General features: G+C 34.7%; 2 protein-coding genes, 2 long non-coding RNA genes and 1 other non-coding gene across 19 annotated transcripts; 3 read left to right on the top strand and 2 right to left on the bottom strand.

The window, feature by feature from the left end:
* Positions 1-30737: 30737 nt before the first annotated feature.
* Znhit6 (zinc finger HIT-type containing 6) lies at positions 30738-80411 on the bottom strand. Its single transcript, XM_063257343.1, has 10 exons — positions 79590-80411; positions 78456-78521; positions 78263-78369; positions 78092-78177; positions 72058-72161; positions 52018-52086; positions 50673-50753; positions 49353-49430; positions 35131-35255; positions 30738-31647 (listed from the first exon to the last, which is right to left on the bottom strand). The coding sequence occupies exons 1-10, from the start codon at positions 80255-80257 to the stop codon at positions 31607-31609; spliced, it is 1425 nt and encodes a 474-aa protein (XP_063113413.1). The 5' UTR covers positions 80258-80411; the 3' UTR covers positions 30738-31606.
* A 70-nt stretch (positions 80412-80481) lies between these two features.
* Positions 80482-147709, top strand: LOC134477881 (uncharacterized). 11 transcript variants are annotated; one of them, XR_010050144.1, is made up of 9 exons: positions 80482-80859; positions 81046-81176; positions 115123-115202; positions 115700-115807; positions 116784-116843; positions 118197-118261; positions 118724-118845; positions 145751-145898; positions 147085-147709. It is a non-coding gene; the product is annotated as an uncharacterized LOC134477881 (long non-coding RNA). The 11 variants fall into 11 exon arrangements; XR_010050141.1 differs by having other exon boundaries at positions 145751-147709; XR_010050151.1 differs by lacking the exons at positions 145751-145898; positions 147085-147709 and adding an exon at positions 131995-133802.
* Positions 101752-451542, bottom strand: Col24a1 (collagen type XXIV alpha 1 chain). 5 transcript variants are annotated; one of them, XM_063257323.1, is made up of 61 exons: positions 451404-451542; positions 450863-450993; positions 444646-444710; positions 429991-431360; positions 416055-416108; positions 413396-413449; positions 402266-402319; positions 398925-398978; positions 392119-392163; positions 387845-387898; positions 386656-386700; positions 382218-382271; positions 379326-379370; positions 358310-358363; positions 357166-357210; positions 353403-353456; positions 353265-353309; positions 352967-353020; positions 352434-352487; positions 347762-347815; positions 326017-326070; positions 314056-314109; positions 312840-312884; positions 310845-310898; positions 307965-308009; positions 268885-268938; positions 267354-267407; positions 266197-266250; positions 264757-264810; positions 247111-247164; positions 246766-246810; positions 246598-246642; positions 226652-226705; positions 218566-218619; positions 213980-214033; positions 213749-213802; positions 212627-212680; positions 212359-212466; positions 202952-203005; positions 201166-201273; positions 196202-196255; positions 195506-195559; positions 194661-194717; positions 192558-192611; positions 189892-189945; positions 189731-189784; positions 183087-183140; positions 181900-182007; positions 163986-164093; positions 151777-151884; positions 151635-151688; positions 151224-151286; positions 147825-147878; positions 143402-143437; positions 130591-130626; positions 130467-130493; positions 116098-116163; positions 115100-115268; positions 108454-108563; positions 105495-105710; positions 101752-103188 (listed from the first exon to the last, which is right to left on the bottom strand). In XM_063257323.1, exons 2-61 carry the CDS (start codon positions 450916-450918, stop codon positions 103042-103044), a joined length of 5145 nt encoding a protein of 1714 aa, XP_063113393.1. In that variant the 5' UTR covers positions 450919-450993; positions 451404-451542; the 3' UTR covers positions 101752-103041. The 5 variants fall into 5 exon arrangements, 4 of the variants coding, with proteins under 4 accessions (XP_063113393.1, XP_063113388.1, XP_063113405.1 ...); XM_063257318.1 differs by lacking the exon at positions 451404-451542 and having other exon boundaries at positions 450863-451290; XR_010050132.1 differs by lacking the exons at positions 101752-103188; positions 451404-451542 and adding an exon at positions 106498-106734 and having other exon boundaries at positions 105535-105710; positions 450863-451292.
* LOC111754344 (small nucleolar RNA SNORA2/SNORA34 family) lies at positions 148606-148743 on the top strand. Its single transcript, XR_002789047.1, has one exon. It is a non-coding gene; the product is annotated as a small nucleolar RNA SNORA2/SNORA34 family (small nucleolar RNA).
* LOC134477888 (uncharacterized) lies at positions 182001-186890 on the top strand. Its single transcript, XR_010050157.1, has 2 exons — positions 182001-183193; positions 185399-186890. It is a non-coding gene; the product is annotated as an uncharacterized LOC134477888 (long non-coding RNA).
* Positions 451543-499623: the final 48081 nt, after the last annotated feature.

The following is a 499623-nucleotide window of genomic DNA, read 5'->3' as shown; positions in this document are numbered from 1 at the left end:
TGTAGCCAAAATCCACCCACTGATGAAACCAGGAGTTCCACAGTGAGAAATGTGTGGAAGGTTATGTCAGACTGAGGAAGAGGAAAGGAGTAGAAGCCTTTCTTTCTAATCAGCATCTTTGCAGCCAAAGCAATAAGGTATGCAGCTAAGACCTCACCCACTCAGTCAAGAAGTCAAATCTCTAATTCCCCCAACATGAGGAATCCTGATACAGCACTGCCTTGCAAATGCTACTTTTTTTTTTTTTTCAAATGATACTTCTAAAGTGGAGTCAAGGCAACGTCCAAGTAAAAAGTAAAGCGGCTTTCACTAATACCAGCAAAAGGCCCTACAGCAGGGATGTGGCTAATGTATGCCATCTGTGTGCTTTCAGGAGCCCGAAGACTCAGGGCAAAACAGCATTTTAGGAAGAGTTGAAACACACAGGGCAGGAACACGGTACCAATCAGGCAGCATGGGACACACTGTCCACCTGGGTTTCCACTTATAAACTAAACTCGCATGTTAGTCCCCAGCCTCCCTCGCATGTCTAGTGCAGCAAAGATAGGAGCATCCACTTCCAGACATGAGCTGCTTTGTCTGACATTCATGTGGGCTGATCATCATTGATGTTCTGATGGGTGCAACAGGCAGCATGCAGGGTTCATTTTTATAGCCCGTCCTTTCTAAAAGGCCTTTCCTAAGTACTTCATGATGTGCCCTAGCTCTCGCTACAGATGGTTTTACCTTAATAACATCATTCACCTTCCTTTGGCCCATTGCCTTCCTATTCCCCATATGGGTCTTCTCCTGGAAGGAATTCTCAAACATTTCCTTCTTCATTTACTTGCTAACCTATACTCAAAAATTGTAGAGGCTGGTGGATATTCCTCAAACTAGTGTTGACTCCTATCAGTTCTCTTAGCTCTAAAAGTTACAGAAAACCCGAGTTAAAAAAAAAATCAGCCCAAAATAGTAGTCCTTGCTTGTAATCCTAGCACTTAGAATGCTAGGATTTTGAGGCCAGCCTTGCTATCTAGGGAGTTTGAGGCCAACCTGGGGTACACAGTGAGACCCTGTCTCAAAAAGTAACAAAATTTTAGAAAATCATTTCCTGGTTTTCATTTAGGCTGTGGAAGGAGGGAAAAGGAAGAAAGCATGAGCATAGGAAATAAAAAGTAAGGAGCTGTGGAGCAAGATGAAAATATTTTTCATCCAAGTCCAGAAAGAATTTTCCATGTAGGTGTTTTATAAGTGATTTTTTTCTGAGTAGCAGGCATGTATAGTGTGTATTACCTATTAGTAACCAGCATATGTCAAAAATGTTTTATACCCACTGCAGTCAAGCAGAAAGGGAGCAGAGGGAGACCACATACTTCAGAGGGAGGGGAAGGGGAAGGGGGAGGAGGAGGGAGAGAGGCAGGGGCAGATCAGTCCATGTGACCAAGGCTGCTGTTTTTCTGGACCAGGAACCCATGAACGTTACTCCTGGTTATCTTCCATCTCTTCTCAGCTGTACTGCACACGACTGCATCACATTTCTTCTTGAAAACGTCTCCAAAAAGAGAACAGGGATGAGAAATGCCCATGGAGATGAGAAATGCTCTTTTACAGAGATGCACAAATCCAGCTGGAATCTGAAGAGATTAAAAAATGAAACGTTAACCCCAAATGACTGAATAAAAGATAAACAAATATCAGGTGACAGAACAAACACACAGGAAACATGACCTATCTACCCTGGGAAGGGGTAGAGCTTGTGAATTAGTCTTAAATGGGAGGAGGTTCTTTCTGACTCTGGGGTTTGAACACAAGTCTGAGTCACAGCTTCCAGTCTGGACTCCTGGGAGAGCAGTCTAGACAAGAGTGTAAGTACTGAGGATTTTAAGAGCCAGTGGAGCCTGAAAACCAGCTTCTCGTGCAGAGAAGTTCCAAGAGTCAACAGTAGCTGGCAGCAGATAACCTCTCCAGGCTGGAGCCCTGACAGCGAGCACAGAAGGCGTTTTAGAGATGACCCAAGACTAAGACCTTTGCCTTCAGATGAGGAAACCTGGTCCTCCAAGGGAAACAGCCTGTCTTAAGTCAGCTGGTTAATAGCACAGTTGGGAACTGAGCCACAGTAAGCTGATTCCATTGTTCCCACTTCTCCGCCCAGAGTAACCTAAGAACAAAACTGTTAGGGCAGAAAGAAGAGGAAGAATTATGCACTTTAAAAGTCATTAGTGATCCTATAATTACATAGATTTTACTATTATTTGCTAGCAAAACATGCTAAGGTCCTAAAATCCAGAGACAATATCCATTGCACTAATGAAGTGATGTTATCATTAACCTTTATGGCAGATAATTTTAAGTTTAGGATTTTAGTAATGATATAAATATATATTTATATATAAGAATTTCTTATATATTTAAATATTATTTATATATACATATTATAAATATACAAATAATATATATAAATTTTCCTTCTTACAGATTTACAGAGTACATTTCCCATCTAACAGTTCTACTATTGTGCCAACAGGGAAAAAGAGTTTGATGACACATACACTTGGCTTGCAGTTTAAAAAACAAAATTGCTTAGGTTCCCTGCCCTACTTTTTTAGTTTATTAGTTTTTTTTGTAGTTCTGGATATTTTACGACGTCTGCTCTGCTTTTTGTTTGTTTATTTTTGTTTTTGTTTTATTTGTTATTTTGAGACAGTGTCTCACTAAGTTTCCCAGGCTAAACTCAAATCTGTGATCCTCCTACCTCTGCTGCCCAGAGTGCTGGGGTTACAGGCCTGTGCCCCCATGCCTGGGCTGTTTCTTAGTTCTTAAAGGGGACCTTGAGTCACAGTAAAGGACACAAAAAAGCAGAGAAGAGAAATCCACTTGATCAGCTTACACACACCATCACAAGGTGAGGTACGGTTTGCCCAGCTGTGGCAAAGTTGCTCCAGGCTGATATAGAAAGGGCTGACCCAGAAAAAGAAGGTGAGTAGATATGTTTCAGAAGTTCCCCAGCCCCAGTACTGGGAATGAATTTAGGGGCATTTTGGCTACCATTGTGCACTGAGCTACATCCTTAGCCTTTTTATTTTTTATTTTGAGACAATACTGTATATAGAATCTTGTTAAATTGGACCAGGCTATACTTGAACTTGTAATCCTCCTACTTCAGCCTTCCACTATGCCCAGCTTCCAATGCTTATTTCTGAGACCCCTTCACTAGAATGTTAGGGTGAGGGAGGATACAGGCTTTTTTACTCATTGTTTTCTGATGTAGGATAGAACCTCAACAGTGCAGGATACAGAAAGAGGCCTCTTGTCTTCTATTCAAGATAGATGAATGACAGAGAGTCATAGCAAGTTAAGTCTAGGAGTTCAGAAATCACCTAGTGCAGCGTCTTTTATTTGCTGGATGAGAAAACAGAGGCCCAGATTGATCTAATAACTTGATTAAGGTTAACACAAGTCCTCAAATTGTGTTTTGCCAACCTCTAGTGTATGTACAATGGGGTAGGCAGAATTTCAGTTAATCAGGGAATTGTTCAAAATGTGACTTACATAAAGGTATATGTGGAGTACTTCCCTGCCAGATTTCAATTGATATGAATAAACTTGAAAGTAAAGGTTTTAAAATATTTCAGTGACGGTCATCTAGTCCTCCATAAGGGTTCATTCAGAGCGGGTAACAGCTGAGAGTGCTTTGGAGATGGTTTTCCCCTCAAAGGTGCTGGAGTCCAGGAAGCTTAGACCACTGCTGGCAACTCAGGGAGTGAGAGTCTCACAGAGTTGGACACTGAAAAGTCACTGTGCTACACTTGGCATATGTCACCAACTTGCCATGCACCTTGGTTTGAGGAGTTGGCACCTGCTTGGTTTAGAGTGGACAACTTTTCTGTTCTCCTGGTGGTTGAGAATCTGTACTTCTCTGTGATCATCCAGGCTGATGACCGTCATCCACAAAACCAAGTCTAGCCAGCACTATAGACGCCTGGTGTCTTCAAACTGCTTCAAGTTTCAAAGCCCAAAGTATAGCATGATTTCCACAAAGCTTTCCCCATCGGGTCAGGCCAGAAACACACGTCTGAGAATTCTTAGATCACTTGATGAATGTGCCCAAGTCACTGGAGCATAATCAGGACAACAGCTACCAGACCAAAACTATGGCCATCACTTGAGTACTTACTGATAGAATTTTCGGTGCGGCTAAAAAGATAAGAAATATGAAATAGAAGCGGCCTTTATTTTAAGAATGCAGAGAGAGACTCCATGACCTCCAGGGTCTGGCATTCTCTCTGCCCGACACGTGGTGTGGGGGCATACATATAGCTTAGGTTTGGGGTGGTGCCTAAGGTAGCCCATTGGAATTCATTTTGCACCACAAGTAAATTGCCTAGGGGCGGGAAAGGTTACCTCAAGATAGAGCCCCTTGGTTCCGCCTCCAAGCCTCCTGCCGCTGCAGCTTCCCATCCAGGGCAAAATCCTTTCACTTACTGTTAATCATGTTCAACTCCTGTCATTTAGTTTCCATTTCAACAGCTGAAGCAGTCATTATCTACATTTTAACACCTGAAGCTGTCATTATCTACATCAGAGATGAGAAAAGCAAAAGTTATCCACCACCAACAACTTGCCCAAGGTCACACAGCTAGTGAGTGACACAAATGGATCATCCTGTCCATTCTTCACCTCCAACAACCCTATCTCCTTGGTTAGGGCCCAGGCAGCAACGTTGAGCTGCATCCACGCACCCATGCTCCAGATTTTGTTACCATTAAGTCCTCTTAATTGTTTTTTTAGAGGCTTGGATTCTCTATGTGTATTTGTCATGCATATATGTGACTTCTTTTGATTTCTTTGCAAATTCCCATCAAATCAAACCATATGCACTGCCATAGCAACACTGCAACACAAACATGGTGCAATCTTTGTACACTGCAGACTGAAAGGTTTTTTTTTGTAGGGGGTGGGATCATTGTTGTTGTTGTTGTTGTTTGTTTGCTGTAAATAAAAAGACCTTGCATCTGTATACATTTGAATAGAATCCCATGGCAACAAATACAAACACAAACAAGGGCTCCTTTCTCTTCCGTAAGTCTTTTTTTATTTCTTTGCAGGACAGTACTTTCAGGTCATCCGAAACTGGGTTGCAACCCTTGTGATTAAGCAGGGGACCCAATTCAAGATCAGGAGCCGCTGTCCCAACGCCGGCCCGGTGAGACAATGACCATTGCCTGATGTGCGAGCGCCAGCTTCAGCCTGGAAGCTCCAGCCTCTGGGCTTGACGCACGCGGACACCCAGGGGCCCTGCCCCTGACCTTGTGGAACCTGAGCAGCAGCTGGAGACTCAGCCGGGTCAGGTCCCAGCGGGGCACCCGGCGACCTGTCAGGTAGGACTGCGAACGGCTGGGGGCGGGGACATGGGGATGCCTCATCCCTGCCCTCGCCAGGCCCTCTTACAACCCCCCTCCACCACAGCGACCCTCCCAGGAGGGCACTATTGCTAGCTACCTCATTTGACAAATGACAATCTTCAGCGTCTTGACTCCAGCCGAGCGGAAACTTTTGAATCCAGGACTTTGCTTCCTTGGTCAGGCCAGCGGTTCCAGGGTGTCGCTCTAGGGAGATGGGCTGGGGTAGGGGGCGTCCGTGGCCTTGACTAGGGCAGCAGCGAAGGAGGGTTGGTTTGCAGTCCTTGATTTTCCTTTCTGATTCTCCCTCCTCCTTTGTGTCCCAGTTTGGGCACTGAAATGAAGGAATTCTCAGCTGCTGAGGATCCAGCACTTAGGAGCTGAAGGAAAGGAGGAATTTGACAAGGAAGTGGCATTCCCCTTTTCAGCCATGAACCTACTGACATTTGCTATCACCAGAAACGGTCCTCAGTTGCTTGTGCTGAAATGTCCGGTGGCCTTTGAGGTGAGGTGAATCGGTGCTGAAGGACAGCCCAGAGGCGATAAGAAGTAAACCTATCGTTTCTGAAATCGTCATTACGCACTAGCTAAGAAGCTTTGTAACACAGCCTCCTCACAAAGCTGGGAGGCAGATAGCATTGTTCTCATTTAACACACCAGAGATTCAAAGCTTCAAGAGGTCACTATCCTGTCCAAGATTCTGTAGCGCTAGAGCTGTGCCTCTGACCCGGGAGCTTGTCCAGGAATGATTCTCCCATAGAAAGGGGTGACTAATGGGTAAACACATTAAGATTCTGCCAAGAGAGATCCACTTATTCCTCAGACCCTCAAATAGATTTGAACCAGCTTTAGGTTATGGGGTGGGGAAGAAATGGAAACACCCCTTCTTCCTTCTTGTCCAAACCCAAAGGAGAGATCCCAGGTTTACTAAGGAAGGTTCTTTGTTTAATCAATTGTTTTTTGTTTTCAGAACACAAGTGGAAATGACCTAGTGGGGAAGGAACATGAGCACAGCCTGCCCTGGTCACACAATTAAAATATATAAGCTGGCCAAAGGTACATCACTGCTCCACCCATCCCTTCAGAGAGAAGGGCCCTTTTTTTGACTTGGAAGCCTAGTAAAGCATTCCACTGGGGAAGTCCTTGTCCCTTCTGAAGGGACATTGAGCAACCTTGTTCCTTAGTCTGCAGCTACACAAAGGGTTTTGTGAAAATACCAAGCCATTCTAGAAATGTAAAGAAGCATCAGGGATGGTATGTGAACAAAAGCTGGACACCCAGATGCTGTCTTGGCTGGGTTGCAATTCGAATGATCTAATGTTTTCTGGCTCCTTCTTGCTTTGCTCTTCCAATTTGGTTTGAGTATTTGCATTACTGTATTATTTTCCTTGTACAATTGCTGTTGTCTATACACAATTAGGTCATCTTCATAGTTGTGTGAGGAGACACTTCAGAAGTGAGATGAGCCACAGCTGGTAGCTGGCTCACTTCTGGGATGTGCGTTCAGTTTCCCTTCCTGTCGGTCTCAAAGATGATACCTGTATGCAGATTCTGTAAATTTTAAGATCTACAACAGCTCTTTGTCATGGTGGGTAAGTACATCTTGTTTCTGTCAGTTTTTGGTTGATTTGCTGGTCTAGTCATATTTCTCCTTGGGCCAGATCAAATCATACATCATTATGCTCCAGACAAAAGAGGAGACTATTTTCTGGTGGCCTGTGGCTTCTTGGTCTATGGAAGTTCAGATGAAACAGATCTGAGGAAAGGGAGAAGGAAAAGAAAAGTATGAAAAAAACAAAAGGCAAGTTTCCTTCAAGGGGTCAGAAATGAGCGTAGCTGTTCATGATTATATTCACAAATCACCCTACAACCCTTCAGTACCGCACACGTCACTGATCTGGCTCATTCAACTATCTGGAATTTGCGGCCTTTTGGATAAAGTCAAGGTTAAAGTTTATTTTTGTTCTATCTCTGAACATAAAGTTGGGCTAAACAAATGAGAATGACAAGCTGCAACTAGAGTCACTGGGGGAAGCCTGCTGACTTCTAAAATGCTTCATAATCACACATGACCATATCCAGCTTATTGAATGTCCCATTATGGGCAGAATCATCTCTCTGTCTTGGTCTTCTCATTGCTTTCTGCTGGCTTTCTCTGCTGATACCTTAGATCTGAATCTATGTTTTTAAATTTAATTTAATTTAATTTTAGAGAAGGGTCTCACTATGTAGTTCAGACTGGTCCTGAACTTACTTTATAGCCCAGGCTGGCCTTGAACTCACAGCAATCCTCCTGACCCCACCTTCAGAGTCCTGGGATTACAGGTATGTGCCACCATGCCCACTCAGGTCTGAATCTATGGCATTGTTTCTTTTGTCTCTTTCTTCTTATCCAAATCACCCATTCACTCATTATGTGTTGAACAGATACTGTGCACTTTCCACATGTCAAGAGTATCTAGATGTGAGAGCTATAACAATTGAAAAAAGAATACCTGGTCTCAGGGAACTCACAGTACAATAGGGAACATTGAGGGCAGAATGTGGTGAGCATAATATGAGGGGAAATCCATGTCCAAGCCCTGAGTGATAGCTGAATGATGAGATGACCAACACTCAGAGCAATGATTATCCAAGTTCTCTCAGATGGCTGATGATGGGTTGGAACCAGAGATCAGTTAAGAACAAAAGCCTAGCCTTCTGCCACTACTTCTTTCCAAGGCTTTCCAAAGCCCTGTAGTTGCAGTTTTCTCTGCCTCCTCCTCATCCAGTTGTATATAGTTCATGTTCACTCCTTTCTTGCACCGATTTATTTCTACCTCAGGATTTGCATTTATCACTTAAGCCAGACATCTGGCTGATTAATGGCTAAATTTTAACTAGGTAGAAGGGAATGTGCTCTCAAAGTTGGATAGCAATACAAAACTCAATACCAAAGCCATTATCAAAACAACAAAATAATTCAATAAATGGATCAGTCAAGCTGTCAATCACTAATCATTACTGGATTGTATGGGCTGAGGCATATCTTCATGTATAGCATAGTGGCACCCATGGTGAATGTATGGACAATGTCAAAAAAGGAAAGAAAGGCATTAACTGAGTGCCTATTATGTAATATACTTTGATATGAGCTTCCCTTCACAGTATCACAATAAAAATCTTTAAAAATATTTTAGTATTTTTACAGTACTTATTAAACATATTCATCATGGAAAATGGCTAAATATACCTATCACATCTTGATATTTTTTATTTCTTCTTTTTCTATCCTCTGTTCTATCTTTAAGCATCCCCAAGTTCTTTCCCCCCTTTCTACAGCACAATAATAATCTTTATAATAACCTAGGAGATGGTCATTATTTGCTTCAGTGTGGATGGGAGGGGGCCCCTCCCCTTCCCCAAACCCTGCCTGTTCAACATAATTGAATAACTGTTCAATATAATTGATTAACTATAATGTCTTGGATGAGGGCTCAAACTGAATTTGTATTCGGGCACTGCCAATTACTTTCTATATGACCTTAGAGATATTACTCAAATTTTCATTCCTTAGTTGTCAAGTTAAGATGATAAAAATACCAGTTTTATGCTTGGTTGTAATGATAAAGTGCTCAGACATGAGAGGTACTTGGCATAGTCACTGGTCCACGGTAAGCACTTGATAAAATAATAGGTGTTGTTATTGTTCAGCTCCAACCCAATTTTATTTGCAAAGCCTTTCTAGATCTCCCACCAGAATTAAACTCTTACCACTGACTCTGGGCGTGCCTCTTATCACATTAAGGGATCATGAAGAAAAATAGGCCTCAAGGAAGATAGAATTTGTAAAAAATGGCTAAACTATTTTTAAAATTAAGGACAAGAAATAGGCCTTGTTTAGTCTTTGACTCAGGTGCTCTAGCATTTGCTTATCCTTTATTTAATACATTATTTATTATAAAAATATTCACAGAGATCCAGTGACAAAATAAGACAAAAATCCTTGTCTTCATCAAACTTTTGGACTGAATGAGGATGACAAAGAGTAAACAAGTGAAAGCATTCCCAAGCATCCCCTTGGTGTTTTTGAGGAATTAAAAAAAGACCATAGGTCAGGAGCTTCCTCAGTGAGTGATGTGCAAGTGATCTGAGATGAGGTCTGAGAGCCAATCAAAGTAATGGATTTTTGTTTTTCTTAGAGCAGTAGCAAGTCACCAGAGGGTTTAAGGCACAGGACTGATGTGTGCCGTCTCCTTGGTACTCTGCAGTAATGGATTGTAGTGGGGTCAGGAATGAAAGTAGAGAATCTACCTGGTGATTTTGGTTTTCAGACAAGAGATAACAGCATTCTGGACTAGCTTGATAACCAGGAGTATGGAGATATATAGTAGGTGGCCTTTGATACACAGTGTTTTTGAAGTAGAAACAGGCTACTGGAAGTAGCTGTGAAAGGTGAAGGAAAAGAAAGGAAGGATCAAGAATAATTCCTTTTGTTTTGGATTGACAACTGAATGAAGAGTGATGCTCTTTCTTCTAAGATGCAGAAGAGTCAGAAGAGTCACTTGGGTGAGAGTGGTATGGGAACATGAACCAGCCATTCTAGTTTAGCCATGTTAACCTTGAGATGTCTTTTAGATGTCCAAGTAGATAGCAGTATATAAGAATTTGGAGGACTTCGGGAAATAAGCCCCAAGTGACGGACTGTTCATATTTTTGAAACATGTGTTTCCTTCAAGACCTGTCTATAGTATAGGGTTGGACATGTGTACAGACACAGGGGACAGACTGTGGGACAGTCTAGCCAGTCTGTGGGAAAAGGACAGGAACAGTTTCTGAGTTCAGAAGCCTGCTTAGTACCTTGTCCAACTCAGAAAGGGAGCCAGGGTTCTTCTGGGACTATCTAACCCTGATGCTTTTGATAGCTGCTGTAGTTTTAAGCTAATGTGCTCCTGAGGGATGCCAAAAGACTGAAGATAGAAAGTGACTTGGTGACAAAACCAGGAGGCTTTTGTGTGGGGAAGGGTGGGGAAGTCATCATGTAATCTGGCTCCCACCCACTCCCGCCCACCAGCTGAGAGCATTGTATCCAAGCTATCCAAGAGAGTAATGTCAAGAATATGATGCATCAAGAGGTACAAACAAAAGGAAATCCCAGCATGAGGTAATGACCAAAAAATGCCATAGTCCATTACATAAGCGAAAGTGAAACCTGAAGAATAAATAAACAAAGGGTATCAAATTGATATGAAAATACAAGAAACTCATTCTGTGGTTGCTGAAATACATCACTGTGGAAACAAAATCATGTCCAAAATGAGGTTGGAACCACATGAGGGAAGCTTTAGGAAGTTCCAAAGGAATCAAGGATAATTTAAACAATGTAGCAATCTTCTCCAGGTTAATGTGTTTGAGAGAAGCATAAGCATCTCCCAGAAGAAAAGAAACAATTCACAGGAGACCAAGAGATCCAAGGCATTATATGAAAGAGGGAAACTTTAAAAAACACTGGTAAGACATCTAATATATAACATTAGCCAAGATTCAGTTCTTAAGCTCACTACACTGTAACAAGACAGTTTTCTGCTCAGTTATCTGTCTGTCTGTCTGTCTATCTATCTATTCATCATCTATCTATCTCATTGATGGAGAGTTTGCTTAGCACGGGCTCTGGGTTTGATCCCAACAACGAAAAAACCCAAAATTATTGGGTCAAAAGGGTATGCATATGTTGAATACATGCACACATATGTGTATATGTATTCATTTCCACTGAGAAATTTCCAAAATATCATTTTAATCCTACATCTGATCATGTCCACTTTACACTGGCCAATAGGAAACTCAGAACCAAATTGTGGTCTACGCTTTTAAATAAGTACATAAAACTTTAGGTAGCCTGTTGTAGCTTGTGTTGGCTTAATTTTGCTTCTAGATCATATTTTTCTTTTATCCCCATTTTTTCATTTTACATACTAGGTGTTTTGAAGCACAAATATAAATAATCAAACAAGCAAACACACTTTCTGCCCAAACAAGGCAGCATGAAAGGCAGGCATGCAGTGGGTGTTATGGCATTTCAATGAAATAAAGAGTTTCTAGTTACTGTCTGTAGACACCCACGTCAGAATCATTAAGTTCATTAAACAGTGTGGAATCTTGCTTTAGCCAAAACAAGATGGCAAATTAAATGTTCATGGATGAAGAGAGAAGGTATTCATAATGGGTGGGACCAATAAAAACAATCAAATATGGGATTGCATCTGCCTTAGGGGTTGATTTCCACACGGGCCATGGAAAGCCTGCCTGGGTGGTTACTGATTGCAGAAACTCATCCAGGTCCTGGGCCCAGCTGGTCCCTTCAAATCTCTGCCCACGGAGAGTGGCCAGTTCTCGTCTAGACAAAGAGGTCAAAACCAACGTCTGTTCTCTGAGGAGATCAGTGGTTTTTAATACTTTTTTTCTTTCCTTTTAAATTTATAATTTAAAAATTCCAAACTACAAAGATAATACAAGTTTAAAAGGTACTGAAATATATAAAACATAAAATCAAACTTCCCTTTCTTTTCCCCTCTTCTCCATTCTATTGTTCTTCCCCATTCCCCAAGCGTAACCCCTAGTAATTGCAGCATGATTCCTTTTGGATCTTTTCTATGCAATTCAGATATATATATATATATTTACAAAGATATAATACCACATAGAGTCTGCTATGGCTTTTTTTTTAAAGATAATGTTTTTTTTTTTTTTTTTTTGTCTTTTTCCTTTTTATAAGTACCAGGGATCAAACTCACGACTGCCTGCTTGCAAGGCCGGCGCTTATGCTGCTGAGCTAAATCCCCAGCTCCCAAAAGATAATGTTTTCTTTTACATTTTGTAACTTGTTTTTAGCATCAAATGCAAGTATCTTACAGATTTTGCTTCTACTACATACATACCAACTACATTCTTTTTTAATGGCTACAATGAATCATGAAATTATGATAAAACACCTTAATGTATTTGGCCTATTAAGGAATATTTACATTGCTTTTAATATTTTGATACTAATATTTTGATATGTTTTTGTGCTGCATTGTATATTCTTACACCTGTGTACCCGTGTCCTTTTTCTTAGACCAGCCAGGCTAAGCTTGTGGTATAGCTCATTGGTAAGAGAGCTTTCCTAGCACTGGCTCTAGGTTTGATGCCCAACACTGAAAAAAGAAAACAGAAAAATCTCAAAACTATTGGGTCAAAGGGTATGTACATGCTGAATTTTGACAGGCACTCCCACGTTGAACATTCACTCTTCTACTATGAAAGACTGTCTATTGTTCACACTCTCAGCAACGACAATAGATATAGTAAACTTTGTTTTTTTTTTTTTTTTTTTTGTCTTTTTCCTTTTTATCGGTACCAGGGATCGAACTCACGACTGCCTGCTTGCAAGGCAGGCGCTTATGCCGCTGAGCTAAATCTCCAGCCCCCCTTTTTTTTTTTTTTTTTTTTTTTTTGTTGATATAGTAAACTTTGACAGATCTAGTTGGCTAAGGCGTGGTACCCATTTTAATTTATATTTAACCTGTTCTAGAGTAAGACTGAGGCTCATTTTCACAATCAGAGTTTTGGTGAAGACAGCTAAAAATGTGATTCTCGTTTATTTATTTATTCAGTTTGAGATAACCAATTCAAATAGTGACATTTTCAGCTATAGATCCCTAAGAAGACGTATATTTGAATGTTATAAAGTTTCATGTTAGGAGAACCAGTCATAATTGAACTTCTAAGGCCAAATTGTACTAGTATTTATTCTGGGCTTCAGATAATTTTGGCTCAAAGCATTGAAAAATATCAGAACCATATTCCAATAATGTTCTTTGTACCAAATTTATCACACTAAACATTACAAGTAACAGAAACAACCCTGACCCGATTACAGTAAAAAAACATTTATAGGTCATGATACCTGGGAGGTCACCTCTATGTAGCAAGTTTTAAGTTTCTTAGGTCTTGTGTTAAAGAGTCTAATTTTAATAGAGAACATCTCAGTGGTCTAATGTGGTCCTCGAGGTAAGTCACGTTCTTAATTAGGACCCAAAAGATGATTCAGTAGGAAGGAGAGCCTCGTTTAAAAGGAAACTGAGACACCGTTAGGAAGTAAACTGGATGCTGGTCAACCAAGATCAAAACAAAACAAACAAAATTATCTGTCACTTACCAGTATCCGTCACTTCTCTTCACTGTCTAGACCAGCCAGTTCCTGCAGTCACCTCAGACAATCTGACGGGCAGCATGCTGCTCACACTGTGAGGCAGAATCATAGAGAGTCTTATTTCCTACGCTTGTGCAATGCTTGCTCAATTATGGTCCACTATGCCAGCTCTAAGATCAAAATATTTGCCGTAAGGACTACCCTAAGAAGTTTTCACTGAGACTTTCACTCATTTCTCATTTTCCTGTTATCTTGAAATGCCTAGAAGTCCTGTACAGTCACTCATTCTGTTTGTTTGTTCATCCACCCATGCAACTATAAACCTCAATCACGAAAGATATTGTTCTAGGTGCTGAGGGAGCAAACAGTGAAGTGGAAAGACAAGCCCTCTGCTCTGCTGACAGGTTAGGGTGGCAGAACTGAGTGGGGTTGTAGTTTGGATTCTAGAGCCTATCTGAAAGGTGATAGAAAGCTAAAGGCGTGGCTGGGGATTTAGCTCAGTGGCATAAGCGCCTGCCTTGCAAGCAGGCAGTCGTGAGTTCGATCCCTGGTACTGATAAAAACGAAAAAGACCAAAAAAAAAAAAAAAAAAAAAAAAAAAAGAAAGCTAAAGGCTTTGGGCAGACAGAAAATATGACCAGATAGTACTTTATGTACATTATTCACACTAACATGTACAGAATGGACTTTAAGTATTAAGAAATGGGTCAAGAGTCAAGTCAGAGAACCAGTGTAGTATCTAGGGAGTGTAAAATTCTCCATCTTTTAAAGAGTCACTGGAATAAGTTGACAATAAATATGGTAAATAGAAGAAAAGCTGTATTAATTGGTTAATGTGAAAAAGAAAAAAATTTGACATGGAAAAAGTCATGTAAGTGTGATTACTCACTAGCCCAACTTTATTCAGAAACTTACATATCTCTTACTATAGGGAAAGAAGGGAAAAATAGGAAATATTGACAAGTTTTAGGGGACTAGTAAATGAATTTTAGGGGAATACCTTTGAGAAACATAAGATGATCTGGGACAAAGTCTGTTTGGATCACAGAATGGACAGTGGTTTGCAAATGGTTGTTTGATATACCGAATGGGACCAAAATAGAAAACAGTACGTATGACAAGTCTGTCCAGGTGTGTTGACAGACTTTAGTCTTTCTTCCCTGATATGAAGTCAGTCTTCTCTGGCTAATGAAATTTCAGTAAAAAAGACTGAACGTAAGTAATTGTGCTTCTTTTGGCAAATGTGAACAAGTGGATGAGAAGAGCAACAGAAAGCCTCTCCTCATGCTGGGAGGGGAAGAAATGAAAGAAGATCAGAGGGGCCTGGATTCTGAGGTAGTCCTGGGGCCTCTCAGCATGTCAAGCACCAGTCATGTTTTATTAGCCCCAACGCTAGATGATTAAGGACAGTAGCCTGGACTATTCTAGTGGCTAAAAGATGAAGAGATGTGTATAGGATAGAGATATGTGCATAGATGTTTCACTGATAGAAGGAACAAAGGGCGGTACATGGTGTGTAGAACTGGATGGGTGGTAACTACAATGGACAACCAGAAATGACTTGGCTAGAGAGCACATGAAGAAAAAGATAACTCATTTTTGGTTACACTGAGCACATGTGTAATTCTCACATTAAGGAGAGTGTCTGAATCTGGAGTTGAGGAAGGAGATCCAGAATGTGGAGTCACCAGTTGTCATAAAAGCAAGGAATTAGAAGACATTGCTCAAAGAGAGAGTATAGATTTAACAGAACGGCACCATCATTGAATTCACATATTTTAAATGAAAGAACTCAGGAATATTTTACCTCCAAAACTTGAAATTTTGGGTTTAGGGTATAGCTTACATACTTAGCATGCACTTAGCATGCATGAGGTTGTGGGTTTGATCCTTAGCACCATCAAAAACCAAACCAAAAAAAAATTTTTAACTCCTATATTCTGTGGAAAGATACATAAGTCTTTTTCTCCTCAGTATTTTCTATGGTCTTCAACAACAAGTCTATTCATTAAAGGTTAATAACCAAGGTAACAATCCGGGGGGGTTCCCATCATTTGACCTAGCTCATGATCTGATTTAGCTCTGTTTCATTTGGAGGGAGAGAGGGTCTGCAACATGCCCACATTCTCAAACAAATCATCCAGGTCAGTGCCCCACCTTTGCTTTAAGGCTTACAGGTTTTTAGTCATCTGCTCTATGGTAGGATGGTGGGATAGAAGGATCCGTCTTTAGGGAGTTTTTTTGTTTTTTTTTTTAACCAACATCTTACTTTGTTGTCCCGACTAGCATCAAACTCATGATGACCTTCCTGCCTCAGCCTCCTGAGTGCTGGGATTACAGGTGTGTGCCCTCACAGGATCCATCTTTAAAGATGGCTCAGCCCTGACTGAGTTCTTTTTACTCTGTCTCTGGATCCTCAAGACACATCTTTGAATCCCATTCCCATTACACAGTTCTCTATTTCCACTTGCCCCTCTTCTGCCTCCCTTTCTTACCCCAGGAGAAGGTTATCCAGTCATTGGATACAGAAAGGCTGCACTTAATGGAATCTTTGAATTTTTCTGTTTCCATCTTAAGTGCCCTTGGATATCAGTGAGAGAGAATTGGGAAAGAGAATACACCAGAAACACAAGAGGCTGACCTAGAACTCTGCCATTTTCAGATGACAGCTCACCTACAGATAAATGATTCAGGAATCAACCAACTTTTAGAGTATTTAATACTTTTAGAAGTGCTTTGGAAGGCTGGGAATGTGAGGAAAAGATCATACATCCAATCTACTAAAACTATACATAGTGTTAGTAAGTATATACACAATTTAAAAAGTGTATTTGCTAAAATCTAGGTGCCTTCCTATTACTCAAAAGAATTGCTAAGCTTCACAGTCCAGTCTGTGATCTTAGCTCTGACTGCTGCTGCCTGTGAAGGCCTCAATGAATTCCTCTCTGAGTCTCCAGACTTCCTTGGCTGGCGACTTGTTCCTCTTGGAACAGCTTTTGCCTGAGCTGAGCGACCTGGCCCCCAGCTGTGCTGGGCCCTCTCTCCGGTAAGAGGAAACGCTTTCAGCTTAGTCCATTAACACAAACATTCAAAAGCAAACATTCAAAAGCCACAGATCGTGTTCGCATAAATAAAATAGGATTGAGAAAAGCTTCACCCCAAGAAACCAAAGGGGAGTTTTAAAAACTACACTTGCCTTCCAAGTAGGCAGGCAGCAAAGCCACAGCAATTCCAAAGGTTTGTGTGTTTAGTAGGAGCTGGGTGGCTGTGGCCACAGGCCTTTGAAGAGGAAATGCCATCCCTGGTACAGGCAGGCGGCCAGTCCCTGAGTCCTGAAAGTACCAGAGACAAGCAAAGAAGGGTAAGGGGGAGCACAGTGAGGGAATGAAAAGGGGAGGAAGGGGCTGGGCAGATAAATGAGGAGTTTCTCCTGATTTGGGGTCTCTGCCCTCAGACCAAAGAATCGCTGGATGGAGCCATTCACTGTGCCCCTGAGACAGACGATCAGGGATCAGTGGCCTGGTGAGTCCTAGGTGGTGGGCACAGCCCAGAGTGACTAAGGCTGAACGAGGGGTGTGTGTCATTGCCCAGGGGTGGAGAGGGGCGGTGGTGTCTGGACTGAGCGATGCCATTGCTTTGAAATCTTCAGAGGAAATTAACTTTACAAGGTGCCTCCCTGTCTCCCAGAGTTATTAAAAGAAAGGAGGGAGCAAAGAAGAAATGGAAAAACGGTAATACCTCAGGAAGGGCTGTGTGATCCCAAATGAAGGAAATGGGAGGCAGATTAAGTGATGAATGTGCAGCCTCTCCTGAGGGAGGAAAAGCTCTGCATGTGACCTTGTGCAAATGGAAAAAAACAAACTCAACCACCACCACCAATGTGGTTAAGGAGAAAACACACATATACAAACACACAGAGCCCTTTGAGTATCTGGAGATGAATGGCTAATTAAACAGTCTAAAACCTCCAAGTAAATAAAACATCTGTTAGTATTCCTGTCTCAAAGAGGTGACACTGAATGCTAAAAGAATGGCAGCATGTGACAGGGTTGGGGTAAATCACAGCGTCACCAGGAGGCATAAATCTGGGGGTTTTTAGGAGTCATTGCAGTTTGGGTTATAGATAAATATCTAGATATTGATTGCTGTTTTGTTGATGCAGGCGGGGAAAGACACATGATCTACAAAATTCTGGAAAACAAAGAGCAAGAAGGGGGAAGAAGCTAACTGAAACGACCTATTTCATGAGGTAGGAAGTCAGATGTTTTCCCATTTTTAAAAATGGGATTTAATTTTTAAAAATCCTCCTGCCTAACCATAATTCTCAGATCAGGTGAAAGTATCCTGGCCCAACTCTGGGAAGCCCAGTCAGTGTTTGAAAGCACAACCCTTGGCAACTTATGTCTGCCCAAACATGCACCCAGCAACTTCATCACATTCAAAAAATGTGTTCCATTGGGATGGCAAATCAGTGGTTGGAAAAAAGAAATACATTGAGACGCAAATAACTCATCTATTGCTTCATTTCTAAGCAGTCTCTTCTCTCCTCAGTCCTTTAGTCTCTTAAAATTTCTTTAGATGGCAAGTGATGAATTTGATCCCCCTAGAGGTTAATGGTTAGTAGTCCCCTAACGGAGGCATTCCTCTGTGTCTTCCCGACAGCTCTGTTTAGCCTACTGGTGAAAGAAGAATCTGTATTTGATTTCTGCCTGTTCCATCAAAGCTGGTCTCTGACTGTCTCATGGCCCTGTTCATTCCCATATGGGAAGACATAAGTTAGTAGGGGCTTTGTTCATCAGATTTACGGAGTATCCTCATTGAAGTACTGTACTTTAGGACAGAAATTGCCTAAGCAAAATATTCAAAGTCATCATGGACAGCTCTAGTATTTGAGGCTAATTTTACTGCCAAATTTTGGATTTTGAGTATTAGTAGGTTTAGGGACAATTATATCCATAGTATATTGGTCATTTATGTGCTACATGTTTTATATACATTATCTTATATAAGTCTTTCAATAAAGCCATTGAAATAGTACCATATTGTTTTCTTGGTTAACTGAGCCGTGATAGCTTTTAACAGGATATACAACTAATAGAGTTGAGATTTGAATGTGATTTTATTTAACTCTTAAGCATGTTTTTTTAACCAGGACATTGATTACTTACCAGAGCCAAAGACAAGCATACCTCTGCAGGGAGCTAAGGCAGGTAAGTAAGGAAAGAAGTCCATGTTGTTAGTTCTTTGACTAGTATAATTAAATATTCAGTCTTTGATATTGACCAGCTAGGGTACTAGGTTAGACAAGCAGAGTAACCTCCTGAATATTTCTTAATTCCTCATTGATCTATGTTAAATTCATTAATAGTTTCAGTCTGCATTAATCTCTTGGGTACATGTAGGTTCCAGTTTTGCTTATTCATTATATTTTTATGTATCCATAAATATTCTATCATTCTTAGATTTAACAGATTGGTTGACAGAATAACAACTTTAAAAATTCTAAAAGACTAGAATGATGGAATGAAAAGGAATAAGAATAAATTAGGCATCATGCACTGAAGCTCCATTAATGAGCTGACTATGGAAGGATAGTTTTTAAAAAGAGAGCTGACCACTCAATGGCCAATCACAGGATGTGGTAACTTCAGGTTGTGTTAGTGAAAAATAAAGGGCATCATAAAGGGTGACTTGCTTGAGTTTAGTCTACAAGTATGTTAAGTATAGCTCTGGACACAAGGCTTTAATATGTACAAAGACATTTGAATATTAAATAAAAATATAAGAAAATAGTGATTAAAAACCATCATTTATAAGAGACTTGGGGTATATGTGGAGGAGAGGAGCAGAGTAACTGTCTAAAATATTTGAAGGCGGGGTATGGCTTCATTAGAAAAACTAGGGCCAAATGAAAACAAATTTCAAGGGGCTGACTTTGGCTCAGTAAGGGAGATTTTTCTGATTATTAGAGTTGCCAAAATGGAATGCATGTCTCAAGTGGTGATAAACTTCCCATGCTTGAAGTATAAACACAAGCCAGATGCCCACTTATGAGAGAGGCATTGGAGAAAATCCTGACATTGAAAATGGATGCGGGTAGGCAGTGACTGAATGATCTCTAGGGTCCCTTCCAGTTCTAAGAATTCATATTTAATATTTTTTGTCCTTCATTTACCAACTGGCCAGTCTCTTTAAACACCATTTATTTCTCTACGTTTCAATTTCCCCTTCCATAAAACCCGTGAAATCACACGTTTGATGTTAAAATTCTAGTTATATTTTCTCAGACATAGGATAATCATATTTTATTAAAATATGCTCATGAAGTAGCTAAAAACCACTTTGCTTACTAACCTGGAGGCTCACTGAAAGGCAGCGGACGAGCTGAGATCTATTAATTCCTTGGGCCCTCAGGTTCTATAGTTCTTAAACTTTCAGTCACATTTTGGAGGGTAAAACTAGAAATAATAACAAGACATCTAAGAGTGGGTGCTCATTTGAGCTACTACACATATTTCAGATCACTCAGGAAACTCTGGTTGTTGTAAATGAGGGAAAAGCATATAGATGATAACAAAAATGAAAGCCAAATGCTGTTTCTAGGATTCACCTCTCAGCTTTATTTAGGCTAGCCCTCCTTATCTCACTACAAATGCTAATAATGGTTCTAAAACTTATATTCCTACATAAGTAAGCCCAACAAGGATGAGAAGTTTGAGTTCTAGCATTCTTAGTGAAAATCTAGAAACTATAGTATGGATTCCCATTCCCATTCCTCAACCAACTAGAGCTAAGATGTTAGAATGAATGGGGGAGATGTTAATCTTAGCAGTTGAGAATGAGGGAAATCAATCCTCAAAGGAAATTTAGATCATCAGATAGAAGGAATAAGCAACATTGTACAGTATTGTTTTGGCCAACATTAATCTACAGTGCCCATGAAAACAACAGTCATATTCTCTGTCCAAAGAGAGATCATATTAAATGTCATCCAGTTACTGAAGCTAGATCCAAGTCCAATATTTCATGTCAATACATAAAGCATATCAAGTGACTCTAAATGGCCCAGTGATCCATGTGTAATTTTAACCACACATTATATTCAATCAAAAAACAGAGTTCTAATTATAAACAAGAGAATGTGAAACATCCAGTGGCTATCATATATATTACAATATTTTTCTAACTTAAATGGTAAAGACTTGCTAATTCTCAGTAAAGATTTGGAGCTGTCTTGAGTTTGTTTTTTGAAAGGATTGCACTTGGCTGTTATTTCTGGTCTCTTCAGAGGACCATATAGTTTTAGCAGCCTGCTGCTTGTTGGTATCAATGGGGGTGACTTACTGTGAGGGATTTGACTTAGACACTCACAGAGAGTTGTAGTCAGTGGTTGCAAGGAGAATTACATACCAGACACAGAATTTATAGTATTTATAATGGTTACCCAGCATTAAAGAATATGCAGGAAATCTGTCCATAAATCCAACGCCCTAGAAAATCCAGCTGAGGGCCTGGATCCCACCACAGTGTCCTTCTTGAGTCCAGCTGAAGACCTACAGTCCATGACAATGCCTCCCATGAGTCCAATTGGAGACCTAGAGCTCATGACAGTGACTCACGCTAGTCTGTTTTATGGCTTTGCACTGGGAAGGCCTGAAGGTCAGCGGTGGAAGTTAGAAAGTCTATGCCAGAAGGGTGAAGGAGGTGTGCTGGTAGGTTGAGGGTTCTGTACTGAAGCCAAGAAGTGGTGCTCAAAATAAGGACTGGGACTCCATGGAAAAGTACCTCAGTCATCCTCAGTGACAATGAGATCCTGAGCTCTTCCCATGATGAGAACAGTTGGGAATATATCAGGAAGCCAGCAAGACAAGCTTCTCCTGGAGATTAAACAGCACACATCTTCCCCTCTGGAGTCAGGAAGCAGTGCTCAATGTAAGGACCAAAGGTCCCTCAAAATGCACTGCAGCCAATCTCAGTGACCAGGTCCCAAGCTTCTCCAATGATAACAGCCAAGTTCATATCAGGGGAGGCAGCACAACAAGCTCCCCCAAAACCAATGGCTCCAAACAACAACACTTAGGAAAACCCACAATGGTATGCTACGTTCTGCTGTATATGTCTCTTTTTGTGCTGGTAACAGTCCTCAGGTGGGCCATCTACACTCAGCTCCATGCTGATTTAATTCAGCTGGTGTTAAAGTGAACACCAGTTTGTAATCTACTACACAGAGTATTGCAGTTGGGGGTTTGGTTGTGGTAGAAATCCCTTTTGACTTCAGTTGGTTCCTATTTATGTGTTTCTGATTGGATGGTTAATTTTATGTGCCAACCTGTGCTCAAATATTTGGTCAATCATTATTTGGGATATTAAAATTTAAATGAGAAGATTAAGTAAAACATATTGTCCTCTCCAATATGGGTGTGCCTTATCCAATCAGCTGAAGCTTGCAAAGAACAAAAGGATTGAATATGCCTCAGAGAAGATTCTTCCTTCCTAGTACCCTTAAAACCAGGACATCCCTTTGGGCTCAAACTTTGGACAATGGCTCTCATAGATCTCCAACTTTATGCAAAACTACAAATCTTGAGATTTTCCATACTCCATAACCATGTGATCCAATTCATATAAGTTTCTTTCTTTCCATCCAAATGTGCATTCCCTGTGTTCTGTTTTTATTTTTCTTTTTTGGTATTCAGAACTGAACTCAGAACCTCATGCTTCTCAGGCAGGTGCTTATGCCACTGAACTATATCCCCAGCCCTGCTTTACTTTTGAACTCAATAAACACACTGTGAGTTTCATGAGTTAATCAAAGTTGGAGATCTAGATGATTTATAGTTTTTAAATTAAAATATAGTTTTTGATGACTAATTCAATAACTTCTGCTTCCACATTGGCCCATTTGGGAACAAACCAAAGTGATGACCAGGATAGGGTGGAACAGTTGTTCTTCCTTTATTGGATAGCACAATAGATGCAATTTTCCAGGAGGAATGGATGACCTTTTTGATGGGCATGGAGACTATAACAAGAGGATTATAGAAGCAGTCTAGGAAAATCACTGCTTATTACAGGACTCCACTTACCATATGTACTTCTTTTTTTTTATTCTTGCTAATTTAATTTTAGGATGGAATTTGACTTTTCAAAAATCTAGATCTCTGCATGCAGTCAACTTGGATAACAGAATACAAGCAGAAAGTTTCTTGTAGCAGAACTGCACTTTATTTGTTCTTGGCCTTTTAAAGGCATTATTTTCAAAGTAAAACAGTCTCATGAGATTTACAAGGCTTCAACCTGTAACCAATACATTCCTACAACTTGCACTTTTTCCCCAAGTATTTTAATGCTGCACCCCATGAGGCATATAGTTTGAAGTTCCCAGTACATTTTAGACTATAGAATAACCAGCTGCTATATTACTGCAAAGTAAGAATGCCATTGACCAACTGTGATGAACAGTGTTACTTGTCCTACAGTACCATTTAACTCTCCTCCTTAGTTAGGCAATGCAGAATAAAGACTTCCATTCCATTCCCACCTGGCAAATGGGATATAAACAAAAGTGCTGTGCAAACTTCCAAAAATGTGTCTCACTATTTCAATTCAGTTAACACTATAACCCACTACTTGTTCTACATTTCATTTCTTGTTTATCAAATTCTGCTGGAATTGGCAGGTGGGATGGGGACCCAAACAACTTCATCATCAGGGCTAGCTGTCCTAATAGCAGCAAAGTGGGCAAACTCAGTTTTAGCCTTTCACATTTTTTATAGTTCTCTCAGACTATAATGGCTTAGGTCACTTGCATAATTTTGAACCAAACATGTGATCACAGAATTAGAAGACACTCATCATTTAGCTTAATTAAATCTATCAAGCAGTTAAGGTATTTCAAGCCCATTTCAAACTACCTAGAACAGGAGGAAACTGGTGGCTTCCCAAAGATACTCAGAGTATTGATACCAGAAAAAAAAGAGGGACCCATGTTGGGTAGCAAACAATAGATTTTTACCATGTTGTTATGGTTTAGATCTAAAATGGTCCCCAAATCTTGTTTGTTTGGAAAGTGAATGGATCATGGAGTCCCTATACTCATCAGTGGGGTTCATCTACTAATGAACTCAATCACTGAATGTGCTATTGCTAGGAGGGGGGGCCTGCTGGGTGATAGGCTGCTAGGAGTATGACTTAGAAGGCTGTAGTCTTGTCACCAGCTTTTCTTTTCGTTTCCTGGCTACCAGAGGTTTTCCTTCACTCTGTGCCTCTGCCATCCTTTCCTCCTGCTTTGGAACCAGCTGACCATGAACTAAAACCATGAGCCAAAATAAACCTCTTTCCTTGAAGTTGTTAGTGTTGGGTATTTTGTCTTAGTGACTGGAAAGTGACTAAGACACATGTCCTTCAGTATAATTTAGGCTTTGTATGAGCACTCGACCTAAACTTTACATTTGTTACTCCTCTTTGGAGAAGTACTAAATAGCACCACAGGAGGTTATAAAACACTGAAGTACTTTTGGGTGGGCTAAGCTACAGGAGTTCAAATAAAGTATTTTTTGCCGGGTTAAATAATTAATTTGTTTTCCCTTTTTCTTAAGGAATATGCAAGTTGGTCAGGGGAAAAAGAGAACTGCTTAAAAAAAAATACCAAATCAAACGTCACCACTGCCACCTAAGAAAGCAAGAAAAGAACATCTGGATTATTCTCCCTCTTCAACTGTCTACACAGGTCAGCTACAAACAGTAGCTTCCTTCTTACAGAGTCCATTACCTGGAAGACTGGATACCCACACTTTCTTGGCTTCCTTGACCACCTCAAATTTTCCATTTCCAGTGCTTAGAAGTTTTGTTTGTGAGGGTCCAAATGTGGCAGAAACTATTACAGGCTTTTAAGCTGCAATAGGTACAGAGGCCAAGGATGTTGGCTGAACAACTGACCAACCTTTCCAGGCAGAGATCTGAAGCAGAGAATTTGAAAAAACACTGTCCAGTTTGTCAGGAACATGGAAAAAGTTGCTGTCTTTTAGCACAGTATCACGGTGTCTCGTTAACTAGACTCTGATATTTCAAAACACAGAGATTGAACTCTTGTGTTTTCCTTAAGGATCAGAGAGCAGAACACTCGAAGCAGGACTACAGGGCTCTGGGAAAAATAAGAAGTTATTGGGCTTTAGGGACTGTCTTTGCACCACAGATTTATACCATATGGACTTAAACTAGAATCAAATGTTCAAGGAGCAAAAAAGAAATCACAATACCAAGAGGTGATGTGTGACAATTTCTTCTAACAGTAAAAATAACCTAGAGTGTTTAGCAGAAACCTGGGAGAAATGAAGTTTTCAGAACTAATAAGAGAAACCACCATTTAGTATTCTCTACCTCCTATCTAGATAGGAAACTTCCCTTTAAAAAAAAAATCACATGGTGCCACAATGAACTTTGCCATTCTGTATTATTAAAGTGAACTTAAAAAAAAAATCATATGGCTCAATTTTCTTCTTCTTGGTTGTATAATTCAAAGCATGAGTACTTGCCTCTGTCCCATGAAATTAAGATTCACGTTTTTGAAGGCCTCTCCTCTGTCTGCTTATGTGTTTTAATGGATTTCCTCCAACTATCCCATTTCCACTTCTGAAGTTCTTCCCAAAGTTTCCAACAGGTTACAAAATTACGCTTCTCTTCATGCTGTTGTACTAGTTCCCCTCCAAGTCTGTCTTGTCTAGAGGCAAGGTTGGAGTCACCAGCATGCTGGGCACATGTTCCTTCTACAGTTCAATATAATGTCAATGTGACAGCTGCCAACAGTTATTTTTGCATTCTTACTTCCTTTATATATGGGCTCCTTAACCAAGCAGTCCTGGATAGTTACCCTGTCTTAGGTCTGTCCCAACAGCTTTGAGAAGTGTTGAGGTCAGTAGTATATAATTCTCAGTGGACAAAGAAAAAGACTTGATGGCTAACATCATGGAATCCACTGAAAGAAACAGGAGTTAGAAACAGTTTCAAACTAAGTGAAGTCAGTTTTTACACTCAAACTAGTAAAATCTGTGAGTAATATGGATAAGATTTAGGAAAATATGGCAGGAAAGACTGATTGATTTCTATCACTGAAGAGAAAAGCCTCGAAGAAAAACTATCAAAGTAATGTATTAGATAAATGATTAAAATTATTTTCATTTAAGTAGCATCAAATGATGGTAGTCACTTCACTTTATCATAAATATTGCATCAATTCAGGACAGCATATAGTGAGTAGAACAGAGCCCACATAGTTAAGGACATGACCTGTGAGGCTCAACTTGCCTTGCATTGACTCCTAGATTACTTATTCTCCATGTGACCTTGAGCACATTCCTTAGTGTGGCTGGACCTGCTTGCTTGCAGATATATAACAGAATGATGGTACCTTACTGACACTAGAGCTCACAATTTAACATCTCTGAAGCCTTTTCAGTCTTAAACTTCTCTTACGGAAACGAACAAAAAACCTACCTGCTGTTGGCCAGCCCCAGTCATGACGGAAAAAATGTGTTTAAATTTTTTAAAAAGTGCATAACGAAAGACAGTTACCATCAGTCCCCTCAAAATATTCTGCTCACTTCAAATGGACGTCATTGTTGGCACATTTCACATTAGTTTGGAAAATCCTGTTTTTGGTAACAAAAGCTGTAGTCTTACAAGAAATGGTACACAGAAATTTTCAAGCTGAGATAAAAGGATACCAATTAACAACATAAAAACATATGAATGCATAAAAGTCACTGACAAGGATTAATAGTCAAATTCAGAACCTTAAGGGTCCACACTCTCAGTACTTCCATTTAACACAGTATTAGAAGTCCTAGCCAGAGCAATTAGACAAGAAAAAGAAATGAAATAAAACACACCAAATCAAAAAAGTGATGTAATATTCTGCTTGCAGATGACATGATTTAATATATTGAAAACCTAGATTCCATCCAAGAGTGTTGGAATGAATTTTTTAAACTTACAACATTCAGTTGCATTTCTGTGCACAAGCAATGAACGAACTGAAAAAAAAATCACCACTAACATAAAAACCAAAATACTTAATAAATTTTAACTATGGAGGTGAAAAGAGCTACATACTGAAATGCATGTACTGAAATTGAAGCACAAATAAAAGGAAAGATATAATGTGTTACGGATGGGGAGAATTAATTTTGTCAAACTGTCCATCTTACCCAAAACAATCTATAGATCAAGTGCAATTCCTATTTGGATTCCAGACATTTTCCATAGAAATAGGAAAAAAAAAAATCCTAAAACTTGTATAGAACCACCAAAGACCCTAAATGATCAAAGAAATTCCGAGAAAGAACAATGAAGCTGGATAAAACATGCTTGATTTCAATTAATATCAGAAAATTACAAAATGATAGTAACCAAAAAAACCCATTGTATTCTTATAAAAAGAGACACATAAACTAATGAAAGAACTCAGATGTAAGCTTATGGATACATGTCAATTATCTCTGATAAAGCTACCAAAAAGCATAATAAAGGAGAGTTTCTTCAATAAATGGCGTGTACCAATTATGCACTGCAAATGTGTACTAATAAAATTCTTAAAGTTTTTGGACAAAAATGGTGTTGGGAAACTGGACACCTATATATAAAAGAATGAATATGACTTCAATGATGCTTTTTTTGTGACTGAAAGGTGAAAATAAATAAACTGAAAATGTAAAATTAAAGACCACATCATGGAGGGTATCAAAGGTCAGGCTAAGTAGTTTTGGTACTTTACTCAGAAAGAATATGAAATTGAAAATAATGAGTGATTCAATTGCTTGTCAATGGCTAAGTGATAATTTGTTTCTACCACACCTCACTACGAAAAATGCTCATATTATACTTCATTTTAAAGCATGTGTGCGTGTGTGTGTGCACGCACAGACACACATACACACACACACACACACAATTTTGGAGCTAGGGATCGAACTCATGACCTCATGCCTGCCAGGCAGGCACTTACGCCACTTAGGCTAAATCCCCAGCCCCAATTTCCAAGGACCAAAGTTGATAGAAAATATTTTGCAGTGAAGATCCTTGAAAGTCTATTTAAGCTCAATTTTTATGAGTACTCTTCATTTTCAAAGTTCTTCTAGTGTAGCTAATTTTGAAAATCTCTATTTTTTCAAACACTGACAAACTGGAAAAAAAATTTCCAAATTGATGAACCAAATGGAGTGGCAGTATGTGCATCTAGCCAAATCAGTAACGTACCATGCACACAGAAATGAATGAGAGAATGGTAAAGCATAGCAGCAACATATTCAAGCAGAAATGTTGTTAATTTTGAACTTTATTTTTTCAGCTGGTTCAAATCAAGTCTCTTCCTCCTTGTGACACTAATGCATTATGTCAACTTGAGTAAGAAGCATACAACTAAATTGGCGCAGTACAGTTCTGGGTGTACAGGACCCTCTCTAGGGAGGATTGTCACCAGAACGGTACAAAAAGGAAATGCAGAAGCAAAGATTGCTTGTTTCCTCAGACAGCTCATCTTTTTTTTTTTTTTTTTAAATTTTTTTTTTTTGTCTTTTTCATTTTTATTGGTACCGGGGATCGAACTCACGACCGCCTGCTTGCAAGGCAGGTGCTTATGCCGCTGAGCTAAACCCCCAGCCCTAGACAGCTCATCTTTACTTTGCTTTCACCTTGGACATTGTCTTCTGGCTTATCGTGCACTCTTCAGTGTCCAGTACTGATCCTTCAGCTTTCCATCAGCTTCCTAATAATGGACTCATGGGGGACACCAGTGACCTCCAGGCCTTTGATTGGGTTCTTGAGATCCCCAGTACACAGATCTTCACACTCTTCCACATCTGACTCTGTGGGCGGCCTTTGTAAGCCTCTCTAGAAAGCACTGACTTACTATCCGAATTCAAACAGGGTATAGTGGACACTCAGTCTTGCTTCACCTGCTCTCTATACTCTTCCTTTAATAATTCCTCCTTCTTTGGGGAAAATGCCTTTGCCAGTCAGTCATGAATGTGATTCAGTATAGGCCAAATCAAAGAACAAAATTTTCTAGTTTCCTTTGACTGGGTATAATGAGGTAAGTTGAAATTGTCAGTAGCTACTATCTACCATTCTCATCTCATAGACCGTCACCCCAAAGAGGAAATCTTCCTGGGTAAGAAAATTAATGGGGGGAGGGGAGTTAGAGCTGAGTGTGGGGGATGGCAAGACTTTCTGGTACTTGATACAGTCATGCCCATATTTCCCTGAAGATGAACCAATAAACTGTCCCTCATGCTGACACTAGTTTATATTTCTATCACTTGGAACTGGAAGGACGATTGGTTAATACTTAAAGGTGCATTAACAGGTGGTGGCTGTGTAGTTCAGTGCTGGGGCTAGGCAAGTGCGGGGGGGGGGCACGAACAACTGGGGGGCAGGGGGGGCACGAACAACTTACCTGAAAATAGACTACACATTTTAGTGCAATAATGTACAATTAGACAAAAAAATGGACCAACATCTTTGTATAAGATTTAGTAGTATTAAATCTGGTGAAATACATAATATAAATTGAGTAACATTAAATCAGGTACAATATACAGTATATGCCAACTTAAAATATATAAAGGAAATGACTGACATTGTAGTTATGTGTGTAACACGTTTTGACACTCTGAAATCTGAGTCCCATTATCTGCTAGAGGGCAACAAATTGGTCAAACTGGCTCATCCATGCTTTAGAATATCAAATTTCTAACACAGTAAGACTGAATTCTTGTAATAGGAACAAGGTACAAGTTTTGTTTACTACACTAATACTAATACTTTACTAGTACTGTTGTCTATTAACCTCACAGATACTAATTAACAATGATAAAAAGTCTAGATTCTTTTTGAAATCAGTTTATAAATGAAGCCAGGCGGAACTTTTCTTGAAGTGTGATTCATGAACAAAATGCAGGATGTTGAACTTAACATGGGTCAAGGAGTTTGTTTACAAATCAGAATTTGTCATAAATCCAAAACGAAGAGGGCCTCTCTAAAAAGAAATTGGGGCTCAGTACTACAAACTTCTAGGCCTCCCAGTGAATTATTCTAACTTCACTCTCTCCACATCTTTGATATGCTTATTTATTAAAATGCACATTATAAATCCTACGAGAATGACTATTAATCAAATGAGCTGATATATTTATGTGAACTCTGCTAAATTCTTTCCTAAGAAATTACATGTAACTGAAAAGTCTATTAGAATTCTAGGAAATAGAGATGGCAAAGATGCATTAGATTATGAGCCCTCCTGCCCCCATTTCATTTTCTTGGGCAGAGGAAAGTACAGAATTCTTTTGGGTTTTGTCTAGTTTTCAATTTAAATTCCAGAAGGGATGGAACTCAACATTCTTCTTGGAAATGGGACTACATCATAATTACTATCCATCTTAATATTCAGGCCATATGTTCTTTTTGTGTACTTTATCTCACTTTTCCTAACAATGGTATGACATATTTGATTCAGTTCATCCTTTCTTGTCTGTTTTAAGAAAACTTTTCACTTTCGGATGAAATCCAAATCCCATGAAACTCAAATTTAGTTGTCTATCTAGACATCTTATAAACCAAATAATTCTACATAAATTCCTTCCTATATTAAATTCCTGAAATTGCTTCATGATATAAATATACTTCCTAGATTGAAGGACCCTCTAACTTCCTATAAGCCAATTTCCACTGTTTTTTCCTGAGTACTGGAGAATGAACCCAGGGCCTTCACACTAAGCTGCATTCCCTAGCTTTTTAAAAAAAAAGTTTATTCTGAGCAGAATCTTGCTAAATTGTCCTGCCGAGGCTTGAACCTACAAACCTCTCCTGTCTCAATCTCTCAGACAGCTTTAGGGTTACAGGTGCTGCTACCATGCAGCTCCACTGGTACTTCATGAAATGGTCTTTTAACACTGTTGTCTTTGGGATTTCTTCTCCAGTTTCCATCTCAAGTTACTTATGCATTTGTGTTGTACAAACTTCTTCTGAGTGCATTTTGTACCTGTTCATATTTCTAATCTTTCTAAATCCTTTTAATGTCACTTTGGTTTTCTTAGGGGGTCTAGAATTTGTTCCAATTGTAAACTAAAAATGAATTTCATTAATGTCCAATTTTATCAGTATTTTAACCATTAAGTACACAGATGCAGTACAGATGTAAAATCTTTTAATCTTTTATAGTTATATCACTGTTTCATAACTGTATAAATTCCAGTAAAATTAGCAAATCATGAGCTGCCATAAGGTATAAATTAAGCCTTGTATATACACAAAGATACACATATACATTTCAACAACACATGGATATATTTCAAATAGTTTTTGTTTTGCTTTTTAATTATTGCTGGATATATAAAGTACTATATACCAAAATGGTCATCACAATACCTCTGCTTGTGAGACAATGAGAGTGGACTGGGAATGAGAAAGGCACACAATTCATAAAGACACATTTCACTGTGTGAACAAGAAGTATGAAACTTGTTAACCATGATTGTTCAAACAATGTAGAGCTGCTGGTTTTCTGATCTCAATATAAGAAACAGTAGTTAAGTATTGATTTAGCTTTTCCAGAAGACAATGTGTTGAGAGTTTCCCAAGTACAAAGACTGCCTTAAGAGGGAGGGATAAGTCACAAATAAATCCCTAAAACAGGAACATGCAACTAGATGGTTCATGACATGACAGTTCTTTTCAGTGAAGTTCCGTTAGAGAAGGCTCTCTTCAGGTTGGTGCAGTTTTATCCAAACTAACAAAACATTTTCAGCCTACAGAATTAACCATATGAAGGACTGTATTGAGGTGTGTAAAAAGTGCTTCACACTACAAAAGAAGGGACCTCTAAAGTCTACTAACTCAGGAGTCTAGAAAATGTTTTTGTAAAATAAAAACAAAGTTTAGGTTATTTAATTACTCTAAAGACAAAAAATTCCCATTGTTCACCGATAATAATCTAATCATCCAATAGTCCATCAATGCATAATCCTCTGCAAATCTCTGGGAATTCCAGAAGAAGTGTTCAATTTTCACTGCTAAGGTTCTTGGTAGATTCACTTTTCACTAGAAAAAAAAATAAGTAAACACACAGTCAAATGTTTATACTGTTTCTATTTATCCTGTTCTGTTTTTCCTCCATCTCTTCTCCCTTTGGATGCATAGCAACAGCACTGCTCACAGGGAAAGAACAACCAGGCAGCTGGGATATATGATTCTGGCCATAATAAATAGAGAAATAATGTCTGAAAGTGGCAATTATATTTGTGAGTTAACATCCTTCCTGACTCTGTGGAAGACTTGGGAATGAACACTCACAGTGTGGTTATGATCCCATACTCATACAACTGAATAGACCACTATTATCACATAGGCTGGCCATATATGGTTGCAATCAATTTTTTCATGATTTTTTCTAAACTTGAGGGTCAGTATACATTGAATGAATGTGAGCTGACACAGAAGACTAACCAGCTAATGGGCATCTCTTTTCTTTTAATAGAAAAAAGACTCAGGGCAGAAATGGAGTTTCTTTGAAGCTTCTGTTATGCTTATGATAAACAAGATGAAGTTTAATTTACTCACTGAAGTAATTTCCTTGAGGATATAAAGTGGACCTTTCCCCTCTATAACTACCTCCATAGTACTCTGTGTTTGCAGAATCAGTATAACCAGTCACTCTTTAAATGATTTTTTTTTTTAATTTGCAATGGGAGCCAGAGTAAATGTTCTATTCATTTCATTGCATCATGAAGCTGAAAGCACATAACACATTAAAATGCTTTAAAAATTGTTAAACTATGCATTATTGTGTTTGAAGCTTATAGCTGTTTATCATCACTATGTAGATAAGAAAAATAAAGCTCAGAGAGGAAGAGTATATGCTCAAAAACCAGATTACAAAGCTGATGGCAGAAACATGCAGACTTTGCCTTTGAGTCCTTTCTATAAGAAAGGCACTAAAATAAGTTCCAGAGATATAGTATCCCTTTTTGTGGAATTATATACACCCTAGCAGAATTTTTCAAGTGCTGCTGTGATACTATGTTAGTTGTTTTCTCCTCTAGCTCCTTCTGTGCTCTATCCAAACTCTTTTCCAGCAACTAGTGTACTATAAAATCAGGAGCCTGATCCCTCCTTTCCTTATCCCATACACTGAAAGGGGAAGGATGAAGAGCTAAGGAGGAATGAGGACAGAAGAGGGAAGGAGCGTAAATGACAGGGTTTACAGGCTCAATGAGAGACTGATGTGTAGCTGCTAAGCTGGGCATTTCAGTTAACTCAAAGTAATCAATTTAGGGTTGGTTTTCTTCTCTAAAGGCAGAGACATTTTCTAAACTGAGTTATATTAAAACATCAGGTGATATTCTTTAAATTAATAGGGCTTTACAGCATATAGGGAATATTTTTTTCTCTTATTAAAGCTGCTCGTTTTCTTCTAATAGTGTTCTGGACTGAAACTTAGCATACTTTTTCATGTTGGTTAGGTCTGCTAGTCTAACTCTGGCAAACAAGAGCTTGTGAAGCAAGCTGTAGCATCCTAAGTGCCTTTCCACTGGGTTTATACCAGGTAGCATTAAAAGCACACTTCATCTCCAATCTAGTGGGCTACCGTAACTGCTTATTTTTTTATAGTTAGCCTTTTCTATTCCTCAGAAAGAAAGAAAAGAAAAGGAAATAAAAGGAAAAAAGAAAGGAAGAAAGCAAAAGATTTTGTCTAATGCCAAGTAATACAGGCAGACTTGAAAAAATAGATTATGGCAATCTTAATCACAACAAACATTATGACAACCATAAAGTGCGGAAACTACTGAATTCCAGTCCAGAAACATATTTTTTTCCCCAAACTAGAAAAGAGACACCTTGTACTACGAACTTGGGATCAAAATTCAACTTTTTTGCCTCTAGAATGGGAAAAAATTTCAAGGCTTTCCAAAGGAAATGCTTTGTTTTTTTACAGTCTCATTTTGATTAACAGACCACCTATGAGATTGTACAATGACACAGGCACCTTGAAGTGCTTACAGAAAGAAATGCATGTACAGGAAGGCCTGGCATTATTGTTAAGGTGTACGTACTTATGATGGAACAACTCCAGTATGATCCTGGAATTCTGTCAGATCCTCCTAAATTCTTCACTACAGCAGTTCTAAATAACCCTTTGTGTACAGAAAGAACAAGTCACCTGTGTTCCTGTAAATAGCTAACCATCATAAACTCAGCAGAAAATTTTTTTTTTTTACTTAAGACTTTAAGAACACTATCATAGTAGACTTACAGCTTCATAAGTCTTGTTTGAATGTGTATTTTTAAAAAGGTGAAAGAGGAGCTGTGTATGCTATGTTTATTTACACAGACGATGTTTGCTCTGGCTAGCAACTCACATTACTAAACAACTTTCCCTGAAATCAACATCTAGAAAGTGTTATGTGAGTTATAGTAAAAGAAAAGTAAAGTTTTAAAGTTTAAAATTGTAAAGCCAATCATTTAAAACTAAAATTTCTAATTTCTTTTAGTTAAAAATAAAACTGGGTATTCTCAAAATCAAGAATAATCATTAGATTTAGAGATTCATATTTTATTATTTAAAACTTTATATTTGCTAATTATAATCCAGTTGCAAGTCATAGCACAAACAAAAATTTTAGCATTTTTCTAACAAATTTCTTGTCCTAACTTTGTCAAGGGGGGAAAAAAGCTCAACTGTATAGAAAACATCTTACAACATAGGTTACTGTCTATATGAGCTTTAAAGATGTAACCAAGTATGTTAACATTATTTTAAAAAGAGATCAATCCAAGAATTCAAATTCCTATCATGTTTGTTACATTGAAACTTGGTCTGTACCTATATTTCTTAGCAGAAAATGGTGTGGTTTTAAGTAATCTCTCATTTTTAAAAAGTAATTACTGAATTTTTTCATCTTCTAGAACCTTGTTTTCTAAAATGTAATTCACTTACTTTAATCAGTAGTTGTAAACATGGGTAAGTCATTTGATATACTATATACATTTTCTAGTTTTTTTATATACTTTTTTTATACACATTTTCTAGTTCACTGCTTCTCTATAAGGCTAAGAAAACAAAATCAAGGAAATAAAACGAATGATTTAAACAAAAGAAGACAAAGGGTCAAGCCAATGGGCTAGCTCAGTCTAAATGCAGTCGAAATTTTATGTATGTTCCTTTCAACATTATTGTTTAAAAACATTTTGTTTTTAAAGCGTTTTAACTACAGAGTAATTTATTTCACTATGAATAACTCGACTAATGCAAAAAGTGTTCTTTCATATTCAGACATTCAAATCTCATTCCTTTAAGCTTGGTGTAATAAATTTACATGTTCTCAAGGAGTAGCAGCAGCTCATTCATTTCATTCTTTATCCTCTTAACAGAAGTAACAAGTTAAATTCCCTTAAGTTTGGTAAGTATACTGGGAAAATACAGATCTAAAGAAAGAAAAGAAAATAGAGAAAAAGAAAAGGAAAGTAATTCCTTCAGTTTTTCTACTTATTCTAAGCACTGCAGAAACACATGTATACTTGTACCTTGGTGAAGAATTATCATGTCACTACTGGATTCTTTCAACACCACATGTAATGTTGGGTATTCAATGATCACTTTGTTCCTCAAATTATCGAGAAGACTTTTATGAGGATCCAATTCATAATACCTTATTAATAAAAAAGAAAAAATTATCCTTAGTATCCCAATTTACTTATAAATAAACCAAATATGTTTATCAGTCTCTTACATTAAAACTTATTTTTATGATGACATTAATTCAGTAGTTGCTTCCTTATATTCACTTAATACTAAGAAAACCAGGTGAAATAACTATTACATGGACTGTAAAGTTAAATAAAGAGTATAGTAAGTATTGTGACATTAGGAAAGCTCTATAACAAGTCACCAATCTCCATATTAAGGAATGAAGATTTTTATATAATATCCAGGTTTAATATGTCAAGAAATTTTCTTACATAAAAGAATGACTAAAAATTCAAATTTCTCAACTATATTTAACTTTAAACCTTAAGAAGAAAAACAGCCCATGTCTTACAATAAGTAATTTCTAGTAATGTATGGCAGTAAAATTTGTACCTGGCTCAAAAATACTTTTGTAAAAAGTCAGTTCTAATTATAACTGGTTTCAAGAAATTTATATTGCCATGACTTAAAATTTTGTCTTTCCTTTATTTTGAAACTTAAAACAACACAGGTTTTGGTTTCTGAATGAGGCAAAAGCACTCAATTTAAGAAATACAGAGTTTATCAGTCATATTCTTATGATACATCTGTTAAACATGTCAAAAGTCATTAGGTACAAATATTTATTAAGGCATAAAATGTTCAGGTTCTTTTGCTTGCTTTTTGGAGGTAGAAGGAAAGAAAGGGCTGGAATTTCAGCTAGTTGACTAACAATGGCATAAGAAAATATGTTGGCATGTGAGTATTATTTGATGGCAAAGAAAAAAAAGATGAGAATATGTTTGCCAGCATAGTGCAGTTTTCCATGTCTACTGACAATATTCATATGTAAATCATTATACTGACAGTTGTAACTCCATCCTTTTTATTCCAGCCCAGGAAAATACACTGCAATGCACAGCCTACTTTTGAATCTGCTATAAGAGTAAACCATTCACAAACTTGTATTTCTTAATAACTATTTGCACCTTAACTAGACAGATGACCAAGACACACATGCAGTTACATATTAAGAACTATGGTGTTGATTTATCTGTGTTCTCAGTTTATCTTGCACAATAGTTGTCAAAAGGGAAAGAGAAATGCTCATCAAAATGCAAAGCCAAGTCTACTATAAAAACTGACTTGTTTTTAAAAAGTGGATGAATATGTGTACCCATGTTTATAGCAGCACAATTTCTAATAGTCAGTTGGAAACAAATGTCCATCAACTGAGGAATGGATGAAATATGTTACATACGCTTCTCAGATCACTCACCTTACCTATGGAACTTTAACATTAGAATTGCAGAATATTATGCTGAAAAAATTACTCAGTTTCCCAAACAGCCATCCCACTGCCCATACACCATCTATGCATTCTAATGCACACACTGTTCTCTTCTCTGTGTAATATAATACAGATGTGCTTAAAATACTTTAAAAGTGGTCTCAGCATTCCAGGATTAAAAGTTTCACATCTTTTAAACAGTGCTTCCCTTTGAAGTAAGCAGTATTTAAAAAAACAGTAATTACAAATACAAAAATAAGATTATATTAAATCCTCAAGTATTAACTTATAAATATACAAAATGGGTGTCAATAATTTCTCTTAGGAGAAAACAAAACTTGAATTCTCAAATGGGAACTTGTCAAGTAGGATCCTGCAAATACTTGCAATAACTTATCTTCTAATTAACTGAATCATAAGGCTGCTATTAGGAAACATTTTTCAAATAAGGGAGTATTTTCTACTTATTTTAGTTTTTGATAATTTTTAGTGTATATTAATATTTAGGTATTTCGTGTCTTGTTTTAGTATTAAATCTACATTGGGTTTCCCTAGATTATTAAAACAGAAGCATTGAGAAACAACAAGAGTTCTTAAAAGCTGCACGGAATCAGAATTTTTATTGTTGATACAGCTTAAAATGTTCCCAGCAAAGGAATGTTCAAAGATACATAAAAATTACAAGCATGTAACAAGTTACACATGCTTTGAATCCTAAAACTAATGACTACATTCTTTTACTTAAAAAATTTTGATACCTAATTTATGTACCAAGCAGGCACTATGCCAGACACTTAGGATGTAAAGATTTTTAAGAGACTTGTCAGCTGAAGAATTGGCTTAAAAATATTTTATTCAAGTGTAAGGAAAATCTAGTATGTTGAGTGGTTTAGTTTAGAATCACTGGATTGGATTTAGTGTTTATCCTAAAATATTGCACTTACAGTCACAGCAGTACCACCATTGAGTGCCATTAAGCTCCTGTGCAATGCCTTTTAGCCTGTTAACTGAAGAGGTCAGAGTTCAATAAAGACTCTCATAGCTGAAACTATCAATTTCTTGTATTTTTCTATTACTAATGGTCACTCTTAACCTACCATTAATATTTACCCGCAACTTAAAAGTACAATGTGGAAATTGTTAATAGAAAAAAGCTGTTAAGGGCTGGAAATAACATAGGTTAGGCCTTCAGTTTGATCTCAGGCACCACAAAAAATAGAAAAGCTATCAAACAAGTAGGTAGCTGATATTTAAGAGCTTTGATTTTAGTTAAATAAAGCAGTTACTTTTAGTGGTTGCAATGGTTTGGCGTTTAACAGAGCTAAAAAAAAGTCCTGACCATGTCATTCATTGGTCTGTGATTCTGGACAAGTTGCATAACTTCTTTAATCCTTACTTTCCATGGTTGAAAATGATACCACCAACTTAGAAACTTATGGTGAAGTCTAAGTAATACAACACAGAAACTATTAGGTCACTTATTTTAGCCACGAAACATCAATTTTTCTTACGTTTTTGCCTAACATGACCAGAAAACTTTTCCTGCCCTGGGGATTGAACCTAGGAGTGCTCTACCACTGATCTATATACCGGGCCCTTTTTATTTTGAAAAGGGCTAAATTGACCAGACTGGTCTCCAATTTGTGATCTTGCCGTAGTTTCCTGAATAGCTGGGATTACAGGCTTGTGCCATCCTGCCTGCTGTAACAATACATTCTTATTAACTTTAGTGCAGGACAAAGTCACTGGGTTTCTTTAGTAACAATGAATGGCATTTACTCTGTGAGCACTGAAGCACACATTTACCTTATATGCATTTTAAGTATGGCCTTACAACTTGTACTATACCTTCAAACCATTCTTATTATCACAATTACTTTCAAAAGTCGACAAGTACTTTGAATGTTGCTGCTCCATTATCTTGAAGAAAGTTTTAAGAGTTGAGCTTTACACTGACAAACATTTAGTTTTTCTGTTTTTTTTTTTTTTTTTTTTTCTTTTGCAAAATTAAGTCACTTTGCCTTAAGGGATAGCTTATCTTTTTGAAATTTTTACCAACTCTGGTGTTTCCATTACTAGCACAACACTGCTACCATAAGGCAAACTACTTAGGCTTGGAAAAATTAAGATATCAACATTTGTCTTCTCTCTTATCCTCAGGGACCCCTCAGACACCTCCTCTTGTTACTTCACTTGCTCTTGTTCACAGGCCTCAATAGCGGACCCTGCTCCAGGCAGCCTCGCAGGAGCATTATGAGGGCAGTATGGCTTAGTAGGCTAAACAGGTGAGACAGTGACTTTTTTTATATAAATAAAAGTTGGCCCGATGGTCAAGGGTGTGCTTAATCTTGGCTCTGTTATGAACTTTCAAAGAAACTGGCCAAGTTTTTGAAACTTGTTTTTCTGTACTTTATTTGCAAAATAGGCAATTTTTTTTAACTCTTCACACTTGCAATAGCTCAAAAAGAGACAGATTAAAAAGAGGTAAAATGTGACAAACTACTTTATTTCCTATCTGATCACTGACACTCCTTGAATCATCACTCTTTTTTACTCCCCATGCCATATTAAGACTGTTTGAATTTTTCCAAATTTGACAATCTCATAGCAGTCCCAGGACCACAGTGTTATTTCACTACAAAATAAGGTCACTGGATGAGGTTATTAAAAAGATCCTTCAGCTCTAAAATCCTGTAATTTTTGGTAGTTATGTGTGAGGATTTAACCTCTATACCAGCACTATTATATTTATTTTTCAATCTAGGTTTCTGTATTAGAAGTGCAGCTAACTGATCCACAAAACACAAAGCTAAATTTTGGCTCAAACAAAACAAAAACAAAACAGTAAGGGATAAATCAAGTATACTATTACATGATAGTCACATGCTTTTAAATTATGGTTCATTTTTGCATAACAGAAATCAGCAAAGTTCCTGAATCAGTTTTATAAGCTAGTAAGTAAGTTTAGATTCATACTTATCAGATTCCTTTGACAAAATTAAAAGATTCTGCATTTAAACAACAGAAGAGAATGTGAATAATCTCACTTTCAAAATTTAAATGAAAAAACTAGATTGGCAGTGAAGACTCAGAATAAGAGAAAAACTCAAATTAAAATACAAAATTAAAACTGAGTTCATCAGTTTTAACTGTTTTACTTTTAAAAGACACTATTTATAATGTCCTTAAATAGTACCCCTGTGTGGCAATCTTTGTAACTCACAGTGTCTAAGATGCATTAGGAACAAATCTTACCAAAGCCAGTTTTTTCTTATTCAATCTTAGTTTTCACATAAAAAAACTGAACTAATTGAATAGCTGTATGTTTTTATGTATCCATGTGAATGACGATTATAGGTACTAAATATGAAATATACATTGTAAGTTCCCCAGTACAAACCTATATCTTAATTTACAAAGCTCAGTAGCTCAGAAATGCACTGGCATAGTATCCTAGCCTACCAGAAATACTTTAACAAGGGGTTGTAAAGTTCTGATTTGTTTCAGAAGTTAGTGCTGTTCAGTCTTTTCTGATCCTTACTGATAAGTTCAGTTACTTTTGAATCCAGAAGATTGGGGTTCTAGTTTCTTCAACAGTTCTTATGAAATATGACTTCTCAAGTTGACTTGGTTTTCCTCATCAGTATAGTAGTAGGAAATGTATTCACAGTTGCAAAGATCAAATAGGTAAAAATGTTACTAAAGTATAACTTGCTAACCTAGTATCAGGAATTTTACTCTTCAAAAGTAATTTAGCATTCCTACTATGGAAATAACATAGTTACCAGGAATTAGGCTTATGATCTATGAAAGGCCAGTTCAAAGAAAAACCATTAACTTTGTTGACAAACAGACCTAAATTCAAATCACGTTCTGTAAATGCACCTTAGTTTCTTTATGTACGTAATTAAGATTTCTAACTCATAGAGGTATATTATATACTTTATTAGAATTATTGCATATATAAACATTGTTAATAAGGTGCCTGGCATTTAGCCTTTGTTTGATTCCTTAAATATCTGTTAATGCCTACCATTGATAGGGGGCCTGCTAGTTAACAACAGTTCACAGACATGAATTCCAGTGTGGTGGGGATACCCAGAAACATCTACTGCACTTTATTAGTTATTGTCAGGATAGAATCCTACAGTTAAGTAGGTATTCAGTAAACATACTCTCTTATTCTAACCCAACTCTAAACGTTCTTTCAGGTTGCAGAGTTTTGTGTATGCAGATACTTGATGTGTTATCTTGGCTTCCCCCTCTTTATAACTGCCCCTCCCCCACTCTACTAAGAATCATACAGGCTTAACACACATACTTTGATATAATGGTGTGAACTGACATCACAATTAAAGTAACCTATGTAGCACCTCTAATAGTTAGCATTTTTCCCCTCGTGGTGAGAACACCTACATACACAATACAGTATTGTTAATTGTTTAATTGATTTTTCAAATCTCTTCTTCACATATTTTCTCCTTATTAATGTATAGAAATTTAATTAGTTTTACTCTTGTTAACAAAACATACATTTCCCTCCAACTAAACTGAATACAAGTGTCTAATAAGTACGAATTAGTGATAGGATATATGTCACTTTGCAAAATATGACTGGGTTCCTCAGAGAAACTTTTGCTTAAGGGTTAAATAGTTTGTGAATTAACTATATCCCAGAATGATGCTATTTCAGAGCAGGCAGGAACTTTTGTCTGGGCTTTATCTTCTTGAGGATACTGAGGTCTGATAATTTAATTTAAATATCTTACTAACAGGAACTCAAGGAAATGCAGGGTCGGGACTCCAAGACAGACCTGAGTGCCCACAATGGACTGCTTGTTAATTCTCACTTAACACATATTTACTGACAGTTTTTCCTGTTTCAGACACTGTATTCAGCTTTGAGAATGCCATGGCAAAGTGTACGTATTCAACAGAGGTGAAAGGACAAGGCCTTTCTAAGAATAAAGTACATGCTAGGTCTCTTGTTTGAGCAGAGAATGGGTATGCCATTATATATGAATTCAAACAGTTCTAATCCTTATAACAAATTATAGCAAGAATCTCATTAGAGGGAATACTGAAACTATGTGGTTATGACAAAATATCTGAATCCCCCATAAGAATCAACTATTCATAACATCATACCCTCCAAGAGAATAATATAAAGTTGGTCAAAAAATATTCTGGCTAAATCTATTAGGTTAATACCCATTTGACAGTTAAAAGTATTTGCTAGGTTTGTAGAGAAAACTTTCATTTGCAATTTCACACAGTTCCGTTAAGCAATGATCAAAATAGTATATACTTAAAATGCAATCACTGATATGGAAACTACATATATATATAGGCTTGTAATCTGCTAAGGACTTGACTATATACCACTTTGGATCTAGTCTTTGGTATAGCCTTTTGAACTAAAGTGTCACAAGTTCAAAGTCACCAGAATTTCACAGGTGTGTTATTTCTGTCCTGTAATTACTCATGCATCTGTGGAAACTAGCTGAGCTTCATTTTCCTTCAAGCTAAGTTTACAATTCTTATCACAAAACCACTTTAAGAAGAATGTCACATTTTGGAAGCCCATTTTATTCCTGGAAGAGTATCATCTTTGAGATAATAAAAATGTTTAGTATCCCATTGTACACATTTTCGAATCCCTAAATAATACCTTGGTCCTTTGTTCTAAAATCTGTATCCAAAGTGTCATCAAAAGTTAATGTTCTGAACACATACTCATCATGACGATGATTATTTTGAAAAGTAAACAACAATCTCAAAAGGGTACAAGGGGACTTTGGTTCACAAACTGAATTCTTTGCATAATTCTGGTTGTAGAATTTGTTCCATGATTCAATGCTTACAATTTGGTTGCAACCAGAATTGTGGAGTGAATTCTGTGGCCAGAACCCTGGAAAGAATTAAGTTCATGAACCAAGGTACCCCTGCATGACAAAGAACTGTAGTTTAGTTTTACGTAATCTAATAGTATGCTTCAGTGTCATTTCTACGGAGAGGCACCTGCTATATTGCAAAGAACATACTAAGGCTTTGGAGATAGGCAAGTCTAGGCTTCTAGCTCTAGGTAGGGTCTCTCCACACAATTAAAATAAATGCATAGTGACCGTATAACACAATTAAAATGTGTAGAAAGTACTTAACAGAGTATCTCAACAATAGCAATTGAGTATTCATTACTTAATAATGAGTAACAATTGAGTATTCACTAATTCACTAACAGTAAGGAAAGGTTATCATTAGTACTCATTATAGTCCATGAAGATATAAGCTTATAGATTTAACCATTTTATTTAGGTCACTCTTAAAGCAAACACTTCCTTGGGTTTGAGAAATGTATTCAGTCTTCTCTCTCTCTCTCTACTAAAATAGAATCTAAAATAATTCTGGAAAACAGTATTTTTTTGCAGTTTTAAAAAGACATGTAAAATTTCATTTAAACTTACCACTTGGAGGCTTAAATAGATGTAAAGAACATAAATGTTCTGTACTTTAACAGAATTGTTTTTGTTTCCTTTTCCCCTTGAACTTTGTCTTTCCATTCCAAGTCTCTCACGGAATTTTATTCTAATATGTTTATGTTTGAAAATTTTTTACTAATTACACAATTGTATTTCTCTGGAAAAAAAAATGTATCTTTGACATTTTTTAATGCTTTTAATGTTCAAATTTCTTCTAGTCTGAATAATTTTAGCTATTATCAGTATAAAATTATTCAAAATAATACACAAATACATTACAAGCATTTAAAGTAAAATTTTATTGGATATTTATTTCTGTGTAAAGAAGGGCACAGATGATGGCTTCTACTAGGAACAAATTTGTATATTATTGATTCTTAGATTAAGTATTGCTTCTCATTTATGAAACACATACGCATTAGCAAGATCAACTTGCAAAAGAAAAACAAGAATAAGTTTAACCCCTTCAACAGAGCAAACTCTGCTTTTCACTAACTGTGCCTTCAGTTATTTTCAAGGGGTCTACTAAAAGGCTGAAAGGATCTCAGGCTATTTACATAAGAAAAGGCATCTGAAAGTAATTAAAACTGTCTTTAGAACTCCTGGATACTTTAGTTTTTTCTAACATACATTTGACTGGGCACTTGTACTATCAAAATAATCCAAACCTTAAATTGGTATTTTTTAAAAAAAATTCTGACTTCTATAAAATATATTATAAATTTTCCACTTAGAATTATCTTTAAAGTCCATTTTTCAATTGTTTCCTGGAAGCCTGAAGTAAGATAATCTAATTTTAATTTTCTAGTTCAATTAGGCAAAAGGTACAGCCTAGTATCTTTAAGGACATAAAAAAAAAACATTTAAAAAATCCATTTTAGTTTTGACATATTTCTTTATACAACTTCAACAACTCAACTGAATAAACATCTACCAAATACTTCTTACATAGAAAACAAGTTAGGCACTGTATGCGATCCAAACTGTCCTCAAGGAGTATATCACCAGGTCAGCGTTTTTCTAAGTGTAGCCTCAAGAGTAACTCACCAGTATCTCCATAGATTACAAAAAAATGTATGCTTCTGGGTTCTATGTAAGATTTACTAAGCCAGAGCTTCTGTGGTAGACTAGAAACCTACATCTTCAGTAAGTATCCTAGATGATTATAGACTCTGAAATCTGACAAGCCCTGTTCTAAGAAGAGACTATATGCTCAGCTGGAGACGTAATTATGGGAAAGGAGAAAAACTGGCCAGTGGGGACATGGAATAGGCAAAAAGCAAGGTGGGATCTAGTAGGACTATGTAGTGAGGCAAACAGGTGACCTGGTGCTAACAATCAACTAAGGCCGAAGGCAGACCTTTTGGCAGGCAGAGTTGAGCTGAGTTAGACTCTGAGCAAGTAACATGAGTTAGAAAGTTCGCTGTGCTCTGAGAGCCTGCTTGCTATGAGTAGATATTAATGAAAGACAGACAGACAGACAGACAGACACACACACACACACACACACACACACACACACACACATACACACACACCCAAATGGGTCTCATCCCAAGTTTTATACAGCTAAAATTAATTTCTCTAAAAGGGCATAGGTATTTTATCTCTTGACAGAAAATGATTTAAAAATATTTCACATTAAATATCCATAAAAATCCAAAGTAACTTTAGTTTTATTTAAACTTAAAAAATATCCTCTCAGCATGGAAATAAAATTCTCTAAAAAAGACCAGCTCATACTTTTTCTGGTTGCTTTTCAAACAACAAAAAAAAATCATTCCAAAATTATTAACTGAAAGTAGCATAGCAGGAACAGAATTGGTACAAGTGCAACAGAGCAGTACTCTATAGAAGAACAATGATATTCATGAAATCAAGCCTGATGCTTTAACTAGCTTGGGTTTAAAAATCTATATTGCTGGCTTTATACAGCAATTTTTGGAAGCAGAGTGAAGTGCAACTTTTCACTTCCATCAAAAAGGAAGTATGAGGTGCTTACGCAGTAGCACTTAAGATCTTCATTGGGCCCCATTTATGCCTTTCATATGTTATGTGGTACTTACCATGTATACTGCAGTAGGTACCACGTATCCACCCACACCTCATTGTGAACTCTTGGGCTAATGTATTAGACATCTATGTGACCTTGGACCTGCTGGTACATGGAAGGGGGCTGATGAGTATTAACTGAATAAATAACAAATGTGGACTTGATCAGTCTTAACCCATGTATACTTTAGATCAAGTTCATGTATCAAAAAGTTTGGCCTCACATTTTCTGAAGTAACTTTTAAATTATACGGGGGCCTTGTTAAAATCTCATTTTGCATATTGCGAATTCAAGTTCCGATCTGGTTAAATAAAAATCACAAATCACCACTTAAAACAGTTTAGGGCAACAGGCTACAAACTATAGCCAACAGGACAAACACTGACCACTGTCTATTTTGTCTGTATTAAGTTTTATAGGAATATAATCATGTCTGCTCATTTACATAGACTGTGACTGGTTACAAGGGTATTACAAGGGTAAAGTTGGCTAATTGTAACTGTATGACTTAGGCAAAAATATTCACTACCTGGCCACTTACAGAAAAAGTTGTCTAAGCCATGGTCTGGAGTATTAAAGTGATATCAAAGTCTAGCTTATAACTGGCACACATGTATTTAAGTGAATTAGTAGACTGCTTATTAAAAATTAAGATTTAAATGGGAAAATCAACAGCTTAGGAAATAGATGAAGGTGTCTGAGACAGTTACTTTCCTCAAAGTTCATCATAATATGAGATAAGCTTTAATATACAACAGGATTATTGAAGCTATGAGAAATATGCAATACATCCTAAGGCTCAGAGGATAAGGAAATTGCATCCAATTTGGGGCAAAAGAAGGGGCTCCACATACAGTGGCAAATAAGAGTCTAGCTATGTGAATGAAGAAAAAGCTAGGTGGGGTAGCGCATGCCTGTGATCTCAGCACTGTGGAAGCAGGACAATTGCCATGAGTTTGAGGCTCACTTGGGCTATACACTGAGTTCTAGGCTATCCTGGGCTACAAAGGGAGTTTAAGGCTGGTCTGGACTGTTTAGCAAAACCTTATCTCAAAAACCAAAAAAAGAATGGACAAAAACGTGTGCTTGGAGTTGTTTCTGCAGTTTCTGTTCCATTCATTTTAGAGGATTTTTTTGTTTTTGTTTTTGCCAGTACTGTGCTGTTTTTACCACTTTAGCTTTGCAGTACATAACTTCCAATCAGGGATTGTGATGCCCTCTGATTTGCCTTTGTTGCCCACAGTTGTTTTTGCTATTCTAGGTCTCTTCTGGTTCCATATGAATTTTAGAATTATTTTTCCTTGAGGAATGCTATTGGTATTTCGATAGGGATTGTATTACATCTGATAATCTTTGAAGTACACCATTTATACTATTGGTTCAGCCTATCTAAGAACAGGAGATGCTTTTCATCTTCTGATATTCTCTTTGATCTCCTTTTTCAGGGTACTTCAGTTTTCAATGCAGAGGTCTTTTAGATGGATTCCTAAGTATTTCATTTTTTTGATGCTACTGTGAAAGGTATTGTTTGCCTCATTTCTCTCAGTGTCTTTGTTATTTGTTATAGGACTGATTTTTGTGTAAGTTTGTGTCCTGCTTATGCTGCCAAATTTTTTATTAATTCTAGGAGTCTTTTGTTGGGGTTTTTTGGGGTCTTCCTATTTCACCCAACTATTGCCCTTCTAGGTATCTTTCCAAAAAAGTTATAGACATCATACCACAGTGATGTATAAATTCATGTCTGTAGCAGCACAACCCATAATAGCTAACTCTTGGAAATAGTCCATATGCCCATCAACAGATGATATAGATAAAGAAAACGTGAAACTTATATACAATGGAGTAATACTGTGCCTTAAACAGGGACTAACTTGAAAGACATTTTTAGGTAAATGGATGCATCTTGAGATTGTAACTTTTAATGAAATAAATCAGACAAACAAGTTCAAACATCACATTGTTTCTCTTGTATATGAAATCTAACTGGCACACAAAGAGCAAAATGAAGGACAGATATTGGAAAGAAAGAATAACTTGTTTAAATGGGAAGGGGGAAGAGGGAAGGGACAAGGAGAAGAGAAAGAAGGGAAAGGGACTTAAAAAACAAGACTGGAAAGAAAAAAATGGAAACTTAGTTTTGCAAATAGGCGAAACAAGATTGAAGGGAGAGGAGGGGGATAGGAAAAACAAAATGTATGTCACGTAGAAGTACAAGTTTCCCGTGATGAATGTGATCATTGTGTGTGGCAATGAGTACTAACAAAAACAAAAAAGAATGCAGAAGATTCTCATTCTGGAGGGCCGATATATAAGGAATGGTAGGTGCAAGGGAGAAGTGAAGAAGTGAAAGACAGCTGGTTCCGAGGTCTTAGGCCAGTGTGCTAGAAGGGTGACAGCCCAGTTACAGGGAACGAGAACTATCTTTTGTTGGCTGTGCACTAGATGGCAAGAACATGCTCAATCCACTTAATATAAAACATACTCAGACATACACGTGTGGAATAAATATATGTGGCAGAGGAGCTCTAGATATTTTCACCTCAAGATTTAATGAAATGTGTAAATGAGACAGCTAGAAACAAGGGTTTGGTACCTGGGAGAAAGGCTGAAAATCTGTATCGAGACTGGGAATCATTTATACAGAAATAATATTTGATGACATCTTAAGCTCCTGAAACTTCATTTTCTTCCAATATTTAATTTATGTCAAATGAAATATACCAACGTGATTGTATATCTGCTCCCTCATACTGAGTGATGAGTGGCCCGTTTTGAGTACAAGCTAGCAATGAACTTAGGAGTACTTTTCAGAAATATAAGAAATTATTTGGCTGAAAGAAGCTATTCTTTTTAAAAGAAGTGATGTGTAAACCACTCAAATGTCAGCCATGTGGAACTTTTTATTTTAAGCAGATCTCCATTTACTAAGGAAGTAAACTCTAGGTTTTAAAAAACAAAACAAAATCTCTTATACTCATTAAGTCATCTCAGTAAAATGTTAGTAAATGTTTTTCTAATTATAGCTCAAAAAAACTTGAATACAAATTTATCGAGAGTGATCAGCTATATGCCACGTGCTATATAAGTAGCTGATGCGTACTAACAGGATTTACAACAGATTTCTAATTTAAAAATAAATGCTATCTGTACCCAAGAAGTCTGTCCTATACTACAAACTCAGTAGCCTATATTTACTTTTAACCACATTTTTATCTCCTTGAGTTTTGCAAGATGAGGACATTTTGCTAAAAAGTCAAATGTGACTGGCATAAAGAGCTGCACATTTCTTTACAAAACACAATCCATTTGCCTTGACTTAAGGGGTAATAATAGCATATTTTTTATTTCAGTTAAGAAAGGAAATAAAGTGGAAACAAGAAACAAATCAAAATAAAGAACTAATCAACCAAGAAAAACCAACTAACCAAACAACAAAGCCAACATGCAAAATTTTTGTTCTGAGGATTATACCACAAGGATATAAATTATTTCTCAGTTCTGGTAAATAAGTTTAATTATTCTGGCTAACAGTACAGATACATATAGTGAACCTAACATTAAAGTGGACCAAAATAGATACCAGATTTTTAATTCTAAAAAAAAAGCAATCAAATATGTACCTATTAATTTAAAAAAAACCCATTCATGTAGTAATTAAAATAGTACCCATGACTACTATTTTCAATTAAGAACAGATAAATATACATAAAGGAAGCAATGAAGGCTGGAGTGGGGAGTAGTGGAAAATGGATGACAGCACATCCACAAAACAGTAACAAAAATGGTCAGTTTTCATATTTCCAAAGGTCTGACTTTGAACACTGGAATTCAGTCACACAGAGTATTTTTTTAAATAAGTAACATGGCAATCAGAATTAATGTAATATTTTAATAACTGTTATAAGAAATATGTAATATTTTAAAATATTCTAACTAGGCTAATTTTTCAACCAAATTTATAAGTGTGATTATTTTATTTTATTTTTAAAAATTTTTTTTTTTTTTGTCTTTTTCCTTTTTATCGGTACCGGGGATCAAACTCACGACTGCCTGCTTGCAAGGCAGGTGCTTATGCTGCTGAGCTAAACCTCCAGCCCCTAGTGTGATTATTTTAAAATTTTCATTTGAGGGTTTTTTTTGGTAGGTCTAGGTTTTGTAGGCAGCTAGACAATAGACTAACTATAAATTAAGCAAGCAACTCAATTATATTATAAAATTAGAAAATATTTAAAGAAATGACGAAGGAACCAATTTTACCTTACTAAATTTTGCTGCATATTTTCAACCTTCATTAAAATCTGGATGCTGGTCTGAGAACGAATGTAGGTTTTCAACCTGAAATAAAAGCATTATACTGAAATAAGCAAAATTGATTTTAGTACATTTGAAGATAGTCTTATAAAAAGACATTTATAAACAACCAATAAAACTTAAATGTATGTACACAAGCATTGAAAAAAGGTAAAGATATTTTCTAATCAAGGATCTGAAAAAGAATTACCTTTCTTTTCTCTGTTCTTCTTAAGAAAAAAACTACTTCAGCTAATTAATCAGCTATTTTATATATTTATTTTAAAAAAATACATCCAAATCAGTGACTGGGATTTTTATCTTACTGCCAAGTGTATAACTAATAATAACACCAAGATTATCAGCTGGAAGGAAAGAAATTCAATTATTATAGCTGTCTCAAAGGTACAATTTGATTTCTGACAAGGGGTTGGACCAGTCTAGGCAATACGACTTATAGAATGTTGAAAAATGAGATTTAACTAGAACTGGATAGGATTTAGAATCCACAGAGTTTAAATTTTAAATACCAGATTACTCTGAAACCAAAACAAGCATTCATAGATAGCTCTAATAAGTACCATTTGGTGAAAATACAGTAGAGTCAACTGGGTTTCTGTCCAGAAACCCTAATAACTCATACTTCAATAACACTTCTTTTTATCTGCTGCTTTGGACTAGGAACTTTTAATGTGCTATTTCTGTTAAATTTCAAAAAACAACTCTATCTAGTAGGTACTATCATTCTCATTTCACTGATGGAACTATGAAAGGCCAAGAAGTTAAGTAATTTACTCTTGATCAAATAGTTAATAAGGGACAGAGCTAGCTATTTTAATTCATATACCCATGACTGAAATTTTCCACTATGCTATGTTAACCACTTTTGTCCATGCTGTATTTCTGGACAGGAGGTAGAATGTACTTTACTTAGTTCTATGAAGACTTGGCTGAAAGAGGATTTCCTGTCTTTAACAGCTACTTGGAAAGTCTTACTTTCCAGTTTTTATTTCAACTTGAAAGGCAGTTTAGTTTAAGGGTTAAGAGGGCAGACTTTGACTCTGGACTGCTTGGGTTTGAATTCCAGCTCTCCTTTTTATAAGTTATATAAGGTTATTTAACCACTATAAAGGTCAGTTTCCACATCTGTAACATGGGCATAATAATAAGTCTACCATACTGTGATGATTAAATGAATTAGCACTGCTTTCCATAATAAATATGTAGCTAAAAATATTTAACATTTTAATTGGATCTTCAGACAGTTACAAGATTTTTGAGACATACCTTTGACGAATTACAGGATCAGACTTTTCCGGATCAATGTAAGGTTTTAGAATTTCATTAATAGTTTTATCATCTGGTACTCTTTCCAACAGAGAAAAAAGATTATTATTTATACTATGCTACTAAAGGTATTAACTTAGAATTATTAAATGTGGCTTTTTTGATTTAAATAACTGAACAAACATCTCTTACTCTTGGCAAACTGTAACATCCTTTCAAGCTCAAAAAGACTTCTTAGGTACACTTAAGATTTTAAAAAAATTTTGAAAAGTTCTGAATATATCAACTATAAAAAATATGAAGCCTCTTTTAACACACACCTGTGCTGAAGAGGACATGATGAAATATATTTGAAATTTATAAAAATAAAAACAAAACAAGACAAATCTGAAGAAAGGTCTCAGATTTTATTGTGTTCAAGTTTATTCATTCTAAATCATAATATCAGGTTAAAGAGTTAATATTAATTTCCCTGTAAATGAAGTATTTAAGATTTTTCATTTCTGCTATTATATAAACTATATAAATAAAGAGAATTTAAAAATAACTTTCCTTATTTATACATAGTAGTTTATACTATTGGCAACATAGTCCTGTCTGGAAACTAATTCTTTTGTTTCTAGTCTGGTATCAACTTCAGTAAATCAAGTTCTTCACTAAAATTCATGAGGCAATTACTAAAAGAGGCTGGTATCTATAATGCGAATGTATTTTATGCTAAATGTATTAAATAGCAACTTTAATTCTCCCCAACTCAAGGACTTGAATAGCACAGTTGTTAAACTTTTAAAGTGACTCTTGACAATGTTCCTACTATGAAAAAGACAACAAACTTTATGCAAATTAATTCCAATGATGAGTATATATATACAATCATGTATTTTCCAAGGAATACATTACAATGTTAACAGTAGTAACTTCTGAATAGACTTTGAGATATTTTTGTTTTTCTACACACTATTTGTCTTGCATCCCTCTCCTTAATATGTGTTCCCCCTGCTCAATTAGTCATGATTTTTCTGTTAATCATTTCTTAAAAGTTCTCCCTCTTTGTAGATCTAAAAAGTAACTGTTTAGGTTTGGGAGGTTTATTTTTCTTTCTTTCTTTTCATGTTTAAAAAGTCATATTGTACGCTTTCATTTTTAATTTCTTTTGTCATTATTTCTGTGAGTCACTGATAAGCATAGCTGTAGTTCACTTATTTTCAGCTCAGTTTAGTTTTCCTAGTGTGACTGTAACTGCAACTTATTCATTCTACCACTGACATACACTTAGTTAAGGTTATTTTAACACAGCCTTAAAATAAAAATCATCAGTTCTAAATAGACAGTGGTGATACTATACCTCTTTTCTATGTACTCAGCTTGACTTTGAGGAAACCGCAGCTTCACATGCCAACAAAACTGTTGTTTTCTAAAAGTGAAAATAACTATGTGAAAATCAAGGTAGATGACAAAAACCTGAATACAAATTACACTTTCTAAATTTTCATTGAGATAATTCTTAAGTTAGATTTCCACATTTTTTTTTCTATTAAGAGCTAATTACTTTTTTTAGGATTTTAGAAGCTATGTTTTTGAAACAATATAGTATTTGCAAGCATTAAGAGAAAAAAAAAATTAAGTGTTTTTGAACTGCAAGGACTTCACATTCCTGAGTTAGAAGAGAATTTCTCATCATTCAGGGGCTTTTGAAATCAATGTGCTACTACTTGAAATTTACAAATAAATTTCCTCAGGACTAAATACAATGAGTTGATGTGTTTGCTTGACTAGTCTGGAAATTAGGTGAATGAAGTATTGTCCAGTTGAGTCCAGCTGGCTGCAGATATACTTCTGAGGCATGAGTACGTGCATTCAGTAGCAAAACAGTAGACAACAAGCTGGTTGCTAAGCAAAATGCACTCTGAGCTAAGTTCCTTTGCTTTCAGGTCTAAAGTTTGGTTTGATATAGAATCAACAGTAACAATTCATTAAATGCTTGATTTTTAGAAAAGTGACCATGTTCTATTTAACATTTAAATTTAGTCACATTAGACAGTATTGCCTTAAAAAAGTCTAACTACCGAAATACTGAACCATTACAGACACTGAAATGTTGTCACTACATGATGATTTTAAAGAATGTTTTCCCGTCTTAGAAGAAGACATTTTTAACAACTTGTTATGGCTGGCAGCAACTCCTCCAAGCAATGATCAGTATCTTCTGGGGACCTATCCTTTAGTGGTATGTCCCCTAAATCTAAAATAATGTTCTTATAACACAAACCTGGTAGTGTTATCTTCCAACATTTATATAATTTAGTCAATGTTTTTATTAGAAGATAATGACCAAAAACACAAGTAAAATTTCTTTTATTAGGTTATCACATATAAGAAAAACAGTTTTCTTCAATAATGAGATAGTTCTTGACAAGTGCTAGAGAAAGGGCTGGGCATGATGATGCATTCTGTAATCCCAGCACTTGGGAGGCTGAGGCAGTAGGATCATTGCAAGATTGAGAACAGCCTGGGCTACAAAGTGAGTGCAAGCCCAGCCTGAATCGCTGAGACACTGTTTCAAAAAGACAAAGACAAAGACAAAGACAAAGATAAAAAAAACAAAGAGCTAAAGAAAAATATGATTAATTATTCTTATGCTGACAGTTCTCACAGAAGAGTGTTTTTAAAAATAAAAGTCGAAAAGCACATTTTACTAATGATCAGATGTCTAAAGTCTCAAAGGAAAAGAACTTAAAAAAATTTGATTGCAAAGCAATTAGTAATTTTCAGTAAACAGTTCTTCTAAGACAAAATTTGCAGTATCATTTGCCTATGAAACAGGCATATAGCATAATCTTACTATAAAAAGTCAAGAGATGCTATATTTCTTTATTTTTAAAGAAAAGAGACTTTATCTTAAAGCAAAAATTACTTTTTAAAAATGTATTTATCTTCCCATGTTAGCTTACAGAGGGGAAAAAGGAGCCCAGTGTGTTCACCTTGCAGAACTGTAAATCATGATTATCTCTAGTCACTGCTCAAGTGATCTCAAGAAGCATTCACCATTCTTAACATTTAGTAGACCCTGAATACCTTCGGAAGGCACTTAACATTCCGAACACAAAATGAGAAAAGGTCCTTGGAAATAATTTTTTGCTGTGCTTAACTAATTGTGATTATAATGAAGTCACTCATTATTTTATTATAAATTATGACTATTAATAAAAATCCTAAATTTAGCATTAGTTCAAACAAGAATACATTTGAAAAGTATATTTACTTTTAAAATGTCATTTTGTAGTATATCAAGAAAAAAAGATAAAGAATATTCACCATTCTTTTGAGATTTAATCTATTTCCATATTATCATGTTTTTGAGACACATTTTTGTTAGAAAACAAAAAACTATTTTTTTTTTTTTGGTATTGGAGATTGGACTTATGACCTTGTGCTTGCCAGGCAGGTGCTTGTGCTGCTGAGCTAAATCCCCGGGCCCAGAATCAAAAATTTGTTCACATAGTTGATGAACTTTTATACTGTACCTTCAACCAAAGTAGGGAATAGGAAGTGAACAAGTATTTATGGAGACCTGCTAAAATGAGTAAGTTAGTTTTCCGTATAGTTTCCAATTCTTTAATGTTTCTCAGATTCGAAGTTCTGGGATGGGCAATCAAATCTCTTTGTGACACTTAAAGAATTAAATTTCCCATTTTCCAAAATTACAAATCATAACCTATGTCCTAGTTAAAAAAAAAAAAAAATCACACACACAACCAAATCCCAGACACATTACTTGGCTTATTTTTTAAAGATAGATTCCGAGGAGTACAATTACTACCTCAGCAGCACAGACAGCTTAGGCAGGGTAACTGTTATTAGAGGCAGGGAGCTGCCCTACGTACTGCAGGATATTTAGCAGTATCCTAAGCATCCACCTACTGGATTCCTCAAACAACCGTCTCCCAGTTCTGACAACTAAAATTGCTCCCAGATACTGCAAATGTCCCCTGGAAGGCAAAAATCATTGTTTAAAAACCACTAGGATAGAGGTCTGAACATGTAATATAACCTCTAATGCTACTGTTTCTTAAATTCAACAAATGCTGTCAATTAATGTCATCATGCCTTTGGCACAGCAACTTTCTAAAGAATTAAAATACCATCCCTAGAACATTCTAAGTAACTGGGTATTCCAAGGTATATGTTTAGTTTGAAAACAGACTGATTAAACAATGGTAGCAATTATTAAACCTAATTTTCTCTTCTGGACAACTGATAAAATAACAGAAGCAATGATTCCCTTGAGTTCCATGAAACCTATTCACTTTTTTAAAAAGCTTTTCCTGCATTACCCCCACATATCAATACAAAGATGCTCGCACATGCACACACAAAGAACGTACTCTTAATGGGGCGAGGGAGGGCAGTGTTACCTCCACAGGAGCAAAACCTGGTTCTCGGAAGGGCCAACAGTATTTTAGACATTATGGTATTAAAATACTACAGGGGAGACAATTAGGAAAATGACTCAAAAGGCACTGGGGATGTGATAATGAAAGAAAAAAGAGAAAAGGGATGGTACATATAATAAATGAAGGAAAAAATACTATTTTACACCTAATTTTAAGTGAGTTACACAGGATACTTGTTTACCAATTCTTGTTTACTAGAAACTGTTAAGTATAATTCACATGGTTTAAAAACAGTGTACGGAGATGAAGGCATATTTGGGAAGAGGGGTCTTATGCACACATGCTCAATTACTCTTCTGACTTCATGACTTAATATTGTCATTTTTAATATCTGAAACACTACTAGAATCCCACAAAACATGTAAATCAAGTCATCAGCTGCTTGTAAATGGTACTGCTGTCACATTACAACACGATGTTCAAATTCATTAAAAAAAATGAAATAGTTTTATCTATCATAAGATTTAGAGATGTTTAAAAAACAGAAATAAAACTAAGGTGGTGTGGCAAAAAGGACATTCCACCTAATAAAGTGGTATAAGCATCTAGCAGTTGAATTTCATAAAAGGCATACATAAAAATTCATAATTAAAAGAATACATATTTTTACCTCAATAATTTTATTTCCAACAATTTATTCCAAAGAAACAACTGAGCAAGAAAAAACTAGAAACCACCTAAATGTATGTGATCGGAAAATTAATGAAATGGATTGACTACTCAGATATATACAATGTATGTCAAACAGCTATACTAAAAGGCAGAACCATAATAATGTCACTGTGCCCCAGGTATCTCTTTCTCAAGAACGGAAATACTTCCAACTAATTAAAAATGTTCCTGGATAATGCAAATTTCCCTGAGAGGAAAAAAATATCATTTGCAAAACATTGGGATAGAAATTTAAATATTCATTATTACTATTTTGAATCCTTTGCTATTATTGGTAAAGCTACTATGCATTAATGCTGTATGTTCTAATGTAGCAAAATGTGCATGTTGAATTACAGTAGCTATATTTAAAATATAGTTACTATGAAAGTATATCTCAAACTTTTAATTATGGTTATTTCTTGACACAGTAAAAAAAAATTTCTTACTCAAGAATATGTCTATGTTAAATGACTTGCGTATAGTGACTTGTTATTTTTTATAATCTGCAAAGTTTTTTCATGATGAGAGACATGATAGGAGTAATTCTAACATTTTTTCTAAACTTAGAAATACTTCCTTACAAGAATTATTAAGATGTTCCCTTTGTACTCTAGAAACTATTACCCAGTGAGAACTGGAGTTACATATTGTTATCTTGACAGCTTCAAAATTACCTTTCTAAGAAACAGGTTACAATTTACGAGTTACATAATTCTCAGAACTAAAATTTCTAAAAAGGTTGAAAGGAGCTCAAACATTCTTGTTTCTTAAAAGAAAAAAAAAAAAATCACCAATTCTCATTCCACTCCAACAGTGATTAACCAACATTTACGCAAAGAATATTACTGAGGCCTCACTAGGCCCTGAGGACAGAGACTGACAGGGCACTAAACCAATGCCAATTTCTTTGTAGGGCCATGAATAAACACCAATCTAGGTACTGGGCATTCTTCCTTCCACTTTATAATTTTCATATGAAAGCATCCTATTCTCTTGATATTCTACACAATAAGAATATTTAATATACCACAGTGCTCAGAAGTAGAATGGGAGAAAAGTTATGGGGACCTGTATTTGAATCTTAGTTTAACAATTTATCACTTACTGTGATTCTAAGCAAGGGACAATCTCTTTGTTCCTCAGTCTCCTCAGCAAAATTGGTAAAACCAGACTACATCATAGGATTAAATGAGTAAATATATTCAGAGTTTAGAGTATAGTACTCAAACTGTTACTGTTATCAACAATGTTATGATTTTACATTCTATTCAATGTCCTGAATTAGGAAGTTTAATGCCTTTAACTGAGAATACTTTGTTGTGAGTTTATAAGCAAACTCTCGTTACACTGAAACTAGTGGTTAGTGACTACACATAAAAGTAGATACGTATATCTGTATGTTATAAAGGCTTTGAATGAACTGTAAGTAGTATAGAATCTATGGTATAGTTAATGTACAACAATTTTTTTTCCCTTGGTACCAGGGATTGAACTCATGACCTTGCACTTGGCCAGGCAGGCACTTGTGCCACTGAGCTAAATCCCCAGTCCCACAACAAAAATTTTAAAAAGTGGAATGAAGTGTTTCTAGGGAAATCCATCATTCTGTTACTTAACTCTTATAGTGTCTGCCATGTTACATTTGGAACATTAATCTTTCGGCTTTTGTTGATACTTACTAAGAAAAAGTTTCCAACTACTTTTGAGAATCACACTGACATACCATGTCAACTCAGATATGCCAGACATGAACCTGTCCTCCAAAAGTTCATTTGTTGGAAACTTGGTCCTTAAGGTAGTGTTGAGAGATGGGGCCTTTGGGTGTTGACTGGACATTGAAGGCTCTGATCTCACAGATTATTTCATGAACAGACTTTTATGGCTTGTTACAAAGGGGAGCTTTCTCTAGCTACGTTGCTCTCTGCTCCCTCCTACCATGTAATGCCCTCTACTGTGTCAGGTTTTTTTGGTAGTACTGGGTAACAAACTCTAGGCCTTAGGTATGCTAGACAACTCCATGTTATGATACAGCAAGAATCCCTCACCAGATGCCAGCACCATGCTCTTAAGACTTTCTAGTCCCATAGCCATAAATAAGCTTTTCTTTATAAATCACCTGATCTCAGGTGTTTTGTTCTAGCAACAGGAAACAGATCAGATACTCCCTGAGGCTAAGCTAATGCTAGTCTTTCCACATGTCTGATTTTCAGAATATTATATAATTAAATTAGTAACTACAAATAGGTTAAGAATATAAAAACTACCAATAGGTCCTTTAATCAGGGAATAGCTACTAGCAAGTAGCAATAGTAATAAAGACAACTTATTAAAGTGCCTTTTATGTCAGGCTTGTTTCTAAATAGCCCTATATTAACTGATTTAATACTTGTAACACTATTAAGTAAAGTATTTCATTTTACAGATAAGATTACTAAATTAGGACGAAGAAACTGACTTCTCTAGGGTCACTATTCAGCTGTGAAGTGACAAAGTTGGTACAGTATTTGAATCCAAAGAATATTATAATTCTAGAATCTATAATTTATTAAAATTCAATAGTAAACCATGTATTTTTTTATACCACTGATTCAAATTTATCAGTTATTCCTTTTAAACAATTTTTAAAAACAGAGCAGATATTTTGATCGCAATAATAATCCCTACCTCTTAGCACCATTCCTCTTAATCCATAGCCCTATTTCAATGAATAGATCCATCCTTACTCTCCAGAAGTAGGTGCCTTTGGCTTAACAAGATTAATATATAGTTTAGAAATGGCTGAGTTTGTGATCTGTTCATTATTGCCAGGAGATAAGCATTTCTTTTTGGTATTTGCTGTAACTGAAAATGCTGCCATCAGTATCCTGGTAACAATGAGAAGATTCAATGAAAAATTGGAGATAAAGTGAGCCCCTGATAAATCAAGCTGTTCCAATACTGAAGTGCATCCTGTGTCTTTTGGACATTCAGTAATGACAGTCAAAATGCCCTTCTGACAATATCTCAAGCCAGTATGAACTGGGAATCCTGTTTCATGCAACCTAAAGCATTCTAACTGACTACAGGGATTAACAGTTTCTTTTTGCTAGGTTTTATCTTTCATTTACAAGCAACAGAATTTGAAAGCAGCACATAATAACTGGTGAAATTTCATGAAAAAAGCATCTCCACTGTCAGCTATACAATCTTATTTTAATTTAAAGCTGAAAGAAAACCTAGCATAATTTGAAACTGTTCAAGAAAAAACACATGTAGGAAATATCTACATAATCCTTCACCTAGGGGATCTCTTAAAATGTATTTCAAGATGAAAATGTAAAGTCTCTCAAAAATAAAAGCAACTTATTTTATGAGGATTAGTATCATGATAGTGTTTCTGGAAGCATGAACATAAAGGATCTGTTTTGTTACTTAGTATGGATTTAAATAACTAGAATTTGGGAGAACGAAAACCACAATTTTAAGTCTCACGTCATTATAAAAATACTTTGAAAAGTTCCAGTTATATATTTTGCCCTCTTAAAAATTAGTACACGATAATAGGAAACAGGTTAACTACGTGGTATTGGCTTCAGTTGAGAGTATATTAAGAAAATGGATTTAGCAGGTGAACACTGAGATGAAAAAGTACATTTTGTTTTAAATAACTGATAAATACTTGGGTACTTAAAACAGTTCTCAAACTGAGGTAGAGAGAGTAGAGAGGCATTTGGAAATGGCCTGGTAGTTTTCAGTGTTCTAAGACCAGGGAACATAGAGATGTTACTGAGTAGGGGCTAGGAATGCTAGTCCTGTAATTCACAGAAAAGTTCTACGTAACAAAAAATTGTCAATTTCAAAGTGCTAATGAAAGTTAGTTAAAAAAAAAAATACTAGAATAGAAAGAACAGCAGATAAATGCATACAAAAATGAATACCAGTATTAAATATCAGCATCTGCTTCATATTAACTGTGCAGAAAATATGCACTATAGGAACTCAGTCAAAGGAGACAGATGGGCAAAGATGAGCTATCATGTGTACTTTCACAGATGGCTAGGAAATAGAGAAGACATTCCCGGATTTTAAAGAACAGCGTGGGTCCATTTTGTTGAATACATTAGGAAATCAAAGAAAATAGATTATAAAGACTCACATTTGGATGTGGATCACTTGTAGGAACACAAGGATTTTCTGATCATAGTACAACTCTACCTAAAACTCCTGGCATGGCACAGCAGGCCTCTGTCCATTTTCATTCCCATCACTCACCAACACCATTCTAGATTCTAGAAATGCAAATCTCCTTAGGCTGTCCTGAATTGCTACTCTATGCTTCTACATCGGACAGTTTCACCTCCAGACCAGATGGAAATTTATGACATAAAAACCATTCCTGGTCTTTCCAAAACACGTTCAAACCTTATTCTTTCCTGGGAAGTTTTTCCTGTCTCCTGCTCCCCTCATTATAAGAGCAGCAAGCCCACCACTGTACCTGCTGATCCTTCCTCAGATCATTACATACATCCTGCTCTATGAGTTTGCCAACTTGTCTTCCCACTGACTGAACTGAGATTACAATCAGTGTCTTATCATCACGTAAGTCACTGGTTTCCAGTTAGAAATATGCATAAAATCACCTGGTGGGTGCTTTTATGAAATAAAGATGCCCTAAAGTCAATGAAACAGAAATCCTGTTGGTCAGTCCCAGGTATCTGCATTGGAAACAGCCTCACAGTTAATGCTACATGGATTCTAAATTAAAAACCAATATACACAAAACTGTCACTATTACTGTCTTTCTCTATTATGGATAGGCACAGAGAGAAAGTAACTTGTCCAGAAATCTACTTTCAGTAAGATTAAATTTTATTATGTTTAATATTCAAAAATATTACCTGTAATTCCTTTAACAATATATAAGAAGACTCACATTATCTTGCTTAATTAGAAACACTTAAAATAGATATTTTTAATTGCCTGAAAGGTAGTAATTTTGTAATAGGCAAGGATAAGAAGAGGGTGCTAATTTCAGCCCATGGAAGTGGCACACATTTGAGAACTTTACATAGTACAAAGACACAAGATGACAAATTCCATCAACTGGCAACTCTGCTTATGACTAATGAGTATCTATAAGCAAATGACTACTGTGGCATAGAAGCATTTACATTTTGAGTGGGTGACTGTTACGTGAAAATCATGTTTTAAAAAAATATACCTAGGAGCAAAGTCTATGAGTGACTGAAGTGAGGAAATACCAAAGGCACACAGCATGTAGGTTTCCCTCAATAGTCTAGAGTAAGACAAGAAAGGCCTGCATAGATAAATACAGCTGAAAAATGCTGTAGCCAAAGAAATGAAGCAGAGGGCCACATTCAAGAGGCATATTATCATGAAGGGTTAGACTCAGTGACTAGGAAAAGGAATTCTCTTAAGATGACCCAGTGTTTGGTTTTCTACTTTCATAGTGCTGCCATTGAAAGAACACCCATTGTGATGCTTTGTGGTTGGAACTTTCTACCATCATCTGAGTGACTGCAGTAAATAAAAGGCTCAACAAGGGAATCATTAGGCTTCTATTCTTTCACACAATTTTCCTAAGTCCTTGCTGTTGTTCTAAAATCCTTCCATCAAACTATATCAAAGCTGTAATAGCAAAAAACCCACAGAACTATAAACATTTCAATTAGTCAACAAGTTTGTACTGAGTACCTATTATGTAATCTCCCAAACCTCACTGTAAATCCCTTTGTCTCTTTATGAACCCAACTGCTAAACCCATCATTTTTTCCCTTTGCTCTTCTCTAAAGTCCATTTGCAGAAAAGCACAAATTTGTACCACTTATAGAGATACCATGTTTATAAAAATTCTTTACTTTACAAAGTGGATTATTATATTAACTAAGGAAAAAAGTGCTACTAACATTAATAAAGGGATTGATGGATATTTCATTGCAATATAATTAGAATGCTTTAATTATATAAAGAATAAAATAAGTTTTTTCAATTTGTAAAAGGTTTGTTATTTCTTTACAAGAGGGACATCTAGTGGCTAGCTTCTAAAACAGGACTAGAGCTCTTAATTCATACTGTTTAGTAATAAACATACATAGTTCTTAACTTTGTAAGCACAAAAGAGATGCATACAGAGTTGGAGAACCCAGGAAAAAGGGTGGATTGAGAAGTTAAAAGGTCAGCAGTTCTAACCTGACAGTGGAAGAACAGAGAGCAGAAGAACTGGACACTGAGTTTGTTTGGAGACAAACTGGGGAAAAAAGGAAGGCAAAACAAAAAGATATGGGATGAGTGTTCCTAATAGAAAAATTTTAAATGTTCTAACATTTAAACCTTTTTGCTAGGCGTGGTGGTGCAAGCCTATAATCCCAGCACTTGGGTGGCTGAGGCAGGAGGATGATTCCAAATTCGAGATCAGCCTGGGTTACAAAGTAAGCCCAAGGCCAGCCTGCACTGCATAGTGAGATCCTATCTCAAAAAGACCAAATAAATAAAATAAAGTAAAACCTTTTGAATGTCATTTTGGTCCATTTCAGATTTTGGATATTTAGATTAGGGATGCTCTATAGATAAAATCTATGCAACTATCCCAAAATTCAAAAAATTCAAACTAATTCAGTTAAGAAATATTCAACTAGGATTACTGGGAGGGATCCCTTGCCCAATTCATTCTTCTAATTGACAAGTTGAAATACATTCCCTCTGTACTTGACCTCTGACCAAAATAGGCAGAAAAATGAAATGAGACACTACTTATGTAACCACATGAGACATATTATCTAAGAACAACTAATGCAGTCGCCAGGTTTGATACCCACGGTTTCTAGCAGCAAAAGGCTAAACACAAGTGAGTGTAAGATATGGATTTAAAAACTCATGACATTTAAAATTCATGTGTTTATGTGGTATAAAACAGCACAAAACTCCAACCCTGTCTCCTTTCACTGCTTGCCTTGTCTATTTCTTATATTTCCAGCTCCCAGAACCATTAGCCGAAATAAACTTCTCTTTTAAAAATTACCCAGTTTGTGGCACTTTGTTACAGCAATTTAAAAACACCTCCTCTAAAGGCAAGGACTCTTACCACTTTATAGTACTGGAGTGCTCCCAATCAACGGTTTTACTTGCTGTGGTTTGTTACCTATTGTAAACTGTGCTCTGACAATGCTACATGGAAACCACACAAGTAAACAACTTAAAAAGTTTTATGCTGCTCACTCGTCTGAGTAATGTGATGAAATCTTGTGCCCTTCTGCAAAAATCATCCCCCTGTCCAGTGTATTCATCCTGTATGTTACCTATTCATAAAACAGGGAGCAGCTATTACAGTAGCTACTGGGACCAATTATCATGGTATTGCAGTCCTTGCCTTCAATAAGTGGACCTTGTTTTACTTAACAATGGCCCCCAAAGTGCAAGAGTAACAATGCTAGCAATTTGGATATGCCAATGAGAAGCTGCAAAGCACTTCCTTTAAGTAAAAAGGAAAAAAAAAAATCACTTACGAAAGAAAAAACCATATGCTATGGTTGCTAGAATCCAGAAGAACAAATCTATCCATAAAACTGTGAGAAAGGAAATCTGTGGATATTTAGCTGTTAAACTAAAAGTAATGGCTACAGTATGTACATGCCTATTTAAGATGGAAAAAGTACTACATTTGTGAATAGAAGGTATGATAAAAATATGTTCTGACAGCAATGTGTTGCACCAGAAATCATTACAACTCATTTCTACACATCATGTAGGTATTTTATCATCTCACATCATCATAAGAATGAGTATAGTATATAGATGTGTTTAGACCATATTCTCCTAACTTTCACTATAGCATATTGCTATATTCCATTTCATCACTAGTTGTTATTACTAACTTCTCACTATACCTGATAATCAATTAAAGTTTACATACATACATACATATATACATATATATATATATAAACAGTATATATAATCTAGTACTATTTACTAGTTTCAGGAATTCCTTGGAGGGTTTGAAATGTGTCCCTGTGGACTACAGAAACTACTGTATAAGCATATTTGTATGTATCTTATTTTTCACACAATGATAATATGTAATGAACATGTTTGATATCTACCCTTATTCACTTAATATTTCGGTTAATCATTTCATTTCATAATCATTTCATACAGATACATTTAAATTAGGAAGGCACAATAATATGTACAGTTTTTCTTATCAGATAATCCCTAGTAGGACTGTTAGGTAAAAAAGTATGCTTTCCTGATCTGCCTGTTTCCTACAATGGACCTAAATCTTTGCAATATGGTTAAGTAGAAATGTTTATTGAAATATGGTAGAAAACATAATCTGAGAACTCTCCCAATTACACATGTTAACAAATCCTAGAGAAATATAACAAACATAATGAACCTGTCAGGAAGCAAGAGAACTCTCCAGGGGCCAGAGAAAACAAGAACTGAAAACCACCTTGGAAAAATAAAGCTACACTTTCCATAGAGAGCTTTGACAATCTTGATAACCAAGAGACTTTTCTTTCAAAAGCCAGGGGGTGACCTGAAACAAGGTCTTAGGCTCATATAAACTGGACACCTAAAACTAAAATCAATGTATAAAACTAGTGAAACCAGAAAAATTCTACCCACTAGCATAGGCAGATGACAAGAAAAACTGGTGGCACTGGGTTCACATTTTAGAGAAAGGCAAGATAGAGTTATGAGCAAAGACACAGGAAATTTTAATTGAGAATGTGTAACTGCAGCTTTCTCAAATGGATTTGGGCTTCAAACAATTACTATTCATATAGTTTGAGACCCATCATATAGAGATAGTAAAGGTGGTCCCAATGCCGGGTGTGGTGGCACACACCAATAATCCCAGCACTTGAGAGACTGAGACAGGAGGATTGCCTTGAGTTTAAGGCCAGCCCATCCTAGACTGCACAGGCAGAACTTGTTTCAAAAAAACCAAACCAAACCAATAAAGAATCCAAACAATAACAACAAAACCAAAACCAAAACCAAAACCAAAACCAAAACCAAAACCAAAACCAAAACCAAACAGTGTTCTCAACAGTGGAAGAAGAAATGAGAAAACAAAAGAATAAACTGGTACTAAAATGAGCATCAACTTAAGATATTTTATATGCTACTAAACTGTAGAGAAGCCACACTGACTCCATTTTGTCTGGGATACATCTGGTTTTATAAGAAAAAGCACAGGCCTTGAAACATTGTCCCCAACCCAAGGTAAAAACATGAGGTCTTGTAAGGGAAAGAAGCAAACAAGTTATATAATCTGGGCAGGTGCAATTTGAGTTTCTTGATTATTTATCTCAATAAAAGCTACTTGCTTAGGCTGGCCAGGCAGCAGCCATCTTGCTGACCCTTAGTGTATGCGACCCTTTATTTTCCCTTTGCTTGCGGAACCCCAACATCCGGCACCTGAACAGAGGACACCACAACGGAGACATCTGCTGTAGAGGGTGACTTGCCTTCGCTGTGTTCCTGGGGTGAGACACAGCCCCCAACTTGTTGACTTCATTTTCTTTTTTTGGGGGGGTCTTTTTCCTTTTTATCGGTACCGGGGATCGAACTCACGACTGCCTGCTTGCAATGCAGGCACTTATGCCGCTGAAATAAATGCCCAGCCCCGACTTCATTTTCTTCGGAAAATCCCCGGGTAAGTCCTGGGAAATTCCTTGTCCAAAGTACAGCAGACACATAAGGCAGAACTGCCTTTTCTCCTTAAGGTGAGCCATGGGCTCCCTGAGTGTAATTTAGTACTTTTGTGAAAAACTCATGATTATTGTCCATGGTGTCCTGAGGGAGGAACACTCATTCTGGAGGATTGGGAAAAGATAGGCCAACTGCAGCATGTGGAGCCTCGAGCCCTTATCTCTGTCCTGCACACCTGGCATTTCTGCCAGGACACTGCAACCTTTGGCCAGCGAACAGACAGAACACCGCATGGCTGACTTCCAGGTCCTCCCGGCTGTGCCGCTTCTGCTGTCTCTACCTTTTCGAGCCCTTCAGAGCATTGCTCACACACTCACAATAGTTATGGTGGATTGAGTCCCGAAGGGCTGCCCTCTCTCCTTACTCATTTTTCATTCAGCTCCTTTGCCCACTGGGGCTCTTATTGCCATCCAGAGCAGCAAGGTATTTATTGTTGGATGGTTACATTTATCCCACTCACCTGGTAGTCCTTTATTTCCTGTTATCAATGCTATTTCTTCTCTGATCTCTTGAGGACGTACTTATGCACTTGCACTCCTTGGAACTGATCTCACTGATACTGTTTTACCACTTACCAAGGCGGACCTCTCCTAGCTGCTCTCTACTGTTTCTCTTCAAGTTGCTCTGGCTGACTATGTTAGTTCCATTTCTGTCAAAATGCCCCCAGACCCCCCCTGGTGGGGGCCCCTGTTGACCTGGGAAGGAGGGGATGCTTCTGTGTTATCCCCAACAGGCCCTGAGTCGATTCCTGCTCATTGCATTTGTCCTGCACGGAATGAGTTGGCACCACAGGCTGCACAACCCAATTGCACAGTTTCACCTCTCCCTGAATCAAGCCCAGCCATCTCGGAAGTGACCCAGGACAACAACTGCTCAGCCAGTGACTTGGGGTGATATAAAGTCACTGATCCAGTCTGCACAAGACTTGCTCCGAGCATTGGAAGAGGAACCCCTGCTGAAAAACTTCTTGTGGCGGTATTTACCAAATTGACAATGAACTCTTTAATGCTTATTTGTATTCTGTTGCTATGTATTTTGTAACCCACCATGGGGACTTTAGAGTTTCACAACCTCCAAGAAAGATTGGAATACAATATTTGGGTTTAATTGGCAAAAATAGCTAATGGCTCTCATTTCTGTCTTGCTCAAAAGACAGAAATAAAATACATTTTCGGGTCCTGTCTGATTCTGGCATGCAAGGACCCTGCCTCTCTAAGTAATTACACCATTTTCTCCACTATTCCAAATAAAATTGCAACATATGCTGATCATCCAAATTGGGGATATTCCCACCATTAAAACACCTGATAAGGAAAACATTCAATCCATGTATAGCAACTTCAAATGCCTCATGTGCTTGTATAGAAAATTGTACTACTAAATGTCTTTGCCTTCCTAACAGTACTTGGAATTGTTCTACTTATGAGCTAATATTGTATGGACATGGACATGTTCCTCTCCCTGCTGGCTGGTTTTTCTCATGTGAAGAGTAACCTTCAATTATATCCCTGCAAACTTATTTCATAACAAAAAATGTTGTCTTAATTGCCTTACTATATTGTTGCCTTCTCCTGAATTTACACTGTCTTGCACCAAATGGTCTACAACTGGTTTCACTGACTTATGTGGGAGCTTTCCTTTTTTTTTTTTTTTTTTTTTTGTCTTTTTCCTTTTTATCGGTACCAGGGATCGAACTCACAACCGCACACTTGCAAGGCAGGCGCTTATGCTGCTGAGCTAAACTCCCAGCCCTGGGAACTTTTCTATTAGCCTGTTAACTAAAACAGAAATTTATGCTTTAGGTATTTCTTTGGTTGGTGTGCCTGCCCTAACAGCCAGGGCCACTCACAATGTTAATACACTAGCTTGTCTCATGGCAAAACAAATTAATTATACTTCTATAGCTTTGGCATTATTAAACAAAGTGAACACTGATAAGTGATTTTAGCTAATCATGCTACAATTGATTATTTACTTCTATTGCATCATCATGGATGCAATGAAATTGCTCAAATGTGCTATTTTAATTTGTCTGATGAAAGTAAATTCATCAATGGGAAACTTCATGATTTACAAGAACTTACCAAACAGATACATGTGTCCCAAGGGCTCAATACTGGATTATGGAATTTCCTTACAGGATGGTTACCAGATATCAATTGGCTAAAACAAATGTTTCTTTATGGTGTTACTGTCCTTATTTGCTTAACTGGTATGGGATGCCTTAGGGTTAGCATCTCATCCCCGTGCAAAACATTCATACCTAAAATGCCGGCTTCTAACATGGTAAGAAAGCCTACACTACAACAAGAAGGGGGAGATGTAGAGAGGCCACACCAACACATTTGGTGACAATGTTGTGGGAAAAGTGCAGGCCTTGAAACATCACCCCCACTCCAAGGTAAAAAACATGAGGTCCTGTAAGGTCAAAAAGCAAACAAGTTATATAATCTGAGCATGCGCAATTTGAGTTTCTTGGTTCTTTATCTCAATAAAAGCTACTTGCTTAGGCTGGCCAGGTGGCAGCTATTTTGCTGACCCTTAATGAGTGCGACCCTTGATTTTCCCTTTGCTTGCAGAACCCCAACACTAAACTATCATTCAAAAGTAAGCATGAGATATAGGACTCCAAATACATAAAAATTTAAAACAAGCAAAATGAATCTTGGGAGGGAGTTGGTTAGAAGAGGTTATCTCTAAAGTGGAGAGCTGGCCAGGAAAAATCAAGGGTGGTGATAATGTAATGTTTTATTACATAGAGACTGAGTTATATACAGGTATGTATTTGTTAAAATTCAATAAATGTACACTTGATGCAGAAATATTCAGGAGTCATTTCAGTGATGTCTGCATTTACTTCAGAACGCACCAAAATGATTGGTTAACTAAAAGATAAATATGGAATAAAGCACTGCAGTACAATTTTAATGACAGAATCCAGTGGCAAGCATATGGATATTAACTACAAAATTCTATTTTATGCTTGAAAAAAATTCATAAAATATTAGAAAAAAATTAATGAACAAAACTCATCTGTGAAGTCTGAAGTTAGTGAGATAAGTAACTATACAGGGAAGAGAAGACAGATTCTGGGGTACTACTATAAAATATTGTACTTTTAAGAATAGTATACTAATGATGTACGTGGATTTTTTTTTCTGTATTCCCATTAAAAATAAAAAAATGAAATAAAGATATTTTCAGACCAAAACTTCCTTTAATTATACTCTGGGTTGTTTAAATTTAAGAGAAAATAGGTGATCTTTAAGCTTCTGTGTTTGACTTATTTCATGTTCTTGTTACAAGGTATACCCATTTTCCTACAAATGACTCAAACTTGTACTTCTTTATGACAAAATGATGCTCCATATTTTCTTTATCCTTTCACCCATTGAACCACAGTTGGCCACTTTCAAGATTTAGCTATTGTGAGCCACGCTGCTATAAACATGGGCATGCAAGAATAAGCTTACATTTCCAGCAACAATGTTCCCTTTCCCCATTTCTTAATAGTATTTGTTACTATGGCATCTGATTTCTTGATAATGATTCTTTTTATCTTCATAAAAATTGAAAAATATATTCTTTGTCTGAGTTCACTAAAGGAAAGCTAAAAGAAAGGAAGAAAATAACCCTAAAAGGAAGATCTGAAATTAAAAAAAAAAAAAAAAAAAAAAGAACAAACAAACCATTTGGACATTCTTCAATTTTGTTCTCTGCTTGGAAGACTTCCTTAATGTTTTTGGACTCCTCTGCCCAGAAAAGGGCCATAATACCATAGTTAAGAAGAAAGGAACAGAGCTTCAGTAATCAAAAAAATGTGCCCTCTTGCCATAGACATAGTAGTATACTTAGAAGAGCTACAAAATGCTAAATAAGCATCTTATAGTAGAGGGTATTAAAGACATGTTCAATGATAGAGTAAATAATGTTAGAGCATGCAGAAGATGTCTGAGAGTTCAGAGAGAGAATGAAAATGTGTAGGCTGGATTAGCCACAAAATCAAATTATTAAAGTACAGGCAAATGAGAAACTTTCATAGAATCCAGAGAAAAAGGTAAAAAAAGTCAAGATGAGAAACTGAAGAAACAGAAAGACTTAAGAGGCTGGTCCAGGAGGTGCAAATCTGTGTAAGAGGAATATCTGACATTAAAATCAGTGCAAATAAAACTGAAACTATAAGCAAAGTAACTGAAGAAAATATTTGAGTTGAAGAACAAAGTATGCCCACAATTTGAAAAGGCTCACAGGGCACCTTTAAACTTAAACAAAAAGAAACACTTAGAAATATACATATTTTTTGGTACTGGGAATCAAACTCACGACCTTGCAATTGCTAGACAAGCACTGTGCTGTTGAGTTATATTTCCAGCGATTGTGGTGACTTTTTAAAAAAAATTCAAGAAAAATTTTTATAAGCATCCAGATAGACAGAAGGCTAGCTATAAAACGGCAAAAGTCAGACTGTCAGATTTTTCTCTTGCAATTCAAATATGCCAAAAGACAATATAACAATATTTTATCATCAGAGTTTTAAGGAAAAATAGTCTTAAACCAAGAATTATATATCCTGCCAAGTTGTCATTATTGTACAGAAGCAACTAAAAGATATACTCAGATACCAAGGGATTAAGAAAGAGCAACAACCCAGAACCTTCTGAACTGAAAAATTTGCTCAATGACTTACAGTAGCCAACACAGAACATGCATTAGAAATAACTAACGACCTGTGTGTTGATGCATGCTTGCAATATCAGCAGTAGGAGGTTGAGACAGGAGGATCATCATGAGTTCAAGGCCAGCCTGGCTACATAGTGAATTCAGGATCAGCCTGAATTACATAATGAAATCCTGCCTCAAAAAATCAAAAAGAAAAGAAAAAGACCAGGGAGGTAATAGTATGAAAGACTTGAGGGTAAGCATTAAAAGTAATTAAGAAGCTTGAAGTCTAATTGTTACATTTGAAGTAAATACATTAAGGTAAATACAACAATAGATTTGTAGGCTACATCTAAATTTTTCAGTTTATGTAGTTTTAAACAAAGAACATACCAAATATTCAGTGTATTGAACAAATAAATTCTGTCTTATTTTGCCAAGCAATATTACACAGAAACATACATATTTTTAAGCCAAATGTATGTAAAATAAGTACTTCTGCCAGTGGATGGACATTTCAATGTTAATCTGACAAAACTGAGAAATGGTAGTTTTATTTCCCGTATGTTTAATTTCAGAAGAAAAAGGTAGCAAGTCTGTCCATAATGTTAATATTAATAATTTCAGAAGAAAATTTCCAAGTCACTGATTGGAGAATGTGCCAACTGAGAAAAATGGTAGTTGCTATGTCATGTAGTAGTTCATATAAATCAGTATGTCATTGAGTTGTCATAGACAAAAATAGAATATATACATTCTGAGTTTTTAGAATTGAAAAGAAGTGAAAAACCAAGAAAAAGTACCAAAAGAAAAACAGCAAGAAGACATTAAAGTTAGCACGAGAGACTAACAGAGGTAGAGGTGAGTTATACTGGAAAATTAATTCAAAATTGATTCAAAATTAATCTCTGACCCAAGATACTTGCAATTGTATAAAACAAAAGATAAAGGGATTTCAAGGCAACAAACTCTTCAGGTCAAAGAAATAACAAATTTTTAATAGGCAGAAATAAGGATATTATGATATCAGTGTTTTTCCTATGGATCATCCATATTTTTTTCTAAATTTTTGGCTACTTTGGAATCCTATTCCTTTCTTTACTTCTGTGGTTTTTTAATTTTTTTGGTCTTGTTAAGACAGGGTCTCACTATGTAGTTCAGGCTGATCTCAAACCTGCAATGATCCTCCTGTCTCAGTCTCCCAAGTGCTAGGATTTGTGCAGGAGTACACCACCATGCCTATCTTCTCCTCTGCTTTTTCAGCCAATACTTTGAAAGAGTAGCAAACCAATCTTTGTAATACTATCTGTATTCAAGGTTCCCTTTAATGCTTTAAAAGATTTCCTCCTCCAGGGCCAGCTTTTAAATGAAATACTGCTCAGAATTCAAATGTAGAAAGGATACGAAAAGCTAGATTGCTTTTAATTTTAATAGTACAGGGTTTCTGCTATGACTCACTACTTTGTCCTAAACCTTCTGAAATAGTTCGACAGTATCTTGGGTCTCCTAGGAACTTTTTTTATTTCTACTGTTGAGAGTATTCTAGAACACTGTTCTCAAAGTATGGTTTCAAACGACTAACATTACTAGAGGGCTCATTAGAAATAGACAACTCTGAGCCAGACTTACTGAAATTAAGTCATATTATGAAACCTAGATGATTTATTATATGCACTAATATTTGAGAAATTCAAAGAGTATCAAGACAATACATGTATTTCATATCCCAATTTTATTACTCATATGGCTTGCAACTACCAAAGTTATCTTGTCATTCTGCCACAGTTTAGAATTCATACTTTGTGTAGCAATCCTATCCAACAAACCAAACTTTAAGGAATGTTCTTAATTAAAACAGAAACAAAAACAAAACCTGGTATACTAATTTAGAAACATACCTCTTATCAAAAAATGTTGAATTCTCTTTCCTCTTAGTGAATCCATTGGGTAGAAGTTTTAAGTTAATACCTTGCCTTCGGGCACGATTTTTCATAAAATACATCTAATAAAATAAGAGATAAATTAATCTTAAATGCCTTACAATTCAGAAATAAGTAAAATCATATTCAATAATAGTTAAGATTTACTGAGTACTTATGTTTCACAAATGACTCAAAGCACAATTTCATTCAATATTTACAAAAATACTATGAGACAAGTATACTTGGTCATACCCATTTTAGCAATAAAAATCAGTGAAATTCCAAAATCATACAGCCAGAAAGACAGAACCTGTATTAAAAAGCAGGCCCATCAATTGCACAACCTGTGCTTTTAACCATTTAATTTATAAATCAAGGTAGAATATCACAGATATTTCTCTTTTTTTGGGAATGAGAGATTAAATTCAAAGCTTCACATACGCTAATTAAATATTTGACAAACGGGCTACTATACATTCCTAGGTTCAGAAATTTTTCCTCTTACTTTTGTGGTTTTATACCAGTTAGGAAAAACCCCCTGATTTTATTACTAGACAAACAGCTTACTCAAGAAAGGAACCACTGCATGGCCTGGTATAAGACCTAATTAAAGGAGCCAATGTTGTGGGCATTACAAAATGGGACATGAAAACATCTGGCTCTACCATGTGTTACTCCACTGACCATCAGGGCTAGTTAAACTGAACTAAGTAAGTCTTAAGTTGTAAAGGAGTAAACTTGTGAAATATGTAAGAGGGAAATTTATATTCTGTGTGTAAATATTAAACAAGAACTATATATTAAGATTAAAGAAATATATATGAAAAAAATATATGAAGATTCAATAATAAACCAATCATGTATCTTAAGAATTTTTCTGATTTTTAGAAAAGGAATATAAAGATAAACTAGAAGAAAACAAAGATATAACAAAAGTGAAAAAGACATGTTATTAAAATTGAAAAGAAACATATTTAATTGACCTAGAAAAAACAAAAGACACAACCAGTATCATACATTAAATGACTGTGACTCCCACAGACATGTAAATTAAAATGTTATGAAGAACTTTCAACAAAACAAAATTTCAATCAAATGTGCAAATTTTTATAAAAATTAAATCAGTGACTCAAGAGACACAGAGAGACTCCTGAAAACATTATCTCAGTGGCCCAATTCTACGCTCATACTGGTGATGAATTTTTATAAACTTCCAAAGAAAAATAATTTCAATATTAATCAATCTATTTTAAAAAACCTAGAAACCATCCTAACTTTATGAAACTAAAAACTATATTAATATAGAAACCTAAAGATATCAAAAGGGAAAAATCAGAGGTCAATTTCATTCATGAACAGAAATTTAAAAAATGAATGGATAGATAATATATACACACTAACTTCTGTAAAGTATAAACATAATAGGTTGTAATAGTATACCATGCAAAATTAGCATGCAAAAATTACAAGATGAATTAAGATTAGAAGGGGCTGGAGATTTAGCTCAGCAGCATAAGCGCCTGCCTTGTAAGCATACAGTTGTGAGTTTGATCTCTGGTACCAAAAAAAAAAAAAAAAAAAAAAAAAAATTAGAGTATGACAGTTTAGAAGGACAAAAGTGAAATAATAAACTACTGAAAAAAGTAGGTGACAAAATATAGCCACTGAAATTATAAAATTTATTAGCAAACCAGGATTAGAATTTCCTTAATCTAATAAGCTAGAACTAGAAAAAAATCATGAAAGTTTGCCCAAGATCAAGGAAAAGATGAAAATGTACAGAAGAGTTAACATAACAATCCTGAAACTAAAAACTAAACATTTTCATACAATGACATAAAATATTCCCTAAAATGACTGTGGGTCATCACTATGTGTAATTTTTTTATCATTATGGATTTTATTAAACATGGTTTTTATTCTGGGACTCTGAAATTTTGCTATGTGGTAGGTAGAAGATGCTCTGTGACTAGTCCTTAATTAATGTCTTGGGCATTGAATTTCCAGTGAGCCTTTCTGGTAGAAAATATCTCAGCAGTGCTATTGCAACTTATTAACAAAAGAATTAACTACATATGTATGACTCCAATGGAAGAGATGTATCAGAAACTTGTGACCTGTTTCCTGCAGACTTTGTCTCATACTTTTTCTCTTTCCTAATTTTGTTTCACATCCTTTCATGATAAAGTTTTAGCTGTGAGTACAACTGTATGCTGAGTCCTATGAATCTTTCTAGAGAATCTTCAAATCAAAGGTGGTATTGGAACTTTTCAATGTAGAAACGGTGGTCTTAGTTACTTCAATGAGGCAAGAAGAGAAAATTTTAGATTAGGAAGAAACAAACTGGAAATCATGTGACTCTATAGGTAAAGTACTGGTATAGATTTTAATATGGTTGCCCACTGCAAAAACCTCATTCTTAATGTGCAAATAAGAGGAAGAATTAAAAATCAAATGTCATTTAAGATAGTGTCCAAAGGGCTGAACATGCAGCTCAAGATCCTGAATTTGATCCTCAGAACCATTAAAAAAAAAAAAAAAAAAAAAGCCTGGAATGCCCCTAAGAAAAAGATGTGTAAGGTCTCTGAGAAAATACCTAGAGAAGAATACTAAAGGAGACTCAGGTAAACTCAGAATTCAGATACAACACTTAAGGTTAAAGATTCATGTTGTAAAGAAAAATCTCCTAAACCGATCAAAATAAATATAACCCAATCAAAATTCCCAAGAGGGTAAAGGGGACTATGGAACTGGACTGATTCTTAATATCTGTACAGAACCAATGAATAGCCACACTCTGAGAACAAAGTGGAAGGACTCACTATCAGATTATGAGTTTAGTAAAAAACTATGGGGTTAGGGAGAGGTCGGTGATTAGAAAACCTTATGTGGGGAAAAAAAATTCTACTCCTCTATAGCAGGGTAGAGTGAATAATGTTAATAATTTACTGGAGAATAAAAGATTCTGAATGGTCCCAACATGAAGAAATAATAAATATTTTAAGTTATGATTGTCATGATAGTTTTGATTTCTAATTTTCTGTATAAAATAGGTAACTGTTAACATTCTATAGATTCAAATGTCAAAACATCCATGATTAGTAGAAAACAATTTCATTTTAAGTCTAAGGTGCTTAATATTTAGATAAGACAGTAATATTAAGCTTACTGCCTCAATTACAATGTAATGTCATTAATCTCTTCTGGATGTAATTAACAAGATAGATGGGATAACAGGATAGCCAATATATTGGCCCTCATGCTCCAAGGTGAGTGAAGACCCAGGACCTGAGAGCACCTCTACTGCGACATCCTATACTTGGTGAATTTTTGGTGGGACCACCGAGGAAAGTGATCATCAGTGTGTAGTGTGCCTAAGAGTCACCAGAAGAAGAAAAAATCTCCCAAGCTTTCACAAAAAAGGAATTTGGTGAAGCAATGGCCATGACTCATCCAGAAGGCTGGCACTGACAGAAATATTAAGAGGTGCTATGCAGGGTTCCAAGGTAATTCCTGAGGAGGCTTAACTGACCTTGATAAATAACAAGATTGATTGTAATTAATACAGGTCTCATCTTAATTTGGTCTTGAACGTCCTGCTTTACAACTACAAGAGGTATAAAACAATGCCGCAGTAAATGTTAGCTATAAAAGAAACTCAAATCACTAGCATGATAGGTGTTGGTTACCCTGGCAACTGACTCCTGTGATGGATTAAGACTGTACAGGGTTTTAATTGCCAAATGCAAGGACTTAAAATCCTTGGACTGAAAATCTCTAGTCCAAATCAGTAAATTCACTCAAAATAAAAGGGGTTGAAGAGAGGCTGGGGATTTAGCTCAGCGGCGTAAGTACCTGCCTTGCAAGCAGGCAGTTGTGAGTTCGATCCCTGGTACCGATAAAAATGAAAAAGACAAAAAAAAAGGGGGTTGAAGAATAAAAAGAACTACAAAGTTTTCCAGACACAGCTCTTACAACTTCAACTGTCCACTTACTGCTTACAACTACAAAACAGAAAAAAGGGAGATACAGGAAGCTGCTGAACTGGAGATTGGTCACACCTATGGGGGCCAGTTGGAGAACAGAGCTCCTGGAGCAAACCACATGAACAAGCTGCTCCAGGCCAGAAAACACCAAGCTCTGAGACAATCCAAACAATAGGTTGCTAGGCAAGGGGGTGACATGTGATTTTATCTTGCTAAATGTAAAGGTAATGTAAATGTAAATGCTAAACGCTCCTACAGTGGTTAAATAATTCCTTTCATCCCATCAGGAGAGACGGCTCCACCTGATCTTCTCCCCCGCAAAAAGGAATAAAGAAATAGTAAATGTTTATGGATATCCAATCACCCTGAGTTGATCATTATACAATATATAAATGTATTGAAATGACATTCTACAGGCCATAAATATGTACAGTTACATGTACTTAAACTTTTTCAATTGCCTGAAAAAAAAATTACAATAACTGAGAGCATGTAGTATTGCAGCAGGATAGACAAGTTGACTAACATAATGAATATGCAGTCAAAAAGTGACCAAAACATACATGGATGATTGATAAATGGGCCAAGGTGCTTCTGTAGAGTAGTAGTGAAAGGATAAACTTTATAGTATGCAGTGCTAGGAAAAGTGGATTTTTCATAAGTTAAATGGCACTTCTACCAAAAACCAATTTTAGTTTAAGACAAAAAAGACAATACTATAAAGCAATGGTAGCAAAACTACAGCAGGTGAGCCACAATGAGTTGCTTGTATGCTTGAGAACTCTAAAAGACTCACCATCAGTGCTATAAAGCTTTCAAAAAATACTATGAAAAGTATTACCATTAATTTCAAAGTAGGAAAGAATTTCTATAAAAAACATAAAGATAATGAAAGGAAGTCCATGATAATTTTGACTGTATTAAAATTAGGGACATTTGTTCACTAAAAGAGCCCATCAAATGAAAAGAGAATTGTAAAATAAATGATAATTATAACAATGAACTATTGACTAATATCTAAGAAATACAAGAAAACAAAAGCTGATAAAAACAAAAGATGCGAAAAAAGGCATAAGTTTCTGTAACTTCAATACTAAGTAATCTCTAAAAAATGAACACCAATCTGTGATGTGAGTTAATCAAAATACTAAAAAATTTCTAAAATATCAGTTGTGAAATATGTCAAATATTCAATCATAAGTTTGAAAAGTGCTTAAGCAATGAAAAAGGGATGCAAGAGTTTGAAAATGTGTGCCTGAACAGCAAATCTTGTTAGCTCTTCTTTCAGAACTGTAATCTAATCACTCCCCAATTAATTCTAGCAGCATGACGCAAGCCATCACCATCTCTCACATGGTGACACTATAAGACCTTATAACTATTTGTTTCTAATCTTCCTTTCTTAATTCCTGAAGTCCACACAGCAGAAGAGTGGTCTTTCAAAAAGCAGAAATGCTCAAAATTCTCCCACGATTTCTACATTCACTTAGAATATACAGAGAAACCTCACTAGTTACTCTAACCTCATGTGTAACATTCTCCACAGTCAATTTGCTTTAGTCACTGTGCTTCTCTTAATTCTTCAGACATATCAACTTTGTTCCTAACTCTGGTTTATACTTTTACTTTTGTCTCTCCATGGAATAGTCTTCCTCCAAATGTTTGCTTGTTAAGTTTTTTTTTCCTGTTGTTCATATGGTTACTTAAATAACATTTCTCTGAGGAGCTTCTCCTAACCACTGTATTGAAAACAAACCTCTGGCAACATTTCCACAGGAAACCCATTTTCATTCTTCTAATCCCATGAACCTTCTTCATTTTCTATATGCACTTAATTCTATTTAAAATTATACTTCTTCCTGTATACAGCTTTCTCCCATTTATCTCTTATCTCTCCCACCCATGATTGTATTTAGAAGGGCCTCTGACCACTGTTAAGTTGCAAAACCAAAACAAAACAAAACGAAAAACAAACAAACAAACAAAAAAGAAATGACCTAATTGGGAGAAATTACAATACTTACATGTTTATTGCTTATTGGCTTTTTCAAAAGAGCATCTCTAGAAATATGGTCAGCTGTTCTTGCCACATCTTCCAAAAATCGATAATCTAAAATTTTCAAAATAAAAAAATAAACAAGTGATATATATCAGTTGCTGGGAAGCATTAATCTGCTGAGCATTAAATGGCTTACCGCTTAGGAGATTCATTTCTGTGAACTGTTGTAGTGAAACATAAGCAGTTTTATCTCGAACTCCATTACACGTCAGTTCTGCTTTGTGTTTCTTCACACAAGGCAAGCTGAAGAAACAAAGAAGAGAATTTTTTTTATTTTGAAGCAAAAAGCATACAGATATAGGTAGCAAGGTAGAAAGTCGCATGAATACCTGCAAGAATATCGCATACAACGTGGACATCTGTACTTTGCTTCTTCTGTACCACAAGTTTCACACCTACAAAAACCCACACACAACATTAAATTATCAAGTATTAATGCTATTTATCTATCTACAAACTCAGAATGCTGATTCAATTTGTTGTCATAATTTAGACATGTGCTCATAGTGATTAAACTATTTGCAAGCAACTTTGATAAAATACTTGACAACTGTCACTGTTGAAAATTCTCTATGAAACTATCTCCAAATTACATCTACATTTACAATACTGTTAGTGATATGTGATTCAAGAAAAGAAAATTATGATTTTCTAAAAAATCACCTCACTTTTGATTATCTGCTGATAGCTTATATGTTTTGACAATCTGGTCGCTCTGAAGTGATATGTAACCAGAACTTTGTTCCTAAGTATGTTTTGATATTTAAAAGCATATATAGCAGAAAAAGAAGACACTGTAAGACCCACACAAATTTAAACAGTAGCATTCATGTCTTTTTTCCTCAACTCCACACCAACCTAGAATGGGCATCAAATTAATTTACAAATGCTATTACCCATCATCTGCCTGCTCTCTATGACCACGGGGTAGTGACAATCTTTTACAGCTACTTCTATTTGGTTCACTGTGTTCTAGACAGTTATATTCCTAACAGTCTCACCACAATTTCATTTCCTATGTTATCACAAGCATAATTACACACTAAGGAAATTAAAACATGCAGCTCACTAAATTTAAGCTAATTTTTGCCTATATTTTTAGCTTAATCAACTTTGTCATTGTTAGATGTCCTGAACTGTATAATCTTTTAAATCAATATTGAATGGAAAGTTTATTAAATTAGCCAGGTTTGGTTGCAAAAGGTCTTGTGATTCCCAGAATGCTTACTTCATAAGTTGACCATTACCCACTGACGATTCACGGAATTTCATTGAGTTTGCTAAACAACATTTCCCTTCACCTTTCTCTGCACAATCCCACTCGGACTCCAGGGACCCAACCTTGTAGGGCTATTTTTCACTACTCCGCTTTCTGCTATTAGTGTAGTTCCCAATCACCAACCCCTCGCTCCCCCAAAGACTCCACAGCTTTACTCCCCCAGTTGAATTTCTCCCAGCCCTACCTTGACATGGCCAGTTTTCGTTTGCAGCCCACTGGGGGATTTATTTGAGGCTCTTCTTTCACCTTTGTATCTTCTATTACTTCTTTCTTCAGGAAATGTTCCTCTTCTTTTACATGCACTCCATCCATCATGTCCTCCTGTTTTATATTCTGATCAATAAACATCTCCTGCTTTATCTCCAAGTTACCTTCCTCTTCCTTCACTTCTGGCCAATCCATTACCTCTTCCTTCACCTTCACTTTCTCTTCCTTCACGTCTGGTTCATCGACCTTTTCTTCTTTCACTACAAAACTATTATCCATTTCCTGCTTCACCTCCAATATGCCTGCTTTCTCATCTTTCACCTCAGACCCATCCCCTACCTCCTGCTTCACCCACTGTGCATCCGACATGCCTCCTTCTACATCCGACCAATCCATAATTTCTTGTTTCACAAGTGATAAATCCACTCGCATCTCTCCTGCCCTCTGCTCGCTTCCTTCCTCTGCATCTTCTGTCTTCTTCACTCCTGTTCGTGCATTTCCCTCCTCTCCTCCACCAGGCTCCTCCATCGCTGCTGAATCCCACACCTCCACCTCCCTACCAGCCTCAGGACCTAGCCGCGCCCCTTCAGGTACCCTCTGGAGACCTCCTCCAGAGCCCTCTTCATTTTCAGCAGCCAATGGCATCAGCTCACGATCCTTGGATTACGCAGCCACTCCGTCCTGCTAAGTGGCTGCACTACAGCAACAGGCAGGATCACCAGACGGAAGACAGCGGTACACGTGTGGACCGGAGCCGCAAGCGCAGAACAACCAAGCAAGAGCACTCGAACTGTCGTAAAGCACCATCCCGCAGCACGGCACTTCACGACGTATCGAGCTCTTTCCGGCTGAGCGGCGTTCCCGCCCCATCCTCTGAGAGAAACTCATGAGGCCACACCCACTGTGGCTCCTGCTTCCCGCCTCCAGGTTGGGATTTCCTTACCCCGCCCCGGGCGGCTTCTGGCCAACGAATGTGAGACAGTAGAGCGAGGAGACCTAAACTCTTAAACCTTGTCATCGGAAGACCCACCTAGTTTGTATTAACGGATTAAGTCTAGTCCTGTTTGAAAATTATGGACGTTCTGTCTTTCCAAACTTAAGTTTCTTCACCTATGAGCCAGGATGGGTGGTGTCACAATTCCTAGGTGGCACTGAAAGATTGCATGAACTCACGTGGCCAGCTGTGAGTCCCACAAACTCAGTACTGTACCCGCGGATATCGTTACTGGGATCCCAGCAGGTTGCAGGTATGCGCTCTTCTTCCTCAATCCCGTTATCAATAACCGTTTATAGCGCCCAATTTTCAATTCCTTAGCATTCTTAACATGATTTCCCCCCATGTTATACACAACGAAAAGGTTCATCATAGGGAGTCTGTACCTCTACGTGATACATCTTGTTCGGCTAATGACGTGTAATATCTGTCTTATCAGGTTTTTTGGTTTTTGAAGCGGGGTCTCAGCCTGGGGTTCAGGCTGGGCCTGAACTCCCTATGCAGCCCAGGCTGGCCTTAACTCTAGGCGGTCCTCCTGCCTCAGCCTCCGGAGTGCTGCTGGGATGACAGGTATGTGCCACCGTGCCCGGCTCTAAAGGATTCTTTACTGGTTTTTTTGTATGTTTGTTTTGTTTTGTGAGATGGGACTGGCTCTTGTGGCTTTAAACTTGCAAATATCTTTGAATTTGTAGTGGTCCTCAGGCCTCCACCTCCCAAGTTCTGGGTTTATTGGCCTGCACCACCATGTATTCTTTTTAAAAATTTTTATTTAGAGAAAAAGCAAAACAGAAAAAGAGGTAGAAATATTACAGAATTTTGAAAGAAAGAACACTAACAAATCACTAGTTGATAAATTACATATTGTCATCTTAGAAATAGTTGTTTAAGTTACAAAATCAAAGCATAAAAAGCAATCAAACGATGACAGTACAAACCATTCTGTTCGACAAACCAACAAAAACTTAGTATGGTTATCTGTCTTACACACTTAAACATACATACAGTTATATCCTTTAGAGCACGTCCCTTCCCTTTCATTATTACAATATCTATTATACATTTTGGATCTTCTTATTCCTTAGTTTTTATTATTTTTTACACTAGAGGGACAATGTGATATTTACAAGTATGAGTCTGATTTATTTCACTTATGAGGATAGTCTCAAGTTGTCAACATTTACCTATTAAAGCCTCAAGATTGTCCCCACCATATGTTCTTAAATATATATTCTTGTTTTTAAAGACTGGAACATAAATTGAATGACCAGGAATAGATTTAAATGTATTCCCACACACTGAAGAAGGAAACAAAATGAAAGAAAATAACCCTACCAAAAACTACATCTGTTTCAAGGCCTTTTAAAAAGTTTTATCACATTCTGGGCATTAGACATATTCATCTAATTTTCAGAAATTGAAATATCTATTTTTCTCACTGAGTAAGGAAACTAAGTGTATTTTTAGCCATAGGCTGCTTTATGCAACCCCCTCAGACCTTATTAGTTTGTAGGGCACTGAATCATTGGTCAGGGAATAGAAATTTGGAGTGGATGAGTAGAATGAGGAAGGGAAGTTGGTGTCTTTTGTTTGTTGAAGTGCTGGATATAAAATTTGAGGCCTCATACCTGCTGTGCTAAGTATGCAGCTCTACCAACGAGCTAGCCTGGAGGTAATCCCCAGCCTGGAGGTAATTTTGAAACCTTGTTGGAGTACTACTATTGGAGTAGCACTGGAAGGAACATGAAAGTAAGTTTTGGGTGAGTTAAGTAGAAGTCTTCCTATGGATGTGAGGAGGAAGCTCCCACAGGAATTATATGGACAGTTAGTCTCAGAACTTGAAGTAACCTGACCTTTAGGCTACATTACATTTTTATAGTAGAAAAAGAGACTAAATGACAGAAAGAATCTGTAGTATAGTACTATATGTATTAATAGTTATATATCTTTTTAAATTAATAGTTACTATTGTTTAATTAATGGTTAATATCTTTATTGATAAATAATAGTCTTATACGACTGTGTCATACTTTTTCATTTATGTGCTATTTTTCAAAATTGTGTTTTAAAGAGAAAGCAAACAATAAAATAGAAGAAAGCCAATCAAAATAAAACAATGTAAGTGCTACAGAACTTCAGAAGATAATAGGAAATCAAGAATGCCAACCATACTATATCTTGTTATCTTTAAAATAATTACACATACCATCATCCATAATAAAATCAAACAAACCAGAATAAAACCAAACCAAGCAATGAAAACGATATAGGACTTCAAAATATGTACTGTTTAGATTCATGAGTATCTGGATGGCTTCTAGTTTGGGCTGTTATAAAAATACTGTTTCTACATTTACATACAAGGTTGTGTTAACATTTTTTCCACTTACGAAATACCTAGGAGTGGAATTTCTGGGCCATAAGATAGTATATGTTTAATTTTTAAGAAATAGCTACATTATATTCCACAGTAGTGATATTTTACATTTGTACTTGCTAAGAGATTCCAATTGCTCCACATCTAGTCAACACTTAGTATTGTCATTTTTTTTTTATTATAGGTGTTTAGTGGTTAGCCCTAAATTGTGAATAAATTTGCCTTTTTTAATTATATAGCTGGGGCTGGCCTCAAACTTTCCATCTTCCTGCCTCAATCTCCAGAGAGCTGATACCACCATGCCCAGCAATATTTGTTGTTTTAGGCTACTAAGAGTATGGGTGTTTTCCGCACAGTAATAGATGATTAATGCCAAATTGTTGCATAATTTACAAATTATTTTCTTCCAGTCTGTGGCTTGTTTTTTATATTCTTAGTTGTGTTGTTTGAAGAGCAGAAGTTTTATATTTCAGTCAAATCCAATGTACTAGTCTGATTAATGAATTGCACTTCTTGTGTTACAGTAATCAAATTTTGCCTAACATAAGGTTCCAAAAATATTTTCCTATGCAGTATCTCCTAGAAGTTATAGTTGTGGGGGTTTTGTTTTGTTTTTGTTTTGAGTTCTTTTTTAAATTGGGGGTTGAATCTAGGACAACGCTGTATAGTGGATTATGTCCCCAGTCCTTTTGAGATAGTCTTCTATGTTGCCTGGGCTAATCGCAAACTGGTGATCCTCCTGCCTCTGGGCTCCTGAGTATCCGGAATTATAAACATGTCAGTACGAAAACATTTACTGGTTTACCTTCTTTGCTATTGCTCACCTCTGACTCTGTATTATCTCTGAAGTCAAAATTAAGCTCAGCCCTTTTAAAATTCTCTGTTGAAGACTTTTCTCCCAGCCAATCTTTTTGCTGGATCATAAAACCCACTTTGTGGCAAAATATGTCATCTCCCTAAGCCAAACTGTTAAGACAATCTCTGAATATAATGACATTAACCCCAAGCTGAGTTCCTTGTTTTCATGGTTACCTTCTAAATTTAACCGAGTGAACTGGGTTCATTGCAAAGTGTTTCCACAAAACAAAAGGCCTCTTCAGTCTTCCCAGTCTGGATCTCATCAAGCCCTCCTAATTTAATTTATGGCTGTCAAACTTTAGGGCTTCTCCCTGTGGACACATGCATCTAGACTCAAACCTACTCACACTCTCCCATTCAGTCTACTAAAACAGTTTTCTTCTGAGCCTGTTATAGATCAGGCCATCCACTCTATAAAAAGCTCTAGCACTCTAAATATGGTGTCCGTTCTCAACTGTCCTGTGTGTCTTATGATGTGAACTTCAATAAAATTACTTATACACTTTCTCTACTCTTGATAAATCTTTTTACCATCCTAGTCACAAGCAATAAAATGCAGCAGTATATAGATGAATTTGAGAATTAGTGTCTTATCAGTATTATGTTGTATAATCAAGAAAAATGAGATGTCACCCACTTATTTAGATTACCTTTAATTTTAGTTAACATTGTTTTGAGTGTACAAGTTTTTTATATATTTTGCTAAATTTATTCTTAATGTTTATTCTTTTTGATGTGACTTTAAAATAAATTTAACTTCACTTTGGAAATTTCTTTGCTAGAATATAGAAAAAAGACTGATTTTTATATGTATCCTATTTACTAATTTATTTTATAATATCTATGTAACTAGATTTAATTAATTTAGAAGCTTTGTATTTATCAGAAATATTTATTTGTTCAGTCTCTGACCTATAATGTTCAATTTAATATATTTATTTATTTATTTATTTATTTTTTCTTTTGGTGCTGAGGATTGAACTCATGATTTCCACCTTGTCAGCCAGGTGCTTATACCACTGAGCCAAATCCCTAGCCCTTATTTTTTTCATTTTACTGTGTTGCTAAAATGAAATGTTACAAATTTAGTAAAATCATACATCTAATTTTTTCCATTTTATTTTATTTATTTTTTCCATTTTATTTCAAGAATAAAGAAGAAGAAAAACAAACTACAAAACATAGGTCTAGTTTTGAATTTTGATTTTTGCTAGTGCTATGTGGTATAATACCTTCTGGTCATTCTGGGCAGTGGCAGCAAACTGTAGTTCCCACACAGCCTTGAAATCACTAAGGCAAACACATGATACTCATTGCTAAATTAGGATATTTTGTAGGTTAGGTGTATTAAATATATTTTTGAACTCAAGATTTTAGTACTGAGCTTTATGCCCAGCCCTTAAAAAATTTTTTTTTTTTTTTTTTAAGACAAGGTCTCAATGCAGGCTGGGTGTGAGCTAATGATTCTCCTTCTTTCAGAGTGCTGAGATTACAGGTATCCTCTACCATGTGATGGAGACCACTACAAAGCAACTCTGAGCAGTTTAAAATTGACCAGTTGGCCATATATATATATATATATATATACTTGTGGGTCTTCCCAAGGCCTAGACTCGCTGTTTGGAGATGGGCATTGGACTCATAGTAAGTGAAACTCTTATGGGTCACACTGGTCCTGGTTGAGGTCTGTAGTGGCCTGTGATGCCATAACACATTAAAGAACAGGATAAGATCATCACTGAGGACACCTGACTCCCACTCCAATGAACTAAATAAAAACTGTAGCTGCAGACATTTTACTCCAGTAGTGAAAGTCAACCTGGAGATTTTCTCACAAGCTACTTCTCCTAAATTCACATAACATAGTTCACCTAAATTAACATAGTCTGGTGTTTCTTGGAGAAGACCTTGAACCACTCCCAAGATCCTGCTCAGTTTCCCATGTTTTCTACCCTAGTCCCTTCCCTTGTTTGAAACCAAATAAATATAGGCCACCTAGAGAAGTTTATTGTTTAAGCCCCCAGAGAATCTCAAATTCTGCTAGAGGGTTTGATCCTCCTGGAGCCCTAAAATCGTATGCCTTGTCTCTTTTATTTAAGCCTTTGCCATCCACTCATTTGGGAGGTTGCAGACCTGAGCATGTAATAACTGATGCCTGAATGGGGACCAGAAATCCTTGGACTGGAAATTTTAGCTAAGTCAGTAGAAAGTGTGGGAGACAGAGAAGAGTTTCATAGGAAGGAAAGTTCACTGGGGACACCTGGAGAAGAGAGGAAAGAGAATCGTTCTGAGTGAGTCTTCCAGCTGTGAATAAGCCGTTTTATGCAGGAATAAAATGGGCCAGAAATTTTCACCTGAAGAGCAAAGATACATTCAGCTTCTCAAACACTCAGGGGCTCCTGTGCCAACAAAAGACCTAACAAGAATGTTACAAGCAGTAACCAAATATAATCCATAGTTTCCTCAGACAGGTACTGTATATATTGATAATTGGAAAAGAGTTGGAAAAAGTCTTAAAAGGGCACATGGTAGAGAAAAAGTCATTTCCCCTGAGATGTTCTCAACTTGGAATCTGGTTCATTCAGTTCTGAGTCTGTTACAGAGCTTGCACTCAACAGTGTCTGATTCAGGCACCAAGGAAATGAAACAGCTCTCAGCTTAGGTATCTCCTGCCAAAGCAGAGTCCTTAAAAGGACCACCTCAACAAGACCTGGAGTCTTTAAAAAGAACATCCCATTTGGCTCTATCTAGAAACCTATGGTTTTAAGGGGAGAGGTGGCTTCAAAAGGGAACATCATGGCACCCCTGCTTGCTTCCCACTTGGAGCTCAGTGGAATACTAATAATGAGTTGTCTGTTCATATGCCGTTTGAATTACAACTGCTAAAAAATCTTAGTGTGGTTAACAATGGAGTTCAAAGCCTGTTTACCATGGACTCTTACAAAATGTTTTGGATATATATACCATTTGACACCATATGATATCAAGCATTTAGCACAAATGTGCCTGATCCTGCTGAATTCCTTCATTTGATGTAAAACTAAAAATCCTTGTTTCAGAGCAGGCTCATATAAACGGGATGGATCCTGACTTGTGTCCAGAAATAAATGAGGCACTGCTTTCTGGGATGGGACAATATGCACCTCTTGGGGGAACAGATCTAATGTCCTGATGAACTATATCTACAATTGGCAGATTTATTAAAAAGGACATGGTCAACTATTCCAGAGGATGGAGTTCCCATGTGGTCCTTTTTACACTTTCATCAAGGACTTAAGGAGCCCTTTAATAAATCTGTGGCTAAATATAAGAAGCTGTTCACACACAGGTTCCAAACACACAACCTGTGGATATTTAAATCATACAGTTGGCATATGCAAATGCCAATCTAGACTGCAAAAAAGCTTTAAATTCTGTAAAATCAACTCATGAATTAACAACATAGATTGAATTTGTCAGGATATTGGAACTGAATCATTTAAACAACTATTACGGCTTGGATTATGGCTGGTTTTTCAAATGCAAAAAAAGGTAATGTAAAATGCTTTAAATGAGACATATAAAAATGAGACATATTAGAAAAAAATTGCAGCATTCTTGGATCTAATAGGACAGATATCACAGATGCAGTAGGTCAAGGGAATAGTGTTTCTGGCATGGGGGACTCAGGTCCCATGCCTGGACCCTGTCTTAGATATCACAAAGAGAGGCATTGAGCTATTTGTCATTCTGAATGCCATAAAGGCAGTACATGAGATGATGGCCCTTCCTCAGGCCAAACAATAGAGGAAATACAACTGGTGAGTGAAAATGTCAGTCAGCTTTACCCAGTACAAACCAGCCAACAGATTTGACAAGAACCTCAAAAGTAGCTTTGCAGAGAGACATTAATTCCCTCACCAGGGGAACAATACAGAGTGCAGGATTAGAACTTTCTGTAGCTTGCAGAGTTGCTCTTATCAGAAGTGACAAATTTATCCTAGTTCCCACAAGAATTTGAGGTCCCCTACCTGAAGGGACAGTTTATCTTATATTGGGAAAGGCTGATCTAAATTTAAAAGGAATAGCTAGTGTGATTGGTGGTGATTGTTGAGATGTGATACACATATTTGCATGTGCTGTGAATCTCTGGATTTTTGAACAGGGAGAATATGTGGTGTAGTTGATTTTGTTACCTATAGATAATCCTTCTTTAGTAAACCTAGACAGTTCATGAGGGAGCAAGACTTTCAGAGCAAGACTACAAAAAGAGAAATTTATTTTACACAGGACATGACTAAAAACTGGCTTATGTGTTTTGTAAAGATTAATGTAAAATGCTTTGAAGGTCTAACAGACACTGGAGTAGACATGTTGATACTTGGATTAGAAGAGTGGCTGACATGTGACCAACACAGAGACCTCTACCTCCTTAATAGAGCCTCCATCTTCTTAATAGGACTGGAGTCCCCTCAGCCTTTACTACAGAGTGACTCACTCTTGCCTTATGAGGGACCTGAATAACAAAAGCATTTCTTTTTACCTTATGTGGTACCTATTCTGGTCAATTTGTGGGGAAGAGATTTATTACAAAAGTGGAAATTAATGTTGATTAGCAATTCTGATTTCAAAATTAAACAAGTTCCAATTCTGAACTTAAACTGATAGATTCAAATAGTAGAGTTAGAAAAATGATGACTAAAATGGGATATCAAGAAGATAAAGGGTTGGGAAAAAACTTACAGGGAACCAAAGAGCCTGCAAGGACTACACCTAAAAACAACAGGCATGGTATTGGATAACAGCAAAATTTTTGACAAGGGCCATTCATACTTCTCCCCGCCAAACAGCTCTGCTTTCACAATGGAAAATGGAGGACCCTGTTTGGGTAGATCAGTGGCCACTTAACAAGGAAAAGCTAACCTAATTACACAAATTAGTTGAGCAACAATTCCAGCTAGTACATTTAGAAAACTCAGCCCTTGGAATACTCCTGTCTTTGTTATTCCAAAAAAATCATGCAAATGGGAGTTGTTACAAGACTTAATTGTAAATGCTTGTTTACTTCCTATGGAACTAGGACAACCAGGACAGTTTATAGAAATTGGCCTCTCATTGTAATTGACTTAAGACTACTTTTTAACATTATTCTTTTTCCCACAGATAGGCCATGTTTTGCCTAATTTAAACTTTAAAGAACCAGTAAAGTTAATAACATGGGAGCAAGGTTATACTTGTGTCTTAACAGTGATGGATGCATGAAGGGGCTGCTGTCCAGAAATGTATGACCTTGGTAAGGAGACATGACAGATGCTAGAAATAGTGCTACATGATCATGATGGCTCCATGATCTGGGCCTTCCAGTGGATGAGCCTGTCTCTTAAGGCCATGCTCAGGGACCTGCTAGTCAACCAGGAAACCCACTTCCAGGTCCCCCAAGAGAAGAGAGGATGAGCGATCCAGTGGAATGATATCCAAGCAACAGTTTGTGAGACTAGAGATGCAGTTATCAGAAGGGGAATTCCACCAACCCCTGAGAATCTTTTGATTGCCTTAATCGTCCTGCTGGCAGAATCCATATACATAACACCTGCTTACAGAGTAGAATATTGAATTTATCCCCTAATCCATCATTACTTACTCCCATTACTTGTGCAGATTCTCCACCTGAGATTTATCATGAATCAGACACGACCGGCCCTAAATTAGATGTCATTCTGGGCTCAGTCATCCCTATTTATGTGGCAGACAAAGCAATTATTAGTTTTACTTCAATTTGACTTTCCACCATTATGTGTTGAAGATGTTTAAGTTCAATCAGAATACTGCGTTGCTCATCCACAAAGTTGGGTGGGACACATTTTTTAGCAACTGATTATTATCACCCTGGGGTCTCCACCACTCCTAGGAAGTGTGACAGATTTATGGAAGCCAAGGATACCTATTTGCTGTGTAATTAGTTTTTTAAAAATACATGAAGATGCTGTTTGGTTTAGGCTGTTTATCGGGCCAATGCAGGACTTAAAGGAAAAAATAGGACAATATGAGTTTATTGATTGGAGCCCATGGTAAGAAATCATTAGCAGGGTAAAAAGCACAGACCCATGGAAGATCCTAAATTAGACATATTCAGATAATCTTACTAAACAGTCTTTACCTGTACAACTTGTAAATTGAACTGGCTTGCCGTTCAGTGTCCCTGTGCCATGCCCAATCTATGATGGACAAGTAGAAACAGTACAACAGTCTTTTTGGAAATTGGCACTACTTTTAATAAAATGAAGTATATGCCCAGAAGTGGAACAGCTGAGTCAAATGGGACTTCCAATCCCAGCTTTTTAAGGAACCTCCCAACTGATTTTCACAGTGATTGCAGCAGTCTACACTTTCACCAACAGTGTAGAAAAGTTCCTTTATCTTTACAGCCTCTCTGGCATTTGTTACTGGTGGTTTTCTTGATACTGGCCATTCTTTCTGGAGTGATAAGGAATCTCAGTGTGCTTTTAATTTGCATTTCTCTAATGACCAATGATGCTGAATATTTTTTCATGTATTTATTTGCCATTTGTATTTTTTCAGCTGAGAAGTATTAATCTCAGATGCTCATTTTTGGATTGGGTGTTTGAATTTCGGGGGTCTGATTTTTAAAAATTCTTTATATGTTCTAGATAGGAGTCCTTTGTCAGATGGACAGTTGATTAAGGTATTTTCCCAATTTGTGGATTTTTTTTTTCATTCTGTTGGATATTTCCTTTGACATGCAAAAACTTTTTAATAAGATGAAATCCAGTTATTGATTCTGGGAAGTATTTTCTGTGCATTTTTTGTTCATGAATTCTTTGCCTACCTCTGTGTCTTCAAGATTTTTACCTACTTCATCTTCCAGAAGATTTAATGAGTCTAGTTTTAGTTTTTGGCATATGGAAAGCCAGTTTTTCCAGCCGCATTTATTAAAGAAGTTACCTTTCTTCCAGTGAACATGTTTGGTCTCTTTGTCAAAGATAAGGTGGCTGAGTGTGTTTGTAGTTGTGGTTGTATCTTCTAATCTGTTGCATTGATCTTCAGGTCTGTTTTTATTCCAGTACCATGCTGATTTTATAACAGTAGCTTTGTAGTATAACTTCAAGTCAGAGATTGTGATACCTTTTTCCCCACCTTTGTTGCCCAGAATTGCCTTTGCTTTTCTAGGTCTCTTCTCGTTTCTGATGAATTTTAGAAATGATTTCTCTAGATCTGTGAGGTATGCTAATAGTATTTTGATTAGAATTGTATTAAATTTGTATAACAATTTTGGGAGAATAGCCATTTTCACAATGTTTGTTCTTCCTATCCATGAACAAGGAATGTCACTCCATTTTCTGAGATCTACAATTGCTTTTTTCAGAGTATTGTAATTTTCACTGAGTAGACCTTTTACTTCCTTGGTTAGATTGATTCCTGAGTATTTCATTTTTTTTGGATGCTATTGTGAAGGGTGTGGCTTCTCTCATTTTTCTCTCAGTGAGTTTGTTGTTTGTGTGCAACAACAATTTCTGATTTTTGAGTGTTGACTTTGTATCCAGCTACAATATTGAATTTGATTATCATACTTAGAAGTTTTTCAATGGAGTTTTGGGGTCTTCTATGTAGAGTATCATGTCATCTGCAAATAATGATAATTTAATTTCTTTTCCTATCCTTCTTCCTTTTATTTCTCTCTCTTGTCTAATTGCTCTACCTAATATTTCCAGCACTATATTGATTTTTTTTTTTGGTCTTTTTTGGGATGGGGTCTCGCTATGCAGTTCAGGCTGGCCTTGAGCTCACTTTGTAGTACAGGCTGGTCCTGAACTTGGAATGATCCTCCCACCTCAACCTCTCAAGTGCTGGGATTACAGGCGTGAGCCACCACACCTGGCTTCCAGCACTATATTGAATAAGGGTGGTGACAAGGGACATTCTTGTCTAGTTCCTGATATTAGAGTAAAAATTTCAGTTTTTGACAATTTAATATGATGCTGGCTGTTGGTTTGTCATAGATGGCCCTTACAAGATTGAGGTAAAGACCATCTATTCTGATTTTCTGTAGGTTTTTTTTATCATGAATGAGTGTTGGACCTTATGAAAAGCTTTTTCTGCATCTATTGAAATGATCATATGATTCTTATCTTTGGCTGTATTGATATGATGTATTATGCTTATGGATTTGCATATGTTGCACCATCCCTACATTCCTGGGTTGAATCCCACTTGGTAATGGTGTATAATCTTCTTGATCATTTACTGCATTCTGTTTGCCAGTACTTCATTGAGAATTTTTGCATCTATGTTCAATAAGTAGATTGGCCTATAGTTCTCTTTTTTGGTTATGTCTTTCTCTGGTTTGGATATTAGGGTAATATTTGCCTCCAGGAATGAATTAGGAAGAATTGCTTCCTTTTCAATTTTTTTCATATTATATTTTTATATTCCCTTCTTTTGGCTTTGGGCTTGACGTGCTCTTCTTTTTCTAGATGTTTGAGGTGTAACATCATGTTGTTTATTTGTGTTTGTTCTGTTTCTCTGATGTGAGAATTCACCACAATAAATTTTCCTCGGAGGACTGCTTTCACTGCATCCCAAAGGTTCCAGTAAGTTGTATTTGTATTTTCATTTGCTTGTACATACTGTTTAATTTCTTCTTTAATTTCCTCTGTGACCCATTGATTTTTCAGGAGTATATTATTTAATTTCCATGTGTTTATGGAATTTTTGCAGTTTCTTCTGTCATTAATTTCCAGTTTCATGGCACTATGATCAGTGAATATGCATGGGATAACTTCAATTCTTTTGCATTTACTGAAGCATGTTCTGTGGGCTACTATATGGTCTGTTTTAGAGACTGTCCCATGTGCTGCTGAGAAGAATTATTTTCTGATGTTGGATGGGACACTATACACGACTACTAAGTCTGTTTGTTTACAAGTTTGATTTAGTTCTGTTATTTCACAAGTTTGATTTAGTTCTGTTATTTCTTTGCTGATATTCTGTCTAGTTGATCTATATCTTTGTGTGAATAGGGTGTTAAGGTCTCCAGTTTTAACTGTGTTATAGCTTATTTGATTTTTCATTTCTCTTAATATTTGTTTTACATAGCGGGGTGCTCCCATATTTGGTGCATATATATTTAGGATTGTTATCTCTTCTTTTTGAAGTTTCCCCCTAACTTGTAGCCTTCTCTATCTCTTCTACTCATTCTTGGTTTGAAGTTCATATTGTCTGCAAACAGAATAGCAACCCGTGATTTTTTGGGGGGTTCCTGTTGCATGCAGTATTGTTCTCCATCCTTTGACTTTCAGTGTATGAATTTCCTTTGGGTTAGATGATTTCTTGTATACAGCATATGGTTGGATGTTATTTCTTGATTAATTCTGCTAATCTATTTCTTTTAATTGATGAATTGAAGCCATGTACATTAATGATTATAATTGATATATATTGGTTCATTTTGGTACCTTTCTGCTGTTGGTTCTTCACCTTTCCTCTCTGTTTGTTTGTCTTGCTTAGTGGTTTTTTTTATGTTGGTGTTCTTGAAGTCATGGTTATTTTTTTGTCTCTTTAGAGTATCTTTCATTATTCTTTGTAGGGTTGGTTCGGTAGTCACGAAGTTCTTCAGCAGTTCTTTGTTGTGGAAATATCTTATTTCTCCATCAATTTTGAAGGACAGTTTTGCAGGGTACATTAATCAGGGCTGGAAGTCATTTTCTTTAGGATTTAAAATATTTCATTCCATGCCCTTCTTGACTTCATTGTTTGTGTTGGGAAGTCTGCTGTGATTCTGATGGGCTTTCCCTTGTAGGTAATCTGTCCCTTTTCTCTAATAGCTTTTAATATTCTGTTCTTACGTTGAATTTCTGGGATGTTGATTTTTATGTCTGGGTGTAGATTTATTTTGGTTAGGGCTAATAGAGTTCTACATGCTTCACCTATCTGTATGTCAGTTTCCTTTTCCATGTTTGGGAAATTTTCAGCTATTACTTCTGTAAATAGTCTTCTGATAGCATTTGTGTTATCTTTTTCATTTATATATCAATCTTATTGTTTTTCTTTGTATCATCTTGCAACTGTTCGACTGTTATTTCTTGATTCATTATTTTAAAAAGATCTTTCCTTTCTTGTTCACTAGGTGCAGTCTTGTCTTAGAAGTCTAAAAGTCTATCTTCACATTCATTCAGGTGGTTTTGTCAGCTTTTGATGAAATTTTTGATTTCCTGGATATCTTCTTGAATCTGTTTCATGCATTCTGTTGTTTTGTTATATTGTTCATTCAAGGTTTCCATCTTGCAGTGCTCCTCAGTTTTTTAAAAATATGTCTTCTTTAGCTGTGCTCAGCATTTCTTTTATTACACTTATCATTTTTGGGGAGAGATTATTTCTGGTCTGAGTTTCTTTATAGCTTTATGGAGTTGTTTCTTTACTTCAGTTGCTGTCATTCCAGAAGTTTCAGGTGTATGGCTTATACTTTCTTCTGTGTCCAAGTATTCTAGGCTTGTTTTGGATGGGCTGGAGGTTTGAGATTGCATTTGCTCTTGTGTCATTTTCCTGTTCTGTTGGGGAAGCTAAGTGTGAGGTCTCATTGCTTCCTGGGTTGAGCATGTATGTCCATACTGCAGGGAGTTTCTCCAGTTGAGTGGGGGTCTTTAGACAGGCCTCATTAGGTCCCTAGTGGCACTCAAAGGCTCCTCAAATTGGGGCAGTATAGTACGAGTACCTTCAACATACTCCACATGGCACTTCAAAGCACCCTGGCTGCTTGAGGTTGCTGGGCAGGACTCTGCCAGATTCTGAGTAATGTACCAAGGCTGAACAGCTAGGTGGAGTATGCTGCACAGGCCTTCAGCTAATAGCATACAATGCAGCAAAGGTCCTCGCCCGTTTGGGGGTGCTGGACAGGGCCTTATACTGGGTTCCGAGTGAGGTGCCAAGCTTGCATGGCTAAGTGGAGTTTGCTGTCTAGGACTTCGGTTCATGCCAATCAGTGCAGGTGGTTCCTCTGCCTCTTGGGCAGGGTCCAGCCAGGATCTGAGTGACCTACTGCAGGCTCTGGCTATTTGGGGGTACTGGCAGGGCCCTACCAGGTTCTGAATGAGGTGCCAAGCTTGCACTGCTAGGTGGAGTTTGCTGTGCAGTTCTATTCTTAAAATTAGAAAATTTGAAATTATATATGTACCTCCAATATTTTAGCTGAAATTTGTTTTTGAGACTCAAGTTTCAATTTAATGGGGTTAACATAAAGTGAATACTCAAGATTAGGTAAATATATTAGTTAATCAAGTCAATAAATATTTCTCTTTTCAATGTATTGGTGTGTACATCTTTAAAGATCAAAATGTGACAATATCAGTAATCTCATTCAAAACCTTCAATGGTTAATTTTTGTTTTTTGGGTAAAGAACTAAGCCCTTACTGCAGCTGTGCTAAGATCAGTCATTACCTTGGCTTCTGTCGTCTCTTAGGTTTATCTCTGCTTACTCATCCTTCACAGATAAGTCGAACACTACTGCTGTAGGGAAGCATTTCTTGACCACCTCTCCCCTGCTCCCAGCCTAGGTCAGCCTGTGTGTGTGTGTGTGTGTGTGTGTGTGTGTGTGTGTGTGTGTGTTCAGAGCACTTATGACAGTTACATATCATTAAGATTATCATTTGATTAGCATCCGTTTTTCTCCCAGACTGTAAGCACAGGGACTACTATTTTGTCCAACTTGAATTGCCAATTCAGAGCATAGTGTTTAGTATATGAGAGACAATAAATAAGAAGATATGAAGGACTTGAGCATTTATACATTATGCATTGTGCTTTTCTGTATTATTATAAACATAAAAATCTGTAGTTTGCCTTCACAGATGGCACAGTTATGTGAGGAGATAAAAGTATGTAAACAGCAAAAACCCTGAAGCAAGTGTTAGAGTACAGAATGTGACCTAACATGAAAATAGTGTGCATTCCTTTGTGGGACAGTTAGAGATGGTTTCTTAAGGGACTAACTTGAAGAATTAAAAGGTGTTAGCTGTAGAATAAGGCAAGACAACCTTCTACAAAGAGAAATAAGAAAATGTTCAAGTAGCTGGGCATGTTGGCACACTCAGGAGGGGAGACAGGAGGATTGCTTAGAGTTCAAGGCCAACCTGGGCTATAAAATGAGTAGTTTAAGGCCAGCCTGAACTTCAGAGGAAGATACTGTCTAAAAAATGTTTAAGTAATAGCTGATAGTACTTGAAAATATTCTGGTATACCTGGAAATGTATTAACTCAGATGAGAAATAAAGGGGATAAAATTGGCAGGTATTAAAAGGATATGTCACCAAGGCTTTGCAGGCCTTACAGAGTTGAATTTCTCCATATGATGGATGCTAAAGAGCCAACCTCATACTACAAAGAATAAAGAGCTTAATTCTACAGTTGAGTTACAGAAGTGGACGGAGAAGAAACTCCAGATTGGTTTTTGGTATGATTATTCTTAAGCAGAGGATCTTGGCTTATGCTGTGATTTGGATTCATCTGTTATTGCCTCAGAAGTAACTGTTCCAAAGGATTGACTAGATCTATTACTGGCAAAGCATTATTTGGACCAAAGAGTTACATCATGATTTAGAAGGTTGAATTACAAATAATGAGCCTTTAAAAAGATCTGAAAATTGAGATCATTACTATTGTAGAACTCTAGGACTTGATACACAATACATAGTATTTGCTGCCTAGAAATACGTGAAATAGAGTTCTAGACACACTTTGGAAATTTTTTTCCGAAAACATGTAAAACTATTATTATTATTATTATTATTTAAAACTGGAACCTAAAAGCAGGAAGTTTTGCCAGCCAGCATAATACTTGTCTGTAAAGGCAAAGTAAAGAAATTCTAACATTTTAATTTCTTGCTTCTAACTATTAAGCCAAAAATTTGCTAGTGTCTACTAATTGTTTTGTACAGTTTTTTCTTTTATTGTAGGAAAGATTGAAAGAAAAATACATTGTGTTTTTATGTGCTATATTGAATTATATAGGGAATAATTAAAAATTAAACTGTAAATTTGTTTTATATGGTGTGTTGATACTTGTATCAATAGTTAAATGGTTTGAGTTCTTTTGATGAAGAATGTCTTTTTCATGAAACTGAATTTCCAGTGTTTGCTTCAAGAAGTGAGTTTTCTTGCATTTGAACTATAAATTTTGCCTGATGTAGATAATAAATAAAATTATTTTTTAACATGCGGTTACTTATTTTTTGAATTTGTATGTAGTCCTGAAATCTCACTGCTAGTTTCAGCCAAAGTGATAGGTCAGATTTCCCATCAGTTGTTCTCCTCTATAAAGGAGCCATTTTTCTAACTTTGCTTAGAACCATACAAGAACTCTGAATCCAAAATACATGGATTGCATAATTGTGTACACAGGCTGATTTGAAAACGACTTCATCATATCTATCAGCCAGTTATTATATAGGTCATGAACAAAAAGTTACACTGGGGTACAACATTTTACATTGCAGACTTAGTTTACACTTCCTTTTGAAACTATAAAACTGCTAGCCTTGTATGGAAGAGCCAAATTTGTATATTTTGGTTAGAAAATGAGGTCTGCCAAAGCACTTGCTGCCAAACACCATGTTTTTTGTTTTTTTCTTCTTTACTGAAGTTGAACCTAGGGATTGCTGAGCTAAAGCTGCAGGCCTTTTTTAATTTTTAATTTTGAGACAATGTAGGTTGCCCAGGATTATGGCATATATCTAGATGTCCCCCCCCCCCCAAAGTTTCATCTGCTTTTGGGAGGTCCCTGAATCATGGGTATGCAGTACTGGATTATGGGTATGTGATACTGCATTAGTTCACTGATTGGTTTTATCATAGCTCTGGGTATGGATAGTGGGTAGCAACCAATCAATGGGATTATAGCCTGAATAGAATAAAAAGGAAAAAGAAGATTGCTGCTTGCTACTTTTCTTCCTGTCCTGGCGTGGACTGTTTCTCTTGTGGCATGTTCTTGTACCCTGCCACCCTGCTTTGGAGCCAGCTAACTATGGACTGAAACTTTCTATAAACTGTGAACTAAAATAAACCGTTCCTCATTTAACTTGTGGGCTTTGTCCCAACAGTGAGAAAGTAAGACTTGAGGCAGGCCTCAAATTTTCAGTCCTCTTGTTTCACTATCTAAGTGGAATAATAAAAAATACAACCTTATGTTGCCTACAAGAGACGCAGCTAATAGCGGGATCCAGTACGCTACCCCGTGGAAAGAGTCCAGGTGACTGGCTCCTCCCTGTTAAATAGGGAGAATCTGGCAATGGGGCAAAGGCCAACTACACAGTAGGTCCCTGACTAGGTGCACATGATGGCCAGGTGGGACTAGCAGGGTGGGAAAGTCCGAAGCAACATTAACAATAAGAGCCAACGAGTTTAAAGGCAAGTTACTGAAACAGCATGGTGTGTAGGCACAAAGACACACTGAATAGAAGCCTCTCCCCGCCCTACTGTTAAAAAAAATATTTTTCTTTTTTTCTTATCCTTTTTTTCCTTTTTTCTTTTTGTTTTTTAAATGGTTGGGAAGAACTCCAGCCACAGAAAACTACTCCCATCCCCCAAACCCAGTGTCCACGTTACTTCATTCTTTCTTTTCTGCCCTCTTCTCTAGTTTCCCAAAGCTTGCCTGTGATCATCTTTTGTCCTTCAGCCTTTCTTCCACTTCCTTTTCAGTTATCTTTATTTTACCCACTCTCTCTCTTAAATGTCTCCACCACAGGGTAAAACCACTCTACCAAAGGGAAACAGTTGGTATACAAGCTCCAAATTTATGACAGGTTCTGTTAAATAATTATAGATTTTGTTCCTATGGTCTAAGGTACAAAACCTCAGTTTGTCAGTTTCTAAATTGTGCTTGATGCTGTTGTTACTGCTAATTATACTACTTTAGCTAGTATATGTCATGTCATATCTGTTATAATCAGTTGTTCTCACTTCAGTGACAATTCTGGGAAGTTCTGGAGTAATAATCTTAGCACAGCCCAACACCAAAGGACTGGGGACTGAGCCAAACAAGTACCAATGTCTCATTCTTAATTGGGAAGGTAGGACCTTGTAACAGACACAAACCAAGAACCTTCTACACACAAAAGACTTCTCTGAAGAACAGACTTTTCCTAGAGAGTCCATGATAACTACCTACTACAAGAAACATAACTAAATAAAAAAGGATGTAGAAGGTTATTTTTTTTTAAAAGGACAAAGATATACCACATAAACAGTAACCAAAAGAAAGCTGCTGTAATTGTACTAATTATAATCAAAATAGATATTTAAGGCAAGTGACCTTACGAGAGTTAAAAAAGATATTTCATAATTACAAAGAAATTGATTAAACAGGATAGTTTTAAGATTTGGACTATCTTGTTATAGTCATTGTATATCTTTTCCTGTTCAGTAATGCCACATTTGTATTTTGAAAATAATCCTGGTAGTATTATTTATACCATTGTAATGCTAATAGTCATGGATTATTCCTTCCTGTGTTTCACTTACGTTTCTGAATTAGTTGAATTCAACTACTTGCATTTATAATGAATAAAAGAAGGAAACAAAAGGAGAAACAAGTAAGTTTTAACACACTTGTCTCATGTAATATGACAAGGAGATTTTAAATAAAGCCTCCTCAATATAAATAAGTACCAGAGAATTGGTGGCTTATGCAGTGAGTGGGAGGCTTGAGACTGAATCAAGTTTTCTGGCTCTAAATCCTGTATTCCTTTTGGTATGACTTCACACTGCAGTAAAGATTTGTGATATTTACCTTAAAAGCAAAAGTGTAATTTAAAAATAGAGGGAAAATCAAAGCACATTTGTTAATTCTAAATAGACAGAGCTGTACTTCATTTTTGTGAATTATTTATACTTAACATATATATTATATAAAAATCTGAATTTACAAAACATTATGGAGCTAACATGGCTTTAACCAGATGAATAGCTTTATTGAGGGGTTTGGCACAACTTCCTTTGGTGATAACTATCATGGAGTGTTTAAACCTTTAATGATGATTATGAAGGCAATAGTAGCACCCAATGTATACAGCATGGCTACTTTGTGTCAGGCATTGTTCTAAGCATGATCTCATGTTAATTTGTTGAATCCACTGAGCCTCCAAATGAGATAAATACTTTTATTATCTCCAGTTAACAGCAAAAAAACCTGAGACACCAAACATATAATGCATCCCAAATCATATCATTAATCCTCCAAGCACTCTAAACCATTGTACTATTCTGCCTCTATTTAAGTTGATTTGTCTTAAATTTAATATTTCAGGAACATACTTAAAGCATAAAGCCAGGTATTTGTATTCTATGTACATTTCTTAAATTATATTTAGAAAAATCTGCAGGGTATGATGGTGCATGCCTATATTTTCAGTGGTCTAGAGGTTGAGACAGGAGGATCACAGGTTTGAGGACAGCTTGGGCTCTCTTGTTTCTCAATGTTTGAGAGCATTTTGGTACATGCCTTGACCTAGCACTATGGGAAGCCAAGGCAGGTAGATTCCAAATTTGAGTCCAGCCAGAGCAACTTAGACACTGTCTCAAAAAATAAAAAATAAAAAAGGGCTAGGGATGTAGCATGGTACAAAGGCCCTGGGTTAAATCCCAAGTACTATCAAAAAAAAAGAAAGGAATTAAAAAATAGAATTCTGCCTCCAGTTCTTCCTTCGTCTCCCTCCCAGAGGTATGAAGTGATGTTGAACATTCCAGCCCCAGTGACTTGGTATTTCCTGTGACCAGCTCTGTCTTGAGGTTACTTAAGGGGCCTACCCTGTAAATACACCTGTGACTGAAGGGAATAACTGTAAGTAAGAAAATATAATCAAGAAATTCCAAGGATTTTAGGTTCTTTGTGCCACAACTGGGGATAAAGATCAAGTATAGTTCTGTGTTCTACCACAAAAATCATACTTCATTATGGTTAAGACTTGAATTTCCCTAAGAACTAGTGATTTTTTTTATTTTGGAGAATCAAACCCAGAGACTTGCAAATGCTAGGCAAGTGGTCTGCCACTAAGCCATATCCCTAGCCTCCCACTGAGTATCTTTTCATCCATTGGCCATCTATATATTTTCACTGAAGAAAAGTGTGCTCAAATCATTTTCCCATTTTTTGAAGAGTTGCTTTTTATCTTGTCTTAGTAGGCAACTTCTCCTTTCCTTCCCTCCCTCCTTCCCTTTCTCCCTATCTCCCCTCTGCCTTTTTTTTACTGACTTCCTCCTTCCCTCCCTGATTTCCTCTGTCTGTATTGGGATTGAACCCAGGGTCTTGCACACAAGTTACAGTGTCAGCCATTTTTCATTTTTTATTTTTTGAGACGGTGCCTTACTAAGTTTCCTAGACTGGTCTTGAACTTGTGATCCTCCTGTGGGCCTCAGCATCTGCAGTAGCTGGGATTACTGGTGTAAGCCATTGCATCTGGCTTCCTTTCATCTGTGTTTATCTTTATCCATGTTGGAAACTGCTTTGATTATAGTAGCTTCATAAAAAGTTTCGGAATCATAAATGTGATGTTCAGCTTTTCTTACTTGTTAAGAATTTTATAGTTTTATTTCTTACATCTAGATCTTTGATGACATTTTGAGTTAGTTTTTATATATGATGTTGTTAGTCCAACTTCATTCTTTTCAATGTAAATACCCAGTTCCCCCAGCACCTTTGTTGAAAACACAGTCCTTCTGGTGAATGGTGTTACTATCTTTGTTGAAAATCATGTGACCATATATGTGAGGGTTTTTCTCTGCCATGGCTCCAATGATAAAAACTGGTCCTATATTTTTGTAGGTATATAACAGACATTTTAAAATAATGTAAATATACATAGTACATACAGTTATGCTACAGGGTCTAGCATTTATCTAATAATATAACAAGAAAACAACACCAAAAATGACTGAAAGCACATATTTATTATGGATATGTAAGTGTGGTTTTCTGTAGTTAAAGATTTTTATAATTGATGAGCAAGCTTTTCTATATAGCAAGAAGTGTAATATTTTTATTTTAATACTGAACTAATATTTTCCTGCCAACAAGGGAAGACTGAACTAGGCAGATCTATTTGAGTGGTAATAGACTTTTTCCTGGATGTTGCTTTAAAATTTGATAAATTCTTTTAAATTTTAACAATAAATTTAAGAACAGTGAAACAAAATCATTGAGTACTACAAACCTGTAATTTCTACAAAGCAGAAATATAAAGTTTTATAATTTAAAACAGCAGCATTTTCAGAGATTTGCTGAATTAAAACTTTACAAAATATATATACATAAAGTATCATCTCAGATGATCATGGATTTTTAAAACGGTATCACAACCCCCAATCTCTAACCCAAACCTACTACTGGATGTAGCTGGCCTAAAATATTTTTACAACAATTTAAAAATAACACACACAAAAAAGAAACCTCTCAATTCTCTTGTGTACAAGCACAGCTTACAATGTACTGGCTTTGACTTTTATGTATAAAGAGAATTTTAAAATAAATCAAGGACTTCATATAAATAATTGTTTTACTTGTTATTATATGACCAAAACAAAATAAGTACTAACAATCAAAACATATCTTGATGTAACCTGTACATACACTCTGAATGACAAAGATGAAAAAAGAAATAAAATAGTCTACAAAAGCCACAAGCACCATATTTTAGAAAGAGCACCGAGCAACACAAAAAGGCAACATGTAAGAGGTAGTGTAACACCGGCTAAGATGTATATGTCCACTGGGGACTTGAATACAGCTTAGTGTTTGGGAAAATAAGACGTATTAGACTGTGCTTGCAACTTTTAGACAGAAACATTGCACATGTGGAAGCATTAGCCAGTATTGCTCCTCAGTGCTCTGCATCTCCAGCTGTCTAATGAGTACATTGTTCTGAATCAAAAAATACAGGATACCCTGAAGAATTCCATGTTTATAAAATTTTAGTTCCAGGAATTCTCTAACAAAGCTCAGCTCAATAAACTTTTTAAAAGAATAAAATACTTTATCAATGAGAGTTCTTTAAAAATGCCTTTTCTCCTTCTTAGGAGGAAGTCTTTTCTTCCTGAGATTCTTTAAGATTTAGCCTATGTCTTCATTCCAAAATTTCAAAATGATGGTATTTTTCTCTATACGTTTCCCCTCCTGCAACAATTATGACCCATAGCATGAAATTTCAACCAATCCAAAGACTTTAGAGAAAGCACACAGAACTGCTTTCAATGTAATACTTTCGTTCAGTTTTGAGATGAGGAAGTTTTCGTACTTCGATCACTGGGAGTTGATTAGGGTCAAGGGTGTGAAAAAGGAATTTTGCCTTATGCCAGCTGCCATCCTGAATCTGTAAAATAAGAACGAAATGCTTACGTACTTAACTGTTTTCATTAGCAGTGATTCTAAGTAGACAGTGCCTTTCATAGAAAATGTATGTTTAAGGATTAGTGATAATGAATATAAAATATTTAGAATGAATGGTAATAATTATTATTAATAATTGGAAATATAGGCTTATTTCATTTTTTATAAAGGAAGTGGCTCTGATTTTTTACAACCAGATGCTCACGCCAGGCTTTTGCTTCTGTTATCAGCTGCCTATAAATCTAGTTGAAGACAGCAGAAACATAAACAACCTTAATACAAGGTCATATAAGGTAAGTGCAATATAAATAACGTATTCAGTGAGTGCTGAATTCCTTGTTTCTGACTAGAGTTGTCAATACATTCATCATGACAACTTAGATTTAGTAGGTCTTCAAATACGCTTAAAGTTTTTACTTGAGTTGTTACTTGACTTTTTACTTACTTGTAGAGAAGGGCAGACTCCTGCCCAAAAAACAAAACCAAAAAACAGATAGGAAAAGTACATGGTGATGTGAAAATCAGCCTAACCTGAGGGTTAAAGACACAGACTTTGACCTGGAGAAATTTTTTTTTTTTTTTGTCTTTTTCCTTTTTATTGGTACCAGGGATCGAACTCACGACTGCATGCTTGCAAGGCAGGCGCTTATGCCACTGAGCTAAATCCCCAGCCCCGACCTGAAGAAATTTTAATAGAAATCCAGATCCTGCCGTTTCCCTCACAAATCAAATGGAAATAATAAAAACTGATCTCATACAGTTGAAGATTAAGTGAGATCAAAAAGAGTGCTTAGCAGAAAAGGCTTGGCTTTGGAGTGGTACAACACCTGAGACCGTTTTCTTGCCCTTCCATTAGTGAGGTATATGACATCGAGCAAGTTACCTATTTTAGGTTTCTGATTTTTATCTATAAAATAGGACTAATAGTTTACTTATTTATTTATTTCTTTTCTTTTCTTTTTTTTTTTTTTTTTTTAACTTTTTATCGGTACCAGGGATCGAACTCACGACCGCCTGCTTGCAAGGCAGGTGCTTATGACACTGAGCTAAATCCCCAGCCCCAATAGTTTATTTATTATGCTATTATGATGAAATAACAATGTAAACAATCAACAAATAGTAATAGGAGTTGTTGCAATTACTATTATATCCACTGGATAAGTTTGACCATAGATTAGACTGTCAGTAAAAACCCAATCTGGAAAAGCAAATTGGGGTTTGGTTGTCAGAAATGCTGAATAGAGCTGATAAATTTGGATTATGTCTCAGAGGTATTAGTGAGTCACTGAAATTTCTGGAAAAGATTGTAAATATTACCTGAATTTGTTGGTGGTATTGATTTCTTCAAATACAGAAAGTAGGAGCTATATACTTTTGACTGTTTATGATTTTTCAAATACTCAAGCACTATTTCTCTGGGAATGAAATGTAATGAAAAGCAGAATCTTCTGGAAATGTTAAGAGATGTTAAATAAATCACGGGCTTTGTAGGACAGTAAGTTCTATTTGTAAAGCAGACTTTATTCTCTCTAGTGAGAGTTAGCAAATTCTTTTCTAAAGGGTCAGATATATAACATTTTATGTTTAGTGAGTTACACAGTCTCTGTCATGTGTTCTCAACTGTGCCATTTTGGTGTACTATTAGCCACAGATCTTTGAGTAGGTGTGGTTGTATTCCAATAAAAATTTATTCATGAAAATTGGTGGCATACCAGATTTAGTCTATTGACTGTAACTTGCTAACACTTACTCTATAAAACAATGTTTTAAAGTAATAGGTTTTTCCAGGTATTATTTAATTTTAATAGTAAAAGTGAACTATAATTCAAATGCTGAATAGTAGGGCCACCTACAATTATATCTATATTTAATGGTATAAGGACTGGCAAAATGAAAAAATATTTCTATAACTTATACTTCATATGATAATTAAATATAAAATCACAGTGTGAAAACATATGAAAGGAATCTATTTATCTATATGCTCTACCTAGTCTAGAAAGACTTACATCCTATAAATCTATTCATCCAGATATATTTATTTCCTATGGGGAAAACTTACATATTAGTACTTATTTTACATATAAAAATCCACAAGTAATCAGGTTGTATAACAAAAGCTAACATGCTATAAACAAATGACTGAGTCTAAAAGCTATATGGAAATAAGTGAGATACATTACCATTTATTGTCCTTCTGCATCTGAAGATTGTGATTAAACTCTAATTTGATAGTTTCATTGATTTTAAGATGTCATACTGAGCAATCAAAAAGTGTCATTTTCTTACCTTGCAATCATCTGAAAGCACTTCAGGTTCAAGTAGAGTGTTTTCTTCAAAAATCTGACCATTCCATCCCTTGAAAGCAACAGGCAATCCTGCACCACTTGTCTGTGCACTTGTCCACCTTATGGAGTTTAGACAGTGAATGGTGATGATGTGGATAGCTTCTGAACTCAGTAAATGAAGGAAGTTCATCTGGACTTTCCCAATTCCAAACTCCAACTAATGTCATAGAAACAATATGTAAGTTATAAAATGTGGCAATTTCTTTTTGGTCTTTTTATCGGTACCGGGGGTCAAACTCACAACTGCCTGCTTGCAGGCAGGTGCTTATGCCGCTGAGCTAAATCCCCAGACCCTGAAATGTGGCAATTAACTGCTGGTTTGGGGAAACTTAAGGAAAGTCCTTGAAATGAAGTCCAAGAGTGCTACTTTTCTTAGAATTTAAATGTTGGTCATTGATATGCTGGTTAAGTGTTTAGAAAAATCTCTGATTTATAGTACTGTCTAATTTCCATGGTAGAAGCACTCCCCACATGTCTGATTTAGACTCCCCATGTTGAGGTCACTGAACTTGGAATGTGAAGAGGTATGCATTAACAATAGGATCTTTTAAACCTACAGGAACTGGCTTCAGCATACCATTAGTCTACTATATAGTGAAATAAAGAAGATCATTTTTTAAATGTTATAGCCTAAAATGCAGCAATAATTTGTTTTAAGGTTGGTGCTTTAATAATATTTTACCATAAAACTCTGAAATTTTGTTTGTACCTTTTGAGATTTTTGGTGGGAGTTTCCAAAGACAAGTTATATATTATAATAACTTAAGTAATTTAAACCATGAAAGGCTTTATGGTCAAAGATAAAATCTTATTCTTTGTGTTGACGGACCCTAAAAAAGTTCTAGTCATATAATAAATCATCAATACATGTTTATTGAATGAATGAATTAATAAATAAGTTTTTTTGTATGTGTTAAAAATCAAACTCAGGACCATGCACTTACCAAGCAGGCACTGTACCATTGAGCCATATTCCAGGCCACAAAGTATTCATGAATTAATGAACAGCAGAGGAGAAAATTAGAGTTAAGGGATCTGACTGCATATTTTCCAGAATCAGATAGTAAAGATTTTTGTAGTTCTAGACATTATTATTATCATTGTTTTAGTATTACTTAAGCAAGGATATGATCACATTGTAAGTGAACAGAACTAGATTCTATGCAGGAATTTGTATTAATCTCCAAGCATAAAATTAGAAAAGTGTCAGTGATCAGGCAGTAGAAAAAGGAAAAAGAAAGCACAACAAAAATAGCAAATCATAGCAAAAGAGAGGAAAAGTCAAAGAAGGGCATAAGAATCCAAACATGAAAGGATAACCAGGAAGGTCATTATATTTAATAAAGCTAAATTCCTTCATTTTAACAGATCAGAAACATGTAAAATATTTAGCCTTCTGAGCCTTAGTTTCATTGTTGGTAAAGTAGAGTCTAACACCAACCTGATAGGGTTGTTATGAAGGTTGGAAGTGACAAATGTGATTTATCTAGCTTGTGCCTGTACAGAGTGGGTCCTCTAGTTTCACTCTCTAGGTAGCACTAGAATACAGGTACCTGATTTCTAGTCTTCCCAAGGTTGAGTTTATGGATAGGACAAATGGGAGAACTAATGCAAGTCACAGAAAGGATTGGCATGTAGCAGCTAACTGTTCCTATGTCCTTTTCACAACACTGTCCTCCTTCTCAAACCCTTTGTATAATAAGCCAATGTATGTATGTATGAAATGAAATGTATGTATGAAAGCCCTGGGCCAACTTCTGGGTGAGTGGGATGATGATGTGGATATTTTGGATGTGGGACTGTCATGCTGCTTTTTGTTAAAGGTCCATGGTTTCCTTAGGAATGGAAGAATCCTTCTGTCTGTTTCAGGGTAGTAATGAATAGAAGAATCCTTCTGTCTGTTTTAGGGTAGTAATGGTAAATGGCTATGGAGACAAAAGAGTGAAGCACCTGGTAATAAAGGAGAGGGTAATTCCACATTAAGCAGCTGGAGACTATCTTTTAGCTGCTGCCTCTTTATGGTGGACAAAATGCACAATAGGCACAAGTATCAATTCTTTGCTAGTGAGGAAAACATTTTTGGTAATATGCCAAGCTGGTTTAAGCATAAAAAGAAAGAAATTGTAGTTTTGCTTTCAGCATGTGTTGGAAGTAGAAGTAGGGTGTAGGCTTTATAAATTCTTTCTTGTTTGTTTGTTTTTGTTTTTTTGTCTTTTTCTTTTTTTTAATCTTTTTCTTTTGTATAAATTCTTGTTATATTACCCGGTATTAAATTAAACTAACGTTTATTCTAAATAGTTGAATTATACGGCTATCTTTGAAATTTTAAATAGTAATCACTGCATGTTTAAGGGAGATTATGATGTGCCCAATCACCAAAAATAGAAAGCTTTTGTGGCAAGTTTTTAGTGATGACGATGTAGTTTTCAGCAAAACCTTAGGTGACTGATTATTGATTATCAACATTGCAGTTGCTTAGGGATTTTTCTAATATATGTGCATGTATAAAAATAATATACATTGTATAAATTTTTAAGGAATTTTAAAAATGTGATCATTATAATAAGTCTAGCTGGAGACTCAGAGATGGAGGGAGGGGGAAGCAATAATGGGAAGGAGATGAAAATAAAAGAATTAAGACGTGTTATGTACATTTACTAACTTCCTATGACAAATATAATCATTATGTACTGCAAACATGTACAATACAATTAAGAAAAAAATCCACAATGAACACATCAATATTTATTGTGATTTTTTAAAAATAAAAAATTATTCCTCAGCATGAAGGACCTGTTTTGTTCTTAAAGTTTATAACTAAAATGATAGAAATTTTAAAGTAATTATTTATAGATATCATATAACATACTATGACATATTTTCTAAGATTTATTCTATACCTTTGTCACAGAAATAGGAGATAAACATGTTTGGCCACCAGCACTAAAATTGCAGAAAACTTCAATGGCATCTGATGGGCATCCAAGATTAGGATCAATCCAGTATTTTCCTATTAATTTATAGTAAAAAACAAAGTTACTTAGATGTCATGCTAAACTATGATATGTGTCATGATACATATTTTATTTATTATCATAGTCTCTGTTAAAAATACTTCAAAGATTATAAGCACATTTACATTTAGTGAAAGCTGTAAGCATTCTGTAAAATGGATATAGTTTAAGGTAGTTCATAATTTTAATTAAGATGATAGAATGATTGAATTTACTGCTTCATACTATAGATAAGAACACAACTAAAAGTATTATAAAGTTAAATAATTAATAAACATGTTGAAATTAATGAGGTATATAAAGTTAATTTGTATATATTTCTGTTTTACATTGCCAGAAGTATAACATAAATATTTTCTTTATAGTAGAAATAACCTCAAGCCAGGCATGGTGGTGTGTACTTATAATCTCAGAAATTTAGGAGACTGAGGACAGTAGAATTGCCGTGAGTTCAAGGCCAGTTTGGGTTATATATATGTGAGACACTATCTCAAAACAAAATAAAATAAAACAACCCCCAAAACCAAACAAACAAAAACTCCAACAACTTCACTTTCTCTAAGGAAAAATATATCTCTATAGGCAATACTGATAAGAACTGTTTCTGCTTTTAGAGAGAGAAACATAAAAGAAAATGATCATCATTTTTGTGCTTTTTACTTAAGATTCGTGAGAAAAGCTGAAGTCTATAGTTATTGTAAGCCTGTCATTTTTGCCTCCATTGAGTGCCCAAGAGAATAAAATGGAGCCTAAAGCCAAGCTACAGAAAATACTTATACTGAAAAGCATTACAGTAGCACCTTAATTACAGAGTGACAGATACAGAATACTGAAATAGTATCCTATTCTAAACACAAAGAATAGGAATGTTTGGGTGACATAGCTTTGCTTTCTTGTGTTAAAAAGGGACGGCATCTACATTGCAACTTCTATATTTGTATCTTTCCTTTGAATAAAGCAAATTCAAGGAAAGTCAAAAGTTTAAAGCAAGGTGTATTTATACTAGGACTGTACAATACTGTGGATACTGGCACATGTACATCTTTTTTATTGTAACAATGAAATGCATAAATTGAAAACTTTAAGTGCTCTGGCTTAATATATATATATATATATATATATATATATGATACATTTATTCTTTCAGATTAAAAAGTATGAAATTTATGATATCCCTCTTCTAATTATAGAGTGTTAGATAACATATTACCATGAAAAATATTTCTAATAAATAGAATTTTCCTCCATCCCACCCAAAAGGGAAGATAATAAGCTTCCAATAGGTAGACCTCCTTCTCTACTTCTTCTTTACACCATAATAAAGATTTCCCTAGTTCATCCTGGGCTCCTCTGAAATCTAAAAACCTACGTGAGTATTCTATTAGTCATTTAATCACACAAAATACATACTTGCTAAATTGATAGCTCAAAGGTTATAGAATTTCCCCTATTCCAGTGGTTTTCAAATTTTAATGTGTGTCAAACTATTTGTCAAATCACATAGGTGGGCCCCAATTCTAAAGTGGCTGATTCATTAAGTCTGAGGTGGGGCTAGAAAATCTGCATCTGGAACAAAATCTAATTCTAGTTTAGAGGACACCATCTGGGGAACTGATACTGATACTGATACATGGAAGGAAGAGGTGGAGGACATCAATTCTTCTTAGTTCCTTTTCATCAGAATGTTTAACATTTTAAGATTTATAGATTCTGGATTTTTAGAATCTGATGCAGTCTTCCAATATTATCTAAGGAAGTAAACACATACTATCATTCTTTCTTTCTTCCCAGAACTATTTTCCTCCTACTATGTGAACTAGTACATTATTCTTTTTAAATGAAAGGTTTTCCATGAAGCAAACTCTCATATGGGGTAGAACATTTTGAATTCAGGCAATATGTTACACAATGGTTAATTGCTACAAGCTTCCCAATTTCTTTCAAGGAATGCAGAGCTATAGATAAAGGCCGATATTGCAATATATTTTTGAGTGCCTAAATGTTCTAACTCAAAACTAGCTCTCCTCTGAGAATACTGCTTCCTTTGCAGCCTTTGAACTTCTGCCATGATTTCTACAGCATCGTTCATAGAGGTGGGAAAAGTCTTTCTTGTTCCCTCCAGACTAGGCTCCTCATTATCTCCCTAAAAACATTCTGTGTTGAAATTGCTGTCATGTGGTATCACCAATTACGTGTTCCTAGTACAACTAAGTATTTTTCTTTGAAGATTTCAGCTTCTAGTTTGTTATCACCTTCGGAAAATCTATTTATGACCCACTTCTTGGTAATGTTAAATACACATAAATGCTTTTCTACCAATGATTTTCTACTTTACCCTGTCTCCAAATCTTACTTTAATTATTAACTTCCAAAGCCATATATGAGCCTCTGTTATTACCTATAACAGTATTTCCCTCAGAATTTTACCTTTCTTCTTCTTCAAACTCTATTTTCTGACTTGATCCACATGATATCTATTATGTATTGATATTATCACTTTTTAATGTTGTTTCTGATCACGTATTCACTTCTTACTTACCTCAAAACGAATAGTTCTTATAATTGTTTCTTAGAAGCACCTTTAACATCTTGCTCTACTTGACTTCACTGTTCTTGTGTTATGAGGACTAACCCAATATAAATTCAGTTTTTTGGCAAATTTGTGAAAAATACAACTGTGCTGACTGGACTCACCTCAAGTTCAGTTGTGTCTCAAGGACACATTTGACAATATTATGCCTTTCTAGTTCATTCCTTATCTTTCTTTTTTTTGTAACTTTAGTCTTTAGTCTTGCTAAATTTAAATTTTTATTCTAAATTGATGACCATACAATTTCATTGAAGTAACTGAAGCATTCTGAACAAAGATGATATAATAAAGCTCCCACTATCACATCTACTCATTTATCTGTAGTTGTATGCCTATGTCCTAAGAGAAGAAGTAGGATATAGGTATACAAGTACAGATACGTGAGTAGAGGTGACACTGGGAATTTATTCATGATAAATGGATAAATTGTGTTCTTATATAAAGTTTATAATGTATATTTACCTTCATCTTTAAATTCTACCTCATATTTATTCATATTCTCCCCACCACCACCCTGTAGTAAAGATCAGGAATCAAATTCAGGGCTTTGAGCATTCTAGGGAAGCAGTCTACCTCTGTGCTATATCTCAAGCCCTTGCTTACTTGTGTACTAGATATTGAACTCAGGGCCTTCACTCAGTAAATCTCCAGCCCCCTCGCCCCCCCATCTTTTTTTTGAATTTTAGAAATTTTTGAGCTAGAGTCTTACTAAACTGCTGAACTGGTTAGGCTGGGAACCTCTTACCCTACCTTCCAAGAATGTCTGTTTATTTTTAATTTTGAGGCAAGGTCTTGCTAAATTGCCTAGACTGGCTTAAACTTTTGATCATCCTGCTTCAGCCTCAGAAGCAGCTGGGATTACAGATGCACTCTACCATGTATGGCTCCTACCCTCTTTTGCCTCTGTTTTTGTTATTTGCTGTTTTTCCAGCTAAGCATTCATGATGTTTTGTTAACTTGTGTGACTGATTATCAAAGACTGTGTGTTGAACATTGTATATTTGAAATTATTCATGGAAGTAATTAGAGCCCTAGAATAATGTTCTTTGTTATGGAAGGTCTTTGTTTCAGCCAGATATGTGGGAATACCTGTAGTTTGGAATCATTTTAACCCAAGTTCAAAGATTAAGATTTTCTGAGCATTCAAATGATGTAAAGTGAGGCCACCATCTGTATATATGTTTGTTTTTTTCTAGTTTACCCCTCGCGTGTATCCTTTTGAAAACCTAACTTCTTGAGTCAGGTGAGCCACAGATTCTAGATTTTGACCCTTAGCCATATGAAGATGCTAAAAGGGTTACTCAGATTTACAACATACCAGGGCAAAAGTAGCTTCAAGTACGTGGTTCATGTCTCTGATGTCTTCAAAATCTTGCCTTGAGAGTTCCTTTCCACTTTGCTAGCTATTTTATGCTTTGAAATTTAAAAAATTACTTTGAATTACTTGTTTCATTACTGGGAATAGAAAGTCTTTAGCTCCATTATTTTTGCTTATCAGATTTGATGAGGTTTTAATAGTTACCAAACACTGTTAATGAATGTTGTTGATGAGGTCTGCATTGTTAAGTCCAATATCCTTTCTTAATTTTTCACTTCACTTGACATTAATTCAGTTACTCTCTGCATTCTGCAAACATTTGTTTTGATTTCCAGGATACCACATTTATCTAGTTTTCCTTCTATCTTATTGATACTGCCTTAGTTTACTTTGGTAGTTATCTCCCTGATCTCTAAACATTGGAGAACCCTAGTGCAGTTTTTAGACTTCCTTTTATTTGTTACCTACTGTGTAGGTAATCTTAAACAAGTATAGGTTTTAGATTCCATTTATATGTAAATGACTTCATAATTTTTACCTCTAGCCAGAACCTATCTTGACATCTTACTAGAATAGCCTGACAATCTTACTTGAACCAACAAATACTTCAAGCTAAATATATCCTAAACCGAGCTCCTCATCTTTTATCTAAATTACCTTCTCTAAAAGTCTTCTCCATCTCTATTACACAACTCTGTCTGCCAATAATACAAAATCTTAACAGTCATTTCTTACTATTCTACTCCTCTCATAACCAACATCTAATCGATCAGTGAAATGTGCTGGGTGTACCTTAAAGTATATACAAAATTCTGAAAATTTCTTATTATTTTCCCTGTTACATGTCTCCTGGATTATTTTAGTAACCTTTTCAGTGCTTTCCCTACTTCTACACTTGCCCTTATTATATTTGTAACATATCAACCAAAATAATATTTTAAACACATAATTCAAATTATGTTATTCCTTTACTCAAAAATTTCCAATGCTTTTTCAAGAGAGTACACTTAGAAGGTCCTACATGATCTGGTTTCTTGATCTTTGATTTAATTTTCTACACTGTCCCAATAGATACTCTCTTCTAGTCACATTGATCTTCCTGCTAATGCCAGAACATTGTAATTAACTGCATTCCCAGGCTCAGAGACTTGTCTTTTGTTCTTTCTGCCTAGAAATCTCTTTCCCTAGATTTCCTGTGGTTGGTTCCTTTGCCTCCTTCTAATAGCACCCAAGTGATGACTTTTTTAGAGGTGCTTTTTCTGATCATTCTCTTTAAAGTCACATCATCCACTCCATTTTCTATCATATTTTCCTTCCCCACTGTTTGATTTTTCTCTCTAGCACTTAACCATTTCTATTAGTGAAACATTTGAAGGCATTAAGACCTTTGTGATACTCCATAATCCATATCACTTAGCTATTTATCCTGTAAGAAAGGAACTTTCATATTGAATTTATATGCATTTCAGTATTCCTTTGAATTCTATAGAATTTCACTTTATGTCTTCAAATATAAGAAAGAATTAAGTTTAGAAATGTTATAGACAGCTATAGTTATAATTTTAGTTTTTATATTAATCTAGGGTATATCTATGGAAGTTAAGTATCTTGATAATATAAATAAATGAATATTGTAGTACATTTAAAAAGGAGAAATAGACTTTTTTGGGCAAGATTGTACAACTGTATTGTAATACATATATATGTGTGGGTACAAAATTAAAATAAAGACTACTATTCACCTTATAGAATGACATCGCATAGTTTTTTTTTTTTTCAAATCAGTATATGATCAATGTGTTGGGAACAGAGTTTGTATCAAAAATGATATATTTGTTATACTGACCACAGACAACATAGAAATTAAGATAATATGATATGGTGTAGCAGATAGTTTCCTCTATTCAAATGATAATTGCTTCTCTTGCTTAAAAGCCTTCCTTGATTATTTTACCCTAAATTCATTTTTGCTCCTCTGATGAATGCATTTCAGGTATCTGCAAAGGATATAGCTTTTTAGGAATAACAAAATCCTCTATCTTCATGGTCACTGACTCAACAATGAAGAATTTACATTCTTTGTGTAAAAATCATACTGTTAAGAAGTGTGATGGAAGGAATTCTATGAGTTCCTTCTTAGTTTTGTTAACTTTGATGGCCCTAAATTACTTTTTTTTTTTGGTCTTTTGAGACAGTCATGCTATGCAGTTCAGGTCAGCCTTGAGCTCATTTTGTAGCCCAGGTTGGTTTCAAATTTGCAAGAAACCTTCTGCTTTAGCCTCCCAAGTTCTAGGATTACAGGCATGTACCACCATGCCCAGTTCTAAATTACTAATTCTGTGGAGAGCTGTTGTCTAAAGGCTCAAAAGTCAGGTTTGCCCATATTAGTTTTAATATGAATGTGCTGTGTTCCAAATATAAACTTTAAGCAAATGAGATAGGTAGGGAGATAATATCAGAAGTATGTCTTCCTCTCAGAGTATTTTGTTTTTAATGATTTGTTTCTGCCAGTGTTATGGTCACAAAAATGACCAAGACTTGGAATAAATGCATTGCAAATCTCAGATGCAGTGAAATGTTAAAATGAAGGTAGACATCAGCGTTTTTGAAAAACAAGAACTTACCATCTGATACCTTGTGTTCACAGTTGAGCAAATCTTTGCAGATTCGTGCTGGATTATCTCGTGTACCAAGAGGATTTCTGATGCTGTGCAGTAAGTTGCTAAGGTAGTTTAGAGTTTTGAATATCTCTGCACTGTGGTCAGTTAAAGTCACTTCAGTATTCTGGTATCTCTGCCAAGTCATCATAAGAATCAAATAAGCAAAAAACAAAAACAAAAATAAAAACAAAAAGAAAAAAAAATAAGAATCAAATAAGCAGTAAAATCCTAATGACAATCATGGATCAGGACAGAAGGAAAAAGTGTTCTTAATTGTGTATAGTGAGTTGGGAGAAGAATATAAAGAATAAATTATATTTAAGCATAGGCATATGTATATACTTTATTAATTTGATCTTCAGTAAGAGATTAAATTCATACTGGAAAGTTTAGTTTTCAAGCAGATGGAAGACTTAAAAAAACTACTATGCTTGCTGTTTAATGCTTTTTAAATTATACATGTAATAGAGTTTAAATAAGATAAATTAATAGTGATGATAGAGCTCACCTAAAGAACAATATTCTTTTTTGTTTGTTTTGTCATTTTTTTTCTTTTTGAGACAGGGTTTCACTATGCAATTGAGGTTGGTCTTGAGCTCACTTTGTATATCAAGCTGGTCTTGAACTTGCAACGATCCTCCTGCCTCAGCCTCTCAAGTGCTAGGATTACAGGTATGTACCATTATGCCTGGCAATATTCTTTTTTTTTTAAAGATTACTTTTAATTATTTTCTTCAGTGGTACCAATTTCTTACAAATAAATCTTTTTACAGTGGTAGTTTTGTTTTAAACATTTTCCTTATGAAATACCCTATGTATATTTCTTCTTGAAAATGGCTTCATATTTTCAATCTGTTTTAAATACAATCTTTGAGAGAGTGCCATATTTTGGCCTTTGAAAATTCTTCAGTTTAATTTGTGTTATATTGAGATTGCCAATATAAATAAAGCCAATATGTTACCTCCATCTGTAGGGCAGTGTTCGATTCAATCAAGGCTTGAATAGCAGCATTGATATCCATTTGTTTCTGTGTAAAACAAAACCATTTGAGATCAGCAATAAGATCAACACTGTGTGTTCTAAAGAAAAGATTGTAAATTCTGAAAGCACTGCTGTTAAAGTACACTAGACTTGTCTAAAAGATGTCTGTAATTCTGAAGGTTAGACAAATCTTGCAAATATTGTGTGGTTATCTGAAAGGAACATATGCTGCCTACATCCAGATCTCAAAAAGTCTCCTAATTAAAATAGGATCAATGTCTAGCACCCTTACATGAAAAACTATTTTTGCCTGTTGCACAAAAGCGTATATACACCATTCCACAATATGGAAGAAGAATGAAATATGATCCTCTCACTTAATAAATTGTAAAGTGAAGAATAAATAACTGTAGTAATTTTTAACAGTTACATTCTTGGAATGAAAATAGAATAAAATACTACTGTCCTGAGGTAGTTACCACATTAGTTTAATCTGATACTTCTGCGGTCTTAAAAACAACTTTTGAAGTTGGAAAATGTACCATTAGTCCCAAAAGAAATAATACAGCATGAATCCAATCTTCCTGCATTTAATAAAAGATATTTTTAGAGAAAAACTCAGTATAACCATTAGTAAAAGTCTTTTTGTAATTTTTTTTGAATCAGCTTGGAAAGTAAGAAGCATGAGTTGGGAGAAGGTTCTGGGAAATGAAGAGATAGTTCTGTGTAAGTGAACCAAGCAATTTAATTTCTTTCAGAATGATTGTACTGTTAAGATATCTTTTTATTTGGAGATCCACACAGTAGAAACTGTTTTCAGCAGATCTCTCATAACTCATAGTTGGTAGTCTAAAAAACTATTTAAAATGATAGGACAATCAATAAAATGTACTGTCTCTTACCTCAACATGTGTTTTTCATATTGGAAAAAATCAACTCATTCTGAAAACAGTCACTTTCATTACATAAAAACTGCCAAATACTGTAATATATATTGAGGATAAAATGTCCTTGTGAAACTTAAGTTTAGAGAGGAGACAAGCATTAATCAAGTAACCCTCAAAATACATTGTGATATGTACTGTGAAAGAAAAATGTGTGTACCTATGAGAGAAATTAGGGAGTTTATCAAATCTGGAGGATGTAAGATATTACAGGGAATAAATCAAGGAAGGCTTTCCTCAGATAGTAACAGTTAAGGTAAAACCTGAAGCATAAGTAAGAATTGTTAGGGGAAAATGGTAACAGCGCTTTTTAGGCAGAAGTAACAACCATGTACAAAGGCCACAAGACATGAATTATTCAAGGAGCAGAAAGGGTTAACCTAAAATGTTCTCTGAAAATTAAACAATTCTCATCAACCTTCTTTTGGAAATGGGAAAATTTTGGATAGGGGCCACACAAAAATATTGGCACTAAACATGGAAAACTGAGGGGAGTGCTAAACAACAGTCACTTTTATATTTCCACTCAGTCTCTTGTTGGTGATTAAGAACATTAATTACAACATCTGGCCTAGTGGTTCTCAAATTCTTCTGAATCAGAATGTTTTGTACTTTTTTATATAACACCTTAAAGAACTTTGCTTTGTGAGTTATAATTATGCTATTTATAACAGCAGAAGTATAAATGTAAAATTTAAAACTATGTGTGAATTACTGAAAGTAACAATTAGCTCATTATATATTAATATAAATAAAACAGTTTATGAAAAATAACTATTTTTCAAAAAATAGTAAGAAGGGTGATTTTATACTTTTATATATCTATTAAATGTCCTGATTTGATAATTAAATTCTCACATTTACTTCCTTACAAAAGCAAATGTTACTTTATTTTACTTTATGATATGTTACTTTATTTTTCTGCAGTGCTGGGATTAAGCCCAAGACCTTTTACATGCTGGTCAAGTGCTCAGATACATTATTTTAACTGGAATATAAGAAGAAAGTCTTGCTTCCTAGTGATAAGCAGTTAAAAAAGAGGCGCATTTTAGCAGCCTTTTCAGATAATAGGTATCCTTTGATAACTGTACCAAAATCTGAGTAATGGAAAGTGTTTTCTTTTCCTTTTGCTAAGGGTTGAACCCATGGTGTTGTGGATGCTAAGCAGGCATTCTGCTGCTGAGATATAACCAACAAGAGGTAATTTCTTACACAAAGAGCATGGCACTGGATTCTACAAACACATCTATTAGTTTTCTACTATAAAGTTTTACATAGGTGTAATAGTAGCATCTCAGCACCTTTGCCTGAGGGATACAGGAAGCAATACTGGTGTTTACCCACTTTGTACAATAAAAGGCAAGATGAGTATATGTGCAAATATGTCAAACTAGAGTTTTCACTGACATACTGCTCTCACAAACAGGTTTGGCATATGTTTACCTGAGCATCACAGAAGGTGTAATATACCCACACGACTCTAGGATTGGTTTTAAAAAAAGTTTCCTTTTAAATTTTTCTGGTAGAAGTAGCCTAATTCAGTACAATGGCACATGAAAAACCAGATTTGCAAGTTTTGAATGTCAAAAGTGAATCATCAGATTACTCATGCATGGATGATGAAGATAACTCATTATGGTAAAATATGTGTTTTCATAACAGAAGAATGATGTGGGTGGATGATGATGATTATGATGATGACAATGATGACTTTGACATTGACCATATGAGACAAAGTTCCTGTAACAGTGAAATGGAGCAAGAATTGACTGATACAGACACAGGTAATGCAGATCTTCTTGATTCAGATGACAAAGAAAACAGCAGTGTGAGTATATATCTGACCATAGAAATATTACACAACCAAATGGAATGTTATAATTCAGAAAATATAGTGAGGGTCTGGGCGGGAGTGAAACATACTGGACAAAATGCCAGTACTGCCATTCAGTGTTGGAAATTGTAATAAATGACATCATGCTACAAGATGCTGTGAAATACAGAAAGACTGAAATATAAGTAAAACATTCTGTATGTACTAGTGGCTGTATTCAAAGTTGTATTATGACACCTCACTAGATGAATTGAATCATTCATATGTCTGCTATACTTAACAGCGATTTCTCATGGTAATTGCAGGAGTGTAAAATACTTATGGAAACGTGATGGGTCAAAATATGTGATGAAAATTTATGCTCTTGTAGATGTGCAAACTTATTGTGCTTTCCATTTAGAAATACATCCTGAAACTCAACTATCAGGTCCTTATTTGTGTAATAAATCAAATGATGTGAACAGACTTATTGCTGCCATCTTACAAATTAATCAGAACAATTGATTTAATAGTTGCCAATTGGTCTTACATTTGTTCAATTTATGGTTGACCAGCACAGGAACTGTATACAGGAACAAAGCAAAAATGCCAAATGGAATGTTGCAATTGTAAAACAGAGAATTGTATTTTCTGATCTTTGGATTTCAGAAAGATTTACATTGGTTTCATATATGGCAAAGTAAAACAAACTGGTACTGCTGATGTCAACATTACACCATGAAAAAAATAGTGATAGGAAACCCTTGACAAAACAGAAGCCTGAGACAGAAATTTTCTAAAGCAAAACTAAAGGTTGAGTAGATATTATTGATGAGTTATGCAGCAAGTATAATATCACTCAAACCCAAATTTTTGACCAATGTTTGTGCTTTACTCAGTCCTAAACATGTGTAGCATAAATAGTTTACTAGTTTACAAAGAAAATAACAAGTACAAAATGCCATGAGGTAATTTTCTTAAGACAATTGGGACTGGAACTCATAAGAGATCATTTATAACAAAGGAAAAAAATGTTTCTTCCCAGGGAACTGTGTAAAAAAAATTGTGGACCACACTGGTGGCTGACAGGAAAAAAGACAGGGCAGCATCCCCAAAACCTACTATGACAACAGGAAAATCAAAAAATGTCAACTGTGTCCTATGTAGAAAGGACAGGAAAGTAAAACATATTTGGCATCAGGGTAAATGATATTTGTGCATGGAACATGGAATTTTCATAGGTGAAGACTGCATTAGTATGATATTTAAAGCAAAGATTATATCTTTTCTTTTTTTCAAAGATTATTTCTCTGTATGTTTATATTGTAGTTCAAATAAAACATTGCTCATATCATCTTTTACGTTTTGTAAGAAAGTACACAGTTGATATGAAAATGTTGATGTTTTTTCCAGATGTACAGTATATATTAAGAATTTAATACTTTATTTATTTTATTGACATTTCATGTTCCTGTTAACTACACATTGCCTGATATAGGAATGACCGCTTTATAAAACAGCAAGACTAGTGAGATGTCAAGTATATCCTCCAAAAAGGCCAAGGAAAGCAAAAGACATGTGCTGTCAGTGTAAGTGATATGTGTGACTGGCACATGCTGCTATCGTGTGAATATGTCTTAGGTGCAATAATTGAAGTAAACATTATTTTTCTTGGTAAGGCACTATTGGAATTTTCATTGTAGTTCATATAGGCATTTACTTCTGGTATTCTTTTTTAGACTTTGTATACCAAAACTCAGTTGATGTTCAAATTTTGATGCTTTTTTTATAAACCTCAATAAATATTAATAATGCAATACCTTATTTTTGTGATTTTTTTCTGTTAAGCTCTTACTGTTTAACATAATAAAATTTAGAGTAACAAGAAATCAATTTGCCCTTCTTGTGTGCCAGCTCAAGTTATGTGGGGCCCAGGAGGAGAAACAAGCCAGTTTACCCTTCTTGTGAGTCAATGGAAGCCATGTTGGGCCTAGGAGGAGTAACAAGAAGTTAATTTGCCCTTCCTGTGAATCAGTACAAGCTATGTGGAGGCCAGGAGGAGAACAAGTCAATTCACCTTTCCTGTGAGCTGACACAAGTCATGTGGGGCTCAGAAGAGAAATAAGCCAATTCACTGTTTATGTGAGTTGGTGGAATCTATGCTGGGCTTTGGAGGAGTAACAAGAAGTCAGTTTGCCCTTCCTGTGGGCTGGCACAAGCCATAGGGAGCCCAGGAGGAGAAAAAAACCAATTCACCCTTCCTGTGAGTCAGCAGAAGCCATGCTGGGCCTACGAACAGTAACAAGAAGCCTATTTGCCCTTGCTGTGAGCCAGCACAGGCCATATAAGGCCCAAGAGGAGAAAAAAGTCAATACACACCCATTCTATGAGTTGGCATAAGCCATGCTGACCCTGAGAGGAGTAACAAGAAGCCAATTTGCCCTTCCTGTGAGCTAACCAGCAAACAGGCTGGGAGACAAGAATAGCTGAGCACACCTTGCCCTACAGCCCTGTAAGCTGACTTGGAAGACTGGCTGAGTTGATAGCAACTGAGGCACAAAAACAACTTAATGCTTTCATTGTGTGATTGACTTTGCAGGCCTCAGGCCAGTAGTCTGAGCATCTGTTAAGAAGATAACAATATGCAATATAGCAAATAAGGGAGATTTCCTTTTGTCTTGATTTTGAAATTCATATTATTCTCACTGGTTTCTTTCTATTTTATTGTTTTGTTTTATTCAATGTTCTGTTTTGATTGTTTTAATTCTGTTTTGTTTGATTTTGTTATGTCTGATAGTGTGGGCAATAATTTTGAAGATAACAAGAGGCATTATAGTAGCCATTGTTGATTTCCTGTTGTCCTATTTTGAAGTCATATCACTTTCACTGTTTTGTTTTGATTTCCTTTATTGGTTTATTTTATTTGATTTTATTCTCTTTAAAGTAAAATAAATAATATAATATAATCAATTTAATAATTTATCAATAGAAATATTTCAAAGAATAAACATGAGTTTGACACATCCAGGTTATGGCTTTTATGAGAAAAGATGTGTTATGCCCTTAAAGGATAATTGTTGAATAAAAATTGGAACTATATCAGTGAATTTTATGTATACATTTATATTAAAATCTTGATCTACTTTAAGCTTAGATAACATCTTTTACCTATGCATATATTGGTTCAGGAAATTATGTGATCTTCTGAACTCTGATATATTTCATTATTTAAAATAAAAATTACATTTGTTAATATCACTGCCAATCTCACAAAAGACTAGGACACTTTGCAACTCATTATCAGATATATTTTCCTCAATTCTTATTTTTGCTTGAAAATTTGAAATTTATCACTTGTATCAAATTCTGTTTGTTGTTTTTCTTGACATGACAGACTCTTTGTGAGATTCCAGGTTCTATTTCTTTCTTTCTCTCTCTCTATTTTTTGGCTTTTTGCTTCAGGCTGGCTTTGAGTTCCCTATATAGTCCAGACTGACCTTGAATTCATGGGGGATCTTCCTGCCTCAGCTTCCTGAGTCCTAGGACTAAAGGTCTATGCCTGGCTGCTCTATTTATTTTCGATAATGGAAACAATGCAACAAAGCATCAATTTGCTGATTTTGAAATGTAATACAAACTAACATAAAGCTGTGCTCAATAAATTTTTTTAAAAACTACATTACTAATACACAGAAAGATAGTTCTTGAGAGTTTGGCTATACTTAAAATAAAATTGAGTGTTGGGCAAAGAAATTCATACCAGAGACTTGGCTGAGAAGGGGCCCAGGAAAACAATAGCTAGAGAGAAGTTTCCACAAATACTAAGTTAGCAAAATAAATATAGGATTTCCAAAGCACTAGAAATCTAGAGCCCACTGGAGGATTTTTTGGTACAGTCCATATTTAAGGCCTTGTAATTACAAATTTCCATATTTTTAGATTCTTAGTTTTGAGTTTACTGTAATCTAGACAAATCTCTGGCATAGGGTAGCATGTTCTTTATTCATACTGTGTGAAAAGACCTGTGCCTCCTGATTTTCTTCCTTTGCTGTCACTAAGCTCCTGTCATTAATACAGCAGGCTTCCATTCCTGCAAAGGATTACTGCCTAGTAGATCAAATTCTCTGGTTTGGATTTTTCTTTCATGAACACTCTGATACTTTCCAGGGATCACTCTAAATATATCAAGATTTTTTTTATTTTATCTTCCTTTACAATTCTGCTTGGCTACAAATCTGAGACTCACCGAATGCTAGCAGCATTGGTCAGAAGGTGTCAGTTTCAATGTAACAGCTTTCTAAAGTTCTGTGATCATAACTGTTCATCTGTCATGACTTTTTTCTCATTATCTTGCCAATTATTTCTTTCAGAATTCAATCTTCCTGTCTACATGGTGAGCATCATTTTTTTTTTTTTTGATTAATGCATCTCTGGTAGCTTCATCATCTTTTTGCAAATCTGAGCCATCTTGTTGGGACTAAATGGAGTATCTATCCACTCTCCGACCAAACTCTAAAACAGAGGAAGTAGCCTCCCAACTCATCATGATTTTTTAAAAGAAGGCCTATATAACTGTTGATAGAGCCAAGTTAAACTTTTCTATTAAGTACTGGATAGTCTTTATGGTAGCACCCATCTCTGGTGAAGAAAGATTTTCTTCCTTTTCCTCATCAGACTGTGTTCTGAGTCTTCTTCTGATGTGGTAAGATCATCATCATGCAGAATTATGTATAGCTCAAAATCATCTCTCATTCACAACTTTCTCCAAGTCGTGGGTGGTTTCTACAATTATTATTTTGATCATCTCTTCATTTCCCTGATCTCATCGTTCACATATTCTTCAGGCATATCTAGAGTTTTTTTATTGTATGGTTTTTTTTTTTTTTTGGAAAGATATTTCCACCTACTTTATTGTTCAGGTAACTTGCATGTTTATTTTATTTTATTTTATCTTATTTTTGAGATGGGTCTTTTCATGAAGTTCAGGGTGGCCTGAGCTCACTTTGTAGCCCAGCCTGGCCTCAAACTTGCAAGATTCTTCCTGCTTCAGGCTTCCAAGTGCTGGAATTATGCCCAGCTACTTGTATGTTTTTAAAAATTGGTATTGTATCTGGGTGTCAAGGCACATGCCTGAAATCTCAGCACTTGGGAGGCAGAGGCAGAAGGATTGCCATGAGTTTGAGGGCATCCTGGGCTACACTGGGAGTTTAACATCAGCCTAAACTGTACAGCAAAACTGTGTCTCAAAAATATCAAAACAAACAAACAAGATCCAGAAAAGTCTACAAGACGGACAAGCAATTGAGAGAGTGAGGTTGAAAAGAAAGTGATACAATTATATCCTGATGTCAACAAGGTGGGGCAGCTGAGTGATGCTATCTGGTGCCAAACAAACTTGAGACCAAGCAGAAAGTATTAGCCCTGCCTCCTGACATGACAGACTTCTATCTTTCATTTTCAGGAAAATATTTGCCAAATACTCATATCTTCCATGATAAAAGTGATTGTTTGATAAAAGGTTTGCAACTCAAACAATTGCACAATAATTTTATATGAGACAGATTTAGGAACAATTGGTATACATGGTAAAGTAATGACCTCCTAGAATTCTCTATTCTATAAAAGCAATGAGAAAATTGGCAAAAATTATCATTAATTTTTTCATAATTACAGACATTATCAAAATACAGAAATCTGGGGAGGTTTCATTAAAGAAAAAGTTGAATCTGTAAGAGCAGTACGTTTGTAGAATATTAATTTGTTCTATTCTGTCTTCCCCAGCTCCCATTGCCAGTCTTTCCAGTTTTTAGTAGCCTTAAAAACTGTTACATAAATATTCATTAGGGGTCAGTGTTTTAGAGTAGCCTCCTGTACTGGAATCTAGAAGACCAGAATAAACCAGAATAGGGTATGTGCTGTGTGCCATGTATAATCAAGCTGAACTTTGAAATGAACCAATTTTTGCAAAATAATTGGTTTCAGTCTATGTGAGTCCATGTACTAAGGAAGTTCTCTTTGTATTAACCCTACAGGAAAAGTAACTTTAAAATGGCCAGTCCATTACTTATAGTTACTGGTTTCTTTTTCTCTTTATGCCTATAACGCAACCTCTTTTACTCAGTTTCACTCTATTTTACCGAAGGAAAAGTTATCCAGTTCTCGAATTGCATATAGGAATTAATTAGTCTGAAATCACAGTGAAAACCTGGTAAAACAATTGGAAGAGTTGCTTAAGCTTCATTTCCAGGACATTATCATTATTGACCTTTCTCAAGTCTCCATGGAAGACACTAATTGTATGACTGTCTTTATTTTACTTGCCTCAGAGGTCATCCAGTGCAAAACATATTTTTCCCCTAGGATCTTTTTCAAAGACATTTCGAGGGAACTGCCTAACTTAAAGGCTATCTGAATCAGTAAAAAGCGGTATAAATAATAGGTTAGAATAAATAATAGGTTAACAAAAAAAAAAAAAAAAAAAAGACAAGCTGGGCAATGAGATGGTTAAAGAGGCTTTGAAAAGCCTTTGTATATCCCATGGAACCTAAAAATTCATGTGTGGATGCATATGGCTGTGAGGATGCTTAAGAAACCCGAGAAGGTTGTAAACAATCTCTGATAGGCTTTGTGACATGATGAAGTGAAGGTTAAGCACAGTTGTCAACTGGTTGAGCACTGTAGTAGTGTTCTATCTGCACATAGATCTCCTTGGGGAAAGCTGGTAGACTTTTACTGGTTTTGGATTTTAAGCAAATCTATTATGATTTCTCTATAGGAATTCAACTGACCACTAAGCTACCTAACAGACTTCAGTGCTCACAGAGGTCAAAAATATAAATTTGTATAACTGATAAAAATCACTAAATAAATATTGATAGAAACAGTAAAAACAAATTCAGATTGAGGATAAGAATCCAGTTGCTACCGATGTCACATTGTATTTTTAAAATTTTCCAATTTTCATCAAAAATGTAGTTGTTGCTCTGTATCTGTGAATTTTGTATCTACGAATTCATTTAACTTTCGATTGAAAATATTTGAAAAAAATGGTGCTCTAATGAATAAGCTAGCCACACACCTTTTTCTTGTCATTCCATAACTAATGCAGTATAATATATTTACATAGAGAGATCATTGTATTGTATAATGTAAGTAATCTAGAGAATGTATTTGGGAAAATGTGTTTATATGCAAATACTATATTGTTTTATATAAAGGACGAGCACTCATGGTTTTTTTGGTGTTATGGGGGCTGTGGAACCAATCTGCTGTGGATGTCAAGGGATATTAGAATTATAAATGCAAAGAAACATGAAAAGGTAGCCTGAATATGTGGGAAAATGTAGTCAATAGAAAACTGTCTCTGGGGACACTCAGGTGAACTGAACAAAGTTTTTTTTTTTTTTTTTTTTTTTGGTACTGGGGATCAAACTCATGACCTTGTACTTACCAGGCAGGCGCTTATACCACTGGGCTAAATCCCCAGTCCCTGAACAAAGATTTTAAGTTAGCTATTTTATATATGTTCAAAGAGTTAAAGAAAACAATTCCTACAAAACTAAAGAAAAGTTTGAGAAATATGTTTCACCAAACAGAAAATGCCAATATATAGACAAAAATTACAGAAAACTAAATAAAAATTTTGGAGTTGGAAAGCATAGTAACAGAAATAACAGTTTTACTAGACAGGTTAACAAAATTAAATAAGCAAAAGAAAGAGTCAGTAAATTTGATGATAGGTTTATTGAGATTATGTAGTTTGAGAATAAAGGAAAAAGAATAAGAATAAAGAAAAGAATGAAGAATAAGAAAAAATGGATAGAAACTCAGAGACCCATAGGTTACTGTCAAACATATTCATAGTAGGAGTCTGCAAAGGGAAAGAGAAAAAAAGAATCATAAAATATTTGATGAAATAATGGCTGAAAACCTTTGATGAGAAATATTGATTTATACATTGAAGAACTCCCTAGACATATGTCTAGAATTTCCCTAGACATATGAGGTGAGATTCAGATGTATTGCTTGTGTTTAAATTTTAAAAATTTATTACCGTAAAGCACACATTACCATTGACCTCCCTGTCCCCTGGTTAACCTTGTTGCTTTGAACACACTTATCTAATTGTTCTTGCCTCTTTCTGAAGCAATTCTGGAAGTCCTCATTTGTATTTTGAGTTGTGCCTTTGTAGCTGCCTTGGTGTTCTGAATCAGTTCAAAACATTTAGCTTTCATGGTCATATTGACTTTATGGAAGATCTAGAAATGGAATAGTGTCAGATCTGGTGAATAAAGTGGATGAGGAGATACCATAGGATTTTCATTTGGTGGAAACTGTTGTAGCAGAAGTAATGTGTGACACAATATATTGTCATAATGGAGAATGAAACCCTCTGCCCATTTCTTTTTTTTTTTTTTTTTTTTTTTTTTTTTTTTGGTACTGGGCATTGAACTCATGATCTTATGCTTGCCAGGCAGGTGCTTATGCCTCTAGGCTACACCACTAAGCTAAACTGCTGGCCCCCTTTACCCATTTCTATGCATATCATTTACTAAATGTTATAGTAAGTTCTTATAATATTCAGAATTCATCATAGTATTCTTAAATCATCACTCCGATGTTAAATGTTTTTCCTCACATGATGAGAAGTAGGTGATTTCCATTGAGAAACTGAACCTTGGTCTGAGATCATAACCACAGACCCAAATTTCATCTTCTGTGATGACATTTCTCAAATGACATTTCTCAAATTTCTAGAATCTGAAGTGGTACAATTTTGCAACTCCAATGAAATTAACAAAATTTCATGTTAATTCATTGTTGTGGTTGTCGGGAACACTGTCATATACACCTTCTCTCAGGTTCAAGATTAGCAAAAGTAGACTTAAAATGAATCAAAGACCTAAATGTAAGCACTAAAACTACAAAGCTCTTAGAACAAAACAGGAGAAACTTTGACATTGAATCCAATGGCAATGATTTCTTGAAATGATATAAAAAGCACAGTGAGCAGAGGAAAAAAATAGATAAATTTGACTACTCAAAATATTAAAAAAAAAAGAAAACCCTGTGCATCAAAGGACACTGTCAAGGAAAATGCAAAGCTAACCCAATAAATGGGAGAGAGTATTTGCAAATCGTATGTCTTATAAAGAATCAGTGTTTAGAACCTACAAAAAGCTCATATAACTTAACAGTAAAAATAAAGCAACCCATCTAAAAAAAAAGGGGGAAAAAAGGGGGTGTGTTGGGGATTGTAGCTCAGTGGTAGAACACTTGCGTAGCATGAGTGCGGCCCTGAGTTTTATCCCCAGCACCACAAAAAACAAAACAAACAGCAACAACAGAAGGGGATAGGACATGAATAGACATTCTCAAAGGAAGATACACAAGTGGCTGGTGAACACATGAAAATATGTTCAACATCATAAATTGTTAGGAAAAGCAAATCGAGACCACAAGGAGATACTATTGTATAACCACTGGAATGGCTGATGTAACAATACAAAACAAAACAAAACAAAACACCAGAAAATAACTAGTGTTGGTGAGGATGAGGAAAAATTAGAACACATGTGCATTACTGGTGGGAATGAGAAGTTTAATAAGGTATAGTGGAAAACAATATGGAAGTTTTAAAAAATCTTACTTTGTTTTTGATAGTGCTAGGAATTGAACCCAGGGCCTTGCACATGCTAAGGAGGTGCTCCATCACTGAGCTATACCTCTAGTCCCTAAAATGTTAAATATAGAATTAATGTAATTTCACTCCAAGTCTATACTCAGATGAGCTGAAAACTTAAAAGGTGGAAGCAAACATATATGTGCATCTGGATAAACAAATGGGTTGTATATTTTCAATTGGCTATTAGCTAAAGAAATTTTAATATGTGCATAGACATAGATAAATGTTGACATGCTAAGTGATCTGAATTAATGAAAAAAGGGCAAATATTGTATGACTTAATGTATGTAAGGTACCTAGAGTTATCAAATTCACACAGAAAAAGTGAATGCTGCTTGTTGGGGCTGGGGAATAGAAATAATTTGAAGTTATTGGTTAAAGGGTAGAGTTCCAGTTTTGGAAGAGGAAAAAAGTTCTAGGAATGGATCATGGTGATGATCATATGACAGTGTGAATATACTTGAAGCCACTGAACTGAACTTACAGACGGTTAAAAAGATAAATTTTGTGTTATGGTTATTTTGTAACAATTAAAAATAACATGTAAACATGCTCATTATCCTTTATGCCCAATAATCTTACTTCTAGGAATTGATATTACAGATATTTTACATATGTAAAATGCTATATGTGTATATAAGTGATATGTATATTCTTTGCACACATCAAGTGACATATTCTTTATACTTAAAAAGCTTAAATATAATTGAAACATTTGTCAGTAGAGATAAAGAGATCAAAGAATATTCTTAAATGAAATGACCATGTTTAGTGTGGGGCAGTAAAAAATGTAATGACTATTAGATTGGTATTGTGGGGTCAGGTACTTTAATTCATCTAAACTATCTACAATTTTAAGCACTATTAGTGCAAATGACAACTCAATGAAAAGTATTTTTTTTGAACAGGCATTATAAAGAAAAGAGAATTTCATGATATTAGGTCATTCATGAATTTTCTGGCATATAATAATTATACATTTTCAAAGTTATTATTTTTTTCCCATGGGTATCCTGTGGGGAGTGCTGGCTCAGACAGACAGTATGATGAACATTTGTCTGGGAAGCTATTCAATGACATCTAAGTCATTGAACCCACATCTGAGTATAGAACTCTCATTAGGTGGAGTGAAGGGATCTACAAAAATAACTTCCTCTATGTATTCTAAAGAGTAAATTGTTTCCTTTTTTTTGAGGCAGGGTCTCACTATGTAGTTCGGGTTGGCTTCAAACTCATAGCAATCCTTCTGCCTCAGTCTCCCAAGTGCTAGGATCACAGGCCTGCACACCATGCTCAGCTTCAATTAGTTATTTTTAAAGTGGAAAACGTACAACAAAGAATAAATAAATAAATAAATAAATAAATAAAGGTTATTCTAATGAATGTGCTACTTTATAGTCTGAAATAATAAAAATAATTAGAAGGATTCACTATACTTAGGAGGATTTAATCTTCACAATCCAGAAGTGTTGCCTGAAAGAAAAGTGTCTCAAGTATTGGGGGTCTAGTAGTTAGGTAACAACCAGATTCATGAGAATTTTGAGGATTTTTATAGTTACCAGGAACTGAGAAGGAGTGATGTAAATCCTAGAAGTGGATAATTTTGGCTAGCAAAGAATAAGGAGAACTAGGACTCAGAGAATGAAATGAAGACGCATTTGTTGAGCACCTATTATGTGTCATACACTCTACTGAATGCATAACTTTTTATTTGACACTCAAAACCAACCAGAAAACAGGAGACCCAATTTCTACTTTATAGATAAGAAGTGTGAGGCTTGAATTTCAAGTTAGCATAGTTGATACAGCTCTGTAACAGTTTAGCAAAAAGAACAGAGGCACACAAGAAAGATAGGTTTAACAGGGAGCTAACATGATACTGAGATAAAATGAATCAAATAACTTACTTTTGGACCTGGTGCTCCAGGTGGTCCCTGTAACATAACAAATTAAAAATTATTTAGTAGACATCCCAAGCTAGTCTAGTATATATTCATCAATAATAAACATATATAAATGTAAATTACTCACTGGAGGCCCTGGTTGACCTCTTGGTCCTTGGGGACCCTAGGAAAATGAAGACAAAGTACAGTGTATATATGTATGGATGCATACATGTATATATAATAAACAAAATCCACTGATTTTGACTTGGTATAAGCAAGAAAGCTAAAATTAAAATCCTCTAATAGCCATTTTATATGAGGCAAGTCAGAGGATTAAAATTGCTTTGGTATTTCAAAGCTCTTGCATTTAACTATCATCCCTATTCATGAATGAACTGTATCTAGATTCCTGTTTTACTGATATTACTAGAAACTGAATTCACTCATTTCAATAAACTATTTTAAATGTAAGACAAAAATGTTAATACTTTATAAGTACAATTCCCTGTTATTTCTACCATCACTCAACAATTAATCATAAAGGAGAAACTTTAGGGTTCTTAAACATCTCCTTTTTCTTCATATAGTATAAATTAGGCACCAATTAGGCTAGTCTCCAATATATTGGTGTTGGGACTGGGAGTGGGTGGGTGTTATTTAGTTCCTCAGAGTGGAGCCTTTGCGAAATTAGAGCCCTATAAAAAGAGACACCAAACAGGTGATCTGTCACTCCTTTGATAAGGACAGAACAGAAAGATGTTTTTCATAAACTTAAAAGAAATTGCTCAGCAGATACAGAATTAACAGACCTTTCTTCGACTGAACTTCTAAAGCTGTGGAAAATAAATGTTTGCTATTTAAGCTAACTAGTCCATGGTAATTATGTATAAAGCCTAAAATGACTAAAGATATAATGTTTTGCCAGTATCTCCATTTGATTTCCAGACTTTGTCTTCACTCTGTTAACTATATTCTATCAATAAAATGTAAATATAAAAATGGCATTATTTAGTTAAGTCAGGGGATCTTTACTGTTTAGAGAATTAAGTATAAACTTAATAGTTCAGATACCTACCATTTACTGAGATCTTACTATATAGCAAGTTGTGTGCTGTATTTCCATTTTACACATCAACAGAAAATGGAATGATTTGGTAGCCATCAAAAATTCAAGTCAACTAAATATACAAGTGCACCACTATCTCTTCAAGGTCAAGTTTTTATTTCCATTTATTTCCTCGACATATACAAAATATCTATAGCCGATTACTTGTAGATCTCTAAATCTCCCTAGTTCTTTCATACGTGGATTCTCTTATATGTGCTATTTCCTTAGTTAGGAATGTTTTTCATTATCTTCTACTCTTTGTTGAAGACCTATTTCTATTCCATTACTACTTAGAATTCTATGATCACCTAGCCTACCTCCCATGCTACCTCCTCTTTATTCACTTTGTATTGCAGTCCATAAAACATACATCCTAGAAACTCTCTAAGGATTTTAAAAAATGCTTTTAATTTTTATTTTTCCAAGTACATTTTATTTCAGGGAGAAGAAAAAGGAGAAAGGAAGGAGAAGCAGGAGGAAGGGGGAGAAGAAGGAGGAAGAAGACGAGGAGGAGGAGGAGGGGAAGGAGGAGAAGAAGAAGAGGAAGAAGGAAGGAAGGAAGAAAAGAAAGAAAAAACACTAAAACAAAATATCTAAACATGTTAATCAAGGTGCAACACTAGTACATACATTGCACATTGTCATCCCAAATCATTCGCCCAGAGCACATTTGCATTCATTTGTAAGGATCTTAAAGTGTCTTAAAGGGTTCTACATTCATCAGTGACTTAATCTGATTGATAAGATCATACTTTAGTGGCATTATTGTGAAGTGATGGAACTTAGCTGAAGGAAATCAGTCATAGGGGTATGACCTGAGGACTATATCTGGCTTTGGCCCCTTCCTCTCTGGCTGTCTCACACTTTCTGCTTCCTGGCTACTATAAAGTGAGCAGCCATGCTCCACAGGCCTTTTTACCATAGTACTCTGCTTTACTGCAGTCCAGAAACAATAGAACCAAGTAACCATGGACTGAAATATCTCAAACTGTGAGCCAAAACATACATTTCTTCCTGTAAATTGATTTTATCAAGTATTTTCACAGTGATAAAAACCTTAACACATTTATCATTTGACTTAAAAATGCTGATGAATACGTATTCTTGAACCTTAGTATGTTAGTCTTTTCCTTTATGTAAATCCTATATGTCATTTCCTATATGTAAATTCAATCTTGACTTAGGTTTGTGATGTTCTGACTGATTCAGTTTGAGAGCTGGGGGCTGGGGATTTAGCTCAGCGGCATAAGCACCTGCCTTGCAAGCAGGCGGTCGTGGGAAATGAAAGAGCAAAAAAAAAAAAAAAAAAAAAAAAAAAAAAATGCCACTTACAGAGAGCTTCCCCTTTTCTTATTTATAAATGTAAAAGCTTCCACATAATAGCATGCCTAGTCTCAATCTACCAGACTGCCACTAGTGACTCTCCCTTTTCCCCTACTTCTGACAATCGAAAATAGCGATAGTCATTGTCAAAAGTTTCTTTTGGATAGAAAATGAAAAAGCTTTTGTTGGAAACCATTGAGAGGACTAAACTGAAAGTTTAGTCATACTAAATAAAATTTATTAGATAATAAAGTCATTAGAGTGAAACAGTTACAAGGTATAGGATGTGATGCAAGCCAGAATCTGTTCTTCAAGCTGGCATGTGGGTAGCTGGGCTACTCATGATATAGCATTCTTATTTGTCTCATTCATAATCTTTAATTTTTTGAGATAGCTACAAGTTACAGAAAAGCACAATTGTACAAGTACTAGGAGACCTGGGGTCTAGTCTTATCTTTGTAATTAATTTTCTGTATGACCTTGAGTGAATTGCTTCATATGTGGATAATCTCCACATTTGTAAAGATAATCGTCAAAGTTATTTTGTTTGTTTTCTGAGATAGGTTCTTGTTATGTCATTCAGACTGTCCCTGAACTCACTATACAGTCTAGACTGGCCTCAATCCTCTTGCCTTAGCCTCCTGAATTCTAGGGTTATAGGTGTGTGCCACTATGTCTGGCTTCCAAAGTTCATTTTAGGATTGTAAGTTTAAGCCTCCTATCAGTTTTAATCCCCATGCTTTCTTATCTGGAGAAAAGACGTATACACATGCAAGTGGTTAGAAATTTTAAGTGGTGGGAAGTTTATATAGGTGTAAGGGAATGTATACTTGAAGCAAAAGAACTTGAAAATTTTTCATTTAAATGAATTATACCATCTGTGAAATTTAAAAATAAATATACACATATATGGTTTTAATTTCAAATTTGTTGATACTTAAGATATTTTCTTATACCTTAATATTTCATATAACACTGAAACCATCCTTTTACTTTCAAATTGGAGGCAAAGGGACCTCGTGGTGTAACAGCAACACATCTGACTCCAAATTGGAGGCAAATAAGAGAACTTTGGTACATTCTATTTATTCAGTAAATACTTTTTGTGTGCTCATGGGCCAAACTCTGGGAACTAGGTGCTATAAAAGATATTTCATGCCTTAATGCAACTCACTGAATATAAGGGAACTGAATGTCTTTTCTAAGACTTTTCTTTTTTTTTTTTATTTAAGAGGAAAAAGAGAAAAACACAAAACAAACCAAAGCGGCGTAAGGGTACACGCAATACAGAACTACAAAACAAAACAAAACAAAACAAAACAAAACAAAACAAAACAAAACAAAAAAACATAACAGTAAGAAATTACCTGCTAGTAGATTACACACTATCTTCTTGAAAATAGTTCCTCAAATCACAGTATCAAAGAACACAAGGTGGACATTCAAACAGGGAGACTGCAAACAGCTGTGTTCAATGTTCCAAAAACATTGATAAAATCAGCTATTTAACACCCCCAAACACACTTGCTGTTATATCCGTTAGAGCTCTTTTTCTTTTTTTTTTTCCCTCTCTTTTTTACAACAAAATTTACACATCTTGGATTTTATTACTCCTTAGTGCTTATTACTTTCTTTGGGGGGGGGGAGAATACAGTCAAATATGGCAAAACAAAGCTGTCAGTCAATACCAAGGATAGACATAGCACATGGTGTAGAACAGAGTACAAGTTTATCAACAATGGTTATCAACGTTGTCCCTTGTTTCCTTAAAAAGAATTGTCTATCTTATTAGATATTATAAAGTTGGACAAAACAGTAGAGAACAAGACCAATAAAACTTAGGCATTGTAAACATTACAGGACTTCCAAAGAAGACAATAGTCAAACCAGAATGGGTATCTTAGTGAATCTTACTGTCTTCAAAGTAGTTGCCTATGTCTTCAAACTTGATACTATCATATAGAATGGAACAGAGTCTAATCAGTCAAAACAAGATCGTGGGAGTACTACAGGACTTCAAAACAAGTTAATAGGAAATCGAAAAGAGTTACTATTTATATATCCTAATTTTTTTGAATTTTTTCTTTAATTAAGACAAACATAAGAAATGACTAAATAATTTTTTTTGAAACAATAAGGGGGAGATTGAGATAAAACAGGACATAACAATATAACAATAGAGGTCACAGCATGACTGTTTCAACAACCTAGTACTTCACCACCTTATAACCTGACTTAATAGTAGTTACCATAGTGTCTTTTTCCTTGAAATATTTGGATAAAACTTCATATACTCTAGCTTCAAATATTTTCATATCAAGAAGCCCAGAATAAAGCCTTTCTAATTAATGAGTGAAAACTTTATAAGGCTTCAAGGCCACCTAATGGGGAATCATGATTACCACATATTTTTATATATTTGAATCATTATTTACATTAGGGAAACTATTCGGTATTCACACACGCGAGATTGATTTATTTCACTAATGAGTATGGTCTCAAGCTGCGCCCATTTATTGATAAATATCTCAATGTGATCCTTCTTTATAGCTGAATAATACTCCATTGTATAGAAATACCACAACTTTTTTATCCATTCCTCAGTTGATGGGCACTTGGGTTGTTTCCAAGATCTGGCGATTACAAATTGTGCTGCTATAAACATAGGTGCACAAATATCACTGTGGTATGATGCTTTCAGTTCTTCTGGGAATATGCCTAGAAGTGGAATAGCTGGAATAAATGGGATTTCCAGTCCCAACTTTTTGAGAAATCTCCAGACAGATCTCCACAAAGGCTGTACCAGTCTACACTCCCACCAGCAGTGCAGGAGAGTTCCTTTTTCCCCACAGCCTCTCCAGCATTTGTTGTCGGTTTTCTTGATCCTGGCCATTCTTTCAGGAGTGAGATGGTATCTCAGTGTGGTTTTAATTTGCCTTCTCTAATGACCAATGATGATGAGCATTTTTTCATGTATTTATTTGCCATTTGCATTTCTTCATCTGAGAATTGCATATTCATCTCAGATGCCCATTTTTGGATTGGATCTTTGAATTTCGGAGGTCTGAGTTTCTTTAATTCTTTATATGTTTTAGACAAGAGGCCCTTGTCTGAGAGAGAGTTCACTAAAATCTTTTCCCAGTTTGTGGGTTTTCTTTTCACTATGCTGGAGATTTCTTTTGACATGCAGAAACTTTTTAATAAGAAGTGGTCCCAGTTATTGATTCTGGGAAGTATTTCCCGTGCGGTTTGAGTCCTTTTTTTTTTTTTTTTTTTTTTTTGAGTCCTTTTTTTTTTTTTTTCATGAATTCTTTACCTACTCCTATGTCTCCAAGGTTTCTACCTATTTTGTCTTCCAATAGATTTAGTGTTTCTGTTTTAATATTCAGATCTTTGACCCATTTAGATTTTAATTTAGTACATGGTGATAGACATGGGTCTAGCTTTAGTTTTCGGCAAATGGAGAGCCAGTTTTTCCAGCACCATTTATTAAAGAGACTGTCGTTCTTCCAGTGAACCTGCTTGGCTCCTTTATCAAAAATAAGGTGGTTGAGTGTGTTCGTAGTTGTGGTTGTATCTTCTAATCTATTCCACTGATCTTTAGCTCTGTTTTGATTCCAATACCATGTTGATTTTACTACTGTTGCTTTGTAGTATAACTTCAAGTCAGGGATTGTGATGCCTCCTGCTTTGTCTTTGCTGCTTAGAATTGCCTTTGCAATTCTAGGTCTCTTCTGGTTCCAGATGAAATTTAGGAGTGATTTCTCTAGATCTATAAGGTATGTTGATGGTATTTCTATTGGGATTGCATTGAATCTGTATAACAGTTTTGGGAGAATGGCCATTTTCACAATGTTTGTTCTTCCTATCCATGAGCAAGGGATATCTTTCCATTTTCTGAGATCATCTTCAATTTCCTTTTTCAGTGTATTATAATTTTCACTGTATAAGTCTTTCACTTCTTTCGTAAGAGTAATTCCTAAATATTTCATTTTTTTGCTTGCTAATGTGAATAGTCCAGTTTCTCTTATTTCCCTCTCTGTAATTTTGTTGTTCGTGTATAGGAATGCTATTGATTTCTGAGTATTGATTTTGTATCCAGCCACATTACTGAATTTATTTATTGTATCTAAGAGTATTTCAATGGAGTTTAGGGGGTCTTCTAGGTAGAGTATCATGTCATCTGCAAACAATGATAATTTAACTTCTTCTTTTCCTATCTTTACCCCTTTTATTTCTCTTTCTTGCCTAATTGCTCTGGCTAGTACTTCCAGTACTATATTAAATAGGAGTGGTGATAAAGGACATCCTTGTCTTGTACCCGATTTTAAAGTAAAGGCTTTCAATTTTTGGCCATTTAGTATAATGCTGGCTGTTGGTTTGTCATAAATGGCCTTTATTATATTGAGGTAAAGACCATTTATTCCAATTTTCTGTAAAGTTCTTATCATGAATAAGTGTTCGACCTTATCGAAGGCTTTTTCTGCATCTATAGAGATGATCATGTGATTCTTATTTTTGGCTTTATTGATATGGTGGATTACATTTATTGATTTGCGTATGTTGAACCATCCTTGCATTCCTGGGATGAATCCCACTTGGTCATGGTGTATAATCTTCTTGATGATTTGCTGGATCCTATTTGCCAATTTTTTATTGAGGATTTTTGCATCTGTGTTCATTAGGGAGATTGGTCTATAGTTCTCTTTTACAGTTGGGTCTTTCTCAGGTTTTGGTACTAGAGTAATATTTGCTTCCAGGAATGACTTAGGAAGGATTGCTTCCCTTTCAATTTCATTGAATAGTTTGAGGAGTGTCGGCATTAGGTCTTCTTTATATTTCTTGTAGAATTCTGCAGTGAATCCATCTGGGCCTGGGCTCTTCTTGGTGGGCAAGGACCCAATTACATTCTCAATTTCATTAGCAGAGATTGGGTTATTCAACAGTTTTATATCCTCTTGATCTAGCTTTGGTACTTCATATGCTTCTAAGAATCTGTCTATTTCTTCTGTGTTATCAAACTTTTGAGAGTAGAGGTTTTCGAAATAGGTGTTGATGATCCTCTGTATTTCTATTGGGTCTGTAGTGATTTCTCCTTTTTCATTTCTTATTGCATGAATTTGAGCTTTTTCTTTCCTTTTTTTAATAAGGTTGGCTAGGGGCTTATCGATTTTATTTATTCTTTCAAAGAACCAACTCTTTGATTCATTGATTCTTTGGATTGTTTTCTTAGTCTCTATTGCATTGATTTCTGCTCTGATTTTTATAATTTCCTCTCTTCTTTTGGCTTTGGGCTTGACTTGCTCTTCTTTTTCTAGCTGTTTGAGGTGTAGCATCAAGTTATTTATTTGTATTCGTTCTGTTTTCCTGATGTGGGAACTCTGCAATAAATTTTCCTCTCAGAACGGCTTTCATTGCATCCCACAGATTCCGGTAAGTTGTATCTGCATTTTCATTTTCTTTTAGGTATTGTTTAATTTCTTCTTTAATTTCTTCTGTGACCCACTGATTACTCAAGAGTGTGTTATTTAGTTTCCATGTGTTTGTGGAATTTTTGCAGTATCCTTTGTCATTAATTTCTAATTTCAGAGCGCTATGATCCAATAATATGCAAGGGATGATTTCAACTCTTTTGCATTTGCTTAAATATGTTCTGTGAGCTAATATATGGTCTATTTTAGAAAATGATCCATGTACTGCTGAGAAGAATGTGTATTCTGATGTTGTTGAGTGGAACATTCTGTATATGTCTATCAAACCCATTTGTTCACAGGTGTGATTCAGTTCTGTTATTTCTTTGCTCATTTTCTGTCTGGTTGATCTGTCCCTTGGTGTCAGTGGTGTATTAAGGTCTCCTGTTACAATTGTGTTACTGATAATTTGAGTTTTCATTTCTGTTAATAATTGTTTTATATAACTGGGTGCTCTGGAGTTTGGTGTGTATATATTTAAGATAGTTATCTCTTCCTCTTGGAGTTTTCCCCTTACGAGTATGTAGTGACCTTCTTTGTCCTTTATGGTCATTGTTGGTTTAAAGTTCACGTTGTCTGCAAACAGAATGGCTACTCCTGCCTTTTTTTGGATTCCTGCTGCATGAAGAATTGTTTTCCATCCTTTGACTTTCAGTCTGTGAGTATCTTTCTGGGTTAGATGGGTTTCCTGTAAACAGCATATGGTTGGATTTTGTTTCTTGATCCATTCTGCTAGTCTGTTTCTTTTGATTGGTGCATTGAGACCATTTACATTAATGGTTATTACTGTTAAATGCTGGTTAATTGTAGGAATGTTATCTCTCTGCTGCTGCATCTTTATCTTTCTGTTCTGTTTAATTATTTGCTTTGCTTAGTGCTTTTTTCCTTTGTGTATCTAAACTGTCTTTCAATATTTTTTGCAGGGTTGGTTTGGTGTTCATGAAGTTCTTCAGCTGTTCTTTGTCATGGAAGTATCGTATTGCACCATCTATTTTGAATGATAGTTTTTCAGGATATATCAGTCTTGGTTGGAAATCATTTTGCTTTAGGATCTGGAATACTTCACTCCATGCTCTTCTTGACTTTATCGTTTGTGCTGAGAAGTCTGCTGTGATTCTGATAGGTTTTCCTTTATAAGTGATTTGTCTTTTCTCTCTGACAGCTTTTAATAATCTATTCTTGTGTTGGATTTCTGGGATGGTGATTATTATATGTCTGGGTGTAGTTTTATTTTGGTTATGACTGTTTGGAGTTCTATATGCTTCACTGATCCTGATGTCAGTTTCTGATCTCATGCTTGGGAAATTTTCAGCTATTACTTCTCTAAATATCCTCCTGACATCCTTCATGTTGTCTCCCTCTCTTTCATTAATCCCTATCATTCTTATGTTATTCTTCTTTGCATCGTCTTGCAGTTGTTGAATTGTTGTTTCCTGGTTCCTTGTTATTTTCAAAAGATCTTTCCTTTCCTGTTCACTAGCTGCAATCCTGTCTTCAAGGTCTGAAATTCTATCTTCACTTTCATTAAGGCGGTTTTTACAACTTTCAGTGGAGTTTTTTATTTCCTGTATATCTCTGTGCATCTGCATTATGTATTCTGTTTGTTTCTTATATTGCTCGTCTAGGGATTCTATCTTTTTGTTTAGTTCCTCCAATTTTTTATCTGTGTTTTCTTTAGATATATTTAGAATCTCTTTCATTTCTTTTATCATTTCTTCTTTTATCTGGGAGATTATTTCGAGTTTGAATTTCTTTAAAGCTTCCTGGAGTTGCTTGTCAATTTCAGTGGCTATTGTGTCCGATATATGAGGTGGATGGGATATATTTTCTTCTATATACATCGCTCCTAGGGTTTCTTGAGATGGGCTGGAGGTTTGAGGTTGTAATTTGGTCTTTCGTTTTGTCATTTTCCTATATTTCTGTGTTTCAAGTGTTATTTGAAAGCTTCCTCAGGATCTGTTGAAAATCCCCTTCTATGTTTGGAGCTACTGAGACTCTGGCGCTGCGCTACCCCAAGCCATTAGGCCTACAGAACCAGTGGCCCTCCTCTGTCTGCTCAGAACTCCGCAGTTCCAGACAAGCTGGGCCTCAGGGACACTGTGCGCCCACCTGCCCCTTGGAAGCTCCACAGTTCTTCAATCGCAGGCGGGTTAGGGTACTCACCACAGGCCGCAGTGCTTCAGGAACCTGTGGACCCTCCCTGGTTGCAGAGATATCCACAGTCCTACAGACACATGGAGAGGCCGATGCAGGCACCCCAGATCTGCCCAGCTCCTCCTCTGCAGACCAATGGCCAGGCGCGGCAGCTAAACAGGCTGGGCTAGGCTGGTAGTGTGGGCCAGCCCACCTATGGGGAGCTCAGCAGGTCTCCAAATGAAGCCGGGAATGGGGAGGCTGATGTGGAAGCCTCAAACCCACCTGTCTCCTTCACTGCACCTGGAAGCCTGAGGGAACTCCAGCAGTCTGGGCGCAGATATCCAGAGTCCTCCAGACATGCAGAGAGGCCAGTGAGGGCACCCCAGATCTGCCCAGCTCCTCCTCTGCAGACCAATGGCCAGGCGCGGCAGCTAAACAGGCTGGGCTAGGCTGGTAGTGTGGGCCAGCCCACCTATGGGGAGCTCAGCAGGTCTCCAACTGAAGCCGGGAATGGGGAGGCTGATGTGGAAGCCTCAAACCCACCTCTCTCCTTCACTGCACCTGGAAGCCTGAGGGAACTCCAGCAGTCTGGGCGCAGATATCCAGAGTCCTCCAGACACGCAGAGAGGCCAGTGAGGGCACCCCAGATCTGCCCAGCTCCTCTCTGCAGACCAATGGCCAGGCGCGGCAGCTAAACAGGCTGGGCTAGGCTGGTAGTGTGGGCCAGCCCACCTATGGGGAGCTCAGCAGGTCTCCAAATGAAGCCGGGAATGGGGAGGCTGATGTGGAAGCCTCAAACCCACCTCTCTCCTTCACTGCACCTGGAAGCCTCAAGACTTTTCAAATATTTGAAGGCAACAGTCATGTCTCAAACCTCAAACCTTCCCTAATTCAGTTACCCTAATTTGGTTATGTATTTATGAAATATATTTTGAACGCCAAGTGTAAGACAGGTGGGCACAACATTTAAACAAACATTCGCAACAGATAAAATGTCTGTGTCAGGGAGCCTACATTCATTCTACTTAGTGGAATCATAGTAAAAATACATATTTAATATGCCAGATATAAAGAAGATATAGGTTAAGGAAAGATAAGGTGTCTCAGAAGGATGGGATATTGATATTACATATAGGTTAATCAGAAAAAGCCTTTTTAAATGAAAAGATGTTTAAGGTATCAGGCATTATGCTAGGTGTTAGGTACTAACAATTATGACCAGTGATGGGAGCAGAGTGTGTCCAAGATATCAGCAAGTCCACCCTGAGCAAATGATCTTTTCATATTTAAAACTTCAAGAGCAGAACTAAGAGAAGATGGAAGACATTATAGAAATAGGTGCAAAAGTGAGGAGTGAGGGGAGAACAGAAAGTACGAGGACTATGATGTACTTAGGCTACAGAGTCTAGCAGAAGCTGATTCTAAAATATCGCAGATATTTCAACTGGTCTCTCTCTTGCTTTATTCTGGAGGTCATATTTCTATTAGTACAACAGAACACTGTAGTCTTAATCCATTGAGTTTGTAATTCATCAGAGCCACTCAGCTTTTCTTTTTCCTCATGAAATACTTATGGGACATTGCTATAGATAGTTGAAATATCCTAATCCCAATAGAAATTTGTGTTCTAGCCACATTACTTGGAGAGGTAAAGTCCAGGAGGCATGCAGAGGCAGAAAGGTGTGGGAAGCCAGCTAGTTTCACATCTCTTTACTTTTTTTTCTCATTTCCATCCCTCTTGAAGGATACAGCTTCACTATGTGTGTGTATTCTTGCTTCTTGTTCTGTGAAGTCTACTGAGAGACAGTGATGGCCACATTTCCACAACTTTAACACATTTGTTGTACTGTCCTTTTAGAATTCTTAGGCTATCTAAATTCACATACAGTGGTACTTCAGTTCATGAACTTGATTCTTTCCATGATTCTAGTCACAAACAGAGTTGGATGTTAAGTGAACTGAAGTATAATACCACTGTATTTCCCCTTTTCAGCTCTTTAATATACCCATAACTTTCATATTCTAAGTCCAAGCATACTCTGTCATGAGAAGGAAAAATCAGCCATCACTATGTGAACTCATTATCTTTTAGTTAAGACTTTACTGCTATCATTAATTTTATTCTTATAGAGCTTGTATACTTTCAATCTTCTGTTCACTTCCTCCTGCCTCCTGCTTATGTCTGCTGCTTCAGTAAGTTCAGCAGGAATCCTGTGCTGTGTAAAATATTAGCTACTCTTATCACACAAACCACCAAAAAGGGTAATTATGTGAGATGATGGATATGTTAGCGTTTTCCACCGTAGTAACATTTTTATTGTATGCATCCCATACATCATGTTATATACCATAATCCAAACAGTACAATTTGTGTTAAAAAGTCTGCTCGGTTGAGTCTCTGCTGGGGAAGTGGAAATGTCCTCCTTTAACTTGGAAGAATTGACATTCTAAGAATATGTGAAATAGTGTCCGTAAAAGCCATTTAGGTCTTAAAAATACCATTGGCTCCACCTCCTGGTATTATTTCTAATTGGCTGAAATACACAGCTAATGATTTGCTTCTGACCTAGTCAGTTCTGACTGGATAGTGGATGTATACTTAAAGCCACTTTGCAGTGCTCTTCTTCTGTTACTAGCGAAGACATCCATCTCCTCTCCTGATGCCTTACAGGGCAAATACCATTTTCACACAGTGATCCAGGAAGAATAGCTGGCAGGTTCTTTAATGTTTTTAATGATTTATCAGATTTCACTGGAATATACCACATAGGTTAATTCTTCTTGAAAAGTATAATTTTATTTTTATATTGCAAGCAGCAAGGACATAATGATGAACAATTATAACAAGATCCTTGATTTCCCCTAGTTTATAGCCTAGTGACAAGGTATATTATAGTCACAAAAGTAGTTATACTTACAGTTTCTCCTCTAAAGCCTTTTTCACCTCTCAGGCCCTGCAAGGGAGAAAAACAATGTTGGGTCAGTATAATCAATAATTATAAATTGAATGTAGTTGAGGTTGTACATAAAAAAAAAATGACACTTTGGAGTTTTATTTTTCTCTGTAGTAAAAAATTTGTTAATTTAATATGCATTTCAATTTTGTTTCCCTGAGTTCGCAAAAACAAACAAAAATAACCTATTGGTTCATGATGCTTCTGATTTACTATCTCCAAATCCATTTTAAAGTGAGGTGAGGACTACAAACTATTCCTTCATTTAAGTCAGAACAGCTGATCTGACAATCACATAAAAAAATTAGAAAGGAAATTCTAAATTAAGGTTAAATTTTACTGTTTGTTTCCTTCAACCTTTGAAAATCCTTTTTCTAAGCTAGTTCCTCCTTTTCTTTCATCTTCTCTGTTTATTCTCCTTTCTGAGCTGCAACAGGCACATTTTGAATTGTATGTTTTCACTCAGTTCAAAGTATTTTCTAACTTCCCTTGGGACTTCTTTGATCCTGGGATTATTTAGAAATGTGTGATTTAATTTTAAAGGTATTTGAAGATTTTCTTTTTATCTGTTTTTGATTTTTAGTTTAATTCTATTTTGGCCAGTGATTATACCTTGTGTGACTTCAGTTCTTGTAAGTTTAGTAAATTTGGTTTACAATCTAAAATATCATCTGTTTTGGTGACTGTTCTACATGTACTTTGAAAAGAGTATGTAGTCTGCTCTTCTTGCATTGTAACTGTTATTAATATTTTCACCTAAATTCTTGTGGATATTACATATTTTTTGATAAAATGATACTATTTATATTTTTTCCCAAATCCATTTTATTCAAGGATGAAGAGAAAGAAAAAAAAGAACAAAAAAACCCAATAATAATACTGATGGTTTATAATAATGATGGTTTCCATGTCAATCCACATTCCATAATATAATTTTAATACTAAAATTTACTAAACTATAATTATTTGTATTTAATTTCCATTTCTGAAATTAAAAAATTTAAACTATCAATAGCACTGTGATATAAATATTCTTATACTCTGTAATTTCTTGTTACAAATTGTTCTAATTGTTTACTATTGTACACTTGAAAAATATGGGAGTGTATGTTTCTTCTGATGCCATTTTCTTTGTTTGCAAGTTAAAATATTCTTATTTATTTGCCATTTATAATAATCCTTTTGTTTCCTGTCTTGTCCTGTCAACCCTGTATCAACTATCAAGACTGACTGTTAAGATAGCTTTACAGCATTTCCCCCATCCTTCTCTACTCCATAACTAGTGTTAACAATCTAGGACATAAATTTTCGTGCTTTTTTCCTAATCAAATATTGACAAGTGTATTTACATATTTATCGTGGGTACTGGTCATATTTTATGTTAGGATTATGTTATATAATGATCCTACTTGGAATGCATCATGAAATAACTGATATTCGGCCAAGCAAAATACACCCAATTCCTTTTAATAACTGCATAATATTTTATGAAGTGATTTATAATTATTTGTGCATTTATTTGCAGGTAAATATTCAGATGATTTCAACAATACCATATTGTGAAAAAAATCTTTGTCAAATTCTTTTAGTGTTTTGGGTACTTTTTACCTTTGGGGCAAATTTCTCAGACAGAATTGCTTGGTTAAAGTACATAATATATATACTTGAATAAATATCTTTTTATGTAGGCAATAATTCACATTTTTACCAGGGAAGTTAGGTGCAGTTTGCTTTACATAGATATAATTACTTTAATTTGCATTTGTTTGGCTTAAAATTAGGTATGTATGTTACAAAATAATAGTTGGCTTTTTGAGTTTATACTTCTATTTTTTCTTTTTCATACCAGATCCTTGTATATTAAATAATATACACATGCTTTGCAAATATTTTCAATTCTGTATTAATTTTTGGATGTTATTTAGGAATATCATTCCATACAAAATTTAAAACTTTTTTATTTTAAAGAGAATAAAACCAAACAAAATAGAATAGAGCCAATCAAAACAAAACAGTGAACATGATACAGGACTTTGAAACAAGATAACAGGAAATCAATAATGGCTACCCTAGTGAAAATTTAAAGATTATAATGTTTATTTACAGTGATCAGTTTTCTTATATATGTCTTCTGAATTCTTAAGCTATACTTTAATTTTCTATTTTTTTTAAGATTATTATTTCAGTTTTTTATATTAAAGTGTTAAAAAGTTAATCCAGAGTTTAAAAGTATTGATGAAACCAGGTTCTAATTTCTTATAGCAGTAATGGTACTCAAAATGATTCTGTGTCCCTTTCCTATCACTGATGCAGGACTGGCCACGTGGTTGAATGCTCCTCAGATGCTAGGAATATGCAACATCTGGATGTGATTCTCAAGAAGTTGTATTCTCTCATGTTGACAAGCCTACTGCATGCATGCATGCCACAGCTGGCTGTTTACCATTGAAAGCTCTAAAAGGTTTGCCATCACTATTATAAGTCCATTTGCTTAAAATGAAGCTAGAATTCAGGATAGAGTAGAAATATGGAAATAATCTGGTACTGGACAACATAATGGTGTCACTAAATTAACCAAATTTGAAGCTTTTACTATCTACAATGGGACATAATTTTCCTTATGTTAAAGCTCATTTGAGGTTTCTTGTTACTTGCAGTCAAAATAATCCTGACTTACCATTTTCATTATAATTATAGATCTATTTCTAAGCTCTAGTTTATTAAACTGATCATTTTTTTACTATTACATAATTTTATATATGTGTAACTTCATTTACAATGACTTTGTAGTTTTACTGTTTTCTTATTTGGAAAACCAAAATCTTCAGCTCAACTACTGTTTTTTTCCATGATGTTTTTGCCATTCTCAAATGCTTATTTTTTCATAATGAACTTTTCATCTTAGAATGGAAAAAATGGAGTATGAAAAAATTTGATATGCATACTGAACATTATAAGGCCCTTTAACAACCAACTATAGACAAAACACTGAGATATTTTAATCGAGACATTTCCTTATCACATTTTCCTTGAACAATTAATATTTCATATTTTGACAGAAGAGAACAATCATTCCATAATCAGAAAAAATTGCTGAAGAAACACTCACTGAAATGTAAGAACTGTCCTACTTACAATATTATATAGTTCTGAGTATCAACAGTTGGAAGTCTAGAGAATGCTGAGTTTCACATTTTCTTCATTTAACTAAAAACCTAGTAATGCTGGTGGTGAATTCATTATCAAAGATAATAGTTAAACTTAATTTTTTTTTTGTCTTTTTCTTTTTTATGGGTACCAGGGATTGAACTCACGACCACACACTTGCAAGGGAGGCACTTATGCCTCTGAGCTAAATCCCAGCCCCTAAACTTAATTCTTGAAGCATTCCATTGTAATTTTTTTTTTTTATCTCTGTGGGTCTATAGCACTTGATTCAAAATATGAATTCTCTGAAGGGAATTAATTTTCCCTTTCCAAGTCTCAATTTCTCATATTGTAGTGGTTTTTTTTTTCATGTTTACACTATTATCAGAATTACAAAAACTTTCCCATGACCACCTTCCCAGTAATTGTCTTGTTTATTTTACATCATAGGCAAATATCATAAGTTAACTGGAAATATGTTGCCTCAATTTTGTCTCTAGAAGTAGCGTGAATGGGTGGAAAGAGTGCTTGTCTAAGAAACATCAGCTGTGGAATTCACTATTTCTATCACTTTGGATGACTAGGTAAATCTCTATAAATCTCATTTGCTTCTTCATCTATTAAATGGAAATACTATTTATTCCAGAAGTTTGCTGTAAGAATATGAGAGCTGGGGGAAGAGAAACAAAATAAAACTAAACTCATGGGAATAAAAAAAGTATCTGAGAAAAAGTTATTAAAAGTTTTCATCCATTTCTTTCTTCACTATAATCTATACTCCATCTTGTATTACAACTTAGTCCCTTAAAGATCACCACTGACCATTCTTGAAATTTAATCTATATAACCTTGGACTTATCTTGGTTTTTATTTTATCCTGATCAATGATTACTTCTCCCTTGCATTGGATAGTTTCAAATACTCAAATCTTGGTGGTCTGTCCTTCTTTTGTCATCTATATTCTTTCCTTTTGAAAAATGATCCAAGTTTATTGCTTTGGTGATCATGCCTTTGCTTATGATATTACCTTCTCCACCTCACTTCTGTTTTCTCAGCTCCCTCATTCTCATACCTTTATTACATGTATAAACCTTAAATTCTCAAAATGACCTTCAAGAAGAAAAATATCTATTTACTTTTGCCCTTTTTTATCAAGATGATTCTTGGAGGATTATTCTATAAATAGGAATAAGAGAAAAGCATAAAAGAGAAAAAAAGATCCATATTTTGACAGACTTACAGTTCTACCCATTGGGCCTATTATACCTTCTCTGCCAAGAGGGCCAGTGTTTCCCTGTTGGGGTTAAAGAAAGATAAGCCAGGCTTATTCTGAGAATAATCCAGAAAATCTCTAGAGAATTTTCTTGCAATGTTAAAACCACATCCAAATAATTACAGTTTTATATAAAGCATTAATATAAAGCATTTCTTAAAGCATTAGTATAAACCAGTTATCTTGATTCACATTGTATGATACAACTGTGCATATTATTGTAGATTTCTTTCAAGGCATCTATATCTATATATAAATGTATAATTGTTATATATACAATACTTTATATATTTGTAAAATTTCTAATGAATATAATTCAGAGTTACAGTATTTATGTGGTGATAAATTCAATGAATCATTGTGCTATTACATAACAAAGGAAACATTTTCTCTAAAATATTAGAATGATGAATAAATTTTTGAAAAAATTTCTGTACAGAAGGTATAGGAATAGATTACTGGAAATATAATGTAGTGTGGTTCATCTACTGATAGCTTTAATACTAAATCGGTCTAGACTGACAAATTACTTGATAGTGTAAATCTAAAGGAATAAATTTTAAACACAAAAATCAACTCTAAGTGATAATTCATACATATGATATTTGAATTTGAAAGATCCCTCAGTCAAGAAAGTTGTTTTCTTGACCTAATCAAATGTTGCTTTTGACATCACTAAAAAAAAAAAATCAAGAGAGCTTTAATCTAATAAAGTAAATTGATGTAACTCTCTAAAATAATGTTTATCCTGGCCCTGAATCAAGACCGGCAGCTTCCTGATGCTGTTGGTTTCAAACAGGAGCCTAAAGAGATGTATTTCTACGGTCTGTTGGCCATTTCAGAACTTGGGTAGTGAAATGGTCAATTCATTTTTCTAGAAACAGCTTGAAGCACCCCCCCCACCCACCGTGAGTGGCTGTGAGTGTGGCAGAGTGTGGTGGCCCAGGACGGGAGCCATGGGTGTTTACTGAGGTCCCGCGCCATGCTGGGACCTTGAGCATCGGGAAACCAAGCAACCCCCTAGTGAGCAGCTGTGCGTGTGGCAGGATCTGATGGCCCATAATGGGAGCCACTGGCATTTACTGGGGACCTGTGCCATGCTGGGACCTGGAGCCAGGAAACCAAGACCCCCCCCCCCCCCCCCCGCACACACACACCTATTTTGTCTTGTTGAACTTCAATATACATAAAAGTATGGACAGCTATTTTGAAGAGAACAAAAGACTCCATGACAGCCATTATTGACTTCTCTATTGTCTGGTTCTGAAGACCTAAAACACCCTCCTCATTCTGTTTGGATCAGTTTTATACTGTGCTGTTTTGTATGAATTCTCTGTATGCAAAGACATGGACAACTATTTGGAAGAAAACATGAGACAATATGAGAGAGAGTGAAGATCTCAAATCATCTGGTTTTGAAATTTGTATCTCTTACATTGCTTTCTTATGTCCTATTTTGTTCTGTTTTGTTGTGTTTAATTTTACCCCCTTTAAAATAAAAATTAAAAAAATAAAATAATGATTTATGAGCCAGGGATATAGCTCAGAAGCACAGTGTCTGACTTGCAAGTGTGAGGTTCTGAGTTCAGTTCCCAGTACTAAAAACAATAATGATTTATTAAAAGAATAGAGACGAATACCTGGCTTCTAGAAAAAAGTAGATCAAAAGAGTAAACAACTATCTAAATTTATCTAACTGCATTCAAAAGATGTGGTGCTATGAATTTAATTGTGGATACCAGCTAACTACATCTTTGAAATGGCAGAGAATTCAGATTTTTCAGTTCAATTAATTTTATTTAAATAAGTATTTATTGACTTGGGGATAGGTATCAGGCAATGGCTCAGTTAGTATTCATTCTGTATACCAATTATGTAATTAGAAAGCAACCCTATAATATAATTTAATCAATCAGATATGGATTCAAATTCTGATTCCTCTAATTTACTAGTGGTGAACAAATTATCTTTCAGAGACTTTGTTTCTACACCTGCAAATGGGAATGTTAGTATCTTTCATAGTATTTTTATGAGTATTCAATGAAATAAGGAACACAAAGTGTGGTTTACTAAATACTAACATACCAAGACCTTTTACTTGTCTCCTCTAGTGACTTAATAACCAAATATCTGTGTTTGTAATTTAGTAGTTGTGAGCTAGTTATCCAAACTTTACTATTAATAAGATGATAATTTCTAGGTCTTCAAAGCAATATATACTCAGATTGTGGTCCACAGAGAATCAGCACTTCATGAGACCTTGATTAGCACAGATGGTAGACAAACAGACACTTTAACAAGATCAAGAAAACATGGAGTTAATTGAAAACCTAAACTAGAATGAATGGAGCAAATTAGTGGAGGAATTTAATATAAATAAGAATATAGAGCAATATTTATTGTAGATTGGCCTATTTTAATATAAACTACCTGCAAATAATCAAGAATTGGACTGTCTGTAAAAGCACCTGGTTTCCTTGGTTCCTCAGAGCTTGTGAAAATAATAAATTTATACCTCAAGCAATGAAAAGAGGGGTCTTTAAACAACAAGACTGTTCTCTGTATTATTGAAAAGAACTTATTGTAAAAGGTAGGGAAAGAGAATAAAATTTTAAAAATATAACTGTAATATTCTGTGCAAGACAATGGTATTCAGCTATAAAGCTCTCTATGACTACTTTCTCCTGGAGCGAAACGACATCGTCTGCTTTCTGTTCTCTCTAGACTCACCTTGGTAGCTGTTAGCCATAGAAATACTACTACCACAGCCAAATCATTTTTTTAGAATCTTTTTTTTTTAAATTTCAGTTTTATAGATCATCATCAATTAGGAGACTGTGATTAAAACTAAAACTAAACCAAACCAAATCAAACCAGTAACTATTGGTGGCTTATGTATATTCCTACAGTTTGCAAATATAAGCACTAACTTCCTGAGTTCTTTAGACCCCGATTTTTGAAACTCCTTAAACAACTCTCATCACTCTCTTGGGATAACTGCCACTGAACTGGGAAAACACAGCTATCAGGAAATATTTTTCAAATTGTGATCATAGGCGAGCTTCCTCATGGGAGTGATCTCTAGTTATGTTAATGCTCATAAAATGAAATGGATGTATGTTTTCACTCCTCATGTAAGTCAATAGATTGTCCAGTCTTCACAGTAATACTATTTTTTTTTAAAAAGTAAGGACTGGAAATTACAGGTGGTCAATGGCCCATTTTCCTCAAGCAAAGGTTAAACTGCTCTTATGAGTTTCAATTTCAAAATTGTTATTAATTCTGAGTATACTAATTTTAGAGTTTGTAAGTACTACAATAAGCAAAAAAGCACAATTTCTGGATAGACAGAATGACTTTACTTACTCTCTGCCCAATAGGACCTTTAGGACCTATTATTCCAACAAAGCCAGCATCCCCCTCAGGACCCTAGGCATAAAGTAAGAAACAGAAAATCAAAAGTCAAAACAAAATAATCTCATACCAGTCTATCAAAACTATTCAGTCTTCTGATCCCCAAGTCAAGACCCCTCTGAAGACAGTTCAGTCTTCAAAACTATTCTAATAGAAACAAAGAAAAGCACACAATAAAATTGCTAGAAAAATGTATAACTACATGTGTTTTAAAATCAAGGTTTTCAAAAATCAAATATATGACTTTGTACCAACTGACTTTTATAGACAGAAAATAAAGATTCAAATCAGAGACTACATATTAGTATTTTAACATCTTTTTCCCCCCAAATAATTACATAGCAAAAAAATATATAAACTTACTTTGGGGCCTGGAAATCCTTGGAAACCTGTCAAACCTTGATCACCATGTTCTCCCTGAAATGTAAATAAACAGGAGGATTATTCCTGTGCCCTGGTGGCCTGTTCTATAAAGAGCTTGGTGAATTTCTGAGTTGGAACATACAGGCTGCCCTTTCAGGCCAGGCTCTCCATGTGGTCCTTGATCACCTTGTGCTCCTTGGGGACCTCTTTTACCTTGAATTCCGGGTTGACCAGGTAGTCCGTGCTCACCCTGTGAACACAGGAAAAAGATGATTTTGGTCTCAGAACTTATAAACATTTTAAATTTTTTTACAAGTATGTTTTACAATACATAGTAATTACATTTACCTTGGAGGTATGAGATATGTATCTTAATCATTTTTACTCCTCCTCCCTTCTCCTGATCTTACCTCTCCTTACTTCCCCAGATCCCCTTTCCTGCTCCACAGTGTCCACCTCCTTATTTCTTAAGTATAGTCTTTAGTTTGCTTTTAAAATTATTTATGAGTTTCTCAGAAAAACTGTACAATACTTAACCTTTTTGTGACTGAATTATTTCATTTAGTGTTACAATCTTGAGATCTGCCCATTGTTTTACAAATGACTCGAATTTATTCTTTTCTTTTTTCTGGTATTGGGAATCAAACTCATGACCTCACACTTGCCAGGTAGGCGCTGTGCCACTGAGCTATATTCCCAGCAAATTTATCCTTCTCAATGGTTGAGTAGTACCTCAATGTGTATTTATATCATAGTTTCTTTACACATTCATTCATTGAGGGGTATACAGTCTGCTATTTAGTTATTGTGAGTTGTGCTGCTAGAAACATGGATATACTTGTATAGCAGCAGTATTTGACTATTTCAGAAAAAAACCCAGGAGAGGCAGAGTTGAGTTTGACAGAATTTGTTTTTTAGTTTTTTGAGAAATCTGCATACTAATTTCAAAAGTGGTTACACTAGTTTACATTCCCACCAAAAATATAAGGAGTTTCTTTTTCTCCATAACTTCATCAGCATTTGTTATTTTCTGAGTCCTCGATAATGGTTATTTTCACTGGAGTAAAGTGGAATTTTAGTGTTGTTTTGATTTGCCAAATATGCTGAATATTTTTCATGTATTTATTGAACATTTGTATTCTTCTATGATGTGTCTATTCATTTCAGTTGTCTACTTTTTGATTGGGTCTTTTATTTTAGATGGTCTAATATTTTTGAATTCTTTATATATTCTAGATGTTAATCCTCTGAGGTTAAGCCAGTAAAATTTTTTTCTCATTCTGTAGGTTATCTCTTTATCTTGTTATTGGTTTCTTTTGCTGTACAGAAGCTTTTTAATTCATGTATCTCTTTGTTTATTTTCAGTATTATTTCTTGTGCAATTGGGGTTCTATTCAAGAGGTCTTTTTCCTAAGCTTGTGTCTTCAAAGATGTTATTATTTTTTCCCCTCCTCTGGGAAATTCCATATTTCTGCTTTTATATGTAGATTTCTGATCTGTTTTGATTTGATTAGTGGGTGACTAACATTAATCAAAGTTTGTTCTTTGTCATGGGTTGTTTCTTTTTCTTTTTCTTTTTCTTTCTTTTTTTTTTTTTTTTTTGGTATCGGGGATCAAACTCATGACCTTGTACTTGCCAGGCAGGTGCTTATGACATTGAGCTAAATCCCCAGCCTTCCATATGTACGGCTAGTTTTCCCACTACCGTTTGTTAAAGGAGCTATCTTTTCTTCAGTGTATGCTATTGGCCTCTTGTCAAAAATCACATGGCCGAAGTTGTGTGGAGTTATTTCTGCATCCTTTATTCCACTGATCAATATGTTTTTGTGTGAGTACCACGTTGTTCTTACTACTGTGGTTTTATAATGTAATTTGAAACCTCAGATTGTAATATCTTCTATCTTGCTCTTAGTGCTCAGAATTGCTTTGGCTATTTTGGGTCTTTTCCGGTCCCATAAATATTTCAGAATTATTTTATCTAGTTCTGTGAAAAAGCTGATGGTATTTTGATAGTGATTCCATCAAACCTGTGTATCATTTTTGATAATGTAGCCACTTTGACAGTTTTAGTGCTGCCTATCCAAGAACAGGGGATGTTTTTCCATTTTCTAATGTCCTCTTCAATTATTTTTTCAGAAAATATGATTTTCATAATTGAGGCCTTTCGCTTCTTCAGTTAGTTTAATTCCTGGGAATTTAATTTTTTAAAGTGATTATAAACAGGATTGTTTTCTTGCTTTCTTTCTTAGTAAGTTTGCTCTTATTGTATAGGGATGATACTGACTTTGTGCTTGTTTTGTATGTTACCGTTTTGCTGAACTCATTTATTAATTCTAAGAGTCTTCTGGTGGTTATGTTTGGAAATTCTATGGGAAGGATCATGCTATCTGCAAATAAAGATATTTTGATGTCTTTCATATTTGAATCTCTTTTATTCCTTTCTCTTTTCTCTCAGAGCTTTTCTAATAGCTCTGGCTAAAGTTTTAAATTCTGTATTGTACAGGAGTAGTGTGAATTGTCATCTTTGTCTTGTTCCTGGTTTTAGTATAAATGGTTTAAGCTTTCCCCCATTTAGTATAATGTTGGCAATGGGTTTATTATAAATGGTTTTTATTATTTTAAGGTAAGGTCCTTCTGTACAAGTTTTTACAAGTTTTTTTTTTTTAAATCATGAAATGATTATTGGATTTTAACAAAGATTTTTTATGCATTTACTGAAATGATCATGTAATTTTAATCCTTACTTCTATTTATGTCATGTATTATATTTACAAAGTTATGCATGTTGAACTATCCCTGCAACCCTGGAATAAAACCAACTTGGTTATGATGTTTCATGAGTTTCTAATTTTTAATTTTTCAGTTTATTAATATATAAGAAAGGCACTCATGGTATAGGAATTATTTCATATATATACAGATATATATTTCATCTTGATTTTTTTACTTCCCTTTTCCCTCTTTTCCCTTCAGTCTCCCCACCACCAAATCCCTTTCACATCATTTCAAAGAATCAACTCTTTTTTTCTTCATTGACCTCTTTTTTTTTTGTCTTTTTCCTTTTTTACTGGTACCAGGGATTGAACTCACGACTGCCTGCTTGCAACGCAGGCACTTATGCCACTGAGCTAAATCCCCAGCTCCCCTCTTTTACTTTTTTGGTCTCAATTTCATCAGTTTCTGCCCTGAGCTTTATAATTTGTTTCCTGTATTAGTTTCACATTTGGATTGTTCTTGTCTTTCTAGGATCTTGAGGTACATTATCAAGTTACTTATTTTAGATCACTCTGTTCTTTTTATGCTTGCATTTACAGCTGTAAGTTTCCTACTCAGAACAGTTTTCATTGTGTTCCACTGTCATTTGATAATAGGAACATTTTCATTTCTTTCCTAATTTTTCTGTGACCTTCTGGTTACTCAATAATATAATTTTTAACTTCCAAGTATTTCTGTGGCTTCTATTGCTGTTTATTACTAACTTCATTCTGCTGGAAGTATGTAGGAAATTATTTCAATTTTTTGCATTTATCTAAACATACCTCACGGCCTAAGAGATTTGTTAGGGGAAAGTTTTGTGTGCTGTTGAGAAAAATGTATTTTGTTGTTGAATGAAACATTCTGTAGATGACTGTTAAGTTCATTTGTTAAATGATGTGGTGTAACTGATTTTTTAAAAAAATCTAGTTGACCTGTCTAATTGTGAGGTGAGGTAATAAAGTCCTCACTGTAATTATACTGGTGCCCATCTGTCCTTTGAATTCCAGTAGTTCCTCTTTTATGAGTTTGTGTGCATTGACATTTGGTGCATAGGTATTTAGAATTTTTTTTTAATTTTAAAAACAAAAAAGGATAACAATGATACAGAATTTGAAAAAAATAGGAAATTAACAATAGTTAATTAATAGTTAATATATTGTATAATGTTATTTTAAAAGTAGCTGTTTAGATTCTACATACTTGTTAGGAGAAAAATTCAAGAGGAAGACATAACAATCATAAATACATAGGTTCCAAATTTGGGAGCACCCAACTGCATAAGACAAATACTAGTAGATATGAATAATCAAATATGTAATAACAAATTGTAAAGGGGGACCTTAATATCCCATTGTCACAAAGAGATATACAAAAGTCAGCAAAGAAATAACAACTGAATTAAACCTGTGAATAAAGGTATTAGAATTTTTATCACTTTTTGTTGAATCATTTCCTTTACTAGTAACTACTGGCCATCTTTGTTTCTTCTGGTAAATTTCGGCTTGATATCTGCTGTGTCTGAAAATTAGTTACTTTTGGTTATTATTGGGCTTTGGCCGATGGAGTATCATTTTCTATTCTTTTGCTTTCAGTCTATGTTCTTCCTTTTGGAAGTAAAGTGGTCCCTGTAAGCAATATATGGTTACATTAAAAAAAAGTCTAATCTGCCAGAATATGTATTTTGATTGGGAAGTGGAAAGTGCTGACATTGGAAGTTACTGTCATAAAGCATATATTGAAATCTATGATTTTATTTTTTTTTCAGTGCTGTTTCCTTTTGTTTACCCTCTCAGTTAAATGTATACTTTCCCTTGGGCTTTCCTCTCTTGAGGATTCCTTTAAGTCTTTTCTGCAGTGTTTATATAATGGTCATGTATTTCTATAGGAGTCTTTGTTGTAGAAGCCTACTTCTCTATCAGTTTTGAAGGCTAATTCCTCAAGATATAAAATATGGGTTGACAGCTGTTTTCTTTTCAGGACTGGAAAACTTCCCTCTGAGCTCTCCTGCCTTTTAATATTTGTGCTGAAAAACCCACAATTACTTTGATGGGATTACTTTTATAGGTTATTTTCTGTTTTTTTTCTAACAGCTTTTAATATGCCCTCCTTTTTCTCAGTTTCTGGAATTTTAATTAAGGTGTGTTGTGGAGGTATCTACTGGATTTGGCTATTTGGAGTTGTATATGTATCTTGTACTTGTTGTATTATGTTCTCAGATTTGGAAATTTTTCTGTTACGATTTCAGTGAATAAAGTTTTTATAGCTTATTGGTTTTGTTTAAATTTATCCTTTACTCTTGTAATTCTGAGGGTTTGTTTTCTTTTTTCTCTTTTCAGTCATCTAACAACTTGGCATTCAGCCTGCATAGTGTCTTGTCATTTTAGGGGTTTTATTAAAGCTTTTATCTACTACATCCACCTTGTCTTCTAATTCAAACACTATTCTCATGCTGGTCAACTCTACTACCATGAATTTTTCATTGAATTGAATTTTTGTTGATTGAATTTTTCATAACATATATACTGGCTTGGTTTCTTTCCTCCTATAATTTCTAATTCTTTTCTGAAGTTGCCATTTGTGTTTTGTATTGTTTTGCTTAACTCAATTAGTTTATTTCTTTCTTCCTTAAGCCCACCAAACATTTGAATGATAGAATCCTTTATCTCTTTTAAGCAAGTCCTCATTGAGCTTGATAAACATCTCATGCATTTGCTTATATGTTTCTTTCTTTATCTCTTTAAAAATTTGAACATTATTATTATTATTGTTGTTGTTATTTGATACCGGGGATCAAACTCATAACTTCATGCTTTCCAGGCAGGTGCTTACACTGCTGAAGTAAATCACCAGCCCTATTTTTAGTTCTTTGCCTACATCTTCTACTTCTGAATCTGTAAGATCAGCTTTTGAAGAGGTAAGAGTTTTGGTGTACATCCTGTTGCCTTCTTTTCTCGTGTTTCTTTTATTTTTGTGCTTTGGGTTGAAGAGCAGGTAGGTTAGAGAAATTCTGTCACTATTTTAGAGATTTCTTAATTGTCATTATGTGGTGATCTTGGTTTGGTTATGTTTTGGTGTTTATATCTCTCCTAAACCTATTCAGGGTAATAGAGGTCTTTTTTTTAGTGTTCAACCTTCTTTTGAGGGCTTGATCCCCAGCATCACTCACAGAGAGAAAATGAACCATGGTAATGTTGATGACAAAAAGACAGAACAGATACTGGCACACAATAGACTAGTGAAAAGCAACAACTATGCCACTAATTAACAATGGAAATCAGCAATATTAGTAGAAATAATAAATTTACCAGTTATTGATATACTGTAACACCCAATAATAGGTATAACTATATCATTTTTAGCAATAAAAAAGAGATTTGCAATAATAGTTTACATCAAAATACAAATCAACAGAGTAAATATCTATTAAAAGTTACAACTATACTATCATTTACAATAGAAAAGAATTCAGTAATCATAGCATAGAGTCAGCTAAATAGCTAAAAATAAATCTTAATAATAGTAATAATGGAGGAGGGGAAAATGAAAGAAATAAAATTTGAAAAGCAAAGAAAATGAAGCTGCAAAGAAAGAGAAAAATGAGATTAAAATCTGAATAAAAACTAAAGGAAAGCTAACAGAACTGGGTAAAGACAACAAGAAAAGGAAACACAAGAAAAAGAAAAAAATAAGAAAAAAAGAGCAAAGTATAAAAATAATCAAAAACAAGAAGACACCACTCCCTTAAAATAAAAAGAGAAATGAATAAAAAATTTTCTCGATATATTTTTGTAACTGGTTTCTTTCCAGGACCTATGTGACTGGAACCCATGAGATATGGGTCGTGGGTTGTGAGCTACAATTATGGCCGACTGTGTTTTCATGCCCACTTTTTTGCTATGTGAATTCTAAGTTCTGTCCTCTCTTTCCTAACTGGATGTGGTCAGTCAATGGTGTGATTTCTGCTTGAGGACTGTATACATTTCAGTGGCTGTTAGTGTCTGTATCCTTTTGTGTATCTGAAGTCATTTCTTTCTCTGACTAGCTTTATGGCCTGTGAGGTGTCCCCCTTGCTTCTGTCTATTCATTGCAAGATGTGATGAGTGTCTAAGCTGAGGCATATATAACTGACCACACGGGCAGATGAAAAGCAAAGAGACCACTGAACTTGGTACTGAAAGTAGGCAATGAGGCAGCCAACCAGTCTGCTGGATTAAATGTAGGCTCTTTAAGACTCAGTCTCCTAAGAAAACCACATGACTGGCCTGGCCTTTCACCACTGAAGGTGGGACTACTGTGTCTTTCACAACCTGAACATGCCAATGCTTAAATTTCTCTGGAAATCTGTAACTAGTTCACCTCTTAATGTTTGTCATTTATGACTGTAACTGTGTAACTGTGTACTGTGACCCCAGAAACCCTAAAGTATAGCTGTTCTGTGGCTTCTGATTCCAAGTAGCTTCTAAAACAACAAACTCCTTTCCCATAATGACTTCTGGTTGTATCACTCCCAAGTATGACAGATGAGGAAACTGGTCTTTAGTTTTCTTTTTTTTTTTAAGTCCTTGTCTGGCTTTGGTACCAGGAAAATGCTAGCTTCAAGGAAAGATTCGGAAGTATTTATCTTTTGATTTCATGGAAGAGTTTGAGTAGTATTGTCACTAATTCTTCCCTGAAGTTGTGGTAAGATTTAATAATGAATCCATTGGTTAGTGGGCTTTTCTTAGTTGGTAGGTTTTTTTTTTTTTAACTGCTTATGAGTCATTCCCTGTTATCAGACTGTTCAGGATTTTATATCTTCTCGGATCAATTTTGGTAACTCAAAGGTGCCTAGAAATCTAACCATTTCTTCTACAATCTCCAATTTTTTGGAGCACAGGTTTTCAAAATACTTATAATTCTCTGCATTTCAGCAGTAAACACTGCGATTTTATATTTTTCATTTCTAATTGAATTCATATGGGTCTTCTTTGGATAAGTTTGGCTAAATGTTTTGTCTATTTTGCTTATCATTTCCAAGAACTAACCATTTGATTCATTGATTCTTTGTAGTGATTTTTGGTGGGTATTTTGTTTCAATTTCATTATTTTCTGTTCCTATCTTTATAATTTCCTTTCTTGTACTTGTTGTGGATTTGGATTATTCTTATTTCTCTAGGACTTTTTTTTTTAAAAGAAAGAATCTCAATAAAAACAATGGTACAAAATTTCAAAATAAGATTGTAGGAGAGTAATATTGGTTAGTACATTGTGTATTGTTATTTTCAAAATAGTTGCTCCTGTTACAAGCTACAGGCATGAGAATTGATCAAACAATACAGGCACACACTTTTCTTTTCAACGAACAAATATCAATGGGTAGTATAATTATCTTAACTGTGTATATATTATATATATATATATATATGCACAAATATATATTTCTTTATTTTTGCTTTTCCGTTATCATTTCCCACACCCCAGTTTCTCTTTCCTTTTGAACAGCTTCCTTCTACTTCACAATATCTAATGTACATTCTGGATCCTATTTATTTTTCAGCTTCTTACACTAGGTAGCCAATAGGATATTTATACATGTGAGTCTGATTTATTTTACTTACTAATATGGTCTCAAGTTGCATCTATTTCCCTATAAATGTCTGAAGTTTGTCCTTCTTTATAGTTGAGTAGTGCTGCATTCTATAAAAACATCTTTTTTATCCATTCCTCATCTAATGGGCATTTGGGTTGTTTCTAAGATATTGCTATTACAAATTGAGCTACTATGAACATGGGTGCATATATATCTGTGGTACGATGTTTTTAATTTTTCTGGGGAAATACCCACAAGTGGAATTTCTGGGTTGAACGGGACCTCTAATCCTAGTTTTTTGAGGAACCTCCACACTGATTTCCATAGTGGTTGCAGCAGTCTACATTTCCACCAACAGTGGAGAAGGGTTCCTTTTTCCCCACAACTCCTCTAATATTTATTTTTGGTTGATTTCTTGGTGATAGCCATCCTTATTGGAGTGAGCAGGAATCTCAGTATTGTTTTAATTTGTCTCTCAGATGACCAATGATGTTGAACGGTTTTTCATATATTTATTTTCCATTCATTTTTTTCATCTGAAAAGTGTATATTGATCTCAGTTCCCATGTTTGGACTGGGTCTTTGAATTTGAGAGGGTTCTAATCTTTTTCAGCTCTTTATATATTCTAGACAGAAGTCCTTTGTCTAAGGATCAATTGCATAAAATTTTTTCCACTCTGAGTTATCTTTTCACTCTGTTGGTGATTTCTTTTAATGTGCAGAAGTTTTTTTTTTTTAATAAAATGAGATACCAGTTGTTGATTGTTTGAAGTATTTCTCATGCTATTTGGGTTTTGTTCATGAAGTCTCTGCTTACACCTATGTCTTCAAAATTTTTACCTACTTTCTCTTCCAGTAGATTTAATGTTTCCATTTTAATATTTAGATCCATTTTAACTTTAGTTTTGTGCATGGTAATAGATATAGGTCTAATTTTAGTCTTTGGCTTGTAGAAAGCCAGTTTTTCCAGGACCATTTATTAAAGAGATTATCTTTCTTCCAGTGAACATGCTTAGTCCCTTTGTCAAAGAGACGGTGGCTGAGTGTCTTTGCAGTTGTGCCTGCATCTTCTAGTCTATTTTATTGATCCTAAGGTCTGTTTTTTTTTTTTTCCAGGACCATGCTGATTTTATCACAGTAGCTTTGTAGTATAATTTCAAGTATGGGATTGTGGTGTCTCCTGCCTTGCCTTTGTTGCCTAGGACTGCCTTTGCTATTCTAGGTCTCTTCTGTTTTCAAATGAAGTTTAGGAATATTTTCTCTAGATGTGTGAGATATACTAATTGTATATTGATTGGACTGCGTTAAATATATATATAACAATTTTGAGAGTATGGCCATTTTCACAATGTTGGTTCTTTCTTTCTAACAATAAGAGATATCTTTCCATTTTCTAATATCTTCTTCAATCTCCTTTTTCTAGAGTACTATAGTTTCCAATATAGAGATCTTTTACATCTTTTCTTAGATTGGTTCCTAAGCATTTCATTTTTTTGAATATTATAAAAGGTGTTATTTCCATAATTTTTCTCCCAGCGAGTTTGTTTTTGAGTACAGGAACGCTGTTGATTTTTGAGTGTTGATTTTGTGTTCAGCTCTGATACTGAACTTGCATATTAGCTCTAGTAGACTTTTGATAGAATTTTTGGGGTTGTCTATGAACACTATCATGTCATCTGCAAATCATGATAATTTGACTTTTTGCTTTCCTGTCCTTGCTCCTTTTATTTCTCTCTTTTCTCTAATTACTCTGGCTAATGTTTCCAGAACTATATTGAATAGGAACGGTGATAGTGGATATTCTTGTCTTGTTTCTGATTTTAAATGATAGTTTCAGTCTTTATTCATTTAGTATGTTGGCTGTTGATTTGTCATAGATAGCTTTTATCAGATTGAAGTAAAGACCTCCTATTCCAATTTTCTGTAGGATTTTTTGTCATGAATGGCTGTTAGATTTTTATCAAGCTTTTTCTGCACCTATTGAGATGATCATATGATTTTTTTTCCTTTGGCTTTGTTGATGTGGTACATTCTGTTTATTGATTTGCATATGTTGAACCAATTCTGCATTCCTGGGATGAATTCCACTTGGTCATGATGTATAATTTTCTCAGTGCTTTTGCTGCATTCTGAAGCAATTTTTTTTTGTATTTTGTATTTTTTACTGGTACCAGGGATCAAACTCATGACCACAGGCTTGCAAGGCAGGTGCTTATGCCACTGAGCTAAATCCCCAACCCCTTTTGCTGCATTCTGTTTGCTAGTACTTTTTGAGAATTTTTAAACCTATGATCACTGTGGAGATTGACCTGTTGTTTTTTGGTTGGGTCTTTCTCTGGTTTTGGCATCAGGGTATTACCAAAATGATTTAGGTACTCGACAGTGAATTAGGGAGCACTGCTTCCATTTCAATTTCATTAAAGAGTTTGAGGAGTTTTGATGGTAAATCTCTAAATTTCTTGTAGAATTCTGCTGTGAATTCATCAGGGCCTGGGCTTTTCTCCACTCATAAGTTTTTAATTACATTTTCAATTTCAGTAACTGAGTTATTAAAATTTTTTATATCTTCTTGATTGAGTTTTGGTAAGTCATATGTTTGAGGAATCTATCTATTTCTTCTGTGTTTTCCAGTCTATATGAATAAAGATTTTCAGCATAGTTATCCATGATCTGAATTTCCATAGGAACTGAGGTAATTTCATCCTTTTCATTCTCTTTTTTTTTTTTTTTTTTTTTTTTTTTTTTTTGGTCTTTTTCCTTTTTATCGGTACCAGGGATCGAACTCACGACTGCCTGCTTCCAAGACAGGCGCTTATGCCGCTGAGCTAAATCCCCAGCCCCATCCTTTTCATTCTTAATTGCATGAATGAGTTTTTTTCATTCCTTTTCTTCACAATATTGGCTAGGGATTTATCAATTTTATGTATTATTAGCTCTTTGATTCATTAATTCTTTGTACATTGTTTTCTTAGTCTCGATTGCATTAATTTGTCCTCTGATTTTTATAATTTCCTCCCTTCCATAAGCTTTGGCCTTGACTTGGTCTTTTTTTTTCTAGACTCTTAAGGTACAATATTAGGTTGTTTATTTGTGTTCATTCATTTTCGTGATATGAGAATTCACTGCTGTATATTTCCCTCTTAACACTGCTTTCTTTGCAGGTTTAGGTATGTTGTATCTGCATTTTGATTTAATTGTAGATATTGTTTAATTTCTTCTTTAACTTCATCTGTGACCCATTGGTTGGTAAAAGGCTAAACTTCTAAATAGAAAGCAACTGAGTCATTATTTTCAGTTTACATGTATGGGCTAGAAATTTAAAAACTTTTTACAAGTAGAGTAATGAAAATCAAGTTAAGAGGTAATAAGGTAAGGTACCAATGTCTTAATCCTAGGTATTTAAGAAATAGCTTTAGACACTAATTTCTGCATCCTGTATTTTTAAGAGAAGTTTTGTATGATGCAAAACTTAATTATTATCACTTTGACTGTGAGAAGCAATCTATACTACTGTAAGAGTTATTAATTGGTTGGTTAGGTTCAGATCTAGATGGACAGAAAGTATAGTAAATGCAATTTTTATCTGATGGCAGAGGAGGAAGAGTAGCCCAGATTTATCAAAGACGGGTAGTATGTGAGTGTGTGTGTGTGTGTGTGTGTGTGTGTGTGTGTGTGTGTGTTTGTATGTGTGGTGCACATATATGCTCATTTGTGATGCAAGAAATTAATAGGGCCTTGTGCATGGTAGGCAAATGCTCTGTTACTGTTCTGCTTTCCCACCGAAGCATTTTTGAAAGCATAGTTATGTCTCAGTTAATGAGTTATGGGTTATCCCAAATTACATGCACTATCACTATCACAGGAAATGGATATATACAGGTCACACACTTATCTTTTTCCCTAATGTGTTTTTGGCATTAGTGAAATTTTATTAAAAGCTATTAATCTTAAAATCCTGTTATCTAGTCAGTGATCAGTAAGGATGTACAATATTGCTCAACCGCCAGAAGGAAACATTAAAGTACCTTAGGGCCTAGAGCTCCAGGGCTTCCTGGAAGGCCTGATGAACCTTTTGATCCTCGAGGACCTGGTGATCCAGCCAGTCCTGTTTTTCCTGGACTGCCTCTGATGCCCTAAATAATACAGATAAGAAATAAAAGCTGGGAGATTTCTAGAACATTAATCTAAAGGCTCTACAAATGTAGGAAATGTTTTCTGAAAGACTGCTACTGACATACTGTCCAGGAGTTTCCCAAATGAGTAAAACCAAAAATGTTTTGCGAACACCCATCACTCTCTTGAGATCTGTAATTACAATTAATATAATGATCTTGGGTTTTAAAAATGATAACACTGAGGCAGTACAAAGTCTGACAGTACCTTCTAAGTTATATGGTCTATGTACAAATTCGATTTTGCTTTATTCTAACTTTTTCAGTATACTTTGGTATATTCGAAAAACTCTGGAAACTGAGTAATATCTCTGTATAAAGGATATTTTGTTCCACAACCACACATGATTCTATAAGATTTACTAAAAATAGTTTGAGAATAAAGTTAAGCAAGCAGATAGTATATCCTTAAAACCAAATCCTAAACCACGGTTGGTAAACTATTGTTTCTAGAGCAAATCCATTCATCTATCTGTTTTTGTATAGCTCATGACCCTTATATAATAACCTTTTCAACCTTTCTAAATGAGAAAAATCAAAAGAACAATACTTAAAGAAATGTGAAAAATATACAAAATTAAAATTTCAGCAAACAGAAACAAAGTTTTATTGAAATGGCCACTATCATTTATGTATTTACTGTCTTTGGTTGATTTCCACTATAATAACAGGGCTGAACAGTTACAGCAGAGAGTTTATGTGGCACCGCCATTTCTTTGCACTGCTGTTTGGTACATAAGAAATTGTAGTAAGTTATAACTTGATATTGTTTCTAGTGGAAAAATACTGTTTTCTGTGACCTTTTGTTTTGTTATGAGTACAAACATATTAAGTCAAAGAAAAAGGAAAATGGACTTTGTTATTTTTAAGGAATGATGAAATGTGGATCACATTATCAAATGACAAAGCCTTGTGTTTACTATGTAGTGATACTGCAGCTGTTTTTAAAATACACTTAGAGTATTGTTAAACCAAGCACCCAACAGAGTATTCCCACTTGACATAATGTGACAGCCAGAAAAGTTCAAAAACTTACAATGTAATATCTTATGACAGCAGAATTCCTTCACAATAATTGAAATGAGGCTTCAGTGAAAGTAAATTTCTGCTTTTACCCTGAAAGTCTCACGTTTATGGAAACTTAATTAAAACACATAGGAAATAAACTTGTTTAATATTGGTAAGACTTTTGCTAAGAATAACTGCTTGAAATGTTGAAGACACTGGCGCAGCAAGAATAGTCAATTAAAAACCAAGACCAATGATTTGAGTGACTTTCTTTGATTCTAGATCAGGCACTAGAAGACAGTCTAATTCTCAGTTGTTCATTAAAAGAGTCAAAGCAGAGTTTGAAGTGATGGAAGAATTAACCTGTCGGGTAACTAGAAATGAGAATATTTTCAGTTAAGAAAAGACTAAATTAGTTCAACCTGAAGTGGAATTTGCTAAGAGGCAATAAAATTGATAGCCTTGGATTAGAAAAAGAGTCATTCTACTTGTGAATAGGCAAGCTGTTTAAAGCTGTGACTATTCAGGTACTCTGAGGAAAACCCTGGAATTTAGCACATGTTACCACGCCTGGGTGTTAACAGTGAATTCCATGAACTTTTACAGATTTAAATTCATTAGTTGTGTGAAATGCTTGTTAGAAATAGAAGCAGAATAGTCAGAATTGTCCTGTTACACACCTGTTTGATGGTTTAGCAGGGTTAAAGTTTTTTTGAGATTTTTTTTTTTGGAATGAGAGAAACTGTTCTCAATGCAAGTGAATAATGAATGGCTTTGAAAGTTAGGTTTTGGTTTAGCTTATATAATGATTATTAATAAATTATATCCAAAATTCCAAAACAGAACAGTGTTTATATGTGAAATATATACTGTGGTAAAGTCATTTTTTAACAACAAATCACAAGTAATGTAAAGCAGTAACTTACTGTACTGTCAAAAATTAATATAAGTGAAATTTTTATTCCTACACAGATTTACAATGGATAGATTTTTCTGGCTTCAGTTTTACAAGCGTATTTTAATCAGAGATGTAAGAAATTTCTGTATTTCAAAATCCATTTGACTTTTAATTTTGGGAATATCTACCAAATTTTCAACTGGCAATGATTGACAGTGTAACAACATGTTAAGACACAAATATCAAGGGAAGAGTCTAATATAATTTTGTAAATTCCTTCTAAACAATGAATATACTCAAAATCACATGCTCATGAAAATGTAGTATGTGGCAGTGCCTATCTGTGTGAAAAGAATTTTCAAAGGTGAAGTATGTAAAATACTCAAATCAAATAACAAATCAGCATTAACAGATGCACAGAAAACTTTTGATAATAGGGTATTATAATAAGTTAAATATTATCTCCTGTAAAAATTTCCACTTTTCTTATTAGCAGTCATTACAAAAGTTGGCTTTTCTTACATTTTTTAAGTTTATAAATAAAGTTTTTGTGAAAATTTTTCTCTCGTATTATGTACCATTTGCTAACTGATTGACCACTGAAACTTTCTTTCTTGTGTTAGTTCCTTAGTAATATCTTTGATCTTGTTTCTTGCCCTTAAAAACCTAAAATACTTACATATGTACAAAAGAATTTGCTGACCTCTCTAATAGGAGATGATTGCTACTTTCTAAGCTGATACCTAGAATACAGAATTAGGTTATGTAATAGTTCTCATGCACTCAGACAAAGATTTATTGATTGTGACATATTCTAAAGATGATACCATAGGAAGTCCTCTGATAAACACAAATATAAATATGGCTCTTGTTTTAAGAAACCAAAAAGTGATATAGATGGAATATAATATTGAATATAAATAATTATAATGAAGACAAAAATGTAAAAAAACATTGCCAGATAAGAAGGAAAATATAAAATATTTGAGAGGTTCTGAGGAATAGAAATTGCCACCACTGGTAATTAGAAAAGGAACTAATAAGATGGTAGCCATAAAACTTATTTAAATTTATGAATGTGGTAGGAGGAAAGGCTTAGGTCAAGATAGACTAGAATCATTCCTGTGGAAGGTCTAGTTTGAGAGAATGGTATTTGAAAAATAAAGTCAGTATCAAATGGTAAAAGTGGTTTTCTCCAGATAATTGTATCACCACATATCTCACATTTTATTACTATTTTGCTTATGGTAAAAATTCAGTTTATTTAAAATATTACCTTTTTACATTAAATTTTTCTTCATGATCATAAAACTCACTAAAGTAATGAATAAACAGGTATTTTATATCCATTGGTTGGCACGTTAGGTTCTTACAGGGATGTATGTATGGGATATAGGTTTATATTACTTAGCTTGATTTTTAAGATGTTTTTATCCCAATCTATATCAATCATTTTTATGTCTCACCATTTCTTATTCAATATTGTAACTGAATCATTATAAAGATACAGTTTGTACAGAGGGGAGAAAAGGGGAAGAAGGAGGGGGTTCTGAGAAGGAGGGATAAAGGAAAGAGGAGGATCTAAAAGAGAAGGCAGAGGAGAAGGAGGAGGAGGGGAATGGAGGAGGGGGAGGGGTGAGGGGAGGGGGAGGGAGAGGGGGACCTCTGGGATAAATTATCTGGTAATGAACCTTCCATATGAGCCATGAGAACTCAACGGTCATGTGATACTGCCATTTTTAGAACTCATTAATACAAATGAAATAAAATCCTTCTATAGTCGTTTGAGACTTTAGGATACAAACTTTCAATAAAGGTAGAATAATATTGGTGTTACACCAGTGGCCAGGTCTCTAGAGAGAATATGACTTTACTTAAATTCATATTTTAAAAACAAAATTCTGATGCATAGAACCTCCCTAATTAAAAAATTTAGGGGCTGGAGATTTAGCTCAGCGGCATAAGCGCCTGCCTTGCAAGCAGGCAGTGGTGAGTTCAATCCCTAGTACCGATAAAAAGGAAAAAGACAAAAAAAAAAAAAAAAAAAAAAAGAAAAAAATTAAAAAGCCGAACTATTTAAAGAAACCAATGACTTACAAAAAAAAAAAAAAAAAAAAAAAAGCAGATTTTTAGAAAGATTAAATGTAAAAGATGAAGAAAGGGCATGCAAGAAACAAATAGACCTGAAAATTACTCTATAGTTAACTCTATAGTTAAACTGGTGAAAATTAAATTACAGAGGTAGACCAGAATACGAATTAAAGAAAAAAAGTGTGGAGGTTTCTTGGTGGTGTTTTTATCTTTAGATGTATTATAAATGTAGTCAGTATCATGGGGAGTTGCATTATATGAATAATGTACCCTTATTCTAGATGATTTTAAAATACCTCACATTAGCTATAATTCTAGGTGATTTTTAAGAACATATTTACCAAGAGAAAAAATTATCTTCTGAGTTAGACTCAGACAATGGACATTCAAACATACTGAACATTCAACAGATATTTTCAGATGATAATAATAGGGAGTAAATAGGCCTGACTAGAAACCCTACTTAGGGTTAACTAGAAACTTCATTTATTTGCAGGGCTATCAAACATTCAATCCAGCCCAGTGAATATTTTCCAAATCATTTATTATTCATATTGGTTTTTTAGAAAGAATTTTAAGGATAGTGGCAGAATGTTCTGTACAAAGTTCCAAATAATGTTTCAGACAAGTAAATAACAAATATTTTTTATTATGAATACACAGATGGACAATTAATTTTGTTTTCAAATGGAACAGATGCTAATCCCTAGGCATTCTTTCCAATGTCTTTTAAATGATTTGTCTAAATGTATTCAGCAAAGGGAAAGTCATTCTGGGAAAATTTTAAAAGTAAATAAAATCATAGTGGTTATAAATTTTGGTCAGAGATGCTATAATCAATTAACAGTTTACCTGAGTCTTAAAAATTAATATAATGACAAGAGTAAAAGTACATGACGTGTCATGGCCAGAGAGTTCCATTATTCTCAGGCAGAATCCAGTCCCCTTAAAGAAATCAAGTCTGAGCTTTGCAACAAAATGTGGTCAGTTCTGGTAACACTGAAAGTGATGGCTGCCCAAGCCTGAGACTAAGGAAACAAATACTGTACTTGATGTTAGGGCAATAAAAAGATCGACCACTCCAAGTTACTTTTTATCCAGTTATATTGATTTATTTCACCTGATGACAGGATAAAAGACGGCATTGCTTTTCACTTTGACTTCCCCCTTGGGTACTGAAAGATATGTGAAGGAAAATCGGACCACCTGTACATATGTAGAAGAAAGACACAGAGAGAGAGATGTTGAAATGATAATACCTGGTGTGTATGTAAGTGAAAGATAGCAAAAAGAATGTTATTCTATGAGTCTCCCTGACCTTGGGTTTAGCTGTCTTATTCTCATAAGGATTGAAACACATATATTGAGAAATAATAAATACATAAAATTTATTAAATCTGGGCAATGATAAAAATCTATAGATAGGATAGGATTAGCTAAAGAATACTACCTGTAAAATTATGTTGAGTGGAATCACACATATTTATAATGTCAATTTCATTGATTTTTCAACAGTAGAATGCTATTTAAAAAATGACTGTCCTACAAAGGAATTTTTTTTTCTTAAAGTACTACCTTCATTTTTTGGGAAAACATTTGTTTTCCCTATGTTGTACACATAACATTATGGTCATATAGATATTAACTATGTGAGAAGATGATAACATTAATTAACATGTAAAATTAATTTACATGCTATAGTATAAATAATAAGTATGCTATACTACAGTTTCTTTTTTTTAGTATTAGGCTGCATAAATACTGTATTTTTTTTCTGAAGCCAAAAAGCCTATAAATTATAGAAGTAATTTTGCTTCCTTTACTCTAGCAACTAAAAACACTTTTGTTCAAGAAGAAATTTCTTATTTTATTTAGTTTACTAAATATATCCTTCCTAGGAAAGAATTGGCTGCTTAAAAATATGTGGGATAGTAATTATTAGGTGATTATATGCAAGGCTAACATATATAAATAATGTATCATTCATAATATTTTCCTACAGAGCCAGTCATAAGTAAGCTAGCCAACTGCTAGAAGTAAGATTTATGAATGAGCTTTATGCTGAAGTTAAGAAGTAATTTTAGTTTTGAATCTCTAAAATATGAATGCTTAGGAAATTGAGAGCAGGATTGAAGCAAATCTTGAGGTGGTGAAAATAGGTCTGTTTGACTTATGTCCATTCCTAATAGTAAACAAAGCTAACCTTTTGTTCAGATGTAATGAATATAGGCATTCTGATACTTTTAACTCACAGGAACTATATCGTTCCACTAGAACAACTAATGATTTATCATCCCTGAAAATTATGCAGGGCAAATGTCATTAGAATTTTGGACAGAATAAGGGTACTTTGTGAAATTTCCTTTATTCAGAGCTCAATGCACAATCACAAGATTACTAGAAGAGGATTTTTTAACTGTAGTTTGGTTCTTAGACATTATAGGTTCATATCCCTATGAAGAAAAAATGTGCATCTTTTTACATGAAAATAACTAAGACTATACTGACACTACTGTATTATTCAGTCTACCATTAATCCAGTGAACATGTCAGTTCTTCCTAACTGTTAGAATTTTCATTTTGGTTCTTTTCACACAGAAAGTTCTCCTAGATACCTTAATCCATTTGATCTTCAGTCCTCAGCTTAAGTGAGGCCTTCTAGTCTACTCCATATGTAACCTCACTTTCCCATTATATCTGGTAACTCTGTTTCTTTCATAACACTTCACACCCTTTTAGAGTTATATACTTATTTATTGCCCATTATTAATTATTAGATTGATCCATATTAAATTATAAGTTTTAAAGGCCAAATGCCAACAAATTTTTGCTGTTCCACATATGTTCTATTCCATGAAAACAATTTTTTGCCTATATGGTTCATTATTATACTTTCTGGGGGCACTAAAACAAATATTTGTTTACTGAACTAATTATTGTAAGGCTAACCATTTACATTTATTATCGTAGAAAGATAATACTAAATAAGTAGATGCAATGCATTAAATGTTTTGTACATAATATTTCATTTGATTCTTATAAAAATAATCACATTATTGCACTCAATAGAAGATGTCTAAAATAATGCTTAGTAGATGTTAAAACATTTAAAAAATAGATGATGTTAAATAGTATACTTAAATTATAAATCAGATCTCCAAGGTTGAGTTTGATTTAGACTAGTTGATGTTTATATTTCTTGGATAAAAAGAACAATTGTAAAAGAAAGTCCAGGAATGATGGAATGTGGGTGTCTTAATCATTTTCTAAGCAGTGGGACACAATACTCAACATGCACAACTTATTTTGGCTCACGGTTTTCATCCATGGTCAGTCAACTCCAGAGAAGACTGGCAGAGGGGCATAATGAAGGAAAATTGCTTAGTAGTCAGGAAGCAAAGAGAAATGAGAAGAGTCAGGGAGGGAGATGTATCCTTTCAGATAATGCTCACCTTGACCTGCCTCTTCTGACCAACCCCTTCTACTAACAGCAAGTCAACTATAGTGAATTCTCTTCTGAAAGTCCTGAATAAGAAGAGTGCATGAGCCTTTGAGGGAGCATTCAAAATTCAAAACATAACACTGTGACTCTGGCCTCCAAAAGATTCATGTGTATCTCTTATGCAAAATGCATAAAATGCATTAAGCCTGTTTCTAGAGAGTCCTCAAAGTTTAAACAGTTTCAGCATTGCTGAAAGGTCCAAGTAAAGACTCCTCTGAGACTCCAGGCAAACTCTTAGCTCTGAAACTCGATAAATTGAAAAGAAAGTTAAACACTTTCATTGTACAATGGAACTGGGCAAACATTCTCCTTCCAAAAGAGAACAGGGGGATAGAAACCAATGGGATCAAAGCAAGATTGAAAGCCAGCAGGGTAAACATTAAATCCCATAACTTCGTATCCAACACATAGGGCAAAGATGTGAGCTCCAAAGAACTTACCTGGCCCACTCCTACAATATTGCCAGGTGCAGTTCTCATGGCTTCTCTCTTGCAGTAGCAAACTGCCAGGAGCTTTACTCAGATGTTAAATGCCCAGGCTCCTCCAAATTCCTGGGGAATTTACTGCATTTTTAGTTTCACTCTCACAGCTTCACATACTGCACTCTCAGCAGTGGCCTCCCAGGCCTCCTTTTGAAATCTAGATGGAGACCTCTCTGATCTCACAACCCTGCCATTCTTCCTGTCAATCCAGGACCATGTGAGTGATGCCAGGGTCTGAGGCTAGCTCCAGCAATAGTTACTCCCCACCCTCAGATCATGGCTATAGAAACCTCTGAGTGTATGAATAGCAGATCACTGTAAAGAATCAGAGAATTCATTCCTTAGATGAGTGTTCTTGAGCAGGGTGACCAGTAGCTCTTTTCTCAAAGCAAATTCTCACTTATGGACCATCAGACTTGTGAAGGGTGAAGGGTGAAAGCATCCTGGGAATCAGCAAGATTTTTTAAATACAAAGTGATTGGCTTCTTTTTGACACTAATCTTTTCAGCAACCAAACTGGCTGGGATCAAAATTTTAGAAGGCATAATTTTATAGGCCTCCTGTATTATAAGAGCTTCCTTCCTTCCTTTTCTTGGCCACCAGCAAAAATTTTGAAATTATCCAGCTCTACTGTTTTGGTCCTCTTTTCCTAGTAGATATAGCTAACAGCTGCTGGTTATCACCTATTACAGAGTTTCAACATTGGGCTTCTTTGAAATTCCCTCTGACAGATTAATTAATCTGTTTCCCTTAATCTCTATCTTCTGAAACGTCTCAAGACATGAGAAAAATGAAGAGAAATTCTCTGCCACAGCACAATACATATGGTCTTTGATTCAAACACCTTTTGAGTCCTTGTTTCAAACTGAAATTCATCTTTACCATTTGTATTTTAATCATCATTCTGCTCTTCTGAGCTATGACTAGAATCTTCCACAATGCTAAGCTTACAATATTTTAGGGATTCTCTTGTCAACATCTCCAAATCTTTTCAACCTCCTCCTGCAAACCAAAGGCTTCAAAGGTTTCTCAGCCATGTGGTCAGTAAGTCACAGCAATGACTCCACCTCTCTGTTACTAAAACTTGTCTTAGTTACTTGCTTATTGCTGAGACACAATACTGACACCCATAACTTATTTTGGCTTTTGACTAAGTTCATGGTTGGCTGGTTCCATGGCAGAATAGCATGACAGAGAGGCACAGCAGAGTGAATCTGCTCACATCATGCCTGTCAGGAAGTGGAGAGAAATGTGATGAGCCAAGAAAGGAGATACACTCTTCAAGATTGTGGCTCCAGTGACCTTCCTCTCCCAACAAGTCCCACCTCCTAACAGCAAGTCATTATACCTCCCCAAAGCTTCACCTATGAAAAAATGAGGCATCTGGAGTATGTTTTTTATCTAACAATAACACTCTCAGAAAAGGTAGATATGAAGACAAATAATTAGCATCTATATTATCACTGCTTTGATGGAGAAAGTAACTTGAGTACATAGAAGTTCAGAGCAGATACACTTAACTCTGATCCAGAACTCATGAAGAAGGTCTAGCCTTCATTAAATATTTTTATCCTAAAGACAGAGGGAAGGATGGGTGGAAGAGCAGAGGGAATAAGTAACATGCACAAAGATAATAAACTGAAAATACACAGTATTTGGAAGTAATGTCTAAGTAATGAAGCATATTTAATATACCATACTGATTATAAATAGGGCTCTGAAACTAGATTGCCTGAGTTTGAACACTAGTTCCATCATGTGTTGTCTGTATGATCTTGGGTAAATTACTCAGTTTTGCTGAGTCTCAGCTTCCTTTTCTATGAACTAAAGATAATTTTATCTACTTCGTAGAGGTTTTGTGAGGGTTAAAAAAATACTCTTCACCTGAAATAGTGCTCGATACTTGTGGAAGTAGGTATTTAATAACTTAGTTGTTATTATGACTTAAATGCATAGCACTCATGAAGAGCAAGGTTACACATGAGTCTAAAAATATGGATTGTAAAGCAACACAAAGAATATTGACTTTATCTGATAGGGACACTATTGAAGATTGAACTAGAAAATTATATCCTTTCACCAATATTTCATTTTGTTGATAATAAGCAACAAAATAGACTGGATTTCATCTGCTCTGGAAGAGGTCCTACTGAGCAGAAAATGGACCAAGGAGAAAGAGGGGGTAAAGTGGTAATGAGAATGAGCCATAATTTGAAATCAATGTCTTAGGAATGAAGAGTTGACAGGGTTTTTTAAATAAAGGTTTGGTCAATGCAGGTATATTTGTCCAAAATACTGTGAAGAAAGAAACATATCTTTTTTTGAAACAGAAGTTTTCTGAGTGTAACTAGCTCTCAGATTAGAGAACACAGAGCCCAGGCAGGTGCCAGGCCTGCTAGTTTTCCCAGTAGAGGCTTCCATGGTGGCCTCACTGTTCCATGCTTGGCTTCAAGTGGGCTGATGAAGTATGTTTTTACTCCTTATGCAGTACTGGGAACTATCTAGAAATGGGAAACTCAAGATTTTCACTATTCCTTTAAGATGAGAATCTCTCATTAGAAGATGTTTAGGCCTGTATTCACCTAACAAACTGCAAAGTCCATACTAAAAGACCTTGATTTACTCTAAATCAAGTTGTTAGTTTTGTTTCATTTCTTCCTTTATAATAACCAGTTTTAGCAATAAACATAGACTAGTAAGTCTTAGTTTTGGTGACAAATGGATTTATGATTTTTACAAGGAAAAGTTGTTTTCCTTCTCTCTAAATGATTGAGGTATTATGTTTGTACAGAAGTCGAACTCAATGAAAACAGTATGGTAGACTCATTTACTACAGATGTGCTAAGTTGACTGGCCTCAGAACACTCATTTGTACAGAAGGACATTCACAAAAGCAATTTGAGCCTCCCCAATACTGTTCATCAGTTAGAGTCACATGACCTTGAAAAAACATTTGTAACAGCAGAGTGAATATGCCAGGAATTCTTTAATTCCTTGGCCACATTTTTAAAAAAGGAAAAAAAAAAACATTGTTTAGGAAAGTCAGGCAGTTGCATAATGCTACAAATCCCAGAATAAATATTTTTCTCAGTGGATAAATCCAACAGTCTTTAAAGGTAAGCCAAGAAACACCATGATGCCATTTAAAAAAGACCAATAGAAAGATATTGTTATGCTTTGTTTAAAATATTCTAGAAAACTTGCTAGTATTTAGAGACAACATTATATTAAGTATTTTTTCTGGTAGCATAGTAGGTTTAAGAAATCATTGTGTTAGAAATTACCACCCCTAAATATGAGTTAGCCAAACAGCATTTCCTTGGAAAAATTCTTTGCAAAGCATTATAATTCTAAGTTCATAACAAATATTCTACAAAGAGCAGAGGCATTTATAGAAAATATTTCCATATTTATAAATACCAGTAGCTTATAAAAACTTTGAGGTTACAAATGGGATTCCTCAAGGGAATGTTAGGTTTTTTATGGCTACAAAACACTTCAACATGATGACATCCTACTGTACTAACTATGCGCATAAAATTTTTTAATTTACTTTGTGAAAATGTTAAAAAGTAGTGGACCTTGACTTTGATCTGACAGCTAATTGCTTACTAGTAACAAAACCAGGTGCTGTTCAACTATGGGATGTTATTCTGGATTTTCTACCTAGCTAATTGTATTATACAAAAATAGAGAATTTTATGTCATCCAAGATAATTTGAATGTATTTTACTTCATTTTATTACTTTAGCAGATGCCTTCTTAAGTTGTCTTGACTCTTCAGTATCATGTTAAATGTGTCTTACAAGTTTGAAGCATGATAAAGATATCTGTACACGCATATGACTTCAGAAGATCTGTTCTACAAATACATTGATATACTTTTTGAGGAAGCACTCAGTAGAAACAAATGCAGGACATTCTATCTAGCCATAAAGCAGGGTAAACTTGAGTAATTTGTAAATAAATAGATGCCTCAAATACCTTGAGATCATGGTATTAAGTGAATTTGCTCAAAAACACCCGCAAACTTAAATATTGCATTGGTTTCTCTTATATGAAAAACTCAGTGTCTATAAAGTATGAAATAAACAACAGATACTAGGAAATAAAGGTATTGTAGTCCAGCATGGGCAATGTATCTAAAAGTGTACCTTGATCTAGTACAATTGTCTTTACATGTTTCATATGTTCTTTGGCCTATTAATCTGGTTTTGAGACTATATATGAGACAATTAACTTTATAAGGTCTTATAAATAAATGAATATAATGCTGGAAAAATAAAAAGGAGGTAGAGAGAGGGGGGGAAAAGAAGAAAATTGAAATGTGTTATGCACATGTACCAGTTATCTACGATGAATATAATCTTATATACCACAAAAATGTACTAATAAAAGTTTTTAAAAGGGCAATCGAACACTACTTTAAATTATTACTCTAAAAAATAGTAGATATAGAAAGAATAAAAATAAGAAGTAAATGTATAAAAATTAGCAGCAAAAATTAGAAACAAATATGAAATATGATGGAGAAGAGAGGTTTATTAAAAGACGTGTGGGGTATTGAGGGTACACACCAGTACTTCTTTTATTATACAGAAGGTATAACAAAAATGTGATATGTTACATTGTTTTAACATTACAGTGATATGTTAAAACAAAAGTTGTAAATAAGTATACAATTGATTAGGTTTGATGCAACTACTACAGGAACAACCAAAAATAGGTAACTTTGAAATTATCAGAAGAAAAGTGAATCATCTGATGGAAATTGGAAGGAGGGAAGAAAATAAACCAAACAACAGCAATAACAATTATGCAAACACCAAGCCCGAAAAAGATAGTGCGGGACAAGGGAAATATATAAATAACATGGGAAATATATTAATGGAGAAATTTGAGACGCATTCTCCCTGGAATATGGGAGCAGAAGATTTCCTTTAATTGTTAAGATTTTTTTAAACATAGTATTGAAAGTCTCTTACAATTTATATGGAAAAAATATTAATGTAAGGAAAAGATAAATCTTTCGCATTTGAAGATGATATTGTCCATCTAAAACCCAACAGAATCACAACAGCAAATTAGTAGAATACCTAAAGTATAACACATGTTTACATAAAAATAATTAACTAGAAAGTAGAACAAAAATAAGACTATAGGGTTTTATTGAGGTTTAATAGTACACAATGAAAAGAGCAAAGAATATAGAATTAGATTGTTTTTGTAGCTATCTGATTGGAAATTCATCTTTCAGTGTCTGTTTCCTTATCTATAGAATGAGAATCATAACTGTAAATAGCTCATAAAGTTCTAAAAATTAAATGGATTAATAGATTAGAATACATGCAATAGACTCTTGACATACCAAGCATTTTAGTGTGAATTATTTTATTACTATCATGAAGAAATTTAATCATAGGACCATAGAAGGTGACAAGAATAAATAGTACATATTTATTATTAGTCCATGTTTGCAATTCATGCAGTTTATAGTCATATTGGGGAGCAGCTACATGTACCTATTAAAGGTTGTTTTGTTTCTTACATCTCTTTCCCCTTCTTTCTCCCTTCCTGCTCCTCCTTGGGTTTTCTACAAATGTCTCAAATGTGTTATTATTTATATCTGAGTAGCATTCCATTATATAGAAATACCACATTTTCTTTATCTAATTATCTGTTGATTGGTACACAGGTGGCTTTCAATGAGCCAATTTATTCCATACTTGTTTGTTCCTACAATCATTTACTATGTAACCTGTTGTTTTATAATTGTACTAACATATATGCAATATAAATTTTACCATGTTAGCCATGTTTAAGTGCATAGTTCAGTGGTGTAGTTTACATTAATCGTTGTTCAGTTCAGAGGCATTGTTAGCACACATCATTTTCTTTTTTTTCTTACACTTTTTTTCTTTTTTCTTTTTATTGGTACCAGGGATCGAACTCACGACTGCCTGCTTGCAAGGCAGGCGCTTATGCCGCTGAGCTAAACCCCCAGCCCCTAGCACACATCATTTTCCATCTCCAGAACTGTTATCTTTCCAAACTGAAACTCTGTGCCTATTAATTAATAACTCTTCTTTCCTTTTCTGAAAACCTATTACTTTACTCTCGTCTCTATAGTAGTGAACTTGCACTAGTTTCCTCATGCAAGTGGCATCATATAATATTTGGCCTTTGTGTCTGGCTGATTTCACTTAGCATAATGTCTTTAATGTTTATCTATTTTGTAGCATGTGTAAAAACTGTCAGTCTGAATAATATTCTATTGTATGTTTATACCTCTCTTTATTCATTCAATCGATGGTGGACATTTGGATAGGTTTCCATCTTTTGCCCATTATGAATAATGCTTTTATGAATGTTGTCATAAACCTATCTTTATAATTGATGTGAATTTACTTCAACATAGTAATTTTTCTATGGTGCTAAGGATTGAACTGAAGGCCTTGTAGTAGCTCTACAACTAAGCTGCAACCCCATTCCCATAGTAAACTTTGTACTGTCTATGTTCATCCTACATCATCATGTGTATCACATGATGTATCACCTTAAACATATTCAGTGGAATATATTTAAATATATCTTTAGGATCTTGATTTAAGTTTTTAGATATATAACCAAAAGTGAAAATTCTGGATCATGTGATAATTTTATTTTAATTTTAAAAAGAAACCGAACTTGTTTTCATAGCAGTATATCTCCAATAGCAGTGCACTAGGTTTCTAATTTCTCCTCATCCTTGCTCACACTTGTGATTTGCTGGTTTGTTTTTGATAATCTTCTCAACATCCTAAAATGTGTGAATTGCTGTATTACTGTAGTTCTGATTTTTATTTTTCTAGATGCACAGTAGTGATACTGTACATCTTTCCATGGGATTATTTGGTCCTTTGGAGAAAAGTCTATTCAAGTCTTTTCTGTGATACTAGTTTTGAGGAGGTACTGAAACAAGAAAAGTCTCTGCAACAGATTCAGGTGCTGTATGAACCACACTGACCTTATGAATGAGCCTGTCTGATAATATAAGAAGGTTATGATATTGGAGATGCTGTCTGATGCTCTGGCAATTCCCTAAAAGAAAATCACAGCTTACAGCCATAAAATTTTGGAGATGGGGTATGCCCTGTCAGTCAAATGCAATTTTCCAGTTGGAAAACAACTCTAGAATTGCTAGTTAAAACTGAATGAATGATCCTTGGACATGAAATGACTTTGTGCTCTGAGCTGCTTATGAACTTGGTGATATCTAACCCACTGAATCATAAAACTGGATGCATCCCAGCATGCTACTCTTAAATAAACGTGGTACATAATGAGACTGGGCTATAGCAGGTCCAGAAAGCACAAACAAAATATGTTAAGGAGACAATTCTGATTTCCACGATACTTGCTTCTGTTTTCACATTGCTCCTGGACAATTCCCTTTACCGGTTAATGAAGGAGGAAAACCACAGACCTGACTTATGAATGAATTTGCAATGATTGTCAATATTAGAAGTAGAGAGCTGCTGACTTAGAGCCTACAAGTCACTAGGAAAGGGAACTCTTTCCAATGGATAGAACTTGGGGTAAAACACATAGTCGAAAGGGGAGATGACTCGAGATATGAATCTACACTGACTGAAAAGGCAGTGGTGAAAGGTCAGCAGCTAGTCAAGGAATGATGAAAGACTAATGACAGAAGGTCTGCAGAAGATGAATTTAGAGGAACTTTTCAACATAGAATCAATATAAAGATAACTCCATTCATGTAAACACTTAAGAGCATATTTTATAGAGGAGGCTCTTAATACACAGTTAATAAGATAGCCCATTTAGTAGATGTCAGTCAACATTTTCCATATTAGTCATTGTTGTTGTTCAGTGTACCCACAGACAGGAAACCATTTGGACTTTTTCTCACTATGGTTCATTTGGCTACACCCTGCTGACTGTCCATCTGCCAAACGCAGAGGAAATTAGTGAGCTCCCAACATGGCAATGCTCCTGGTTGGGAATAGCTGGAGTATCTGCAATTATCCTCATAGAAATAACCCATATTTTCCATAGGGATTTAATATTTCTTTTCAAAGTTCTTCTGGTGGTTAATGGCTCAGAGAGTATATGAAGAATTATTTATCAGAAGAGAAAGAATTACTGTAATTATATAGCATGAACATGGCCAGAAAAATAGTTGTCACAATAAACCATTAAATAACTTGGTTTGAAAAATAAAATTCCTATAATGAATGTGAGAAAATATGAAAATTCTGATTAAATACATTGTAGGTACTTATTTTTATTATCCATTTATAGAAGAACTATTTGAAATTTAGCCAGAAACAAATTATTCTCATTACTATTAATTGAACAATTAATACATATTTAAAAATTCAAAAATCTATATGCTATTATTAGTATTTATAATTCACTTTTTAATTTTGTAGACTATATCATCTCCTAACTAAACTTGTGCATAGTTGAAAGAAACATGATAGATTTTCAAATGTGGTTTTCCTTATTTGAACTTTCAAAATCTTTTTCAAAGAAACAGGAGAAGATTTACTCTAACAGTTCCAAGTAAAACCCAATCCACAAATACATGGATGCCAGACCAATGATTTTTATTGTTGTATTTTTTTAAAAAAATACTTCACAGTCTCATTTCAAGTCTATCATAAGGTATCCTGGAGAGAGCCATGAAAATGAAGACTTGGATCATAAGTTTCCTTTAAAACTCACACTTCAAATGAAAGTCCTCTTCAGCCAGACAGATATCAGTGGCAGAAGTTTATAAAGTAGATATTTTAATTAAAAACTTTAGCGTAATTATCTTTTATCTGGGCATCAACCTGATGCTTTGATGCTTTAATGTACTTATTTCAAAAAGAATAGAAATCATGTTAAAATATCATAAAAATATTCATAGAAACATTCATTCCTCTTCAAAGATCTGACTAGATCTTTATGTGTGAAATTGCTAAGTTATTTAGGTCATAATCTTATAGCTTTGTATTTGTTGTTTTTAAACAGATGAAATAATCCATCATAGTAATTTGGATTTGAGTTTAGGCACACAACCATGCTAAATTGAAATAAACAACTAGAATTGATTTATTATTTAAGAAAAGAAAAATATATCAATAGATAATCACATTCATATAATAGAAATATGAAAGGGTAAATTTTACTGAGTTTTTAAAAGTACATATTTAATTTTGGATAACAAAAATATCTGCATTAGGTTGCTGTTAGAGAAGAAAGATAACTATATGAAAATTAAAAATTCAAATTTCTGATCACATAAAGAAAATAAATTTGTATAAAACAGAGTATATTATTGTACCAATCCTAGATGAAAACACAGAAAAACATTCACAAGGTTCTTATAAATACTGGAGCTATAAAAGTAAAGGAAAAATGAATTTTGGCAGAACCTTTCTGGAGTTATTGCCAAGACCTAAATATTCCAAAGGTGACTAAAGACATTTGATGAACTCAAGAGTATAGTCAGGTTATACAGCCCCTAAAATTTAATTTCTTTTCAGTTCTCTCAAAAAACTTTTATATGCTATAAACTATTAATACTATGAAGTATTAGATTTAAAATTTCCAAGAGAATATGCCCCATTGATATCCCTGGAAACCTTAATATAATTCTAAAATAACTATAAAAGAAAAGATTGGCCTAATCTGGCCCAATGCTAACCTAGGAAAGAGAGCCAAAATATCTATAATCTAGCAAGGAGACACTGATGTGTAAGAAATAAAGAACAAGGAGATATTTACACTACTCACAGGAAATCCCTGTTTTCCCGGTAGCCCAGCGTTTCCAGGATTTCCTGAAATGCCATCAGCTCCATGATATCCTTGTTTGCCTTTTGGCCCAGGAAGGCCTGGAAGTCCCTTGATAATTGAAAATTACTTGTGTTATAATAGATGCTGAACAGATGTTTAAGTGAGAAATAGCTTTATATTTATTGAAAGAAAGGTAAGTTTACATTTCTGGTCAAATTTTTTTTCCATTTTTTACATTCCTTAATAATTTGTTTTTGGATGCAACAGAGATAGCCTTAAAAAGTTCTCTTAATAATGGCCAAGATAATCAGCAATCTACTGTGACTGAACTTTTGAGTAACAACTTGATCCTTAGTATAATTCTATGGTATTTCTCATCTTGCCAGTCATCAGAGAGAGATCAGCTGTATGCACTTGTCAGTTTAGGATGCTTTCATCTGCAGATGACAATCATTTACCATCCACAAAATTTTGTATTGAATTATTTGCCCAAGAAACAAATCATGGCTCTCTTTTATTGCCCTTTGAAACAGATAATCACGTGACTGAAGAAAGTTTTGAATATTTTATTTTTTGCTTTTGGAGAGCTGGGTTCTATTTGTAGGGATCTTTAATCTGAATGTGCTCACAGTTTATCTCTATTTGCCCTAGTTCTTTTTTAAACCACCAAAGGTTAATGAAATACATGAATGCTTTGCTAGAGGAGGAAACTGAGGCTAAGGTAAAGATAAACTTTGTTTTGTGATAAGACTTTCTAAAAAACAAATGTTCAAAGACTTTCTATCCTATTTGCTAGGAGGAGAAGCTTAGTCCTCCAATTAAAATCCAGCTCATGTTTTTAAATCATGCCTGAAGATCTTTGACCTTTGTTACAATTCATTTATTATGATTTCAAATTCCCTATTTTCCAGTGGTTCACCATGAGAGAAGAGCATGTCCACAGAGAGGGCTCCATAACAGAGGAAAATACCATCTTAGGTGCAGGGACTTGTATTTAAACCACAAGTTTCATTTTGACTTAGTGATCATATTTTGTTCTCACTGTGTTCCAGCATGGGTTTAAATTTTTTTCCCCCAAGACATTCTGATTTATCCAACATGACATAATTGGATCTAAACTTTTCTGCTTGCTGAAGTTGTCAATTCTATTTAGAAAAACAGAAAGATGAAAGAGACTTTTTACTTACAGGAATGCCAGGTTTCCCAGAAAGACCAGGAGCTCCTTTTTTCCCCTTAGGGCCCTGAAAATGGGAAGCACACGTGTCATTTGACAGTCACAGAACAGAATGCTACAGTAAGTACTCTCACTAACTAGTTCTGTATCACTGAGATTGTCATTTCACTTTCTGAGGGAGTCATACTGCTTTCACCTGAAAGTAGGAGATTTTGATCAGATCTCTTAGGAACTTTCTTCCAGTTCCAAATTCTATGATTTACAACCTTAAATCATACTTATAAAAGAGAACTACTTATTTAATGAATGTGACCAGTTATTGGGCAGAGCCTTTTTCAGTTAAATTTTTAAAAAAAGGATCTTAACTTATTATTTTAAAATAACATTTTTGTTACATTTTAGATATTCATAATGATCAGATTCATCTTAGGGAATTTGCATCCATACATAATATATCATGATTCTTCTTTTCCCCCCAATCCTCTCACCTCCCTTCAACTTCTCTTCCTCTCTTTATTTACAAGGCTTTGTTTCCAATTTTATCCTTGTATTCTTTTTTTTCTTCCTTTGTTTCCCCCTTGTTTCCTTTTCCACTTGAACATTTTATTCTTATTCCCAATATTTATCATATATTTTTGTCCTTTATTTACCCTTTTAGTTTCTCACACCAGAGAAACAACATAAGATTTAAACGTGTCTGATTTATTTCACTTAAGAGCATGATATTAAGATGCATCAATTTTACCTAGAACTGTCTCAAGTTTATCCTTGTTTATGGCAGAGAAGTGCTCCATTGCATAAAAAAGCCCCACATCTTTTTTTATCCATTTAACTGTTAAAGGGCATTTGGGCTGCTTCCACATTTAAAACTATGCTGCTATAAACATAAACATGCATATATCGTTCTACTATTAAGGTTTTAATTATTTTAGGATGACACCAAGAAGAATAGCTGGATCCAATGGAATCTCTAATTTTAGTTTTTTGAGGAATTTCCACACTGATTTCCACAGTGGTTTCACCAGTCTGAAGTCCCACCAACAGCAAAGAAGCATTTCTTTTTTTCTCACAGCAATGCCAGTGTTTGTTATTAGTTAATTTCTTTACAATAATCACTCCTTCTGGAGTAACAGCCACTTTGTTTCCTTTTGAAAGTAACTATTTGAAAGGATATTTATAGAATATAATATATTCTGGTTTGTGTTAAGAATCTGAAGGCAAAGTTCTTGCTTACAAGGCTCATATATAAGGTAATGGGCATGAACTGAGGACCTAAAATGTGCTTTTCTGGAAGCCCAAAAAGCATAATTGCAAATCTAGGAAGAGATATTTATTTCTGAAGGAACTGTTTGTTTTTCCATGTGTGTGATGTTTTAAGTCATAATTGATTTAGCAGCAACTGGTCTGCCACGATAGTTAGGAACTTTTCCCTTACAAATCATGCCATTGTTCTGATGATATCCTAAAGTTATTTTTAAGAAGAAAAATAAGAAGAGTGACCTGGTACACAAATAAAAAAAGATAGCATCATTATTGGACACATTTCTCAGAAATCATCAAAACTACTTATAAACATGATAATTCTACCTGCAGTATCATAAATTAAGGACAAACTGTGTCCAAAACTTAACAAGATTCAAAGAAAAGAAAAATTTTAGATGTTATGAATTTAAGCTTTTTAGAAAATATAGTATATGCAATCACAGGAAAAAAGAACATGTTCCTCAAAAGATACAAATTCAACTTTTTTAAAGAGTTTGATGATAGGGAGATATATGGTCAAGTACTCTACTCAAACATTGAAAATTATTTGCTTTAAATTTTTCTTCTAAGTCACTAATGCAAAATCTATCTAATGCTAAGGGTATCATGATGAGATAGTCAGTGGCCTTGGTTTAGTTGAGGTGTACATGAAACATATGATACTTGTAGCAAATAAAGACTAAATATTGAAAAATGTTCTGAATTCAGTCATCTTGGATAATACTAATGGTGATAAATCCTCAAATATGTTAACCAGGATGTCCACAGTATTTCCTCTTTATGCAAACAGATATATCTGTCCTAGACTCTTGATTTTCAAAACAGAATTTTCCTTGGCTCATGAATTTCAAACTGGTCCAATGAAACTCATAGTGGGATTAATAATTTGAGAAAAATATATCTTCAGCTTCAAAATCCTCTTAAAATATAAAAAAATTGACTCAAATATCTATTTTTCTGCATAAGTTAAAACAATGTTATAAGGGAAGAAAGTCATAGAATAAGTGCCATAAGAATAGACTCAGAATTATGATAATGTAATAAGAGTTTTTTTCTCTGTAGGAGGATATAAAATTATTCAAGTAGAGGGAAGAGAAGAAGAGAAACAGAAGAGAAGAAAGACTATTAGACACTGGAAGGACCAGAGAAGAGTCCTTTGCTCTATATCTTTCCCTCAAATCAGAGGATGAATACAAATAATAATACTATCATATTAAGTATGGAGATGTAGGCACAAGAAAATGCTTAGAGACTATTGTCTGCATTGAGAAGTCTACATAAAGTACCCTGAGTGCCAGCAATTTCTTTTTTTTTTTAATTTTATTTAAGGAGAAAAAAGAAAAAAACAGAAAAAAGGTACAAGTTATACAGAATTTCAGAAAAAAATAAGCAGTAGGAAATCACTAGTTAATTATATATTGTCATCTTAGAAATAGTTGTTTAAGTTACAAAATTAAAGCATATAGAGGGGACTTTCAAACAGTGAGACTGCAAACAGTTTTGTTCAATGATCCAACAAAACTCAGTAATATGGTTATCTATCTCATACACTTAAATATATATGCAATTATATCTTTTAGAGAACTTTCTTTTCCTTTCTTTTGTACAATGACAATTACACATTTTGGGTTTTATTACTCCCACAGTTATTACTTTTTTTTTTTTTTTGAAGAAAGTGAAACCAAATGTGACATACCAGGACAGAGTCAGTCAAATCAAAAGGATGGACATAATACATAATGTAAAAACAAAATACAAGGTGATTAACAATTACCATAATGCCTCTTGTTATCTTAAAAAGAATTGCCTATATCATCAGTTATAATAAAATTGAACAAAATAGTAAAGAGTAAGACCAATACAACCAAAACATTGGAGACATTAGAGGACTTCAAAAGAAGATAATAGTCAACCAGAATGGGCATCACAAGGAGTGCCAGCAATTTCTGCATGATATGTTTAGAGAGTGGAATGTCTCTCTGAATTCCCCAAGCACCCAACATAATATGAGGAGTAACAAAATGTTATCTCCATGTTGCTAAGTATAGAAGAATACAGCCCTGAGAGTCCTATATGAGGTGGCCTTGCTCTAAACTGAGATGAGAAAAGAGCTGTGCATTACAAGCATGGATCAAAGAATGTCTGCCCAGGTCAAGACAGATGCCAACATAATGGGGTGATGGTTATCAGGCCCCAAAGAAATGACGTATATTTCAATGGATGTTAATGTGAATGGATGGTGACGGAAGACTAAAGTCATCTCTCATTCCTCATCACCACTACTGCAACCATGAATGTTACTACAAATTTGTGAAAAAAGTAAATGGGGGGAAATTCTCAATCAAATGAAGAATATTTGCGTAGATGGAGATAAAGGCTGTCAACTGATTAGATTTTCACCTATTTGGTTTCTATCACCAGGTAAGATGTATAGTCAGGAAAGATGTAAAATCTCATACAGAATATAAAGCTATGTGTTTAGTATATGTAACACATGACTCTTATGCCAAATATTGAAATGACAAAATAAAAAAGATTCATGTATTACAGCAAATCAATTAAAGTTTGGGGTGGTCCTTATGTTTAGGGTTATTTCAAAAGAGTTAAATATTGTGGACTGAAATTTTCATCTATGGACCCATCTCCCATTTTTCTGAAAATGAGAATGTTATATAGAGTTGGATGAGTCATTAGGAAGCGACTCAGAATACCATTAAAGGAAAATTATGAATATGAGAAAGGTATAGTTTAGTAATGTGAGTAGGGCAGTTACTGAACACTAGTATTGTTTAACTAATATCAAGATTAAGATTTCTGATGTTCTTGGATGTTTAATTCAGAAAAGACTTCCTTACAATTATTGTCTCCATAACTATGAGAAAAGAAGACAGCTAGAAAAATCAGCCTTTCAATGGAAAGAATTACCTATCTGTCTGTCTACCTGTCTGTATGTCTACCCGTCTGTCTCTGTCTCTTGTCTCTCTGTCACTGTCTCTATGTTGCTGTGTCTATCTCACTAAAGTGTAGATCATTGTTACTGTTATGCACTAAATATCTACATGCTCCCACACGTTGAAATCTTAACCTTAAAACTACTGTCTAATAGTATTAAGAGGTTAGGCTTTAGGAAGTGAGATATTTAGAGTGGAGATCTCAGGAATATTGATGAATGTTATAAAGACTTCTAAAAACTCTAGCTATCTTTGTAAAACGTGAGGCACAATAAAAAGCTGACAGTGTGCATCAGGGAATAAGTCTCTTACCAGAAACTCACCATGCTGGAACTGTGATCTTGGCTTTCAGATTTCTGAACTATGTGAATATATTTCTGTTGCTTGTAAGCTACTTCATCTATAGTACTTTATTACAGCACTCTGAACTACAACAGTGCCTTTCAAATATTTATATATTTTATAAATCAAGAAGTGTTAATTATTTGATAGTTTTATAACTAAACTAAGATGTAACCACCAATAAACATTAATTTACAGAGGTGGTCTTTCAGTAGGAAATTACAGATTGGGCCAAAGGTAAAGAAAATGCCATATAAGGTGTTAATAGATGATTAATTGAGTTGGTACCTACACAGAAAAAAAAAGTCATTCTTCAACCAATCTTCCAAATTCAAATATAAAAAAGGTAGAAGTATTCTATGCTACTTTTAATCTTACATTATTTTATTTAAACATAAGTACCTCATAAATCAATGAACAGACTTTCTGTTCTCGTAATAGAAAAGGCAAATGAATTTTATATGTAGTCTTTAGACAGCATGTAAAATTGTGCTTTCTTTTTGCCTCACTAACATTGAAAAATTCATAGAGTGGCCCATTTGAAATAAAATCCATTTTAAAAAGCTCTATTCATCAAGACTGTATTGGTTGATAGACATAGAGAAGGTAATCAAATATCTTTCAAAAATGTGCATGTTAGTCCAAACCTTTATTTTTGTTTGTTGTTTTCAACTATTCGCTCAAATGAAGCTCAAGGATAGTTATTCCAGTACTTCGCTAGTTCTAACTTACTCTGAGTGAGCGACTTTAAAAAGTGAACAGATTTAGTGAAGCATACAAGATTTATTTTCCATATTTCTCTTTCCTTTTTTTTTTAACCAAGAAACTGCAATTCCCAGAAATCTGGAATTTTGTTGTTGTGGGAAGATAAGGTTTTGGCTTGAGTCTTAGTCTTTGGAAGCCATTTTAAGACAGGTTGCTTACATTTGCATTATGGAAGTCTTTAAAAATGTAGTGGTTATTACTTGCTGTCACTGTTTCTTTATAGCTGCCCACAGTCATATGCCCACTGAATACATTAGTAGGCTAGGTAAAAGTAATTATATTTTACTTAATTTTAAAGTAGTAGCTTCTGTATACTAATGGGAATCAGGAAACAAAGTTTCTAATACTGGTTCTTTTGGTAATTAGTTCTATGTCTTTAGATAGTTCATAATTTCTCTGGGATTTTCTTCTTCTGAAAAATTAGAAGGTTTTCCAGATGACTTTAAGGGGACATTTCATAATCCAAAGAATAAATTTAAAACTTTTCAAAAACAAGTTGACAGTAATTGGACAGAACCCATCTGGCCACTCTAGGTGTCTTTAATGAATAATACATAGTCAATGGTTATTCTTGTAGCAGTTCTATTTTAAACTCTCAGAGGCATTTTAATGTGTCCATGGGCTGTATACCAGCACTGATCACCCTGAACATGTAATCAGGTTCCTCATCCTCTACCACTCTCTAGGTCAGTGATGGCAAACCTTTTAGAGCTTTCAATGTTACAAATAGCTGGCACATGTGCTGTAGGTTCACCATTACTGTCCTAGTGCTGTCTGATCACCCTGAACTATTTTCAGCAAGAATCCTATTAAGTCAGTTTAGCCAGAATCTCTTTTACCCTTGAGTTTCTCCTTAGTAATTTTCCATTCATGAAAACTCACTCTGTTCCTTGGTTATAACTTTCTACTTGTATGTAGATGCTATATTCAGAGTTCAGCTCATTGTCTCTCCCCTACTGCAAAATCCCATTGCACCTTCTGTGATAGTTCTCAATAAAGCCTTCATTAGCATGCTTTAATATGTATTAATTAATATTTTTTCTTTAGTACGTTCTACTACAACAAGATAGTTTTTACTTGTAGTTTTTACTCTACAGTGCTGGTGTTTCTGTTTGAAACCAAAAGAAGAGACTACTAATTTGGAAAGTTAGGCAATTTTCACAAAGTTAGAGAAGTCTGCTGATAAAATAATATTTAGACAACAGTCAAAATATATGAGTCAATTAGAAACCTACAGTGATCCTATTCCAGAGGGATGAATGATTATTTAAATTGTAATAAAGTGACTGTCCTGTGCTTCTGTTTTCTTAATCCAACTTAAATAATTTTAACTTACTTGAGATCCTTGCTCTCCTTTTAGTCCTTGTTCACCTTGGTCACCTGGTTCTCCCTTTAATAGGAGTCAAAACAAAAGCACACGTAAAACAGATAAAATAAATCATATTAATATTAACATTTATAAATATTAAGATGAGAGATAATGCTTTCAAAACATACTGGAGGTCCTTGCTGTCCAGTAGCACCTTTTAATCCTGGAATGCCCACATGACCCTAGGAATAAAAAAAATTACAATAAATAGAGACATGTAATTTAGAGAATACTATACTATGACTTAAATTGGTAACAGAGTGTGGAAAACTCATTTAAACATTATAGAGATTATGATTTTTCTCAGAAATGAGACATCCATTAGATATTACGATGACTGCAAACTATTATAATGAACAAGTATCCAATTTTATTTTTATTTCTTATGACAATCAATATAGTTGGCTGAATGGTAGCCTCCTAAGAATGTCTGTGTATTTATTCTCAGAACCTGTGAATGTGACTTTATTTGGAAAAAGAATCTTTGTAGATATTATTCAACTAAGGATCTCAAGATACGATTGTCCTGGATTATCCATGTGAGCCCTAAATCAACTAACAAGTTTCATTAATGAGACTTTTTAACAAGAGAGGGCTAGGTAAAGTTACAGGGAAAGACTGCAGGGACAGAACCACAGGAATGCTGGCAGTCATCAGAAGCTAAAAGAGGCAAGGAAGGATCCTTCCTCATCCCACTAAAGGGAGAGTGGCCCTACCCACATTTTGGGTTCCAATTCCTGGTGTTTAGAAGGGAGAGAAAAAAATTTTGTTGCCTTAAGCCCTCCATTTTATGGTAATTTGTTATAACAATATCAGGAAAGTGATATGGTCATTTCTAAATATCCTTGGGGGACTGGTTCCAGGACCCAAAATTTAAGAATGCTGGAGAGCCTTATGTAAAATATAGTATTTTACATATAACCTATGCAATTCTCTAAATGACTTTAAATCATCTGTAGGTTATTCGTAATTTGCATATAATGTACAAATAATTGCTATACTGTATTATTTAGGGATTAACAACAAGGAAAAAAGTTTGTACATGTTCAGTACAGGTGTAATTCTTTTAAGACTTTGATCTGTGGTTGGTTGAAACTGAAAGAAAAAGACCAAAGGAACGAAGACTGTTTGAACAAGTTTCTTTTTTCCAATCTATTCCCCCTATAGAAGTGTGCTTTGGTCTCTATTTAAGATTGAAAGCAGTAACTGAATGCAGTTTCATGAAATATAAAATGATTCTGACATTCAGCAATCTGTCATCTCTCTAGTTTTCTAACAAGGAATGCTAAGCTATCCCATTTCCATTTTCAAGTATGTAAATAGAAACTAGCAATAATCTAGAGGCATGTCAGGTGAAATTTACAGTGAAGAATTCCACATGAAATCTCTTATTTCCTCTCCTACTGTCCTCTTTACCAAGACTCCTTTCTTCCTACTTTCTATATATTATAGAAAGAATGCCATAGAATTGACAGCAGAACTATCTGTTTCGGAGCTAGAAGAAGGAATTGGCTGTGTAGTTCAATAGTCTTTTACAGAAAAAATCAATGGAAGACTTTCCCTTTGCATCTATGGGGCAATTATTTATGGTTTCAAGTTTCAACTTCCTGATAAAGCAAATGAATCCTGTTTAAAGAAATAAACAGTATTAATAGATAAAAACTAGTTTTGGAAGTCTTTGATATACCACATGGCACACTAAACAGAAAACTATCACTACAAAGGACTCTGCTGTGTTTAAATAGCAAAACAGAACAGTCAGCAAAGATCCAGCATAGGAAAATCAAGATGGGGTATGGTTCAAGTAAATTCAACTCCTTGTGGGTCATTTATCAAACAAGTTTCTGGAAAGAAGTAGCTGGAAAAAAGCTTGAGTTATAAAGTACAGGAAGAGTGAGCAAATGAGCTAACTATGAAATTCAGAATTATCTGTGGCCAGTTATGGCTTTGCCACCAGCCTTGTACGAAGAAGTGCAGATGACTTTTCAGAATGGTGGTAGAATAATCAATACCTCGGTTGGTTTTGTGAAGTCTTAGCCCAACTCATGGTAGACAAACTAGTTTATAGAAATTTCACTATAAGTACTTAAATTTATTCCAACAAAAGTTGGCAATGATCATTCTTCTATAGTGTTTAAAATTAAATGTGTTATAGTAAATGTTATTATGAAATCATTTAAAAGAGGTTATGAGAAATGGTGGATTTTGACTGATGATACTGATGGTAGATTAAGTTGGTTGTTCAAAGGAAACTTGGAGAGGATTTTATAAGGGAAGTGGTGATAAATTCAGTCTTGAATGATGAACGCTCCAGTCAGTAAAGCAAGAATATTCTGGCAAAGAGACACCATGGAGAAGAAATAAATTTCATGTGACAGAACAGGTTAAGTGGAGAACAGATTTGAGAGCATTATGACTGAGGACAGAGAGTCTAGGGAGAAGAAAGGCTGGAGAAATTATCAGTTTAATAATGACAGTTATGTATCTATCAGTTTGTCCACTCAGGCAGGCTAGTCTAAATCTGCCTTTCAGAAATGATCACAGGAAACTTTACCCTAAGAAAAGGATGTCTTGGATCAACTATTCTATCAATTAATTTTATTAAAAGCCTGCTATATATACTTGATATTACTTATTTTTAATGCTTCTAGGAACAGAAAAAAAGAACTAGTCTGCTTCTAGTATCAGAACATTATTACTATTTATCTCAATGATGCGTAGTTTCATTTGAAACTGAGAACCACAGAGAACCCTACTCAAATTTGGAAGCAAGCTGTTAATGATAAAAAATTACCTTGTATCCCTCTACCCCAGGTTCTCCTCTTTCTCCTGGTTCCCCTATTGGACCCTAGAGAAAGCACACACAAAAACAAATGAGTTTCATTGCTGTGATTATGAATATAAATGATATAATTAGTATGGTTTATTATTTTCCAACAATAAAATCTAATACATAATAATTCATTTAATTCCACTAAATAATTCTGAATATTGAATTCCCATGACACAAAGAACATTAAATTATACTAAACACTGAACTACATAAGAAGAAACTCATAATGATTCTGTAGAAAAAATTTTAAAAACGATGTCTATAGAAAAATACGAATTTTGAATGAATAGTATAGAGTATGGTATAAATATTGACAAAATAACATAGCTTTATTTAATGTTAAAATGAGTGTAAAAGATTTAAGCAGGGTCATTCATCCATTTATTAATTTCATTAATCATATAAAATTATATTTAATACATTTTTACAGAAATATTTAAATTCTACTTTACCTTCATAAAAATTCTATTGTTATTCATTAATCTTAATGAATTCATTAATCTTTAATTCTTAAGACATCAATGAATTTAACAAAAATTGCACCATGAACTTTAAACTTTAAGGCCAAAACTAACCTAGTAGACTCACTCTTTTTTTAAACATTTCTGAGTTACAGTCTTTAATACAATAAATTATTCAAATTATCTATCTAAAATGCACAAAAAACATTAAATATTAGAATCTATTATCTGAAGAGAAACAATTTAAAGATGTTGGCAAAATCATAGAATGTATTATAAAGTATTAATTAATGAATTTTAACTTATTCTTATAAAGATAAAATTATAGAAATAATGTAATCTCTGGCTTTAAGATATTTTTGGTTTGAGTTTCATGCTGATCTCACATCAACTGGAAAAAACCACCATAACTATTAAGTTATAACAGATATCTATTATGCTTTAGCTGATAATCTTTAATCCTGGAATACTTAAACCTAGAAAAACATAAGTATAATTTGTTTATTACCATTTACCAATTTTTTCAAATAACTTTAAAATTTTTGTATTATTTTCATATATTTCCCTCTCTTAATGGTTTTAGACAGACTAAAATATAGTTGATAAGAAACATACATAATTTTTTGTGGTTTTTTTGAGACAGGGTCTCGCTTTGCAGTTTGGGCTTGCCTTGAGCTCACTTTGTAGCCTAGGCTGGTCTCAAACTCACAATGATCCTCTAGCCTCACCCTCCCAAATACTGGGATTACAGGCATGAGCCATCATGCCTGGCTTAATTTTATACATAAAATATGTATACATACATAATTTTATAAAATTTTCCTCTATGCAAGGTGATTTGATTTAATCAGAAAAATTCCTGTTCTTAAAATAAAGTATAACTTCCTATAATCTCCAAAGAGCCAGATCAAAATATCAGGACTGACTATGTATTCTTCTGTTATGTTTTAGGATTATTTTTATGCTAAATGATGCTATGTGAAAAATGGAAAAATATAACTAGTTATATATATTTATGTAGATCATTCATTTTTATATTACCCATTTAATTTATGTCTTTAAGACACACTTTTAGTCAAACATGAATTTGGAGATATTCAGATAATTAAAGCTACAATAATAATTGTCCAAAACTGTGGTTACAGTGTTAAAATGCTTTATTAGAACACTATATCCATGATCTTTAAAGGTTACTGATTATTATAACTGATTTTAAGAGTTTTGAAATCACTGGGCAACTGTGAGTAAACAATGAACAGTGGATTAGATTTTCAATACTTTAGAAATTAATCTTAAAGAAATATTTGACTTTAAAAAGTTAAAAGAATATAATTTTTAGGCAATCTCTTTAAAAACTTGTATGTTTAATGCTGATAGTTAAATTTTGGAAGTTACTATCTTATACTCATGTATTAGGCTAAGCATGATGACCTGCATTTTTCACATAGAGAACTTTCACATCATTGCATTTTATGATGGCAAATACTGCTCTACTGTCAAACCATGCTATAAAATTAATGAATTAAAATGCTTTGAAAAGATAAAAATGGCATTATGACTATTTCATATTGATGTGTCAAAATAATTTTAGAAAAAAACCTACTGGATCACCTCGGGGCCCTGGTGGTCCTAGGGCTGTGCTGTCTTCTCCTGGGTAGCCCTAAAATGAGAATAGTGATTTACTAATGAACCCAAAATTAATAAAATAACCTGTAAAAATACTCAGCCTATTAGCTAATGTTTTAGGAAATACACAATTTGGCTTTATCTCTTGAAGTAGCAAAATTTTACTTAGAAAGATAAAAAAAAGTGAAATTTTATAATGGTAATAAATTGTACAGGTATATGGTTCTTCTTGGAAATGTCAATCTGTTTTAATTACATAAAAGCTATATTAAAGATTTTCTGAATGTGTCAGTTTCAATGATACCATAAATTAAAAGTACTACTGTAGCTATTCTTAGCACGTTTTAACATAAATTTTAATCATGAAATCTATTGTTACACAGTCTCTTTCAAGAACGTTTACAATCTACAATTACTTTCAATTACTTTTTTTTTTTTTTTTTTGTCTTTTTCATTTTTATCGGTACCGGGGATCGAACTCATGACCACCTGCTTGCACGGCAGGTGCTTATGCCACTGAGCTAAATCCCCAGCCCCCTTTAATTACTTTTACAAATTAAAAAATCTACAATTACTTTCAATTTCTTTTACAGATTAAAAAAATATTACACATACATTGTTTTACCTCAGTATTGGAAAAACCAACAGAAGATATTTTAATAATTTAAATTTTAGCTCTTCGGTATTTGTGTTCTTCTAGAATTTGCAAAATTTCCAATTTAAAAAGTGGTATATTTATCCCTTGAAGATATTTCCATGCATTCTTTCAGTAAAGTCATAAAATTCAATGCCTAAATTTAAACCTAAAATGTCAGTGCATACCTTTTCTCCTTTAGGTCCTGGCAACCCTGAGAGTCCTTGTTGACCCTGATGGCCCTATAAAATACAAACAAGTAGAGAGTCTCTAATTTCACTGATACACGTTTCCCGTAACACATCCAGCCTATAGTTTTACATATTTTGCTATTCTGAAGGACAAAGAGAATTCACTCCATAGTGGGGTAAAAATTACAGAGACTTATAAAAATACAGTGAATATTTCAATTTTTAAAAATTTATTAAAGACACATTGTCATTAATTTTCTTCAAAATCATATTCTTGGCTTCAAACACATTTATCCTATCAGTCTTGTGACTTTCTATAGTAGTTCTGAATGTTCTCTTTTATGGTTTTAGTTGCACTGTCATGATTGTTTTGATGTCCTGAATCAATCCAAGATGTTTTCCTCTCTTGGTCAGTTTGACTTTAAGGAATAGTCGAAAGTGACACAGTGCCAAATCTGGTGAAGAAAGTGGGTGAGGACACCCTGCAATGTTTCCACAGACCTGCCTTTCTGTTAGAGCACTCAGCAGCAACAGTCACTGTATTTTTTATCATACTTCATAAAGATGCTCATAAAATTTTATCAGGAAGATTTAATCTCAGGTTTCACAGTTGGAATATTATCTTTAATACAGATGTTTCATGTGTGTATATACATGTGTAAATATAAATATTTAAAAATTAGAAATGTTTACCGTATATCCTGGAATTCCTTGCTCTCCATCAGGCCCCATTAATCCTAAAGGACCCTAAAAAAATAAATTAAATGTTAATGAGAAAGAAAACAGGAGATTGTTTACATTATTAAATATATATCTGTTTTTAAATTTTCACCTTTAAGGATTCATGATTTAAAATTTTGCCTAGTTTGAAATGGGAAAATAAAAAAATAATATCCCAACTTTGTCTTTATTTTCTTCTGAACCACAGAAGTTCCACATAAAAGTCTATGGTTTACTTCTAGTATAAACACTCTTAATTATATTAAAAGAAGTATTTTCAGTTGTCAGAATACTACTGGTTGCTAGAAAATTCTTGAAAATCTAGTTCTTTCATAGCTTATGGTAGATATATGTCACTAAGTATTAAAAAGTGAAGTCTGAGAGGTTTTGATATTATCACGATGGAATCTAGGAGAATTACATACCCATTGAGGATTCCAGATGCTATGATTAATATGGTTTTAATTCAGGGCAAAGTTGTTAAAACAGAAATATTAAAACTTTGTGTGTGATGATCACCCTATAATTTCTCATTATCAATATAATAAAGGTATGGGAAACACATAAATTAAAATTATTCAGGAAATCTCCCTAAACTATGCAAAAGATGAAGTAAGTTAAAATGAGCAAAAATAATGATTGTAAAACTTCTACGTTTTTGTATTACTGTTTTAAAATGTTCCACATCAACTGTTCTGTTTCAAACAAGCAGGATATAGGAAATGAAGGCACAGAATATATTTGTGACTTGCATAATATCACAGTAGTTAGGTACCAGAACCAAGTCTCTGGATCCTGCATGTGTATTTTTTATTTGATAATACCACTAGAGTCTCAGTTCTGTAAGAGATACAGCAATTATTGATCATTAATTAGTAAATTTAAAGTAATCATCTGCTTTAAGGCTTCAAACTGAAAAAAGAACTTCATAACAGTAATTTTTAAAAAATTAACAAGAATTCAGCAATTACTGAGAGTATTACATGCTCAATTCAGTCAATTCACACTACTAATTGGAAGTATCATAAGAAATTTCTGAAGTGCTCTAAGAAGCTTGTGTATATTGGATCAAGATGGCTGAATGATACATTTTTATTTCAATTATCCTTTCGAGAGAAGCTATTTTTTTTTATTTGTAATCACAACATTGGAGAACAAGTAAACATCAGTGGACCAAAATTTTGTTGTTGAAGACAGGAAATGACTGAAAATAGGGAAAGAAAAATGTTACATATGTGCAAAAGTAAATCACATGGATCACAGTTTCTGAATATAATGCAATACAAATAGAAATGAGCTATAAATGCTAAAAATATTCAAGTATAGAAAGAAACCTTTAAAATACAGAAAAAACCTTTAAAATAATCAGAAAATAAAATGTGGAGATTCAACTGGTTTTAAAGTGGTAGTAGTGAGAACACTACCAAAAATATGAGTTATGACCAAAGTGGCATTTAGTTGAGGCAGCTTACTATATACTTATTAAATAAATTAACAAAATAAAAAATTATCTAAATATTTAATTCAAGAAGATATGAAAAAGAATCATAAGCCCAAAAAAAAGAGAATGAAAATAATATTAAAGCACAAATCAATAAAAAAAGCCAGAAAAAAGCATCAACTCTAAAATGTTGTTTTTAAGTATAAAAAAAATAATAAATACAAGTTTTATCTATTAAATATGAAAATCTACATAAAATAATTATTTTTTAGAAAAATATTTCAAAACTTTATTCAAGAAAAAATTGAAAAACCTAATAATAAAAAGAAGTTAAAGACCTAATAATAATAAAACAACATTAAACTCAGATTGTTTTAAAGGAAAATCTTATCAAAATTGTTTTTTAATTTTAATTTTTGTAATTCTGGGATCAAATTCAGGGCATTGTACCTGCTAGGCAAATACCTTATTACTGAGCTAGCGGGTCAATCCTCAGAACTTTTGAGTAACAGAAAATAGCTATGTTCTAAACTTAGAGAACAGAGAAAAATATGGAAGTTTATCCATTTATTTTGTAAGACTTGTTCAGCTCTTATATCCAAACTCAACAAAGAATACTATAGACTATGCTTTAAAAAAATACCAAAAAAATCTATGGGTTTATTTTACTTACAAGTAGAGCTATAAAATTCCCAAAACTAAATGTAATAAGATAAAAATTCTTACATAAAATATTAGGAAATCAAATAAAACAATAACAAAAATAATGCAAATATACCTAAGTAAGATTTGTCCTAGAAACTTGAGATTGATTTAACTTGTGAAAATCCATTAATGAATTTCCTTATATGAACAAAGGCATTATATAAACAAATGTAACAGCATTTAATAAAATTCAACATCTCCTTTTAATACAAACTTTCATTTAAGACTGGAAATAAATTTCTTTAAAGAAATAAAGAGTATATTTGAAAAGAGAATTGCAAACAATACAGGTCAATAAGTATTTTCTCTAAAATCAAGCACCAGCTAAAGTTTCCATTATCATGACTTCTACTCACATAATCTAGAGGTTCTAATCACTATAATAAACCAGGAAAATAAACAGAGGAAGTGACTAAAGAAAGCATAAGCATCACCATTAATTACAGGGGACATAAGATTAGAATACGAAAACAATAGATTCCCCATGCAATACCAGTAAAAAGATGTAATGGAAAAAGAGTTTTATTAACAATGAGAATAAAATTCATTTGTAAAACTAAGAGTAAACTTAATTTGAAAGTATAAAACAGAGGAAAAGAAATAAAATTTCTTGGAAGATACAAAATATTAGAAGCTATAAGTAAATGGAAAGACACATGATGTTTCTCTGGAAAGATTCAGTACTAGAAGGGGCTGGGGATTTAGCTCAGTGGCTTAAGTGCCTGCCTTGCAAGTGTGAGGTCATGAGTTCGATCCCCAGCACCAAAAAAAAAAAAAAAAAAAAAAAAAAAGAAAAAAAAAAAAAGATTCAGTACTAGAGAAAACTGATGAGCTGATTGTAAACCTCTCACAAGAGAAGAAATGATAGTAAGAGCTAAGCTTTCCTGAAAAATGAATTATGGAATATTTACTCTAACAGATCGCAAAACATACTGTAACTATATAACAAACATAGAGTGGTACAGGTCAAGTGTGATATTCCAGGCCTGTTATCCCAGTTACTCAGGAGGTCTTGAAGCAGAAAGATCTCGGGCTCAAGTCTAGCTTGGGAAACTTACCAGGAGTTTGTCTTGAAGTAAGAAAAACAAACAAACACAAAAACAAACCAAAAAACCAAAAAGGAGGAAAGTTCAGTGGTAGAGTTTGTCTATATGTGCAAGGTTCTCGGTTCAATTCCCAGAAATGCAAAACAAAACAAAACGAAACACCAGAAAAACAACACAATACAAATACTGCCTGCCCCCCTCCAAAACCAGAAGAAAGGGTGGTATGGATCAAGACTAGAAGATTAATAAACAAACTCCACAAGGCCTAAAGAGTTAAAATAAAACTGTAAGGGTACTAGAATTAGAATATAGAGGATTTTTTTATATACTTTAGGTAGGGAAGGCATTTATAATGAAGAAATAGAGCAGAAACTGTAAAGGAAAAGATAGCAAGTTTAACTGTATAAAAATTGAAATGTTCTATACAGAAAATTATAAACAAAACAAAAAGATAACAGAAAGGAAACATTGATAATATATTTTTCAACATATTTAAAAAACTATATTTAAGATATATAAAGAGTGGTTGCAAATTAATAAGGAAAAAAACCTAATCAAAAACATAAAGCATAAATAAATAGGCAACTCCTACAGAAAAAACCAAACTACAGATTATTTAACTGTAAATAGGGGAATGTAAATAGAAAAATTAGATATACCTTTTCATCAGATCAGCAAACACCAAATGTATTAGTATAAAATGTGGATGGCAGGAACATAAATTTGGTGAACCCACTTGGAAGCAATTCGGGAACAGGTGTCAAAATTGAAAAAGTATATAATTTTATAGCAAAAAATTCATAGTTGACTACTTTGAAATCAATATTCTTTAAATATACTGCTTTTTATGTTTACTAACATTAATCATCTTATGTAATATTTTTGAACATGTAGGCCAAAGACAGATAAATATTAGTAAGTGAAATAAAAGGAAGTAAGGAAGGCTAAAGTACTAAAAGGTCAGTAAGCAATGGAATGTGTAAAATGAGCCTCAGGCAAATCTTACTCAGACAAAAAAATGTATTATGCAATGGTCTCTCAAAGGTCTTGGTAAAAAGTCTCACATTGTGACATTTAAATGGAGGTGAGAAAACATATCTGCATTTTGTAATGATGTTTATGAAACAGTCGGAGGACTAAATTGGACAACCTTTTAAATATTTTACATCTTTTTCATGCCGTCACTTTCTGGACAGGTCCAAATGTAACAGCAATACAATTTTGCTATTGCAGATATATCGTATTACACTTGTTTCCAATATCATGCAAAGTTCATGCAAGAAATTATACAATGTTATAACAGTGATTAGAAAAAGAATCTCCAGATAAAGCATAGGGAATCCAAGCATAGACAGAAAGTTCCTTTCACGTAAACCTAATTTTCAAATCAATTTGTCAACCATAGCAACGTATTTTAGAAGATATGAAATCCTGATTTTAAGTGCAAGGCATATAAACTTTCCTACTTAGGTTAGGAATTACAATCTGATTTTTTAAAATCTCATTTCATATTTTATTTCCATTTTCAGTGTTTTTCCCCTTTCCTTTTTTCACATCCAGAAACCACTAAGCCATTTAAATACTGTGGAATGCTTACAATTCTTCACATCCCATGCAGATAGATTATTTTCAATGGAACTATTGCCTTCTCTGTAAAGTTAATCAAGGGATGAAGCTTTAAGGTCATGGATATATTTCCTTTCTAACCACCATGGCTCAATTCTAGAAACAAATCAAATACTGACCACAGCACCTCTAGTGCCTCTGGCACCCTTAGGACCGCTTTCCCCAATTTGTCCAGGAGCACCTCTGCTTCCAGTTTCTCCTGCGGGTCCTGTTTGCCCTTTATCACCCTGCAGATGACATAAAGTATGAGAGAAAGGTAAGAAAAACAAGTTTATACTTAGTGAATTACTTCAAAGGATACTCAGTAAGCAGATCTGTAAACAGCAACTTTGCATTAACATTGTTCTAAACTACTAATAACAATAGCAATGTGATCATCACACGAAGTGTTTGAATAATAAAAGTCATTTTGGAAAAAGAAGACTAAAGAGAATTTTGACCAAGCAAGCAGGTGATCATACTAGGGCTCATGCTGAATTCCAAAACACCAACTTTTTGCTCATTTGTCATGACTACTTGCATAAATTGTTAACATGAGAAGTATGCTTCCAAAGAGAATTTCAGTGTTACAAGTTGCAAAGAAAAAAAAAAGTATTCTGTATAGTTCTGTATATTTAAGATCATTCTCATAAGTTTAGAGTATGTCTTCAAAAACCATATCATTTTAATATCATTTTACGTTCTTCTGAAAACTGGTTACCTTCTATTTCTCATTACAATGATTGACCCTGATGTAACACCAACACACAGTTACTTTTATATAACGTTTTCTTAAAGTAAAAAACAACTTGTTCTATTATTGACACTCAAGAAGACGCAAAAGCAAAGCTAAACTGACCATAGTTGGGACATTTTTGTTATTCTTAGAGGTGTACATGCTTTATTTTACTTTTTGAGTATTGCAGGCTGTTGAAAAGCTTATGCTTATGCTTAGGGCTTAAACTTCATTATACTATGGGTTTTCTGTTTTGTATAGATAATGTATGTATGTATGTATGTATGCATGTGTATTTATGCAGGGCTAAGGACTGAATCCAGGGCCTTGCACATTCTATGCTCTATTACAAAGCTGTACTCCTAGCTCTAACAGTAATTGTAGACATATTACTATGTGTGATAAAAATATTTGGATTATTTTAATGGGCATGAATAGCAACAAAGTTGCTTTATTCATTTCTTTTTTATTTTATTGTTTCTCTATTATGTAAATGTTATGAGAATATGAAGTATAACTACTGAAATATAAGAACTGGAATTTGGGAACTAGAATACTGTCTAGTTTGGGAAGTAGAATACTGATTAGAATTATAAGTATATATTATGAACAGTTACAGTGCAGTGTGGAAACTGTTCCTATGCTTCACTAATATTTGAACAAATTATTGTTTCCATGGAAGGATGAAGTTTTCATTATAATGTAATAGAATTTTACCAGTATATTGTTTTTAGTAAAATATGAAGTAAACAAATGATAAAAAAAATCTGGATTTGTGATTCTTATTACATAAAAAACATGAAATTAGTGATTTTTTTCAACTCAAAAAACACACTAATAATAAATCCAGGAACACTTATAGTCATTTCCCTTAAATACTTTAAGAACTTATCAAGTAGTATAAGTGCAACAGTATTTTCATTTTATCTTTTTTCTTATCCATCATTTACTAAAAGGCTTTTTGACAAAACAGTTATAAAGAAAAAACAAAACATTTCCACAAACAACAAACTGGAAAATTGGCCTTTTATGTAATCAAGGTGATACTTACTCCTGACTTGAACTAAATATTAATTTATGCAAATGTATTTTAAAGTTAAATTTTGAATTTTTATTGCTTATACCTAAACACAACAGCTTCTTATGGAGCTCTGGACATTCAAGAAGAAATAAAATTAGCATAAAATCACCTTCTTTCCTGGACGACCTCTTTGTCCTGGAATCCCCACAATTCCTTCTGGCCCCTGAATATTTAATATAAAAAAGAGAAATAAATAGTGAAAGAGGAATGAGATGCTCAAATATTTATATTAGATATTCGTTTAACTGACCATTAAATAAAATGAGAGTTAGTTTTCAACAACATTATGTTTGTGTACTTATTTAAAAAGAGGCCATCATAATTTAGAAGCATAACTGTTTCAGTTATAAGGGTGACCCACAGAAATTTAGCAAAATAGGAAAAATTAAGTTATTTTTCAGGAAGAAAATTACTTAATTTTAGAATCCAAATTTAATTAATGGGAATGTAATTAAAGTAAACAAATACATCCTCAACACCTTAATGAGCTATTTTGAGCTCAATATCTTGGTCAAAGAATAGGATTGGGGCTGGGGATTTAGCTCAGTGGCATAAACGCCTGCCTTGCAAGCATGCAGTCATGAGTTCAATCCTGGTACCAATAAAAAGGAGAAAAGACCAAAATTATATATATAATATGTGGTCAAAGAAGATCTCAAAATATCATTGAAGTAGAGAGAAGTAGGGAAATATTCTTTGACCTGTGGGGAAAAAAGGAGAGAAGAAAGTACAGAGAGAAAAAAGGAAGTAGTCATATTAAACTTTTAAAAATAATATTTTCGTTTCAATTGATGTTTTCTTTAGCCAAAAGTAGCTTAAAAGTTTTCAACATACACTATTTTTAGTACAGTGGAATGCCATATAAATTTTCAAATCAACAAAATTCAAGCTTTTAAGTGTGATATGATCCATAGTAAGCCAGGTTACAAGTTATAAAATGACTAATAATTAATCACAACATTCCTTTTATTAGTTGGAAATGAAGATGAAAATTGCAAATTTGTGTTCCCAAAGCTTTGTGAAATACAATGAAGTTTGACAAACTGCAAAAATCTTGTAGACAAGAAATAAATTGTGGTTTACCACTGTGCTATGTAGGCTTTTAAGAAATATTTGTTGAATGAATAAACAGATACCTAAGAAGGTGACTCATGCCCTATGCACCACAGCAAATGGTCTTCTGGCCTCAGAAAGTCACTGAATATAGAGGCCAAAGCAATCATGCTCTGTTGCTATAATTATAACTACATTCACAGACAGAAACGATAGTTGCACTTTTCTAGGAGTTCTTTGTAGCTAACAAGGCCTTTGAAAAAAAGGCTGGTTAACTGTCACGGAGGATAAGCGTGTGCACTTTCAAAAGCCAGACTGCTCCAGCAGCTTTATATTCTGCTTCTGGTACCTAATAACCTTATGTACAGCCTTGAGAAATTACCTAACTTCTAGAGGCCTGGGTGACTAAGTAAAAAGGGGCATAATTAAACTGTTTTGAAGGGTTACCAACTTTAAATGAGATAATGCATGTAAAGCTTAGAAAGCACTAGTCTTACAATAAGAAGCTCAATAACTGTGAGTCTTCACTAACTTCTGCCTTTTAAAGTGTATTACACAACATTTAAATATTAAAGACATTAACAGATAAAATAAAACCCAGGTTACTCACCATCCACTTGAAGAAACAGGATGATCTCTCTCTCTCTTTCTCTCTCTCTCTCTCTCTCTCTCTACGTGTGTGTGTATATAGACATATAAAATTGAAGTACCATATACAATATACCTCCAAACATGGTTCTCTCTCTACTCAGGTGTAGTCATTACCCCGAATGTATTTATTATTCCATGCATTTCTTTGTACTTTTATTTCACTTACAAGTATCCCCTGGTAGTATATATATTTTTTTAAAGCTTTAAGTAAGCAGTACTGTACTTTATGTGTTATAAATTTTTTTCTGGAACCAGAAATTTAATTTTGACTTTGTGCTTCCAGGCAGGCGCCTACACCACTGAACTATATCCCTGGTCCTCTTCTAAAACTTATTACAAAGCATTTTGTTTATAATTGTTCAGCGTGTCTCACTTTTTTCTACTGTTACAGAATTCTGTTATCAAACCACAGCTTAAGCATTTTCCCAATGATTAAATCTTTGGTATTTTTCCTCCTGTCACAATGCTGCAAAAATGGATGCTACATCTCTTACTCATGTCAGTATAATATATAATACCCTGGAGTTGAGTTGCTGGATTGTAGATTTATGCATATCCTCAAGTATAGCAGTTACTGCTAAATTGTTTTCCAAAGTGGTTTTTCCAATGTGTATCCCCACACTAGTGTTTATGAATTGCATTTACTCTATATCTTCTGTAATGTTTAATACTATCAGGCTTAAAATTTATTCACCTTTTGAGGGCAGCATGAAATGTTATTTGTGATTTTTAACTGGAGCTACTTGTTATTAAGGAGAAATGAGTATCTTGTCATAAAGTTATTAGATATCTACATGTGAATTTCTGGAATCTATTGTCAGTCCTTTATTCTACTGGACTGTTTCTTTTTTCATTAATGTATTACAGTTTTGAAACATGTGAATGCTGTTTATTCTATATATTACAAATCTCCTAGGCTGTATCTTGTTTTGTCACTTTGTATATTATCACAAGTTTATAGATTTAATGTGGTCAAAATTTTTAACATTTTCTTGCTTCTACTAGTATTTTGATTGAGATCCCTACTGCTTTCCCTTCTCCCATGAGATCACAGGATATTCTCCTAAAGTTCAAGTATTTTAATGTTTTGATGCATGAATCAATTAGGGGAAAACTGATAATTTCATAATATTATGACTTCCTATCCATGAATAAAATATCCATTTATTCAGCTTTTTGATAAACTATTACAGTGTTTTTCAAATTGCATTTTTTTCTACAAATTTTTAATAGATTTTTTGAGTAGATATAGTTAGGCACTCAATTTTGTTGCTAGTAGTATAGAAATTTCTACTCAAAAATAGCTTTTATTTCTTGATAAAGAAGAATAGAATCCATTTTGTCTATTAACTATATTTTGCTGAAGTCTCTCATGATTCTTATAATTTATAGATTGTTTCTTTTCTTTCAGTATACTAACTGGGACTTTGAGTTGCTATAGTTTTAAATATTTTTTTACTAGATAATTTCTAATAACATTCAAAGAGGCTTAAATTATAGTGGTAATCTTAGTTTTTTTCTTTTAAGTTTCACCATTAAGTATGATAGTTTCATGTGTGAAAAATAAATTTTACTAAATGTTTTTGTTTCATCTATTGGGATGATAATATTTTCTTTGCTTAATATATAAAGTATATGACTTATTTAAAATGTTGAACGTTTGTTGTAATACTGGGATAAGATGGCCATTCATACCACCCTGAATTATATCAGTCCTCCAGATCTGTGGCAAATTCAAATATAAATTTATCAGGTGACACATGGTGATACTACCTGCCAACAAACAATTCGGTGCAGGGAGCAGTGTGTATGTGTAAATGTTTAAATACTAATATTTTCTGAGTTTTCAGTGCATCATCACAATGACAGTGCTGCTGCTGCTGCTGCTGCTGAAACACATTAATTAGTCTCATAAATGTGTGCGATTGCGGCATTTGTTACTAATCCATAAATGACTGCACATTCGTGTCCATTTTTCAAATCTTCATTTTTGCCTCACTTTTAAGTTAGTAACCTTGCCTCACAGTTCTCTAACATACTGTAGCAAGTAGGTTAGGAGTAGGAAATTCTTCCTATGCCTAATCTATTAACTTTCTGGTTACAAAGCCACATATTCTCTCTCCAGCCCCTTAGAAAAAAAGGGTCATTCTCATGCTGAGGCCAGCTCCTCAGTTGTGCTCTGAAGTACATTCTGGCTTTCTTATCCAAAGCCCTCCTTTTTGAAAGCACCTCTTCTCTTACTTGTGCTAGTAATGTTTCTCTTTACTGGATGATTCATAGAAGTATTTAAATAGGCTTGCAACTACTCCTTACCAAAAAATTCCTTGATCTCACGAATCTCCATCTTTCCCTTCCTTTTCATGTATTGATTTCTCCCATATACTTTTCTTTCTCTTTCTTAAAAAAATTCTCGTGTATACTTTTCTCGACCAAGTTTCTATTTCTCCTTCATAGCAAACTGTTTTGAAAAACTTGTTCATGTACATTGTTAATATTTCCTTAATTCTCCTTCTCTGTTCATTTGGGTGTTTGTTCTTATCATATTTCAGAAATCAACTTTATAGCCAGATCCAATGGCAACTTAATTACCTCATTCTATTTTTTTTTACTTATTATTTTTTGTGATGCTGAGGATTGAACCCAGAGCCTTATGTATGCAAGGCAAGAGCTCTATCACTGAGCCACATCCCTAGCCTAGCTCATTCTATTTGAAACATTTTATTCTACTCATTCTAAGATAATTAAGCCTCTGTGTTCATGGCCACATGACTTCCTGGCTTTCCACATACAATATCTTACATAAAGGCTTCTCTTCTTTGTAATACTGAAGAGTCTTCTTTCTTTCATACTTTTAGGTAATCTTATCCTGTCTATATGGCTTTTTATTTTTATTTTTATTTTTTTGTTTGTTTTGTTTTTGGAGCTGGGGATCGAACTCACAACCTAGCGCTTGCCAAGCAGGCACTTACACTGCTGAGCTAAACCTCCAGCCCCTGTATGGATTTTTATACTGTAACAATTCCTAAGTTATTAATATGTACTTTACACTAATGAACTTCTGATTATGATACTTGATGATAACTCTTCAAGTCTTTTGAATTTTCTTCTCTCACCCCTAAACCACATCTCCCCATCTTTCCCATAAGCATTGCAATGGGAAATGTTTTTGATATTATTAAAGTACTTTTTTCTTTGCCTTTTTGAATACTAATACTTTCCTTTTTTTTTTAAGCCAAGAAAGTTCATATACCTGATGGCTGAATGTCTTAAGAGAAGATTTTTCTACTTTCCATCGTTTAACATTTCACAAATGGAGCATGGAACACCCAATAAACAAGGGTGTCTTGTACTACAGAGAAGGTACACTTTCTATCACTGCAAGGCTCTTATTAAATAGTAGATAAATGAAAATATGATCTTAGGGGAAGTAAAGAGAAGCCTAAACATTGCACTAAGGCATGCCCCTAACTTTTCAAAAATCTACTTATTTACTCATTTATTTAGAAACAAGTGGTGCTTATCACATGCTTTTCTAATCCAAATTTATTTTGTTCTTTTCCTATAAGTTAATTTATCCCTCAATAATCAATATTTCTAGGTAGTATTAAATAAGGTTAAGACATTATAGAATGATTTCCATAAGAAATTAATTATGTTCTTCCTGAAATCTTTTCAGTGGGTTAAATAAAACACAAACCTTAACATATGTTAAATAAAACATATTTAAGATACGTTAAATAAAACACAAACTTTGTACCCTGGCTTATAAAGTACTTCATGTCTGCTTTCTATTTCTTCAGGCTCATCTTGAACAAGTTTTCAGTATTCACTATGCAACAACTGTAATAGCTTCCTTTTCATTTTCTACAAATTCAGCACTTGGCTTGTTCTAACTGCTAGCTACGTCTTGGTGCTTGCTGTTACATCTAGTTTAAAGGACTCTCCTACTGTTCACTGCATGATGAATTCCTCAAGTTTTGAGTTACTAATCCCTCACTGCTTTAGCATAAATAAATTCTCTACCCTTAAAAATCTGACTTTCCTACCCTTAATCTGTTATTTTTATAGTACTTTTTATTTACTTATCTTTTAATTTCATTTTAGCCAACCCATTTATTTACATCCTTCATTATTACCATGTATGGTGATCTTTCTATTGTTAGGCTTCTTTACTAGATGATAAAGTCTAAGATCAAAGACCTTGTTTTCTACTGTGTGCCTGTGCTTAGCAAATTGCTTGCCTCACAGAAAATAAAACTCCAACATCTTTTTGAATTAATGAATGGACAAATACATTTTATAGAACTACAATCTATAGGGTTGAATAAAAATTTAGAAATATAACCTAATGTAAAATCACAGAACTCTTTCTTCCAAAGAAAACTCATATATTGAATAGAATTAAAATGCTTTTTTCTGATTGAATTAGGAATAGGAGGACCAGAGCCATACTAATTCAATGGCCCTCTTGACACATCCAGCTTGGGAGCGTCCGTATAACTCTAACTCCTTTATTATATGTAATAGGAACTGACATACCAAAGAAAGACTTTCCCAACAATGTACAGCTCTTTAGAAGGAGATCAGAAGTTTCAACAATGTTTCTTTATAACAAACAGTTCAGAACAAATAAATCTAATACCAGGATGGTAGAAACCACTCAGACGATCCAGATTAGATAATCCTTTATTCCTGAATGCCTCCAACCTCCAATTCCTAACTATTGTTTTTTAGTTTCTGAGGGAACTATTTCAGAAATAAGTGCCATGTATATTTTACATTTTTTAACTACTGTTATTCTTCTCATCATTATGACTTCATTTTTAAGATCTTAGTAAAAAAAGTTTCTCAGAGAAGTCTACTTTATTTCTTTTTCCCTTAAGATTTTCACCAGTGCTTAACATCATACCACCTTAAGCAGGCCAGGAAAACTACATCTCAAAAAATCCTATCAAATTTTTTCCTAAAATAATGAAACAAGATAATTTCATTGGAATATATTCTACTTTGGAGTTCACAGCTCTCCACATGTTTAGATAATGGACACCATAGAGGCCGAAGTTTTAGCAACGATGACAGACCTTAAGTCAGGCAGATGTTTCTTGTCAGAGGCTTCCTCATATTTTTATAAACATTGTGCACTTAGGCAGCTGAATGTTTTATAACAGAATTCAAACATAAAATATTAAATGTTTTCTTTAAAGAACTTTAGAGTAGCTTAGATTTGGACTTTGTTAACTGATGCTTTCCCTCTCTTACTTTTCAATCCAGATCTCATTTTCAATTGTCTAGGAAATAAGGAAAGTTTCTTCTCTGGGAAAAGAGTGAAATTTTTTTCTCTCTCAATCTCCTTCTTATTTATTTTGTAAGAATCTGAAGTAGCATCTTTGTGACATTGCCTAGGGAAGAATTTTAAAAGTACAAAATAAATCCAGCATCAGGCCGTCTGATTAGGCAATAGTTCTTTGGATCATGAAATACTTTTGAAAAAAATATGCCACAATGTTTTTATTGAGTTTATAAACTGAAAGGCATTTAAAATTCCAAGGAGAACAACAAAAAGAATAAAAAAGAAACACACATGTGTTGTTACTAAAAAAAGGCACTAAAGATGTGTACGAGGCAGGATTGTTCCTGGGAAAAATTATGAAGCAGATGAAATCTCTATTTATCATTTTTCCATGCCTTGTTTTGAGCCCCTTTTCACTTCTGCTCTCCCCATCACAGCTGCCAAGCTTCATCATCCCTTTCTGCAAGTCTCAGCTTTGTTATGGCTGTTAGGTTTTCTTTATTCTATGTTTCTCCTTCCCATATTCTATGAATCTCCTTCCCTAGATTCTGCTAGGGAATTAAGTTAGTTGGTCTTAAAAAATCCAAGATAACATATGAATAATTGTTTTGGCTTTTTAAGGACCAAAACAAAATTTTGACAAGAATTATCAGGAAGATAATCACAACTTCTTAACATTTGCTGTTTTGCTGACAGCCAAGACCTGATACTAAAGGAAAAGAAATTCTTTAAAAATGGTGACAAGTATCAAAGACTCTAGAAAGGAGAAATATAAGAGTAAAACTGCTTACTTAGGTGAGGCTCAAAGATGCAAAAATTAAATGAGTTAGTGCTACTCTACTGTCTTCCAAGTTATGAGGTTAGCTTTCTCTGATTCTATGTTTTTCAATTACAGAATGGGGAAATAACACATGTTATTAGGAGGATTGTATGATACCATATGAGTGAGTATAACTGAATCAGAGAGGTTTAAGATGGTTTTGAGGAACATTCCTTGAAGCTTTCTATGTGTTGTGGCAGAAAAGTCACTATAACCAAAGGGCAGGACAGAAGATAAATAGACATATTACCATTATGGTAAAACTAAAGGGAAAAACAACTCAATTGGCCAACTCCCAAAAATAGGAGCTGCATCTAGTTTATCCTCATGCTTCAAATGTCACTTTGAAATATGCTGGTACAATTATTATTTGGGGAAGGTTGTGTTATAACATTATTTTATTGCTACTAACAAATTACTTTCATGGTAAGTGTGAATGATAAGATCGCTAGTTTGTGCTTCATGTATGCTACAGTTTTGCTTCATGTACACTACTGTTTGTGCTTTGTGCTACTTTCAGATAGTTTTTACCTTAGCACTGAAAACCTAACTAAATAGACTGAGAAATGGGCTACATTGAAAAACCATTGATCACGTGGAGGTTAGGAGTCAGAGAAAGTACAGGAACAATACATGAAGAGTGCCACCTCTGTAAATCACTACTTTGCTTCCCTGCCTACTTGCATCATCAGTTCACTCATAATTAATTAGTTCCTCAGTATTTACAGTGACGTACAGAAGCACGGGGAAGAAGCGAAGACAGTGCACCTGGTGTGAAGAGCTGTGCTCTCTGGGGAGACATACCTACATGCTAAAAAGCTAACTCTGAATCCGTTAAAGGCTGAAGAAAATTGCCAGAGTGCAGAAGAAACAGAAATTATTTTGTAATAGGGTCGTAAGAGATGACTTCAAAGGGATGATTATACCTTCAAAGACAAGGAAACTTGGAAAAATAGAGGTTGAATAATCCAGGGATAGGCAGAGTTTGAAAGTAAGAGAAAACAGGGGAGAGTCTCCAGCTTGAAGAGTTGAAGGGGGCACAGCTCTGATGAAGAATATCAGATTGGTGCCATGTCTCAAGGGTCAGATGTCCCTAAACACTGAAGACAAGAAAGAGGAAATAGTAAAGTAAAATCATAAAATGGCCAGAGGGCTGTGCAAGGAAAAATGTAAACAATGCATGTGTTAAGCAACACAGAAGCTGTGTGCACCATTTATTCAGATCTTCCATTTGCCCCAAGGTGACAGAATTTGTCCACTTTGACATTTAGGATTAAAGTCTTTGCTAGAAAACAAAGACTTTAAAGTAAGGATCAGATTATATTATGCTTGCAAAAAATTTTATCCTGAAGCTAGGATATTACTCTACAGTAATAATGTCAGTTCTATGAAGATCCAAAATATTTAATCAGAGTATAAAACAACACAAACCATTCATTTATAATTGTTTAATGACAGAAATTCCATGGCTTATGGAAAAGTATCTTTCTTCTTTGCATCTTAGAATGATAATTACTCCTTGTTCTGTAAAGCCATAATTCAACACCTCTAATTACCCATTGGATGCACAATGGGTCAAAGTGCATGTGTGTGTGTGTGTGTGTGTGTGTGTGTGTGTGTGTGTCTGAATGTGTCTCTGTGTGTCTGCACTTTTAGGCTCTATGTCCACTGAGAATTTCAAAATGAATCCAACAGTACTCACTGGAAGGCCCATTTGGCCTGGCCTACCCAAGGGCCCTATAGTTCCTGGCAAGCCCATCTCTCCTTTTTCTCCATCTTCTCCAGGAAGTCCTCTTTCTCCTAGGGTTCCCTGGAACCAAATGAAAAACAAAAAATTAAAAAGGAATGCTATCACCCAATTCTGCCATACAATAAGCAGGTTTTTGTTTGGTACCCAAAATGATTATTTGTCGTATTTTAAAGATTGTGTGAGACATCTATTTTATATAAAACGTTACAAAATGATTTACCTTTAGTCCATCTTTTCCTTGGACACCTTCTTCTCCAGGAGCTCCTGGTTCACCCTATTTTGTAGCAGAAACAAAGAGTTAAGCTTACTTTTTTGTTTATGTCATTTATCTTGTTTTTTATCCTTCGAATGTATAGAGGGTAGCAAGTGTGTATTCATTTATTTCTAATTCTACTTTGTTTCTAAGAAAGTCTGAGTTAATTTGCTTTGAATCACTCTTTACAGCATTGTAAATTCAAACATGTGATAGTTTCAGAATATTAATAAGTTTTATATAAATAAAAAATACATATATTCATTTGGAGATGTTTCTGAGTTCAAGAAATGTAAACACTGAATCTCACATAAAATATAGTATCTTGCTATAATGAATTTAAAATAAGTTAATATACCTTGATTCAGTTATGATCATTCTACCACATTAAAGTTTATATATTTTCTCCTTTACAAAAAAAGCAAAGATTTAGGTCACAGTCCTTCAAGAAGCTACCTTCTAGATATGGAGCTACAAAATATAGAATCACATTTTATGAATCTGTTAAAGTTTCACTGGTTCCCTTGATACCTAAATTATTTTAAAGTAACTTAATCAGTACTTAGTAATAGTTGTTGCATTGCCCCCATCTCTGACGCTTCCATTACCCTTACTTCTAACTCATCCACTCCCCAAAACAGGGAAAATAAAAAGAAATGAACCAGATGCAAAAATATGTCTCCCTTGTTTGCCTTTTAGTGAACGAATGCCTCTTAAATGTCTTAAACACTGCTATTTTTGGAAAAAAATGCTTGCTGTAATAGCCCAACAGGAAGTAGTTTGTAGTAGCATTACTTATCAAAGCTACCAAATTCAAATCCCAGTAACTCCACATTATTGGCAAGAGTTTTTCAGAATGCCTCAAATTTTTAGAAAAAGATGTACTGGGTTAGAATTCTAAGTGCTACTAAATGAGAATGCAAGCAGGGTTTAGTGTGCAGTTTTTGAAATCAGGAAAAAAAAAAGACACATTTTCTCTAGTGGATCAGAAAGGCTTATGCCACTTCTTGGATATGTTTAGGCGAGTAACTTTTGAGTCCCTGAAATGGTTAAGTAAATGCATTAAAAGGGTTTCTGCTAGGTACTTACTCGTAACCCTGGTTCCCCAGCTCCTCCAGCACTGCCCACAGTTCCAGCATCTCCCTGAAGAATCAATGGAGAAGAATAAAGTCTTTTTTACTAAAATGGAATGTCTAATTATGAGGGATACATTATAAGGAGTAAAGATGCCAAAAAAAATGGTAAGTTTTAACTGTTGGCCTTCACCTACTTTCATGGGGCAGTTTAGAGACCTTCTTTATTACTTTAAAGAAAAGTTACCTTAGCACCTGGTTCACCTTGAGGACCAGCATCTCCCTCAATGCCCGGAAGTCCCTAAAAGAGAATGACTTGATCCATTAAAAAGGCAGTAAGACAACCTCATAAGATGTCTGTACTTTTTAGCTCAAGAATAAGATATGTGTGTCCCAGATGATATTCTTTTCTGCCCTCTTAAAAACTTCATGGGAAAAGACTAGCTACTTTCTAGAATCCTTTAACAGTTCAAGAGCTAAAACAGCTTCATCTGAAATTGGGATTCTGAAAATCAGTTTCTTCCAATCTTCCTCTTAATGAAGGCATATAAAACAGTGTCCTTTTTACTTCTTCAAATTTTCTATCCTCAGATACAAAGGTATTTCCTCAATTTTGTTCTTCCCATCTGTTTTTTTTTTCTTTTGTGCTCTCTGTAACCTACTCCCTTCAGAAAAATCCATTTTTCTATGTTTGTTTATGAACATACACACACACACACACACAGACACACACACACACACACACACACACACAAGCTTTGCTGGGAAACTTTTTGTTATTTTTATTTTTAAACATAAAACTTTTTTCAACCACTGCTTATCTCCAGGCCTGAGCTGCCCACAATTACTGGCATAACTTTTTGTTTTGTTTTGTTTTTCTTCTTCTTTTCTCTCTCTTTTCTTTCTCTTTCTTTTCCTTCCTTTCTTTCTTTCTGCTTTCTTTCTTTCTTTCTTTCTTTCTTTCTTTCTTTCTTTCTTTCTTTCTTTCTCTTTCTTTCTTTTTTTCAGACAGGGTTTCACTGTGTAACCTAGACTGGCCTTGAGCTTGCTCATGTAGCCCAGGTTAGCCTCAAACTCACGGCAATCCTCCTGCCTCAGCATCCTGAGTGCTGGGGTTACACGCATGTGCCACCATGCCCAACTCTGGTGTACTGTTTTTATCTCCCAGAGGAATTTATCTTCTTCTTCAGCATGGCCATTCCTTCCCAATCTTTCCTTTAGTTACAGTCTCCATCTCTTTCATTCTCTTCCTCTCACCTGTCTCTTTTCTCTCGTTCTCTCTTCTCCTCTTTTCTGTTTACTTTTTATCTTTCAGAGATTTCCTAGTTTTTCTGACCCAGGATGACATTCTTCTTTAAAACTATTAGAAATTAAAGTATCTTTTCTATCATTTCATAAGTGTTTTAAATAGAAGTTGAGCTTTTCATTTTGATTCAGTGTTTGCAATCCACTTTCCCTTTTTAAAAATTAAAAGCTACACATGTACAGTAGGATGTACACATGTCAGAGGAAATTACTTTTAAAAATAATTTTTGCTTTTAGTTTTCCAAGTTGTGAGTTCTGTAACTTGATATTATTAGCCACCTTGTTAAAAGTTTAATCACCTTATTCTAACTTCCTTTTATCATTTCCTTAATTTTAAAATGGTTGTTATTTGAATTCTTCTGTTACCTTTGTAATTTTCTTTTAACATTATTGAAAGCTGTAGAGGGTAGTACTTAAGAGAGAACCCTGCAGAAAGACTGCATTGGTTTCTACTCTGCCTCAGAAAATATAGCACTTGATTAGAACTCTCTCTGGAGAGAGAGTTTTTGCATTTCATACCAAAATTGCTTTTAATCTCATGGACCTCTCCAGTCCCTATTTCTTCCCTAGCCCTCTTGATCCATTGCATTCTTTTCTTAGAATAAATCAAAAGGTTTTCTTCTGACCAATTCTGGGTCAGCACTCAGTACCTTTGCAATTTCTATTCTCAGTTGAATATTGATGGAAAAATGTATGCTCTGTACAAAGTGATATTATTACAGGTTGAGAAGCATAGGGGCTAAAAGTATGAGTTCTGGAGGCATACTGCCTAAGTTTAAATCTAAGATCTATATTATTACTAGCTATTTTCTTGAGTAAATTACTTAACCATCTTTTTTTTTTTTTTTTTATTGGTACCAGGGATCGAACTCACAACTGCCTGCTTGCAAGGCAGGTGCTTATGTCGCTGAGCTAAATCCCCAGCCCCTACCTAACCATTTTATGCCTTTCTTTCTTTATATGCAAAATGGGGATAATAACTGTACCTATGAAATTGTTATGAGAATTTATTAACAATAAAATAAAAATATATATACAATAAAGTATATATATATAAATATATTTATCATATAAATACTTTTAACCACATAGAAAACACACCACAATTTGTATGCATTAATATCATAATTAACATGATGCAAATTCACAGCCTCCTACCTTAGTTTGACTTTTAGTGAGTCGGTCTCTTCGTTTATCTTTTGGCATTTCCCTCTTCCTTATTACTCAACAGCTATTCTAAGACACCTATTTTCTTTCATCCATCTCCTCAAACCCTAGTTCTTATCACAACAGAACTGGTATCAGCCTTTTAAAAAAAGTTTCAAACTGTGAAGTAAATGGTTTCCCTCAGTTTCTCTCCATCCAGAAAATGCAGTGTGAAATGCGCTATAAGCATTGACTGTGTAAGATCAGAGCCAGGCCATGCTGCTTAGCTATTTACTTTATCAACTGACTACAGCTTTACCTCTGAACATAAGAAAAGCATGACCATGTATCCCTTCATAAAACCTAGAAATGTAAGCATAATTTTTCACTTCTCTTTCTGCTTAACTTTCTAAGTACAAGTGTGAAAGTTGTGGAGAGTTTATATTAAAATCATTTTATGCCTACTGTTTCCCCTCAGCCCTCCATCATTTCTTGCCTGCTTCAGTGCAACCATCTTTTAATAAATATTTCTGTCTTCACCCTTGTATGCTCAAATGCTTCTTTCATACAGCTGCTAAATTATCTTCCTGAAATACAAATCTTTATCACTGCCCTATCTATACAATGATGACATATAGACTATAAAGAAAACTTCATTTTTATTAACAGAGTACAAACTTTATTACCACCTTATTTTGAAGCTATATACTAAAAAAGTCTACAGTGCTGCATATTTGAGGGTTCCTATTCATAATATTCCTTTTTCTGGAATTCCCTTATCCTTACTCCCTCTTTTCCATATAACTAACTTCTTTCTTAAAACTCATCACTCCTTTCACCCTGATAAACATGCATACATACTCCTAAGTCTTATTTTTTCCCTTTCCCAGGTAGGATTACACATCCGTTTCAGAGTTCCTACATTACCCTGTTAATATCTGTATCACTGGGTCTAATACACTGCAATATAAAGATCATTTATATGACTGTCCTCTGAACTAGATTATAAACTCCTTGATGAATCAGTGACCTTATCTTAATCATCCTTGTTTCTCCTACTGATACACAGTGAAAAGGCAGAAGGCTGGGGAAGGCTTACTATAAACAAACTATGAGAAATAATTCAACAAACCTGGGAAACATTGGGAAGAACAAAAGTTTTGCTGGGAATGTAGTTGGCATGTTTGCAGAATTTAGACCATGTAGAATATTATTTAATGTGTTAAATAGTTGGCATTACTTATGCCAAAGATTATAAGGACTGCTGAAAAATGCCAAGGAAATGAATGTCAGAAGATAGTCTAGCAAATAGTAGTTGATGGAATGATGACAGTTGGAGAATCCATGGTGTAGTCATGGAGAATTAAGAGTAATAGCAATGGAGATGAAGGGGGAAGGATAGATTTAAGAGACAACATGGCAGGGGCTTACTCAAAGAGAGGAAATGGCTAATTTGAGAACATATGGAGGAGGAATACCAAGGACAACTCAGTTTGGGATCACTGGATATAAGGAGTATCTTTCAGTAAAATGGGAATGAAAAAGGGAGGATGAGTAGAAAAGTGATGGGTGAATTTGAGATTTTGTGGAATATATAGGTTAATGTCTAAAAAAGACAAAAGGGAATCAGTAACTGGGGTAAATAGAAAGAATTAGAGTTATCAGAATAATATACTGGAAGTCACTATGATAATATTTTTTGTTAATTCAAGGAAATGGAAGGGGAATTGTATTTCAAGACTGAGAAATACTAATAAGGAGATAATGTGAAGAACCAAGACAGTAATTTTACATATACAGGGGAGGATGCAAAAGAAAGAAAATCTTTTTAGAACTAAAGTTAACAGAAAATACTAAAGTAATTAGAGTTTTTAACTATAATAAATGTAGTTTATTATTCCAAAATACATACTAAATAGAGTAGCTTCAAAATGCTTCCTATGAAGAAAGACTTACAATGAAGGACTATCAAAGCAACTAAAATCAGAGATAAAAGTTTAACTTTTGTTGTCACTTAAATAAGCTAATTGATAGAACACTTCATATGTATAAAATTAAGTTCCAAACCAGGTGTGGTGGTACATGCCTGTAATCCCAGGACTTGGGAGGCTGAGGCAGAAGCGTCCTGAATTCAAGGCCATCCTGGGCTACAAAGTGAGTTGAGGGCCAACCTGAACTGTATAATGAGACCCTGTCTCCAAAAGATCCCCTCCCCAAAGAGGCTCCACTATAATTGTTTCTGCTGTTAATGGAACTGTTAGTTTCATTTTCTGAGTATGGAAGATAATACTACTGAATTTCTCTTCATAATACATATTTACCCTACAGTCTTACAAAAGGTATTGAGTATCAGTGAAGAAGAAAGAGCCTCCAAAATACTACCTCAATACCCATGTCTCCAGGAGGTCCAGCATCACCCTGAAGTCCTCGTGGTCCCTGTATTAATATAATATTTAAAATTGGAGAATCAAAGTTTATTTTATTTCAATATATAAATGCATCTAATTATGAAATAAATAATGTGACATATTTAACATAATATAATAAAGTTATCAATGTATCACTTTACTCAATATATAAACAAAATTATCCCTTTGGATGATTCATCTGTTTTGTTTTATGATGGACATTAAACTATGCTTGGATTAAATAAACAAAAAGCAACAAAAGAAACATCATTTATTCTTTTATTCTGTAATTCATTTGTTTATTCAACAAACATTCATTTACTAACTACAAGTGTCAAATAATGTGCTAAGAGTTTTCATAGGTAATTTTATTTAATGATAAAATACTTAAACATTTGTTTAATATTCCTAGCAAATATGTGATAAATATAATAGCATTTTAAAAGAAACATATGTATGATATTTTTTACTGTGTATGTGGTTTTGCCTTTGACAGAATGTCACATAATTGGAATCATACAGTATGTAGCCTTTGAAACTGGCTACTTAGCAGTATACATTTCCTCTATGAACTTTTGTGGCTTGATAACACACTTATTTTTATTGTTGAATAACATTCCATCATATGGGTGAATCACAGTTTTTTACTCTGTTCAATGCAAGACTTTGTCTTAGTTGTTTCAGGCTTCTCTAATGAAACATTAGAAACTGATGGCTTGTAAACAACAGAAACTTGTTTCTCATAGTTCTGGGCACAGGAAAGTCCAAGATCAATGTGCTTGCAGATTCAGGGTCTGGTGAGACTCTAGTACCTGGCTTATAGACGACACCTTCCATTTGTGTCCTCACATAACAGAAATTTGTTCTCTGGAGTTTGTTTTTATTTTAATGAGTATGGTTTCCAGCCATGAAAGAAGAAAGCCCTAATGACCTCATGATCCATCTAATTACTTTCCAAAGCTTCTACTCCTAATACCATCACCTTAGCAGTTAGAATTTCAATATGAATTTTAGAAAGACACAATCAGACCCTTGAAGACATACTGGTTACTTCTAATTTTGAACAATTACGAATAAAGGTGTTTACTATCAGTATTTATGTGCAGGTTTTTATGTGGACATAAGTTTTCCACTCATCTGAGTAACAAGAGTCTCATTACCAGAGCATATAGCTATTTTGTAAGAAAATGCCAAACTGCCAAGTGGGTGCACTATTTTGTACTCCTATCAGCAATATACGGGTATTCTGTTACTTTACAACTTCAATGGCATTTGTTATTGTCAGAGTTTTGAATTTTCACAATTCTGATAGGTGATATTCCGATAGTGGCATTTTGGATTTTTTAAAAACTTGTAATTCTCTAATAATATAATTTTGGGCACATTTTCCTATGCTTCTATGTCATTTCCATTTGTTTCTTTTTTTGCTGTGTTGTCAGTTCAGATCTTTTGTCTACTTTTCAATTGTTTTTTACAAAAATTGTTGACTTTTGATGATCTTTCTATATTTTGGACATGTTTTTCATCAAACATATGTTTTGTAAATATTTCCTCCAGTCTGTTGTTTTTTCAATCTGTTAAATATTTTTGGAAAGTAGAGATTCTTAATGTCAGTGAAATCCAGTTTATCCTTTTTTTTCCCCTTGCATTGTGGTTTTGGTGTTATAATCTAAAAACTGAAGTCTGAGGTCACAGATGTTTTCCTATGGTTACCCTTTGAGAAATTTATACTTTTGAATTTCCCATTTGGGTCCATGATCCATTTTGAGTATGTGTGTGAGATTTGTGTCTAGATTCACTTTCTCATGTGTTTTTCATATGTTTTATTTGTCCCAGCATCAGTTTTTGAGCAGATCATTCACTAAATTTCTTTTGCCCCTTTGAAAGGTCGTTTTTTGCCTTTCTATATGTACATTAGGCTCTATTAATATAATGGGATTAAATTGACAGATTAAATTGAAAAGAATTAGCATCCTAAAGATATTGAGTTTTACTGTGCTATATTGTTTTGAACTAAGATCATTCACTTGGCTCCAACAGGCCACACTAAAATAAAAATGGTGTCACTCATACTAAAGTTCCTGAAACAAGAGGTAATCTGACCTGAGAAATCGAAATGGGTAACATAAAAATTTCTTGGCTCCACCTACATTGTAGTTTGAAAGATATTCACAAAGCAATACTTGTAGCATTATAACACCATCCAATGACATCCATTTGTTCTCACATGCATCCATGCAAAAATGCAAATCCTTAGGAACACTAGTCACAAAGCCATGTGTGATCTATCACTTCCTTTCCATGTTCATCCTGTACTTGTTTTCACCTGACTCTCTGGATGCTGGTCATCTTTTAGTTCTTCTCATAGATATGTAGTGCTTATTTCCAACTCAAGAGTTCTCTCTAGAATAACTTTTCCATATCTTTGCTCAACTAATCTCTGTTTATTCTTCAGATCATATTCCAAATGCTTCTGGCTCTTGGAGCTTTCCTTAATCCTTTGGTTATAATGATTTCTTTGGCACAGACACTCTCAGATCTGAATTACTAGTCAGTTCTCCAAATCTGTTCTGCTTCTATGGATTCAATTGGCAGCAGATAGAAATTATTTTTAAAAATGTCTCCATACTGAACATGTATAGACTCTTTTCCTTGAAAATCATAATCAGTGGAATGTGTTCTCTAAATAGTATAATATGAAACTATTTGTGTAACGTTAAGTACTATAAGTAATCTAGAGATGATTTAAAGACCACCAAATTATGTGGTTAGGTTATATGAAAACTGAACACCATTTTATATAAGGGATTGAGCATTCACAGATTCAGTGTGTGAGAGGTGGAATTGGTACCAGTTCCCCACAGACATTGAAAGATGATTGTGCTTTATGATATTTATCTCAGTTTGTAATTATCCATTCATGTTGGGATAATTTAATTAACTCCTATCATTGTATTGAAAACTCCATGCTTAACACTATCTACCGACTACAGATTCCTACCAAATATTTGTTTTTTTTAAAAAAAAATTTATTTAAAGAAAGACTGAGCAAAACAGACAATAAGTAGAAATAATACATACATTCAGAGAAAAAAACAAACAGTAAGAAATCACTAGTTGATGTTTACATATTGTCGTTTTACAAATAGTTGTTCAAGATACAAAAATGGAACATGCAAAGTGGGAATTCAAACAGTGAGACTGCAAACAGTTCTGTTCAACTGCCCAAAAGAAACTTAATAACATGGTTGTCAATCCTATACACCTAAATATACATGCAGTTATCCATATTTTCATTTATGTTTAGATTAAACAAACTAAAGCAGGTTAAAATCATTCTGAACAAAGAATAACAGTATTACTGGGTTTCACGTCATGACACTCCATGATCAGCACTGGGTACTGTAGTGTCTTTTTTTAAAAATTTAATTTAAAGAAAGACTAAACAAAACAGAAAATGGGTAGAAATAATACATAATTTCAAAGAAAAAAATAAACAGTAAGAAATCACTAGTTGATGATTACAGATTGTCTTCTTACAAATAGTTATTCAAGATACTAAAATGGAGCATATAAAGTGGGGATTCAAACAGAGATTGCAACCAGTTCTGTTCAACTATCCAACAAAAACTTAGAAATATGGTTATCAACCCTATACATTTAAACATACCTTCAGTTATTCATCTCTTCAATTATGTTGAGATTGAATAAACCCAAGCAGGCTAATATCACTCTGAACAAAGAATAATACTATTGCTGGGTTTCATATTATGACACTCCAGGATCAGCACTGGGTATTTTAGTTTCTCTTTTTCTTCAAAGTATCTGTTCATTTCATCATGTGTCATATGTTCAGTTCTCATAAACTGTTTATAGATTGTGCACATGCATGAGTCTTAACATGTATTTCTATCCTTTATATATTGGAGGGAGAAACAAAACAAAGCAAGGCAAAACAAAACATATTCCTATAAAAACATGAAATGAAATAAACATATAAAACCGTTGTACAATTTGTTCTACCATAGTTCCCGTGTTGTCTCTTGTAATCTCCAATAGAATTGGTTATATCATCAGTCATAGTATAATTGAATATGTCAGTACATAACAGTATTAATAAAAACACAACTTTGTATATAGTATAGAACTTCAAAAACCTGCAGTTATCAAACCAGAATGTGTATCATAGAGTCTTGTCATCTTCAGTGCAGTTGCCTATACTCTCAGACTTGATACTATCAGTCATATCAGCTTTGAATAAAATCTTGTCTGCCTCATTTCTGTTATGCTCTTTTTTTTGCCATCAGTTGTCTGCTTATCTTCTTCATTCTGTTTTCTGCTCCATTCAGTGAGGCCTCTCTGCCACTGGTCCTGGAGTCCTAGTACTTTACTCCCTCTCTAGAATGCCATGGAGTATTCTCTGTAGATTTGGATTGGTGGTTGCACATTTCCCAAGTTCCTCTTTGTCTTGGAAGCATCTTGTTTCTCCATTAATTTCTAGAGACAGTTTATCAGGGTATATCAGCTTGGGATGGAGGTTATTTTCTTTCAGGCCTAGAATATTTCACTCCAGGCTCTTCTTGACTTGATGGTTTGTGTCGAGAAGTCTGCCATTATTTTGATGGGCCTTCCTCTGTAGGTTATCTGTTTCTTGTCTCTAACAGCTTTTAATATTCTGTTCTTATATTGAATTTCTGGGATCTTGATTATTATATGCCTGCGTGTAGCCCTGTTTTGGTTGTAGGTGGTTGGAGTTCTGTTTGCCTCATATATCAGAATATCATTTCCTTTTCCTATGTTTCGGAAGTTTTCCTTAATTATTTTTGTGAATAACCTTTGTAGTTCCTTTGTTTGTATCCCAGCTTCTTCATTTGCATTCTTTATTTTCAAGTTATACATCCTTTTGTCTCTTCTAGCCTTTGTATTGTTATTTCTTGTTTCCTTGTTATTTTTAAAGTTTTCCCTTTCATACTCCCACATTGCAAAATTGTCCTCCAGTTCAGATAATCTATCCTTATTTTCTTTCAAGCTGATTTGCCATCTTTCCATTGAGTGTTTAATTTCCTGGTGATCTCTTTGAATCTGCTTCATGTAATCTATATATATTTTTTATATTCTTCATCAAATGGTTCTCTCCTGTGTTTGAGTTCCTCCCTTTTTCCATCTGTGTCTGCTTGAGGGGTGCTTAGTATCTGTTTTATTAATCTTCTTATATCTTGCTTTACTTGGCTAAATATTTCACTTTTGAACTCATCTATGAGGTCCCGAATATATCTCTTTATGTCCACTGGTGCTGTGTCTGGTATTGCATGTTTGCTATTTTCATTCTTCTTTGTACTTACCTGTCCTGGGTCCATGTTCTCAGGGTTGGGACCTGGGGACTTTTTGTTGTTGCTTCCTCTTCCCATCTTTTTGCTTCTTCCAGGAGGCCCCAGTTTCTTGCTTTGTTGGTTACAATTCTTCTGAAGCACGCTGGCTAGATGACCCTTCACACTGTAGTGTGCTAGTCAGTTGCAGACAGGGACAGCATATGCTGGCCCCTCCCCTCCAGATCAGTTAAGCTGCTGTGGCCTGCACTACTGTATTACTTTGTGTGGCCTCCCCTCCGGACCAGTCAAACCTCTGAAGCCCCACTGGGCCAGTATGGTTAGAGTCCCACATCGATGCAGGGACTTGACTTCAGATAGCCTATTGGGTCTCAGCGGGGTCACGTGACCCAGGCCTAGCTCACTCTACCAATCCTGTTCAGGAAGGGAACAATTGACTGAAGTCACTGCTGCCGCTTGTACTTGCCAGTCCTGCCGGGTCCCAGAATGTTGTCCGCCGGAGCCCCCCTATTTATGGAATGGCTCCACTCCCATCACTCATCACAGATTGATGTAGGCTCTGCCAACTCAGCTCTCTGGCTCACTGACCCTTGAACTCAATGTAACTGTGCCTCCAGTGAGTCGAAGTGGCTGGACCTCAGATGGCTTGGCAAGTCATGGAGGGACCCCAGCAAGTCAAGGCAAGATCCTGGAAAGTCACGGCGGGACCCCGGCCAGTCGCGACAGGACCCCCGGCAAGGCGCAGTGGGATCCCGGACAGTTGCAGCATCACCCCAGCCAGTTGCAGTGGGACCCCAGCAAGGCATGGTGGGACCCGGCAAGTCACTGTGGGACCCTGGCAGGGCATAGTGGAACCTCAGCAAGTCACGGCAGAACCCCACCAAGTCACAACATCTGCCAGTCGTGGCGGGACCTCGGATGGTCTGCAAATTGCCTTAATTTCTTCTTGGGACAAGAGAACTCATCTCCCTTGTTTGGGGCTCCCCACTCTGTATTATGTTGAATTCTAAGTTGACTATCTCAGGGAGCTTCCATAGCCAGTTGTTATCTATCTGCCATCTTTGCTCCTCCCCCCAAATATTTGTTGAGTGAATGAATAAATGGCCAATTATTCAAACAGACATAATTACATTGTAATGAGGAAATCAGTTTAAAATCTTTTCCATAGAAAAGCTATCATCATCTCTTATCATCATCAAAATATGAATGTTTCAATATTTCTTTGTGCCAATTTTGTTTCTTTTCTATGGTTACACTAGACAGCTCAAATATCTGCACAGTGTCCACTATATCTATTATATATTGCTTTATATTTTATTCACCCATCCCACTGACTCTATGACCTGCACATTAAGTGTTGGGTGCAGTCAAGTCACTTCATTAAGGTCTTTTCTTGTGAAGATCATAAGATATTGTGTGTGTCATGTCCTTTCTACTGATATACTTAACTGCTTGAATGTCTTCTTTACAAAAGGCTGATTGGTTTTCATTCCATTTTACCTCATGTAATAATGTTATGTATTGGTTGAATGATTATAGTTTTTGGTATGCATTCTTTTAAAGTCAATTTAGTTTTTAAATACACATTGAGTAGATTTAATATGCATAATGTTACACCAGGAGAGGAGATGACAAGGACAAAAAAAGTAACTTTTCATTTTGAAACGCTTATGGACTGTTTAGGGAAACAGATATTGAAGTAAACCATGGTAAAAAGATTTGCATTATTATATGGTCAGATAAATATTACAATTGGGATAACAGGTTAAGATACATAAAACAGGGAGGAGTTAATAAAGGATTTAGTTGATTAACATCAATGCCATAGGTTAGATTTTTTAATTTGGAAAGAAATATATACATATATATGTGTATATATATATGTATATTACTTATTGTTTAGAGAGTTTACACCATAGGTTAAGTTCATAAAGAAGGAAATGAACACAATTTGGTAAGAATATTATTTGGTTGTTAGAATTTTCCACTTTCTACTACCTAAATGAGTAATGCAAATCCCACTTGTAAACTTTTGAGTCAACTCATGATAAAATCAACCAAGTAGTTTGAAAGACTACATTGTATTATAAATCTTAGAAGCACATTACAGCATCTTACATGTGACATGATTAACCAGAAGAATTACTTCATTTGTAATAAGGAATGAATTGTAAGAAAGTAGGCTTGTGACTAGGTCTTTCCTTTTCACAACTCATTTTCCATGGAAACTGTTATTGAGTCACGTTTATAAAATTGCAATGTAAGTTTTTGTATTGTGGTACAACAGCATTTATGTTATATTTGTACATTTTGGACCATCACATGTAGAGTTTGGCTTCTCTATATGGTTTTTTATTATAGGATTAGCCTCATAAATGTGATTGTGTGTGAGGCAATATGATACTCATAAGAACAGCAAGCCATTCAGAAAGCTTCTGAGATTCAGTAAAACAGAGTTTTCTTTGTAGAACATAGAAATATGTTTAGTTTGAGAGAAAAAGTACCAAATCTTACCATGTGAAGTTAGAAAGGCATTAAAAACTGTATTAAAAACTGTATTCATTTTATATAGTGTATGGTGATACAACAGTAAAATATTTATTCTACATAATTGGTCTATGGTCTACCATTAAAGCTGTTTTCTGAAGTATACCAGTCATAACACAGTAGGGCAGTAATAATGAAAAGGTAACTGTACATTGTGAGAAAAGCACAATTAGAAAAATAACTTACTGGTTCTCCAGCAGGTCCTCTGTCTCCTGTACTGCCAGGGGGTCCCTGTATACCCTGGACAAATAAGTGAAAAATTTGTAGAAGTAATGTTTGAAAATGTTTCAGTTTCCTTACCTTAGCTTTTATTATGGATTCTTTTTATGTCTTCCTTCTTTTTTTTTTTTTTTCTTTTACAGCAAAACACACAGAGCACAAAGTTGACTATTTTAACCCTTTTTAAGCACAAAGATTTATGGCACTAAGCACATTCACACTGTTGAGCAAATACCACTGCCATCTGTCTCTGGAACTTTTCTGTCTTCTCTAAGTGAAGCTCTACATCTATTAAACACCCACTCTGCATCACCACTTCCTCATCCTCTGTTAACCACTATTGTACTTTTTTAAAAAGTAGAATGGACTTGATAACCTTTTAGAGATGGAGTGCCAAAGATGCCACCCAAAATCTATTTATTTATTGCAAAGTGCCAATACTGCAGTGTAATCTGAAGCCCTGCTGCTAAGGTGATGCTGGGGGCAATTTGGCTTCTGTGTTGACAAGAGGGGGCCTTGTGTACCCACTGCATTATGCATGCCATGAATTCACCACCACTATCATAGGTAAATGAGATTATATAGTCTCTGTCCTTTTGCGTCTGGTTTATTTAACCTAGCATGCTGTATTTAAGGTTCATCTTTGTAAAACTTCCGTTTTAATGATTAATTTTATGTATATGCTGCATTTTGTTTACTCATTTATCAGTGGGCACTTAGGTTACTTTTAACTTTAGGCTTCTTGTGAATAATGCTGCTGGACACATGGGTGAACAAGCGCTGTTTTTTTCCTTTCACTTCTTTTGAGTATTCTAGAAGAAAAATTTATGAATGATATAGTAAATTGTTTTGTTTAATTATTTGGAGAAAATGACGAACCCAATAGTAGTTCTACTATTTTACATTCTCACCAACAACATACAAGGCTTCCAACTTTTCTACATCCTTGCCATGAGTTTCCGAGTCATTTTATTTTTTAATAGTAGCACTGATAATAGCATTCTAGAATGCTAGAAATAGTATTTCATCATGGTTTTGACTTACTAATGATTCGTGATGTCAAGCGTATTGTCACGTGCTTATTGACCAGTCATATATCTGCTTTGGTGAAATATCTATTTAATTTTTTGGCTCATGTTTTCATTATGTTGCTGATGGTTTGGATTTTAAATGTCCTCCAACGGCTACTGATTACTGGCCTGTGGCACTACCGGGAGGTAGGGGAATCTCTAGAACAGGGGTGTTGTGAAAGAAAGCTATGCCACTTGGGACAGGGCTTCCAGGGGCTACTAGAACATATGTGCCATTTCTCTTTCTCTTTTTGGATTTCTTCTGTCTCTTTGCTTCTTGAATGCCATGATGTAAGCAGCTTTGGTGCACCATGCACTTCTCATCAAGATGTTCTGCCACACTACTGCCCCAACACAATGGCGCCAAGTCACGGTGAAGTGAAATCTCTAAAATCATGAACTAAAAAGAATCTTCCCTTTGAATTAGTTTCCTTAGGTATTATGTCACAATTATAGAAAGCTGATTAACATAGGATTTTTTCTTTTTGTGTGTGTTGGTTACTGAACTGTAGGAATTCTTTATTTTCTTTTAGCATGTTTTAAACATCATGTCTATTATAAGTTTTTGGAAATGAAATGTATTATAAAATGATAGATACAATGTTAAACCCAATTCTAGATTATTTCATAGTCCTTTCACTCAAGGATTTACTCAGCATGTATCACGTACCAGACATTGATGACCATTGAGATTATTTAAAATACTGTCTTATTTGCATGTTGTCTCTTCTGTATTATTGACTTTGGAAAGGGTGATAGCATAGCAAATCATAATTACCATTATAGCTGAAAACTAAAATTTAAGAAAATGACATTAAGCTGGAAGAAAAGATATTCAAAATTCCAAATGTTGAAGACTCAGAGAAAGGAAAAGTCTCACATGCTGTTGGTGGCAATGTAAATTAGGACAGCTATTATTGAAAACAGTACGGTTGGCTGGACCGGTGAGTGGAGCGGTGGCTGCAGGCAGTCCCGCCCAGACTGAGGGGACCTTCTTCCTGGACTGTTTACCAGGCCATTCCTCGCTGGACCGGTGAGTGGAGCGGTGGCTACAGGGAATCCCGCCCAGCCTGAGGGAATTTTCTTCCTGGCCTGTTTACCAGGCTGGTCCCTGCCAGACCGGTGAGTAAAGCAGTGACGGCTGGGAATCGCACCTAGCCTGAGGGAACTCTTCCTGGCCTGGGGATCAAGCCCCAATTCCCTGCCGGGTCCAGTGAGTGGGGCCACCTCAGGGAACCCCATCCCAGACTGGCAGAATTCTCTCCCACACCTGGAACAACACTTGAAGCTCCCAAATACAAGAAGATGACAAAACAAAAGACCAAAATGCAATCTCAAACATCCAGCTCATCCCAAGAAAGCCTAGGAGCCATGTGTACAGAAGAAAATGCATGCCACATAACTGAAATACCTGAAATAATAGTAACTGAAATAAAGAAGCAACTCTAGGAAGCCTTAAAGGAATTCAAGCTAGAAATAATCTCTCAGCTAAAAGAAGAAATGATAAAAGAAATGAAGCAGATGCTAGACATAGCTAAAGAAGACGCAGTTAAAAAAATGGAGGAACTAAACAAAAAGATAGAATCCTTGGATGAACAATATAGGAAACAAACAGAATACATAAAACAGATGCAAAGAGATATACAGGAAATCAAAAACTCCATTGAAAGTTGTAAAAACCGCCTCAATGAATGTGAAGATAAAATCTCAGACCTCGAAGACAAGATTGCAGCCAGTGAACAGGAAAGAAAAGATCTTTTAAAAATAACAAGAAATCAGGAAATAACAATTCAACACCTGCAAGATGATGCAAAGAGAAACAACATAAGGCTGATAGGGATAAATGAAAAAGAAGGGGGCAACATAAAGGATGTCAAGAGGATATTTAGAGAAGCAATAGCTGAAAATTTCCCAAACACGAGATTGGAAACTGATATCAAGATCAATGAAGCATATAGAACTCCAAATAGCCATAACCAAAATAAATCTACACCTAGACATATAATAATGACCATCCCAGAAATCGAACAAAAGAATAGAATATTAAAGGCTGTCAGAGAGAAAAGACAGATGACCTATAAAAGAAAATGTGTCAGAATCCCAGCAGACTTCTCAGCACAAACAATAAAGTCAAGAAGAGAATGGAATGAAGTATTTCAGATCCTAAAGGAAAATGATTTCCAACCTAGGCTGATGTACCCTGAAAAACTGTCCTTCAAAATCGATGGAGAAATAAGATACTTCCATGACAAAGATCAGCTGAAAAACTTCATGATCACCAAGCCAACCCTGCAAAGAATACTGAAAGACAGCATAGATACATTTAGGAAAAAAACACTAAACAAAGCAGACAATTAAACAGAGCAGAAAGATAAACATGCTACAGCAGGATAACATGTCAACAATAAACCAATATATAACAGTTCTAACTATTAATGTAAATGGTCTCAATGCACCAATAAAAAGAAACAGACTGGCAGAATGGATCAAGTAACAAAATCCAACCTTATGCTGTCTACAAGAAACCCATCTAACCCAAAAGGATACTCTCAGACTGAAAGTCAAAGGATGGAAAACAATATTCCATGCAACAGGAACCCCCCAAAAAATGGGGGTAGCTATTCTGTTTACACACAAAGTGAACTTCAAACCAATAATGATCAGAAGGGATAAAGAAGGTCACTTACATACTGGTTAGGGGAAAACTCCAAGAAGAAGAGATAACTATCTTAAATATATATGCAACAAACTCCAGAGCATCTAGTTATATAAAACAAGTACTAACAGGAATGAAAAACCAAATCAGCAGTAACACAATTCTAACAGGAGATCTTAACACACCATTGACACCAATGGACAGATCAACCAGACAGAAAATCAACACAGAAATAAAAGAACTGAATCGCACCTGTGAACAAATGGACTTAGTAGACATATACAGAGTACTCCACCCAACAACAATAGAATACACATTCTTCTCAGCAGTACATGGTACATTCTCTAAAATAGACCATATATTAACTCACAGAACATATTTAAATAAATGCAAAAGAGTTGAAATTATCCCTTGCATGCTATCGGACCATAGCGCTATGAAATTAGAAATTAACGATAAAAGATACTACAAAAATCCCACAAACACATGGAAAGTGAATAACACACTCGAGTAATCAGTGGGTCACAGAGGAAATTAAAGAAGAAATTAAGCAATACCAAAATTAAAGAAGAAATTAAGAAAATGAAAATACAGATACAACCTACCGTAATCTGTGGGATGCAATGAAAGCCGTCCTCAGAAGAAAATTTATTGCACTGAGTTCCCACATCAGGAAAACAGAACAAATACAAATAAACAACCTGATGCTACATCTCAAACAGCTAGAAAAAGAAGAGCAAGTCAAGCCCAAAGCCAAAAGGAGAGAGGAAATTATAAAAATCAGAGCAGAAATCAACACAATAGAGATTAAGAAAACAATCCAAAGAATCAACGAATCAAAAAGTTGGTTCTTTGAAAGAATAAATAAAATCGATAAGCCCCTAGCCAACCTTATTTAAAAAGGGAAGAAAATGCTCAAATTCATGCAATAAGAAATGAAAAAGGGGAAATCACTACACTCTATAGAAATACAGAAGATCATCAACACCTATTTCGAAAACCTCTACTCTCAAAGGCTTGATAACACAGAAGAAATAGACAGATTCTTAGAAACATATGAAGTACCAAAGCTCGATCAAGCGAATGTAAAACTGCTGAATAACCCAATCTCTATCAATGAAATTGAACATGTAATTAATTCCTTACAAAGAAGAGCCCAGGCCCAGACGGATTCACTACAGAATTCTACAAGAAATACAAAGAAAACCTAATGCCGACACTCCTCAAACTTTTCAATGAAATTGAAAGGGAAGCAATCCTTCCCAAGTTATTCCTGGAAGCAAATATTACTCTAGTACCAAAACCTGAGAAAGACCCAACTGAAAAAGAGCTACAGACCAATCTCCCTAATGAACACAGATGCAAAAATCCTCAATAAAATATTGGCAAATAGGATGCAGCAAATCATCAAGAAGATTATACACCATGACCAAATGGGATTCATCCCAGGCATGCAGGGATGGTTCAGCATACGTAAATCAATAAATGTAATCCACCACATCAATAAAGCCAAAATTAAGAATCACATGATCATTTCTATAGATGCAGAAAAAAGCCTTCAATAAGGTCCAACATTCATTCATGATAAGAACTTTACAGAAAATTGGAATAGATGGTCTTTACCTCAATATAATAAAGGCCATCTATGACAAACCAACAGCCAGTATCATACTAAATGGCCAAAAATTGAAAGCCTTTACTTTAAAATCGGGCACAAGCCAAGGATGTCCTTTATCACCACTCCTATTTAATATAGTACTGGAAGTACTAGCTAAAGCAATTAGACAAGAGAGAAAAATAAAAGAGGTAAAGATAGGAAAAGAAGAAGTTAAACTGTCATTGTTTGCAGTTGACATGATACTCTACGTAGAAGACCCCCTAAACTCCATTGAAAGACTCTTAGATATAATAAATAAATTCAGTAATATAGCTGGATACAAAATCAATACTCAGAAATCAATATCATTCCTATACACTAACAACAAAGTCACAGAGAGAGAAATAAGAGAAGCCACATTCTTTACACTAGCAAGCAAAAAAATGAAATATCTAGGAATTACTCTTATGAAAGAAGTGAAAGACCTATACACGGAAAATTATAATACACTGAAAGAAGAAATTGAAGATGATCTCAGAAAATGGAAAGACATCCCATGCTCATGGATAGGAAGAACAAACATTGTGAAAATGGCCATTCTCCCAAAACTGTTATACAGATTCAATGCAATCCCAATAAAAATACCATCAACATACCTTATAGATCTAGAGAAATCACTCCTAAAATTCATCTGGAACCAGAAGAGACCTAGAATAGCAAAGGCAGTTCTAAGCAGCAAAGGCAAGGCAGGAGGCATCACAATCCCTGACTTGAAGTTATACTACAAAGCAACTGTAGTAAAATCAACATGGTACTGGAATCAAAACAGAGCCGAAGATCAATGGAATAGATTAGAAGACACAACCACAACTACAAACACACTCAACCACCTTATCTTTGATAAAAGAGCCCAGCAGGTTTGCTGGAAGAATGACAGTCTCTTTAATAAATGGTGTTGGAAAAACTGGCTCTCCATTTGCCGAAAACTAAAACTAGACCCAAGCCTATCACCGTGTACTAAATTAAAATCTAAATGGATCAAAGATATGAATATTAAAACAGAAACACTAAACCTATTGGAAGACAAATTAGGTAGAAACCTTGAAGACATAGGAGTAGGTAGAAAATTCATGAACAGAACTCAAAACTGCACAGGAAATACTTCCCAGAATCAATAACTGGGATCACCTCTTATTAAAAAGTTTCGCAAGTCAAAGAAAATCTCCAGCATAGTGAAAAGAAAACCCACAAACTGGGAAAAGATCTTAGTGAATTCCCCCTCAGACAAGGGACTTTTGTCTAAAACATATAAAGAATTAAAAAAAACTCAGACCCCCAAAATTCAAAGACCCATCCCAAAAATGGGCATCTGAGATGAATACACACTTCTCAGATGAAGAAATACAAATGGCAAATAAATACATGAAAAAATGTTCATCATCATTGGTCATTAGGGAAATGCAAATTAAAACCACACTGAGATTCCATCTCACTCCTGAAAGAATGGCTAGGATTAAGAAAACCAACAAGTGCTGGAGAGGCTGTGGGGAAAAAGGAACTCTCCTACACTGTTTGTGGGAGTGTAGACTGGTACAACCTTTGTGGAGGTCAGTCTAGAGATTTCTCAAAAAACTGGGATTGGAAGTCCCATTTGTTCCAGCTATTCCACTTCTAGGCATATTCCCAGAAGAACTGAAAGCATCATACCACAGTGATACATGCGCACCTATGTTTATAGCAGCACAATTTGTAATTGCTGGATCTTGGAAACAACCCAAATGTCCATCAACTGAGGAATGGATAAAAAAGTTATGGTATTTCTATATAATGGAGTACTACTCAGCTATAAAGAAGGATCACATTGAGATATTTGGCGCAATAAATGGGCGCAGCTTGAAACCATATTCATAAGTGAAATAAATCAAACTCGCATCTGTGAACACCGAATAGTTTCCCTAGTGTAGGAAATGATTCAAGTATATAAAAATATGTGGTAACCATGATTCCCCATTATGTGGCCTTGAAGCCTTATAAAGTTTTCACTCATTAATTGGAATGGCTTTATTCTGGGCTGTTTGATATTATGGCCTGTGATGCAATGAACAGCTATTTTGAAGAAAACAAGACATTGTAATAGCTAGTGCTCATTTAATACCATCTTGTTTTATAGCCCCACCAAACTATGGCTCGTCTGTCACCATTGGTTTTATCATGTTGTATCTTGCTGAATATTACCATATGTGGTACTATAAACAAAAATTGTTATAGGCAAAGAGACAATATAGAAACTATTGTTCATTTTTCTGTTAGCTGGTTCTAAACACTCTACAATGCTTTCATCCACTTGAATGGTGTTACACTGTCTTGATATGTTTGATGCTATAGCATATGAAGTTACATTCAAATATTTCAAAGAAAAAGACACTATGGTAACTACTATTAAGTTGGGTTATTTGGTGGTGAAGCACTAGGTCGCTGAAACTGTCATGCTTTGACCTGTATTGTTATGTTGTTAAGCCCTCTTTTATCTCAACCTCTCCCTTATTCATTTAAAAATTATTTTTTTTCTTTTTTAAACTAAGGGGGAAAATTAAAAAAACTAGCAGGATATATTATAGTAACCCCCTTGATTTCCTATTAACTTGATTTGAAGTCCTGTAATACTCCCACTATCTTGTTTTGACTGATTTGTCTCTGTTCCGCTCTGTATGATAGTATTAAGTATCAGAGTATAGGCAATCACTTTGAAGGCAATAAGATTCACTTGATGCCCATTCTGGTTTGACTATTATCCTCTTTTGAAGTTCTGTAGGGTTTACAATGTTTAGGTTTTATTGGACTTGTTCTCTACTGTTTTGTTCAACTTTATAATACCTAATGAGATGGACAATTCTTCTTTAGGAAGCAAGAGGCATTATGGTAACCGTTGTTGATAACCTTGTACTCTGTTTTTACCTCATGTGCTATGTCTATCCTTGGTTTTGACTGACAGCTTTGTTTTATCATGTTTGATTTTATTCTCTTACCAAAAAAAGTAATAAGATCTATGGGAGCAATAAAACCCAAAATGTGTAAATTTTGTTATAATAAAGAGAGGGGGGAAAAAAGTGCCCAAAAGGATACAACAGCAAGTGTGTTTAGGTGTGTTAAATAGATGACCATATTAGTATTTTTGATTGGATCATTGAACACAACTATTTACAGTCTCACTATTTGAATGTTCACTTTGTATGCTTTGATCCTGTGACCTGAATCACTGTTTCAAAGATGATAGTGTGTAATCTATTAATTGGTGATATGTTACTGTTTTTTTTTCTTTTGTAGTTCTGTATTACTTGTACCTTTACACTGTTTTGCTTTGTTCTGTTTTTTTTCTCTTTTTTCCTTTTAAATAAAAAAAAAAAAAGAAAACGGTACGGTGGCTCATAAAAACAGTAACAACAACAAGAAGAAGATAGAATTACCATATGATCTAATAATTCCACAAGTGGGTATATATTTAAAGGAAGTGAGATCAGTGTATGAAAAAGATTTATAAGTAGAAGCTAAAAATGTTAATCTCATAGAAGTAGAGAGTAGAAAGTAGTTACCAAGGCTTGAAAGTGGAGGAAGGGGAGATGAAGACAGGATGGTAATACAGAATAGATTGATTAGAAAGAAAACCTTCTAGTGTTCTGTGAAAGAGTAGTGTAACTATGTTTACAATATATAATTGTATACTTTAACATAATTAGTAGAATGACTTTGAATATGCCCAATACATAAAGTGATAAATGTTTGAAATGATGGATATTACTCTGATTTGACTACTACATGTTGTATATATGTATTGAAAAATCATACTGCATCCTTGTTATGGTTTGAATATGGAATGGCCCCACCTGCCGAGCCTCTCATGTTCAGATGTGGGTGTGTTAAATAGATGTAATGTAGGTGAGTATGTGTGTTTGGAAAGTGATTGGATCATGGATGGTGTAGCTGACATGCTGTTGGGTGGTAGGGCCTGTTTGGAAGTGGGTCACTGGGGGGTGATTTGAAAGAGTGTATCTTCTTCTCATGCTCCTCCTTTCATTCTCTGCTTACTGGCCACTATGACAAGAGTAGTTTTCCTCTGCCAGACCTTTCCACCATTCCTTTTGTGTTTGAGTCTGCCAAGAATAGCCTGAAATTTCTGAAACTTCAAGCCAAAATAAATCTCTCCTTCTTTTAAACCATCAGGTACTTTGTCTTAGCAACAAAGAAAGTGATTAAGATAAATTTACATATATATGTGTAATATGTTTCAAACATTTAAAAACATTTGTAGAAGAATTCAAAAGTTCTATTAAGTTTCTATGTTTAGAGATAGAGAAGTATGTGAAGTTATGGGCTCCTATCTGGCTAAAGCCATGTTTCAGTCATAAACATCCTATTCTCTTCATTCACTTTGGTTCCTAAGTTAGGAGACAAGATCAGTATAAAGAATCTCTCTAAACCTGATGAAGGAACTGAAACATGCATTAAATATTAAGGATGTTATAAAATATCTCTCTTTTCTTTGTAAAGTATGTTTGGATATAGTATCAGCTTAATATATAAATTTAATGCTGTTGATGGTACATAAAAGCTGTTTTGCAAAGTGGTAAAATAATTTTAAATGTTCTTTGGATTTTCTTTAAGGCTTTTCAGATGCCAATAATATAACAATAAAATAAAATTCTCTGCTCTATGAGTTCAACTCAGTAAGTGTGAGAATGATGACTCAATAAAAATAGTAACATCCATCATGGTTGTTTATTGAGAGCTTGTGTCAATACATTAGAATAAGCATGATTTCTTAGAGCTATGAAAGATACTCCATTTTAAAGATAGAAAAACTGATATTTAGAGAGGTTAAATAATATGTACAGTGTCAAAGGAACTAGCAGGTGGTAGAACTACTATTTAATGTTATAATATGTCCAATTTCAATACAATATAAGGATATATTCGTTCAGTGGAATAATGATAGAAATAGGCACATCTCATCTGAAATACTGAAGGCCAAATTAAAGTGTTTTCTGTGTTGAATAAAAACAAATGAAATCCAGGATCCTGTATCCTGTAAAGAACATCCTTCAAGAATAAGTACAAAATGAAGACATTTCATTAGTAAAAATTAAAAGAATCATAAAAGTAAGACATTTACCATTAAAAAATTTCACTGAAAGAAATCTAAAGAAAATTCCATATGCTACAGGGAAATGACAGAAATACAGATTTGCATAAAGAAACAAAAAGCACGAAAAATGCTAAGTAAATGAGGAAATAAAAAGCCCTATTTCCTCATGAATATCTCTCACATACATGCTTCATTTATGTTAGGATAAATTTTATGTAAATTAAAACAAAACTATAACTTTAAATGTAAGATTCATAATACATATATAGATATAGATATAATTCATAAAACAATGTAAGTATAAAAGGCAGTGTTGATAATTTGTCCTTATGGTAGCAAATTCCTTATTTATTTTGTGACATTGTCCAGACATATTTTGTTAATTTCTGAACCAGAATAATTATTTAAAATAATAAGTATTGCTAAAAAGGCAATAGATAAATAAAACTAGAATTCTTAAAGGTATTCAGGGTTGACTTCTGGGAAGATGGCAAAATGGTTTGTAGCAAAGAAAGAGCCTCTCTGAGATTTGGTTTCCAGATGCTGAACATAACAATGTGTGGAAAGAAGGAAGGACAGGGATCCCCAAGACCCAGAAAGATCTGAAGTGAGAATTTAAACTCACAGAGAGAGCAAAAAGACAGACTTCAGTAAAGAAGGATGTGGCAAGTGACACTTTCTCCGAGTCCTGACTCACCGTATGGAAGAGTGTTTAAAACCTGGAGACACATGGTGTCTATGGGTAACTGTAGAGGCCTTCACAGAGAAACACACCAGTAATGGAGCAGTGGACATAGCAGACTGCAGTGGCTAATGAGCTATTCATGTTCAAATGTCCTCCAAAAGAGGGCAATTGGTCAGCAGCCATTTTGGAGATGGGACAACTGAGATCAGAACTCAGAAAAGCTGCAGGTTGCTCCATCTAGAAGCTCTCAGTCAGAGTGAGGTTGGCAGGTGCAAGTGGCAGGAGGTCATGAACCTAGTTCAGGCTGGCAGGGAGCTGAGTTCGAGCGAGCAGAAGGCACACAAGTATGTTACAGGCTGAACAAAGCAGGTTCCAGCCCCAGCCAGAAACCATCTAAACTTCAGCGTAACTGAAGGTATACTCTTGCAGGTATTATCCACTAACCTGCTATAAAGCTACAGCTGGCTTGCTGGTATTAATCAACTCAGATCTGGACTCTGTCTCCACATATTGTCTATCAGTGACGGCAGAGATATGCTTTGAGGTAAACAATTTATCTTTTCTTTTTGTTTTGTTTTTCTTGATTGTTCTTGCTTTTATATGGGTACGAACATGGTTTCTAGTTCTTTTGTTGTTCTGTTCTGTTCTTGGATTTATTTCTTCTTTCTCTCTTTTTCTTCTATCTTCTTCACCAGTTTCCTAAAATTTGTATAATCTTCCTTTGTTCTGCAGCCTTGCTTCTAATCTCTTCCTCTTCTTTTATTTCTCTATTCTCCCCTTAATCTCTTCTAAATTTTCCCCCTGAGGGTAAAATCATCATATTGAGGGCTTATTTACTGCATATAATTTTTTGGTTCTAGATTTTGTTATACAAGTCTAGTTCATAAGGCCATTTGAAGGTGGCAAATAAATAGTTGCCAGCTTGTCATTTTTGAGGCTCTGTTTGATGTTACTGTTATCGATGATTGTACTACTTTAGCAATGATGACATAACTGTTCTATTTAGTTGTTCTTTCTGGAATACCAAGACTGAGGTAACCCAAGTCATGAATAATATTATAGGTCACTGCCAAAGAACCAGGGGTTGGGCCAAGGCAGCAACTTCTCATCCCCAATAAACTGAAGAGGCAAAATCTTGCAACAGACTAAAAACCAAAAGTCAGCTAAACCTGGAAGACATTTCTGAGAAGTCATTTTCTAAGGGTTTTAAATTCTAGCAATAAAGCTACTCACTTAAAGTGAATTTTTAAGTGTTAATCCAGGAAGAAAACAAAAAGGACAAAAGAAAATAAGACACTTAAACAAGATGCAAATACAGACTTCCAGCTCAGCAAAGGCAAATCTAGTGGACAAAAAGATAGAACAATTCAAAAGTCAATCATCTAGACTCTCTGAAGTGGTAGCAGTGGAAGTAATAAAGCATATGAATGAGGCTGTAGAAAAAATTAAATAAGAAATAATTTCTTAGATAACTACAGAGACGGTAACATATTCAGTTACTCCAGAGCAGAGCTAAAAAGATAGAGGAGATTAGGAAAATGGAAAATGATGGAAAACATTTATGTCCAACATAGGAAAGAAATGGTATCTATGAAATGGATTCAAACAGATAGTCAGGGGATTAAAGATTCCACTGAAAGTATATGCAGCAGAATGAGCCAGTGTGAGGAGAGAGTCTCAGTTATAGAACACAGGATTGTAGTTAGTGATCATGAAAAATATTTCTTAAAAATAGCAAGGAATCATGAAAAATCAGGCCACCGGCTGCTAGATGATGCAAAGAAGAGTAACGTAAGATTGATCAGAGTCAATGAAGAAGCAGGAGAGAGCACAAAAGATGTAAAAATTCTGTTCACAGAAGCCATGACAGAAAACTTTCCAAATAGGGAAAAGAATACAGCAAGTGAAGGATATATAACTCCAATTAGCAGTGTTCAAAAAAAAAAAAAAAAAGAATCCAGACCAAAGCATATAATAGTCAATATTCCAGAAATTCAACATAAGAACAGAATATTAAAAGCTGTTAGAGAAAAGAAACAAATCACCTACAAAGGCAAGCACACCAAAATAACAGCATACTTCTCAACACAGACCACCACACCAAGGAAAGCTTGGAGTAAAGTATTTCAAGATGAAAGAAAACAACCTCCCACCCACACTGATGTACCTCACAAAATTATCTTTCAAAACTGATGGAGAAATAAAACACTTCCATAGCAAAGAACATTTGAGGAAATTCATGACTGCTACCAGTACTCCAAAAAGTTCTGAAGGTCATTCTGGAAAGAAATAACAAGGACTAAAACTCCGTGAATCCCAACAAAATGAATCTACAGGAAAGGCAATTAAATATAGGAGAAAAAAGGAGAACCAAAAATGGTAAAATAACAAAACAAGGATAAGTCAATATGTATCCATTATAATCATCAATATTAATGGTCTCAATTCATCAATCAAAAGAAACAGATTGTCAAAATGGATCAACATGCTGCACAGAAGAAACAGATTTAATTCAAAAAGAAATTCACAGAAAAAGCCAAGGATGGAAAATAATAATCTGTGTGACGAGAACCCAGAAGAAAGCAGAGGCAGCTATTTTTCTTGCAGACAAAGTATATTTCAAGCCAAGATTGACCAAGAGAGACAAAGAAGTTTACTACATTCTTATAAAGGGAACAATCCAAGAGGGATATATAATAATCATAAATATATATGCACCAAATACCAGTGCACCAACTATATAAAACAAATATTAACAGACATAAAATCATATAAGCACTAACAATTGTAATGAAAAATAGAATAAGCATTAACAAAATTGTAATGGGACCTCACTATCCCACTGTGAAAAATAGATCAACTAGGCAAAAAAAAAAAAAAAAAAAAAAACAAACAAAAACAAAAAACAAAACAAAAAAAACACAATAAAAACATAAGAAGTGAACCAAACTTCTGAACAAATGGACTTAGTGGATGTCTACTGAGTGTTTCATCCCATAACATCAGAATACATATTATTCTCAGGTGCACATGGAATGTTATCGAAAATAGACAACATACTAGCTCATAGAACATGCTTAAGTAAATGCAAAGAAACTGAAATTATCTCATACATATTTTCAGACAATAGTGCAATGAAACTGGAAACAATAAATTTAGAAAAAACCTAATGTTGCTGCTTCTCAAACTCTTTAAATGAAATTGAAAGAGAAGCAATACTCCCAAACTCATTCCTGGAAACAAGCATTATACTGACACGAAAACCAGAGAAGGATCCCACCAAAAATAGTTACAGGTCAATCTCCATAATGAACATAGTGGCAAAAAATCTTCAAAAAGATACTGGCAAACAGAATGCAGCAAATTAACAAGGTCATACACCATAACCAAGTATGATTCACTCCAGAGATACAAGGATGCTTCTTTATACACAAATCAATAAATTTAATATACCGTATCAACAGAGCCATGGACAAAAACCATATGATTGTCTCAATAGACTCAGAAAAAGCATTTTATGAAGTCCAACACCCATTCGTGACAAAAAAAATGGAATAGATGTACTTTATCTCAATTTGATAAAAGCCATCTATGACAAGTGAACAGGCAACATCATAGTAAAAGAACACAAACTGAAAGTTTTCACTCTAAAATCAGACACAAGACAAGGATGTCCAGTGTTATCACATTTATTCAATATTGTTCTGGAAACATTAGTACAGATATTAAACAAGTGAAAGAAATAAAAGGAACAAAGATAAGAAAGGAAGAAGCTAAATTATCATTATTTGTGAAAGACATGATACTTTACATAGAAAATCCTCAAAATTCTACCAAGACCTAAATTTAATAACCTAATTCATTAGCTTAGCTGGATACAAAGTCAACACTCAAAAATCAATACCCTTCCTTGTACACAGATAAAAAAACAAACTGTGAGAGAAATTAGAAAAACAATACCTTTCACAATAGCATCCAAAAAATTAAATAGGGGCCATGGATATAGCTCAGTGGAACATCACCTGCCTGGAAAGTGCAAGGTTGTGATTTTTATGGCACCAAAACAGACAAACAAATGAATGAAGAAACAAATGAAATATCTAGGAATCAATCTGACAAAGGAAGTAAGAGTCCTCTACATTGAAAGCTACAGTATTCTGAAAAAGGAGATTGAAGAAGATATCAGAATATGGAAAGATATCCCTTGCTCTTGGGTTGGAAGAACCAATACAATGAAAATGGCCATATTTCCAAAATTGTTATACAGATTCTATGCAATTCTAATTAAAATTCCAGTAGCATATCTCATAGAATTAGAGAAAAAAATCCTAAAATTCATTTGGAGCCGGAAGAGACCTAGAAGAAGCAATTCTGGGCAACAAAGGCAAGGCAGGGGGCATCACAATCTCTGATTTGAAATTATACCACAAAGTTACAACAATAAAAGCCTCATGACACTGGAAAAAATACCCAAAGGATCAATGGAATGGAATAGAAGATGCAGAAATAACTCTAGACATACTCAGCCACCTTATCTTTGACAAAGAGCCAAACACCTTTACTGAAAGACAGCCTCTTTAATAAGCACTGTTAGAAAAACTGACTTTCTACATAACTAAAAATGTAAACTAGACCCATATCTTTCACCATGCACTAAACTAAAATCAAAATGGGTCAAAGACTTAAATATTAAAACAGAGACATAAAAATCTGCTGGAAGAGAGAACAGATAGGTAGAACTCTTGAAGGCACTGGTATAGGCCAAGCCTTTACTAACAAAGCACTGATTACACAGGAACCATCACAAAGAATCAACAACTGGGATCTTATCCTTTTAGAAAGCCTTTTCACAGCAAGAGAAACCACAGAGTGAAGAAACAATCCATGGGATGGGAATAAGTTTTAGCCTGTTGTTCCTCAGACAAAGGACTGAAATCTAGATTATATAAGGAACTCCAGAACACTGGATTTCACCTGGATTTAAAAACCCAATCCAAAACTGAGCATCTGAAACTAATAGACTCTTCTCAGATGAAGAAGTAGAAATAGTAAATAAATTACATGAAAAATGTTCAATATCACTGGCCATTTGAGAGATACATATTAAAACAACACTGAGGTTCCATCTCACTCCAGAAAGAATGACTATTATTAAGAAATCAACCAATAATAAATGCTGGTGTGGCTGTGAGAGAAAAGGAACATTTGTCCATTTACAGAGTGGTTCAACCACTGTGGAAATCAGTGGTTTGTGGAGAATCCTCAAAAAACTAAAACTAGAGGTTCCATTCACCCAGGTATTTTCCTTTTAGTTGTATCTTCCTGAAAGTATTAAACATGTCATACCAGAGTGATATACACACACCCCTGTGTATACTGTAATAATTTGTAATAGCTACACTTTGGAAACAGCTCAAATGGCCAACAACCATATTAATAAATAGTTAAAGAAGATGAGGTTTTTTAAAAAAATACAGTGGATTACTACTCTGACATAAAGATGGATAAACTTGGGACATTTTGAGGGTGAATGGATGTACCTGGAGATCATACTCTTAAGTGAAATAAATTGAACCACATATATGTAAATATCATATGGCTTCTCTGGTGTGAGAAACTGCAAGTGTAAATGAGGACCAAAATGTGTAATTGATATTGTACAATTGGGAGAAAATGGAAGAGAAACAAGTGGAGAGAGAAAAGACAGACAAGAATTAAAAAGAACAGAAGGAAAAAACAGAAGTGACGCTTTTTAAATAAAGAAAAGAAAGGGTGAAGGAAGGGGAGGGGAATGAGAAAAAAAGAAGCAAGATACACCATGCACAGACACAAATTCTCTATGATGAATGTTATGACTATATAAAACTAAAATGTACAAACAAAATGAAGATAAAAAATAGTATTCAGTGCTAACAGGAAGATATCAATCATTACAACAAAAATGATGCAAGGAACAAAAATATTTTAAAGTGGTGAACTTATGTCAGGCATATCAATAAGAAAGGAACCAAACACTATAATTAAAAGAAGTGTGTCAGAATTAAAAAGCAATATCCAACTATAATATATTGAATTTAAATATCAAGACACATTTAGGAAAATATTCCACCTGAACAGCAAGCATAAGATGGCTGGAGGGACTTTATTAATATCATATAAAGTAAAATTCAAAACAGTATTAGCAAGAGGAAAAAATGATTACAAGTGACAAATTAGAATATTTTTAATAATAAGAGGGTCAGTTGTTAGACATATTAACCCTAAATGTGAGTGCACATAGAATTTCAAACGCATAAAGTAAAATTTGAGAGAATTAAGGAACTAGAGACATTCAAAATCATAGATTTTTTACATACTCATTAATAGAACCTTTATATAAAAACTAGTAATGTAAAAAGCATTATGATGTTTATGTAATTTATATAGAAAATCAGAAACAATGTTTTATCATCTTAATAATACAGTGGATTGTGGCCTTTGTTCCTAATTTTTCCTTTGAGTCAGATCTGTGTGTAGATGGAAAGTGAATATAGGAAATGGTGTTGGTGGTCCACAGAAAAATATACTGGTAGACTACCAACTGTACTGTATGTGTTTTCAATTTCATTTAACATTTGGCTTTAGAATTATGACAATTAGAGGCTGAGGGTATATTCAGTGGTAGACCATGTCGTTATTTTGCACAGATTAGAGGTTCTACCCACAGACAGCATAAAAGAAAAAATAATTATGAAAACTGAGACATGGAAGATGCCTTAGAGATCTTATCAGTCTCTATTTCACAAGTGAGGGAAATGTGATCCAGAGAGCTAAGCCATTAAAAAAAGATTACACAGCTTTTAGGAGCATGTAATAACAGTGGTCAGTCTGACCTCTAATATTTTTTTCCATTATATAACATTGCCTGCTGATCAGTGCTTGAAGGATTGGAGACACTAAGAGTACTCTGAAAAAAAATAAAATGAATCTTCATGGCTTGTATGATTTTATTGACTGTTCATTGCATCTCCAAGATTTCAACTCATCAAGGAGAAGGAGACAGTGTGGGTGAGCAGGGCCTGGTGACACACAGCTGTAATTCTAGCACTCTGGGGGCCTGAGGCAGGAGGATAAGAGGTCTGAGCCCAATTTGGGCAATTCAAAGACCTAATGAGAACTGTCCCAAAGATAAAATAGAGCTGGAGTGTAGTTTAATGTAAAGGCCTTCAGCTCAATTCCCAGTACAAAAGGAAAAATAAAACAGAAAGAAAACGAAAAAAAGGAAAGAAAAAGAAAGGTAAAAAGACAATTAGGCATAGAGCACAGTAAATCACAACTGTACAAACTCATTAATTTTGGGTAAACCATGTTATCTATGGAGGTAATTCTACTTTTCCATTAGTCTCTGCAACTTGCTTATTGTAACCTAAGATTATAAAATGATTTTAATGTCTTTGATTTGATTAAGGAAGTCAAATATCACGCTTACCCAAGCTAAAAGTGATGATAAAATTGCAAGAAAGGTCAACCACGGGCAAAATTATTAAATAATTTTATTTCTTTAAAAAAATGAGGAATAAAGCTGACCTTCAAATTTCTCTACTAATTGCAGCAACTTGCCTTGTATACAACTTGCCTTGTATTGTGAAGCAGTGACAATCTACAGAAGTAGCTTTTACATTGAAAATTAAAAAGTCAGCTGATAAATGTTCACATTCAAGGGCTATTTTGCGTGGAGAAGGAATTTAGTTTATAATACAATGTCAAACACAATTTCTTTCCCTAGAATGTCTTTTTTTCTCTTTTAGTTTTCTGACCAGTCAAATATAATGCTGTTGCGACAAACCACAGGCAGGGGGCAGCAGATTTAAAGACGAACGAGCAAATTCAATGAAACTGGTGATTCAGCAACTAAAGCATTTACCTTATGCTTCCCTGACTCGTTATCTGCGATTTGTTTATTCTATATAGTTTTATAACTTTATACAAAGACGTGTCTGTGATAAATGAAATGGCATTAAAATTTTAGTTCTGAGTGAAATGTTTATACATTCATGCTTATGTGTTGACATAGATATCTTATGTTTATAGGTTTAGGTGTGCCTATGTGACTCATTTTTGTCTTTTTAAAATATTTTAATCTTGCATTGGGTGGTGACAAGCACATAAGTTATTGCCTCTTATGTTAAAATGTGTAATTCTCTCAAGATGTGCGACAAAAGGAAAATATCTACCATTATAAACATTAAATGCATTTACAGATGAGTTGTGTGAAAGTACACACAGAACCACATTCCAGTGGTCTAAAATACTATTCAACTGAGTTAAAAGGTAACTAAATATAAGCTCTCAAATAACTTTCTTATATTAGCTTTATTATGTCCCATTCTATTTATGTATCACACGATTTTATTTTGAAATGAGTTTTACCAAAAAAAAAAAAACTAATTTTTCACAGCTAGGAAGAAGTAATGGGTATTAACACCAGTTTAAAAGTAGATGCAACCAAGGCAGAGAATGGATATGTAATTTGATCAAATAAAACATAACAATGATTAAAGGCAGAAGAGAACTTCTATTCTCGTAGTGAAATGTGCTGGATATGAAATGATGGTTGTGTCAAGGAGAAAACAGGTAATCACTACAATATATATGAATATAATCATATACTATTAATATATACATTTTTTACTATTTTACTATATATAAAGCAATTAAAGCATTGTGTAAACACCCCTCTGCCACACAGATGATTGTTATATTTTGATTATTTTCTAATTACTTACTGGTTTTCCTTGAGATCCTCTCTCTCCAGGGTTTCCACTCTTACCCTACATAAGAAAAAAACCGTGTAGGTCAAGTGTTCCCCTCTCAGAATAACGGAGGGAAGAATCAAGGAAAACATGGAAGATTGAAAATGTTCATACTTAACGTGAACTTTTAAATTTTCTTACCATAATACCATGAAGGCCTCTTTTTCCTTTATTTCCTTTTTCACCCTAACAACGTAAATAAATTAGTAAGAATTTAAAATATAGTCTTATATACGTTAGCATAAATTTAGAAACAGAAATAAGATACCAAGTATATAGCTCATTCTTGAAAAGAAAACATTTGTTATGTGTAGTAAAATTTTATGTTGCATGTTTAAACGTCGAAAAAAATTAGAACTATACTTTTCTAAGGTGATATATGATTTTTTGAGCTATATATAGGCTCGATTTGGGTAGACTGTATTTGGGAAGATTATATAGGTTCAATAAAATTTAACTATATGAAATAAGAAAATTACTGATTACCTTGGTACCTTGTATACCTTGTTCCCCTGGGAAACCATCTGGTCCTCTAGGTCCCTAGAGATAGAAAAAAAATATTGTATAGTTAATTTAAAATGTTTTCCCCCCTTGTAAAACTGTTACATGTTCTTTCAAATAAAACCACTGAGCTCTTCTTGACCAACTCCTAATTATTTTTATGGCTTGATCACAGAAAAGAATATAGCTGACTGTATTATTGAATTTATTTATATGAGCGAATCAAACCAATGCTTTTTAAAAAAAGATTTTCTTTTTAAATATTAAGTGAAATGACTAAAAAATAGCTTTACATAGTTGTTGAGGTACCTATAAGTATGTTTACTATTTTGAGTATTTTTTCTACTTTATGATTTACTCAGCAGTCAGCTGGATATATTCTTGAAATAACTATAAATTTACTTAACAGTGGCTGATGTGTTTATCTAAATAGTCATAAGTTTCATATTTTTAGAATGGTGCTTTTCTTCTCTCATTCTTAGGTACTGTACCTGTTATGCATCTATGTACAACAGTTGCTAGGAGATAGCAGAGGCAGAGAAAGGGAACACAAATACTGTTGGCAATGCTCATGCCAATTTAAAACTTCTCAGTATTCATTCAGTAATTAGTTGTAGAGAAGTACTAGTTTTAAAAGTCATTCTCTAGTATAATTATATAATACTCTACCTATCTAACTTTTATCTTTCCTTGGAAGATTTTAAAGACTTTTTGAAGGAGCTTAAGTCAATTCTGTAGTCTCTAATTGAACATTTGTTGGGTCACAAAGAATAATTATGAGAAAAATTCATTTGTATCTTATAGAATGGAAAGGAAATTACATACGCTACAGGCACAGATAGGCATGATGAGGACTGAAAGGAAGGTTCAAAGGTGGAGATATCCTTGACATGTTAGTAATGGGGATGCAGATACCTTTTTGGCTATTGGAAGTTAAGTGCTCATGGAATTATTCAAACTTGAATAAACTCAAGATAGAGCAACACTATGAGAAAAGGAACTGAGGCGCGCAAGAAGATACTCAAAGAATGAAAAAGTAGTTTGGTCAGGGCACTGATTACTTCTATAAAAATATTAAGAAATAAATATAGAAAGGATCCCTGAGATGTAATAAGGTGAAGGACTGGCAGTATGCATTTAAGTCATGTGGCAGTAAGGAACCCCACAAGAGTTCTGTCAGAGCAGTGGTACAAACCTCTCAGTACAACCTACTGACTTGTGAGAGTCCCAAGTCTTCACTACCTTATCTTACACTTCATTTGACATATGTTTTGTTTTAGCTTTATAGTATAAAAAACTGTTTATTATAATGGAACTGTTTTTTCCTATATTCGAAGGCTAATATCATTCCTTGATCTTTGGCTACATTCATAGATTTGGAAACATTACTTACACTCCTGAGGACCTATAGCTCCACTGGCCCTGTTAAAGTGAAAGCCATAGTTCTCGACCTACAATTTCTGTTTGTATTCAAGGTACTCTATCATCTATTCCCAGCTCTTCTGTGTTCCATTTTTCAGTAAAAGACTATGAAATTAAATTTCAATCTTACTTACTAAATGCCTGCTACAAATCAGGTTTTGTTTTATACCCAGAAGACATTAGAAGAAGGGGTAAACCCTCAAATTCATAAATAAGGAAATTCACTTAAAAATTTTTACTGTAAAATTAAAGTATAATATGAAAATAGGCAGTTAAGTATAATAAAAAAATTACATGTTTAGAGAGTTGGCAAGGTGGAAAGCACTAATTTAGACAGGGTAGTCTGAGAGTGCTCTCTAGAGTGAAGGTGTGACTGCCAGTCATACAGCCAACTCAGGGAAGATCACTGTTGGGGAAGAAATGGTAAGTGCCGTAGTCCTGAGTGAAGGCATGCTTTAAATATGAACCGAATAACTGAAGATAAAGCAAGTGATTGAAAGGAGATAATGAAGTTTTAAGTGTAAATGTTTCCCAGGACTTCACTTTAATAATTCTTCTCAATGTAAAAATTTCAACAATCTGTACTGATCCTCTTTTTCTGGTTCATTCAATGCCTTATTTTCCTTTGTTTGCCCTGTAAGAAAAATGAATAAAAATTTTGTGTGATAGAAGATGGCTGATAGAAATTGAGAGGAACTAAATGGTCAAGAAATAAGACCTAATCTGAAAATGTCTACTGGTAATTAACCAATGAACTCCTCTGCAATTAGAAATTTTTATGTGTTTCTTGGATATTTTGTTACTGAATAACTGGGTGAATGATTACAGCACTAATAGAAAAAGAGTTTAGAAATGTAATTTGTTTACCATGCACAATATAGTCAAACTCTAAAGAGCATAAGACAAAAATATGTTGAAACTTCCAATAAAAAAGCACTAGGTAACATTAATAGCATCTCTGTTAGATTAACAGCAGATTTCTCAGCAGAAACCATATAGGCCAAAAGGAAATTAAATTGCATATTTTAACTCCTGAAAGAGAATAAATGGCAATCAAGAGTGCAATACTCAATAAGGTTAATTTTCAGAAATTAATGAGAAATAAAGATCTTTCAAGACAAACAAAATATGAGAGAATCTATGACTAAAAGATCAGACTTACAAAAGATACTTAAGGGAGTTCTATATCCAAAAGTGAGAGAAAGATAAAAATCATTATGAAATTAGAAATCCTACTAAAAGTATATATACAAAAGAGAAATAGAAAAGAATCAAACATTATCAACAGAGTAAGCCATCACATCATAAAGATGAACATAAGAAGGCAAAGAACAAAAAATATTTAAAATTAGTAGAAGAAAATCAACAAAACAACAGGTATAAATACTTATTTTTCAATAATAAAAATAAATGGAGTGCATTCAACAACTAAAAGATACAAATAGGCTGAATGGATAAAACAAGACCCACAATATTCTATCGATAAAAAAAATACATTTCACAAATTAAGCTGCATGACTAAAACTCTGGAAAATAATACTTTAAGCAAATGGAACCCTAAAGTGAGTAGGCATTACTATCCTTACACATGCCAATACACTGTAAGATAAAACTCTAAGAGACAAAGGTCATTATACAGTGATCAAGGAATCAGTTCAATACAAAGATACTACAAATATATATGCACTTAATCTTAAACACCCAATTTAATAACCTATAAAAGAAGAGATAAACTTCAATACAATAACAGTGTTGGATTTCATCACACTACTCTCATCAAAGTATAAGTCATTCAGGGCAAAAAAAAAAATCAGCAAAGAAGTAGCATTAAGCTATACTATAGATTGACTTAACAGATATTTACAGAATATTCCCTCCAGAAGCTATAGAATATGTATTTTAAAAAATCAATACATGCACATTTCTCTAGAAGGTACCACATATTAAGTCACAAGATATGTCTCAACAATTTAAAAAACTAAAATGATATTCTGCATATTTTCTGTGTACAATGAAATAAAACTAGAAATCAACACAAAAGAAACAAAATTTTTATACAGTGTAGATACTGACAAACATATCAACACACTCCTGTGCTATTTTGTTTGTTGCATGTTTATTTTTGTTACATGTTTATTTTTGTACTCTGGAGGTCAAACCAGGGGCCTCCTGTACACTAGTCAAGCGCTCTATCGTTGAGTTACAACCCTGCTCCCAAAATACTTTTGGATGAATAGCAGCTCATAGAGGAAGTTCGAAGGAAAACTTAAAAATTTCTTGAAACATATAAAAATTGAGACATCACAGCCCCAAACCCCTGTGGGATACAGCAAAAGCAATAGTTTGTAACAGTGAGTGTTGTTTTAGTCACTATCTTTTTCTGGACAAAATATATGACACATAATTTAAGGAGAAAGTTTTATTTTGGCTCATAGTTTTCAGAGGATTCACCACAGTCTGATGGCTTCAGGGCAGAAAATCCATGATAAAAATGTCTGGTAGAGAAAATCTGTTCTTTTTATCATGTTCAGAAAGTAGAGTGCAGAGGGAGGAGTGAGGGAGAGAGATACACTCTTCTGGTCCATACCCACAGTGATACTCCACTTTGCCAAGGCCCACCTTCAAAACCACTGTCAGCTGTGAACACTTCAGTGGAATAATTTGTTCACAGGTATAGCAACCTTATGACCCAACCAATTTCCAAAAGTCCCAACTCTGAACTCATGAGACTTTTGGAAGACATTCCAATGTATGCCATTGTAAGTGCCTATGTTTTAAAAGAAAGATTTTAACTCTATGACCGAATGAAGTTCAAAGGAAACTCAAAATTTATAGGAGGCAGAAAATAATGAAGATGAGAAGAAAAATAGAGAGTAAAACAGTGAAATAAAGAATTTGTTCTTTGAAAAGATAAATGAATCAACAAGTCTCTTGTATAATCAAGAAAACCACACCAAAAATTCAAGTAAATTAAATATGGAAAATTATACATGACATGAATATTACACAAATGCAAAAGAACATTAGAGATTATTTTGAAAAATTATATACCAACAAAGTGGAAAACATAAAAGGAAAATATAAATTTCTGGAGTGTACAACCTACGAAATTATAGCAAGAGTACATAAAAAACTAGAATAGAGCTATAAAATGTAATGAGATTGAATCAGTAATAAAATGTCTCTCAACCAAGCAGGATAGCTTCACTAGGTAACAAACTTTTAAAAACCCAATGCCAATGTTTCCTGAATTATTTTACACAATTGAAATGGAGAAAAATATTTTCAAATTCATTCTATAAAGACAGCATTATGCTGTTACTGAAATATAATAAGGGTACAATATTACAGTAACAAAGAAGACTAGAAACCAGTATTTCTGATGACTGAAGATGCAAAAATCTCAATAAAATACTAGCAAACCAAATTATTCAACAGCATATCAAAAAGATCAGGTTGGTTTCATTTCAGGAATAGAAGGATTGTCCAAAACATGCAAATCAAAAGGTGTAATACATCACATTAACAGAATGAAGGATAAAAAAACCCCACATGATTATTTAAATACATATAGAAAATAAACTTTATAAAAGTTAACATCCCTTCATGATAACGTCTCTTAAGTTAAACATGGGTGGATCATATTATACCATTATTAAGGCTATATATCATGAATCTTTATTCAATATCATACTGGATGGATAAAAGTGGAAAGCATTTTCTTTAAGACCAGAAACAAGACCAGGCTACCAACTTTCATTGCTCTTATTCAAAATAATACTACTGGAAGTGTAAGCCAATGCAATTATGAGATAAGACACGGAAAGTCATACAAAAGGAAAGGAGGAAGTCAAAAAGCTCTATTAGAACCAATATATGAATTCAGTAAAATAGCAAGATATAAAAATCAATATACAAAATTAGTAGCTTTCCAATATACAAATAATAAATTTGTTGGGAAAAATCATGGCAATAATCCCATTCATGAGGGCTACAAAACATATTAAATAGCTAAGACTAACTTAACCAAGGAAGTCAAACACCCCAATGATGAAACATCAAAAAACTGGTGGGGGGGGGAGAAAATGGCGGCTAACTAGAGGATCGGGCGGAGAGTCTCTCCGGAGAAATCATATTAAAAGCTAGAATATCACAACATGGAGAGGGCCAGACAAATGGATAACGATTCTTATTAACCAAGACAGTGCAGCTGGAGGATTTAAAGTCGTGCTGAGACTGTGAAGGCTGAAAACGGGAAGATGCAAATCCTACGCCTTTAAATCAACAGTTTAACCCATGGACGCAACAGGAAAAGCTGTGTTGGCTTTTGACTGCCCAGCTACACCAGAGGAGATTGTGAAAGACTCTCGAGCTCCAAAGCCAAATGCTGCTCCGCACTGAGCCGGGGCTGCACGCAGCGCGGATTTCTGACCCCTCCACGCCGTACAGGGAGTGCACGCAGCGCGGATTTCTGACTGCTCCGTGCCGGGCCGCGAGTGCACGCCGCGCGGGTTTCCGACAGTTTCGCACTGAGCCGGGAGTGCACGCAGCGCGGATTCCTGACCATTCCACCCTGTACCGGGAATGCACGCAGCGTGGATTTCTGACCACTCCGCACTGTAACCAGGCGCTGCGCGGATTTCTGACCATTCTGTGCTGTACCGGGAGTGCACGCTGCGTGGATCTCTGACCGATCAGTGCTGTGCTGGGAACGTGGGAAAGGTGGGCGGCGTGGACCCTGGTGAGTACTAGAGACCCTGCGACTGCCGGGGTTGGCCAGAGAACATCTTGGAACGGGACAGTGCCCGCCACCACGGGGACATCAATAACACAGAGTCTGGTGGCAGCCATTTTACAGTTGGGCAGAACCTACAGCTCAGTGGCATCACTGAGCCCCCTGTAGGGAGGGCTAGTGGAAGGCATCTTGGAATTGGGCAGAGCCTGAGTACGTGTTGGCTTCAGCCTCATACAGAGTTTGGGCAGTTCTGCTGTGCTGGTGCTCCTGACACAGAGAGGTCTGGAAGAGAACAGCTGAGATTTGGGCAGGACCCTGTGCCATAGTGACATTAGTCAGCTGCTTCTGGTACAAAGAGAACTGGCAGGAGATACTGGGGCTAACCCAAGCCTCTGCTTGGGGCCCAATGAGCGGATACAAAATAGTCACAACTCAGTGACAACCAGAAAGTACAGCTTAATTTAGGAACTAACTGGCACAGAGGCTAGAGACTAGCCTGTACTGCCCCTGCAGTCCAGTCTACCCCAGATAACAGTAAATTGGGGAGGACAGCAAAAACTCAAGCCAGCACGCTTCTGAAAGTGCCTAAGCAATTCGGAGAGGGCCAGAGAACTCCAGGACAGTCTGAAAGAAACCAGAAACATGACAAGAGATAAAAATAAAAAAAAAAATCTCCAGCTGCCCAACAGGAGAAAATAAGCCCAGGAGAAGTAAACACCGAAGAGAACAAGCACAGTAACCATCCACTACTCGACACAGCATCAGCTGAAATTAAAAAGTACCTACATGATCTCATAGAGGAATTTAAAGCTGTACTCCTGATCCAAGTGAGGCAAGATATAAAGAGATTAATTAAAGAAATGACAAGCCCCGCCCAAGAGAACACAGATGGAAGAACTGAGGAAATCAGAAAAGAAAGAGAAGCATCTGAAGAAGAATTTAAGCGTAACCTAGAATACATGAAACAGATCCAAAGAGAATATCAGGAAACTAAAAACTCCATTGAACATTGGCAAAATGCCTTGACAGAAACTAAAGATAGCCTTCTGAAACTTGAAGAGAGATTTAGGACATATGAACGTGAAAGAAAAAGCCTCTTAAAAATAACAAGGAACCAGAAAGAAGCAATTCTAAAACTGGAAGATGACAAAAAGATACATAACCTAAGAATAAAGAATGTGAGTGAGGAAGCAGGAACATCCAAAAATGAAATACAAAAAATATTCACAGAGATATTAAAGCAAAATTTCCCATGTATAGCAAAAAGAAATGATATCCAGATAAAAGAAGCATACAGAACACCAGCTACCTACAACCAAAACAGATCTACGCCTAGACATATAATAATCGAGATCCCAGAAATCCACCAAAAAAACAGAATATTAAAAGCAGCCAGAGAAAAGATGCAGGTTACCTATAACAGGAAATCTATCAAAATAACAGCAGACTTATCAACACAAACTCTTAAGTCAAGAAGGGAGTGGGGAGAAATATTCCAAGTCCTGAAAGAAAAAAATATGCAACCAAAGTTCATATATCCATCAAAACTCTCTCTAAAAATTAATGAAGAAATAAGATACTTTCAAGACAAGGAGGAACTGTGGGAGTTCGTGGCCACCAATCCAACCCTACAGAGAGTGCTGAAGGACATTACAGAGAAAGAGAGGAAGAGATACCAGGATTCCAGCAACAGTGGCAGAGAGGCCTCAGTGAACGGGGCAGACAATGGAATGAGGGAATAAGGTGGACAAATTATAGCAGAAAAGTGGAGTAGCAGACATGAGGCAGGGACGGTAAGCTAGTCTTTAGTATAGACAGCTCTGAAACTATATTTTAAAAAAAAAAAAGCAGAGGTCATTGCTAATGGTGTATAATGATTTAAAAGACACAGTAGCCCTAGTGCCATATTTAGATTGAATTTAATTTGTTCTGGTCTGTCCGCTCATGTCAGATTTGAGGACACAGACATCTTGACCCAAAAATAGCAGGCTATACCATGGTAACTATCCTTACTTTCCTATTAACTTAAACTGAAATCCTATAATACTTACATTGTCTTACTATGACTGATCTTAATTGAATCTGAATCGAAAGACTATGGGTTGGCCATGGCTGATTTTATTTGAAATTGGTATGCTTGTCGGTATCAACCCTAAAAGTAGAGGCAACTACTCTGAGGATGACAAGTTGTAAAGAATATCCATACTGGTATTAATTAGTAACAGCTTCCAAACCCTACAATGCTACCAAAGTTAAGTTTTTATAAAAATAGGTGATACTATATTTAACTATAATAAGCCAGTGTGGTGGTCAAATCTATTGAAAATAACAAGAGGAAACATAGTAACTATGGAAGATCATCTATATTGTGGTCTTAAATGTTTTATCCATTGCATGTTTTTCTAGGAAATTGTTTTGCTGGCTTGCTATGACTTGGTATTCCCTATAACACAGAGAGGATAGATATATATGTAGAAATTCACACATGGGTTCTTTTTTTCTTTTTAATTATTTATGGGAACAGATTATATAATGTAAGATGTAATGAACAGATACTCTGAGGAAGAGACACTAGGAAACTCGAGGCTAATTTAGTAGCATTATGATATAAATTCTAGCAATACTAATGTTTGCTGATTAGAATGACATTGGACTGGTTTCTTGAGTTCAATTTCAGCATATGTAGAGATGGGGACAGCTATCACAAAGAGAAGGAAAGATGAGTTGGTAGTTACTATTGTCTTCCCTAATTTGGTACTTGAGGACCTAAAAAGTCTTCAATGATTTGATTAGTTCTATAATATACACTAAGTATATAAGGTGGATGAAGAAGGGGACAACTATTTGTAAAAAACTAGAGACAGTTAGATAGACAATCAAGATCTCCAGTGGGCTTCCTATGAAATCTGTATTTCTTTAAATTGTTTTTTTTTAACTGCTATGTTCTGTTTTGATATGTTTAATCTTACCCTCTTTGAGAAGTAAAACAAATGTGTAGGACTGATAACCATGTTACTGAGCTCTTGTTCGATCATAGAGCAGAAGGGTTTGTAGTGTCACTTTATGAATGTCATTCTAAATGCTTTAATTCCATAACATGAACAGCTACTTCTAAGATGACAATGTGTAACTTATCAACCAGCAATTTCTTACCGTTTGTTTTTCTGTAAGTTTGTATCATTTCTACGCTTTTTTAAAATCTCCATGTATTCTTTTGTTTCCTTTTCTTTAAATAAAAAATTAAAAAAAAAAAGAAACATCAAAAAACTGATTAAAAAAGTTGAAGAAGACATAAAAAGATGGAAAGCCTACCTATGTTCATGAATTTGAAGAACTCATATTATTAAAAATGTCCATACTATCCAAAATGATCTATAGATCATTATAATTCTCATAAAAACCAATGGGATTTTCTTCACAGACTAGGAAAAACAAGTCCTAATATTTATCAGAAAGCACAAAAGACATAGATAACTACAGCAATCGAGCAAAAAGAACAAAGCAGGAGGTACTACTATACCTGATTTCAAGATATATCACAGAGCTGTATTAATGAAAACAGCATGATATTGGCATAAAAACAGACACATACATCATACAGACTAGAAATCTCAGAAGTAAAGCCCTGGATCTAGAGCCAGCTGACTTTAAGAAAGGTGCCAAAAACTCACAGTAAAGAAAAGACAGCCTCTTCAACAGATGGTACTGGGAGAACTGGACATCCATATGTAGATTGAAGCGTGACACCTGTCTCTTATGCAGTACTCACATCCAGTTAGAACAGATCAAAGAAGAAATGTAAAACCTGAAACCCTGAAACCTCTAAAAGGAACAGTTCAAGTTATTGCTAAGGGCAGTAATTTTCTGAATAGTACTCCTAACGCACGGAAAACAAAGCCAGAAACTGATGAATGTGGCTGCATCAAAAAGTTTATGTACAGGAAAAGAGTGATCAAGAGTGCGGAGACAATGTACAGCAAAAATATTTTCCAGCTCTTGAGATGACAGAGTTATTGTCCATAACTTATAAAGAACTCAAAGAACTTAATAAAAATGTATTCCACTTAAAAATGGGAAAATGACCAGAATAGACATTTCTCAAAAGAACTATAAATTGCCAATAAACATATGAAAAACTTCTCAGTATCATTAGACATAGGGAAATACAAATCAAAACTACTAGGAAATACTCTCTCCAGACAGAATGTCTACCACAAAAACAAGTAATTCTGGAGAGTGTGAGAAGAAAAAAGAACTCTTATACACTGAGTTTGGGAATATAAATCAATATAGTCACTATGGAGAAGAATATAGAGGGTCCTCAAAAACTGAAAACAAAATTTACCATGTGATCCACCTATTCCACTCCTGGGTATACAGCTAAAGAAATTGATATATCACAGATATCTATACTTGATAGATGCTCATGTTTATTGTGACACTATTCACAATGGCTAGGGAATAGAATCAGCCTAGATGCTCACCAACAAATGAATGGATAAGGAAAATGTGATATCTAAATAAATACATATATAAATATATATATATTCAGTCATAAAGATTGAAACCCTGCTATATGTAGCAAAATGAATAGAACTGGAAGACAATATATTATGTGAAATATGCCAGATACAGGAAGACAAGTTCCACATATTCTCTTTCATATGTGTTGTACCCTAAGAAAATAGCTTTGTTATATGTGTATTATAGCAAACCTGTATAGGGGCTTACTAAATGTGTTTGTTTTATCCTTTTTCCCTAACTGATATGTTAAGGGACCTAATTGATCTGTTGGGCAACACTCTCCTCTGTAAAGAATTGCAAGAATCTCACCTAATTGATATGTTAACCATTGTTGCTCTCTACAAACTACAGAAGCTGTGCTAAAACAAGCTAACAAGGGTTGTTAATCACTGCTAGGAGCCTCTATTCTCCGCTAAAGAGCTAAGGAAAACTAGAATGGCAATTAATTTACATTTGTTTAAAGTAACCTGCTTGTGTGCAGAGAGATTTGCGTGTGAGTTTAACCCTTTACCCTGACCTTGACACATTACCGCCGTTTTCTGTTCTGTATGGCGCCTTATTGCCTCCCTCTCCCCTCACCTATCTATCTAGGCCATAAAGAATTTGGGTTTCTGGTGACCTCCCCCCGACCCGGTGATGATCTGTTGTAAAATGAGCCTGCCCCAATTTTAAGAACTGCTTAGCTTAAACAAATTACCGGGTAATACTATGGCCCAAATCCCAATCGGTGCTTTCCTTTTGTTCTGTATGTATCAAATGAGTTAGATATCAGGTCTTCGTAAAACTTAAGTTCCAGCGTCTCATAACTTGTGACCCCTTCGCACTCACTAGCGAAGACAAGCTGTCCTGAGATAATTAACTGTCCACTTTCTTCTCCAAATATTGCTGCAGACGTGCCACTCTGAGATAATGTCAGTCTGCAGGATGAAAATAATTTTTAAAAAACACCAGAAACTCCCTAGATTGTCAGAGCTAAGTGGACAGCAATACAGTTTCCAGACTTGGGTCAACAAGTTTGATGGCTCTGCAGGTTTCTTTGTTTCTCTCCCCCCGCCCTTTCCTCCAGCCCCTTTTTAAAGTCCTCCCTTCAGCTTCTAGGGGACAGTCTCCAAATTGGCTCCCGGAGACTGGTCGCCAGGCCTAAAAATAAAGCCTTTGCCACTAAATTTTCGGTCTCTTGCCTCCTTGGATTTTATACCGGGGCTCAAGTTATAACAATATGCAGAAACTTAAAAAGGCAAGTTAATGATTACTAGGGACTGAAATGGCATAGAGACAGAAAAAGAGTGATAGGATATGACCAATGTATAAATGATACATATATGTAAATACTACACTGAATACCATTATTATATACAGTTAGTATGCGTTAATAAAAAAAAAATGTAAATGAGTTGTGATAGAGAGGGAGGAGTCATGAAGATAGTGGATTCAACTGTAGATCACAATCAGGCAGAAGTAGTCAAGGCTAGGGACAGAAGTGATTGTATGTTAAAGTGGAAGCAGCCCTGAAGATAAAAGCTTCAAAAGGCATCCTAGAACAGGGTTGTAAAGTTAGAATTTAAAAAATAGCCGTCATTTAGTTCAAAGATGGTAGATGAGTTTCACCTGTTGAATAAAATAAAATTTAGTGGCTGCCTTGATACAGATGTAGAAAAGGCTATATGCACCTAGAGGAAAGTGTCGTGATCAATTGCCAGCTTCCTGTCCTGAAATGTAAGTGCTATTGCTGAACTAGTCTGCCCTTCACTGTTTAAGGTGGAGAAACTAAAATCTGCACATGTAAGTCAGTTGTCTTACTATATAAAATGTTTACGATGGTTTTAATTAATTGTGCTGTTAAGTTTGCATTTTTTCAAATATTAAAAAGAAATAAAGATTAATTCTGTTAGCAAATGAACTCAGGCTGGAATGGAAGAACTGAAATGCAGCAGTTTGCAAACGAATATTAAATGTTCACAAGTGAAATGCTGATTATTTTAGTGGAACTCCTTCTGAAGTTAAGCACTTATAATGTTTTACTTTCAAAACACTTTAACTTTGAAAAATACTTTCACAGTCTTTCATTTTCTAAGCCAGGACCTCAAAGAAGGTTTTTTTTTTTTCTTTTTGTCTGTTTTTTTGTTTTTGTTTGTTTGTTTTGCCTATAATGATAAAGATAACTGTTTTTAGTTAAAAAGGCTAAATTAGTGAAATTGCATTAATTAAAGGTCATAAAGCCTAGAGTTGCTGGGTAAGGGTTTAAGGCTGTCACAATGGTCAGAAAATGCTGGTACTCAATATATAAAGGCAAGAGTAAGCCAGTTAACTAAAGGCTTAGTTTTATCAGCATCTGCAAGTTTCACTCTGATACTGGTTATAGAATTTACTCTGCTGGTTAATATGAATAAGTATTTTGATTCCTAAGAAGAAAATACACTTTATGATAAGCTCTAAGAAAATTAGGCGAAGAGCATTACCGTCCTTAGTTTGGCATGACATCATTATTTTTAAATAGCTTTAAAAATGTATCCTGGGTATTTCATAGATATTCTCTTGGAGAAGGTATACTAGCTAACTAGGGAATCTAATCTTGTATATTCTTAAGAAAGTCTAAGTTGTCTCTACTGTGCTGTTAGGGGATCTCAAAACTAGGAAAATGAAACAGCTACTTACAGCACAGGTAATAATCTTAAAAGAGTTCAATGAATTCATGAATGCTAGCAATCTTAAATGCATTACGTGATAGAAGACAGGACCACTACTTTCTTAAGTGCTAAAAAGAAAAAAAATAATTAAAATATTAGCATATATATTGCATATTTATTTATTTAGGAAGACTTTTATGAGGGCTCCAAGTCCATTTTTCGGATTTCTGTAATAAATTATAATAGTATAAATATCTTTGAATGAAAGAAACAATCTTTATTCACAGAACAAATGTTTAAGTAATTTTGGCTTATGTATTTGTATTTCTTTTTAATTGTATTTCTATTTTTGCAATAGCCTTATATTAATTTTAAATTGCTCACATGCCTAAGTAATGAGCCAGAAATCTTGCATGGCTCTTGATTCACACAGCTGGAACCAAATGTTCCATTAAACAAAACTAATATTATCAGTAATTTGAAGAAAAGGATTCTTCTTCTAAAGTTATAAACTTTATTTCCAGTGGATTGAACTATAGTGGGAATTTTGCTGTGTTACTTGGAGAGCACCAGGAATTACCCAGATCTAAATCTTATGCAAATCGTCCTGATGGCTGCTTTATTCTGTATGGTATATGACCCAAAAATTCAGAAATTTTATTCATATTCATTTTACTTCTTTCATAAGAAACCTTAATACAGTAGTTTAATCTATGTTGCCCGCTTGAATCTTAAGCAATCAGAATTATAAGTTACTCAGTGGTAGGTTTCTATTCAAACCCCTTTAGAAGAAGATTACACAGTTTAATGGTGTCTCATGATCAAAGGCTCAATGCATGGGCCAGTGGGAAGATGGGGCTAACATTGCCATGAGTCATCTCTCCCACTCAGGCAGCTGAACACAGTATATGTGAAATACCAAAGATTAGTTGCTCAAAAAGTAAAATGTGTATGTGCAGGGAGGAAGATGAGGTTAGGCTGATTCCTGGAAATGTAAAATACTAAGACATTATCCTTCTTGTACGGGAGTAGAGAATCTGTTAGTTTATGTTGTACATATCTTATACATAAGAGACTTGGTTCATACATTATATTAATTACTTTGATAGATTAAATTATTTTGCTTCTCTTAACAGTTAAGTGTAGCAGGTAGAAACAAACAGAATACGTTAAGTAATTCTTTAAACTTATGGCTTGTCTCCCATCTAAGGTCTATAAAAGAGGTATTTTCAGCCAGCCTTGTGTTTTCAGCATATAAAAGGCAGCATTATACAACCTTCACAAAACAGGCTAGGAAAACTTTCACGATACTAATGTGTTTAAATTGTTTCTTGAGTTGGCAGGACATTATTGCTTGTTCAAGTTTTCCTGTTCTCTGGGAAAATAGTATTGCGTAATACTTCAAAAGCAGCTGGACTGTAAGTAATTAAACTGTAAAATCCATGTGCTCTAGATCTCAGGGTAGTTAATTTTAAATCTTTTCTAGTGCTAGCAGACAAACTGTAAAATTACAAACTGTAAAATGAGTAAATGTTTGACAAATGTTAGATGCGGTGTCAGAATCCTTGTGGAACGGTTCCACCCACTCATCATGCTCATGCAGTCATTGGCTAACAACACAAATCACAGACAGAGCAGGAGGAGCATAGAAAGCAAAACGTGTGGTCTTTCTGAGTTGTCATGACAAATGTTCCTAGAGCAGAGTTTCCCTCCAGTTTCCCTTGACACAGGTGTGCCAAAAAGAGATTACAGTTGTGCTGGAGAATTCGATTCCAGCCTTTATCCCGGCAGGGCAGGAGTGAGCACAACAGCTCCTGCCATTTATCTCACTAGGATATAAAAGTATTCTCATTTTTGGTGAGTAAAAAATATTAGGAAGTATGAGGCTAGGATATTGGAATCTAAGTCATACTGGAAAGAGAGATTGAAAAGCAAAGAAATAAAAAATGAAACTATGAGATGGCTATTACAGTGCCAATACTGTATTCTTTATCGGATATTCCGGTCTTCAGTTGTTCTTTTTTTTCTCCTCCAGGTGACCACAAGTTGCTTAAAATAGTCTCCTACTGGAGAAAGCTGACCCTCTTGTTTCCCTAAATAATTTCTAAAACATCTTTACTGTTTGGAGACTGTTGAATAAAAATCTTTAAAATTATGAAGTATTATTTTGGAAAGAATCAGTAAAATGTAGTGAAAAGATAAGAAGAAAACACATCATTTGGGATGTGGGAGTTGAGGTCGTGGAGACAAATCAGGAAAGAGTAATTATTTACACAGAAATCAGAGTGAGGTTAGAAAATGGTCAACCAAATGAACTTCTCATTATGACTTTATAAGACACTTCAAGTAGTTCAGTATGTACTATGATTAATCACATGACTTCTGCTTGAACAGTCAATAGACCTAGATTACTAAATTAACAAGAGGCATACATAAGTATTTCTTTCCTTTTCTTACCTGATACAAAACTGGTTGAACTTTTCTAGCATGACTCAGAGAGTCTAATAAACACATTTGACCTGATGATATATTGAATGCAGAGTATAAACAATGAAATGACAGTTGATACAAAAGATAAAATGCCTGTGTCTTGTACTCTGAATACCACAAAAACAACAATTTACAAAGTATTAATTATTGTAACTCTCCTACTAACCTGTCTCGAAACTGTTATTTTTTTTCTTTAATATAAAAACAATCAAATCCTCTATTATCATTTTCAATCTTATTTTAAATCTCATTTAGGCTAAAATAGATGTGGCTAATAGGGTTATTTACAGTCTGTAAATCTCCAATCCAGCAAAGAAAACAGTTTTTCCGAAAGAAATAATAATATGGACAACTTTTACATTCTTCAATTTTCATCTAAAATACAGGTCATGAGATTAATGTTGCCTAAATAGTTCAAAATGGGAATGCATAACATTGGCTCTCCCATTTGTCAACTGAGAAACTGCAGTTTTTAAAAACAAATCTTGTTAACCTGAGTACGTATTTTAACAATTTTTCTTGACTAGCCCTAAAATTTAAATCCAGGAAAGGCAAGTCAAAGGCAATAAATGCAACTTTTTTGATATAGGGTCTTGCTATGTAGTTGAGTATGGACTTGAACTCGTGGCAATCCTCCTGCCTCAGCCTCCTGACTGTTGGCCCCCACCACTACGTCTGGCACAAAATGTAACTCTTAAAGCCCATATTCAGATTAAGACAAAATATTCCTATGTGGCGTCAAATAAGCACAAACTGAAGAAGGTCATGCTAACATGTAGACACTGATTGTGTCATTTTACTTAAAGTATTTGAATTCTGACTACCTTAACTATAATATCTAAGATATAATTATTTCTTAGAGTAGTTTTGAGTATTAAGTGAGATAATATATGTTCAGGTGCTTTACATGTGATAGGCATACAATACATGGTGGTTCTTCTTTCTCTTTTTACAAAAGTATCTAAACCAGGCATGGTGACCCAGGTCTGTAATCTCAGCACACCAGTAGTAGTCTGAAGCAGCAGGATTATAAATTTGATCTCAGGTGGGTGACTTGATGAAAGCGAGAACCTATCTCAAAATAAAAACTAAAAAAGATCTGGGGATGTAGCTCAGTGTAAAGACCTTGGGTTTAATCCCTTGCCTCACCTAAAAATATTTAATAATTGAGAGAGAACTTGAATAGAAGTTTTTCATTTAACATTGTATGCATTATTATTAGATAATAATGAGTATAGTGTTTATGATTTACAATCAACAAAATCTTATTTATTCAGTTTGCCTTCATTCTATTTCTTACTGTTTGTATTTTGTCATATTTTTCCTTGATTTGCAAGTCTATTATAAATAGAAAAATAATTTATTTAAAAATATGCATAATTGAAATTCCCTCAAAGAATGGAATTTGGGTTGGTAATTAGAAAAATTAATTTTATGTGATATAGCTATAAAGGCAAAAATTAAAATGGAAAATATAGTTAATTTTATTTTATTTATTCATTTTTTGAGATAAAATCCTGCTACACAGGCCAGGCTTGCCTTGTACTCACTATGGAATTGAGGATGGCTTGAAAGTCACAATCCTCCTGCTTCAGCCTCCTAAATGCTGAGATTACAGGAACAAATCCCTATACCTAGTGAAGTAGTATTATTTTAAAGTAAAAACACTTGTCTTATTTCAATCAATGTAGGTAATTCATCTAATGAAAAAAAAAGAAAAACCAAACTATCTCAGCATAATTCTGAAAGGTATGGATCTATTTTTGTTTAGCTCTTATTATTAGGAAGTAATTTGTTTTTAGGTCAAAATGCTTTTCCCATTATATTACTTACTCTTTGTCCTTTAGGACCTTGACTCCCAGGTGGTCCTCTGGCCCCCACGTGACCCTACATATTACAAATTTAAAAATCAGTTATAGAATTCATAGAAAACTTATCAGACTAGTAGTCAAACTCCCTTCTTATAAAAGGTAAATCGCCTTAGAAATTTAAAAACAAAATTGATTAGTTGTCTTAAAAATATGTGCTATTAGATATCATGGTTTTTTCTCGAGTATTCTTGTTTTAAAATATTCCAATACTTGGAAAAATGTCCTTTCTAGGTATGAACAAAGAATGGAAAGATTTTCATATTTGCTGACCAAGGAGCTTTAGGGAAGACACACATGGAGTGAGAGGTTGAGGACATCCCACTTGGGCATTAGACCAGCACAGTCTATCTGGGGATTGAAGAAGCAGTGCTCATCACTGTGAGATTTCTTTACCATTGACCTAGACATTTATAATAATCTAGTTAGGCGAGAATAGAGCTTACTTCTGAAACCATGAAAATGCAGCAAAATGTTGCAAAATAACATGTCACAAGAAATAACTTGTAGTGGAAATTAATGTTTTAAGTCAGTTATAAGGAGTTATTTTCACACTTTACTTTGTTTTTAAAATAAACTGGATTTTCCAGGTTGTGCATAAACATGTTATTGGCTTTAAAAACTAGAAAGATTAGTCTGAGATATAGTTACCATTCTTGCTACAGAAAAAATAAAAATATTTGAAGTTCCTAAGGTTCAGTATATTTTTATCTATCTAATATTTATTGAGTAGTAAAGTAGGAAAATAACTCCTTATAACTGGCTTAGAACATACCTATAATCCTAGCACTCCAAGTGGCCAAGGCAGGAGGACTGCAAATTTCAGCTCAGTCTGGGAAAGTTAGCAAGACTGTGTCCTCAATTGTGTTTTAAAAGGCTGAGGGTATATAGCTCAGTGCAAATTTTCTTTAAAACAGTTTTTATTCTCTTCAATCCTAAGTACTACAAAATTTTGTATAAATAATTTATGAAATATTTTCAAAACTTGAGTTTTGTTTACTAACAGTGCATTTCCTATGAACTTTAACTGGTTAGGAATATTTACAAAATTCTAATAAAATATTTAAATTTATGTTCATGATTTGTTTATCTAGTTGGCCTCAATTTTAGTCTTGATCACTGATCCTGTTTTTTTATCTGTGATTATTCAATGGAAAGTTTCAACATTTTAAAATTTAGGTTATGAAACTGAAATTAGCTAATATACCAAGTAAAGCTGAAAAAAATTCAAGATATCATGACATATTCCAGAGGGTTTTATGTCATCTGGGAGAGAAGCAGTCACCACTAGTACACAAATGACTTATTTTACATGAAATAAGCAAGGATAACATAAAGCAAAATTTTAAAAAGGAAATTAAAGTAGACAATCTAGAAGGGATCATAAAGCACGCTTTGTACTCACAGGTAATCCCAATGGACCCACAGGTCCTGGAACCCCAGGAAGACCTGGATATCCCTATGATTTCAGTAAAACATGAAAGAGATGAAACCAGTTATTTTCACTAAAGACAAACCAGTAAATTATAAATAATAACTAAAGGGGATAATGTGTTAAGATTTCCCCCTTTTATTCAAGATACAAGAGGTCATAGGAAATGTTGCTCAGAAAGCTCATAAAAATAAAAAAAATTATAGAACCATTAAGAAGTTTTTGCCTTGGATAAAATTTGTTAGGTAGAGTCACTGTGTATTGAGAAAAAAATCATTCATTTCATCTTTCTGTAAGTTATCTTATTCATAGACGTATGTCATATTTTATAGATGATGAAATCAAGTTTTTCAGAGAGGTTAAGGGACATGAATGTATACAAATATTCTAGACTGTCAAGTTTTAGAAGGACCATATACTTTATGGCATTAATGCTAACTTCTGGGACCACCTTAAATTTGACTAGTTCTATGGGTATAAGTTTCCTAGCTTAGAGCAACAGGTGATAGCAGAAAAAAAAAAAAAACTCTAAAATGATAGGTAAAATGAATTTGTAGACAGTATTTAGTTCCCCTACAACATAACAATGTATTTTCTAAAGTAAAAGGAAGATTCTTTTACTGATAATACTCATTCATTTCAGTTTCTATCACATTTAGAAACTATTTAATAACCAAAAATTGAAAGCTATATATAAAATTTGTCAGCTCTTACTACTTCAAAGACCTAAGAGAATGGATTCTGGGTTCTGATCATTTAAGTGGCAAAAATAACTTATGATCACAACGAGTTCACAGAAGAGTGACAGTGAAGATACATGACCTATAAACTATAAGTGGTGAAGAGGAAGCAGAATTGTAAATGAACTTTCTTTTTAATTCATTATAGTTCATATACTGTGATTTGAGCTTTATAGAACTATAGAATCATTTGACGAAATGATATCATTTATATCCTTTTTAGTAACCTTAGTACCATATAGTATTTCTAGTTAAAAGAAAACATTAATGAAAATTTATTCTAAAATAGTTTTTTAAAAAACGTGTTTAAATTCTAGTTGACAGTTCTACCTCTGAAATATCTCAACTTTATTATGTGCTTTGGAAGCGTATTTTTCACTGAGCTCTTACCTTAACACCCTTTTCTCCCTGGGGACCCAGGGGGCCTGGACTGCCACGGTCTCCCTTTTAAAACAATAAAGAGCAAGTAACATTGGGCCACGTTAATGAGCAGTGATCAAACTAAGGCTAGAAAAGAAAATTATTAGAACCATACCATTTTCAATGATATTTAAATTTTACTCTTCTTCACTCTAAAATTGTCTTTTAATAGAATTAAAATTTTCTTAAAGATGTTTTCAAGGAAAAAATGCTAAATGTCTAATTAAAATGAAGAAAACAGAAAACATGGAGCAACAAGACATTATTAATCAAGTATCATGCTGAAGCTTTTTTTTAGGTGGAAATGCTTTATTTATGAGATATACAAAATTTGAGAGTAAAGTATCAAAGTATTCTGGAACTTAATTTGAATAACCATTGAAAAAAATTTATTTCTACAGCCTACAATCTACCATAAATAATTGCTGCAGAAATAGTTCTGGCAGATTATGATAATAATCTGCTTTAGCAGATTAAAAAGATTAAATTGATTCACATTAAAATTCCCAGAATTGTAAGAAAATCTTACTGTAGAAGAGGTAACCCAGCATCAAAGTAAATCAACATAAAAATATAAAACTAATGTTTTTATGATAAAAATTGGTAAACGTATATTAAGTACATTATACTAACTGAAAGTTAGGAGAGATATTTAAAAACAGTCTACTCAAGTAATTGCAGACATGATATAGGTATAAACAGAGATCAGTTAGTGGACAATTCAATTTCAAACTGTGGTACAGTGCTTAGATTCTGACTCCAGGAAGGGCAAAAATCAAGAGGGATTAGAAAAATCTAAAAAATCTTCGTAGAGGAAATGGGAACTCAGCTGAGTCCAACAACTTGGTTTTGAATAGAGGGAAGGGGAGAAGATACTGTAGACAAAGAAAACAGTAAGGATGGGAAAATACAAATGGGAACAAGAAATGTAAATTAATAATATTCTGTTTCGAAATTGCTTCCAGAGTGGGGGGCTCATTAGCATAAAGTAGATTTAAGTAAAAATTTTTTTTCAGTATCAGGGATGGAACTTACGACCTCGTGCTTGCCAGGCAGGTGTTTATGCCTCTGAGCTAAATCCCCAACCCCAAGTAATAAATGTTTTATCACATAGCTAGACTGCAGTTTCTTATTTTCTTTTCATTTTTTTTTAAACAAGGAATCAAACTCAGAACCTTGTGTTTGCCAGGCAGGTGGTTGTGCCAAAGAACTATATTACCAGCCCTTCATACACTTTTAACCAAAAGGATACTCTGTATCCTGAAAATTAGAAGCAAGCTATTATCTATATTTCAATATATTTAAGACTTTCAGTAGCGATAATGAGTTAGTTATGATTTCCAATTAACATAAAGCATAATATGAAAGAATAACAGAACAAACTTCAAGAGCATAATCTCTTTCTTAACTCATTTAAATTATAAGGTATTTATCTTCTACTTGTATTTAAAGAATTGAATTTGGCCTAGAAGTCTTACTATTAAAAAATGCAGTGAAATACCTTTTCACCAATGCTTCCAGTTATCCCAGCTTCTCCAGGTGAGCCAATAGGTCCCTTTTGGAAAAAAAGTATAAGACAAAATGCACATATATTATGTTGTTATTATAGCATCCAGGTCTTAAATGCTCTGTAATGATTACTTTTCTTCCTAACTCATCTTAAATTTTATTTTGAGGTAAAATTTCCCCTCATACAGGTACGTGACAATTGATTTCGTATCAGAATTCTTTTGTTCATTCAGCCAACAAAGACAGTACACACACACACACATACACACACACACACACGCTACTACATGGCAGGTACCACACTAGGAAGCAGTGAATTTCCAATCCAGACATAGTCTCTGCCTTGTGAACTGATAATCTACAGGAGGTTATAAAAAGCCCTTCTATTTTCATATCTGCTTGATGTGGATATATTCATTTAAGAAGTCGTGCTGTAACTTTCTTCTTTGACAGCACCTCAATGCATACATGCAGGGCAAGATGAAGCCCAAGTGCCTATGCCACAGTTCAGGCAGTACAGAGGTGATTTCTGGGTGACAGTAAGTTTTAAGTCACCAGAATTGCCATGCAGGTGCATCCAGTGTTCTCCATGTAAAGAGCTTATGCAGCATCACCAAGGTGGACATCAAGGTGCCCATATCCATTACTGAGTTATTTTTACTATAAATCCCAATTGCCATGAGGGCTGAATGACAGAGTGGAACCAAGATCAGTGCAAGCACGTGCAGGGGGCAGCCTGGGAGACAAACAGCCCAAAATGGAATGGCTGCAAACGTGTGCTGCCAAATAAAGGGACGGACTATGGCTAAGTGGTGGGGGAAGCTGGACAGATAAGCTGATTTTGGCTGAGCAGAGCAGCTAAATAAAGATGTCTACCCTGTCTGCTGCTCTGTATTTATTCTTCACAATGCCCGTATCTCAAGTGAGCCTTCCAATCTAGACTGCTGATGACGGAACAATGAGGCAACAGCATGTGCCCATTCATTCTCTTATTCAGTTGCCCAAGAAATATTTGGTGCTTACTCTGCCTGGCCATTGTGTTGACTTCAATAGTGCGCAAGACAGATCTAAATCCTAACCTGATGACTCAGAAGTCTTGCAACAGACAGAGAGGCTAACTAAATTGTGACATAAATTTATCAAAAAAAAACTTTGATGTTTATATTAAACATTTCACATTTCATATGTGCCTGATTTAATTTTCACAGTTATCATATTTAGTAGTATTACCAAGATTTTTCATTGACTAAGTATGTGAGTGAAGCATATAATATAGATGAGATTAAGTGATAATTAAACACCAAACGTGGCTAGACAAACTACATGTACAAAGATACCAGATGCTGAAAAATACTACAGAGAGAATGCAAAATGACTATCTATATTGACTATGTATTACACTGTTCTAGATATATTGGTTTAAATCTAACATTACTAAATTCAATTTCACCTCTTTTTTTTCTTTCTTTTTTTTTTTTTTGGCTTTTTTTTCTTTTTTATTGGTTCTGGGGATCGAACTCACGACTGCCTGCTTGCGAGGCAGGCGCTTATGCCGCTGAGCTAAATCCCCAGCCCTTACACCTCTTTTTTTTTAATCTATTCTGAAAAAGCTGATGCGTGGGCCACTGCAGGACTGGGAAATGCTAAACCCAAGCCCCTTCCTGTGAGTCAGTGCCATTTGCAGACTGAGGGGAGAGACAACAATGGCACCACCTGCAAACAAGCTCAGTGTGGGCACCAGCACCAAGCCGGTAGCAGCAGGACTGGGAACTGCCAGACCCCACCCCTTGCAGTGTGGGCTGGCAAACAAGAAGTAACAACCTCCTCCACTCTCCCTGCCCATAACTGACTGGCTTATCTGGAGAAACAAAGGCTGTGATGATAGCTATGGAGGTGAAGTACAATTGGATGCTTGTGGTGCTTTGTTGTTTCACTAACATTGCAGGTCTAGGGCCAGTGGTCTGATTATAGGTTCAGAGGATAGCAGCAGTACACAGTGTGGCATCTGGGAAGGATCTCCTTCTGAAGAATGTAGCCATTGTTGACTCCCTATGGTCTTGTTTTGCGGTCCTATATTGCTTCCATTGTTTTGTTGGGTTAGGTTTTATTCTCTTTTGTTTTGTTTGATTATGTTAAATCTAATGGAAGGAGTAGCTATTTCAAGGATAGCAAGTTATATTAAGGTAGCAACTTTTGATTTACTATTGGCTTGTTTGGAAATCCTTTATTTCATTGTTTTTTAAAATTATTTCTATTCTATTCTGTTCTGTTTGATTTTTACTATGCGTGAGTTATCTGCAGCTATTTTAAAAATATCAAAAGGCATTATGGTGTTGATTTCATAATGTTTTGAAGTTCTGTATCTGTTACACTGGTTTGTTTTGATTGGTTTTATCCTCTTTAAAATTAAAAATTATAAAAAGAGATATATTGTGTACAGGTGCAAATTTCCTATATGATTGTGATTGATATGTATACCTAATTTCACCAATAAACTTAAATAAACTGAAAAAATTAAAAGGCCACTGAAATTATTTGTTTGGTTTGAATTTGTAACTTGTTTTATATTTCTATTGGACAGCGTTGATCTGTTCTCTGAAGCATTATGCTAATATTGTTGCTTATATTTAGTTGGAAGTGACTTGGTATTTTATTTTTGTAGTTGTTCAGTTTTAGAGATTTAACACCTTCACTCTGAGGCAATTAATGATCAATGCTCATGTTCATGGATCTTATTCTGTTCCTCATCATCTTGAAGCAGGTGATTTGACACAATAGTAAAATGACCTTTTCAAGACTCAGTTACTATATCAGCTAGGTGGCAAGATCTTTCAAGGCTGGAGCAAAATTCTGAATCAGCTTTCAATATATGGTGTTACTTTTCCCACACAGAGGATGATCTGGATCCAGCAATCAAAGCATGGACATGGAAGTGGTACTACCACTCCTACTGACCCACTAGCAAATTTTTTGCTTCTTATTCTGGTGACTTTATACCCTGAAAAATAAAAGACTTAGTTCCAGGGAAAGAATGCTTCTATCAGAGGCATAATAATTGCACTGAACTGTAAGGTAAGGCCAAAATTAAGCCAGTCTGGACTCCTTTTGCTCCTGAATCAGCAGGCAGAAAAAGACAAAAAGGAGTTCCTGTGTTAGTTAGTTCCTGTGTGACTTATTCTCACTATCATGTGGAAGTTGGACTGATATTTCTTAATAAATATAAAGAAAGTATTCCCCGAACACAGAGAACTCCTTCGAGTGTCTTTTAGCATCACCATGCTCAATAATTAAACTCCATAGAAAATTTTAACAACTCAGTTCATGCCGAACAACTAATGGCCCTGACCCCCCTGGAATGAATTTTTGGAACATCTCATGTCTTAGTCTATTCAGTCTACTAGAACAAAATTACGGGCACTAGGCTGGAGGGCTATAATAATAAACATTTGTTTTTCAAATTTCTAGAGACTTGGAAGTCCACGATTAAAGTACTATCAGATTCAGTGTCTGGTAATAGACTGTGAAGATCTCGATCTAACCACCTCTTAATGCTATCACATTGGTGAGCAGGATGTCAATATATGAGTTTTGGGGAAAATAAAAACTTTTAGTTCAAAATAATCATCAGTTATATAATTCAATCTGTGGAGGTGCTTGCTGAAGGTAAAGGGAATACAGAATGAGAAGTACAAGAAGGCAATTTATGGACATACCTGCTATGTTCATATGGCCAGTTTCAGAAATGGAGAGTGTAATTGTAATGAGTATGTACACATTATTGTGCTATGAATATGTACACGTGAGGCAAATACCATTTTCTTTCCTCTTGTTCATTCTATAACAGAAGACGCACTCAATTTTTATCATATGATTTAATTATCATTATGTTAACATCACAGTCAAGTTATGGGACATGATGAATAGTAAATTTCATTAAAGGATTTATTTCCTCTTCTGAAGAAAGGATTAGTGAGTTTTGGTTGTAAGCAGATGGAGTGAGACTGTGCTGTGTTGGATGCAGTTTGTCTGCTATTTACTTAATAATTAAATTAAAATAAATGAAATTAGATGCTAAGGTTTAAAAATAGGAGAATTTTATATGGAACATTTTATCTGTCTGTCTATCATCTATCAATCAAGATGTAAGATTTCTAATTTCAGATGACCTCGTATCATAGCTTATAGAATTATAACTTTGTTTAATGTTCATATTGAAGATTAAAGATGGTTTTAGGAGATGTGTTCATGTGTCAAGTTGGTAAAAGTTAGACTTGTACTGGAGAATAATATGTGTCAAGGTGACTAATACAAGGTGCTCAGGTATTTGGTTAAAAGTTATTTATGGATATGTGATGTTTGTGGGTGAGATTAACATTTCAATAAGCAGATAAAGTAAGGCAGATTGCCTTCTCCCATATGGGTAGGCATCATACATACAGGTTGTTGAGGACTCTAGGAGGACAAAAACAGCAGATGAAAGGGGAATTTGTTTTCTCTGTTTAAATATTTAAACTGGGACATCTGTTATCTCTCCTTACACTAAGATTTACACTACTCATGCAGACCCTGGACCTCAGAATGGAACTATAGGCTTTTCAGATTTAGTATTCTGGGTTTGGATAGAAATTATACTCTCAGTTCTGCTGGTTACCAGCCTTGTGGACTTGACCAGGAACTATATTAGTAGCTTTCCTAAGTCTCCAGTTTGCAGATGGCCAATTGTGGGACTTCTCAGCCTCCATGATCATTTGAGTGAGTTATGAGATCAAGCTAGAGCTCTAGGTCACTCTCAGGTTTCCTGTTTGGCCATGTGATTTCAAACTCTTGTATGTACTCCTGTCATGATAATGCTGTTTGCCAGGAGGCCTTCACAAGAATGCTGGTGTCATACCCTAGAAACTCTAGAACTGTGAGTTAAATAAACTCTTTTTGCCTATAATGTAACTAAACTCAAGTATTTCATTGTCATAAGAGACAATGACCAATACAGCTTGCTTCCTATTCCACAGCTGTATCCCATGTATGCCAGACCAGTATCACCTACATTAAATCCTTTCAGCCCATAACATTTACTTACTAGTTAAAAGAAATGAAATTAGGTGCTGATATTTAAAAATACAGGAATTTTATACAGGAAAATCTATCTATCTATCTATAGGTTTAAGATTGCTAGTTTCAGATGATTTTGTAAATATATAGAATCATTCTTAACCACTTAATAGCTTAACATGAGGATCACTTGGCAGCACTTTTGTTCATGTATCAACTCTCTAAGGCATTACTCAGGCAGGTGTCATTTTAACTAGTTAACTCTTGTTTGAAAGAGATACATTCAAAAGTCTGTTTTATGTTGACTATTTTTTTGCATACACTTTTATTTAGGATAGTTGTATTTAGTTTTGATGTTTATTTCTAGTAAAATATATCAATTAGTTCTGGTTGTTTTCTTTTATTACTTGTGTTTATTTGTGAAAAATAATCTATTGTGTTACAATCTATAAAACTGTTATTATAAGTATAGTAGATAAAATTTTTATACTTCTCCAGAACTCAGTGATATTCTTTTACAATACAAAATAGACATGCTTGGGATATTCTGACTGAATAGAAAGAAAATGCCAAAAGATCTGTGGAGGAAAAACTGAATATTAGAGAGGAAAAGTCTGTGTTATGAAATGGAAGGACAAAAAAGATGTCTTTATTATCAACCATTCATAACACAGAAAAGATAGAACTTGAATGAAGAAATGAGACAAAAAATTCCAATAGTGGAATTCCAATAATAATTTTATGGATGGCATTGACAGAGTTGACCAGCTTCTAATTAGCTATCCTGCAATCAAAAGGTGAGCAAAATAAATATTACTATAAAATATTTTTCACCTGCTGGGCCAAACAATATGGAACTAATTTGCTATTTATCCAAACAAAGAGTTTCAAAAAGTCATTTAAAATTTGATTAAGTCTAGTATCAAATAACTGAAAAGTACAGGATAGTGAAACACCAACCAGACACTCATCATTGATATCTTCACCATTATGCTTCGTGAGTAAATATTTTATTGAAAATATACCACCCACAGATAAAAGACCAACATGACAGTGTAAAGTGTATTAGACAAAGTAACATGATAATGCAAAGAGAATTCACAAAGAGATTAGGTATTACTGTCCAACTTGTAACATCACATTGCATATTTAATCTGTTAAGGTATATCATACATAGAAAAAGCACTGAATAAACTTGATAAAATTGTAATTTTTATATTTCCTATTATATAATCTTATAATAAGTAATGAAAAAATATGCAAGTTTTGATCATCTCGTAGGTAAACAATTGGACTAGTAAGTAGTTAAAGGCAAATATTGCAGAGAACTAGGTAATGTTATAATATTTATACCTAAATGAATGTTTAATTTTGTTACTCTGTTGTTTCTTATACATAGTCCATTTCACTTATTTGTAATATCAACCTGGTCTCAATAAGAGCATTTCAGTTTATTACTCTGAAATTTATTAAAAGGAACATAAGCCATAAGGGCATAATTGGAATACACAGGCTCGTACTGAAGAAAAATAAAAGGCAGTTGAAATCTATGATCCATGACCATTAATCCTGATGTGTCAAATTTTATGAATTAAGAAATACCTAGCTGATTCCTGAGTGTATCTTGGTGGGTCAGGGAGACATGAACCTGGGTTCTACATATAGTCCCTACTCATCTCTCCCTATTCTGCTGTGTTGCCAAGATACCATGAGTAAGCAGCTTTTCTCTGCCATGACTTTCCACCATGATGTTCCTGACTTGGACCCAGCTAACTCTAAATTGAAGTTCCCCAAACTGTGAGCCAAGTTAAATCTTTCCCCCTTTGAGTTGTGAATGTTGGGTATTGTGTCCAGCAACAGAAGAGATGACTAGTGCAGTCCCACAAGGCATCTTTAATGAAGCATAAATATGGAGAATATCAATTTAAAATGGTTTCATTGCACTATTCCAGGACTTTAAAAAGTTTAATGAAAACATACATCAAGTCTGCTAATACCATAGCTATTGGCTAGAATGTGGGAAAAGATGAACTCATTCACAGTAGGAACAAACGCAAATCGGTACACTCCTTTTGCCAAGCAAATTATTATATATACTAAAAGTGAAGATGCATTTAACCTACCATCTACCACTTTTATATCTAGGTGTTTACATGGTTTTCTATTCTTTATAGAAATACAAAGCAATATACATAGAAAGATATACTTTATAGCAGTATTTAAGTAAAGAATTATCTACTTCAGTGATGGAGAACCTTTTAGAGTTTTCAGTGCTAACAAACCACTTGGCTGAAGCATATGTGCCATGGTTTGCTACCATTGTCCTAGATTATTAATGTGGAAAAAGATAAATTGAAATCTATTGTACAGTGGAAAATTTCAACATCATTTAAAACTTATAAACCGGATTTCTGTATGTCAACATGCATTAACTTTTTAAGAATATAAGATGTATCATGTAGGAGGAGGAGCTAAAAATGGCAGATCAATAAGCAACAGGATACAGAGCCTCCCTGAGAGAAACTCAGATGCCAAAATAAAACATCGGGGAGAGGTCAGGACAGAGGTAGATGGATCCTCTTGACCCAGGAAGAAACTGAAAGGAAAACATCTGGCCAAACACACAGTCCTGGAGCTACCATTGGAGCTCTCGCCAGAGAGACCCGAACTTGCACCACCTCAACTCAGTGAAGCCCCCAAACCTGTATGCCACAATTTGCTGGAGTTGCCCAAACTAGTGCCACTGTGACTTGCCTGAGCTGCGGTGCTGCTGAAGTTGGAGGTTGGCAAGCCCAACAGAGAACAAAGGCTGTGAGGGACCTGCGTTAACCTGTGGTGAGTGCTTTGAATAAGACCCTCCCACAGGGAAGGAGCGACCAACTGGACAATATGTTGGAACCAGGGAGGACAGGCCTGAACTAGGAATGGCAGTGACTTTAGTCAGTTACTCCCTCCGTAGAACAGATTGGTAGGATTTGCTTGGCTTGGGTCAAGCCCCTTGCCCGGATCCAATAAGTCATCCCAAACCAATTCTGTATGCGCAGCCCACACTAATGTAGCCCTGCAGGTTGACTCGCCCAGAGGGGAGAGGCCAGCATACCGCCCCCGCCAACGCTTGCAACTCAGTGACCAACAGTAAAGTGGAGACAGCAGAAATCCCTAGCCAGAGACCTTCACAAGAACCATAACCAACAAGAGAGTGGCTAGGACCTCCACTACACACCTGTATGGAAGAAACCAAAAACATGACAAGAGAAAGAAATAAGAAAAAGCTCCCAGGGCCCAACCCTGAAAATACTGATCCAGGAGAGGTAAATACAAAAGAGATCAAGGAACAGCAACCATGCAGTATCAGATGGCATCAACAAACATAAAGAAATATCTTTGGGACCCCATAGATGAGCTCAAAACTGAAATATTAATTCAAGTAAAGCAAGATATAAGTAGATTAATAAAAGAAATGCTAAGCACCTCTCAAGAAGACACAGAAGAATGGAGAAACACAAAAAAAGGAGAGAGCCATTTGATGAAGAATATAGAGAAAACCTAGAAAACATGAAGCAGATTCAAAGATATTACCAGGAAACTAAAAACTCCATTGAAAGCTGGCAAAACTGCTTGAAAGAAACTAAGGATCGTCTATCAAAACATGAAGACAAGTTTGCAATGCGTGATCATGAAAAGAGAGGTCTCTTAAAAATAACAAGAAAACAGGCAACATTACAAAGGCTAGAAGACAACAAGAGGATCTATAACTTAAGAATAAAAAACATGAGTGAAGATAAAGGAGTAAAAACAAAGGAAATGCAAAGACTATTCACAGAAATAATTAAGGAAATCTTCTCAAGCATAGGAAAAGGAAATGATATTCAGATGTATAAGTCATACAGAACTCCAGCCACCTACAACCAAAACAGAGCTACACCCAGACATATAATAATCAAGATCTCAGAAATTTAATATAACAACAGAATATTAAAAGCTGTCAGAGAAAAGAAACAGATCATCTATAAAGGAAAACCATCAAAATCAAGGCAGGCTTTTCAACACAGACCATCAAATCAAGAAGAGCTTGGAGCGAAGTATTCCAAGCCCTGAAAGAAAATAACCTCCCAGATTGATGTACTCTGCAAAACTGTCTCTAGAAATTAATGGAGAAACAAGATGCTTTCACGACAAAGAGGAACTGGAGGAATTTGTGACCACCAATCCAACCCGAAAGAGAATAATAAAGGACCTTCTAGAGAGAGAGAAAAAAAATACCAGGATTTCAAGAACAGTGGCAGAGAGGTCTCAATGAACAGGGCACAGTGGAATGAAGGAGAAAAGTAGACAACCAATGGCAGAAAAATAGCATAGCAGAAATGAGGCACAGAAGATTGGCTATAATCTCTAACATAGAAGGCCTTGGCACACTAAAAAAAAAAAAAGAAACAAGCAGAGTAGATCAGGAGATAGGGTCCACTGAGATGCTCTGTATAGGAAATATAATGAACCTGAAAAATGGTTTATAGACCAAAAATCAAACATTGGTCTATGTGACAGGGAACCAGAGAGAAATAGGGGCAACTCAATCAGCACCTGCAGGCAGGTTGGAAAGACAGGATACTTATGTGCAGTAGAGAACTACTCAGCTATAAAGAAGGAAAACCTTGAGGCTTTTGTAGGTAAAGGAATATGACTTGATATCAACTCCAGGAGTGAGAAGGTTTGGAACCACTTAGGTAAATAGCAGGTTGCCCCCCCAAATCTAAAAACTGAGGGAGTTGGTAGGACCCAAAATGTGCTGTGGGAGTGAAAGAGGAGGAACAGTCTTAAAAAAGAAGGCAGAGGACATTGTTAATAGTGTATTAGGACTTAAAACCCGCATTGCTCACACCGCTCTGTTTAGATGGATTACATTCTGTTCCAGATAGTCTACTTGTACTAGATTTAAGGCCACAGACAGCTATCCTGAAAAGAGCAGGATATAGTATAGTAATCATCCTTAATTTCCTATTAACTTAATCTGAAGCCCTGTATAACATACACTGTTTTATCCTGCTGAGCTTAGTTGAATCTGGTTTGTTGGATTGCTGTTTTGTATTGATAGATTTTATTCAAATCTGTCATGATTGATAGTATCAAGTCTGAGAGTATAGGCAACTACACTGAAGATGACAAGATTCACTAGGATACCCACTCTGGTTTGATTATTACCTGCTTTTGAAGTTTTACACTATCTACAATGTTTTGTTTTTATTAATATTGTAGGTACTGCTATATTCAATTATACTGTGCCTGATGATATGGAGATAACAAGAGACAACACAGTAACCATATCATCTTGTACTGTGGTTTTATATGACCTTTTCGTTTCATGTTTTTATAGGAATTTGTTTTGTTTTGTCTTGCTATGCTTTGTTTTTCCCTCTAATACAGAAAGGACAGAAATACATGTAGAGACTCATGCACGCATAGAACCTAGAAACAGTTTATGATAACTGATTATATAACGCATGATGAAATGAACAACTGCTTTGAAGAAAAAGAGACACTACAGTATCTAGTGCTAATTCCATAGCATCATAATGTGAAATCCAGAAATATTATTGTTCTTTGTTCAGAATGATTTTAGTCTGTTTTGTTTTGTATAATTTCAACATAAATGAAGATATGGACGTTATTTTGAAGAGAATGAGAGACACTATGACAGCCATTGTTGACTTCCCTATTGTCTGGTCTTGAAGACCTACGATGCCTTCCTCATCCTATTCAGACCAATTCTATACTATGTTGTTTCATGTGAATTCTCTGTATGTGAAGATATGGACGACTATTTGGAAGAAAACAAGAGACAAACTGAGAGATAGTGAAGATCTGTGATTGTCTTGCTTTGAAATTTATGTCTCTTACATTGGTTTCTTATGTTCTGTTTTGTTGTGTTTAATTTTATCCTCTTTAAAATTAAAAAACAGATGTATCATGTACCTGTACTAGCTACATACAAGGAATCTAAACATTATATAATGCAAATATGGACAAAAAGAGAAAGGGGAATCATGAAATGCAGAGGGACCATCTCCTAAGTCAATCAAGTTGACAATCATGATTATCTATTAAAAAGGACTTTCCAGAACTGGCAGTATTTGAGGTTTGGCTAAATGTTAACAAGATGCGAATTGGTAAAGTGTGCTCCAAGTAGCATCATTTTAGTAGAAGATGGAAGGTAGGAAATTATAAAACATTTGGCACATGTAAAATTAATACAGATCATCTGGAATACAGCACATGGGAAGGGGAATAGATTGCAGTAAATATATATCAGTCATGTACTATTAAAAGCTTTGAATGCCAAGTGAACAATTTGAATTTGTGCTATTGGCAGGTAATTGTGATTTAGAATGGAATCATGTATTTTTTGAGTAATTTAACATCACTATGTTCACTATATGAAAATCAGAAAAAGTGAGACAAACAGAGGCTATTGTAATAGTCAAAGTAAAGTGCAATTGGTTCTTAGGAGACAATAGAGTCATCATCAAAAGAAGTAACAAAATCAGGAGAAAGTCAGTGTTAATGGAAAGATGAACTAATCCAGGGGACAGTTGTAGCTTTCCAAGTAGAAAGTCTATCCTCAATTATTAATATGTTAGTTTCCATGAAAAGTCAGTTTCTGAAATCTAATAATGCACTACACTAATAAAAAAACCAACTAGGAGAAGACCTTTAGTTCTTTAGAGGCTAGAGGTGGAAAACAATAGTTAAGTGGGAGGGAAATGAGAAATTTCAAGAGAAGAGAAATTAGTATTATGTGTGAAAATTAAAGGATTAGAACTGAGAAAAAGTCATAATATTGGACAATTATAAGGGTGATGGTGACCTCTGAGGACAGTTTCAGTAACTTTTGTATATTTGAATGTGTTTGGGATTAAGAGTGTATAAGAGAAAGAAAAAGCTAGTATAGTTTTTTTTTCTTAAGTTTAGGAACAAAAAGCAGGAGACATAATTGAAAATGACTCTTCAGAATATTTTTCTCTGCTAATTAAAGAAAGTTTGTCTAAAATAGGAAAGTATACTTCTGAGCAGAAGGGGATTAAATTTAATCTATATATTCTTTTCTGTTTCATAGAATTAAATTTTAAACAGGCTGATATTATGGTCTCATCCATAATCATTGATTGGGAACCAACATATTTGTAACAGAGAGAAGTTGCTGGCAGGTTAGATCTTTCCCCAAGGGTATCTCCTAGCCAGTTATTCTCTAGTTATCTTTTTTGTACTGAGGATGCTCTGTAACATACCTAGAAAGCATGTATCAGGAAAAAATTTCCCACAACTCTATCTTGTGGGAAAAAAAAATATATTATAGTGTCATCACTTCTTCTTGTTTTTAAACTATGATACCTGGTTTTAGTTATTTTTCTTACATTATTGAGACAAAGTACCTGAACCCAAAGTCAGAAAGAAAAGGATTATTTGGCTCACAGTTTGTAGAGGTTTCAGTCCATAATTGGCTTGCTCCAAGGCAGGGTGGCTTGGCAAAGGGCCAGATCATGGCTAGCAGAAGGCAGCAAAAGTAAATCAGCAAACAAGCAAACAAGAGGAAGACAAGCCTTTTTCTGTCCCTTATATTGTATCCAGATTAAGAGTGGTATCAAACTATGGACTGATTTAGTAATGACTCATCCCTAATCCTACTACCCTTACTCCTAACACTGCACTATGAATCAACCACACACTGAATCTAGAGATTCAGTCACTTCTAAAAAAGACTGCAAGAGGCTTCTGGGGGAGAACATCTAGATACAAGCCAAATACACCTCAAGTGTAAATATAAGCTAGGACAAAATATTAGTGAACAAGCCAAGAACCAAATCTTATATTTTGGAGTTTAAAATGCTCAGTGGCTAACTGTGTGCATGTAGAAACAGTTATAACTTGTATGTATGAGGTATGGGTCCTTAGATGAGAAACATAGATTTCTGGTTTTGTTCCCTTGTACTCACCCTGTCTCATTTCAAAACAAATGCTGAAATCTTTCATGTTAAGATTTAGTTTTATTTTTGTTTCAAACAAATCACCCACAAATGTGAATGGCTTAAAAAAAGAAACATGTATTATTTCCCAGTTTCTGTAGGTCAGGATTTCAAAAGTGGCTTAGACAGAGACTGTGGCCCAGGACCCTTAATGCAGTTTCAGTCAGGATTTGGCATCAGATGCAATGAGTCGAAGGCTTGACTGAGGCTGCAGAATCCATTTCCAGGAAGGCTGTTGGCAGCAAACCTCACTTCCTTGCCACAGCAGGCTCGCCATAGGGCTTGACAACATGATGGCTGGCTTTCTCCAAAGCAAGAGCTCCAAGACTTAAACAAAAAGCACAGTGCCTCAAGTAACCTAGCCACACACTTCTGCCGCCTCCTATTCACTAGAAGTAAGAAACTAAGACCATCCTGCATTTAAAGAGAGTAAAATTAGACTGCATCTTTCTGGGGAAAAAATAGCAAATAATTTTATATGTATTTTGAAACAATCACACTAATGGGCTGGGAATGTAATTCAACTGTACAGCATGCGCCCACATTGCATGTGTGAGGCCCTGGTTCGATCCCCAGCACCACTTCCTTCCCAAAATAATCACAATGACTAAATTTTGTTTTTGGCTCCATTGGAAATTTCAGTAGGATTTTGGTTCCTCCCAATAGTTTTCTTTAGTTTCTTATATCTATTTTTAAGTTATACACTTTTGGAGGAACACTCCAAATTAGTATTAGAATAATGTACTTTGTTTTTCTAAAGATGAAATACATAAAATTTTATTCTAGAAATTTTAGAAATAACTAATACTGAAATATAAAGCAGATAAAAAATAAAACCGACAAAAGATTGTTAAAGAATGCTCTTCTAAAAAGGAGGGCAGCACATCATGGCCCTTGAAGGCTGTTTCTCTGTTTTTAACACAGTTTCATTGAAACACAGCCATTCGTATTTTTTATTATCTATGACTGCTTTTGCATTATGTAGGTAGAATTTAGTAGATTAGACAGAGACTTTAAGATTCACAAAGATCAAGCCATTTCTATTCGATGTTTAAGGGATACAAAGGAGTTAAGAAGTAATAATATTTAATTTTAAGAATTACCAGTAATATATTCCTTTCTGAAACGAATTTTCATTAAAACATTTTAAAACACTTATTCTATATCTAATACATAATAAGCAACATGAAAAAGCTTTCATCTAGAATATGCTGACTTTTAAGAGCTAGACAATCATATAATAATTGAAAACATTTTACTTTTGTAAACTAGGACATGTAATAGTCTAAAGATTTTGTTAACTATAGCCAAAGTTCAGATGGCCAAAGAACCTGATGTTCAGTGAATCACTTCTTAAATATTTTTTCCTAAAAGTCAGCAAAAAATTTATAATGTTATATTTGCTTTTTTTTAAAGTTAACCACATCCTATTTATTCATTGCAGAGTGAAAAAAGGAGAACATTTCCTATTTGAAACTAAAATGCTTTAAAACACTTTCAGATATCTGTTTTAGACTTGAAAGTCATCTGTAAACTATTGTGCTTTAGCTACTGGTCTAGCATGCTTTATATTATTCTGAATTTTTTAAGACACAAACTACTGCATTTAATGCATAAAGAATCTCAGATTTGAAAACTCATCAAATTCATTTGAAATAAAATTTAAAAGGCTAATTCTCTAGAATTTAGTTCTGTTTCATCATGGAAATATATTAGCTTCAATGTTTTGTCAGTATTATTTCTTACACTTTTAAAAATTCACAAAGGAATTTTTAAATTTTCTTACCACAACAAAGGCAATGGTAGGTTTAACTGTATGAAACTGCTATTACTTAAACCAGTTGTATCTTAAAAATGATAATTTTACAACATTTAATCTAATACAAACTTTTGATGATAGAAATAAAACATCAGCCAGATATGGAAAAAGCCAACTTCAGGCACTAAATGTGAATATGTTTCCATATTTAGTATCTATTTGCCCACTCCTTTACAATTTTGTCCAAGAAAAAAAAATGATACAAACTACTGTAAGTCTAAACAGACACACAGAAGAACAGAAAAATAGAAAGTGCTGTGTAATCTATCTGGATGAAAAATAATTTCTCTTTAGATATGATGAATGTGAGATACTTATGAGACGTTTTTTGTAGGAATATTCAATACGTATTTGAGTATGTAGGTCTAGAGCTAAGAAATTAGTAGATCATCAGCCAATAAATACTAGTTAAGATGTGGCATTAGTTAAGTAGAGTCACAAGGAGCAAAAGCAACATATAATGCAGAGGTTAGTGAAAGAAAACTTACAGAATTGACTATATAGAAAGGAAGTGAAATGTCAAAAGGAGGATACAATATTGTTTCTTTTTGTCTATATTTCTTTAGATATTTTCATTTCAAGATAATTTGAACACTTGCAAGTACACATGAAGCCCTTTTTATTTATTTGAAAATAGCAAAATATTGGGTCATTTTACTCTTATTTTCAAATCAAATCTGCAAGCTAAAAATTTATTTGACTGACAGCGTGACTTGGTTGAAGCTATTTTAGCTTACTGTGTTACATCTTTCACTAATAGTGAAATAGGAAGATGTCACTTTTAAATCCATTGATCTATGTGCTTTGTTAAGCAAGGATGACTCTATATGCCTTATGTTCAGCAAGTCACTTCTCATACAAAAAATAAATATATGTTGAATCAATGAATGAGTTAAAAAACCAAACAGAGCAGAAGTATTAGAAACAGAGATGAACCATCTATCGTCCCTTGTAAGAATCACCTAATTTTTCCTATAAGTAGCTCCTTAAAGGTTTAAGCATCATTAAAGAGATCTGCATCCAAAGTTTGAACAATATGGAAGAAAAAAGTAACCAATTTGGCTTAATGGGCCATATATATTCCCAGAGCTCCCCAAATAGTTAGCTGAATGGTTATCTCCTCTAGCGGGGGAATGAAGATAACTGAACAAAGTCTCAAGATTTCCTGGTCAGAGTGACAAATTTCCAGAGAAATTTCATCTCTCAATTTAAGCATGATTGTTATGCCATGGATATCAGTGTCTTGAATGGGATTATGGTATTTGTTAAGGATCTCTCTGGACAGAGATCCTTAAATCCTTTCAACTTTAGACTCTGGAATCTGTATATGTAGGGAAACGACTTACCCTTCCTTGTTATAACTAGCACTATCTCTAATATGCCTTCTCCCTCATAAGGAAAAAAAAATTCAGTTAGGATTCACAACACACTCTTTTCATTAAATAGCGTTAAGTTGCAGAATCCACCATTTAGGAATTTGATGTGTCCATTAGAAGCAGATAAAGTCATATATATCAAAAAGGAACAAAAAATTCTAACTAACATGTATGAGGAATATATCTTTGACCTGATTCTTCAGGTATTGGATCAAGAGCATATAACAAAAATAACAGAAAATTACATATAAAAGTTTATTAATTTGGGAGTATTTTTCAAAGATACAAAACATAACACCCTGGCAAGGGTTCCAGGAGATTGAACAGACTTCTACAATGGTTCAAGTTGTGAGCAAACCTGTCTCTTGAACAATATAATCTGGTAGAATCTATCATATGAGAGAAAAATCAGTGGAAGCCACGAAGTGTTTATGGAAAGCCGCAATAGGAAGACTGCAGTGCAGGCTCCTTGGACTCTGGAGCAAGGTCATTTCACATATGGTATTTGGTACACATTTGCTGTATGTTACATTTCTGGTGCTGAGTTGGTACATAAGCCCTTTTAATTCTTTTTGTTACCGCTTTTTCACTGTCTTGGTCCCCTTTCCTTTTGTAAAAGACCTACCTCCCTATTTCCTATTATGTTTTATTTTACTCTTTAGTTATATTTTGGGTTTCTCATATAAGAAAAACCATTTTGAAAAGCACATGCTAGTATATCACTAGGCTCTCAAAAAGAATGAGCACTGCACGATAGGATACCAAGTGACTATAGATCTGAATCTATTCATGGTAAGTTGAATCCTGTCAGACTAATCAAGTTATAAGTTCAAAATATTCAAGGCGATATGAAATTGAGCAAAATTGCTCAGAGGAACAAGCAAACTGTCTGAATGAGTGGTCTAGATCCCATCCAGTAGCTCTTTTTCAGCTGACATCTTTGCAGTTTAGGGGATCCATTTTGACCCATTGACAGAGAAGGAAAATGCCAGAACCTGGTATGTCAATGAATAGGCTTAACATGTGGGTATAGAATGAAAATGTCCAGCAACTACTCTGTAGATTCAATCAAGACCTATATGCTGAATTTCAGGCAACACCACAGATTATTTACTTTGCAGGAAAGACAGAGGATTAAGTTTAGAATACATACAGAATGAGCATTTGTCAGTATTCTGGTTGGTTAGTTAGGTACTCAAAAGGAAGAAGACTGTAAGAATAAGGCAAAGAAAATTTGAGAAAGAGGCATATTAGCAGGTATATGGAAGTGGTCACAAATCATAAAATTTTGTGTCGTGTGTCAATGCCTACCAGAACCAGTCAAACATGGAAAAGTAGATGGAAACAGAATGACTCAAAAAGCTAGAGTAACCCTTTGTCATGAATCACCTCAGTAGGGAATGATGGATCTGTATATGAAATGGGAATGGTGAGAGAGATGGAATATATTCATGGCCAGATACCACTGGTTCTCATTTAAGAAGGCTAATTTAACTACTGCTGATGTGAATTATCTGAGCTTACAATATGGTACCATTCTTCAAGGTACCATTCTTCAACTAGACACTTGGGGACAAGTTCATCGTGGAAAAACTAAATATTTATTCTAACTGAAATGATAAATACTTTGGAAACAGTTTTCTTTCTTCTGCTCTGGCCTCTATTAGTAGCAGCATTTAAGAGCTTATAAAATTCCCACTCTACTATATAGGATCTGTCAAATACTTTCAATCCACTGAATCTATTTTACAATCAACAAAGTAAAAAAGTAGGTCCATGACAATGCGCTCTAATTGACAAATCATATCAAACTGAGAAATGTCCAACCTACTACAGCATATTAGAATGGTTTGCAGTTAAAGTGCTGGTTAAGAGTAACACTTTAAGAGGGTGACACATCATTTTATAGAATGAAATACGTATATATATATATATATATATATATATGCTGACTCAGACATTTACATTATGCTATGCCTCCAATTGGAAATATTGGTAAGTCTTGGAACCTGCGGAAGAAGCAGAATTAATTATCATCACTATCACTCCCAATGTGTCAGTGTTGAGAACTCTGCACTTTCCATCTGCACAAAAGGTACGCTTAGCAGGAAGAGAGGCCTCATACACAAAAAGGTTGCATTTTTACCAGATGGCACAGTAAGAGTCTTGTTGAATTAAAAGTTATGGCTGCTCTCGAACACTTCAAATTCGTTGTGTGCAGACACCATCTTGGTACATGTAGTTTACCCTGATCATCAGAAAGAAGGGGAATCTTACTTTCACTTGAAGTTCTAAAATGAACTTCATTACTAGGGAGTCACTAGAATCCTTAAAAAGCACTGCCCTGAAATGATGTGAAGAAGTGGACCCGGAACTTCCGGGAGAACATGGCGGACAGATAACAGCTACTACGGAGGCTCTCTGAAAGGCTCGGCTCAGAAGTCAGGAAGGGTGCGGAGTAAGGAGACACAAGCAGGTGGAGATATGCTCTGCTAACTCAGGAACGAACTGGGCTGAGAGAAACCAACTTGGAATGCAGTCCTGGTGCTAAAACAGGAACAGAAAAGCCTCAGTGTGGAGGCTGGAGCCCGCGTCTCCCGCCACGCAGCGACTGCCTCTACATCGGCTCGGCAAGGAGAGGGACGCACGAAAGCTCTGAGAACGGCAATCTGCAAACAGAGTCAAAAACAGGACGGGCAGGGAGGTGTGCATGTCTTGTGGTGAGGTGAGTGAGAGAAACTGACACTCTACCACAGTTTGACTCCAGCGGAGGACATTCTGGGCCCGGGCAGTCCTGCGCGAGCAGGGCGCGGTGGCGACTTCAGCCACACATCCCCCTCTCAGGTGGGATTGGTGAAAAGTGCCTAGCCTACGTGACACTGCTGGTGGACCCAGTAGGCTGGCCCAACCCAGATCCCAGAGCCTGACGGTGGCCGGGAGGGGCAGGCCCCGCGTAGGCTGCCTGGTCTGGAACTTCCTGGTGTGCTGTGGCGGGCGGGAACACCTAACCGGCGCAATTCGATCAGGCTGTGGCTGACAGGGAGAGAAGCTGGGCCTCTTATATAAGCTTGCATATATAAGGAACAGAGAATATGGGAAGAGACAGCAACAAGAAAGGCTCCTCGGCCCCCAATTCTGAGAAACAGGCAATAGCGGACACCACACCAATAGACATAAAGCGCCATATAGAGAGCCTCATAGATCAGTTCAGGAATGAAGTTATCAATGACCTGAAGCTAGAAGTATGCAGAATAGTTAGAGAAATGCTAAGCACCACCCAAGAAAAAACAGATGGTGGAGTGGAAGAACAGAAAAAGAGGGGAGAATTGTTTGATGGAGAAAACAGAGAAAGCATAGAATACATGAAGCAGGTTCAAAGGGACTATCAAGAAACTAAGAAGTCTATCGAAAACTGGCATAACAGCTTGAAAGAAACTAAGGACAGACTATCTGAACTGGAGGGCAGATTTGTAATATGGGAGAATGAAATGAAAAACTTCTTAAAAATAATAAAGAAACAAACAGCAATAATACAAAGACAAGATGATAAGAGGATCCATAACTTAAGGATTAAGAACATAAAAGAAGAAGTAGGGACACAAACAAATGAACTACAAAAGCTACTCACAGAAATAATCCAGGAGAATTTTCCTAATTTAGCAAAAGGTAAAGATACTCAGATGTATGAGGCATACAGGACCCCAGCTACCTACAACCCAAACAGAGCAACACCCAGGCATATAATAATAAAAATTCCAGAAATCCAATACAAGAACAGAATATTAAAAGCTGTCAGAGACAAGAAACAGACCACTTACAAGGGAACACCCATCAGAATTACAGCAGATTTCTCTGCACAAACCATCAAATCACGAAGAGCGTGGGGGGAAATAATTCAAGCTTTGAAAGATAATAATCTCCAGCCAAGATTGAGATATCCTGCACAACTGTCCCTGGAAATTGATGGAAAAACAAGGTGCTTCCAGGATAAAGAGGAACTGGGGGAATTTGCAACCACCAATTCAACTCTACAGAGAGTATTGCAGGATATTCTAAAAAAAGAAAAATACAAAGAATCCAGAAATAGTGGCGGGGAGGCCACAATGAATGGAGCAGAGAACAAAATGAAGAAGGCAAACTGACAGCTACTGACAGAAAAAGAGCTCAACAGAAATGAGGCAGAGAAGATTGGATGATAGGAACAGCTATTTTGGAGAAAATGACATCTTAATAGGTAATACTGATTTAGTATCATCTTGTTTTGAAGTCTCATCAAGCTTTTGTTCTTCTGTCTCCATTGGTCTAAATAGGTTGTATCTTACTGGATTTTATTATGTATGATAGTATAAGCAAAAACCTTTTAAAGACAAGGAGATTATACAGAAACCATTGTTCATTTTCTGTTAGTCGATTCTAAATACTCTGTAATGCTGTCACTCTCTTAAATGGTTTTACATTGTTTTGATATATTTAATGCTACAGTATACGAAGTTGTACTCAAGGATTTCAAGGAAAGAGACAATATGGTAACTATTTGTATGTCAGGATTATCTGGTGATGAAACACTATTCTGCTTAAATGGTTATGTTTTGATCTGCGCTGCTTTGCTGTTATGCCCTCTTTTATCTCAATCTCCACTCCATTATTTACTTTTTTATGTTTATCCTTTTAATTAAGGGAAAAATAAATAAAAATAGCAGGATATATTATAGTAACCCACTTTGACTTTCCATTATCTCGATTTAAAGCCCTGTATTACTCTCACCATCTTGTTTTTGACTGATGTTCCCCTATTCTGTTTTGCTGGATAGTATCAGGTTCGAAAGTTTAGGCACTAGCTGTGAAGATAATGAGATTCATTATAACGCCCATTCTCGTTGACTTTTATCTACTTTTGAAGACCTACAATGTCTCCAATGGTTTGGTTTTGTCGGTTTTGTTCTTTACTGTTTTGTTCAATTTTATTATAACTAATGATATAGGCAATTCTATTAGAGATAGCGGGAGGCATTATGGTAACCATTGTTGATTACCTTGTATTATGTTTTTACATTATCTATTATGTCCACCCTTTTGACTTGACCGATTCTGTTCTGTTATGTCACATTTGGTTTTACTCTCTTCCAAAAAAGTAATAAGAACCGTGGGAGCAATGAAACCCAAAATGTGTAATAGTCATTGTACAAAAGAGAGGAAAAGAAAGTGCTCTAAACTATATAACTGCATGTATATTTAAGTGTATAAGATAGAAAATGATATCACAGAGTTTTATTGGATCATTGAACGGAACTGTTTGCAGTCTCACTGTTGGAATGTCCACTTTACAAGCTTTAATTTTGTGACTTGAACAATTATTTCTAAGATGACAATATGTAATCCATTAACTAGTGATTTCCTACTGTTTATTTTTTTTTCTGTAAATCTGTATAACTTGTACCCTTTCTCTGCTTTTTTTTTCTCCTTAAATAAAATTAAAAAAAAAAAAAGAAGTGGACCCAGGCAGCACAGGAACTAGACTGTGGTGAACAAGATGCCCTGCTCAGATCCTCCTTCCAGAAAGAGTTTGTGGACCAGGGTATATATAGCCATATAGCTGTCTGAGTTGCAGAGAGCCTTTTTGACCAAGGGCACACTCTTCCTAGGTTGGCCGTAAAAAATGACTGAGACAAAATAAAAAATTCCAGCTATTACATAGGTATGAAATCAGTCAAATAGGTGATAAGGAACTCAGAGCTTGTTATATAGCATTGACAGACTAATAGACCCTGTATCATAGCTTGATTTCTTCCTCTATTCAATCTTGCTTCTTCTTCTTTCTTACCATAACTGTTGTTTTTCAATAAATAATCTACAGCAAAATTCCATTTTAACAGTTTGCCTCTGGAAAATCTAACACATTCTCACCGTTTTCCCTTTACCTGGGGGCCTCTGTTTACTAATGGCCATTAAATACTAGTGTCCGTGAGTCTACATGTAGATGCTGAGAGGAGAGTAAATACATAAAAAGCTACTTCTTGTTGTTCTGGAAAATGATCTTCATTTTTGAAAACGTTAGGGACTACTATCATAAAGTATGTCCAGATTAATAAACAAAGATAAATTCTCTTTTAAACCAACATTTGAGATCCTAGAAAAAATACGAGAAATTTCTATTTGTATTCAATGTTCCATTGTTTGATGGATACAAAATTTGTTGGACCTAGAAATGTGGTGTCTGAAGAATGCTTGGTAAACCTATAAGGATCATTACTTTTCCATGTCTTCTTTTAAGGAATGAAACTATTCATTGTACATAGTTGGCTTCTAGGGTTATATTCCAGGTCCAAAGTATAAGAAAACAGCATATGAGATGCATCCCAAATCCAGCCTGAATGAGGAACTCACTGCATCTCCTTTATATTGAGTGATAAATCTTTTTGCTGATGATTGGTTAGGAATGAAAGTTTTTATAACTCGCCAAAGAGTGAAGACACTTTGGCAATAAAAATTATAGCTTATTATAATTTGTTTCCTGGACTATTTGGCTTACTTTGCAAAAATTTGCTTTATGTCTATTTTTTCTCCTTATGTAAGATGTGCTTACTTTATATATTTAGAAAATTTTACTACATTAATATCAAGTGCCTTAGGAATTTGAATAAGCCAAATGAAGAAACAATGTAGCATAGAAATTATGCTCAATCATATCCGTCATTTCACATGAGATACAAAGACTTCAATATTTTTTGTCATTAAGTAATCATATGAGTGGATAAAATGGTGATTATGCTACCACAGAGTTAGTCTTGAAACTCAGAATGTGTATAATTTATCTTAATAAAAGTTCCCAAAACATGAAGATAAACTATCGAATATTGGTTAACTGAAAGAAAAAATAATATTATAGCAATCCTCTATTCATTAAAACTTTAAAAATTATCATAAAATAAATCTATTTAATCAACAAACATATCTGAGAGAATAATGCATGCTGGACTTACTGAGAAATACATATAATGTTTTATATTTCAGTTAAATTTAGAACATAACAAATACTGCATGATTCTAGAAATTCCTGATTGATTGGACAACAGTCTACTCTAAGATCACAGATTCATTTCAGGTTCTTGACATATAGATACACAAATTTTCCTATAAGAAACAACTGAATGGTCTGCTCTACTGAGAAATTATAAATTTTAGCCTCTGAATATTCTCTGATTCTTTTAAATCAAGCACACAGTCATGAAATGAAAATTCAGAATGAAGTTTTGACCCAGGAAGGTCTGACAGTGATCAAAAGACTATATCTGGAATGTCCACTCAACAGACATTTTCACTCACATTTACCTACGGGAAACTCAAGAATGGAAAAGCAACTTCTGCTATACTTCCTTCACTAAATTTTCCTGCTAATGTTGTTCACATAGTTGGTCTTTTGAACGAGTATCTTGGTAATAAATCAAAGATGATAATCTAAGTATCAATATATGCTAACACCTATCTTGGTTGAAATTTAGCTATTAAAAAATAAAAGTAAATTGAATGAGAAGAGTTAACACACTTGAGTTGTAAAATACTTTAAATGCAGTGTTTTCTTAAGTCTTTTGTATATACCAGACTTGTTTACACAACATATGTGATTATAAATGAGTACACCACATATAAGTGTTACATTAGTCCTGTATATATTTCGTGCAAATCGCATAGGGACTGTGATTTTTGAGTATTCTGCCTGACAAAATCAGAGCAACAAAATCTATTGGCTAATGCTTCCCAACATTCCCAGTTTCACCCCAAATCTCTCTAAGAATAAGGAAATAAGAACATTTCATGTTGGATTACTAAAGACTGGTATTCCATCTTAGATCTTTTATTCTGAAGCAAGCTGTCAAACCAATTTGGCTTTACTTTACCACGTCTAAAACCAGCGAATAGATTCGATTTCTCTGTTATCATCTTGCATTTGAATAATGTCCTTGGCAATACTGACATATAGCTGTACTGGAATTTTCACACTGTTAGGAAATCCAAGGGGTTGACGGCATGAAAGCTTCTTGTTGCTCTCTGAGGAATCTATGCATATTTGTATAAGATTTTTCTCCATCACAGAAGTTTTGTACAATTTGGCATGCTACAGCATTTCCTGATAGCAGGAAATGCAAAGTCATATGACTTTTAAAGTATGCTATCAGAATTTTTTTCTATTGTGCTTCCCTGACAGGCCATTGTTTTGATATTTTCAAATTGATATTTTCAAGTTGATATTTTCAAAATAGTTCGTTTCCCCATCATGCTTTATAATGTTAAGGTGTATATTACTCCATGAAGATTGACCCATCTTTTGATGAAAACATCAATTTTTTTTTATTCTTAAAGGGCTAAATCAAGCCTTAAGTTTTTCAGGAAGCCACTCAGCTGTTGCAAACTATATTTAACTTGCACTATTATGATTCTTTTTAGTTTGTAATTATTTACCATACAAGTTTTGGTAAATAATTCTAAGTCATTCATTGATATCCTGTTTCTCAGTATTTGAAATTCTATAACCCTTAAAAAGAGTGATAAAATTATATGTTTATGTATTACTCCACTATGCATAAACACCAAGGAGTCAAAAATTATCTTTCTCACAAAGAACTACAATTATTTAAACTTTATAAAGTTTTCTGGAACTTCTTGATATTCCTTCCTGACGTATTTTTGACAATTTTTCATCTTTTCATTATCTTTGATTGGATCTATTCTAAATATTGATATCTTCTACTAGCCTGAGAAAAGAATCTTGCTCCAAGGTCCTTATTTTACTTTGTTATACTATTCAAGGATATTTTATTTCCAAAATCATAAAATTGACATTCATTTTTCATTCAATAAATATTTATTAAACATTAGTATGGGAAAAACTCTTGTGCTAAAGAGTATAAGGATTATAAATAGAAAACAAACTTGGATAACTCCCCAAGATATCTGTAATCAAATAAGAGCTGAGCTGTATATATAGATATAGCTACAGATACAGATACAGATACAGATATAGATATAGATATATAGATCTGTGTAGAGAGATATCAAATACACAAAGAAGGATTAAATATTGTGAGACTATGTTTTATGAAATTTATCAAATTTATCAAAGATGAAGTTTATTTCAGTTGATGGAATAAGAGAAAATTTCCTGCAGGTAGTATTTGAGCCAGGGCTTTAAGGGGTAGATAAAATCTGCAAATACAGAGATAGAAGGGTGGACATTTCAAAAGGGAACCAAGATAAAATCTACTGAAATAATTAACCTTTGAACAAATTTATTCAATTAATATTATGTACCAGGCACTATCTACAAGATATAGTCCCTGAATTTACAAAGCTGTCACTCTTTCTCCTAAAAATCTTTCATAATTTCTTCCCTTGTCACTGTCCTAAAGTATATAGTTCTCCTCTCTCATATATTGCAATAAGTTTGAAACTGGTTTCTGTTTATCTCCAATTCATCCTGTCTTGCAGCCATCATAGTATTTCCAACTGGTTAGCATGTTTTACATCAAACTTGTTTTTCAACGTTCTATGAGTTCAGCATCTCTTTACTGTCTATGGAATGAAATGCGACTAACTCTGAGTGGTACATATACAGAGATCTTCAGAACCTTTTCCTGGCTGCCCTGCCCATAATGTAGTGTCTTTTCTTAAGGCCATACAATATTGTATTATAACTGCTTTTCATCTGTTTCTCAATTAACATATAAATGTTTTTCCTTTTTGTCTTTTATCTGAAACATCTAGTAGTATATCTGACAAATAGCTGCTAACCAATAAGTATTCATTGAATACTGTGATTCTCAAACAGTTGGTGATTAATGTTTTAAAGAATAGATATAAAACACATTGCAAGTGAGAATATACAATTACTACAAAAGTTAGTAATTCATTAAAATAAATGAAGGGGAAAAAAGAAATCTATGGAAAATGCTAAGCTTGCAACACTCAGTAACCGAAGGAGGTGAACTAATTACAGAAAATTCCAAGAGGAGGAGATGGAATGGATTTCAGAGTAGAGGTGAAATCACAGCTTTTAATTTATGGAAAATTGTAGCTCAAAGGAAGCTTTTGGATCTTGGATCTGTTATTGATTTCTTAAACTGAAGCTACACTTCATGATTTAGTGTTTGCTCTACAAACCCCAATCTTCAAAAGACTTCAAGTTTAATAGAGGAAAACATAAATAAGTGAGGGTGCTAAATAGTGGACTTCCTGTATTAGATACAGGAGACACTTGACACAAAATATAGAAGTGACACTCAAGATGACAGGTAAGAGAAGAATAGGTGTTGGTAAAGTCCGAAGGGCTCACAGGTAAGGAACAGGAGCTAGGAAAGCTCAGTCTACTGTGCTTTAGCTTTCCCTATTTAGACCACCTGAACTGCTTACAACACAATTATATTATCACTTCATATCCTTTTAGGTTTTCATGTTTTCTTATGCTGCTGTTTCCCCTGAAACATGAAAGATCTGCCATGCTGTCAGACTTGACCACATTAAGCACCTTTAAGTTTATACCCAGTGTCAAATGCCTTAGCAAAATTACTTTTCATATCTTATCACAGTTCAACAGATGCTGTACATGTACAACACAAGAGGCCTCTATTCATTGCTCACTGCTACTCATAGTTCAGGAAAGTACATGAGAGAGGTGAATGTGGTGGCTCATGCCTGTAATCTGAGTTGCTTAGGAGAATGAAGAAAAAGGAGACTAAGTGTGAGGTGAGCCTGGGCATCAGAGTAAGATGCAGTCTTAAGAAAAACCAAGTAGCTGATAAAAGCACAATATGCTAAAGACCATTAAATAATATGGGTAAAGTACTGAAGGGTTCAGAGGAAGAAACTGAATCTAATTGATCAGGGAGACTGGAAAAGAGTTCTTGGTTGAGCAGGTTATTTGAGATGTGTCTTAAAACTGATGCCTGGCAGGCAGTGGAATTGTGAAAGTAAAGATCTTTAGAAGTGGTAGAAGCAGCCTATTACAAAGACATAAGTGAACGCCTAGATTATGTTTATTTTAATTTGGTACTGGGAAATAAAGTCAGGACCTTGTACTTGCCAGGCAGGTGCTGTGCCACTGAGCTATACCCTCGGCTGCAACACTCAGTAAGCTTGCAACACTAATTAATTACTAAGCGACCTTTCTTAATTTTAATGATGGTAAACTGACTTCATTTCTCATGGCATTAGTAAAGCAAAAGAAACATGCAGACTTGTGTCATAGGGTTTTTCCAAGATTTGCTAATAAAAAAAAAAAGTACAGAAATCATGTATCTTAGCTACTGCCAAATTTAAACATGTGTATAATGTTTCCTCTAAAACACAAGGGTAAATGGTTAAAATAAAATCCAAATTACACTTAGTTATTTTTTCTACAGCCAAAAGAGGAGTGTTAATATATTTTTGGACAAAAAAATGCCACTGAGCTATACCCACTGAGCTATATGGTACTTTCTATTACATTGTTTAGTAAAACCTATTTTAAAAAGTTATTTTTTGAATAGAGGACAGAGAATAAAAAAAAATTATTTTAACCTAGTAGGAAATATAAGATTACACATTCACTGAAAATTTTTTTAAAATAACAAAAGCAAAATTCACTGAAATTTAATATGTGAAAATGCCCTGATCCTTAAAGACTTAAAAAATATGTCTAAGGCTCATAGAAATGTTTTTAGCCAATGTACATAAATAAATGGAAGATTTCATTGTTGTTGGAATTATATACAGGCAAGATTAACAGTTTGTTAGGGAAAACAATGAAAAAGTCCAATAGAATACTCTGGCTGCACACGTGGTGTATATATAAATGAACATATATTCATTGCAAGCACAATCAGTACACAAACTCAGTGAATAGTGGCAACATGATCTGTTTGCTAATTTGAATGCTTTCTGATTGGAAAGTAAAATTGGAAGAAATCACATTTGTGTTTAGTGACTTTTTTCATTAATGATAAAAGACTAATGAGGCAGGATGTACATATGGCAGACCCAATAAAATGAGTGCATCCCAAATAAAGTACAGCTTTCTAGAACAGGAAAGGACAAACTACAACCTGTAAGCCAAATCTGCCAGCTGTTCACTTTCACAAAGTTTTGCTGGGATCGGAGCTGGGCTCATTCATTTACGTACTGTCTATGGTTGCTTTCATAGTACGACAGCACAGTTGAGCATTTATGACAGGGACCATGTGGCCCGAAAGCCTGAAACTGTCTGGTTTTACTTTTCAAACAAATTTGTCAATCCTTGGTTTATAATATTTGTAATCATTAGGTATCCAAATTCATTATATTGTTTATACAGATCTCAAATATTTTTAAATTTAGAACTAAATTTTTTCACTAGTTTTATCCTCAGGTCATAATTGAGCCATCATCACCTAAGAGAGATAGTATTGGGCTGGGGATGTAGCTCAGTGGTGCAGCATCTGCCTTGGCAAGTGTGAGGTCCTGAGTTCAATTCCCAGTACAAAAAAAAAAAAAAAAAAAAAAAATTGGTAGTGTCAACAGGAGGCCCAAAGCGTCACCTTTACCCTAATGCCTACCATTATTTCCATCAGTCCATTCTTTTATTAAGTCTTTCCCTAGGAAGGAACAACACATTATGCATTGTACATATCCTGAGCATAAAAACATTTTTAGAAATGTTTGCCATTTTTATGGATGTATAAATAGCTAAATAAACATTTAAACATCTTATAACTGGTTATGTTTACTTGATAACAACCTTGATTGCAAAAATAAAAAGAAAGCTCTACATTTTTTATAACATTTTTCATCCCATATTTTATATTTTTATGTTACCACGATTTTCTTTTCAGTACACTGTGGGGCACCTAGCTCTGAGAGTGCTATGACTAGCATGGCACCAGGCTGAAGCCATCTGGTGGCTGAGGCTGGTACATTGCTAGGATATACAGTCCTCACTGGATACCGAGGTCTGCTTGCCACTGAGGTTTATCTAAAGCCTAAGGCCATTTTGGGGGCAATGATACAAAAGGTAGACTGCACCAGTCTTATACAGTAAATAGGTTCTTATCTAGTGCCAGGAAAAATGTGGAGTCTTATTCTCAGGTACCCACATGGACTTACGGAGAGACAACAGAGTTCTGTTCAGTGGTAGGCTTGGTGCTGGAATTCAAGGTAAAGTCTAGGCTTATTCTCTCTCTTTCCCCAGTTAGACTGTATCTCTCCACACTGTGCTGCTCAGGGTTTAGAGGCGGATGCTATGAATAATGTAAAACTGTCCATTCTACACTCTTCACAGCATTTATTCCTATTATTTTGCTGTGAAAAGAAACTGTCCAGTTACCTAGTTTTCTTCTCCTTATGAAACTATGTACATTTGTGGATAGTCTTTCAAATTGATGTTTCTGTAGAGGAATGACAGATGAAGGTGCCTCTTCTACAATCTTGCTCTGTCCTATGCTGAGACATTTCACTATGAATGATACTACTCTTTATTACTTTTTAAAATGGCATATATGATAAATATCTTATTTCCTGTATCACTACATGGGTGCTAGATCTTTTTCCTTTTCATGAAATATTTTACTTTTTTATAGTTATAGTAAAGCTATATATTAAGTAATTATAAAAGAAAACTATACTGTCTATAAAATGAGACAGATAAGACTTTATATGCACAGGGTATGCTTGGTTTTCAAACACTTGTGTTCTAGCTTGTAGCATACAATCATGTATATAATTTACTTACTTGTGAATATAAATTTTGTCTTTTGCCTTTATATATTATCACATAGGATTTCTTTTTCATTTTTTGCTTCCTCTTTAATAAGTACTTACATAAGGTTTATCTTGTTACTACTTTAAACTTTCTTTTTTTGGGTTTTGTAATATGAAGACTTTTCATAGTCTTCTATGCCTTTAATTTCTTTTTTATTTCTTGCCTTTTTCCAGCACTGAGGATTGAATCCTCTGTCTTTATACTAAGTTATATCTATAGCACTTCTTTTAGTTTTGAGACAGGGCTTTATTATATTACTAAATTGCCCAGGCTGAGCTAGAATTTGCAATCCTCCTGCCTCAGGCTACCAAAGTGCTGGAATTACAGGCCTGAATCATCATTCCCAGGTCCCATAGTCAATAGTTGTAGAAGAAAAAGTACTATAGGGCCACCGCTAATACAGTGTTTATTCTCTCTCTAGTAATTTGCCTTGTTCTATAGAAGGCAACTGTTAGGAAAATAGGATAAGTAATAGCTCAAAGGATCCAGAAATCTTTTTTTTTTATTTTAAAAAGAACAAAACCAAACAAATTAAAACAGAATAAAGGCAATTAAAACAAAGCAATGGGAGCACTATAGGTTGAATTTTTTTTTTTTTTTTTTTTTTTTTTTTTTTTTTTTGGTACCGGGGATTGAGCTCATGACCTTGGACTTACCAGGCAAGTGCTTAAACCACTGAGCTAAATCCCCAGCCCCCAACGGAGCACGATTCAACTTCAAAACAAAACAATAGGAAATCAACATTGGCTACCATAATGCCTCATGTTATCTTCAAAATAGCTGCCTATACCATAACACGTAATAAAATCAAACAAAACAGAACAGAATAAAACCGATGAAAATAAAATAATACAAGTGATATAGGACTTCAAAACAATATATTAAGTAATCAACAATGTCCACCATTCATTCTAGGAAGCTGTATTGATCACATGTGTTGGGCTAAAGCAAGGCCAGCTCTGAAAGAAAGGAGAGCCTAAAACAAGCTGTTTCAGTAGCAAGAAGGCAAGGGACCCAGGCCAGCCAGGCAAACAAGTTGCTAGGCAGCAGGGTTGAAATTGACCTTCTTCTCTGGAGGGTATAAATAAATGTGCTACAGTGGTTGAGCTTTTCCTTTCTTCCCATCAGGAGGGTAAGGGCTCCACCTGACCCCAGCTTTGTCTCTTCTTTATTTTCGCATCCTCTCGTGGTCCTTCACCCCAAGAACCTCAAGAGCAACATGGGTTGTGGCACACCACAATATATCTTGTTATCTTCAAAATAGCTACTCATACAATCAGATATAATATAATTTAACAAAACAAAACAAAATAAAACCAACCAAAGCAAAATAATGAAAATGATACAGGACTTGATAAAAGGTAATAGGAAATTAACAATGGCTACCACTTTTTCTTTCCAGACATTTCCACCCCTTCCACCTTCACAATATCTATTGTACATTTCAGATTCCACTAAATCCTTCAGTTTTTTTTAACTAGGGAGACAACATGATATTCATGCATGTGGGTCCAAACCATTTCACTACTGAGCATGATATCAAGTTGCATTCATTTGTCTATGAGAGTCCCAAGGTTATCACTCTTTATAGCTAAATAGCTTTCCATTTTATAAAAATACCATGTCTTTTCTATTCATTCTGTGGTTAGGACCCAGAAATCATTACATTTTTGTTAAGTGCCTGAAATGTATGAAGTTTGCTCATTTCATTTTCTTAAATAAATCTTTTCTGGTTGCAATTAGAAAACTGTTAGCAACTCATTTTTAAAGGAATACTTCATCATGAGATTTTCTGTAGCTAGTTATCAGGGAATAGTGAATTGATAGGATTGTCCTTTTAAAACTCACTTCTTTGAAATTTACCTGGAATTGTATGTTTTATATCATTCTGTTCCTATCCATTGATACTCGCACATACTTTGTGAATCTTCCCTTTTGATGTCACTTATTTGCACTTCCTTTGAAATTTCTATACCTTTGCTGACATAGTAATCTAAAGAAAATAATCCACTGTGACTTCCTTAGGGCATAACAGTGTATTACAAAAATCGATTCCACCACAAAAACCTATCCCCAGTAACTGGGCTTGGAGGATACAGGGAGCAATCTTTGTATTTACCCACTTGGTAGACATAAGAATGGCAACATATGTACAAAAGAGTTAAACCTGCACAAAAATGCCAAACCAGAACTTTTATCCATACAGTGCTCCATATGACAGTTTTGTGTATGTTTCCTGGGACATCAAGGGGAGTAAAATATATCCACATCATTCTTCCAAAAATTTTTCTTTTGATTTTTCTGGTAGAAGTAGCCTAATTCTGTATAACATCACATGAAAAACCAGATTTACAAGTTTTGGAGGTCAAAATTGAATCATCAGGTAGGACTCATGCATGGATGATTAAGATGTTGATAGTTGGCCGTGTGAGCCAAATTTCCTGTAACAGTGAAATGGAGCAAGAATTGAACTGATATAGACACAAGGAACGCAGACCTCTTCAATCCTGATGACGAAGAAAACAGCAATGTAAATACATATTTGACTAGTTAAAATGGTTGCTCAATCAAATGGGATCATGCAATGTTAGAGCTAGGTCTGAAGATATGAATAAGATCTTGCCAGGGGTATCAGGAATCGAACTCAGGATGTGGTGCTTGCCAGGCAGGCTCTGCACTGCTGAGCTATATCCCTGGCCCCAGTAAAGATTATTTTTGTTGTAAAGTTTGACTGGTATTTTCATTGTAGTTCACATAGGAATTTATTTCTGTTGTTATTTTTAGATTTTATACACCAATAATCAATTTTGAAAGTGTTAATGCTTTTTTAATACTCAATAAAAACTAAGAATTCAATACTTTGATTTTTGTTAAATACTTGTTTAATATAATAAAACTCATAAAATTAGAATTACTAATTCATTAATAGAAATATTTTTAAAGAATGAACATTGTTATTGTACACCCATAACAATGTACCTTTAACACAGAATTTCCACGATGTCCTGTGGGAAAGTGATGCTTACTGTATATTTCAAAAATGATAAATATCAGAAACATTATCCTACCTTAACTCTAATTCATTCTGATTTTCAAAGGACTATGTGTTAAACTACAGTGTGGCAACTTTGGTCCTTTGACCTCTAACCTTATGTAGCAATAACAAGACAGCAGATATGTGTTAGAAATACAGTTAGAAATCTTTAGCTAATAGTTAAAGGAAGCAGAATGATATGGAAAAGTTCAGAGATATCTCTTTTGTAGTCCCATCTCTGCTACCACACTCCCCGACCATGGACAAGTTCTTTAACTTTTCTAAAACCTAATTTACCTTTTGCGTAAAGTAGGAATAATAATATTATTTTCTATGGTCTTTATGAAAGTTTAATGATATATTCAAAGTAATTGTATAAAGTAGAGATGGCACTAGTTATTTCTAATGGTGTTTATAAGTTTAATAATATATTCAAAGTAAGTAGCATATCATAGGGTTTCCATAAATGGCAGCTACCTTTATCACGTTCAGGTACAGATTTTTTGATGAAGAAATATGCTATGGATATATATTTTTAATAACTTTCCATTCCCTGAGAAAAATTACTACTCTTTTCTATGTAGGAGAAATGCAACGGAATTGCATCTGTGTTGTAGCGGTAAAGCCTAAAAGCAGTGCAGAGTAGACGATATTTTTCAAGGTAATGGCACTGAGACTAGAGGCTTACTGAGGTGCAGTTGACACAACTTTACTTAATTTTTTCTATTTGGCTAAATGGTCCCTTTATCTTGTTTCTTTCTCTCAAGGAAATATGGCTTCTCATGATGATTAAAGTGGGTCTCCCTAAAACCAACATTCTACTCTTAAAGAAAATTATGAAACTCATTAGAGCAAAATCAATTTGTATCAGAATAAATTGCAAGTTAATTCTACCCAAGAGCAGCAGCGCTAGCCACTTGGTCAAATGATGTTTCATGCTGAACATTTTCAAAATCTTTTTTCCTTCCCTTTACAGATCTTTCCTGTTTCCATTATAAATACATTGCTCCCATAATTCTTAGAAACTAATAACATTTGACAATATTTAAAAATTTAATTGACAGTTTGGCTTCAGATGTTACTGAGTAAACCTTTATTTGCCCAGTTTTCAAACCTTCCTAACCATTAATCCCCAAGGACACACAGATTACTTTAAATATATCATTAAACTCTCATAAAGACCATGGAAAATAATAATCATTATTACTATTTTAGACTAAAGGAAACTTACGTTATAGAGAAGTCAGGTACTATAGCGGCAGAACTGGGAATAAATGGTTAGGATGATTTTTAATCTTCAGTCCCCAGGACAAATTGAAGATTCTATGATGCAGAGAACAGAGCCTTGGAAGTGGATATAGAAATCTTGAACTTGAAATCCAGAATTGTGACTTGCTAGCTAATAAGAATTTGTCTATTATATAACTTCAATGAATTTCAGACTCCTCATTTATTGAATAATAATAATAACACTTATTTTACTAAGGTCAGCTCAAGGTCAAATGAAATACTAGATTTTCAATAAATAGATTTATTTTAAAAATATATTTATTTCTTTTTAATTTTCTTCTATGATTTTAAACCTCTTTTTGGTTTTAAATAAGCTATTATAATCCAGGTTTGAATCAACCATCAGGTTTTCAGGCACACAGATTTTATAATGAAAATTGACTACTTGATTTTGAGGATTATTTGTGGCCTTTATCTTTCCATCTGTTCAACAGTCATTTAACATTGGCACACCACATGGGAGGAAGTAAAACAGGGAGGCTATGGCATATATTACTCAGGAAATCTTGCTTGAGAAATAAATGAGTTAAAATTAAATCATTTGGGTTATATTTGAAGAGATAAATCAATGTAGTCAGACTTTAAAACAATCACATGAATCTTTTTAGGTGAGCAGAATTGTAGCAACCAAAATTTAATATAATAAAGGATGCTTTGTGCTAACAGTTCGTATTTTATAATATAAAATAACAGGCCATTTGAGTATCTGAGGGTCACTGTGGATTGTTTCTCAAGGCAATCTTCAGTTTCCTGTTTTAGGAAAATGTCTGTGTGGTTTTCAGTATCATTAACAATAAAGAAAACATAAAGATCATTATCACACATACAGAGAAAACAATGAAGTCACTGTCTCAAAAATAGTCTAGTTTTGCTTTCTCCAGTTTCAGAAAGACATAATGAAACTAGAAAAGAGCGAGAGAAAAGAAGCCAAGTTAATGGATAAGGAGGAGAGTAGAAATATTAGAATTCTTAGAAAAATGTGAAGGATTCTTAAAATTATCCTTAGATATCATATATAACAAAATATGCCTGACAACTGAATAAATATCTGCTGTATGCTGAGGATTGGCTAGCACCCTTTCTTTGCAGCCAACCCCCCTCTAATCTAACACCTCAAACAAGTATCTCTGAAATACATCCGTATTTCTTTGTTGCTACAGCCATTGTACTGATCTAAGTCATAGTTTTCCCTATTTACACTACTGTAATAGCATTCTAAAATTTAACTCCCGCTTCCACTCCTTTCAACCATGCTCTAAATGTCTTAATCCACTGCAGCCAGAATAATCTTGAAACATAAATTACATCATGGTAGCAGCTTACTTAGCAATTTTTCATTGACTCTTAACAATCAAGTAATAAAATAACGGACCAGGATTACAGCTTCCTCCTTCCTCATTAGGAACACCTCAGCTGCTTTTCCCATTGTTTATCATGGGCTTCAAGCTGACTTTCCTTCCTCTAAACACTTAAGTGCTTTCCCACTAGGGCTGTCATACATAACAATAACCTCCACACTGCAGCAGTAGTAGATAGTGTGGTCAAGTGTTTACTCCATGACTGGCATTGTGTTAAGTGCTTTATGTGCATTATCATATTTAATAAGAAATTCCACACGGTAGTTATTTTCATCTTTTCCCTATTGAGAAAACAAATAGTTAGAAATCTTAAGTAATTTCCCTAAAGCAAGGTAAGTGTGAAGGTAAGGAATATGTTTTACTGCATATTCTGTGAATGTTCTTCCTCACTCTTTCCTAATTCAAACCATATTTTATGCTTGCGACTTGTATGTTATTTTCTCAACAGCTTTGTATCATCTGATCTAACTGGCAGTTTTGTCATAGTCATTTATGTTTTTCCTTTATAGAATGTATCATCTTTATATATTTCTGTATGTGATTATTTGCTATCAACTCCCAATGGACTACGAGTTTCATGAAGAAGAGGTTCATATGTTCATATGTGCCTGGTATGCTCAGTAAAATATCTGCTTAATATATGACTAATGATCTTCATCAATATTCTAATGACGAGGTTTAGAATCACTTTATAGAAGAGGCTGCTTGAACATTAGAAATTTTATTAAATGTTATTGCCCGTGTTAAGCCAATAGCTCTTCCCTTATAATGCCTCTATTGATCACAATTCTGGTCTCAGCCTATACTCCAAAAAGCAGATTCTTTTTTTCTTATAGTTCTTCAAATAATCTTATCCTGGATAGTTTAAGACACAAGTTATTAATTTGAGTGGGATGATTATAGATTTACTCATTAAAAAATGGGATACGAGAATGAGGGAGATAGGAGGAGTCACTTTTGAAATTAGAGACTCCCTTAGGGCAAGCATACAGAGATCAATTTTTTGTATAAGAAAATTATTATAAGATGTATATATACATGACACATGGATGACGCTGTTATTCTTGGCATGCTCTATCAAAAATTTGGTTTTAATTAGTGTAAATCTGGAAAAAAACTGGAGGGGGTCCAGTTAAGGCAATTAAATGATCACAAAGAAGATTAAGTAGGAGCTAATTACAAGATTGACATCATGAAATGCAATCATATTTTTTGATCTCTGCCTCTCTCTCCTCCCCGCTCTTCCCTCTTGCAGTTCTAGAGGTTGAGCCCAGAGTTTTTGCATTAAGTTACATTTCCAGCAGTTTGGTGGTTTTGTTTTTTGTTTTTTGTTTTTTTTTGAGACAGGGTTGCGCTGATCACTAAATTGTCCAGGTTGGCTTGAAATTGTGATCCTCCCACTTAAATTTTCCAGACTGAGGGGATTAGAGGCCTGTGCCACCATGCCTGGCTTCAAAAGTTTTCCTGTTGACAAAGCTCTGGACCTGATGAACTGTAAAATTTGGAAATGAATGAGATAATATAAAAGCCAGAAATTACAGCAAGTTCAAAATATTCTTTAGGAATCATATGTATATATATTTTTAGGGGGGGGGGTCTTTTGAGAGGCAAGGTTTCACTGTATGCTTCAGGCTGGCCTTGAACTCACTTCGTAGGTTGGCTTCAAACTTGCAGCAATCCTCCTGCCTCAGCCTACTGAGTGCTAGATTACAGATGTACACAGCTGGAATTTTATATTTTTTATATTACTCAATATAGATATTGATTTAAAGAAACCCTTTATTTCACATCCTTAGTGAGAAAGAATCTCAAAATAAGAAAGTAGGCTTAATAATTTGTCTGAGGCTTAAACTATCTCTACAACATCTAGGCTAACTAGTTGTTCAGAAAGTAAAAACATTCTATTATGGTTGAATAGAGACTTGGATTTTCAATTTGAAACTCTGGATTTACACCCCGGCCCAGCAGTTTGTTAGCTATGAAACTTTGATGTGGTTACTTCCTGTGCATTTGTTTCCCTATTTTAAAAGCTGGAATAACAAAATGCATCTTTTAAAACTGTTTGAGAATTAAATGAAACATCATAATATGAAATATCACTTAGCATTTCTGGTGCCTGAAATATAACAAATGATCGATAAATGTTCCTTCCCCTCCAGTAACAAAAATCTAAACAGCCCATTGTTTCCTTGGACAACAAAGACTATGAGTCTTATACTATGTGCATGTAGTCTGGTATGATTAAATATCACTTAATGGTTGAATATAGAAGATGTCATTTTAAGAAAAGATATTCTTCACTGGCATTTTAACTTTGGATGCTGATTTATATGTGTATTTCCTAAGCAATGTGACAATCAAAAATGCCAGAATTTAATTTCTTTAAGTGACCTTAGATAAAATGTAAGTTACACATCTTGGGAAACTTCGAATAATCTGATATACACACTTGACTGAAATGCCTCTCTTCAGCAAAAACAAGAACAAAATATCACCCCCTAGTGACCCAGATACTGGGAGTACAGTAACCTTTTAAAATTAAACTATCTTCTATTTTTAATGGTAAACGTAAGAATACCAGACCATCTTTAATACAAAACAGGATAAATTGTTTAAGTACCTAAACTGAGAAAACATTTTTGTTGAAAATTTTATTTATTTAAGTCATGATTACAGGGTATGGGGGAATTTGCTAATTTAAATTACTGAATTAGGTTAGTTGCTTTGTGACAATCTAGCACACTATAAATAAATTCATTCATATATACTCCATATATACTCCATAAATAATATGTAAGTTTATGGGTTAAGAGAACATTTTAGCTGGATTTCCTCATTGTAGAAAATGAAACTGTTTTCAATATATCTGAATCAAATATAACACATATAACAAGCCTTATAGTTATATAGAAAGGGAACATAAGCAACATAAACTATATTTGAACAAAGAAACTATACTTTCTACTTAATTATCTCTTTATTTACTCAAAAATTTTAAATCTTAAAAATTATCTTCAAATTGTCAATAATTTGACAAAGTTTTTAATAATAAAAACTGTCAAGGTCAAATTTACATTGACTTTATTAGAACTAAAATTGAATACTAAGTGTTAGAAATGACAATGCTCTTGAAATCACAAATATAATATATGATGATGACAATATAATTGACTGCATTTTCTTATTTCTTTTTTGTATAGCAGGTTCTGTTTGTCAATAGAAACATTGTGAGTTTAAATTTGGGGTGAATCAAACTTATTCTGACTCTTGCTAACATGATTATAGCCAACAGATCATGGTTAACATGATTCTAAAAATACAGATAATTTTAAAAATGAAAGTAATGGCATAAAACAAACTTACTATTTCACCAGTTTTCCCAATATCTCCTTGATCTCCTACTTCTCCCTGTTAACAAGGACAAGGAATTCCAAAAATGAATTATTTTTCAACAAAATTACCCCTATCAATCTTTTATTTATTTTTATGTAATTATCTAGTCATAATATGGAAAAATGTAAAGGAAATCTCAGTGATTCAATACTCTGTTATAGTATTTCTGTGAAATGAGGCTTCTCTGACATTTTCATTTAAATAATAACTGATTTTCTTAAATTACATTCTCTTATTATTTTTAGTCACTTTATAAATGCTTTTATAAATAACATTTTTTAAAAAAATGGAATATTTATTATTTGTACTCTAAAAAGGCAGAGTGGCAGGCCCTGCAAAAGATGTTAAGAATAAAAATAAAGTCCTTAAAAAAATACGAGAGAGATGCCCTATTTGCCCAATAGAAGAGAAAACACGCCAGCCCCAGGTAAGTACTAAGGAAGACACCGAGGCAAGCACTTTGGGAGCTGAAGTCACATGTTGCAGGCTACAGAGCTCTGAAAACCAAAAGATTTTTACTACTTATTTGGTGAAGAACTTAATTTGAATTTTTTTTTTTGCACCAATGCCTAATCTGATCCAAGAGAAACTATTTATGGTATTGACTTATTTCAAATAATCTGAATACACTTTCATTTCACTGCAGAAATATTTGTGTATTTGACTTTGGTGTGCTATCCTACTGTTTACTGGTAGTGTTTTATAAAATATAGATGTGCTTTATTACTTTTCAAACCTTCAACTATTAATGACTTCAAATAATAAATTATGAAATAGTATATGAATTGGGCCCTGGTAAATAAGGAATACTTGTAACAGAGATAGGAAAAGGCCACTTTTAGTGGTGGGAAATGGTCCATGCCCCCCCCCCCCAAATACACATTGTTGAAGGAAGATTAAGCTCAGAGCAGCGCATACACTGATTATACAGTTAGTTTACAGAAATCGGAGATTACACCATCAATTTCTTTTTGAAAGGTAAGACCTCTAATGAATAATATCATAGTCAATAATGACATAGGGCTCTGAGTATGAACTGATTTGAACTGAAATATAAGTGCAAAAACCACATCATACTTTGAAACTTTTGTGCAAGAAAAGCATACAAAATATCCCATTAAAAATTTAATATGTGTTACATGTTGAAAGAATATTTTCATACCTTGGATTAAACATGCAGTATGATCAAAATGTATGGTGAATGTTTGTTTAAATCTTAAAAATGCATTATAGTAAAAAAGATTTCTCCCTCGGAATGGCCCCTCTTGCTTCAAACACACTTATCCCATTGCTCTTGCCGCCTTTTGAAGTAGTTCTTAGGAGTTTCCTGTCATGTGCAGCCAGTTGTGTAGTGGCTGCCTTGTTCAAATGTATCAAATTCAGCAAATCAAATTTCAAAATGTTTACCTGTCATGGTCATTTTAACTTTGGAGAAAAGCCAGAGTCACAAGGTGCCAGATCCAGTGAATAAGGTGGATGAGGACACTTTATAATGTTTTTCCTTGATAGAAATTTAATAAACGTTTGAGTCAATTCAGGACACTAAGGCAGTCATGAAAAGATACTCACAAAAGAGAGTTTCCAGAACTACTTCAGAAAGAGGCAAGAACAGGATATTTGTGTCACTTTTGTTTTTGTTTTTGTTTTTTGAGACAGGGTCTCACTATGCAGTTCAGGCTGGTCTTGAGCTCACTTTGTAGCTCAGGCAGGCCTCAAATTTGCAACAATCCTTTTGCCTCAGACTCCCAAAGCTGGGATTATAGATGTGCGCCACCACTCCCCATTTAGGATAGGTGTATTGGAAGCGAGGGGAAGTATTTTGAAAAGGACCAATAGAAATATTTCTTTCCCAGTTTAAACATTCATTGTATTTTTTGATCACACTTCATGTTTGATCACACTTCATGTAACACACATTATTTAACTTTCTTACTGTACAATGTGGCTTATTTCTGGGGCTCACATAACATTTCTATCAGTAATACTGACTTTAAATCCTTGAAATCTGATATCCATCATGAGTAATCACTTCTGAAATAAACATTTAAAGTTTACACAGTTTCTGTTCAATTTCGTATGTATTTAGATATATACTAAAGAATAAAGCATTGCAATAGATTGTAAATGGCTAGTTTTTGATAGATAGCTCATTAAACATTTTTAGAAAGTTTATGGCATGATAATATATAGGTTATTAATTTTCTATTATTATGTATTCATTACCCGTAAGTTATTCCTCCACAAAAGAGGAGGAACCTTTTGTGTTACTCAGTTTCAGAGGAGGTTTATGTTAACAATAGAAAACAGAACTTGCAGGTTACTCGAACTCCTGCTTTACTTTCACAGTCTGAAGGTAACAAGTAACTTGTCTTTGAGGACAAGGAAAGAGAACTACTTCTCAGTCTGGGGAAAGAGCAGAGATCCGAGGGTTCTATGAAAGGTGCTTCCCCAGTGGTTGGCAGGCCTCAGGAAACAGCTGCACCACCACAGAATCACAGGTTTCAATGAAGGCAAAATAAACATTCAGAATTTCCTGGGTAACCAAAAGTGACCTAGGTTATTAAACTGCTGCATTCCATTTTTTATGATAACATGTAAAGTTTTAGATAAAATCCAAAGCTGTGGTTTGTTGCTATGTATTGAACTTACAAATCTTATTCTAATATTTTTTATTAAATAGCATATCAATAATGAATATAAACAGCCTCTCAATTGTCCTTGGAACCATTTTTAACATCTTTCCAGTTCCTGGTAAGTTGACAAATGCTTATTCCGTATTTGTGTAAAAATCATACTTTTGTCTTTTTGAAAATTATACCTTAAAACTATTAATAAAGGTAGGTTCTTTACCTTTAAGCCTTCTGGTCCTGGCTCACCAGCATATCCCTTTTGACCTGGTTTTCCCTAGAAGATAAAAGGAGGATAAAGTAGACTTATTTGGATGTTCTGATTTCTGAAAGTTTCTAAGATTTGTGAAGTATAAAATATTTACAGAATGAAATATTTTAAAATTATTTGATAAACATACTTTATCACAGTCATTAGCCAGTCAGGTTAAAATACTTGACTGTCTCCTGCTGGTCATATATAGTTCTAGATTCTAGGGACTGAGCAAGCATTAAATATATCTGCCCTTGGAGACCTGGTATTTACCGTGGAATGTGGACCATAAAACTAAAAAATAATATATATATATATATATATATATATATATATATATATATGGAGAGAGAGAGAGAGAGAGAGAGAGAGAGAGAGAGAAACAACAACAAATTAAGGAAGAAAGAGAGATACCAAGTGCTATAGGAGCTTTGCTGAAATGTTTCTAAGATTTCCATATGAGAACACACTGGATAACATGGCACCCAAGTAATGACTTAAAGAGAAGGAAAAGTTATACGGATACCAAGAATTCCAGGCAGAGGAATTCCGTGTTTTAACAGTTCTGTGGCTGCAAAGCACATGGAATACTGGTGCAACCATGAGACGTCAAGTAGAATTAGAGAGATGAGTAAAAAGATTTAAATCAAAGAAGGTATTAGGTGGTTGGAAAACCAGGTTGTGTGGAGTCTTGTAAATTACAGTAAATGCTTTTGACTTTTAAATTAGAGTGAGTCAGGAAATCTTTCATTAGCACTGAGAAAAAAAAATGGTGTGATGCATACTGTATGAGCGTCACTTTGATCCAAGAGCAAAAGAAGGGAGCCCAATTAGTCTACTATAGTGATCCAGGTAAGAGATGATTGTGGTATAGATAGGTCATGGTGGTAACAGAGAAGCCTGTGGGAAATGTCAAGATTTTGGATGTAATTTGAACAGAGAGCTTTCAGGAACTACTGAATTTTTAACCTGAGTAATATGCAATGAAATGAAGCAGATTGTAAGGACAGATTTGGAGGCCAAATTAGTAGCTAAGTCTTGGACATTTTATTTAGATATGCTTGTTAGCCATGTTAGCCTTAGAGTAGATAAATTTTACTGGGCTCAAAGAAGAGTTCATTTGTTTTATGCTTTTCCTTCTGAATGATGTTTTTCTTTCAATGGTATGGTAGAAATATATGTGCTAGTGAGGTAAGTGTACAAAAGAAATAATTACTTATCTTCAAATGTAAGCAATTTTTAAAAACCTATAATTTATAATGTTCTCAAAGCAAAAGAATGACATTTATTTCATGTGAGTCTAATGTCTTTTAACAGAAATACCACATATATATATTGCTGCTTAATGATAATGTAGATTTTGATTATACAGGTCAAAAAGCATTCAAATTTATTAAAAAAATTCAAATAATTGTTTATAGCACAAGATAGTAGTATATTTTGAAAAAAGTAGCTTTCTCTAATTTTACCAACATATTAAAAACAGAAATTCCAGGATATTACTAAAATGAGCAAAGAATTTGCTTTCAATCACTTTTTGAGAAATTTGATTTGCACAAATACTAAGACTACTGAGGAGCCAAATAAATATACAGCTAGGTATAATATAATTCAGAATATTCTTAGAAAATTCCAATTATTGGCTTACTTTATTTGGGAAATTTTATGATAACAATTTTTAAATACATTTTTGTGCACGTTTTTCGAGGCAAGGTCTCACTATGTAGTTCAGGCTGGCCTTGAACTCACTATGCAGCCCAGGCTGGTTCAAACTTGTGATGATCCTCCTGCCTCAGCTGCTGAGTGCTGAGATTACAGGCATGTGCCAACATACCTGGCTATGATTTTCTTGGTTTTTGGTGTTTTAATCTTTTGTTCTTCACAACATATTTTTGCTATTAAAACATGTGCAAAAACATTATTTTCAAAGGAAGTACTTGTAGAAATTATTCATATGATACCTACTCTTGGCCCCAGTTCTCCAAAGGGTCCAATTGGTCCTTCATCTCCCTTAAAAGAATCAAAACACATTAGAACTTAAAAAATTAGTCTTTAAAAATTTAAACCCTTATTCTTTTTTTCTGAAATCTGAAGTCATTTCTGAGATGTGACTGAAAATAATGCTGTGATTTTCTTGTATTTCATAACTGTATCATGCCATACATTTTTAATATTTTCTATGAATATCTCACATCTCCCTGAAGAGAGACATGTGCTATGTGGTTGCTTTTCACATGGAAGACAATACAAATCACAGTCAGAAAACTGGGAGTGGAGAAAAGTAAAAGAAAGTAAGATATCAAAAAATTAGGATTAGGAATCACTGGGACTGTTATTTAAGGATCGTTTATTGGGTTCACAGAGAGAAACTCAACCAAGTTCATAACAGACAGAAATCAGTACACATTGAAATATTGAAAAATTGCATACAGGAAACATATTTGTTCTCTGTACATTTTGATACTTCATTCTCTCAACACATAGGTTTTTACTGTCTTAAACCTGAGAAAGACAACAGCACATCAGATCCTATCCAAATCTTGACTAACCAATATTCTTAGGCTCAAATCTGCTGTCATGTATGATGATGTATGAAGCATAAAATTATAATGTATTCTTTTAACAATAAAAATAAAATGGTTATATAGAAACTGAAGATGAATATAGGCAAACATAAGGATTCTCTAAGAGAATAAATATTTTTTATATTTTATCTGTATACATATTTATTAAATATATTGATGTTTTATCCTTCTAATAAATATTTGATATTGCCAGTCAATATCACATTTTAAAAAAAATGTATGGACATCCTTAAAATCATATACATTACTTATTTTATAAACAAAATACTTGCTCAAATTACAATTTAGTTAAAATATAATTTACTGGCTCACAAAAAATAAATATAAATTCTACTTCATATGTGTGAAATGCTGAGTTCATCCTTTTTATTATGCTATTGGAGAAGACTGAGATAAATCACTTAACTCAGAACCCTGCAAAGTAATTCAAAATTTCATTCCATAACTGTCAATATAAAATGGTAACTTGAAATCCCTCATGGCAAAAAATAGTCAACAATAAAGCAATGTTTTCTTCAAGTGAAAAATGCAGTTTTGAAAAACTAAAAGGAAGATGTGAATCTAAGTTGTAGAATAGATACTCTTTTCCTCCACACCTGAGTTCCTTTGAGACCAGGAAGTCCAGGAGGCCCTCTGGTTCCAAGAAGTCCCTATTAAAATAATATAAACAGACAAAGTAAAGGTTATAAACATATTAACAATTTGGTCAATAAGCATTAATCTGGAGATGAGTAAATACTATTTAGTGCCATTCATTAAGAGGCTATCAAAATGAGATAGAAAGGTGGACAAATAGAAACTATAAGGCAGTATCTGAAAGTGGAAAACAAGATTTTTTTAAACAGTGTGTTAAACTTGACATAGTAGGTTAAGAAGGTTCAAAAATACTCCATTTTTCAACTTTCAAATATTTTCTCAGACAAATTTTTTCTAAATATAAAAACTTGGAACAGATAATCTGACAATATATACATATATAACAGATGTTCACAAAGTCTAAAAACAGATGGAGGGGAATATATATCTGTTAAGGGACCAGCAGAGTCTGGAACTCATTATTCATACTACATGTTCTTCAAACATATTCTCCTTTACACTGGTAAGAAGAGAAAAGCAATATACAGGAGAAAGTGGCACTCTGAACTTTATTAGTAAATTCTTCTGTTAAACACAATGAATGTTGCTAATAATTAATTGCTTTCTGAAAGAAAACTTGTTCAAGATAACTATAAAAATAATCTTTCTACTTAGAGAAACATCACACAACATCTGCTCAGCACAGAAACATTTTTTTTAATTCATTTCTGTGGTCCTGACCATGCAATGTGTCAGCAAAGTTTTCAGTAAATCTCTTTTAGAAATTATAATTTACATTATAGCTTTTAATGATTCTATAGCAATTAAAGGTTTTATTTAATTTTAGCTATAATAAATGACTAAGTGAAAGAGCAAATCTACCAAGTGATTTTGATTTTTAACAGGCATGGGGGTGGGGATGACAAACTGCAGAGAAATCTTTTCTTTATATTGAAGTTTGATCCATTATGCTATATTTCAACACAAACAAAAAATGAAAACTTATGGGTGAGTTTAACTCTGTATTATCTTTCAAAAATTATATCACAACTTATAATTATATGCATCAACCTAGATTAATAAATTATGAGTGAGGGGAATATGAATGTCACTATAAAATATCCATACACCATAATTTCACTTATGTGCATTTCTAAAACAAGCTAAGCAACAGATACTGTAGGAATATACATGCAGGTGATAAAAGCATAGAAAGTAAGAGTGTGATTATCTCTAAATGCATGGAGGGAAAAGGTAGTCATAATTAGGGAGACATATACAGGGATTCCAATTAACGAAACTTGATGGAATTTGTTCTATACTCATTTTGAAGCTGTGAATATTTGTTTAATATATACCATATATTGAAAAAGTTTTTAATTTATAATGTATAGAACCATAACTTGATTAATATAATTTAATCTGATTTTTTCTATCATTATTAAGTTGTGCATATTTAGCATTTATCATATGCCAAACATAAAAATTTAAAATATATGGAAACATGATTCTTACTACATAAGTAATGTCAATTTTCTTATTTATAGATTTATGATACCATCGGTATCATTAAGTTTCAGTAGGAAATATCAAAACAATGCCTGAATATAATCTGGATAGCATAAATATTAGTTTCTTTTTTATTTATGTATTATTCATTGATTAATCTTTTTTTTTTTGGCGGTACCAGGGATCGAACTCACAACCTCGTGCTTGCCAGGCAGGCTCTTATGCTGCTGAGCTAAATCTCCAACCCCATTGATTAATCTTTTCAAGTTTCTAAACTGGCAATTTACTAGTCTTCCCTACATATCCACAGGATTTATCACAATAATTTACTATTATTTTTCTTCTTAGAGCATCTCTTTCTTCATCTTACTCCTCCCAAAATCTTCCATAGAGTAAAAAAATAGAGTTTTCTATCCAATTAAAGTTAAATAAGTATTGATTTAAAATACTTAAAATTGATTATTATAACTGTAAGGTCTTTAGTTTAAATCCCATAGTAGTTATGGAGAATATAACTATTACAGATTAATGAAAGAAAACCAGGTAACAAAGCATATTGCTACAAACAAAAAGGAAGGTAGCTAAAAAGGAAAAGAGTTATGAAAAAGGTATAAGTAGACAAAAAAATTATCAGTCATAAGTTCTACACCAACAGTAATTATTTTAAAGGTGAATTTATTGAACTCCCTAATCAAAGGACATAAAGAAGTTGAATGGACAAAAATGAAATATTCAACAATGTGCTGTTGACAGAGAATTATTTTAGATTTAAGGACACATATTATTTACAGAAAGAAAAGGAGAAATAGATGGCAATAACATAAAACTAGGGGATCTCAATACCCTATTTTCAATAACCTCCACACAGAAAATAAACAAGGAGATAGAGGACATGAACAACAGCTCAGTTAGCATATTCTGATTTGCAGATTCAACCAGCTACAGATAAAAAAATACTCTAAAACTAGCATCTGTACTAAACATGAGAAGACTTGTTCTCATTCTTTAAAAAATGTAGTATAATGACTATTTACATAGCATTTATGTTTTATTAGGTATTAATAATAATCTAGAGATTATTTAAAATATATAAGAAGATGTGCATAGGTTATGTATAAATACAGTGCAGTTTCACAGAAGAGATTTGAGCATCCCTGAATTATGATACCTACAGGGGATCTGGAACCTACCCTTCGCAGACCCTGGGGGATGTGTAGAGCAAATGGACCTAACAGGTAGAGTACATACATACATACATACATATTACAGGGAATGCTGTAAATATTCCATCCAATAGAAGCAGAAAAATCAGTCTTTTAAAGCCCTTTAGGAACATTTTCCAGGATAGAACACATGTTAGGTCACAAAACAAGTCTTAACAAACTGAAAATGTCTAAAATCACACCAAGTATCTTTTCCAACCACAATGGAATAAAATTAGAAATTAATAACAGAAAGAAAACTAACCTACTCTCATCATTTCTATTCAGTATAGTACTAAAAATTCTAGACAGAGCAACTAAGGAAGTAGTAAAAACATGCAAACTGGAAATAAGTAAAACTATATCTTATCATGTGATATGGTATAGGAAAAACTAGTGTTACACAAGAATGCTGTTAAATTAATTCGGCAAAGTTAGAGGTACAAAGTCATTATTTAACAATCAGTTGCATTTCTACACACTAATAGCAAACAGTCTGTAGAGGAAACTGAGACAATGATCCCATTCAAAACAGCACAAAAACCAAAATGCTCAGGGAGAAATTTAGCTAATGAAGTGAAAGACTCACATACTGCAAGCTACAAAACACAACTTAATAATGACATTAAGGATTATACAAATAAAAGGAAAGAAGTCTTGCGTTCATGGATTAGAAAATGTCCTATTTTTAAAATATCTAACCCATGGAAGTGATCAAGAGACAAAATGCTATCATTTTCAAACCCTAGTGTTGTCTTTTGCAGAAACAAAAAATAAATCTCACGTAGATAGAGAGCCACAAAGGGCCCCAGATAATCAAAACTTGAAAAAAGAACAAAGAACCATGCTTAGTGATTTCAAAACTATTACAAAGCTCCAATAACCAAAATAGTATGTTCTGGTATGGAAAATACAGACACTGACCAGTGTAGCAGACCAGAGAATAGACTGACATAAGTTTGATTATGTTGGTTGCATAACTCTGTCAGTTATGCTGGAGTCTATCGAATCTTGCCTTTGGAGTTTGTGGATTGTGTGATATGTGAATATTTGGTTTAAGAAGGTGGTTTTATTTTACTAAAAAAAAAAAAAAAAAACAGGAAAGAGAAGCCCAAAACAAAGCCAATCAAATGAACTAAGATGACAAATGAAAAAAAAGACATGGTAAAAATTAAAATTGGAAATTTATTGTATCCTCTCTCCCCCGCAAAAAACCAATTTACAATTGGCTAGAGATTTAAACATGAGCCCTGAAACTATAAAACTCTTGGAGGAAAACAAGAGGAAGTCTTCATAAATCTATCATGACAATGATTTCTTGACTATGACACCAAAAACAGTCAACAAATTAAAAATAGACAAATGGGACTACATCAAAATGAAAGTAGTTTGCATGGGCAAGGAAACTATGAATAGAATGAAAAGGTAACCCACTAAGTGGAAAAATGTCTTCACACCTGTGTCTCATATGGGCTTAATAGCAACAACAACAAAGAAATTCCTAAAAGCAAATGGCAAAATGACAACCCAAGGAAAAATATGGGCAAATAAATTTCTGTACTTAAAAGAACGGAAAACAGGACCTCAACGTGACATTTACTCTCCTGTGTTCCTTTTGGCTTTATGTACAACAGCCGAGAGTGCAAATAATTTAAATGTCTGTTGATGAACGACTAAAGAAAATGTAGTATAACAAACAATTGAATATTATTCAGCCATAAAAAAGAATGAACTCCTGTCCTGTGCTACAAGACAAGTGGACACTGAGGACACTATGCTAAGTGAAACAATCCGTCACAGAAGGACAAATATCACAGTATTTTACTTACATGAGTTATCTAACAGTCAAATCATAGAAACAGGAAGTGGAATGGTAGTTGCTAAGGCCTGGGAGCAGGAGAAAATGAAGAGCTGTCCCTTGATGGGTCAGAATTTTACTCACACAAGATGAAAAAGTTCTGCTGCCCAAAATATTCATACATTTTAAATATTACACTGGCAAGTTTAAGACAATGGATCCAATTATGTGTCTCTTCATCACAAACACAAAAAAAATCTTCCATGGATTTATTTGTATTTAAATTCCTCAACTCTATATTTAATATCTGCTATAATCTGCCTCCTACCTTTTTTAGTTAGGGAGATTTACTTCTGCCCTCTGACTTGTGTTCATTTTGTATCTGTTGCTCAGAATCTTTCACCTCATGATTCCACTTGGCCAAATCCAACCTATCAAACTCACAAACTTAATTTTTCAATGAAGTCTCTCAGAAAAATAGCCAGATAAATTATTCTATCTTCTGAACTCCTTACTTCTTACTTATCATATGTAACCTAGTTTTTGTGCTTTTTAGCTTTTCACAAGTGGAAGACTCATTTTTCCAGAAGATGATAAATTCTTAGTACACAGACTGTTTTCAAATCAAAACTCACGCAGTTTGTACTTACACAGTACAAATAATAGCTCAGTAAAAAGGTTGGCCATCATGCAGAGTCAATAAACATTTCTCAGTTGACTAAAGGTTGCACACAATCTTAAATGGTTAATATAAGAAAGTTGTGTATAAAATCTTGATTTGGTTGATGGAACGTGGAAATTTAGGGCTGAGTTGAGGTGATCTTGGAGAACCATATAGAATTATCTATCTTCCTCTTATCAATTTAGTTTACCTCTGTAGAGATAAACATATGACGTGTGGTAGTGATTCAGTGCAAGAGCTTTTCCCATAAATTATGCACCATAATCTCACAAATGGTAGACTTTCTTTGAAAACTTATAATGTTGTTATACGAGAGAATAACAGCTGGTTTTAACATTCCCAATTCCATGGCCAAAGTAACAACATAAACCATCACAGTGACAAATATGCTATTCCTCTATTTACTGAAGAACAGAGAATATTTATTGAGTACTCTTATTTTCAGTAGTAAGCAGATAAGGATGTGGTTTTTCTAATGTTATAGGATTCTAGAAAACAGATTGCCAAATTGAGTGGCTCTCAAGAAGGCTTACTGAAGTATGTTTTGCATCTGTATACAAACATACATATACAGACAACTCCACAATCAGTAGAACTATAATCAACACAAGTTTCCAACCCTACGTTGAGGTTCTTAGTCAACTGGCAGAAAATGAACAGAAACTCAGACTTCTTTAGAGTTGTGCCAAATTTCCCTGCAAAGAATTCAATATGTTTGTAAACAGGGTATTCATTTCGTCCAAATACAGTGCACGTGATTTCCTTGATGACTGTGTTGTATAGCCTCAACAGATTTTTATAATTTACATTATCTTCACTTTCCAAAAAAGATATACATATGAAGTAAAGCAATTTTAAAATCCTTGTATAACACAGTATACACAGCTAAAACACTGTATGGACAGGGTCAGTATGTTTAGCTGTTTCTCTCCAATTTGTAGAAAAAAATCTAAGGCAAATTAGACCAGGAAGATAGACAAAGACATGTCTTTCTTAGCCTATGTAATACACAATCATATTCTACCATTAAAATTTCCTAATTCTTTTGATAAAATCATCTCTTCTACAATGTTTTTCATTAGTACATGTTTGCAGTACATAATGATTACACTGATCATAGTTTAAATATGTACATAATATACCTTAATTATTTTGTCCTGCTCCCCTCCAATTGCTCCATTCTCCCTCTAACTTTTGCTACCCTTCCCATTTGAAAAAGCTCTATTTTCATTTTTCTTCTTTCTTTCTTTCTTTCTTTCTTTCTTTTCTTTCTTGTTTTGTTGTCTTTTTGACGCAGCTTCACTATGCAGTTCAGGCTGGCCTTCAACTCACTTTGTAGCCCAGGCTGGCCTTGAACTCACAGGGATCCTTCTGCCTCAGCCTCCTGAGTGCTGGCATTACAGGCCTGTGCTACCACCACTCCGAGCACTGATTCTTTCATTTTTGGTATCCCTTTTCCCTTGCTTTCCTCTCCTCTCCCTCCATCGCTCGTTCACCTTCCCATTTGAAAAAAAAAGTTCTCCATAAGGTCAAGTGAAATAAATTAAACACATGAATTTAAATATTGCATGGTTCTGGTCTGTCTACCCATATTAGATTTGAGAGCACAGACAGCTAACTCAAAAATAGCAGGTTAACCATGGTAACTATCCTTAATTTCCTATTAACTTACACTGAAACCCTGTATTACTTACACTGTCTTATTATGACTGATCTTATTTGCAGCTGGATGGTTAGACTGCTGTTTAGTCTTGACTGATTTCATTGGAATATGGTATTCTCAACAGTATTAAGGAGTGGAGACAACTACTCTGAAGATGACAAGATGTAAAATACATCCATTCTGGTTTTGATTATTAACTGCTTTCAAGTCCTACAATATCTTCAAAGTTGTGTTTTTAATAAAATAGCTATGTAATGTTATGTTCAATTATATTATGTATGATGATGTGAACAATTTTATTGAAAATAACAACGGAAAGCATAGTAACTACTGTAGATCACCTAATATTGTGGTCCCATATGTCTTCTTCATTTCATGTTTTTCTAGGAATTTATTTTGTTGTCTTGTTTTGATCTGTTTTTCCCTATAATATACAAAGGATAGATATACATGTAGAGAGTCACACATGGGAAGAATTTCTAAAATATTTACGGGGACAGATTATATAATACACGATGTAATGAACAGATGCTCTGAAGAAGAAGAGACACTAAGAAACCCAGTGCTAATTCTGTAGCGTTGTGATGTAAAATCTGGCAATACTACCACTCACTGTTCAGAGTGATATTAGTCTAGTCTCTTAAGTTCAATTTCAGCATATGTAAAGATAAAGACAGCTACTAAGAAGAGACTGAGAAACATTATGTAGACATTATTGATTTCCTCAAAATCAGGTCTTGAAGACCTAAAAGGCTTCATCATCCTGTAATGATCTGACTAGTTCTATAATGCCCAGTATATATGCAATGTGTGTGAAAATGGGGGCAACTATTTGGAAGAAAACTAGAGACAATAAGATAGACAGTGAAGATCTCCAGTGGACTTGCTTTGAAATCTGTGTTTCTTTAAATTGTTTCCTTATGAACTGTTTTGTTCTGTTTGACATGTTTCATCTTACCCTCTTTAAGATAAAAAAACAAGTGTGTAGGACTGATAACCATATTACTAAGTTTTTGTACCATTGAGCAGAACTGTTTGCAGTGTCATTGTTTGACTATCACTTTGTACGCTTTAATTTTGTAACTTGAGCAACTATTTCTAAGATGATAGTATGTAACTTATCAAATGGTGATTTCTTACTGTTTATTTTTCTGAAATTCTGTATTGTTTCTACCCTTTTTATCTGTTTTTTTCTTTAAATAAAAAAGAGAAATGCAAAATTTAAATAAAAAGCCAAATAAAAGATAGACAATACATTGTTTTAAAATTCAGTGATCACTATAAATCAATTAGTCTTATACTGATGAATCAAAAGATCATCTCTATCCAATAAGTTTAGATAAAATTATCTAAAAGGCAACCATTGTTCATTGGAAATTCAACACTCATTGAATTAAAATGTCTAGTTTTCAGGTTTTGTGATTCATTTCCAGCATTTTATTTCATCTAAAAGAAGTAATAAAAAGAAAGTTTCAAAGATCTCTCTCATAGTCATGTTGTTTAGTTCTCTGACATTTTTGTTTACAAAATTACAAGAAAAACAAAATCTCTAAGCTAAAATAATTGTAAAAGCTACCTGATTCTTTATTTAGTGTGGTATACATCCTTAAACATAAATTCAGCAGTGACTTCTGAATTTCCCAAGACAGCATCTGTTGCTTAGCTACTGAGGTTTTCACAACACATCATCAATTTTTTATATAGCACTTACTATGTTTTATGATGATATCTTTGCTTTATTAAGTAGTAACCTTATCAAGGGGAGGAATCATAACTTAAAAATCCTTATTATTTACCTTTAGTAATTTTGGCCTGACGTAGAAAATCTCAATATAAGTTGAATGAAAAATTATTGAATAAGTAGTTACATTTATGTTTGTATAAAGTTCAAGCAGCTGAAAGACTAAAGTAAACAAGAGAAATCTCAACTCCAATCTCTCTCTCCTTACTTCTCTTCATATTATTGTTTCTACTTTTTTTAAATCTTGGTTTGCTACTGGCTACTAATTAATGTTACCAAAAAGGGATCTCAAACTAAGTATCTTCAGACTCAAACTTGTCTTCTTCATCCTTCAAATCTGAATGTACTCCTGAAAGTATTCCTGAGTCCCCGCATTTAACTTCCTCATGTAAGTCCAATGATGTCAGTAGCCTAAGCCACAGTCTAACTTTTACTTCTGTCTTCTTTTCCTCCCATCACTTTCATTTAACCAATTTTTCTTGTTTCTATTTCCAAATTAGCTTTTATCTATAGCCATTTAATCAATCATTCATTTACCCAGTGTTAACTGTTATTTCCATTATACGTTATGCATATTGGGCTGTTCTTATACTCTATATTAATCAATTGGTTTCTGCTTTTAAAAATTGCGTAGTCTAATATATAAGCATAACAACAGGCACAATATATGAGGATAAATAATTGATACATTTTCTCCACAAATACAAGGAAAGAGTATTTCATTTAGATTTGAGAGAGGTAGGGAAAACTGCTCAGAAAAGGTGGTGTGTGATGCGATGTGCAGAAGCTAAATGAAGAAGGGCATCGGAAGGGAGAGAGATATCCACACCCAGATGAAAAGCAGCAGAGGAGAAGGCGTGAGATTTGAACTAGCACTGTGTAGTTTAATAATACAAACAGGCTGAAGTGATGGCTTTGAAAGAATGATGATCCATGCAACTGTGAGACTACACAGTGATAGACAAAGGCTGTAAAGAACGTTGCATTAAAAGGAAAGAAGAACAAGCCTTAACCTGGAAGCCGTGGAGATCACTGGAGGACTTAAGCACAGAGCTGACGTGATGAGATCTACACTGTAAAGGATTATTCCATCAGTAGCTTGGCTGCAGAACTGAAGAAACGCCAGACTGCAGGCAGGAAGAATTAACTGGAGCCTCTTCCACTAATCTGCTTGAAAAATAAAAAGGGCCTAAACTAAAACATTGGCAAGGAGGATGGTTTTTAAGGGCAAAGAGGGGAAATTCTGAGTAAGGGAGAAACTGAGATAAAGGTTATAATTGATGGCATGAGGTTGTTGTTCAGGAGAGGACTTGATGCAAAGCACATGTGGAACATGAACAGACAGGGGAATACTTTATGGAGACAGAAGAGTGGAAAATTGTTCATATAGGGAGAGATTTGTAGGTGACAGGTAGGTTTGCCAGACAAAATGCTCTTATTAAATTTGAATTTCAGATAGATGATAAATAACTTTTAGTTTAAACATTTTCAAATATTACACTTCAACCCTCTTACAAGTTTCCTTTAACTGAATGTTATAAATCCCGTGTATCCGCCTTACGAATTACTTCTCATTAATCATGTCAGTTCAAGTGCTACCTTTTCTGTAAATCCTGTGCTTACCTCACTCTGTACACTTACAGTAGTAGGTATTATTCATCATTATTATATTTTCCTGCATATCCATATTGGTTTTGTAAGTTTTATTTTAAAGAAAAAAAGAAAGAAAAATAAATATAACGATAATTATGCACCTAACTTCTTTTAGTTCCTGGAAAAGAATGTTTTGTGCTAATAATGTTAAGCCAAGATATGTCTACATCTCACACTCTGAACAACAACTTCAAAGATAATACATAATGTATCAACTTCGGCAAGGATCCAACTAACCTGTTTTGAAACTGTTTCATATCCATATTGCATGTTTCTTTTAAATTTTATTTTTATTAGTACATATTGCATTATTACAAAGTGCATTACAACAATGCATATACTGATTACATTCTTTGAGGGGAGTTGATACATGTACATAACATATCTGAATTCTTTTTTCATCCCCTTCTCCTCCCTTCCTTCTCCTACCCTTCATACATACAGTATTTGGGTTTTTAATATAGGAGAAACCATGCCACCAGATGAACGGGTAAAGAAAATGTGGTATACACCATGGAGCCCTATTCTGCCATAAAAATTGAGTCATTTTGTACATCCATAAAAGAAAGAATCAGGCTGCGTAGCTCTAGTTTGCACAATGGCTGTCACATAAAAACCAGCCAATAAATACCTGCTGACTGAATGAATGTGGTACTTTGTATCTATATTATTTCTTTCCTAGCTTTTTCTAGCTCATCCCCACTTTTTTATGGCTCCCCTCCTAAGACATCCTGCATACCGACATAAGATGTTCCCTTTTAAAACATAAACCACTAGGATATCTTATTACTTAAATATCTTTGATTGCTACCTGATACCAATAAGATAAAGCAGAAACTTCATGGTACTGAATGTCCTCCAAAGCTAAGCGGTTAAGATCTCAGACTTTGTAATCATGTATGTGTCAAAGTCATAGCAATAACACATGATGTTGAGTGAATATTGTATAAAATGGGAGTAATAATACTTCTTCAGGCTACTGTAAAAATTAAACAAGATACTTCTGTAGGTGATTTTTTTTCAAAATGTCTGCATAATTCTTGTAAAATATTTACTGCAGTTTTATGCTACTTGATAATACGTCACTATAAAGTATAGCTATTCTTAAGATCCTTTTTTAACTTGTATTCCTTCCTCTCTGTTTACACTGACACTTCCCACAGCAGCTACACTTCATAACCTGTGTATCCTCCAGACTTCAGGTGTTGCCATTCTTCTCCTTTATTCATTACGTTCATCTGCTTATAATGCCGAAGCAGCCTCCGAGCCAAAGCCTGGGTATGTAACATTTTGCTCTTAAATACACTACAATGGAAGTTAAAATAATGCTTAGGTTTCTTCAGATGTCTTATGCTGTGAAAGGCACCAGAATACCATATACTATATTTTAATTACTAGATATCTTATTAGCCCTAATGTAGTAAGTAGTCAGACAATTCTCATACATTCCTTGTATTCTATGGATTTTCAGAATTGTTGCATTTTTCAATCTGCTCCTAGGAATGATTCACATGATTGGTAAATATAGGTCTATATGAAACCATGAAAATAGTTTTCAATTATATGAATCCTGAACTCAAAAGTTTACCAAATATTTCAGAAATATAGAAATATTCTAATTGTTCTGATGAAATGTTCTATTAAAATCTGCTTTCCCTTCATTGAAACTTGAGATCAGAAAAATCTGTATATCCGTATTCAGTTTTCTTTCTTTCTTGTTTTTTTTTTTTTACCTTTGGTCCTTCAGGGCCATTTTGTCCAGGAATCCCAATATCTCCTGGAAAACCCTAAGAAATACAAAAATGTAGAGTTTATTCCTTAGCAAATTACTTTCAATCTATTAAGCATATTTAAAAAATCCTCTTTGCCTTACCTTCATGTCCAGTTAAAGCAATTCAAACTCTTCAAAAACTCAATATTAAAGACTAAGTTAGGCAGTTGTTTACATAACTTATAAAGTGTATTAAAACAGAATTTACTTCACTAGTTACTCACAAACATTCATCTGACCCAAAGAAAACCTTTTGTTCAGTCTACAGAGTAGAAGTCTTATTAAAAATTATCTACCAGTTGGAAATGAGGCAACAAGAAGTATGAAATGTCCTTTCAGTATAATAGAGGACCAAAAAGAATTAGAGGAATATACTTTGTTAAGCTCACTGTTAAACAACTACAGGTCAACTTGTACAGTTTGGATAGATAGAGATGCACACCACTTCTGCCTGATTAAAAAGAAAATATAAATTATGCCTTAACATATAGAATATTAGTTTTGTATCTAACCTATCTTGTTTCATCATAACATCCCATATTTAAATCCTATAAAATCTTAGCTCCTCAATGCTCTTTGAAATCAGAATCTTGCTGGTGTTATCACTTCTCAATGAATTTACTAAATCTTTGACCTGTGTTCGTATTTTTATGAGAATCAATTTTACCTTTTGGAAGTTACCCCAGCAGTCTAAAACAGCTCAAGGAAAACAAATGGATCATACTATTACACAAAGTTTGTGGTGGGAAAGGGCCTAGGATATTACTCTATATTAGATTAAAATTCTTGCTGAAATAATGAATCAGAGAAGGATTCATCAAGATGACTGTCAATAATGATAACCTAATAAGGGTAGTTTCACTTGTATTGATTTTGACACAAAAAGAGCTGGTTCAGTGTTTTCCATTGACATAGACAAAAGAAAAAAAAAAACAGGAAAGTATCAGAAACACTACCTTTAAAATAAGGAAAGGTGCAGATAAATATGAATAAAACATGATATAAATATGATAAAATATGTAATTAAAATATATTCTGATAGAGGGGTAAATATGATAAGAATAAAAACTCCAAGAAATAAGAAGAAATAGTGAAGCCAATTCTGGAATACTTACTCTGGGAAAAAAACCGAATAGATACCTATATATTCAGTCAGATTAGAACAGATACACTTTGCCAGATTAACTTCCAGACTTAAAATTTGGATTTTGTGAAGAAAAATTTCAGTTGGAAACACTTCTGACATAAGAAAAGACAGCTGTACTAGAAAGACTTATGATATCAGATTTCTGGACATTCTGGAATAGTTTAATACACGTACATTTGACACAGACTTGTCAATTGTTTAGTGATCAAAGGAAATATGTACATATATGTATATAATTCAGATTTTTTCCTAATAATTTCATACCCTTTCACTTGAACGCACTCTTTGTTACTATATGTAGTGAGGTGGGTGGTCCTTTGTGGACTTGAATCAAGACAACTGTTTTCTAGCTTTTCTTGTAACACTAGCTAGTTTGCAAAGTTGAACGCAGAATTATCTCCACAATCATGTATTTAGTATTTGAATGAATATTACACTTATTCACCAGATTCCAAGCCAAAAATGTGTAGTTCATCTTTAATTATTTTCTTTCCCCTTTTTCTCTTCCTTTTTTCCCTATAACTCTCACTCTACAGTGGGATCTGACAATGGCATTTTAACATGGTGCTGGGCTTATTTTATTTTCCTCATCAAATTGTAAACTCACTGAGCACAGTTTCATGTGTTGTTCACTATCACGTTCTCAGAACATGTACAACATCTAGTACAACATCTGCCACATAGTAATTACTTTACAAATGTGTTTTGTGTTATCGTTGAATGAATGAGTTGTCATTTTTAAAAAGAGAAAAACATGTCTGGTGGCTCCCTTGGCCCTTCAGAACTAGCTTACAATCAGTTCAGAACATTGGTTTAGAGTTTTCCCATAGACACATTCAGAACTTTCCTATCTTTCCAGTGAGCCAAGAACATGCTGTCATACCAGAAATCTAGGAAGCTATCAAAGGATTCAAAACTACAGTCATATTTAAAGATATAGAAAGGTATTTGAAGAGTTTCCTGCTGACCAGAACTTTATTCAACTTTATTCAGTAAGGAAAAGAATTTCAGTGTATTGAAGCACACTGATGATGAAGGTCACCTTATAACAATAAAAATAATCAGTGTTTAGAGGACAAAAGGGAGTCAAATTGTTATCTGGAAAATCTGTAAACAAAAATGAGTAATCAATGACTTATTCTGCCTTTTTTATATACACTCAACTTCTGTTATCCAATATTGAAGACAAGGAGATGTATGCTAACCAATAAATAAAAAAAAGAAGTGAGAGAATATAGAAATTTCTACTTTTTAATCCTGTAAATGGTCTGGTAGATTTGGCCTTGAGTTTAAACTGTTACTAGCATCATAAAAATGATAATTAGACATTGTTTTGTAATGAACGGACATAATATCACTTACAACCTTATAAAAACATAAAGAAACATGAACATGGTCAAGATTCTGTAATGTAACTACCAATTTTCAAGAAATGCACAGGGTCCAGAATCATGCAGAACTACACCCTGAGACTATCGGCAAAATCCAGAATGTGAAACCTCAGCCACGTGAATGGGGAGTTTCAAATAATGATAAGGGGAAAGCAGAACGGAGAGATCACTTGTAGATTGAAAAGCACAGCAAATAAACAAGCCTAACTCACTATTTTTAAGACTGCAAATTTAAGTGATAAGCTACAAAGAAGAAGCAATGAAGAATTGTTTACTTTGGCCAGAAGAGATGAGCTTGTGGTTGGGCTGGAACACGCGAGGATTCCAGGGATTCTACTCTTGAATATTATGGTACTTACAGAGGAGGTTGTGTTAGAACTGCATGTGCTATCCACTTGCAGTGCATGGTTTTCTATGCCTGTGTTCTATTTCACAATAAAACAGTAGGAAAAAATCTACTAATGCAATTCTGGTTACATATGGGATAGTTAATCTATGTTTGAATTTCTGTTCTTCCTTCAATGAGTAGAAATAACAGTAAAGGAATATTAAAAGACAAAGTACCAAAAACACAATAGGATAAAAGATGTCAGCAAATTTGGTTTCACAGTCAAGAAAGTTGAAGATTTTAAAATAAAAACTATACTGAAAAATCTCACAAAAGCATTATTACAGTTATTAAAAAGAGAGGAAAACTTTATTTCCTTATCACATAAGACAGCTTAGAAACTTAGCCCAGTTCTTTCATTATTTTAAAAATTCATACCTGGGTTACTTCCAAGGAGAGAGAGTTTGTTTTTTAAGTAATATGTTTTAAAACCTAAAAACCAGAGTTAACTGGATCAACTGAATTTTAAACATAACATTTATTTGTAAAAGAATTTTTAAGTGCTCAAATTGGCTGCTTAAACTATAAATAAAACTACAGAACATGAGCATCACTGCTGAGCAGCAAAATTTCAGTTATAGATTGAAAGATAAAATGTGTCATTAGAGTCTACATTTCCAATTTGTAAAAACTACATCCACATAAAATACACAAGAAGAAAAGTAAACACAAAACTCTGATGATTAATTTTAAAACTTAAAATATTGACAAGTAAACGGATTTTCTCCCCCACAGTGTGCTTCACTGTCTCAGTGAAGTCATCATATCACAATTTAAAACTAAACTACCTTAGTGAGGAAAAGGAAGAACAATCTGACTTCTGGAGCTTTCTTAATGGAAATAGTCTGGCCACCAATTTTTATCAAGAAAAAAAATTAAGTAGCTTTAAAGATAGTAAGTGCAAATGTGTCTTCTATTTTCAGATCTTTCACATCTGTTTGTTGCACTGATTCAGCATTCTCTCCAGTAAAAACAAAGTTTTATTATTCTCTAATCACTAAACACTGGAAACTAGTTCGTATGCATTTTTACAGCAAAACCCGGGCACCAAAGCACTAGAAATTTCATTAGTTTCCTAGGAAATCATAAAAGGAAAATATTACCATTTTTGTTTGGCAGAAGTCAGAAGCTTTAAAGACTAGTGTCCTAACAAAATAAATATATAATGTTCTTTGGCATACATTGAACATGTTAGTAATTTTCCAATAGGAGCAATCAAATTTCTCTTTCTGTTGAAATATATAGCGCTTCCAGTTTAAATATGGTAAATGTAAAATTAATCACAAAGTAAGCAAAAACTTACGTTAATTGAAAGAAGTGGTACATACTATTTGAATCCATTTATAGAAAGATTTCAGAAAATAAGAAATAATTTATGGTGATAAAAGAGCATATCAAACATAGCCTGGGAAGAAAAATAGAAGACCAAAGAAAGGGATTATAAATGGTAAGAGAATTATTTGGTTTGCAAATATGTTCCTTATTGTGTCTTAATAATGATTTCACAGGTTTTAGATTCGTGAAAAATTATCACACTGTATACATATGCAATATACCATATGTCAAATATACCTCAATAAAGCTGTGAAAAGGTAAAGTGGAATTTAGCATTTAAAATAATCATTTGTTTGTTGGGGCTTGGGATATAGCTCAGCAACTTAGCACCTGCCTAGCAAGGTAAGGTCCTGAGTTTGATTCCTGACACCACCAAAAAAAAAAAAAAAATCATTTGGTTGTAATAGACAATTTGCCATGACTTGAAGACTTTTAGAGACCATAGAGAGAACTTTAGACATTTAGAAAATTTGTTCAATGTAATCCCTCCAGTGAAGTCAGTAGAGCACAGATTTTTGGATTATTTTGGAGGTAAGAGCATGCTAAATTTCAATAACAGCTTAAAAACTAAAAACTATTTTGTAAAACTCAAACTTCTGAACAACTTTAAAATATTCTGTTCATATAGGTAACAGATCATTTAACTCACTAAGAATTTCTAATTCTGATTGTTCTTTATAGCTATCATGCTTTGAATATACCATACATAGTATGGTTTGGCTTAATTATGTCACCTGAGTAGCGTATAAGTCTGAAAAAAATGAATATAGCCCTTTAAAAAGTAGTCATAAAAAGAAAAACTTAATAAAAACAGCATATAAATTATGAATTCCTGGAGGACAAGGTTTTGCAAAGCCTAATGTAGTGTTGGGAAGACAGTACATTAAATCAATATCTGATGACTCAAATAGACACATTGCATTTGAATAACTATATCCTTGAATTTTAGTTTCAAACATTATCCTTTCAAAAAATTATCCTGTCTCTGAAAAAAAGAAAAACCAAACAATTATCATAGCTTCTATGGACAGGATTTCAATTTTCATGGGGCTGAGTGCATCCAGATGGAGAAAGGTACTGTAAGGGAAGAATTTGATTTGCGGCAGGGATCCAAAATGTACTCATAAGATTTTGTTCTCTAACATTTGTGGAAGTACATGTCATGTCATTAATATGGTAATTCCAAGACGGAAAGTAATAAAAAAAAGATTAAAATGATCTTTTCTAAGTGAAACTAGTCATCCAAAAGTTAATGCCAACAACAATATTTAAAAGGGCAAAAGTCATAAATCCACTTTCCCAGTAAACTATAGGAACTAAACTCTAGCACAAGGCAGCATGCAAATTGCACATGGAGGAGCTGGTCTGTCTTCTGAGAAAACCACAGAGAGAAAATATGAGCTTCTGGGGGAAAAAAATCAAAACAAGAAATCCATCTAGGTATCTGGCTCCATTTCACTCTCTTTTGCTGTTTTAGATCTAAAAAGCCACCAAACCCAGATTGTTTTCATTATTATATTGTAGAAAAGTTTTGCAATTGATTATTCCTATTCATATTTTCTCTTCAGTAATTCCATATATTTGAGCAGAAAATATAGCACAGCTGAATTCCATATGTGTATTATCCTAAAAACTCAGGAGTGAAAATTCTCCAAAAAAACCCAAAAAGCAGTAAAATTTCTTGTGATACAACATATACTCTAGGTTACAAATGAAATTTTGCTTCATTAGTATACAGTATTTTTGAAATCTCTCTTTAAGGAATCTACAAAGTTGGGAAGTCCACATTCGTTCTTCTAAAAGCACATGGAACTATGCTAAACTTACAATTTAAAGTAAACTATTCTGATAATATAGTAGATAACCTATGGTAGCTCAGGGAGTAAGTGAAGAGAAGGGACAAAAAGGGATTGCAAAGGTGAGCAGGGAAGTTTGTGAGTTTGATGTATATGCTATTTTCATTTTAGTGATGGTTTCATGATTTATATGTATGTCAAAATTATTAAATTATATAATAGAAATAGGTGCAGTTATAATGCAATTATACTTCAAAAAAGATGAAAAAGTGATATTGTTTTAGATAATTATTGTCTTTATTATATTATTATGGTAGGTAGCATTGTATAAAGACTTCATAGTCTTTAGAGGGAAAAATAGTATTTAATTCCTGACCTTGTATTAAGTAAAAGTCAGTGAAGTTCAGACTATTGTCTGAAGCAAAATTATGGTCATTATATATTTATAGATGTGTTCAGGTAAGTATAAATTTAGGTTCTCAATATATTTATATGCATCTACCCATTCTAATTTAGCATTCTTATGAATCTCTTAAAGACTATCAGTTCATCTATTTAACACATAGTATGTGTCAGGCACCATTCTTGGTACTGAATATCTTTAGAGAACAACAATAATAAAAGGTCCCCTATTTCTTTTTTTTTCCCCCTCTTCAAGGTCATATGTTTTTTTTTTTTAATTTTATTTAAGGAGAAAAAAGAAAAAAAAACAGAAAAAGGGTAAAAGTTATACAGACTTTCAGAAAAAATAAACAGTAGGAAATCACTAGTTAATTATATATTGTCATCTTAGAAATAGTTGTTGAAGTTACAAAATTAAAGCATATAGAGGGGACTTTCAAACAGTGAGACTGCAAACAGTTTTGTTCAATGATCCAACAAAAAACTCAGTAATATGGTTATCTATCTTATACACTTAAATATATATGTAGTTATATCTTTTAGAGAACTTTCTTTTCCTTTCTTTTGTACAATGACAAGTATATATTTTGGGTTTTAGTACTCCCACAGTTCTTATTACTTTTTTTTTAAGAAAGTAAAACCAAATGTGACATACCAGGACAGAGTCAGTCAAATCAAAAGGATGGACATAGTACATAATGTAAAAACAAAATACAAGGTGATCAACAATGGTTACCATACTGCCTCTTGCTATCTTAAGAAGAATTGCCTAAATCATCAGTTATAATAAAATTGAACAAAACAGTAAAGAATAAGACCAATAAAACCAAAACATTGGAGACATTAGAGGACTTCAAAAGAAGATAATAGTCAACCAGAATGGGCATCGCAATGAATCTTATTGTCTTCATAGCTGTTGCCTATACTTTTATACTTGGTACTATCAAGCATAACAGAATAGAGGAAAGTCAGTCAAAACAAGATGGTGAGAGCAATACAGAGTTTCAAATCAAATTAATAGGAAATCAAAGTGGGTTACTATAATATATTCTGCTATTTTTTGTTTATTTTTCCCTTAATTAAAAGGACAAAAATGAAAAAGTAGATAATAAAAAGGAGATTGAGATAAAAAAAAGAGGGCATAACAACAAAACAGCACAGGTCAAAACATAGTCATTTAAGCAAAATAGTGTTTCACCACAAGATAATCTCGACATAGTAGTAGTTACCATAGTGTCTCTTCCCTTAAAATCTTTGGGTATAACTTTGTATACTGTAGCATCAAACGTATCAAGACAATGTAAAACCATTCAAGAGAATGACAGTATTACAGGGTATTTAGAATCAACTAACAGAAAATGAACAATGGTTTCTGTATAATCTCCTTGTCTATAAAAGTTTTTGTTTATATTATCACATATAATAAAATCCAGTAAGATACAACACGTTAAAACCGATGGAGACAGAAGAACAAAAGCTTGATGGGACTTCAAAACAAGAGGATATTAAATTAGCACTACCTATTATGATGTCTTGTTTTCTCAAAAATGGCTGTTCCTACCATCCAACCTTCTCTGCCTCATTTCTGTTGAGCTCTTTTTCTGTCATTAGTTGTTCAGTTTGTCCTCTTCATTTTGCTTTCTGCTCCATTCATTGTGGCCGCTCTGCCACTGTTTCTGGAATCTTGGTATTTTTCATTTTTAGAATATCCTGCAGTAATCTCTGTAGAGTTGAATTGGTGGTTGCAAATTCCCATAGTTCCTCTTTATCCTGGAAGCACCTTCTTTTTCCATCAATATCTAGGGACAGTTGGGCAGGATATATCAATCTTGGCTGGAGGTTATTATCTTTCAAAGCTTGAATTATTTCCCCCCATGCTCTTCATGATTTGATGGTTTGTGCCAAGAAGTCTGCTGTAATTCTGATGGGTGTTCCCTTGTAAGTGATCTGTTTCTTGTCTTTGATGGCTTTTAATATTCTGTTCTTATATTGGATTTCTGGAATTTTGATTATTATATGCCTGGGTGTAGCTCTGTTTGGGTTGTAGGTGGCTGGGGTACTGTATGCCTCATACATCTGAGTATCTTTATCTTTTGCTAAATTAGGGAAATTCTCCTGGATTATTTCTGTGAATAGCTTTTGTAGTTCATTTGTTTGAGTCCCTACTTCTTCTTTTATGTTCTTCTTAAGTTATAGATCCTCTTATCATCTTCTAGTCTTTGTATTATTGCTGTTTGTTTTCTTATTATTTTTAAGAAGTTTTTCATTTCATGCTCCCACCTTACATATCTGTCCTCCAGTTCTGATAATGTATCCTTAGTTTCTTTCAAGCTGTTATGCCAGCTTTCAATAGTTTTTAGTTTCCTGGTAATCTCTTTGAACCTGCTTCATGTATTCTATGTTTTCTCTATTTTCTCCATCAAACAATTCTCCCCTTTTTTTCTGTTCTTCCATTCCACCATCAGTTTTTTTTCTTGGGAGGTGCTTAGCATTTCTCTAACTATTCTACTTATTTCTTGCTTTATTTCATTAAATACTTCATTTTTGAACTCGTCTATGAGGCTCCGGAGATACCGCTTTATGTCTATAGGTGCCATGTTTGATATTGAATGTTTTCTGTCTTCATTCTCTTTTGCATTTACCTTTCCTGCATCAGTGTTCTCAGGATTGGGGACTGAGGACCCTTTCTTGTTGCTCCCTTTTCCCATATTTTTTGTTCCTTCCATACAAGCGTATGTAGGAGGCCCAGTTTTTTTTTTTTTTTTTTTTTTTTTTTTCTCTTTGTCTGTTACAGTTTGTTTGAATCCACCGGCTAGGTGTTCTCGCCCACTGCAGTGTACTAGGGAGACACAGACCTGGGTAGCCTCTGCTGGGCCCGCCCCTCCAGGTCAACCTACTGAATGCTTCACTGCTAGGGTGCACTGCCAGGCATAGGGACCTGATTTGTGCTAGCCTACTGGATCTTAGTCTGCGGCGTCACCAGGCCAAGCGCTCCCCACCACTCCCGCTTGAGAGGGGAATATGCGACTAAAGTCACTGCAGGGCCCTGTTCCAGCTAGTCTGCTCGTTCCCAGAATGTCCTCTGTTGGAGCCTCCTAGTCTATGAAAGGGTCCCCATTTCTCTCACTCACCTCAGGTCCATGCAGAGCTCCTTGCCAGTCCCACTCTCAATGCCGTTTGGTTCGCCGATTCCAGCTCTCAGAGCTTTCGCGCGTCTCTCTCTCTCTGCCGTGCGGATTGGGACGCAGTATAGGCAGCAGGAAATTCAAATCGCGGCTTCCAATGTTGCAGGATCCAGCTTCGGCACTGAGATTTTATCAGTTCCTGTTATAGCATCAGGATTGCATTTCTAGTTGGTTTCTCTCAGCTTAGTTCATTCCTGGGTCGGCAGGGTACATCTCCCCTCACGTAGGACTCCTCACATGGCACCGCTCCTGGATTCTAAACTGGTAATCTCAGAGAGCCTCCATGGCTGCTGTTATTTGTCCGCCATGTTCTCCCGGAAGTCCAGGTCCCCTACTTCTACAGAAGAATATTCTGAAGATTATCTCTCATTTTCTCCTTTCCTGTGTGTGTACATTTGTGGCAGAAAGTTAAGCGATTAACAAAGTAAATTAACAGTGTTATGAAGAACTAGTGTGTGTCCGAGGCTTACCTTTATTCCTGATATACATGTGTGGGCCTATGGCTATTCTCTGTTTGCATTCTTTCTTTCTCCAAGTGGGACATTTTATTTGCTCTCTAAAATATGTATGCTGGTTTGTTGCAATGTAGAAATTGCTTAGGCTTCTCTGAAAGCAAAGTACTTTAGCCAGAGAGCCTGCTCTTGAATCTGTAAGCAAAAACTGGCCATACATACGGTTATCTTCCTTTGAAGATGAGAGAGTGTATTTTCAGCTTGTAGGCAGCACCATTAGGCACAGATATGTAAGGGTTGTTTAAGATGAAAGATAAGCGTATGTAGATTTTGGGCACTATAGATGTGGAAAGGAGAGAGCACTTTTAAAACCTACTAGCAATTTTTTTAGAGCACTGCTCTTCTTCCTTTTAAAACATTTCAAGGTCCCCACTCCAGTCCAGGGATAGGAAATATTCCAGTTCCGTGGGAGCCATGGCTGAACTCAAGTTCAGATGTAGGAAAATGGTCCATATCTCCCAGTTACATGTTCTAATCCCATGGCTAGTGTGATCATGTGACTAAAGCCAGATTGGCTGGAATTCTCCTAAGAATTTTAGCATTGAACTATCAAGAAAGAAGATTTTTTTCTTTTGGTATGATTGTTAATTGTGAAGCCAACAGAAGCCGAGAATTACCAATGACCTCCTTCTTACCATACATTCTAATGAATAAAGTCAACAGAGATAGTAAGTAAGGTAGACAGTTGGAGAATGTCTTGATTATATTTAATGTATTCCTATATCCAGCCAAACTTCTAGGCACATGTACTCCTGGACTTGCTGATTACATCAGCCAATCATGAAAGTTTGCTTAAAACTGAGTTAGGCTTATATCATTTTTGGATGAAACAGATCTGACTAAAGTTTGTACAGTTTTAAATACATCCAGTTCACTCCTTGCTATGGTTGTTTATCTTTTTTGTTTCGTGTTTTTCTAGGAATTTGTTTTGTTTTGTTTTGTTTATTCTTCTAACACAGAAAGAATAGGTATACATGTAGAGACTCATGCCTGCGTAGAACTTCTAAAAAGTTTTTGAGAATCGATTATATAATGCATGATGAAATGAACAGCTAATTTGAAGAAAAAGAGACAGTAAGGTACTCAGTGCTGATTCCTTAGCATCATGATGTGAAATCCAGCAATACTATTATTCTTTGTTCAGGGTGACTTTAGTCTGGTTTTTTTTTTTTTTTTTTAATTTCAACATACATGAAGGTGTGGACAGTTATTTTGAAGAGAATGAGAGATATTATGGCAGCCATTGTTGACTTCCCTATTGTCTGGTCTTGAAGACCTAAAATGCCTTCATCATCCTCTTCTGATCAGTTTCATACTATTTTGTTTTGTATGAATTCATTGTATATGAAGATATGGACAACTATTTGGAAGAAAACAAGAGACAATGTGATAGACTGTGAAAATCTCCACTTGTCTTGCTTTGAAATCTGTGTCTCTTACATTGTTATCTTTATGATTTGTTTTGTTCTGTTTTTCTATGTTCAATTTTACCCTCTTTAAAAATAAAATTACAAAAATACGCCGGTTCCTTCATTTATCTGCACTTTTACAAATCTTATTCCCTCTTGCTTGAATTGGCTTGCCCTCTGTCTCTATTTGATAAATATTATTTCTTCAAGTCACTGCTCAAGGATAACATTTTTTCTAGGAAATCTTCAATTCTCTTCTCCAAGTTCCTCCATCATGAAATCTGTTACCAACTCAAAACTAACATAGTCTACAAAGCATTTTATGACTTGACTTACTCTGAATCAGTAACTTGTTCCTTTATGTCTCTACAACACTAATCACACTATATTGTAATTAAAAGTGTGTTTCTCTATTGAAATAAAATAGGAGCTCATAGGGAAAATGAACTTAACTATCTTTATATTTCCAGCATTTAACCTACTGTGTCAGTGGGCAATAATTTATTATTGGTCATTCACACTTCTGCACAGAATACAAAATGAGGAACTTTCCACTGTTCTGATCCCTTTTCAGGGATTTTTGTACAGTAATGACAGAAATGTCATCCTCTGCAGGAAGGAGGAGGAACATTTGCTGTCAGGCATGAAAGATAATGCCTCATTCTGAAACACATTATTTTTTGTGACTGACCATTGACATAGATTCGGGTTCCCTAAACTCAAAATTTCTCTGATGTAATGCAACCCACTGCATGTGTAAGCATCATGTACTTCTCTTCTCTCCACAATGTGGGATCTGTGGCTCAGTGAATCTGTGCAAAACTGGTGACAACTCTGGAAACTGCAATTGCTGAGAGTAATAAACTGTCTCTTTCTGTGTATGTCCCCAAACTTTATCAGGCTGTTTGAAACTCTCTGGATAACTTGTTGGCTTTCAAACAGGATAAAAATCTAATAGGGTAAACCTAACATAAAGACTGGATAATGATAAGGACATGGCTTTCGGAGCTGGACATATGAGGAGTTCATGAGATGAACTCAGGTTCAAACCCAGTTTCCCTCACCGTTGCTAACTCGAGGTCTTCATCAATTAGGTGAGTAGTGTCAGGTCAACACCACTGTAATAATTCATGCTGCCATAACATTCGCTTTAGGTAATTAGAAGACTCCATCTCTGAGGCTTTATGAATGAATAAATCTAAGGTCACAACCTTCTTTAAAGTCTTCCATGTGATTCTTTTCAACACAGAGTACTAACATCTGCTAACCAGTTTTACTGCCTGTAAATTCACCGTGCTTATTATCTAGGTGTCTTCCTCTCGTGTCCTCAGGCTTCCTTACGCGTTTCCCTCTTCTTGGAAAGCCCTCCCTGTGGCCTGCCTTTTGTTCACAAACAGTCTAACTCAAAGTCCATTTTTTTTTCTGTGAACTCTGTTTTATTACTTCCATCTCAAGCTAATCTCATGCTGCTAAAACTGGGCTATAATAAATATTTACTTCTTGAAGTATGCATTCTCCATTAACAGTTTATATATTTTATTTTTCCCGAACGAGACTACCTATTTTCTCAAATTATGAATTATATCTTATTTTAAAATATATTGTACATTTACAGGTATAGTAATGCATACCATAGAAACTAAAATAATTTTTTAACTGATTGAATCATATACATTCAGAATAATTTTTCTGAGTGATAACTAAGAATCCAAAATTGCTCAATCAAACCCAAGTCGTTAAGATAATAAAGAAGTAACTTGTTTAAGTGAAAGCGATTCATTAACACCCAGTTCTAATCGACTAAAACAGCTAGCCACAGGCTGACTTATACCAGTCAGGTTCACTGAAGTGCTAACATGGATATTTAGAAACATGATTTCACTTGATATGAACAGACTCTCCTCTTATCTTCAGTCTTGGTCTCTAATGAAGACCACCCTGATGGAAAGAAGAGAACGTACTACTTGACCACTTCAAGCATTTCTGTGATGAGTGATCTTGAATCACTTTTGTAATAAACCACTAACTCCACTTATAGGAATATCATCCAAACTTCAAAACTTGTGGATCACTGTAGCCCAGAGGAGTTAACAGCTGAATCAACATTCTATCTTGCTACTACATTATAAAGCAATCCATTGCCAGAACTGGGAATCTGTATGCAGTTAATGCTCCAAACTGGCAATACTATGCTTAAAGAAATAGGAAAATTTCCTGTACAGTATTTTCTGCATTTTTATCAAAAGCAAAAAAAGAATCAGTATGAAAAAAAGTCTAAAGCAAGTGATGTTTTATCTTGGGACACCTCTAATACTTACGACTTGATGAGGCCTACATGCATGGATACACATTCTTCATCATTATGACAATTTAGTAATTTGCTTAGAACAAGTAAAATATTAAGAGTGGGGGAAAAAAACCCTTTTTTTGCTTAAAGTAATACTGGGAAGTAATATTCTTCAGTGTCAATGGCCAATACTTAACATTTATGACAAAACTTAAGAGTGCTTTGCATTTGCTGATTGTTAGGGAAATCTGAACTTTTGTACTAGAAGATACTAGCAAGAAATGTTGGCCAATTCTGTCCTGTTTTGTTGGATGACCATCTGTACAGTATGAATAACTTGAAGAGCATCAAAGTTTCCAATCATTTATAAATTCTTCCCTGTTAAACAAATAACACCATAAATTCTATTATTAGAGACTATCCACACTAGTTTCACTGCATTTTTTGATGCCGAAATGTAAATATCTTTGAAAGGCCTTTCTCCTATTTTTAAGCTTTGTTAGAAAGGTAAATTAAAGGAAGTAAAAAGCACACTGCTTATTTGAGATGTGCAAGAATTCATGACCCAAGGAGAAAAAAAATATAGAAAAAAGAGAAAAAGAGTTTTAAGAGTTTCTTTGACTATCTTCCAATTTTCTATAAAGAATGCACTGATTCTAGGCTTTAAAGGAATGCTTTGATCTTTGATTTTAGTTTGTCAAATCTAATCAAAAACCAATTGCCTGGAGAAAACAAAGGCAGAGGAGCCTTTGGCATAGAAAAAAGTGAATATTGATTTCTTGACTATAAGCTCATTGGAGGATATACTTCAGTTCTGCATTTTTTAGTGATTGACATATAATAGAAACCCTTAAAAGATCAACTGAAAATGAGTAGTTAGGATTGGACTATCTAAGAAAACCCTAAGTGATCAAACCTTCCCATAGTTATGTGGACCCTTGGGTTCTGAGATCAGTCAGTCACTCATCACTCCGTTATACCTCCTCTTCTCCTCTGAGTAGCAGCTGTTAGGTGTTCTATCCGAACTGTGGGAAAGTGACTAGGATACATATTGATATTGGGAATGGGACAATTACAGTGACCATACCTGACCATGTGGATAAGAAACTTTTAGAAATAATTTGGAAGAAGAGTTTAGAAAGGTTTGAAGATGGTTAGAGAAGCCTAAGAATGCTGAGGTTTGTAACACCATTAATCACTTAAAAGATGTAGGAATGATTCATATCAGACCGTTGCTTAATTCACCAAGAAGTCCCTGAAGAAATCAGAGAATGATTTCTGGAGAATTATTGTGTACTACCATAGCCTCAGTTGCAGCTGCTGTGTCAAATGTAGTATCATTGTTACAGCAGATTACTAACACTTCCCACAGATGATGTGTAGTCACTGATTTGGAAAACACACTCCTTTCCTTTATAATTAAAAAAATACAAAGTTTCTTCATGTGGGATGGACAATAATCACTTACAGGTTTCCTGGATCCTCCTGCCTCAGTCATAATAATATAGTTTGAAAAGATCTGGGCCTTCAGGGCATGCTGCACAACAGTGCTCCAATGCACTAAACACATAACATCATGCTGATTGACCAAGATGAGCAAGAGACGAGTGATCCAAAGAAAGACTTGGCATGCTGCATCCCTTCCAGATGATGAGAATAAACCCTACAAAGAGTCACGGATGGACACTTCTCTGAAATTTAGGATCTGCCTGGCCAACTATATATTGGACTATCCTCTCTAAAGATTAAAGAAAAGCTATTATATACTCTCTCACATTAGGAAGGACAGGTCCTTTTGAGTTCTGGGAACAAAATTTTTATGACTGGGAATGCTACTGTAGCCAAGTACTGAGCAACACTCCAGGCTGACAGCTTTAAATGGAACACAGTGCAGGATATGTTGCAATCAGCCTTGTTAGTCTGGTATTCAATCCAGAATATCCTATAGTACTGAAGATGTAAGACGTTAAAAAAAAGATTCAGTATAGCTTATGGCAATCTTCAGACAGAGAGAAAGAGAGAGAGAGACGGGAAGATATATATATATATATATATATATATATATATATATATATATGAGTCAAAAAGAAAAATATAATTATTTCTATAGATATTGAAAATATATTTAACACTATGTTAATATATATTTGACAAAATGTAACAATTCTACTCAAGAACAAGGCAAAACTTTTCTCTACTTTCAATTCTTTAACATTATATCAGAGTTATTACATTAAAATTACCAAGGAGAATTACCCTGAATCAGAGGTAGAAAGTGGAAAAACACTAAAATGACCTCTATTTGAAAATTATAATATATCTAGAAAAGTTTAGATAATTAAAGGTGAAACAAACTCCAAAGACAAGTAGTATACCAAGTTAATACTGAGAAATCAACAATCTTTATACACATGGAGACTTAGAGAATATAGTGGTAGAGAAAACTCCACTTAAAATAGCAACAAAAAGATAAAATAGGAACAGATTCAACAAGAAATATGCAAAACCTATAATCATGAGAATTTAAAAATATTCCTGAAAAGCATAAAAGCAGACTGAACAAATAGAACCCATCAATTGTTCTTGGAGAGATGATGCAATTTTGTAAAAATATTAACACTTTCTTACCTTATAAGTTGAAATCAATAAAAAACACTGACAATATTTTTAATGAAGCTAGATAGACTAATGCTACCATTTACATGGAAAAACAACATTCATCTACAACCAAGAAACTACTGAAAAAGAAAAGCTAAGAGAACTTACAGATTTTCCAGATATTAAAATATACTGTAAACCTTTTGTGATTAAAACAATATGGTACTTGTGCATGAACAACCATTCAAAAACTATGAAATGTCAGTGAAATTTATAAATAAATTTGGGCTAACTCAAATTAACTTTTTCTTTATTCTGTTAGACTACATTCTTGGATTGCTTGCTTTCTCTCAGCTTTGATTCAGGTTTTTCCACATGTTCTTGGTACTATAAAAATTCTACTTGTGGGTTAATTCACCCAGTACTTCAAAGGGTATTCTGCTGGCTTCCTTGTCTTTTCCAGTTCTTGTGCAAATTAAAATTTAACTGGAAAAATTCCATAACAAAGCTTATTAGTGGCTTTCTTTTATTACTTTATATTTAAACCATTTATAGAATGCTAGCTCTATGCCATGCTGTACTGCAGTAAGCAGTAGTAATAATGTTCTAAAGTTACTAAACCACAGAATCAGACAACTATTTCCAGGCAGAGAGTGGAGAAATGTTCTGTAATGTCATGTCTTACTGGTTTGAAAATATTTTTGTCCTGTTAGAAAAAGGTCCATAGCCAGTAAGAACAGAGAGATAAAATGTGTTTTTTATCATAGCTGTTTATAAACCATGGAGCACCCCCAGGATATTCTGAGGCAGTACTCATGGAATGGGCTTCTGTATCTTAAGATCTTCTGGTGACAGTGATTACCAGCAAAGGTTAAGAATCACTGTCTTATAACTAGTATCACCTTATTCTTGCAAAGTTAAATCATATTTGTCTCAAAAGCTCTTTCTCTACTCCCACAACCTACTGCAAGATGTCAAGTGTGCCTAGATACCAAAAATAATCTCCTTATATCATATGCCTGTGTTCACTACCCTTCTCCTCGTTTTCTCATGTCCACAGGATGGCCAAAGTAACTGTCTAAAAGCATAAATAGATAAGATCTCAGAGTGACTGTGATTAGAGTCTCTGATGGGTTCCTCCTGGACTTAGAACAAAATTTCAACTTCTTTTATCCTCTGTAAAGGTCTACACAATATACCCACTGTATACTTTTCCAATTTCACTGTACATCCTTTTCAACTCCATTTATTCTAGTTACATACATTAGTATTTCTTTGATCTTGAACCAGCCAGGCTTTCTGTTTTGTTTGTTTGGCTTTGGGTCTAGATAGTTCCTTCTGTCCTTTGTGGTGATGGTGGTGGTGGCAGTATTTAATATTTATTACAGATACTAAAATATTTTTACATGCTTTTATGTGCATAGTACAGTAACTTTATGAGGTCGATACTATTTTATGAATGGAGAAAGTCTGAGAGTTTAATTTGTTTAAGATAGTTGAGCTAATACCTCAATTGTCGTTCAGAATATATTAACTCTAAAGTAACATTATTTTGAAAATATTAAGTTAAACATTTTGTTGCCTAGCAATCAACAAAGGTTATCATGGAATTATATACCTAGGTCTATCTCATCAATTTTGGCCCCTACTTTGGAACTATGAAATCAGTCAATACTGCAAAATGGAAATGACAGATCCTTAATATGATAGGTTATTCTCCTCCTTTAGAATAATGAATGTTTTTACCCACGAGAGAGGAGAATTGTTTAATTTATCATATATCATTGTTTCGTGCAATTTTGAATTCAAATCTTCAACCTACTTCCTACAAAATGTACAGGAGGTCATAGACTCTATTTAGGCAAAAGTTTTAAAGTTTTTTCACCTTGACACAACTCAGTAAGCATTTTATAGGTCTCTGGACACTTCCTTACTTTTTTCTAAGAACTCCTAAAGCTTTCTTCTCTTACACATTTTTCTTATTTGGGGGATGTAATTTCCTACCTATACACAAGAAGCCTATTTTGACCTTTTTTAATTTAACCATTTGAAAACAAATCTACACAGTCCACTCTACATAACTTGTTTAGAAAAATCTTCCTTGTTTTTGAGAGAAATGTATTTGTCTGGGAATCTGACTGTAAATGTTGCCTTGGCTGCTGTTTTTACAGAGATTTGATCTGAATTAATTCAGTTCTAAAATTTTTCTAATTTCCATGATGATTTTTTTTCTTCTTTAGACTGTAAGTTGGCTAGTAACTTAGTTGTTTTTCAGTTATCAAGATTCATTGTATCTTTTCGTTAACTTAAAACTTAATTACACTGTTGACAAAGAACGTAGTGCTCTGGTGGTATCAAGTATAGCACTTATAAACCCTTGTGTCATAATTTTTTTCCTTAAATGCTTTCATCTGTTACAATTGCTGCATTTAAAACCTCTACATGGATGACTTTTTAAATATGTAGCTCTAGTCCACTCTTCTCAACTAAGCTTCAGGTTTATGGTTTTGTTTATGGTTTTACTTATTTAATAAATTATTTTTTGTATGGACTACAAGCATTTCAGTCTTAACAGATAAGAATCTAAGGGATTATTTCCCTGAATTTCCTCTTTGTACTTTGTTTTACATTTTAGAGGGGGGCCTCCATCTCAAATATCTTAATTGCTTTAATTTCCCTCTCACTGAAACTGAACAAGCTGATTTGAATAGTTAAATGTTGTGTCGTGTTTCTGAATTCTCTCTTGAAGCCATCTGTTACTCTCTGTTGACTGAAAACCTCCTCATTAATTCTCTGCTGTATAACATAATCCTTCTAAGTAAGATAGTTCATCTCCTTATTACCTCTATCTGTCTCTTCCTTTATTATCCTCCCTTATGAGACATATCAAACACATATCTCATAAAGCACAGTAATCCCCATAATCCCTATCTCAGAATTAGAATTCTGATTATTGCCTACAGGACAAGGTCTAAATTAAGAAACTTTATATATGAGGGAATTCATCTGCCATATAAGTAGAAGCACTTTAGTTAGGATTTACTATTAAATGCACTTTTTTTAATGATTGATATTGTAATTCTATTAAACATTTAAGGGTCAGAGGAATTGGGATAAAAAATATTGCCTCCATACTATATTTTTATGAGCTAGAAGTTATGATCTTTAGACTAGGCCTCCTTTTCTCAAGCAAGTTTGTGCCAATTCATGAGACAGTACAGGTTTCATGTTTAGGTCCCTGAAAAACGTTTGTACTGGTGAAGAGGAAGAAAGAATATAGTTTTCAAGACCGGCACTTAGAATCTTTCCTTTGTAGTGCAGAAATCCAAGACAATGAGAAAATGTGTTGAATGTAGAGGGAGAATCATAAAATTTAAAAGGAAACAGAAAAAAGAAACACATCTGGAAAAACAAGTAGTAAATGAAAACATGGGTCACACAGCCTTTAACCAAGCTTTGTGAGAAAGAAGAAAATGATCAAATACCAAAATGGTAACAAGCCCTTCCTGGGGGGAGACTACTTATAACTGCAGTTACAGCATTCACAGTCATCACTACCATCTTTAGAGGTAATAAAAGTGAAACGATTCTGCATACTCAGTGTAAGAAGACATAAATATTATTTGTTACAGAAAAGTTCATTAAAATGACTCAAATAAAAAATTAAGCCTTTTACAGAAAGAAACTTTCATTAATATGAAGTCTTAATTACTGAAAACAATTTCCTACTCAGAATGATGATATAAATATACATGTTTTATATCCTATTACTTCTCTACCAATAAAATTAAATACAACGTAGCTTTTAAAAATATTTTGAACCATCACTATGGAATGTTTTTAAATTATAAAAAGTAGAAATAGTAATTTCCTAAAGAAATAAAGCAATGATGAAAGAAAGCTGTGGGGTAAGAAGTGAATCTCATACTCTACAAAGAGGGAGAGACTATCAAGAATATCTGCTTATTTCTCTGCCACTGTGGGGATGCTGTTCTTCTGATTTATTTGTTCTGAAGTTAAATTCATGTACTCAGTTTTGCTGCCACATGTAGGACTCTGAATTAAGTGTGTATGTGTATTTATACATGAGTATGAATGTGTATATAAAAAATACACACATTTTTTGTTATGCATTTCTAGAATTAGGCCAAGCTTCAGAAGCTTTCTCGCGTACAATACATTTTGATCCAGAATAAGATTCAAAATAATCCAAATATTTCATCTCAGAAGCTTATGATCTGTGTATACCTTCAGAAAAAGAAGCTGCTCTATATCAAGCATGAAAGCAAGGTCAACATTTTAAGACTATAGAAACAAATTCGATATATGTATAAAGAGTTAATTCTAATTGTTCTATAATATAAAGTCCAAATGATATATGTGCATAATAAGAAGAGAAAGTATCTTGTATTAATATTTAGGTGTAGTTTATATCATAAAATTTAAGTTCAAGCCCCAAACATGTGTTATTAGCAGTTGCTGTGGAAAATAAATAAATCAGTAATTATATCATCACGATGAAACTGTAGCTATTACCGGTTTACCTCTCTTTGTTTAAATATCTGAAATTGAAATGTTCCAAAGTCCAAAATTTTTTGAAAGATGACAGAAAATCCACACCTGATTCCTACAACAGGTCACAGTCAAAATGCAGGTGCTCTAAGAATGTTGTGGAAAGTTAACTTCAGGCTACGTGCATAATGCAAACATGAAACAGAGATGAATTTCATGCTTAGATATGGTTCCCATGCCCAAGATATCTCATGACTGTGTGTGTATTCCAAAATCTGAAAAAGAATTATAAAACATCTCTGACCTGAGCACTTCAGATATGGGATCCTCAACTTTTTATTTCCTTAGCATCCCTGATCACAGTTGCATACCTCCTGATACAACAGGGAAAATTCAGTGCAAGCTTCAACACAGATAAACCTTAAAGGAAATCTTTCCTTTTTGTTTATTTATTTACTTATTTTTGTGGCACTGGAGATTGAACCCAGGGCCTTATGTATGGTAGGTAACTGCACTACCACTGAGCTACATTCATTTTTTATTTTGAGACAAGATCTAATAATCTGTGCTCAAACCTATGATACCTGTACTTCAGCATCCCAAGTATTTGGGATTACAGGGGTGTGCTACCGTAGTTAGCAAAAGAGTCTTTCTTAACCTCTTATCTAAAAACATGCTTTCCCAATCAAGTTTAATTCCTGTTATTTTGGTTTCAGATTTTTTAATTTTTCTATCAATATTTTACCTCTGGTCCTGGAGGGCCAGGTGGTCCCTGGGATCCTTGGTCACCTGGTTGACCCTAAAAGGGAAAAAGGAGAAAATGAAGTTTAAGGTTTGATTTAATAGATATAATATAGAAGGAGCGGACATTTGGTGAACAAACAGCACTCAATCTGTGAAGTCAAAGTTACAATAACTTTTGGGAGACTTACTTTACAACCCTGATCACTGTGAAACTTATTTAAATAAAATGGTTATGGATATAACATAAATTTACCCTTACTATTAGAGATACAAACAAATTAATGAGCTAAATGGTCAAATCAAGAAAAAAAAAAAGTTTATGTGTTTCCCAGAGATAGGGCAATACAGTTTGATTCAACAAATGGACAACTCTACTTGAGGAACTGCTTTTACAAATAACCAGTCCTAGAAATGTCTGTGCAAGTTCTTCCTTGATACTGTAAATGGTCGGATTCAATAATTAAGACGCATCTAGATTCAATCCTTGCTGCTGAATCTCGCTACATCTCAGTTTTCTCATCAATAAAATAACAATAATAAAATAATAACAGTACCGTGTTAGTCACTTTCTCAAAACTGGGACACAGTGCCCAACGCTCAAAGTTAAAAGAGGAGAGTTTTATTTGGCCCCAGGGTTTTTATAGGTCTCAGTCTATGGATTGCCGGCTCCCAAGCAGGAGGGGCATGGTGGAAGGTTCTGGCAGAAGAAAGATGCTTATCCCATGGCAGTCTGGGAGCAGAGGGAGAGAAGGCAGGACCCAGGGAGGGATGTACCATTCCAGGTCACATGCCTAGTGACCACCTGCAACCAACCCCCCCTCCTCACAGCAGGCCAGCTAAGAGCCCTGCATCTAGTCATCTTCCAGGAGCCCTACTCCAGACACATGAAGCTTTTGGGGGACATTCTGGACCTAAGCAATAAGAAAGGCTAACATTTTTACAGAGCCACCGTGAGGATTAAATAGGCCATATAACTAAAGTGGTAAGCACAGTGTCTGGCATATAGAAAGCATGTATTACTTGTTACCCAAATTTAGAATTAATCTTAATCATTAATCTTCCTTTTTCATACTCTTGCTCATCTCCTGGATGATACCTAAAGTTCCTAAACTGTAATTCTTTAAAGTTTTGAGGATACAGATTTAACATTTTGGAAGTCAGTTTCTGATATTCACATTAAAACTGTGAAGCCAGAACCAGAGAGGAAGGTGAGAAGGAAGAGAAGTGTGTAGAGTGCCTGCGACCAGAGAAGGCTTGTGATGCTCTCAAGAGCTGGGAGGCAGAAGCCTGAAGGTCAGGGCTCCAAGGACATCTTGTTTTCAAAAGAAAAATCATTCAATTCATTACTTTACTCATATTAATTTCTATACGGGTTTCAGATTTGATTGAAATAGGGATGAGATCACATAACACTTCAAGATAAAACATAAGACTACTCATTTTCAAAGAACTAAAGCAGTTTTCTATATGCATTTAATTCATTCTCAGAGGTAAGATATCTGGACACGAAAGGCAATATAATAAGACTACCGCAATCAAATCTAGAGAAAGGTAATGGCATATTACATAAAAGCTCACTTCAGTTCACCTTTTCAAGTAAATAAAAACAAAAATGATGTCTGAATAGTCTTAATAGGCTATTAGGTCTTCATAGTCTTAAATTCTAAAGATGACAAACTCCTGGGGGGGGTGTTCTCATTGTCGCCCTCTGGTGGCAAAATTCAACTAAGACATTAATTTTACAAGCACCAAGGAAAATAGACTTTAGAAGAGATGATTAACAACCAAATACATTATTTACAAGCATAAACTGTGGAATAATTCCTTATGTTCTTCATAGTAATTTTTGTTTTGCAAAACTATAATTGCGAGCTTCCTATAAGTACCCATTTTCCTTATAAAAACTGAATTTTCGTGTAATTTAATGAATATTCAGTAAACTATAACTGAAAGGAATTTCGAGCTTAAAAATAGAAAGAATGTAATGATTTCTTTGTTTCATTCATCACAAGGAAAAAATATTTCCCAACAATTTATTTGTGTTACTTTTCTCTACTTTTTAAGTTTTGCAGAAAAAATAAAAGTTTTCTTATTATAGAACATATGACTCTTCCTGATCAGGGTTTTTTTTGGATTTGGAAAACATTCTATTTGTAACAACTTAGATCCATTTGGAGTCCATATCACTATTATCAAGACTGTAGGTGGCAGAAAAACAAAAGTAAAACATAAAAGAGAAAAATACACCTTATGATCTTTAGCATTCTTCCTATGACAGTAACAAATGCTTTCAGTAGGCCCTGATTTGTATAACTGAAAGTTGTGGGAGTTTTTTTTTTTTTTTTTTAAATGGTACCGGGGATCGAACTCATGACTGCCTACTTGCAAGGCAGGCGTTTACGTCACTGAGCTAAATCCCCAGCCCCGGGAGTTTGTTTCTTAATAGGAAAATTGAGTCTGCATGAGTAACTTTTCACCAAACAGGAGTCTCCTTACCAACTAGGGAAGGTTTCCAGGTCAAATATCTTTTGTATTAATAAGATACAAATATCAGATGATATAAGAAATCAATGAAAAGGTAATCTCAATAATATTAAAGAGTCCCTATCCTGAAATCATCAAACTAGGTATTTTTCAAAATGTTGATAAAATTAATAAAATGGTCAATTATCTCCCACTGAAAGTAATCCCTGCCGATATTAAAAACATCATTTTGTAAGAACACTACAAAAAGTTATAAAATGAGGAAGGAAAGCCCCATTTTTACCATCTCTTGGTACCTGCCCTGAAAGAACTTCATTAGCATCTTTTGTGATTTGTGCCATGAAAAAGAATACAGTGTATTAAAGGCTCTTTGCCTTTCTTTTAACTTGGACTAGAGAAATACTAGTGATAACTGTTACTATGAGAGAAAAACATCATAGAGTTATAGAGTTACAAGCACCCTTAAACATGATATAGTCTTACTCATTTTAAACATATTAAACTGGAAACCATGGTAATTCAGTACCCAAAGATAGGATAGTGTCAAAGATAGGACTAGAATCTAAATCTCCACTTCTACATCTATGTGGCTTTTCTCCCATCAAAATTTTATCAGTATAAACTGAATTAAACGATAAATAATATTAAAACAATTTGCTTAATGTAAACATGATATTTGAGTCTAGTTTTCTCAAGAAATTATTTGCAAAGCATGAGATAATAATATGGATGTGTTTTATTAGTATCAGTCTTAGATAATATGTTGTGTCATATTCTTTTATAATTATGAAAGGGTTAAAACTTTCATGTTATAAAAACATGATGATATAAAGAGTATTTTGCCAATTATTGCAGATACCAGAAGTTCCTACTATATGGTTTAATATATAGGCCATTCATTAGTTAGCTTCATAAACCATATTCTTGTCCTTCTTATGCACTTTGGAGTGTCTGAGATTCAACTTTAGAGCACACATCTATGGCTGAGTGGGTTCACTGCCGTAAGTGCAGGTAAGTCTGGGGTGAAAAATAAGTAAAACCAAAGGTCACCCACCAGCATGTCATCAAATAACTATATACCAAAAGTTGTTCTTTGGATTAAATAATTCCTGCAATTGAAAGCTGACTAGAACATTATGTCACTGTTAGAAGTCACAAAAATGGGTGCATAAAATACTAAAACTTAATATTGCTTCCTAAGATGCAACAGTAAACAATTCTGAGATGAGAGAGGGAAGTTAGAGGAAACACAATACAATTATCAGGAAAACAACATTTGAATATGGCTAACTTTTCTATTTCTGGTCACCCTTACCATCAGAGAGTTGTAATCTACATTATGATCTTAAAAACATCATAAGCAATTAAACTGTAAGGCAGTATGGCAGAGCAGGGACATATCTGATTATGGAACTTCCCAAGTGGCCAGCAACTATCAATGGGACCTTGGATAAGTTATCTAACACTCTGTGGCTCCATTCATTAAACTGCAAAACAGTACAAACTTCACAGGATTACAGTATTGAATTAAATATATCAATGCTTTGCACTTAGTAGAACCCTAGATGTTAGCTACAATAGTTATTGTCATTATTTATACTTGAAATACATGTTTGACTCATGCTTTAAATACTGTATTTAAATGATTGTAATCATTAAGCAATTTTAGTTTTATAATATGAGGTTTTTATATTAACTACAATTTAAGGAATCTTTTTTCTTCTAACTAATTGAACTCAATATCCAAGGGTTAGGAAAAGACAGAGATATAGACTGTTTAGAACCACAACACAGCAAGACATGCTATCATTTTTTTCAGTGTTTCCTTAAGGAAACTAATATTTGGAAAAATAAAAGTATTACTTAAGGTGCTGTTTATTTTCTGGCTTAAAAGCCCATTTCTAAATTTAAGTCCTGTTTATAAGAGATCATTGGAATATCTTGGAATAACATAACCAAGATCTTTATGTCTCAAAGAAACTTGGCTATGGTTTGTGGTGGGAGAGAGGTTGATGGAGCCTGAGTTGAAAATCTGAAGATTTAGTTAAACTCAATAAGTGGAGACAGAAAATGACAGACATGTAGGTTTGTACCCTACTTCTTGTACCCTACTAACTTCAAGTGTCAAGGTGCATAGCATGGCAGATTCTCCGCTACTGAGAAATCATAAAGTAAGACATCAAACCTACAGAAGGTCCTGGCTTTCCTCTTATCCCTGGTGGTCCTGGTAAACCAGCAGTTCCCTAAGAGAAGAGAACAGTAGACAGAGAAGAAAGCTATTATATCACAGAAAGCAAATATACTTCTATTTGAAAACTACTAAAAAACATTCATGAAAATATTCATAATGTTTCAAACAAGAATTTAAAATCACTTTGAATGATGGTACCACAGGCTAAGGGATGGGGTAATGGGGTGACGTTAAGGGGTACAAAGTTAGAGACAAAATGGTAAGTATCTGAGGTGATGGATACATCAATTAGCTTGAGTCAATCATTCCACATCGCATACAAATGTCACTGTACCACACTACACCCTGTAAATATGCACAATCATAACTTGTTAATATCCAATAAAACAAGTGGGTTTATGATTTTAAAAGATTTTAAAAATCATATTGTACTATATTCTTACAAAATGAATGGCAAAAATAATAGGTACTCTTTCTTCTTAAAGTTATGCCTTTTTAATATTTACAAAGAATGAATGATCTAACAGTTACCTTGTCTCCAGGATATCCTGGTTCTCCTGGCTCTCCTGCTATGCCTTGTTCCCCCTAGAGAGTACAGTTTCATACAAAGACATATAGATATTATACACCTGGCAGTATGATGCAGAAGTAAATGTTAATTACAGAAGAATATTGTCTCTGTCTTTAAGTTCTAAAAATTAATATACCTCATAGTACAAATTACATCCTATAAATAAAAAACAGGATATTTTGTAAGTTCTGTTACTTGAAAGAACAAAGACGAAGTGGTAAGACATTATCTCTATGACAATGTTAATATTTAAATCACCTTATCACCTTTGATTCCAGGTAGCCCCTTACTTCCTGCAAGACCCTGAAAAAATATGTAAAAGTTTTATTTTTGACATCATGGAAAAATAAAAGGGAAATATTGATTATGGAAGTGTTCATTTTAAAAATAGCATACCATGGGGCCAGGAATTCCAGAAGGTCCTACAGGTCCCACAGGGCCAACGTTGCCCTGAAAAGCAGTAAGAAATACAGATCTCAGTAAGCATGCACTGGAATTAGAAAGAAAATGTGGAAAAATTAGTTAATAAGTCAATGGATTTAGAGTAGTTCATCTCAATAAGCTACCCCATCGGACCTGTGCCTCAACTTTTAAAAAATAATATCAATCTTTCGTGACATCCACCCTATTTCTTGGAGCCATCTTTTACTAGTCTAGTCCAAAAAGATTCTCTCTGACTTATTGTGCATTATATCTATCTTGCAATATTTCTGCAAATGAGCAACAACCTACAGAAATAGTATAGTGTCATGCTCCCAGGAAGTAGCCAATTTATTTACTTACTATGCAGTTGCTTTGTGCCAGGCATTGGAATGATTTCATTTTATGCCTTGAAGATTTTGAGAATGAAGACAATTTACCATGGCTTTAGAAATAAACTGAGTAGATAGCAAAAAGCTCTTATCTAGTCTTCCGGGTTTATGTCACTTATTCATTATTTAATAGTTATTGTGCATAGTATGTAGAGACACTGTAGCACTGCTGCAGAAACAAAACTGAAAAACATAGTGTCTATCATCAAAATTCTAAATTTAATGCTCTAATTTTCAAAAGCGGAACTACTACTATTATCCATGCAAGTCAGAGTTGTAAAAAACTCCTTCCCAGAGGACAATAGCAAATGGGGAATTTGAAAGAAAAACATTCCTGATGGCTTGGGGTGAGTCATAATTTCTGTGGCGTTAAGGCCTCATTTTCATTCCTTCTTTCCCTATCTTTCAGCCCTGGCTTCATATCTTCGCCTAAAAATTTGTTTAAACTCTTTAGGTTTTCAAAGGATTTTTAAAGTTGTATTTGTAGCCGGTGCAGTGGCACATGCCCATCGTCTCAGCTGCTTTGGAAGCAGAAGCAGGAGAACAGCTGTGCCAAAGAGGTCAAGGCCATCCTGGGTGCTGGACAGCAGTGAGACCCAAACTCAAAAAAAAAAAAAAAAATTGTTTGCACAAAAAGCTGAAAATGTCACCTCTTTTTATTCGAGTCCAAATTTCATACCCTACCAGGCTTCCACCAACCTTTCCTGTCTCCTCTCCTTGTATTTGTCCTTCCTCCCTGAACTTCCCCTTCTGAATCCTATGCTCTCGGTAAAATGAATCACTTTCCATTTTCTGCCTATGCTATCCCTTATAATGTGCTTTGAGCTTTGAAAGTACAGTTACCAGCACTGTACGATTTATGATAATGTAACTTGACTTTTTACCATTTTCCTAAAAATATACATTCTGAGAGAGTAGAAGCCAGTTTTCATTCATTTTTAAAAGTTTTCCAGACTTAACATAATAACTGGCACATAATAGTTTTGCAATGAAGTGTTGAATGAATACACAAGAAATGAATTAACTTAAAAATAAAATTTCAAACTAATTTCTGTCTCCCAACATAACACTGCTTCCTTCTTCCTTTCCCTCTCCTGCCCCCTTTTCTGAGCTGTGTCTCACTATTTTGCTTAGCATGGTCTTAAGATCATGTATTTCAGTGACTTTCTAGTCTCACCTCTCCATTTGGCTGAGACTAAAAGCACACACTGTCAAACTCAGCTAGATAACAGAGAGTTGCTCACAGTTTACATTCATACAATACAAAATTCAGAATGAAAAATATGACATATTTACGTTAGGATGAATCTTAAAGTCTATGAAATATAACTAAGACAAATTACTTCCACCATGTTTAATCTCAAAACATGGGGTCTATCAGAAGTAAAGGGTAATACTTTCCAGCTTAATAAATATACAATATTAACGCATCATTGCTTGTAATTTGAAATTCTTTCATTAGGCAATAGCCATGATTACAATGTCTAGTTTATTCAAAGTTCATAGCTTTAAAGCTTCTAATAGATTTAAAAAACAATATTTGTTTGGAAATTATACACAAACAATCCATGTAAATATGAAAAGAATATTTTTACAAACATTTTGTCATTTTGTGCTACAGTTTTTTCCATGGACTCTTAAGTTTTGTTTCAGTAAATATATTATTGTGCTTAATATGATATTTTTCAAATGAATATATTTTGTTTATATAATATTCTATTTTTCAAGGACTCTAAAAGGAAATATATCATAAAATATTAACAACTTGGAGTTATAAAAATATATATATAATAAATAACTTAGTAAAACAAGAAATTATAAAGTAAAAATTGAATGTTTAGAAAAATTGATGTATAGAAATTGCCAATAAATATCCAGCATGTTGTGGCACACCACAGAAGTTGTGCAGAAAGTCCTTGTCCTGGAAAACTATGATCTTCTGAAAGCAAGCCGTTATAGCTTAAGAAACGTATTTAGCCCATAAAGGTAACCTGCATATTCTACCACTCTCTACCTACCACTCTCTTCTATGAGAAAATTAAACAGATAAAAGAAATCTTTCATGCATAATGGCTTAGTTGAAGTCTCTGAGACAGAGCACCAGAGCAAAAGAGTATAAATAGAGAGAAATTTTGAGTTAAACTAAGCCAAAGTAGACCCAAAGCATTATACTAAAAACAGCAGCCACTGGCCAATTACTAATAGTTCTCGTGAGCGTATGCTGAGAAGGAAGCAGGGTTCTAAAACAGTGTTTCATACTTGCAGATGATAATCACTGCCACTAATGCAATTAAGAAGCAGATAATAAGACTAGCTCCATGGAAGAAAAACAACATACATGGCACCTCTTATCGGAAACTCTGCCTGCTGAAAGGAACAGCAAGAAGAGAGGTGCTACAGTTCTGTTTACACAACGAGGTTTTCATAATCCGTCCCAAGTACTTTCAAAACCTATTTCATTCTGCTCCCCAATTCCTAATACTTTCTAGTGTGTAAAACTACTACTCTTCTGTACTCCCTACACAGTCACACTTTTCTCCATCTTCTGTGTACCTGAACACATGATTCTTTAGCCGAAAGAGCCATTTTTCAATTTTCACAGAAATGTATTTATTGATATATTTATTAATACATCATATTAATAAATTAACAGTCTCTTCCCTCCAATTAGTAATTTAAACTTTATCAAAAGTTTATATATCCAGATTGCATTGCTTCAACCCTCATAGAATTATTCTTGCTACATCATACTATACCTACATCAGAGAAGCCAGTGAAACTCTGGACTTTACTGTGTAAGTTATAGCACCTGTCTGGCAAGCACAAAGCCCTGAATCACATTCCTGGCCCCCAAAACAATAATAATAATAACCACTTGTACTTTTAGGGTTAGTGTTTAAGTAAAGTGTTTAGTGGCATTAGTGTAACTCTTACCTTTGTTGAGGATGGCTTTTCTAACCATTTATTCAATTTTATTCTATAAACTAAAGCCTAAGGTTGTTTTTGTTCATGTCTGTTTCTCATACATGATGGTATGGAAAACTCAAAAGAAAGAAGCAGCTGTTCTCTGTCTTATCCTTGAAACTTGACTAAGATCCTTTAATGAAACAGGCATGAATAGATAAATATATACAAAACTATGGAAATAAATTATTTTACCTTATCATCAAATGTGATTTATATTACTAGTGTAATTTTTATATCTGGCTGAAAAACAGATTTGAGCAAAGTTGATATCCAGCAATGACACTAAAACTTCTCATTCTTCTAAGTTTTAAAAACACACCTAACAAATACAAATTATGCAGTAAAATAGTTCATAAGAGTTAATATTTCATGATACTCACTCTAAGCCCTGGAAATCCGGGAGGGCCAATGCCACCTACAAGTCCCTTTTATAAAAGAAATGTGCAAAATTCATTAAATATAATTCATAACTACGAAAGAGATTTTCTAAAGATTAAGACAAAAATTTCTGGGAAAGAATACACCAAATTGTATCTTTGAAATTCTGAAATTTCACTACTCTTACACATCTTTCCATGAGGTGCAAATCTGAAGAGGCACTTTATATTTTTCAGAAGTCTCCTTTGCTCCGTGCTTTTGCACTCTGTATGACCACCATCTGCTCTAGGATGTGGAATTCTCTATGCCTTGTACATACTTGATAAAGGAAGTCCAGGTCATTGTTAATTAATATTAGATATAACTAGCCTATAGATTATATGAAAAGATGAGTGCTCAGCATATACAGTTGGTAGAATATTTCAGATGGATTAAACAATACCACTTCTTCTGAAGTGCAATATTTAAATTCTTTAAATTTCCTTTTTCTTCTTTAAAAACATAAATAATATTTGTTTTCATTGCTATTGCAATCACAATATGTCACTGTCGCATTATTTGTACAGTACAATATACTGGAATTAGTATACTTCCTGTTTTACATTTTAAATTATCTTGCAACAAAAGCATAGCATAAATTGTAAGGAATTATAAATCGATAAGCTAAAAATAGTCAATTTACTCTTGAATTTAAAGAGTTAAAATGTTCTTCAAGAAGAATTAGTTGTTTATAATATAAACTAATTTTAGAATGGTAACTTTTAAAAAATGAATATCAACACTTGAATAATCTCAAAGCAGAAAACTACTCCATAAAATGCTAAGAACTAAGATGGACAAATGATAGATCTGAAGGACCACTTTTTATATGACACCTGTTAGCATCATCATGTATATTATGTATTTTTAATATTATGCTGAAGCTTATAAAAATAAGCTTAATGCTTTGATGACTGCATGTCCTGATGGAGTTAATTCAAATACTTTTTGCTTATTTCACATGTTCACAGTCACAAATTAGAATGTAGAATGGTAGGGAAACTGGATTACAGTACGTATTCCATAAATATGATAATACAAATGGCAACTTGAGGTGCTATGAGGAGACGCATGATGCTGAAGTGCGGGGCTGAGCAATGTACTCACAGGACTGCCATCAAGACCAGGAGGGCCTCTGTCCCCAAAGTCACCCGGATAACCCTATCACAGAGAAAGAGAAAACATATATAAAGAACTCAATTTACATGGCTTTCTAATTAGAAAATTGGTAATAGGAAACATTTATTGTCTAATTACTAGTTTTTTAAACTTCTCTGCCTAATTTATTTTCCTTTAAATTATGGTCTTGTGGTGCCTCCATTTACTTAAAAACAACCCAGGTTTATCCTTCTTATGGCATTGTATGTAAATTCCACATTTTCTTTAACCATTCATCTGTTGATGGGCATATGAACAGTTATCAAGGGTTAGCTATCATAAATTGTGCTGCTATAAATATAGAAATGCATATACCACTGTGGCATTAACTCTTTCAGGAAGATACCTAAAAGAGGCACAGCTGGGTCAAAAGGAGTCTCTAATTTTAATGAACTCCATACTGATATCCATACTGGTTGTACCAATTTACAGTCTTATCAAAAAGAGAGAAGGCTTCCTTCTTCCTGACAGCGTTGCCATCATATTGGTTGATGTCTTGATGACAGCCATTCTTTCTGGAGATAGAATTTCAGTGTTGTTCTAATTTGCATCTCTCAAATGACCAGTGATGTTGAACATTTTTTTCACATATTTATTTGCTGTTTGTATTTTTTCATCTGAGAAAAATTTTTCATTTCAGATGCCCGTTTTTGGATTGGGCTTTTAATTTGAGGGCTATTTTTTAAAGTTCTTTACATATTCTAGATGTTAGTCCTTTGTCTGAGGAGTAGCTGGTAAAAATATTTTCCAATTTAGTAGATGCTTCTTCATTCTGTTGGTATTTTCCTTTACTCTTCAAAAGCTTTTTTAATATGATATGACCCCACTTGTCAAATCTTTGTAATATTTCCTGTGCAGCTGGTGTTTTGTTCACAAAGTCTTTGCCGACACCTATAACTCCAAATGTTTTACCTTTTCTATCTTCTAGCAGATTGTTTCTGTTTTAATATTTAGATCTTTGATCCATTTTGATTTTACTTTAGTACATGATAAAAGAAATGGGTCTAGTTTTAACTTTGCACAAGCAGAAAGCCAGGTTTCTCAGCATCCTATATGAAAGAGACTATTTTTCTTTCAGTTTGGCCCTAAGGTAGCTGAGCGTGCTTGGAGCTGTTTCTGCATCTCCTGCTGTGTTCCACTGATTCTCTGGTTTGTTTCAGTACCATGCTCTTTTTACTACTTAGCTGTGTAATGTACCTTCAACTTGGAGATTGTGATGCCCTCTGTCTTGCCCTTTTTGCTCCGAATTGGTTTTGCTATTCTAGGTCTGTTCTGGTTCCATATAAATGTTAGGATTACTTTCTCTAGTTCTGTGAGATTTTGATTGGGATTATATTATATATGTATAATGGTTTTGGAGACAGAGCCATTTTTACTATTTGGTTCAGCCTATACAAGTACAGGGGATATCTTTCCATTTTCTGATATCCTCTTCAATCTCCCTTTTCAGAGTACTGTAGTTTTCAGTGTACAGGTCTTTTACTTTGTTAGAATGATTTCTAAGTATTTCAATTTCCTTGATACTATTGTGAAAGATATTATTTCCCTGATTTCCCTCTCATTATCTGTGTATAGGAATGCTACTGATTTTTGAGTATTAACTTTGTATCTTGTCATGCTATTAATTGTATGAGTGTTTATGTGGATTTTTTGCAGTCCTTACATATGTATCATGTCATTAGTAAATAATGATAACTTCTTCCTCTCAGATTTATGTTTTTTAAATTTTTCTTGTCTAATTAATCCAGCTCATATTTCCAGAACTATATTAAACAGGAGCTAACCATTAAATTGCAATGCAATAATTTTTTGCCTTACAATTCACTGACTTTGAGTACATTTCTGTACTTAACAAAATTATTATTTTCTTAGATAAGTAGGGGATAATAAAAATGTGTTCATCACTATACCAAGAATCACTGAATCACACAGACTATTACCAAAATTGCGGCTGACCAATTTGTTAGTTACCTCTGCTCTTGCACAGTGCTCCACTTCTTACACTGCAGAGAACGAACTATTAAGTACACATTGTGTGGGAAAGGTCTGACACACAGTACTGCATATACACATTTCATTTCATCTTCACAACATAAATATCCTCTATTTATGGCTGATGGGATGTGAACACTTTACAATGTTAGAGCACTAAAAATGGGCAGGCCTGATCTTGAATAGAAGCAGACTGATTCTAGCTCTTTCTACTCAGCTATAGTGAACACTTCAACTCATCATTCCAAGACCTAGTGTGCATAACTGAAAGTCTTTTAAATACAGTTTTATTGGGAAAGACATAATAGATACAAATATTGCCAATGTAAAAATGCATTACCATCGAAAATTAAATACCTATTGAAAATTCTATATTGTAAAATTATGAATGAGAGCAAAGTAAGAATTTCTCATTACAAATTCTATTGTAAAATATCTCCCTACGTGGTTACTTTACTTTATATACTAAACTTTATCCTTAAAGATTACCATTGGATTTTTCAACTTTTAAGCAGGTTTGAAAAACCTACTCTATAAAATAGTAAAATAACACTACTCTAAACATTTCAATAATATTTACTTTAAAAATTCCTAAGAACAAAAATAAAAGTAAATCATTAGAATCTTACATCTTTGTTTCAGAAACCAAGTGTTACATATTATATGTTTAATAGATTGCCAAAATTCGTTGGTTCTTCACTACAAATGTGAATGGGTTAAGTTTAAAAGATTAGCTTCACATCAGGAAGGAATTGGGTGACGTTTCCAATACGTAGATAACTCACACAGAAAGCACTATTTGTCTTACTCTGTAGTCAGACGATAATGCACAAACCATCTGCGTAGTTAAACATATTTTAGCCATACCCCTCTCAAAGTCAGCTGAAGTTCAAGTAGGCGGCCTGCTTTCATTGTCCTTGGGAGTCAAAGTCTGTTTTCAACAAACTTACGAATCTGCAATACATCATTCTATTCAGTATGAGCTAATACGGGTATTTGAAATTATTTGTGAGGTACAGGTAATGGAAAAAGAAGAGGAAAAGCAGTGCAATAAATTTGAAACATTACAGAGTATTGATTTTTTGAAGGTAAATCAAAAAGTTTTCCAAAAATGCTGAAATATTTTAGAATGGGAGACACAGCATGATTATATTAATGTAAAATGTCCAAAAAGGCAAATCCATAGAGATACACAGGGCTGGTGATGTAAGGGGAAGAATGTACAGTGACTGCTGAGGAGCACCGGGCTTCTTTTTAGGCTAACGAAAATGTTTTAAAACTGGGACGGCTGCACAGCTGTGTGAATACTTCAAAAACTAATTAATTATGCACTTTAGAAAGAGAAATTTTTAGCATAAGTTCTATCTCAATAAAGTTGTGCCTGTAAAAGGAACAAGATTACCAAAAACATTCTTGGGACTCAGCCAGAACTGCCTAGATGTGCTGTTTGGGATTCACCGCCCACTCTAACCCATTCAATGACTCCGCTTCCCACAACTTGTGACTTCTCTCTAGGTGGGAGAGAGAAGATGACAAGGAAAGAAGGGAAAAAATCCTCCACCTTCGATAAGCAATACATAGACAATGAAGGGCTTGCTGATTTTAACTTCTTGTTTATCTTCTAGTGGCTCTATAACATATATTAGCTGTTACCTTGACAATGCCTCTGAAACAATTTAGTTAAACTTATATCTACTTTAACTTTTTAACGTATTATTTCCCTTAGTTTATTACGCTTTAAATACTCACTTCCTCTTTAATTCTCTAATCTAAATATAATTTATTCTATTAATTCTGTTTACATGTTGATCATTGAAGCTTTAATTTTGAAACAATTTCTACTAATTTAGACACATAAAATATTATAAAGTTAATGTCATTAAAATTTCATCAAATTTGGCTATTATTGGATATATAATATATTTTAAAGGAACATCATTCTTACATTTTATATGGTTGACTATTGGATTGCTTGTTACCTGATTAGGTATTATTTTAATTCTATTATATTTACATTCTATTAAGTATATAAATATGCATATTTATATTCTATTAATTATATTTAAATTTATTTATTTTTAATGTGGACTACATTCAGTGGTCTTTTAATGAATTTAAGTGTTTTAGGTGTGTATCGTTATTGCCAAAAAATGATCTTAACAATTTGTTGGAAGTAAAATACTTGGCTTTTAATTGTAGAATACAAAAGGAAGTTTCTACATTTTCTCTACCTCAAAGTAATTACCACAAAATAAAATATTTTCTGTCACATTCATCTAGTAGAAAATGATGATTATTAATTTAACTTAAATCTTGCTTTCTTACAAATATCCTCATGCTACCAAATGATGTAACAACAATCAGTTTTCCAGGATTAACATCAAATAGAGATCAGAAATCTTTAGAATTTTATCCTTTGTTTCCCACTGAAAATTTCCATAATTTTCATCTTCTAATGGGCATAACAAAATTGCTCTGTACTGCATTTAGTTCTTTATTTTATATTTTGTTTTAACCTGATATAAAGTTTTATAAGGACTACCTTTCAGAGACTTCAGAGACTGATGTTTTCAACTTTTGAATTATTTCTGCAGATCAATATGATGTACCAAATCTAAAATGATACTGAATTATTCCTACTTCCTGAAGTGTTCACATGTTTGTACCATACCCTCCCTCTGGGTGTGGATAGCACCTTATACCTCACTTTGTCTAATGAATGAGTAAAAATGAATGGGTTGTCAGTACTGTAATTATACTACACCATGTAATACTGTATTAGCACCTGAAGCTAGAGACTTCCTTTGCCTGTTTGATGATGTAAGCAGCTTGGAGAGGCCCATGTGGCAAGGATTTTGAGTAAATTCTAGGATCTGATGGCTTATGGGACCTGAGAAGGATGGCTTATAGCTAAGAGATGGCAAAGAGCCATGGTTCTCATTCTCCAATCTCAATGAAGTAACTTCTCACAACTTGAATGAGTTTGAAATGAATTTTGTCCCAAACTTCCACATGATATTACAGTCCAATCTGACACTTAGATGGATGCTTAATGATCATAGCCAAACACCCAGCATGTAGGGCTTGGACTCATGATCCATGAAAACAGTTAGAAAAAATGGGTACCGTTTTAAGCTGCTGAGTTTGTAGTATTAGGAATATAGCAACAGAAAAAGAAAACTAATTAAATTAACAGTTAAATCGTCTTTAAGTAGAGAATATATAGGATCTTATTTGCAAGTTTTACTGTAGGCAATGCTCAATTTAAGTATATTCCCATTTTTTTTCTAAATTTGAAGACCTACTAGTATTTTATTGCAGGTATAATTAATGAGTATCAAAATTGAAAGTTTTATATTTATCTTTATATTTTTGAGTTAATAGCATTAAATATTTATATTTTCAAAACATTATCCTTGAAGTACTACATGTCTGATTGTCAATGCAAAGAGCTTTTGATTTATATACCTGTGTTAACATAAATTTAAGAATATTACTGTTTAACACACAATACAATCTGCAAGTGAAATTATTGGAAACAACACATTAATACTATTACCTCTTAGGTCACAAATCATAAGGAGAAAATAGTAAACTTGTTATAAATTATCAGAAAACAATATTTCATCATGAAAATTCTGCAGAAAATTAGATAACTAATTTATCTTTTCCCTTACCACAAGATCAAATCTTCACCACTATCTTACCACAATTTCTGACTTCAGTGACAGTAATTGTAGCTTTTACATAACTTCATGGCATTAAAATACGAAGATACAGGCAAAAGACATTTGTAAAGTTTCTTTGAGGCCTAAAGGTAATTACACTATGGTATCTAGCCTTAATGGTGGACTTCAGTAATCTATACTTCCCCATGTTCATGCTTATGTGTGGTTCCTCACATCTTGAATCATGGCTTACATATTATTCCTATACATTCCATACATCAACATATATTACCAAAAATACTAGTATTTTAAAATCCTTCAAAAATGAAACAAGATCACTGTAGGAAAAATCTATACTGTGAAAGGCACTGTGATGATTCAGTTTCTGCATCCTTCTTTTCCTTGCTACAGCTAATTTGATCCATATTCGAAATCTCAAGTTTGTGTTCATAGTTGAGACTAATTCTAAATTTCAGTAGGAGGAACCAGGTCTAGCCCAATTCTTGGAGATGGCCTCAAGGCAGGCTTAGCTAAATTGGGACTCTGTTCCTAAACTCAACTTCCTGTCTTTCTCTTAAAGACAGGTTATTAATGTGCACTGCAGTTCTGAGAATTGGAATTTGCCTTTTTATTAGCTTCAAAAACCAGATTTACCCCTGCATTACGGGACTGAGCAAGAGCCCTGGGCAGAATCCAGTTCCTCTCCACTGTATCACGGGACCAAGTAACAGGCCCAGGAAGAATCCAGGTGACTGGCTCCTCTCACCTACATCAGTGGGACCAGGTGAAGAGGGAATGTCAGCCACACAGTAGGACCCTGCCTGGGGTGCATAGGATAAAAGGTGGGACCAGCAGAAGGGAAAGTCTCAAGCAACATTAACAATGACAGCCAACAGGTGGTAAGTTAGGTGAGCCAGTGCTGTTTTTGGGAGGAAGACACACAGAATAGAAGCAGACAGGTGACACTGTCCCTTTTTTATCTTTTCATCTTTCTTTGTATTTTTTTCCTTGTTTCTTTTCTTTTCCCTTATCTTTTTTCTTTTGCTTTTTTAAACAGATAAGGAGAACTCTAGCCACAGAAAGCTAACAGCATCCCCCAAACCCAGAGATGAAGCTCAGATAATCCCGTTTCTCCCTTCATTCTTTCTTTTCTACCCTCTTCTGTAGCTTCCCAAAGTCTCGGTGATCATTCTTTGTCCTCCAGTCTTGTTTCTACTTCCTTTTCAGTTATCTTTGCTTTACCCATTATCTTTCATAAATTTTCCCACCACAGGGCAAAAACCACTCTAATAAGGAGCAACTCTGCATACAAACTCCTAATTTACAGTGGATTCTGTCATATACCTTTAGATTTTGCTCCTATATTTTAGGTTACAAAATTAATAGTTAACACAGTTTGTCAATTTCTAACCTGTGCTTGATGCTATTATTACTGCTAATTATATTATTTTAACTAGGATGTCATCTCTGCTGTAGTTGGTTATTCCCCCTTTCATAAAAAGGCTGGGAAAATCTGGGATAATAACCTCACCACAGTCGAACACCAAAGGACTGGGGACTGAGTGAAATAGAAAGCAATGTCTCATACCTAATTAATTGGGAAGGTAGGATCTTGGGTCAGACACAAACCAAAAACTGCCTACACACAGAAGACTTTCCTGAAGAACAGACTCTCCTAAGACAGACCTTGATATTAGTGATATAGCAACCTACTACAAAAACCTACAAGGATCAATGCAGAAAACAAAATTAAAAAATAGAAAATGACAAGATGCAGAAGCAAAATGCAATTTCAGAACTCAGCCCACCTACAAGTACAGGAGACATCAAGATAGAGAAATATGGAAGACAGACACCTGTTTGAAATTTGGAATTTCTGAAATGAAAGTAGATGAAGTAAGGAAACAAATCCATGAGAATATAGAGGAAATTATCTGAGACAAAATCTATCAGGTAAAAAATGAAATGACAACCATAATGAAGACTCAGCAAACCTAAAGTATCATAGGTTAAAAAAAATAGAGGAGCACAAGAAAATGATGGAAACCTTGAATGAACAATATAGGAAAGAAATAGAATGCATGAAACAGATTCAAACAGATCTCCAGAAAATTACATATTCCATTGAAAGCTGACAAAACCACTTAAATGGAACTAAAGATACTTTCAGACATTGAAGACAGGATCATGGTTAATGATCACAAAAGGAAGATCTCTGAAAAACAAAAAGGATCAGGAAACTGCAACTTGATAGCTATAAGATGATGCAAAGAAAGACAACATAAGACTGTTAGGTTTCAGTGAAAAAGGAACTAACACAAATGATATAAAAAAATTATTTGCAGAAGTAATAGGAGAAATTCCCAAACATTGGCAGAGAATCTGACATACAGATATGAGGCATATACACCTCCAAATAGCCATGATTAACATAAATCTCTACCTAGATGTATAATAATCAAGATCCCAGAAATTCAGCACAAGAACAGAATATTAAAAGTTGTTAGAAAAAAGACAGAGATCATCTATAAAGGAAAGCCCATCAGAATCATGGCCAACTTCTCAAAACAAAACCTCAAGTCAAGAAGAGCTTTGGTGAAGTACTTCAAGTCTTGAAATAAAATAACTTCCAACCCAAACCATCATACCTGGCAAAACCACCTTTCAAAATTCATGGAGAAATAAGATACTTCCATGACAAAGAACAACTGAAGAAATTCATGATTACCAAATCAGCCTTACAAAGAGTACTGAAAGATATTTTAGATAAAGATAAAAATGACCACAATTCCAAGAACAACAACAGGAAGAAACTATCAGGCAAGGCAAGCAATTAAACAGAGGCAAAAAAAGCAGGGAGCCAACAAAGGAAAATAACACGTAAAAAGAAGGCAATACATGTCAGTTATAGCTATTAATGTAAATAGCCTCAATTTACCAATCAAAAGAATGGATCAAGAAATAAGATCCAACAATGAGCTGTGCACAAGAAACACATTTAACTCTGAAAGAAATTCACAGATTGAAAGTCAAAGAATGGAAAACAATACTCCATGGACAGCAACCCAGAAAAGTGAAAGTGTAGCTATTCTCTTTGCACACAATGTGAACCTCAAACCTAGAATGATCAAAAGAGATACGGTTACTAGATAGTTGTTAGGGAAAAAATTCAAGAGGAAGAAATAACAATCACAACTATATATACACCAAATATAGGAACACCGAATTATATAAAACAAATACTAATCGACCTGAAAAATCAAATAAGCAATAACACAATTGTAATAGCGGACCCTGGTACCCCATTGTCACAAAGAGATAGATCGTTAGACAAAAAATCAGCAAAGAATTATCAGAAATGAACCAAACCTGTGAATGAATGGACTTAATAGATGTTTATAGAATGTTTTACCCAACAATATCAGAATACATATTCTTATTAGCTGCATATGGAATGTTCTCTAAAATAGACCATATACTAGCCCATAGAATATGCTTAAGTAAATGCAAAGGAACTGAAATTAGCCTATGCATATTATCTGATCATACTGCAATCAAAGTTGAAATTGATGACTAAAGAAACCACAAAAAACTGCATAAACACATGGAAATTAATGCCCTTCTGAACAACCAACGGGCCACAGAAGAAATTAAAGTAGAAATTGAACAATGTCTACAGTTAAACAAAATGCAGATATAAAATACCAGAATCTGTAGAATGCAATGAAAGCATTTCTAAGAGGGAACTTTATAGTGGTCAATTCTCACATCAGGAAAACAAAACAAGCACAAATAAAAAACCTAATGCTGCACTTGATTCTTCTAGTAATAGAAGAGAAAGTCAGACCAAAAACCCTTATGAGAAAGGAAATTATAAAGATCAGAGCAGAAATAAACACAATTGAGGCTGAATAAAAAATACAAAGAATTAATGAATTAAAGAGCTGGTTCTTTGAAAGAATAAATAAAATTGATAAACTCCAAGCCAACTTTATCAAAAAAGAAAGAAAGAATCAAAGAAAGAGACAAAGAAAAAACTCAGATTCATGCAATGAATAGCGTAAAATCACTACAGATCTGGTGAAAATTCAGATCATCAATACTTACTTTTAAAAATATTTACTCACACAGAATGGAAAACACAAAAGAAATGAACAGATTCCTAGATACCTATGAATTATCAAAGCTGAATCAAGAAAATATATTAAAATATGAATAACAATATCAGTTAATGAAATAAAAAATGTAATTACAATCTTACCAACAAGAAAAGTTTAAGTCCTGATGGATTCACTGCTGAATTCTACAAGAAATTGAGAGAATATTTAATGCCAATACTCCTCAACCTCCTCAATGAAATTGAAAGGGAAGCAATACTCTCTAACTCATTCTTGGAGGCAAGTACTACCCTTATACAAAAACCAGAGAAAGACTCAATTAAAAAAGAGAACTACAGGTCAATTTCCCTAATGCACATAGATACAAAAATTCTCAATAAGAAAGGAGCGAATCATCAAGAAGATAATACACCATGACCATGTGAGATTCATCCCAGCAATGGAAGGATGATTCAACATATTCAAATCAATAAATGTAATACACCAGATGTAATATAACAGAGCAAAATACAAAAATCACACGATCATCTCAATAGATGCAGCAAAATCTTTTGATAAAGTCTAATATTCATGATAAAAAACCTACAGAAAATCAAAATAGATGATCATTACCTCAATCTGATAAAAGACATTTATGACAAACCCACAACCAATGTCATACTAGATGAACAAGAATTGAAAACTTTCACTCTAAAATCAGATAAAAGGCAAGGATGTCCAGTGTCACCATTCCTATTCAATATAGTTCTGATAATATTAGAGCAGTTAGACAAGGACGAGAAATAAAATAAGGATAGGTAAGGCAAAAGTTAAATTATCATTATTTGCAGGTGACATGACACTCTACATATTCCCCAAAACTCCACCAGAAGATATATAAATTTAATAACCAAATTTAGTAGCATAGCTGGATATAAAATCAACACTCAAAAATCAATAGTATTCCTGTATGCAAATAAACTCACTGAGAAAGAAGTTAGAGAACCCAAGTCCTTCCCAACAACATCCAAAAGGATAAAATACTTAGGAATCAATCTAACAAAGGAATTAAAAGACCTATATACTGATAATTACAGTACTCTGATAAAGGAGATCAAAGAATATCAGAAAATGGAAATCTATCTTTTGCTCATGGGTATGAAGAACCAACATCATAAAAATGGCCACGCTCCCAAAATTGTTATACAAATTCAATGTAATCCTGATTTTTAAAAAAATCAACACACCTCACAGAAATAAAGAAAACACTTCTAAAATTCATTTGGAAATAGAAGAGACCTAGAGTAGAAAAGGCAATTCTGGGCAACAAATGCAAGACAGAAGGCATCACAATTCCTGCTTTGAAATTATACTACAAAGCTTCTGTGATAAGATCAGCATGGTACTGGCAACAAAACAGACCTAAAGATCAGTGGAAGAGATCAGAAGATGCAAACATAACTACTTGGATTCTCAGCCACTTTATCTTTGACAAAAGGGCCAAACATGTTCAGAGGAAGAAAGATAACCTCTTTAATAGATGATGCTGGAAAAACTGGCTCTTTACATGCTGAAGACTAAAACTAGATCCATGTCTATCACCATGCACTAAACTAAAGTCAAAACAGATGAAAGATCTAAATATCTAAATATTAAAATAGAAACAATGACTCTATTGGAAGAGAAAGTAGGTAGAAATCTTGAAGACAGGTATAGGCAGAGTTCATAAACAAAACCCAAACTGCATGGGAAATATTTTAAAGAATCATAACTAGGATCTCATATCATTAAAAAGCTTTCACACAGCAAAACAAATCATCAACAGACTACAAAGTCAACCCATGGAGTGGGAAAAAAAATGTTAGCCAATCATCCCTCAGACAAATGAATTCTACGTAGAACATATAAAGAATTAAAAAAAAACTCAGACTTCCAAGACTCAGCCCCAAAATGGGCATCTGAGATGAATACATACTTCTCAGATAAAGAAATACAAATGGCAAATAAATATATGAAAAAACATTCAACATCACTGGTCACTCAAGAGATGCAAATTAAAACAACACTAAGATTCCATCTCACTCCAGAAAGAATTGCTATCCTCAAGAAATCAACCAACAGCAAATGCTGACAGAGATGTAGTGGAAAAGGAACCCTTGTACACTATTTGTGGGAATGCATACTGATGCAACCACTATGGAAATTGGTATGGAGATTCCCCAAAAATCTAGGATTATCCAGGCATGGTGGCACATGCCTGTAACCCCAGAATTTGGGAAGCTGAGGGAGGAGGATTGCTGCAAGTTTGAGATCAGTCTGACTAACAAAGAGAGAGAGAGAGACAGAGAGAGAAACAGATAGACAGACAAAGCTATGATTACAGGTCCACTTGACCCAGCTATATTGCTTCTGGGTATCCTCCCAGAAGAATTAATAAGGTCAAAAATGTGCGACAGATTGTGAAATAGGAAGAAATTGCTTTAAAAAAGGAACTAGGATGGGAAAAGGAATGAAGAAAAAAGGGAGAAAAATGCAAGTTAGCTATACTATTCTTGGCTCTTAGTTTATTATTGAAAAGGAAGGTTCAAATGGGATATTGATTGAATATTTTATACCTGTATTTTGCTCTGATTAACTACTTTGACTATGATAATATGCAGCATTTTAACTGTTGTTATTCTCCTATTATTCTGTTATGAATTTGTTTTACTTTTTTCAATAAATTTTACAAAACAGATTTGGTACACAGTATATGCCATTCCTTCCCTTTTCTCTCAAAGAAAATAGAATCCATATTTTCCAAGATAGTCCTCACTACCACACATTCACTGTAATTGATTTTGATGCTCCATTAGGCTTTCTGAGTTTTCCCTTACATTATTTACTCTAAGAATAATTACCTGTCTAAATTTTCACCTGTAGGTGCCATGTTTGCATGAAATCATGCTCAGCCTGTACTTCTTTAAAAATTATCAGGTATTTCTGGATGTCACACATCTCAGTGCTACCCCAAATTTATGAGTTGGGTTAATTTAAGTACTATAATCATTCATACACATGGTCATACAACAGTTAGGAAAATATAGTTACTACAGAATGTGCCCATTAAAGTAGAATGCACAAAATAAACTTTTCCTGAAAGAGGAGGAATCACTTAAAACTTAATGACAGTTTTCCATAATATTCCAGTGACAGTGGTATTTTCTTTATTGTCCTATAAACTGCAACTTTTTCCTGAGGCAAAGAAAGGACTTTAAAAAATTCTCCCATAAAGTTTAAGTATCTGAGGTTCTACTTTGTAGTATGTATTTAAGACTGTCTTGGGCTAAGGATAGGAACTAATAACAGATGCCAAATAGAATGACCTTATACTACATTCTGAAAGTCTAACATTGGGGTTAGAAGCCAAAATATAATTTACTTCAAATACACTCCTCCAACAGAAAGATGCATGACAGGAAGAAATGTCTCATTCTATAGTTAGAAAAATAAACATTTTTAAAGTATAGATGCTTTAAGGATATCATTTTGCCCACCACTGTAAGTGTATAATATTTTGTCACTATGTGAAGAAAACTGAGTACAGTTTTGTCTTTGTAAAAATACTAAATAAAATTGTTGATTACCTATAGTCTATTCCCCCAGGGGCCTGAAAAATCTCCTTGAAAAGCATCTATATTTTAGCAACAGTTTTCTAGGTGTTGTTCAGAGTAAATTCCATCCCCATTTCAGTTCATCTTAGATCCTAGCAAGCCAGTTGTACTAAACATGTTTTCAGATCTTTGGAGTCACGTAAATTTGCATGGCGTTTAGTACATAAAAGCGCTGATTGAATCAAGCTAAGAGCCCTGTAAATGCTTTTGTAAGGCAGCTATAGAATTTCCTGACTGAAGCATTGCAGAATAGTTTGGAAATTTTACACTAAAAAGGAAGCTACTTGGAGTTAGGAATGAAATATGAAATATATCGATATCAAATGCATATAAATTCTCTCTCTTCCTCTATTTTTCTTTCCTTTTATGAATCAAAGGCTGTTGGATGCTTTTAAAAAATCTGACCCATATCAGATATGATCCAAGAATCTTCTTGCAAATAATGAAAGTATAGAATGTAAATTATAAAAATGCTATGCTGTTTAATAAGTCCTAAAAGATTGTCTACTACCTTGTTTTATCTGAGATCTCTTAAGAATAACCTTTAGCTGAATTCAAATATCCACAGAAGGAGAGCAAAAGGATGGGTTAATAGTGGCTTCTTGGACTCCTCTATCTTTTAAGGTCAGTTTTATAGAAGATGTCTATAGTCCTATGATTGTCCTCTAATATTCCTTGGCAGTAAGGATTTTGATCCAACTATGACATCAAATGGGAGATAGGTAAGAACTGTAACACTTCAATATTTAAAGACATGAGGACACACATAAGTGTACTAAAATGTAACTGTGTCTCCATAAAATCTTTAAAAAACAGTTGTAGTGATTAAAAACCACCTTATGTTGACATCTTGAAATAAAGAGCATCTTTAAAAATAACATCTATAGAAGGAAAAAGAAAGCATTTCAAATGACAACAAAAAGCTAAGAAACAAATTTGTTAATTATTTTAGTACTTTTACTATACCAAATTCATACTAAAACAGTTATCTTACTTCAAATTAAAAATCCTGGTTAAAAAAGGAACATTGTGTGACAAACATCAACTCTATCTATAAACACTGAATACATGCAGCATTTTATTTTGGGGAAAATAGAGTTTTCTGGGAAAATTTAAATAGAAGTAATTTGTAACAGACACGTTATATTTGACAACCAATCTGATGCTAAAATAACTATGTCCTTCAAAAAAATAATTGCCTCTCGAATAACCAAAATAATACTATTTGAAATGCTCCATTTCCGTAGCATATGTATCTACTGTGAATGAGGACTTTTTTTTAATCTGAAAGTCTATATGTAAATTCATTATAAAAAGACATCAGTAAGTTAGTTCACAATAAATTGATTTCACACTTAGTGTTTACTGTAAGAAATAAGTGAATATTTGGTCAGCAGTATGAGCAAGTGTTTTATATGAACATTTCCCCAACTCTAATCTTAGGGATATAACTAAATCGTTTGACAGTTGTGGACAAGACTTTACCTTCTCTGTTTCTGTTCCATCTCCCCTGTCTCTCCTTCCCTCTTCCCATACACATATATATGTAGACAAACAGGCAGATATGATACCGATTAATTTTTCTGCACACTGTTCATATCAAACATGCAGCTTTAGTACATAATTGAAAACCCAGCTCAGTAGTTCAAGAGGCTTATGCTGATTATATACTGAACTTAAGAGTTCACAGTATTGCATGTCTACTGCCTTCACTATATTGACAGTGAGTCTCATTACATACATAATACATGAAATGAAGTAATTCATTTAACTGATTTCTGGCTTTAGTTTCAGACTTTAAAAATCTACTTGTAGGGATGGGTAGCTCAGTGGTAGAGTACTTTTCTGGCATGTGCAGTGCTTTGGCTCTGACACCCAGCAATCCTCCCCACAGTGCAAAACGTTACATAAAACTGAGGAGTTACTGTTGTTCTTACTTATGGTGACTACCTGGGTTCCTTCTTTCCAAAGCTTCAGGTGCTCGTGAGCAAGACTTTGAACGTTGGCTGAATCACAGAGGTGCTATAGTTAAACGTGATGTTTGAAGTGGCGTCTGGAGACAAGAGGCAGGTCACTGGGAGCTTGACTAGGAAGGGGGAGTCTCCCTTCATTCTCTGCTTCCTGAACAACATGACCCGAGCAGCTTTCTTCAACTGAGACCCTTTTGCCAAGACATTTCTCTGCATAAACCTTATAGATACACACTGAATCCCTTCTGAGCCAAAATAAACCTCTCCTCCTTTGTGTGTTGGGTATTTTGTCCCAAGATAAGAAAAGTGATGAAGGCATTCTTTAAATTATATATTATAATAAGTTTTTAAAACCGAATCACACTACACCATCTACCTAAAATTTGGAGGAGACACAGTCATTTAAAGCCCAGAAATGGGGAAAATTTGATCCGGGGACACTAAATTATAGTTAGTTAGGGGTAAGAAGTTTGGGTGGCTATTGGACAGTAGGGTGACTTTAGAGAATGATAAAGTATTGCATTTTAAAAAGTTACAAAACAGGATTTTAAATATTTTTTTTTTGTCTTTTTCCTTTTTATCGGTACTGGGGATCGAACTCACGACTGCCTGCTTCCAAGGCAGGCGCTTATGCCACTGAGCTAAACCGCCAGCCCCTTAAATATTTTTAATATAAAGAAATGATAATTGTCCAAAGAGGTATGTATATTTAACCTGACTTAAACATGATGTAATGTAAACATGTATCACATGTAAACAAAATATCACATGGTATTGCATAAATAGGTACAATTTTTAGATATGTATCAGTCAAAAATTAAGAGAACAGAAAAATTTTTAAACATAAATAAACAAGAATGATATTATAAAAAAGTATGATTATTCAACAAATGACAATAAATGAAATAAAATGAGATGTCACAGTATTACTATAAACAACTTAAACTTTTAAATAGCCTTTAAATTAACAGAAAATTGGGAGTAACAGGTTTCTAATTATATTCTTACAAGTATGTAGGTGTCTTTATAGTGACTTAGTTCTGCCTCAGTATTTGGATATCTACTTCACAAATAACATCAAATATACTCATAACTTATGAAATTAACAAATTGCCATATTCATATTCCATTTACCTATATGTTTCAAATATTATCAAAATTTAAATATTATCAATTATATTATATATAACTTCAAATACTATCAATTATATTATATATTACTTTAATATTTATATTCATATGTGTAAATATTATAACTTCAAATATTATATATTACTTTAAGTATTATCAAAAGATCTTTTTTACAGTAATAATAAACATTTTTCTCACAGAATTCTAATGATCTAGTAAAATACAAATATTGTATCATGCCTAATATACACCTAATATGTTTTTCGTTAGTGTCAAGGCTTTTTGAAGATGATTTTACTTATTGTAAAGGGAAATAAGAGGAGTATTTGTATATAGAGTAGTATTCTAGAACTGAGGTTAAATTTGCCATAATTGTGGCTACAACTGCATCTTACTCTAAGTACTTATCATTTTTTTATAAATATGGCTACATTATTTATAGTAAACCTAAGGAAAAATATATACAACATTCATTGTATTTTATAATACCAGACAAGTTTTCTATTATAAATATAAGTTAGAAAAACGGGATACATGAGTTTTCTAAATATAATTGTGAAGGAACTAAACCTATGACAAATACATGTATTTCAAAGCAATAAAATTTGATGAGTTTTGTAATGTAAAGAACAATACAATCCAACAGTCCCATAATCATTTCATTCACTACTTTTCCATAGCTTCCTTGAACTTTGTTGTTATTGCTTTGTTTTTGTTTTTAAGACACGTTCTTGCTATACAGCCCAGTGTGGCCTTGACCTCACTATAGAACCCAGACTGACCTCAAACTCATGACATCCTCCTGCCTCAGCATCTCTAGTGCTGGAATTTTCAGAGTGGCCACCATGTACAGCCTGAATTTTCATTCTGAATTCAACAGACTCCTGTTGGATACTTTTAAAATACTTTAGAGAATAAGAAATCAAAAGTTTTACATAAATTTTGTAATTCACTGAAGAGTAGGAAACTAGAAATTACCTGTTTTGCTGGTGCCAAGACAAGTTGATATCTATGTAATACCAGGCATATTAATAAATAAATTACGTAATGAGGACATTCCCCAATTTGCACATGTCTAATTTCACACTGCAGATTAGCTTAAGACTCTGCACACTTAAAATAATTTACAATTGGTAACATAAGCATTTTCAGCACTAGAAGTAATTTATATATTATAAAAATCATTTTCTTAGAACTTTTTAAAACAATATATTTGGATGGAAAAAATTAGAAGACACAGAACGAAAGGGACAAAATAAAGAAGTTAGTGATTTGCCAGTTCACATGAAGCCCAGATAAAGACTAGAAATTTGACCCATGATAAACGGCGAGGTATTTCTGCTGGAGTCTGTGTATGAGGGATGAACTCTGAAGAGCATATGAACACATTCAGGTATAACAGTATAATTAGGATAGGACACAAGTATTTAGCACAGTGCTTAAGATTCTTTTTTTTAATACAGTACTGGTAATAGTAGAGACAGTTTCTGTTATATGACTAGCTATGAAGTTGATTATAAATGCAGAAAACCAAAGACTTTGGCTTATTTTCTATTTCTTGACAGTCTGATGTTTATCTTAAGACATTAAAATCTCCCAAGAGACTCTTTAAAACAATATTATCTCAATAATATAATTAATAAAAACAATTAGCCAATACCATGACAAATAAATCATGCCTCTCCGAGGCAATATGAGTAGAAAAAAGCAAAAAGAAGTATCTAACAAATACGGCAAAGGATTCTGGAGTTACATAAATAGGAACTGTACTAAATTTGTGACTTTATCACGTTTAAGTATATAATTCTGCATGAGTCTTATTCCTGCTTTTTTATAACTAAGTTTATTGGTACTTTTTAGATATACATGATGATTATATTTATCACAGGAAATTTGTACCTGCACAAATTGATTCTTTTTCCCCTTTTCCCCTCTCTTCCCCTCAACTTTCCTTCTGTTTCCATTTTTCCCTTCTTTTCTTATTTACTTTCTCCATTCCTTCCTTTTCCCCCTCTCTGCACCCCGGTTCCCTTTCCATTTGAACATTTTCTTCCAATTTCACCACATCTATTATACATTTTGGTACTTATTTACACTTTTGGTTTCTTACACCAAAGAAATAATGCAATATTTAAACATATGTGGCCAATTTATTTCACATAAGGTATGGCCACAAAGTGCACCTATTTACCTAGAAATGTCTCAAGTTTATACTTCTTTAAGGTTGAGTAGTACTCGATTGTATAAAAAATCAATAGGCATTTGGACTGTTACCAAGATTTAGCTATTACAAACCGTGCTGCTATAAACACGTGCTGCTGTATCACGTATGGCCATGATACAACGCTTTTAACTCTTTCTGGAAGATACCGAAAAGAAGAATGGCTGGGTTATTGGAACATTTGGTTTTAGTTTTTTGAGGAATCTCCACATTGATTTCCACAGGGATTGCACCAGTCTACATTCCCACCAACAGTAGAGAAGAGTTCCTTTTTCCCTGCCGGCATTTGTTATTGGTTGATTTCTTGATGATAGCCATTCTTTCTGGAGTGAGAAGGAATCTCAGCATTGTTTTAATTCATGTCTCTCACATATTCAGTGACGTCGAACATTTTTTCATGTATTTATTTACGGTTTCTACTTAAAACAGTTGAGAAATGTGCATCTTTTTCAATATGTTCATTTTTGAGATGGGTCTTCAAATCTGGGGAGGACTGACTTTTTTGAGTTCTTTATATATTCTAGATATTGGTCCTTTGTCTGAGGAACAGTTGCCAAAAGTTTTTCTCATTTAGCTGGTTGCTCTTCACTCTATTTATTTATTTATTTATTTTTTGCAATGCAAAAGCTTATTTATTTATTTATTTATTTATTTGTTTTTGGTACCTGCAGTTGAACTCAGGATCTTGCACTTGCTAAGCAGGAATTGTGCTACTGAGCTATAGACCCGGTCAGCAGCTTTTTAATAGGATAAGATCTCAGCTGCTGATTCTCTGTAATATTTCTTGTGTGATTGGGGTTTTGTTCATAAAGTCTTTGCGTCCACCAGTGTCTTTAAGAGTTCTATCTATTCTCTCTTGCAGCATACCTAGTGTTTATGTTTTAGTATTTAGATCTTCAATCTATTTTGATTTTAGTTTAGTGCATGGTGAGAGACATGAGTCTACTTCTAGTCTTCAGCATACAGATAATCATTTTCCAGCATCCTTTATTGAAGAATTTATCTTTCTTCAGGTGAACATTTTTGGTCCCTTTGTCAAAGATAAGGTAACAAATCTTTTTTTTTTTTCTTTTTTTTCCTTTTCTTTCTTTCTTTCTTTCTTTTTTTTTTTTTGTACCCGGGATCAAACTCACAACCTTGCACTTGCCAGGCAGGTGCTTAAGGTAGCAAGTCTTTTAACTTCCATGAAACTCATTTTCTTCACCTCTGTACCGATAATATTAACACATTCTTTAATCTGTCTTTAAAGAACGTTGCAAAGCTCAAAAGATAAATTGTTTTAAAATAATTTGAAAATTATAGATCAACAATAAGTTTTAGCTAACTTCTGGTTTCTTATTCAGCAGGAATTACAAAATTATCCCCAAGGATCCTACTTAATTCAAAAGGAGAGTTCAAGAAAGCTGTAGAAAATAGTGAATAAAATGGTTACTAAGCCTATGATTTTACTGAGCTTGACAATTCCAAATTTGTGGCATATTGTTTTAAAATATATGTAATTGTAATAGATTTAGATGATTAGATAATTATTTTTGAAAATCAGTTGTGTTCCATTGTCATTAACATTTTATTCATGTATAGCAAAAATTTAGAAAAGTTAGGAAAACTCAATTTTTCTCTCATAGATTACAGAATATAGTGTACCCCAGAATATTTTAATGTAAAACTGTCTTTAAGCAATATTTTAAAAAGGACAATTGGAAGGCAGGTGACTAATTAGGTACCTTGGCTAAAACTACCTAAGACCACAACTTCTGGACCACAATTTCTCATTTATTAAGTAACAGAATATTTGGTGATGTCAGAATTTCTTCGTGTTTCTGAATTTATTACGGTGCCTAGCAAAATTCATTTTTAATTTTTAAGATCCAAAATACAAGATACTGAAGAAGGCATTTTGAACATCTTTAAAACATGCAATTAAAATCTACAATATCTGATCATGTAAGAAAAGATTGAATTATTGTTACCATTAGTGCTTTAAGTCACTTGTATATTTTCTGTGAAATTACAGAAATAAGGTTCCTTCCACTGGTTTGATAAGTGGGTTAGAAGTAGTAAATTTAGAGTTTTTTTTAAATCTAAATTTTCCTTTATGAATCAAAATCTGTTGAATGAGATGGATTTTGGATGACAATAACAAAACTATATCCATTTTTAATCAGTGAGAAACAAACACAAAAGTAGATTGTATTGTTCTACACTGAATCTTAAGAAAGAAGAATCAAATTACCTGTCTTCCCTTAATACCCTTCTTTCCACGGATCCCAGGAATACCCTAGAATATAAGTAAGTCACAGGTAAATATTTGTTGAATGAATATTTTTGAATTTGTTGAGTTAGATACTATATAGATCCTATAAATCTTTTCTTCTCAATTTATCAATTAATAAAGTAGCCAAGAGCAGAAACAATTTCCTACAAACTAAAGTGATAGTCTAAAAATTTTAAATATACTCACTTAATTGAATCAGGCCCTTTCTTTTTCAAAACAGATTCTTAACTTTATTCAATAATCCACTCCATCTATACTTCCAAATGAGATCCTGACATCACCTAGGTGGTAGTTATTTGTCCAGAAGTAGCCACATTACCAATGATGGCACAAAACAACAGGAAGTTTGTTCTCATTCCTAGAAGTGGATACCTTCATCTCTGTCTTCCTCTGTGTCTGGATATAAATAAAATTAATTTAACCCTCTTACTGGCCATCTTGTGGTTATATAGGAAATGAGTTGTGGGGTAATCTAACACTGGAAAAGGCAAGGCAGAGAGAAGGATGATAACAATTCAATATTATCTAGTACCTATATCTCACATTTCTAGTCACCTACGAGCTGTAGGGTATAGTACTTAAACACTCAGGCTTGTGAGTCAGAATACCTGTGTCCTGATCCTGGCTCTCTACAATAACCTGCTTACAATTTAAACTATTTCTGTGCTTGTCTCATTTTCTTTATGTATAATGAGAACAACTTATCTCATTAGATTTTCTAAGCATTTTAAAGGAATTGATTTATAGAAAGTATTTCCACAGTTTCTTTATTATACCATGAACTATTACTATCATTATTGTTAAATTTTCCCTATTTTAAAGCTCACACTGTATACATTAGAGTAATCTATTGTCTAAAAGCACCCTACTTTATATGATCACTTTAAAATTTGTAGTTACTCTTAAACTTCAGAGACACAGAGTAGGAGACCTGTCAGAGCTGGGAATGATGGTGCACACCCGTAGTCCCAGCTACTCAGAAGGCTGAAGCTAAAAGACTTCGTGAACCCAGGAGTTCAAAGCCAGCCTGAGCAATATAGACTCCACATCAGAGAGAAAAAGTATCAGAACAATGTTCAGAGTGACTGAACTACAATTTAGATATTTCAGAAGATATCACTGGTTGAAATAATCCATTTGATTTAACATCAATTGTTTGATAAAAACTCATGTCTCTTATCAAAAGAGTTCACAGTGGACAAAAAGATTCATTTCATTGCGACTTTATGTATCATGAAATAACACAACCAGCCTTTTAAAAATGTACTTTTTTTCTTAAACTTACTAGTTTTCCTAAATCACAGTGAGAAGCCTAAAAGTAATGCAGACAAAATTATATAGGATTTTAAATATATATTTGTAGATATTATTAATGTGTATGAATATATATTTGTGCATGAATATACACACACATGTATGTGTGTAATGCACAATACTGACATAAAGGATTATTTCGTTCTATTTTTAGAGCTTTTTTTCTTTTCTACACTTACATGTTTTATAACATAATAACAATACCCAAGTAGCTCTTTCATTCATGCCAAATAATATTACAAGATAGTATATGTTAGGCACAATATCATGAAATATTCTTATATATTGAGTTAGGTCTTAACATTTTCATACAAACTGGTCAAAATTACAAAGTGTGATTCCAATACAATCCCTACTGATGACCAGTGTCAACACCAAATTTACTACCCTCCAATCCAAGATAACAATATTTTTGCAAGTGTATACAATTTTGGTTTGCTTATTATTTATTAGAATTAAGTTCATATCAAAATGACACATGGAATTGTATCATGATCAGCAGAATCATTAATAATGTAAGGTGAACATACTTCTTTGGAGCAAGAAGAAATAATTTAACTCTTTGTGTTACAGATGGGCTATACCATATGTTAATTTGCTTTATCACATGAAGGTTAAATGGCTTACTTGTGGTATTATGCTGAAGACATTATTTATTATTGAAAGAAATGACTTGTTCTATTTATCAAGGAAAATCTTCACCTCATGTCTCCAAAGACTGCGCATTTTGATTACCATTACAACACATTTGAATTCTGAGTATTTCTTCTCTGTGGGGCCATGTACCAGTAAATATAAGAAAATATGTTTTAATTCACTCAATAACCTACTTATTTGGAAATACATTTAGCAAAAAATAATTGGGTTCACTTTCATTTGCAAACATAACTTTCTGGATATGAAAATTTTGACTTTATATTATCATAATGATGTAATGGAAGAGTAACTTCTGAATATGACTCTAATTTCAAACTTTGTGATAATATCCTGATACCATTTCTCTTTTTCTCTCTTATATTTATTGAATATAAATACAGGAATAAAATAGAAATCACTGAACTGCTTATAATACTGAAAACTAGATAATAAGTTGCAATATCAGAATTCAATAGCTTGTTTAATCTTTATATGTAAAAGAAAATATTGGCAAAGGTCCTATCTTTCTTCATAAATTTCTGTGTTTATGAACAGGTAGGCCTCACTATTAAACAAAAATTGTATCTCCTAAAACTAATTTCTTTAATGTAAAATACATGATCTATAATAATTTGTATTCAAATTAAAGATTAATGAATTATAAAGTATCATAATTAGATATTTTAACATTTCAGTATATATTTTTAATTCAGCTTACAGTATCTAACCACATATGTACATATAACATTACTTCCTTTTAACAAAATTCAACAAGATTTAAGAAACTATATTTCTGATAGATGGTTTTTCTTCCTCCCTGACATCTGAGGTTATGACTGCTGTTGAACATTTTCATAAACATATCACTTTAGAAGTAATGTTTAAATAAAGTGTACTTACTCTTTCTCCTTCAGGTCCTAATTGTCCTGCTTCTCCAGGAGAGCCAATGAACCCCTTAAATCAAGAAAATAGTCTTCACGTTATTTCATTCAAAAATTTAAATAATATTTTGGTAGTCTAAATATTCATAAAAATTCTAGATATAAATACTTAAAATGTTATTTATAATAATATGAAGTTATAAGATTTAAAAGTCTGAGTAACTTCCCTTCATCTTACTGTTTTTCTAATAGAAGTTACAGATCAATCTTTTAAAAAAGGCATGGAACATAATTTAAGACATGATACCTGATAAAAATCAGTAAGATCAAACTTTTTCCTTCACTCAACTTTAACATAGATGGAAATATACGCATATAATTAAGTGACATGTAAGGCAAAAGTGAGGTATCGAAAGCGTACAGAGGAGGAAAAGATTCACTCACTGTGGTAGGAAGTAAAGGCAATGGAGGAAGGTTTTAAGGGAGGCTGGCACTTCACGTGGAGTAAGAGACATCACAGAGCCTTTGTAAATGCTAACAAACAGGGAGTGTTTTGTAAATAGTAGCCACATTTTATGTGTAAAATGCTTTAGAGAAGACCAAAGACCTCTCTTGTCTCCATGAAAATTTCAATGTAGTCTGAGAACAAGGGGAAATGTAAGTATCAGTACAAGGCAATTATTTGATCCCAAATACATTAGTTACATCTTACTTGTAGCAAATAATTTAGTTTATCAATTTTATAGATAAGGGTTTGGTAGGTTTGGGGCCAGATTAAAAGATTTTAAAATTTTGGACCGAGAATTTTAGACTTTATGCCTTAGATTCATGGAAGTCACTGACTTTGTGATGGTAGCACAGTGCTCTAATGTCAAGATGTACACACTGTGGTAAAAATGTATAATAAATATTTAAAGTGAAAAATATTATAACAGGAAAAGACACATTGCCATTAATACCTCTCAAAAATATTTCCATTCATTTTGAACACACTTACCCTATTGTTCTTGCCAACTTTTGAAGCAGTTCTAGAATCCTCTTTTGTGAGTGTCTTTACGGTGTGGTAAGTGCTACTGCTGAATGCCATCCGATAGAAAGGCAGGCTCATAGAAGTATTACCATGTGTCCTCCATCCACAGTACATACTGGATGTGACACTGTGATTTCTGGCTCTTCCCCAAAGTGAAAAAGGCAAACATTTTGAATTGAAGCAGCCACAGCAGCACAACTAAAGACTCAAAAGAGGACTTTCAAAACTGCTCCAGAAAATGGCAAAAGTGACGGAGTGTGCTTCAAATGAGCAGGAGTATTTTGGGAAGGTTAATGGAAGCATGTCTTTCACTGAAATAAAATTTTTAAAGGTAAATATTGACTGTATTTTAAAATCACACTTCTAAAATAGTAAGTGTTGACAAGATCTAGAATACAAGCAAGCCAAGAAACACTGAAAGTAGAGAAACCTGTTAGAAGTTTCTTGCTTTTTCAATGGTCCAAGTTTGAAGAAATAAAAATGTGGACATTAATTCTACAGGCATTAGCTTACCATCTGTTGCATACCAGGTACTGGGATTATAATGATGAATGTGAAAATCATTGCTCTTAAGGAGTGCAATTTACTAGAAAAGAGGGCCAGTCATACACATGCATAACTGTAAAATCTTATGATACTTGTGACATAATAATGCAGTTAGTAATATGCCATGCTCAAGACACAATGAGAACTCTGGAAACAGAATAAGCAATTTTGCCTAGAAAAAGAGACTGAGGTTTCTTTAATAAGGAGCTCAGTCTTGAAGGAAAAGCAGGACTGATAGTTTCTGATCAATCAATTAAAAGGAATAAAATAACATGGCATGATACAGAGACAGTTATGTCTACACAATTGGCGGAAAAAGTGACGAAGGTCATATCAGGATGCATCTGACATATTATGACAGAAATCCTGGAATTTATACTGTGGTTCTTTAAAGAAAGTAGGCATAGTTTTGATATAAACACATTTGCAGTTCATAAAATTCATTTGGTATCCACATGTCTCAGTGTCAGTACTAAACATCAAGATAAAGATGACCCTTAAAGTTTAAGGCTGGGTTGACAGGAAAATGGTAAGCACTGATAAAAGCATGGAAACAGAACAGGATAGCTGGATTGGTAAAGAGTAAATTTTGTTAGTCATTTTGTGTATGCTCATGCTAAAACATAGAAGTATAATGATCTTAATAGAAAACTGATGAAATGTGGCTCATAGAAATAGCCCATTGAAAGATAAAAGATTGGAAAGACAGACACATCTGAAGCCTACAAGATAGACTGTATCTATGGGCGCACATGACTACTGCAATGAGCACAGCTGTGTTTTCACGCTTTAGAAGAACCAGTTAGAGGCAATTCTGTGAGAAGAACTGCGTGGAAGAGGGAGGCTTTCCACACTTCTAGTGGTTGAGGTTCTTGGCCTATTATTTTGCCAAGAAATGCCAGAGGAGGGTTAAAAAATTATGTTCTACATGTTTGTTTTTAACACAGCAATTCTCTTGATAGCACAAATATCATCAAACAACCACCAATCAAAAGATAATTTATCATATGAGTCATTAAAATATTCACATACAATGCATAACATAGTATTGCATAATTACAGGACACAAGTTAAATTAAGAAGTTTTATAATTTGGTGAATATGTTACTGTAATTTTTTGACTTTATTTTTTTTACCAGATTTGAAGTTAATGTCAAATGTCACATTTGGGACTCGTTGTGAATGTGAAATGTCTTGCAAATTCTACTTAAAATCCCAAAGGAGAAGTTTCAAAATAAAATTGCTATGTAACAGTGTAAAAGTCTACATAATACAAACATTTCTATATAATTGATAGTTTGTTTATTATTTTATTATCTCCTAAATGACTTATACACTTATGAAAAATTACTTCTATGATTTTTTAAAAATGATTTCATGAATATAGCTGTTAAAACCTAAAAGTACATTATTAAAGGGTTATAGCAGAAAAAAATTATACAAATGGCAAAAAGCAACAACAAAAAGATATACAATATAATACAAAAATGATATTAAAAATTTTAGAAAAGTATGTGAATCACTAAAGACAGATGGAAAAATACAGTAAGAATAAGCTAGCTATATAGTATCAAATATATCTTGCACACATATCATAGAGTATGCTTTATGTGCAAAGAGACTCTCAAATTAAATAATAATTATAGAATCTGGGTAGTAAGTACCTGTCATAGTTTATGTATTATGTTTACTTAAGAATGCTAATCTTATTTAATTCTCACAACATCTGAAAAATAAATTTCATTATTGGCTTTCCATAAGAAAAATGAAGCACTGGGGTTAAAGGATATCTAAAGTCACAAAGCTGGTAAATGAAGGGTTTTTAAAAAAATGTGGTCTCTGTAACTTCACAGCCTATGTTCTTGACCACTAATTTTTTTCTTGCTTCCTGAATCTAAATAGATGTGTGACTTCAGTGGAATTTCTAAAAAACAGAAAATACATGACAACATGGTGTAGTGGAAACTCTGGAAAGCTAAAAAAAGTAGCTGGGTCTAGTTCTAACCAGAAATAACTACTGAAGTTAACTTCCTTTAGCTTGCTATTTTCTCCTCTGCAAAACGGGACCTGTTCTACTTCACAGGATTGATGGTAGCACAAAGAAGACACCACATATGAATATGCCACAAATATTTAGGAATTTAAAACTGTGAAGCATCATTATTATGTATATTATTTAAATCCTCTACGCTTTACCCAATTTCTAAGAAGTATTTTTGATTTTTAAAAGGCATAAATATTGATTAGAGAAATAACTTGTTATTAAAAATAGAGAATTTTAAAACCAGAAAATTTAGTTTATTTTTACTAAATTTTCCTAGAATGTTTTTGATTTCACTTTGTATATATCAGTAATTTTTTGATTGCACACTGTATGTATCAGTAATTTTTAGAACTTCTTTCAATGATAAAAATTGGCTAACATTTCCTTTAACGGTTTAGAGGTAGAATAGGTTGTTTTTGTTAAGATAAGCTTATTTTCTTCTCTGATGTTTCCTAATTCCTGACAGTTTTTGCATCATAAAATAATCTCAACCTTGAAATATTATTACTTTTTTTAACCTCTTCACTTTTTTCTATCAAGGATTCCTTGATTTATATATAGTTGTATATAAGCAATACCACATATATTTAAAGAGTACATTCTAAAATGTCACACAGGCTAACAACTGGGAATTAACAGAAAATAATGATGCAAAACCTACCACCATGAGACTATTTTCTATGGCCATAAAAGTGAAAATAGAAAATATATTCTTTTCAGACTAAATTTTTATTAATTTCAAACTTACTTAAAAATATAAAAATAATAAATATTTTGCATATTTCACTCTATCTATGCAAAGCACGGTTTAACAAAATTATGAAAATGCTTACTTACTTGTGCACCTTTAGGACCCGGATTACCTTCTGGTCCAGCTAAACCCTAGAGGAAAAAATGACAATTTCATCACACTACAGTAGTTTTAAAGTGTTGTTTACAATTTACTAAAAGTATAGAGTGGTATCATTTTCAAAACTGTAAAATTAAGCTCACTATTCCTAACGGAGATTACAAATGTTCAAGGAATTTTAGAATTGCAGAACCAAAAGAGGTAATGGGTATATTTTCTTTATTTATCTAAATAGTACATTATGACATATTGTTAACAAAGCTAATTTTTTTCATGAAATATGTCTTATTAGAAAGCTGCTTGTGTTGTTTTAGAATAGTTCTAATTAGGCAATTCTAAAAGATATTCCCAAGTTTTTTTAAAAGATGAATACTTTTCAAACTTTCAATTAATGCCCATATGCTTAAGCATTCATATATTGTTTTTCAGATAATATGTATATCATGTGATGGGGAGAGTATGAATAAAATATCTCCAGATATTTTTAAAGACCTAAAGATGGAATTTTATCAAGAAGAGATTATTCTTTTTTCCCCTTTTTTATTTTCCTCATTCTTGGGAATAAAAAACATACAAATATAACTTTCTACAGTTAATTAACTTTAGAAATAATTCCTAAGGATCTAGCAAGGAAATTGCTCTATTATTAGTCTAAATAAAATAAGGAAAATTTGAAATTAGTGGGAAAAATTCTGAAATGATGACGGTGAATTTTCAAAATAGTATATAAAGAACTAAATTTAGTTCAGATAAAAATATTTGAAAGTATGCATAGCACGGCCAACTATTTCCCAAGTTTTTATAATTTATATTGTAAAAGAGCTGCTTATTACAGAGAGTGTCAACTCCTAATATTCATTTCAGTCAATGGCAGTATTTTAAAATTAGCCCTGGGCTGTACTAAGAACTTATTAGAGGCTTTAGTATTTTAATCCTGATGATTGCACTGCATGTATCATATCCAACTTGTTTAAAAGCCCCACTCCTGTTTTCAGACAAAATTTTATGCAGTACAAAATTTTAAAGATTTTACAACTTTTATTTTGAAATTATTTCTCTATCAGCAATTCATTATTTAATAAAAATAAACCAACTGCCATCTGAACATTGACTTTCAAGTTAAGAACATAGTTACTGAAGAAGAATATAAAGTAAATGTGAATACAGTTACTGCACCTGCCTGCCAGGGTAACCAGGTGAACCAATACTACCAGCAAATCCTGGAATTCCCTGAAATGAAAAACAAAATGAATAAAGCAATATAGCAAATTCATCAAAAACCCAAGTCAACAAATTTCTCAGTTTCAAAAGAATTTTTCCCCCACAAAGTTAAAGTCCTACTTATTGCTTATCTGACTGAACACACTAGTCTAAAGAAAATGAGCCAAAAACTGCTAAATGAAAATAAATAAAGCCACAGATTCGGACACAAAATGAAACATTCATCAGTAATAGTGGTAAACCTAGGAGAAAAAATTGAATCATCCTGCAATAAATTTTAACATTTACCCCAGGTGAACTTCAAAACTGGGTCATTGTTTCTAAGATAAATGTAATCTTACATTGAATTTGATTAAATAAATGAATGTTGATAAATATCTATCATGGCATGGACCTATCTAAAATTCATATAATAAATGTGGGTAATGCCAAGAACTGAATATTTGTGTATACATATATTGAAATCCTAATGTTTATGGTCATGGCTAATGATATCAGAAGGCAATTTAGGTCATGTGGGTGGATCCTTCATGAATGGAATTATTGTACCTGTGAGAGACCAGACAACTAGTTAGTCTTCTTTCTACCATGTGAGGATATAAGTTAACAGTCAAGACGTCCTCACCAGTACTTAACCACATTGGTATGCTGATCTCAGGCATGTTAGCCTCCACAATACTGAGAAATAAATTTCTGCCACTTATAAACCACCCATTTATGGCATTTTGTGATAGCAGCCCGAATTGACAGTAAATACATTTGGAATGGACTATTTTGTGCTCTTTATTTAAAACAAGATTTGTTTAAGGAGAGCTGTGCTAGAAACTTGGGTGGAAAAGTAAGATAAAATATTTTCCATTTTCTTTAATTTATACATTATTCATTTGTTAATATATTCAGACTTTAGGTCTATTAAATAATTCTCACAAAGAAATACCAGCAGAATATGTGTTGAGCTACTTTTATTTTACTTCAACTGATAACAACCACATTTTCTAGATTCCATATTTATTATGTAAAATTAGTTTCCCACCTATTATTTGTCAAAGAAACTAGTCCTTTGTCCTCTTGCTCTGAAGCAGACAGAAGTGCTACCTGCAGTTTAAGTTTCAAAACACTAAAACTCCTAAAAAATTGTTAAAACTAGAGAATAGCTTAGACTAGGAAAAGGTAAATGGAAGATCATAGTTTAAAGTTTCCCCTCACCACGTTTCTTGGAATACTTTTCTTCAGTTTGTTCTCTCATTTCTGTCCTTCATGTTCTCATCTCTTCCCTTGACCTGACAATTGTCCTGACTTAGCATAGCAATGTTTCCTGTGCCAAACACTTTAAATCCATACTATCTTTGAAGAAACTAAGATTCTGAGACAGCAATGGGGACAATTTCATACACCATGAATCAATACTGTGGCCTTCTAAAGATTACAGAAAAAAACAAATCTTGTCTATATGGGAAGAGATTATAATGAATTTCCAAAATCATATTTATGTAATATTATTGCCTTATTTATGTTCACTGCATAAAATAATTTACATAGTCCTAAACCACTGAGAACTAATCATGTGCTAGGTAGTACTTTCAGTATTCTATATGCATTTTCTTATTCAGTCTATCAGAATGCTGTAAGATAGATATTATTATCTCTATGTTATATGTGAGAAAAAAAATGAGATGTAGTGTTTAAAATGACCAGCTAGAAAAGTCATTTGTCTAGTAGATGGGAAGCCAGGATTTAAATCAGCAAGTCTAATTCCAAAGACCACCATTCAAGGCTGCATCTCTAGTGTGAGTTTGAAGTACAAATAACTTCCAGTAATGCTTTAAGAAAGCCTTAAAATGATAGGATTTGTTTCAGCACATTTACAGTTACCCTCCTTTATGATTCATGCAACTGCTAAATACACAGGCCTACATACAGACATCTGCAAAATCTTATGCTTGCCTATGGCAGTAGAAAGAAGTGTAACAAATATCAAAGACTGTTTTTATTCTATAGTCCACTATCTACCTGGCTAATGCCAATCACCTTCCCAGCCAATTCCTTTCCTAATCAAATTGGTTTAAATAACCTCAAGAAAAAGTCAATCTGTTAGGGGCCATAAATGACATCTCATTTCAAACGGGCTTTCACATGTAGAGATCTAACATATCCCAGTTGCATAGAAAAAAGTATAAAAGAAGTTCCATTATACTAGAATAGTATTAAACAAAGTAAGCATGTAAACATTCAACATAGTCTTTATATGACATAAATAAATTACAAGCCACCCACACACCAAAATCACTGCAACAACCACAGAACTCAAATGCAACTAGAAACACCATGACTCACTTCACTTTACAAATTAAAAACATATTAAAAATTAAGTTTGCTCGCTCAACTCTGTAAATTGAATGGAAGAGCAAAGACACAGTTGTATCACTAGCTTCTTGATAAATTAAGATCAGGAAATTAGCAAGGAACAGGCCAATCTCATTTCTCACTCTAAGCATCAAAATCTCCATGCTGAGTTGGTCAGATTTCAGTCAGAATCCCAGAACTTTGCCATGGGGTTTTTCCATATATATCTCAGTTTTTCTCATTAATAAAATGGAATAATGATAAAGTTATTGAGTAGAGAAAATAGAACAATATGTAGGAATATCTAGAAAAGTGAAAGTAACTAAAATATGCTTAGTTGTGGAACACTGTTAGTTAAAATTTATAAAATATTCAATAAATAATTATAGTACCAAAAGTGTTTAGCAGTAAGACAGTCTGGCCAATAGTAGAGGTTAAAGCAGTTTTTATTACACAGATGATAGCAATGGCTTTCCAAATATTTGCTGGTCTATTTATTTATCTTCCCAAAGTGAATATCTTGTAGTACAATAGTTATGCTCCTTGGAATGTTCACAGTGTTTTCATAGTAAAAATGCAAAATTATTTTTGTTCTTCTAAGTAAATACAAATTTTGACTCTTCCTCACAGAAATGAATAGTGAGAATTAATTCTAAAATATAGCTCCTGAACTTTAAAATCAATTTTAAAACTCTTCTAAAATATATTGCACTCTCAGCGTAATAACATGCATACTAATAGAACAGGGTAACAGGGACACTGTGGGAGAACTGGTCAGCACAGATGTGTGAGTCAGTTTCTGCCTGACTTGAGAATTATCCAGTTTCCTTTCTTGGAATCCACACATTTCTGCCAAGGCAGTATTCTAGGAATTTTTTTTTTTTTCTTCTTAAGGATTAATTCCTGTCATCCTCATGTTTTTTCCCATAAATCTTCAAATGCTTTTTTAGCCTTGTTTGATCTTCAGGAAAATAATATTGAACCTTATACATATGTTGGTTTTCTTGCCATGTTTAGTAAGTTAGTAATTAGCAATCTTGAAAAATTGTGTCTTAGAGATGAGGACAGTGTATTTTCACATTTAACATGCCTAAAAACGAAAAGTGCCTTTGTTTCTTCATTCGTATTTTTCCTTCAGGAACCAATCATCACTTTCTTAAGTTGCTTTCTGGGCTTCCTTATAGGCTCTTTTGCTGAATTTTTAATAATGATACATACCAAATTAGTTTTTCATTCTGTTTTATTCATACTGGCTTAAAATATCTTGCATTGAAAACAAAAGACATGACTCTAACCTATTATAACACGATACTTTCTGGTGTGAATGAAAATCAGTATCATAAATCAAGCCCAAATTGTTCTGAAACTATCTGGGCTTTTAAGCAGTATGCATGCATGGACAATATATGGAGTGTCCAAATTTGGATTGCTATGAGAATTTATTTACATTTCCTCAGATAAGGATTAGGGAACTGTAGATATAAATTACACTTTAATAAACAGATATGCCTCTGAAATTGTACAAAAACATCGTGTGTGTGTGTGTGTGTGTGTGTGTGTGTGTGTGTGTATGAATATGCATATCTCAGAGTTTATAGCATTTATAAGATTTTTAAAGGGGCCTATAACCACAGAAGCTAAGAATTATTGTTTTGAAACAAGTTAGGCTAATAATGAAAGTAAAAGTTGTCAAATGTTATCTGTTAAGTATTTTTCTTAAAAAATACCTATAGCTGACCAATTAAAAGGTCATCTTGCACTATTAAATGGAGTGAAATTATTGTAAAGAAAAGTGAAAAAGTAGATGAAGATATTCTGCCAGACAGTCCCTTAGCATGTGTCCTTTTCACCAGAGAAGACACAAGTCTCACGAAGGAAGCACTTACTTGTTCACCACGAAGCCCTGGGGGCCCTGGATGGCCCTTAAGACCCTGTGAGGAAAAAAGCGAACAAATGCTATGAAAGGTAAAATTATACCATAAAAGCCAACTAACTAAAGGAAGGTTCAACTTTTAATCATTGATCAAATTTAATTCTTTTAAATTTATTTCTTATTAAATTTAATCCAAGCAGCTTACTTGTAAATAAATATTAAATTTTTATTAATAAGTGAATTAATTTTGAGTATTACTTAAATAATTTGTTATTATCAACTGAAATGCATATAAAAGCACAGAATAGTGTATAATAGAACATAGAATCTTTTACAATAAACAGCTTCCTATTTAGCAACGCATATACTTGGTTTGCTTAAGGCTTTTTACAAGTGCGCTTTAGTTCAACAATACTGAGACATAATACTCTCAGAAAAAAATTGTTTGTAATTATTAAAAAACTAGAACGTGCCCAGGTAATTTCTCTGATCTAAATCACTGTCCTCAGATTTCATGAGTAAGTTAATTCAAATGAAAAAGGCTGCCCACCGGTTTATCAAAAGGGGTCATATAAAGCCTAGAAATTAACAACAAAAATATTTTCCAAGTAATAGCAAAATCAAACAATATTATTAACATCCATAGTTATAAAACAGTCAATAACTTCCTCTAGAGAGATCTTCATTTAGGAACAAAATGGAAGAAACTAAAAAGAAAGGACAGGACTAAAAGAAATAAAGGCAGAATTTAAAGCTTATTTGTACTATTATAATCAACAATTCTACTAACCATTGAACTAACCTATTGTTTTCTAGAAGATTTTCAGACATATAAAGGAAAAAAACAGTTCTTTTTCTTCAGGACCTCATAGGTTTTTAAATAAAACACAGTTCAAAAGCTTGAAATAAACCATAGTACATAAATTTTTAACATGTCCCAATAATACCCTGCAAAGATAAGTTTTTGGTTTGCAGAATATAGCCTAATGAAATAGAAGAATTATTCAGGTTTAATCACTGCAGATTCATCAGGAGAGAAGATTTTGGATTGATAGGTTAAAGAAGAAAATGATGCTCGATTGGACCACTGATAAATGAGAAGAAAGCCTATCTGAAATATAAAGAAGTGACTTTGGAAACTTTAACATTTAAAATTAAAACTACAGCAAAATGCTTAAATAGAGATGTCTCTTGGGAACTTCCATGGTTGGGATGTGATTTTTTTCTCTGCCAAATAGGCACTGTATCACTAAATTACATCATCCCCAATCCTCAGGCTTAAATTTGATTAGCACTGTGACAGTGCTGTGAGCTGGTGGGGCCAGTTTTGTGGCTTTTTAGGCATTTCTTCGCCCTTCACTCCCTACTAGGAGCTGCAGCAGCCTGAGGTCTTCACCAGAGGCCAACAGGTGCCAGCTCCATGGTTTTAGACTTTTCAGCCTCCAAAGCCAAAATAAACCTCATTTCTTTATAAATTACACAACCTTGAGTCCTGTTACAACAAAAGTGGACTAAGACGGAAACCCAAGGAAAAATGGAAAAAAGTAAAAAAGCAAGTTTGTAGACAAAGATCTCTGTGTTATCTGTATGGCAGATGAGTAAAAAGAAACAAAAAGAAGAAAAAACCTTGAGGGGAGAGGAAAAGACCTTTTCTCTAGTAGCCAGTTCCTTTGTGATTAAGCTTTTAGAAAGACCTGTTAGAAAGGAGCATAGAAAAGTAATACAGTGCAGACCTCAGCAGCTTGACTGATCCGGAGGGAAGGGGCCAGCACATGCTGTCCCTGTCTGCAACTCATTAGTACACGGCAGTGGGAAGGGTCATCTAGCCAGCAAGCTTCAGAAGAATGGTAACCAACAAAGAAAGAAACTGAGGCCTCCTGGAAGAAGCAAAAAAGATGGGAAGAAGAAGCAACAACAGAAAGTCCCCAGGTCCCAACCCTGAGAACATGGACCCAGGACAGGTAAATACAAAAGAGAATGAGAACAACAAACATGCAATATCAGACAAGTGCCAGTGCACATAAAGAGATATATTCAGGACCTCATAGATGAGTTCAAAAGTGAAATATTTAGCCAAGTAAAGCAAGATATAAGAAAATTATTAAAAGAGATACTAAGCACCCTTCAAGCAGACACAGACGGGAGAAGGGAGGAACTCAAACAAAGCAGAGAACCATTTGATGAAGAATATAAAAAAAATATAGAATACATGAAGCAGATTCAAAGATATTACCCAGAAATTAAAAACTCTATGGAAAGATGGAAAATCAGCTTGAAAGAAACTAAGGATAGATTATCCAAACTGGAGGACAATTTTGCAAAGTGGGATTATGAAAGGGAAAACTTTTTAAAAATAATAAGGAAACAAGCAATAACAATACAAAGGCTAGAAGAAAAAAAAGAGGATCTATAACTTGACAATAAAGAATGTGAATGATGAAGCAGGGGTACACACAAAGGAATTTCAAAGGTTATTCACAGAAATAATTAAGGAAAACTTCCCAAACATAGGAAAAGGAAATGATATTCTGATATATGAGGCATACAGAACTCCAGCCACCTACAACCAAAACAGAGCTACACTCAGGCATATAATAATCAAGATCCCAGAAATTCAATATAAGAACAGAATATTAAAAGCTGTGAGAGACAAGAAACAGATAACCTACAGAGGAAGGCCCATCAGAATAACAGCAGACTTCTTGACACAAACCATCAAGTCAACAAGAGCCTGGAGCAAAATATTCCAAGCCCTGAAAGAAAATAACCTCCATCCCAGATTGATATACCCTGATAAACTGTCTCTAGAAATTAATGGAGAAACAAGATGCTTCCAAGACAAAGAGGAACTTGGGAAATGTGCAACCACCAATCCAAATCTACAGAGAATACTGCAGGGCATTCTAGAGAGAGAGAGAAAAGTACTAGTATTCCAGGAACAGTGGCAGAGAGGCCTCACTGAATGGAGCAGAAACAGAATGAAGAAGATAGGCAGACAACTGATGGCAAAAAAATAGCATAACAGAAATAAGGCAGACAAGATTTTATTCAAAGCTGATATGATTGATAGTATCAAGTCTGAGAGCATAGGCAACTACACTGAAGATGACAAGACTCTATGATACACATTCTGGTTTGATAACTACCAGTTTTTGAAGTTCTATACTATATGCAAAGTTGTGTTTTTATTAATACTGTTATGTACTAATATATTCAATTTTACTGTATCTGATGATATAGCCAATTCTATTGGAGATAACAAGAGACAACACAGGAACCATGGTAGAACTCTTTGTACAACGGTCTTATATGTTTTTTTCATTTCATGTGTTTATAAGAATATGTTTTGTTTTGTTTTGTCTTGCTTTGTTTTGTTTCTCCCTCTAATATAGAATGGGTAGAAATACATGTTAAGAATCATGCATGTGTAGAATCTATAAACAGTTTATGAGAACTGATCTTATGACACATGATGAAATGAACAGATACTCTGAAGAAAAAAAGACACTAAAATACCCAGTGCTGATCCTGGAGTATCATAATGTGAAACCCAGCAATAGTATTATTCTTTGTTCAGAGTGACATTAGCCTGCTTGGGTTTATTCAATCTCAACATAATTGAAGATATGGATAACTGCATGTATGTTTAGGTGTATAGGATTGATAACCATATTTCTAAGTGTTTTTTTGGATAGTTGAATAGAGCTGGTTGCAGTCTCACTGTTTGAATCCCTACTTTATATGCTCCATTTTAGTTCCTTGCATAACTATTTGTAAAAAAGACAATCTGTAATCATCAACTAGTGATTTCATACTGTTTATTTTTTTTCTTTGAAATTATGTATTATTTCTACCCGTTTTCTGTTTTGTTTAGTCTTTCTTTAAATTAAATTTTTAAAAAAGACACTACCTTACCCAGTGCTGATCATGGAATGTCATGACATGAAACCCAGCAATACTGTTATTCTTTGTTCAGAATGATTTTAACCTGCTTTAGTTTGTTTAATCTAAACACAAATGAAGATATGGATAACTGCATGTTTGTTTAAGTGTATAGGATTGACAACCATGTTACCAAGTTTCTGTTGGACAGTTGAACAGAACTGTTTGCAGTCTCACTGTTTGAATTTCCACTTTACATGTTCCTTTTTTGTATCTTGAACAACTATTTGTAAAATGACAATATGTAAACATCAACTAGTGATTTCTCACTGTTTATTTTTTTCTCTGAACATATTATTTCTACCTATTTTCTGTTTTGTTTAGTCTTTCTTTAAATAAAATTTTTTTAAAAAGGGACATAGCTGTAAGAGAGAATAAAAAAGAGAACAAATATACTTCACTGAGCTATCTACCATTTCCAGTGGCAATTTCCCAATATCTAATTGTTACAATACCATGAGGCAAGTATTGTCTCAGTTTTCACAGATGGGGCAACCGAACTTTGAGAAATTAAATAACATGACCACAGTCATGTAGTATAATAATATAATATTAATAATATTATAGTATAATATTGATTTTACAGAATTATTTAGAACTGAGCAACCTGCTTTTCTAGTCACTGTATATGCCTCTAATTATCTCCTCAGATATGACCTATCCTAATTCTGATCCGTTTTTTCAATCTTATCAACAAGAATTATATTTCAAAAGTCAAGGAACTACCAAAGTTATATGCTTCTTATGTTTAATAACATCTAAAGTAAGCAGTGGCTTTCAATTGTCTTTTGAGTATTCATTTTTTTAAAAAGATGGCAGAAGTTTAGCCTAATTAAAAGACATGCGAGGGGGGCTGGGGATTTAGCTCGCCTGGCAAGCAAGGGGTCGTGAGTTGATCCCTGGTACCGATTAAGAAAACAAACAAACAAACAAAAAGACATGCAATGTAGTGTGCTCAGCTGTTCAAATGTTTACACAAACTTCCACAAATAAATTTATCCACAAAGCTTAGAGATTTTTTCACTTTTTTAAATAGGAGTTTTCAAAAAACAGTAATATCCTCAGCACTGAGACAGTGGTGGTAGCTGTGTGGGGTAGGGCAGCAGTCCTAGGAGTTGGGGAGCTAAAAGCTTCCTGGGTGGGGGCCAGGAAACCCGGATGAGTAGGCTCTGGGACAGAGGAATGCAGACCGGGGTGACCCCTCAGGCTGTCAGCCTATGTCCTTTTTCCCTTTTTAAAAACAGTATGTGTTTATTTATCTACTTGTTTGTATTTCATTGAACCCTATAGTCCAGGAACATTCTTCATTTTCTTTGGACCTCACCTATTTTTCAGATCAAAATTTCTCTCCTTAACCTAGAGTGAAACAGGACGTAGTGGTAGTACAACTTCCTCTTTTCTTGAAGCACTGTGTGACACTGAAAGACATCTGTTAATCACAGTCTCTTCTGCATGTGTAATTTCCTTTCTAGGGATTTGTCTTCAGTTAGGATGGCTGATTAAAGTGGCAGCACCATGCAGGTGGGTCTGTTCTTTCTGAAATCTCTCCTACCCATTTTAGCCATGGAAGTTGAAAGGAAAATGTAAACACTGTCCAGTAGCCTGTAAAGTCACTTGGGATGAAGAATTTTGCCTATGCAAAGGAAACCTAGGCCAATCGAATTCCCTTTTTTAAAAAAAAATTAAGTTTACCTTCCCAAAAAAAAAAAAATAATAATAGCAAAACTCAAGTACTTAGCAGAGGTGAAGAGAGAGAGAGCTGGAAGGATTCATTAAGAAAGGTCACGAGAAAGAGTAGGAACACTAGAAGCTATGAGAAAGCCAAAATATAAGTAAAAATTTAGAGTAAAAAGAAATTACATTGAGAAAGGAAGTTGTTAAAGAAAAGCATGATGACATAAAAAGGCAGATGCACAGAGAATGCAGGAATACTAGGAGGAACAGACATGAAACATCCACAAAGTACTGTTGTTAAAATAAGCAGAGATGCTTTGAATCAGTGCCCGTCTCTGTGAGACCAAATCACAGTGTAGTATCTGTTTTTAGATTCCATGTGATGTTTGTTTCCTTTAAAGCTGTAAAGAGGACTGAAATAACCCATTCTCCTCTTTGAGATGGCCTAAATCTCCATTCTTTGCAAAGAGCCTAAGTAAAACAATATGTTTGGGAAGTTAAATTGTTTTGTTTTGTTTTGCTTTGTTTTGTTTTGTTTTGTTTTACTAGTAATCATGGACAGATCAAGTACATCAAGTTCTAGATCTGATTTTTTCCATTTACTAGCCATATCATGAGTCTCAATATTTGTAAAATGAATTAAATTATTGCTAAATTTCCTTCTTGCTTCAGTTATTGCAAGAATTCTGTGATTACTGAACTCTTCAAGAAAGTAGCTAATTTTTTTTTTAAATTTAGCTGTCATTAAGTGAAAAAGGCAGGTATAGAAGTCAATTTGGGCTTAATGACATAGGAAGAATACAAGAAAATCAATGTATATAACAGAGAACACCTAGAATCAGGCTCCCATGGGCATTTCCTTGTAGGATCTAAAACAAAGATGTGGGCTTTGGGAAGAGCAGACTAGAAGAGACTGTAACGAGAGAATTGACTTCACAAGGAAGAAAGCTTCACTAGTCCAGCTTTGTCTCTGACTTTCTTCTAAGTATGAACTTTGTGCCCATCATTAGCTGATGTCTTTTATTTTTGTTGTTTCTATTCTGAATGGGCATTGTTTTTCTGGATTAAGGACAGCAGTCTAATTTTCTTTTCTGAAAAAAAGGAACTTAAAAAACTTCAACTCAACTTCAAAATCAGATTGTGGTAGTAGAAAAGCTCCCAGCTCCATCTGACATCTACTGTCAAAGTCAAACTATGCCATACCTTTTCACCTCGCACACCAGGGGGTCCCATTAATCCACAAAGGCCTGGATCACCCTATAAACAAAACATGGAGATTTAATGATATGAAAGAGAATAGAAAATGAAAGCTCCCTTTAATCTTACACATTAAGAGCTTACTACATTCAATTTTGGTCTTCAAAATCTAGCTGAAGTTCTACTTAGGTTCTTAGTTTCCCTTTTCGGGTCTTTCTGAGATCCTCTTACCTCTTGAAGTATTGAATACTCGGACTATACTATTTCCACTTCCATGCCTTTCCTCCTTCTCAGTTATTTTCTCTAGGAATCCCCTTTTACGTGCCAAATTCCTATCAGTTCAAAACATCTACAGGAATTCATTCAAAATTCTGACAGACTTTATGAAACAATTTGCCTTTTCAGTAAAGACGCAGACCTGGTGGAGCCTTAGGTGGACCTCCAGGGCTAAGGAGAGCATGGCTAGATTTGCCTGAGCGACTCAGGAAGGGCTGCATCTGCTTCATGAAGGCAGAATGCCCTTCCCTGCTGTGGTCTCAGCTGCTCAGAATGTATCACCCTGGAGAAAGTATAGTATAGCTAAAGCTTATCGGTAGGTTCATGTGGTTGGCTCCAAAAGACTACACCTGACCAAGTAGGACCGTCTTTCCCCCATCTTAATGAAGACCTGCTACCCTATCTGGAGGAAGGAAGGAACACACCTTGGTAGGTGTCAAGAGAGACGGAGGATGCTGTATGAACTGACAAGGAAAAAATGTCAAAAAGAGTATGGGAGAAAACAGAGATAGCAACACGGATTGTCTTGAGTCAGTTTTCTCAGGGTATATATTTTTGTAAACTTTTCTCTCCCTCTTTACACTGTAACAGATTTAATTCAGGTGAAAAGTAATGTTTTATTTGAAAAATAAAAAGAGAGGTTGGAAATATAGCTTAGTGGTGGAGCCCAGTGCTTATGATGCAGGAGGCCCTAGGTTTATATCCAACACCAAAAATGAATAAATCGATGAATTAAGAAGTATTTAGGTAACAATACTAAAGAGATTTCTAAGAACATTTTACATTTTGTTTAGCTTCTTGTGTATTAATATGTCATCATATTAAACAATTGGAAGAGAATGTTTCTGGTTGTTTACAGTAGGGTGCTTTTTCCATTTGTTCTAATATTTATTTTAGCTTTTCAGATGATGATGATGATGATGATGATGATGATGATGATGATGATGCCTCATTTGTTATATGGGAAAGGAAAATTTACACTTTGTAAAAACTGTACATATGCCCTCGAAGTTTCAAAAGGGCTTACAAATTTGTGTATGTTTTATTATGTATATTACTTAGTATATGTTCTATGGAGAACTAGCCCTTGTTTTTCCTGTTTCAATATTGACCATATTCACTGTAAAAAGAATAAATAATTAAAATACAGTTATTTTCCAACCTTTCTCTGTTCCTTCCGAATTAGTATTTATATTTTATTTGTATTCAGGTTGTTATTTGTACGCTAATCTCTTTCCTCAATATATTTGAACTCAATACAAACACTTTCTAAGACATTATTTTTACAGTTTAGCAATTTATTTATTATTTTTGTTTTGTTTTGTCTTATTTTGTCTTGAGACAGGGTCTCCTTACACAGTCCAGGCTGGCCTTAAACTCAACTATGTAGCCAAAGTGTACTGAAAATCGTAGTGTTCCCGCTGCCTCAGCCTCCCAAGTGCTGGGATTAAGGCATATGCCATCATGCCTGGCTTAAAGTTTACCATTTTAGAAATACGCCTATAAATTTTAAAACATGGATTTCACTTACAGCTCAATGGCAACACGCTATTAGGTTCCAACCAAGTCTTGTTGTAACACTCTAAGAAGTATTAGCCTCACTTAGTGTATGAATAACTCAAAACGTTTTTTTAAAAAATGATTAACAATGTATAAGCCTTCCTTCTCGTATTGAACCACCCTGTATTTTGCACAGAGAAATCACAGGAAAAGGTAGTTCAAACACTTGATATAAATGTTTATGGTTTATCAGGAAGTTTTATTTCAAGCAATTACCAAAGCAGTGTGGAAATCTAATTTCTAAGCTTTAAGAAGGAAAGTAAATGTACTATATTTAGATTTTAAATGATGGCATTTATATTTCTTTCTCAATTTCAGGATGTTTTTCCAGGTAAAATCTAAGAGATCAATAAAAATACTGTGTTTCTAGAAATAAACTTTGATTTCTTTTACGAGTTACTTAGATTCAGCTTAGTTCTACAATAGTAGTGCAATTCCTAAAAATTTTATATTAGAAAATTTTCAAGGATTTAGTTGGTGAGAATTTATTAGTAAAGTCAATTATTATGCTATTTTTTATGCTTATGAGAGTTTCTGTTTCCAATTAAATGGTCAGATTTCAAGCTAGAAATTACCATAATTATTCAGGGATTCTAAGTTTGCAAAGATATAAAAATATAAACAGAAGCATCTTATCATTGTATCATATTCACCAAGTATATATCTAAACAAAACTTTCCAAATGTTTTCTAAAAACTCCATTTGTATTTTTCTTTCCCAGAAAACACTATCCTCCTCCTGATAAAGATTTTGTTGCTATTTTTACTTTAAAACATTAGTTTTTATCTAACAGTACATGTGTTTGTGTTTCAAAGTACTATGATAATACAAAAAGCATATTGAACATGAAGTCAAAATATATAAATATAACATTAACTTTGTCATTTAATATCTATCTCATGAGACATTTAAAATTTATTAATTCTACTTAACTAGAAAATATGATAATGTTGATTAATTTCGGAAGTGTTGCTGTGGCCATCAAGCAATTAAAAAGTATGTGAAATATCCTAGAAAAGTGTAAATGGCATTAGGACTTATATAATACTGTTCATTTATATTAACAACAAAATCTTTGAGCTTAACACTAAACCCTGCTCTAATTTTTAACCCTCATCCCTAACTGACAGGGAGTGAAATGGCAGACATAATAGACACTCAGTGATTTTAATCAGTAAGTTAAACTGATAGGATAATGTTTTATTTCTTTTCCTTTTTTATTTTTTGGCAAGATCTCACCATGTAATTTAGGCTGGCCTTGAACTATGTTGCCAGGCTAGCCTCAAACTCATGGCAATCCTTCTGCCTCAGCCTCTTGAGTGGTAGAACTATAGAAAGAAGTGTGCCACCATGCCTGGCTTGAGTTACTTAATTATTCGAATATTTCTTCACTAAAATCAGGTGTTTTCTCTTCTCTGTGATGCAATAAAGTCTGTATTTTACAAAGATGAAAACTATTTTTAAGTACTCAAAATACATAACTATAATAGTATTTTGCAGCACAAAAATACCTTTTTTCCAGAAACAGCTTGACCTGGAGAAAATCCTGGATCTCCTTTGGGACCCTAGATAAAATAGTTACAAAACATGTGGTAAACCATGTTTAATATATAGTCTATAACAAACATTATATGCTTTTAAATGAAGTTATTTTAAATTAATAAAGTAGCCATAGGTTATTTGCCTTTTTAATGTAATTTTTTTAGCATTACTTTTAAATGCTGAGAAGACTTCTAAAAATTCCCTAGGCAGAGGTAATTTTTTAATCTCATAAAATATGGTAATATTACTATTGAAACATTTCTCTTAGAGGACCTAAGTATAGTTACTACTATCTGTTTCATTTTTATGACAATCAAGTTACTATTTCTATTTTAGCATTGGAAGACTAATAAAAGAAAATTGCTTTTTTAATCTTTCAAATTTTAAGGTATCATTAAAATTCTGAGTATTTTCCAAAATATTCCAATGCATATGCATTATTTTCATAATAAAGAAACAACAATGACATAATTCTAATTGTCAAAATTATTTTGGTCTGTTATAAAACACAGACAGATACATTTCACACCCTGGAATCTTGATCTTTTACATCTCAAGAGATATATATTAGGTTTCAGTACAAATTTTTTAATAGAATATTTTTAAAATTTCATAATGCTACTTTGGTTTAAATATGATTTATCCCCACTAACATTCACACTGAAACTGAATTCTTCAATCCACAGTATTGGCAGACAAAGCCTCGAGTTTGGGTTGTGAGGTACAGTACTTTGGTACTCACTGTTAATTGAATCTGAGAAACAAGACGATAACAAAAAACATATGAGTATCGTATGAGTACAAATGAGTGTCAAATAAATTCCTTTGACCGGAAAGGGTAGCAAGACATGATAGGAGACAGACAAGTTCTAACTTGCATGCTGAGTACCAAAAAACGGACTAGTACTCAGGACAAAATTTTTTAGCCTCAGAATAAGTCAAGAACCAAACTTAATGCACTGCAAAGAAGTTGAATATCAAGGTATACTAATGCCATCTCTGACTGATTTTTCCTATTCTCAACTGCTCTAGACTAATTATTATGAAAACAGGTTGCTAGAAACCAGCCAGCCTTTTTGTCTCTTCATGTCTTCTTTGTTTTGTTGCCTTTCCACCATGAAACTCTCACCAGAAATCAATCTGAGGCAAATGCCTGATTTGAACTTCTCAGCCTATACAACCATGAAACAAAACAAACCTCTTTCTATAAAATTACTTAGTCTAAGATACTATGTTATAGAAACAAAAACAGTTGTAGACAGGTAGGTAGTAGCAAAGTATCTTTTTCAAACTATCATGCTTCATAAAATGTAGAAATCATAATGGAAATTCTTTGAAGTTCAAATTGGATTTCATTAACATTTTTAACTGTCTCAGTTACTTTCTCATGCTGGGACAAAATACGTGACACCCACAAGTTAAAGGAGGAAAGTCTGTAGAGATTTCAGTCCATAGTTGGCATGCTCCCAAGACAAGGCATGGGGGTGCAAAACATTTCATGGTAAAGCAGCCATGAAGCAGCAAACCATCAAGGTAGGAGAGATATGGAGATGATAGAGATAGAGATAGAGATAGAGATAGAGATAGAGATAGAGATAGAAACAGAGATATCCAGTCACACCCATAGGAACCCACTCCTTCCCACCAGACTTCATCTCCCAACATCACACTCAACTACAAACTCATCAGTGATCAATCCAGTACCACACACTCATATTCAATGTCTAACACCCATGATCCAGTCACTTGTGAGTACATGAAGCTTTAGGGGGACATCCAGACATAAACCATAACATCAACTAAAAACAAGTAATTCTCAATTCCTAGAGGGTTGTAAATAACATTTTCACTATATAAAAAATAAGGAAATAGTTATATCTTATTTCACATATTCAAGGATGCTTTTAAATACCATTCAAGTTAACCAATGAAAAGAGGAAGATTAAAGGAGAGATCTTGCATGTTTTCCACCATCTTCTCATTTTACAAACTGGAAATTTATAAAACAAATTTGAAATTTTGCAAAAAACCCCATCATAGGAAATAGTCAAAGACATTTTTGGAGAGTTGTTGAACTTTTCCCTCCCACAGCTATTAACACTTTTTCCACTAAGGTTTCCATTTTAGATCACTTTTTCCAGGATTATTCATTTAAGAAATGGTATTGAATGCCAGGTGTAAAGGTGTAGACTGGTAATCCTAGCCCTCAAAAGGCTAGGACAGGAGGATCGTCATGAATTTCAGGCCATCCTGGGTTACATAGTGAGTTCAAGACCAGCCTGAACTACACCAGGTAGACCCTATCTCAAAAAAACAAATGACCAAAATAAAAATTAAAAAAAGAAAAAGGAAAAAACAAACGACCAAAAAAGGAAAAAAAATTTAAATAAAGGAAAGAAAAAAAAAAGAAACAGCTTTTAAATATTTTATGATTTAAGAATTTGATTTTTCACTTAAAATAGAAAAGAAGAAGGAGGAGGAGAAAGAAGGAGAAGACATAGGGCAAGAAAAAGGAGCAGCAGCAGGTGGGCACAGTGGTACCGCCCGGTACTCCCAGCAGTGTGGGGGCGTGAGACAGGAGGGTCAAGGGTTTGACCCCAGTCTAAGAAATTTCAAGACTTACCCACACCTTGTCTCAAAATAAAAACTGAAAAATTTCTGTAGATGGAGCTCATTTTCAGTCTCTAGTATGAGAAAAAGAAAAATAAGAAGCCAGGGACACAGGCAAAGACCTGTAGTGCCAGCACTCTGGACACTGACCACTTGATCCAGGCATTCAAAATCAGCCTGGAAACACTGTGAGTCCTCATCCAAAAAAGTAAATATAGAATTTGGGAAAGTTATTAGAGCTTATCTAGTAAATTACATCTTATAGCTAAAGAAGTAGGGAGATTTGGAAAGGTTAGTGATTGGCTTTAATATATTTGAATTTTTTATTATAAAATCAAGCTATTGGTTTGAAACAATAATTTCCACAGAACTTTAAGGAAACTAAAGAAATGATAGTCCTTGAAAAGTTTAAATGTGATAAGCTATATCATAGCCAATGTTCTTACACATAAATATTATGTTAAAATTCTTACTTTTAAGATCAGAATTTAACATTATTTTTTAAATTTAATATTATTTAGTAGCTTTCTAAATACCAAAAGCTTCCATAATATTTTCAAACAATTGAACATTTAATCTTCTATTTAAAAATAGGAAGATACATGAATTAAGTAATAGAAACTAGGTTTAAAATTGACTTTTTTTATTCTTATGTTTTGATATCTAGGTACCATTTAAAGAAATATATGTCAAATCTCTTTTTACAAAACAAATATTCTTCAGTTAATGGATCAACTAATGGTCTAGAACCAAAATTTCTAGTCAGCATAAATGAGATACTCCTGGCTAGTTTTGGGTTAATCCTTCCTGATATAAGATGCTTGAAAGAGAATTATGAGATATACCAATTTTACCTGAAGTGTCAGGAAAGTAAAGGAGAAAACCCCAACACTGCTTTACTTTTGTCTTCATTATGAATCAGATTTTTGACAGACTTCTTAGTCTTAATTGATTGTGTTTTCAAATCTCCTTTGGAATTAAATATGATAGTTACAAATATATTATAATCATGATTGCTTTTAACCTCAATATTGCCTTCTACCTACTGCTACATGACTTTGGTTAAAGAAGCTATATATCCTTTTAAATATAAATCATAAAAAGAGGAAATTTCTCATTGTGTTGCTCAAAGTATTCTCAAAATCTCACCTATTCCACTGATTTGTTAATCTCAAATCCCAGGGTATTCAGGGTACATCTTTTTGTTACTGGATCCCAACAGGATTTTCTGTTTAGGATGGGGAACTCCCAGAGATATGAGACTATTAACATGCTGGAGCACATTTTTCAGGTAAGGGTCTACCTAATATGATGGAAAGAACATTGGGATTTAGAATGAAAAGACTAAGAAAGTCATTTAATCTCTGAATTAGAAATTCCTTCTATATAAATGGGAAAAATAGTATAAGACCTACTAAATTAGCTCAGAAGATATAGGACCACATTTGTATAAAGGTATTAGAAGTGAGTATGAAAAATAATAAGACTAAAGGCAGCATTAATAACATCAAGGGCATAATTTTAAATACTTTAAAAGCATAGAGCACAACTTTTGAGTGAATTATTAATGAAGCAGAAAAACTTTAATGTAAAGGAAACTGGAATTAAAAGCTTCATAGAACAGATAAACCACACTGGTAAATACTAAAAAGGAAACACTGAGTGACATTTTTTTGGGGTAGTATCACTTAGAAATTCTTGACTTTGACATTATTAATAATTACAAAAGCTCTATAATCTCAATTGTTCTCTATAACCAATACTTTTTATCTTTACAGGTCATGCTTTCTAGCCAACTGCCCCCATTTCAGCAGTTACATAACTGCTGGGATTGTCATCCTCCTCATCACTCACTGTCTGAGCCCTTCCATGGTTTCACTTTCTTCCTTACCCAGTATAACTGCAAGGCTCACACATTATTATCACTCCCTTGCAGACAAAGAGCCCAATGCCTCTTTCTTTCTGTAGCTTCCTAGCTGACCCAGAAATTCTTAAATCTAAGCTCTCCAAGTATTGAGCCTCTTTCCCCAGTAACTGAATGTGACTCAGTGATAACATGATCACAAATCTCACTTTTATCATGACTTCTTACATTGATTGTCTAATAACTGGTTCACTTTCTCATTTTTATGAATGATTATTTTATAATTCCTCTCTTTATTTTTCACTGATAATTTTCTTTTAAACACCCATAAACTCTCACTATCCAATCTACTGTGTCATTTAAATCTGTTCTAAAATATAGAACCCTCTCTCATGAAATAGTGAAATCCACTGGGATGTTATTGGAATATTGTTTTCTCTGTATTACTGTAAGTTTTCTTTTCTTACCAGGATAATTTCCATTGTGTAGTAACCACACTAATATATCAAAATATAAAAATTATATATATTTATGAAGTACCATGTGATATTTCGATACATGCATATATTGTACCATATCTAAATCAGATTGAATATATCTATCTCTTCAAATATTCAAAATTTTAAAAAAAGTTTTAAATGTTATTTTAAAGAGAATAAAACCAAACAAAGCAGAATAAAGCCAATCAAAACAAAACAATGAAAGCAATACAGGACTTCAAAATAAGAAAACAGGAAATCAACAATGACTACCACTATATATCTTATAATCTTCAAAATAGCTGCCCATACCATTAGACATAATAAAACCAAACAAAATAAAGCAGAATAAAGTCATCAAAACAAAACATTGAAAATGACACAGAACTTCAAACAAGATGACAGGAAATCAACAACGGCTATGGTAGTGCCTCCTGTTGTCTTCAAAATAGCTGTCTAGACTATCAGACATAAGAATATAAAAGTAACCAAACAATACAAGAATGAAGTTGCTGTTTTACTTCAGCTGTTATCTTTTCAGAAATTTCAGGTGTGTGACTTCCAGTTTCTACTATGTCTGTGTCTCCTGGACTTGTTCTGGCTGGCCTGGAGATCTGGATTGCATTTTGCTCTTTTGTCTTGACATTTTTCTGTGTTCCTCTGAATCAGCCCATTGCTGCATGTTGGGTGCTTCCTGCATTGGCTACCAGTCCTGCAGTGTAGTAGATTGGGTTAGGCACTTGGTTGCCTCCAATCTGGGATTTCTGGAATGGTGGAGAGGCATGGGATGGTGCTTCACCAAAGTTCCCCAAAGAAAATCAGAGCCTTGGGGTGTGGCTTCTCTGGGATCAGGTTGGGCTGCCTGCATCTCTCCTCACTGCTGGAAATGACCTCACGGTGTGGCTTCTTCCTATTAAACCCATTTGTTCAGAGGTTTGGTTTAGCTGTGATATTTCTTTGCTGATTTTTTTTGTCTAGTTGATGTCTCCTTGCAACAATGAGGTATTGATATCTCCTGTTAAAATTGTGTTATTGCTAGATTTTTCATGTCTTAATAATTGTATTATATAGTTGGGTGGTCCTGTACTAGGTGCATATACATTTATGATTGTTAACTCTTCCTCTTGAATTACTGCCCTAACAAGTATGTAGTGAACTTCTCTATCTTCTTTCTTCACTCTTGGTTTGAAGTTGGTTGTCTGCAAAGAAAACAGCAACCCTTGCATTTTTCTGTGTTCCTGTTGCATGGAAGTTTCCTGCTGTTTTCCATCCTTTGAGTTTCCTTCAAGAGCTGAAATTCTATCCTTTCTTTCATTCAGTCTGTTGATAAGACTTTCAATGGAGGTTGCAATCTCCTAGATTTCTATTTGGATTTGTCACATGGATTCCATTGCTCTCCCATCCTGGGCATTTTTTTTCCCCTCATCTATTCTTTTATTTGTGTCTTTCCTACTATCTTTGATTTTAAGCATCATTTCTTTTTGCACCCAAGAGATCATTTTCTCCACAGTCTTTTCCACTTGTTTTCTCACTTCTGTTATTGTCATTTCAGTTCCAGTGTTTGACCTCTAATTTTATCCATCTCAGGGAGGTCAAGGCTTGTTTTGGGTGGGCTGGAGGTCTTGGGTTGCATTAGCTTCTGCACCTTGTCATTTTATAATTTCTCTCTTCTTTCTTTTCTTTTCTATGTTGATGCTTGCCAATGTTCTATGCTTGCCAATGTCAATAGCTTTATTACTAGTATTGAGGCTTCTCTCAAAGAAGAAAAGAGATGTCTATTCTTTAGGGGTTCCCTTCAGTCTTACAATCTTGCAGCTGGCCCCATCATCTAGTGGGGCACAGAGCCCAAACTCACTGCCTTCCATCTGGCCCACCCACTGAGATCTTTGATATCATTTTGATCAACAGATTATACATTAATAAAATAGTGACTTTATTAAAATGCTGAGACCAAGGGCAAGTGCAGTAGCTGGCCGAGGTGGGCTCGCAGTCTCCTTCATATAATTTCTTTATGGTGAAAACATTTCAGAATCCTTTATTCTCATTTTTTGAAATGTATGAAAAATAATTGTTATCTGTAGTCAGCATACTGTGAAATAGCACAATAGTTATTTTTATTGTAACTTAGTACCCACTAATTAACTCCTCATCTCTCTTAACTAATTAACTCCTCGTCTACTCTTCCCCACCTTCTGGTCATCACCATTCTACTCTTAACTCCTATGAGATTGAATTTCATATATTGTACATATGTGTGAGGTCAATCTGTACAAATTACATATGTGATTGATTAGTCAGTTTTAAATCAGCATGACATCAACCATAGATAAACAATTTAAAGAAAGAAGGGTTTATTTTGGCTTAATGTTTCAGAGGTCAAGGTTGACATTTTTCTTTTTCTTTTTCTAACAAAATCAGCTTTATTTTCATAAATTTAAAATATGGTTATAATAAAATATATTCCTATTTTATTGTTACCACACTATTTAACAAATAGTAAATCTGCTACTTCAGTAATAATTTTATTCTAAATTTGTCTAGTCACCTCATAAATACCTACTCTAAGGAAAAGAAAATAACATGTCAGCATTTGTTTTCCTTTCTCATCTTTCTGTGCTAGAGATTGAACCCAAAGCCTAAAGCATGCTAAGCATGTATGCTACCTTGGAGCTATACTCCTAGTCTGGCAATCACATTTCTTAAGTATCAATGTGCAGGGATTTTCTCAGGCCCTTTTTATATTTATTTATTTATTTTTGTTTTTTTTGAGACAGGACCTCGCTATGCAATTAGACTGGCTTTGAGCTCACTTTGTAGCTCAGGCTGGTCTCAAGCTTGCAACAATTCTCCTGCCTCAGCCTCCTGAGTGCTGGGATTATAGGCATGTCCCACCACTCCCAGTTCTCTCAGGTACTTATGTGTGTCGTTTTATTGAACTGTGTAAAGCACAATTTGGTTCAAATAATTTACATAAGACCCATTAATCCAAACATGTTAAAGAAACCATAATGTGCCACATTTCCAATTTCCACTAAACTTTCTTAAACTTTCAGTTGCTATAATTTGTTCTTTACAATGGTCAGGTAATCTTTTTAAAATTAATAGATCGTTTACTGTACAACTGACAAAGTGATATTTACACACTCTTGTAAAGTTCAATAATTTTAGCTGTTATTCTTGCCAATAAGTAAGAACAAAATAGCCAGAATTTTCTTTATTTCGTGTATATGAGAAATACTTGGTGATCTTTCTGTCCCTATAACCCCTCTTAGACAAAACAGCCTGGTATACATTCTTTTATACTTTTTTGCTATGCTCATGTTACCATCTGTTACACTATTATTTTCATCCTCAGAATCATAATCAGCATTTCAGAGGCTTCTGTATATTACTGTCATGATCTAACTATGAACATTTTAGAATATGAAAGCAAGGCTGTACCTGACTGTTACAATTGATACATGGTGTCAACTTGAAAAGTTTAGAAGTTTAAGCCACTCAGCAGGGAGCCAGGGTCCTTGCTTTGTAAGCATCCTCAGCCTGTGCAAGAGGGGGTAGGGAGATGACACCAGTGCTACACCCACCCTGGGGGCGAGGGGTGGTAGCCTGCTTACACTATAAGGGAAGAGAAGAGGCTTGCTCCCCCCTTCTTTTGTCCTTGCTGCTTTTGCTGTCTTCTGCCTCCTTGAAGTGTTGACCCTGTAACACACCGATCTGCCTTAAACCAGCTGAAACTTTCAAAAACTGTGAGCTAAATAAACCTTTCCATCTTTAATTTTATGGGTTTTTTGTTTGTTTGGTTGGTTTTTTTGTTTGTTTTTGTTTTGTGTTTTTGGTATTGGGGTTGAATTTATGACCTTGCACTTGCCAGCAGATGCTTATGCCCCTGAGCCAATCCCCAGCATATTTCCTTAATTTTAGACATTGAGTATTTTGTCTCGGCAACAAGAGAAAAATAACCAAGACATAATTTGGTACTAGAGAAGTGGAGTTGTTGCCATGATAATATCTGACTATATGGTTCAAGAGAATGGCTTTGGGAATGGCTTGTGGGAAGAGTTTAGAAAGGTTCAGAGATGTCACCTGAAAGTGTAGTACTAGACTGTCTTAGACAGTTCTGTATGGGAGATTCTGGTCAGAGCTCAAAGACCATAATGCTGACAGAAATCTTGCTGGTAAAGATCAGGTTTGGGAGGTTTGTGCTGGGAAGGACTGCATTTGGTGCTGGATTCCAGATGATGTATGTTATGGCTTAGTGAAAATTTTCTCTGTATTTTATTCATGTCCAAAGACTTTGCCTCAGACTGAGATTAAGGGCTACAGACTAATTAATGTGGCAGAAGAAATTTCAAGACATTCTAATGTTGAGGCTGGGGCCGGCTATTGTGGAGGGGTTTCAGCCAATACTATGTTGGGAATCAAGAGCAAAGAGCTCACAAAATGATTTAAAACATTGTGAGTTTGGCCAGAAAGGAAGCTCCAGTAAAGTTGTGGACTACACAGTTAAGGAGATCTTGATTTCTGAGAAGAAACAGAAGAATTGAAAAGATGGCCCTGAAGGCATTACAAAAAGCAGCAAGCCTCTCACTCTTTTCAGCCTCAAACCTGTATAAGTGAAAGACTTCATGTGAGAAGAAATCTTCAAGAGCATCAGAGCCTAGAATGGCAGAAGCAGCCTAGAGAATTTGTTCCTCAGAATTGAACTGAGAGTGCTCAGCAATCCAGCCATTCAAACCCTTTAGCTAAGAGAGAGGAAAGCCTGGCTACAGCTCCAACAGTATGGCATCATCCACTTGGTGCTGGTTTTAGATACATCAGAATGCAAGAGTTATGTGGTTAAAAAGATTTTCAACTCAATTTCAGAAGGTCTGGGAGGCCAGCTGGTGTGCCCCTGAGTGGGCAGTGGGTGAAGCTGTGAGCATAAAGCCCAAAGTACAGTGAAGAACCCAGAAGTTTGGAAAAATCCAAAAATATGAATTGTCTAAGGAAAGTTGTAAGGTGGGAGCAGAGCAGACCTAAAAGAGAAATTGTGGGAGCTATACCTACCAGAGGTGTCATAGGGGTGGAGCCATGAAAGCTCTTTGGAGTTCACAATATGCAACAGATTGCCTCAGATGCTGTACATGGAACTACAGGACTTACTGCTTGCCCTGCTGGATTTTAGACTTGCTTTAGTTCCAATCCTTTGTATTTCTGTTTGTAACTTTTGGAATGAAAATGTTTATCTTGTGCCATTGAATGTTGGAAGTGTTTAACTTTTCATTTGTACAGAGGTTACAGCTAAGAGTCTGCCTTAAATCTCAGAGGAGACTTTGGACTTGGACTTTTCAGCAAAGCTAAAACTGTTATGACTTTGGCAACTCTTGCCAATGGACTAAATGCTTTTTGCATAAAGGAATGTACATGAATCTTTGGAGGCCAGGGACAAAACATTATGGTTCTAATGTAATATAATGTTGATAGACTTAATACTGGTTCTTAAGGAATATTTAAACTGTGTTATAATGTTTGAGTTGCAAAATGATAAAAAGAAGATGTAATTGTATCTGGAGACCTGTTTAAAGAAATGTGTCTGGTTGCCAAGTTGACAAGGGGTAGATTATTATGGTTGACACAGTGTGTCAACTTTAGAAGGTTAAGCAATTCAGCAGGGCACCAGGATCCCTACTTTGTAAACATCCTCAGGCTGTGCAAGAGGAGGGCATACAGATTTTGTGATTGCTACACCTGCCAGGGGAGGCTTGCTCTCCCTGCTTTTGCTCTTGCTGCTTTTCCTGTCACCTGCCACCCTGAAGTGTTGCCCCTATGTCATGCCACCCTGCCGTGGAGCCAGATGATTATGATTTGAAACCTCCATAAATTTTGAGCTAAATAAACCTTTTCTTACTTAATTTTGAGTATCAGGTATTTTGTCTCAGCAATAATAGAAAAGTAACCAACACACTGATTTTACTACTAAATGTATAAATCCAAGTTTGATAGGCTTTTGGAGAAGCCTAGCTTTCTGCCAGTCCAACACAATCCAGTTAAAGAATCATGAGCTGGAGATGACAGAGATCTTTGATATCCCATATCTACTCTTAAAAGTAAAGAACTTCCTTCAAAAAGTGAGGAGAATCATATGTTACTCACTATTAATAACTTACCTTTGGACCCGGTAATCCAGGTAATCCAGGATTTCCGTGTGGTCCTTGTATGCCCTACAAATTACAAAAAAGTTTTATTATCATTGCAACAGATATATATATAATACCAATAAGTATTTATATCAATATTCAAATAAACATTTATAAAATAATTTAATTACAATGAATACTATCTTCTTCTCCCAAATTCTTTTTTCTAAGATCTCAAATACGTCTAAGAATAACTATACGAATTATACAGGAGAGCTGTGCTTTCATTTTGTTCCATAATCCTGCCTCGAGGTTTTTACCTCCCTTGTTCACTACTTTAACCGCAGCCACAGGTTACTGCTTACTGCCCGACTCTAAGAATAAGAAGCCTAACAAAGTACTATTCTTTCAACAAGTGCTGTCCCTTTCCATATTTGAGTTTTACTTATGCTACTAGTGAGCTTTAACTACACTTCATTTTCCTTGCACCCTACACTTTTCCAAATCATTCTTCAGGTTTCAGTTGATATTCCCACTCATTTTTAAATTCTGAGAATACTAGTACACAGCAATTTTAGGTCTCTTGTTAACTTTTGTAGGAATGACTGCATATAAAACTTATTTACCAATAAATTGTATATTACCTTGGGCCATTTCCAATGAATTATTTAAATATTTTGTTATTTTGTTTCATGAAATATATTATTAAATTATGGGATTACAAATTCTTTGTAGAGGGACTCTTTTTATATTGCTAGTGCAGTACTTAGCATATAGTGGACACTCGATAAACATCTGTTAATTTGAGTGTATCCATTGAACATTATACAATCTGAATTTGCAAATCAACTTTACTTATTGAGTACTTAATTCCTGTGCCAAGAATTGTATTCATGGTTTATATTTCATTTTTAATCTTTATAACAATCCTACAAGGAGGCTACAAAAGAGGAAACTTAAACTATCAAAAACAATAAGCAGAAAAATTGAGAATCAGCACTAGAAAAACACTGCAGGTCTCCAGATCTCCTGTACTTATGTGGATTTTAGCCATACCTTGATCTAAACATATAGAGTTGATAATTATTTAGCCACCCTTTTATCTAAATATATGTCAGAAACTTGATAATTATTTTTCTCATTGGTTCTGTATTACATATCAAAGTGTTTCAGAAAGATAGAGGTGTCGGTAATATAAATACTATGTTGAAGACACATATAGCAAGATAATAACTAAGGAAAAAGGTCAGAGTTTATAACATGTCATTGGTAATCTTCAAAAAGTATATTTTAATGAAGTAGTAAAAATTCACATGGATTAGGAATAAGACCTATTTGTTCTTTAGAATTACAATGAGAAGTGATTGTAGATGCAGAAATAAGAAAATGGAAAATGAGTGTGAACTGTTATTTAACAAAGCTCCACAGAGCCACAGTGAGGACAGTATCTCTAGGAAACCTACGGAAGTTTGGGATTTTTAAAAGGGTAAATTTGGGCTGTTGCATAATGCAGTATGACTTAGGGAGAGGAAAAAACATGAAACAGTAACATTCAAGTTAAATAACTGATTAAAAGGGCTGACATTAGGAACACAATTAAACTGCTAGTGTGGAGAAAAACTATGCTGTCCTGTCTTTAAGAGGAGGAGGGCAGGATAAACAAAAGGAGAGAAAAAGAAACTCAGTGAAGGAACTGGAAAGAAGAGTTGCAGATTCAGAACCTGAAGGTCATCCTGTTACAAGACTAGCCTTAGCAGTAGAGGAAAACTAAAGTGCAAAGCTGAACCCTTCTTTCCCTGAGGTAAGTGGGCCCCAAATCTCTTCACAGAGGGGAGGATTGGAACAGTTCCAGTGAGAAAAGGATGGGCAAGCTTCAGCAGGGATATGGGAAGAGGGTGAAGGGTCTTCAGCTAAGAAGAAATTTAGAGGATGTTAACAGCTGAAACTCAACAGAAGCTTATCATAGGCCACAGCTACATAAAACAAGTTACATTAATACAAACAACTTACACTAATATTTAAGGTGATTTAACTTTATATTTTTTGTGATAAACCATACAGAAAAAAAGAAAGCAAACTATATAAAAGGCATTTTCATGTTTCTTTATACTATACAATTCCTTTTCTAGTTCACAAAGAAAGGCCATTCTTTAATAAAAACCTACATTTATTGTTTTTAGGCTGGAAAGAAACCAATTCTAACACAGCAATAAATCTTTCACTGGACCTGTGTAACGTGAGAAACTTCTGCTGATCCTTAAGGCAGGTTTTTCCTTAAGGCAATTTTTTCTCCCCTTGTCACTAGCTCCAGCATTTTCCACTCTGTAATTCAGGAATGCACTATTTTAAGGCAGCCCAATCCTCTTCATTTCCCAAATGAACCTTACGTTACACTACTCAGATCACTCTATAACTAAGAATAACGCTACAAGTAGCACCAAGGCAGCCACTAATCTACAAATTGGATGGTCTTTCCTGGACGTGTTCACAGAGAATTCTTTGGCTGACTGTTTATACTCAAATACACAAGGCTGCGTATGTTCTTAAATTCTTGAATTGGCAAAGATAAAGCAAAGTGTGAAGATCCAGGCATGTTTCCAGAGGAAGTACATATTGTACAACACTAGGAAAAAATATGGAAAAGTTATTAATTCTCACATCCAGCAAGAAATGCAGCCTGTCTACTTACCCGTGGACCTCTTTTTCCTGATGGACCTGGGATACCTGCCGGACCAGGTGGACCCTTGCAAAACAAGTGTTAAGACATTAGGCATGATAGTAAACATCTTTTCTTACAAGCCTTAATAAGATTCCCATTTCAGTATACGCTTTTTTTTTTTTTTTTGCATTCCTAATTCCCAGCTTATTTATGATTTAAATAAAACTAATCTCCTGGCCCCAGTCAGCAGGGCTGAGTTAAATTCAGGTGTCCTCTTTAATCTGGCCCGAGTGGCAGCAGAAAGTCTATGATTTCCAGCTACAGCTAGCATATTGGTTTTCACAGGGACCATAAGTAGTATTTTTGTGGTTGATTTTACCTAAATTTACTATTATTGTAGAAGGAGGAATTCAATTTAGGGTTTGGAGACCAACAACTACAGGTTTTTAAATATGCATTTCAGAAAAGGATTTTTCTTGAAAAATGAAAATTCTAACCAAGAACATAGGTTCTTTTAAAAGAATTGCACCAAGGATCTATGCAATGTGTTAAAGTGTTATGATGAGATTCTTTTTATATACAAAGTAACAAATCTGCATTTTACCACATGTAGCATGCCAGGAGGTCACAAATAAAGTGATTAATAAAATGAAACATGAAACCAAAAACTGGTCAGTTGTTACAGTGTTTTCAGTTCATTAAATGTTGTTTTTAAACTGTGTCAAATGACAAACAGGAAACTACTTTACTTCTTCATATAGTGCGTTGTGTTGTCTTTTTTATTTACTTTAAGGAAAACTGTGGAAGGATAAATACTCATTTGTAATACAATTGAATACATATTCATTCATCTCTTCACTCATTTAATTATTATTGAGTTTAATTATTACTCTGTTGCCACAGCATTGCTTTGTTTATAAAGAATATACATATTCCAGCTAAGCAATTTCCATTCATTATTGCAGTAAATATAGAACAGCTTTAAATTAGACACATCAAAGTTAAAGTACTAGTCTCACCACTAAAAAGCAGTATGACACAAGCAACTTAATTTTGAATGTCTATATGTATCTATGCTAGTGCTTCATAAAGTAAAGGAATGACTCCAGGTTGAACCATATGTAATTGACAATATGTGATGATTTTTAAATTTAGAAAAATTTAATTTCATATAATTTAATCCAAAGCAAGGCGAAGTACACTTAAATTACACTGAGTTTCAAAAGGAAAAGGGAAAAATGGATTGATGTGGAAATCATTTCAATGAAAAATATACTAGGGAAAAATGAGGAAGCTATATTAAAAAACAATAGTTATATTTCTCATTCATCTTAGTATTAACTACTTGGAATTTTTCCTTTTGCTGTCATTTTCTTTTCCTTTGAAAAATTTGGTATCTATATTCTATTTTATTTTATTATAATCAAGGTATATAATCTTTTATGTTTCTAAACTTTAACATATAATTTCAGCTTCATACAACTGTACTTGCACTAGGGTACCTAAAGTGCATCTTATCTTTTTCTATTTTTTTTTTTTTTTGATGATAGTAACTATTTAAAATTGGAGACACATAGGGACTGGGGATTTAGCTCAGTGGCATAAGTGTCTGCCTTGCAAGTGCATGGTCGTGAGTTCAATCCATGGTGCTGATTTAAAAAAAACAGCAAAACTGGAGACATGTATTTATACTACTTAAATATTACTTTTCTAGAATTTTCCCTACTTTCTTCTGAAAGTCTTATCAAGTATATTCACATTGCATACTTCATATCTGCAATTCTCAGTACTTCTTTTTCTTTGTTTCTGTTTTACTTTTTTAATTGTATATTTTTTATTAGTCTGTAGCTGTCATGTATACTGATCACATTCATCAAGGGAATTTGTACCTGTACATAACATGCCTTAATTAATTTTTTCTCATTTTCCGCTCTTTATTCTCCTCCCCACTTACAAAAGCTTTATTTCCATTTTGCCCTTTATTTTCTTTTTTCTTTTTCCCTTTCTTCCCTTTGCCCTGCTCCCTCCCTTATTCCTCTTCCCATCTGAACATGTTCTTCCTACTTGCCAATATCTATCCTCTACTATGCCCCTGGTTTACCTTCACCTTGGATTTGGGATTTTAATATCAGTCATTTTTAGTTTTTCAAGCTGCTCATATTTTCTTTAGTTGTTATTTTTTTCTTCTCCTATCTCCTAACTTGACAGAACTTATGCTTTTCCTAATATTCAGGGAGAGAGAGGCAACATTTCTATTCAACCCCATTCTAAAAGCATTTTTTTTTCTGGAGTTGTTCAAATATTTTCATAGTCATTATTATATCACTAGCTTAAATGACTTTACATAGGTGGCCACATCTGTAAGCCCAAAACTCATCAGGTTCAGACAAAATGCCACATCAAGTTTGTGGCCATCCTTCACTACACAGTGAGGATAAACAATTTTCATTTATTGTTAAGGAAAAAAAGGTATCCTTTTTTCAAGTTAGATTTGTTTCTCTTGTTATAATCAAAATTTAAACTGTTATTTTGAATTGAATTGCTCAAAGATAAGAAAGAGAAATTACAACTAAAATTTTAAGAAGTAAAAAATATTTATTTTTGGCAGCTGGCAGGGGCCAAATTCAGTTTCGGGCCATAGCATACTGGGGTTGAAACCCCAGCACACAGGAAAGCTTTGGAATATTGCTCCCAGGCAGTAAGACCACATCCGTTGTCTGAAGTCACCCAAGGATGCACAGGCGATCCAAGCAGGCTTAACTGGGTCATGCTCAGCAAACTCCAAGCAGCTGCAGGGGCCTGAATTGAGTGCCAGGCCCAGAGTTTGCACGGCTACAACCCAACACAGGGAAGCTTGTAACTTTGCTCCCAGGCTGTAAGACCACACTCCGCATGTGAAATCACAGGAGGTCACATAGGAGTCACTGAGGGCCTAACTGTCCCACGCCCAGTGAACTCCAAGTGGCTAGTTGTTGCTTGCTGTCTGCCCTGGGAGCCAAATTGGGCCAGGTGATTCTCAGTGCACAGGAAAAGCCTTGAAACATCACTCAAAACCCAGAAATACAGGAAAATAACCAAACAAAAGAGAAAAATGCAATCTCAAACTTCCAGCCCAACTCAAGCAACCTAGGAGACATGGACACTGAACAAAATATAAGCCATATACCTGAAATTCATGAAATGATAATATCTGAAGTAAAGAAACTACTCCAGGAAGCTATAAAAGAACTCAAATCAGTAATAGTCTCCCAAGTAAAAGAAGAAATGATAAATGTAATAAAAGAAATGCCGAACACATCTAAAGAAGACATAGTTAAAAAGTTAGAGGAACAATGCAAAAGGATGGAAACTCTGAATGAACAATGTAAGAAGCAAACAGAATGCATGAAGCAGATTCAAAGAGATATACAGGAAATCAAAAATTCCATCAAAAGTTGGCAAACTGCCTCAGTAGAAGTGAAGATAGAATTTCAGACCTCAAAGACAAAATTGCAGCTAGTGAACAAGAAAGGAAAGATCTTTTTAAAAGAACAAGGAACCAAGACATAACAATTCAACAACTGCAAGATGATGCAAAGAAAAACAACATAAAATTGATAGATATAAACGAAAAGGAAGGTGACAGCACAAACCATATCAAGAGGCTATTTACAAAAATAATAGCTGAAAATTTCCCAAACAGAAGAATGAAAACTGACCTACAGATCAGTGAAGCATACTGAACACCAAATAGCCATAACTAAAATAAAACTATACCCAGACATATAATAATCAACATCCCAGAAATCCAACATAAGAACAGAATATTAAAATCTGCTAGAGAGAAGAGACAGATCACCTATAAAGTAAACCCTATCAGAATTACAGCAGACTTCTCAGCACAAACAGTGAAATCAAGAAGAGCATGGAGTGAAGTATTTCAGATCCTAAAGGAAAATAACTTCCAACCCAGACTGATGTACCCTGAAAAACTGTCCTTCAAAATGGATGAAGAAATAAGATATTTCCATGACAAAGAACAACTGAAGAACTTCATGACCACCAAACCAACCAGGCAAAGAATACTGAAAAACATTCTAAATAGACATAGGAAAAAAATACTAAGCACAGCAAACAATTAAACAGAGTGGAAAGGTAAAAACTCAACAGCAGAAAGATAACATGTCAAAAGTAAACCAATGTATATCAGTTATAACCATTAATATAAATGGCCTCAATTCACCAATTAAAAGAAAGAGACTGGCAGAATGGATCAAGAAACATCAAAAGATATGCTGTATACAGGAAACCCATCCAACCCAAAAGGAAGCTCATAGACTGAAAGTCAAAGGATGGAAAATAATACCCTATGCAACAGGACCCCCACCCAAAAAAATCAGGGATAGCTATTCTATTTGCAGACAATGTGAACTTCAAACCAAGAATGATCCAAAGAGATAAAGAAGGCTACTACATACTAGTTAGGGGAAAACTTCAAGAGGAAGAGATGATAACAATCTTAAGTATCTATGCACCAAATTTGGGAGCACCCAGCTATACAAAACAAATATTAACAGAAATGAAAAATCAAATAAGCAATAACACAATTATAACAGGAGACCTTAACATGCCATTGAGACAAAGGGACAGATCAACTAGACAGAAAATCAGCAAAGAAATAACAGAACGGAATCACACCTGTAAAAAAATGGACTTAGTAGATGTATATCAACATCAGAATATACATTCTTCTTAGCAGAACATGGAATGTTCTCTAAAATAGACCATATACTAACCCACAGAACACGCTTCAGTAAACGCAAAGGAGTTTAAATTATCCCATGCATGTTATCAGATCATAGCTCCATGAAACTAGAATGACAAAAGAAACTTCAAAATCCCCACAAACACATGAAAATTGAATAATACACTCCTGAGCAATCAGTGCTCCAAACATGAAATTAAAGAAGAAATTAAACAATATTTGCAGGCAAATGAAAATACAAATACATCTTACCAGAACCTGTGGGACACAATGAAAGCAGTCCTCAGAGGAAACTCCCACATCAAGAAAACAGAACAAACACAAATAAACAACCTGATGCTATACCTCAAACATCTAGAAAAAGATGAGCAAGTTGGGCTGGGGATTTAGCACAGTGGCATAAGCGCCTGCCTTGCAAGCAGGCAGTCGTGAGTTCAATCCCTGGTACCGATAAAAATGAAAAAGACAAAAAAAAAAAAAAAAAAAAAAAGAGCAAGTCAAGCCCAAAGCCAAAAGAAGAGAGGAAATTATAAAAGACTAATCAAAGAATCAATGAATCAAAAAGTTGGTTCTTTGAAAGAATAAGTAAAATTGACAGGCCTCTTGCTAATCTTATTTTAAAAAGGAAAGAAAAAACTCAGATTTGTGCCATAAGGAATGAAAAGAGTGAAATCACTACAGACTGTGTGGAAATACAGAAGATCATCAATATCTATTGTGAAAACCTCTACTCTCATAGGCTTGATAACACAGAAGAAATGGACAGATTCCTAGAAATATGAATTACCAAAGCTGGGCCAAGAAGATGTAAAACTGCTGAATAACCTAATTTCAATTAATGAAATTGAAAATGTAATTAAATCCCTACCAATGAAGAAAATCCCAGGTCCAGATGGGTTCACTGAAGAATTCTACAAGAAATGCACAGAAGATTTAATGCCGACACCCCTCAAACTCTTCAATGAAATTGAAAGGGAAACAGTTCTCCCTAATCCATTCCTGGAAGCAAACATTACTCTATTACCAAAACCTGAGAAAGACCCAATCAAAAAAGAGAACTACAAGCCAATCTCCCTAATGAACATAAATGCAAAAATTCTCAATAAAATTTTGGCAAACAATGCAGCAAATCATCATTAAACACCATGACCAAGTGGGATTGATCCCAGAAATGCAAGGATGGTTCAACATACACAAATCAATAAATGTAATTCATCATATCAATAGAGCCAAAAATAAGAACCACATGATCATTTCTATAGATGCAGAAAAAGCTTTTGGATAAGGTCCAACACTTATTCGTGATTAAAAACCTTACAGAAAATTGGAAAAGCTGTCTTTACCTCAATATGATAAAAGCCATCTACAACAAACCAACAGCCAGTATCATATTAAATGGCCAAAAACTGAAAGCCTTTATGCTAAAATCAGGAACAAGACAAGGATTTCCACTGTCACCACTCGTATTCAATATAGTGCTGCAAATACTAACCAGAGCAATTAGACAAGAGATAGAAATAAAAGTAGTAAGAATAGGAAAAGAAGAAATTAAATTATCATTATTTGCAGATGACATGATACTCTACATAGAAGACTCCCAAAACTCCATTGAAAGACTCTTAGGTATAATAAATAAATTCAGTGAGGTAGCTGGATACAAAGTCAACACTCCAAAATCAATAGCATTCCTATACACTAACAACAAAATCACTGGGAGAGACATAAGAGAAGCCACACCCTTTACAATATCATCCAACAAATTGAAATACTTAGTAATTAATCTAACAAAAGAAGCAAAAGATCTATTCAGGGAAAATTATGATACCCTGAAAAAAGAAACTGAAGAGAATCTCAAAAAATGGAAAGATATCCCTTGAAAGATATCCCATAAAGGATAGGAAGAACAAACATGATAATGGCCATTCTCCCAAAATTGTTATACTTATTTAATGCAATTCCAATCAAAATGCCACTAGCATACCTCACAGATCTAGAGAAATCACTCCCAAGATTCATCTGGAACCAGAGCAACAAAAGCAAAACAGGAGTCATCACAATCCCTGACTTGAAGTTATACTACAAACTACTGTAATAAAATCAGCACCGTACTGGAATAAAAACAGATCTGAAGATCAATGGAATAGATTAGAAGATACAACTACAACTACTAACACACTCAGCTACCTTATCTTTGACAAAGGGGCCAAAAATGTTCACTGGAAGAAAGATAGTCTCTTCAATAAATGGTGCTGGAAAAACTGGCTCTCCATATGTTGAAAACTAAATCTAGACCCATGCCTATCACCATGTACTAAACTAAAGTCTAAATGGATCAAATTTGTTGGAAGACAAAGTAGGTAGAAATCTTGAAGACATAAGGGTAGGTAAATAATTCATGAACAAGAATCAAATCACATGCAAAATACTTCACAGAATCAATAATTGGGATGGAGTCCTACTAAAAAGCTTTGCATGTCAAAAGAAATCTCTAACATAGTGAAAAGAAAACTCACAAATTGGGAAAAAAATCTTAGTGAACGGCTCCTCAGACAAAGGACTTCTGTCTAGAATATATAAAGAATTTTAAAAAATCAGATCCCCAAAATTCAAAGGCCCAAAAATTCCAAAAATGGACATCTGAGATTAATATTCAGTTCTCAGATGAAGAAATACAAATGGCAAATAAATACATGAAAAAGTGTCCAGCATAATTGGTCATTAGAGAAATGCAAATTAAAACAACACTGAGGTTCCTTCTCACTCCAGAAAGAATGGCCAGGATAAAGAAACTACCAACAACAAATGCTGAGAGGCTGGGGGAGGGGGGGGGACTCTTCTACACTATTGGTGGGAGTGTAGACTGGTGCAACTATTGTGGAGGTTAGTCTGGAGATTCCTCAAAAAGCTGGAATTGAAGGTCCCATTTGACTCAGTTATCCCACTCTGAGCCTACTCCCAGAAGTGAAAACATCATACCACAGTGATATATGTGCACCCATGTTTATAGCAGCACAATTTGTAGTAGCCAGATCTTGGAAACAACCTAAATGCCCATCAACCGAGGAATGCATAAAATAGATGTGGTATTTTTGTACAATGGAGTCCTACTCAACTATAAAGAATGATCACATTGAGATATTTATAAGTAAATGGATACAATACTCATAAATGAAATAAATTCACATGTGTAAATACCATATAGTCTCTCTAGTGTAAGAAATGGTAAGAGTATATATGATTAAAAAAACTCAATAAACACAGTGGAAGGATAAGAACCTGCTTAAAGGGGAAAAATAATATCTCAGGGAAAAAGAAAAAGGGAGGGAAAAGGAAAAAAATGTCGAAAATTATATAAGCACACTTAGGATAGCTAAGATGATTGCACTACAAACTCTCTAAGTTCTTGCAACAAAACAGTTAACATTCATAGGACTGGAACAATTGTGCGTATTATTATATAATGATCTGAGGAACTCTTGAAAATCGTTATGTAAAATAAGAACCCTAGTTATGCTCATACCACCTTGTTTTGAAGGCCTACATTGTCAGTCTTCTGGGCTCTTTGCTATTGTTGTTTGTATGTCTTTTTCATTTCATGTATTTCTAGGAATTTGTTTTGTTTTGTCTTGGTCAGTTTTGTTTTTCCCTCCAATACAGAAAGGATAGGCATACATGTAGAGAGACTCATGCATGCGTAGAAGGTCTAAAAAGTTTATGAATCGATTATATAATACATGATGAAATGAACAGTTACTTTGAAGAAAAAGAGACACCAAGGTACCCAGTGCTGATTCCATAGCGTCATGATGTGAAATCCAGCAATACTATTATTCTTTGTTCAGAGTTATTTTAGTCTGTTTTGTTTTGTTTAATTTCAACATACATGAAGGTGTGGACAGCTATTTTGAAGAGAATAGGAGACATTATGGCAGCCATTGTTGACCTTCTTATTGTCTGATCTTGAAAACCTAAAATGCCTTCATCATCGTGTTCTGATCAGTTCTATACTATTTTGTTTTGTACGAATTCATTGTATGTGAAGAAATGGACAACTATTTGGAAGAAAACAAGAGACAATATGATAGACAGTGAAGATCTCTGGTGCTCTTCCTTCGAAATCTGTGTCTCTTACATTGTTATCTTATGACATATTTTGTTTTGCTTTGTTATGTTTAGTTTTACCCTCTTTATAAATAAAAAAATAAATAAGAATAAAAAAAATATTTATTTTTAAATCTCTAATTCGGCTTACTGCCCTGCCGCACTGTTTGCTGCCTAAAGAAAACAATATTGCGTTCACACTAAAGAGGCAAGCAGACACTAGGGTGCACTATGGCACGACTCTTGAGGTCCCCTCAAAATTCACATGCTGAAATCATAAACAAAAATGATAGCATTAAGAGGCGGGGTCTTCAGGGGATAATTATGAATTTAGGGTAGCATGCTTATGAATGGATCAATGCCGTATACTAAAAAAGTCTGAAGGGGTTTATTTGTCCCTTCCATGTGAGGACCCAGTGAAAAGAATGTCATCTTGTTATGCAAAAAGCAGGCCCTCATCAATGCCCAATCTTCCAGTGTCATGATCTTGCTCTTTCCAGACTCTCAATCTGTGAACGATAAAGCTCTGTTGTACACAGCTTCCTAGTTTGTAGTACTTTGTGATAGTTGCCTACATGAACTAAGAAGTAGTTAATATTAACTATTAGGGAAAAAAGAAAGGACTTTTTTGTCATGATTGAAATATTTGAGTTATTTAATAATTACTAAATAGAAAATCAAGTTTCACATGCATTCACAGTTTTGTGCTTCCAAAAGTTTGATACATATATTATTAATTGACATTTTCTAGAAACTAGCTAAACAGTATAATTATTAATGATGTGATATTTTGAGAAGAATAAATTTTTTCCTATAAATAAAGTAGGAGAAAGTTTAATTTTCAGGTTATTTGTTATTAAAAGTATAATTTGATTTTTTAAAAATGGCTTTGCAACCATCCAGTAGAAATCTAAGTTACTCCTCAATTGTTTCAGTTGAATGACCTTAAGCAAGCCCATTACCTTTTGTGAGTCTTAGTTTTCTTATATTTAAAATATTGATGGTAGCCGGGGATTTAGCTCAGCGGCGTTAAGTGCCTGCCTTGCAAATGCAGAGTCGTGAATTCAATTCCTGGTACCAAAAAAAATTTTATATATATATATAAAACCTATTTATTATGGTTACTATGAATATTAAAGCTATTGCATATCACGCACCTATCACTGTGCCTGATATGTACTACTTAAGTAAGAAACTATAGTTCAGTAAAATTATTTGAAAGTATTCATGAAGCACAGAAAATATTCAATAAATTTATGTTGTATTCATACTAGGAAAGTTGATGGAGTAGGTCAAAAACACTTACAGGCCAGTAGGCCATTGCTTTAAAGATTTAGTAATTCTTGGTCAGTTAATATTCAAAATATTTTATCATCATTCACTCATTTACTCACTTAATAAATAACACAAAACTTCCAAATCTCCTGCAGTTTACAGACTAGATACAAAAATGCTAACATGGGGCCGAGGATTTAGCTCAGCGGCATAAGCGCCTGCTTTGCAAGCGCGTGGTCGTGAGTTCAATTCCCGGTACCGATAAAAAATTAATAAAACATATCTTTAAAAAATGCTAACAGGAAACAAACTACTGTAAATTTTATTTAGTGATATGAAGGGGAAAAAAGGCAATCAAGAGGGATTATCACAGTGAACCTAATAATGTACGGTCAAAGAAGATGTCCCTGAGAAAGTGTTGAACCTAAAAAACAAAGAGAAATTAGAAAAGAAAATTTCAAAAAAGAAAAATAAATGAAAAAGGATATAAGTAACATGAAACAGACAAAAGTCATATTCTTACTGAGGACCTTAAAAATCTAATAGAGCAAAATGAAAAATCGAACAAGATGAGGAAGCAGAGGTCATGAGCCATCATATCTATGTCTCCATATAAAAGATACACAGCTTTTAGTTTATTATGAATGCTTTAATGTTCTCCCTCTGAAGAATTTAAGTAATATGTGAGCTGATTTGTGTTTCTTTTAAAAAAATCATTAGGGATTTCTGGTAAAGGATGGAAAAATGTGAAACTTTTTCAAACTATTCTCCCTCCTTAAAATCCCACTAAAATTAAAAAGCACTGAGAAGAAAAAAGCATTCTGAAACAAAGAAAGAACCATAGCCACAGACCACCAAATATGAAGATATCTGCCAAATACTGAGAGACTTCAATTATACAGAGATGTTGAGAGGTGACCAAAAACAAAAACAAAAAAATCTCAGAACCCAAATCTTGGGCAGACTACAGATATATGACACAATTCTAGCAATCCTTTGATTACAGTGATGATGTTTAAGGGAATGCACAAGCCACAGAAAAAATAACTCATGATCCAGCAAAGACTTAATTCCAAAGTTCAAAAACGAGGAATCTCAAACTGAAGAGAAAGAAGTCATCATTTCTACCAAATCTAAACATAGGGAGTTTCTGGTGTTGAAAGGGGATAAAAGACAAGCACATAAATCACCGAATCATTTCCCAGAGAACCTATGATACGCAGGATTTAAAAAACTGCATATGAAGATGAGAGCAGACATGTCACATAATTGGTAGTAGACAAAGCAAATACAGGAACAAAATAAATATCCTAGGACCATGTTTAAAACAGCAGTCCAAATCTGATATTGTGTGCTACTCCTCCACCTTATTTGAGTTGGCTTTTTTGTGTACTATTGCAAAATAGCACAGATAATGTTACTTTGATTTTTTAAAAGGTAATAACCAAAAATTATCCAGTGTGGGCTTATTCATGGGTATTGAGAGAAAAGGAGAAGTGGGAAGACAAAAACATAAAGTAGATGAAAATCATTTATCACATGAGAAATTACTTCACTCAAAAGAGACAGTTCAATCATATACTTCACTACATTTTCAAAGGATTTCAATATGACATTTCTCTACAAAAAGAAAGCACAAAAAAGAGTTACAGGAGATAAAAAGCTCATGTTCAAAAAAAGAGAAAGAACAAAGGTTACTAAATGTGAACCAGACAAGTTTTGATATGAAAGTGCCAAAGAGAAGCCACTGTAGATGAAAGTCATGTCAAAAGCAACAAAAATTGATTAAATGCAACCGAAAAATCAATGAAAGGAAATGGATAAAGCAGAAATGTGTTTACACAAGATAAAATGAAATAGAGCAATAACAATGATACAGCTACACAGAATATAATAAATACTGTATCACAAATGACATCAGCACACACAAATTATATGGCTGACAAATACAGAATGGAACAGAAAATATTTGAGGCAAAAAGGGGAAACTTAATTACAGTAAGAAGTAATCTCTGGATCAAAAGAGTACTAGAAAAAAACTGGTATAGAACCTAACAACTTTAATTAACTTCAAAGATAATGAAAGTATAAAAATTATACCACAGAAATACAACGAGTGATAAAAGTCCTAGACTCGTTCAACAACAGTACTTCTCCAGAGAAATTAGGCAAGTGAGAAATAACAAGCACACAAACAGGAAAGCATGGTTCGATAGCTAGAAAAACCTAGACTCCACCTAAAGATGATCAGAAGTGAGAAATGAATTCAATAAAGTTGCTGTATACAAACGCAACCTAAAAAACTTCGTAGCATTTTTATACATTGATAATTGACTCTCTGAAAATGAAAGGAAAAAGCAGTCCCCTTTAAAATAACTTTAAAAAAAATCCCTGGCATGAATTTAACCAAGATTGTGAATTTCTTCCATAAACAAAATAACAAAACATTGATGAACAACACTGAGGAAGACACTAAAAAATGTAAATCTTTCCCATGCATAAGGATTGGAAAAATAAATATTGTTAATATGTTCATGCTATACAAAGTTCATGCTATACATTATATTCAATGTAATTTCCATTGAAATATCAATGGTATTTTTCAGAAAAACAGTGAAAAAAATTACAAAATCCATATGAAAATACAGAAGACCTATAATAATCAAAGCTGTCTTGAGCAAAAAGGCCAAAGCTTAGGCATCACTGTACCAGATTTCAAGACACATTACAGAGCTACAAAATAATGCATATTCTTTTTCCTATATGGACCCTAAAAGAGTTGATATCAATTAGAGTAGAATAGTGAGTACTAGAGACTGGGAGAGATTGGGGATGGGTGGATGAATGAAAGAAGGTAGAAAAATATGCACAAAATACAATTATATAGGAAAAATAAGTTTTGTGTTCTATAGCACAGTAAGGTGACTAGTTCACAAAAGCATATTATCTACGTATGCTGAACTAGAAGAGAGGAACCCGAAAATTCCAAACACAAAGAAGTAATGAGATGAAAATAGTAATTACTCTGATTTGCACAACAAAAACAATTCAGAGATGAAAAATTCATTGCACCATCTCACAGTTTTGTTTATATGTTAACAAATAAGTAGCTTGGTTGAGTTTTTTTTTTTTCCATTGAGAGCCTGACCTTTTTCCCCAAGAGTAAGTTGACTGTCTATTTGTATTAAATAGGATGAGACTTTATCAATCCTTAAATGTAAATTGATTACATCATTAATGATATGATGATACATGTTTCTTTTCATGAGAATGAAAATATTTCATTCAAATGATAATACCAAGGGGTTATTTTTGTCAGTTAGTAATTGACTATAAAATAATATCTATGTAATATAAGTATTATAGTGTGCTAATCCACTTGATGCTATGTTGTTGAAAGAATAATTGGTATACATATAATGTGTCTTTCCTTAATGTATCACAACTTTTATATATTTTTAAATGTGACTATATAATAAGATTGTGGTTTTTTTAATAAAGAAAACTGATCTGTACTTAGCAGTTAATTTCCTGGTTAGATTTCAGATGAACAAGAAAAACATATAGATTACCCACTACTTTACCCAGAATTAACTTTCTCAGGCTGCCAATTTAAAACACACACACACACACACACACACACACACACATATAATATTTGAGCCAGAACTGCATTTGGTAGGTGCATCTTTGCAACTAAAATTCAATTGCTGAGTCAGGATACATTTCTACGACACATCTGATTGATTCTACATTGTTCAGTCTGAGATGAAATGTGTAATTAGTGCATTAAAACATTTTAATGTATAGTTAGTTCATTCAAACATTTTAAAAACAACAACTTACGGGAGGTCCAGTGTCCCCTTTTGGCCCTCTCAGATACTCCATTTCAAGCACTGTATTAAGATCCTCATAATAATAATAATCATAAAGCTCAGTTTCATTGATATTTTTGATGAGATAAGTAGCATCAGAATAAAATTCACCTTTCTTCGTTATATCAAGGTGATTATCCACAGACGGCCCATCTGTCACTCTATACAAGGTGGTATTTAAAATCTGTTCCATTTCCATGAGTTCATTAGTGTGCAGATTTGCCATGATGGCCTTCTTGAGATTAGTAACTTTATCTTGTTTTGTATATGGAAGAAAAGATGACATCTCCTTAAACAGGGACCGACTAGCTATTGTATCAGGTTGAGTGATATTGTTGAATAGGTTTAGCAGAGAACTAAATTTATCTTCCATATTCATTCTTGCCTCCTCAAGGCCAGGATGGATCATTGGCGAGTTTAAATGTGTCTCACTAGGTTCTGCAGTAACGGTTTCTTTGTGATGAGTCCCATAATTCTTAAGATCCAGAGCAGAGGCATTTCCTGAGTGAAGAAAAGTTAACTGAGGTCTTAATGTCTGGTGTTCTTGTTTTTTATGCTCTGCTACAGAACCATTATTTACGATATTTGGGATGTTTTTGCCTTCTTCGGTAAATGTATTCTCTGATAATTCTTTTTCACCAAATCGTGGGGACAGGGAAGAGTGTTCCAGTCTTTTAAGCGGTGTGATAGTTGTGAGAGGAAGATTTGTTTCAGATTGATATTCAACCCCTTGGCGACACTGCTGTTTGACATATCTGCAGTAGTCTGCAGATGCTTCTGCAGAAGGAATAATATCCAGCTGACACACTATTCCTTCAAAATGCACAGAATTGTTATGCATACTTCCTAAGGTAAACACACTGCTAGAATCAAATGTCTGAACTTCTGAAACAGTCTCTCTGCTAAAATATCTCTTTCCACACTCAATAAACATTGAGACAACTCGGTTTCCAATAGTAATGGCAAAAGAGTGCCACTGTTCATCATGAACACCGTAGTTGAAAAAAACAGACTGCTTCCCTCCAATGTGTACCATTAACTTTTTAGGTAGCAACTGTATCCCTAATTGCAGTCTATTTTTATTTCTAACAGTGAAGAAAAATGCATTATTCACTTTATGTGACTGTAATGCAATTAATAGTGTAAATGGCTGTGTTAAGTTGACTGGTAAAATTTTCATGAGAGGTGACTCAATATAAGCATCCTTTTTTAAAACAATGCCTGATTCTGTTAAATAGAAGCCCTGAGGTAACGGTGTAGATGATGATGGTTCAGCAGTCACTGGTGATGGGTGTCTTACATCTTTGCCTCCAAGGCCTAGTTGATGAAGAATATCTATGCCTAGAAATTAAAAAAGAAAGAGAGAGAAAGAATCTTATTCTTACGCTTTCATATTTGAGTATAAGAACAACATTCCTTGTATAAACAGTAATTTCCAAAGTAAGCATGTTCTATCAATAATTTTCAAGTCACAACAGATAGCGAGAAGATTTTACATTCAACAGTTTCAAAAAAGTATACACATGATCTACACAGCAGTATCTTTTAACCCAAAATTCAATTCAAATTATTTTAGCTCACTCATTTTTAAACATTTCACTATGATCATTTGTTACTCATATATATTCATATATGTTGTTTATATACACACATACATATATGTTCAAGTGAACAAACAGAATAAGAATCTATATGCCAGGTTAGTCTATGACTTAAATAGCTTTGCCCAGTGCTACCTAACTCTAAGCGTGTGCATACCTAAATATGAGAAGTGAATGAGGGAAGAAAAACTGCTTCTTAAAGTATACACAATCATAAACTATTATTCTACAATGTCAAATAAGCTCCTCCTACACAAAAGAGATGTCACATTTATTTGATAATATCAAGGGCTGCTCCTTGCCACAAGAAAACCTCTTATTGCAAAAAACAAATTCCTTTAAGAATTACCTCAAATTACTGATCTCATTAATGCAAATATTATTATTGGAAAAAGTACTGTTTGAAAACTGTAGAATAAAGATATGCTTCCAGCATTTCTTACATACATAAATGTTCCCTCCAACCACATTTTATTAGAATTTTTTTAAAATCACAAATAACTTTTTCTTGAATCCACTATTTGAACACTTATTATTCAATAGGAGTGTTGTTAGTAAAGTATTGTATTCCTAAAATAAAATGTATTTTCTTGTTGTAGGTTATTTTTCAGGTAATTTTCTGATAATTTGCTGGATTTTCTACAAATTTATATAGAATTCTTATATCCAATTTATGGGTTAGACTTGTCTCTGTGTTTGTCTTATCGTTCTTGGTTTATAAGGCAGTAACATTGAAATTTCATTATTCTAATGACAGTTCAAATAATTTTTGGGTTATATTTTTCTCATAAATTATATAAAACTCCTCTGCAAACTAAATTCATCATGCTGGCTTTTTTATTGCTGGTACATCATCTGCTTTCCTTCCCCTACTGTGTGACATGACATCCTGATTTTTAGTGTATCTTGAGTCAATTTTAGAAATTGACATTTTTCTTACATAAATTTCTTTTAGGTTTTCAAATGTACGATCCAAAAATCTTAATGTAGTAATTCTTTCACTTTCAGTTATTCTTTTTGGTATTTTATTTCTGTGGCTCTGTCACATTTTTCTAATTTTGAATATTTTCTTCAGCATTAAGACAGTTTACTGGTCACTTCAAATGCATAGCCCTTGAATTTGCTTATTTTTTTCTATTTCGTTTTCTGTGTCATTAATGAATTTCAGCATCTGTCTTTATTGTGTTTTCCCTTCTTTTCCTAATTTCAGAAATTCGGTTCGACATCATGGTTTTTCTCATCTTTCCTGATAATGGAGTTAAGCTCAAACTCTTCCTGAGTACATGCTTCAGTGGTAACTCATGAATTTTGATATGTGGTATTTTCATTTCTGTTTTTTTTTACAACACATTTTATTGGTATGTTCCTTTTTTTTTTTTTTTTTTTTTTGTCTTTTTCCTTTTTATCGGTACCGGGGATCGAACTCACGACTGCCTGCTTGCAAGGTAGACATTTATGCCGCTGAGCTAAATCCCCAGCCCCGCCTTTTGATTTTTAAAAGGTTTATATTTGCAGTCAAAACAGTCTTTTTGTTTTCTGGACTTGTTATTAAAACTAATTGAATAGATTTGTGATCAGAAAACAAAAGTCTCATCTTTATATTGTTTTTGATATTGATGAGTTTCCTAACCCCTTAATTTTCAACAATGTTTCATAAGGTGTTCAGTGGGAAGGTGTCACCAGTGGGAAAGGTGTTCAGTGAAAGAATTTAATGCGTATCAGTTAGTTGTTCCTTAAGTATTATTAATTTAATACATACCAGTTAATGAGTATGTACCAGTGAATTATTCCTATAGTTACAAAAATGTATATTTATATAATTTATGTCTTCCATATCCTTATTTTTTATGCAATGAATCAATCATAGACTGAAGTAAAGAAAGTCTGTTACTACTAATATGTCTCCTTTATGAATGTTGATATAGTTGTTTTATGCACATTGTCATAAAATTTATGTGCTCATTGGACATGGTACTTTTCTGAATTGTAAAAAAGACAGTTGATTTTAATTTTGGCATTTTCTCCCTTGTCAGTAAAACTAAGCTCCCTTTTTCTTATTTTTGTTTATTTTTTCCTACTTGTCTGAAATACTTCTGCCCATGTTTTTATTTTGATCTACTTTGAAGCATTCACGTTTTAGGCTAAAAGGGAAAGGGATGCTGTGTGATCTAATCTGAAAGTTTTTTTCTGTGAATATATTAATTTACACAATTTGTTATATATAGTTGTCACTTTATGCTTTACTAATTCGGTTTTTTAAGGTCTCTTATGTGATTTATTTCCTTCATTTTCATGTACAGTTCTTTGGAGATTTAAGAAGGCTTGTATTTTTATTCTAAGAACTGCCTTTAAAATTATATACACAATGCTCTGCTCTTTAGACATACCTACTACTTGTTTTCTTAAACCATATTTTCTTTTCTCCCCTTTTATCCTTCCCTATGTCATCTAGTATTAGTCATTAGGAATATCTATTTTAGATGTTACCATTTTATGGTTAAATATCTTTACACTTCTTTTATTGAGTCTCAACTTTAGATAATATTTAATTCCTAGCTTTTACAGAAAAAGCAATCAGCAAAATTAATCTACTCTCCTTACCTCTGCTTTCCCTCTCATCCCTTATTTATTTATCTTGGAAATTCAGCTATTCTTACTGATAGAATTTTTTGACGCAGAAGGGAACCATCTGATAGGATTTTGGTGCGGCTGAAAAGATAAGAAGTATGAAATAAAAGAGACCTTTACTTTGAGAATGTGGGGAGAGACTCCATGACCCTCCAGGGTCTGGCATTCTCTCCGCCAGACACGTGGTGTGGGGCATACATGTAGCTTAGGTTTGGGGTGGTGCCTAAGGGGCATTAGTGATGCACAGGTAGCCCATTGGTATTCATTTGGCGCCACAGGTAAATTCCGTAGGGGCGGGAAAGATAGAGCCCCTTGATTCTGCCTCTCAGCTTTTTTCTGACTACAGTGTCCCAACTGGGGCAAAAACCTTTCACTTACACTTTCAGTGTTATATTCTGCTCTGTTTCCACATTTTCTTCTGATAAATAATCTAGCCTTATGCAGTAGATTTCTCAGTCACATATTGGAAGTTTATTTTTTATTAGTTTCCCTAAAAAGGTTCGTGGGATCATTTCCTGAGTGCTGAACTTTTCAAAAATACTTATTTGTAGCCTAACATCTTAGGAAAAAACTGGTTTAAAATGTCTGCTGATGCTTTCTTTCCAACATCTTATATTGTTCCACTATTCTTAAGAGTATGTTACAGTAGAGAAATCTGAAATCTGCTAAATTTCTTTGTCCTTATATGTGACTTACTGTTTTGCCTTCATGCTTCAAAGAGTTTTCCCTTGAAATGCTATGATGTGATTAGAATGTGGCTCACTATTGACCATCGGGAGGTTTCCAGGTGCATATTTTGCCCATCCATGGTAGAAATCCAAGGCTTTCTTTTACTTCAGCAAAGTTGGCAGGAATTATATTTTTGAATTTTTATTTTAATTCATAATTTATTCTCCAAAAATTTATAATTGGACATGGTGAGTCAAGCATATATATATGTATACACACACACACACACACACACACACACACACACATATATATATATACATGTATATATATATATATATATATATATACATACAAATATGTGTCATTTGTCTGTAATCCTTTTTAGTATATGTTTTATATTCAGTTTTGTTTGTTTGTCATCTATCTTTACTACTTTCCACAATGTCAAATTTTACTCTGGAATCCTTTTAATTTTATCTGAATTTATAAGGTTTTTGTTTTTCTTTCTTTTTTTTTTTTGTCTTTTTCGTTTTTATCGGTACCAGGGATCGAACCCACGACTGCCTGCTTGCAAGGCAGGCGCTTATGCCACTAAGCTAAATCCCTAGCCCCTGGTTTTTGTTTTTCTAATATCTGAGTTCTACAAACTCACATTTAATATCCTTTTTAATGTCTTTCTTTCCTTTTCTCTGAGTATTCTTCCTTTTTCCTGAGTATATTTCTGCTTTACAATCCTGCTTCATATATGTGATTTGAATTTTAAATACATTTGGTCAGAGTTTTTATCTCTTTAGTAGCAATATTTTTTGTGTGCATTCTCATTTTTGCTGCTTTCCCTATATTTTGTTTATTGCCATTTTCACCCTTATGCTGTACCAACTGATTTTAATTATTTCCCATAGCAGATATATATATATATATATATATATATATATATATATATATATATAGAAGGGTGCTATGAGAAGCGGGCTATGACTTACAAATGCAAAGTGCCTCAGTGCCTCACCTCTTCTCTAGACCACACCCTCCGGGGAGCTTCTGTAGCCATCTCGGCCTGCATCTTACTCATCTTTCACTGCATCCACTCTCATTGGTACATGCTTCAGAACGGCTCCTTCACTTCAGGAAGTGTATTTTTGCATTTTCTATCATCTGTGCTTCTTATATTTTAGCTATCATCTGGGCTGCTTATATTTTCCCCTGGACACCTTCTGCCTTCCCCAGATCCTCCAGCACTTCTTGTGCTATGTTAGGTGCTCTGAGATATATGCCTCACCTTCAGGAAGTTTGGTTTTGCTGGTGTTCTCTGGAATCTTATTATTGACTGTATGTGGCATTTGCTTTTCTTGGCACATCTTTGGGGTTTGCAGATTATATTATTCCCCTAGGTCTGCTGAAAATGAAGTCTTTAGGTTTCTTTATCATTTCACTGACCTTTGCTTTTATAAGATAGAAGTGGGAAGATAACATCTCATGATTTCAAGTTCATATTAAAGTCTAGGCTGATTTCACAGATGAAGAATCTGAGACAAAGACACTAAATAACTCAATCAAGATCACAGAGCTAGAAAATAATAGACTTGGATTTGAGCCCAATCTGACTTCACTGTCTACATTTTCACTCTTCTACTGCACTGCCTCACAACCACTTTATTCTCCATTCAGTTCCACATTTCATTTGACAAACCTTGCCACTTAATCAAGGAGGCATCCCTTATTTTAAAATATGATATGAAAATAGATGTCAAGAATAAAGATGTCAAGGAATAAAGAATTCTTAAAATTAAAATGCACATAGGAGAGGGACTGAGAAAAGGAGGGAAGGATGAAAGGAGGTATTAGGAAAGAGGGTAGGAAGGAAAGAAGGAAAGAACCACGGAAGGTTGGGAGAAAGACAGGGAGAGGGAAAAGAAAGGAAGAAAGAAAGTTCTACCAGCAGACAAACTAGTCAACATTTAATTCAGGACTGGCCCTAGATGTCACCAAGCTACAATTTGCAATTTGATTTACATATTTGCTAATATATGCATAATAAATGAGGAAGTTATCTTCAATAAGTTACTTGTAGCATGAGTGGCCCTACACACAAAATCAATCCAGTTCGTGTAACTTAGAAGACTGTTTACCACTTAAAGAAAATGAGTATCAGCTAGACACTGTATTAGGTGCTTTAAATTTTTAAAGAATGAGAATAGCGGTAACATTTATTAAATTCTTTCTATAAGCACCAGTCTAAGAAGTTTTCTGTGTTAAATCACATAATTCTCCCACGGCCCTTTTAGCTACATACTATTGGTAATCCTCATCTGACAGTTAAGAAAAGTAAATCCAAGAATTATTAAACCAAGGTCACCCAACTAGGAAATGCAGAAGCAGCATTTGAATGCAGGCATTCTCTAAGAATCAGTCTCTCAACCCTGTGACTTTTAGAATGCATATGTCACCTAACAGTGGGATTGATTGTGTCTCCCTCCTCATTTGCTTTTTAAATGTAGGATAAACTGTAGTGTCACCAAGACAACAGCTTGCTCTTTTTACTGTAAACACCAGGCCTAATGACTTCATCCAAACCATAGCTGTAACAACCACATATGCTGACTCACAAACCTCTTTTCTGGGGCTTTTCTATCAAATTGCCTATTGAATTTATCCACTAGAGGTTAAATGCATGAGGAACTTCTAACTTTCTCTAAACCTGTTTTTCTTACTACAGTGCTCTTCTCAGCAAAGGATTCCAGCACCACACAAGTAACCAGAAAAATCTATTTGTAGTATTAAATAGATCAAGCTGAGACAGGAGATTAGGGTGTAACAAAACTGACTGGGGAAGTAGTCGTGACCTGTTAACTACAAAATCCCAGTACACGTGTTTAGAGCAGTTCTCAAAGCTCTGCACTTGGACTTTGAGAAGGTTTTTGATAGGGTGGTCTAAACTTGGTATCAGTCTAAGGAGTGGATGACACAGAAGAGGACAATTTGTCTTTCAGTTTTTGGCCACTGTGTTGGCTCCTGCATAGTGACCCATGCTCATGCTGTAGGGTGTACAACTTTTCCTATTTCTACTTGGCCCAAACTTGCTCTGCAGAACCAGTTTCTTTTCTTACTTTCAATAAAACTTTGCTACCGTTTGTGCTTGTCTTGACCAATTTTTTGCTCAGAAGAGAAAGAACTCCAGAAGGAGACTCCAGCACCCAAAATCCAATAACAAAGCCACTTTCCTGGTAAAAATCCTCTAGTGGCTTTACACGGTATATAAAATCTGTACCATCTATCTCTATCTCTCTAATGGTATCTTCTTTCATTTAATTTTGCCTTACCTTGTTCCAGACAAAGTCTTTTATTATTCTGTAAACCCACTAACCTTACATCTTATGATATTTGTACCTTTGTTCTCTTGCCTGGGGTGCTCATTTCTTGCAGATGCAATCTCATCTGCATTTTAATCTGTATTCTTTTATTATAAGAAAACATAACTGAATATAACAGACTTCGGCAAGTTCTCTGAATTCTTTCAACTTTTGAAACTGAGTGTAGTCTGGGAAGCCCAGGACAAATTTGAGACCACAATTAAGAGTGAGCTTGGAAACTTCCCTCTAACTTTACATTCCCCTTTACTCATTTTTCTCTTTAGTAGGAGAAGACAGGGTTTCAAAGCATATTTTTATTCTTTTTTGAATGTCTTGCTATATTAAAGATTATCAGATTTTTAAATCCTATTCCTCAGAGTCCTGCTAAGAGTTTCAGTGCTAAGCTTTCCTAAGCTACAAGACTCAATTCAAGTGCTGCTTCTTTTCATCAATTTCTTTTAATTTTTAGAAAAAAAAAGTGTCACTATATTACCCAAGCTGGGCTCAAACTCCTGGACTCAAGTGATCCTCTCATCTCAGCCTCCCAAGTAGCTGGGATCACAGTTGCATGCTGATATCGAACTCAGGACCGCACACTTGAAGGCAGGCACTTATGCCACTGAGCTAAATCCCTGGCCTATGCTGTTACTTTTTTTGCACCAATAAGATGTGAATCCTTTCTTGATATCTTAAAAAAATTACTTTTCTATGCTCTCAAAGCTGATAGTAGCATACAGATCTGGACAACCCAAACTTACTTGCCTTTCATTTGAAGCTTGTAACTAGAAGTGATATTCTTATCAAAAGTTAGAATCAGAGAAGGAAGGAGAAAGAAAATGACATAAGGAAGGTTAAAGTGGAGGAAAGGGACAAAGGGGGAGAAGAAAAGAGAAGCTGTGTCTCAGTAGATGATAAAACTCTGCCTTACACCCATGCCTTTGACTCTGAATCCAACAACTAATGATTGATTCTGTGGGTATAGTATAGTTTACACTTAAAGAAATGAGCATAGCAAAGCCTGTGATTACATTTATTTTATAAGTACAAGCACGAAAAGCCATTTTATCTATCAATATTCTACAACAAATCAGAAGAACAAAGACAGTATTATTTTTACCCATCAAAATACAGGGACTTTTATATTTCTTTGTAATTGCTAGTTTAAAGGATTAAAAGAAAGTTATCGATTTTTAGATAAAAAGTACAGAGTAGGACTTGCCTAGTATACATTCAGGATCCAAAACGCAGTTATCCCCTTCCCAAAAGTAAGAAGTAATATCACTTTACAGTATAACAAATAACAGTGCTGTTACTATTAAAGAACTAAGTTAATGAAAGAAAGTATTGAATTTTAATGAATCTAATCCACAAAGCTGCATTCTTTCCAGTTTATAGGAAAGAAAGAATAAAGTGATTTTTTAAAATAACACCACCAGTGATCTAAATGAAAAAGATACATAAGTCTCAACATAGTTTTCCTTTCTTTGCCAATTTATCCATACTGGCCAAATTAACTAGGCAATTGCCCTGTAATCATTTTGTATGGACTCAGTCAAATAATGCCCAAATTAAAACTCAAGTGCTTGCTGCTTTCTCTAGTACACTGAGTTAAGAAACTAAGGAACTAAACAAAATCAACTGTATTGTTTTAGTTTTTTTTTATATTTTCAATATTAGAATAGAAGAGAAGAAAAGGATCTGGAATATTCTCATTTTTCCCACTAAGGTTCACTGCAGCCTCATACAACAGGCACTGCACACTTTGTATGTGTAGTATTGTTAGTATCTTCACTCCAGAGTCGTTGAGAATGAGGCTGAGCATTACAGGAATTTGCCAAAGATCACACATCTACTAAGAAGCTGAATTTGAACATAAACTCAAGCTTCTGGCTTCAAAAACACTGTTGCTTAAGTGCCCCTGGTGCACTGGGTGTGTTAAATGTGGCAGTCACTTCTTTAAAGTTCTCTTAATGTAAGTAACACAGTCATTCTGAATTAGGAGATAACTTCCAATTTACGTATAAACTAAGATAAATCTTGAAGTTAGATAAGAACCTAGTACGGTTTTTTGGGAGAAAGTACTTGGAGTTACTGCAGCTGGAATAAGTTCTGTTAAGAATAAACATATTTTGGATTAATTTTTATAGGAAACACTCTCCTTGGAGATGAGGATTCTACACACAGATTTCTACACATGTGGTTTTCACACACTTGGGATCCTGAACCTGAGAGCACTGGGAATGTTGAGAATTAGTTACACATTTTGTATGGTGGAATTTACTGTGGAACTGTGTTGCAGCTATGCCAGTATATCACCAGCAGCCAGAGCACCAACAGTCAGAAAAAGAAGAAAGGTTAATCAAATAAAAGTAATCTGTGACTTCTAAGCCTGAGAACTGCAGCCTTATACATACGATCTTAAAAGTAGAATCATTTATTTAGTAGGTTATACTTAAACTTGGGTATAAAACAAATGCATAATTTATATGTATTATCAGTTACTTAATTTGCTTTATCCGAACCAGTGATACAGCTCAGTGATAAAGTACTTTCCTGCCAATCACAAGGTCCTGAGTTTGATTCCCTGGTGGTGGTGGTGGTGGGGACTTAATGAAATAACTGAAACCACAGCAAGGCATATAAATGTTTAATTTTTTGCCTTAAACATATCTCACTAACATAAAAAAATGGTTTAAAACATGGTTTAAATACATGAAAAGTGAATGATAAGAGACAATAGCAGATAAAAGATATCAATAATTTTCTGAAAAATGAAAAGTCCGTGAATTAGCAAAGCTGGGAAAAAAAAACACTAAGGGGTTTCAGGAGCAGATGCTAATAGCAGGTAAGCCATTTCATCTGGAAAAATTCCAAAAATTCCAAAAAGGCTCAAGAAGTGAAGAATCATTTAATTCATAAGTGAGATGTGGGGCTTCAAATTGAGGAATGGTGCTAGGTAGAAGTGAGGGGCTGAAAGCTTGTATAAGCTTGGAGTCCACAATAGGAGATTAAAAATTAAGTCCATAGAATCACTGGACCAATCATAAGTACCATGTTGAGAATAAGGGGCTTGATAAAAAACCTGCATAGTGAACTGGGAAATACCTCCTCATCCCATATCACCCAATTTCAGTAGCAGTGGCATCCATGATCATGTTCTACAGTAAGACATTGGATGCTTCTTTTTCTAAAGGAATTATAGGAATGTTAGAGCCTTAGACATTTGTAGTTTCAACAACAGGATGCTCAGTCATGCTCCTACCTGATCAAACTCTATCTGAAACAGCTCAATGGACAATGACAACCTTAAAATAGTTTTTGAACATATTTTAGTGTCTTTTAAATGATAACAGAGGCACAGGAAATATAAAAAGAATTTCTGCAACATAAAAGATCCAAACAAACAAAAGCTGGAAAGAAAGAAAACAATGCAGAGAACAAGGAAAAGTTCAAAAACATCCTTACCCTTAGCTAGCTAAGAATAGATATTACATTAAAGGAACAAGAGTAAGATGCTATTTTTTAAAAAAGAAAGAAACAAGAAGAAGCAACCTACCAGAAATTGCATAAAGAAAAACAAATACATCAGAAAGAAAGAAGCAATATAAATTTTCCAGAACATGAAGGCTAGATTGAAAAGATCTATTGATATAAAAGCGGGATTATAGGAGCCTGAGGCAGGAGCCTCACAGCCTGAGCAATTTAGTGAGACCCTGTGCCAAACGGGGGGGGGTGGGGTGTGGAGACAGAGAAAAAGAGAGATAAACAGAAAATGGGGGAAAGAAAAGAAACAGAAAAGGTTTACTGGTCATCTAATTCAATGAATAGAAAAAGAATTATCTTAAAGAAATAAAAAGATTATCTTAAAGGCTTAAACAAGAAAATTAAAAAGTCATGTACAAAGGATCAAGAATTAATATAATATCTGATTTCTTAACAGTTTGGCAAGCCAGAAAACAAAAAGTGAAAGCCTTTCAAATTCTGCAGAGAAAAGTATTTCTAGCCTAAAATTCTAGAGTCAAACTGCCCTTAATACTAAGATTGCGATAAACACAGTCTCAGAAATGCAATGTTGTAAAAAACGTACCGCTTCAGTATAAGCAACTGGAACACATACTCCACTCAAGGAAACTAATTATGGAAAGGAAGACATGAGTTCCAATAAGGTGAAGCAAACACAGATGAGAAACAACAAGTCTACCAGAAGTGTAAAAACTAGTAGTCTCCAGTGGAATAGGTGAATAGCTTCTGGAAGGAATAGCTCTAAGAAAAAGATAAAATTGTTGGGGCACAATGGGGTACAAATTGTTGGGGGAAATATTTTTTGAAAGAAGTTTCAAAATTCTTGTGCAATATCTGAGAAAATTATTAACAGTAACATAGAACATAATGTGAGTAATATAAAGGAGCCACCTTGTAATACTGTATGGAGAAAATATACAGGGCTCAGTGACAGAAAGTATGCACATGGTCATAATAAGGTAAATTGTGAAAGTTAATGTAACAACAACTAATAAAACTGTGTGCAGATGATGGGAGGGAAAGGACACTAACATACTATGAAAATGTCAAATTCTCATCAACAAGAGGCAGTCAATGAAATTCAAGCATATTACTAAGAAATGTAAAGGTTAAAACCAAAAGATGTCAGAGGAGTTTGGCAGTCTCAAGAGTGGGTAAAGGGAGAGGATTTTGCTTTGTGTTATGTGTTTTGTAGTGCAATTTGAATTTTAAAATGTCTTTGAATTATTTTGATTTTTAAACAAAAATATCTCATAAGTCTATAAATATGCGAAGTAGAACTTTGGAAAATCACTAGCATATATATATATATATATATATATATATATATATATATAAAATATATGCAAACATGCACATATATATATGCTATACATACACATATATAATTATGTGTGTATATAAGGTATTTGTAATTACTGCAAAACACAATTTCTGGGGCTGGGGATATGGTTCAGTAGTATAGCACCTGCCTGACAAGCGCAAGGTCCTGAGTTCAATTTTCTGCACCAAAACAAGAACAAAAACCAAAACAAAAACCCCCTGCAATTCCCCTAATAGTGATGCTCTAGTGTCCCAGCTATATGATACACACTGTATCATTCCAATTTAATAAAAAATTCTATTTAAGGAAAAATATGTTTAAGTTTCTGATAATATACTATTTCCATTCTTTGTACTCAAAAATAGTTAATTTTTCAAAATATGGGAGTCTTTAAAGGATTGTTCTTTTTGTTAAGATATCACAAAAGTGTAGGGTTATAACAAGGCTGAGAAATATTTTGTATTGCATTATATAAATAAGACAATATATTTATAAATATTCTATTTCTCTTATGTCTTTCTTTAGTGAGGTTTTGGGTATTTTGATGATAACATATTTGGCAAGTTATTAAACTCGTAACACTGGAAACTGTCATGCAAGGTGACACATAGGGTGAAGTGTTCTATCTTTACTGAGAGTCAGATCTAGATTCGAATCTTTGCTCACTTGCTTCCTTGTTTTTTCTATATTGTTGTGTGATCAATTGACCAAATTTGCAAGTGGATCACTGAGTTGACTGCTGAAATGAAAAACTGCTTCTCTAAAAATGAATAATTTGGCACCCACGTACAATGCCCATAAGTATAATGCATGCTAATGTCTGTACGTGCAGCTCAGTCCTGGAATTTTTCTCTTTGACTTTCATTTTATTTTCAACCTTTGACAATAGGACTTTTTATCACTTTCACATTCTCATATTTGTATTTAAATGAATAGCGATTTAGAATATTAGTTGGAAAATAAATACTTAAATGCTTTTTAATAAATGAACCAATTAGGATATCCATACTCTCCTGAAACCCTATCAGTTTACCAGAGGAACAGCAAGAGGCAAAACACAACACTAAACTACTTTTTAAACTTGTTTGTTGAATTAAATAATATCCTAAGCCCACTAACATGCAAATTTTGTTTCTTAATGATGTAAATCTAGATGGAACATTTATTATATACTTGTGTTGTTTCAAGAAGTGCAAAGGTAATTCAGTCACAGTCTGCCACCCCCAAGAACTCCTACTTAAAATGAAGTCACAAGCAAAGCCTTTTTACTGTACAAAACTTCCCTTTTATACAGAGTTTGCTTAAAAATGTAAGCAATTTGACAGATGGAAGATCTGAGTAATTTCTCAAAGGTCATATTTCCCTCCAAAATGGATTTCCTTATCCTTACATTCTCATTATGCTGAGTAGAATATTTTAATTATTGCTTAATGTTGAACTTAAGGTTATGATAATTTAAAAGGTCTATAATTTTGCTGTCCAAAGCAGAAATTTTTTAAATCAAATAATTAACAAGGTAATTTTCTTACCTTGTTCTTGTGCATGAACAGTAATCCAAGCCATACATAGCACAATGAAATGAGGAAGTAGTTTCCTAAGAAAGAAAAGAAAACAAAACAAAACAAAAATTGTTGGACATTTACAACCTCTAAACCATACAAAATAAGCAAGATTAATAATTGAACTAGTATCTTAATTCTAATTTTAATTATGATCAAGGGCTGGATTCAAGTTTTAATGATTTACTATGTGATCTGAACATATTTTATTGCTCTGTGCCTCTGATTCTTTATATGTTAATCCTACTTTATAAAGTCTTTTTTACAGATTAACTGAAAAAGTTTATGTAAAGCACAGAAAACTATGTGGCACATAGGAACTCAGTAAATATGAACTAGCATAGGTGATATTATTACGGTTATCATATATGACGTCAAATTACCAAATATATAATTTATGTAAAGTAACAAAAATTATATTAAATAATGCAAATTATATCAACTATAGTGATTATAAGTTGATAGAACCATCTAATTTTTGTGTTGATTAATGTTCATTTGTGTGAAAGTCATTTGGATATCATATCTAAGTCATATGTACAAAATTCTTGATTCTTTAATTCTGAAAATATCAATGGCCTGTAGATGTCAATGTTGAGTATTTTAATTAGCAATTATGAGCACAACATTCAATAACTATAAATAAAAATGTTTACTCACATTGATTAGCTAAGAAAGCATATTGTGACATTTTTAGTATAACCTCACTTTTTATGTTGAATATTCTTAATAATTGGTTATATCTGCCTCCCAAATGAAAAGTATACACAATTTTTGGAAAGTGAGAATGACCGTGTTGATCACGGTCTTCATTAACTGATTCTTCCTAATTTAGACTCTGATTCTATTTTTCTTTTTAACTCAAGGACTCTCCATGCAACATTTCTGTAAAATGTCGTTCTTCAAAGAGTGATTCCAAAGCCCAGTAAATACTCTTTTAATTAAGTTCCAAGTATATTTTTCTATTTATTACAAATAAGATACTTTTGCTTTCATCAAACAATATCAGGAGTATCTTACTGTAGAAAGCATAATCTTTTTAAGGCAACAATATAAAATATACTATTTTTCATACAATGGAACATAAATTTGTTTTTAAAATGGCACTTTTCTTTTTTTGTAAATGAAATTGAATGTATATGACAAGGTTTTGATAGAATCCTTAACTATCACTAACTCTACAAAATAAGCAACTAAATCATAATGGAAGTTTTAACCAATGTGAGCAAATGGTTGAACTGTATATATTGATGAAGCCTAGAAAGCATTCTTACCCATGATACTGTTCATTTAGATCAACAATTCCTAAACATTAATCCATCAAAGACCTATCTAAGGTACGGACCCTGCTACACACAGTATGACTCAAAATTATGCACTGGAGATTTAGAATGTATACATTTTAACTAGGTGATTGTCATTACAGATTATGTGTGACCCAGACAGATAAAAAATCAGAACATTAATTATATTTACATTCTAATTATAATACACATAAATATTTATTGCATATATTTGATTTTACAACACAACACAATATTACTTGAGAGTTTTGCACTAGGTCAGTGTTTTCAAACTTCAGCATACATCAGAATCACTTGGAAAGCTTGTGACAAATTTCTGGGCCTTAATTCCAGAGCTTCTGACTCAGTAGGTCTGGTAAGGATTGAGAATCTTCATTTATTACAAAAAGGCAACAATCAAGAAATGATAGGAAGCTCATCTGTTTTGTATTTTGTTTATTTTTTAACCTGCTTTCCACATTGAAGTCATCTGTGGAGTTTTAAAAAACCACTGATGTTTGTTTCTTCAGATTACCTTTCCTTCCAATGTGATCTCCTCCCAAAGAGATCCTGATTTTAATATGTCCGTGGTACATGCATTTTTAAACTTACCATGTCATTCTAAGGTGCAAACAAGATTGAAGGAACATTGTATTAAAATGATGTCTGTATATAACAGAAGTAAATATACTCAGACATTTAACAAATTAGACAAGTGCTTAAAAATCAATATAACATTTAACAAAGGTTTAAAACATAACCTATGATATTGATATCCAAGGATATCTCACAAAATATGAAACACTCTGCATATATCTGGCCTGTTGACCACATTTTTAGTTTGACATCAACCACAGTCCAAATATAACTAGATCAAGAGATGATAAAAATCTAAGAGACCTAGCAAGACACATAACTGAAGATCATACTTAGAACACTTAAGATACCAAAACCATCCCACATGTCTTCTCTAGATTACTCTTAAAGAGATGCTCAAATTAGTCTTTATCTGAATGACCCAGCTTACTTTAGAGGAATAACAGTGATCTTTTTCTTTAGGATAGCCTTGAGATCCCTAGAATTATAATATACATATCTTTGGGCTACTGATACTCATTCCTACATAGATCCACTTTCTAATAGTAAGAAGCACTTGTAAAATATTACAGAGAATTTTTAGTAAGTTTGTGGCTTTCTTTTAGATCAACTGAAAGATATGAATTAATGTGAGCAATATCCATATGATACACATCAATAATTTCAACAAATTCTACAGTACTGTTTCATATGCCAAAACTTCTCTAAGTTGTGACAGCATTACAGATTTTGCTTTTCTTTAGAAACAGCCAAGATGTAGAAACAATCAAATTTCTGTTCTCCATTTCCAAAATGAGCAGGCAAAGTTTCATCACAACAATAGGAATACAGTTGAATAATTCAAGGAGTAAAGCACTGTCACTTTTATATGACACATTTCTCAGACTGTCAATTCAGTTCAATAGGTAGCAATATAACTAACTGGATGTGAAGCATGTAAGAGCCTTTGGTTACATTCCACATGTTAAGACAGTTCATGAGATACAAGGCGACAAATTCCTCAGGATTTCAGTTAATTAAAGAGCCTAAAGTCCAGTCAATAGAAGAAAATACACCTAAATTAGTCCTTCCTGGTACTATAAGACCACAGAGATTATTAAACTGATTCTTGCTAGTCTAGCAAAGTTCTTGGCACACACTGATGCTACATATTTTTAAATGAGTGAATGAATCAGTCTATTTTAGGTCAGTAAGACTGTCAGGTGGTCTTGAGTTTCAACAAATATATACCTTCTCTAACATCTTCTATCTGCATACTGATAACAAACTCAAGAAAAGACAGGTCTCCTACCCTCCATTTGTTTAGCCAAGAGAGTTACATCTTTTACTCGCTGCTTCCTGTTCTCTGGCAGCCACTTCTCTAGAATGTGCGCTCCAACCAACTTTCTTTCAGGGCCTCAAACGCACTGGGCTGTCTTGCTTCTGATCAGTGTTCCCTGTTTAGAAAAGTTTATGACCTTTCTGAATAGGTTTCAGTCTATCTTTTGTTTCCTTTAGTTGCCTCTCCTTCTAGTATTGTACTTTCCTGCCCTCACCACTGTTAGATAAATCCACATCCCCAGGGCTGTTGGGTGCCCATCCAGTTTATATCTTTATCTCATTTTGTTATACTTATTCATGTTGTATGTCCTTAGGCTGGGTACAAGTGGAAGGTGGCAGTAGTGTCATTTTGCACACTCTTTGTATCTCTTACTGTCTAGAGCTCTGCTGGGCATATCACTGAAGCTCAATAAACATTTATTGAATAGAATATTAGGCTTCTATAAAAATAAAATGAAATGGTCTTTATTTCATCTCCCACTAGAGATACAAATTCTAAAATAGCAGTTGTAAGGCATATTAAGGAAATTAAATAAATTTCTCTTTCTTGTTCAGCTTTATAGATTTCCAAGCAAAATGACTAAACAAAACTCAAAATTCCTTTACATAAATTATATTTTCCTTTCCTGAAACATTAGTTTATTTTAAACACTTGAAAACAAAGATAACTATGTAACTTTTAAAAATAGAATACTGTGCAACTAGGAGAGGTTTATACTAAAACTACTGCCTCTTCCTTCTCCTCCCCTTCCCCTTTTTGCCCCTCATCTTATAGAAAGCTTCTGGGGTACTTTCTGATGTATGTTATATGAATATATCTAATAGTGGCTTTTGGGGTTTTAATTTTTTTTTATTAAATCCAGTCACATTAGTCAACCTACTTAAAAGCAGCCCTGTCAAAGAAAACGTTTATAAGAATCCAGTTTTAAAATATAAATGTTCCTGGGTGACTAATCAGAACTGATTTTAAAAAGCTGCTCCTGCTTTTGCAAACAGCTCACCACAAAATCTGGTGGAAAATGAAAACTTCAAGGTTTTCATTAGGACTCTTAAGGTTTAATTCAGTGGGCTGACATTATCATCAACTAATCAGCTGCCTCTTCCAAGTCCTTCCCCTTTTCCCAAGGGTTGGTGGCATTTTTTAAAACTGAAGAAATATTTCAATTTTTTGAAAGTTGGCTGTTTTTTTCTAGAAACATTTTCCCTGTCCAGTCACTACCTCTTCTGTGTTGCATGTGTGTGGTAGGAGCTGTGAAATTCTACAACGTGGTGTAATTATGAGCTGCCCTTATAGTAGCCATCCCCACTGGCTTCTGTAAGGGAAGATTGGATCTCAGATCTGGAGCTATCACAGGCTGCAAAGGCCCTCGCTGACGCCCTGTCGGCCAAGATTCGCTCCACAACACTTATTTTCCCATCCATGCGGTGAGATGGAAGTTCCTCCGCTGTGATCGGTTCTATCTGGTTTCTCTGCTCCCCCGCCCCCCACCATCATCTGGACCCAATTTACAAACCCCAAACTGCCCAAGAATTTATGCAAGGCCTTTTCTGGGAGCGTCTGGAAGGGAAGTGTAAACCAGACAAGACAGAAGCCAGGAGCCCAAGATGTGCTTTAATCTACGAGGTCGGTCACGGCTAGGAAGGGGAGAATTAGTCAGCAACAGGGGCCTGGAGCGGTGTGGGCGGCCGGGAGGGCAGCGCGCGGGGCCCGCAGCTGGACAGGAGGCGGAGGCCTCGCTCGGCCGCCTCGGGCCCGGGTCCCTGTGCAGGGCCGAGGACCGGAGAGGAGATGCGCCGGGACGGCCCTCCCAGGAGGGCCTTTCCAGAGCACAGTGGTTCTGCCTCTGTGTCTGGGAGAAGACCCCGGGGCGCCCAGGCCGGAGGCTTCGCAAGCCCCGAGCTCTCCGCTTCCAGCAGGCGGGAGCGTGCGGGGCGCGCGCGGAGGCGGGGCGGGGAGCGCGCGGCCGGGCGGCCGGCACCACGCGGCTGGGAAGCACATGTGCACACAAACAGCGCGCGGGGCGGCCCCTCGCGGCACCCCGCCTCCGCCGGCCCTCCGCTGCCCGAGGCGGGGCGCGCTGCCCTGCCCTCCTCCCTCCCACTCTCCCGCGGGGCAGGTCCTCCGCGGGAAACCACCGCCGCCTTCGCGCCTCCCGCGCCCGCCGCCCAGAAGCGGACTTGTGCAGCCCACTGACCACCACCACTGCTCGAGACCCACGAGTGGGACCCACGGGGACCAGGGCAGTCAGCCAGGACCGCGCACCCTCACCTTCGCTCTGTGCCCGGTGGGGTGGGGACAGGCTTGGCGCTTAAAGGAGCCTCCCCCGCTCCCCGGGAGGTCAGCCCCGCCCCCCGACCCCCCCCCCACCCCCATCGGCCTTTCCCCATTGACAGGCCAATGATCCGGGCGCAGCCTTGGATCCAGATGTGCGGCGTGTTTGTTGGCCCCCTAGCCGGAGGCGATTGGCCCTGGACCGGTAGGTAGAGCAGTGCCCAGTGCCCGATTTCCCCAGTCAGCCCCTCTGTCCACTCGCCACCCTGCCCCATGCCGCTGCCCAGTGGGCCCGGCTACATGCCCCCAGCCTAGGGGACGGCTAGCGACCTAGCAGCCGCAGGGTGGACGTCGTGAGGAGCACCGCGGGAAAGCAAAACGACAGCCGGGACCCTGCGGGAGCAGAGGGGTAGGAGGGGGCGGGGGCGATGGAGCCCAGCGAGCGGCGGCGAGGACTTCGGGAAGCCTGGCGGTCAGCTTTTTCTCGCAAGCAGCAGGGTCGCTTTCGAATAAGCCGTCTGAGAACCGCTGGCAAGAGGTCTCCTTCCAAACACAGTGTTTTACAAATTGAGAAGACAGGAGGAGGATGCCACGGCTACTCGCCCGCTCCCAAGGCCAGAGTGCCAAGGAGCGGAAATCAGCGCTCCATCCCGCTTGGTGGCTGCAGGGGTGGAGTAAGGAGTTGGTCCGACGCCCGGGCCGGTGGGCTACTTACGTTTTTGCGGTGGGGGAGACCTTTCCACGCCTTGTCCTGTGGGCTCCTAAATGCATTTGTATGCATTTGTCCGTGCAGCAAAGCGCTCACGGAAAACAGAAGCCAACTCCCAACTGTTAAGGGTGCAGGTACTGTCCATGAAAAAGGAGGAAAAAAATCACATGAAAACCATGCTCCAAACTCGCCACAAGGGGGAGGGGAGGAGGGGGAGGAGATAGCACCCGAAGGGGAGGACAGCGAGGCTTCCTGCTGCCGCTAACGGACACGCAGGGCTGCGTCCCCCGGGAGCGTGGGCGAGGAGGAGGCTTCGCCCGAGGCAGCGGGGCGCCTGCGGCCGCGGAGAGCGCCTGCGAGCGCAGCCCTCGAGTTCACTTGCGGTTCAAAGGCGACTGTGTGACTCCAGAGGAGTCCTCAGCTTTGGACCAGGGAGGAGAAAGAGGGGGGAACGTGGCGGGGAAAGTGAGGGGAGGAGGCGGGAGGAGATGGGGCGGGGGTTCTTGGAAACAGCGCGCCCCAACGTTTGTCAAACAAGCGCACACACCCACTTCGGAAATCGAGACCCGGCGAGGGGGCCAGTGGCCACTGCGGACCTCGGCGTTGACTGCCGCCGGCTGCCTCGCCTGGAAGAAGAGGAGCCAAGCAAATCCGGCCGGTGTTAAATTTCACCGCTCACTGACTTGCAATGACATCACCCAACAGTGCACACCTCCCCTCGGCCCCGCAGCCTCCCCCACCCTGCGCCGGCCAGCGCCGGGTCCCCAGCCTGTGGGTCGGGCTGCGCCGCAGCGCCCTGGACTCCGCACCGCCGAACCTTCCGCGTGCCATCCCCCTTCACTTAGGTCCCCACATGCGTGTTTCCTGCATGTCTCCCACTCACAATCTTTATCTATACGATCTTCACCCACACCTGAATTTCTGCTTAGAGGAAACCTTGTCTCTTCGACCTTTTGCTTTCTATGCAGGTAACCTTGAGGGCCAAATCGCCTTATTACCTGTGGCGGCTCTCATTTCTACCTTTATTCCCCTTCTCTCTTTTCTTTAGTTGGCCCTCTTACTACTTCTACTGATTTTTCTCTCCGCTAATTCACCCTTTCACCTGCCTTCTTGGGCGTTTTGTGTATCTTCTTACAAGCTCAATGCTCCTTTGTTATTCATGAGCCTGCTAACACAGCACAGCCTTACCAACTCCAATTGCTCCCCAGTATTTGAAACAAACTTCAATTTGGCACAAGTCCTTCTCTCCACAGCCCTGTTGTAACTGAGAAGTTTACCTAGTGATTTTTTCAAAAACCAAAACCAAAACCAAACCAAAACAAACAAACAAACAAAAAAACCCCCAGAAGATCTGAAGTTGTAATTTTACTTTGTTAAGTCTAAAAATTCCAAGTGACCGGATATGTATTGTTTTAGTCATCACTGTATTTTTATTACCTAAAATACTACCTGACATATCTGTTGGATGAATGATTGCTGTATATTACTGAGTATCATTTTTCCAAAGTTTTCTTGTATGTTCTGTGTGTCATCCATATTTAATGGCTATTCCACATAGAAAGAATCCCACATTACACACATAAAGTTCAGAATGATCATGCTCTTTATTTAAATTTTTTTTCTGGTACTGGAAATTGAACTCAGGACCTTGCTTTTCTGGCAGGAGCTGTGCAACTGAGCTATATCCCAGCAAAGTGATCATGTTGACGAATGAAATGATTGATAGGATTCTCAAGCCAAGTGTATTTTACTCTAAAATGATGGAATTTAATTCATTTCCTCCTTCAGTTTTTCAACTTTTGAATTTTAGTTTTACATTTATAAAAGTTGCATTTATAAAAACTTGCAAAAACAGTACAGAGTTCCTGTGGACTCTCACCCCAACTTCCTCAAATGTTAGCATCTGGACCAAATTACAGAGATCAAAACCTGGCAATTAACACAGGAACAAGAGTAGTGTCCAATCTATAAACTTTATTCAAATTTTGTCAATGTTGCTAGTAAAGTCCTTTGTATGGCCAGAATCTTACCCAGTATCTTACAATCTGTTTAGTTGATTAATTAGCATGTTATTAAATTGTTACATCTCCTTCGTGTCCTCCCACCTGTGACATTCTTGTCTTTTGTCTTTCATTGGCTCAACTCTTTTGAAGAGGACTGGGATATCACTCTGTAGGTCCTTTTGTTTGCATCTGCATGATATAATATCATGATTATATTTAGTTTGCATATTGGGGCAAACATATCACTGAAGTGATGTTGTACCCTTCTCGAGGCATCGTCTTGGTGTAGGGGATGTTAGCATGACATATCCCTAGTGATGTTAACTTGGATCACAACAGGTATCCATCTCATAGGTCTTGCCACTATAAAGTCTCTCCTCAATTTTTGTAATGAAATCCTCCTAGTAATCTAGGACCATGGGAAATTCTGTGGGAAGATGGTTATTCTGAAAAAGACTTTAAACTTTATCTGGCTTTTGTTTTCTGGTCAACTAAGGAGGACAGGTAATTTGGCTTCATGAAAACAGTAATTGATATTTTAGTAGATCTTAATTAACACTCCTGAATGGGTAAAAAAAAGATGTGGTATTCTTATACAATGGAGTATTACAGCTATAAAGAAAGATTGCATTGAGACTTTTATAAGTAAATGGACAAGACTTGAGACCATACTTAAAAGTGAAATAAATCAAAGTCACATGTGTAAATACCGTATTGTCTCCCTAGTGTAAGAAACTGAAAAAGTAAATAAGATACAAAATCCACAATAAATATTTGTAAGGGTAAGAAACTGCTCAAAGAGGAAAAGTAAGGGATAGGGAAAAGAAAAGAGAGGGAAAGGAAAAGGAAAAAGACATAAATTTGTATATATGTATGTAAGCTAGTTAAAATGACTATATATTATTAATTGTATTAGTTCTTAGAATAGAACAGTTAATACTTATAAGATTAGATCTAATGAGTCTATATCTGGTAATCTAAGCAACCCCTTTGAAGGTAACAATATGCAATATTACAACCATTGTTAAATTCCTATCTTCTTCCTTTGCAAACCTATATTGTTATTGTTTTGTGTTTGTTATTGTTTGTCTCTTGCTTTTTGTTTTCTTTTTTTGTCTTAAATTAAATAATTAAAAAATTAAATAACTCTCCTAATCTATGACTCTATTTCTCCAACAGTTACTTAAAGATCTATCTATCTATCTATCTATCTATCTATCTATCTATCTATGATAGAGTCTCACTATGTAGTTCAGGCCAGCCTTGAATTATATAGCTGGCCTCATACTTGAAGTGATTCTCCTGCCTCAGCCTGTCAAGTCCTGGGATTACAGTCCCACACTAGTATGCCCAGTTTAAACATTTTTTCTAAGCACAATACTGGAGCTAAAAAATGGAATACTGTATGAAGCTGAGTTCTCACAGGTTCTTTGAGTATAAACTATTTGTTTGTTAGAGGTGATGGAGCCCCTGTGATGTAGAAGATGCCAAAGGGCATATATGCCCTCAGTTATCATTGAGGGAAAGAAGGCATTTGCCCAGCAGAAGATTAGCAATGGTAAGGTTTAAATGCCATAGACATTATATGATGATAGAGACTGGAACAGGTCAAATTGATCAATACAGATTAGCAAGAGAATCTGAGATTTAGAAAGCAAAGAGGAGCAGTAGAAAGGAGAAAGATAGTTTATATGTAAAGAGAGAGTAGAAGACTAAAAGCAAACAGACAAGGGGAAAGAGCTGGATTATATTCACGGGAGAAACATCAGCCTGACTTAGATGTTTGTGTATTAGAAGCTGAGAGCCAACTATGGAAGTTACCACTCATGTAGGCAATAAAATGAAGACTTTCAGACGGATAAATGATTGTGTTCCAAAGTTTCGTTTTAAAGAGATTTGTCAGCATCAGATAGCAAGACTGAAAAGATAAATTAGATTAGCTGTTGAGATAATGATAATACAGTGACTCAAACTACAAGACAAAACAGTAGAAAAAGAGAACCCTCAGTAAAATGATCAAGATTTGATCATTGATTCGATTTAGGGAGAACACATATGAAACAGCAAGCCTGAATGATAAAGAAATTTCTATAGTGGCCAATGTCAAATGGGAAGACAAATAATTTAGATTGAGACATCATGTTTGTGATTGTGGGAAGACATTCTTTTAGAACTATCCAAAAAGCTTTTGGTGTTCGAAGCTAGAATTCAGGACAGAGGCTAGAGTTAGTTTTGGATTCTTCATCATCTACACAGAATGGTATTTAATGCCTTGACAATGGAATCTATTTTCAAAGAGACTTTGAAAATACAGAACTGAGTCAAGGATATAAATTTAAGCTTCAGACAAACAGCAGAAACTGCGGGAATAAAGAAGATAGAACAAGAAACAGTAGAAAAAAGTAATAGTGTAACAACTCAAAATATAGCAAATACTTCATAATACTGTGTATTGTTTTGAATAGTATGCATATATCCTCTTAATTAAGTATTGTTATTTTCATTATATGGAAAGGAAAATTAAGGCAGAAAACATTAAGTAAATTGCCCAAGATTATAAAACAGATAGTCAAGATTTAAGCTCATTCACATTGTCCTAAATGAAGCCCATGCTCTTAGCAATTCCATTCTACCTTTCTTTTTCTTTTTCTTCCTATCTTCCTTCCTTCCTTCCTTCCTTCCTTTTTTTCCATCTGTCATTTCTTTTCAAGAGGATTCTAAGACATGAAGCTGAAATAAAATACAACATTCTGCCATTGATCATTATGGGGATGTAAGAGTCAATAGGAAACACAGATAGCATTTTATGACTCTGTATAAAAGATTTTTAAAAAATAAATCATGCTGAAACTCTTGAAAACAGGTACTGGAGAAAATTTGCCAATATGGATCAAGAGACTTAAAAGTGCTACACGTTTTTTCACTGACTTGGATTATAGAAACATGTCTTAAGAAAATAATAATCACATTATCCCATGAAAATATATATGCAGTAAAACTTCGGATTGCAAGTAATTTGTTCTGCGAGTGTTATACAAGACAAGCAAGCATTTCTAACAAATTTTAACGTGATACATAAGTGTTGATAGTATGTGAAAAGTTGCATGTCACATGATCACAATGGAGCCAGTGGTTCTGTCTTTTCTCTGTCCCTGTCTCTCCCTCTCTCTGTCTCTCTCTGTCTCTCTCTGTCTCTATTTCTGTCTCTATCTCTACCTCTACCTCTGTCTCTGTCTCTGTCTCTATCTCATCTCTATCTCGCTCTCTATCTGTCTCTCTCTCTGTCTCTGTCTCTCTGCAGGATTGTGGGCGACAGTCTTCCAACAAGAGGTTATAGAGGAGATCTGGTCTGTAGACGAGGAGGAGAAATAGGAGTAGGAATTTTTCAGTTCAAATGAGATTAGGAAGGTGCATAAAATGTGGGAAATAGGGCAGAATTTTGTAGAAAACACCACCTAAGTAAGCTAAAGCAATGCGAGTGATGAATTTATTTAACAAAAATACAATGTTACATTTTATGAAATCTTCAAAAGGAGTTAAAAGCAATAGGGTAGGTTCCTTGTTACAATTTTCAAAAAAAAAAGATTCCACTGAGCCACCTGACAGCACTGATTCTGTTAGCCATAGTGAAAGTCATCCCACACAATAATCCTCCCCTCTTGTCTCCCTCATGTCAGCCAGGAAGGCTTCTGAAGGTTAGTGAAGGTTAGTTTACTTATTTTGCATTGCATTTTGTATTGTCTTTATTATTTTATATTATATTATTGTAGTCATTGTTAAATCTATAATTTTGGGTTGTGGAACAAATCATCTGAGTTTCCATTATTTCTTATAATGGAATGAATTCTGCTCACAAACCAAGGTTAAAAGATGATTGTCACAGTATTCTTATATATCTAAACAAACAAATGATAGTGTATGAATATAATATATTATTATGCAACTATAAATAATAACACTTGAAAGAAATTTTCTAATAAAAATTCTTGCAAAATTTTAAGTGGAAACTATTAATTGAGAAGTTTTATGCAACACAATGTGTAATATGGGACTGTATGGTATATTCTGTACTATAGTATAGATAGAAAGGAATTATAGCAAAATACAAATAGTAAGTAAAAATAATTTCTGGGTCATGAAATTAGCAATGGTAACTCATATTTTATCCTTTATTTTATTTTGCTGTTTTTATTTTCCTCAAGAGATATGTATTATTTACATAAATAAGAAAAGAAAATAATAAGAGTTTCAAGGCTGAGGGAAATAGGTTGGCCTCTTGAAGAGTTAGAATAGCTAACATGGTGAATATTCTAGGGAAGATACAAAAAGATATTAACATTAATAAATGAATTAAAATGTTTTTATAGCTAAAGAAAGAGGAAGATCCATAGTAGAGCTTTGTTGTAGAATAACCAAATTAGTATGTATACATACACTTGCATAATCATGGCAAGGGAGAAAAACTACATTTTAATGTTATGTTGAAAGTTTATCTTCAAATATATCCTCGTGATTTTTTTCTCCATAATATGTTAAAGCAAGCCCTCTGCTGGAATAGGCTTCTAGGAAGGGTAGAATTTATATTTAAAGTTATAAAATGGAAGGACTACACATCTCCATCCAGAGGTGGAGGTTTTCATATTCAGTGTCCAAGGACTAGCTTAGTACAGAATACCAATCTTCAAAATGTCACAGTTAAAGGAAAAGATTATTCTCTTATTAAATGAAAAGAATTGACCAATTGAGAGTGGACAACAGAACATTCACCATAACCTGAAACAGTTACACAAATGACTAATACCTACTTGAGTACCTGAAGTGAGGAGCTTAAGGTAAGAATATGGGAGGGGAAAAGTCAATATTTTAAATTTGAAATGTAAGAATGGATAAACATAATACTTTTCTTGAAAAGCATTTGAATAATTGCTGCCATTTGGAATTAATAAGAGGCTAAATAAAATGTCTTGCTTTTCTCCTTCATTATATTTTTGATTCTTTTATAATAAGGATTTTTTCACCACTTATAATTAGCTCTACAATTTTCCAAGTTTATGGTATTTTAGTATATTTTATATGAATAAGAATAAAACATTACCAACATTAACGGAGAATCTAATTTATTGAAACCAGTGATAAAATAACATCACCAGATGTCAGATAGGAACTGATGGATAATTACCTTCCTTTGGTGACACATAACTGTAATTATGATTGTCTCTATCAGCACCTTTAGTTAAAATTCTCACCTTACTAAGTAAGAAAATTCACCATGGAACATTTATATATTATCTTTTGTAACAATTTCAAAGTAAGTACAGCGCATATACTTTTTCAAAAAAGAAAATAGATTACTGGTAATAGTATTTTTGAGGTGTAGAAATGTAGAATCTTTTCCCTATTTTGGAATAAAATTCTTGCAACAGTAGGGGAAATATTATGAAAGATCCTAAAAACATCTGGTTTTCCGAAGAAAAAGAGGAAAGCTTAATTTGAACAATCCGGTCTATGAAATTAATAGGGAGTCAATGAATGCCTACAGATCCTGTCACATGGCTGCAGGGCTTGGTGTAAATGACAAGGGATATATTCATTTCTACCTGAAATGGTTAGGCTTAATCGTCAATTTCCTTGGTCTGGGAGTTGCCTAAGGGTTTAATAAAGCACTCTTCTGGGTGTGTCTTAGTGGTTCATGAAATTGTAACCTTCATGTTACAATTCTGGTCTCTGGTCTCTTCCTCTCTGGCACTGTTCCCCTGCTGTTTACCAAGGAAACATTTTAATACCTATTTTATAAGTAAAACAATTGAAGCTTCAAAGATTTAATTTACTTTACCAAGACTAGACAGAAAATAAATGATAGAAGTTGAACTAATTCAAGTTTATAAAATTCTAAAATACATACCCTTTGAAATCCAGTGATTCTTAGTCTTTACAAGGCATATAAGTCATGACCTACTTTTTACAATTAAAGATTCCTGATCTGGAGATTTTGATTGAGCACATTTGAGTTGATGCTTGGAAGCTGCATTTTTAACAAATACTGAAAGAATTATGATGCAGATATTCTACTTATCATATAATAATATGTTGTCATTTCTGATTTAGTTATCAACGCAATACTGATTGACTTCCTGCAATAGCTCTTTATGAGTAAATGTTCTTGTTCATTGTACAAAGTCCACAATTTTGTATAATATATATATTTTTTTTCAGGAAAAGAAAAACTTGCATAAATATTTTAATACTAAATTTATTGAGACATCATAAGATTAATACATTACTCTTGGCCTCTGTATTTACAAGAGATGCTCAAAGTGGCGGCCATGAGCTTCCAGACATTTATTACTATGGTGAACTGCTGCTTCGGTAACCTTGGTTGCTGAGATTGCTGCACATGCATTTTTGGCTTCTCTAAGGGGCAGCAGCGTAGTGGATTTTCTGTGTATCCATCATCCTCTAGTATGCCCCAATTGAGGATAACACCATCTGTCAAAAAAGCATATTATTTTTGTGTTCCTGAAGTACGCGTACATTTTTTGGCAGACTCTGTGCATTTGGAAAGAGTAAGGCTGACTTAATTGAAATTTGATGTTTAATTATTTATTGAATGAGTGAATAACTAATGAGTATCAAAGCTGCTATGCACCAGGCCAATGTTCTAAGACCAGGGATTAGGCAGATAGGATATACTTATTACTGTAGTAGAGTTTCTAAATTATAGAAACAAACTCTAATAAGAAAAAACAACGGTTATAGATGATAGAAATAATGAAAAATAAGTTGGTAACATAAGGCAGTTAGTACAATTCAAGAATGAGCTGATATTTGCCATAATGAAGAGTCAAACTGTCCGTGCATAGGTGACAGTGTGGGCTGCAGCCCGGAGGAAGCACAGGGTAGGAAAGGCACCAGCACTGGGGCTGGCTAAAATGCACAGATGATGCTATGAAAATCACAGACTGGACTTGGCCTCATTTTCCTTTCTACCAATTAGACTAGAACAATGTGAAGAATTCTTTCACATTACTACAAATGGCCTTGATTCTTTCGAATGTGACGAAACATTTGAGAAAAGTTTATTTAGATTCAGCTCAGTCTATCATACAGATGTTTAGAACACAACGTCCCTTGGTCAGAGACACAGCTTTTGTTAAAGTATCAAGGGATTCTTACTCTGGTCTTAAGAGCCAATAGGGATTTATTCCAACAGTTGAGAGACTGGTTTACCTGGTGACTTTGAGAGAGTAATAAAAAGATCTACATTAATACATGTTTATATACAATAGATTACAAACGATAAAATATCTCAGTGCTCGAGATTGAGGAAATCCTTTTCTTGAGCAGAAAGAAATTTTTATTTCAGTTCCAGTGTGATATGGATTTTATCTTTCCCTCCCTGTAGATTTTCTTATTTTCCACTATTTCCACTGTGTAGGCTGGGATTTTTTTATTTCTCTTTGTTATAGACCTTTATTTTTCAATCTTTTTCGAATTTACTCAGATGTGTATCTGAAAACATTTGACAGAGTGAACTTTTCTTGGGATACCTGGTCAGAGACTTGGTAAGCACCACAATGTGTGTGTTTTCTGCTTTTCATGTGGATGCCCAAGGTTTTCAGTGTTTGAGTCTTGTGGTACTAGAAGGGTAATTCTGCATTTTGGTGGACATCTAATAGATTAATCTATTGATTAGATCTATACCTGAATACTTGTACTCCCCTTAGACAACAACCCAGCTGTGACACATTTTGTACTATATCAAGAATCCATCATTAAATCTCACCAACTACATTCCTTTTGAGCAAAATCTCAAGGCAATCCAGTTCAATCCTTCACACCTACAGCTTATCTTGTCTAGTTTAAAAAAAAAAAAAAAAAAAAAGAAGGAAAGAAAGAAAGAGAAGCTGAGATGACCAGGAACTAAGATGAGCCCACTGTCTATTAGTGACTTTTCCCTGCCTCTGTTCTCAGTTTCTCATTCTTTCTTGAGAGCTTGTTTGGAGGTTCTAGCAGGGGAGCACAGCTACTCCTATACCCTTGACTGAGGAACGGTCCTCCTCTATCGGGGTGGTCGTCCTCTTCCACCGAGCGCGAGCACGCAGCTTCGGGAGGGACGCACATGGATCGTTGAGGGAGGAAGGGGACACCCGCCTAGCCAGCCATATCAGCCGAATCAACCCTGGCAATCAATGAGGTGACAGATCGCCCTCACATCCAATTTCTCATTCTTTCTGTGCAATGTCTCTCATTTCTAGTTATTTACCATAATTCATACTGATCCTTTGTGATGTGAACTAAATGGGGGGGCACTAACAATTCAAAGTCACTCTTCTTTGACTGGGGACCTTAATTAATTTAAAGAAAAGATCCACAGAAATAGAAAAATCTGAATGCAACTGTCAAGATAAAATAAAAGGAAAACATAGGTATGGTAGATGGTCCCATTAGTTACTGTGATATGTTATTTTGGTCTGCCCTTCAATTAAGTGTGTGGGTAAAGTTTTTTTTTTTTTTAAAGTTAAGATATAACTATAAGAATGTTTGTTATAGTGGATTTTATGCCTAGGACAGCATCAGGAGCATTTTTACTACTGGAGTTCTCACAATCCATCAGCATTTCCCTTTAAAACCCACTTAATGCATCCACTCTGGATGAATTTCAAAAACACTGAAAAATAACTGCTACGAACAATGGCTAAAAGAATAGCTTCTGAATTCTTTTAAACTTTCTCCTTTAACTTTTACATACACATATGATATACTCTTGATAATACATTTCTCCATATAATTTTTGCAGATTAGATGACCATAGTATGCAATATGATCCTAAGTACCTCAAACATCTTTTGTCATGTTGCAACATGGTAGAGACAGGAAAGAAACTGATTGGGGGTGAACTCTCTAAAGAGATACCATTTATAAAACATTTAGTGTATTTCTACTCCAATTTCTTTATAGAACTATTATATAGAGCCATTTTATGGGAATAATAGGTATTTCAGAAGTGAAAGGAGAGTTTCTATCCAGATTTAATCCAAAGTGAATAGAAAAAAAGTCTAATATCTCTTATAATGAGAGTACAATGTACATAAATAGAATAATTTTTAAATTATACTTTAGGAGCTGTTAGCTCAGTGGTGTAAAGTGCCTGCCTAGGAAGCACAAGATTATGAGTTTGATCCCCAGTACTACAAAAAAACAAATTATACTTTGAAGACATGCCAGTGGACATCTGAGGTCTTATTGCATACTAAATGTTGTCTCCTCTTATAAAAAATACATTGAGAAATATATTGAGAGCACATTGTATGTATATAAAGGCAAAGAAGAAATTTGAAAAGAGTCACATAAGAAATATGATATTATTTGACCTCCAAATCTCCTGTACTCCCTACTACCAGAACTGTCATCCTAAATCACGACTTCCAACATTCAAAAACTTTTAAAACAATTTTCTTTTTCAGAATTAATATTTACTTATAGGCTATTATAAAAGAGTACTGTAAGGGTTATAATATTTCTTTCCCCATTGAAAATGCATTCTTGGATTTTTAACTTCAAACATTCTTTATTTCTCTGGTCAGTCTGTCCAGGACTCCTCTGAGGCTCATCTAGATCTTTGGAAAGAGCTCTCGCCCATCTCAGGTCTCTCTGTGCCAGCCCGATCTGTCCGCCACAGTTGTTTCCTGGCAGACATGAAAATAAGAAGACCATGTGATTAATAGCAGAAATCACTGAAACTGTGCTTGATTCCACTGGCTATCATCCAATAAGGAACAGGAGTCCAAATGATTATATTTGACCTTCTTATGCTCTAAAATAAGATTTCCTGCAGGGTCATAATTTTATTCATTCTAAGATCTCAAAGGCTTTTAGATTGGCAACCATTCCAACATGAAATTTTCTAAATTTGTCCTTTGAATTGCACCTTCTAAAATTATTTTTCCTGACATACAATTCTTAAGGCTTTAACATTTACCATGATATAGTACATCTCACATCTTCATTCAGGCAAAACTGATACTTATAGTAAACATAGAGCTAATCACATAGAGCTATTTCTCTGCCTTCTGTCTTGCTTTATGTTTGTAGGTAGATTATTAAACCACTAACTTTTCCTGTAGGCCCATACTGTATTTATGTGTGTGCAGTAAGACACACACACAACTGAAGAACCAGTTTCATTCTCTCATTGCTGCTCTTGACTTCAAGTCTACCTGTTTAGCTCATGTTTCCACTTTTTAATTTAGGAAATATATTAGCTAAAAGGCATTAGTTAGATAATATACAAATCAATGAACTGCTGAGAAAATTAGTTGTTTGTAGAGTCTCTACAATATTCTCTACAAAGTCTACAATACATGAACAGAGTGAAATTACCAATGTAATTATTTGTGTCAGTACTGAACAAGACTAATAAATACATAGAAAGACCTTGATGTTTAAACTGCTGTCAGATTAGGATTTTGGGTGGTTAGGTTCCCACTGTAATTGCTGATCATTTTCTTCCCAGGGTAGGAAACTTTTGGGGTTTTTTAAAAGTTTCCTACCCCCATAACCACTATAAGTGGTTGTATTGTTTTCCAGTATCCTAGGACTACAGTAATATACTATGGAATACATATTCAAGGGGAAACTATTTCAGATTTCATTAGTGCCAGCCCTAAAGCATGGAGCATTACTTTGCTTAAAGAAATACTAAATGTGGATAGAAAATACAGAGGAGATACATAAAGTGGAAAGAATTAGAGTATGCTTTCAAGAGTAACCAGACTAATTGTAGGAGAGATGGATGCACTTCCTAAAAATTTTTGGTTTTAGACTTTGGTTTGAATAAAATGCAAGAGAAACATTATTGGACAACAGCTAGCTAAAATGAGTTTTTCCCCGATCAGCATTTCATAAAAGAAGGCATGTGAAAGGAGGGATTTAAGTTCATATACCAGATGGAATAAATAATTATTTCCTTTAGATAAAAGTTAGACAGCATTTAAATAGTATAAATGAATATGTGCTTTACCAGGAATGCTTATTTTAAATGTACTGTGATAACAAATATATTTATGTATATAATAGATGGTAATTTCAGTATTGTCATGTGACACTTCTGAGACAATCTACTCTCCTCCTTATTTTTGTTTTAAGAAATCATTGAAATTATATAAGAATTTTAGGAAACCTACAGGAATGTAGAAGTCCTCCTACCACTGTATGTGAGAAAATAAACGCCTTTTTCATGAAACTACACATCTGCAGGTAGACCTATAGCTAACACCTAAAAAGCACATTTGAAGTCAACACAGTAGAGTGATCTTAGCCCAATATGGAATCAAATCCTAGGTTTGCTGTTTAGAAGCCATGGAACCTCAGGCACACACCCTATTTATTTCATTTCAGCTTTAGTTTCCCTGTTTGAAAAATAAAGATAATGCTACTATGTTCACAGGGGTGCTGTGAAGTTAAATGAAATACTGGTATCATGTAAGATACCAAAGAGTTCCTGACACATTAGTACCTGCTCAGTGTTACTGTCCTCCAATCATCCTTTAAAATGCGCAGTTTAGGTAACAAAATAGACTTAAGGACAAACTTACAGTTACAAATCTACTGAGCAGCAGAGTGACAGTAGGAATACAGATCTTTCGGATGATAACAACACTAGTAACATCATAATTACTGTCACTGTCATTAGGTACTGTATTTTATGTTGATTAGTTGATGACATTTTAACATTTAGACAACATACTTCAGCAAGTACAGAACAAGGAACTTGGATCCATCCATTGTGCCACAATAAAGAAATATATACATATATATTTTGTTGTTGTTGTTTTGTTTTGTTTTGTTTTTTATTGGTACCGGAGATCGAACTCACGACCACCTGCTTGCAAGCCAGGTGCTTATGCCGCTGAGCTAAATCCCCAGCCCCAATAAAGAAATATTTTTAAATCTTGCTCATTAAATAAGAAATCTCTTTTTTCCTCCTCATTTAACAAAATCTCTTTTTTCCTTCTCATTTAACAAAATCTCTTTTTTCCTCCTCATTTGGAACCTCATTTGACAAAATCTCTTTTTTCCTCCTCATTTGGAACTCTATAACTTACATTGTAGGCAGCGAGTAAAAACTAGTCTCAGAGAAGAACAAGGCTGTCTGTCTTGCTAGCTGCAAGATCCAAACTCAGGAAAACCAGAAATGACCCTGTTTTCATTTGGAAACAAACAAAACAAATGCTTTATTTACTTACGCTCTCAGTTTAAATCCAGATGTATCTGCCTCCAAAACCTCTCCAAATGGTAACAATGATTGGTTTTAATGTTGCTGACTTGCTACTAATCAAGGCCTGTATTTACATCCTTATAAATGAATGTACATTTACATAGCTAGTTTATATGTGAAACAAACGTGTCCAGGAATCCTACAGTTTGTGTTTGCCTCAGGTTCAGCCATTTCCCTGGGTACATAAGCAGGAGCTCTGTGTGCCATGAGAAATTATTTCAGTAACATAGATGCTATAAATACTGATGACTGAGTGTATCAAAAATGGTCAGGAAAAAAAATCCTTCAGCCCCTCTATTGATTTCAATATTTTGGAAAGCTTAAGAAAACCGACAATGTACATACAAGATATATTTCTTTATAAATGAATCAATGTTGATCCATAGTGAGGTTCTAGAAGGGTTAATTAAAATTATCTCCTCTATCACATATACACATACATGCCTACACATACCACCATGACTGCCACCATCACCACCCTACACACACACACACACACACACACACACACACACGCACGCACGCACGCACGCACGCACACATGCACATGCATGCGCAGTTCTTACCACAAAAAGCCAGTTTGAATTCATGGAAATGAGCCCTCAGAGTCTAACAACCTCCTTTTGAACAGACTGGTAAAACTGGTGAATCAAAGAATGCATGTCAATACAGAGTATCTGTAGCAAAGTATTTGATGAGATTTTTATGATACTCATATGGAGAGAGTTAAAAGATATATTTTTAGATAGCATAAGCCAAAGAATATTAATATCTCTGTAGATGTTGTTTAATGAAGAGATATGACTCTACATAAGGATCTTATAGCATGCAGAGAGTTCTCATGTTGACTGCTTCCAAGTTGAAGTTTTTAAATTCTTCAAGTTCTTGGATGAGGGTTGAGAATACTGATTACATTAGAAATGATACCATGTTGAGACTGATCTGAGAGACCCAGTTGTTATGGATAAACTTACATTCCTCTGAGGTACCTGTGAGGCAGCTGTCTCTACACGGCTAATTAGTGGTTGGGTGTTTTGACCTGGAACTCAGCAATAAAGGGAAGGGGAATTTTGAAGTCATAGATTATCAACGTGTGAAACCCGAAATCTATGTTAATTTCTGAAGAAGATCAAAATCTTTGGGCCTGGCAGAGGAAGAGGAACCCTCAAGGAAGAGTGAAAAATATGCACAAATGTGAGATCTATAAGGTATAATTTCAGCTCAATACAAAGTAACTTTATAAAAATTACAGCTGCTATAAAAGTGAGGAAAAGATCCTTTCACTGAGAGTTCCTAAGGCCTGGAGCTGTTGCCAGAAGTGGGTTAACCACTTGTCTGGATGTCGTAGGAGGTGATCTACTCCCTAGGGAGGATTTTGTTTCCATGCTAAAATACACCTCTTAATGTAAAGAAAAACATGCGGTCTCATCATAAAACAAGGTGAATTAACAAAATCCTGGGAGTTCTTTACTGGTTTAATACTTGAGGTTTCTAGGACTGATTGAATTCATTAAGAAGAAATACATGAGCTATGTTTTTTAATTTTCCTAGTCAAGAGCCAGGCATATCCCTCTCAGAAATTACTGAAAATATTTTGGGACTATAAGCCAAAATTATAACTGTGACGCTCTTATAAATAATGCTTGCTGAAAGACTCACATGTAATAGCCAAAACACTTCGGTTCCAGTAAGATGAGTAAGAGAACTCGCCAGCACGTTGGAAGATAACTGTCTCTGTGTGCAAGGAAGGCCTGGTGTGTGTTACAATTTCATTTATAATTCTTAAATATGAATATGGGAATATAATGAATAAAGAAAAGATGAATAAGAACATAAACCAGGATTGCTCTTGCTTTCTGTCCCACATCACAAGGTTTATAGAATTTCAGGGAAATGGAAAACATCAAAGTAAAATCTCTCTGAAGAGCAAGTTGATAAACATTCCATTCTCTGGCTGGAAGGATAGAGCAACCTTTGCCTCTGAGTCTTTTATTTGGTTCTGTACCTCGTAATTAGGCCCACCTGCCTCAGTATGCTGACTGACAGCACAGCTGCATTCCCTCAGACAAGGTCGGCTCCTGAGACCCACCAGACCTGGATGAAGTTCAGATCGCCAGTAAATGTAATCTTGCTGCTGGTCTCCAAGGAATGGTAATGGGCTTTACAAACAAATGTGAACAGTCTGGGAATCATCTTTATAGTCTTCATGTAGGCAAAGCAGCTTAGGAATGAAGGTGCAGTCTCAAAGTCTGAATTATTCATTTTTGTAAACCCCCAAATCAATGAGAAACTGAGGTTTCAGTAAAAACTGAACCAGTCCAATATCCTTCTTTCAGTGTCAATGAGAATTTGAATCCTGAATTCTACTTATTTCATATATTAGCTGCATAAACTTAAATACCTCTGCTTCAGTTCTTATATGTTCAATAAAATTATTGTGATGTTTAATGAGTTATAATTTATAAAGGACTTAGAATTGCTCAACACATGTATGCAGGATATGCTAGGATTTTGTCTACATAGATTTAAGAGAAATTCTCAAACCAGCTGATCTTATTGCTGAACAGGCAATGGAGGAGGATCAAGTCTGCTGAAAAAGTTAATCCTTGGTTCAAAATCTAAATAGATTACCTCACTCACTGAACAGCTATGTGATCACCTTTTCACATCCATTCTCCAGGGCCTGGGGTCTCTCGGATTTTTCTGATGAAGACCTGTTCATAAGCTAATGACACCTCTAAAATCTTCATCAAGTTGACGTATGTGGGGTCTTTGAGTTCAGGTGATGAGAAGTTTGGAAGCAGAGAAAGCCAGATGCTAATAGCCTGATATCATCTAACTCAAGCACCTTTCTATTTTAAACTATCACCATTATCAAATCATAAAAGTTGAGAACCAGAACACATCTTTGCTTATTAACAAACATTATATATATATATATATATATATATATATATATATATATATATAGTTGTTCAATATTTTCTGAATAAATTAGTGGTAGAGGAGGAAAATCCACTCCTTGTGGTCCAGGTCTCTCATTCATACTTTTTTTTAGCCCAGCAAACTTCTTAAACTCTTAAAATGTGGAAGACATTAAAAGTGAAGAAATGACTAAAGCACAGTCCTCAATAATCTTATATTCTAGTGCTTTTTCTAATCTAGCCAGTTAAGAAAAATTTCAAAATAGACCTCATTTTTATATTTCATTATTTTTCAAACATAACTCAATTTGCAACTTTTAAATAAAAATAATGGGCTGGGGATTTAGGTCAGTGCCCTAAGAGTCTGTCTGGCAAGCAAAATGTCATGATTTCAATCTCCTCTACAAAAAAATTATGTTAAATAAAAGTAATTTCTAAACAGTAAAACTATCACAATGTTATTTAAGTATTTTCCAATCATGCATATGTGAATGTACATATATAATTTCAAAATAAGTATTAAAGTCTATTGTGTGACTAGCAAGAAAAATATTACTATTAGATCCTGGATATTATTATTATGTGGATGAATTGAGTTTTTTCCAAATCAAATATGAAATTATCAACTCAAGATGATTAGAAGAAAAATGATGTAATAAAATCAACTTTTAGATAGCTATAGCATGTTGAATTTCCTAATAACCTTCAAATATTTGCTTAAGAATGACCAAAAGAATTGAAATGAAAGATAACAAAGTACCACAACAATTCTTGGAAATCATATTTCTAAATATTTATAAATCTCCCTACTCACTTATGTTACTTAGAGGAAAAAGTTACTTTACAGAAGAAAGCTTTACTTCAACAAAGCACTCAAGTTTTTTTGTTTTTTTTTTTTGTTTTTGCTACGAAATAATTTACATCATTTCACACAGAATTTTACTTGGAAAAAATTCAGAAATTCAGGAAACCTTTACTAACTCCTTTGGTACAAACCACCATTGTTAACTCAGGAAATTTTCTTCTAATTGAAAGATGATAATAATCAACGTCTAATAAAAAAAATAAACAAAAATCTGGCAACTCACAGCAGGTAGTTAAACATGGGAAGTATAAGGGATGCTGATGGTAATAAGGATAGTTCTATTCAATTAATATACTTAAAATTTATCGTCATTTATGTTTGCATAAACTACTGCTCCATATTATTTTACCTTCACATATTTTCCTTGAATTGTAAACAAGAGATACATGTAGCATTGATTTTTGACCCTTTCTAGAGTTATTTTAGTCCAAAGTGACACCAAAACTGGGAAGTCATCTTTTCATGTTTACTCTCTCTCCTTTCTTTGTTCTTCCCTCCCTCTTTCCTTCCGTTTCCTTCTTCTTCCTTCCTCTCCGCCTCTGTTCTTCCCATTCTCCCTGCCTCTTTTTCTTTCTGATTGAATAACATCTACTCAGTTGAGTGATGAAACTACTTCCCTCCTTTTCATCTACCCTCTGTAAGCATTACATCTTGGCTGTGTGTACCACACACAGTGTTCACGTGAAATACAACACCTTCAATGTACCAACCACAAATAGGACAGGATTGAAAGAATATGACAGTAATGATGAATATATCTGGGTGTTCCGGTGGGCTAAAGAATCAAAACAAAAAATTAATGTTGTACACCTCTACCATCACTATTTCACTAGAAGTTTCAGTTTAAGGATTAGAATGTAATACTTTTTTGACAAAAGTTGAAGAGTAGCCACAGGGAATTGAAAATTATACCAAGTCCACTTATGCATAACTTCAAAACAGGTTCTTGCTTGTTTCCATTAAGTATATACTAGACAATGTAAGGTCTTAATATATAGTTATTATTGTAATTGTTATCAGTATCAAAACATTTTAAGAGGATATATTAATAAGAATGACCAAGGCTGAGGCAGGAGAATGGTTTGCAAGTTCGAAACCAGCCTGGGCTACAAAATCCCAAGCCCAGGCTAACCTGCATAGAGAGGCCATGTCTCAAAAACAAAACAAAACAAAACCCCAAAACAACAAAAACAAAAAGCATGACCACATTTGTAGTGCCAAATGGTAAAAACTTATACTTTGACTATTAACCAAAAGTATAATTATAAAGCAAGTTTTTCTTCCAGAATAATTAGTTCATCTATAAATAAGTATTTTTAAAATATTTGTGACCTATTCTTATGACTGAAGAAATATTTAGATATATTTATGTACCTAATAATTGGCTGAACTCTGTCCTCTAGAAAGCTATATTGAATCTCTAGGCCTCATTACCTGTGAATGTGACCTTATTTTGGAGATACTATAGGTATTTTAGATATAATCCAGTTAGGATTAGATATAATCCAGTTAGGACAAGATCATACTGGATTAGAGTAGCCCCTAAATCCAACGACTGCTATCTTTCTATGGGAAAGAAGAGGCAAATTCAGATACAGAGACACAGATACACAGGAAAAAAGGTTGTGAAGATAGAGACAAAAACTGGAATGGCATAGCTGCATGCCAAGGAATGACAAGAAACATGGAAAACCACCAAAGCCAGAAATCAACAAAAAGAATTCTTCCCTAGAACCATCACAGGGAATATAATCTTCCCATTGCCCTGCTCTTAGATTTGAAATTTCCAGAACTATGAGAGAATAAATTTCTGTTGTACTCCACGATGTTTGAGGTACGATGAAATGAATACAATAGTTTAAGAAGAGGGAGGCCATTTTGGGAGGTTTATTGTGAAACAAAGTTTCCAAAATATCTTTAGTTGGATTTGTTTAAAATACATGGTTTGTAGGCAGGAACTTCACACTTCATTTTCTGTTTAAACAGTTTTGGAGGAGAATGATATTTATAAACTATGGGAAGACAACTACAGGAAGAAGTGTTTTAAACATGGGGCTATGTTTAAGTAATGCTGCTGAAGCGGTGTGAGTTACATTTGATACACTGGAAGTTCCTTACAATGTTTTCCAGGTGACTAGGTTTCTGAACCCTGTGAGCAGGAAATGATTACATGGGGGGAATGTTGCTTTATGGGTCTGACTGGAACTTGTAAGTGTTACGTATGAGAATACATGGAAATTGGAGGAAAGGAGAGACTGTACAACAAAATAATCTTGTGCTGTGTTCCAAAATGTCAAATTATAAGGAATGTTAATTCCAGTTCATTCTTATTTGATTGATTTTGCTCACATTTCTAGAGCTGATTTTACTCGCATTAAAAAAAAATCAATTAAAAAGCACATCATGCTTCTTGGGTACCCCAGTTCCACTTAGAAGACAGAAGACACAGGACTATTTCTATAAATTGTTAACACACACTAAGGTCAACAAGTGGGCTGGGCATGCATTAAAGACAGTGTCTCACTGGGTTGCCCAGGCTAGTCTTGAACACAAGAGGCTCAAGTGACACTTCTGCCTCAGCCTTGTGAGTATCTTCAAATGCAGGTACATGCAGTCACATGTGACTCATCCATTCTTAAAAGGATTGTTTGAGTGAACATACACAAAGAAGATAGAAATATTTCTAGCATTAATAGAAACTCAGTGAACATCTTTCCTATTGTATCTTTAGCTCACATTTGAGATCATCTCTCTGCCTTTACTATCCTGAAACTGGGGAGAGGCTGGATGAAATGTGCCAGCACTGTGTTCATAGACCCAAGTTATGGCTCAATGGCTAGGAAATTCCAGTATCTGCCCTTGCAATGTGGAAACTGTTAGATTGCCTTTGGATGGAGTGGAGGCTTTCCATCTTGCTTCACAGTGCTTGGAATTGCCAGTTCAGGTATAATCACATTCTGTCCCAGCCCTTGAAGGAGGTTTCTACTCACTTTACAATTCTGGCATGGTGCAAAGGAAAGATTCCTGTATTGAGAACAATAAAGAAATAAGCAGAGATGAATCTATCTAATTTAACTGGTTCCTAATTACTTTGACTGGAAAATCAGCAGGAGTAATAGATTGGTCTCCAAGGTTATTTTGGACAATGTTAGCTAAGTATATTGTAGAGTTAGGCTGCCATTGGTTTAAATCCCTCTTAAGAACACCAGTTGTAAAACAGGGAATGTAACTAATTGAAAGGACTGTTGTAAAGAACAGTAAGAAAAAATAGCGGAAAGATCTAATACAAAGCAGATACTCAACAATAGTTCTTATTCTCTTGATCAGTATTTTTTCACTTGAGTCTACAGTTGAAGCACAGAAGTGAGGGGATGCCTAGTGTTTCTGATTCAGTAGATTTGGAGTGTGGGGCTCAAAAGTGTACTAACACATTTTTGACAAATGCTGTGGTAATGTTGCTTGCCTAGGAAGTGCGACTTGAAAACCACTGCTTTGGAGCAAGAGTTGGCAAAGGATAATACATGGGCCAAATTTGGCCCATTGCCTATCTTTCTAAAACAATTTTTGTTGGGATGCAGCCATGCCCATTGGCTATGGCTATTTTTGTTACAATGGCAGATGTAAGTAATTGTGACAAGAGACTGTATGGTTTACAAAGCCTAATGTATTTACTATCTGGTATTTTACCAAAAAAGTGAGTATTTTACTCTAGACTATATTTTGGTATTGTTATCTGGGGCTCTGATAATTTTTAAAAAATTTCTTTCCCACCTAGAAGTCTAGGTATTTCCCCAAATATTAGACAACATGGCCTTTGTAATCTCAAAGACTTAATGGTTCTGGAGAAACTTAAGGGTGTTCTTGCAGAGTACAATTGTTGAGATCTCTTGCATTTGAAGCCCAGCGCTATCACATTGCTTGTGGCTATTGGTAACATTTCATGTACATACTATATAGTGATAATAATGGTTTTTATGATAGAATTACCATGAAGGTTAAAAGAATTAAAATGGTGGAAGAACTTTTTAAAAATCTGAAGCATATATAAAGTCCTTGATAAGAATTGGTTACTTACTATTTCTGTTACTAAAAGAAAGAGAACTTTAGAGGTGCTCTGTTTTCCTGTTTTTCAACTTTTTAATTAGTATTTGAGATCATTAAATGTATTATGTGTTTGTAATAGCAATGAAGTCTACTTACTCCAGTTTAAAATACCTTATCACAAATCTATCTCTAATGATTATCAAAAGTAAAGAGACAGATTCCATTTTTATAGGACCATTTCATTAGAGTTATTGACAAAATTAATAAGACCTCACCCAAATCCTTTCTTTTACAGCAGCCCTTATTGGAGCTTTAAAGCCTTTTCAGAATTGGGAAGGAGATCAAAGTTTCTTTAAATCAGAAAATCCAGCGTATCATACTGAGGAATCTCTGTGGTCAAGCTTAAATTTCTAGCCTGAGTTGTTTGTTCCAAGTCTGAGGCTCTCCAGAAAATTCTTGGGGAATGATTTTGGATTCCATCATAGTGCTGTTCTGCTTATAGAACTCTGCCTTCTAACAATATTTGAACTTGAAGCATCAAATATGCAAATTATATGTGCTCTTTGCCATCTTGTCTGGACTGCAATTTTGTTCTCACTCAAAATTCTATCATGAACTCTTTCTTTTACCTTCTGGTAAAAGTACCATGGTAGATTTAGTGTCAGGCAGATCAACATTCAAGTCTTAGTTTTTCTCTCTTATAAGGTGGGCACCTGGGCCTCCATTTCTTTTTTTCTAAAAGTGAATTAATAGAGTAACAGAAGTATTGTGGAAGTTAAATGTGAATATGAAAAGCACCTTGCAGAGTTCCTATACATGTAAACAAGACCCAATAAACCTTAGAATTTTGTTTTCCATCCCATTACACTCACCATTTTTTCAACTACATAATAAAACTTTAAATTCTGTCTGTATTTAACCCTTTGAAAATGGGTTCTTGTAAAAGAATCTCAGACCTTTAAGATGAATTGCTGCCTTCACTATGGGAACAGTGCTCAGTGAAAGCATTAAAAGCATCTGGAGGCAGGCACAGGCTTTCCTTCAGAAAAGCAGTTCAGGGAGAGCTGAAGAATGCCAGAGGGCCAGAAGAATCATTGGGGCCAGGATAAATTAATTGCTGCTTGGGAACCATTAACTGCTGTGAGAGTAGACTTGTGGCATTAATAAAGCAATTAACACTTGGGTTAACAATCATAGAGAGATTCAAGTTGAAACAGATGGTGTTGGAAGCAATGACAATGGCCTGTGATAGTTAAGATGGACATAAGGTGAATGCACAAACATTTAAAGCAACTGAATTGCTAATTAGTTAAAGTGCTTACAAATGTTTTACAAAGAAATGCTGTCTAACCATGTCTAATGCAGCAGAAGATGCCTCATGTCACCCCACATCCAGTATAATTCAGTTGCCTGGGAAATAGTTCTGGTTACAGTTCCTGTTACTTTCCTTTCTTAGAAACAGCTGGTCACTGTGATGCACAGCTGGTCACTGTGATGCATACTGTAAGAACAAATCCCCAATTAACAAGCCATTTTGCCTCTGTACTTCCTGCTTGCTTATCTCAAATAATCCCTCGACTAGAGACCACAGATCATTCTGGGAATGACCTCTATCCTCGTGTTATTTCCATGTTTCTGCTTGCTCTTGCACTATTGTATAGGTAACAATAAAATATAGGTGGTATTAGAATTTATTTTCATCTAAAAACATGAAGAGATTCTTTCTACATCTGTACTAGTACATCTCCACTTAGAAGTCAGATTTTTTTACCAATATTTCTTCAGATTTTTATTTACCAATGACAGCCTCAAAATTGCCTAGTGAAACCACTGTGGGTTTGTCTACTGGCATCATCCAAAGTTACAGAAAATAACATAATTTGTACCCTTCTCTTGAGTTAAAACCAAACTCTAGGTTTTAAACATTGAAGGTAAATTTATACAGTTCATCCTTTGTTTCCTGTTGTTTTTCACCATATAAAATCATTTTTCCTTCCCTTGGTGGTGATCTCTGCTTCTTGGTTTCCAGTTTTAAAAAGTTAGTTTTGACTTTTCACTTCATACACCACAATGCCTATTCCAAACACACTCATAGAGCAGCAGGAATTCCCTTAATTTTTAATATTTTCTTTTTTTATATGAGTGATTGAGATGTAACCTGCAGAAGTCTTAAAGTTGTACAAAGATGTGCCATATGTCACATAAAAATCTGGTTTCAATACCTCCATGTTGCCTGTAAGAAACTTTATAACTAGTTGTTGCTTTAAAAAAATAAAAATAATAATTTAATCACAAAATAACTCATTTTTCTTCCAAACAGAGAAATTTTAAAACCTGAGGGCAGAAATACTTTGAACTTAATATTAAGTTTATAGTAGTTTTTCCCCTGTGGTTTTATCAGTTTCCTGAAATTTTCAAGTAATATATACAGTCAGAATCTCTTAAAGGAATACTGAAGTAACAATAAAAGCTTCAAATATGCTTTGTTTGCTGGAGAATGCGGAACTTATACAAGTACAACTGGTTTGCAGTTTAGGTCTTCATCCTAGCTTAAATTAATAAAAAATTAAAACTTAAGAAGGCGAGGAAAATTTGACTAGGTTCGTTTGCCTGAACTTGTTTTAACCAATTTGTGTTTGTTGTTGTTTTGAGACAGTTCACTATGCAGTTCAGGCTGAACTTAAACTCATTTTTGTAGCCCAGGCTGGCTTCAAACTAGCAGTGATCCTCCAGCTTCAGCCTCTAGAATGCTGAGACGACAGGTGTGGGCCACCATACCTGGCTGACCAAGATTTTTGAAAATTCGGCTATTTCTACCTTATTCCAGAATCATTGTTCCTGAAAGAAGATTTATGGTCAATTATCCATAAACAATAATCAATAAGGCTGACTGTACAAATTTATTTGTTATTATTTGACTGTAAACTTATTTGTTATTTAGATGCTACAGAAACATCTTAGAAACATGTAGAAAACGTGAACAAAGATGACAGCAAACAGTTCGATTTACATCCTCAGAAATGGAACCATGGTGCAGGGGTCAGCTGAGACAGTACGGTGACACTACTGAATGAGGAAAAAAAACAGGGGGAAAAGTCACCATAAAGAAGAGAAACTAACACTCATCTTGACAGAAGTAGTTAATCAAAACTAAAAGTAAGATTTTTAAAATGGCCGGGAGTGGTGGCACACTCCTGTAATGCTAGTACTTAGGAGGCTGAGACAGGAGGATTATTGCAAGTTCGAGACCAGCCTGAGCTACAAAGTGAGCCCAAGGCCAGCCTGAACTGCATAGTGAGACCCCGTCTCAAAAAGACAAAAAAAATTTTTTTAAAATCGAAGAATGCATAGAAAAAAATTATCGAACAGAATTGATGGAGAAATGCTCTTCTTTTGTCACAAAGGACTTTCATAGCCATTAACTCATAATAGTCATTTTTCAAGATTAAATCACATATGTTTAATTTCTCAAGATAGCTGGCTCAGAGGCAGAAAAAGATTTATCAGGAGGCTCAGACAATTGCACAACGATCCTAGGACAATGTGTAAAAGCTGTCTTGAGGATTACAATGATGTCTTTGTTCTATGCCAGAACAACTTAATTTTACTTGGCCTACTTGATGCTGGCATTGGAAATCACAAACAGCTGTTTTACATTGATGCTCATTTGGTGCACTCTACACAAAACATCAGTTATGAAGTGCAATCAATCACTTTCCTAATTTAAACAAAAAATCACAGGGCTGATAAGATAGGGTTTCTTATGTAAAATAGTTTCAGCTCTGTGGCCAGTAATGTTTTACACTCGTCACACATGCTCCTCCTCTTCATTTTTTTCCATTGCTCTTCATACCCACAACTAAAAACACCATGTGCCCAGTTTCACTCTGTGCCCCTGTCCTCATGTCATCTTTATTAATTCACCCAAATCCTGTTTCCTTGAGTGAACATCACAGGTGGCATCTTTTCTGAGCATGTTGGCTATACAGATGTAGTACTGTTTAACAAATGGGTGGATAAAATTTCTTCTAGTGGACCAAAATTCCTTTCTCTCCCATCCATTCAGGTTTTCTCACTTATCAAGACGTTTTGATTTTGTTGTTGAGGAAGGTGAAAATATCCTCTGTCATACACCTATGAGAGTAAATGTCCTCAGTGGGAAAGCTGACTGTATATATTTATTCTATCAGTGTTTTCATAATACATTAAAACTCCAAGAGAAACATTATTAGTTTTCTTTAAAAAAAAAAAAACCCAAAACTATTATTGTTAACAGTATTAGGTGGTAAAATATCTAATAAATATTTGCTTATCAATCATTATTTGAATAGCAGTTTATTTAAAGCTCCCTGTAATACAAGCTGTATGTACAATAAATTAAGCATGTCTCCTTGTGTTAGATTTGTAGATTAGAGAATGCTAAACTGCTACTGGAGAATTTAGATGATTAAACTGTGACTAAAGACCTCAGTTTTGTGGCAGAACAACATTTGTTAGCTTTTATTAGTGTTATTGTGAACATGACATATTTCATCATCTATTACTAACAAAATGAGACTATTATAAACTAATTACTCTATAATAAGGAAATGCTTAAATCAACATCACGTCCACTCTCACCCTGTGTTTTAGAACAGAGGACCAGGGTGATCTGAGAAGCTTTTCTCAGCTTAAAATTCTAGTTCCCATTATTTGGGCACCGATTTGGGCCCCTAATTAGCTCTATCTCCCAGTCAAGTTTTTAACAAATGATTCATTTGTACTTGTTCCCTGGAGAACATGTTTTTATCTCGATATTGGTCCTCATTTGATTCTGGTCATCTGCCCATGATATCTAAAAGAGCTCTATTCCTTTGCCTGCCTACCGGTTATTAAATAAAAAAGAGAGTGATGACTGACTGATTTAGAGACGAGGTCTTACTCTGTTGCCCCAGATGGTCTCCATCTCCCGGGCTTCAGCCTCCTGAGCACCTGGAATTGTAGACATAAGACACTGTACCTTGCTCTAGGATTGTTTAAATTGCTTAATCCAAATATTAGTCAGTTGCTCCACCGATTTCTAGTGTGCAGAGAAAATCTAAGGAATTTAGTTATAATCTGAACGTCAGTCACTGAGCCAAATCTGAGATAATGAAAATCAACTGTATTGATTATAGTGACCAAAAAAAAAAAAAAAAAAAAAAAAAACATGGAAGTAAATGTTAGCATATCATGAGAGTAAAAATGTCTAGAGGAAAAAAAAGCCCCTCACCTTTTCCTAAGATTTCCTTTAAGGATATTTGAGCTAGTGATCAAGACTATTTCTCTGTCATAAAGTCACAAAGTATGGTCTCCCTATTCTAGGAGATTATATTAGCAAATGTCAATCTTTGTTTTTTTTTTTTTGTATGTACTATGAAATTTGGAATAGGCCTGGAGTCTTCAGCAGTGCCAGTGAATAGATTTCTTTTTCCTAAAATTCAGCATCAACTTTTAAAAAGTCACTTTTCTCTGACATCTATGGCTCTAGCTCTCAACTTCGCCAGATGATTGTCTCACTTGTTTGGATGAAAACTCTGATGTTGTCCTGGGTTTATACCTTATCTTTTCCCATCTCACCTTGTCAGATGCCACCCTAACCAACAAATCACAAGAACCCACTGCTTCTTTTTGTAAAGGCTGAGTGACCCACCTATCCAATTGGTCTACCTGGCTGGGCTCACGGTCCAAGCCTTCATTTTCCAGCCTTGGATTTTCCATTGCTTCCTGGCCAATTACCATGAGTTATGACAACACGCTAAGCTCTGCACCTTAGACTGCACCTGCCAAGGATCCTGCTTCAGGTCAGAGTAAGCCATGCTGATTAGCCTACCAAGTGATAGATGACTCCATGGATTCTGCCTCTGATAACTTTCTGGTTAAAACTCATAGCATCCAAGAAATAGAAATGTGGGACTTAGTGTTTCTAAAACATCTTTCTAGTCTAAATACTGGATTTCACAATGCTATAGACAAAACACTGAGGTTCAGATAGGTTGATTCTCCAGTAAAAATTGAAAAAGTGAAGTTACCTTTGACTAGTGGGAGGTACTGCCAGAGGTACGCTAATAAATGTTTAGATGGGAAAGTTCTTGATTTGTGGCATTTTTTAGTATAGGTCTGTGGTAAGGATATGCCCGTGATAACTAATTTAAAACTAACAATCAGCTGCAAAATTCCTTAAAATTTAACAATCTCCTCTGAGAGCTAGTACCAGCTATTTCATTTCTAGCACATCCCTGACATAGTTCTTATATAATAGTGATAATGCAAAGGCTGGGAATTTAGCTCAGAAGCATAAGCGTCTGCCGGGCGAGCATTAGGATGTGAGTTTGATCTCCAGTACCCCGCCCCCCCAAAAGAGTGATAATGCAAGGACCATTTACTTAGTCCTATTGTTTTGCATTCCTCTAACCTGTATAGATAATGTCATTAAATCCCAACCTATAGGCATGGAATGATTACAGATGTTGAGATCAATCTTATCTCTAGACCTGAGGATTGTTTCCTCCACCAGTGACCTATTGACTCAGGTTTCAGTTCAAGTTTCCTCAGACTCTTCTTGTTCCTGTTTCTTAGTTCCCTGTGAGAATATTTAGTCTCTTCAGATGCTGGCTTCCTGCCAAAGAACCCTGCTCACATTCAGACATGGGCTTCTAAAGATGGCAATTATATCCATTTATCAATTTCTTATACTGTAATATTTCAGTCAGTTGCACAAGGTGAAAACTGAAACACAAAGTGGTAGCTACAGGTGGGAGAGCAAAGACATGGATAGTCTGAGAAACGTTCAGGATGAATAAAATTACTAAGTCTATACCCACTGTAGAAATATGTTATTTCTAGAGGCAGCGAGTTCCTCTATCTTCTTTCATTTTGAGTTACAAAGATGCATACAAGCTTTTTCTTAGATGATGAGTCAAAGAAATATTAGATACAGTTGTGTGCATCCCTCTTGAAGACAAGACATTGCACTATGATGTCACCAGAGATATGCTGTATTCAAAATGTAGCTTAGGAAACTTCATGAATTGTGATACGAGAATTTAAAAATTACTGACTCTGGCACAAAGCTGGGTGAGTAGTCATCCACAGTCATGACCACAAGTCATCATTCACTGAATAACTGAACTTGCCCAAAATTCAGAGAAATAAATTTTAATGTATCCAATAAATGGACTATTATACAGGTGCTTAAATTTTGGTTATGAAGACTACCTAGCCACATGAAGAACTGTTATAATTTTTTAAGAGTTATGTATCATTATGATTACAAGATTTCAAAACAGGAAAGAAAAAAGCTCTGGTAAGTGAACCTCCCACATAGTTATATTAGTGTTGATAGATTATTATGTTTTTCTTTTCTCACTTTCCAATTTGCTGCACCATGGTCACATTGTTCTACTAAAATATGTCTAAGTTTAAAATAAATAGGCTTAAAACTTTATAAGTATCCTGGACTCCAAACCAGGACCTGACCACTCTTCTGAGCACTGAGAGAGCTCTGCCCTGAATGGGACCCCCACTCTCCTCTTGCAAGCCTATGGCAACCCTCATAACATCAGTGACACCCGAAATACCAGCTATCAAAATGACCTGTCACAAAGTTAAGACATTTGTGGTGACTGGCTGTCATCCATGCCTTTTCCTCAGCTCACAAGCAGATGGTCAGGCTCGCTTCTTTCTCACATTTTCACTGCCCTGGAATGCTTCACTTCCAGTGCCATCTATTGATGGTCATTCATTGTAGCTTCTGGACCATTCATTTTATTGATAGGTTCCTTACAGTTTCAACCCCTCAGACCCTTGAACCAAGAGAAGGTCTTCACTTTTTTCTTGTTTTTTTCAGTTGCTTCCAAATCACCGTTACCCTACTTAGCAAAAACTTACCCTTTTTGAGACTCATGTTATTTCACTGTCCTACTTCTGTTTCTCCTTGGTAACGTTACCCACTGTCTTCTGAAGACTTCTTTTTTCCAGTGAAGTCTTTGGCACACAGCTATTTTGCCTTTTCATCTCCACTAGCAAAACCCAAAGCTGGCTGCATGCTACACACATTTGCATTCCCTACTCTTTTACTAGAGTGACTAAAAACTGCTGAAAAACAAGCAACTCCACAAATTCGAGCTGCTGCAAATTCATGATCTCTCAGTGCAATTACTTCCTCAATCCTGTCCATTAATCTTTACCGGAGATGGGAAGAAAAATCTCTAGTAAACAAAGGAGCAAGTTTTGTGGAGTCAGTGACGGACTCTTTCACCCTTTACTGTACACTGTGTTAATGAGTGTAGTTCTTTTCAGCATTCCTCTGTTACAGTGAGCGTGATGCGTTCTTGGTGGAGAGTGCAGGAGGAAGGCCTACCTGAGGTTTCTAGCTTAACACAGTGTGTCAGCAGGTGAATGTGAGGACGGCCAGTCTTACATGGCCTTAGTCACTCACCAAGAAGAAGCTGTCCTTGGGGAATTTGCAGGTACAGCATGGTCAGTGACCCTCTTCTCACTGCTTTTTTTTTTTTTTTTTGTACCTGGGATTGACTCACGATCTGGCATTTGCCAGGCAGGCACTTATGCCACTGGAGCCAAATCTCTGGTCAACTGCTCTCTTTATAGACATCCAAGGCTTCAAGCTGCTTGCTGGTACTGGCTGCTTGATTGTTTGCATTCACTGCCCCCTTCAGTGTGTCTCCCACAGTCCTCTTAATGCTGCCCCTGGTTTCTCTCTCACAGTGACACCAGGCCACTTGCAACATTGGAGTATCACTTCACTGCACAGCCATGCCATGGGCACCAGCTCTGACACCAACCCTGCCCAAACTCCAAAGGGTTCTTCTCTGTTCACACTGTGGCTGCAGACCAGCTGTGGACAGCAGACAAATTCTCTGCCAACCACTGGGCCCAACTATACAATCTCTAGTGAGATTTGAGTTACCGGCTTGAAAAGCAGTGCCTGCTTCCAAGTTTGACCCTATTCCTCTGCCCTAGGTCACCATAAAGAATATTCGTATATGCTGTAGTTACCCTAGCGTCTTGTAAAAAATTGGAATTCATTAAACTTACAGGGTTTAAACCACTATGTAGTTTCAGTCTCCTGCTTATAACCATGTCCATAGAGTCTAAGGACCAATATTTTTATTTACACAGTGAGGACATTAGCCAGGGGAACATTTGCCTATGTTTACTGCTTCTCTTCTTTAATGTCTTATCCACTCTTTATCCTATAGCACTCTTGCTTCCAGCCTCACCATGTCACTAAAATATTTCTCCAAGATCACCAATAACTTGTTGCCAACTCTCATTACAGCACTTTAGACTTCATTTTACTTTGACTTATCTCCTACATTTCATACTGTTTGCCTTCAGTTTGTAAAGCTGGGTTTTCTCTCTGTTTCTTTAACATTTTTCTCAGTCTCCTTCAAAGTGTCTTCTTCTTTCTGCCTGATACTCTAATATTGGTGTTTTCCAGAATCTTCACTTTTGATAACTCATTGGTGACCCGAACTCAGTCTCCAAATAATATTCTCTGCCAGATTTGTTTTTCTCTTCCATTTTCTGCATCAGTAAATGACAACCCATCACTTCACTCAAGGCAGGGACGTGGGAGTTATTTCAAATTTTCTTTTCCTCTTCTACTTTCTGAATACATCAGTCACCAGTCATTGATTTTCTTCTGAATAGCTCTTGAATCTTGCAATTTCTTTTTATTTCCACAGTCTATACTTTAATAAGGGAGTAAAATCTAAAAGAGTAAGTGTGAAATATATTCAAAGAATAAGGGAAAACAAAAGAGAGAGTAGCCCAGAAGGTGGTCTCAGCTTATGCAAATGCAGAGAGAAATGAAGTGGTAACCTGCATGATGGTTAATTTTATATGTCCATTTGGCTAGAATACAGTAGCTAGTTTTTCACTAAACATTAGCTTAGTGTTGCGAGGAACATTTTTAGTACCTGTAATCAGTTGGCTTTATGTGAAAGAATCTATCTTCAATAGTATGAATGAAGCTTATCCAATAAATTAAAAACTTTAAGTATAAAAACTTTCTCAGATGCAGACTAACTTTAAATCAAGACTACAACATTGACTCCTGCCTAAATTTCCTGTCATCCTATAATTTTCCAACTTTCCAGCTTATTTCTTTGTTTCTGTGTCTTTTTATGCATGTAGTTAGCACTCCATGTGTGGATTTCATATTCTCAATTGATGATAACAAATATTTTTAAATATCACATCTATTTTGAGCATGTCTAGATTTTTTCCTTGTCATTATTGTCTAAATAAGATAGTGCAAAAACTATTTACATTGAGTTAGATATTATATTTAATTCAAATACAATTTAAACATTTATGTGTGAAGCTGTGAATAGATTATATTCAAATATGGCACCATTTTATATAAGAAACTTGAGTACTTGTGAGTTTTGAAATCCACATGATATCCTGAAATCCATTCCCTGTGGACGCCAATGGATGTCTTTACACACACATCTCTGAAGAGCTCTGAATAACATACCTGAAAAATCTCTGCACTTGGCCTATTTGATTAGATTTCCACTGATAGGATAAGTCAATGGATGGGTCTAACTCAGAGTCTAATGCTGTACATTTAAATCCTTCTACACTCAGATACATTATAGGATTTGAAAAGTAAAGATCATGCTTTTCGTATTCCATTTTTACAATCATGAAGAATTTGTGGTACAGACTATACTTTTTATGGCTCGTATGAGGCATTGTTAAAATGTTTATGAGAAAAAAGAAAGCAAAATGTCAGAAGAAAAATAGTTTGGTAATCAAGCATTTAGTTGGCCTGAAGCTTTCAGCAAAGATTAGTAATTTATTTCTCCTTTGAGTAGAAATAGAAATAATTAGATTAGCTTTGCGCATAGATGGAAGAAGTCAGGAGCTAAATTCCATGGTTTGGTTTGATTACTGTGTTAGTTTCTCTCTCTCTCTCTCTCTCTCTCTCTCTCTCTCTCTCTCTCTCTCTCTCTCTCTCTCTGAGGATCGTGAGTATAAGGAGAATGTGAGAAACATCAGCTTGCTTGTATATTTATTTCATTTAATTTCTAGTGTTGAAAACTAATACAAATATAAACTTGTTGAGTTAGCATCTGTAGCAGTCAGGAAAGCTCATTTATACTATCTGAATATCTAGTAATTGGAAAGGGTTAAACATTCTTGAATCAAATTCAAGAGATTATCTTAATTACTTCATCAGTATTTCTGCAACTTTCTTCCTGAACTGTCCCATCATACTCATGCTTTGGAGAAACCCCCACATGTGCTTTTTACTGAAGAAAAATCCAGCAAAACCAATGACCTCCAGAAATGGTGCTGTAACTCATGGTAGTCCCACAGTTCCTGTACAAACTAAGAGTACTCATTCTTTTGTCCTTAGTCAGACGGAAGTTTTTTATCTTTCATTTCAGGAAAGAAATGCAAGGGGGAAAGAACAGAAATGATTTCAAAAGATTTTTAATTCTCAGTCAACACAAGCTACTTTTAAGATAAGATAACTAAAAATTTCAAGTTAAATATAATATTTTATGGAAGATTTTCAGCTTCTTAATAGTTCCTTGTATTTTTCATTAAAATAGTTACGGAATGTATTACCTAAAATTTATTACAATGATCAATTCAGTTGCACTGGAAATCACAAAGTAAGAAATGCACTTGGAAATCACAAAGTAGGTTCAAGAAAACCCTGATAGTACTCTATCAATAGAGAAGTGAAAATTTAGAGTAGGATTTAATTTAAAAGCATTAGTAACTGACTCAAAATGGATCTTTTAAATTCAGATTTTTTGTCTGAAGTTTTCAAATAAAATTTGATTTAAACTTTGTCTTAAAGATCAAAATTTGCCAAGCAACCAAGTTTGTAGGTCCCTGTTGATCTTTATGACAGATTTTAGTGGTATATAATTATAAGAGTCAGAAGCTAAACAAAAGCCAGGAATTTTTCTGGTTTCTTTTGTGGAAAGTTCACTTCTGAGTCTCATCTTAACATTACCAGCATCACACCATCATTTTAATGTTATAAACATTCTGCAAAGGCACAAGAAGTTAGCAAACCAAGGTGTCAAGCACTCAAACATGTTGTTAAGTTGAAAGAATAAGAATTAATGAAATTTTGGAGATAAGGGGAATCAAGAAGATTTTTGTCAGAGGTAGTAGATTATTACCCCAACCTGAAATTAGTTACCATGAAGGCTGCAGTGCTATGTACATATAATAGGCTGATTTTCAAGACTTCATACATGGGTCTGATTGTACCCAGAAAAAAGTATAAATGCTTTTTGCCTCAGTTTTGACATTTGCAGAAATTAGCACTATGAGAAAAGCAACAATAACAAAACAGTGACACAGACTTAATTATACTGTAAATATTATAGATATTCTCACTTAATGAGACAACACATATTAAGTCTCTTCCACACATTAGACCCTTGAATATTTGCTAAAATGCTAATTAAACAAGTGATTATCTTTATGTAATTGGGAACTTTCTGGGATTCATTCGTTATTTAGAACTTAGTTACATGAGACAGAAAATTGGTACTTTGGTTCAGTTCCAATTGAAGTAACTATCCAGTATTGAAGGTCCAGCCACACATTAGTTTTGTATTAGTTACGCCTCCATAGGGGATTGTTTGGCAGTGTCACTTATAGATCCTCGAGGAATTTGTACTGTCACTGTCCCCATTGCTGACTTTACAGTTCCACAGATGAATTTGCAACAGAGAGACCCTCCCTCTGTTTCTATGATTCCTTCATCCCCAGAAATGAGAGAACTAACTGTAGGGACATGATTTGCTTCTTGCTAGCAATTTGAATCCTTGCCATGAGTCTGCTGTGAGGCTAGTCATCACCACCATTTGGGAGGGACTGGGGTAGTGAGTAAGCATCTCACAGCTTGGCCTGTGTCCCAGGAGGCAGGAAGACACTGGAAGTGGAAGGAGTGTGATGTGTGAGAATAAGACAGACTGGCTTATATATAATTGTGCCCATCAGCTCACAAAAGATTGGGCTGTGCTCAAATGTCATCAAAGAAGAGTCAAAAGTCACGTCAGGAAATAACCACAGGGGTAGTAAGAGCGAAGCACTGCTCAGTGAAAAGGTTTAAGGAATAGGGAAAAATTTGTTCTAAAGAAGGGACAACTGAACATATGTATTAGGGTTGCTTGTGACTCAATAAGAAAAAAATAATTCTGCAACTGAGTACTCAGACAACAAGCCAACCACTTTCACATATACTTGGTCACCATCTTACTGAAGCATAATATTCTGAAGGATTGTTTTTCAGGTGAAGAAACTGAGACTCAAACTTCAGCAACTTACACAAGTTCCAAATAACCCAAGTTACTCCAAGAATGGAGCTGGGATTCTCCCATGTGAGGCTGACTACCATGGACCCCAAAGGCAGTGACTGCTCTATAAGGTATCAGATTCACAGATGAATTCGGTCACAATTTGAAAGTCTGTAAAGACAGGAGGGTGGTCTGCATAAACACCTCTGGTTTCAGGTTGCCTTGTGCCTATTAACAGCAACATGAATTTCAATTTCATCATCTCTACCTACTGAGTAGATGACACAATTGTTGCCATGCTATAGGAAAACTTTCATCTCAAATCTCTTAGTGACTCCAAGGTATAATGATGCACACACAACTTCCCTCAAAGGTTTTTCAATGACGTCATATATTTTAATAAAACAACTAGTGCTTTGCATAAAGAAGTGTAGTAATCTGAGTTGGCCAATGCTTTCTGTAGTAAAAGACAAGAAAATAAAATAGTCATGACTATAAAGACACTTATTATGGTCTGTGTTTGGATGCCCCCACAAGCTTCATGCAGTCATGGAGGCAGCTGAATCTGCTGCTTGTGATTGGTTTATTGTCTAGCACTGGGATTGGCAATGTGAGTGCTGCAACTGCCCAGGAGCAGGGGGCCAGCATACAATATATAAGGGAGAGAAGGAGGCACTTTCCCCTTTTTTACTCTGTTCCTTCTTGTCACTTGTGACAACCATGAGTGGTTGTCCCTTAGCCACGCCACCCCGTCTTGGAACTAGCTGAGTATGGAATGAAACCTTCAAAAATTGTAAGCTAAATAAACTTTTCCTTCCCTAATTTTGAGCATCAGTTATTTTGTCTCAGCAGCAAGAGGAAAGTAACCAAGACAATACTTCAGGCAGAGGCCATTATTGGTACTTCAGTAACATTCCTCCTTAGCATGAGACTATGGGTAGTACCATTACAGACTTTTGCTAGTTTGTGTCTAATATTTCTAAAACCACAGAAGAGCAGAGAAGGATCTGTGGTCATTTGGGCCATTTCCTACATCATTCTTGAAGAATCTGCCCTCAAATAGTCTTGGTTTAGATATATTACTTGGACTATATTCTGTATTTCCCAAATATTCCAAGACTTCTCTGGCTAACGTCAATACAGTGTTAGTGCTTCTTGCATCTCAGAAAATTTTAAGACCTACTCCCTCTTATTCCCATCCATTCAATTTCCTCAGCCCAGATGCACAAGCTCTTTTTTTTTTTTTTTTTTTGTCTTTTTCCTTTTTTTCAGTACCGGGGATTGAACTCACGACTACCTGCTTGCAAGGCAGGCGCTTATGCCGCTGAGCTAAATCCCCAACCCCCCAGGCTCTACTTTTCAATCACACTACTTTCTACTTTCTTTCTCAGTTCTGGCCCCGTGTGTCTTATGCTCAAACTCTGTCTTGTTTTTTCTCTTTCCGAAACACTCCATGCATGTAACACCTTTTAAATTTTGCTCATGTACTTTTCAAGGCATAGAACTTTTCTACTGTCTAAATTTATATGCATCCTTCAACTCTCAGCTCTAAGTAGCCCTGGATGTTACAATTTCCCAAGTCTTATTCTACGAAGGCAATTAATATATAGCTGTACTATGGTATTTGGTATGATATATTACATTTCCCTAGGTTCAAAAAATACATATCTTTATTAGAGGCATATAAACATCTGTACTACATTTCCATTTTTGTGTTCTTATCCTTTCTCTGTTGTTTAGCCTTTAGGGCATTTTTCCTTAGGAAATAAGTACTTGTGATTCTGGAGATGCAAGAGAGATCAGATGGAGTCTGGAGCACGGAAAGAAGATGCAAATCTCTCAGGATTCATCTTGGGTTTGAGACCTTGTTTTATATCTAGATTATGCTCCACAGGTCAACAAACTTTGAAAAAAGGCAGCAGTTGAATACAGAAACCCTTTCTAGAAATGAATCCTACATTTTTTGAATCATCCTTAGAGTACAACCGAAGCTTGCTCAAGAGTGAAAAAATTTCAACCTCTGCCACATAGTCACACTTAATAAATACTCACTCCATTGGTTTGAATGGAAGAAAACGCCCTAGAAGTATGCAACTTTAAATTATTCAATCAGACCTTGTCTTAAATATAACTGCATATGTAAACCTCTTCTAACTTTGTCTCATTTGATTTTTGGTGTGTAGCCCCTGAAGGGTCCCTATCTTATGAAAAAATTTGGCTATGATCATTTCCTTTTTTTTTTTTTTTTTTTTTTTTTTTTTGGTGCTGGGTATTGAACCCAGGACCGTGTGTGTTCAAAGAAAGAACTCTACCACTGAGCTATATTCCCAGCCTAGCATTAGCCTTGATTACCATGATTGTGATTAGTTTCTTCAGCTAACTAGTTAGGTAGCCAGCAGTGGGGAAGTAATGAAAATGAAATTCAGATGCTTAGAGGATACATTTGAAAATGCTTGAAATGCTTGAAAGCTCAGATATTGTCTGTCTGGTACAGTAGACACCATGGGAAAATGTGCCAAGAAACTAAAAAAGTATGTAGTGTGTGCAGGTGGAAAGAAGGTATTGGGAGTTGGAGGTGACCAGCAAGGGAATGAGACAACAAAGAAGTGAGCAAATATATAAAGCTAATTAATTAATTTCTTTGACTTCTCATATTTTCTCTGGTTGCAGATCTGCTCAACACAATCTATGCCATTAAACTTCTGGTCACCAGGCAAAAATTGGGCATGTGACTTATAGAGGCCTGAGCAAGCCTACTCTTACAAACTCTACTCCCAATAGCCCTACCTTTTCACTTTGTGCATTATATTCTCCCTGAAGCTGTCCAGAGATCCCAGTACCACAGTGAATTAGAGCTGCTTGGGATCTGACCTGTCAGCTGGCTCGCTTCTTTTGGGGAAAGATAAGAAAGCCAAGTCTCAAAGGACATAAAGAATTTAGTCACGGTCACAGCAAAGCCCTAAATCATGTTCTGGAATTTTTATGCATTGAGCTGTCTCTCAATTTTTAAAAAAAAACCTAGCAGGTTTAAATGAGAATTTTTAATTAACTGCCATATTTCAAAGGTAATAGTATTATGTTAAATACATGAGCATCTATACAAAGTTTATAACCATCCCCTTGCTCACAACAAAGCACCTCATCCTAAATGCTTTACAGAATGTATTTTTGATTGTATCTATGGATTTTGTAATAAGCTTTGAAATATTTTAGTCCATTCATGTATATCATGATTGGGTAACGAGGTAGCTAAGCTCTGTGATAACTACAGCCTCTTTGAGTCTCACTGTTCGGTTCTGAAAATGAAGATAATTATTCACCCTGTGGAGTTTTTGTGAAGATTAAGTGTCAGATGACTAGAGCTACAGGCATTAATATTAATTAATACAAATATTACTTAGGTGTTTTTTATGTATCTTGCTGAAAATTTCCTCATTTTATTTGGTTTTTATTAGGACTTAATTTCCACCCATTTTAAACATGTAGCTAACTTTTCTTTGCATACCTCATTTCTTTAGTCAACAATAAGCTATGATGGCCTACTATGTGTCTGGCAATGCCCCAGGTTCTAAGGAAACAAAAAAAACCTTCCATGTTCTAGAATGTTCTGTCAGGTGACTATGCTTACTAATGCTCTCTGATCACTCTGCTCCCACAACATTCTACTTTCAACACAAGAAACATAGGTCTTCGGTAACTTTTTTTGTTTGTTTGTTTGTTTGTTTTGTTTTGTAGAACTGGGGATCGAACTCATGACCTCGCACATGCCAGGCAGGCACTTATGCTGCTGAGCTAAATCCCCAGCCCTGAAACATATGTCTTCTTCATATTTTCATTTCACTACACAAAAGTCATTTGATCACTGTTACTATATGAGTATTGAAATGAGATTCCTTAACAAAACCAAATTGACAGTAGCTCCTGCAAAGTCCCAGTTTACTTCTCTTTTAGGTGAACTCCAAGGTCTTTGGTAGTTTGGCAGTGTGAGAGTGTCAAGACTCTGCAACTTGAGTGGTCTAAGAATCAATATTCTCTTATTTTATCACTTCTTCATCCATAAAGTATTCCCTTCAGCTACTGCTATAGATAAAATTGCCTCTTGTAACTGTATCTACCCTCAGAAGCAACAGAAAGCAAGAAATTTCCTTTAAGGGAGTGATAGCATTTATACACATGTCTCCCACTCTCATGCCATGAACTGAAATTTAGTCACATGACCATAAATAGCTATTTAAAAAACCCTGGGAAATATAGTCTCTAACTGGAGAGTAATACACCCAGCTAAAATTTAAAGGGGAAGTACATACTGAAGGTCAACTGTTGGTACTTGCAACTAGAAAAGTGGCTTTGCCATAAAATAAACTATTAGCACTTCATGATCCAAAAGCCTCACAAGCAGAAGTGGAAGCAAGGACTGCAGTGAGAAGTCCTAAAAGGCACAAAAATCAAGGAAAATAAATTCATTGAGGTATGATGCAATGGGTGAGAATATTTCTACTGTTATGTGTAACTTATTTCTCTATTTTTCATATGAATATTCTTTACATGAACCCTGTAATAGATCTTTGTGGTATTTCCAATTTTGATTAAGGAAATATTATTTATATTCTGGGAATATTTCAAAAGCAAGATACATTGAATATTTGACCATTGCCACATATTTATTTAGAACAGTTGGCAGCCCACATCAGAACTAAAATTGGTCATCTTGCAATGGCAAACAGAAACCTCAAAATGTCACCGAGAATTTGGAGGCAGATTTATTTAACATCAATGAGCACTGTCCTCAAAAAAAAAAAATGTCAGGCTTAAAAGGCTAAAGGAGAGAGGTTTTTGTATTGTTTGTAAGCAATAAGCAGAGTATTTGACTGTCTTTGATTGGTTCGTACAACAAGCATCGTAGTGAACAATTATGTATCATAGTAACCAGCCATTCCTAAGAAACAGAAGTAACAGAAACTGTAATAGGAACTGTAGTAAACTGGACGTTACCTGGTCAACTAACAGAAACTTAAGTATACCCAAAGGGGGAGGGAACATTTCCTGCTACATCTCTCACCTCTTGTAGTTTTCCAGAAAATGTTTGCTGGGGACATATGTTATGTGTGGTCTTTTGAGATGAAGGTAAGTCAATTAATTATAAAAGGACCAACCAGAAGCAGTAACATTAGGATTGTCAGCAGTCCCAGGATGGACCCTAACCAAGGATCCCAAGACTGGAAAGTTTTTCCTCCAGGAGTCTGTGGTTTGTTTTTCTTATTATAGTCTCTCTTTAAGTTGATTTTAGGAAAAGACATGATTTAAGACCATCTGTTCTATAATGCTAGTCTGGCAAGGGAGTGAAGGAGTTAATTTGATGTAGGAGAGTGTCTAGTGTGTCTTGGATGCTCATGAAATCTTGATCATTTTTAGAAAAAAGGAAAGGACCTTACTGATTATTTTTTATTTTCTCGAGGCAACTTTCCATAGAACTAAGGCAAAAACCACAACTAAAAGGACAGTGGGGAATAAAAACCAAGTTGGCCAATACAATATATGCAAGCAGAAGTGGAAGCAAGGACTGCAGTAAGAAGACCTAAAAGGCATAAAAATCAAGGAGAATAATTGATTGAGGTATGGAGCGATCCTGTGAATAGTGTCCTCCAGCTTCAGCTGTGTGTGGACTGCTCAGCATCTGGAGTGACCAGAACAGTCTTTAAATATGTTGTCTTCAGAGTGAGCTTCAGAGGAGGTTCTGATCCAGGCAAATGGTGAATCTAAAGCTGGATTTCTGAAATATGTAGAGGTAGTTAATGTGCCCCTGAGTTATGTGTGTGTAGGGATGCCTATAGATATAGCTGATCTTTTAGTTAAACTTTTACAGAGCTAGTAACAAGCTGTTTTTGTAGGTTTGTTTTCTTTATTTTTTAAAAAATCTTTTGGAGCTTTGTGGTTCTAGGGGTATTCAGTGTGTATAGAGAATGTCTTGGGCCAGTCTGAGTAGGTGCATATAAGCACCAATATATATTTGTAGTTCTTATAAGTATTTACTGTAGTGTTTTTGAAAGGTGATGTTTCATTCATTCACATCCCCAGAAGAGGCTTAGGACTCTGGACTGGATTGTCTTGAATGAAGATTTGGCATCATTGGCAGGCAGTGGAGCAGATACTGGACTGGCATCAAATGTTACAGAATTTTCCTTTCTGGATCAAGTTGTTGTATTGTTTTGAAGGGTTTCCAAATGCAACAGAAAACAGTAGATCCTTTTGTTTTCCTACTGAGGGCCTACATGAGGATCCATAGTTCAATTCTTTGTACATATAATCCCTGTGAGAGAGCCTTGGCAAAGACAGCTTTGTCCAAGGTGATCACAGCATATCTTGCCTATTGGACTCCATTCCTAACAGAGCTACTTCCACCTACAAAAAGGTGTACTCAGCACCTCTCGGATGTTTCATTTTTAAGTCTGGTCAGCTTGAGAACAGATAATGGCTTGTCAGTTTTCTTTATCAAAAGGACAGTGGCTATTAAAGCATGAAGGCAAAAGTGGGGGATAATCCTCAGTGATTGTATCCAAGTATTTGCACAGGTAGGACACTGGGCATTCCCAGGGACTGGCAGTCCGAGTAAGCATTTTTGAAGACACATGTTGTCGTCAGCAAACAAGTTGAAATCCAGTTACATCTGAAATTTCCAAGGTTGGGGATATAGGTAGGGCCTTTTAATGTAATTTTTAAAGGCTCTTTTACTCTGGGTTCCAGTCAAAACTGTAATCCCTGATATCTGACTTTTATATGCAGATTTGTGCCTTTCCCCAAGATACCTTGTCACCAGTTTCTGCCCAATATTACAGCAGAGCTTTTGTGTCTTTCCAGCAGGAAGCTTGGGTGTCATTATTCAGAAGGGCAGTGGTATTTTAGGGTAAAGAAGTTTTTGAATCTCTGTAAAGCTGAGTCCATCTCAGCTGAGGAACTGGCTGACAGGAGCCAACCAAATGCAGAAGAAGGCATTCTTTAAATCAGGCAGATGTATCAGCAGGCTGTGGGTGGAAGATGTCAGAAGCAACATCTGTACATTTGGCACTGCAGGATGGAGGGTAACTGTAGCAGTAGTGACAGTTCAGAGATCCTGAAATGGCTTTAAAGACAAAAGATGTATATTTTAGCAGCTTGACAGTCTATAAATATTTCAAAATTTTGAAGCCTTTTTCATTTCTCAGGAAACTGACAGCAAGCAGGAAATATGATTATGGAACTGGAAAGGACAGAGAAACAGGCTGTCTTGGAAAAAAGGTGCTAGTGGCTTTATCAAATCTGTTGCCAGAACCTCCCCTAGAATATTTAAAAGAGTTCTTAAATCCTTGTGGCAATTGAGTCCAAGTGAGCTGGCCTTTTTTTTTTTTTTGTCCTATCCTGTTTCTGTCCTAGGATCTTCCAAGTTAAAGGCAAAAGGAATTGCTTATGGAAGCAGCCTACAAGCAGAAGGCATCTTTTATGTCTAGACATATAACCCAAGTGGCATCTGGAGGTTATTTTTACCAAGAAGAGAGGAGTGCTTTAAGGTGACTATCAGTTTATCAGGATTCTGAACTGCTTTAGGTGGCTGATGTGAACCTGTATGACTGTTTATGTTTCCTGTGACATAGGATATGGCAGCACAGTTGATGGCCAGGCCCAGGGATGAGTCCTTGGCTCATACCTCTTTTCTCAGAGGTATGTGATTTCAGGATTGTGATAATCTTTATCAGGCTGATGCAGGTGTCATTCTTCATCTTGGGGGAACAGTCAGAACTAAAGAGATGAGGTGATTTATTGACATTTTGAGAGGAATTTATCTTTTGTGTGATGTCCTCTCAGGCTGAAAGTTTGTGCCTGGAAGAAGGGGAAAGAGGCAAGAGTTCCAGTTGCCCAGTGATGGTAATATTTTCTGACAGATGGGACTTTTGAAAGTCATAGGTTGGCCCCCAATATGAATGTGACCTGTAGGCTTCCAATGACCCAGCTGAAGAAGAGAGCCCAGTCTGGCCTAGTCTGAGCCTGTCAGACCAATGAAAGGATTATAAGATGATCCAAGTTAAAGATTTTGAGAGGTTTTATTTTTTTAGTGTGAATAGGCATTTATTTTTTATGTTCATAGCCCTTATAATTCGCTTTGGCCAGAGTGCATGGTTGTCTATCAAACTGAATTATCTTGAGGCTATCAGTTGCTTTTTGTGCAAGGAAGGATGCATTTGTCATCTGTGGATTTTCAGGGGCTTTAAAGTGAAAGGGGTGTAGACTTTGTAGGCTTCACAGAGACTCTCATAAAAGTTTGAAGGGCTTTATCAGTCTTCTGGGTAACAATAATAACTTTAACACATTGATGGGTTTCTGTTTCCCTCTTGGATTCCTTTGAGTGCTTAACTGGGTTGCTTTGTTTCTTGCTTGTGGCTGTCAAGCTGACCTGGTAGCAGCTGCAATGATATCTACCAAGGTGGAATTCTCATGTTTTATTCAGGCTCAGGAAGCAGTAGTTTGATTTTATAACTCTGTAAATCACTAGAAAAATCTTTTTATTTCATTTTATTTTATTTTTTGCCTGAAATCAAGCACTGTGGGTTTTGACTAATTAGTCTCCATTTCTGACACCCTACTTGAGTACTGTATACCACTGAATAATAGCACAGAAGGCAAAGTGTGGGTGCCCTTCAGAGAGAGAATGATCATTTAGATGCCCACCTAGCTGCTTGCCTCTCAACAATGTTGGGACCATCCAGACTAAGAAGAAGTATCAATAGGTTCTCCATTTTATTAGAAGCATCCACAGAACCACAGGCTGGGGTTCAATCAACCTCCATGATTTGGAGAGGATATTCACTTCTTAACTGTGGAACACATACAGAATGGCTTATTGCTTTCGCTGTCTGTTACAAACACTCACAAAATCATTCAGCAGACATTCAGAGGTTAAACATTCCAACCCCCTTCCTTCAAGAATGCCTTGACTAGTGAGAATTGATCAGACTCTTCTGCTCAAGCTGAGCAGAATTGACAGACAAACTGGGTTGCCCCCAGGCATTTTATTTAATGACCAGGTTAGATTACATCCTGCTTTCTCTTGGGTTCAATGTACATGGTTCTAACAAGGAGCTGGAAATTCTCCTCCAGACCTCCAAAGTGATTTATGAAATCTCAAGGGTACACCTTCCCATCAGGATCTGGTGAGATCCTTGCTCCATCTATGAGGGACACAACTGATGACCAAAGAGGTCAGCATGGTCAGTATTCTCAGCCAATACACCAAATGCTACAACAAACAGAAACACTGAAATGCCACCCAGGATTTAGAGGCATATTTATTTAACATCAACCGCAGCTGACCTCAAGAAAAAATGTCAGGCCTCCAAGGCTCAGGGAGGGTTTTTATGTCATTTGTAAGCCAGAAACAGAGTATTCAGTTGTCTTTGATTGGTTCTTACAATATGCATCATAGTGAACAGCTATGCACTGCATTGACCAGCCATTTTTAAAAAGTAGAAGTAACAGGAATTATAACAGAAACTGGAGTAAAGTGAAGGTTACCTTGGCAACTAGAAGAAACTGAAGTATACTGGCAGGGCTGGGGGCATATTTTCTACTGTAGTCTCTCACATATTTGAAACTGCCTGAAATGATACCAGGGATAAGAAAGGACTGCTATGTAATCTGTTTACATAACCTTATCTTATATGCTAGCCCCAGAGTTGCCTCTTCTTTGACAGAACAATTTAGTTTCAGTTTGAATCTATTAGATGCTACAGAATCAGGATGATAAAACTCTACGTCATAATAAATAGTTAACTTTTAAATGTTGACACTTAAGTCACCAATGTCATAGCATTAGAAAGTAGGCCAGAAGCAGTTGATTAGTCTTGAGGGTTGGGTCCTCATGAACTAATTAACACTCTTATAAGAGGACTTGTAGGCACCGTTTCTCTTGCTTGTTCCCTTCCACCACGTGAGACACAATGTCCAGAGATCAAGGGCCTATGGCACCATTTTGAAACAGAGTGGCTCTTATTGAATACTGAATCTGTTGTCCCTTTAAACTGGACTTACCAACCTCCAAAACTGAAAAATAGATATCTACTTTTTATAAGTTATCTAGTCTCAGGCATTTTTATTATTGCAGCGCTCCTAAAGTATGACAAGTCCTTACTCTTTATTCTAAATGTTTTCCATAAATTATTTGATTGAATCCTTCTAATATTCCTGTTTTGCACGTTTTACATCAGTTTTACAGGCAATGAAATCAACACACAGAGTAGTTAGACAACCTTTCGTGAGTCATGTAACTGACAGTATTAAAGTCTGCCTTCATAGAACAGACTCTTAACTACTCTAAGGCATTGTTTCTTAAAATAACCTCTTCTTGTCCCCTTTTACCTTGAATGCTTGCTGCTTCTAGCTATACAAAATCAACTCTAACTGCACTGAGCAGTTTGTAGTTTCTGAATTTTATTTACTAATATACCCCCAAGGTCCTAGAACTGATCCTGATATGCAGAAAGCACTTAGTAATATTTGTTGAACAGCATAAGAAACAAAACCCAAATATATTTGTTTAAATTTTTTTTACTTAGAAAAACGTTATATTGAAAAACACTTTCACAAGCCAGAGATTTAGCTTACCGCCGTGCAGGGTCGTGAGTTCAATCCCTGTTACAGAAACAAAAAACAAAAAAAACCAAACCTCTCACATTACTGAAACTTTTCCAATATCTCTCATCTTATTGGAAATAAATTTAAACACTAATCAGTAATTGATTTTAATTTTATTATAATTTGCTTAGATGCAGAATGCAGGCAAATTTTGTAACTATACATTACTTTACATGTTTAAAGAGTTTCTTACAGTATATTGTGTGTTATTTGTAATTTTTATTCCAAATAATACATATTGATAGGAAAAAAATAGGATAATAAAACTGTCTCCAATCACTTGGTCAAAGTGATAACCACTTTTAACATTTTTTATCCCTCAAATTCTCACACTGTTTTTGTTTTCTTTCTTAATATGTACATACGTACATGGTATATACTGAGTGTGCCAAAATGTATACACACTTCAGGAAGAGAAAAATAGTATGGTAGCTTTTCTTAACAGATGGTGTCTCCTTCATATGTGGGACTCTAGAGGATGTCATATATCACAGAAAACTCATGAAACTTCCGGCCCTTAGGGTTGAAAATGCACGTACAGCAATCACAAGGACTAAGGTTACCCAAGGCAGCAGTTTTCTGTACTAATAAATGCCTGGAAGCTAATGGCTTACTACTTTGAACACCTCTTATAAATGTAGAGGTCAAAGGTAACTTTTCTTAATCTAATGGTATCTCAACAAGTTTTTGTTTTCCTGAATTGTGTATGGATTTTTGTTGGACTCTGTATGTGGCATATACATCAAATCTACATGTATAAACTGAAAGAGAAAAATAGTCACACATGTATGCACATATACATGCATATGGTTTTATAAATGTTTCATACATTTGCTTTATAAGTCCCTATAGACACTTAATTTATTTTGAACATATTTCTAACCAATAAACATTTTTCCATATTGTTATTAACCTATTTTGTAGATTTATCCTTTAACAGTTTAGTGGTGACATTCTAAGTGAGGTCTAATATGACAGATATAAACAAATACATAATGAATAGAAGATTATTGTATCTAAATCTTAGAGTGTATCTTTGATGGTAATTGTACTTCATTTTTTTTTTTTTTTTCAGAGTTACTATGTCAGGAAGGCATTGTTTACCTTTGGGCTACATGAGCTATCTTAGCCATCAAAAAAGGAGAAAAGAGAGGCTGGGGATTTAGCTCAGAGGCATAGGTGCCTGCCTTGCAAGCACGCAGTCCTGAGTTTGATTCCCTGTACCAAAAAATAAACCCAACAACCACCACCAAAAAAAAAAAACTAAAAAAAAAAAAAAAAGGAAAAAAGTGACAAGCAGATGGAAATCTGGAATGATAGTGATATAGGGAAATGAAACTCTTGACCTACTTTGTCCAAAGTTTGTGCTCTCTAAAATTGAAGAATGAATTTTATGAACAATGGAGGTTAAGAGTAGAATATATTTATTGAGAGAAAGAAAGCTTCTGTCTGAAGAGAGACAGAAGGGGTCCCTAGCAGGTTGCCAGAGACTCTGTCTTTTCAATGGACTTTTAAGGAGTAAAACCGTGGGGTGAGACTGGTTCAAGGATAGGGGAAGACTGGGAACTTACAAAACAGAAGGGCATAAGGTGGGACATAACTATAGCTAGCCAATAAGATTAATAGTTCAGGTAAAATTGATCACATTGGGGACAAATGGGAAAGCAAGTCACATAGGAAGCAAGCGGACCTTCTTAAAGCTGTGACCTTTCCCCTAGGGGGATGGGATAGTGACCCAAGGCTTCCTCAGGGTGATAGGAAACTAATTAGAATATCAGTCTTCAGGATGTGGATGCATTTGTTTGATCCTTGTCTTGAGGCCTGGCCCACAGCAGGAGGTGTCTGTCTCCCCTACAGCTGTAAGGTATCTGCACTGGCTCCTTTGAGGACCTAGCCCTGTCTCACTGCCTATAACTTTACTAACTAACTTGGCTGCCTACAACAATAGATGGGACTCATGAGACACAGTTAGGAAGCCCCATCTCTAGAACTCTACTGGTGTCCTATGCTTGCTGTTCAGTATAATCCTGCATTATTCTGACCTCCCTCTACAGAACAATTTGGTCTGTGGATAAGCAGAGTGATTACAAACAAACAAAATAAAGCAAAACAAAAACCCTCTTGACTCACATATTTTCACTCATGCAATGAACAAAGTAAAACCAGCATCTCTGAGTTCCATTTCTATCCTCAATGGAGTCTATATAACTTGGATCAGAGACAAAACAGGTAGTCATAACTCTGTCAGTGGGAAGAGCAAGTGTCACAGGTGGGTCATGAACTAATTAAATTCAGAGTAATTTAATAGAACTAACCCTCAGTGCACATATAGGAGAGAAGTACAAATGAAAAGGAATGTAAATACTACCAGAATTGAGGTATACTACAATCTTCCACAGGCATTTCCAATAATAACTTGTCTGATAGTTTTGAGTCCCCAAGGCCCACCCTTTGCAGAGCCATAAAATACATCATGGTTTCATGTCTGCTGTATCAGTTTCAATTTAAACCCTTATTCTATGTTATGGTTTGTGTCCACCCAAAACCTCATACAGTCATGGGGGGTGGGTTTTTGGAGGCAGCTGAATCTAGAGTTTGTGACTGATGTGTGCTGGGATTATGGGTGTGAGTGAGGAACCGGCCCTAGGGCAGATAGCCTGCATACAATATAAG

Source organism: Cavia porcellus, unplaced genomic scaffold (assembly GCF_034190915.1).
Source record: "Cavia porcellus strain 051 isolate PalLab524CR breed Dunkin Hartley unplaced genomic scaffold, mCavPor4.1 scaffold_1, whole genome shotgun sequence".
In the NCBI taxonomy this organism is placed as follows: domain Eukaryota; kingdom Metazoa; phylum Chordata; class Mammalia; order Rodentia; family Caviidae; genus Cavia; species Cavia porcellus.
The sequence above is the reverse complement of the archived record's forward strand: the minus strand, read 5'-3'. Positions and strand labels throughout refer to the sequence as shown.

What these genes read in the sequence shown, in the direction of transcription:
- Znhit6 (XM_063257343.1), bottom strand. Translation starts at nt 80,257, where the DNA reads ATGCCATTGGCTGCTGAAAATGAAGAGGGCTCTGGAGGAGGTCTCCAG. An exon ending in GCTGAGTACATAGAAAAGAG is followed by an intron (nt 50,754 to 52,017) that starts GTATAGTATCAC and finishes TCTGTTGGAAAG; the next exon opens with AGTACCAGATGATAAAACTA. An exon ending in ATGCAGCAAAATTTAGTAAG is followed by an intron (nt 35,256 to 49,352) that starts GTAAAATTGGTT and finishes TTTATTAATAAG; the next exon opens with GTATTATGAATTGGATCCTC.
- Col24a1 (XM_063257323.1), bottom strand. Translation starts at nt 450,918, where the DNA reads ATGCATTTAGGAGCCCACAGGACAAGGCGTGGAAAGGTCTCCCCCACC. An exon ending in GTCTCCCCCACCGCAAAAAC is followed by an intron (nt 444,711 to 450,862) that starts GTAAGTAGCCCA and finishes TTTCTTTCTTAG; the next exon opens with GAAACTACTTCCTCATTTCA. An exon ending in CTGGTTACCCTGGCAGGCAG is followed by an intron (nt 386,701 to 387,844) that starts GTGCAGTAACTG and finishes TTTTTCCTCTAG; the next exon opens with GGTTTAGCTGGACCAGAAGG.